Source organism: Scyliorhinus torazame, chromosome 6 (genome assembly GCF_047496885.1).
Source record: "Scyliorhinus torazame isolate Kashiwa2021f chromosome 6, sScyTor2.1, whole genome shotgun sequence".
NCBI lineage: Eukaryota > Metazoa > Chordata > Chondrichthyes > Carcharhiniformes > Scyliorhinidae > Scyliorhinus > Scyliorhinus torazame.
In genome coordinates this window covers 286,406,920-286,897,167 of record NC_092712.1, presented here as the reverse complement: position 1 = coordinate 286,897,167, position 490,248 = coordinate 286,406,920, and the positions used below count along the sequence as shown (strand labels likewise).

General features: G+C 48.8%; 1 protein-coding gene, 1 long non-coding RNA gene, 1 other non-coding gene and 1 pseudogene across 4 annotated transcripts; 2 read left to right on the top strand and 2 right to left on the bottom strand.

The window, feature by feature from the left end:
* The first annotated feature begins 15,477 nt into the window (after positions 1-15,477).
* LOC140425478 (genetic suppressor element 1-like) lies at positions 15,478-401,754 on the top strand. Of its 2 annotated transcripts, XM_072509792.1 has the most exons (17): positions 15,478-15,633; positions 58,490-58,567; positions 240,125-240,343; positions 287,773-287,969; positions 302,538-302,701; positions 320,944-321,153; positions 321,487-321,675; positions 330,546-330,907; positions 332,192-332,468; positions 336,580-337,232; positions 340,769-340,881; positions 354,018-354,291; positions 356,914-357,030; positions 359,089-359,454; positions 364,983-365,195; positions 389,548-389,651; positions 399,811-401,754. In XM_072509792.1, the coding sequence occupies exons 1-17, from the start codon at positions 15,555-15,557 to the stop codon at positions 399,928-399,930; spliced, it is 3,735 nt and encodes a 1,244-aa protein (XP_072365893.1). In that variant the 5' UTR covers positions 15,478-15,554; the 3' UTR covers positions 399,931-401,754. The 2 variants fall into 2 exon arrangements, with proteins under 2 accessions (XP_072365893.1, XP_072365894.1); XM_072509793.1 differs by lacking the exons at positions 15,478-15,633; positions 58,490-58,567 and adding an exon at positions 156,482-156,811.
* Positions 117,857-158,094, bottom strand: LOC140425479 (uncharacterized). The gene is made up of 3 exons (XR_011947876.1): positions 157,860-158,094; positions 122,116-122,290; positions 117,857-118,429 (listed from the first exon to the last, which is right to left on the bottom strand). It is a non-coding gene; the product is annotated as an uncharacterized lncRNA (long non-coding RNA).
* LOC140425967 (U2 spliceosomal RNA) lies at positions 389,170-389,374 on the top strand (annotated as a pseudogene).
* Positions 401,755-435,851: 34,097 nt separating the features above from the next.
* On the bottom strand, positions 435,852-435,925 carry trnat-agu (transfer RNA threonine (anticodon AGU)). The gene has a single exon. It is a non-coding gene; the product is annotated as a tRNA-Thr (tRNA).
* Positions 435,926-490,248: the final 54,323 nt, after the last annotated feature.

Genomic DNA, 490,248 nt, shown 5'->3' with positions numbered 1-490,248 from the left:
AGATACGTGGGCTTGAGTAGGGTGCTCTTTGTAAGGGCCGGTGCAGACTCGATGGGCCGAATGGCCTCCTTCTGCACTGTAAATTCTATGATTCTTGCAAATCCATCCGTGGTGGGTGCCCCCGAATACTCCCTGTCAACCTCGACTGTCTCGCCCAAAAACCACTTGCACGCCTCACTCCTTTTCCTCTCCTCATGTATCTTAAACAAGATTATTTCCCCTCGGACCACCAGTGCCGCCGACACCTCCCCTTTCTGGTTCAACTCTACATAATCTTTAGTCGCCGACCGCATCTTATCACAAAATCCTCTGTCGACAATCCCGATTCAAGCCTCCATCCCGGCCTCTGTTCCCATCCCGATCTAAGACGAACCTCCAGCCAGGCCCATATTGCTGTTAAATACGGATGTAAAAGCGTTGGCTAAGCTGGTGGTGGGGAGGATGGAAGGTTTTGTCCCGGGGGTGTTTGCGGAGGACCAAACAGGAGGAAGAGAAGAGGCAGGAGCTCGAGGAGCCTTTGGGACTGAGGGAGGTATTGGACAGTGTAAGGGGGATGAAATTGGGAAAGGCACTGGGGCCGGACGGTTACCCGCCGGACTTTTATAAGAGGTATGCGACGGAACTGGTCCGAAATTATTATCCCTGCACACTCTGCCCCCTCCACCCCTACCAACACCTCACGGCTCACCACAAAAACATCAATTCCTGAATGTACCCTGTAGACAGGCGAGAAAAAGGAGTACCACTGGGTTCTTAACATGTTACGGGTCCCCCATACCCATCCCTTTCTATGAACCCTCCCAGCTCCTTTGCCATCCATAGCCTTCCCATTGACATGGGGCTCGACCTATCCACCCTCGGCTCTAGCACACAATTAATGTCTCCTCCTCCCATACTCAACAAGTGCATGGCCAAATCCGGGATCACTGCCAAAAACCCCCTCATAGACCCTACATCGCCCCAATTTGGTGCGTATGCATTCACCAACACCACCGGTGTCCCCTCCAATACCCCGCTCACTATCACATATCTCCGCCCCTCCCCCGGGTCCTTCGTGCTCACAAACCCCGTCTTCTTGCATATCAGAATGGCCACCGCCACCCCCCACCCCCCCCCCCCCACCCCCCACCCCGCGCGGCGTTGAGTCAAATCCCGAGTGCGCGAAGGCCCGCGATCTTTTCACCAATCAATTGAGCCCTCGCACGTTCCACGTTATAAGCTTTACCGGGGGCTTACGACCCCATTCCCCTCTATTGTCCACCATCCTCCCCTTTTGGTTCTGCCCCCTCTAATTGTGCCCTGTACCGGGCCCATTTAAGATGGCCCTCGTATCTGCCCTGACCAAGCTTCTTCTCCAACCCTGCCACGTCGCAACTGCCTCCCTTGCCCCCAGCCCTCCCTCCCAGTCCCTACAGCCTTCTCTAACAGCCTTCTCCCGCACCTCACTTCCGTTCACCAGCATTACTTGCCAGCGTGACAACTCCTGACCAAAGGCTCCTCCTACTGACACCCCCCCCACCCTCTCCCCTTTGTTCTGTGCAGAAGGCTCCCCACGGACCTCCCCCTCCCCCACCCAAGCAAAGAAACACCCCGAACCACAGCTCGTCTCCTCCAAAAAATAAAGAAAAACAGAGCCACAAGCTGTAGCATGGAGGGGGGGGTGGCGCGGGGGGGGGGGGGGGGGGGGGGGGGGGGGGGGGGGCGGGAATGGCTGTCCCCTTACAAACCTTTCAACCCTGCTACCCTTTGTCGAGCCAACAAAAAAAAAAAGAAAAACCCTTCACCTGTGGAGGAAAAGAAACCCCCCCCCCCCCCACCTTCCATCCCCACTCTACCCATATCTTCTGTACTCCAAAGTGCCGACACCTCCATCTGCCAATAAAGTTCAGGGGCGATATTCTCCTTTCTGAGTACTAGGTCCCCACGCCAGGCGGGAGAACTGGCGCCAACTACTCCGGCGTCAACAGCCCCCCTCCGCACTTCCAGGGGCTAGGTGGACGGTGAAGGGGTTGGCGCCGCTCCAGCTGGCGCCGAAGGGCCGGCGTGATCTCGCGCATGCGCGGAACCGCTGGCATGGGTCTGCGCAGACCGGCCGGCGTATTCTGCCGCATGTGCAGCGGGTTGTCTTCTCCGCACCGGCCATGGCAGAGCCTTACAAGGGCCGGCGCAGAAGGAACAAGTCCAGGCCCGCCCACAGATCAGTGGGCCCCGATCGCGGGCCAGGCCACCGTGGGGGCTCTCGCCCCCCCCCCCCTCCCCCCCCCGGTTCAGATCCCCCACGCCCCCCCCCCCCCCCCCCCCCCCCCCCCCCCCCCTCCCGAGGACCGCCCCAGCCAACTTACCTGCTAGGTCCCGCCGTGTGGGACCAAGCCTAACCCACGCCAGCAGGACTGGCCAAAAACGGACGGCCGCTCAGCCCATTGGGGCCCGGAGAATTGCCGGGAGGGCCACTGCCAACGGCCCTCGACCGACGTGGCGTGAACCCTGCCCCCGCCCGAAAACCGGCGCCGGCGGGGCGGGATTTGCGCCGCATCCCGGGGATTCACCGACCCAGCAGCGGGTCGGAAAATACCGCTGCAGTTCTCCTCCAGTTTGAGCTCTGTAAGTCATTGGCCACTTCTGGGTCCTCCAAATAGTATTCCCGGCCTTCATAAGTCACCCACAGTTTTGCTGGGTAGAGCACCCCGAACCTGATCTGCTATCGATATGACACCGCCTTGGCCCTGTTAAACCCGGCACGCCATTTTGCCAGTTCAGCTCCAATGTCCTGGTACATTCAGAACTTGTTCCTCTCTCATTCTCAGTTTGGTTTCTCCCTATCAGGGTTTTCTCTTTTTCCACGAACTTGTGGAATCTTACGATCACCACCCGTGGCGGCTCCCCAGCTCTTGGCTTCTGCCTCAGAGACCTGTGCGCTCGATCCACCTCTGAGGCCTTGTCCAGCATATCCTCCGCCACCAGCCCTGCCAACATCCTCAAGACGTACCTCATGGCACCCGTGCCTTTCACTCCTTCCGGCAGGCTGACGATGCGCAGGTTCTGCCTTCTCGACCTATTCTCCTGTTCTTCCACCTTTGTTCTCAGCATCTTGCAAATGTCTCCTACGTGCCCCACATCTGCCACCAATGGGACCACCCGATCGCTCTGGTGTGACATCACCCTCTCCAGCTCTGGGATCTGCGACACAGGAGCCTCCAAGCACTTTTCAACCCTTTCCATCAAGTCCTTCAAGGGTGCCACAGCCTCTTCGATGGCCTTTGTTCTGTCCTCCTGCATCCCTTTCCTTTGTTGGCGGAACTCTTCCCTGATGAAAGCCATCGACTGTTCCATCAGGAGCTTTCCAACCTGCACTGGTCCTTCCCCGCTGCCACCTTTCCAATAACTGCTGTGCCACAGGTCTCTTCCAACTCCTTGGCCAGGTCTTTCACCTTCTTCTTCCAAGTTTGGTAACCAGCAGACATGCCCCACCCAAGAGTAACTTCCCCTCCAAGCTTCAGCTACACTTTTCCATCGATATTTCTTCCGTTTTCAGGTAAAAAGAGCTCTTTCATATGCCTTCGAGTAGGAGCTGCCCTGTGTGTGACCACTCACACATGGCCGCCACTAGAAGTCCTTCTTTATAAAATTTCTGTTCATTTGCTTTCTTGTTAATAGTATTTTGTGCTTCACCCATTCCTTTGATGCTTAATCTCCTTGTGAAAGTTCTATGATTTGTCCATCGTTTACCCGCTTTGAATTTCCTTATTTTCCATATTTTACTGTGTTTCCATTTTCTAGTTGTTTTGCTTTCTTTGGCTCTCTGTTTAATGGCTGTGTTTCCACAAAAAGGGCTTGGGATTCAATATGGTAAGAGGTGCATGCTCCTGTTTACCCTTACTGTTGCTTCTTGACTTTAGGATTTTATAAAGGACAAACTTACACAGACACAGGCTTTTAGGCTGAACCACAAACATTTTTATTAACAACGTTCCTGATGCCCTACTACAAGAGCTCTAAACTAGGGTAATGATGCCGGACAACACTCAAAACAACGACTTATTAATAAAAGCCTCCACAAAAAACCACAGGCAAAAGACCTTGGGCTGGATTCTCCGCTCAGCGACGGCGAAATCGCGCTTGGCGATCGACCGGAGAATCCCTGCTATCGCCGGAATCGGGGGCGGCGGCAGTTTGCGATGCTCCGCCCCATGTGGACGGCCTCAGGACGCCACTTGAGCCCTCCCCTGATGCTCCGTCCCGATGGGCCGAGTCCCCGACAGCGTGGGACACACCGTTTGGGGACCTCGCTGCAGACTGAGTCCAGCGCCGCCACACTCCGGGGGGGGGGGGGGGGGGGATGGAGACGTTCCGCTGGCAGGGTGGCTTCGGCAGGGACTGGGGGGGGGCTGGTGGGGGCAGTTTTTGCCAGGCCGGGTCCGCGCGCTGCCGGCGCCATGTCGCAAGGCTCAGCCGCCACAGGCTGCTGCCGTGCGCAGGCCCGGCCACGGACCTGGTCATTCTCTGGCCGTATCCGCAGGTAAAGCCGGGGGCTTTACGCTGCGCGGCTGCTAACCCCCCACTGGACGGAGTAGCCGCAGGATCGGAGTATCCAGCCCCTTATATTTTTGCCCAAACGTCAACTCAAACCCCTTCAGGATTTAGTTGCGACCCTTAAATTCTCTCAGCCCCAATATCTCTCCAATCTGCCTCATACTTACAACTGCCCACGCAGTTGGTCCTTCTGGTAGGATCTGTAGGTGGTGAATCATAGAAATCATAGAAATCATGGAATTTACAGTGCAGAAGGAGGCCATTCGGTCCATCGAGTCTGCACCGGCCCTTACAAAGAGCAGCCTACTGAAGCCCACGTATCTACCGTAACCCAGTAACCCCTACTTAACATTATTTGGACACTTAGCGCAATTTAGCATGGCCAATCCACCTAACCCGCACATCTTTGGAATCAGATTGACCATTCCTGACCTTGGTGACTGCAGTGTCTTGCCCTTTTTATCACAAAACTATCATCTAAAACATCAAAGCATATTCTTGTAGACATCTGTTTGGATGGTCAGTGTTTAGCACCTTTTAATCTCTTTTATCTTGGTTTAATCCAGCCTTAATCCAGACAAACAATTCATTGGGATATTGTTCCCACGACCGAAACAATGGACCCCATTCAGGTGTAATGTTGATATGTTGATATATATGTGATGAAGTCCAGTAGCTATTGGGGATCTTTATTTGTATAATGGCTGTTGTTTGGTACCAAAGCTCTGATAGCTTCCCAGTTTCTTTCATTGGATTGTCTGATAGCCACTGTTTTGTCTTTGATATGTCAATGTCCCAGTGTTGGTTTTGATGTCAACATTTTGATAGATTATCCCCTTATAGTACAGTTTGAGGTTTTATATCCATGGGATTTCATATTTAATGTTTTGTTTGGAAGCCTTTTACATTGAACTGCACCTAGCAGCTAACATTGAAGCAGACCTATTACAGCTATATTGCTGAAGCTCCCTTGTGTAACTCACCATTCAAGCAATGATCTGATGACCTTTCCAAGGAGCAGTTAAGGTTTCTGCTGAAGATCTTTGTGGTTTCAGCCTGAACACTCGGGAATAAATCAAATACTGACATTATGACCTTTGTCACGAGTGATTGCAGCACAGATACCCTTGGTGTTGCCCCTTGTTGCAAGCCCAACTGTATTCTTAGCAGTAAACAGTTCTTTAAAAAAACTGAAATAGTATTAGAAAAGGCAAACCAGCCATCCAGTGGCCATGTCATTTGCCTGCAGACTCCGAATTTAAACCTCACCGTTAGCAGTTTGCTCAATCAACCTTTGAGGGGAAAGAGGCTTCTGAGATATTGATGTAACGAAAAGCAAAGAAAGCAAGTGAGACTGTAATAAATCAACACTAAAGGACGAACATTTCTATAAAATGAGTAACAAAATGGGGAGTAAGAGAGTATCTGTTGTGGTTTACTTTTAAACTTGCATTTATATACTGCCTTTCATGACCACTGAAGTTCTTTTTGAAGTTTGGTCACTTATAATGCACAAAGTGCACCTGCCAGTTTGTGCTCGTGGATCTTCCAATAACAGAAATGTGATAATGACCAGACAATGGGCAGGATTCTCTATGTGGGAGATTGGGCTGGATTCATCGATTTTGAGACGAAGTGCCGACGCCAGCGTGGTAACAGTGGCGTTCCGTCACGAGGAACACAATCAATTCCATGCAACACGGTGCCGGGTTTGCCGGGTCCGCGACTGGTGGACATGAGGCTCACACGCTGCAGCCGCACTAAAACGACCCACCTCCCACACACACCATCCCAGCCAACAAGATGGCTGGAAGGAGAGCAGCCCTACGGTTCAGGGATGCACCCTCTTGGATGCCGTGGAGGAGAGGTGGATGACCCTGTACTCTGGCCCGGGAGGAAGGCCGCCAGGCGCCGCCATTCGCCGTGCCTGGGCGCAGGTGGCAGAGGCGGTCAGCGCCATGGGCAACGTCGCCCGTACTGGCAGCAAGTGCCGGAAAAAACTCCACAACCTCCTCAGGGCGGCCAGGGTGAGTCGCCTGCTCCGTCCCCCTGGCACTAACCCCGCCCCACACACACACCCGTAACCTGGCCTCTCCCCCCCGGGGGACAGCCGAACCCCCCCCCCCGTCCCACATGCCAACACCCATGCCAGCCTCCATGGCTGGGTGCCCTAGCTACTGAGGCCACCATCTACCCAACCCCTGGGATGCATGATTCGGCCCGTCTAACGGTGTTGTTGTTTGTGTTTGCGTGTGTCCCCCTCCCCCAGGAGAAGACCGCACACAACCGCTGGCAGCGGGAGAAGACCGGCAGGGGGACCAGCAGAACTGCGGCACCTCACCATGCCCGAGCAGAGGGCACTGAACGTGGTCAGTGGCCCGGAGGAAAGGGAGGCCACCGAGGTGGAGTTCAGCGGCGGGCACAGAAGTGAGACCCTGCTTAGCTGAGGATCCCCATGTGTGGACATCCCCTCCCCCCCACACGTCCCTCATCCCCTGCAACCCACACCCCTCCCCCCCCTCAACCCACACACCCCTCACCCCCCCTGAATCCGGAACCTCTTCACCCCTCTCAGCCCACACCCCCTCACCCCCCTTAACCTGCCCCCACCACGCCCCCGCGGCCCGCTGTCTAACCATTCAGGTCATCTTGTGTCTTACAGGACCTGCCGGAGATGCGGACGGCTCATCCGGAGCCCCCCGCCCCCAGCCAGTGCCAGAGCTGGTGTCCCCCAGATGGCCGAGCACTGACGGGGGCAGCAGGCCGAACGCCAGCCCTCCGCCCGAGACTCAGGACACCCCGGAGCTCGGGTCGGAGGAGAACACTGACTTTCCGTCACAGCTGTCTCCAACACCCTCCACCATCCCAGAGACTATCACCTCAGTTGGGCATTTTAGCGAAGAGGCTCCTGGGACACCATCTGGTGTACACCACGCATCGCATCCGATACAGCAGGTGGCGGGAGGAGCAGCCGAGGGGCCGGACGGTCGGAGGGCTGGCCGGCCCCAGGAACCAGCTGCTGTCCAGGCGGCTCCTGGGCTTCTGGAACATCCAGTCCCATCCACAGTGCAGGTGCAGTCAGAGACCCAGGGCCCACAAGAGGGGATGACGGTGAGTATCCAGCACCGGCAGGTGGAGGAGTCCATCTGCTTGCAGGAGCAGGGAGCGGCGTCGGTCATGCATGCCACCCAGACCGACACCACACGGTTAGCGTCCACAGTGGAGGCATTGGGGTTTCAGCTATGGATCAGCGTGTCCAAGGCCTGGGGCATTCTGTGCAGGCGGTGGCTGAGGCCCAGGACAGGGCTGCCCTCTCACAGGCAGCCATGTGCCAGAGTTACCTGGAAATTGCAGCGGTGCTCCTCAGCATGGCCCAGTCACAGCAGGCTATGGCTGGGAACGTCAGCGGCATTGCCCAGGTGCTGGCCGGCATTGCGCAGACACTGGGCGGGGTGACCTGGTCCCAATGGGAGATGGCCCAGTCACTGGCTGATGGCACAGTTGCAGCATGATGCGGTACAGTCCCAGACGGAGATGGTCTACTCCCTGTGCTCCATGGCTGCGAGCGTCCAGACCCTGGTCGAGACCAGAGCGGGCCTCCAGGACTGGCAGCGCCATGTGGCAGGAGGGGGGGCTCAGGGCATGGCTCCACTCGCACCCCCAGCTAATGAAGTAGCCCAGGAGCCATCAGGCACCCCGAGGGAGGAGGAGGTGATGGGGCCTGTGCCGGTGACTCCCGCAGGGGAGGTGCCGGAACACCACAGCACCTCGGACTCCTCCCCCCCACCCCCCGTCCATGGTGCATCTGGTAGGCAGTGGGCAGAGCAGAGCGGCACCATGCCACCCGAGACACCCGAGCAATGACCGGACCTCCCTATGGGAGGGCCGTGCTACATCCCCCCCTCCCCCACCCCCCGCCCCCTCGACTGTCCCCAGTACCCCCACTCCAGGGATTCGGCGGAACTGTGTGACGGACTGACCAGCTCGCATGCAGGGATCATCCAGGTGGAAGTTGCTACTGTGAGCATGAGTCAGACATCGTCATTTGATGTGGAGCATGGAGCTCATCGCAGAGCGGGTTGTCATCATCCTCCATCCCATGGACCAGACCTGCTGTCACTGCCAACCCTGGGCTCATAGCGCCGCAGGTATGTATAACGAGGGGTGTGCAAGCGGGCAGTTTGGCGGTATGGCAGGTGAGGGGGTGCGGGTCTGGAGTCTGGTGTCCGTGCCCCTGTCAAGCAACCCCCCGCCCCCTCCACCCCCTCCCTCCTTGTTGGTGAACCTGAAGGCGATCAGAGCATCCTTTGCGCGTTGGGCCTGGCGATAACCCGGGCCCCATGTCCTAATCGTTGTCCCTCTCCCCCATATCCACCTCGCCGGATGAGGCCTGTCCTTTCTCCTCCTCCTCCTCCAGCACATCGCCCTCTGTTGCACGATGTTGTGGAGGATGCAGCAGGCCATCACGATGCGGGGGTCCCTCTCTGCATCATGCTGGAGGGCGACTCCAGAGCAGTCCAGGCACCTGAAGCGCATCTTCAGGATGCCGAAACACTGCTCGATCACACTCCTGGTCGCTGTATGGGTGTCGTTGTAGCGGGTCTCCGCGTCGGTCTGTGGCCTCCGGATAGGTGCCATCAGCGGTTAACCCCTGTCGCCCAGGAGCCAACCCATTGCCGCGGGGAGGAGGCTGGAGTGGTAGGGGGATGGGGGGGGTGGGGGGGGTGGGGAGGAGGAGGGGGAGGGGGTGGGGCGGTGGGGGGGGTGGGGAGGGGGTGGGGGGGGGCTGGTGGGGGAGTGGGGGGGGTGGGGGGGCTGGTGGGGGGGGTGGGGTGGTGGGGGGGTGGGGGGGTGGGGGGGTGGGGGGGTGGGAGTGGGGTGGGGTGGGGGGTTGCCCGCCCCTCCCCCTCGAACATGTCAGGAATCACCGAGTGTGCCAGGATGAAGGAGTCGTGCACACTGCCCGGGTATCGGGCGCAGAGGTGCACGATACGCAGCTGATGGTCACAGACCAGCTGTACGTTCATTGAGTGGTACCCCCTTCGGATAGTGTAGAGCAGCCTGTTATCTGCAGGTACCCGAAGGGCGACATGCATCTTTCCTAACGCCCCCTGGACCCGGGACATCCCAGCGTTGGCAGCAAACCCCGCTGAACGGGCATCCTGGTGGGCTCAGTCCACATGGAAATGAATGTAATGATCCGCCTGGGCATATAGGGCCTCTGTGATGGCGCAGATGCATCTGTGCGCCGTGGTCTGTGAGATCCCGGACAGGTCTCCACTTGGCGACTGGAAGTATCCCGTCGCGTAGAAGTTCAGGGCGACCGTTACCTTGACGGTCACTGGGAGCAGGTGTCCTCCCCCATACCACCAGGGTGCCTGGTGTGTGGCACTGTCTCACTGCTCAGCCAGAGTCTCCGACGATATGCTCGGTCCGGCAGGTCCCCGAATGACAGGCGGTGCCAGTCCACACGAGGTCTCATGCGGTGCCTCCTTGGCAGTTCCTCCTCCTCAGCCTGTTGGGCAGCCGGCCCTCCAGTCTGTGTGTCTGCCTGCCCCTCTGCAGCCAGTTCCTCTACAGCCCATTCCTCTGCAGCATGGTCCTCTGCTGGCCGTTCCGCTGCTGCCCACTCTGCTGCTGCCTGCTCCGCTGCTGCAGCTTCCCCCTCCTCTCTGAGCAGCCCCCGCTCATTCGGCCACAGGGCATCTCGCAGGGCTACGACTATCACCGCGGCTGACAGCATTGCTGTTTGAATACCATACGCCATGGTCTGCAGGGGGTGGAGGGCCAACATGTTTGCATGGCCCATACTCCCATGCCCAACCTGGTTCCATGGGCTACATGGTGGCCCCGGTTGGCACTGTGGGTTCCGCCCATGCATCTCACTCCCCCACCCCCACACCGTTGCCCCGTCAGTATCCGGCACCATCGGTGCCCCCGGACCTTGTGCCTGTCCTTGCTGCCAGGGGTACTGTTGATTGGCACTGCCCTCACTGGGGCTGCCTTGGTTGTGGACCTGGATGGTCCCCCGGTGGGTTGTGACCAAGATGTTGGAACTCAGTGTTGAGGATGCCATTCTCCTGTGGGGAGCCCGCGTTGTGCTCCTATATACTATGGGATCTACACAATGGCACCCCGGTGTCTCAAGAATGAAAATGCTGGCCCATGGCTATGTGTGGTGACCGGGCCTGGATGGAGAAATAGAGTGGCTGGCTCAACAGTGCGGTGTCTGCCAAGTAGCAGAAACCTCCACCTGCCACACCGCTTCACCCATAGGAATGGTCAGACTGGTCTTGAGCACGTATTCATTTCAACGTTGCTGAGACGTTCCAGGGATCTATGTTCCTGCTTTTGGTCAATGCATATTCCAAGTGGCTAGAGTTCCACAAGATGTCCTCAACACTTTGAGAGCGGTGATCGAAAAGCTCCGGCTCTCTTTTAGCACACATGCTATTCCGGAGGTTCTGGTTACAGATAATGGCACCAGCAAAGAATTTGGCAGCTCTCTGAAGACCAATGGAGTGCGCGACATCCGCATGGCCCGTACCACCCGTCCTCCAATGGACTGGCCAAACGGGCAAAGAAAGCTATTAAAAGGGGCTGACAGAAGCGGACTTCGGGGGGCTTGGACATGAGGCTGGCTAGATTGCTATTTTGCTACCAACACCGCATGTCGCAACCAGCGTAGTACCGGCAGAACCTTTAATGGGCCCGCCTCAACCTCATGTTCCCCAATACTGGCAGGAAAGTGTGGTGGAATCCGGGGCATCAGGGACGTAGCCCAGTTGGATGTGTACAGGTCAGACAGTTCAAACCTGGTGTCGCGGTGCGCGTTTGGAAATTCGCCAAAGGCGCCATGTGGGTTCCTGGGATGGTCGTACAACCAACAGGGCCAGTCCCCTACCAGGTGTGAACATGAGAAAGGACGATGAAGAAACATGTAGACCTCCTCAGGGGCAGGAGATCAGCATTGCGCCATGCCCCTCCGGAAGAGCCAGCTTCTACAAACATTGGCCCTGCCCAAGCAAGCTTTGTGACGTTGCCCCCTGCGCGGCCCTACGCTGCGATGCGTAGAGTCGTAGACTCAGACTTGAACATGCATACCCAGGCATCAGACGTTTCCAACGTTGAGCAGGCTGGGGATCAGCCACCAGAGCAGACACCCCCCATTCTCGGGCGCGATATATGCCAACCAATGCGGCCCCGCTGACAATGAAAGTGCTGTCGCGGGCGAAGAAGTGCATGGTTTAACAATAAATCGGTTTTGTTATCCTCTCGTACCTGACTCCTCTGTGACCACAATATGGTTGAAGAATAAAGATTGGCTTATCACTGGAGGAAATGCCCTGCTCATTTATGTGTGGCGCCAAGGTTGAGTCTGCTGAAGAATCCTGAGACAGAGCTGGCAGTGGATTAATTTTTTGGTTGGTTCTTTAACGTGCAGTTGGCTCCTATTCAAGGGGCCTAAAAAGAAAATGACGTGCAATTGGACAACAGGCTGTCCCACTGCTAAATTGGTAGGCCCAGTGATGGTTTTTGGTGAGGGGATCAATGTGAGTGTCTGCCTTGGCTCTCACAGATGCTTTCTCACATGCTACCCCCTACCCACTCGCAAGCCCAAGTGCAGCACGGTAGCATTGTGGATAGCACAATTGCTTCACAGCTCCAGGGTCCCAGGTTCGATCCCGGCTTGGGTCACTGTCTGTGCGGAGTCTGCACATCCTCCCCGTGGGTGCGTGGGTTTCCTCCGGGTGCTCCGGTTTCCTCCCACAGTCCAAAGATGTGCCGGTTAGGTGGATTGGCCATGATAAATTGCCCTCAGTGTCCAAAATTGTCATTAGTGTTGGGTGGGGTTACTGGGTTATGGGGATAGGGTGGAGGTGCTGACCTTGGGTAGGGTGCTCTTTCCAAGAGTCGGTGCAGACTCGATGGGCCGAATGGCCTCCTTCTGCACTGTAAATTCTGTGATCTATGATATTATGCTGCCAATTAACAGGCAAAACACACGTTAGTTACTGTCCCAAAATGTGCAAAGGATGAAAAGATGCGGTTACTAAAAGCGGGAGCTTGAACAGGTGTGATGCCAAAGTTAGGCACATGACGGTTGGCAAAAATATACATCGGGATGAAATTTTAGTTATTAATGGAGCGATTATTTGAATAGAAACAATAAGCAGGGCTATGGGGAAAACGTGGGAAAATGGCACTAGGTTATAATGCTCATTTGCAGAGCCAGTGTGGACACGATGGGCTGAATGGCCTCCTTCTGCACCGGGATGATTCTGTGATTTTCTAAAGCAGTGGGAGAGTCTCTCAGTCCCCTTCAACAAGAAATCCAGCAGCAATTTTGCTGAGATCTGGTTGAACACAGCATTAAACATGAATTTTAAAAAGAGGTTAAGATATGAGGAAACTATGCGGAACAAATAAAAAGTGTCAAAGCAATGAACTGATTTAAGCAAAATTAGTAATTTAAATACGTTGTAATTTGAAAATGGTACCAAGCAGCAGAGCTAATAAATAAAGCCTTTTTTGCTTTTTCATTTCAGAAGCAGAGCTACAGAGGGACAGACTAGGCCCCAAGTGCTGGTCACCAGAGAAGGAGGAGTAAACTGGGGCCAAGCTAAGGAGTAGGGTTTAACTGATGCCAACCTTACATTCGCCTCTGGTGCTGTACATTCTGCGCTAGCCTTGGCAGAATTCTTATGAAAGTGGGGGTCAGCAGTGGGCTGCCTACCAATTTGAGTTTTCCTCCTCATGGCCCAGTGATGGTTTTTGGCGAGGGGATCAGTGTGAATGTTTGCCTTGCTCCCAGTCTTGGCTCTCACATGTGCTTTCTCACATGTTATCCACTCGAAAGCCCAAGAGGTTTGGAGATTAATATCACTGCGGAGGGTTTCGAGACAGCTGTGAAGGAGATGGCAAGACGTGCTTCCTCTTCAGCCACATCTAAGACTCCAGCTGCCCTGGGCTTTGCTGTTCTGCAGATGTGGCTCTTCCTGACCTCCCCAGCCTGCTCCACTTTCTTGATGTGCAAGTGGCTCCAGTAATCCTTTCGTGGACCAGTGTCAGTGCAAGAGGCAGAGAACACGGTCAAGGATGGACTACATCACCCAAATGCATCCTGCCTGTCAAAATAAATGGTTGCTTGGAAGCAGGCTCCCACATGAAGTGGATCCAATCTGGAGCATAGATACATAGAACATACAGTGCAGAAGGAGGCCATTTGGCCCATCGAGTCTGCACCGACCCACTGAAGCCCTCACTTCCACCCTATCCCCGAAACCCAATAACCCCTCCTAATCATTTTAGCCACGAAGGGCAATTTATCATGGCCAATCCACCTTGTCATGATATTCAGACAAACATCATGGTGCAAACACACATACGCACTGATGGACAGATCAATGGACCAATCAACACACACGCAACATCACAGCCAATCACAAGCAAGAGCACACGCACTATAAAACGGGGAACACCAGAGTTCCTGCTCATTCCAGCAGGAGACAGCTCAGGGCACAGAGCTCACAGCAAGCCACTCAGACATACACCATGTGCTGAATGCCTCTCTATGATAGTGTAAGGGCTGGGTCCACAGGTTAAAGGGTAAAGAACCAACCACAGTCATAAGTTTACAGATGTTGTTATTGATAGTAATAAAACAGAGTTGTACCATCTGCAACCGTGTTGGTTCATCTGTATAGCGGAACACCCAACATGACACACCTAACCTGCACATCTTTGGACTGTGGGAGGAAACCGGAGCACCCGGAGGAAACCCACCCAGACACGGGGAGAATGTGCAGACTCCGCACAGACAGTGACCCAGCAGGGAATAAAACCTGGGACCCTGGCGATGTGAAGCCACAGTGCTATCCACTTGTGCTACCATGCTGCTTTGCTGCAGAATGCCCACCTGAAGCTTGTGTGCGAACATGTTGTGGTGTGAGCCTGTCACTTGAGATGGAGAGGGGTAGTACAGCTGGAAAAGGAAAAAGTTACGAGTTGAGCGAGGCCCCCGAAGGCAATTTTCCAGTGCTTTGCTCCTTGTGAAACCCCACTCCTGCTCCCCCTATGCCTTACTTGGGTGCGTTGCTGATGTCAACACTTGTGCAACATCTCTCCAAGGGTTGGATTTTCCAGTTCCACCCGTTGCCGGGATTGTCCGGTCCCGCCGGAAGTCAATGGATGTTTGGCCGAGCTGGAAAATCGCCTCCTTAAATGTTCTACATTGGCATCCTTTTCCTATTTGATGGACTGTACCTCCCCTCCCATCCCCAACCCTTTATCTAGGACCTCCATATTACATCAGTGAACTTACTACCCAAATTCCAGATTGAGAATTTAGCAGCAACCGCAGAAACCAATGTTAGCAATAAGAATGCAAGCGCCCTTCAAGATGTATATTCCGTCTTTAAATCACCCAGCATGGACCAGCAGAAATTCAGCCCAAGGTGAGTTGTCCGTCACCAAGACAATGATGCAGGTAAACATCTCATCAATCAAGTGTGAATGAGGCCTAGCTGTTAAAATCCACTGGGCCTCAGAATGGTGCCTGTTGGATGGTGTTAAAATTTCCCCTCTTGATTTATATGGTACAGTCCCCAAAGGGTTAAGCTGTTTCTATAGTTAACACTGCAACCACAAGAGGTTTTTTTTTTCATCCTGTCATTATTCATTAATTGCAAATAAATTAGTGCACATTTAAGCCTGCAGCAATGCTTTAATGGTTTATTTGAACCTGCCAAACCATCAACAGGTAGTAAAATTAGGAACAAACGAGTGAATTTGTATCGCTGCCATTAACAGCAAAATAATTATCAGCGTCAAGAAACCATTGGTGCTGTGTAAGCACATTTTGACTAGCCAATTAGGTAGGAGAGGACCATTTCCTGTTCTGCGGAAGGTCTTTCTCAAGCAGAACAAAAGTATTTGGTCTAAACGATGACAGATATGCCTCCATATTATTGAATGCACCAAGCTAGAAAAAGGAGAACCCATTCTTTTTTTCACAATACGGTATGGCATCCAGTTACACTTCCATGTATCTTCAAATGAAACTCAAGGACCCCAGGAGGAATCTACGACGATCTGCAGGAGGTAAAACTCTTAACAGTTACAATAATAAATAGGTTGTATTAATTTTGTAATTTGGATAATATCGAAAGCCCAGATGTATTTTGCATTGACAGAATAGCTAATTGAGCAAATGTATATTTATTCTTATTCAGAATGTGATTAAAACTGAGCATTTCCTCAATGTACTTTACACGTAGGCAAACCTGATGTAGTTCTTGAGTAGAATAAAACTATTTAACAAACTCGTGTATCCCAGGCAAGCAAAGGGAAAATTATGATTGAAAAATAAATAAGCAGGTTAACCTACTAAGACAAATGCTCACCTACTCAGAGAAATGTGATTACTACCAATGGTGTTGAGCAAGAATTGCTTTCAGTGTTAATGTAAGCCTACTTGTGCCACTAATAAAGATGATTATATTATTATTTGAGCACACAATTCTACAAACAAGGACATGGACTGCTGCTATTGCTACATTACTTTTTTTAATAGAAAAAAAGATACACGGCACTCATCTTCTTAAACAAAATCTAATAATAGACGAAAGTTACTGAGGAATATATCCTGTCGATTCTGCGATTGTGGCTAAGCACTATTTTCTGCTATCGGGTTGGAGCAAGATGCTCTTTGCATAGTGTGCATACCGACTTGTGGTCCAGAGCACAGGAAACAGTCAGTGATGAGAACTGAAATAAGGAAGGGTGTACCTAACCACAGAGCTGCTCTTAGTTGTATTTGAACGTATAAAAATGTCTAAGAAAGCAACCCCAGCTTCTGTATTTTACTGCTTAGAGTCACTTCTCTCATTTCCTTTTCGTACATGGTCAGAACTCAGCTGGGTGAAGCACTGAAATGAAATGAAAATCACTTAGTGTCACAAGTAGGCTTCAAATTAAGTTACTGTGAAAAGCCCCTAGTTGCCACATTCCAGCGCCTGTTCGGGGAGTCTGGTACAGGAATTGAACCGCGCTGCTGGCCTGCCTTGGTCTGCTTTAAAAGCCAGCGATTTAGCTCTGTGCTAAACCTGCCCCTGGAACTGAAACATGGGTTCAGAAGTAAATGGATTTTTAAGGAAATGGGGAACTTGACATTTAACATGAGTGTCATCTTACTTAAACTTTTCTTTAAAATTAAAAATAAACTTGTGTTAAAAATAGTTGAAGTTGTGGTGAATTACTAATATACATCTGCTCGTGACATTCAACAGATTCTCATATATGCCCATAATTTATCACTTTTCAATCATTGGTCAATGTACAAGTTAATTTTTGTAAGTATTGAAATAATTTCTGAGATAAATCTTTCTATTTGCGTGTAACATTTCCTCTGTCCTGGTTCCTAATTCATCCATTACGTTTAGCTCCCAGAAGCTTACTTCTTTCATGAACATGGGATTTCAGTTCTTTGACCCTTTTCAAAGCTTCCACACTTATTCCGTCGGGAGTTTATTGTGTGCAACGCCTTGCAATGTCTATTCACAGATTTTCTTGCGCTCTGAGACTCTCATGTCCTTTGAGTACCAGTATGTCTATGTCTAACTCAAGGCCCCAGATTTTACTGCTTAATTCAAGTGCACGTATCTTCACCATAGAATTAGAATCCCTACAGTGGAGAAAGAGACCATTCGGCCCATCAAGTCTGCACCGACCCTCTAAAAGATCACCCAACATAGGCCCACTCCCCCGCTCTATCCCCACAACCCTACCTAACCTGTACATCTTTGGACACTAAGGGGCAATTTAGCATGGCCAATCCATCTAACCTACATGTCTATGGGCAGTGGGAGGAAACCGGAGCACCCAGAGGAAACCCACGCAGACATGGGGAGAAAGTACAAACTCCACAAAGACAGTCACCCAAGGCCAAAATTGAACCCGAGGCCCTGGAGCTGTGAGGCAGCAGTGCTAACCACTGTGCCACCGTGCCGACCCTGTGTGGTATCTAACTGAATTTTTAGCCACCATCCTCTTTCCTTCCTACTTCACTTGTGAAATTTTCCATTCCATTCATCAAAAAAATTAAAGTTTCAGATGAAAATATGTGACTGGTAATTCCATGGATAGTAACAGCTCTTTAAATCTTCCAGATTAGAAAATGCATTTTTAAAATTAGTCTTTAATGGGATGTGGACATCGCTGGCAAGGCCCTTTGCTGATTGCCCGTTAAAGTGAGAAGGGGGCTATGTGGGAAAATATACGGACAGCTACTGGACAGAGCTCGAACACCACTGGACGAGACCAGACAAAAATGGGAGGACGAACTGGGGGCAGAGGTAGCGTGGGGACTCTGGAGCGAAACACTGAGCAGGACGAACTCCACCTCCTCCTGCACAGAGCGCACCCGACCAGAACCCGAATGAGCAGGTTCTTCCCGGAGGTGGAGGACAAATGTGAGCGGTGCCAGAGGGGCCCGGCCAACCAAACCCACATGTTTTGGGCTTGCCCCAAGCTTGCTGGGTTCTGGACAGCCTTCTCCGAGGCTATGTCCAAGGTTTTGGGGGTGAGGGTGAAGCCAAGCCCAATAGTGGCAATTTTCAGGGTATCGGAGCAGCCAGAGTTACACATGGGGAAGAGGGCCAACGCCCTTGTTTTCGCTTCCCTAATCGCACGCCGGCGAATCCTGCTTGGCTGGCGATCGGCAGCACCACCCAAAGCTGCAGACTGGCTCGCTGACCTCTCGGAATTTCTCCACCCGGAGAAGATTAAGTACGCCATTCGAGGGTCAGAGGAACGCTTTGTGGATACTTGGGGGCAGTTCTTCGGCCTGTTCCAAAACCTGTTCGAGGCCGGCAGCGAGGAGTAAGCTAAGGGAAAAAAAAAAGATAGATGGGAACCAAAGGACTGCACAACCCAGGGGTGGGGAAGGAAGGTGGGGAAACCACAAGAGAAGAGGAAGGGTGCTGAAGCCAATGGGGGGAGGAAGGGGGGGAGGAAGGGGGGGGGGGCGGGGAGAGGGGGCAGGAAGGGGGGGAGGAAGAGAGGGAGGAAGGGGGGGTGATATCATAGACCAATCCAGAGGGGAACAAAATGTACATAGAGTTAGTTAAGTGAAGGACAAAACAAATCTCTGTAAAATAACTTAAATTAGCACGGGCAAGAAAAATGTAATGTATATACACAGCAACTGTTTATAAATATGAGAAAAGCCAATAAAAAGATTTTTTTTTAAAAAAGATGGCGGTGAGTCATCTTCTTGAATCACTGCAGGCTATCTGCTTGATACACCCACAGTGCAGTTCGGAAAGAATTTCCAGGATTTTGATCCAGTGATATTGAGGAATGGTGATGCAATTAAGTTCCAGATGGTATGAGGGGAGCTTGCAGGTGGTGCTGTTCCTACCAAAATATTTGCAAGGGCTGTTAATTCAGAAAGGAGTTTGTGGCAACTGGGAAGGAAATAATTTATTCGAAATTGGTGAGAAACATTTTGTTCCTCTTGCATGACCACATATGAGGCCTCATTGTGCCGCACTTGGTGATGTGACGAGGCCGTTGAATCCCGCAAGAGGTCTCTCACGAGATTTGCGACGCTCGAAACGTCTCACGAGATTCATCCAAACCTCCCGAGAAATCGCGATCTGGACCTTGCCCTCGCTGGGCAATATCGGGATATGGGTATTAAATGAGCCATTAGGCTCATTTAAGTGTGTCTGCGGCGGATTCTTCCAGCGCCCGGGAACTAACGGCCTCCTCAGCACGGTCTGGACCAGGAGCCATTCACTACTGGTTCACACAATGTGGTCCAGGAGTAAAGGCATCTGGGAGGTTTCCTAGCCCGTTGGACACCCCCAATGTGTGCGGGTTGACATTTGCCAGTCTCACCAGTGAGTTCAGCTCCCCAGTGTTGAAAACATTTCTGACGGCAAAATTCCCCATTTGGGAGACTAAGGAGCGAATTCTACACCTCCCCAGCCGCGGGCTCCTCGGTGGCGCGCCCTCGCCGGCAGAAGGATTCTCGGTTCCGGGTGTCGGCCAATGCGACTTCCCATCGTGGCCACCCTATGCCGGTGGGGAACCCGCGGATGTGGGTGTGCTGCTGGCGGAACGAGGAATCCCGCCAGCGGAGAATTCATCCAAAAATGTTGACGCCAGGACTGAATGGCTGGTGTCCTCTGGTTGGGGAGCTCTGCTGATCCCCTGCTTCTTCTGCAGTGGGGCAGCACTTCTAAGTAGTGCCAAACCTAGTGGGCTCCTAATTGTACTTCGCCCTTATTGATACAGCTGGGGTATGAGGGTGACCAGAGGGATGACCCGGGTGGGCTCCCAGATGACCAGAGGCCTTCTGAGCATTTAAAGGACACAGGCAGCACTCAGCAGTGTGAGCAGCCAGCAGCCTGTAAGTAGCACCAAAAGGTGCGTTTAAATGACAGACGGCAGCAATGGCGGTCTGAGCCAGGCCACCCCAGTCGAGGCAAGACCACGGACTGGGCATCAAGTCACTACTCGCTACAACCCCTGGCCAGGCAGCAATCCCACAGCAATCCCGACAGTTTTCAACGGTTTATCAGTGTTTGTTTAGCCTCCCATTCTGCCTACGCAGCCATGGCACGCAGTCCACGTTTGTAAATACTTGTAGTAATTCACGCCCACTGAGCATCACGGAAGGCCGGAACATACTGTGTTCAGACCGCTAATCGCAAACCTCGTTTTTGCTGCCGGGGAGGGACTGGAGCATGGAGCCCAAATCGGTATCGGGCGCGAAACTCAATTTGGCCGGACGGCAAAAATGTGTCAGGAAATTTCCTGACTCAAAGCACCTGGCTCACGAGGGAAAGTCCAGCTCCTAGTATCCAACATCCAATTCAGATTGAGGGGGCAGTAAGACATTTGTTTTTGTATCCCCGGAGAGAGAGATCAGGGAGTGTAGTGACTTTTTCAGGGTGGGCCTGAAGAGATCCAGAAAGTAAAATCCACTGCCACCCCATTTGGCTTCACTCAGAAGTGTTGGCACCCTTCACCACTTGGGGGACTATAACTGGGGCGGCTCCACTCCCGGTGAGTGGAATATTCTTTTGCCAAAGACATGAGCAGCAGCAATTGTTCATCAGTGCTAAGCTCTACATTTACCACCTATGAAATTTTAAGGAGGTAGTTTTCTTGGCTCCATTCTCACTGTTTACGCCTGAGCTTTGCCACTGATGCCCTTGTGGTGAACGTATTATGGTAACCATTCAATTAAAAGTGGTGAAAAGGGCTCACGTAACGAAGGCGAGGACGAGCCGGCTGTTTGATGGGGTGGAGGATACCTGCGAGCGGTGTGGGAGAGGCCCAGCCAATCCTGTCCACATGTTCGGCTCCTGCCTGAAGTTGGGGAAATTTTGGGGGTCATTTTCCAGCACCATGTCTGAGGTTCTACATGTGGACTTGGAGCCGGGTCCCCTGGAGGCCACATTCGGGGTGTCAGACCTGCCGGAGTTGCAGATGGGTGCGGGGCAGATGTTTTAGCCTTCGCCTCGCTGATTCTGCGCAGGCGGCTTCTGTTGGGGCGGAGGTCAGCTTCTGCCCCCCTGTGCCTCGGTACGGCTGGGGAAATCTAATGGAGTTCCTGTATTTGGAGAAGGTGAAATTTGCTCTGAGAGGGGCAGATGAGAGGTTCCACCAGAGATAGCATTTGTTTGTCTTACATTTTGGGGATCTGATTGCCATCAAGGGGTTGGGGCGGGGCAGTTTGGGGGGTGTTGGGGGTGGGTTTATTTGTTGTAAAAATGTTGAAAATTCTGAATAAAAATATTTTTAGAAAAAAAAACAATGGCAACACGCTCTCTGACGGCCTGCCAATGCTCCAAGCATACAAGTGTGCATGCCCTTTGGCCTTTCCTTTACATTAGCCATGGAGGTCGGCATAAGAGTCCTCAGCAGCAGAACCTGCCTGTGACCTCACTCTAAAGTGAGCACACCCTATCCTTTCCCCCTGTCCTGGCTGCAGGCCACTCGTGCCTGGTGACATGGCACGTGCAGATCCCACCTGTATACAACCTTCTTACGGTATGAACAATGCCAGAATCTGAGCTGATTGATTTGAATGCCGGGACAAATGATAGTGTTTCTTTGGCAGAGGTCTAATCTTTTTCTGGACCTTCACCCTCGGGCACTGCTGACTGCCCAAATGGCAGTTCTTGGGTACCTGGGAGGGGTGGATTGTGGATAAGAGATTTGAGGAGGCGCATAACATGCCTCTATTGTGGACGGCTTCAGTGACATCTTCTGTCCGGGTCCCAGTTCCTGCCGCTCCAGTTACCCCCAACTTCTACATGGAAGTTCAGCACATAACCATGTCTGCCTTCTGCTCATTTGCTTTTGTGCCCGTCTAATATGGGCGACATTGTCCTGCAAGAAAGTGCCAGTGAATGTGTTACAATACAGTTGGGCGATGTTCCAGTCAAAGCGGAATAGCTGTGAGATGTGGGTGTGAGTTATACTGCAGTGCTAAATGTGTGAGGGCGAGGTAGAGTGTCAGAATGGTAAGCGTTAGTTATGATTGCTAGAGATTGTTGATCGGTCAGAAGTGGGGCTTTGGTGCTTTGGGTAGTGTGAGGTTGAGGGTGCCCTTACTAGGATTTGAAGATGCATTCAGTCACTCGGGTGACATTGTTGAACTTGTTCTTGCACCACATCCAGGTCCTTGAAGCCTAACTCTGGCACCGACCTACGTGGCTATCTACTTCCATTGATTTTGCAGTATCTGTCTGCAGGGCCTCCTATCCCCTTTCAAATAGCGCACCTCTCACCTGCTTTCAACCTACTGCACTAAGAACAAAGAACAAAGAAAAGTATAGCACAGGAACAGGCCCTTCGGCCCTCCAAGCCTGCGCCGACCATGCTGCCCGTCTAAACTAAAATCTTCCACAATTCCGGGGTCCGTATCCCTCTATTCCCATCCTATTCATGTATTTGTCAAGATGCCCCTTAAACATCACTATCGTCCCTGCTTCCACCACCTCCTCCGGCAGCGAGTTCCAGGCACCCACTACCCTCTGTGTAAAAAACTTGTCTCGTATATCTCCTCTAAACCTTGCCCCTCGCACTTTAAACCTCTGCCCCCAAGTGTGGCCACACTAAGGTTCTATACAGTTGCAACATGATTTGCCAATTTCTATACTCAATGCCCCGGCCAATGAAGGCAAGCATGCCGTATGCCTTCTTGACTACCTTCTCCACCTGGGTTGCCCCTTTCAGTGACCTGTGGATCTGTACACCTAGATCTCTCTGACTGTCAATACTCTTGAGAGTTCTACCATTCACTGTATATTCCCTACCATCCCTGCAAACAAGAACCTAGGAGCCCTCTCTCTACCCTGCAGTGCCATTACTCAGGTTTCTTCCTGCTCCTAAAGTGTATCCCAGCCTGGGTTTAAGAAGTGCAGGCTGGCTTTAGTTGGCATGAACGTCAGAGAAACTCAGACTGCCTGCCGAGTCTGCAGCCACTCAGCAGCGCATTTAGGGCTGGGCTACAAGGACCAATCACAGAAATGAGAGGTTTTCATCCTTCCTGCATTATTTTAAACAGGCGAAGGAGGTTCATTGCACATTACGATCCCCATATCTATTATCGGGCCTTCACAGATATTGAGTTCCTTGCATACACAACACCATTAATGTCACTGCATTGTCTGAGCCCTGATGTCATCATGATTATTCTGAACACAAAGCTTAATTGCCTGTTGTGAGGATGACGTCATCTGAGTCGAGGAAAATCGCCTGGAATAATCCCACAAGCCCTCTTAGAGCAATTGAGAAGACAAATTGGGGAAGGAAGGAGAGAGAGTGTAACAAACTGGGGAAGGAGGGAGAGAGAGAGTAACATAAACTGGGGAAGGAGAGAGAGAGAGTAACACAATCTGTGGAGGGAGGGAGAGGGAGAGCTTCACAAGTTGGAGGGAGGGAGAGTTTATGACAGTGCATAAGGTTTTAGACAGGCATCATGATCCTAACCTGCACGTCTATGAGAGGAAACTGGAGCACCCGGTGGAAACCCACGCAGACACACAGAGAATGTGAAAGCTCAACACAGACAGTCACTAAAGGCCGGAATTGAACTCAGGTCCCTGACGCTGTGGGGCAGCTGTGCGAACCATTGTACCACCGTGCTGCCCATGGGGGGAGGGGTGGAGGCAGATTCCTGTTGTTGCACTGGATCTCTGCAAGTTTTTCAAATATTATCCAGCCCCCAACACCTCGCGCTCTAGCTAATCCCGGCTTGTCCATCCACTCACTCCAACTCTCCTTCAGGCCACAAATCTGTCATTTTGTACAGCTCCATTATGGAAACCTTCAGCTCCCTCTAGTGCAAGCTTAGCACACTTGATTGCAAGTTTGTGTCTCAAAACAGATTGATCATGTTTTCAAAGTTGTTTTTATGTAAATTATGTCAGTTTATCCTTCTCTGATTCTGTTCCAATGAATCATTTTGCATTCTAATTACAGCAGGCATGTCACAAAATGTACTTCTGTTGCATTTGTGATGAATGTAGGAATTTGAGATGCATTGTGTTATAGTTACTTGGTGCAGTAAGGGGTTAAAAGCCCTGGTTAGTTTTGACTGCTGCAGTCATGTTCTAAAAGAAATCCTTGTTTGATAGACAACAAAGGTTTTGGGAGCCAGGGGTGCAATTAAACCATCCTAAAAAGCTTGGGCTAATGCAATTTTGTTTGGATTAAGGGGATTCTCTGTGGAGTTAATTAGATTTCAGCTTGGTAAAATGATGAGTTGAGTTGAGGTATCAGGCATTTTGCAGAATGCAGGTCAGTGAATTTTTAGATGAAGCTATGAACAGAAGTCAAGCAGTTTGCTCTCTGCAGTGCAATTAAAGATATAGCCATACTAGCAATCTTTCAAAGCAGGTCAGACCTGTCTGAGTAGAAGATGAGCAGAAGCAGCTTCTGAAGAAATACGGCCAGGGTTTTTGCATGAGTCTGACAGGAATCAGATCTTGTCTTTAAAGCAGTGTCAAAAGATCTCTCTTTCTCAAAGACATCCCTGTATAGCATGTATCCCTATGTGCTAATGGTATTTATTTTTTGAGTGGGAATAAAGGTAGCAGTTAAGGGTATTGTATTCACTGTATTGAGTAGCATTGTTAAAGAGATTATTTTCTGGTGTGATGTTAAAGATTTTTAACACTGTGTTGCTAATAAAGTTTGTTTTAAAATACTATTTCCCTATTTGTTCATGAAATCATTCCTGGAGCGAGGTATCTTTTCCTCTCAGTCTGACAAAATTAAAATAATATACTAGGGTTGCTGTCCAGTATCCTAACCACTGCTGCGGTCTGGTCTGGGATCGCAACAAATTAAATTCTTCATATTTAATAATGGTGCATATCATTTGAAAATTATTTTCAAGTTCAGGGGAAATAATTGCCTCCCTTCATCACTCTTGCTCTCTAGCTTGCCCCCCTCCCCCCCAAAAAAACAACCCTATGTCTCTCTTCCATTGTCCCCCACGGTGAACAGAAAGTTTCAATACACAACCTTAACATTAAGGACAATAACTGATAGGGTATTTTGGAACTTTACTGAAAGTTAACACCACTCAGTCAGAGTGTTCTCCAGATCCTCGTGGGCTGTGTCTTTTTCCCAAAGACAACAGCCATAACCTTTGTTGCTAATGGCCATGCTTCTGTAAAGCCATGTCTTCGACTTCCCTGACCTTGCTACCTCATACGATGTGATGAAGTGGAAGAATGGAGTTGAATACTGGAAAGTAACAGTGCAGAAATACACGATAAAAGTGCCACCTAAACAACCATTGAATATGGGAAAAAGAGGAGCTGGATGAGAGCCTGTGGGCTGACGTCCTGGGCAGGGTCAATTCCTCCTCATCTTGCGCCAGGCTTGATGATTCAGTTTAAGGTGGTGCACCGGGCACATATGACAGTGACAAGAATGAGTAAGTTCTTTGGGGTTGAGGACAAGTGTGTGAGGTGCTCAGGGAGCCCAGCAAATCATGTCCATATGTTCTGGGCATGCCCGACACTTACAGGATTTTGGAAAGGCTTCGCAAAGGCTATGTCCAAGGTCTTGGATACTCGGGTAAAACCCCACCTTGTTTTGTTAAATGGTTAAGTTGTTTTCTATTTTATTGCTATGTTTTCTTTTCGTTGTTTTTCTTTTTGTAGTGGTTTGTAAAAATTATTGAAAAATTTTGAATAAAAACAAATTTTTTTAAAAAAGAATGTGAGGAAAAAAAACAACCCAAACTTTCATAATTTGTGTGAAGCAATGGGCTGAATTGTGTGGTCAGTGGTGAAGCAACAACAGTCATTACTGGCCAGGAAGAGAGCTGTCCACCAAGATCTAGCGATCGATCTCTGTGGCGTGGATTTCCTCTTTCCTGACAGCAGTTTAAATCTGACACTGCGCGCGGCGAGGGCATTTCTTGGTGAGCTGCAATGAGGTCAGCAAGCAGGAATAAGCTGCCAATCCTATTGAAGCATTCAAAAACAGCGAACTAGGGAATTAAAAGCACGCGATAACTTCACTTTTGATTATTACTTTCAGATAGCACGATGGATGCGATCAAGCGCATTAGAAGCTAAAATAACGATTAAAACATTTTATGACAAAATTGAAATATGTGGAGTTTGTCAAAATGGTTTGTTGTTCCACAAACATAAAATTAGCTTTTCAGCAGCAGTGAGAACTTTTAGCAGTATTTATGATGTTAGTGTGCAACTCTTTCAACAAGGTGTAACTTTTTCAAGGGTTATTACAAGTGAGATTAGCAGGGTTAAGTGTAGAAGTTCTCATTAATTCCACAGCAGTCAGGGGTGCATCAACAGCGCACCCTCTGGTGAAACAAAGAATCACTGACAACAGCCTCTGGAACTCCGCGTTTATGCTGCACGTGTGAGGACTCCAGAACATGCCGTCGGTTTCAGTGCAGTAATGACAGAAAATACTGAGAGTTATATGTGCTGGCTAGATTTAAAAAAGAAATGTTTCAGAACAGGAAACCATTTGAGCTTTCTTATAAGCAATTTATTCAAAGGGATCATTAGAGATAACTTTTGCAATCTTAAGAGAGAGCAGTTTATCAGGAAATTTGAGCATGGCTTTTGAAAAAGATCTCATGATCATAATGTAAATGTATGAGGAAATTCCAGTCATCCATCGTGCATCCTCAACCCAGACAGATTCATTCACATGGTCCCCAAATGTAACATTTCAATAATTTTCAAAACAATTCTAGGGTTCTTGTCACCATCACCTTTTATCAGGAAGTTTATTCCACATTTCGGTCACGCTTTGTGTGAAGAAGCATTTCCTGATATTAGATATTTTTTTTAATATCTTTTACTAATTGGAACATTTGTTTCTTCTACCTCCATGTTCCGTCCTGTACTATTAACAGACCCCAGGGTCTGGGATTTATCTTTGTGGCTCTACCATCTATTGCCTCCAGACTGTGTCTGTTGTTTTCAGCAACCAGAAATGGATGCAGTATTCAAGATGCTGTCTGACCTGAGCACTGTACAGTTTAATCATTACCTTTTCTGTCTGACCATCTACTATTTTGGTTATATAGTTCAGCACCCTACTTTCCTTCTTACTCTGCATTTGGCACCTAAGATTCCTAGATCTCCTTCAACTTCATCCTCGGCTAGTTCAACACTATTCAGACTGTACACGTCCACTATTTCTAATTTACACTTGTTTACATTAAGTTTAATCTCTTATTGTTCTGCCCACTTGTGTGGCTCGTTCTGTAACTTCTGAATATCGTCTCCCCCACCCCCCCCCCCCCCCCGTTCCCCCCCACCGCCCTCCAAGTTCCTCCAGACTTGATGTAATCTGCAGATTTCCCCATGTTTCTTGAGTTCCTGAATCCAGCGATATAAATTGGAAACGACAGTGGTCTCAGCATTGAGGTCAATGAAATAGAGAATTGGACACCGTATAATAGTCTGCCGATTCGCTCCAGCTATTATGGGCCAATTTCACCCCCAAGTTTGTAATTTCGGTTCCCTCATACTGTGGATGGTAAGGTGGCCCTGGGAAAGTTTCAGGGAGATCCACTAGATCAACATTAGTTTGAAGGTCATCCGTTCCCATGATAGATTTAGAATACCTCAGTTGCAATATGTTGGGCCTCCGATAAAATGTTTACCTGTGGGGAAATCGGCCCTGATGCCTTTATTCAAAGAAACATTTCTCGTATTTTTGGCAGTCTGCCAACAGTTGCCAGTGTAACAGGTCTGAGGAGGAGGGATGGAGAAAAATGGATGATAGCAGCCCAACAGAACAGGAAATTAGTAGGAGCGGCTACTATGTGCCACCACCCGTTTTGCATTCCTTTCACACCTTGGAGTTTGTCCTGAGGGGAACAGATAATGCCAGATAATGACAACCACGGGAAAGTTTGAGACTATCTTTTTCACTAAGATGGCCTTCATTTCCTGATACCAGAAAACTTGGAGCAAGTAGCAATTACTGGTAACCATTTAACGTAACATAGCCAGAGCGTTGTTAGGACATTGCTATCTTGTTGATACTCAGCAGAAAATAATGAACTGTGTGGAGGCTGATTACCCTGTGGTTGGATGCTAACAGTGGGCGTACCAAATTAGAACATGCTAACATCCAGACCAAGTTTAACTCTGCACGGCTTTATGTGGTGGCTTACTTATCTCAAAGCTAGTTGCAGATGCTTTCTTGAGATAACCTGCTGTGACGATGTTACGTGCCTTTCTTTAGGCTGTGCTATGTGAAATAATTATTAGTTGCCACCACTTGTTTCATTTCTTTCTCATTTACAAAGTGGAAAATGTTTGAAATGCACAGTGTTGATCGCAATCTAACACGTCTGTGTGTAACTCTTCATCAGAGCTCAATTATATGTGCTCTGTTTCATGTGTACTGGCTTATCTTTTATCCTTTGCGAAACGACTTGGCAGTGCAGCTCAAGAAAACATTTCAGACACTCAAAGGCAATGCTCAGAATCAGTCAGAAGATTTACTCTCTTCAATAATAGGATAGAAATTAAGGCTGCGACAGAAAATATTTAAAGACACAAGGGCCTAGAAATTCGAGCAAGCCATACCCATTTTAAAACGAGCACCTAAAAGTCCAACATGACGGCTAGGATGCACGTGCTCATTTTACACTACCTATCGTTTTAGTTAAGGCTCCTTCTTTGGTCTACAAGGTGCATACTATAACCGATGTTAGGCCATCGATTTACAAATGCAGTGAATCTAATGCCTGTAGCAGTCAAAAGCAGGCCAGAGTGGACAGGCCACATTTTCACTGAGGTGGAAATATGGGAAGGAATTGAGGGTACCTCCTTTGTTGGGTGCCCTATCTGCATCATTCAGGCACTCTTGAGCCGCTCCCCCAGCCTCCAAAAGCCGAGTCCGTGCCTTTTCTCCCTAGGGTTCCTTTCATAGAATCCCTGCAGTGCAGAATGAGGCCATTCAGCCCATCAAGTCTGCACCGGCCCTTGGAAAGAGCACCCTACTTAAGGCCACGCCTTCATCCTATCCCCAGTAATCCTACAGAACCAACCTTTTGGACACTAAGGGACAATTTAGCATGTCCAACCCACCTAACCTGCAGACCTTTGGACTATGGGAGCAAACTGGAGCATCCGGAGGAAACCCACGCATACACGGAGAGAAAGTGCAAACTCCACACACTGGAGCTGTGAGGCAGCAGTGCTAACCACTGTGCCACCATGCCGCCCGTTCATGGTTCCTCCCCACGCTAAAGTCCTGGGCCTAACAGTCTAGTGTCCATACAGTCTGCTTGCAGTTCCAGTGGTGTCCACTACTGGGTTTTGGTGCTGTTGGAACTGCAAATTTTCAAGGATGTATTCCATTCCACTGAGGGGGTGAAACTCCCACTGCCGCTTGTTAAAGCTGCTCGCAGCATAATATTGCTGAAGGGCAGCCTTTCTTAAAGTTATCCAGTTTACGACTGATCTTTTGTAACGTTGGAGGTGGCATGCGTGTACACCCTCCCCCATGCCTCCTCCCCCCATCATAAAATTCACCCCAATATAATCATTTGCTCTGAATTTAAAAGGGAAACAATTGTCATTTTCAAAATACTAAAAGAACATTAGGTGGGATTCTCCGATCCCCCTCTGGGTCGGAGAATCCCCGGGGGGCGGTGTGAATCCCGCCCTGCCGCTCCGAAGCTGGCTGCCGAATTCTCCAACACCGGTTTTTGGGTGGGGGCGGGGATCGCGCCGGTTGGGGGCCATTGGCAGCGCCCACCCCGGCAATCCTCCGGGCCACGGTGGCCCGTTTTCGGCCAGTCTTGCCGGCGTGGATTGGACATGGTCCATCCCGGCGGGACCTGGCTTGGAGGGTGGCTAGCGGAGTCCTCGGGGGGATCCGGCCCTCACGGTGGCCTGGCCCGCGATTGGGGCCCACCGATCTGCGGGCGGGCCTGTGCCGTGGGTGCACTCTTTCCCTCCGAGCCAGTCTCTGTAAAGCTCCGCCATGGCCGGCGCGAGGAACAAACCCCCTGCGCATGCGCAGGAAACACGCCGGCCATTCTGCACATGCACCAACTCGCGCTGGCCCACGGCGGCCCTTCGCCGCTGGTTGGCGCGGCGTCAACCCCGCCGGCGCCGGCCTATCCCCCGGAAGTGCGGAAGATTCCGCAACTTCCAGGTGGCCCGATGCCGGAGTGGTTCACGCCGCTCTTGGCGCCGGCGTCGGGCCATCCCGCCAATTGCGGGAGAACCTCAGCCATTATATGTCACATTGGCTGATGCTCAAATTTTGTGGAAATTAAGCACAACTGCAGAAAAGCCTTCAAGATGATTTGAAGCCAGGTGAAGTTCATATTTAGCTGTGATCTCTTTTCTGGAAAGCGTAATTATTGCTTTCAGTAGGCCATGGGGTATTTCAGAAAATAGCACTACACTGTGCAATGAAATATCAACTAAAGTTGCGGCAATCATTTTCAGAATGAATAGATTTGGGAACTCAAGCAATGATGCTTCAGCAGACAAACATTGATTTTGGGCGCGTCTGATGGGGTGTTTCCCGGCGGCTGGTGGCAAGATCGTGGCCTGTATTCAACGGCACTTAGTGCCAAAAATTAGACTCCACATGAATCTCGCTATTCCTGGCTCTCTCGCCGTCCGATTCACGTCTCAGAGTCTCACCGCTAACAAGGGGGAGCTGCTTTTAAACACTCCCTCACCACTCACTCACAGTCAACACACAAGCATGGCAATGCACAGACCTGCCCCCCATTTCGCAATGCCGACCTGGCCAGGCTTCTTGATGCTGTGAATAAGAGGGGGGCTACCCTGTTCCCCCGAGGGGGTCGGAGAACCAGCAGTAGGGTCAGCAATGCCGCCTGGAAGGCAGTGGCAGCTGCAGTGAATGTGGGCAGCCTGACCAGGAGGACCGCCGTCCAATGTTAGAAGAAGACAAACAACCTCCAATGAGTTCAACGGGTAAATTGCTCGGGGCGGCATGTGACGCAGTGGTTAGCAGTGGGACTGCGGCACTGATGACCCGGATTCGAATCCCAGCCCTGGGTCACTGTCCGTGTGGAGTTTGCACATTCTCTCCATGTCTGCGTGGGTTTCACCCCCACAACCCAAAGATGTGCAGGTTAGGTGGATTGGCCATGCTAAATTGACCCATAATTGGAAAAAAATAATTGGGTACTCTAAATTAAGTTATTTTTAATTTTAAAAATTTATAAAAAAGAAAGGGTAAGTTACAACCTCTCTCCCAGCATCAGTTCCACCTGCCACCCCTCAATCTCGCAAACCCTACCACAGTGGTTAGCACTGTTGCTTCACAGAACCAGAGACCCAGGTTCGATTCCCGGCTTGGGTCACTGCCAGAGAGGTGAGGATCCACTGTCCCTACATGCAGATGATCTGTCTGAGGAGAGTTGTTGATGTCCCATGAAATTAGCCTTTCCCTTTCACTGATCACATGTCCATTGTATTGCAGGATCACCATCTGATGAAGCCGAGCCATCCGGAGTCGTTTCCACCCCCCCACCCCCATCCAAGAGAATACCTGGGATGAGAGCTCTGAGGAGACCACCAGCCCCCAGGCATCACAGCTATCACCCCACCTTCCATCAGTGCAGTGACACACTCTTCAGTGGGTGACAGTAGTGAACAGGCTTCGGTGGCACTATCTCGTGAGTGTAGTGATCTGTACATCTGTACATAAATCTGCACATACACCAGGGACTGCAGACAGATGTAACAGCATCAGAGACGGGTATAAAGGGTCCAGCCCAAGGTAGGATCCGCCTCTTTCAGACGCACAGGGCTAGTGAGCAGCAGTAGAGAGAGACAGTTCAGCATAGGCAGCTTACCTTAGCTTCATTGGTCATACCTCTTGACTGTTTTATATCTAGTTAAGCTCTGGAAACAGAATGAACCTACTGAATAAAGTATTTGTGTTAACTGGAAGTCTACAATCTTTATTCAGGCTTAGAGAATAACATATGGTACCAGGTGTGATTTCAGAAAGCTAGCTAGACACCAGCAACAGAAGAAAAACTTAAACCGCATATTCGACTGTGGAAGACTTCGCAGCAAATGGATCCTCGATGACTAACTGATTTGATGGAACTTGTTGGAACACCATGACAGCTGGAAACAGCCTGTAACTTAAGTTATAACTGGAAAATGTTTGAACAGCTGTTCCAAATATTTATCACAGCTAATGATTTAAGCACTACCTCTGACGCAACAAAAATAGCCCTACTACTCTCAACAGGAGGGCATGAAGCTAGAGAAATCTATAATTGCTTTAATTACTTAGAAGGTGAGGACAACACCAAATTAGAAGTTATACTCAAGAAATTTGATGAACACTGTAACAGTCCATCTGGTGAGATGCTGGAAAGATTTAAATCTTGTCAGAAAAACGGAGGGCCCATCTCTGATTTGATTACAAATCTCAAGTTAATACCACACGGCTGTGATTATGCTTATTCCAGAGACACTGTGATAATGCATCAATTAATTTCTGGACTAGATGATAAAAATTTGAGGGAAGAACTTTCACAAAATAAGTATCTAACTCTAGAAATCGCTATGCAAAAATGCCTTGCTTATGAACAAAAACAAAATCAATACTTTGAGCTCCACAAACACAGAATCATTAGTTAGAAAACAAAATTGGTAAAAATGGCGTGAACATTCACCATGATGCGGAGGCAGGGTTGAATCGGAGGAAGACGGAGGTTCTGAGCGGCGGCCATCTTGAGAAGGGAGCCGCACATGCGCAGTTGCGAAAAGAGCGCACAGTACAGGAAACTCGGAGTGCGCATGGGCAATCAAGTCCTACGCATGACGTCACGAACGTGATGACGTCAGAGGACCAGGACCACGCCCACTTAAAAGGGAAATGCACGAAAATGAACAAAAAGAAATTTAAAGCTGCAAAACCCAATTTTCTTGCCTCAAAAGACAGAACAATGCCCGAACTTACACCAGCAGTTGAAAATAACTTTCACAACACCCTGGAACAAGCAGTTAGCACCGCCCTAGAAGATTATATGGTCCTTGTAGACTACGACTCAGACTAAGATTTCATCTTGGGAGATGGCTACCCCAGTACCAAATCCGAACCGCAACTAGAGGTGTTGTACCGTGAAGACCCCGACGATGAGTTCTTCGGATTGGGGAATCTTCAGTCCAGCATATATGACATCCCGACTCGTGAGCGCAGGATTATGCTGCGGCCTGACGCCAAGAAACAGAGAGTGGTCCACACACCACGAAGAGTCCCAGCCTCCACACAAGAAGATGATTTGTTCGTTGAACATGAAGAGAACGATCACAACTCCGAAACAAAAAGTGATGATTTGTCTATCGAACAATACACACAATATTGCTCAGACATTGCTGAATTATCCGAAGATCTTGATCACAGCATCAGCAACATGGTTGAAAAGCTCAATACGACACTTCTCATGGTGGATGAATCCAATATCATGGCAAATCGTCGATACATGGGATGACAGCAATACTCAAGTCAAAGATGACGCCACACAGAGAGCATAGAACGACTCCGTTGAGAGAGCACAGATCGACTCTACAGTGAGAACACTGCACGACTCCACAAAGAGAGCAATGACAGACTCCACAGAGAGAGTGATGACAAACTCCACAGAGAGAGCGATGAAAGACTCTACAAAGAGAGCGATGATAGACTCCACAGAGAGAGCGATGAAGGGCTCCACAAAGAGAGCGACACAGGCCTCCACAAAGAGAGCGACACAAGCCTCCACAAAGAGAGTGACGCAAGCCTCCTCAGACAGCTCGGTAACAGACTCAAAAATGGAAGCAAGCAAAGACTCCATAGCGAACACCATGCATGTACAAGACCATGAAGATCTATCAAGCTTATTTGAGCCACCAGAAGAAGACACTGAATGTCTACCCACAGTATGTGAGACAAGTGACGAAGAAATCACAATTCCCATACAGGATGTGCAGGATCACAGCGAGACTGACGTATCTCAGCTCGTCTGCACAGAAGCACTCAATAATCAGAGGACGGCCACCCATGAGTCCAGAGAGACCACGTCAATAGAAATCCTGAAGATTTTGACTCCAGAAGAGGAGCACCAAGAGTCCAGAGAGACCACGTCAATAGAAATCTTGAAGATTTTAACTCCAGAAAAGGAGCACCACAACCCACAACAAAATGAAATCGTGAAGATTTTGACTCCAGAAAAGGAGCACAAAGAGATCACAGATGATTCAAATGAACCTGAAATGACTCCAAAAGAGGAGCACCTAGAAATCAATGATGATTCAAGTGAACCAGAAATGACTCTAGAAGAGGAGTACCAAGTAAGCAAAGAAGAGGAATCGAATCCACCACAAATGACTGATGTACCAACATCAATGCAACATCAGATCATTCTCACAATTCTCAAGAAGAAACGCTTAATGTAGCAGATACCACAAAGGACACTGACTCCAATAATTGTGACAATGACTCAAATAATCCACATGGCACACTCATTGAGCACAACAAGAACAACAAAAACCACAAGAAGCATAGCAAAAACAAGAACAACAACAAAAACAACATGCGGCGCAACAAGAACGACAAAAGCAACAAGAAGCATCCCAGAAACAACAAGCATGACAAGAAAAAGAACAAGAATAAAAGCGAAAACAACAAAAACAGAATCAACAAGCTCGGCAAAAAGAACAACACGAATGACAACAACAAGAATGCCAACGAAAACAACCAAGACAGAAACGACAAAAACAACAACAAGAACGACAACGAAAACAACAAAGACAGAAACGTCAGAAACAACAACAATGAAACAACGACCTGTACAACATGGTACAACTCTGCACATGAAGGACAATGCCACAGCACACTGCGAAACAATGACAAGACTACAAACATGCCATGGCATGATAAAGAATCTCACAAATTCACATCTGCTGCAGAACAAACAAGCAAAATAGCTTTCACGAACGATGACATACGGAATCAATACCACAAGCACAGGAAAAAGTCGAGGTCAGACACAGAATCGCTACACGCAATCAAATGGAACAGGGGAAAAGGTGTCCACATCATTAAACGACTCATCAGCAAAGCAGCCGAGTCACGTTCCGACATCAACCTAGCTCTGTTATCGTACCGAGCAACCCCATTGAGCTCAGGACTGTCGACAGTGCAAATGCTCTTCGGCAGAGACACCCAGAGAGCCCTACCAGCAAAGCAATTCCAAGACCCCGGCAACACACCGATTCTCGATGACATGCGGGCACTATGCTCCAAACAAAAACTATACTACAATCAACATGCGATCCCACTCAAGCCACTGACAATAGGTGACACCATCAGAATCAGGGACCCAGAAGGCAGATGGTCTGAGTCAGCCACGGTGATCAGGCAGGAGGCACCGCGGTCCTACATTGTCAAATCGTCTGCGGGAGTACTTTTTCGCCGTAACCGTCGGGATCTATTAGAGATTCGACCTACAACGCCAGTATTTCCCACACTGGACTTGACCGAGTCCATTTGTCCACAGGCCGTTCCTCGCCAGACAGTACTCTTGATGACATCAAACCATCATCCCTACTACCACCGTTAAGACGCTCCAGCAGAAGCCGTAAGGCACCCGACCGCTAGATTTGTAACGACACTTCAACACACACACAAGACAAATATGGACATTTCTCACGATGGACTCACAACACAGTCAATTGTTTCTGTATTACTTTTATCATTTTCACAGTGTGCAGATTTGCATATTCTCACCACTTGTTATGTACAGTTTTCTTGAGGCCAGTCTAGAAAACATGTCCAATAAAAGGGGGGCGGGGAATGTAGTGATCTGTACATCTGTACATGGATCTGCACATACACCAGGGACTGCAGACAGATGTAACAGCTACAGCATCACTAGAGGGCATCAGGGATGTGTATAAAGGGTCCAGCCCAAGGTAGGATCCACCTCTTTCAGACGCACAGGGCTAGTGAGCAGCAGCAGACAGAGACAGCTCAGCATAGGCAGCTTACCTTAGCTTCACTGGTCAGACCTCTTGACTGTATTATATCTAGTTAAGCTCTGGAAACAGAACAAACCCATTGAATAAAGTATTAGTGTTAACTGGAAGTCTACAATCTTTATTCAGACTCAGGGAATAACATAGTGAGCACCACACAGGTGCTGATGCACATTGCACATCAAGTGGAGGCAGGAGCATCCAAGGGAGGCAGCAATTAGAGGTCTGCTGGTTCCCAAGACACAGCTTAGGTCACAACCAGTTGTTGAGCCTCTGGACAAGGTCTCCCAGAGCTGATGCAGATGATAGGGCAGAGCCTTGTGATTCAGGAGGGGGTGTCAGCAACATTCCAGAGACTGAAAGGCCAACTGGCGCAGAAGCTGGTGCCAGCAATATATGGCAACGAGGCCAAGACTGCTAGAAGGGCGACCGCAGTGGAAAACCTGGAGCATGCTGCCCACGACTTGAGTGGTGGTGCCCAAAGCATGGCTCAGTCTGTGACAATCATTGCTGAGGGCATCAACATCATGATCCATCATGAGGGATAGGTGGACATTGCCGAGGCACTCCAGAACGTGGACCAGTCGCTGGAGACCACCACTGAGGGTGTCTACACCATGGTGCAGTCAACGGAGAGCCTTTCAGGACTGGCAGAACTAGATGACTCGGAGGCTTCTGGAGCTCACTCCAGCTGCCCCTCTGTCCCATGGAGAAGCTAGGGCCCTACTGGCACCCTCAGGGAGGAGGAAGTGCTAGAGGCCAACTGGAGCATGCCACCAAGGAGAGTACTGCGGTCTCTCAATCTTCTGATTCCTCTTCCTCCTGACACCCGTGCATCTCAAGGGCAGCGGGCAGAACAGGGTGACACGGCGTCGCCCGTGAATCCGGTGAGTCGGCCAGGGCCCCCCGGCTCCAGGCCCTCCAGAGGATGTCCGCCAAGAGCACCAAAGGCCTTAAGGCGCAGAAAGCAGCAGGCTGCCTCCACCTCTGATGTGCTTCCTGGGGACACACCCGGACATAGCACAAGGCCACGGATGATCGAGAAGAGTGAGGAGCACTCAGTGGGCACTGGTGAGGTCACTATCCGCAGCTAGGGGGAATGTTAATCTGTCACGTTAAAATGTTCACCATTAAACCATTTCACACCAGATACATGTGAAGCCGCAGTCACATTAATATTCACAGTGGACATGCCCGCACCCCCCGCCCCCTGTTTCCCCCTCCCCGTACAGTGGTCCAAGATTAAAAGCCCCCGATGCAGACTCAGCTCAGACGATGGGTGTGAGCGCGATGTCAGCAGAAAGACAGGAGTCAGACTTAATCAGATCTTGAAGAGCACCATAGCTTTCCCCACAGTGAGTGATCACCACTTTCCTGTCTTGTATGCTGACAGTGCCAACACAGTCCCATTACCCTGGAGTGATGTTACAAAGACCTTTGGAGGGGGACCTTCTTGGTGGTCCTGGTATGTCAGACCCTCAAGACCCACATCCTTGAATTAATTTGTAAAAAATCACTTTGGTTTTCCATGCCGCCCCTTTTTACTTACCCAGTTCGAGAGCTGCATATTTCTCAGCTAAGCCTCCGTCCCAGCCTGATGAGAAATGTGCAGTGTTCCCCTGGTTCTCACGCTTTTCCAGTAGCGTCAACGCAAGTGCATCCACGTCTCATTTTTATGGGACTCGTGGCTGTAAAGCGATAGGTTTAAAGGTCCCTGTATTTAACATGTCACTTTGAGAATCCAGGGAGAAGGTAAGTAGTTAGGATGTGTCAGGGAGGAGATAGGATGGGTCGGCATGTTTCAATGGGGTTAGGATGGGTTAGGATCAGTAAAGGGGATTGGGGTGTCAATTGAGGTGGGAGGGATGTCAGAGGGTCAGGAGGGTAGTCAGCGGTGAGTGGGGCACAGTCCATAAGACCATAAGACATAGGAAGTAAGGCCATTTGGCCTATCGAGTCCACTCCACCATTCAATCATGGCTGATTTAAACTCCATTTACCCGCTCTCTCTCCATAGCCCTTAATTCCTCGAGAAATCAAGAATTTATCAACTTCTGTCTTAAAGACACTCAACGTCCCGGCTTCCACCGCCCTCTGTGGCAATGAATTCCACAGACCCACCACTCTCTGGCTGAAGAAATTTCTCCTCATCTCTGTTCTAAAGTGACTCCCTTTTATTCTAAGGCTGTGCCCCCGGGTCCTAGTCTCCCCTGCTAATGGAACCAACTTCCCTACGTCCACCCTATCTAAGCTATTCATTATCTTGTAAGTTTCTATTAGATCTCCCCTCAACCTCCTAAACTCCAATGAATATAATCCCAGGATCCTCAGACGTTCATCGTATGTTAGGCCTACCATTCCTGGGATCATCCGTGTGAATCTCCGCTGGACCCGCTCCAGTGCCAGTATGTCCTTCCTGAGGTGTGGGGCCCACAGTATTCTAAATGGGGCCTAACTAGTGCTTTATAAAGCTTCAGAAGTACAGAAGTCAGGGGTTATCAGAAAGTTGGGGGTAGTCAGGAGGGTAGTTGGGATGTGGTGTGGGAGAGTAGTCAGGAGTGTTTGATGGTCAGGAGAGTTGGGGGCAAGTGAGGGGTGGTCAGGGATGTAGTCGGGTGTTGGGAGAGTAGTGGTGGTCAGGAAGGTTGGGTCTTAGTCAGGTGGTTGGGACGGTCAGTACCCTAGCTACCCAGGAATTAGAAGTCATTTTAATCCTAACATTTCCTGGGTAATTATTCTGCTAAGAGGGTCGGAACCACCAAAGTCTCCAATTGAAACTGGAGTTTTGAAGGGTTTTAGGTGCCAGGTAATTGCCCATTGGAAGTTTAAACTTCTTCCTAGATAGACTAAAAGCCTTAAATACAAGATGACCACTGATAAATCTAATGGGAAATTCAGGAGCAACTTCTTTCCTCAAAGACCGAGGAGAAATGGAACGTGCTACCACATGGAGAAGTTAAGCAAATAGCATTGATGCATTTCTCATGAAAATCACAGAGGCGGTATGGCACAGGTGCCATTCAGCCCATATTGTCTCTGTTGGTTTGTTGAAAGAGCAGTGATGCTTTGCCCCACATTCCACTTCTTGTCTGTAACCCTGCCATTTCTTCATCCTTGTCTGCCTGCCCAACTACCTTCTTAAAATTGTTTGTGAAATCTGCTTCCACCACATCTTCGGGTGGAGCCTCCCAGACCCCAACACCTGAGTGAAAAAGATTTTCCTGGATTCCTCTCTCAAACTATTACCAATAATTTTAAATCTGTGACCTCTTGTTTTCTACTAACTTGCCAGCGGGAATGGCTTTTCGCCAACTCGTCTATCAAACCACCCATCATGTTGAAAATCTCCATTCGGTTGTCTCAGAGTCTTTTCCATTCCAAGGAGCGAGTCTTTTCCAGCCTCCTCTTATAAACATTGGTAACATTCTGTTAAGTCGTCTGTACATTTGTCTAAGACCTATGCATCGTTCCTGGAGTGTGACATGTAGAATTGCCCACAATACTGCTGCTAAGGCCTAAACAGTGATTTATAATAATAATCTTTATTAGTGTCACAAGGCTTACATTGACACTGCAATGAAGTTACTGTGAAAATATCCACACTCCAGCGCCTGTTCGGGTACACTGAGGGAGAATTCGGAATGTCCAATTCACCTAACAAGCACGTCTTTCGGGACTTTTAGGAGGAAACCGGAGCGCCAGAGGAAACCCACGCAGACATGAGGAGAACGTGCATACTCCGCACAGACAGTGACCCAAGCCGGGATCGAACCCAGGTCCCTGGCGCTGTGAAGCAACAGTGCTAACCACTGTGCTACCGCGCTGCCCTCAACCTTAGTATGATCTCTCGCACGTAGAGGCATAGATTATCAATTCAAAGTTTTTTTTATAATTTAGAGTACCCAATTCATTTTTTACAATTAAGGGGCAATTTAGCGTGGCCAATCCATCTAGCTTGCACATTTTTGGGTTGTGGGGGCGAAACCCACGCAAACACGGGGAGAATGTGCAAACTCCACACGGACAGTGACCCAGAGCTGGGATCGAACCTGGGACCTCGGCGCCGTGGGGCCGCAGTGCTAACCCACTGCGCCACCGTGCAGCCTGCATCAAATCAAAGTTGCCCACCTACTTTCTTATCAAGCATTTCAACAGACCCTACCACCTTTAAAGATTTATGTATATAGACGCACAGGTTTCTCTGCTCCTCTACACTTTGCAAACCCGTGCCATTTATAGTGCACTGCCTTTAGATATTAGTCGGCACAGTTTGCAACACTTCACGATTCTCCATATAAAAGTCCATCTGTGATGCTTCTGCCCATTTCACGTACTTTTAAAAAATTAATTCTTGGGATGCAGGCATCGCTAGATAGGCCAGCATTTATTGCCCATCCTTAATCGCCCTTGTAATTGTGGTGCTCCATCCTTATGTCATCTTGAGATCTACAACTAACAACAACCTACTGCATTGCCAATCTTCATTTCATCTGCAAACCTCATAACGATGCTCCCTGCACTTGAGTCTAGGTTGTTTAACTGAGGAGTATAATGGACCCATAACTATCTCTTGAGGAACACATTGAAAACCAGGTTGCAGTGTGAAAAATATCCACCTAACACCACGCACAGCTACCTTTCAGTGAGCCAATTCCATATTCATACTGCCATTTCCTCCTTTCTTCGCTGGTCTTCCATCTTCTTCACAAGGCTCCCCTGTGGTGCTTTGTTGAGTGCCTTCCAAAAGGGGAAACTAGATAAACACATGAGGAAGAAAAGAAGAGAAGATCACTTGCAGGTTTGGGTGAAGAGGGGTGGGAGGAAACTCAAGTGGAGTGTAAACGTCTACAAGACTGAGTTGAGCCCAATGGCCTGCACCTTCTATATAATTCACACTGGCCTCTCCTTTCCCAGGAATTCTGTTGGCTTACAGGCCTTGATCCCTGGCTGCAAATTATATCCTTATCCTGACTCGCCCCAACCTTCTATTTATAAACAGACCCCGAGTCCTCAATGGTCCTTGGACCTTTGTGCCTTGCTTCTTACCCAGTCATGCTCACTGCCAGGTTTCCACTTCACTTCCCACATGTATCATGAAACTAATTTCTATTCAATTTTGAAATTCTGATTTCAACATTGTGGCTTTACTCTTTGCATTCCTTGCATTAAAAGTGTCTATTTTAAGCTAATTGGTTTGTCTCTCCCATATTTATAGACACTTGAGTGTTAGCCAACAGGCTGTCCGTCTAACAACTGTGCCATTCTATCACTAGACCACCGGGAGGTGTCCTTGTATGGGACAAAATAGTGTAAATATATTTTTTTCTTTTAGAACATCCCACAGGACTGTAAATTTGATCTTGTGTGAGAATTCATGCATTAGAGATCAGGAGGAATCCCTGTGGTGATCAAAATGTTCCCTCTCCCGTTCATTATCATGTTTAAAAAGTCATGACGCCCATTGTCAATTGATCAACATTTAGAAGAAATATGATTCCATTAACAGCAATTCTCCTTAACATGGCCAATGCTATTAACTAGCATGTACCATTTTAGTTATCACAAGCACTTATACCAGTCACCATAGTAGCATGAAGCAAGCATCGCAACTGGTCTGTTATATTGTTGATATTACGAGCGAGTTGGAATCCGAGCATTTATGTCCAAAGATGTGCAGGTTAGGTGGGGTTCTGGGGATAGGGTGGGGGAGTAGGGTTCTCTTTCGGAGGGTTGGTGCAGACTCGATGGGCCGAATGGCCTTCTGCAGTGTAGGAATGCTGTGGTTCTAAGTGGTTTAAATTGAATATTTAAACTATTTAGAACCAAATATGTTTCAAAATATGTTTCAAAAACATAGAATGTTTATTTAGATGCAGATAGGGCTTTGTGCAATGACCATAAAGCAATAGAAACCCTGACAATCTAAATTTGATGCCAGCTGTGATGCAACATGCTGAGAATAATAAGTAATTAAAGTTTGTCATCAGAACCATAAGTGTGTGGTTCCCCCCCCCCCCCCAAGTTGGATATATTTAAAGGGTGTTAAATATTTGGAGAAATCTCCTAATCACTATGTTAAGAGGCAAAAACGTTTGTGCTATTCAAAACAGAATTAGATATTATGATGGGAAAGTTTAATGTACTAAAGTGACAGGCATTAAGTGACCTTTCTCATGCATTAATATATGTTGGATGGGTAAATGTATGATCAGTCAGTTTTCAAAGGAATTTGCATCCAGACGATATATAACATTTTAATTATAACTGTAAATATCCACTTGGGAGGGCAGCACGGTGGCACAGTGGTTAGCATTGCTGCCACACGACACCGAGGTCCCAGGTTTGATCCCGGCTCTGGGTCACTGTTCGTGTGCAGTTTGCACATTCTCCCCGTGTTTGCGTGGGTTTTGCCCCCACAACCCAAAGATGTGCAGGCTAGGTGGATTGAACACGCTAAATTGCCCCTTAATTGAAAAAAAATGAACTGGGTACACTAAATTTATTTTTAAAATTTTAAATATCCACTTGGGATCTGTTTTTGAAACAGGTGCCTGCTTTCGTAAGAGGCTGCCTGTGTCTGTTTACACAGCAGGATTTAACGGTCTCAACGCTTGTCAGATCTTTGTCTCGGTAATTGGGTTTCTTTTTCGCTTTTCTTATGGAGCAAAACAAATTAGTTTGTTTGCCTCTTAAAGGGACCACCAAAATAAACAAGACATAAAGCTATTACATAGGAACCTGGGACTTGGGGCAGGAGTATTACATCTATTACACAATTTGCTTTCAATTCAGATACGTCTCAGCTATATCTTAGTCCACTGTTCGGAGAGCTCTGCAATCAAGATGCTCACCTAGGTTGCCAGGACATTTACTTCCCTATACTGCAGAAAGCTCACACCTTATGGTATAAAAATGATAGGGCAAATTTTGCATAACAACTAGAGTACAATATCAGCAATTTGCATGTTATCTAGTTAAACACCCCAAAAGCTTTGGACCAGAGAATGGTTACAACACAGAAGGAGGCCATTCAGCCCGTGGTATCCGTGCTAGTTCTCTGCAGAGCAATCCATTCAGCCTCACTCCCTATCCCTTTCCCCATCGCCTTGCAATTATTTTCTCTTCAGGCACTTGTCTTTGATTCAATCTTCCTCTATCAAACTCAGGCGGTGCATTTCCAAATCCGAAGCACACACTGTGCAAAAATCCTATCCCTCGTGTCACCATTGGTCCTTTTTCCATTCACCTTAAATCGGTGTCTTCTGGTTTTGACCCTTTTGCCAATGGGGACACTCAAGACCCCTCAAAGCTTTGAACACCTCTATCAAACCTCCCCTCCAGGAACATAATCTCAGCTCCTCCGATCTATCCACTGAAGTCCCTCGTTCCTGGAACCATTTTCGTAAATCTTTGCGGCCTTGTCTCAAAGGTTTTCCTAAACTGAGGAGGGAAGAATTGAGCACAATACTCCTGTTGAGCCCACACCAATGTTTTATGGGGCAGCATTAAACGGATGGCAGGGTATCCCATCCCACTACCAAAACGTCAGTGGGGGTCTCACCCTCCAGTCTGAGGAGCACTAATTGGTTGGAGACTGGTCTGCCACCCCCCCCCCCCCCCCCCCCCCCCCCCACGGGGAGAATATCCTGCCTCAGAGTTGCGGGCCATCTGATTGGCCTGAGGCTTACTGGTCCCAGCATTGCTACTGAGAGCTGACTACATAAGTCCCAGAAAATGGAGCTGGAAGAAAGGTATGTCTGGGGGTGTCTTCGCAGGACTAGGACATGAGAACAAAGTGGGGGAGGGGGGAAAAAAGAGGTGGGGGTGGGGTGCAAGGGGATGAGGAACAGGTACCAAAGGGGCAGGAGGGGAGGCTTCAATGCCAAGAGGGTCCACCAATCAAATAGGGAGGCCTGTGAAGGACGTACTGAACCCACCTCCTGCACAAGGCTAGCGCAAGCTAACCTACCAGCCATCACCTCTGTTGCTGACTGCATCCTGCAATCCAAAACATTGCACCTCGTGAGGGAAGTGATCATTGTGTGCCCATTAACTGTGTGGCCCTCAATTGAGGTAAGGGTGGGCAGGCTGTCCTAATCCCCATGAAACCGTAACATGATTGGGGGTGGGTTGGTAGGCAACGGGAAAGTCACCTACTGAATTTTACAGGCCCCCATCTCCAAAGTCCAACACATGAGGCCATAAAATTGTGCCCAGAAAAATTATTTATGCTTCTATTTAAAGTTCTTATTGAAGGTTTTTTTCCCTAGCGGAAGATTTTTTATTTCTAATGCAGGTAAGGTGAAGGTTAAGTTGACATAGTCCCAGATGACCAGAGGCTGCTTTCCCCTTTGAGGGGGGAGAGCTGACTGGTGGTGATTTAACCTGAGGATCACCACAACTCAGGCGAGGGGCAAGGTTGAGAATAACCTATTGCATTGTATTTGTCAAAACACCTTACGCCTTTTGTAAATCCTCTACCCAGGTACAAATTATGACTGTATCTAAACCTCTTGATAGATACAAGCAATTATTTGAATCAATTACACAATACATTAACTATCTTAATGTGTTTTCTTGTATTGCTCGAGGTAATATCAACAACAAACACTGAATAAAACAAAGAAAATTTAACACATTGTGGAAACAAATGCTGATACTTAGAGGTAGCACCTTTGGCCCAACAGAGAACTGCGGCTTATAGTTGTTACAATTTTTAAATGGGTAATAAAAATAATAAACAAACTTGCATTTATGCAGCACCTCACCATATCAAACTTCCTTTACAAGTCAGTAATTGCAAGCCATGCTGTTGCAAATACACATCTCGTGTCACGACTCTGTCATTAGCATTACAAAATGCCAATGGCACCATTACATAAAGCACTATAAAATACAAAAACATGCTCTCTTTCAACTCTTCATCAAGCATTTCCCATCATTTTAGCAAATTTGGAACAAGCTCAGTTCAAATGCCCATGTCAGTTTGATAAGGTTTGCAATAAGTGAAAGTAGGATCTCCGAACGCGAACATTTTAGTCACAAATTGATTTTCTTCTCTTTGTTCAGCAAAAAGATAAAAGCATAGAGTTCTAGATGTTTACAGCATGGAAGCAGGCCCTTCGGTCCAGCTTGTCCATGCTGCCCAGTTCCTATCACTAAGCTAGTCTCACTTGCCTGCATTTGGCCCATATCCCTCTATACCCACCCTGCCCATGTAACTGTCTAACTGTTTTTTAAAGGAAAAAATTGTACCCGCCTCTACCACTGCCTCTGGCAGCCCGTTCCAGATGCTCACCACCCTCTGTGTGAAGAAATGTCCCCTCTGGTCTCTTTTATATCTCTCCCCTCTCACCTTAAACCTATGCCCTCTAGTTCTAGAGTCCTCTACCTTTGGGAAAAGATGTTAACTATCTACCTTATCTGTGCTCCTCATTATTTTATAGACCTCTAGAATTTCACCCCTAAGCCTACTGTGCTCCAAGGAAAAAGGTCCTAGCCTATCCAGCTTCTCCTTATAACTCAGACCATCAAGTGCTGGTAGCATCCTCGTAAATCTCTTCTGCACTCTTTCTAGTTTAACAATATCCTCCCTATAATAGGGTGACCAGAACTGAACACAGTATTCCATGTGTGGTCTTATCAATGTCTTGTACAACTTCAACAAGACGACCCAACTCCTGTATTCAGTATTCTGACCAATGAAACCAAGCATGCTGAATGCCTTCTTCATCACCCTGTCCACCTGCAACTCCACCTTCAAGGAGCTATGAACCTGTACCCATAGATATCTTTTTTCTGTAACTCTCCCCAACTCCCTACCATTAACTGAGTAGGTCCTGCCCTGATTTGATCTACCAAAACGCATAACCTCACATATATTCAAATTAAACTCCATCTGCCATTCATCGGCCCACTGGCCCAATTGGTCAAGATCCTGTTGCAATCTTATATAACCTTCTTCACTATCCACTGTGTCACCAATCTTGGTGTCATCTGCAGACTTACTAACCATGCCTCCAACATTCTCATCCAAATCATTAATATATATAACAAATAACAGTGGACCCAGCACCAATCCCTGAGGCACACCGCTGGTCACAGGCCTCCAGTTTGAAAAACAACCCTCCACAACCACCCTTTGGCTTCAGTCGCCAAGCCAATTTTGTATCCAATTGGCTACCTCACCCTGGATTCCGTGAGATTTAACCTTATGCAACAACCTACCATGTGGTACCTTGTCAAAGGCCTTGCTAAAGTCCATGTAGACATAGTCGACTTCACTGCCCTCAACTACCTTCTTGATTACCCCTTCAAAAAACTCAATCAACTTCGTGAGATATGACTTTCCCCTTACAAAGCCATGCTGACTTTCCCTAATTAGCCCTTGCCTGTCTAAACGCCTGTAGATCCTGCCCTCAGAATACCTTCTAACAATTTACCCACTACAGAAGAAAGGCTAACTGGTCTGTAGTTCTCAGGCTTATCCCTACAGCCCTTCTTAAACAAGGGCACAACATTTGCTACCCTCCAATCTTCAGGCACCTCTCCTGTGGCTGTCGATGATTCAAATATCTCAGCTAGGGGGCCGGCAATTTCCTCGCTAACCTCCCACAACGTCCTGGGATACATTTCAACAGGTCCTGGGGTTTTATCTACTTTGATGCGCTTTAATAACTCCAGCATCTCCTTCTCTGTAATATGTACAGAGCATATTACTTGTATATCAGTGAAGAGAGAGAGTGAGCACAGAAGGCTTGTACTTGTTTAGAGTTTGGAGAATGACAGGTGAACTCACTGAAACAGCAATTCTGAGGGTGCTTGACAGAGCAGATGCTGAATGGTTGTTTCCGTGGCTGGAGAGTCTAAAACTATAGATGCTGGATGTGATCATAATAATAATCATTTATTGTCACAAGTCGGCTTACATTAACACTGCAATGAAGTTACTGTGAAAAGCCCCAAGTCGCCACATTCCGGCACCTGTTAGGGTACACCGAGGGAGAATTCAGAATGTCTAATTCACCTAACAGCACGTCTTTTGGGACTTGTGGGAGGAGACTGGAGCACCCGGAGGAAACCCATGCAGACACAGGGAGAACGTGCAGACCCCACACAGACCGTGTCCCAAGCTGGGAATTGAATCTGGGATCCTGGAGCTGTGAAGCAACAGGGCTACCCACTGTGCTACATTGCTGCCACCCCATCAGGGTAGAAAACACCTGAGGTCTCCCTGGACGCAGAAACCATACCGGCCCGTACTGGCCTCCCCGAACAGGCACCGGAATGTGGCAACTATGGGCTTTTCACAATAACTTCATTGAAGCCTACTTGTGACAACAAGCGATTTTTTAAAAAGGCCTTCAACAGAGTCGAATGGAAGTACCTCATAGTGGTACTGGAGTAGTTTGGGCGGAGTATAAATATGCGTGTCCTCCATGCTGCAGCCATTTTGCCAGCTGCAGTGGGAGGCCACACATCTTAGAGCAATAAAGCCTCAGTTGCACCCAACTCAAGTCTTTGTGCAATTGATCGTGCATCAATTTATTGCTCTAAGATTTTCAAAAGTTGGACCTCCGTATCAAACCGGATCGCCTGCAGCTGGATCCGCATTCAAGTGACGCCAAAAAGGACTTTCAACACTGGCTAGGTTCTTTTGAGGCGTACATCAACTCGGCGCCCAGCCCTCTCTCGTAGGCTCAGAAGATACAGATCCTGTACTCAAGGTTGAGCTACAGCGTCATTCCGCTAATCCAGGACCCGCCGAACTACGCCGAAGCCATGACGCTTCTCAAGGAGAATTACGCTCAGAAGACAAATAGGCTCTTCGCCAGGCACATACTCGCTACTCGCTCTCAACTCCCTGGTGAGTCCATAGAAGACTTCTGGAGGGCCCGAATCCCACTCGTCCGGGACTGTGACTGTCAGGCCGTTACAGCCACTGAACATTCAAACCTCCTTATGTGGGACATGTTTGTTACGGGGATTGTGACGGACCTCATGCACCAGCGACTGTTAAAGGGGGCCACGCTCGACCTAGCGGAGTCAAAGAAACTAGCGCTCTCCATGATGGTCGCCTCACGCAACGTTCAGGCCTACACCCCCAGCCGCGCGGCCCATCCATCCTACGCATCGTGGACCCCACAGACGGCCGCCCCAGCGGGGGCCTTACCCAGCCAATACGCGCCAGCCAGCAAACCCCGGGGGTCCCCGATGTTATTTCTGCGGCCAGCAGAAACACCCCCGCCAACGCTGCCCGGCCCGTGCTGCCCTTTGTAAGGCTTGTGGCAAAAAGGGGCACTTCGCTGCGGTGTGCCAGGCCCGTGCAGTCGCCGCTATCGCCCCCACACCCCTCGTTTATAGACAATGGGCGCCGCCATCTCCATCTCCCGGACCACGCGCGGCCAGTGGGTGCCGTCATCTTCTCCCCCTCAGACCACGCGCGGCCAGTGGGCACCGCCATCTTCTCTCCCTCAGACCAAGCCAGTGGGCGCTGCCATCTTCCCCCCCGAGCAACACGTGCGGCCCATGGGCGCTGCCATCTTGTTCAACCCCCGCCAAGTGCGACCCATGGGCGCCGCCATTTTGTACTCCTCTAGATCCTCAGCCGCCATTTTGTCCTCCTCGAGATCTTCAGGCGCCGCCATTTTTTCTCCCCCATGGCACATGGGCACCGCCAGCGTTTCGTAGGGCCCCCTGGGCTCCCCGTCATCCTACACCAGCGACGACCGACCACGACTTACCTCAGTGACCATCGACCAGTCTCGTCCACACAATCTGGCCACCGCATCGACCAGAGTTAAAATCAACGTCCACGTGACCTCTTGCCTGCTGGACTTCAGGAGCACCGAAAGCTTCATCCACCCAGATACGGTAAGGCGCTGCTCCCTCGCGGTACACCCCGCCAACCAAAGAATCTCCCTGGCCTCAGGATCCCATTCCGTGGCGATCCGGGGGTACTGTACAGTCACACTCATGTTCCAGGGCATAGAATTCAGCGGCTTCCGCCTCTACATCCTCCCTAACCTCTGCGCTTCCCTACTACTCGGCCTGGACTTCCAGTGCAACCTCCAGAGCCTAACCCTGAAACTCGGCGGGCCCCTACCACCCCAAACTGTGTGCGGCCTCGCGACCCTAAAGGTCGATCCGCCTTCCCTCTTCGCAAATCTAACCTCGGATTGCAAACCCGTCGCCACCAGGAGCAGACGGTACAGCGCCCAGGACAGGACCTTCATCAGGTCCGAGGTCCAGCAGCTGCTTCGGGAAGGCACCATCGAGGCCAGCAACAGCCCCTGAAGAGCCCAAGTGGCAGTAGTTAAAACTGGGGAGAAACACAGAATGGTCGTGGACTACAGCCAGACCATCAATCGGTACACGCAGCTCGACGCGTACCGCCTCCCACGCATATCTGATATGGTCAATCAGATTGCACAGTACCGGGTCTTCTCAACGGTAGACCTCAAATCCGCCTACCACCAGCTCCCCATTCGTAAATTGGACTGTCCATACACTGCCTTCGAGGCAGATGACCACCTCTATCACTTCCTCAGGGTTCCCTTCGGCGTCACCAACGGGGTCTCGGTCTTCCAAAGGGAGACGGACCGAATGGTCGACCGGTACAGTTTGCGGGACACCTTTCCGTACCTAGACAACGTCACCATCTGTGGCCATGATCAGCAGGACCACAACGCCAACCTTGCCAAATTTCTCCGCACCGCCACTCTCCTAAACCTCACCTACAACATGGAGAAGTGCGTGTCTAGCACGACCCGCTTAGCCATCCTCGGAGTTCTGGGGCCCGATCCCGACCGCATGCGCCCACTCATGGAGCTCCCCCTCCCCCACTGCCCCAAGGCCCTCAAAAGCTGCCTGGGGTTCGGGATGAGGCCGGTGAATATCTCGAGAGGCCTTGATCGAGAACTGCGACGCTCAAAACATCTCTAAAGATTCCGTTGAATCTCATGGTATGACGTGATCGGGATCTCGCTCTCGTTGGGTGAGATCCAGGCGCGCGTCTTTAAATGAGTCATTAGAGTCAATTAAATATGCGCTCGCCCAATTCTCCCAGGGCTTGGGAATCAACAGCCTCGCCAGCTGGTTCGCAAAGTGGTGATCCAATCATGATGGCACCTCAGGGGGTCTCGCTGGGGAGTTGATGCACCCTGGTGGATGTGCACTGGGCAGGGTGGCACCCTGGCACCTAGGCACCTTGGCACTGCCAGTCTGGCGCACTGGCAGTGCCATCCTGGTAATGACTTAAAGAGTGGCCTCGACGGGGACTTCCTTGCCAAGGTGAAAAAAAGGCAAAGTGCCATTGAATAGCCAGGTCTTTACACCCCGTTAAACGTGCCTTTCAGCGGACTTTAACTTGAGTCCATTGAGTCATGCCCATAGTCTTTTATGACCAGTGTCTGTACTTTGTAACAACCAATAGGGCGTGATTCTCCGTTCCTTCACACCAGCGGGATTCTCTGGTCGGCCGCTGTGAATGGGAGATTTGCCTGAGCGACAAATTCTCCGTCCTCGCTGGCAGCGATAGAGGGCGGACTCCCAACAGAGAATCCCGGCCCATGTTCGAAAGTTGCTCAGGTGGAACTTTGTTTAGGAACACTGTCTCATTCAGGCCACCAGGTCTAATTGTAATAGATAAGCATTAGTTGGAGTCAATCAGACTTTCATTACTTTTTGGCAATGAGGTTTATAGATTGACATTTGGATAATTCAGATCCAAATTATTTTTTAACAGTCTCCAGTGCTATTTTGTCCAAACAAATTACGCCAATAGTCAATATCAAAGTTGAAGATGTATTGGTGCTTTTCTGCACTAGTGGTTGTTTCAGCATTTAGCTTTATCTAATGCTGAGTAGATCACTGGCCTAAAGAAATTGCCCTTATTCGCATCACTGAGTAAGAGTAAGAGAAGTGTGTAGAATCATACACCATTACCCAATTCATACTCTGAAATAAATTTGAACACATGCAATTTTTTAAAAACTGGATACACCCTTTATAAAGTGTTAAAATGCCATTGTGAAGAACACTCCGTATTTTAATTTAGTGCATGTTAAATCACAGATTTAAAGTACCCAGGAGAATACCTGATTTTATTCTTTCTGTTTTGCTTAGAAATCCTTTAAGTAACAAACCTCTCATTTAATGTTCCTGCAGATAAATGATTGAAAGTTAACACTGGCGGCATGGTTAGCACTGCTGCCTCATGGTGCTGAGGAACCCGGTTCGATCCCGGCCCCGGGTCACTGTCCGTGTGGAGTTTGCACATTCTCCCCATGTCTGTGTGGGTTTCGCCCCCACAATCCAAAGATGTGCATTGGCCATGCTAAATTTCCCCTTAATCTGAAAAAAAAAGAATTGGGTACTGTAAATTTATTTTTAAAAGTTAACAATAGTGCAACACTTCTGTGTCAGGGTAACGGACATTGGCTGGGACTAAATCCACTGCATTTGATAGTACACATGCCCTGGCGTGGTGCAATATTTATCACATGTAATTGAACACTGGCTGGAAAATAGGGTGGGTTGTCCGACATGCAGTTAGACAATGGGTTAGGAGATCAGTGCTGAGCAGGGTGGGAAGCCACCACAGGATCAAATGTAGTGGGAGATGAGTGTCGGGCCGTATGGACTGGGAATAGAGCAAGCCAGCTGGAGAAATCCCAAGGCATTTGCTTGGATCACTACTTTTGAGGGCCATAAATGCAATTTATCTATGATGTGAGGCATTGTCAATGCACTTTACTGCCAATAACAATCCAACTTTCAAATTGTAAATTTTCACCCCCTAGCTATTTATTATATATGAAACATTTTGCAATGTGCATTTATTTCATAGAATCATTGAAGGAGGTGATTCAGCCCATCGAGTCTCCAGCAAAGTTCCGAAAGATCACCCCACCCAGACCCACTCCACCGCCCCATCCACGTAACCCAACCTAGCCTTTGGACACTAAGGGGCAATTTAGCACGGCCAATCCACCTAACCCACACATCTTTGAACTGTGGGAGGAAATGGAACATCTGAGGCAACCCAAGCAGATACAGGGAGAAATTGCAAACTCTGCACCGGCAGAATCGAACTCGGGTCCCTGGCTCTGTGAGGCAGCAGTGCTAACCACTGTGCCATCGTGCCGCCGTATTTCTTCCTGAAAAGGGGGGGGGGGGGCGGCCACAAAGATCTTCACTTGGGAGAGGAGGTTAATGCCAATGCCCGAGAGGGAGGCATTGCCCATGGTTGAGGGATGTGGGGGACCCTCAAGCTCACTTCGAGATCAGTGTACCCTTTCAAAATGGCGCCCCAGTCTCTGAGGAGCCTGTCTTGCCAATGGGTTCAGCTCCCCACTGCTGAAAACATTTCTACGTGTGGGCTAGACCAGGGAGAAACTCTCCAAGGCCCCAACAAATGACTAAGGGCATGATATATCGGCCTTGCTGCGCCTTTCGTGAGATTCCGTTAGGAGTTGCGATCTGGATCGCACCCATTGAGGTCGGGACCCAGAATTGAACATTCAAATGAGCAGTTAGTCACATTTGAATATGTCTACACCAGATCTACCCAATGCCCGAACAAAGTTTAAGGGTACAATTCAACCAAATAGGAGCAAAGTCCTTCAGCAAACAAGAGGGGCCAGGAATATGAGTTGAAGAACAAGATCAGCCATGAAGATTCGGTGACAGCGCAGGCTCAACCCTCTAATTTCTCGCATTCTTGTGTGACACGCAGATTTCCTGTCCCCTGCCACCTTCAGGCCCTTTTAAAATTGAAAACTAACTGGAGGCATTGGGATCCTGAGATAACCTGTGGTACCATAATTTGAAAATCTTGTCCCTGGGTCATTTGTTTACAGAGAAGGGATGGTGGGAGGAGGGGGTAGGCAGAGCTAATGGCCTGCAAGCGATAGGGAGCTGACCCAGCTCATTCAAGGGGCTGGATTCTCCGTTTCAGTAGCTAAGTGCTGATGCCAGCGGACCATGTGTGGTGTTTTACAACCAAATATCTGTGTGAAACTATCACCGATTCAGGAACCGGCGAGGGGCCAGCAGCAGCGGCGGGTGAAACGCCTGGCTCCTCATCCGAAAAGGGACGGAGTCTCTGGCCGCGCATGCGCACGGCTGATGACCTGCTGCGGTCTTGTCGTACAACATGGCGTCGGCCGTGTGCGGACTCAACATGCCATCGGCGTCCACACAGTCCACCCCCTGGCCACCACCAGCAGTTCCCTAGCCCTCGTGGCAGCCCCCCTGGCGAGCGGCACGGATCCAGGCCGAGTGTGGCGGCGCTGTACGCCGTCCACAGCCGCCACACGGTGTTCCCGCACGGATGAGACCTCATGTGCCTGGCCATCGGGACCTCGGCCCATCGGGACGGAGCATCGCAGGATGGCCGGCCGATGACACCAGTTCCGAGGGGGCAGTGCCTGACTGACCAGTGTCAAACCGGCGGCGACCCCGATTTCGGTGCCAGAGTCGATACTCCACCTGATCGCCGATTACGATATCGGCGTCGGGTATGGCTGGTCCAATTCAGTTTCTGATCAACGGTTATCCCTAGGATGTTGATTGTGGGGGATCCCACGATGGTAATGTCATTGAATGTGAAGGCATTTAGTTACTTATAAAACAATCTACAAGTGCTATCTACATGTAAGCTGCAGCCTGAATCTGGCCATGTCCCCTGATTCATTTACATTTGCATTGGCCATGTTCTGCGTTAATTAACCAACTATTAGAGATTGTAGATTTACACGAACACAATTCTAGTCAAGAAAGATTGTCAGTAGTGCAACACAACTATCATTGCACAACAGAATAGCTCTGAAGCTGGAATTCACCAGGTATGAGCTGGGGTTGGCAGGAAACTGCCCGACCTTGGTAGTCTAAGACCTGGACGATTTTAACTCATCCTTCATGCCCATGATCAGTTCGCCTCCTGAAAGCAGGTGGCAAATGGCAACTGGTCAGCAGGCGGAATGAAAATGCCGAGTGGCAGGAGACTGCTGCCAGGGACCAAAGGAACGGCACCTGGCACTTGGCTCATTTGTGGTGAGCAAAAGAAGTATCTCCATCTGAGGGAATGTAGGGAATGAGGAGAGGTGGGAATGCCTGAACCTTCCTGGTGGAGGTCAACAAGCATTCTTTGCTGTCAAAGGTTGACAGCTGTACCAGATAAAAGTCTAAAAATGCAGCAAGATTGCCTAGAGTTGTGGAAATGCAGGGTATTATGCTGGGATTTTCCAAAAGAGCATTAGGTGGAGTGTAAAACTGGCTGTTTATTCAATATTACCTTCTTTGTGCATTCACACAAGATTAATTTCAGCTCCTTCATGTATTGCAGAGCAAGGAGTTTTTAAGTACATGTGGACTGAGCTGCTACGTTCTTCCTGTGTGAAAAGGATTTTTAAGAAGCACATGTGTAGAATGTTTGAAGACGGTAATGATACTGAGAATTTTATGCAATGTCAGGCCCAGTAGAGGCATGTCATATTCATAACTTTAAACATGGCTTGTAACCAGTGTAAAATTTTCTGGAACTGCCTTTTCTTTTTAAAATGGACATTAAAAAATTGCTAAGTTGGATGTGAGGGTCAGGTGATTTTTGCAATTTCTCCATCGATTCAAAGTATCTCACCTCACTGGAATGTTCCTAATTGAATGAGCGTAGATGGAGGGCCTACCTTGAATAGGCATACTGAAATGAAACCATTTGTAGAATTTGGACCTCCTATTGTTTGTGGACTTTACCCCAAACTTAAAATCTATGGGCCGGGATTCTCTGCCAGCATGATTCTCCGTTATGTCGGTGCCCGGGGGTTTCCCGACGGCATAGGGCTGCCCACAATGGGAAATCCCATTGACCAGCTGGCGTAACGGAGAATCCCGCCGGCCGGTCAGGGCAGAAATGTGGCGCGGTGGGGCGGAGAATCCTGGCCATGGACTCCTGGCAACGCTGTCTCTAAGCTAGATAATTAGCAGAAAAGATCTCCCGAAACCAGTTAATCTTCAATAGGTGTGAATGGGCACCATCCATTTCCATTGTGTGGCAATGGTTTTGAACTTCAAATCATTTTGGGTGAGCAAAAGAAGTATCGATCATGTGATCACTTGCTCAAAACTTTTCTCAGATAGGAATCTGATTACCCTGAGAACCAGGGAGAAATTGGTCAGTTGGCAAACCACATGGCTGGAAGCAGCAGCAACAAAATCAGCAAACTTAAAACTGGAAACCACAACATTGTAAGGTTTTCCAATCTTTCCCTTTCTAGTACAGATATCTGACCCCCTGGTAAAACTGTAAGTAACTAACTTGATCTGCTGAAAATCCATCTCTTCAAGAGAATCCTGCAATAATGCTGATATACAACTCCAGTTAGACTACCCTTCAGGAGTAAAAACATCTTCACCAACCTGCAATGCATGTTGTTTCCTAAAACAAACTAAACAAGTGAAATATAAACTACTCTTTAATTTACAACTGATAAAAATGCACTATTCTCTTCCATTGTATTTTTCTGGAGTCTGTGGGAGTGAGTTACATAGCGTGAGACTAACGGTGTTAATTTGTGAAAAAATAATCCCCTTTATTTAAAGCACGAAAGCTTGCTACTGGTTATTCAAATTGACCATTGACCACACACGCAGGGATTAAGAAACACGCACATCCTCCTTTTCAAAAACACACTGATTCTGAGCAGTAAGAAAAGGAAATCGGGATTTCAGTTCTCTCTCATCCCTGTCCATAACAGTAAACATGATTTCATAAAGATCCCACTATTGTGCATGTCTATATCAATCTTTTATATAACAGTAATTCTGCCAAACCCAATCATGCATTGTAAAGATCACTGTAGCTGCTGAATAAGCACCATGAACCTTCTCCGTGGATTTTACTAATGTCGGCTGGAAGCAAGGAAATGAAAACAGAAGAGAAGGGTTCAGCTGCTGAGCTCAAGTATACAAACCATGAGAAAACACACTAAAGTGATAAAAGAAAGTCTGCTACTCCGGGTTTGACATAATCATTATGTCATTAATTTTAACAAAGCAAATTGAGTAGATTTCCTGTTTAAATCCTTTGTTTGGATTACCAATATAGAATTTAGGACTTTCCTTAATTTCTGATTATCATCTGCCGATTCTTCTTTCAGTTTCAATTGTGTTCCAAAGGATTGCACTGTCCATGGTCATATTACTGTTTGCCTGTTATCCTCTAATCGTTAACTTGTTGCGGATGTGAGGTCCACTGTCTGTCTTTAGTGTTGCCTTGGGATTTTCAATTTCTGCGCTCATCAGTCTGAGATTTACTTTTCATTGAAACATAGAGGAAGGAAATCAAACAAATCCCTTGCAATCCCTGCCATGCATACATTTGCATAGCTAAGGATTGTGACTCGCTTCCAAATTTGTGCTCCCAGAATAAGCGAAAATCAGGTGCAATTCAGCTCCGGCCGGATTTTCCCAGTAATTTCATTGCAGTGTTAATGTAAGTCTACTTGTGACACTAGTAAAGATTATTATTACTTCCTATTTTTCTCTGCAGATAGCACTTAACTGTCTTTGGTGTGTTCTAGGAGCTGTCAATTATAGCTAGATGTTTCGAAACATATTGGTTAGTTTCACACGATTTTCAGTCAGCCCCAGGGTACTTCAAAGCCACACATCCATGATAGGAGATGAAACAATGCAGACAGCTCGTGTGTGTGTGGAAACTGTCAATCACAGCGTAGTGACTGCAAGGTCCACCGCATCAGTGACACGCTCGGTAAATACCTGCATTAATTTTGTGATTCAAGGGGCGAGATTCTCTGACCCCCCGCCGGGTCGGAGAATCGCCGGGGGCTGGTGTGAATCCCGCCCCCGCCGGTTGCCGAAGCCTCCGGCACCAGAGATTCGGCGGGGGCAGGAATCGCGCCACGCCGGTTGGCGGGCCCCCCCCCCGCTCGATTCTCCGGCCCGGATGGGCCGAAGTCCCGCCGCTAAAATGCCTGTCCCGCCAGCGTAAATTAAACCACCTACCTTACCGGCGGGACAAGGCGGCGCAGGCGGGCTCCGGGGTCCTGGAGGGGGCGTGGGGCGATCTGGCCCCGGGGGTGCTCCCACGGTGGCCTGGCCCACGATCGGGGCCCACCGATCCGCGGGCGGGCCTGTGCCATGGGGGCACTCTTTCCCTTCCGCCTCCGTCACGGTCTCCACTATGGCAGAGGCAGAAAAGACTCCCTCCACTGCGCATGCGTGGGAAGCTGTCAGCGGCCGCTGACGCTCCCGCGCATGCGCCGCCCGGAGATGTCATTTCCGCGCCAGCTGGTGGGGCACCAAAGGCCTTTTCCGCCAGCTGGCGGGGCGGAAATTCGTCCGGCGCCGACCTAGCCCCTCAATGTTGGGGCTCGGCCCCCAAAGATGCGGAGCATTCCGCACCTTTGGGGCGGCGCGATGCCCATCTGATTTGCGCCGTTTTGGGCGCCAGTCGGCGGACATCGCGCCATTTCCGGAGAATTTCGCCCCTGGCCACTGGACTGGAGAATCATGAGAGCCCAGAGAATATGGTGCCCGGTCCGTTAATAGGATGCAAATGAATATTAACAATCCCGGCGATTCTCCGGCCCAGCCTGGGCTGAGAGATTCCCACCCAGGATCTCTTTTCCTGGTAGACTACTCCAATGATATCAGTTGCTCTCACGGTTTGGGATTTTTATGTCTACTAATTTCTCAACTTTAATGTACCAGCCACTTCCATAAGCTGGCCTCATGTCCTCTGTGATCTGGAATGCATCTTTTTCAGTCCAATATCGAACTAAATGATGGCGATGCCCAGCGATCACAAAATAAAACTGTTACTCTGTACACCAGCTCCTGGAATGTATCACATGCCACCACACGCAGACTTAGATCAAGACTTGGGACCAAGCCAACATTTGGATTTATTCACATAAGGTAGGCGAATGAGCAGTAAACAGCACAAAAGCTGCTCGGCAGGTTCCGTCTAAACATTGACGTTAAAAGGTAAACCTGCGTCTTGTGCTGTGGAGCCTCAGAATTCATCCAGCTGTTCTACTACAGAACGCACAACTTAATTCACAAAGTTCTGCTCTGAATGAATTGTTGAAGATTGCACGCGGACAAGGTACATGGAGCCCAACGTAATTCTGTCATTGGGTACTCCTGTTCACCACACTGCCCACCAGTCTGAAAATAACTCTGTTCCCCTTTCCCAGTCCTGACACAGTTGCCAATCAAACCCCAAGCCATTGCCAGGCCCGAATCTTTGTCCTGTGTTGGTGGGTTGGATGTATCTCAGCAGATGTCTAACTATATGATCAAAGACTTTTGAAGTTATGATGAACCAAAGAGCAACAGATGACTACATCTTTCATATTTAATAGATCGAAGGCCATCCATTGAAGGTTACATGCCTGGCAGAGAAAGATATGTGGAAAACAAGTATATGCCATTATTAAAAGGTAAGTAGTGCAAAAAGTACCAATTAATCTATTGACTAACACGATTGTCAACTCATTCTTTGAATTTGCCGTCTTCCTGTTCAAAACACTCACCAAAAATATGAAAACGTTTTGCTGTCGGATATCTATTTTTGAACACTTGTAGGGGGAGATTTGTCAAACGAATGAGGCAACATTATTAAATAAACACAGGAAGAGGTGCTTCTTGGTAGGGATAGCAGCAAACTAAATGGCCATCACTTTTCCTGGCTGTGGCCAGCGAACGTGCGACCACGTGTTGTCCACAGAGAAAGGTCACAGTCTGAAAATAAAATTTGCGATTCATAATCTGTATACAACCGCCACTCATGAACAATGCAACACAGGCAGAGTTGATTGGCTACTGCTGCAGATGATTTGGAATTCACCACAGCATAAATGTTATCGGTTTTGCAGACATATTTTTATGTAGTAACTGCTTTTCGTAAAGTGACGACAATACTGATGAGCTAATATCGTCTGTCATTCCTTCACTGAGAAGTAATAGGAAAGTAGAAGAAGGGAATGATGAGGAACATGGGCAATGTGTGGGGATGGGCATGAGAAAGGGAGGGTGATAGGGCAGTGGTTAGCATTGCTGCCTCACAGCGCCGAGGTCCCAGGTTCGATCCCGGCTCTGGGTCACTGTCCGTGTGGAGTTGGCACATTCTCTCTGTGTTTGCGTGGGTTTCACCTCCACAGCCCAAAGGATGTGCAGGTATAGGTGGATTGGCCACGCTAAATTGCCCCTTAATTGGAAAAAATGAATTGCTTACACTAAATTTATTTTTTTTAAAAGGGAGGGTGATGAGCAGAGTATAAAATTCGGAGCTGGAGAAGGGCGATGGAAAAAGAGAGGCGGCTTCCCAACAGGGAGAGAAAATTGCGGATGAAATTGCAGATGACCAGTTCGGACCACTTTATCATGCCTGCTGGTAGCCTGTCACAGAGCCCTCAACAGAGAGCTGGGAAACGGATTATTTACTCATCTCCTTTATTAGGGTAATAAAACACAGCACAAATCAATTGAAGGAAAAACAAAATTTAAAGAAAAACGGAAAAATGGTGCTAGGAATAAAAAGAACCCCCCCCTCCCCGGAAGGTCAGTTTTAAATAACAGGTTTTTTAAAAGTGTTTACTGAGGCACATTAGTACTGATTCCCTTATGAAGAAGAGTGCATCCTTAACAGTGTTTTAATGTAAAGAGATAGTATATTGTCAGCGCTGAATGTCTTGGGTTACCTGAAACTTTGAAGCACCTGCTGTTTACAATCTGTCGTGATCAAACAATCCTGCCTTCAAGCATCTGCTGTTCTATTTACACAGTTTATGCTTTTGGGAATATGTGAAAACCTGGTTATCAAAAGGGTTACCTTACACGAGAGTCAGTGAATAATTCCGGAAGACCTGCTGCTCGCTGGACTGCAAATTTCTAACACTTGGAGTTAATATATTTTGCCCAGGCGCTCATCTGCCTGGGAGAACATATAAACCCCTTCATTGTTGGATATTCTAAAGAGATAGGAATATTCTTAAATGGATCATTTTAACATTGATGTAATTTCACAACAAATTCTTCAAAAGAAAAGAAAGCTATTTTCACGAAGGTTTCCATGCAAAGGAGGACTCAGAGCAAATTCAACGCCTGGTAGTACATAATTGCGGTACAAAGATGTTTCTTGAATTTAGTGACCATATAAATGGAGAGAATTAGAGCAACGTTTGACAATATGTAGTACAGTTGTTAACATCAGTTTAGAATAAGATTTGCGATAAAGATGACTCTGACTTAAACATTGGAAACTGTTTTTACCTTTTGTGTGGGATACACTGAAATTGATCACGTTTTCAGGTCTGATGAGTCATTATCAAAACTCTTCAACGGCACTAGCCATGACGTACTCCTTAGAAAATGCACAACTGCCCATGAACAGTTCACAGATGGTGGCACGTTTTGAGGGGTCATTGTCTTGGATATGAGGAAAAAGAGCAGCAGCTCTGTTTCAATTTTGATGCAACAATGTTGCAAGCAGTGATATATTTTGTAGTAAATTAGCTCTGCGTATTACAGTATTTGACGAAAACTGAAATCGTTCAGTGAAAAATTAAAGATATATATAAAAGGCGGCACGATGGCACAGTGGTTAGCACTGCTGCCTAACAGCGAAAGGAACCCGGGTTCAATTCAGGTCTTGGGTCACTGTCTGTGTGGAGTTTGCACTTTCTCCCCGTGTCCGCGTGAGTTTCCTCCGGGTGCTCCGGTTTCCTCCCACTGTCCAAAGATGTGCAGGTTAGGTGGACTGGCCATGAGTAAAAATTGTCAGGGCGGCACGGTGGCGGAGTGGTTAGCACTGCTGCCTCACGACGCCGAGGTCCCAGGTTTGATCACGGCCCCAGGTCACTGTCCATGTCGAGTTTGCACATTCTCCTCGTGTCTGCGTGGGTCTCACCCCACAACCTAAAGAGATGTGCAGGGTAGGTAGATTGGCTATGCTAAATTTCCTCTTAATTGGAAAAAATATATCATTGGGTACTCTAAATTTTTAAACATGATTAAAAATTGCCATTCGTGTCCAGGGATGTACAGGTCAGATGGGGTTACGGGGATAGGGTAGGGGAGTGGGCCTAGATAGGGCGCACTTTCAGAGGGTCGGTGCAGACTTGATGGGCCAAATGGCCTCCTTCTCACTATAGAGATTCTTTGATTTGATATTCAAACCAGATCAAAGGATAAGATGTGGCACTGAATAAGGCTAATATGCATTCTTTAAAAACTTCAATTAAACCAACCTTTGGTCATTCTACCAAATTAATGACTTTGCAAAAATAATTGCTGGCTGAACAACGGGTTTATATCCCATCCTGAAGCATAGCATCAACAACCTTCCTGAGGTTTAAACATCTGAAAAGCCACGCTCTTGATGTGCACAATTACACGTGGGTAATGAGACATGGTGCACTTCTAGTTATAGCTTTCTGTTTCAAAATGTTGGAAATGGCCTTTAATATTATCCACTTTCCAGACTTATTCCCCTGTCGCTTATAGTCAGAGCAGTGGGAATGAGGCTGAGCTGACATTTTTCCTGGGTCATGCATAGGCCATGCACTTGCATCTGCAGGTCAGATAACAGATGCCATGCGTGAAACGATTATTTGAAAGGTGGCGAAAGGGGAGAAGGTTAAACAGTGATTCATACAAATGTTGACAAAATGTAGCAGCATTCAGAACAGATGCTGGCTATTCATAAATTGCGAGTTCAAACTTTGGAAATTAAACTCTTCTTAAGCTGGTATTAAACTTTTATGTTTGTGACAGTCAATAGATATTAAATAAAAAGTAATAGCCAACAACACATAAATGGAATTAGTGACTACACGCAGCAACCATTAGAAAGTCAGTGACAGTGTTTTTGTTTTAAGAGCTTTTATGTAATGAAGTAACCCTTGCCTAAAAGTGTTGTTGCACCAGGAAATCCTATTATGTTGACTGCATGTGAAATCAGATACCACGGGCCCTTGTGGTCACTGATAGAAAGTGGAAAATCCTCCCAGCATACAAAAATGTAAAGGACTCCGCAGGTTTGATGTTGGCGTGAAAACAAAAGCAGCTTCCCACCAATTCTAAAGTTGGAATGTAAAGGATCACAATTCGACTGCAGTTCTCTTCACATTTTAATGGAAGGAAAATCATGGGTGTGGAAGTGTGCAATTATGCATTATGCACGTTTGACAGGGGCCAGGAGGGGTGCAATACAATTGTTACCCGTAAATCAGATGTTGAGGCCTAAACCAACTTGTCAGCTAAGCAGACTGAGAAATCCTCCGCTGAGAAATTTCATGCACCAGTTCGTTCTGATGCCAGACTGAGTCTTCGATTTTATATACGTACAGTACTGGTGACAACCTGAAACAGTATTCACCAATTCTACAGTTGGACTGTGAATAAACCCTAAAGGCTTTTCATACCTCTCCTTCATCCTCCCAATTACCCCAACCAAAAAAAACTAAATGAATGAGACCCTTGAATTTTGTCGGTGTAGGAGAGGCCTCACTACATGCCCAAAAGCCAGGGGCAACTGCGCCGCAGACTGGTGTGGGACACCAATTAACATTTTTAGCCGCCAGGGTTCCAACTGCTTTGAAGGGGACAGGCACCTGCCACCCCCTCCACCCCCCCCACCCCCCCCCCCCAAGAGCTGCCAGTCACCTAGAAGGCTGACAGCAATCTCAGCAGCATCAGCAGGAGTGGTGGCCACTGTCAGCATGGTGCCTAGCATAGAGGATTGCCATGAAAGCAGACTTCCCACCCAACCAAATTGAACAGTGGGGGCACCGCGACTAGTCAGGCAGGCCCTGGGAGGGGGGGAGGCGGGTGCTAGTGTGGGGAGAAGTGGTTTCTCGCAGGGAAGGTCTTTGTCGCCAACAGGGAGCAATTCCATGGCCCTCTCAATGTACAAATAAGATGGCCACCTCCAAGCCTGCAGGATTCACCATGTGCCGTCTCTCCAGGTGGCCGAGGAGCCCAACCACTGCTGGTAAAATAACAGTAGCAGCAGGAAGAGGCCCTTGGGTGGCCAATTCAGTGACTCGATTGATCTCTGGATGGGACGGGCATGCTCCACCTTTCCCAACACTGGCAAAATGCCATGGCTGCCCATCCCTGGAGAAAAAAAATCATTCATGGGATGAAGGCATCGCTGGCTGGGCCAGCATTTATTGCCCATCCCTAATTGCACATGAGGGGGTAGTTAAAAGTCAACCACAATGTTGTGGATCTGGGGTCACATGTAGGCCAGACCAGGGGTGCAATTTAACAGCCTTGTCATGCCCGAGATTCACTATGCTCGAAAAGTCTCGTTAGATTTAATAGAGTTTCGCGAGACGTCACAATCTGGATCTCGCCCTCACTGGGCATGATCCAGATCAGCATATTTAAATGAGCCATTAGGCTCATTGAGATATACATTAGCGGGATTCTCCCAGTGCCCAGGACCTAACAATCGCTCCTGGGAGATACTAAGTGCTGAGTTGCGAAGAATAACTCCCCGACTCCCCAAAAAATGGCAAAGTGCCGTTAATCTCTGCAGCCACCGAGAAACATGCCACTTAACGCACACAAATCCCTACATAGATTTTTTTTTCTGGCTAAATCGTGCCCCAGGTAAGGACGGCAGATTTCCTTCCCAAAAGGACTTTAGTGAACCAGATGGGTTTTTCCAACAATCATAAGAACATAAGAACTAGGAGCAGGAGTAGGCCATCTGGCCCCTCGAGCCTGCTCCGCCATTCAATGAGATCATGGCTGATCTTTTGTGGACTCAGCTCCACTTTCCGGCCCGAACACCATAACCCTTAATCCCTTTATTCTTCAAAAACTATCTATCTTTATCTTAAAAACATTTAATGAAGGAGCCTCTACTGCTTCACTGGGCAAGGTATTCCATAGATTCACAACCCTTTGGGTGAAGACGTTCCTCCTAAACTCAGTCCTAAATCTACTTCCCCTTATTTTGAGGCTATGCCCCCTAGTTCTGCTTTCACCTGCCAGTGGAAACAACCTGCCCTCATCTATCCTATCTATTCTCTTCATAATTTTATATGCTTCTATAAGATCCCCCCTCATCCTTCTAACTTCCAACGAGTACAGTCCCAGTCTACTCAACCTCTCCTCGTAATCCAACCCCTTCAGCGCTGGGATTAACATAGTGAATCTCCTTTGCACACCCTCCAGTGCCAGTACGTCCTTTCTCAAGTAAGGAGACCAAAGCTGAACACAATACTCCAGGTGTGGCCTCACTAACACCTGCATAACCTCCCTAGTCTTAAACTCCATCCCTCTAGCAATGAAGGACAAAATTCCATTCGTCCTCTTAATCACCTGTTGCACCTGTAAACCAACTTTCTGCGACTCATGCACTAGCACACCCAGGTCTCTCTGCGCAACAGCATGTTTTTAATATTTTATAATTTAAATAATAATCCCTTTTGCTGTTATTCCTACCAAAATGGATAACCTTACATTTGTCAACATTGTATTCCATCTGCCAGACCCTAGCCCATTCACTTAGCCTATCCAAATCCTTCTGCAGACTTCCAGTATCCTCTGCACTTTTTGCTTTACCACTCATCTTAGTGTTGCCTGCAAACTTGGACACATTGCCCTTGGTCCCCAACTCCAAACCATCTATGTAAATTGTGAACAGTTGTGGGTTTTCATGGCCACTATGAGACTTTTAATTCCGGATTATTATTGAATTCAAATTTCACCATCTGCAGTGACGTGATTTGAACCTGGGACCCTAGAACATTACTCTGGGTCCCTAAATTACTTGTCCAGTGACTATGCCACCAGCTACCCAATTCTGGGATCAAAGCATCTTAAAATAATGAAACATTGTGGTTGATTTTAACTCGGCGAAGCAACATGTGACTTGTAAAGGCAACTGAGCATTACTTTAAAAGGACGCTGATGAAACACTGTGCAAACGTTTAAATTGCAATCTGTTATTACATTAGCTATCAGTTCAACGTTACATAGATTAGAGGTTTTAGAACAGATTGGCGATGTAAAAAGATAATAATACAGTCAATCCCGTCAAAGCACATTTCTGTTTATTTCATAGAATTTACAATGCAGAAGGAGGCCATTCGGCCCATCGGGTCTGCACCGGCTCTTGGAAAGAGCACCCCACCCTAGGTCAACACCTCCACCCTATCCCCATAACCCAGTAACCCCACTAAGGGCAATTTTGGAAACTAAGGACAATTTATCATGGCCAATCTACCTAACCTGCACATCTTTGGACTGTGGGAGGAAACCGGAGCACCCGGAGGAAACCCACGCACACACGGGGAGGATGAGCAGACTCCGCACAGACAGTGACCCAAGCCGGAATCGAACCTGGGACCCTGGAGCTGTGAAGCAATTGTGCTATCCACAATGCTACCGTGCTGCCCCGCAAGATACAAGATAGAATTTACATTAATATTGTTACACCCCGGTGAGGTGAAGTGAGCTGGCTCTCCTTTTGCTCAGCCCCTCTGTTGGTCGCAAAAAAGGTTTTTACAATTTATTTCCCCGTAAAAGTCTTTTCCAATCCAAATGTGTTTATTTGTTAACAAGCAGTCAATCCAACCAAATTTTCTAGAGTCAAAAATGGAGTAAGTTTATTAATTACTAAACCTGAGAAAATGTAATAAAGTTGCGAAGATGCACACAGGTATCAGAAGTAGGAAAGTTAGTGTCCAATAGGAAGTTAAAAGATATATGATGAAGTCCTTTGTTTGTCTTTGAGGTGTAGGTTATTGAATGTTGCAGCGGTTTGAGGTTAGGTGGCTTCCTATTAAATTCGGGAGTTGACTTTGTTCAGGTTCAAGGCAGCATGGTGGCACAGTGGTTAGCACTGCTGCCTCACAGTGCCAGGAAGCCGGGTTCAATTCCAACCACGAGTGACTGTCTGTGTGGAGTTTGCACATTCTTCCCGTGTCTGCATGGGTTTCGTCCGGGTCCTCTGGTTTCCTCCCACAGTCCAAAGATGTGCAGGTTAAGTGGATTGGCCATGCTAAATGGCCCACAGTGTCCTAATGTAAGGTGGGGTTACGAGGATTGGGCCTAAGTAGGGTGCTCTTTCGGAGGACAGATGCAGACATGATCGGCCAAATGGCCTCCTTCTGCACTGTACGGATTCTATGAGGTCTGCACTCTTTTGAATACACCCTTTTAGCATCAGAGAGAAATCGGGAGAGAGAGATCCAACAGCGTATCAGATGACTTGTCATATTTCTTTCGCCGTCTGCTTGGTTTTTCTCATTCTGCTTGGTAGAAATAGTTTGTAAGCTCCTGTCTGTATATTCCCAGTAGGAAAGTCCATTAGCATGTCTTGTATTCATTGATGCAGACCAGTAATCCCATTTTCTGATCTTTGCATTTCTGAAACATTTGACACATTTCAAGGTATAGGGCAATAGGGTTATTTCATCCACCACAAGGGTTTTAATTGATGAGTTTCTGATCCAAGTCCAGAACTTTGCATCTTAAATGCCTTCCTTTCAAGAGAGTCCCTATTTGAAGTGCACCTTGACAACGTGGCCGGGATTCTCTCACCCCGGGGCCCAGCTGGAGAATAGCCAGGACCGACATGAATCGCGTCCCTGATGCCGGTCTACCGATTCTCCGGAGCGCGAGCACCATTGTACGGCGCCAGTTGGGGGCCGCTCTACGGCGCCCCCCCCCCAGTGATTCTTGGCCCAGAATGCGCCGAGTGGCCAAAGCCGAGTCCCGCCGGTGCCGTCCACACCTGCTCTTACCCGGCGGGACCTCAGAGTGGATGCATCTGGGGGTGGCCTGTTGGGGGTAGCGGGTGGGGGGGGGGGGGGGGGGGCCTCCGCTGTGGCCTGGCCCGAGATCAGGGCCTACAGATCGGCAGGACGGTCTCTCGGGCTGGGGGCCTCTTTTGTTTCGTGTCGACCCTGTAGCCCTTTGCCATGTTGCACCGGGGCCGGAGCAGAGAAGGGAGCCATCGCGCATGCGTGGCAATCGCGACGGTCCCACTGCGCATGCGTGCATTGGCGCCGGTGCCACTGCGCATGCGCGGACCCCGCAGCGCCCATCTGACGCCAGGATCAGCAGCCAAAGCGGCGTGGGTCGCTCCAGTGCCATGCTGGCCCCCTGTAGGGGTCAGAATTTCAGCTCCTGAGGCCGTGTTGATGCCGTCGAGAAACGCGACGGCGTTTACCACGGCGTCAACACTTAGCCTCAGGATCAGAGAATCCCGCCCCATATGTGAGACAAGTGGAATGATTTTAAGAAATAATCGGAAGCTGGAATGATTATGTTTGCAGGCATGGAGGGGGTGGGGGGAGGGGGAGTTGTGAGGACGGGCTGCTGGTGGGCATTGTGGTGCTGTAGGATTTGATTGGCGGCTCCGAGGTGCGCCATCTGGTCTTCTTGATCTATATCTATTTCGGGCTCTTATGCCCTGTTTGTGAGCTAACACTTTTTCTTAAGCAGGTGATCTTTATGTTCATATTTCTTTTACCAAGCTGCCTGTCAATTCTTGCCCCTGAACCAAAAAACAAACTGCTTGTGCCAGTGTTTATAGATAAAATCCATTAAATGCATGTTTTAACTGCAAACTTTGAATATAATGGTAGTGAATCAACAGAACAATTTCAAGCAGATGACATTTTTCTTAGTGTGATCCTTCAGAATTTAGTTTGGCAAACAGGACAAAAATAGTATTAAATATTTCTAAATTTGGAATAATGTTCAAATGAATGATACTGCCATTCTACTCATGTATAGCGAATGTGAAATAATTCATATGGTGTAAAAACTGCAACATACAATTCTTTTTCACATGCGACTTAAATTTCTGTAAAGGGAATTAACTTGCTGATTACTTCAGCTCTAATGGATTTAACCCATTGATTAAAAGTTTTACATGAGGGATTAATCAATTCATATTCCATTGCAAGCAATAACTGCCACAAAATATTGCAGTCGTCTTTGCTATGATGCAGTGCTACAACAATTGGGCTGCAATGAGATAAAGACACAAGCAAGCTTGAACTGCCATGTTGAAAATGTGTTTTTGATTTTCCAGACAATGATTAGAACTTGCATGGTTTCATTAAAACCAACCTGTTCTGTAAAGGTTCTCAACATTAAACAGGCTCCATGGAATTTTTGACACCTGTGAACATTACTTTTATTTTATGTCAGTAATGGACGTCCAACATGTACTTACAATTTCTTTCCCTCCCAAAATAAGGCATTGGAGAAAAATTTAACCATATTTTTTTTGAGAGAGGTTTCTAATATGCCAATTCCTGCAACATAACATGGTTCCCAGAACTTCATTAATTGATGCATCCTTTCTTATGATATCAATCTAATATGAGAAATGTAATGAGCCTTAAAGGATGCTAGGAATGTAGTTCCAACCGAGGCACTAGCTGGACTCATTCAAGGCCAAATGCTGAAATTGAGACGATAATGGGGTTGGTATTCTGGAAGAATGAAATCAAATAGGACGAGGGCCGTCTGTACTGAACACAAAGTTGTGATCTTTGGCCCTCACACAGCCTTTGTCGATATTTACTCTCACACAAACAAGCTGTTTCACCCATGTGTGGGAAGATAAATAAATCCAATTGGATTATTAACAATCAGAGGCAATAGGTAATAAATCTATTTTCAAACACATATTACAGTATCTGTCATGATTAGATTTTACTGAACATGTTACGGCAGCAGAGCGCATCAACACATCGCTTAACACAGCTTTCATATCACTGCAGCTACTTATTTTAAATAAAGAAGTCAAAGGACTGAAATCTTGCTATTATTTTGTATTGAAAACTGGCGCAATGCCAATGGTTTTCAGCATTTGTCTTTGTGTGTGAGCACAAAAACCTGTATTATCTACCACCGGCACCACTTTTTTTTTTGAAAGCGCATTCAAATATTTAGGCCAAAATACTAATTTTTTTTTTAATGTTCACAGTGGAGTCCTATTCTTTGAGCAAGGAATGTTCTTTCATGTCAGCTCACACAAAAAAGCAAGGGTTCAGCTTTTTTGTCTGACAGTCAGACAGCCGAAAGATAATGATAAGCTGAACCTCATTAATGTTAGTAATAGCTAAAAGGTCCTCGGGGTCATCGAGCACAGAGAAGGGAAAGTGCTCAGAAGTTTTCGGAAGGAGCTGAACTCCTTGACAACTGGCAGCTGCCTGCCAGGGAATGCCACAGCGTGGAAGTGCTGGCTTAGCCTTTACCTTTGACCCAGGTGAAGGATACAAGCTCAAGTCCCTGTTTTTCTCACTAAAATAAAGGATCAGTTAATCTGTCTGCTGGCATTAATGAAGAGGGAAAAGGGAAGATCTGAAAACAAGGAATGGACTACGTTTGGAAATATATTTGAGTATTTCTCCATTGTGTCGCAAAATATCAGTATTCCTTAATCTAGAGGATATAAGGAGGGTTTGCCAGCTAAAATAAATCTAATTTATGAGAATATTTTCATGTTGAACTATCTTTGTTTGGTAATAAAAATAAAATTGATTACAATGTTTATGCTATTTACAAGCAGTATATGGTAAATTAGTATTTCATTTACTTTTAACTGCTTGCTGATTTTGGGCTAAATTTCCATCCTGAGGTGGAAGTGGGTTTGGAGGTGGGCATTCAGGCAATTTCTGGCTACCAGCTGGCTTGCCGATCGACCAAAATGTTCTCATCTCTGGCACATTTTTATAGAGGTGGCTGCGTACCTGCCCGACAGTGGAAGATATCCAAATAGACCAGTTAAAGCGCTAATTGAGAGTGAGCGACATGCCGTTGGAATTCTCCATATGGCAGGCGAGCACTTCCCCTTTAACCCTCAGCCCCATCCTGATGTGTCTGGAGTCTGTACATTGCAATCCGGCAGCCTCCCAGCAGGGTGGTATCAGATATGCATCCTGGAATTAAAGCAGCCCAGCATGGATAAGCTGAGTTGTGAGGCCACAACTGTGGTTCCCCCAGCAACAATGACGGCATGGCAGCCATGGCCTCGGTATATTTTATATCATTCACAAGACTCGAGAGGGTGACTTAATTTTGAGGCACCCTCGTGGCCACTCACCAACAGAGGCAGGACCCACCTTTCCCTGTGGGGCTGGTGGTCATCCGGGGCTTTTGGCACACACCAGTGTCCCTCCAAGGTGTGAAGGTGTGAAGGCTACCTGCCATCCTTAATTGGATGGGCCGGCGGATGACCTACCCACCCCAATGAAAACTGAGGCCTTTACGTGGTACTATCCCAGCCGTGGGCAGGAGGCTCACTATGCAGGGAGCATGATGAGCCTACCTGCGTGTCGTTGCTTGCGTAGGGTTAACAACTCTTGTGAAATGAGAGACACTGCAACTGTGAGGCTGGGAGAAGGGGTGGGGGGGGGGGGGGGGTTGGTGAGTTTGAGAGCAGTGGAGAGGGGGTGCCAGAGCACAGTTGTCAGTGGCCTTAAGAATGGGGTAGAGGGCATGGAGGGGAATGTGCCACTAAAACTTACAACTTACCTTGTGGCTTCTCGATATTATCATCTGCCAGCTGGTGACTCAGACTCCCACTCAGGTCACTCAACTGAGACTCCAAAGCTCAGCCTCTCGCAGTCTGCCCTAGAAATATGGGACAAAAGTTATCCCTTATGGGACACAGGACAAACAATCAGAAGGGATAATCCCTTAAAACATGGGACAGCTAGCTAGCCTAGAATTGCGGGGAGCCAGAATCGCTAAGTGAGTGCTTGCTGGGAGCCACCCCATGCCTCTGCTATGGATATTCCTCATCCCTCCCAACAATACGACCCTAAAACCTCCCTCCCATCCCAAACCTTCCCAATCACCAGTTTGCGATCCAGCATCGATCATAACTGCAACAGCCACCACTTCCCCAGTGGCACTGCTGTTCAATAGAGTCGTCAGCCTCTGATAGGCTGGCAGCTCCCAGAAAGAGGGACTTTTGTCCCTGGGGTCTTTCATCCCGGGGGAGACCCAGTAATGGCCCATTAGATTCTTGCATGGAGCGAAATCCAGCAGGCCTTCCTGAAAAGAGATGGCAACATGGCTCTTGTCGGCTCTCCAGGCGAAAAACTAAATTTCTGTCAGCTCCATTAAGTACTCCCTGTAGTGTGAAACCCAGCCATACAAACCAGGAAGATCCCAGGTACAAACCCCAGGTCAGTAGCTGATCTTGGTCACAACTGTCTCTGGCCTTAGGGAGGAAAAGATATCTGCCAAGGTTCCTATTCCACTTGCTGCTAGGATTTCTTCTGGCAAGTATATGTGTGGATGCCCACTATCAAGATTGTGATCAACTGTAATGAACCCTATGCCAAAATAGCCCTATGGCAAAATAGAACTCACCAAAAGCCCATGAGGCTATCAGTATTCTGGAACAACATCTCCCAGGAATAGTCAGAGCTGAGTAAAATAAGCACTTTGTTGTTCTTGCCCTTCACGACGACCTACATGCGCGAGATTGGATTTTCCATTCTCACAAAGATGAAGACAGCACAAAGGAACTGGTTGAACTCTGCACCTGATATGTGCATTACCCTCTCCTCCTATGAACCTGATTGGAGTGAGATCCTGAGGACCAAGCAGGCTCCCCTTTCACATTAAAGGTAAGCGAACATGTGTAGCGAAGATCGGCCGGCCTGGGTCACGAAGGTCGGCTGGTTTGTAACTCGAAGCTCAATCTCTTCAGCCAATGCAAAACAGCAAACAACAAGCCAATAGAATGTGGAACTGCATTGCCAAAGCAGTAGCGTTTAATCGGAGTAGGTACTGCTCAAACGGTACAGTGCTCGAGTTAGACCGCATTTAAGTGCTGTGACTACAGGAAGGATGAGGACGCATTGGAGAAAGTGCAGAAGAAGTTCACAAGAATGGTTCCAGAGATGATAAACTTAAGTTATGAGGATAGATTGGAGAGGTCGGGATTGTTCTCCTTGGAGAGGCTAAGAGGAGATTTGATAGAGATGTTCAAAATTATGAGGAGGCTGGTCAGAGTAGGTAGAGAGAAACTGTTCCCCCTTATAAGTGGATCAAGATTGAGAGGGCACGGATTTAACGTGATTTGCAAAAGTAGCAAATGCATTGTGGAAAAAAATCATTTTCACACAAGTTGTTTGCGTCTGGAATGCTCTGCTTGGAAGGATGATGGACACAAGTTCAACTGTGGCATTGAAGAGAGCATTAGATGATTATTTGAACAGAAACAATGTGCAGGCATATGGGGAAAAGACAGGGGAATGACACTGAGACATGATACCCATTTGGAGAGCTGGTGCAGACACGATGGGCCAAAGGCCTCCTTCTGCGCTGTAACAGTTCTGTGTCTATTTCTGGTCACTACAAAAAAAAGGAGACTTTCAAATGGTCATTGCAACATAGATAAGAGACGTGAGGTTTATCCCCAGAGCCACACTGAACCCTTCGATTACAAAGAAAGACTGGAGATTTGAGCTTCCCAGCCTGTAAAGAGGTGCCTGAGAAGTGATCTTGAAGCATATAATGGTAACAAATATTAATCTGCATAAATACTTTAAATTAAGCAATGGGAATGGGGGGGCGGGGGGGGGGGGGGGGGGGGGGGGGGGCGGTGACGTATGTTTAAACCAGCAACAGTATAATTACATGCCTGATGTCAGGAAGTTCCTCAAGTAAGAAGTGATTAAAACTTAGAATATACATACAGAGTAGTCAAGGAATAATTTAAGAAATGGTTAGATACAAGAGTACTAGGGTCCTTCTGGATGGATGAATCAAGATAGGCCAAATAGGCTTTCTCATCCATGTGAGGTATCATTCGTCTAATGCTGTATTTTAAACAATTTCCAAAGCAAAGTGTAAGACATCTTAAAGGGATTCATAAAATATGCTTACACAATAAAGCCTGCAGTTCTTTGGACAGTAAAGTTTCAGGAAATAGTTTAAACACAAAGCTAACACCAGTAAAGGAACTATGTTGAATATAATAATTTGCATGATCCTCATTTGTTTTTTTTTACCCAATTCTTTTTTTTGCCAATTAAGGGCCAATTTACTGTGGCCAATCCACCTACCCTACTTGGGCAGCACGGTAGCACAAGTGGATAGCACTGTGGCTTCACAGCGCCAGGGTCCCAAGTTTGATTCCCTGCTGGGTCACTGTCTGTGCGGAGTCTGCACGTTCTCCCCGAGTCTGCATGGGTTTCCTCCCACAGTGCAGGTTAGGTGGATTGGCCATGATAAATTGCCCTTAGTGACCAAAAAGGTTAGGTGGGGATAGGGTGGAAGTGGGGGCTTAAGTGTGTCGGTGCAGACGGGATGGGCCAAATGGCCTCCTTCTGCACTGTTTGTTCTATGTACCCTGTACATCTTTTGGGTTGTGGGGGTGAGACTCACACAGACACGGGGAAAATGTGCAAACTCCACATGGACAGTGACCAAGGACCGGGAACGAACCCAGGTCCTCGGCGCTGTGAGGCAGCAGTGCTAACCACTACGCCACCATGCTGCCCATGATCCTCATTTGTAACTTGCGGTCGGATTGAATAATTTCCTCTCTTTCACTCCTTATATCAATCTGTGCATACGCAGGTATAAAAACTGGAGACAATGATTGCTTGACACATGCTTCTCTGTAAAATGCTGAGGGACTGCAACATTTCATGGAGTGATTTCCGATTTTCCCACCAATATTAAGCCATTACATTATACTGTCAATATGGGTGGCATCTGCTGACCTTAGGTTTTCATGTAGCGGGTTTGTTAAGGTTGCCTATGCCGGCTGACCTGAAGACCTAGCTTCACGAGGCCTGTCACAAGGGTTTGTCTTGAATGAGCGTTAGCAGCATCACCCAGGAGGGAGTTCCGCCAAGCTTTGACTGAGAGGAAGGTAATTAAGTTTCATCAGAAGCTGTCACAGAAATGCCTGCTCTAATTAACACAACACTTGAGAATAGTAAGAGCTGTTTACATAAAGAAGTGTTAATGCAATCTCTGCTCCTGAGTAGGACAGTTTAGCAGCTGTAGTTGACATATCAGGATTCCAGATTGGAAAGTGAGAACAAAGCAGTGCATAGCACAAAAATCACAGGAACTACTGAAACAGGCTGTGGAAGGGAGCAATTTAAATGAAACAGATTGCATACTAGTTTCCTTATTGAAGATATTGAGATTTGAGGAGAAACACAGGGTCAGTTTTTATTTTGGACAGAGACAAAGAGCACAATTCTTCCCAAAATATTTAAAAGTGCGATGGAAAACACGGTGCGATTCCCAGCAAGTGGGTCAGCGCGCTCCAGGTCACAGTCTACCCAAACTTGGAAATCTTTTTGGAGGGGGACGGGTTTTGCACCAGAACTGAGAGGGGTGGGGCCTAAACATGTCAGTAAGCTTGGATTCAAAAAAATTGGGCCAATAATCCTTGTCAACATCAAGCCCCCCCCCCCACCCTCGCACCAGGGTCACAGTCATCAGGAATTGGCGGGGGGGGACTCACACTGGATCTCCCTTCAGGCTCCCCCCCCTCTCTCCAATCATCAGTACCAATGCACTGCCAGGGTGTCAGGGGACAGTGCCATTGGAAAAGAGAATCCCGACAGCCGGGGTATTCTGGTCCTGGTCTTTCTAGGAGTACGAGAAAATCTACTATAGAGAAAGTGCGGTCTGACAGGGGCCAGAATTCTGTAGCCATTCGCTGGCAGTGGGATTCTACGGCGCATCCCGGCCCGCAGATATTGTGCCATCGTCAGCGAACGGGTACTGCTTTCCTCCGCCAGAGGATTCTGCCAAGGACACCTGCACAAAAGACGAAGCACCTCAGAGTTAATGGACCGTGAAATGCTCTTAAAAAAAACAAAGCAATCCCACCTTTGAGATAGCCTTCAGCTGCCAATCAAGAGGCTTGGAAAAGTCGATGAGCTGTGTAATTCAATGTAAATAAGTACAAATGGATAAAAGCAGGCATACTGCAACACTGAAAGCACCGAGCCTGTTGAAACTTCAAGGGGAGTGATATGATATATAATCTACTAAGTACAAAGGAATAAAAGCAGGCATACTGGGCAGGATTCTCTAATCCCGCGGAAGAGTGTCCACGCCGTCGTAAACGCCGTCGCGTTTTACGACGGCGTGAACGGGCCACTGCCAGGACTAATTCTGGCTCCTACAGGGGCCAGCATGGCACTGCAGTGGTTCACGCCACTCCAGCTGCCGATCCCGGAGCGAACTGTGCACTGCAGGATCCGCGCATGCGCAGTCGCCTCCTTCAACGCGCCGGCCCCGACGCAACATGGCGCAGGACTACAGGGGCCTGCGCGTAGGAAAGGATGCCCCCGGCTAGGGAGGCCTGCCCGCCGATCGGTGGGCCATGATTGTGGGCCAGGCCACATTGGAGGCCCCCCCCAGGGTCGGACCCCCCTCCCCTCCCGCAGCCCGCCATGTGACCCTACAATGCCGAGGTCCAGCCCGCACAGAGCAGGTTAGAATGACGCTGGCGGGACTCGTTTTTTTTTTCACAGCTGCTCGGCCCATCCGGGCCGGAGAATCGCGGGGGGGGGGCTGCGCAGAGCGGGCCGCGACCGGCGCCGCACCAACCAATCCGGCGCCAATGGCGCCGAGTCTCCGCTCTGCGGAGAATCATGTGCCGGCATCAGGGCGGCATGGCCAGTCGGGAGGATTCTCCGGCCCGGCCCAGGGAACAGTGAAACCACAGAACCTGTTGAGGGGAGCGAAATGCTTCTCCAAGAGACTAACTGCAGAATAGCCCTGTCCTGCGAGAGGATTTAAGCAGAGACAGGCTACAGCTGTGCTTTTCCCCGTTATGGGATATTAAACATGAAAGAAAGCAGTCATCAAGGCATCACAGAACCATCGAAGGGAAGACACCCAATCTGGTCCCCTTCAGCCCAGCCCAAGCTCCCAACCCCCAGTCCCTTGCAGGAACCTCCCCCCCACGGCATCTGGCCAATGGCTGCTGTGCCCTTGTTCTCCTTGGATGTAGGTGGAGAGGGGTATTCACCCCCTTACACCCCCTCTGAAGCCGTGGTGCCAGGTCCCTGCTTTAAATTATCAGTAGTCATTCCCGCTTCAAATCACCGGGACCGCCGCCAATCGCGCCACGCCGCCCCGACGGCGGTCCACCGATTCTCTGGAGCATGGAGAATCGATGCCATTGGCACCGGCGTGTCGGCACGGCGCCGGTCAGGGGCCGCTCTACGGGGTCCATCCGGTGATTCTCTGCCCAGATGGGCCGAGTGGCCACGCTAAAAAAGCCATGTCCCACCGGCACCGTCCACACCTGCTCTTACCCGGCGGGACCTCGGCGTGGATGCATCTGGGGGCGGCGTGGTGGGGGGGGGGGGGAGGGGGGAGGTGGGTGGGGGGAGGGGGGAGGTGGGTTCCATCCCGGGGGGGGGGGGGCCTCTGCTGTGGCCTGGCCCGCGATCGTGGCCTACCAATCGGCGGGCCGGCATCTCGGGCTGGGGGCCTCTTTTGTTCCGCACCGGCCCCTGTAGCCGTACGCCATGTTACGTCGGGGCCGGCGCGGAGAAGGGAGCCACTGCGCGCGCATTGGCGCCAGTGCCACTGCACATGCGCGGACCCGCGGCGCCCAGTTGATGCTGGGATCGGCAGCTGGAGCGGCGTGGGTCGCTCCAGTGCCGTGTAGGGGTCAGAATTGCTGCTCCTGAGGCCATGTTGACGCCGTCAAGAAATGCAACGGCATTTACGATAGCGTCAATGCTTAGCCTCAGGATCACAGAATCCCGCCCCCCATTTTGGGACTCTCCTGCAATTCTCCTGACATAGTGGGATTTGGGCCGGCAGCAGCAAGGCCGGAGAATCACCCATCAAGGCTGATGGTCGAGGGTGTATCTTCTCCAGTGATGCTTGTGAAGGTGCCTGATAAACGTTGATGATTGCGCCTCATTCAAATATAAGTTCCATCATACTTCAAACAGTCAGTACTCATATAAAGGGGGAAACCTGTTGTGGAGGGGCACAGCGGGTGGGACAATTTGTGTAGGGTGAAGAGGATGATTCACGTCCCTCCCAGCCCCCACAAAGTAACTAAAGAACTCACCGACAGCATTTTAGAGTGTCCTTTAAAAATGTTGGTTATGACATCCACATGTTGAACTGCACTGGGTCCATTAACCTTGCCCACTGGAACTATAAAAACACTAAGTCCATCTTCCGGTGCCAATTTACCAAATAATGTAGTTCATTCCTCCCTCGGGTGGAAATAATAGACATCTATTTTCCATAAGAGCAGCAGCCAGAAAAAGGGTAGTAGTTGCTGTGTTGCAATTTTATTTAGATTACCACTTAGTTGCCAGATGATGGGATATGATGGGAAGAGGATGAAAATCGGCCCAAAGAGTCATGGTTTGATGGGACCAAGGATATGGGGCGGCACGGTAGCACAGTGGTTAGCACAGTCGCTTCCCAGCTCCAGGGTTCCAGGTTCGATTCCCGGCTTGGGTCACTGCCTGTGTGGAGTCTGCACATTCTCCCTGTGTATGCGTGGGTTTCCTCCGGGTTCTCTGGTTTCCTCCCACAGTCCAAAGATGTGCAGGTTAGGTGGATTGGCCATGCTAAATTGTCCCTTCGTGTCCAAAAAGGTGAGGTGGGGTTACTGGGTTACGGGGATACGGTGGAGGTGTGTGCTTGGGTGGGGTGCTCTTTCCAAGAGCTGGTGCAGACTCGATGGGCCGACTGGCCTCCTTCTGCACTGTAAATTCTATGAAAAATCACGTGGGTGGAAAATGTTTCTTCGAAGTCTCACTGATGCAGCTCGCTTACGCATCTTATTCTTAGTTTATCTTCACTGTACTTTCAGTGGATGAATTAACATTGGGTAAATTATTCTAAGTTTGTATTTTTGTACTGCAAGTTTGCGTACAAAAACCCACAGAAAATCTGTGGGCAAACATACGTCTGGTGAACGGCATGTCCCATTCATTTGACATTGACCAGAAAACCTAGATGAAAATAAGCCAAGAGTTTAAATGAGTTATACATGAGAATGATCGGTATCTGGATATTAATACTGATCAGTTATCCAGTATACAGATCAGATAATAGCATAATCTGCAAGAGCGAGACTTGAGCAATTTACAACGATCAACTGAACCTTGAAAATACTCCAGGGTATGTAGTAAATATATTCAAAGATTTCCACGGGGTGCCTATGTTTAATTTGAGTCTGTTTCTTTGTTGATCATGTTTTTCAGTTTTGACATTGATGGTCTAAGTGCTCTGGGCCCTTATTGTTGGATGATGATCACACAAAAAGATTAAGAACTGAGACACAATCAATACAAATTTGGTTAGGCGATGGTCCCAGGAATTAAATGGCCTTGATATACAAGGGTAAACTTTACATATCTGCAATCCAATCTTCTTTACCCATCAGATTGTCTATCCATTTGAGTTAAGGAATGAGAAGCTCGGCAAGTCCTCTGACCTCTGAAACATGTTAATTATGTTATTTTTATTATTCATAATTAAAGTGTATTTGTTACTGGGAATCTTTTGAGGGAGATATTGGTTTTCAGTATGGGGTTCAGCAAAGTGAAGGACAAATCTAAAATAAGGCAGCAGCGGGAATTCCCCTACCTGCCTCCTCTCGAACGCCCGAACCTGCATATACCTAAAAACATTTCCTGGTGGTAACCCAAATTTCTCCTCCAGCGCCCTCAGACGGATAAATCCCCCATCCTTCTAATTCCCGCCCGGTGCCAGCTTAGGAACCCACCATCTATCCTGCCTGGAGCAAATCTATGGTTGTTCCATGTATTTAAATTATTTCAACTGCTGAGTGCAGTTTGTACTGATGTCATCAGTTGGTTGGTAATATCTGTTTTTTAAAATTTGGTTAACATTAATGTTTTTCTTCCAAAAACTAAGTACAGTAAAATCACGGCATGTTTAATCTACACGGTAGCACAGTGATTAGCACAGTGATCACAGCACCAGGGGCCCAGGTTCGACTCCAGTTTTGGGTGACTATCCGTGTGGAGTTTTCACATTCTCCACGTGTCCGAGTGGGTTTCCTCCGGGTGCTCTGGTTTCCTCCCACAGTCCAAAGATGTACAGGTTAGCTGATTGGTCATGCTAAAATGCCCCCTGGTTTCCAGGGATGTACAGTTTTAGTTACAGGGATAGGGTGGGTTGGGCAGGGAAGCGGACCTGCGTGGAGTGTCCTTCTGGAGGTTGGTGCAGAGTTGGTGGGCCGAATGGCCGTCTTCTGCACTGGAGGGATTTTATGATTCTATGAATTATTCGTTATGCTAGAAAACATTGATTCATAGTAATCCCATATCTGAAAATATGCTGCCAGAAGGAAAACATTGTAATACAGATTACCCAAAAAATATATATAGTGTTCATTGTACTATTAAAATTATTGTAATGTGAGAGGAATATCCTCCCCTAATGGTTCCTGATATGGCGAATAGACAATCTCAACCTATTAGTTTGGAAAGCATCAACTGACTCATATTCTCAGAATAAGTGTGATCACAATCCTTTAATGTGTTTTAATCTGTGGCCGCCAATTCTGGGCAATTTGCTTTAATTAAACTTTATGTGACTTTAATCCTATAGAATTAAAAAGTTTACTCTTTGCAAACAAGGTTCCAATTAGAATGATTGATCTCCTCCCACTTTGGTTGCCAGTTCAAAAGAGATGTGCACTTAACAAGAAATGTGTTGTCACCCTCGTAAAATGCGAACAGTCCCGCTTTCAATTTCAAGAGCATTGCTGAACATCACATGGTCTGTAATGGTACTGTCTTCAGTACAAACATTCAAAAAATCCAAATTGCACTCTCAAGTACGACTTGTTTTGAATAACCTGCTTCTAACTCTTTAAACTATTCTTGTTCAGTCGTGGAGATAAAAATGTTTAGCATCCCCTTACTTTCTACCATCTGCAGACCACGGTGGCCTGAAATGTTTATCCTAAATAATTCTCAAGCAAGGTTTACGAATAGCTCAAAGTTTATTCAATTAACTGCTGTCCCACATAGATCCCCGGTGTGATCTTCAGTCGTAGCTGAGGTACCCAATTTCTCACAAAGGAAGTGCAAAGAATTAGTCACAGAAACTCAACATGCTCTTGTGGTAAACCCTGTTGAAATGTGTGTCTACAGACACTGGGTAAAAAGTCAGTTGTGGGAAAAAAGACTGCCAGAGTCTCATTATTTGGAAAGAAAAAGCAAAATACTGTGTATACTGGAAGTCTGAAATGAAAGTGGGAAATTATGCAAATACTCAGCAGGTCTAGCAACATCTGTGGAGAGCGAAACAGCGCTAACACTTTGAGTTGAAATGTGGAATGTTTTCTGATTGTTTGAAACACCGAAGAGACCTATTACCATGTTTGAGAGCTCCACAATATATATTACTCTGCAATTACCCTTGCAATATTCCAATATATGTTTAATCATCTGTTTTTGCATTTAATTTTCATCATTTTTGCTTTTCCATGCAGATGTATACCTCGAATAGAAAATGCAGTATGCTAAATTTCAATCTATTCCTTCACTCCTAAATTTTTTACGTTCAGCTTTTTACAGGCCTTTATGCTGTTCTTAGACAGTCTTTTGCTGGTCTTACATAATTTATCTCTCTCACCTGTTACAATTTTTAAAATAAATTTATCAAGTGGTCGTCGACATGTTTTCTGCCATCCATGTCCTAAGTTTCTTCCCAAAACTACTCCAACTCTCTCTTACATTAATGTACTCATTAAAACTTTTCAGGTATCCATCCTAATATCTCCTTCAATGGCTTGATGTCAATTATTGCCTGAATCCATTGCTGTTGTGTCTGCTGGAATATTTTCCCACATTATAGGTGCAATATAAAAGCAAGTTGTTGCTGTTCCACTCTTACACTATTCCCTGCAATGACCATAATCATGGACATCAATGTTTGATAAACTTTCTGTCCTTCCCTGTCCCAATCTGTTTATCTTTGGCCACATCGCTATGCTGTTTCAATGCCTTGACCTTTCTCATTGAATTTCACCCCAGCCCCACCCCCGCCTCTGTTAATATAAAGTCCTGTCCACTGCCAGAGTTACATGAGTCAGCCAAGACAATGGTCATAGCCGGGTTTAAGTGGAGCCCATGCCAATGGAATAGTTCACTCTTTCCTGAGTAGTGATGCCAGTGCCCCATGAATCAAAACCCCTTCTTCCCACACCATTCTTTGAGTCACACATTTAGTTCTCTAATTTGCTTGGCCCTGTGCCAACTAGTGCGTTGCTCAAGGAAAAATCCAAAGATGATCATCTCTGTTCTGCATTTCAATTTGGACTCATCAAATTCTCCTCAAATACCAGTGCTGGTTATATCTATGCTGGGTCACCACGTGGATCGACATAACTGGATCCTCCTCTGCCACCCCCCCTCCTGTAGTGCCCCCCTCCTGCCGCCCCCCCCCAGTAGTGCCCCCCTCTGACACCCCCCCCCCCACCCCCCCCCACCCACTCCCCACCCCCCACTCCCCCATCCCCCCCCCCTCCCCTCTGCAGGTTCCTCTCTAGCGGCGTGGAGATATCCTTAGCCCGGGCACCAGGATGGCAACACAACCTCCGGAGCTCAGGTTCGTGGTTGCAGGGAATAGTATCTACCTCCTCGTCTCTTATCACTAACACATTCCTCTTCCCTTCCCTCCTCTTGAATGGCATCCTTGATCATGGCCAGTCAGTTCATCTACATTGCAGCCATTCTCAGCCATCCACGCAGCAATAAAGAACTGACCATTAATGGTTTTTCCAACATTATCATCATGAATAAACTGATTCATTTTTTCTCAGGGAAAAACTGGACATAACCGGCTGAGGGCATACTCAATCATTGGAGATATACAGTCTCAGATAAGATATTAAAACAAGGTTCCATATTTCTTTTGGATAGATATTAAAGATCTCATGACCCTATTCTATTAAGAAGAAGCAAGTTCTCCCGACGTTCTTGCCAATATTTATTGATGAAGCAGCACCACAAAAAACAGTAATTAATTTAATTGCTGCATGTGGGTCCCTGCTGCGCACAAATTGACAATTATGTCTGCCTACAAAACCAACACTTCTAAAATAATTAATTGACTTTAAAGTACTTTGGGATGTTGGATGTGAAATACACCATATAAATGCAAGCTTTTTGTCTGATTGCACCCCAGAGAAGTCCAAAGATGTGCAGATCAGGTGGAGTTGCAGGGATAGGGTGGGGGAGTAGCCATAGGCTCTTTCACAGGGTCAGTGCAGACTCAATGGGCTGAATGGCCTCCTTCTGCGCTGTGGGCAATCTATGGATTCTATGGATAAGCACCGTAAAGTATTTTTTTCTCTATTAATAGGGCTATGTAAATGCACATTATTGTTCTTTTTTTCTGACACATTTATTGGAATGGTAAGAATTGTCCTTTACCATTCCATTCATAATGGGTGTTTGTGTATCGAGGTGAACCTATCACTAAGCAATAAGGCACAAAGGTATAAATACTGGACATTGCTGTTTTCTTAGCACATTTAGAAACTGAACTGGACTAGCCATGTAAATACTAAGGCTACAAGAGCAGGTCAGATGCTAGGAATCCCACTGACAGCAACTCACCTCCTGACTTCCCAATGCCTGCCCAAAGGACATATCAGGAATTTGATGAAATACTCCCCACTTACCTGGATGAGTGCAGCTCAAAGGAACTCATCCTGGACAAAGCAGCCCATCTACAAGCTTCATTGCCTATTCCACTGTAAACTATATGATTCTATGCAGGAACTCACTAAGGCTCTTCTGACACCAGCTTTCAAACCCATGACCGCTATCATCTAGAAGGCAACAGACACATGGGAACAGCACCACCTCCAAGCAACTCGCCATCCTGACTTGGAAATATATTGGCATACCTTCACTGTTGCTGGGTCAAAATCTTGGAATGAACGACCCCCCCCCCGCCCCCCCCCCACCGCCACCCCCAACAGCACTGTGGGTGTACCTACACCACATGGACTGCTGCGGTTCAACCTACACCACGTGGACTGCTGCGGTCAAGGAGGCAGCTTGCCCCCAGCTGCTCAAGGGTAATTAGTGATGGGCAATAAATTCTGTCCTAGCCAGTGACACCGACGAACGAATGAAACAAATAAGGTTTACATATGGTTGCTGAACGGATTACTTCCATTTCTACAGTATGCATTATCTACGCAGAGATATGTCAATCACTTTACAAGAGGATTGGTGTTGATTAAGACACCAAGTGGTGAATGTTACAAGGGAGGAAGAATGTTAGAAGGGTGCAGAGCCTAGTCATAGGAGTTTTTGAAGGCAGGACGGTAGGTAGCAAATCAAAAATACAAAGGGAGGAAATTCCAGCTGATAAATGCAAGGTGAATGAAGCAGTGGACACAGAGAAATGGAGAGTTTCTGGGAAATAAAATGGGGCTATTTTTGAGAATTGGAATCCATGTGAAGATAATAAGACTGGAAGACTTCATAGTGGTCAGGAGGATGAGATCAAGTGAGATTTTCAGATGAAAACAAAAATCCCAAATTGCTTTTCGTGAGAGACTAAAAGCCAATGGAGTTTGTTAAGGGGAATGAAGAAGGCCTTAGTGTGGACATGCACTCATAGCTAGCTTGAGTTTAATGAATGATAGAAGTGGTAAGATGTACAACATGAATGCTGCAGCACTTCAGCCACAGGTCATGAATTGCTGTTTCAGGAGCAAAGAGTTTGGGGGGGGAGGGGGGGACGTTGCTGGGAGCTGGTCTTGTTATAATGCAGGTGAAAGGAAGTAGATTTCTGGGGAGGAAGATGAGTTTGTGCTTGAGCACAACAGCAAGGTTCTGCTTTTCTGCTTTAAGATGATAACCAGTGGGGGAGATGCAGTAAAGGCTGACGGCACAGAGGTTTTCATGGAAATTTAAGAGGATGGTTTTGCTTGTGCTCACATTCAGGCGAAAGATTGTTTCACTCATCTAGGTTTTATTGTTGGAAAGAGAGGGCAAGAAAAAGAAAGAGAATCTAGTGCCAAAGCAGTTGATCATCCTGGGTCATTTATGAAGTAAAATTATTGCTGATATATAGGGAGATCTGGCAACCAATTTGTCAACAGCAAGTGGTTCGCTCCCAGTTGGTATTATTGCTGGATGGGAAGATCCCAGAATAAAACCCTGGCTCATTCTCCGCTGTCGGGATTCTCCGTTGCGCCGGCGGTGCACTCACACCCGGGGATTTCCGGACGGCGCGGGGCTGCCCACAATGGGAAACCCCATTGGCCGACTGGTGGGACGGAGAATCCCGCTGCCTTCGGGAGCGCGCCGCACCAGAAAACTGGTGCGGCGGGGTGGAGAATCCCGCCCTGTAACTTTTACTTTTATTTTTAAAACATGGAGGAACAGTGTCACAGGACCGCTAATCAGTTTTAACAGCAAGAAAAAAACCAGGTACTGAACATGAAAAGCTGGATTGTCATGCAATACTCCTTCACTCTCCTCTTTATCTTAACAAATACATGCAAATTTGAAGGTTAACACAGATTACAAAGTGCATCTTAAGCCACAATGGTCGCATTAACGCAAAAGGTCCCCATCAAGCACATAAGATGACTAGGCAAATACACTCTCCACTCTGAGCCCCAAGTGAATATTTGTGGATGCCTCCTCAGAATCCCCTTGAGACAATTACATGAGAGTTTCTAAACTCCGCTCTGAAAATCATGCTTTAAAATCTTCTTAAATAATGATGCTCCCTTAGTGGTGTGCATTCTGAAATCCAGGCCAGGTTTTACAAATGACACTTTTAAACAAAGCTCCGCTCCTATTTTAACAGCAAATCCAGTCTAGGATTTTACACAAGCCCCTTTTGGATTTCTTTGTCTTGACTGTTATGCAAACATGTCACAATTGCTTTATCTCTTGATTCCCAGACTATATTAAAATGGCATCAGACATTTGATTTACCTTTGAAGGCTGCTGTCCCACTTTAAATATGGTTACTGCAATTAACTCTTTAACTTGGATCATTTTGTTTACTCTTCCTAGAATTCTTCTGAAAAATACCTGGTTCTCTGTTTCCTTAACTCCAGACATCTTGGACACTTCTCTTCATTCCTCTAGTCTCCCTAACCAGCTGGACTTTAGATTTCCAGTATCTGTTTTCTTATACATTACTACATTTTATGGCGCAAAGCTAAGTGAGATAGTCCTTCCCCAGTCTTTTAAAACCAACAGCTTCTAGTAGAGCTGTGAGAGCTGCCTTCAGTCTCTCTACCTATCCCCAACTGCAATCAAATTATCTAACCTAAAACTTCAAAGAGTTTCTACCTTACAAGGCCCCAGTTGCTAACCAACAAACGCATGCTTATGCCTTTTATTTATTCTTCATGCCATAGCCCTCTCTAAATACAATAGAAACAGAGTTGGAACTTAACTAACTCTCACACACACAAACATCCTTGTCCGGCATGAATCTAACTATAGATTTTCCTCTCCAGGCACAGAAACATTAAATTAAACCCGCTTAAAACAATGCCTTACTTCAAATCTTTACCAATACAAATATAAAATTCCTTAAAACTACTACTGTTTTCCGAACACAAAATCCCACAAATAGTAAATGAACAAATGATCCATTCATGAGCAGGATTCTCTGGCCTCCCAGCAGTGTGTTTCTCGGCAGCGGGAGACCATGCGCCGTTCACTGGCAGCAGGATTCTGTGTTCCCGCCGCTGTCAATGAAAATTCCCAGTGAAGCCACCCCACTGGGAAACCAGTGGGCAGGGTGCACTGCTGGCAGAGTCCTGAGAATCCCAGCAGACAGAAGGAGAGGGCCTGTCCATGTCTTTTTCGTGGTGTTAGTTGAGAAAAAGATGTTTGTAACTGCCTTCTTCATTAAGTAGAATGCATCTAACAGGCAGGTGGGCCCCTACTTTAACAGTATCTGAAGGATAACACCTCTGTCAGAGTAGTGCTCACAATCACAGAACCACACAGTGTAGAAGAGGCCCTTCGGCCCATTGAGTCTGCATCGAAATGTGAAAAACATGCCCTACCTACCTAATCCCATTTGCTAGCATTTTGCCTATAGCCTTGAATGTTATGAAATGCCAAGTGCTCATCCAGGTACTTTTTAAAGAATGTGAAGCCTCTACCACCCTCCCAGGTAGTGCATTCCAGACCTTCACCACCCTCTGGACAAAAAGATTTTTTCTTACATCCCCTTTAAACTTCCTACCCCTCACCTTGAACTTCTGTCCCCTCATGACTGATCCTTCAACAAAGGGGAACAACTGGTCCTTACGCCACCCTGTGCATTTTGCACAGTGGTTAGCACTGCTGCTTCACAGCGCCAGGGACCTCGGCTCAATTCCTGCTTGGGTCACTGTCTGTGCAGAGTCTGCTCGTTCTCCCCATGCATGTGTGGGTTTCCTCCGGGTGCTCTGGTTTCCTCCTAGAAGTCCCAAAAGACATGCTTGTTAGGTGAATTGGACATTCTGAATTCTCCCTCTGTGTACCAAACAGGTGCTGGAGTGTGGCGACTAGGGGATTTTCACAGTAACTTCATTCTAGTGTTAATGTAAGCCTACTTGTGAGAATAATAAAGATTATTATCATCTTGTACATCTCGATCAGGTCACCCCTCGTCTTCTCTGCTCCAACAAAAACAACCCAAGCCTATCCAATCTCTCTTCATAACTTAATGTTCCATCCCAGGCAGCATCTTGGTGAATCTCCTCTGCACCCCCTCCAGTGCAATCACATCCTTGCTACAGTGTGGCGACCAGAATTGCACACAGTCCTCCAGCTGTGGCCTCACCAAACTCCAACATGACTTTTCTGCTTTTGTAATCTATGCCTAGATTGATAATGGCAAATGTCCCATATGCCTTTTTCACCACCCTATTAACCTGCCCTCCTGCCTTCAGAGATCTATGGACAAACAGACCAAGGTCCCTTTGTTCCTCAGAACTTCCTCGTGTCATGACGTTCATTGAATACTTCCTTGTCAAATTATTCCTCCCAAAGTGTATCACCGCACACTTTCCAGGGAGAAGTTCCATCTGCCACTTCTGCCCATTTGTTTATCACATATGTACCTCCCTGTAACCCAAGACACTTAACCTCACTGTGAACCACCTGACCAATCTTTGTGTCATCCTCAAATTTACTGATCCATTTTATATAAATAACAAATAATAGGGGGGCCTAGCACAGATCCCTCTGGTACGTCACTGGATATTGGCTTCTAGTCATTAAAGCAGCCTTCTGTCATCACCCTCTATCTCTCTCAAGTTACCCTGTATCCCATGTGCATGTGCCTTCTTAATAAGTCTCCTATGTGGGACCTTGACAAAGGTTTTGGTGAAACCCATATAAATTACACCAACTGGGAAACCACACATCATCTACACACCTGGTCACCTCTTCAAAAAATAAAATAATATTTGTTAGGCATGACCTTCCTCTGACAAAGCCATGTTGACTATCCATTATCAAACAATGCCTCCTCAAGTGGAGATAGATTTTCTCCTTCAGAATTTTCTCCAATATTTTCACTACCGGTCATGAGACTCACTGGTCAGTAGTTCCCTGACTTATCTCTATAAACCTTCTTAAATAATGAAACCACATTAGCACATTAGCTGTTCTCCCCCATGGCACCTCCCCCGTGGCCAGAGCAGAATTAAAAATTTGGGTCAGAGCCTTGCAATCTCCTTCCTCGCTTCCCACTGTAGCCTGGGACACAATTCATCTGGACCTGGAGATTTGCTCACTTTTAAACCTGCCAACACCTCCAATACCTTGTCACACAATATATCAATATGTGCAAGATTATTGCAATCTCTTTCCCTGAGTTCCATATCCACCTCCTCATTTTCTTGGGTGAAGAAGTATTCATTCAATATGCTACCAAAGTCCTCTGGCTCCATCCACAGATTGTCCCTTGGCCCTTCGTGGGCCCTACGAGTTTCCTGGTTATCCTATTCCCATTGATATATATATATTTCAAATTGTTTTCTTAATGGGATGTGGACTTCGCTGGCTTGGCCAGCATTTGTTGTCCATCCCTAATTGCCTGTGAGAAGGTGGTGGTTGCTGCCTTTTTGAACCACTACAGCCCATGTGGTGTAGATACACCCACTGTGCTATTAGGGAGGGAGTTCCAGGGTTTTGACCCAGCGACAGTGAAGGAACAGCAATATATTTACAAGTCAGGATGGTGAGTGATGGTGAGGGGAACTTCCGGGTGGTTCACATGTATCTGCTGCCCTTGTCCTTCTAGATGATAGTGACTGTGGGTTTGGAAGGTGCAAGGAGCCTTGGTGAGTTCCTAAGTTGCATCTTGTAGATGATACACACGGCTGCTACTGTGTCCCAATGGTGGAGGGAGTGAATACTTGTGGAAGGGGTGTCAATCAAGCGTGTTGCTTTGTCCTGGATGGTGTTGAGCTTCTTGAGTGTTGTTGGATGTGCACTCATCCGGGCAAGTGGGGAGTATTCCTTTACATTCCTGACTTGTGCCTTGTAGATGGTGGATAGGCTTTGGGGAGGCAGGAGGTGAGTTACTTGCCACAGGAGTACTAGCCTCTGACCTGCTCTTGTAGTTACACTATATATATGGCTTGTCCAGTTCAGTTTCTGGTCAATGGCAACCCCCAGGATTTTTATTGTGTGGGATTTAGTGATGGTAATGCCATTGAATGTCAAAGGGAGATGGTTTGATTCCCTCTTACTGGAAATGGCCATTGTCTGGCACATGGACAGATGTATCTGCGGCCAGCAGGTTGGTGAGGATAAAGTCTAATATGTTTTTCCTCTTGTTGGTTACCTCACCACCTGTCGCAGGACTCAGCCAGCTCAGTCAGTAACGGTGCTACTGAGCCATACTTGGTGATGGACATTTAAGTCCCCTAGCAAGAGTATATTCTGTGCCCATGCCACCCTCAGTGCTTCCTACAAGTGGAGTTCAACATGGAGGAGTAATCCATTAGCTGAGGGTGGATTGTACATGGTAATTAGCAGGAGGTTTCCTTGCCCATGTTTGATCTGAAACCATGCGACTTGATGGGGTCTGGAGTCAATGTTGAGGACTCCCAGGGCTCCCTCCCACAGTATGCCACTGTGCCACCACCTCTTCCTCTCTGCCCTGTTGGTGGGACAGGACATACCCAGGGCTGATGATAGTGGTGTCTGGAACGTTATCTATAAGGTTTGATTCTGTCAGTATGACTATGTCTGGCTATAGAATCTCCTATACTATTGCTCTTACTCCTGTACAGAAAGATTGCTTGTGGTGCCAGAAGCCTGGCTCCATATGTACTCCCTGGAGGAACCAGCGTCCTCAACAGTCTCCAAAATGGAATACCGATTTGCGAGCGGGACTCCAGGGGACCTCTGAACATCCTACTTGGGTGTACTATCCACAATGCTCTCAGACTTGAGGGGATGCTCCACAGTGTACTCAGCCACTGTTCCAGCTCTGAAATCTGAGCTTCTAGTAACTGCAGCTGGATACATATTCTGCACACATGCTGGTCCTGCACACTGGAAATGTACATGGCCTCCCACATAGAGCAGGAGAAGCACACCATGGCTTTGAGCTCTCCTGCCATGATTAAACCCTTAAAATTTAAACCTTCAGAAGACTGTTTTTTAAATAAAATAAATCAGTAAGTGCCCATCCTTCCTTAAACAATGACATACAATTTAACATAGTTTAAAAATACCCACCATGGCTTCCTTACCAATCACCTGCACCTGTTGATCCCACGTCACGTTCTGAACTGTTACATAATCTCAGAATGCCGCTGCCTGTCCCTGATTGTGGCGGGGCATTGCTCCCTCAACATGGTCCTGAGTTTTCAGCCTAACTATGGAAAATCTATAGTGGAGCTAATCCTTTTAACCGAATGTCAACCTCTGATTAAAGTAGAGGTAGCGGCAGAAGGCTTGGGGCAATTGGAGAAGGATGGGAGGTGAAGGAATAATTACTTTGTGCGTGGCAGTTAATTTGAGCAGAGGCATGGTGAACACTGCAACAACAATGGGGATCAAACATTTCCACCCAGCAGCATTGATTGTTGCTATTCACCTGAAGAACGCTTCGCACTTTGCAGAGAGATCAGGTATATGTTCCTAACTGCAATGAAGATTGTTAACATGGCGTAGTGAACGTTGATAAGTTAAGAAATAAAGGTGTGTGACTTGCTTCCGACTTGTTGCTATAGAAAAGGATTACTTTGCACATATACGGGGACATTCATTAACAGTTACATACTGCATTTCCTGGATACTTTTAGACAAAACCATATGTCTGTTGTGCTTTTAATTAGTGATATTTCTCTCTGATCAATTCTGCTGACAGAGGAACTGACAGCCATCTTTGACAGGGTGTTGAAATTTCCTGGACTGTTAGTTTTGAAATGTCAACGTTTTAAATCTCTTTGTTTAACTAATTTCCGTGCTGGTGAAAAATAAATGACTTGAGTTTTGATCATTAATTTACCCCTCTTGAATTACGTTGTGAGGGAAGGAAACTTCTTTGTTTTCCTTATTTTTGCACTGTGGTTCGCCTTGTGTGTCGTAATAATCAACATTAAGGACATACAGAAAATCAGGGTCGGAAAATTGAGCCCGCATTTCTAAAATCCTCCCGACATGCGGGAAAATGTCTCAAAGCTCTTTATATTAAGGGGACAATGCAACTGTGAGCTACTGTTCTTTGTTACAAGCTTTGGTATTTAAAAAATTGCTGAAAGGTTAACAGACATATATTTTTATTTAGGACTTGTGCTTTTTATGGTAAAGTCTCAAGGTGTAATCATGCAGGGATATAGTTAGACAAATAAATGGCAATACTGCTCCTGTTAGTTATTGGCCAGCAAGGTGACTATCTGCTGTTTTCTGTTTACACAACCATTCCTATTTGTTAGAATCGAGGTTTCTCCCTTCACAAAAGCAAAATTGAGATCAGGAAATTCATTTTGCTGCTTATTGTAGATGTAGAAGTACTTATTCTCACTCAGTGACAGTGATTTGATGTGTGAATTCTTCCTCTCCAGTTCCATCACCGCCATCTCGACGAGGTGTTGGCTCCTTGCAAAGTATGGTTCCACAGACAATAATGGCCATTCCTTTGCTATATGAGCAGTTTTGGGCCCCGCATATAAGCAAGGATGTGCTGGACCTTGAAAGGGTCCAAAGGAGGTTCACAAGAACGGTCCCTGGAATGAAGAGCTTGTCATATGAGGAACGGTAGAGGACTCTGAGTTTGTACTCTTTGGAGTTTAGAAGGATGAGGAGGGATCTAATTGAAACTTACAGGATACTGCGAGGCCTAGATAGAGTGGACATGGTGAGGATGTTTCCACTATATAGAGGGATATGGGCCAAATGCGGGCAAGTGGGACTAGCTTAGTGATAGAAACTGGGCGGTATGGATAAGCTGGGTCGAAGGGCCTGCTTCCATGCTGTAAACATCTACCATTAGGAAAAACTAGAACCAGAGGGCACAACCTCAGACTGAAGGGATGAACCTATAAAACAGAGATGAGGACGAATGTCTTCAGCCAGAGGGTGGTGAATCTGTGGAACTCTTTGCCGCAGAAGGCTGTGGAGGCCAAATCACAGAGCATCTTTAAGATAGAGATAGATAGGTTCTTGATTAATAAGGGGATCAGGGGTAATGGGGAGAAGACGGGGAATGGGGATGAGAAAAATATCAGCCATGATTGAATGGCGGAGCAGACTCGATGGGCCGAGTGCCCTGATTCTGCTCCTATGTCTTATGGTCTTACGATCTCACCAAGAAAGCTGCTGAACATCCTGTGGATGCTTGCTGTTATCAGCTCAGTCAGGTGTGTCATCGTGTGACTTTCTTACACAACCATGCAGAGCTCACAAATGATACTGGGTATCAATCAAAGGCAGGAAATATGGTTAGTTTTTCTTCGCCTGAGTCAACCCCAGCTAACATAACTAGCTCAGGAAGGGCAAGAGGTTGAATCTGCTTCATTGAGTTAACATTATCATAAAGTCAAGCCATTTGGGTTCAACTCCCCATGTTGATTTTGTCAAGCACACCAAAGCTGTGGGAGGATAAAAACATCTTACAATTTTCTGCAATCACTTATGGAGCAATCTACAGCCTCCACAATTCAGACCTCTGGATAATTATGTCAATTTATTGCGGTACCAATCCATTTTTGTGAAAAACATATATTTGGGAATATCCTCAGAGATTATATTGGAGTGTTCCAAAGAGTTTGAAGACTTTAATGTAGAAATAATTTCAAATTTAAATATAATTTTCAACTCCAGTCAGCAGTTGCTCTTGATAAATAAATGATGATTAAATTATGGCAGGCAGTTGATGGTAATGTCCCAAGAGTCATTGAAGATTCACTGAGGACAGAACAGGCTTTGCAGCTTTGAAAAAATGATAAATATTAATATTTAGAACATGTTTATGATGGGTATTCTGCAAACCTCTTTGTGCTGGAAATATTGAAGCGCATTTAGGGAAATGTGAGGAATGGATTATTTAACATTTATGCATACACATTAGGTAACACCAGCAATGTTATCATGTGCGGAATATTGTGATCATGTTTGAGTATTTTGCAATATATTTTGCGTTAGTTTTGTCACTATACAGACTGGGAAAAATTTTGCTATTCTGGCCCCTTTTTATGAGGCATATTGAGATACTTGTGAAGGTGAGTTATCTTGCTGAGCTCTCCAGGAAATGGAATATTATTGCTTTGAACATCCCTGAGGTCACAAGTCATCCATGTAGATTGGCTTGCACTCTGAACATGCTTTACTCATATATTTCTAAGCTCGTGCTTCACTATTAATGGGTAACAACTATTTATTGCTCCATGCCATAGGGTTTCACTTTCCCTGGTGAGCTGAGCCAATAGGTCAGGATCGAGGTCTGGGAAATTCCAGCTTTGTCAGAGTTTTCACGACCTCCCATTCTCAAGAACCACTGAGTTGAACTTGGTAAAATGACCAGGATGTGTACCACTCTCTTGCTGCCTCTTCAGTATTCCTTCATGAGAGGTGGGCGGGAGGCGGGGGGGGGGGGGGGGGGGGGGGGGTGGTGTTCTTTGGAGCTCGTGTGAAGGTTGAACTTCGGGGGTAGATTTTAATGTGTGGAGGTGAATGTGGTTGAGAGCAGGTTGGGGGAGGTGGTCAAAATGAGTGAAACCAAAAGCTGGAAGTTGACTCTAACCTTCTGACTTCCAAATTTTACTGCAGTGGGTTAGACTGTGAGCTTGTAACCCCCTTGGGAGAGGTGAGTTGTCAATTAACATCTGTTGTTCGCTCAATTGGAATGACATTGACATTGATTTTTCAGTTTAAGTTTTAGGTTTCTAGGTTTTCTGGAACTTGCCGTGCTCTGCAGCAGTTGAGGGGGCTGAAGTAATCTCAGGGAAAAATGCCAACAAATGTTTAGTGCTCACAGCTGCTTTCTTTGCTGCTTGTGCTAAAGGTTTTTCTCACGGGACTTGTGCTGAGAAGTTACTTGACACTGATTGGGGGTTCCTTCAACACTTTGGAGGTTTGCAGGTCTGATTTACATATTGACGGGTCTGACCTATCGCATCAGGGTGAGTGCCACTTAGCAGGCTTATATTGGACCTCAGATGGGGACCACATTGACCAGAAACAGCAGCAGCAGCTTCAACACAGCAATAATTGACTGGTCATAGGCCAGCAGCTCCATCGGAGATGGAGAGGAGCAGCGGAGAGATACTGCTCACAGGAGGTCATATTAAGTGCACAGGGTCTTCAGACAGAGAATAGGCTTTCTCAGCACATCCCTCCAGGTCCTCGCAGTACCCAGCACCACATCTAGAAAGGCGTCTGCGTAGTGAGACACAGCTTTTGAAGTCTCACTTCCATTTCTGACTTTCCTTTTCTCTTCTTTGGAACTCAAATTGCTTTGTCTTGCGTGATTGGATTGTCCCTTTAAATACTGTCGTTGAATTCACATCATCCAGGTCGTGATCAAAACTACTGACATCAATTAGACAGAAAATCACGAGAGATCTGGTCAGAGTTGGTCAGGAAAAACTGTTCCCATTGAAAGAAGGATTGAGACTCAAGGTATCGATTTAAGGTGATTGGCAAAAGGATCAATGGCTACACGAGGAAAATGTTTTTTTATTAGTGAGTGCTTTGGATCTGGAATGCACTGTCTGAGTGTGTCAGATTCGATCATCAGTTGAAAAAGAAATTGGAGAAGCACCTGAAGGTAAAAGATTTGCAAGGCTACATGGTAGGGCAGGAAGTGGGACAATCTGAGTTACTCTTGCAGAGAGCAGGTACGGACATAAGCTAAAAGCAAATTACTGAGGATGCTGGAATCTGAAACGAAAGAGAAAATGCTGACAAATCTCAGCAGGTCTGGCAGCATCTGCAGGGAGAGAGAAGAGCTAACGTTTCGAGTCCGATGACTCTTTGTCAAAGCTGAGCTAACGTTTCGAGTCCGATGACTCTTTGTCAAAGCAGACATGATGGGCCAAATGTCCTCCTTCTGTGCTGTAAGCATTCTATGAGTCCAATAAAGTGGATGTGCTTAAAAACAAAATTGGCAGCGCACTTCACATTTTCGTGGGATTCCTGATATTATCGTCACTCATCACCTCCACGCCCCCTTCCCAGCCACTGCCCAAACCCATTCCCAGTGTGTCTGCGCAATAAAATCCTGCCATTTGATAGGTTTTCAGGAATGGACTAGCTGCTTGCTGGCTTTCTGGCAAGTGGCTTAGCACGGTTGTTACAAGTTTTGACTGAGAACCCCTTGGGTAACAGGGGATGATTACACACCTTTCTGGGTGGTTTCTTGTGTTTAGTGGGTATTTTCGTGGGTATTTTCGTGGGTATTTTCGACATGATATTGGTTATTGTTGTATGACTGTACTGTTGTTGAATTGCTTGTGTGTTGTAAGACCAGGTTGGTTTACTTTGGTTTACTCAGCACTGCAATAACTCAAATGGGTGAGGGTCTATTTCTCTTCTTCTCTCTATTCTGCCTCCCCCAATAGGTGGAATAAGTCATGTTCAAATACCCTTCTGTTGGGAAATAAGCTTCTGTCGGATGAAGACAAGCTTTCAGAAACCCAGAAATATGTTTGGCACATCGGTCAAAGTTTTTTTTAACACAGCCACTTCAGTAGAATCATAAAACAGTTTTACCATAGGAGGAAGCTGTTTGACCCATCGTGTCCATGCCAGCAATCTGCAAGAATAATTCAGCGAGTCCAAATCCCCTGCTCTTTCCTCTTCGTCCATCAAGTGTGTTATCATCAGGTGCTTATCCAATCCTGTTCTTAAACTCTCAATTAAATCTACTTCCAGCATTCTCTCAGGCAGTCCACATTCCAGATCCTAACCAATTGCTACATGTTGCCACTGTGTTATGATCTCAGTTGGTGCTACGACTAAATGGGAAGGTTCCAGAATGGAACACCCACTCAGAAGACTGTAACATTTTACTTTTGTTTAGAAAACATGGCGGAACAGAGTCACAGGACTGCCAATTAGCTTTTTAAAACAAGAAAAAAAACATTTATTAAACCTTAAAAGTTTGATTATAATACAATATTCCTCCACTCCCCTTTGGCTTCATAAATGTACACAGATTTCAAGGGCAACACCTTTCTCTGAAACCAAATGGCAGATTCCACTCTTCCATAGACAAATTACTAATCAAATTTCCCCAAGATGATTATCATATGAGTGTTTCCAAACTCCACTCTCAAAATCTTCTTTAAAACCGTCTTTCAAACAAAGCTGTTTTCACCAAGAACCCACCTCCAGGTTTTCCATCTATCCTTTTAAACACCACTTCCTCTCCACTGTTTTAACAAGGATCCACATCCAAGCTTTCCAACTCTCCTTTCAGGATTCCCTTTGTTTTAAATGCTTTCATACAAACTCCAAAATCTAGCCACCAATTGAAACACAATTGTTTCAATTAAAGTCCCACAAACTGTAGTAAGATATCATAAAACTTAAAACCACTTCAAATATCTTTCTGACTTCTCACTAGCCAACTCCTTCTCAATTTTGTCTGGCTTCACTGAACAGTACACTGTTCTAGTTCCAATTTCTCTTTGTATCTTTAACGTTAGACTTCTTGGAAACTTCTTTTCATTTCTCTAATTTCCTTAACTAGCAGTTTGTTTGATTTCTGGTGGTGGTTTTCTTAACCATTATTCCATTGTATGGCTTTCCTTCCAGCAAAGCTGCGAGATTCTCACCCTCTAGCTTCCTGTCCAACTGCTATGAATTCATTTAAACAAATCACAAAAAACCTTCTTACCCTAATGATGCCCCTGGTTGCTAAGAAACATTTCTTTCCTTCTCCTAGCTTGCTTACTTCTTACATTGTAAACCTCTCTACGCACATAAGACACACAGTTTGGATTAAAACCAAACCCCCCCATAGTGACAAACACATTTGTTTAACATGAATCTAACTAGGGTTTTATTCTTTTTACACAGAAACACTAAATTAAACCCACTTAAATCTATACCCTGGGGTGTGATTTTCCCGGAGCCTGGCGCGATGGGTGAATTGTGGCAGAACTCAAATCGGGCTCCGCGCCGAACACGGAACCTCACACGACTCACTCTACTCCAGGTGTGTCCAGTTGTCACTTCCATGGTGCCAGAGCCCTGTCAGGATGGCAATGCCAGTTTGCCAGGTTGGCATTGCCAAGGGCTGGTGCCTGGGAGGCTATGCCCATGAAAGAGGGGGTGAGGGGAGTTTGAGGAGGCCGCAGAAAGATTAGGGAGATGAAGGGGGTGGGGTTCCTGAAATTGTGATGCCCTGAAAGGTGTGGGTGTAGTGATCGGAGCACCCTTTCAAAGTAGTGCCGCGATCTGTGAGGAGCTGGTCCTGCTGGTGAGCTCATAACAGTTTTAAAATAAATTTAGAGTGCCCAATTCATTTTTTCCAATTAAGGGACAATTTAGCGTGACCAATCCACCGAGCTTGCACATCCTTTGGGCTGTGGGGATGAAACCCACGCAAACACGGGGAGAATGTGCAAATTCCACACAGACAGTGACCCAGAGCTAGGATCGAACCTGGGACCTCGGCGCCGTGAGGCCGCAGTGCTAACCCACTGCGCCACCGTGCAGCCCGTGCAGGAAAAGCTAAGTGTGGCCTCGACGGTTTAAATCTATCCCCTGGGGCCCCTCAAAATGGCTAAGTGCCATTGAATAGCAGTGTCAATCCCGGCACTGCAGCCACCAAGAAACATCCTGTCAAAGGCGCCCAAAACCGGACTTGAAAATCTTTCCAATGAATCACACCCCTTATTTCTAATATTTAACAATACAAACATAAATCCCTTAAAATTACCTCTTTCTTCCTGACAATTTACCTTAAGTCGGAATTCTCTGCTTATAGACCCTTCTTCCAGTGGGAACAGATTCTCTCTACCTACTCTGTCTGAACCACTCATGATTTTCCCATGAAATTGGTACCAATGGGAGCATTGATGCCCCACGTGTTGAGACCCTAACTCCAGCATTTAAAGAAAAGCATTAAACCTACCTGACAGAATCCCTATGATCTTTAGACTGGGTTTTTGCTGTTCGGGCAACCACTGTGGGCACCCAATAGCCTCTGGGTACCCAATGACCTCTGGGTTAAGATGCATCGGAGTCAATTGTTGCAAAACAACCCTTATTTGCATAAATAAGAGGTTCACATTTCACTCTTCTGAGCGCCTTTGCTCAGATGAAGAATTAGGCATATTAAAGTTCGAATGGAGTGGGAACAGTGTGAGTATTTCATCTGCTCCATTTTCTAGGCTGCCCTGCCCAGTTTTGTCCTGGGCCCAGCCAAGTAAAATTCCCATCTGTTTATGTGTGCAAGTGTCTCCCAGACCAGAAACACAACAAACACTGGCAGGCGAGTGGGTTAATGCAGTGACGAGCACATCATAGATTGATCTGAAAATGAGACCACCGTTCTGTGCCCACTCGATTTTTGATGCCTTGTTTCTGACTGGACATTACCTTTCTGGATCAAGCTTTTATTTTAACACTCTTTGTTCTAGTCTTGTGGTCTCCTTTCAGCACACAGGCAATTTTGTGCTGACATCTGTTCGTCACGTTCTTTGTTGTTTGTTACATGGTCATCCCGGGGAGTCTCCCAACAGTTCGAAGCTGTATCCCGCCACCTAATACACAGTAGGGAACATATGGGATCATTCTCTGAGGCTCTGCTAGATTTCCAATGCATTTAAGCCACTGTTTACGTATTTAATTTAATGGGGATAATCTGACAAATGGAGACATTTTGGCTTCAGCACAGTTCTCTATTTAAAAGGGAATTGTTTACTTCAGTATCCGCTGTAATTTCTTACCTAATTTATCATTCCATTTTACTCTGAGTCTCATTTTCTTCTTGAAGTTTCATTTTTTTTAAAAATAATTTTTATTAAAGGTTTTCATAAAATATCAATAACAAAATGAGAAAGAAAAAAGAACCCAACAGGGTTAAGTACAAAACACAATCTAAAAAAGCAACCCCCCAAACCCCTCCCCCCAGTACCTAAATAATAAATTAACATTACCACCCCGACTTAACACAACAGGTGTATACACCCCCTCAGACCCTCCAGTGTAAATAACATAAACAAAAATAAAGTAAACCCCCACCCCCCCGAGCTGCTGCTGCCATTGACCAATGTCTATTGTTCTGCCAGAAAGTCTAAGAACGGTTGCCACCGCCTAAAGAACCCTTGTACCGACCCTCTCAAGGAGAATTTCACCCTGTCCAATTTTTATTTTTTTTAAATATTTTATTGAAAATTTTTGGTCAACCACCACAGTACATTGTGTATCCTTTACACAATAATATAACAACACAAATAAGAATGACCTGTTTTATAAACAAAGAATAAATAATATATAACAAAAACGAAAACGAAAACTAAATGGCAACTGCCTTGTCTCAGATAAACACTCTCCAAAAATATGATTTAACAGTCCAATATACAATTATTTATAGCAACGACCTATACATATTATACATATATATTAACAACCCTGAGAGTCCTTCTGGTTCCTCCCCCCCCTCCCCCCCCCCCCCCCCCCCCCCCCCCCTTGGGCTGCTGCTGCTGCCTTCTTCTTTTCCATTCCATCTTCCTGTGAGGTATTCGACGAACGGTTGCCACCGCCTGGTGAACCCTTGAGCCGATCCCCTTAGGACGAACTTAATCCGTTCCAGCTTTATAAACCCTGCCATGTCATTTATCCAGTCTCCACCCCCGGGGGCTTGGCTTCCTTCCACATCAACAGTCACCCCCACCCAGAACCCCTGTAGTGCCGGACATGACCAAAACATGTGGGTGTGATTCGCTGGGCTTCTCGAGCATCTCGCACACCTATCCTCTACCCCAAAAAATTTACTGAGCCGTGCTCCAGTCATATGCGCCCTGTGTAACACCTTAAATTGAATCAGGCTTAGCCTGGCACACGAGGACGATGAGTTTACCCTACTTAGGGCATCCGCCCACAGCCCCTCCTCAATCTCCTCCCCCAGCTCTTCTTCCCATTTCCCTTTCAGCTCATCTACCATAATCTCCCCCTCGTCCCTCATTTCCCTGTATATATCTGACACCTTACCGTCCCCCACCCATGTCTTTGAGATCACTCTGTCCTGCACCTCATGCGTCGGGAGCTGCGGGAATTCCCTCACCTGTTGCCTCGCAAAAGCCCTCAGTTGCATATACCGGAATGCATTCCCTTGGGGCAACCCATATTTCTCGGTCAGCGCTCCCAGACTTGCGAACTTCCCATCCACAAACAGATCTTTCAGTTGCGTTACTCCTGCTCTTTGCCATATTCCAAATCCCCCATCCATTCTCCCCGGGGCAAACCTATGGTTATTTCTTATCGGAGACCCCACCAAGGCTTTCCCCTATGCCGTCTCCACTGCCCCCAAATTTTCAATGTAGCCACCACCACCGGGCTTGTGGTGTATTTCTTCGGTGAGGACGGCAAGGGGCCGTCACCATAGCTTGTAGGCTAGTCCCCCTACAGGACGCCCTCTCCAATCTCTTCCACGCCGCTCCCTCCTCTTCTCCCATCCACTTACTCACCATTGAGATATTGGCGGCCCAGTAGTACTCACTTAGGCTTGGTAGTGCCAGCCCCCCCCTATCCCTACTACGCTGTAAGAATCCCTTCCTCACTCTCGGGGTCTTCCCGGCCCACACAAAACTCATGATACTCTTTTCGATCCTTTTGGAAAAAGCCTTCGTGATCACCACCGGGAGGCCCTGAAACACAAAGAGGAATCTCGGGAGGACTACCATTTTAACCGCCTGCACCCTCCCTGCCAGTGACAGGGATACCATGTCCCATCTCTTGAAGTCCTCCTCCATTTGTTCCACCAATCGCGTTAAATTTAACCTATGCAATGTACCCCAATTCTTGGCTATCTGGATCCCCAAGTAATGAAAGTCCCTTGTTACCTTACTCAGCGGAAAGTCCTCTATTTCTCTGCTCTGCTCCCCTGGATGCACCACAAACAACTCACTTTTCCCCATGTTCAGTTTATATCCTGAGAATTCTCCAAACTCCCGAAGTGTCCGCATTATCTCTGGCATCCCCTCCGCCGGGTCCGCTACATATAACAACAAATCATCCGCATACAGAGATACCCGATGTTCTTCTCCTCCTCTAAGTACTCCCCTCCACTTCTTGGAACCCCTCAATGCTATTGCCAGGGGCTCAATCGTCAGTGCAAACAATAATGGGGACAGAGGGCATCCCTGCCTTGTCCCTCTATGGAGCCGAAAGTATGCAGATCCCCGTCCATTCGTGACCACACTCGCCACTGGGGCCCTATACAACAGCTGCACCCATCCAACATACTCATCTCCAAAACCAAATCTCCTCAGCACCTCCCACAGATAATCCCACTCCACACCACCCTCTCATATTTAATGAACCCTGCCATATCGCTGATCCAGGATTCCACGCATCTTTCCACTGAAGGAGAATCCTTCGCCGGGCTACCAGGGACTCAAAGGCCAGAATTCCGGCCTCTTTCGCCTCCTGCAATCCCGGTTCCTCTGCCACCCCAAATATTGCGAGCCCCCAGCCCGGTCTGATCCTGGATCCTACCACCCTCGACACCGTCCTCGCTACGCCCTTCCAAAATTCCTCCAGCACTGGGCATGCCCAGAACATATGGGTGTGATTTGCTGGGCTCGCTGAGCACCTAACACACCTGTCCTCACCCCCAAAGAACCGGCTCATCCTTGTCCCGGTCATGTGTGCCCTGTGCAGCACCTTAAACTGTATGAGGCTGAGCCTCGCGCACGAAGAGGAAGGGTTCACCCTCCCTAGGGCATCTGCCCACGTCCCCTCTTCGATCTCCTCTCCCAACTCCTCCTCCCACTTACCTTTCAACTCCACCACCGAGGCCTCCTCCTCCTCCTGCATCACCTGGGCATCACCTGGAAAGTTTCCGAGATCTTCCCCACTCCCCCCCCCCCCCCCCCCCCCCGAGAGCGCCCTGTCCTGTACTGTGTGTGGCAGTAGCCGCCAGAATTCCACCACCTGCTGTCTGGCAAACGCCCTTACCTGTAAGTACCTGGAGGTGTTCCCCGGGGGGGAGCCCGTACTTCTCCTCCAGCTCACCCAAGCTCGTGAACTTCCCGTCCACAAACAGGTCCCCCAACTTTCGTATCCCTGCCCTGTGCCACCCCGAAAACCCTCCACCTGTTCTTCCTGGGGCGAACCGGTGGTTCCTCCATAATGGGGTCCATGCCGAGGCACCAACTTCCCCCCTATGCCGCCTCCACTGCCCTCAAATTTTGAGGGCTGCCACCACCACCGGGCTCGTGGTATACCTCCTTGGAGGGAGCGGCAGCGGCACCGTTGCCAGCGCCCCCAGACTCGTACCCACACAGGACGCCGTCTCTAGCCTCTATCATGCAGCCACCTCCCCCTCCATCACCCACTTGCGCACCATCGTCGCATTGGCGGTCCAGTAGTACCCACAGAGGTTGGGATGCACCAGCCCCCCCACTATCTCTACTCCGCTCCAGGAACACTCTTCTCATCCTCGCAGTCGCCCGCGCCCACACAAACCCCATGATACTCCTGTTAACCCACCTGAAAAAAGCCTTCGCGATAAACACGGGGAGGCACTGGAACAGGAACAAAAACCTTGGGAGCACGGTCATTTTGATTGACTGCACCCTACCCGCCAAGGACAGCGGCAATGCGTCCCACCTCTTGAACTCCTCCTCCATTTGCTCCACCAGCCTTGTAAAGTTAAGCCTATGCAGGGCCCCCCAGCTCCTGACCACCTGGACCCCCAAATATCTGAAGCTCTTCTCCGCCCTTTTTAGTGGGAGCTCGCCAATTCTGGTCCCCTAGCAGAACTACAAACAGCTCGCTCTTCCCCATATTGAGCTTGTAGCCCGAAAAGTCCCCAAATTCCCTAAGGATCCTCATTACCTCTGGCATTCCTCCCATCGGGTCCGCCACATACAGCAGCAGGTTGTCCGCATAGAGCGACAACCTATGCTCCTCCCCACCCCGCACCAACACCCTCCAGTTCCTCGACTCTCTCAGTGCCACAGCCAGGGGTTCAATCGCCAGTGCGAAGAGCAGGGGGGACAGAGGACACCCCTGTCTCGTCACTCGGTGCAACCGAAAGTACTCGGACCGCCTCTTATTTGTGGCCACACTCGCCATCGGGACCTCATACAACAGCCTAACCCACCTGACAAACCCCTCCCCAAACCTGAACCTCTTCAGCACCTCCCACAGGTACCCCCACTCTACCCTATCGAAGGCTTTCTCAGCGTCCATCACCACCACTATCTCCGCCTCCCCCTCCCTCGCCGGCATCATGATAACGTTCAAAAGCCTCCGCACATTCGCGTTCAACTGTCTCCCCTCCACAAACCCCGTCTGGTCTTCAAGGATGATCTGCGGCACACAATCCTCAATCCTCGTGGCTAAGACCTTCGCCAGCACCTTGGCATCTACATTTAGCAAGGAAATCGGTCTGTAAGACCCACATTGCAGGGGATCTTTGTCCCGCTTCAGGATCAAGGAGATCAGTGCCCGGGACATCGTCGGGGGTAAAGCCCCCCCCCTTCCTTGCCTCAATAAAGGTCCTAACTAACAGCGGGCCCAACGGGTCCATATATTTTTAATAGAACTCGACCGGGAAACTGTCCGGCCCCGGTGCCTTCCCCGCCTGCATGCTTCCTATCCCTTTGATCAGCTCCTCCAGCCCAATCGGGGCCCCCAGTCCTGCCACCAGTCCCTCTTCCACCTTTGGAAACCTCAATTGGTCCAGGAAACAGCCCATCCCTCCCTCCTCCCGTGGGGGCTCGGATCGGTACAATTCCTCGTAGAAGTCCCTGAAGACCCCATTGATGCCAACCCCACTCCGCACCATGCTCCCTCCCCTGTCCTTAACTCCCCCGATCTCCCTAGCTGCGTCCCGCTTCCGAAGCTGATGCGCCAGCATCCAGCTTGCCTTTTCCCCATACTCGTAGACCGCCCCCTGGGCCTTCCTCCACTGCACCTCCGCCTTCCTGGTGGTCACCAGGTCGAATTCGGCCTGGAGGCTGCGCCTCTTCCTCAACAATCCTTCCTCAGGCTCTTCCACATACCTCCTGTCTACCCTCACCATCTCCCCCACCAGCCTCTCCCTCTCCCCCCCGTTCCCTCCGCTCCTTGTGTGCCCTAATGGAGATCAGCTCTCCCTTCACCACCGCCTTCAGTGCCTCCCATACCATCCCCACTCGGACCTCCCCGTTGTCGTTGGTCTCCAAGTACCTCTCTATACTTCCTCGGACCCGCTCGCTCACCTCCTCGTCCGCCAACAGCCCCATTCTTGAAGCTTATAAACAGCAGCCAACATGTATAAGAGAGAATCCTTTCTCGGAGAGCAAACTGATTCCAATAGAACATGTTTGAGAGCAAGCACTTAATCATTGATTTCCTCTTTCTGATTGTTCATTATCCTCCTGGATTGATCTCTTCCTTTAATATAGTTCATGCCATCAGCCAGGCCTCCGTCAATCAACAGACAATTGTGACCATTCCCCTTTCCACATCTGCGAAGCAATCGAACCACCTGTAACACAGCTGGAGGACACAGGAATACAAATAACTGATTTATTGGGTGAACGCAGCATCTCAGGCAATGCTGATATTCTTAGCGTAGTGCCGGGGAAATGGCTGCCTGTAATGCTGGAATATCAAGGAACATTCTGCAAGATCATGGGGAAGAAATTCATCCTGGCCCATAGCGCAAAATGGGCAATATCACAGCAGCTGTGTGCGATATTCATTTCTATTGGAGTTAAATTTGTTGGGGGTTCAAGTTGAGCACAGAATCAGATCACAGAATCACAGAATGATGAAGCGCAGAAGGGGCCCTTTGGACCCATCGAAGACCGAGGGCTGAAAAACACCTGACCATAAGACATAGGAGCAGAATTAGGCCATTCGGCCCATCGGGTTTGCTCCCCCTCTCAATCGTGGCTGATGTGTTTTTCATCCCGATTCTCCTGCCTTTTCCCCAAAACCCCTGATCCTCTTATTAATCAAGAACATATCTATCTATGTCTTAAAGACACTCAGTGATTCGGCCTCCACAGCCATCTGCGGCAAAGAATCCCACAGATTCATCACCTTCTGGCTGAAGAAATTCCTCCTCAGCTCAGTTTTAAAGGATCTTCCCTTCCGTCTGAGGCTTTGCCCTCTGGTTCTAGTTTTTCCTACAATTGGAAACATCCTCTCCACGTTCACTCTATCCAGGTCTCGCAGTATCCTGTAAGTTTCAATAAGATACCCCCTCATCCTTCTAAACTCCAACGAGTACAGACCCAGAGTCCTCAACCGTTCCTCATACGACAAGCTTTTCATTCCAGGGATCATTCTTGTGAACCTCCTCTGGACCCTTTCCAAGACCAACACATCCATCCTTAGGTACGTGGCCCAACAATGCTGACAATATTCCAAATGGGGTCTGACCAGAGCTTTATACAGCCTCAGATGTACATTCCTGCTCTTGTATTCTACCCTTCTAGACATGAATGCTAACATTGCATTTGCCTTCCTAACTGCTGACTGAACCTGGACGTTAACCTTAAGAGAATCTTGAACTAGGACTCCTAAGTCCCTTTGTGCTTCTGATTTCCTAAACCTAAACCTGAGGGACATAGGCAGAGTGGATAGTCAGAGGCTTTTCCCCAGGATAGAGGGGTCAATTACTAGGGGGCATAGGTTTAAGGTGCGAGGGGCAAGGTTTAGAGTAGATGTATGAGGCAAGTTTTTTACACAGAGGGTAGTGGGTGCCTGGAACTTGCTGCCGGAGGAGGTGGTGGAAGCAGGGACGATAGTGACATTTAAGGGGCATCTTGACAAATACATGAATAGGATGGGAATAGAGGGATACGGACCCAGGAAGTGTAGAAGATTGTAGTTTAGTTGGGCAGCATGGTCGTCACGGGCTTGGAGGGCCGAAGGGCCTGTTCCTGTGCTGTACTTTCCTTTGTTCTTTGTTCTTTTCTGATTTAGAAAATAATCTATGCCTCCATTCTTTCTACAAAAGTGCACAATCTCACACTTATCCACATTGTATTCCATCTGCCACTTCTTTCCCATTTGCTAAGCCTGTCCAAGTCCTTCTGCAGCCCCCCTGCTTGCTCAATACTGCCTGTCCCTTTGCATATATCTTTGTACCATCTGCAAACTTAGCAACAGTAGCCTCAGTTCCTTCTTCCTACCTAATCCCATTTGCCAGCACTTGTCCCAGTGCCTTGAGTGTTATGACTTGCCAAGTGCTCATCAAGGTATTTTGAAAGGATGTGAGGCAACCCACCTCTACCACCCTCCCAGGCAGTGCATTCCAGACCGTCATCACCCTCTGGGTAAAAAGGTTTTCCTCAATTCCCCCCTAAGCCTCCTGCCCCTGACCTTGAACTTGTGTCCCCTTGCAATTGAACCTCCAACTAAGGGGAACAGCTGCTCCCTATCCACCCTGTCTATACCCCTCAATCTTGTACACCTCTAGCAGATTGCCTCTCAATCTTCTCTCCTCCAGCAAAAACAACCCAAGTTTATCCAACCTCTCTTCATAACTTAAATATTCCATCCCAGGCAACATCCTGGTGATTCGCCTCTCCACCCTGTCCAGTGCAATCACAATCACAGACAGAGGCCACTTCTGCACGATTGAATGGATGTAAAAGATTGATTGGCGCTACTTTGAAGTAGAGCAGAGATGTTCTCTCCAGAGTCCTTCCAACATTTTCCCTCAATCTGACTCCAGTCCCACAGCAATGTGGTTGACTCAAGGGCAATTGAGGATGGGCCATAAATGCTGGTCCAGCCAGCGACCCCCACATCCAATGAAAGAATTTTAAAAAACAAATCTAGTTTTTTAACTTTAGGAAAAGGTTTAGATCTAGTCATTAGAATTTGCTGTACTCCAGTTAGTTGCTGCACTACCCACATTACAACAGTGACTACACTTCAAAAGTACTTAATTGGCTGTAAGGCACATTGAGGCGTCCTGATGATATGAAAGGCGTTATACAGTCATAGAGTCATATAAGCTTACAGCATGGAAATGCAAGTTTTTATTTTCTTTCTATTTCTCAACAGGGTATTTCTTCTTTCTTGCATCCATGCATTGAATCCATGATGGGGAGTTGGAGATAACATTGTCTCCGAGAGGGGCACTGAGAGGGGCGAGGCCTAAACAAGCCGACAAGTCCAACTTCACAGAGATCGGGGAGCTCCTATCTCCAAGTGACAGTCAAGACCTCTGCACCCCCCTCCCCCTTCCCCCCGGAACATTGCTGGCAAATAGACGCAATGCTGTTAAGGAGGAATTTGCAGGATTGATTTCAGGGTCTCATTCTGGAATGTGCACATCAGAGGAGAGGGCGAGGCTTTGTTGTGGTTATGATTGAATAGCCCATAAATACATGAAGAATACAGTGCCTGTTTGGCCCTTGGTGCCTTGGAGCCCATATCCCATCAAGTGACAGGACTCTTAGGGAATGGGAGAGAAAATTAGGAAATAACTGATTGATCTGAGAAACTGATTACTTTCTGGCATGGCTGCACAGTGGTTAGCACTGCTGCCTCACAGGGACATGGGTTTGATTCTGACCTTGTCTGTGTGGAGTTTGCACATTCTCCCCATGTCTGCATAGGTTTCCTCCGGGTGCTCCGGTTTCCTCCCACAGTCCGAAGAGTTACAGGTTAGATGGATTGGCCACGCGAGATTGTCCCTTGGTGTCCAGGGATGTGCAGGGTTGGTTGCCAGCGTGGGGGTGGGGTGATCGGGGAGTCGACCTAGGCAGGATGTTCTTTTGGAGGGTCGGTGCAGATTGGACTGGCCGAGTGGCCTCCTTTTGAGCTGTAGGAATCCTATGATTCTAGGAGGGTTGATAGGTTTTTAAACAGGGAGGTGGTAAAGAAAAAGACAACTAGCTGGAGAATTTCAGAGAGAGATGGAGCAGAGTATTTGCAATGATAGGGCAGAGTGAAGGTGAGGAGATTTTGTACTAGAGAAGGGGAGTGTATTTACAGAAATATAAAGCAGAAAGAGGTCACAAAGGTACGATGACACAAGGCAGTGGAGAGATTTGAAGAGGTTTGAACAGAAGGATGGGAAATTTGTATTGATGTACATGGGGAGCCGATAGAGCTTGGAAAGAATGGCAGTACAGAGAGTTTGATTTATTTGTAAGGATCTTATATGAAAATAATGTTGGCATCCCCAACCATTCCTATCATTTTCACTAATTAACATTTTTTCTCCGCAAGAACTAATCTGCTGCAGGAAGCCAAAATTTTATGTTGGTGCAATAGAAGATTCTGTTTCGAGCCTGGGGTTAAATCTTTGGGGCAAAGTAAAGTAAGATTTACATCTTACTGTAGTGTAAATATCACCGGAGGTCCAAAGGCTGCTTTCCACTTTGACAGCTGACTAGTGGTGAGGGTCGCCAAAGCTCAGGCGAGGGGCAAGGTTGAGAAGGCGGGGCCTTCATGATTAACCTCAGCCAGTACAGGAAATGAACCCACGCTGCTGGATCTGACTCTGCATCACAAACCAGCTGCCCAGCCAACTGAGCTAACCGACGCCAAGATGGAGGGTGGAATTATGATGCATCTAATAAAAACTCAAGACAGCCTCCTAAAGAGAGACGCACCTCAGGATTTTAGCGCTGGGTAATTTCCTGAGTTAGACTGCCACTTTTGCACGAATGCAGATCCAAGACTATTTACTGATAGTGGGGAGTGTACCCGTACCCCTGTTCTATGTTTAACCAATGGATTTACAGTGAAGAACGTTCCACATTTAAAGCTTCCTTGAGCAGGAAATATTGTTTTTTCACAATATGAGACATACTGGTTTTGTATAAATAGGTCAGCAAATCTGTCAGATTTTGTTTTATTCAACAAGATCTGACTACAATAACCTGCTCAAAGCATATGTCTTGATTCCAATTTTCAGCAAACATACGACGGTTTGCTTTAGGACTGTACCAAGAACTGCAGATGTTGCTGCCTCACAGTTGACTAACTTTGCACAGCTAAGCAAGAGAAACTCCTAATTAATAACCATCCACGTTCACGCTGGCGAATGTTCAGCCTCACAATGGATGTGTAAATATCAATGTAATAATCGGAAAGCATAAGTGAGGGGAGCGCTGTTTAACCAATTGCACATTGTTACTTCCAAGAAAAATATAACTACAAGTAGCTAACTGAAACATTGCGTGGGCTGGGGTGGGGGGGATTAGGGAACAAAGACGCTCTAGTCTAATTCAATCTGTACTTGTAAGAACAAAAGTACAGATGCTGGAGTAATGAATAGGGACGATCTGATTGGCGACACTTGGGTTACTGGTACTCCTGCAGTATGTGAGTTATGTTGGCCTTTCACATAGCATGAATAAACACCTGGAACTTCCTGTTACCGGCAAGATAGTCTGTTCATTCTATGGGAGTGGGTGCTCCTCAGATTCTTCGTGCAGCCTTGCAAGTTAATTCTCAAATATGATCCTATCTGCCAACTGAGTACTTATGGTTTGCACATGCACATAGCTTTCATTTTTCTTTTTGTGTCAAAGGCCACTCTGCAGATGCAGAAAATGTCTTTCATTCCTTGCAAATAAGTATATGTTCTCGGAGAAGTACACTGTCTGTAACAATACGCTTGTAAAACTCCTTCAACAACAGGAAATTACTATTATACCCCATGTAGCTTATTCTGGCAGCCAAGCAAACCTACGAGTCTGCATGGCTCAGTTCCAGGTCCTGGAAAGCATTTTAAAAGACATTTGTTACCATACAGATTTAATTTCGGAAAATGCTGGAAATATACAGCTTGTCAATCAGCATCTGGAGGGAGAAAAGACAGATTTTGATAGTTTTTGGGGTAGCATCCAAAACATCGGAACCTGTCTGAGTTTTTTAAATAATAACAATCTTTAATGTCTCAAGTAGGCTTACATTAACAGTGCAATCAAATTACTGTGAAAAGCCCCTAATCGTCACATTCCGGCGCCTGTTCGGGTACACAAAGGGAGAATTCAGAATGTCCTTACCTAACAGCATGTCTTTCAGGACATGTGGGAGGAAACTGGAGCACCCGGAGGAAACCCACGCAGACACGGGGAGAATGTGCAGACTCCACGCAGTGACCCAAGCCAGGAATCGAACCTGGGAGCCTGGAGCTGTGAAGCAGCAGTGCTAACCACCATGCTACCATGCTGCCCACTGCTCACTGACCTGCTGTGATTTCCCAGCATTTTCTGTCTGTAATTCAGTTTGAAACATGTGCGCTTTATCCTTGATATTTAGTTGTGGATGACGCAGATTGATGCATTGTTCAATTACTGATACTTCCAGCACACCTGTAAAACAATCAAACATTGAAAATAATGGGGAAAACTAGTCTTTGAGATGATTTTGGACCCACCTCCATCAACAATTTGCATTTGACACAGGAAGGAATGACAATTGGAATTTAGTGGGGGATTTATGGTGCCCACATTAACAATACACGTGTGACGGGTCATCTGGAGGGGCGGGTGGAGACTCACTTCTGCGGCGCAGGCCACCCCCGCAACCTCCAGGGTCCGTTCCTCATAAGGGGTGAGGACTCTGATGTCCGGCTCCCCACTGCCCATCTGGGCCCTTTCCTGTCTGTTCGGTTGTGGGCCAATTTCTCCCTCCGGCCAACAGAGAGGGGGTATCGTAAGCCAGATGCTTCAAACATCATGGGGTGGTGGCTATGCAGGGGTCAGGTGTTGGCACCGCCATTGAACATGGGTGGAGTGCGCAGGTGGGTGCCAGGGTGTGCTGGGGCACAGGCGCGGTAGGTGTGGTGCCAATGGCAGGGCCGTGATTGGGGAGGGGAGTAGCAGGCAGGACAAGGTGCCAAGGGGCCAATGCCAACTCACCTATGCGGGTTGATGGAGGTAAATTCAATTTTCTACAGCACTGGGTGGCGATCCTCCTGGTGACACTCCATGTGCTGAGGGCTGCTGCCACTGCCTCCCAGGTTGCAATGGCTGCTCTGCGGTTGACTCTCCAACCCCCTTGGGGGAACAGGGTACCCTATCTGGACGCCTCCACGTCCAACAGTTTGCCAGGTCAGCATCTCCGAATTGTTGGGCCAGTGTGCGCGTTGGCATGGCTGCATGCTGACTGGGATTTGCTCTGCGGGATTGTTTAAGTGCTGCTGGCCCTTGTTAACGGAGAGCTGCCAAGCGAATCAGCTGGCAGGACAGTCTTTTCTGGCGTGAAGCCAGTGGGGCATCACTAAGTGCCCTTAATAACATTAAATATTGGTGACGGCCTTGCTGACTCGGCCGTTGGGAAACACCTGGCTGTTCCCGCTCGCTACCACACTTAAAATCCTTTAGTCAGTGGCGTATTTACGGCATGTCAGGCTTCACATCAGGCTTGGCAGATTTGTACGTGTAATACATTTGAATGCAATGAATATTCATTAGCGTGAAACCGCTTTTAATAAAGAACTACCTTCAGAATAAAGTCAGTGGCACCGAGTTCACGATCGTTTAAAGGTGGCTGGCACCAGTCAGCTTTTACAGTGTGAGTCAGGTCTGTGGCCTTCTTTGTTGAACTCACCGGCAGAAGGGAGGGGAGCAGGAGAATGACAGCTTGCATGGAGGCAAGGGTGAGTTAGTGGTTTGGGGGATTTTGGAGTGGAGCCAGAAGTATGGAGGAGTGAAGTGAGAAGGGCATGGCATAGTGGGACGGGGTGGGGAGACTGGGGGAGATGGCGATAATCTGTCAGAGTAAGAAAATGAGGAGCCTAAGAGGCAGTGTCAGTACTGTCCAAATGTACGTGCATCTCAGGGTATTGGCTGCTCAAGACCATATTGGGCTTTGAGTTCAACTACATTTAAATTACCCCTGCTGAGAGCCTTCTTGGAGGACGTCCTTTATAATATATTGAAGGGAGGGCCAGCTGAGCCTGTGAGTTCACTCATGTCCACAGAGTGGCTGATGCTGTAAAAAAAAGTGGGGATGTGTCCTCTTTTGCTGCGATTCTTTTGGACTCCGGCGCTGGACCCAGGGATCCACTGTATTGCCTGACTCTCACCCAGCCTGAGTCTGGAAGGTCGGGCGAGGCAGGTTCTGAAGAAATTTAACACAGGCAAGTGGATACCGAGGGGCAACCTGACAGTACCCCGAGGAAGTTATGGCCCAAAATTACTGCATTCTCTTGAAATCTGAAATAAAAATACAAAATATTGTTCCAGTTCTGATGAACGGGCAGAGACCTGAAACGTGGAATTGAATGCCCCCCACCCCCCTCGACCGGTTTGGTGGCAGCTAGGAGAGGATGGTGTAGCAAATTGGGACCTTCCGTCTTCGCGCCACCGCCCAGATTAAGTCCATGACAGGGAGGCCTGTGGCAAGAATCCCCACCCGTCTGCCAATTGAGGGCCATGTGGGAAGAATCTATTTCTTTTAGTCGGAAGGTCAGTAACTAGAGACCATTTAACGTAATTGCCGGAAGGATGAGAGAGGTTGAGAATATTTTTCAACCAAATAATGGAAGGATTCAGGAACTACTTACTGCCTGAAAAGGTGATAGACACAGAAGTCTTCAGCACCTTTAAAATACACTTGGTCCATAGCTCAGTTGGTTATGGCTTGTCAAGTACATATCCAAGTGTTGCAAAATGGGATTTAGCTAGATACCTTTTTCAAATGGCCCGAAGACAATGGAGCAAATGGTCCGCAGTGCTGAAAATATTCTATATTTCCATGTAATATTGCAGGATTTAACTTTTCAACAATCACCATGTATATTGTGACATAAAACACAAAGAGTGCGATTCAGCGAGCCCATTGCACCCGGCATGGATCTGGGCACAACGAGGAATTGCACACGAGCCCCAAATCGGACACCACACCAGCCGCGAAACATCGCACGGCTCACTAACTCGCTCCACCGGTACGATCTTCATCTCGCCCTCGCTGGCGAGGTCCAGTTCTGAATATTTAAATGAGCCTTATGTCACATTTTAAAACCCGGACGCTGGATTCACCCAGGGCCCGGGGCCCACCGGCCATGCCTGGGAGATCTCGCTAGGGCACAATTTAGTACCGGTCCACACATGTGTGTGGCACCTGGCCGACGTCTCCCAGGCCATTGGATAGCTCCAGGTGGTCGGGACAGGGCAAAGTGGCACCCTGGCACCTTGGCACTTCCAGCCTGGCACCCAGGCAGTGCCACCGGACACCCTGGCAATTCCATTCTGGGACTGTCAGGGTGCCAGGGGAACAGTGGGGATGCTAGGTTGGCAGTGCCAGGGTGCCCATGTGCCTGGTTGGCACTGCCCGGGGTTGGCCCCAGGGGGGTTCTTGCCAGGTAGAGTGGGGTTCCCGGAGGCCTACCCAAGTTTGGGGGGAATAGCGGGGGTCAAAAGTGTGTGGAAGGCCTGAAAGAGGGGGGGGGGGGGGGGAGATAGCGGCAGCCTTCCGAAATGGCGCCCCGATATGCAAGGAGCCTTAAAGCTCGCCAGCAGGAACTCCCTCTAAGTGTGGCCTCGGCGGGGAGAAACACCCCGAGGGCAAAAAAACTGGCAAAGTGCCGCTGGATAGCGGGGTATTTCTTCGCATTCCAGCCACCGATAAACACCCCACTAAACACGCCATTCAGCGGATTTAACTTGAGTCCATTGAATCGCACCCAAAGTAATTTGCAATCACACGGCAGAAAATTAGGTTAAGGCTATGCCACAGAAATTTTCATGGGAGCCTTTTTGGGGCTGGTGCTGAGTCAGGAGCAGATCTTCGATCCAGCCCATGAATGGCACTCCTAACAGCAGCCTATTTCCTGAAGTCAAAGAGATTTAAAGGAGCCAGCACCATTTGCTGTGTAGGATGACCAGCGCAATTTTGGGGCTTGATCTGTTGTACCACATAACTCCCACCATTTTCATGCATTCATAATACATCCCCTATATGCACAAGGTTATTATAAAACCATCCCGAAAATGGCCATAACTTTCCACAGCTTTTAAAAGCGAATTCCATCTGCTTCTGCCCAGATAACACTGGCTTGGTGCCCTCAAGCCCACAGAATTTCAGGAGGTTGATTTACTTGCAAAATGTAGTGGAGGCCAGTGTCTGGTAAATATCACATCATTATCAGTCAGAGACATGCCTTCTGCTCTTCCACATTCACTGCTCCTTCATGATAAGTACATAATTTATTGAAAGAGTAGTCCAAATAAGTGACCTGTCAGAGATTGTAGTTATATTCAGGAAAATATATCATTAAAAAGCTGTCACAGTGGTACTGACATTATAATGAAATCATTTCCCATGATGGTTCTGAATGTCTGTAAGCAAAACTAGATTTTTTTTACAAATCGAGAACAGTGACTGTCCAGAACTGCTTAATTCTCTTGCTGCCTTGATGTTATTGCACTGACTCACCGTGGACTTCAGATCAGGGTCCGAGGGCAAACCAAGGGCCATCACCAGGTCAACATTAGAGGCATGTTACTCTCGTCACCCCTACATGTTAAATGACTCCTGTTGCCCCATAAACAATTTCACAACAGTACCATACTCTATTTCTGGTTACTTTCCAGAGTTAAAAGATAGACTTTAAAATGACCATCCATGCAGGGATATTTAGCATTATGCTCCAATAAACTGCTAAAATATTTTTGAGATATGGATGACACTGGCAAGACACATTTAATTGCAAATTCTTTATTATGTTGAGGCGGTGCTGAAGGGCCTTTTTAAAATGCTTGTCTTTGCAATGATGGTTCTCCCTTTATGAGGTTAGGTAGAGAATTCCAAGATTTCTGATAATGAGGGAGCAGTGACAAATGCCCATGTTAAGGTAGGGTTTGACTTGGAAAGAAACTGGGATGTGCTGGTGTTTGCACAACATTGCTGCTCTTCTCGATCTTGGTGGTAGAGGTCACAGAAAATAAAAGTTCTGTTTGAATACCTATTGCAGTGTATGTTGTTGACCTTGGTCAGAATTCTCCGGCCATTGGGATTCTCGCTTCTCACTGGCTGCACAACCCTGCCTGTGGGTTTCCTGGCAGCATGGGGTGGCTTTGATGGGAAATCCCATTGACGAACGTGGGAAGAGAGAATTCCGCCACCAACGAACGGTGCTGCAAAGAAACACGCGGCTGGGGATCCAAAGAATCCCGCCCCATATATACTGCAGCCACAGTGCACCATTGGAGAGGAGGTCAAGTGTTGGATATTGAGTCCAGCAATACGGACACCAATTAAGCAAATTGCTCTGTTCTGGATGATATTGAGCTTCTTAAGTGTTCCTAAAGCGTCACTTATCATGACGAGTGTTGTGCATTCCAGCACACTCCTCACTTGAGCTCTGTAGATGATGAAAGGGCTTAAGGGATCAAGAAGTGAGCCTCTTGTCACAGAATCCCCAGCCTCTGCCCTTCTCTTTTAGCCAACCTACTCTTGTAACCATATTGTTGACATGCTGATCCAGTAATATTTCAGAACAAGTGTTAATGGTGGGAGAATTGGCAATAGTGACATCTTTCAAAGATCAAGGGGCGATGAATGGACTTTTCTCTGTTACAGGTGGCCAGTCCTTAGCAATTGCATGGCATGAATGTTAACTTCCGCTTAACAGCCCAAGCCTGCAAGTTTTCCCAGTCCTTAGAATCCACAGAATCCCTACAGTGCAGAAGGAGGCCATTTGGCCCATCGAGTCTGAACCAGCCCTCTGAAAGAGCACCCTACCTAGGTCCAGTCCCCCACCCTATTCTCCATAACCACGTAACCCCATCTAATCTGCACATCCTTGGACACTAAGGGGCAATTTTAGCATGTCCAATCCACCTAACCTGCACATCTTTGGACATCGTGGGCGAAATTCTCCCCCAACGGCGCGATGTCCGCCGACTGGCGCCAAAAACGGCACCAATCAGACGGGCATCGCGCCGGCCCAAAGGTGCGGAATGCTCCGCATCTTTGGGGGCCGAGCCCCAACATTGAGGGGCTAGGCCGACGCCGGAGGGATTTCCGCCCCGCCAGCTGGCGGAAATGGCGTTTGTTGCCCCGCCAGCTGGCGGAAATGGCGTTTGGTGCCCCACCAGCTGGCGCGGAAATGCGGCGCATGCGCGGGAGCATCAGCGGCCGCCGACAGTTTCCCGCGCATGCGCAGTGGGGAGAGTCTCTTTCGCCTCCGCCATGGTGGAGGCCGTGGCGGAGGCGGAAGGGAAAGAGTGCCCCCACGGCACAGGCCCGCCCGCGGATCGGTGGGCCCCGATCGCGGGCCAGGCCACCGTGGGGGCACCCCCTGGGGTCAGATCGCCCCGCGCCCCCCCCCAGGACCCCGGAGCCCGCCCACGCCGCCTGGTCCCGCCGGTAAATACCAGCTTTGATTTACGCCGGCGGGACAGGCGATTTCTGGGCGGGACTTCGGCCCATCCGGGCCAGAGAATTGAGCGGGGGGTCTCGCCAACCGGCGCGGCACGATTCCCGCCCCCGCCCAATCTCCGGTACCGGAGACTTCGGCGGAGGCAGGGGCGGGATTCACGGCGGCCAACGGCCATTCTCCGATTCGGCGGGGGATCGGAGAATGACGCCCCCTATTCTGAACGAGTTCTGAATGGAACTGAATCATGGAATGGTGCACAATTAGTCAGCTAAAACTATTTTTGGAAGACCTAATACTCTCACAAGATTTTCAAAAGTGTATTTTAAGGACAGATAAAGTGGACCATATCAGTGTTCTGATGCATTTGAGTAACAGGGTGGTTTCCTTGCAAAGTGGAGTGCCAATCAGAGCAGTAACGAAATATTGAAATCAATCTGCGGAATACTGTGTGTTCACTGACTTCTGGTATGTAATGTGAATAGCGGTCATAATGCAGGGCCATTAATCTATGGCCTCTTGAAGTTATGAAGGCTAATGATAACTTCTCAATGCTGATTGAAATTAGGGACCTTTCCTTCTTTTTGGAAATCATAATTGGACGTCTTGATAATTCATAATTTCATGAGAAATTTGTTCCCCCTAATTCTTCCCCGTGCTGTCCTTACAGGCTAGGATATGGACCTATGGGAACCAGCTATCATTAATCCGTCATTCATGTGGGCCAAGTCTGATCCTGTTCTTAGTTAACAGCTGCTTACGCACATTTCCAACGGATCACAAGCGCCTTATCAAGGGAAATTCGGGATGGGCAATAAATGCTGGCCTAGCCAGCGACAGCCACATCCGTGAAAAAACAGTGGCTCGACAGTAGTCAGAAGTAGACACCCTGGCTGGTTTTGTCCTCCTCTATCTAGCTCACTGAAAACAATGATACTTTCCCCCATCGCTATCCCAGCTGAGATTAGGGCAGCACGGTAGCATTGTGGATAGCACAATTGCTCCACAGCTCCAAGGTCCCAGGTTCCATTCCGGCTTGGGTCACTGTCTGTGCGGAGTCTGCACATCCTCCCCGTGTGTGCGTGGGTTTCCTCCGGGTGCTCCGTTTTCCTCCCACAGTCCAAAGATGTGCAGGTTAGGTGGATTGGCCATGATAAATTGCCCTTAGTGTCCAAAATTGCCCTTAGTGTTGGCTGGGGTTGCTGGGTTGTGGGGATAGGGTGGAGGCGTGGACCTTGGGTAGTGTGCTCTTTCCAAAAGCCGGTGCAGACTTGATGGGCCGAATGGCCTCCTTCTGCACTGTAAATTCTATGAAATCAACTAAGTAGAGGCAGACCCAGGAATGATTTAGCATTTTCCTGATTTGCATGGCACAACATCTGTTTCTTGCAAGTACTTTTGCATTCAGTTCATATTAAATTTGAAAACTGGTAGCACAGTGTTGCAGCAAATTTCCGCTGAATGGCAGGGTAGCACGCGGGTTCCTTCTACAGCCGTCCTAATGCTGAAGTCCATTCTCAGACTGTGAGTAGAATTCTAACTGTGCACAGCCGCTTTGTTACACCTATTTCAAAAATGACGTTAAGAGAAACTTGGGAACAGGCTTTGTGCTTGCCTTTTTGATCAGGGAATAATGCGTGACTTCAGAAGAGAAGGACTTGAAAGAGAAAATATCAACTAGAAAATTAATAAAGCAGTCACTGGAAACTTTAAACCTAAGATGACAAAATGAATAATAAGCATTGTTATGAACATTCTTGATCTGCATGTTCAATTTATTTTTTTGGTTGCAGATTCTGTCAATTTATTCAATAACCAGCTGTCACTTTTGTTATTAAACGTGAATGTGACACCCTGAGAGTTTTTATTCGGAACTAGTACAGATATAAAGAACTTTGTGAGCCCTCTGCTCCCAACTCATGACCAAAAGGCTACTGTATGCACCTGTTCAGCTGCCGTACGTGTTCACAGAATGGGCTCCAAGGAGACACATTTGCATGTGAAATGCATGGCTTCGTTTTTGGTCAAAAGAGGTACTGGGGCATGACAAGTTCATATTGTTGCATTATGACTTCTATGCTCTGCTTTGTGCTTTTGCCTTATTGAATAGCCATTTATATGGATGCATCAGATCTTTCAGGAAAAAAGGCTCCTCTTTAATTTGGTGAATACAATACAGTCTTTTACAAAAAAAGAGAGAATCCAGATTGGTGGCACTGTAATTTGAACTCCAAAGATTATCATAGTTAAAATAATCTTCTGTTTGTGAAGAGATAATTTTTCTGACTGCAACCATTCTGTTGTTACCAACTACGGTGACATTTGACCTGATGTTGGAAAGAAAGAGAAACGTTGTGTATTAGAAAACAGCTGGGTGACCACATGGCTTGATCAATGAAAGCACACAACATAGGTTCATACAGATATTTAATGTTGCCTGTCATAGATTGCACCATTCATATTGGTATGCATTAGCTTTCATGCTATTGCTTTGCTTACATCTGACAAGCTACTCAAGTAGTTAGAAACCTGTCGGTAATGTTGTTCAATGTTAAACACTGCTCTGAAAACAGAAAGCTGAAGAGAGGAGCCCAGGCTTTAAACTGGAGTGAAATTTCACAATCGGTGTGGTCCAATGACAGGCAGACTCACCCTAACTTGATGATGTTTAGACAGGGCCATTTTAACTCTTGAACCATTATTTAGCCTTAGTTCCTATCCAAATCTTGCTCTCCTTGGTTTCACAAAGAAACCTTTCCAAAAAAAAAGTGTCTCATTAAATTGCTGGCCCTCATCTAGGCCTGGTGTTTCTTGGCACCTGACGTTCCTGGTAAGGCCCAGCACTGGGCGCCAAACAAGTGACACCACGTTAACATAGGAGCAGGGCCGCACTTCTCCCTGTGTCTGCGAGGGTCTCACCCCCACAACACAAAGTTGTGCAGGGTAGGTGGATTGGCCACGCTAAATTGGAAAAAAAGAATTGGGTACACTAAATTTAAAAAAGAAAACATGGTAGCAAGGCCTTATTGACAACATCGGGTCATGACTTCTGCATCTTAACGAAGACCTCAGCAGCTTGTTCTCAGGGCCACTGATGCTGTACCAAAAGAACTTGCTAAAACGGTGCAGAGTGCATGCAGCTGTGACAAGGTTGACCATGCAGCCCCAATTTTGATCCCCCACATACCTGGGGCGGGATTCTCCCCTACCCGGCGGGGTGGGGGGTTCCGGCGTAATGGAGTGGCGGGAACCACTCCAGCGTCGGGCCGCCCCAAAGGTGTGGAAGTCTCCGCACCTTTAGGGGCCAAGCCCTCACCTTGAGGGGCGAGGCCCACGCCGGAATGGGGTGTAGCTTGGAGGAGAACTTATCGGTGGTGTTGTCCTGCACCTGCTGCCTTTGTCCTCCAAGGTGGTAGAGGTCACAAGTTTAGAAGGTGCTGTTCAAAGTGCCTTGGTGAGTTGCTGCAGTGATTCTTGTAGATGGTATGCGTTGCTGCCACTGTGTGTTGGTGGGGGAGAGAGTGCATGTTTAAGCTGATGGAGGGATGCCGATCAAGTGGCTGCCTTGTCCTGGATGGTGGCGAGCTTCTTGAGTGTTGCTGGAGCTGCACTTATCCAGGTAAATGGACAGTATTCCATCACATTTCTTTCTAACTTGTGCCTTGCAGATGATGGGCAGGCTTTGGGAGATGGGAGGTGAGTTACTTGCCCCTGAATTTCCAGCCTCTGACCTGCTTTTGTAGCCACAATATTTATATGATTGGGTTAAATCCAGAGTGATGTTCATAGTCTGAAAGAAGGGAAGTTCCCAACTTCAGTCTCTGCAGTTGAGTGAAGTCCTTCACTCAGTTTGTTAGTGTCCTTCCTTTTGATTTTCCTTTGTTCCCATTTATTTCGATTTATTTTATTATTTTTGATCGGTGGACTCCTCAGGAAGGACATACTGGCACTGGAGCGGGTCCAGCGGAGATTCACACGGCTGATCCCAGGAATGGTAGGCCTAACATACGATGAACGTCTGAGGATCCTGGGATTATATTCATTGGAGTTTAGGAGGTTGAGGGGAGATCTAATAGAAACTTACAAGATAATGAATGGCTTAGATAGGGTGGACGTAGGTAAGTTGTTTCCATTAGCAGGGGAGACTAGGACCCGGGGGCACAGCCTTAGAATAAAAGGGAGTCACTTTAGAACAGAGATGAGGAGAAATTTCTTCAGCCAGAGAGTGGTGGGTCTGTGGAATTCATTGCCACAGAGGGCGGTGGAGGCCGGGACGTTGAGTGTCTTTAAGACAGAAGTTGATAAATTCTTGATTTCTCGAGGAATTAAGGGCTGTGGCGAGAGAGCGGGTAAATGGAGTTGAAATCAGCCATGATTGAATGGTGGAGTGGACTCGATGGGCCGAATGGCCTTACTTCCGCTCCTATGTCTTATGGTCTTATGGTCTTATGGACTCATAATCAGAATGTGAGTTTAAGCAGTGGACTTAAGCTGAGGCAGCCTGCTAGTCTGGACGATGTGCTCCAGGATTTGTTTTGTGGAGAGGAGAATAAAGATTTGTCGGCACCGAGGGATGTTAAGAGTGGACTTTGGAGGAAGATGGTTTGATTGGTTGGCTGGCAACCTGTGGGTTGGCCAGGGACAGTGTTCTGGCTGACAACAGTCAGTGATTGGTTCCTGCGAGATGCTTCTGAAAGAGCTGGGCAAAGTGATTAGTCCTTGGATGAAGTAGGAACACCTCTGCTGAGGTAAAGAACAGCTTTATTGTTCTAGAACCAGTGAGTGCCTGACACATCTTTACTATATATTTGAAATGATTTTGAATCTACAATTATAATAATATAATAATCTTTATCATTACAAAGAAAGTAGACGGCCTTGCCAGAGGAAACCATCTCAAGTTTAGAAGGAAGAAGCATCAAAGCGAAAGTTTGAACTCCTGAAAGACTGACGGGAAGCCAACCTAGTGCACCGGAGAGCCTTAATCCTTTTATTAATTGGTACCACACTCACGTAGATGCATTCTGAAACTATAGTAGAGAATGATGTGAGTATTTAAAGTGCTAGTGGCTGAGAAGAAAAACTGGAGAGGGTGAAAATAAAGGAAACTAATAAGGTTTGAAATTTGATTTGTGAATCCACTTTATCACAACCACTCTTCAGGAAAGATTCTTCATGGCAGGAGTGTTAAAACTAATAGATGGAAAATCCTGGGAGAAATTGGCACAGTGACAGCACTGCTACCTCTGGACCAGAAGCTTCAGGTTCCAGTAGAATACTAGGACTTGTTGGCTATGGAAGGAATGATTCAATGGGATGATAATCACCTTGGGAACCCTTCCACCACTTCTTCTCCTCTAACCTCCAATGGGGAAAGCAATATGGCCTGTAACTTCCTCAGAGTGGCAATCTCCGGCAGATTGCCACTCCTGACAGACTTACCGACACTGTAATTCCAAAGTCCCTGTTTTGTTCAACCATCTGCACTCCGGCTTGGTGAGACAGGAGCAGGGAAGCAGCCCCCGACTACAATGGCATGGAGTAACTGGGGTGCATAGAGGGAATTTTATGGCATGAGCTGGGAAGAGTCAGTCCGGGAGTGGGGGGGGAGGGGGGGGGGAGGGGTCAGACCAGGAGGGGGGGTCAAACCGGAATGGGGACCATTGGAACAGAGTGGAATGGATCAGTCTGTGAGAGGTTTGCCAGGAGCGGGCGGGGATCAAACCAGAGGGGGTGGATTGGACCAGAGTGTGGGTGGGGGGGGGAACAGACCAGGAGCGAGGGGGGGGGGAAGTTGGGTCAGGTTGGGCCGGGGGGGAGGGGTCCGGTTGGGTCAGGGATGGGGGTGATGTGGTGGGTCCCCTGGGGTGGTCATGTGTGTTGGGGAGGCGGGGGCACGTCCTGTGAGAGGCTGGATTGTTTAACACAACCACCCCCAGATTAGAGACCCCTGTCTGGAATCTAGAGAACAATCCAGACAGGGGCACTTAAACAAATTCAGTTGTAACATCACCTGGAAGTACCACATGTTCATTTCTGGAAAGAGAGCATCTGTGACCCGTGTATAAACACCTCGGATCCATTAGTTGCAAGCCATTCATTGATTTCTTGTGGGGGGCTGTGGTTGACAACTTCCACAAACCAGCTGTGAGCCTTGCTTCATTTATCTTCTTCATGGATGAGTAGTGCTGTAACCACAATGTTTACAAACATCAACCACATCAAAGAGAGTTAAGTACATTCCAATCACGCCCCTTCATGCTTGAGTGATTTTGAAGTGCTGAGTTTGAAATTGACAGCTGTATGGGCAGGCCACATTGCCCGCATGCCCGACACAAGACTCCGAAAACAAGTGTTCTACCCGAGCTCCGCAATGGCAAACAAAAATTAGGAGGGCAGAGGAAACGTTACAAGGACACTCTGAAACCGCCTTCAATAAATGTAACATCCCTCTCAACATGTGGGAATTGCTTGCCTTAGAATGCACAAGCTGGGGACAAAACAGCCACGAAGGCACCAATCATCTCGTAGGGTGGGGCATACGGAGGCCAAGCGTAAACAGCGGAAGGAGAACGCAGAATCCAGAGCTTCCCACCCACCGCATCAAACTCCACCTGCCAGACCTGTGGCAGAGTCTACGGATCCACAATCGGACTATTCAGCCACCGCAGAACCCACCTCCCCGGTGTGGAAGCATGTCATCATCGACGCTGAGGACTCCCCAAGAGTTACTGAGAAAAGATGACAGGGCAGCAAGGTGGCGCAGTGGTTAGCACTGATGCCTCACAGCGCCGAGGTCCCAGGTTTTATCCCGGCTCTGCGTCACTGTCCGTGTGGAGTTAGTACATTCTCCCCGTTTCTGCGTGGATTTCGCCCCCACAACCCAAAGATGTGCAGGGTAGGTGGATTGGCCACGCTAAATTGCCCCTTAATTGGAAAAAATTAATTGGACACTCTGAATTTATTTAAAAAAAAGAAAAGATTAGGAGAAATAAAAACTAACTTCCGTGTAACTTTTAAAGATCCAGACCAATCCCCATTTGGGGCTCCCTGCACACCCCCAACCTTCCAGGGGACTCCCCCCAACCCCCCCCCCCCACCATGGTATTCCCCACCCCCCGATCCACCGTAGTTTGCCCCCCAAACCTGTGCACTGGAGTCTCATCCCTGACCCGGCTAGACTACTGGGCCCTTTGCCTTACGGCAGCTCATGCAGTAAAATCCGACACAGCTGGACTAGGCTGGGTCCTGCGGGAGCTCTTTCAATACAGGCTCCCAAGCAGCTCCGCCATTGGAGGTCGCAGCGCAATTGTCCAGGGCAGGTACGTGCGCGTTAAAGTCTTGTAATTCCAGTGGACCATTGCTTCAGAGATCTAGTCAGAGGTTATAGCCCATTGTAAGTTCTCTCTCCAATGTGGGATATCACTACTGATATCATTGGCAGAGAGTGGATGTATAGCATTTGTGATCCGAACAGGGTTTTTGACTATTTTCCTTTCCTTTATTTGTTTAACCTAACTCTCTCACTCGCACATGGGCATGGGCTCTTGAAACTGCATTGTGCTGCCATAAGGTCTCCCTGAGCGAGATCTTCTGGCCTCACCGTGGCTTGGCTCTCAGTGGCAAGAGGTGGCCCACCGTTGGCCAGCAGCAGGATCTTGTGGTCCCGCCGTTATCAATGGGATTTCTCATTGAATACACCCCACGTCACCAGGAAACCCTCAGAGGGACTGCGGAGTCGGCAGGACCTCTCACCCCTTGTCTCTGTCTTTTTTCTGTGTCTGTCCAAGACTCTGGCCCTGCAGCTGCACAACTGGAAAGGGGGGCTACTCTTCCATGAATGTAGTCATTCAATCAAACCTTCCCAAGCGCCAGCACTGACAATGCCACCCAAGCGGTTTGAACAATGAGCTGAAGAGTCGATGCAAAGTGCTTGCACCAGCACAAGTAAACAGGAGTAGATGCAAGTGGATAGGGCTTTGCAAGGAATGGTTCAGGTTCTAGTTCTGCTGAAGGGGTAGATATTTAAAGTTTGAGCCGTCAAAATGAAGAGGTTTACTACTATACACAAACAATTGCTCAGTGTAACTGCCAGGGAGCTATCGCCATGTGGTGGGGGAGAGTGCTGACTGCTAGTTGGTGTTACCCGCCAGCTTCTTCACCATCCTCAGCATCTTCTGGTTAGAATTCCACATTCAATGTTTCTCCCATTACACAACCAAGTTACACATCAGGCAGCAAACCGCTCTGATCCAGGATTTACTCTCTGGGCTTTACTGGGGGAAGACGCAGACCTGTCCTGACAGCAGGATTGATGTTTTAGCACCTCCTCTGGTCTGCTTGATGAGATTGTAGTTGACCTGTAGCCCTGTTCGCTGCACGGTTTGACAGTCAAGTGTGGGTTTCCGATAGATGAGCATGCTTGTCTTTCAACCAAAATTATGTTTCCCATTCAGGTTAATGTAAAAGATGCTGGAGTAAATCTAGTGCCAGAATACAGATTAACTGGGCATTCATCTCACTTACTGTTTGTGGCAATTTACTATATGCAAATTGGCTACTGCTGTATTTATCAACATTACAATAGTGACTGCACCTTGTAATTCATTGGCAATGACGTGCTTGGGATCCCCTGAGGATATTCTAACGTGTTTATTAATTGCAAGTTATTTCTGTTGTTAACCATGTCTGCGTGGGCCTCACCCCACAACCCAAAGATGTGCAGGATAGATGGATTGGCCGCGCTAAATTGCCCCTTAAATGGCTTTTTTTTTAAATTCTGTTGTTAAACTCCATTGATATACCTGACTTCAACTGAACACAAGTTGGAAAGGTTTATTTTGATGGTTGTTGACACTGAAGGGGCTGGTTTAGCACAGGAATAAATCGCTGGCTTTGAAAGCAGACCAAGGCAGGCCAGCACGGTTCAATTCCCGTAACAGGCACCGGAACGTGGCGACTAGGGGCTTTTCACAGTAGCTTCATTTGAAGCCTACTTGTGACAATAAGCAATTTTCATTTCATTTCAATTGTTATCAAATTAAGATTAATTTCATTTTGTTCACATTATGAAACAAGAAATATTCTTTAAAAATGGTGTCATATTATTAATTTAAGTTTTCTTTTCATGTGGCTGTTTCAGTTCCTGAGGAGCAGTGAAAATGAAAATATATCAAATGCCAACTCAGAAAAATAGGGAATTGAGGAAATCTAGAGACAAAATTGTGTAAATGAGGGAGGAAATTAACCCTACGACTATTTATAGATACCGTTTCATCGTCCTTGGATTTATAACAACAATAGATTCCATCGCGTGCAGTTGCTTTTGGAGCCTTATAAATCCAAGCTTATTTGACTTCCCAGATGCACATTTCTCATCAGTGTAGAGTGAGTACACTGTTCTGCAGTAAAACAATAGAATAGAAGGAGTGCAGAAGGAGGCCATTCGACCAATCGGGTCTGCACCGACCCTCCGAAGGAGCACCCCACATAGGTTCAATCCCCTGCCCCATCCCCATGACCCCACCTAACCTGCACTTCTTTGGACTGTGGGAGGAAACCGGAGCACCCGGAGGAAACTCACGCCGACATGGGGAGAGCGTACAAACTCCACATGGAAAGTCACCCAAGGCCGGAATCGAACCTGGGTCCCTGGCGCTGTGAGGCAGCAGTACTAACCACTGAACCACTGTTCCGTACTTAATCATTAGCCCCAGTATTATAATGATGGAGATTTATCCCCCAATTTTTTTTAAATTGCTGATTGTAATAATTCTATTTACTTGTGATCTGAAATAAAGTTTTTTTTCCTTTTACGCCTACTTTATTTTTAAATGAACCAGATGTTCATCCTGATTATTTGTAATGAGCTGGAGACAAAGCTAATAAAATCCTCCATTGAAAGAAGCCCGTGGCAATCTGCCAGTCCCTCCAGCTAAATTGTGGTGGAGTTGAATGCCGCGATATTATATAAAAAGTCAACTGTGGCTGCATCTGTAGGAAACATTAGCAGAGCCTTTGTGTTACTGCCGCATTTTTGAGCTGCAAATGAAAACACACGACCTAAGAAAATAAAAGGGTCAGCTTTTAACACAGTCTAACATCATATGAACTGCACTCGGATGTTTTTTAATGCAAGGAAGAAAACAGTGTCCAAACGCGCAACATCACTTGTAAATCAGGATTTTGTTCTAAGCCAAGTTCAGAAAAATAATCAGTAATCTGAGATTCTCCTGGATCTATCCAAGACGGAACTCATCTGGCAGAAAATGGCTTGTTGGTTTTAGGATTTTATGAAATTGATAAGCAAGTACATTTTAAAATAGGCACTGCACTCTTTTCTATTGTCGTGTGGAATTTGAGCTTTACCAAGTAGAAAATTTGCAATTATATGGACTAATAAGACATCACTCTCAGTGAAATTAATATGATTGTTGCTGTTAATGTATGCAACAAAACTAAGCACATGGAGAGAGGTTAGCTTGCCTGGAACAAGTTAAATGATGACTTCTGTTCAAACAGAAAATGAGTAAGGAAAATTCCTTCATTCAATCTAGATGTGTCATGAGTGATCGCGACAGGATAAATATTAAATCTTCAGGATAGTTTGTAGTTGTCCTCATGTGAGAAAAGGGATTGGGGCCGAAATTTATGAGATGCTGATGGCTATTATAAAGGACGTAACAAACACTGTGGAGGTTCTGCTGGATTGGAAGCTGGCTAACACGGTGACCGAAAGGTTATAAATAGCCCGAACAGTCTTGGGATACCTAGTAAAATATCAGAATTAGTTAACCAGAGGAGATTGAAGGATTAGCTCTGTGATGGCAACCCAGTAAACGGCAATCAACATGGATTCATGAGAATGTGCTGCTTGACCAACCACCTCAGCATTTCTTTGAGGACACAGCACCTCCAAAGAGGACAGTAGAACGGCCGGTGACACCAGGAAACTGGATTTTGACAGTATTGATGTCACGCTGAGTGGGACTGCTGTTGCAATCCCTGCTATTTCTAATTGACGTCAATGATTTGGATTTACAAGCTCAGTGCAGAACGATCAAATTCGGACTTGAGCATAAGAAATTGAAACTGAGTGGTTGTCAAGCACCGATAAACTAAATTTGAAAAAAAAAAAGCTTGTGGATATATCAGGAGGAGAAGAAATTAAGTAATGATATAAATGATGTCCTGCCGTCCCACCTCACCTCCCGATTCTGCCTTGTCCATCTCAAGACCTTCTCCTTCATCTGATAGCTGTGAAAACAGACTATCACAGCTCTTGGTGGATCATTCGCCTTTGGCTTCGGCTGGAGCGAGCAATGAACCTTATCCAGCTCAAAGAGGGAGGTGTTCTCCTCTTCCCCCAACAACTTGACAAACAGCCACTCAGGCAGTCCCACAATTCAAAGATTCTGCTGCCGTGACCTGTTCTCCAGGCCCTCCACTTTGGTTCGCAGCCCGTTCTTACTTTCCTCCACTTTCCACAGCTCTTCTCCCATCAAGGCGAGCTGGTCGCTGTGCTGCGACAATGTCTCCTCCACCCCCTTCAACACCTCTCCATGCTCCGACGTCTTTCCAAGAGCCTCATTTATCGGGCCCAATGTGTACCTTCCACGAACAGTTTGCACGTTCCCATCATCCCCTTGACTTCCAAAAGCCTTTTCTCCAAGGCCCTGTCTCTCTCACAGTTTTCTCCAAAACTGCCTCTCTCACAGCTTCTCAAAATGTCTCTCTGTATTCCTTGGCTCCACCTAATAATTACCTCATCTCCCCAAGCAAAAAAAAAAATCTCTCTGCAGGCTGCAAAAGTACATTAACTCCCCAAGAACCTCCCAGTCAAACCACAGACCATTAGCCCAGACTGAACAACATATTCCTTCATCAATTTCACTTGCTATACCCGAAAACAAAACAAAATCTTTTTTTAAACCATAATCACTGCAGAATAGAATTCTTTTTAAACAAACACATTCAACCCCAGGCTTTTAACCCTTAAACTGTTTGCTACATTTATAATCCAATTTTCCTAACATCTTCCAATCTTCACAACAGTGCTTGAATCAGAACTTTTTGCATTGGTTTAGAAACTGGCCTTTTATTTTAATCCTCTGTCAATATTTCAGGGATCCTAAGAAATCCCTGAGGTCAACATATTTCTCCAATCTTGAATCAAATGTCTGGAATTTTGTCAAAAAGTTGACACCTGGGCTGTCCAATATTGTGCCCGTTTGGAGCCAGCAGGCTGTTGTCCATTTGACACCTGCAGCCTGTCAGGCATATGGTAAGGTGACCTGGCCCTCAAAAAGAAGTGAGTCTGTCGTCAGCACTATAAAGCAGCTTTGAAAAGGAGATCGGCATTTTTCACTATTGAGCAGTGATGGGCAACCTAGGCTAGTGCAGGAGAGGCCCACCTTCATCGCAGTTGGCCGCAAGATTGAAATTTGGCATGTTCACTAACCGTCACTTCATGAATAAGATTAAATACGTTTAATACATACTGAATATTTCATAACGAGTGACAGAACTACTTAATTTTTCATATATCAACTTAAAATGGTAAAAACAAAATATATATTTATGCTTTAATTGGACACATGGCCCTCACAGTCAGCGTTGTGTGCAACCAGCATGCACCTCACTTCCCTTGCTTTATGTGTGTATCTCTTCAGCCATACCGGTAGGAAAGAAACTACGCAGACAGAAACCAGCGGAATGTGGCAGCCTTGCGCGTGGGCAAGAGTCAACAAAATGTCTCGTGGGCTACACTCAGAACACCAATGGGCCAGAGGTGGCTGCCGAGCCACAGGTTTCCCACCACTGCTATTGAGTAAAGAAAATGCTATGTTTTGGGGTTCATATATTAGGTCATTTGTCAGATTCAGTATCACTGGTCTCTTCACTGAGTGGACTACAGCTAATCAATGTCATTGGCACTTTCTCAAAAGCTTAGCTGTTAGTCACCCCCATAAACCCAGGCAGTCCCTGATTCTTTGCTCCATGTCAAAATGGCTTGGGACCACCTTTGCAGACTGTAGGGAGGGTGTTAGTTAAAGAAGTCTTCATCGTCTTCAGGAGGTTAACTATAAGTCTTTATTGACAAGTAGAACTATTTACACATGTACAGTAAAGAATACAGGCCAGAAGCAATCTCCAATCTTAGGTCTTTTCACATCTCTGCTTAACTCTGGGTCTGGGTCATGTGCCCTGTTTACTCCAGAGTTCTCTCCGTGCAGCAAGATGAAACGTGCTTGTGTTTCTTCTTCCAAAAGTTACCATAGAGAGATCTCTGTGATCAACAGACTGAAGGAAGAAGACGGTTCTGTAAAGTCATCGTAGTCTGACATTTTGAGGACAGCAAATCCTTTAATGCTGGACTGTATGAGCTGAAGCCCACAGACAGCTCGGCCTCCCAGTCCTTCCTGTCATGTATCACGGCGGTCTTAGCCGACAGCCAGGGGTAGAGCCTGGACAAAACATTAACTCTGGATGAGCTGGCAAAGACCGCCAAGTCCTTTTAGTCGAGTAAAACTCCCGGAAGCGATGGTTTACCAGTTGAGTTGTATTCGACTCTGTGGGACAGGATTGGCACAGACCTGCTGGAAGTGTGCGAGTGTATGCTTCTGGAAGGCTGCATGTCAGAATCCATGAGGCAAGGCACCACCACCTGTTTTGTTATGCTCTTGACGTAGCATAAGCTGCTTCCTTGATGTGCACTCTGACAAAGGAAGGTTCAGACTTGGAGATAGCTTCAACACGTTTATTGAACTATTAACAATTCTTCTACTTGGATTCAACGCTACTATTAATCCTGCTATAGCTACTCAGACTGACTAACCAGTCTGCTACAAGCCACATGGTGGGTGTGACGTTCAATCAACCCTGTGTCTATACTCACTGAGTGTCTCCGCTGGAATGAGACTGAGCATGTGTGATGTGTCCTTTTTTATGGGTTGGTGTAATGCCCTCCTGTGGTAGTGTCACCTCTGTGTATATCGTGACTGCCCATTGGTCGTGTCCTATCTTACTGACCAATTGGTTGACTGTCTGTGTGTCATGTCTCTGGTGTTCCCTCTAGTGTCTAGCTAGGTGTAGTGTATGTACATTAATCCTTTGTGTACTTACAGTGATGTATATCACCACACCACCCTCATCTACAAGTGGATGGGGGAAAGGGAAGAAATTGGAAATTGATGACTCATTTCACTGTTAAACGTGAATTATAAAATAAAGCCAAGGTCATCGCCAATCAGGTCAAGTGTGCTCTGGAGTCGGTGATCCACCCTGATCAGACCTATACTGTACCCAGCAGGAAGATCTCTGATAGCCTTGCGCTACTCAGGGATACGATTGCCTATATGCAGAACAGGAGGGTTTACGCCTGTCTCATCAGCCTGGACTGGGAGAAGGCATTTGACAGAATATTGCACCCATACATGATGGATGTCTTCTCCAAAATGGGGCTTGGGCCGGGAATCTGCAGTTGGATTCAACTGCTCTCCACAAACGTCAGTATAGAATCATAGAATCATGGAATTTACAGTGCAGAAGCAGGCCCTTTGGCCCATCGAGTCTGCACCGGCCCTTGGTAGGAGCACCCTACCCAAGCCCACACCTCCACCCTATCCCCGTAACCCAGTAACCCCACCCAACCTTTTTGGACACTAAGGGCAATTTACCATGGCCAATCCACCTAACTTGTACATCTTTGGACTGTGGGAGGAAACCGGAGCACCCGGAGGAAACCCACGCAGGCACAGGGAGAACATGCAGACTCCGCACAGACAGTGACCTGAACCGGTAATTGAACCTGGGACACTGGCGCTGTGAAGCAACTGTGCTAACCACTGTGCTGCCCACAGTAGCACAGTTTCAATCAATGGGTGGGAATCGGAAAGCTTTCAGATCAAATCTGGAGTCAGGCAGAACTGGCCTCTCTCCCCTGTGCTGGTTTAGTGTTGTACAGAGCTTTTTGCCGAGTCCATCAGGAAGGATTTGGGCATAAGAGGATTGGTGAACCGGGCAGTGGAGGTACTCAGGTCAAAGCCTCCCTGTACATGGACAACATCGCCGCTGTCTGCTTGGTTCGCAGGTTAATGAAGGTCTGTGACCAGTTCGAATAGGCCTCAGGAACCAAGGTAAACCATGATAAAAATGAGGCCATGTTCTTTGGGAACTGGGCTGACCTTTGTCCCATTTACCATCAGGTCAAATTACCTGAAGGTACCGGGGATATGGTTCAGAGCAGCTGGGGTGTGTGCCAAAAACTGTGACGTACATATTGCCAAGGTAAGGCAGAAACTGGGCATTGCAGGTAAGAACCTGGTCATCAGTGTCAGGTGCTCTCGGTGTTGCTTTACATGGCATAGGTCTGGCCAATACTCTGATTCTGTGCTGCAGCAGTCACCTGAGCCAGCTTCAAGTTCGCCTGGAGATCAAAGATGGATTGTGTCCGAAGAGGTACCGAATACAAATCTCCGGGTGAGGGAGAAACATACCCATCTTAATGACCACCTTTGTGTGTGGCTGGATCAAGCTGTGCACAGATCCTCGGTGTGTAAACGCCAGGTATCACTACGTACTGAAGCCTAACCCCAGTATTGCGAAGGTTAGATCTGGCCACTTTGCTGCTGAACACTCCAAGTAATTGGACCACCTGTCCCTCGTGGAAAAGCTTATTCACAAAAACACCTTTGACCACAAGTCCATCAAGCAGTAGTCTGCACATAACGTCCTCGAGGCCCTGAAGGCAAAGAAGATGGTAGATCATGTCAGATGATTCCCTGAGCAGACTTTCAGAGTCATTTGGCAGAATGCCTAAGCGCCAGAACTTTCAAACAAGCACCAAGACCTGGCTTGGTAACGTCTTTACGCTACCACACGTTGCCCACAAAGTGGCTGCGAGGAGGAAGAGATGGTTGCACACCTCCTTGTGGAATGTGCCTTTGCAAAGATGGTCTGGAGAGAGATGCAGTGGTATTCATTGAGGTTCATCCCAAACAGCTCTGTGACACAGGACTCTGTGCTCTACGGGCTGTTCCCAGTGATGCACACTGAGACAAACATCTGCTGAAGGATCATCATCTGGGTGAAAGACACTCTGGTCTGCCTGAAACCTGTTGATCTTCCAGTGCAAAGAATTGTCCTCGACCGAGTGTTGCAGACTGGCACATTGCAAGATCCAGGACTACTTGCTGAGGGACGCACTCAAGCTTGGGGCAGCTGCTGCCAAGATGCAATGAGGAAAGGCCACTGTGTAATATTGACCGAGGGGTTGGTAATTGTGTAAAACCCCTCAGACTGTGTGCTTAATCCTAACCATATGTAACTGTATTAAAGCACCTCAGAGTGCAACATGACTGATGTGTATAGTTTGAGCAGAATTGTACACAGTGTAATGAAAATATTGAAATGTTTGCAATGTTCTCAATACTGAATTGAAGCACCTCAGTGTGCATCTTGATCTCTAGAGAACCGTGAATATCATGCACATTCCTGTTTTGACAATTGGCAATGTTTTATAATGTTTCTTTCAGATATTTTATGAATAAAGTATATTCTTGCAAAAAAAAGTCTTCTTACTTCACTGTGTGAACGGTACCGTACTCAGTCGCACATTAACCCAGTATGTGCCAGACCTTTATACACCGCAGACGAGCGTACTCATAGAAGTTATACCTATGAAGTTATACAAGATCAAAACGCAACATACAGCTGTATCTCTCATAATTACATCTGATAAACAACTATCCACCAAAAGCTACATCACGTTACCAATATTGAAAGGGTAGTCAATCTTTGACAGTGGCAAGGATGGATCGAGTTGAACACAATGGCTCTGGCAATATTAACCAATTTACACTTTAGTCATTGTGCCTAGTGTAGCAACTCACACTTACTGAAGTCCCTCCAATAAACCTGTCCAGGTTTCAGAGTTGCTAAAACTTCTATTGAACAACACTCTGTGGGAACAAATGCCTGTGGGGTTTCAACCCCTGAGATGCTGATTCGAGACATGATGAATCCAAGTCAAAAATTTAACACAGACAAAAGGGATATTTTTACCACAGGAGTTAATTAGAACCTTAAATTATATAAATTATGATAAAAGTACAAAGGGGAAAACAAATGCAAAATAAAATTCTGGATGCAAATTTGATATACCTTTTTATAACTCAACATAATAGTAGCTATTGTGAAATTGGATTTGATATTTCTGCAGGTTAACGAGTCTACTTAATGAGAGAAGAGCCATCTTGTGAGAAATCCACTCCACGTTTTCTGTGCAGCATGCTTTGGCTCAGTGGATGGCTGACAGACCGTTGCTCACACAGAATGAATAGACTCCCAAGTGCAAGGCTGATAACGCCACATCCTGCCCTTGCAAAGTTACTGACTGACACTTGAATAATTAATCAGCTCACCAGGCCATAACAGCCCTTTACACCAGTCTATCTGATAAAAACAGAACACAGTTCACTGCTCTGCACACTGCTGGGTCACCCAACTATTTTGATTCACAGTCCAAATGCTGAGTGATGCAGACTAAATGTCTGCCAGGACCTAAAGCAAGCCCCAATCCATTTAAATCCTGCTGATCTGTTTAAATATTTTTATCCACATAAAATGGGCAAAAAGATTTTTTTAAACGAGTGAAAAATGAGGGTGAGGAGTTATCAGTGTCACACTTAGTACTGGTGATATTACACAAATAGTGTAAGCTGACCACGGTGGTAGAAAGTTATCATGCCTTGATAATAAACAGGGAATAAAGACAAGTGATCCTAATGGAATCACATTGTAATGTTGTTAAGTACGCTCTGTAACATTCCAACACTGACCCCACATCTTCATTCTACTAACATCCAGCAGCTATACACATTTTTACTTCTCTTAATACCCTACACTGCATAAACACAACCATCTGTCTAACATTCAAGCCTGTATACCAGCTACATAAATTGAATCTGGCCCGGCTGGTGGATCAAAAGAAGGACGATGTTTGGAGATGGGACGCACTTCCGTTGTCTCTGGCTGGGAGGGTGCAAACGGTGAAGATGATGGTCCTCCCGAGATTCCTATTTGTATTTCAGTGTTTACCCATCTTTATTCCGCGGTCCTTTTTCAAGCGGGTCAACAGAGTGATCATGGGCTTCGTCTTGGCGGGCAAGACCCCGCGGGTGAGGAAGGTAATGCTTGTGCGGAGTCGGGGAGTGGGCGGGCTGGCGCTGCCAAATTTTAACAACTATTACTGGGCGGCTAATATAGCCATGATCAGGAAGTGGGTGGTGGGGGAGGGGTCGGCATGGGTGGCCAAGGAGGCGGCTTCATGTAAGGGCACCAGTTTGGGGGCGTTGGTAACTGCGCCTCTGCCGTTCCCGCCGGCACGGTACTCCACCAGCCCCGTGGTGGTGGCAGCCCTGAGAGTTTGGGGCCAGTGGAGGCGGCATGTGGGAGCAGTGGGAGCATCGGTCTAGGCCCCAATCTGTGATAATCACCAGTTTGCCCCGGGGGTATGGACGGGGGGGTTCCGGTTATGGCGGAGAGGGGGGATTGAGAGGATGGGGGTTATGTTCATAGAGGGGAGCTTTCCGAGTATGAGGGCGTTGGAGGAAAAGTCTGGGTTGGCGAGAGGAAACAAATTCAGGTATCTGCAGGTGCGGGACTTCCTTCGTAAACAGGTGTCAACGTTCCCGCTCCTACTGCTAAGGAGGATTCAGGACAGGGTAGTTTCCAGAGGGTGGGTAGGAGAAGGGAGCATCTCGGACATTTACAAGGAAGTTATGGGATCAGAGGAGACGCAGACCAAGGAGCTGAAGCGCAAGTGGGAGGAGGAGCTGGGAGGTGAGATCGAGGATGGTTTATGGGCAGATGTGTTGAGTAGAGTCAACGCGTCCGCAACATGTGCCAGGCTCAGCCTGATACAATTTAAGGTTGTTCACAGGGCTCACATGACAGTGGCCCGGATGAGCAGATTTTTTTGGGTTGAGGACAGGTGCGCAAAATGTGCGGGAGAACCGGCGAACCATGTCCACATGTTCTGGGCATGTCCAAAGCTTAGGGGATTTTGGCAGGGGTTTGCGGACATCATGTCCACGGTGTTAGAAACAAGGGTGGCGCTGAGTCCGGAGGTGGCGATTTTCGGGGTGTTAGAAGACCCAGGAATCCAGGAGGTGAAAGAGGCAGACGTTCTGGCCTTTGCTTCCCTGGTAGCCCGGAGACGGATACTATTAGCTTGGAGGGACTCAAAGCCCCCGAAGACGGAGACCTGGCTATCGGACATGGCTAGCTTTCTCTGTTTGGAGAAAATCAAGAGGGTCACTGTTAGGGTTCGCCCGGAGGTGGCAACCGTTCGTCGACTTCTTTGCGGGAAATTAATCGTCAACAGAGGGGGGGGGGGGAGTAGTTTAGATTAGAGTAGGGGGTCAATAAGGGTGGGACCTGTACGAGAGGTAAATGGCTTTTGCACTATGTTTATGGTTTGATGTATATTGTTTATTTTGTTGTTGTTACTATACCGAAAATACCTCATTAAAATGTTTATTATAAAAAAAATTCAAGCCTGTATAAAAATGATTATTCTCCAAAATATAGCTGTATAAACACAATTGCTGCTCTGATGCAAAAACATAGCCGATTATACACATGGTCTGCGTTAACACACTTTGTGTAAACAGGGTTACTGCTAACACAAATTCCTACACAAACATGGTTATTTCTCGAACATCCAATCCTGTATAACACTTCTCTATCATCTAATGTACATAAGCATTGTCACCTCCATGCCATGCAGACTTGTATACAGTACTGTCACTCAAGGTTAGATGGACTCTCCAAAAGGGGCCAGAGATTCTTGGGGATTCTCATAGAAAAAGGAGAGCATCGGTAATGTGGTGCCCTGCAACCACTTGCACGGAAATTTCGGAAACTTTCCAATTTTCTATATGGTCCTGGTGTTACTTCGGTCACCATCTTCCGCCTGCTCCACGATGGCATGCAAGATGTGATCCTGTCCAATGGATCCACCATAGACCCAATTCACATTCGGACTGGAGTAAAACAAGGATCATTGCACCAATGTTATTCTCGATTTTCTTGGCTGCAATGCTCCATCTCACCCTCAGCAAGTTCGCTGGTGGAGTGGCGCTAAACTACAGAACAAATGGAATCTGTTTAACCTTTGCCGCCTGCAGGTCAGATCCAAGGTCATCTCATTCTTTGTCATTGAACGACCTTGTAAGCGATGCTTGCATCGGCACACACCCAGAGGCCGAGCTCCAAACCATGGTCAACACCTTCACTGAGGCATACAAGAGCATGGGCCTTGCACTAAACATTCGTAAGGCAAATATCCCCTACCAACCTGCCTCCACCACCCAACACTGCCCTACCTGGTTATAAAAATCCACGATGAGGTCTTGCAGAACGTGAGAACCTATTGTCAATAAGGACAGACATCAACACCAAGGTTCAACACCATCATCAGTAGCTTCAATAGCTTGAGGAAGAGAGTGTTGGAAGACCAGGACCTCAGACCCAGCACCAAGCTCATGGCGTACGCAGCGGTAGTGACAACTGGCGTCCAATATAGCTCAGAGATCTGGACTATGTACTGAAGGCACCTCAAAACCCTGGAAAAGTACCACCAGTACTGCCTCCCCAAGATCCTGCAATTCCATTGGCAGGATAGATGTACCAACATCAGTGTTCTCACTCAGGCCTACATCCCCAGTATCGAATCACTGACCACACTCGATCAGCTCTGCTGGGAGGTCCACATTGTCCACATGCCTGACACCGAGGCTCCGGAAACAAGCGTTCTACTCGTAGCTTCGACATGGTAAGCGAGCCCCAGGTGGGAAGAGGAGATGCTTCAAGTTCGCCCTAAGAGCCTCCTTGAAAAAGTGCAACTTCCCCACCAACACTTGGGAATCCCTGGCCCAAGACTCCCCGAAGTGGAGGAAAAGCATCTGGAAGAAGCTGAACACATCAAGTTTTATCGGCGAGAGGGCAGCATGGCGCAGTAGTTAGCACTGCTGTCTCACGGCGGCGAGGACCCGGTTCCAATATGGCCCCGGGTCACTGTCCATGTGGAGTTTGCCAATTCTCCCGTGTCTGCGTGGGTCTCACCTCCATAATCCAAAACGATGTGCAGGGTAGGTGAACTGGCCACGCTAAATTGCCTCTTAATTGGGAAGAAAAAAATTGGGTACTCTAAATTTATTTTTTTAAAGTTTCAGCACCGAGAGCAAGCTGAAGCCAAGCGTCGACAACAAAAGGAGCGCTTGGCAACCCACCCACCCACCCTCTCCTCCAACATCTGTGACAGGGACTGTAGGTCGCGCATTGGATTCCTCAGTCACCCTAGAACTCACTTTTAAGGTGGAAGAAAGTCATCCTGAACTTCAAGGGACTGCCTAAGGAAAAGCTGTTATCTCTGTAACATCCATCCACTATAAGCACTGCCACTTTTCTGAGATTATATTCTGTTATATATGGTCTGTACGAAGGAGTAGGCCACTCAGCTCTTTGAGCCTGCTCCACCATTCAAAGAAACCATGGCTGATCTGATTGGAACCTCAAACTCCACATTGCCGCCTACCCCTGATAACCTTTCACCCCCTTGCTTATCAAGAATCCATCTACCTCTGCCTTAAATCTCTGCTGCCATCACCTTTTGAAGAAGACTCACAACCTTCTAAGAGAAAAAATCTCTCCTCACCTCTGTCCTAAATATGTGACTCTCTTATTTTTAAACAGGACCCCTAGTATAGTTTCTCCCACAAGAGGAAAGATCACCTCCATACCGACCTAGTCAAGACCCCTCAGGATCTTACATGTTTCAATCACATTGCCTCGTACTCTTCTAAGCTCCAGTGAATGCAAGCCTAGCTTGTCAAACCTTTCCTCATAGGACAACCCACACAATCCAGGTGTTAGTTTAGTAAAACCTTCTCTGAACTGCTTCTAATACATTTACATCCTTACTTAAAAGGGAGACCAATACTGTACACAGTATTCCAGATGTGGGCCTGGATTCTCTGCCCCGCCGCACCACATTTCTATTTCACCCCGCCGGCAGGATGCTCCATTACGCCGGCTGGTCAATGGGGTTTCCCATTGTGGGGCAACCCCGGCTGTCGGGAAACTCCTGGGCTGCCGGCAAAGTGGAGCATCCCGCCGGCGGAGAATTCAGTCCATGGTCTCACCAATGCCCTGTATAATTGAAACATAACCTCCCTACTTTTACATTCATGTTCCCTCACAATAAATGATAACATTCTTTCCTAATTACTTGCGGTAACTGTTTACGGTACGGCACAATAGCACATTGGGGGAGGCACATTGTGGGAGGCGGCATGGTAGCACAGTGATTAGTGTTAGGAGTGGGTTAAGAGACATTCCAATTACATGCCAAATTGCTGTTAAGTATCCAGTAATTGACACTGATATGTAAAGGGGTTGTAGGTGGCACCTATATTGTGTGGTGTGGTGATAGAGTTTTGTATAGAGTGTATTTAAGGAAAATAAAGGTGCTTGGGAAAGGAGCAGAACTCTTGACTCTTTACTCAACAGCAGCCAGAAGCTAACAGTTAGTACTGTTGCTTCACAGCTCCAGGGGCCCGGGTTCAATTCCCGGCTTGGGTCACTGCCTGTAGGAGTCTGCATATTATCCCCATGTCTCTGTGGGTTTTCTCCGGGTGCTCCGGTTTCCTCGCACAATCCCGAAAGACGTGCTTGTTAGGTGAATTGGACATTCTGAATTCTACCTCAGTGTACCCGAATAGATGCCGTAGTGTATGGCAACCATGGGATTTTCACAGTAACTTCATTGCAGTGTTAATGTAAGCCTACTTGTGACACTAATAAAGATTATTATTATCATCATTATTATACTAGCCTTTTATGATTCATGAACTAGGAGCCCAACATACCTGTGCATCTCAGAGCCCTGCAATCTCTCATTTAGATAATATGCTTCTTTTTATTTTTCATGGCAAAATGGACAAGTTCACACTTTCCCACATTATACTCCTATTTGCAGGTCTTTGCCCACTCATTTAACCTATATCTCTTTGTAACTCCCGTAACAGCCTCCCCGAACAGGCGCCGGAATGTGGCAACTAGGGGCTTTTCACAGTAACTTCATTTGAAGCCTACTTGTGACAATAAGCGATTTTCATTTTTCATTTCATTCCTTGTGTCCTTTTCACATCTTGCTATCTCATTATCTTTGTGTCATGAGCAAATTTAGCAATACCTTCAGTCCCTTCATCCAGGTTATTTTAAAATATTGTAAAAAGCTGAAGGCTGTAACATAACACTTGTTACATCTTGCCTACCAGAAAAAGACTAATTTATGCCTACCCTCTGTTTCCTGTTAGCCAGTCTTCCACCCATGCCAATGTCCTCACCAATCACTTTTGTTCTTTGCAATAACCTTTGATGTGGCACCTTATCAAACATCCATTGGACAAATGGCTTCTCTGACAAACATCAACAAATGTCAACATTAGTGATAAGACACAGATTATGTCTATCATAGATTATAGTTTTGTGTTGGAACGGAAATGTTTTGAACCTGAAAGTCACCATGGAAAGTGTACTTATCTCTCAAAACTGTGATCTACATCACTTGTGAATGCACCAAGCTGACATTGAATTCATGAATATTTGGGATAATATTTCCCAGGCACCCATACTATTTAAGTATATTATTTGACTGATTTTGTCAAACCTATTACAGTGATGTAAACACTTGAAAGACTAATTACATAGTTCTAGCATTCACAATTATGAGGCGTTACCATTTAGAAACGTTCCCTGTTACCGTACATTTTAATGTTAGCCATGGTATACTACTATATTTGTTCTGAATGCTTGCTATGTAAATACTTGCATGCACTTTATTACTAGGATCACTGATATTTTATGTGAAACTCAATTGGAAAGTACAACTGCAAACTAACATTGTGAATTACTATAAAACACCAACTATAAATTTGTACACCCAAAACCATTGGGGCTAAGTTAATTTTAAGGTGGTACACCATCTGACTCAGAAACATTTTGCTTTCCATGGAGAGGGAAAGCTACACCAGGTTGCTTTTGGTAATGAGGCTGTGGCTCAATTAGTAGCCTCTGAATCTCTGGGCTCAAGTCCCCCACAAGGGAATGAGAGTGATAAATTTAAGGCTGACATTCCAACGCAATATTGGTGGCAGAGGTAGAATAGAATCCCTACAGTGCATAAGGATGTCATTCGGCCCATCCTGTCTGCACCAAACCTCTGAAAGAGCACCCTACCCAGGCCCACTCCCCCGCCCCATTCTGGTAACCCTACCTACCTTTTGGACACTAAAGGGAAATTTAGCATGGCCAATCCACACCTTTGGACTGTGAAAGGAAACCAGAGCACCTGGAGGAAATCCACGCAGACACAAAGAGAATGCGCAAGCTCCACACAGTCAGCCAAGGTCTGAATCAAACCTGGGTCCCTGGCGCTGTGAGGCAGCAATGCTCACCACTGTGCCACCGTGCTACCTTTTGGTGCTGACTTTTAGATAAAATATTAAACTGAGGCCTCACCCGCCTGCTTGGGCGCATGTAAAAGATCCCATAGCACTATTTCAAAGCACAATGAGAATTATCCCCAGTGCCCCTGCCAAAATTTATCCCTCAACCAACACAACAAAAAAAAGATTATCCTTTTATTATCACATTGCAGTCTGTGGTAGTTTACTGAGCACATATTGGCTGCTGCATTTCCTACATTACAGCAGTGACTTCAATTCAAGAAGCACTTAATTGGCTGTAAGGTACTTTGAGACATCCAGTGATTGTGAAAAGCACTATTGAAATGTAAGCCATTTTCTTATTTCCCAAAAAACACCAGCAGAAGCTGATTATACAGTCAGCTGATTATCTTTTCAGTCAGGGTATGATGGAGAGGTACAAAAAGGAGAAGATACATTTTAATGGGGAGAAGAAAATGAAATATCTAGGCCTAAAATCTGAAATGATTAAATTAGTTGGTGACACTCAATGTTCAGTTGTTGTTGGTGCAATTCAATTTGCATCCCCGTAGCCCTTGCAGCACAGTTGCTGTGCCCTGCCTCTGGGCCAGAAACTCTGGTTCAAGCCCCACTCCAGGACTTAATGGCCATGGAAAATGTGTTTGTAACATGGCCAAATAGGTTGATTATCATATTACAATCACAGGAGTCCCGAGACGGATTCAAACAGAAAGGTTTATTCAACAAGCCAAAGCAAAGGACTTCCAGTGGCAGCATGTAGAAGGAAGTCGTGCAATAGGTAGCAACTGCTCGGCCATTTCTTCCTTGACCCTTTTTGCCCGATTCCTGGGGTTATTTGATGAATAAATTCTACCCATATGAAAGTATAACTTTCATGAGCAGTATGGTAGCACAAGTGGATAGCACTGTGGCTTCACAGTGCCAGGGTCCCGTACCGGTCGGCCATTCGGTCCATTTCCCATTGGAAAACCGAGACCCCGTTGGTGATGCCGAAAGGAATCCTGAGAAAACGGTAAAGGCGGCCATCTGCCTCGAAGGCAGTGTATGGGCGGTCCGCTTTATGGATGGGGAGAAGGTGGTAGGCGGATTTAAGGTCCACAGTTGAGAAGACCCGGTACTGTGCAATCTGATTGACCATATCAGATATGCATGGGAGGGGGTACGTGTCGAGCTGCGTGTACCTATTGATGGTCCTGCTGTAGTCCATGACCATTCTGTGTTTCTCCCCAGTTTTCACCACTACCACTTGGGCTCTCCAGGGGCTGCTGCTGGCCTCGATGATGCCTTCCCGAAGCAGTCGCTGGACTTCGGACCTGATGAAGGTCCTGTTCTGGGTGCTGTACTATCTGCTCCTGGTGGCGATGGATTTGCAATCTGGGGTTAAGTTTGCAAATAGGGAAGGTTGGTTGATCTTTAGGGTCGTGAGGCCGCACACAGTAAGGGGTGGTAGGGGCCTGCCGAATTTCAATGTTAGGCTCTGGAGGTTGCACTGGAAGTCCAGGCTGAGTAGTAAGGCAGCGCAGAGGTTGGGGAGGACGTAGAGGCGGAAGCCGGTAAACTCCATGCCCTGGACAGTGAGTGTGGCTATGCAGTACCCCCGGATCGCCACGGAGTGGGACCCGGAGGCCAGGGAGATTGTCTGATTGGCGGGGTGTACCGCGAGGGAGCAGCGCCTTACCGTATTGGGATGAATGAAACTCTCAGTGCTCCCGGAGTCCAGCAGGCAGGAGATCTCGTGCCCATCAATTTTCACGTTTGTAGAGGCGGTTGCTAGGTTGCGTGGGCGAGACTGGTCAATCGTGACCGAGGCGAGACGCGGCTGATCGTCGATGGTGGCAGACGATGAGGTGCCCGGGGGGGCATGGGTCCTGGTAAGATGGCGGCGCCCACGGGCCGCACGTGCCGGGGGGGACGACAACATAACATCGCTTGATAGTCCTGGGGAGGACAAGATGGCGGCGCCCACGGGCCACACGTGGTGGGGGTTGAACAAGATGGCGGCGCCCACTGGCCATGCGTGGTCCGAGGAGGGGAAGATGGCGGCGCCCACTGGCCATACGGGGGGGGGGGGGGTCGGAACAATAGCAGCGACTGAACGGGCCTGGCACACCGCCGCAAAGTGCCCCTTCTTGCCGCAGGCCTTGCATATGGCGCTCCGGGCCGGGCAGCGTTGTCGGGGGTGTTTTGACTGCCCAAAGAAGTAACATTTGGGGCCCCCGGGGTTGGTTGGCTGCCGCGCGGCACAGGCGTGGGGTTGGCTGAGTGGGGTCCCCGATGGGGCGGCCGTCTGCGGAGTCCATGATGCGTAGGAGGGGTGGGTCGCGCGGCCGGGGTGTAGGCCTGGATGTTGCGCGAGGCGACCGTCAGCGAGAGCGCAAGCATTTTGGGTGCAGCGAGGTCGAGCACGGCCCCTTCTCAAAGGTGTTGACGGATGTAATCTGACCCTATCCCCGTAACAAAAGTTTGTATTCCGCCCCAGATAAGGTTAAATCTGCGTTCGATGCTTTTTACAAGAATCTTTATAGGTCGGAGCCCTTGGTGGGGGGGGGTTGGACATGTCAACATTTTTCAAAGATCCTTAACCTTACATATAACAAGGATAAATGCGTGTTTAGCACCGACCGCCTAGCCATCCTCGGCTACGTAGTGCGAAATGGAGTTATAGGCCCCGACCCTGAACGCATGTGTCCCCTTATGGAGTTCCTCCTCCCTCACTGCTCCAAGGCCCTGAAGCGCTGCCTAGGGTTTTTCTCTTACTGTGCCCAGTGGGTCCCCAACTAGGCGGACAAGGCCCGTCCCCTGATCCAATCCACAGCTTTTCCCCTGTCGAAAGAGGCCCTCCAGGCCTTCAGCCGCATCAAAGCAGACATTGCAAAGGCCACGATGCACGCCATCGACGAGTCCCTCCTCTTCCAGGTCGAGAGTGACGCGTCTGACGTAGCTCCGGCGGCCACTCTCAACCAAGCGGGCAGACCCGTGGTCTTCTTCTCACGTACCCTCCGTGCCTCCAAAATCCGCCACTCCTCAGTGGAAAAGGAGGCCCATGCCATAGTAGAAGCTGTGCGACATTGGAGGCATTACCTGGCTGGCAGGAGATTCACTCTCCTCACTGACCAACGGTCGGTTACTTTCATGTTCGATAATGCACAGCGGGGCAAGATAAAAAACGATAAGATCTTGCGGTGGAGGATCAAACTCTCCACCTACAACTACGAGATCTTGTATCGTCCCGGGAAGCTAAACAAGCCTCCTGATGCCCTGTCCCGCGGCACATGTGCCAACGCACAAGTGGACCACCTCCGAGCTCTCCACGAGGACCTCTGCCACCCGAGGGTCACTCGTTTTTCCACTTTATCAAGACCTGCAACCTGCCCTACTCCATCGAGGAGGTCAGGACAGCCACCAGGGACTGCCAAATCTGCGTGGAATGCAAACCGCACTTCTACCGGCCAGAGAAAGCGCACCTGATAAAGGCTTCCCATCCCTTTGAATGCCTCAGCATGGACTTCAAAGGCCCCCTCCCCTCCACCGACCGCAACACATACTTCCTGAACATGATTGACGAGTACTCCTGGATCCCATTCACCATCCCCTGCCCCAACATGACCGCAACCACCGTCATCAAGGCCCTCCATAGCATCTGTGCACTGTTCGGGTTCCCTGCTTACATACACAGTGATAGGGGGTCCTCCTTTATGAGCGACGAACTGCGTCAATTCCTGCTCAGCAAGGGCATTGCCTCGAGCAGGACGACCAGTTACAACCCCCGGGGTAACAGACAGGTAGAGAGGGAGAACGAAACGGTCTGGAAGACTGTCCTACTGGCCCTACGGTCCAGGAATCCCCCAATCTCCCGCTGGCAGGAAGTCCTCCCGGATGCCCTCCACTCCATCCGGTCACTGCTTTGTACCACAACCAACCATACACCTCACGAACATCTCCTTGTCTTCCCCAGGAAGTCCTCCACTGGGACCTTGCCCCCGACCTGGCTGGCAGCTCCCGGACGCATTCTGCTCCGAAAACACGTGTGGGCGCACAAGTCAGACCCGTTGGTCGAGAGGATCCATCTTTTCCACGCTAACCCCTAGTACGCCTACGTGGCGTACCCCGACGGCCAACAAGATACGGTCTCCCTACGAGACCTGGCGCCCGCCGAAGCCCCACGCACACCCCAGCCACCAGTCCCACCCTCCCTCCCACCAGTGCACCTTACAGGAGGATCGGTCCTTCCACCGGCCCCGTCTAGGCCCCCCACCCACCAACGCACCCCGCAGACGCTCCCTTCCCAGGTCAACCGTTTTCCCCACCAGCGCCGTCTAGGGGTGTCGAAGCAGCCACAGAGATCGAGGCCACGCCCCCGGAGTCACATACGCCCGAGCTTCCACCGGAGTCACCACCGAAGCTTCAACAATCACAGAGGACGACCAGGGCCCCCGATCGACTGATTGCTTCATTTTAAAGTGTATAGTTAATTATGAATCATAAATTGTAAATAGTAAATAGAATTGTAAATAGTTACAAAATGCTGTACGGAGGAATTACGGTACCTCCATAATTATAATTTCTACCATGTTGTAATATTAGGCCACCACCCCCTCCGGACTCTTTTTTAACAGGGGGTGAATGTGGTAGTCTGTGCAGAGGAATTACGGTACCTGGTAATGCTGGAACACCATTGGTAGATATTGTATGTTTCCTATTGGTCAAGCTGTATGGTAGCTCCGCCCTGCAAGGCGGGGTATAAGAGCCCATGCCGCCCCAGAACCTTCATTCTGTACCTGAGCTGCTGGGGAAAACATCTAGCTTATTAAAGCTTTCAGTTGGACTACAACCTCGCTTTAGTGGCCATTGATCGTGCATCAGACACAAATAACATGTCAGAGATTGATGGAAATGAGGCTATGACAGGTGAGGACCTTGAGACGATTGTTATCACTAAGGAGGTTGTGATGGGCAAGCTAATGGGGCTAAAGGTAGACAAGTCTTCTGGCCCTGATGGAATGCATCCTAGGGTACTAAAAGAGATGGCTAGGGAAATTGTAAATGCACTTGTGATAATTTTCCAAAATTCACTAGACTCTGGGGTGGTCCTGGCGGATTGGAAATTAGCAAACATGACAACACTGTTAAAAAAAGGATATAGGCGGACTTCCGGTTGCGGCTATGCAGAGCTAAGTCACACATTCGGCAGCTCCCGCTTGGAACGGACTTTTGGGCTCTTTTCATGGCCCCCAACAGCATTTTTTCGACATTTTCCGGTGTGGGAAGAAGACTGAAACATTCCCCCGACAGTGAATGGCTTGGACCAGGAGCGGGGCGACTAAAAAAGTGGTGGTGAAGCCAAAGAAAGCGCGAGGGAAGAAGAGCAAGATGGCAGTGAGCAGGGACCAGGCAGTGTGGATGCAGTGGGCGCAGGAGGTTATCCAGCGCTGCTTCAGGGAGCTCAAAGCGGACCTGCTGGAGCTGATGAAGGCTTCTATTGATAAGCTGCTGGAGACCCAGACGGCCCAGGGGGTGGTGATCCGCGAAGTCCAACAAAAGATCTCAGATAACAAGGACGAGATCTTGGGCCTAGCGGTAATGTTGGAGGCGCACGAGGCGCTCCACAAGAAATGGCAGGAGCAGTTCGAGGAAATGGATAATCGGTCGAGGCGGAAGAATTTGCGGATTCTGGGCCTCCCGGAGGGGCTGGAGGGGTCGGACGTGGGGGCCTATGTGGTCACCATGTTACACTCGCTGATGGGAGCGGGGTCCTTCCAGGGGCCCCTGGAGCTGGAAGGGGCCCACAGAGTGCTGGCGAGGAGGCCCAAGGCTAACGAGACACCGCGGGCTGTGTTGGTGCGGTTTCATCGGTTCGCTGATCGGGAGTGCGTACTCAGGTGGGCCAAGAAAGAGAGGAGCAGCAGGTGGGAGATGGCGGAGGTTCGAATATATCAGGACTGGAGCACGGAGGTGGCGAAGAAGAGGGTACAACCGGGCGAAGGCGGTGCTGCACAGGAAGGGGGTGAAGTTTGGCATGCTGCAGCCGACGCGTCTGTGGGTCACCTACAAGGACCGGCACCATTATTTTGAGTCCCCAGAGGAGGCGTGGGCCTTTGTTCAGGCCGAGAAGCTGGACACAAACTGAGGGTCGGGATGGGGGGGTCGGGCGTGGGGATGGTCGGGGATTGTTGTTGTGTTACATTTTGAGGGGGGGTTCTTTGTTCTTGTTTATTTTTGGTTCGGTGTGGGTGGTTAGGGTGGGTTTGGCACTGTTTTGGTTGGGTCTGTCAGGTGGGCTCTTGGAGGGGGAGAAAGTAAACGGAGTAACGGGTGGATGGCCGGTAGGGAGGATGGGGCCCCGCGGGGAGGGGGAGGCCCGAGTCGGGGGTGAGGGGACTGGGCCTGTAAAAGGAACTGCGACAGAGGAGGCGGGGCCGGGCAGGCGGAAAGCGCAGGCTTTTCCCTGCGCTGTAGGCTGGAGGGGGCCGGGGCGGTTTTTCCCGCGCTTGGGATGGAAGGGGGAGGCGGAGAGCCTGCTGCTGGAGGGGTCCTAGCTGGGGGGGGGGGGGGGGGGGGGGGGGGGGGGGGGGGGGGGGGGGAACGGGTTGCTGCTGGTATGGTCAAGGGGGAGCTGGAGCGAGTAGAGGGGGTTGGGACGGGGGTCTGTCGCCGTGAGGAATGGGCCGGGCGTGGGCGCGGGCGCGTGGCTGGCCGAGGAGTGGTTATGACTAGTCAGCGGGGGAGAGGGGTGGGTAGCCCCCTGATCCGGCTGATAACCTGGAACGTAAGGGGACTGAACGGGCCGGTTAAGCGGGCCCGGGTGTTTGTGCACCTGAAGGCGGATGTGGTCATGCTCCAGGAGACATACCTGAAGGTGGCAGACCAGGTACGATTGAGGAAGGGGTGGGTAGGCCAGGTGTTTCATTCGGGGCTGGATGCCAAAAACCGGGGGGGGGGGGTGGCGATCTTGGTGGGAAAGAAGTTGTCGTTTGAGGCGTTGAGCTTTGTGACAGACAATGGTGGCAGGTACGTAATGGTAAGTGGTAAGCTGCAAGGGGAGAGGGTGGTGCTGGCCAACGTGTACGCCCCGAACTGGAATGATGCGGATTTTATGCGGCGCATGTTGGGTCGGATCCCGGACTTGGAAGTGGGGGGCCTGATAATGGGGGGGGGGACTTTAACACGGTGTTGGATCCGGCACTGGATCGCTCCAGGTCTAGGACGGGCAGGAGGCCGGTGGCGACTAAAGTGCTGAGGGGGTTTATGGACCAGATGGGAGGGATGGACCCTTGGAGATTTACAAGGCCGGGGCCTAGGGAATTTTCATTCTTCTCGCACGTTCATGAGGTCTATTCCCGGATCAACTTTTTTGTTATGAGCAGGGCGCTGATTGCAAGAGTAGAGGATACCGAGTACTCGGCGATAGCCATTTCGGATCATGCCCCGCATTGCATAGACCTAGAGCTGGGGGAGGAGAGGGTCCAGCGCTCGTTGTGGCGCTTGGAGGTGGGGCAGTTGGCGGACGAGGAGGTGAGCGAGCGTGTCCGAAGAAGCATAGAGAGATACCTGGAGGCCAACGATAACGGGGAGGTCCGGGTGGGGATGGTCTGGGAGGTGCTGAAGGCAGTGGTTAGGGGAGAGCTGACCTCCATTAGGGCCCACAAGGAGAGGAGAGAGCAGAGGGAGAGGGAGAGGCTGGTGGGGGAGATGGTGAGGGTAGACAGGAGGTACGCAGAGGTGCCGGAGGAGGGACTGTTGAGGGAGAGGCGTAGCCTCCAGGCCGAATTCGACCTGTTGACCACCAGGAAGGCAGAGGCGCAGTGGAGGAAGGCCCAGGGGGCGATTTATGAATATGGGGAAAAGGCAAGTCAGATGCTGGCGCATCAGCTTCGGAAGCGGGACGCAGCTAGGGAGATCGGGGGAGTTAAGGATAGGGGAGGGAGTGTGGTGCGGAGTGGGGTTGGCATCAATGGGGTGTTCAGGGACTTTTATGAGGAACTGTATCGGTCCGTGCCCCCACTAAAGGAGGGAGGGATGGGCCGCTTTCTGGACCAACTGAAGTTCCCGAAGGTGGAGGAGGGACTGGTGGCGGGATTAGGGGCCCCGATTGGGTTGGAGGAGCTGGCCAAAGGGATAGGGAGCATGTAGGCGGGGAAGGCACCGGGGCCGGACGGTTTCCCGGTCGAATTTTATAAAAAATATGTGGGCCTGTTGGGCCCATTGCTGGTTAGGACCTTCAATGAGGCAAAGGACGGGGGAGCTCTGCCCCCGACGATGTCCTGGGCACTGATCTCCTTGATCCTGAAGCGGGACAAGGATACCCTGAAGTGTGGGTCTTACAGGCCGATTTCATTGTTAAATGTAGATGCCAAGGTGCTGGCGAAGGTCTTAGCCACAAGGATTGAGGATTGTGTGCCGCAGGTCATCCATGAAGACCAGACGGGGTTCGTGAAGGGGAGGCAGTTGAACGCGAATGTGCGGAGGCTCCTGAACGTTATTATGATGCCGGCGAGGGAGGGGGAGGCGGAGATAGTGGCGGTGATGGACGCTGATAAGGCCTTCGATAGGGTAGAGTGGGGGTACTTGTGGGAGGTGCTGGACAGGTTCGGGTTTGGGGAGTGGTTCGTCAGGTGGGTTAGGCTGTTGTACCAGGTCCCGATGGCGAGTGTGGCCACGAACAAGAGGAGGTCTGAGTACTTTCGGTTGCATCGAGGGACGAGACAGGGGTGTCCCTGTCCACCCTGCTCGTCGCACTGGCGATTGAACCCCTGGCTATGGCACTGAGGGAGTCGAGGAACTGGCGGTGGCTGGTGCGGGGTGGGGAGGAACATAGGGTGTCGCTCAATGCGGACGACTTGCTGCTATATGTGGCGGACCCGGTGGGGGGGAATGCCGCAGGTAATGAGGATCCTCAGGGAGTTCTGGGATTTCTCAGGGTACAAGCTCAACATGGGGAAGAGCGAGTTGTTTGTGGTTCACCCAGGGGACCAGGAGAGGGGGATTGGCGAGCTCCCCCTAAAAAGGGCAGAGAGGAGTTTCAAGTATTTGGGGGTCCAGGTGGCCAGGAGCTGGGGGGCCCTGCATAGACTTAATTGCACGAGGCTGGTGGAGCAAATGGAGGAGGAGTTTAAGAGGTGGGACGCGTTGCCGCTGTCCCTGGCGGGTAGGGTGCAGTCAGTCAAGATGACGGTGCTCCCAAAGTTTTTGTTCCTGTTCCAGTGCCTCCCCATTCTTATCCCGAAGGCCTTCTTTAGGTAGGTCAACAGGAGCATAACGGGGGTTGTGTGGGCGCGAGGGACTCCCAGGGTGAGAAGGGTGTTCCTGGAGCGGAGTCGGGATGGGGGGGCTGGTGCTGCCCAACCTCTGTGGGTACTACTGGGTCATCAATGCGGCGTTGGTGCGCAAGTGGGTGATGGAGGGGAAGGGGGCGGCATGGAAGAGGCTGGAGACGACATCTTATGAGGGTACGAGTCTGGAGGAGCTGGCAACAGCGCCGCTGCCGCTCCCTCCAATGATGTATACTCTCAAAATTTGGGGGCAATGGAGGCGGCACAGGGGGGAAGGGGGGGTCTCGGTGTGGACCCCGATACGGGGGAACCACCGGTTTGTCCCAGGGAGAATAGATGGAGGGTTTTCAGGGTGGCACAGGGCAGGGATAAGAAGGTTGGGGGACCTGTTTGTGGATGGGAAGTTCGCGAGCCTGGGTGAGCTGGAGGAGAAGTACGGACTCCCCCTGGGAAACACCTTTAGGTAGAGGACAGGGTGCTCTCGGGGGTGTGGGTTGGAGAGGGGAAGATTTCGGCAACATACCAGGTGATGCAGGAGGAGGAGGAGGCCTCGGTGGAGGAGCTGAAAGGTAAGTGGGAGGAGGAGTTGGGGGAGGAGATCGAGGAGGGGACATGGGCAGATGCCCGAGGGAGGGTGAACTCTTCCTCTTCGAGCCGGAGGCTCAGCCTCATACAGTTTAAGGTGCTGCACAGGGCACACATGACCGGGACAAGGATGAGCCGTTTTTTTGGGGGTGAGGACAGGTATGTTAGGTGCTCAGGGAGCCCAGCAAACCCATATGTTCTGGGCATGCCCAGCGCTGGAGGAATTTTGGAAGGGCGTAGCAAGGACGGTGTTGAGGGTGGTAGGATCCAGGGTCAAACCAGGCTGGGGGCTCACAATATTTGGGGTTGCAGAGGAGCCGGGAGTGCAGAAGGCGAAAGAGGCCGGTATTCTGGCTTTTGCGTCCCTGGTAGGATTCTTTTTCAGTGGAAAGATGCGAGGCCCCCAAGCGTGGAATCCTGGATCAACGATATGGCGGGGTTTATTAAATTGGAGAGGGTGAAATTTGCCTTAAGGGGATACCGGTGCAAGGGTTTTTCAGGCGGTGGTAACCGTTCTTAGACTTCCTGGCAGAACGGTAGACAATGCAGCAGCAGCAACCCGGGGGAGGGGGGGTTCTATTTTATTTTTGTTTGTCTATACTGGGGGATCTGAGGGGGTGTATATATTTGCTATGTGTTTAGGCGGGTGTTAATTCATTATTAATGTATAGGGGGGAGGGGGGCTCTGGGCTGTTTTATTTTGTTTTGTATATAATTCTATTGGGTTCCTTTTACATTTTGTTGTTGATATTTTGTGAAAACCTTAATAAAAAATTTTTTTTAAAAAAGGATGTAGGCAGGAAACGGGTAATTATAGGCCAGTTAGCTTAAGTGCATGAGTCGCAAAAGGTCGTTTTAGAAGTGCAACAGGTGATTAAGAAGGCAAATGGAGTTCTGTCCTTCATTGCTAGAGGAATGGAGTTTAAGACAAGGGAGGTTATGCTGCAACTGTATAAGATGTTAGTGAGGCCACACCTGGAGTATTGTGTTCAGTTTTGGTCTCCTTACCTGAGAAAGGACGTACTGGCGCTGGAGGGTGTGCAGAGGAGATTCTCTAGGTTAGTCCCAGAGTTGACGGGTTGGATTACGAGGAGAGGTTGAGTAGACTGGGACTGTATTCGTTGGAATTTAGAAGGATGCGGGGGGATCTTATAGAAACATATAAAATTATGAAGGGAATAGATAGGATAAATGCGGGGAGGTTGTTTCCACTGGCGGGTGAAATCAGAACTAGGGGGCATAGCCTCAAAATAAGGGGAAGTAGATTTAGGACTGAGCTTAGGAGTTACTTCTTCACCCAAAGGGTTTGTGAATCTATGGAATTCCCTGCCCAGTGAAGCAGTTGAGGCTCCTTCATTAAATGTTTTCAAGATGAAGATAGATAGTTTTTTGAAGAATAAAGGAATAAAGGGTTATGGTGTTCGGGCGGGAAAGTAGAGCTGAGTCCACAAAATATCAGCCATGATCTCATTGAATGGCGGAGCAGGCTCGAAGGGCCAGATGGCCTACTCCTGCTCCTTGCTCTTATGTTCTTATTTTGAAGGCCACTCGCAGCCGGTATTGTGACAAGCCGGCTGCTGCAGCTGCTGCAGCTGTTGCGCACAAATTTGCGCAATAGGGAGCGCTGCGACGGATGGCTCTGCCACTCTCCCGACACCAAGATGATTGAATGGCACAGCAGACTCTAATTCTGGCCTCTAGTGCACCCCCAATTTTAATCGCTCCACCATTGGTGGCCACATCTTCAGTTGCCTCAGTCCTGAGCTCTAGAATGTCCTCCCTAACCTTCCTCTGCCTCTCTACCACCCTTTCCTCCTTTGAGGCACGCTGAGAACATACCTCTTTTTTTAAAGAAAATATTTTATTGGGGCATTTATAATTTTTTTTAATTTAAAATAATTTTTATTAAAGTTTTTCATAAAATATCAATAACAAAATGAGAAAGAAAAAAGGACCCAACAGGGGTAAGTACAAAACACAATCTAAAAAAGCAACCCCCCAAACCCCTCCCCCCCGTACCTAAATAATAAATTATCATTAACACCCCGACTTAACACAACAGGTGTATACACCCCCTCAGACCCTCCAGTGTAAATAACATAAACAAAAATAAAGTAAACCCCCCCCGAGCTGCTGCTGTCATTGACCAATGTCTAGCGTTCTCCAGAAAGTCTAAGAACGGTTGCCACCACCTAAAGAACCCTTGTACCGACCCTCTCAAGGCGAATTTCACCCTCTCCAATTTAATGAACCCTGCCATATCGCTGATCCAGGATTCCACACTTGGGGGCCTCGTATCTTTCCACTGAAGGAGAATCCTCCGCCGGGCTACCAGGGACGCAAAGGCCAGAATTCCAGCCTCTTTTGCCTCCTGCACTCCCGGCTCCTCTGCCACCCCAAATATTGCGAGCCCCCAGCCCGGTTTGACCCTGGATCCTACCATCCTCGACACCGTCCTCGCTACGCCCTTCCAAAATTACTCCAGCGCTGGGCATGCCCAGAACATATGGGTCTGATTTGCTGGGCTCCCTGAGCACCTAACACACCTGTCCTCACCCCCAAAGAACCTGCTCATCCTTGTCCCGGTCATATGTGCCCTGTGCAGCACCTTAAACTGTATGAGGCTGAGCCTCGTGCATGAAGAGGAAGAGTTCACCCTCCCTAGGGCATCTGACCACATCCCCTCTTCGATCTCCTCTCCCAACTCCTCCTCCCACTTACCTTTCAACTCCACCACCGAGGCCTCCTCCTCCTCCTGCATCACCTGGTAAGTTTCCGAGATCTTCCCCAATCCCACCCATCCCCTCCGAGAGCACCCTGTCCTGTACTGTGTGTGGCAGTAGCCGTGGGAATTCCACCACCTGCCGTCTGGCAAACGCCCTGACCTGTAAGTACCTGAAGGTGTTCCTCGGGGGGGAGCCCGTACTTCTCCTCCAGCTCACCCAAGCTCGCGAACTTCCCGTCCCCTAACTTTCGTATGCCTGCCCTGTGCCACCCCCGAAAACCCTCCACCTTTTCTTCCTGGGGCGAACCGGTGGTTCCCCCGTAATGGGGTCCACGCCGAGGCCCTAACTTCCCCTCTATGCCGCCTCCACTGCCCCCACATTTTGAGGGCCGCCACCACCACCGGGCTCATGGTATACCTCCTTGGAGGGAGCGGCAGCGGCGCCGTTGCCAGCGCCCCCATGGCATTTATAATTTTAAACATCAAATTTCGACAAAAATAAAAACACAATATAACCAACAAACCCCGCGGGCACAAACCCCAGCCAACATGACTTACAGAAACAGTGCCACCTTCCCCAACCACTATCCTATCCTTACTCATCTCTCAAGAACATACCTCTTTAACAAACTTTTGGTCATCTCTTCTACTATCTGCTGATGTGGTTGGTGTCTTTCTTTGTTTTATAATACTCCTGTGAAGTGTTTTGGACCATTTAATTATGCCAAAGCTGTTATATTAGGGATACAAAAGCAAATTGTAGCGGATGCTGGAAATAAAACCAGAAAATGCTGGATAAACTCAGCAGGTCTGGCAGCATCTGTAGAGAGAAACAGGGTTCATATTTTGTGTCCAGTGTAACTCAAATAATATTGACTCAAAACGTTAACTCCGTTTCTCTCTACACAGATGCAGCCAGACCTGCTGAGTTTTTCCAGCATTTTCTGTTTTTACTCAAAAGTTTTTGAAGCATGTGACCTGCATTAATTCACATTTGAAATATTTGAGCTAATTGGACGACTACTGAGTTGAATTAGCAAAAAGGGACGTTTTCATGTACTCAAAATTGTTATTTTTTAAAAGTCTGTTTTCACCTTTGGGGTATTTTTGGCGGATTAAATCAAAACAGATTTAGCAGCCTTGAATTACTAGATCTGAAATACAGCGACGCATGCGAAGGCCATCCACACGAAAAAAAACTGCAGGAGTGAGCAAACGCTTAATAACGTCTTTTTAAAAAACACAGGGACAAAAGCGACCTTCAGTGAAGCCTGTAGATGAAGTCATGATCTGGGACAATCGTGGCGGGCAGGGGTGGGGGGGGGGGGGGGGTGTCACGCATCAGTTGCCACTGTTTTTTCTTACTCGAAGACTTCTTCACTGTAGGATCCGAGGGTTATTAGAGACCTGGACATCTGCCCAGTGTTTCCTTCACGGTTTCCTAGGAGTCTGCTGACTCTCCTGCTGTAAATCAAACAGTGCTTTGATTGTACAGGACTCGGTGTCTCCCGGGGCCTCCGAGGGATCACTTCATTACCTGCTCTCTCAGAGTTCTACTTTCACAGGGTCACTGAATCGGGACCTCCTGCAAGCTGGTTGCTTTCTGACCTTTTGAGTCGAGCCTCAAACTCTGGAGGCGAGAGAAAGGGAGGGGGGAAGAGAGAGAGAGAGAGAGTGGTGTGTGTTTGTGTGGAGGCATTGTATATTCCTTTAAAAACTTGGATCCTGACGGAGTTTTCCTGAATTACCCTGATTGGGGGGGAGGGGGAGAGGGGGGGGTTATTGGACAGAGGAGTTGCAAAGCCAAACAGAAGGTGAGGTCTGTGGGGAAGTGTTTGAAGCAGTGAAGGGGCTGAGTGGGTACTGATGCGGGAGGAGCTGCAGACGGATGGCAGTAGAACCACTGTGTGTGTGTATGTACCTCCCCTGGCCCCGCACCGCAGAGGGTAAGGGCCAACCCCGGCTGCTCCAACACACTTGTCACTCTGCCAGCAACACACAGATTGCTGGAGGGGAGGGGGCACAGCCGCGTCTTCCCTCCTGCATCTTGGCCGGCAGGGGTGCTCCAATGTAGTAGTTTGACGTCTCCCAAAGTTTGAAAGTAGAGACCCCCCCCCCCCCCTCAGTATTGACCGGGGTCCCCTCACTCAAACATTAAACCCAGTGACCCTCCTCCCCAATGTGTGTGCACACTGCCGCTTGACTTTCTCACACCATTGGGCTGCTTCTTGTTTGTGTTTGTTCTGTGTGTGTGGTGTTGTCTGTGTGCGGGGAGGGGGGGGGGGGTGCTGTGTGTGTGGGGGTGGAGGGTGCTCTGTGTGTGTGGGGGGGGGGGGTGCTGTGTGTGTCGGGAGGCTGTGTGTGTGTGTGGGGGGGGGGCTGTGTGTGTGGGGGGGCTGTGTGTGTGGGGGGGTCAGTGTGTGTGTGGGAGCTGTGTGTGTGTGGAGGGGTGCTGTGTGTGTGTGTGGGGGGGGCTGCGTGTGTGTGTGTGGGGGTGGGGCTGTGTGTGTGTGGGGAGGGGACTGTGTGTGTGTGGGGGGGGGGGTGCCGCGGGTGCTGTGTGTGTGTGGGGCGGGGTGATGTGTGGGGGGGGGTTGTGTGTGTGTATGGGGGGGTGCTGTGTGTGTGTGTGGGAGGGTTGTGTGTGTGGGTGGGGTGCTGTGTGCGTATGGGGGGTGCTGTGTGTGCATGTGTGTGGAGGTTGTGCTGTGCATGTCGGTGCTGTGTGTATGTGGGGGGGGCGGGGGTCTCTGTGTGTGTGTATGTTTGTGGGGGGGTTGTGTGTGTGTATGGGTGTGTGTGTGTGTGTGCTGTATGTGTCGGTGCTGTGTGTGTATGGGGGTGTGCTGTGTGTGTCGGTGCTGTGTGTGTGTGGGGGGCGGGGGTCGGTGTGTGTATATGGGGGGGTGCTGTATGTGTCGGTGCTGTGTGTGTATGGGGGTGTGCTGTATGTGTCGGTGCTGTGTGTGTATGGGGGTGTGCTGTGTGTGTCGGTGCTGTGTGTGTATGGGGGTGTGCTGTATGTGTCGGTGCTGTGTGTGTATGGGGGTGTGCTGTGTGTGTCGGTGCTGGGTGTGTGTGGGGGGGCGGGGGTCTGTGTGTGTGTGTATATGGGGGTGTGTGTGCTGTCTGTGCCGGTGCTGTGTGTGTGTGGGGGGGCGGGGGTCTGTGTGTGTGTGTATATGGGGGGGGGGGGGGGTGTGCTGTATGTGCCGGTGCTGTGTGTGTGTGTGTGTGTGTGTGGGGGGGGGGGGGGGGGGGGGGCCTGTGTATGTGCGTGTGTCGGGGATCTCCAGCTGACTTGAGAGGGCGGCAGCAGCCATTCCCCTCATTGGTTCTGCACCTTTGCAAGCGGAATGTGTGTGTGAGCCAGCAGCCGCTCTTTCGCTCAGGAACCCCCCCTCCTCCCCTCACCGCTGCTTTGTTCGTAAAATTACCAAGTTTCCCTCCCTCCCCCATCCCATCTCTGCAATTTATTTATTTTTTTAAAAGGATCTCCCTTCGGGTGTTATTTCCCCCCCCCTTTCACCATGACAAGGATGTGCTGAGAGAGGAACATGTTCGGGTTAAAACCTTCGATGTACTTCTTCCCAGGTAACGCGAATTTCACTTTCTTCACCGCGGGCTCGCTGATTTGAGCGGAGCCTTTTCCTCCTCGTTATAAGAATAAAAATAATCGCGTTAAGCCGCCGATCGCGCGCGTGTATCGACCCGTGTTGAATGGGACCGCGTCCGAACAAGTAATTTTGCAATGGATGTGGCAGTAATGTTAAAACTCGCCGTTCCCTGGCTCGGGGTTTTGTTTTTTAAGAGCGGCAGATTGTGGTGCACAATAGAGGATAGAGGACAACACTTGCGGAGGAAGGAGAGGGGTTTTGGCGGGCGGGGAGTCAGTCAGACCAATCCCAAGTGGTTAGAAAGGTGACTGGTTGTCCGTGTGTCAGGTCACTTTACCCCGGCGCTCCTCTTCAGCAACTTGCGCGCTTCTCTTCAAAGGTTCCTCGTCCGCGCCCCTTTCCTCCACTGCCTGGTCAAACTGGTGTGTTGTGTGTGTGCTTATGACCGGTGTCAAAATGGTCACAGCTGTGCATGGCTGAGGCGCTTAAAGGCGCGACTGACTGTCTGTAACACCGCCTCACATGGGTAACTCCAGCTCTGCTGAGGGTAAGGTTACCCCACGGCCACCACCACCAGCGATTATATTGTGGAAAAACCGGCGATAAAGGGCAGATATTTCTGCAGACAATTTGCATCGGAGCATTCATTTCCAATGTCAAGCCCTTTCTCTATTTAATAGTGCCCCCCTCCCCTTCGCTCTTCCACCCCGCATCCGAGAGATTGTCAAAAGCGGATTCGTGCATTACTTTAAACTGCGCGGAGCGCGTACATGTGTAGCCCAGGAAAGTGGGAGCTTTCCCTCCGGAGATCCGAACCTGCCCCATGTCTGGACTACGTTTGGATGGGTTGTTCTTGTGGTCAGGATGTGTCTCAGTCGTGGCGCAGACGTTGTACAAATCCCCTCTGGCGGGGTCGGCGGGGGTACGGATGTGTTAAAAGAGACTCGCATGTTTGTCCGATTCTTCCTTGCCTGCTGAAGTTGGCTGCTGGCAATGGAATGAGCTGAGAAGCCGGCCGCCCTCACCTGAATTGGCGATTTGAACTGGCTTTCTGCACAGTTAGGAGGAGGACCCCCACCAGCGATGATTGAGTTTCCCCTTCTAATTTAAACCATTCATCGATCCTTCAGATGGTCTGTCTTGACTTCGCTGGAACAAGTCAATCTGCTCAAGTGTGAAGGAGGAGATAATATATTCACCAATCTGTTCCCACCTTTGAAAATACACCAGAACTGTCCTTGCACACACACTTAGCTGCATGAAATTGCACTTATTTTGTGCAATCTGGTTAATATAGGTAGAGCACTGTGGTGTATGGTTACCACAGCAACGGTATTTAAAACTGCAATTTAGGAGGGCTTGTATTGTGTGATGGGTCAGAGCATGAACTACTTTCCTGTTGTGCCTAATTAAGAGGTAGAAACCCTTTACTTTTCTCCCATTTTTCTTCTAATGGCTTTTGAGCCTATACATTAGTCATGTGTCAGAGTGGTTGAGCAGAAGGTGCAGCTCCATTAGTAAAGGGCCTCGGAATACAAATCTTGGAAAGTGTGTGGCATTTAAGGTAAAGTCCTGATGTTAAGGGAAAGGGGTAGGCTTTATCTATCCTCCTAATTAAAGTAATACATGAGGCAGGCTGACAAGATGACGCCAAACGCTGTGGAATTACTGTGCGGGGTTGGTGGGGGGGAGAGTGACCTTTGCTTTAGTAACTTAATTAAGAACACACACAAAAGTACACATGCACTTACCATACTCTTCATAGACTTCATTTAGTATGTGGTTGAAAATATATTAACCTCTTGAACCCTGATGGCAACATACTTGCTTCACAGGTTAACACAATTCTATTGCATAATTTCCGAATGTTTTAAGTATGGCACATTTGTGACCCATTGTCTTTCTCTCTCTCTCGTCTTCTCCCCCACATGATTCATTGTAATGTGTAGCCTCTGGTAGAAAGGCAGCATGGTCTCAGACAGGGGCATCTACTCGGACACTCTTCTTCGTGCTGCATGATTGGTTGACAGCAGGTTCTCTTGTAAGGGTGTATGTCAACTGTGTGAGTTCCACCCTGCAGCACAGCCCTCCATCTCGTGGTCCAGTAACCCCGTGGCAAGCTAATGACTTTTATGCAGCAGTTGCAGACTAGCTTGAACTTCAAGCAGCCTCAGGATCTTAGGTATGGGAGACAGACATTTTACTGACTGTACTGCCAGCCAACCTTTGTCAAATACACTGGATTGTTTTGCTCCTTAAAGGGACTAAGTTGGAAACTTTGAGCAAACAGTATTTCAGAGGAACTGGAACAAGGTTGCACCTGTGCTGAAGTGTATGTACTTTCAGCATATGGTAATCCTTACCCAATTATCACATTAAGGAGAAAAAGTTCCCCTGGTGACTCAGTTAGCCCACTACTCAGTGTGAAGCTGAGCCATGAGCACCAGGATGTTTGTTGTATAACAGGTGTGGGAAGCAGATTCATGGATGACAGGTGAGGACAGCTGAGGTACACATGAAGAATAGCCATTTTTCCCAAAGTGGTGGCGGACGGTCAATGCTCATGAGCTAATATCCCAGAGTAAGTGAGTGTAAGCAGAGCAGAGAAGAGCATTGATGTAAAGGAGAGGAATGACCTTGATGAGGATCGGAGAGGAATGACCATCACTCATAGCTAACACTGCTGTTTTAATAGCACGGAAAATGCTTACAATATTGTCGGGAAATTACGTTTCAAACATATTACCATCAATAATATTTATGCAGCATATAACCTATAACCTTCAACATGGAAAAATGTCCTCAGTTGCTTCAAAGGAGCCTTGTCAAACAAGTGTAACACTAAGCCCGTAATGAGGTATTGGGACAGATGACCAGAAATTTGGTGAAACAGATAAGTTTAAAGGAGTGTACTGAAGGAGGAAAGAGAGGTTCAGGGAGGCAATTGCATGGCTTTGAGTATTGGCAGCTGAAGTAAGGCCCCTCAGTAGTAAAACAATTAAAATCATGGATGCTCAAGAGACAAAAATTGGATGCGCACAGGTATCAGAGAGGGCTGTAGAGCCGGAGGAGGTGATCCAGTGTGTAAAGGATAACTTGGCACACATTTTTATGACCTGCAAATTTGTAGTGCAGCTTATATATTTAACATTTTGTCACTGCCTTCTAACAATGAAAGTCACAGGTGTAAGTTTTACTGGATTGTGAATGGTAATGATGATGCCAATATGATTTACAGTAAGTATAAATTAATTTTGGCAGTGGAATATGGGGGTTAAATTCAAGCACTTATAAGGCCTTTTGGGATTTGACGCTTTAGTGTCTCACAATAACCCTGTAATTTATGTTTCTTGATCTGTGAGGCTACCTGACTGCATGATCCATTATGTGCTTATTCAAGTTTGCACAGTGGAGGTCATTTTCAGGAAAGTAGGAGCTTCTGTGTTCACACCACCGACCTCTGCCCTTTGCCCTAAAGTCTGGTTCGATGATTTGCAAGAACCATAGGCAGTGCAAAAATAAATAATGCACTCCTAATAATCCCTGTTTAAGAAAAAAAGGTGAATATCTCTTCAATGAATATAATGAGCATTAAGTAGTTTGAACAGCTATGCATCTTCAGTTTCTACATATTTACTGCACTGCGGAAATCGTACTGCGGCTTTGTCTGACATTTTTTTTCTTCTTATAAATGTAGAGTACCCAATTCATTTTTTCCAATTAAGGGGCAATTTTTAGCGTGTTCAATCCACCTACCTTGCACATCTTTGGGTTGTGGGGGCGAAACCCACGCAAACACGGGGAGAATGTGCAAGCTCCACACGGACAGTGACCCAGAGCCGGGATCGAACCTAGGAACTTGGCGCCGTGAGACTGCAGTGCTAACCCACTGCGCCACCGTGCTGCCCGCCTGACATTAATTTTACAAAAATGTTTCTTTAATATTTCCAGAACTATAGCAGAACCAGAGCATTTCCAGTTCATTATTTCTCCTTACGTTTCTCCATAGGAACCAGATTTTACCCTATTGCATATCACTTCTTTATTGTTACTGTACTGCTTCCAGTGTATTTCCACCATTCGCTTACATGTTACTCATTAAATTTGGACCCCCCCCGCCCAATTCATTTTCTTTCCACTTTCCATTGTGCATTCATCATCTGCCTGCTTGTCTGTGCATCAGGACTGTTCAACTCAATTCATTTTCTCCTCATCTCTTGTCCATTGGGAATCTAGTTTCTCCACTACCTGATTTCCCCATCTGCTTTGTGAATTAGAACTGTTGGTTTGAAAGCAGCGTGAAGAATGATTGAAGCCACCGTGGCTGAAAGGGGTATGAGTGACATTGTGATAAATTAAGAAGTTCTGTTTAAGGAATGCCAAGCTTGGACTTTTGAAGTTTGTAGGTAGAAAGGTGATAAGAAATGATGCACATTTAAGGCCCCGGCATAAATAAGCTGGAGTGGGAGTTGGTGTTGAGAGTCTTGAATTTGAACAAGGATAGATGAAAATGGTTACTCACATGGGACGACACATTTGGAACTTTAGAAGATTAACAGAAGACATTTCAGAGTTGTATTGACCATGGTGGTATTGGTAATAAAGAGGAGTAAGAAAGGTTCACAGAGAGAGGGATATTCACATAGAATCCCTACAGTGCAGAGGGAGACCGTTCGATCCATCAAATCTGCACCGATCCTCCGAAAGAGCACCCTACCCACTCCCCAGCCCCACCCCACAACCCCACCCAAACGTTGGACACTAAGGGGTAATTTAGACTGCCCAATGCACCTAACCTGCACATCTTTCGACTGTGAGGAAACCGGATCACCTGGAGGAAACTCACGCAGACACTGGGAGAACGTGCAAACTCCTCACAGACAGTCACCCAAGATCGGAATTGAACGCGGAATTGAGTCCTTGGTGCTGTGAGGCAGCAGTGCCAACCACTGTGTCACTCTCTCTTGTGAACAAGAGAGAGGTAGAAAGAATCATCAATCCAACAAGGTGTTTTTTCTTTTTGTGAATGTTTTTCCTAGGAGTACAGAACATCCCAGCTATGACCACAATATCCAAATCCTGAGGCATCTTGGACATGAACAGAGTTGAGAGAAAAATAAGTGTTTTGAATGAAACAGGAGATCTGGCTGTTCCTAATTTTCCACATGCCAACCCACTTTTTGTTTGCACTGAGGCTGTACTATTCCTAGTTATTTCCCATTACCTCTCCTTGCACCTGAGGATATATCACGCCTATTCATTTTCTTCCACATGTAGTTGTAAATTCAACCTTTGAAACTATTTACACTTTGTGTTGGAAACTGTAGGAACATAAAAAAGTATAAGATGAGAAAGGATTGTACAATGTTTCCACACCCCAATATCTCCTTTGATATTCCCAACATTACTTGCTGTCACTGACGCCCAGGATTTTCAATTTCACACCCTCATCTTTGTGAAGTATGCAATCTAGCCAGTCTGCCTCTCTTCCCCTTTCTAAGCTTCAGATATGTCCCCTGATTGTAGAGCTGGTGACAACGTGAACATATTGTCGAGGTTCAATTAGACTGTTCCCTTAGGTACCTTGAACATTAAAATATCATCAAGCAAATAAACCACTGTGTCTTTTGTTTATATTGCCATCGATTCAACATAAAAAAGAGGCAATTCTAATTTACGAACAAGTTATGCAGTAAGATCTTCAACAGTCTGTCTAACCTCAGAGTCAGTGGCAGATAGTAATGCTTTATGGTCCAAAGTAAAGAAAGTTTAGCACTTTAAAGCAGTAATATTTTGATACAATTTGAAGATAAATTATTTTCAGTGCTTTTGAGCTGAGTCGTTCATGGAAAAGGCATTCGTTTTTATTTTTCTTGTCAGTGGAAATAAGAGGAGTACTGTTGCGGGCAAAATGTGGTTGTGGCCCCTCACTCTCTAATCATTACTCAATTGGACTATAGTTTGTACGCTATAAATAAATACCTGAATATGTCTTCTGTGCAAAATGGCGTATTTATTTTTCTTAGCGAGAGACATGAATTCTGTAAAATACTGAAAAAGGGAACTTTGGCATAGTTGCAGAGCATTGATTTAAATCACAACATCCATATATACATTGATATATGGGTCATTGCTCCTCTAAGGAACGTGCTATTTATCTCATTCAATGTATAGACATGCCATTTGGCATCATTCCCACAGCAGTTCGTAGACCTGGGAAGGCACCAGATGGCAGCTGTGCAGAACGGATGTGGGCTATAACAAGTGACATCATGGCGATGCGTTCTAGTTAATGAGTTAAAATAAATCTCCTCATTAGAGCAATTCTTCCCTTCCCCTGCTTCCCATTGGCCTGCATTTGTTTTTTGAATCAAAGATAAAATGCAAAAATCCACACAGGAATTTTCAATTAAAGACAAGTTTCCAGTTGAAAATTCTTCCTTCCCACTGGTGAATGATATTATAATATTATGTTGTAATGATATGTGAAGTGCTTGATTATTGGACCATCTGTTAACTCCTCCATCATGATTATCATATGAAGAAGAAAACTGCTAGATTAGCAACATTGAGAATCTATAAGATCGGACTTCCAGGAAAATAAACGATTACTAATATTTCCCAACTCCGTGGTTATCAGTATGCAATTTTTCACAAAGTCATAAGGGGCGTTTATAAGGGCCAACACTTGGCAGAAATAGAACAGTAAAGCCCTGAAAAATTATAGCACAGTACTGATTGCTCTATTCCCATTCCAGATCCGCCCCACTGTCCTCACCACCACATCACATTTCAAGGATCCGCCTATTCCATGCGGGAGTGTTTCTGTAATCTGTTTTACATAAGATCATGGTGAACTTTGAGGTGCCAGTGATGGAGTATGAATACTCCTTCCAGCCCCGCTAAGATGTTGTTCCCTAGCTGCTGGCCTGTTTACACAGCAGACCACCCACATGCTTGATTGACGTCTCCCTCCTTAAGTCATTACTTCTGACTTTGGGGGGGGGGGTTGAGTTCTGCTGGGTTTCTGACCCTTCCAACTGCTGAGGTGCCTGTGGACATTCAAAACCTGACCATTTGTAAGAAAATTTTCAAAATGTCTTGAGCTTACCACCAAGGTAATTGGATGGGGTTGCTCAGCCACAAACAATGGATCATCCATTGTCCTCACAAATTGATAATCGCCTCCCTTCCCCAAAGTCTCCCATTACAGGATCAAAATCACTCTTAAATTTCTGCAACATATTATGCTACCATCATTCTGTGCACGAACAACAATGCCGAGCTGGGGCCCAAATTTGCCTTTCTCAGCTCAATCCTATGGCCACCTTGTCCTGCATTACTCTTGATGCAGTGCTCTGGATTTACCCTTTCTGTAACACGTCTGGTGGGAATTTCCTGGAGCGTTTTCAATCTGCACTTTGTTAGTTTCAGCGGAAACCTGATGCATACACATGTAAATGGAGCCTCTGCTGAACTTTCACCAAAGTTACAGTGATGGAACAGGAGCCGGCCTGGAGATTCTTGACATTACTAGATAACTAAGAACAAAATCAATCAAAGTGAAAATTAGATAGTTGCTGTCATGGACTTTGGTCCATGATGTCTGTTTTATGCCCAGGCTGCGAGTTAACAGTTTGTCCTGTAGTTTACGCATCTATTTTTAAGATCATTTCTCAGTTGCCTTCTTTCAAAAATAAAGCATCCAATTTCTGCAGTCTGTTCTTACAATTCAATTTCGGACCCACAAAAATATTTCAAGGTAGTTGGTACTAATATAAATGCAAAACATTGTGGATGTTGGAGATCTGAAATAAAAACAGTAAGTGCTGGAAAACTCATCAGGCCTGGCAGAATCAGTGGAGAGAGAAATAGAGTTAAAGTTTTCGATCCAATATGACTCAGAGGGAGGAGTGTGATGGGTCTTATGCCGTTGAAAAAGGGGGGAAGGTCAGGTGGAGCAAAATACAAAGTCAGCAATAGGTTGAGGACGGGGGTGATTCAATGACAAAGATGTCATGGAACACAGCGCAAAAGAAGTGGTAATGATATACAAGATACAAAGCATTGGTCCAGAGTAGGTGTTAATAGCTGAATAATGGTCAGCGCTGTCTGAAAGCAAAATAGAAGAATTTGTTACTAGCAGAATAAAGCTCAGCACTGGCTTAAAGCAAAAACACGAGAACAAGATGCAAACTGGCACCTGGGGTGAAAACAAAATGGAGGAAAGAGTGCATGGTCTGAAGTTGTTGAACTCGGTGTTGAGCCCAGACAGCTTTAAAGCACCTAATTTAAAGAAGAGGTGTCATTGCTCCAGCTTGCATTGCGCTTTGCTGCTTCATTGTGGTAGGCCGAGGGCAGAAATGTGAGCAAGAGTGCAAGATGGTGAATTGAAATGGTAAGAGACTGCAAGGTCAAGGTTATGCTTGTGGACTGAGAGAAGGTGTTCCGCAAAGCATTCACCCAGTCTGGGGCAACATCCTGGAACGCCCTCCCTAACAGCACAGGAGGTGTACCTACACCTCAAGGACTGCAGCAGTTCAAGAAGGCAACTCACCACCACCTTCTGAAGGGCAACAAATGCTGACCTAACCAGCGAAGCCCACATTCCATAAATGGATTAAAAAAGTCTGCGTTTAGTCAACCTCACGGCACAGTGGCACAGTAGTTAGCACCGCTGCCTCACAGCGCCAAGGACCTGGGTTTGATTCTGACTTTGGGTGATGTCTGTGTGGAGGGGGGTGGGTTCTGCTTGCACAGTCCAAAGATGTGCAAGTAAGGTGGATTGTCCATGTTAAATTGCCCCTACATAGGATTGTGGGGATAGGGAGGGGGGAGTGGGTCTGTGTAGGGTGCTTTTTCAGAGGGTCGGTGCAAACCCGATGGGCCAAATGGCCTCCGTCTGTACTGTAGGGATTTGATGTAGAGGTGACATGCCAGTTTTATAGGTTAACACAAGGTGCATGCATCAACTGTTTTTTTTTCCTTTTTGTTTCGTAAATTTAGAGTACCCAATTATTTATTTATTTATTTCCAATTAAGGGGCAATTTAGCGTGGCCAATCCACCTAACCTGCACATCTTTGGGTTGTGGGGGTGAAACCCACGCAGACATGGGGAGAATGTGCAAATTCCACATGGACAGTGACCCAGGTCCGGGATTCGAACCTGGGTTCCTAGCACCGCAGTCCCAGTGCTAACCACTGTGCCACATGCCGTCCCAACAACTTTGTTATTGTTCTAATGTGCAGTAGAGTAATTTTATCTATAGTAGATTTCTGTCATTCTCTGCTCATTTACTTATTTTATCCAAGTTCTTTGGTACATCATGATTGTCTCATCAGATTCGGCCACTCCAGTCCATTAGCCCTTCTCCCAGTTTAGTGACGTCAAAATTGACCTGATTGGATTCAATTTCTGAATCTAAGTTGTTGCTGTAAGTTAGAAACAGCTAGTACAGGATCTTACACCATTCATGGAACACTCCACTCAACACTTCTTGGCATCTCAACTTCACTTCCCAACAAGCACACACTTTTATTGACCCAATTTCTTATCGCTATCCAAATCTTCTGTGAATTCCCACTGCTTTTAGTTTATGGAGCAGAACCTCCGGAGGAGCATTGGTCGTAGGTTAAGGGACGCCTTGTCCTAAGGGTCTCCAAAGTTCATGAGAATGTCACTTCCACAAAAGGGGGCAAGGATGTTAATAATATTTCCCTTCTGAAGTTTGTTGGCTGCTACTTAATGTACATGCTGTCCTCAAATCTGCATTTGATCATCAATTTTCAGTGAAAGATCAAGGCCTGGATATTTACTGGGGTGGGACTCCCAAGCTGGGGGAGGGTCAGGAGTTCAGGAAACAGGTTCCCCAGAATGCTCCACAGCATGCTTTTTCTATGTTTAGCCCTGCCTAGAAGCAGAATCGATTGACAGGCCTTGATCCCTGTCTAGGGAGTGCTCCAGCAGAGACAGCACCCCAGGGGCAGGCACGTTTCTTGCTCCTCAGGGTATAGTGTGGTTTAGAAAGTGAGGGGTGATCATGGAGGCAGAGGTGAGAATGGTGAGAGACCGGGATTTAGTGGGAGATAGTGATTGCTGGGGTTTTGACCGATGATGCCAGGGGTCTTTCGATCGTCGGAGGAATCATGATGACTGGGTGGGCGGGAAGCAAGTTAGCTTAGGGGTGGATATCCCCTCTCCTTGCCCACAAGTAAGGCTGGAAAGCCATTTACCTCTTCCACACAGGAAACCTCGCTTGCTTTGACCTGTCAAACCTGAAGCATGTAAGCTCATCAAAATAGTTAAATGAGCCAGCAACCGCCTAGAAGTGCCATCAATAACCCCACGCGCACCCCCCCTCCGAACTCCACCACCACCACCGTGGCAATCCTGTTAAAACCTGACCCAAACTCACTGGTTTTGGGGGTTAACTGAACTGATCTTCCTCCACATTTTCTCTACAGATGTAGCACTATATACGTATACTTCACCCACTGTCTATGTTTATGTAATTTCATTATGTAATCCTCAATATTTATATGTTCTATGCTTTCATGTATGGAGCGATCTGCCTGGACTGTAAGCAGAACAATTCTTTTCACTGTACCTCGGTACACGTGACAATAAATCTTATTCTAAAATCTAAGTAACCCCTTAAGAATCTGCAGCTGCCTGAGTCTGTTTTCCCGCATTTTGTGATTATGTCAAACAATGGGTCCTTCCTGGCACAAATCAACTTTGTTATGTGGTTGTGAGCATTCAGAAACCTGCACAACTATTGCTGTAACCCTTGTCTTAGTAGTTTGGAACCATCCCTTGTTTGTTGTCTGGGTAACTTACTGTTACCAAATTGAACTGAGAACTGCCTCTTTCACACCGCAATGACATGTAGGAAATGATTGGTCTGCAACCCAAAAGCTATGTTTTCTTGGCACCTTTGAGATAACAATGTACTAAAGTTTAGCGGAGAGGAGTGCAAATTTATGTGGTCATTGATGAGTGGAATGTCTTTGGGAAGTGCTGCGGAGGTTTGGGTTCGGGGCGGGGTTTATCAGTTGGGTCAGGCTCCTATATAGAGCACCGGTGGCGAGTGTGGCTACTAATCGGCGGAGGTCGGAGCACTTTCGGCTGTACCGAGGGACGAGGCAGGGGTGCCCCCTGTCCCCCTTGTTGTTTGCATTGGCAATTGAGCCTTTGGCCATGGCACTAAGGGAGTCCAGGAAATGGAGGGGGTTGGTCCGAGGGGGAGAGGAACATTGGGTGTCGCTGTATGCGGACGATCTGTTGCTGTATGTGGCAGATCCAGTAGAGGGGATGGCGGAGGTCATGTGGATCCTACGGGAGTTTGGGGACTTCTCGGGCTATAAGCTCAACGTAGGGAAAAGTGAGCTCTTTGTGGTACATCCGGGGGACCAGGGAAGAGGGATAGACGACCTGCCATTGAAGAGGGCGGAAAGGAGCTTTCGGTACTTAGTGATCCAGGTGGCTGGGAGTTGGGGGGCCCTGCACAAACTCTATTTGACACGGTTGGTGGAGCAGATGGGAGAGGATTTCAAAAGATGGGATGTGCTGCCACTCTCGCCAGCGGGCAGGGTACAGTCGGTTAAAATGATGGTCCTCCCGAGGTTTCTCTTTGTGTTCCAGTGCCTTCCCATTGTGACTACCAAGGCCTTTTTTAAACGGCTGGTAGGAGCATCATGGGTTTCGTGTGGGCAAATAAGACCCCGAGGGTAAAGAGGGTGTTTCTGGAGCGTAGCAGGGACAGGGAGGGCTGGCGCTGCCGAATCTGTGCGGCTACTATTGGGCAGCCAACGTGGCGATGATCCGTAAGTGGGTAATAGAGGGAGAGGGGGTGGCGTGGAAGAGGTTGGAGATGGCGTCCTGCAGGGGCATGAGCCTGAGGGCGCTGGTGACGGCACCGCTGCCGCTCTCGCCGACAAGGTACACCACGAGTCCGGTGGTGGCGGCAACGTTGAAGATCTGGGGGCAGTGTAGACGGCATAGGGGCGAGATGGGAGCCTCGGTTTGGTCCCCGATTCGGGAGAACCATCGGTTTGTCCCGGGAAGGATGGATGGGGGGTTTCGGAGCTGGCATCGGGCAGGGATCAGAAGAATGGGGAAACCTGTTTATACGTGGGACGTTTGCGAGCCTAGGGGCGCTGGAGGAGAACTTTGGGTTATCCCTGGGAAATGCGTTCAGGTATATGCAAGTGAGGGCGTTTGTGAGGCGGCAGGTGAGGGAATTCTCGTTGCTCCCGGCACAGAGGATTCAGGACAGGGTGATTTTGGGTGTATGGGTCGGAGAAGGCAAGGTTTCGGCGATCTATCAAGAGATGAAAGAAGAGGAGGAGGTTTCGGTGGAGGAGCTAACGGGCAAGTGGGAGGAGGAGCTTGGGGAGGAGATTGATGAGGGTCTGTGGGCTGATGCCCTGAGTAGGGTTAATTCTTCCTCCTCTTGCGCCAGGCTCAGCCTAATACAATTCAAGGTTCACAGAGCGCATATGACAGGGGCGAGGATGAGTAGGTTCTTTGGGGTGGAGGACGGATGTGGGAGGTGCTCGGGGAGTCCGGCAAATCACGTCCACATGTTCTGGTCGTGCCCGGCATTGGATGGGTTTTGGAGGGGTTTCGCGAGGACTATGTCCAAGGTGGTGAAAGTCCAGGTCAAGCCGAGTTGGGGGTTGGCATTATTTGGGGTAACGGACGAGCCGGGAGTGCAGGAGGTGAAAGAGGCCGGTATCCTGGCCTTTGCGTCCCTGGTAGCCCGGCGGAGGATCTTGTTATTATGGAAGGACGCAAAGTCCCCCCAGTGTGGAAGCCTGGATAAATGACATGGCAGAGTTCATTAAGCTGGAGAGGATAAAGTTTGCCTTACGAGGGTCTGTGCAGGGGTTCGTCAGGCGGTGGCAAAGTTCCTAGACTATCTCGCGGAGCGCTAGGAGGAGGTCAGCAGCAGCAGCAACCCAGGGGGGGGGGAGGGGGGGTGTCTCTTTCGGGGGGGTATTTGGGCGGGTGGGCGGCGGGTTTCCCCAAGGGTACTCTTGAATGTCATTTGGGGGGGTTAATATATGCGGGAGAAACCCAATGTATAAGGAGTTGATTATTTTTGATTGTGGTGTTTGTGTTCTTTTTGTTATGGGGGGGGGGCTTGTTTGTTAAAATATTTTTTGGGAAAAATTTGAATAAACGTATTTTTTTTAAAAATAAAAAATTGATGAGTGGAATGGCAATAGCCATGGAAGCTGTAACCAAACCGCAGTCAGTGATGGAACTCATTTCTTAAGGTTTTGAGGTTTCGGTTTTGTTTCATTTATTACAAGATCAAGCCATTTACTTGAGGGTGAGATTTTTCTTGTACTACCCCGTGTCAAAAAAAAATCAGAACTGTGGTTCAGTCCCTGGAGATGCGTCTGTTGCTGTACTAAGATGAGTGATTATGGGAAGTGAGTTAAATGCCTCAATTGAATTATCACCATTACGTTTAACCTGTTGCGAGACATGGACACTGACAAACATATAAAATTCTGAATTTGAACACAAAAAAGGCTGGTGTAAACCCCATCAATGAGTGTTTCTGTACCTCCTGTTGTAGATTTTGTAATAATAATAATTATATAGTAAGAATAATCTTTATTATTGTCACAAGTAGGTTTACATACACACTCCAATGAAGTTACTGTGAAAATCCCCAAGTCGCCACATTCAGGCGCCTGTTCGGATGCACTCAGGGAGAATTCAGAATGTCCAAATTACCTAACCGTATGCCTTTCGAGACTTGTGGGAGGAAACCCACGCAGACACAGGGAGAACGTGCAGACTCTGCACAGACAGTGACCCAAGCCGGGAATCGAACCTAGGACCCTGGCGCTGTGCAGCAGCAGTGCTAACCACTGAGGTAGTGCTCAGCTGACCTCTTAATAAGTCTCTGGTTGGTCACCAGCAAGAATTTTGGGGTAGGAGGGAGCCTATACTCGGCATTTCTTGTGGGGAAACGTTTTGCCTTTAATCTTCCTTGGTAGCATGGGTCACAATTGGGAAAACGGGCTTGTGGGAATTGTGGGCACAAAGGCATATCCTAACACTGTGACGCACAGCATTAATCCACTGTGACACCAAGGGATTTTTGAAATCCTCCAAGTAAATGTCTGTTGAGCTGCCTCACAGTATTAGCTACCAGCTGATATGGCATTGCTTTTATCAAAATGCCTGCTGTGTTGTCGGTATTTACAGTTCAACAGTAGCACTGGGTTTGGACTTTTCAGGGTCAGAGATCAGGCAGATCTTTGTGCTTGTTACTGCTGGATGTTTGACCTCTGACATTCTTTTATTTTTATTGGTGGGTAAGGGCAGGCTGGTGGTTCGCCAGGTGCTAGTGATATTTCTTGGAATAAATGTACCTCCCAAATTATCTTGGGGTTGAATTTTATGATGGGGGAGGTGCATATTGTTCACCTCTCCACCCCCCTACCCCCTCCCCACCGCCAAAGAAAGGTCAAACACCAGCCAATACATTAAACCTGGCCACTCTGCAGCAATAATATGCTGCGGTTGCATCAAGGTGAGTTGGGACTTCCACCTCTCAGTGAGACGAAGTCCCGCCCTCAAGTGCTACTGGCCAATCTGATAGGCTGGCAGGCCCAGCAGTCCTAGCAGCACCAGAACTTAGTGGTGACTGGCAGGCAGGCCAATGGATGAAGATAACCTTGGTTTCCGAACTCAGGTAAGGGCCGGGTTTTGGATGGGGACGGCCTTATTGTGGGGTGTGGTGGTACAAGGTGGTTTGTGGGGAGGCTTTCTGAGGCCAGATGAGGAAGAACAAAGAGAGGGATATCAACTTGCGAGGTTTCTCCTGATGTGCCCAAAGGACCCCACAAAAGATGTTTAAGCAGTTTGCTTAAGAAAATGTCCTGCCCATTCCCAATCGCTTGTTCACGCTAGCCATATTATGGCTTGGACAGCATATTAATCAGATCAACTGGCTTGTTAGCAAGCTCTATTGACCCGTCATTATTTATTTAAAATGGCAGGTGGCTTGCCAGTTTTGACACCCGCTCACCTAGCATATTATGGGAGACAGCTTGGGGGTGGGCAGGAAGGTGGTGGCACTTGCTATCACTCGTATTTCATATGCCCCCCTCCCCACCACAACCCCACTGAAAACAGGCTTGGCAGTGGGCTGTAAATTCCAACCCTTGACAAAAGCTCCAAAAGGAAGAGGTATTAAAAGTTTAATTGAAATTTGACTAATAATAAATGCTTGTGGTAAATTACTTGCTTAGCTAATGCTGAAAATAAGAGATATTTTTTGTCCAGGTTTTTCATCTTGCACTCTCAGGACAGTTCCCAAGAATACCAATGTCAGGGGAAACAACAAATTTATATTGTATGAGAAGGGAGTGCTGATTCGTTGGCAGGTGGGCTCTGGTACAGGCATTGCCATCAGGAATGCACCAGTTGATGGTAACTGCAAGTTAACTGCCAAGCATTGTTTGAAATTTAAACAGGCAGCTTGACTTTGACTTGAGACAGTCCAGCGAAGGTTCACTAGGTTGATCCCGGGTATGGAGGGATTTCTTTATGAGGAGAGGTTGAGTAAATTGGGCCTGTACTGATTGGAATCTTGAAGAATGGGAGTTCAACATATTGAGACATATAGGATTCTTAGGCAGCTTGACAGAGTGGATGCCAAGAAGATGTTTACGTTGTAAGAGAGTTTAGGTCCAGGGGACATAATCTCAGAGTAAGGGGTCACTCATTTAAGACCGAGATGAGGGGGAATTTCTTTTCTCAGTGGGTAGTGAATCTGTGGAATTCTTTACCAAGGAGAGCTGTAGAGGTTGGGTCATTCAGTCTGTTCATGGCTGAAATAAGCATATTTTTAATCAGGAAGGAAATCGAGGATAATGGGGATAAGGAGGGAAAGTGGAGTTGAGGAGTATCAGATCAGATCAGCAATGATCTCATTGAATGGCAGAGCAGACTCAATGGGCAGAAGGACCTACTCCGCTCTTACATCTTACAGAACAAAGAGAACAAAGAAAATTACAGGACAGGAACAGGCCCTTCGGCCCTCCCAGCCTGCGCCGATCAAGATCCTTTATCTCAACTTGCCTTCTATTTTCCAAGGATCTACTTCCTTCTGTTCCCCGCCCGTTCATATATCTGTCTAGATGCATCTTAAATGATGCTATCGTGCTCGCCTCGACCACCTCTGCTGGCAAAGCATTCCAGGCACCCACCACCCTCTGCGTAAAAAACTTTTCACGCACATCTTCTTTAAACTTTCCCCCTCTCACCTTGAAATTGTGACCCCTTGTAATTGACACCCCCACTCTTGGAAAAAGCTTGTTGCTATCCACCCTGTCCATACCTCTCATAATTTTGTAGACCTCAATCATGTCCCCCCTCAACCTCCGTCTTTCCAACGAAAACAATCCTAATCTACTCAACCTTTCTTCATAGCTAGCACCCTCCATACCAGGCAAAATCCTGGTGAACCTCCTCTGCACCCTCTCGAAAGCATCCACATCCTTCTGGTAATGTGGTGACCAGAACTGCACGCAGTATTCCAAATGTGGCCTAACCAAAGTCCTATACAACTGTAACATGACCTGCTGATTCTTGTTCTCAATACCCCGTCCGATGAAGGCAAGCATGCTGTATACCTTCTTGACCACTCTATCGACCTGCGTTGCCACCTTCAGGGTACAATGGACCTGAACTCCCAGATCTCTCTGTACATCAATTTTCCCCAGGACTCTTCCGTTGACCGTATAGTCCGCTCTTGAATTAGATCCTCCAAAATGTATCACCTCGCATTTGCCTGGATTGAACTCCATCTGCCATTTCTCTGCCCAACTCTCCAATCTATCTATATTTTGCTGTAATCTCTGACAGTCCTCCTCGCTATCTGCAACTCCACCAATCTTAGTGTCATCTGCAAACTTGCTAATCAGACCACCTATACCTTCGTCCAGATCATTTATGTATATCACAAACAACAGTGGTCCGAGCACAGATCCCTGTGGAACACCACGAGTCACCTTTCTCCATTTTGAGACACTCCTTCCACTACTACTCTCTGTCTCCTGTTGCCCAGCCAGTTCTTTATCTATCTAGCTAGTACACCCGGAACCCCATACAACGTCACTTTTTCCATCAACCTGCCATGGGAAGCTTTATCAAACGCCTTACTGAAGTCCATGTATATCTCATCTACAGCTCTTCCCTCATCAATTAACTTTGTCACTTCCTCAAAGAATTCTATTAGGTTTGTAAGACATGACCGTCCCTGCATAAAACCATGCTGCCTATCACTGATAAGTCCATTTTCTTCCAAATGTGAATAGATCCTATCCCTCAGTATCTTCTCCAACAGTTTGCCTACCACTGATGTCAAGCTCACAGGTCTATAATTCTCTGGATTATCCCTGCTACCCTTCTTAAACAAAGGGACAACATTAGCAATTCTCCAGTCCTCCGGGACCTCACCCGTGCTCAAGGATGCTGCAAAGATATTTGTTAAGGCCCCAGCTATTTCGTCCCCCGCTTCCCTCAGTAACCTGGGATAGATCCCATCCGGACCTGGGGACTTGCCTACCTTAATGCCTTTTAGAATACCCAAAACTTCCCCCTTCCTTATGCCGACTTGACCTAGATTGTTTAAACATCCATCCCTAGCCTCAACATCCATCATGTCCCTCTCCTTGGTGAATACCGATGCAAAGTACTCATTAAGAATCTCACCCATTTCCTCTGACTCCACGCATAAATTCCCTCTTTTGTCTTTGAGTGGGCCAATCCGATCTCTAGTTATCCTCTTGCTCCTTATATACGAATAAAAGGCTTTGGGATTTTCCTTAACCCTGTTAGCCAAAGATATTTCATGACCCCTTTTAGCCCTCTTTATTGCGCGTTTGAGATTTGTCCTACTTTCCCGATATTCCTCCAAAGCTTCATCAGTTTTAAGTCGCCTAGATCTTATGTATGCTTCCTTTTTCATCTTAGCTAGTCTCACAATTCCACCCGTCATCCATGGTTCCCTAATCTTGCCATTTCTATCCCTCATTTTCACAGGGACATGTCTGTCCTGCACTCTAATCAACCTTTCCTTAAAAGACTCCCACATTTCAAATGTGAATTTACCCTTAAACAGCTGCTCCCTGGCATTTCCCCAATTTACCACTCTTCCTTTAGGACCATTCTCATCTTTGTCCATGAATATTCTAAAACTTACGGAATTGTGATCGCTGTTCCCAAAGGAATCACCGACTGAAACTTCAACCACCTGGCCGGGCTCATTCCCCAATACCAGGTCCAGTATGGTCCCTTCCTGAGTTGGACTATTTACATACTGCTCTAAAAAACTCTCCTGGATGCTCCTTACAAATTCTGCTCCATCTACGCCTCCAACACTACCTGAGTCCCATTCAGTGTTGGGGAAGTTAAAATCTCCCATCACGACCACCCTATTGCTCCTACATTTTTCTATAATCTGTCTACATATTTGTACCTCTACTTCACGCTCGCTTTTGTGAGGTTTGTAGTAAAGTCCCAACAATGTTACTGCACCCTTCCTATTTCTTAGCTCTACCCATATTGCCTCAGCGCTCGAATCCTCCATCGTGCCCTCTTTAATCACAGCTGTGATATCATCTCTGACCAGTAATCCAACTCCTTCGCCCCTTTTACCTTCCTCTCTATCCCTCCTGAAGCATCTATACCCTGGGATATTTAGTTGCCAGTCTTGCCCTTCCCTCAACCAAGTCTCAGTAATACCAATAACACCATATTCCCAGGTACTAATCCAAGCCCCAAGTTCATCTGCCTTACCTGCTACACTTCTCGCATTGAAACAAATGCACCTCAGACCACCTGTCCCTTTGCGTTCATCATCTCTTCCCTGTCTACTCTTCCCCTGAGTCACATTGAGTTTATTATCTAGTACCTTACTGGCTTTAGTTGCTGCCTCTTTACTGACCTCTAACTTCCTAATCTGGGGCGAAATTCTCCGACACCCCGCCGGGTCGGAAAATCGCCGGGGGCTGGCGTGAATCCCGCCCCCGCCGGTTGCCGAAGTCTCCGGCACCGGATATTCGGCGGGGGCGGGAATCGCGCCGCGCCGGTTGGCGGGCCCCCTCGCTCGATTCTCCGGCCCAGATGGGCCGAAGACCCGCCGCTAAAATGCCTGTCCCGCCGGCGTAAATTAAATCACCTACCTTACCGGCGGGACAAGGCGGCGCGGGCGGGCTCCGGGATCCTGGGGGGGGTTGCGGGGCGATCTGGCCCCGGGGGGTGCCCCCACGGTGGCCTGGCCCGCGATCGGGGCCCACCGATCCGCGGGCGGGCCTGTGCCATGGGGGCACTCTTTCCCTTCCGCCTCCGCCACGGTCTCCGCCATGGCGGAAGCAGAAGAGACTCCCTCCACTGCGCATGCGCGGGAATGCTGTCAGCGGCCGCTGACGCTCCCGCGCATGCGCCGCCCGGAGATGTCATTTCCGCGCCAGCTGGCGGGGCACCAAAGTCCTTTTCCGCCAGCTGGCGGGGCGGAAATTCGTCCGGCGCCGACCTAGCCCCTCAATGTTGGGGCTCGGCCCCCAAAGATGCGGAGCATTCCGCACCTTTGGGGCGGCGCGATGCCCGTCTGATTTGCGCCGTTTTGGGTGCCAGTCGGCGGACATCGCGCCATTTCCGGAGAATTTCGCCCCTGATTCCCATTCCCCTGCCACATTAGTTTTAAACCTCCCCAACAGTGTTAGCAAAAGCACCCCCTAGGACATTGGTTCCAGTCCTGACCAGGTGTAGACCATCTGATTTGTAATGGTCCCACCGCCCCCAGAACCGGTTCCAATGTCCCAAAACTATGAACCCCTCCCTCCTGCACCATCTCTCAAGCCACGTATTCATTCTGACTATTCTTGAATTTCTACTCTGACTGTCTCGCGGCACTGGTAGCAATCCTGAGATTACTACCTTTGCGGTCCTACTTTTTAACTTATCTCCTAACTCCCTAAATTTTGATTGTAGGACCTCATCCCATTTTTTACCTATATTGTTGGTGCCTATATGCACCACACCAACTGGCTGTTCACCCTCCCCCTTCAGTATGTCCTGCAGCCGATCTGATACATCCCTGACCTGTGCACCCGGGAGGCAACATACCATTCGGGAGCCTCGTTTTCGACCACAGAAATGCCTGTCTACTCCCCTTAAGCTTGAATCCCCTATGACTATAGCCCTGCCAGTCTTTTTCCCGCCCTTCTGTGCAGCAGAACCAGCCATGGTGCCATGAGCCTGGCTACTACTGCCTTCCCCTGGTGAGTCATCTCCCCCAACAGTATCCAAAATGGTATACCTGTTTTGGAGGGAGATGACCGCAGGGGACACCTGCACTGCCTTCCTGCTCTTTCTCTGCCTTTTGGTCACCCATTCCCTGTCTCCCATACCAATCCTAATCTGCGGTGTGACCAACTCACTGAACGTGCTATCCACGACCTCCTCAGCATCGCGGATGCTCCAACGTGAGTCCATCCGCAGCTCCAGAGCCGTCATGCGGTCTAACAGGAGCTGCAGCTGGACGTACTTCCCGCACATGAAGGAGTCAGGGGCATCGGCCGCATCCCTGAACTCCCACATTAGTCAAAGCATTCCCTCACGGGGAGGAGGAAACGTCTTACAATTATACTGTAGGCACTAATGCATGGATACTTAACACAGTTGTGTGAAATTCCTCTGCTGTTTTTACAGAGCCGTTCATTCATTTATGTTACACAGGCTGACACCTCAATCAAGTAGTGAAGAAAGGAATTCTGGGCAAATATGTTGAGCTTTTACGGGTCAGTGTAGCCCACAGTATCATTTCAGGCCCATCAATTTGGGACTGGTTCCTGTTACTGGGAGCTGTGGTGGGAAGCCATTTTAACTGCTGGGCGTAATTAACATTCCAGTAGTCCAATAAAAGCGGGTGTCCATTGCCAGCTTCCTGGGTTTCATAGGTCAGCAGAGGTGAGCTAGAGGAGCCCAGGGTGGCCACTGCCCAACTTCCTTGGTGGAAGTCTGGCGGAGGTGCACATTATAAAACTTAAATGGACATTTATTCATGAAGCTTCCGTCTGAGTCGAGCGACATCCTCAATTCACAGGAAAATAATACTGTTAAAATGGCCATGGGATTGGAATAATTGGTAAGTCCACAATTTGGATTTTAACTCCCATTCCATCGGATTTCTGCCAGATGGAAGGAGTTAAAATTTCCACTTTGCGTTCAGTTTCTCTAAAGCCAAAATGTGAAGATTCTATCCTGCAAGTTTACACCTCCATTAAATGGCACGGTTTTAATGATGCACAAGTAATGCCATGCATCTAAAGGTCTATATCACCAGTGCCTCTTCATCATAGGGGTTTTCTTCCAGGCATCACAATGTGCAAGGAAGAAACTTTCATGTATTTATGCGTCCTCACATAATACATAATCAATATAAAAATAGGCAGTTTTTCAGCTTGTTAATGAGTGGTGCTTTTCTTTAATGGTGGCATTACTCCCTCAGGGTGGGGGGGTTAGGGAATGCGGTGGGAGGTGCGAATATTTGTCTTCAGTTCGGGAATCGCGAGTTGGGACAATTCCTGACATCGTGGTCTCGACTTCTAAAAATCAGCCCACTCATCTAGAATTTTGGTCTGTGTGTGTCAGATGCGGGCTGGATTTCGGCACCCCCCTCCCCACCTCCAGGGGCAGGCATGAGGTTGGAATGAAGGTGGGAGGATTGCGAAGCCTGCAGGCTAGAAGCCCACCTCTGTTTACTGGGACATTGAGCCCAGTTCAATTCAATGTTGTTAGGCCCTCCAGCCCCCACTCCCCCTCACTGTCCCACCCACCTCCATATCCCCTCTACCCTTTATGCCCCTTCCATATTCCTTCAATTAGCCCCATACATCCGCCATACGCAGTCTTCCAGCACACATAGTTGAGAAAGTTTGCTTGTGTGCACTAACAGAATTCAGCTTATTCTCTCAATCTAGGTTTGATTTATTACATTTTTCTAAAGTCCATGTATTAGGATACTGGACCTGACCCCAACGTTTGTTCGGATACCAGATGAGAAACCCAAACAATGTTTTTAAATTGTAAAACTGAGAGGAAAGGATACTTCACCCCAGGAGTGATGAATCAGACCAATCTGTACCTTTCATGTTGAAACAAACTTTAATTTAATCACAGAATTAACCACATTAACATCAAAGAAAATAGCTTTACAATTATCAGTTAAACAGTTCTTAAATACAATGAAGAACTTACCATCCAAACCTGATACTAACTCCAATTAAGTAACCCAGTACAGTTCAAATGCCACTTATAAATAAAGTTAATAAAATGGGCTGATTTGCTCATCTGTGTATAGAGTTTGGAAAGAGTTCCTTTCGAGAGCAGATTCAGTACACCTCTGCTCAATGTAACAGCATTTGACAAAACTGCTGTTCGACTTTAAAATCCTTATGTGTTGTCAGACTCAAATCCTATGGCAAACTGCAAAACTCCAGACAGACCTGGCTCCTCCCATTAATTGCAACATCTGTATTCCATTAAGATGTCACATGATCTGCTTAGCAAAGACGAAATGCAACCCCTCATAAATGATCTACTCTCCAGGGAATCTCCAACAATCATAACAATAGTCTATTAAGTAGTTGGAATCAATCATGGTCTCATGATCAATCATGGTCTCATATTTTACGACTCCTCAATTACAGCTTTAGCAGACATACTGTCTGGAATCCTTAACTGGGTTCTTTAATAATATTACTGCAACAAATACATATCTTAAACCAAGTTTTTAATAACAGTGCCACAAATATAAAATGTAATATATAACAATTTCTACATTCATCACACATGTGTAACCCATGGAATCTGTATTTTTTCAACCGTGCAATGACTGTGATATTTGACTGAAAATCCTCTGCAGCTCTGGTCATATATTTGAAGAATAATTATAATCATATGTAGATGGGGCTAATGATCTTTTATTTTACAAAGCATAGGCGGATTCTCCAGTCCCTCAGCCAATTGTTTCTCAGTGGCGCGCCACTCTCTGGTGGCAGGATTCTCTACTCCTGCCGCTTGTCAATGTGATTTCCCATTAAAGCACACCTCTGCCCACGCCGCTGGGAAACCATGGGCGGAGGTGCGCTGCCAGCAGTAACGGAGAATCCTGATGTACGGAGAAATTTGGCCCATTTTCTTAGAAGTCAAGGATGTGTAGAATTGCAATGGGTCACTAAATCAGTTGTAAGAACACTAGCTTTTAGAAGGCATTAATGCCCACTCTCACAGCAAAAATAGTTTCTTGGGCTCAATCATCTATCCAACAATTTCTCTGAATATTTCATTAATTGCTTCAGTAATTCAATAAAATTATTGATAATCGCAATAATTAGTCAAGCCCTACCCTTTGAATAATTTTTACTGAGCTACCTTTGCATAGATAATAACATGTACCACAGATTCCTCACAAATGTACTATAAGAAAAATGTTGTAAGAGCAGAGGCATAAGACTGTCAAAAAAGCTTAGAAAAATGCAGTTTGGATTGTAACATAATCACATCTAATCCTTGTTGATGTGCAATGAGTGGATCCCGATTTTGCAAAGTATAAATAGAAATTTGATTCTCAATGATTAAACTTTCGCTGGATGCATTGGGCTGAAATGCATCAATTTGGCATTTCCAGCAGTCTATACTAGGAAAAGCGTGTTTTGTATTAACTGATAAAAGTGGTTATATTTCCACAAAGTATCCTTTATAAAGGCTGCAATAACCTGCATCATTGTTGCCCCAGCATTGGCTGTGTGCAATTTGGAGATTTTGCAAAATCTCCGCAAATCACGCTGTATCAGATGAAAACATCAAATCCATACGGCACAATGAGCTTTCTCGTTTTCCCCTGTTTTTTCTTCTGAAGTGCCTAATTTCTGAAAATGGTGCATATTGTGGAATCAAGGGCAGGTGTAGTCCTCAGGTGAGGCCAGGTGGTAATTGAACCAAGCCCAGATATGAGAAAAATTAATTTAATTGGAGACTTTAATCAACCAAATACTACATAAGAAAAGCAAAGTTGTGTAGAGTCAGAGTTGGTAGATAGAGTTCAAGACTGCATCTTAATCCTCTTGAATGAGGAAGCCAGCTTGGTATGGTGTTTGTAAATGACTGCAACATTTAAAAACATTATTTCATGGGATGTGGATGTCGCTGGCTGGGCCGGAATTAATTGCTTATCCATAATTGCCCTTGAATTGAGTGGCTTGCTAGGTCAAATGAAAAGGCAATAGAAGTTCAGCTAGCTGTGGGAGTCAGTGGGCTCAGAATGAATATTAGTTGATCGCCTATCTCCAGAGGTTGAGCTACCTTTCGCACACTCTGCACCTTGTTGGGACTCCGTTCCAGCAATCTATTTGAACTGCTTTCAGTGTTTTCTCCTCTACATTGGGAGACTAAATGCAGACTGAGTGATCGCTTCGCAGAACACCTCTGCTCAGTTCACATTATGATCCCAAGCTTCCAGTGACCTATCATTTCAATTCTCCACCTTGCTTTCACACTGACATCTCTGTCCTTGGTCTGCAGCACTATTCAAGTGAAGCCCGACATAAGCTTGAGGAACAGCGTCTCATCTTTTGTTTAGGCACTTTACAACCTTACAGACTCAACTTTGAGTTCAACAATTTCAGACCGTAAACTCTGTTCTCACATTTTGTTTCCTCTCATTTTCATGTTTGGTTTTTCTCTTCTTGCTTTCAGACAGTAGCACACGTGCTCGTGGCACATTGTTTGTTTATTTTCTGGATATATACTGTCTACTAATATTCATTCCAAGCCCACAGACTCCCACAGCTACCTCTACCATGACTATACCTACTCACACCGTGCTTCTTGTAAGGAATCCATTCCATTCTCCCAGTTTCTCCATCTCTGTTGCATCCATTTGATGATGCTACCATCTACAAAGGAGCTACTGACATGTCCTCCTTTTTCCTTATCTGAGGATTCCCCCTCCACTCTAGTTAACCGCATCCCACCAATATCCTGCATTTCCTCCTTCACCCCTTCCCCACCCTCCCAAAACCATGATAGGTCTGGCATTGTCCTCACTTTCCACTGCACCAGCCTCTATATTCAAAGGATCACCTTCTGCCATTTCCACCAATTCCAGCATGATGCCACCACCAAATATATCACTCCAAAGGAACCATTCTCTCCACAAAACCCTGGTCAATTCCTCTATCACCCAACCACCTCACCTTCTTCCACAGCACCTTCTCATGCATTCACGTGAGGTGTAATATCTGCCCTGTTACCTCCCCTCTCCTTACTGTCCAAGATCCCAAACACTCTTTCCAGGTTAAGCAGTGATTTACTTGCACTTCTTTCAATTTGGTCTATTATATTCACTGCCCACAGTGAGGACTCCTCTACATTGGGGAGACTAAACACTGGGTAACTGCTTTGTGGAACATTTTTGCTCAGTCCTCAGACAGTGTCCTCAAGCACCCTACTCACCCCACCTCATAAGGGCAAGGCACTCCTGGGCCCGATCCCTGGCATGGACAACCTGGCACCTAGGCACCTTGGTACTGCCAGCCTGGCATCCTGCAAATTCCCCTGCCAGCCTGGCACTGCATGGTGCCCTGGTGGCAGCACCATCATGCCAGATTGGCAGTACCGAGGTGCCTGGGTTGCAACGGGTGCCAAGAAGGGTAGGAAACAGTGAGTGATCATTTATGGAGTTATGTCAGAGTGGGGCGGGGGTGGGGGTGGAGGGGGGGGAGGTGTTACTGAATGGGCTCAGTGCTAGGATCATTACTATTTATTTTTGTAGAAAGTTGTGAACTTTCTAGATCATGTCAAAGGGGCAGTAGAATTGAAAAAGGGATTAAATGACAAGTTTGTATCGCATTTGTACAGTGGTCTTGCCTTTTTGCTGTGAAACATTTGCTTTCAGTATCCTTGCATTGACTTTGGAGTAAAGAACATTTTGGGAAACGGAAGTGAAAACCACCGAAATGGCAAGATTCTGAACAGAGTGTGAGATCAGAGAGAAAACTAGCAGTGCGCAGACATAGAGCTTAAAGGTTAAAAAGAAGAATTCAAAAAGGTGATTCTGTGTTTTATATATAGGAGCAATGAGTATAAAAGCAAGAAGGAGGCATTGTTGATAGGTCTGGGCATCCAAAGATGGGAGAGACATTAAAGCCACAGAAAGCGAAGGTTCAGAAGGATGGTTGCAGAAAGAAGTATTTTGAAGAAAGGATTTTTTTCCCCCACGCTGAAACAGTGATAGTTAAGGGGAAATCAAATTGATGTTTCATTATTGCAATGGGTTTTAAGGGGACAAAATGTGAATGACTTGCTTCACTGTTTGATGAATTAATAATAAGAGGGCATAGATTCAGAAGTATTACACGAAGAGCAAGAGGCCAGGGAGCGAGAAAATAGTATTTCTTAAGAGTTACTTGAAGATAGAATGGATTATTACAAATATCTATTGCAAGAAGGAAGATATCTTTTAAAATGTAATTAAATAACTACTTGAATAGGGAAACTGTAGAAACATATGGAGAAAGGGCCGGGAAAAGAGGCTAGCTAGATGCTCTGGCGAACACTGGCACAGGTGGAATTGGCTGAATTTCTGCACTGTAAATTTTTTTAACCATTTTATGATTCTGATGAAAGATTCACTGTTTCCTTGATTGTTCTGCCTTATGGTCACATGTTCCATCACCACTATGATATGTAACTTGAAATCATCACAGAAGATGTGAATCAGCATCTTCCTGACTTGATAAGACTTATAACCTGGGTATGTGTCAGTATGTCAGGGGAGAAATGATTGTACCTCACGAGCATTTTTCCTTCTCTAAAACATGATGGTGGGGATGTTTGTTGGTTTACAATAGGGGTAATCAGGATCAAATTCAAGAAGGAACCTTCTGTGCTCAGAGAATGGCCGAAAGATGTCTGAACCAATTTCAGGCCTACTTGGCACTTGCCCAAAACAGATGTTAGGCTCTTTAATTATGTTAGTGAGTGGCATAGTGCCTATTTTCAGCCTCTCTACCAAATGGAATTGTGAAGTTGAACAGGTGATGGCTTTTTTGGTTTCTTAAAGATCTGTGCCTCCCTGAAACCACAGTATCCATGATCCTTTGCGATTTGGGCTTACTTTCAGACTGCTGCCCTTAAAGATGTAACCGTGGGCGAACACGGTTCTTTTCCCTCAGGCTGTTTGTAGCAGTGTCCTAGTGATTAACCCTTAACTCCTGGAGCCTGAAAGGACAATCCTGGAGAGTTGCTATCCCTAAAGCGCACTGTGAGAAACAAGGTAAGGACAGTCTACATTGAAAGACAAGAAAAGATTTACAGCCCGCACAGCACTACAAGGCAGAGGACCAGCAGCAGAAGGGTTGGCTCTCTGCTGGTTTTCTACTCCATCCTACACATTGGGCCTTGTCCCAATAAGTTGTCAGATAGCAGACTTTCATTTGAACTGCACTTGTGGAAAGTCATTAAGTGGAATGGTCACTTATAGATAGAAATGGGATGATCAAATGCTAGAATGGATTTTGACTTTGGGGTGGCCACCCTTTTCAATGGAAACGAGAACTTGTGGTTTTGAGCCTTTGGCCTCAGTTAAATTCATCAGATGAGCTACAGGGTATCAAATAGGCATCCCATTGCAACTCACCTGATTGAAGACTGTAATGTCAGCCAGAGTTGTCACCAGTAAGATAAGTTGATGGTGGGTTGGGAAGCTGTGTCCAGCTTTCCAGTTGTCAAATATTAATATAAATATGCCAGTGTTACTGTACGAATGACCACAAAAATGGTGTCCGAGATCTTTCCCTTTCTAATTTCCACTGCCTTTGGGAAAATCTCAAACTTCTCTTGGAATCTGGCTTTGACTGGGCAAGTGCGGTCACTGGCCCATCAGTAGCTATCAGTTGTGAATGCTTCATATTACCCTGGGTTAGATTTCAGAAGGTGAGTGGGATGGAGGAGGGCTTATTGCCCCCCCCCCTCCCCCACCACCCCTTCCCCCGCCCGTTAGAAGAGTTGGCCAGCAGCCGATGCATCCTGTAGAAGCTAGCCCCGCAGTCATAACCTGTTGCCATAGGGCTAAACGAACAGAGATTGGAACTTCCGCCCCTTAGCAGGAGGAAGTCCTGCCCTTGAGAGCTGCTGGCCAATGTGATTGGCTGACTGTTCTAGCAGTCCCAGCAGCACCATATAGCAGGCATTGCTGGGACTACAAGAATGCCCAGGGATGAAGAGGGCATGGATTCTGGGGAAAGGTAAGGGGGGTATTCATAGATTCATAGAATTTACAGTGCAGAAGGAGGCCATTCGGCCCATCGAGTCTGCACCGGCTCTTGGAAAGAGCACCCTGCCCAAGGTCAACACCTCCACCCTATCCCCATAACCCAGTAACCCCACCCAACACTAAGGGCAATTTTGGACACTAAGGGAAATTTATCATGGCCAATCCACCTCACCTGCACATCTTTGGACTGGGGAGGGAGAGGGAGAGATTACTGAGCAAGATGAGGTAGATGGGTGGTGGTGGGGGGTAGGGGGAAGAGATTTGGTGCTCAAAATTCTCCGACCGTTGCGATTCACTTTTCCTGCTGGCAGCGCATCCTCGCCCACGGATTTCCTGGAGGCGTGGGATGGCTTCAATGGGACATCTCATTGACAAGAGGCTGAAGGGTAGAACCTCGCTGCCAGCGAAAGGCCCATCGCCGAAAGACACACAGTTGGGGGACCGGAGAATCCCGCCCCTCATATTTTATATGTACCCCACCAAAGTCACACCCAATCAAGGGTAGGAGGTGTGGGTTGGGGCAGTTTGTGTGGTGCAAAATCTGCAGTTTCTTGCCCTACATATGCTTCAGATTTTTAAAATAAACATATCTATTTACTGACAGGATTAATTCATTTGTTTCATGGTTTCATTACTGCCCTTAAAATTCTGTTTGCTCAATATTAGAGTGGGATAGCTAGTCTCACTTTAATATGCAGTTTCTCGAGGTGCCTGAGGCATTGGGATCTATCCCCTTTGCCTCGGACGAGCGCCGTTAAGCACTTGGGCAGGATTCTCCGACCCCCCGCCGAGTCGGAGAATCGCCGGGAGCTGGTGTGAATCCCGCCCCTGCGGGTTGCCGAATTCTCCGGCACCTGATATTCGGCGGGGGTGGGAATCGCGCCGCGCTGGTCGGCGGGCCCCCCCGGCGATTCTCCGGCCTGCGATGGGCTGAGGTCCCACTGCTGTCATGCCTGTCCCGCCGGCGTGAATCAAACCACCTACCTTCCCGGTGGGACTAGGCGACGCGCGCGGACTCCGGGGTCCTGGGGGGGGGGGGGCGCGCGGGGCAATCTGGCCCGGGGGGGGGGGGGTGCCCCCACGGAGGCCTGGCCCGCGATCAGGGCCCACCGATCCGCGGGCGGGCCTGTGCCGTGGGGGCATTCTTTTCCCTCTGCCTCGGCCACTGCCTCCGCGATGGCCAACGCGTAAGAGACACCCCCTTTCGGCCCCGGCTGGTGTGGCGCCAAAGGCCTTTCCCGCCAGCCGGCGTCGCGCCAACCACTCCGGAGCGGGCCTCGCCCCTCACGGTGAGTGCTTGGCCCCTAAACGTGTGGAGAAATCCGCCTCTTTGGGGCGGCCCGACGCCGGAGTGGTTCACGCCACTCCACCCCGCTGGGTAGGGGAGAAATCCGGCCCTGGTTCCCACAAATGGAACGGCACTCCTGGGGATTTCCCAGGGGACCAGAGGTCCCCAGGAGCATGCCCTTTGGGGCAGGGTGGAACCCTGGCACTGCTAGTGCCACCTGGGACCCTGGCACTGCCATCTTGGTACCATGGCACTGTCAAGGTGCCCAGCTGGCACTGCCAGATGGCAGGGGCACTGTCAGGGTGCCAGGTTGGCACTAGCGGGGGTGGGGGATAGGGGGAACTGGGGTTTGGGGATGGGTGTTCGGGGTCAAATTGGTTTCCTCGGAGATTGGGAAACCATTTAAAAATTGTGTCTCCGTCTCTCACTACACAGGAGTTCCGGCGAGTGGAGTTCCTCAGTGTGGATCTACACTATGTGTGGCTTGGCCGCGTGTTCTACGCTGAGGCACCTTGTTTAACGTGAGTGGCATTTTCTAGCCATGTGTTTTTCAACGCTGCGTGGGCCAGGAAACATCCCGGCTAACCACGCTCGCTATAAAACTTAGTTCCCATTTAGTTGAAGCGCCCTTCGTTTCTCCCCTGACCTACTGTGTATTTCCAGCACATTTTACATTTTTATTTGAGATTTCCAGCATCCACAGTATTTTGCTCGAGTGACTTTGTCTTGTTCACCATCGACGTTCTGTTGTCCATCATGATCCTTCAGTGGTTTCAATATAAACTTGATAAGGTTGTGTAAGCAGGAGCACATGCAAAACCATGCAAAAGGGTTGACCGTTTATAGATAAGAAGCATGAGATTGCAAGACCCTGCAAGTCTGAAAACTCTTTTGAGTGTCTGTGAGCATTACCTTTGCTAGGAAATGCAATACGTCAGCGGTTTAGTTAAATATGCTGCCAAGCTGCAGTCAGACTGTTGTGGCAGAGGTTAAAGCACGATAGTGAATCCTGCATTGGCTGCTTAGCTTCATTTGACTCCCGTCCATCGCATTGGACACTTTTTGCCCAAAGGCAGGGGAGTGCTGAGCAGTCCTCTGATAATGAGAGCTGATTCTGCCCAAAAGTGATCTGTCATTCACTGCTGATGTGTGAATTGCTGTAAGCAAGCTGCTCAGTCTATCTTGCGCAAACATTTTAATAGTAGAAAAGAGGAACAGAAACGTTAAGAAATGGATTAAATAACAACTTGTGGGTCAGACTTATAATTCCTCCCATGGCAATTATTTTAAGCACCTGGAAAGCAGCTGCTGTGATGGTTGATGGCAGAAGCACATGCTGCCCCACAGCCTCCAGCCACCCCCCCCCCCCCCGCCCCCGCTCCCCCAGCCGTCCAGTGATGATAAAGCCATCCTCTTGAATAGAATTTGCGATCCGTAGATCAGCAAACCCTCCTGACCAAATGTCACCATGTGGTTTGATGAAAAAGCTGCTAGCTGGAAATATTGTTCACCCTTGATTGTTCTCACCGTGATTTTCCTCAATGATGCTCGAACCACTTTAAAATTGTACAGTAGTTCTGTCAACACAGCCCCTCTGCTCCCAACCTGTTAGACAGCGAGTGGCCCGGGTCACGTTTCATCCGGCCAAGCTCCACACATCAGGAAGTGCTGAATAAAACCTAGGTACATCCCCTTGGGGGAAAGCAAGTGAGTCAGGCGACTAATCAAGCATAAGAGTCCATTTATGTAGAACTAGCAGAGGCCTAGGACTGGGTCACCAACCACATGCTGTGATTGGGGAACGCTTCATGACTCAAAGGGGTGGGAAAATAAATGTTTTTAAAGGGGGGAAACTATTGCACTGGTCTCCTCATGTGTGGTGAGGCAGCGTAATCTAAACCGTATTCATCACTGGCAATAAAAGATCACCACACTGCGCCGCCAGCTGACGCCATCGGGGTTGGGACCCATGTTTGTTTCCGATGGCCGAGTAAGTTCAGAAGGGGGTGGTATTCAGCCCCGTTGTGCTGGAAGGATTTTCTGTACGGAGCCCCTCCAAAGATTTCAGTGGAACACAGTTTCAGTTATAAGTTACAGCTGAAATTTGTGCTTTGCAGCAGTGTGGCCATGCAGTGTGGTAGCCATCTGAAGGGCTGTGTTGGTTTTATAAATACTTGGGATGGAGCAGCGGTTAAAGTGAGTTAGGAAATATATTATGACATTCACGTTTGGTGCAGGTGGTTTGTGTGGAAAACCTGTGCACCTTTACGGTTACCGTCTTCATGGCACATTTCTTTTTATTTGTTCATGGGATGTGGGTGTCGCTGGCTGGGCCAGCATTTATTGCCCATCCCTGAGGGCATTTAAGAGTCAACCACATTGCCGTGGGTCTGGAGTCACATGTAGGGCAGACCAGATAAGGAGGACAGATTTCCTTCCCTAAAGCACATCAGTGAACCAGATGGGTCTTTTTTAACGAGAATCGACAATGATTTCATGGTTACCTTTCAGACTTTGTAAATTACATATTTATATTGAATTCAAATTTCACCGTCTGCCATGGTGGGATTCGAACCCGGATCGCAAGAGCATGACTCTGAGTCTCTGCATTACTAGTCTAGCAATAATAGCACTACGCCATTGCATCCCCAATTTACTGACAGAACGACATAATATTATTATGTAATTGTGTATTAAAAAATAAAGACAGCTCATGGTTCCTTGGGAAGTGGGAAGGGGGGGGGGGGGCGGTGAAGAAGGGTGCATGAGATATTTTTATTCTAAATGTTTCATAGCTTTGGAAGAAGAAGGTAGGATCGATTTTTTATTTTTACCGCTTTGCTTTCCGTGGTTGATCAAATCCAGAGTAGTTCTTGGCCTGATTTGAAGCTAGTGGGCTTTGATTCTTACTATGGAGCTCTCCAGTTACACAGGGTGACTCCCATCAGTGATGTCCCTGGGGCTGCCGAATAGGGAAGGTTGCTCTAGGGCAGGTAAGAAAACTAACGGTTCTCTTTTAAAGTCAGCCAAAATTCGGAGGCATATATATGTAAAATTCCCACCTAGGTTAACACAGGCTCAGACGTGCTGTTGTGGTGCCGGTCGCTGTTCCCAACGTTGAATGCAGTTGGCAATGTAATGAGATCTCTGCTTTACACCTGGCTAGAGCTATCTTTGGCCTGGGAGTGCTAGTGATACCCTTGCTGAGTTCCACCCCTGAATACTCCCAACCGAATCACGTCGACTAAAGCTCGTGGTTCAAATCAGGTAGTCCTAAATATCAGTGGAGACAGGGGCTGCAGATGGCAATCCATAGAACGTAAATGTGACAGGCCTGTGATCAGAAAAGTCAGGCTGGATGTAAAATTAGGGGCTGCCAAAGCATAATATATAAAAAATGCCGTTATTACGAATGAAATGCGTGTTAAATGAATAGTATTTCACAGCTTGTGGCTTTTAAAACTCAACAGAAATTCTTCAATGGGATCAGTTCAGTAACCTGAAAAGCAATCTATCAGTAGTTATTCCTCCAAATTTACATTCCTAATTTAGTTTTCTTGATGATTAATAACGATGCATTCTTTATTTGCTTCCAGGTGTAATATATATAAATACTGTCAGTGTAATTATAATGCATGGTGAGCTCACTGGAGTTTTTATTTTAATTGTAAAAACAATCACCTTAGGACAGCATCAATAATGCAAGGCGACATTGTGTTGTAATCAGAAATTCATCAGTCAGAGTCACCGGGTTGGAACCAATGGTGACCTAAGCCTTACCAGTTAGTCAATTAAAACCTGTGCTGGTCTATTCACTTCACTGATTATACATTTGGATCATTAACCCAACATTCAGAACACTCCCGACAGCAATAGGAACCGATGGAACAGATTAACGGCAACCTTCTGAATGAGATTTGAAGCATTTAGAGGTTTAGAATGAAATTGGACCGACCACCCGGCATCGGCTGAGGCATCAGAAATGACAATGGAAAAGGCAAACCCAGCCCTGCAAAGTCCTCCTTACTAACATCTGGGGGCTTGTGGAAAAATTGAGGGATTCATCTCACAGAACAGTCAAGCAGCAGCCTGACAGAGTAATACTCACTGACTTAAACTTACAATGTCCCAGGCACTACCATCACACCGCTGGGTATGTCTTGTCCCACTGGTAGGACAGACCCACAATGTTATGCAGTCAGGAGGGAGTTACCCTGGAAGTCCTCAACATCGATTCCAGACCCCATGAGGTCTTAAGGCATCAGGTCAAACATGGGCAAGGAAATCTGCTGATTACAATCTCCTGTTTCACCACCACCTCCAGTGGTGAATCAATACTCCTTCATGTTGAACAACAATCCAAAGCAGCACTGAAGGTGACGAGGACACGGAATGTACTCTAGATGGGGGACTTCAATGTCCATCACCAAGAGCGGCTCGGTAGCACCACCACAGACCGAGCTGGCAGACTGAGTCTGTGGCAGGTGGTGGAGGAAGCAACAAGAGGGAGAAACCCACTCTACCCTTACCATCAAACTGTGGATTCAACACTGGTTCAATGAAGAATGCAGGAGACCAGGAGCGGCACCAACCATCCCTAAAAATGAGGTGTCAACCTGGTGAAGCTACAACACAGGACTACTTGCATGCCAAACAGTGGAAGCAGCACGTGATAGACAGAGCTAAGCGATCCCACATATAACGGATCAAATTAAAGCTCTGCAGTCCAACCACCTCCAGTCGTTAAAGATGGTGGACAATTAAACAACTCACTGGAGGAGGAGTCACCACAAATATGCCCATCTTCAATGATAGAGGAGCGCAGCACATCAATACAAAAGACAAGGCTGAAGCTTATGGAACCATCTTCAGCCAGAAGTGCCAAGGGATTTATTTGGGTGCAGACTTTTATTCGGATGTTGCAATTCAGGAATGCAGGATAATTCTGAATAACTCTTAGAATGATGGTGTCATGCCCTCAAAATTTGTTTGCGGGAGTGCCCATATTTTTAGCTTCACGGGTGCTGGTTTGTATCCAAAATGGCTTCCACCTCACTGTACACTATTTTGGATTGGTTGTTAGCATGCCTGCTGAGAGTATGTGCGGGCAGAAGGCAGAGTAGGCAGCTTGTCGTGCAGATTTGACTCCCAACAGCACCACTTTCGACCCAAATGCCCCAACAAACACAGTCTGTTAACCACGCAGAGCTGAACAAGAAGCAGGAAGGACCTCGCTGTCGCCGCCTCCCCCACCTCCAGTGATGCTCTATAAAGAGATTATCAACCACTTTCTGCATTGTTTTTTAAATTTGTTCATGGGATGTGGGCGTCTCAGGCTGTGCCAGCATTTATTGACCATCCCTAATTGCCTTCGAGGGGCAGTTGAGAGTCAAGCACATTGCTGTGGGTCTGGAGTCACATTTAGGCCAGACCAGGTATGGAAGGCAGATTTCCTTCCCTAAAGGACATTAGTGAACCAGGTGGGTTTTTACGACAATCGACAATGTCTAGACGTTTAATTCCAGATTTTTTAAAAATTGAATTCAAATTTCACCACCTGCAGTGGCGGGATTTGAACCTGGGACCTGAGGGCATTACACTGGGTCTCTGGATTACTAGTCTACTGACAATACTACTACGCCACCGCCTCCCGCTGGTTGAATTGCATGGGCTTGTTTCTGAGTTAGTAGAACTGTTTGGAGGTTTATGCTGGTTACAGTTGGTGAAGTCGACAGGGAGTGGATTCGCAACTGGTGACCCTGGTTCCCACTTTAAAAGGTTCTGCTCAAACCTTTTGCTCCCGACTATGGGTGCGGTAGCTGCCATCACCCCTTGCCCTGCAGCATGAGAGGGAGAATGAACAGAGGCAACTATCGAAGACGAATGAAGAAAAGAGGGAGAAGGGTTCTCGGCTGGTGGCCATACCCATCCAGGGTCTTCTGGGAGCAAGTCTCTGGCCCAAATGGTGCGCGACATCTCAATTTTACTTAAAATGTGCTTACTGCAGTTTGCCATCACTTGAAGGTGAGATCTGCAGGCTCAGAACAGGTAAGGGAAGAGCGTTACCAGTAGCTATAAAGGTGACTGTGGCCACAGACATCTTTACCTTGGGTTCCTTCTGGACATCAGCAGGTCACATCTCTAACAGTGTGCAATTCACAAAACCATATTGACTCTGCATGATCCCGTTACGATTATCTAAATATTCTGCTATAACCTCCTAAATAGTGGACTCCTGCAATTTTCCTGTGACAGATGTTTTTAGCTAACTGGCACATCACAAGGCCTGCGCTTGTTTTTGGGCAGTACCCAGATTTGAGGCAATTCCTTCAGTATGCTTGCTTGTTTTCATTTTGAGATTGATTATAAATTCCACAACTTTTTGTATATAAAGGGCAATCAGATGTAAACCATCAGACAACTATTGAATTTCTTGACAAAGTACACATTAAATATTCCAGCAAGCTATTGAGTTATTTGTTTACTACCCTGATGGTTAATGTTCCAGTATAGGATGCTTCCCGTGTCAAATGTAGCTTTTAATATCATTACAAAGGAAACACAAATGGGGTTTAAAGTATCAAAACAATCGAGTTGTCAAAAAATTATTTATTCGGGGATTTCAAGGATTGAAGATGTGATGGTTGGCAAGGGAATAAGGAAATGCTTTTAAAGAGAAAATGGGGTGATAACATGAGCTGCTGTAGGAGGAATCACAGAATTGTTACGGTGCAGAAGGAGGGCATTCGACCCATCGTGTCTGCACCGGCTCTCCGAATGTGCATCATGACTTAGCGCCATTCTCTTGCCTTTTCCCCTGTAACCCTGCACATTTTGCACCTATTCAAATAATCATTTAATGCCCTCTTGAGTGCCTCAGTGGAACCTGCCTCTGCCACATTTCCGGGCAGTGCATTCCAGGTCCAAACCATTCGCTGTGTGAATTTTTTTTTTTTTTTCTCACATCGCATTTGCTTCTTTTGCAAATCACTTTTCACAGGAAGGGGGAAAACTAACACTGAAAAGTACAAGGCTACACACACCGGTCGAAGAGCAAGGAAAGAAAATGACTGAATCCAAATCACACTTGAAACTTAATACAGGGCATTCCACATCTTTCGCAGGGGGAGGCAGCGTTCCATGCAGGATGAGGTAATCCAGAGAAAGGCAAGAGAATGTACAATAGCAGAGTACATTTTATTTTAGAGTTGAACAATAATAGCTTGAGCACAAGTGGGAGGACTGATTGTTATACAATAAGCCGTCCAGTGAGATCAACTGCTGCTGAGATATTTATTACAGTGTGTTTATCAAAAGGTGACAAGGATTGTAAGAATCTGAAGTTTGGGCAATGTTGATGTAGAGACTGCTGCCCCAACATTTTGTCTCCTGTCACTGGCTGCCAGTGTAACAAATTACAATGGCAGGTTCTCGGTAGGAAAGCCTCGTCACTGGGTAATTGACATTTTTGGTAACAGAAGAAATCAGTTATTGATCTGCAGTCTTTTGAACAGTTGGGCCGCAGGAACGCGTGGTTTGGTGGGGCTCTAGTAAAAGCACGCTTGTCCTGTTGTTTGCACCTTTCTTCAGAGTCTTTCCCTTTGAAACCTAGTTTGTGCGCCAGCTGTCCTTGTCAGCAGCCTCCTGCTCCCACACCCCATTGGTCAATGTCAGCCAAGGGAGATTGTGAGAGAGCTGAATTTCTAACTGGTCACTGAAACGTTTGCAAGGTGCGTCACGATCTCACGTACCAGAATCTGGGGGTTCACCATATCGCACTGCTGTTGGGGAATTCTGGAATCAACCACACGTAACACATGTCCTGCCCAGTGCAGTTGGCATTGCAAGAGAATGCATGCAATGCTGGCAAGATTAGCTCTGTTGAGGATTTCATTGCTTGGGCTGCAGCAAATGCACATTAAAGGTTAAATTCAGAGGGCTGGATTCTCTGATTTTCAGGCGATGTCCTGCCGGCGGCGTGGGAACGGTGGCATTTTAAGACCATAAATGCGGCGCAAAGCGGCCACCGATCCTCTGTTTGTTGGGGGGCTAGCAGGCGAGCAGCGCATCCGGCTCTAGCTGCCGATACGGCAGGAGTATTGCCGGGTCCGTGGCCGTGCTCCCCCTTTGGCCGACTGGTGACCCCTGGACCACCCCCCAACAGTGCAACCAGCCCCTGCCAAAGACCCCCTGCCCGCGGTTCGGCTCTCCCCCGACTGGCGGCGCTGGACTGAGTCTGCAGCCGCCACGCCGAGTTCCCGACAAATAATAGCATGAGAGACCCACGCCGTCGGGAACTCGGCCGGTAGGGGGCGGAGCATCGGGGGGGGGGTGGGGGGGTAGGGCCTCAGGCAATGTCCTGAGGCCATCGATATAGCGTGCGGCGTACTCCGAGAGTATGCCGCTTTGGAGGGGCGGAGCTTCGCAAAAGCGGCGCCGCCCCTGATTTCGCCGCAAACGTTGATTCTCCGGCCGATTGTCGAGCGCGAATTCAGTGTCGGCGACCGGAGAATCCCGCACAGCGTATATATCAGAGAATTCACTTTGCAGCCTAAGTACTCTCAGAATTCAGATGAAATGTTTAAGGATCACTTAGCTTTGTTGACTCAGTTAATGTGTTTGTTTAGCAACACACACATTGTGCACTGTAAGTGCCCCAGCTTTGCATCATGCAACTCTTTATCGTGGGCTGCGGAGAAACTCTTCTCCTGCAGGCCAGAGTTTGCCAGCCCCATGCTGCGCAAACCCGCATCGGGTGGCCGGAAATGGAGGCGGAGGGATCATGAATTTAAATTTACCTGTTGATTTCTGCCAGCCTCCGTTTTGGATTGTCGGCTCAGGGATTGCCATTGTATTTGTTGATATTGTTAATTATTTGTTGTTGTAAATATGATGAAAATGTGAAACGGAAGCAGAATAAAAATATATTTTTTAAAAAGCCATATGATTTTGCACCCAGTACCATAATTAGGTATAACCGACCCTTCTATTCAGATGACTATTTTGTATCTATTGAAATAAAATTAGTTTGCTGTGAATTCGGCTTTGAACACTGTTTCACTGTGATCCATGTTGGGACATTTTCTGCCTCCTCGTTAACAACGTGTCATACGTGGTGTCTTGCTGCAAATGAAAGCGAGCTAAAAATATACCACAAAGTGACCAGAAACTGGCAAGTTACCTCCAATGGCACGGCACTGGGGATAAAGCTCACATATTTCATTGCATGTATTAGATGATCTCCTCCAACGCTTCTCACAGGCTGCGACCTGGAGCATGGCTGTGAAGATGGCCTGCTCTTTTAAGATCACTGCTTAAGTACTCCCTGTGATCAAGTAGTGTAAATAGGTAAATACAGCTGCTGGTAAATTGGAGCAGTGGTTCACAATCTTTTTTTTGTCTGCAAACTCTTGGGTGGGGAATTGAAAATGTTAGCTGCAGCAATCTATCTTGACATAAAGTGGGTTCATATTGCTGAAGTTAGCTGTGAAAGTATTGGTGAAAACTGCTAATATGTGTGTGAGCAAGAGGTGAGTGTGTGAGCAACAGAGGTGAGTGTGTGTGAGCAAGAGAGAGAGAGGTGAGTGTGTGCCAGCGAGGTGAGTGTGTGTGAGCGAGAGGTAAGTGTGTGTGAGCGAGAGGTGAGTGTGTGATCGAGAGGTGTGTGTGTGTGAGAGAGAGGTGAGAGTGTGTGAGCGAGAGGTGAGTGTGTGATCGAGAGGTGAGTGTGAGCAACAGAGGTGAGTGTGTGTGTGTGTGAATGAGAGGTGAGTGTGTGAGAGTGAGAGGTGAGTGTGGCATCGAGAGGTGAGTGTGTGAGCAGCAGAGGTGAGTTATGTGGGTGAGCAAGAGGTGAGTGTGTGCGTGTATGCAAGAAAGGGGAGTAAGTGTGTGAGCAAAAGAGGTGAGTGTGTGAGCGAGAGAGGTGTGTGTGAGCGAGAGAGGGGTGGGTGTGTGTAAGAGATTGTGGTGTGTGTGAGAGAGAGAGAGAGGGTGTGTGTGCGTGAGTGAGAAAGGTGAGTGTGTGTGAGTGAGATGGGTGTGTGAGCAAGAAAGGTGTGTACGTGAGAGAGGTGTGTGTGTGAGAGAGAGAGATGAGTGTGTGTGTGAGCGAGAGAGGTCGTGTTTGTGAGCGAGAGTTGTGTATGTGAGCGAGAAAGGTGAGTGCATGTGTGAGCAAGCGAGGTGAGTGGGTGAGCAAGAGAGGTGAGTGTGTGTGTGTGTGAACGAGAGAGGTGACTATGTGTGAGCGAGAGAGGTGAGTGTGTGAGCAACAGAGGTGAGTTATGTATGTGAGCAAGAGATGAGTGTGCGCGTGTATGCGAGAAAGGTGAGTAAGTGTGTGAGCGAAAGAGGTGAGTGTGTGTGAGCGAGAGAGGAGTGGCTGTGTGTGAGAGATTGGGGTGTGTGAGAGAGCATCGAGAGGTGAGTGTGTGAGCAGCAGAGGTGAGTGTGTGTGTGTGTGTGTGAACGAGAGGTGAGTGTGTGAGAGTGAGAGGTGAGTGTGGCATCGAGAGGTGAGTGTGTGAGCAGCAAAGGTGAGTTATGTGTGTAAGCAAGAGGTGAGTGTGCGCGTGTATGCAAGAAAGGTGAGTAAGTGTGTGAGCGAAAGGTGAGTGTGTGTGAGCGAGAGAGGTGCGTGTGAGCGAGAGAGGGGTGGGTGTGTGTGAGAAATTGGAGTGTGTGTGTGTGAGAGAGAGAGAGGGTGTGTGTGTGTGAGTGAGAAAGGTGAGTGTGTGTGAGCGAGATGGGTGTGTGAGCGAGAAAGGTGTGTAAGAGAGAGAGGTGTGTGTGTGAGGTAGAGATGAGTGTGTGTGTGTGAGCGAGAGTTGTGTATGTGAGCGAGAAAGGTGAGTGTATGTGTGAGCGAGCGAGGTGAGTGGGTGAGCAAGAGAGGTGAGTGTGTGTGAGCGAGAGAGGTGAATGTATGTGTGAGCGAGAGAGGTGAGTGTGTGAGCAAGAGAGGTGAGTGTATGTGTGAATGAGCAAGGTGAGTGTATCCGTGAGCGAGTGAGATGAGTGTGTGTGAGCGAGAGAGGTGAGTGTATGTGTGAGCGAGAGAGGTGAGTGGGTGAGCAAGAGAGGTGAGTGTGTGTGAGCGAGAGAGGTGAAAGTATGTGTGAGCGAGAGAGGTGAGTGTGTGAGCAAGAGAGGTGAGTGTATGTGTGAATGAGCAAGGTGAGTGTATCCGTGAGCGAGTGAGAGGGGTGAGTATGTGTGAGCGAGTGAGGTGATGTGTGTTAGTGAGAGAGGTGAGTGTGTGTGTGTGAGTGAGAGAGGTGAGTGAATGAGTGAGGTGAGTGTGTGTGAGTGAGAGAGGTGAGTGTTTGTGTGAGTGAGTTGAGTGTGTGTGTGAGTGAGTGAGGTGAGTGTGTGTGAGTGAGAGAGGTGAGTGTTTGTGTGAGTGAGAGAGGTGAGTGAATGAGTGAGATGAGTGTGTGTGAGTGAGAGAGGTGAGTGTGCGTGTGTGAGTGAGTTGAGTGTGTGTGTGAGTGAGTGAGGTGAGTGTGTGTGAGTTGAGAGAGGTGAGTGTTTGTGTGTGTGAGAGAGGTGAGTGAGTGTGTGAGTGAGAGAGGTGAGTGTGTGAGTGAGAGAGGTCAGTGTGTGTGAGTGAGGTCAGTGTGTGTATGAACGAGTCAGTTGAGTGTGTGTGAGTGAGTGAGGTGTGTGTGAGTGAGGTGAGTGTGTGAGTGAGTGAGGTGAGAGTGTGTGAGTGAGTGAGAGATGAGTGAAGTGAGTGTGTGAGTGAGTCAGGTGAGTGTGTGTGAGTGAGAGATGAGTGTGTGAGTGAGAGATGGGTGAGAGTGAGGTGAGTGTGGTGTGTGGGTGAGTGAGGTGAGTGTGTGTGTGAGTGAGAGAGGTGAGTGGGTGAGCAAGAGAGGTGAGTGTGTGAGCAAGAGAGGTGAGTGTATGTGGGAATGAGCAAGGTGAGTGTATCCGTGAGCGAGTGAGATGAGTGTGTGTGTGAGCGAGAGAGGTGAGTGTATGTGTGAGCGAGAGAGGTGTGTATGTGTGAGTGAGAGCAGTGAGTTTATGTGTGTGTGAGTGAGAGAGGTGAGTGTATGTGTGAGCGAGCGGGGTGAGCAAGAGAGGTGAGTGTGTGTGTGAGTGAGTCAGGTGAGTGTGTGTGTGAGTGAGAGATGAGTGTGTGTGTGAGTGAGAGAGGTGAGTGAATGAGTGAGGTGAGTGTGTGTGAGTGAGCGAGGTGAGTGGGTGAGCAAGAGAGGTGAGTGTGTGTGAGTGAGAGAGGTGAGTGTATCAGTGAGCGAGTGAGGTGAGTGTGTGTGTGAGTGAGAGGGGTGAGTGTGTGAGTGAGAGGGGTGAGTATGTGTGAGCGAGTGAGGTGATGTGTGTTAGTGAGAGAGGTGAGTGTGTGTGTGTGAGAGAGAGGTGAGTGAATGAGTGAGGTGAGTGTGTGTGAGTGAGAGAGGTGAGTGTTTGTGTGAGTGAGTTGAGTGTGTGTGTGAGTGAGTGAGGTGAGTGTGTGTGAGTGAGAGAGGTGAGTGTTTGTGTGAGTGAGAGAGGTGAGTGAATGAGTGAGGTGAGTGTGTGTGAGTGAGAGAGGTGAGTGTGCGTGTGTGAGTGAGTTGAGTGTGTGTGTGAGTGAGTGAGGTGAGTGTGTGTGAGTTGAGAGAGGTGAGTGTTTGTGTGTGTGAGAGAGGTGAGTGAGTGTGTGAGTGAGAGAGGTGAGTGTGTGAGTGAGAGAGGTCAGTGTGTGTGAGTGAGGTCAGTGTGTGTATGAACGAGTCAGTTGAGTGTGTGTGAGTGAGTGAGGTGTGTGTGAGTGAGGTGAGTGTGTGAGTGAGTGAGGTGAGAGTGTGTGAGTGAGTGAGAGATGAGTGAAGTGAGTGTGTGAGTGAGTCAGGTGAGTGTGTGTGAGTGAGAGATGAGTGTGTGAGTGAGAGATGGGTGAGAGTGAGGTGAGTGTGGTGTGTGGGTGAGTGAGGTGAGTGTGTGTGTGAGTGAGAGAGGTGAGTGGGTGAGCAAGAGAGGTGAGTTTGTGTGAGTGAGAGAGGTGAGTGTGTGTGAGTGAGGTGAGTGTGTGTATGAACGAGTCAGTTGAGTGTGTGTGTGAGTGAGTGAGGTGTGTGTGTGAGTGAGGTGAGTGTGTAAGTGAGTGAGGTGAGTGAATGAGTGGGGTGAGTGTGTGAGTGAGTCAGGTGAGTGTGTGTGTGAGTGAGAGATGAGTGTGTGTGAGAGTGAGGTGAGTGTGTGTGTGCGAGTGAGTGAGGTGAGGTGAGTGTGTGTGAGTGAGAGAGGTGAGTGTATCAGTGAGCAAGTGAGGTGAGTGTGTGTGTGTGTGTGAGTGAGAGGGGTGAGTATGTGTGAGCGAGTGAGGTGATGTGTGTTAGTGAGAGAGGTGGTTGTGTGTGAGTGAGAGAGGTGAGTGTGTGAGTGAGAGAGGTGAGTGTGTGTGAGTGAGAGAGGTGAGTGTGTGAGTGAGAAAGGTGAGTGTATGTGTGAGCGAGCGAGGTGAGTGGGTGAGCAAGAGAGGTGAGTGTGTGTGTGTGTGAGCGAGAGAGGTGAATGTATGTGTGAGCGAGCAAGGTGAGTGGGTGAGCAAGAGAGGTGAGTGTATGTGTGAGCGAGAGAGGTGTGTGTGCGTGTGAGCGAGCGAGGTGAGTGGGTGAGCAAGAGAGGTGAGTGTATGTGTGAGCGAGAGAGGTGTGTGTGTGAGTGAGTAAGAGAGGTGAGGGTATGTGGAGAGCGAGAGAGGTGAGTGTATGTGTGAGCGAGCGAGGTGAGTGAGTAAGAGAGGTGAGGGTATGTGTGAGCGAGAGAGGTGAGTGTATCCATGAGCGAGTGAGATGAGTGTGTGTGTGAGTGAGTAAGAGAGGTGAGGGTATGTGTGAGCGAGAGAGGTGAGTGTATGTGTGAGCGAGCGAGGTGAGTGGGTGAGCAAGAGAGGTGAGTGTATGTGTGAGCGAGAGAGGTGTGTGTGTGTGTGTGAGCGAGCGAGGTGCGTGGGTGAGTAAGATAGGTGAGTGTGTGTGAGCGAGAAAGGTGAGTATGTGAGCAAGAGAGGTGAGTTTGTGTGTGTGCACGAGCGAGGTGAGTGTATGCGTGAGTGAGTGAGATGAGTGTGTATGTGAGAGAGAGGTGAGTGTATGGGTGAGCGAGTGAGATGAGTGTGTGTGAGTGAGAGAGGTGAGTGTATCAGTGAGCGAGTGAGGTGAGTGTGCATGTGTGAGTGAGAGGGGTGAGTGTGAGAGTGAGAGATGTGAGTCTATGTGTGAGCGAGTGAGGTGAGTGTGTTTGAGTGAGATAGGTGAGTGTATCAGTGAGCGAGTGAGGTGTGTGTGTGTGTGTGTGAGTGAGAGGGGTGAGTGTGTGAGTGCGAGGGGTGAGTGTATTTGTGAGCGAGTGAGGTGAGTATGTGAGCGAGTGAGGTGAGTGTGTGTGAGAGAGGTGAGTGTGTGTGTGTGAGTGAGTTGAGTGTGTGTGTGAGTGAGAGAGGTGAGTGTGTGTGTGAGAGAGGTGAATGTTTGTGTGAGTGAGAGAGGTGAGTGTGTGTATGTGAGTGAGAGGTGAGTGTGTGTGTGAGAGAGGTGAATGTTTGTGTGAGTGAGAGAGGTGAGTGAATGAGTGAGGTGAGTGTGTGTGAGTGAGTGGTGAGTGTGTGTGAGTGAGGTGAGTGTGTGTATGAACGAGTCAATTGAGTGTGTGTGTGAGTGAGTGAGGTGAGTGTGTGAGTGAGTGAGGTGAGTGTGTGTGAGTGAGAGGTGAGTGAATGAGTGAGATGAGTGTGTGTGAGTGAGTCAGGTGAGTGTGTGTGTGAGTGAGAGATGAGTGTGTGTGTGAGTGAGAGAGGTGAGTGAATGAGTGAGGTGAGTGTGTGTGAGTGAGAGAGGTGAGTGGGTGAGCAAGAGAGGTGAGTGTGTGTGAGCGAGAGGTGAGTATGTGAGCAAGAGAGGTGAGTTTGTGCGTGTGCACGAGCGAGGTGAGATGAGTGTGTATGAGAGAGAGGTGAGTGTATCAGTGAGCGAGTGAGGTGAGTGTGTGTGTGTGAGTGAGAGAGGTGAGTGTGTGAGTGAGAGGGGTGAGTGTATGTGTGAGCGAGTGAGGTGAGTGTGTGTGAGAGAAGTGAGTGTGTGTGTGAGTGAGAGGTGAGTGTGTGTGTGAGTGAGAGAGGTGAGTGTTTGTGTGAGTGAGAGGTGAGTGTGTGTGTGTGAGTGAGAGGTGAGTGTGTGTGTGAGAGTGGTGAGTGTGTGCGAGTGAGAGGTGAGTGTTTGTGTGAGTGAGAGAGGTGAGTGTGTGAGTGAGAGTGGTGAGTGTGAGTGAGGTGAGTGTGTGTATGAACGAGTCAGTTGAGTGTATGTGTGAGTAAGTGAGGTGAGTGTGAGTGAGTGAGGTGAGTGTGTGTGAGTGAGTGAGAGGTGAGTGAATGAGTGAGGTGAGTGTGTGTGAGTGAGTCAGGTGAGTGTGTGTGTGAGAGATGAGTGTGTGTGAGTGAGAGATGAGTGCATGTGTGAGCGAGTGAGGTGAGTGTGTGTGAGTGAGCAAGGTGAGTGTGTGTGTGTGAGTGAGAGGTGAGTGTGTGTGTGAGAGAGGTGAGTGTGTGTGTGTGAGAGGGGTGAGTGTCTGTGTGTGAGTGAGAGGTGAGTGTGTGTGTGAGAGAGAGGTGAGTGTGTGTGTGAGTGAGAGAGTTGAGTGTGTGTGCTGAGTCAGAGAGGTGAGTGTGTGTGTGAGCGAGTGAGGTGAGTGTGTGTGAGTGAGAGAGGTGAGTGTTTGTGTGAGTGAGAGAGGTGAGTGAATGAGTGAGGTGAGTGTGAGAGGTGAGTGTGCGTGTGTGAGTGAGTTGAGTGTGTGTGTGAGTGAGTGAGGTGAGTGTGTGTGAGTGAGAGAGGTGAGTGTTTGTGTGAGTGAGAGAGGTGAGTGAATTAGTGAGGTGAGGGTGTGTGAGTGAGAGAGGTGAGTGTGTGAGTGAGAGAGGTCAGTGTGTGTGAGTGAGGTCAGTGTGTGTATGAACGAGTCAGTTGAGTGTGTGTGAGTGAGTGAGGTGTGTGTGAGTGAGGTGAGTGTGTGAGTGACTGAGGTGAGTGTGTGTGAGTGAGTGAGAGATGAGTGAAGTGAGTGTGTGAGTGAGTCAGGTGAGTGTGTGTGAGTGAGAGATGAGTGTGTGAGTGAGAGATGGGTGAGAGAGGTGAGTGTGGTGTGTGGGTGAGTGAGGTGAGTGTGTGTGTGAGTGAGAGAGGTGAGCGTGTGAGCAAGAGAGGTGAGTGTGTGTGAGTGAGAGAGGTGAGTGTGTGTGAGTGAGGTGAGTGTGTGTATGAACGAGTCAGTTGAGTGTGTGTGTGCGTGAGTGAGGTGTGTGTGTGAGTGAGGTGAGTGTGTAAGTGAGTGAGGTGAGTGAATGAGTGGGGTGAGTGTGTGAGTGAGTCAGGTGAGTGTGTGTGAGTGAGGGATGAGTGTGTGTGAGAGTGAGGTGAGTGTGTGTGTGTGATTGAGTGAGGTGAGGTGAGTGTGTGAGTGAGAGAGGTGAGTGGGTGTGAGTGAGAGAGGTGAGTGTATCAGTGAGCAAGTGAGGTGAGTGTGTGTGTGTGAGTGAGAGGGGTGAGTGTGTGAGTGAGAGGGGTGAGTATGTGTGAGCGAGTGAGGTGATGTGTGTTAGTGAGAGAGGTGGTTGTGTGTGTGTGAGTGAGAGAGGTGAGTGTGTATGTGAGAGGGGTGAATGTTTGTGAGTGAGAGAGGTGAGTGTGTGTATGTGAGTGAGAGGTGAGTGTGTGTGTGAGAGAGGTGAGTGTTTGTGTGAGTGAGAGAGGCGAGTGAATGAGTGAGGTGAGTGTGTGTGAGTGAGTGGTGAGTGTGTGTGAGTGAGGTGAGTGTGTGTATGAACGAGTCAATTGAGTGTGTGTGTGAGTGAGTGAGGTGAGTGTGTGAGTGAGTGAGGTGAGTGTGTGTGAGTGAGAGGTGAGTGAATGAGTGAGATGAGTGTGTGTGAGTGAGTCAGGTGAGTGTGTGTGTGAGTGAGAGATGAGTGTGTGTGAGAGTGAGGTGAGTGTGTGTGTGAGTGAGAGAGGTGAGTGAATGAGTGAGGTGAGTGTGTGTGAGCGAGAGAGGTGAGTGTGTGTGTGAGTGAGAGAGGTGAGTGAATGAGTGAGGTAAGTGTGTGTGAGCGAGAGAGGTGAGTGTGTGTGTGAGCGAGAGGTGAGTATGTGAGCAAGAGAGGTGAGTTTGTGCGTGTGCACGAGCGAGGTGAGATCAGTGTGTATGAGAGAGAGGTGAGTGTATCAGTGAGCGAGTGAGGTGAGTGTGCGTGTGTGAGTGAGAGAGGTGAGTGTGTGAGTGAGAGGGATGAGTGTATGTGTGAGCGAGTGAGGTGAGTGTGTGTGAGAGAAGTGAGTGTGTGTGTGAGTGAGAGGTGAGTGTGTGTGTGAGTGAGAGAGGTGAGTGTTTGTGTGAGTGAGAGGTGATAGTGTGTGTGAGTGAGAGGTGAGTGTGTGTGTGAGAGTGGTGAGTGTGTGTGTGAGTGAGAGGTGAGTGTTTGTGTGAGTGAGAGAGGTGAGTGTGTGAGTGAGAGTGGTGAGTGTGTGTGAGTGAGGTGAGTGTGTGTATGAACGTGTCAGTTGAGTGTGTGTGTGAGTAAGTGAGGTGAGTGAGTGAGGTGAGTGTGTGTGAGTGAGTGAGAGGTGAGTGAATGAGTGAGGTGAGTGTGTGTGAGTGAGTCAGGTGAGTGTGTGTGTGAGAGATGAGTGTGTGTGAGTGAGAGATGAGTGCATGTGTGAGCGAGTGAGAGAGGTGAGTGTGTGTGTGTGAGTGAGAGGTGAGTGTGTGTGTGAGAGAGGTGAGTGTGTGTGTGAGAGGGGTGAGTGTCTGTGTGTGAGTGAGCGGTGAGTGTGTGTGCTGAGTCAGAGAGGTGAGTGTGTGTGTGAGCGAGTGAGGTGAGTGTGTGTGTGAGCAAGTGATATGAGTGTGTGTGTGAGAGAGAGATGAGTGTGTGTGTGTGAGTGAGAGAGATGAGTGTGTGTGTGAGTGAGAGAGGTGAGTGTGGTGAGTGTGTGTGTGAGTGAGAGATGAGTGTGTGTGAGTGAGCAGATGTGTGTGTGTGAGAGGTGAGTGAATGAGTGAGGTGAGTGTGTATGAGTGAGTCAGGTGAGTGTGTGTGTGAGTGAGAGGTGAGTGTGTGTGAGTGAGGGAGTTGAGTGAGGTGTGTGCGTGTGAGTGAGAGAGGTGAGTGTGTGTGTGTGAGAGAGGTGAGTGTGTGTGTGAGAGAGAGGTGAGTGTGTGTTGAGTGAGAGAGGTGAGTGTGTGTGTTGAGTGGTGAGTGTGTGTGTGAGCGAATGAGATGAGTGCGTGTGAGTGAGAGAGATGAGTGTGTGAGTGAGAGAGATGAGTGTGCGTATGAGTGAGAGAGATGAGTGTGTGCGTGAGTGAGAGGTGAGTGTGTCTGTGTGAGAGAGATCTGAGTGTGTGTGAGTGAGAGAGATGAGTGTGTGTGTGAGAGAGATGAGTGTGAGTGTGTGTGAGTGAGGTGAGTGTGCATGTGTGAGTGAGGTGAGTGTGTTTGAGTGAGTGAGGTGAGTGTGTGAGTGAGAGAGGTGAGTGTGTGTGAGTGAGAGAGATGAGTGTGTGTGTGAGTGAGGTGAGTGGGTGTGTGAGTGAGGTGTGTGTGTGTGTGAGTGAGGTGAGTGTGTGTGAGTGAGGTGAGTGTGTGTGAGTGAGGTGAGTGTATCTGTGAGTGAGGTGAGTGTGTGAGAGAGAGGTGAGTGTGTGTGAGAGAGGTGAGTGTGTGTGATTGAGTGAGCTGAGTGTGTGTGAGTGAGGTGAGCGTGTGAGTGAGGTGAGTGTGTGCGTGTGAGAGAGATGAGTGCGTGCGTGTGAGTGAGGTGAGTGTGTGTGTGTGTGAGGTGAGTGTGTTTGAGTGAGTGAGGTGAGTGTGTGTGAGTGAGGTGAGTGTGTGAGTGAGAGAGGTGAGTGTGTGTGTGAGTGAGGTGAGTGCGTGTGAGTGAGAGAGGTGAGTGTGTGTGAGATTGAGTGAGGTGAGTGTGTGAGTGAGAGTGAGGTGAGTGTGTGTGAGTGAGAGAGGTGAGTGTGTGTGAGATTGAGTGAGGTGAGTGTGTGTGAGTGAGAGTGAGGTGAGTGTGTGTGTGAGTGAGAGAGGTGAGTGAATGAGTGAGGTGAGTGTGTGTGAGCGAGAGAGGTGAGTGTGTGTGTGAGTGAGAGAGGTGAGTGAATGAGTGAGGTAAGTGTGTGTGAGCGAGAGAGGTGAGTGTGTGTGTGAGCGAGAGGTGAGTATGTGAGCAAGAGAGGTGAGTTTGTGCGTGTGCACGAGCGAGGTGAGATCAGTGTGTATGAGAGAGAGGTGAGTGTATCAGTGAGCGAGTGAGGTGAGTGTGCGTGTGTGAGTGAGAGAGGTGAGTGTGTGAGTGAGAGGGATGAGTGTATGTGTGAGCGAGTGAGGTGAGTGTGTGTGAGAGAAGTGAGTGTGTGTGTGAGTGAGAGGTGAGTGTGTGTGTGAGTGAGAGAGGTGAGTGTTTGTGTGAGTGAGAGGTGATAGTGTGTGTGAGTGAGAGGTGAGTGTGTGTGTGAGAGTGGTGAGTGTGTGTGTGAGTGAGAGGTGAGTGTTTGTGTGAGTGAGAGAGGTGAGTGTGTGAGTGAGAGTGGTGAGTGTGTGTGAGTGAGGTGAGTGTGTGTATGAACGTGTCAGTTGAGTGTGTGTGTGAGTAAGTGAGGTGAGTGAGTGAGGTGAGTGTGTGTGAGTGAGTGAGAGGTGAGTGAATGAGTGAGGTGAGTGTGTGTGAGTGAGTCAGGTGAGTGTGTGTGTGAGAGATGAGTGTGTGTGAGTGAGAGATGAGTGCATGTGTGAGCGAGTGAGAGAGGTGAGTGTGTGTGTGTGAGTGAGAGGTGAGTGTGTGTGTGAGAGAGGTGAGTGTGTGTGTGAGAGGGGTGAGTGTCTGTGTGTGAGTGAGCGGTGAGTGTGTGTGCTGAGTCAGAGAGGTGAGTGTGTGTGTGAGCGAGTGAGGTGAGTGTGTGTGTGAGCAAGTGATATGAGTGTGTGTGTGAGAGAGAGATGAGTGTGTGTGTGTGAGTGAGAGAGATGAGTGTGTGTGTGAGTGAGAGAGGTGAGTGTGGTGAGTGTGTGTGTGAGTGAGAGATGAGTGTGTGTGAGTGAGCAGATGTGTGTGTGTGAGAGGTGAGTGAATGAGTGAGGTGAGTGTGTATGAGTGAGTCAGGTGAGTGTGTGTGTGAGTGAGAGGTGAGTGTGTGTGAGTGAGGGAGTTGAGTGAGGTGTGTGCGTGTGAGTGAGAGAGGTGAGTGTGTGTGTGTGAGAGAGGTGAGTGTGTGTGTGAGAGAGAGGTGAGTGTGTGTTGAGTGAGAGAGGTGAGTGTGTGTGTTGAGTGGTGAGTGTGTGTGTGAGCGAATGAGATGAGTGCGTGTGAGTGAGAGAGATGAGTGTGTGAGTGAGAGAGATGAGTGTGCGTATGAGTGAGAGAGATGAGTGTGTGCGTGAGTGAGAGGTGAGTGTGTCTGTGTGAGAGAGATCTGAGTGTGTGTGAGTGAGAGAGATGAGTGTGTGTGTGAGAGAGATGAGTGTGAGTGTGTGTGAGTGAGGTGAGTGTGCATGTGTGAGTGAGGTGAGTGTGTTTGAGTGAGTGAGGTGAGTGTGTGAGTGAGAGAGGTGAGTGTGTGTGAGTGAGGTGAGTGTGTGTGAGTGAGGTGAGTGTATCTGTGAGTGAGGTGAGTGTGTGAGAGAGAGGTGAGTGTGTGTGAGAGAGGTGAGTGTGTGTGATTGAGTGAGCTGAGTGTGTGTGAGTGAGGTGAGCGTGTGAGTGAGGTGAGTGTGTGCGTGTGAGAGAGATGAGTGCGTGCGTGTGAGTGAGGTGAGTGTGTGTGTGTGTGAGGTGAGTGTGTTTGAGTGAGTGAGGTGAGTGTGTGTGAGTGAGGTGAGTGTGTGAGTGAGAGAGGTGAGTGTGTGTGTGAGTGAGGTGAGTGCGTGTGAGTGAGAGAGGTGAGTGTGTGTGAGATTGAGTGAGGTGAGTGTGTGAGTGAGAGTGAGGTGAGTGTGTGTGAGTGAGAGAGGTGAGTGTGTGTGAGATTGAGTGAGGTGAGTGTGTGTGAGTGAGAGTGAGGTGAATGTGTGTGTGAGTGAGAGAGGTGAGTGTGTGTGAGATTGAGTGAGGTGAGTGTGTGTGAGTGGGAGTGAGGTGAGTGTGTGTGTGAGTGAGAGAGGTGAGTGTGTGTGTGTGAGAGAGGTGAGTGTGTGTGAGTGGAGTGAGGTGAGTGTGTGTGTGAGTGAGGTGAGTGTGTGTGTGAGAGAGGTGAGTGTGTGTGAGATTGAGTGAGGTGAGTGTCTGTGAGTGAGAGGTGAGTGTGTGTGAGATTGAGTGAGGTGAGTGTGTGTGTGAGGTGAGTGTGTGTGAGATTGAGTGAGGTGAGTGTGTGTGTGAGTGAGAGTGAGGTGAGTGTGTATGTGAGTGAGAGAGGTGAGTGTGTGTGAGATTGAGTGAGGTGAGTGTGTGTGAGTGAGAGTGAGGTGAGTGTGTGTGAGTGAGAGTGAGGTTAGTGTGTGAACGAGTACTCAGCTCCCAAACAGCACTCCTGATATTAAATGAATTTGTGAGTTAAAGGTGCGTGCAGCATCACTTCTCCCATTAATAGTGTCAAAAAGGTAAAACTTTGTTAAATTAGAGAACATTTTAATTCTAACAAATATATACACATAAAAAATAGGAAATATTTTTATAAATTTGTCTGTTTGTACCTGTTGCGCAAAACAATCAATTATTTATTGTTTAACTCTTCAACAATTCCGCCACTGCTCTTGGTAGGTCAAAAGGATTCTGTGGCCATAAGAGTTTGGGAAACCCTGACGTAATCCAACGAGTCAGATCTTCTATCTGTTCATACATTTTATGGGGAAGTGTTGTAAATCGGGACATCTTCTGAAAATCTGAGGCCACTACGCAGGTAGATACATTTGCCTCAGAAAAAGATTGGAACCTTTTCTGAAGGCAGCATTTGTTCATGGGCAAATAAATCAGCAGTCTATCGAATGTCAGCGTATCAGCGAGCAAAATCTAGTTACCCACAAATAGAGTCTATTTAAAAATAATCTCTGAACTACAGCAAACAAAGTTCATAACCGAACCGAGAACAAAGGTCCACCAATAAAAGCAGGGTAATTTGTCCAGGAATATGCTTTGAGTGAAGAATAGCTACACCATACAAATTATGTGCATAAAATCAATTCCAGTCATTTATAGCAGTGTGGTCTCCTGCTGTGATTGATGGGGCAATTACCCAATCATCTCCATCCTTGCTGGGAATAATGGTGGTACTATTTGCAGCCGACAATCATGGGCAGCACACAGTTGAATTCCTGATAAGTGCTCCTGGTGGACAAAGCCTTCCTGTTGGAAGCAAAATTTGTAAAAAATTAAAAAAAATTATTCCGTACTTCGGTAATAGGCACAGTGGGGTACATTTCTCATTTTTGAATTGGTTTGCATATTGATTGAATCATACACTTTCTTCACTTTGTGCATCATTTTTAAACTCCAGTTTATTGCACATGTTTAAAGCAGAATTTCTCAGATGTACAATGTGCTCGATAAATACATTTCAGCTTATATTTAGGTAAAGCTATTCGGATTTCCAATTGGAATAAATTTACCCCACTCTTGAGGTTCGCAGAGATTGCAGATTAACTTGGCATACAGTTAGCTTGGCCCACTTATGGCCAGAACATGCCTTAATTCTTAAGCAAGTGGTTCCCCGTCTTGTCCTTGGTATATTTAATAATAAACTTTTATTGTCACAAGTATGAAGTTATCCCTCAACCAAGAACTAAAACAGATTATCCAGTCGTTTTCCTCATTGCTGTTTGTCGGAGCTTGCTGTGTGCAAAGTGGCTGTTGCATTTCCTGCGTTTCAGTGTCTACACTTCTTTGATGGTTAAACACATTGGGAGACTGTGAAGGGCACGATCGAAATACAAGATCTCATTTTCTGTTTCTTGCAAAAAACGAGAAGCAGTAAAGTAGGCTTGTTTCCTGCTGACGTGACATAGTGCAATTATCACTGGATTGAATCAATAACCCATTGTACAGCAGCAGGCTTGCGAGTTCATTGTGTATAACACAACATCAAGCACAGTAATTTCTACCTTCGGTTGTCTGGAGCACACTGAAGACACAACGTATTATTCAACCCAGCCTCTAAGACATCCCCATTTTGTCACCAAATGCCTATTGTCGACTCTGCATTGACCTCCTCCCCCCCCCCCCCCCCCCTCCCGCCCCAATGTTCCAGCTAATAATTGCATTTTTAGGGCTATACTCACATTAGGAGTCGACTTTGATTGCTCAGCTCAGAAATACATGTTTAAAGTTATACTTGTCTCACAAGTCGGCAGGAATCAAGCAGGTGACACAGGGTGTGCTGCCAAGATGATGTGCGGGAATTTAAGACAAGCCCACAAAGAGCAGACCACACATGACCCCGACGACCAGAAATGGATCCTCCTGCAAAAAGTCGTAGTATTCGCTAACTCGTTTCAATGAGCGTGCTGCAGCGAGGGAATTCGGTGTTAGTGAAAAACTGGTGCCAGAGTGGAAGAAGGAATCCACCTTGAAGATGATGCCTAAGACCAAATACTTCATGAGAACGGGAACTGTCCACTGGCCTTATCTTGAGAAGCAGGTGCTGCAAAGGGTCCTTAAATCATCAAAATGGTCACCAGGAATGCAATGCGTATATCCGAACTTAAATGCATCAATTTAAACCCCGAGTCAAGCGAAGCTTTTGAAGCAACAGCTGGTTGGTGATTTTTGATTTTGATTTGATTTATTATTGTCAGATGTATTAGTATACAGTGAAAAGTATTGTTTCTTGCATGCTATGTAGACAACGCATGCCATACAAAGGGAAGGAAGGAGAGACTGCAGATTGTAATGTTACAGTCATAGCTGGGGTGTAGAGAAAAGATCAACTTGATACGAGGTAGGACCATTCAAAAGTCTGATGGCAGCGGGGAAGAAGCTGTTCTTGAGTCGGTTGGTACCTGACCTCAAACTTTTGTATCTTTTTCCTGACGGAAGAAGGTGGAAGAGAGCATGTCCGGGATGCATGGGGTCCTTAATTATGCTGGCTGCCTTTCCGAGGCAGCGGGAAGTGTAGATAGAGTCAATGGATGGGAGGCTGGTTTGCGTGATGGATTGGGCTATATTCACAACCAGAAAGAATGCTTTCTATGGTGCATCTGTAAAAGTTGGTGAAGCCACCTAATGTTGCAGCAGAAGACCAAGAGCGCCAGGAGGCTACCAAACGTTCTTGATGCCAAACTTACCAGTTTCTGCTTTTTCATCATGGAAAAAAGATGAGTACCTATTATATCACATGAGCAATATGCATGAAACACACACAGATTTCAACATACCAAATGGAGTGGAGTGCAAAGGTTCCAAATTCACAAGACATGATAAGACCAGAGTTATGGTGATACTAGCGTACATGGCTGATGAAATGGAATGAATACCTATGATAATTTTCAAATGGAAAACCATGCTGAAAATCGAGTTCACGACAGGAGTTTTAATGTATGTCTATGACAATGGTTAGCTGGATGAGGATGGAGTGAGGTTGTGGATCGATAATGTGTAGAAGAGGCATCCTGGTGACCTACACAAAAAATGAGTGTGGGTCATGTTCAGATCCCACGTAACCGATTAGCCTGTGAAAAAATAACACCAAACTGCAGTTATACCTGCTAATTATATATATTAAGGTTAAGTGAAAACTGATGGGGTGGGGAGCATTCATTGTATAATGACTTGTGTGCGTATAATGAACCATTTATTGATGCTGGTAGAAGGGTTGTCGAGTTAAGATCCAAACATTTACAATGATTCATGTTGTGTAAAACTGAATAAAGGTTGACTTCTGGGGCGAAATTCTCCTACCCGCCCCGCCACATTTCTGCCCCGATCGGCCGGCGGGAGTCTCCGTAACACCGGCCGGTCAATGGGGTTTCCCATTGTGGGGCAGCCCCACGCCGTCGGGAAACCCCCGGGCGCCGGCAAAACGGAGACTCCCGCCGGCGGAGAATGACGCCCCTGGTCTCCTTCTTCACCGACTGGCTGGCTTAGCATGATGGCAGAAGCCTTTGACTATTCTATTAGGTTTCATGAATGATAAATACGAGGTATGGTCATGGAATGACCACAAGGGAAGGTCATTCCATGGAGAAATATATCCTGGACATAGGTTCCAGTTTAAAGGAAGACCGAGGGAATTAGGACGAAAGCAGTTTTAGCAGATCTGGATACGAGAGCAGATAACTGGATTTAAGCAGCAATAGTAGGTGAATGAACCCTATGAATGGTGAGGAACACCTAACAGGTGCACATGGTGAACTGCCCAAAGTAAACCATCAGGGTTCTCAACTTGATGCATAATACAGAGAATTTGGAGGTGAAAATAATTCAGTCTGAAGGAATTGTACTTGGCCTCAGGAGCTTTAGTCCAGTGATAAGTATATTAGTTGCGGTTTCATTTAACAGTGTTGGACAGTGGCTGCACCTTGACAGTACAGAAATAAGATGGGCAAATAAACTATCCAGATTCATTCAGTTGTGGGCGTTAACATCGGGGGCAGGATTCTCCGTTTCGAGATGCCGGCAGAGTAATTCGCGATCAGGCGGAGAATCCAGTGCCAAACCTGTCCCAATGCTCCAGTCCACCACCGGCGGTAGCGGGGCACCTGTGGGGGTCTCCAAGTGGATCAGAGTCCCCCAGCTGCATGCCCTTTGGGCAGGGTGATGCCCTAGCAAGCTGGTGCCACCTGAGCACCCTGGCAGTGCCAGATTGGAAGCTTGGCAGTGCCACCTTGGTGCCAGTCTGGCACTGCTGAGGTGCCCATGTGGCACTGGCATGGGCATTGCCAGGATGCCAAGCTGGCATTTTTTGTGCGTGTGCGATCAGGCCGGGGTTGCCCGGCGTGGGTGTTTGGGGGCGTGGGCAGGGGGGCAGGGACCCTCCCATATTGCATTTGGGCTGTGGGTCAGTCAGTCATTTTGGGGGCCTGGAGATCGGGACGCCATTTAAAAATGGCATCCCAATCTCTCACCACAACGGGGAGTTCCGGCGAGCAGTGCCCCCCTTTGTTAAAAACGGGGCTATGCGCAGCCTTGGCTGCGTAGGCCTCTTATTCAACACGAGTCGCGTTGAATAGCCATGTGTGTCTCGGCACTGCGAGTGCTGGGAAACACGCGGCTAAATGCGCTCGCTCCGGGACATTGTTCCCTTTTGGGAAGATCGCATCCATCGTCTCCCAAACAGAGAGTCCCAGATCAGGGAGTTTGAAATATCTTTTTCTTTAGGTTTGGGGATGACCCATTGAGTTCATTAGAAAGAGTGGTGAGTCCATACAAAATAATTGGGGTAAGCTACTTTATTAGCACTGATGTACTCTCTGGAGAGATGGCTTTGCTGTTAAGTAAACCTTGAAAAAATACATGGGCTGGATTCTCCATCCCGCCCGCCAGATTTTTGATTCAGCACGCCAGGATGCTCCATTTCGCCGGCTGATCAATGGGGTTTCCCATTGTGAGGCAGCCCCACGCCGTCGGGAAACCTATGGGCTGCCGGCAAAACGGAGCATCCTGATGGCGCCGAATCCAGCCCCTTGTCTTTGCAAAGTCAGTGCATCTAGAGTTTACCCTGTCACAGCATTACTGTATCCCCTTAACAAAGAGTGATGTTTCTAGTCAGAATGTCATTATTGTGATAAGGATCAGAGGGAAAAATAGCAAATCTTCTTAAAGCTGCATGTCCACCCTTGTTAAAGATTCAATATCTACATAAAGGATGCATGTGTGGGTGATGGGGTTGATCAAAGAGATTAATGCAAAATGTGAACTATGTAAATAGTGTCAGAGGATATTGCTACGTTCTATTGCAAGCCTTCCATTGGTACGTGACTTTATTAAGGTAGTTCCATGGATCTAAAGTTATGGGGCAAAGACACAAATATTTTAGTTTTACACTTTATAGTCATAGCAACCAGGTTTAGTGTTTGTACAATAATAGATGTTGAGGATTAAAGGGCCATTGTAGATAAAGTCGTGGAGAAACAGATCATATCATAGCATTTACAGAGCAGAAGGAGGCCATTCAGCCCATCGAGTCTGCACCGGCTCTTGGAAAGAGCACCCTACCCAAGGTCAACACATCCACCCTATCTCCATAACCCAGTAACCCCACCCAACACTAAGGGCAATTTTGGACACTTAAGGGCAATTTATCATGGCCAATCCACCTAACCCGCACATCTTTGGACTGTGGGAGGAAACCGGAGCACCCGGAGGAAACCCACGCACACACGGGGAGGATGTGCAGACTCCGCACAGACAGTGACCCAAGCCAGAATCGAACCTGGGACCCTGGAGCTGTGAAGCAATTGTGCTATCCACAAGGCTACCGTGCTGCCAAGTAGGGACCAAGTCATGGGATTGGCTAAGTTTCTGACCAATAAAAATGAAGTGGAATTTGCTAATGATGTGTTTCAATATGTGAAAACATGAATGTTGTGGTCATGAAAACCAGAGCTGAAAGTCCTTTCAACAGTGGACTCTGAAAGGAATCACACAGTGATTGATGAAATGCTGCACAAAATCATATAGATCAACCAAACTGCAACTTGACAACAGCACTGGCATGAGCGGTTCATGCAACAAATTTATTTTAGATAGTTGGAGCGTATAGTCCCTATCAATTGGTTTATGGTAATTCCAAAATACTCTCAGTTCCAAGCTGTAGTTCCTCTGCCCTAGAGGGAAACACAATTAGTTCAATGTTGTCTACACATTTGAATGCTAAGGCCTTGCAGAAAATTCAGAGAGCACCCAGACATCGTATGAGGGCTGTCTGAGATGCACGATATCCTCAGAATTATGTTTATTGCAAAAGAAGGAGCCATTAGGTATGGAAAGGTCCTGGTAAGGTAATAGCGTGTGTAGTTATCAAACATGGTAATCAAACTATTAATGCTCATTTCTCAGAGTTAATAGGGATTAATTACAAACTCTCAGAATCTGAGCAGCTAATAGAGGTGATAAGGCATCCTTTACCTCACATTCTCACATGATTTGCATTGACAGTCTTGAAGCACAGAATACAATAGGTCAGGGGCTGGATGGTGCTGTGCTGAGTGACCATGATGCACAGGACAGGACGTATACCATCCAAAGGCTAATTATCTAAAGTGGGTTCTCGGGTGAGATTTGCTCCAGCGCGCTCCAATGAATGGAGGAACACTGCTAATATGGGATGTGCAAGGAAAGCTATTAGCAAGTTTAAATATTGGGTAAATGTTAAAGGTGATGACCAAGAAGTGAAGGCCATGGACTCGCAGAATAGAAGAAAAGAACGTTAAGTAAGAAAGCACAGTGCGATTTCTAATAGTGCATCTAAGAGTGACTCTTGTGTCAGACAATGGTTGCTTGAAGAAAAAGAGGGCACGATCAAACCCCGCCAGCGTGCCATGGGGCAGTGACAAGGTGTCAAGGGGTACTGCCAAGAGGCAGGAGCCTGAGAGAGGTGTAGCCATCTGGGATGGCCACTTCCCGATTACAAAATGGACACTTTGCAAAGATTGCAGGGAAAATGGACAATACTGAGAAAACAAGCAGGTTCAGAGTTTGTCTGCATATTGGAGCCGCAGCTCCCAGACAAGACCAAAACTGTAGGCCCATTAGCATACTAATGGCCCATCTCCGGGAACAAAAGAGTAACATTTGAGTAACCGATACTAAGGCAGACACCCCGGCGCCAGAGGAGACCGGAACAAAGCAGGCCAACAGCCTCCTAGGACACGCCCAGCCATCAGGGTACCCACCCCTTTATTGGATGAAATCGATAGGAATGATCGAGAAACGGCCCAATTGATTGGGGCCAAGTTCAAGGCCCGTCCAAAAGAGCGCGAAGCCCCTTTGGGTATAAGAAGGAGCCCCCAAGAGAGAATCGTTCTCTTGGACCCGGCTCTCACCGAGGAGAGACTTGTCCACCAGCTGCACCAGAAACAAGTAAGTCCAAGGTCAACGCTCGCTACCAGACAGACGACCTTAGCTGTTCCCCTGTACCAGTTCCTCCCCAGCAGCCTCAGAACCGAACAGCGGCCATTGTTCCTCTGACTGAGTGGGCGCCCGAAGCTAAGTATAGGCTTTAGCAGTAGTGATAGTTTAGTCTGTAGAGTTTTGTGCATGAGTATATTTAACTGTGTGCGTAAATAAATAAGCATTTGACTTTGAACTAACTAACTGGTGTATCGAGTCTTTGATCAGTATTCGGTTTTGAACCTTGTGGCGGTATCGAAAGATACCTGGCTACTCTAGAGCAAACATAATTAGATTTAAGGAAGGCGACCATATTGACTGCCATATTCAGAGCCAATGAAAGAAATAAACATTTAGCAACAGCGGGCATGGCCATGAAAGCGGGAGATTGAGGGCGGGGGGGCAAGAAGGGGGACCTGGGGATGGGGGGGTGGGTGCCTGAAGAGGGGACATGGAGAGGGCACCTTAAAGTGGGGGAGTCTTCGGCAACCCCATAGCAGGGTGTCGGTCACTTGGGGGGAACTGGTCCTTGTCTCAGATGGCTCAGTGGGTAGTACTCTTGCTTCAGAGTCAGAAAGCTACAGGTTCAAGCCCTGCTCTAGAGACTTCAGCACAAATCTTCCACATCGCATGGCGGTGGCGGAAACACTGAGTTTGCACAGGGGTTTGCGGAGTATGGCACCACGACATGACAGCATGGAGGCTCTTTGTGGGTGAGCAAAATTATTTTTTTTAAAAAAGAGGGCAGCACGGTAGCATTGTGGATAGCACAATTGCTTCACAGCTCCAGGGTCCCAGGTTCGATTCCGGCTTGGGTCACTGTCTGTTCGGAGTCTGCACATCCTCCCCCTGTGTGCGTGGGTTTACTCCGGGTGCTCCGGTTTCCTCCCACAGTCCAAAGATGTGCGGGTTAGGTGGATTGACCATGATAAATTGCCCTTAGTGTCCAAAATTGCCCTTAGTGTTGGGTGGGGTTATGGGGATAGGGCAGAGGTGTTGACCTTGGGTAGGGTGCTCTTTCCAAGAGTCGGTGCAGACTCGATGGGCCGAAAGGCCTCCTTCGGCACTGTAAATTCTATGATAATCTATGATAATCTTGTGCTGGGGGGTGCCTGATGCCTGCAAGTTGGGGGGTGGTCTCTGCAGGTGAGTTGCGGGGGGGGAGGGGGTGGTGGTGCTGTCGGGTTGTCTGGAGACAAAAAGGTCCTGGAGACAGGATGAAACTGTGGAACTGACACACTGGCCAGTGGGGTTATTGTTGGCGACCACCTGCCTCTGCTCCTGCTGGGGGTTGAAAATCCAGCCCTGTGACTCTATGGCCAGAATTTTTAGGATGGGAGGGTGGCCAAGGCATCGCTGCTGATATTGGCTGCCCTGCAACCATTTAACATTCCAAGCAACATCAATTGGCTGGAGGCGTGACTTCCAACCCTCAGTCGGGAAGAAATCCCACCTGACTGACAAGCAATTCTCTAGTCCCAGCAGCATCAGAAGCTGCAGTGGACGGGAAGGGGCGGGGTTAGTATTCCCTGAACTCATCCCGCCTGCCTGATAATTGAGGCTGGGTGGGAAGCCACCCTTAAATTGTCATCATTTGTCCATTTAGTGGCCTGGCCTTAGCTTGGGCCTGGCCTTAGCCTGGGCCTGGCCTTAGTCTGGGCCAAGCGTGTCCTCTTTTTAAATTGCAGGGACGTAGGGGTGTGAGAAAAGCTGGTGGAAATGCTTTCTGAGGAAGTATACAGCACCCCCCCCCCCCCCCCCCCCCCCTCCTCAACCATCCCACTTGTAAACCCGCTGGCGGAGACTGTAATATTCTGCCCGATTACTCTAAGGGCTAATAAAATAAAAGCTTTTACTTATCTCAAAACAGCAGCAAGCGAATTAGTTATGTGGGCAAATAATCTTCTCTGTCTTTTACCCTTCATCTGCACTTTCGTCAATAATGCTTATTGAAGGTCAAAAGTCACCAGTTAGCCTCATTGCCCACCTAATCTGGATACCAGCTGACTGGAAAATGATTTTTGTCAACTGAGGTTGAGCAGATGAAAAGATTGATACAAGCAAATCAAAGCTCATACATTTTAAACTTTCAGAAATAATCCTTGTTTTCTGCTCAACGTGTAGAAACCTTTGGGGTTTTAAGCGATATCACAATGCTATAACGTGGTGCTTCCAACTGCCCTAACCAGTTTGGGTTAGAAACTCTGCTTCACAACCATCTTTTTGATGCTGGGAAGTGATTATGGTGTAGCGCGTACAGTTCCAGTCAGTTTTCTGGGGCATTGACCATTGAACATTCAGAGAGTGTCTAAAGCCGCACATGCAACCCCGTATCGCCAGTCTCTCTACTCTGTATCTCTTGCTTACAAACCTCTGAGAGAATGTTGTGTTAATCACTTTATCGTAGCAATGGTCATGACCACGATGCCAATTTAATCTACGTTTCTGCAGCACCATAGCACTGCATAAAGAAATTATTCCTTACTGTTTCAAAGGGAACCTTGTAACTGCTTTGTCTAGAGAATGGATGGTCATTTTGATAACTTCTGGACACCCTAAGAGTAAAAACCAAGCTTTAAACATGAACGTACTTGTCAATACTTGGTGTTTGCTTCATTATCTAATCCTTTGTTTTTTGGAGCTGCTGTGAGGCAATGCTGCTGTTTGACCTGGTAGAGATATAGGGCGTGATCTACCAGCCGTGTTGCACCCGAAAGGCAGCGTGCGTGGCCGGTAGATGTCGGGAGATCCCTCTTCCAGGATCTACCCGGCTCACCGCGCCTCCCGAGATCTAACGCGATCTCGCAGGATGTCACGATCTGAATCCCGCCCATTGTGGGCAGGATCACTGTTTTGCAAATTTGCATAATAGTGAGGCATCTGGTTTCACTCTAATATGCTCTCCCATGATCTACCGAGGCCCTGGGATCTAACCCCTTCGCTTCGGAGACCTCGGGTAAGCGCCATCCAGTGCTGGTCTCCACAAATGGGGGCCAGACAGAAAGACACTTGTGGGGTCTCCCAGGGGATTGGAGGCCCCCACGTGCTAGCCCTCTGGGCAGGGTGGCACCCTGGCAATGCTGGTGCCACTTGGGCACCCTTGCATTGCCAGCCTGGCACCCGGACACCTACGTGGCACTACCAGTGGGCATGGGTAATACCAGCTGGCAGGGGGACCCTGGCAGTGCTAAGCTGGCAGTCCCAAGACTGGGATGGGCCTGGGGGTGCCCTGCGCGAATGGGGTGCAGGAGGACCCCCTTGTAGGTGGGTTGAGGATCAAGAGATTGGGACGCCATTTAAAAATAACAGCCCAATCTCCTCCTGTACTGAGTAGTTCCAGCGAGCAGAGCTCCTCAGTGCAGGGAACGGGACTAAGTGCGGCCTTGGGGCATTTCCCGCTGAGGCGCCAAATAGAACCAGAGTCCCTATAGATAGCATGGTGTTCCTCGGCACCATGGGTGCCAGGAAACACCCAGTTAACATGCTCATTATGGGACTCTGTTCCCATTCTTAGATTCTGCCCATATTTCCCGTCCTTGAAAGTATTAATCTCGCCCAGAAAGATTGCGTACTACAGACCGACTAGAATCTGGCTCCCAGCTGCAGATTCACTCAGCAGTCATTCTGAAAATAAAAGTCAGGAAGGGAAATGGGTCGAAAGTAATTTTCTGAAGGTTAGACCTTTGTTTCTTTTTCATCTCTTTATTTTCCCCTTGATATCTGCTGAAGGACGAGGAACTCCAATGACATGTGGGAGTACCTTTAAGAACTGGGTGTTTATAAATGGGTTTGTATATAAATATCTGTAGTGAGAGTACCTTTAAGAAATGTGTGCTTACCACTGCAGTGATGTCAGAGAGTGGGTAGCGCTGGGCTGTCTGTCAGCTTTTTACTTCCATTTTTGAGCGGGTGCAGGATGTGTTTTAGTTTCGTTTTCAGAGCTGGATAGCTGCAGTCACAGCCAGAAGGTGTATGAATCTCTCTCTGTAATCTAAAGACTATAAATCGATCTTGGTGATTTAAAACTAATAACAGTAGTGACTTTAACCTGATGTGCTTCTGGTAAAAGGTGTTTTAAGTCTTATGGATGTTAAAGGGAAAGCTTAAAGGATTACTTAGTGTTGAATTCTTTGGGGGTTGTATTTGAATTGATGGTTGCTAAGATGTTCACTGTATGTTTTAAAAAGGTTAACTTGAGTTCATAGAATAAACATTGTTTTGCTTTAAAAAATATTTTTCCATTTCAGCTGTACCACACTTGTAGAGTGGGCCGTGTGCTCCCCATACCACAATCTAGTAAACGTTGTGGGTCAGGTGAACTCCATGATACACTTTGGGTTTCTCTTAACCCTGGCCCATAACACCAAGCATTAATAACGCTCTGACTCTTTCAACCAACAGCTCTGTCTATTAGCATATTTTTGATTTCCCGCCAGCTTAGAATCATAGAATCATAGAAATTTACAGCATGGAAACAGGCCCTTCGGCCCAACCACTGTTGCCACAGGACTGAGCCCCAAATGGGAGAATTCCATCCGAGGTCTTTCTGCTTTTTTCACATGTTTTCTTTGCTCCCTTGCCTGACTGCCTACATGACTCTGCTTCTATTACATACAATTGCTGGGTTTGGGAATTCCTCACATGGACAATCCCAGGCACAAAGCACAATGTTGATACATAAAAGACCGTCCTGGATGTAAACTTTGTAGCAGTCTGTGGAGCATTTTCTTGTTCTCATACGTTTCATGGACAGACGAGTGAGTTGAGATATTTGTGTTTCAAAGCCCCAACCACATTTTATATGAAAGCAATTCACTTTTCACTGAAGTAATTGTAAAGTAATACAAAGTAGGCATTTACCAGCAATGCCCAAATGGTTCCGGGACCTCAAGCAGTAGACGTCACTACCTGTATCTTAGAAGCTACCGATTTTATCGAAATATCTCTGTTCAACTTGTGCTCAGACTACGACTAAGGCCCTGGACATACTTGTATTTTTCCCAGGGTTCCTTTTCTGTTGGCAAATTAACTCCAACACGAATTGTCATGAGAGGTGATGAGGTCAGAACTTCTGAGGAGTAGCAATTGCAGTTGGATTGACACTCCGCCCATTTTTACTTAACCTAGTCGGGAGCTACACATTTTGGGCCCGACCGTCCGATTTGGGCCTCAGAAATGTGCAGCGTGGGGAACAAGCCTTCAGCCCAGGGCAGCAGCGTTGAGAGGAAAGAAAGCCACACCTCCTTTCACATCCCCTCCCGCCCCGCCCATGGCGTATTTCTCACCGGCAGGAGGCAAAATTCCCTTTAAAGCCTCCACACACCACCGAGAAACCAGCGGGAGTGGGTGCGCTGTCAGCGGGCCCAACCGGAGATTTACAGCCATTGAATCCACCCCTCGCTGCCGGGAAACCCAGATCAGGGGCGGGATTCACCCGTACCCGGCGGGACGGAGTGGCATGAACCACTCCGGCATCGGGCCGCCCCAAAGGTGCGGAATCTTCCACACCTTCAGGGGCTAGGCCCACCCCGGAGCGGTTGGCGCCCCGCCGGCCGGCGGGATAGGGGCCTGGCGCCACGCCAGCCGGCGCCGAAGGGCCTCCGCCGGCCGGCGCAAGTCGGCGCATGCGTGGGAGCGCCAGCGCATGCTGGCATCATCCCCGCGCATGTGCACAGGGATTCACTTCCGCATCGGCCATCACGGAGGACCACAACGGCCGATTCGGAAGGAATAGAGTGCCCCCACAGCACAGGCCCACCCGCGGATCGGTGGGCCCCGACCGCGGGCCAGGCCACTGTGGGGGCACCTCCCGGGGCAAGATCCCCCCCGCGACACCCCAGGAACCCTGGAGCCCGCCCACGCCGCCAGGTTCTGCCGGTAAGGGACCTACTCTGATTTACGCCGGCGGGACCGGCTACAGGCGGGCGGGACTTCGGCCCATCGCGGGCCGGAGAATTCGGGCGGCCCCGGCACCCATTGAGTCGCACCAGACCCCCCCATTCTCCGAGGCAGGCGGCACGACTCACGCCGGGCCGGTTTTTGGGGGGCGGGAGAATTGGGAGGATGGCAGGGACGGGATTCACGCCGACCCCCGGCGATTCTCCCACCCAGCGGGAGGGGTCGGAGAATCCCGCCCCAGGAGTCCGCCGTCAGCGGGACTGGAAGATCCCATTGACGAGAACAGCCAGAAAATTCCTCCCATAACCTTTGCTGGAAAAAGCATATTTATGTTTCAAAAATGGCAATTTTTGTTTTGTTTTGATCTTTGAATCAAGGGATTGTATTGCTGCTTATACCCCACTCAAAGTACCTCGGGTCAGCATCAAGCATCCCAAATATAGGCATAACATTGGGTGTGAAATACAATTGAGGTTCCTGTACTCGTGGCAAAATTTACTGCAGCAGTGTAAATTTGATCATTTTCCACACCAGCCAAATGGTTTCAAGCCATATTTGCCAGCTTGTTGCCAAATTTGAGGAGAGTGTTCTGATATGGGCCGGTATATACTTGGAGCTGGTTTCAGGCTGAGTATATAATCAGTAGAGAGGGGAAACTGGTGTCCCATCCGCACAAATTGAATTCAGTCTAGGTTTGAGAAGTGTAAGGATTTATTATGTTTTTATTTGTGTGACTGCAGTAGATACTTAGCGAACTAAGTTGAAACAAAATAGTTACATCAGCCTTTGTGACGTCTGGTTGAATGACACCAAGAATGGTTTGAGTCACCAATGTTAATAAATGTGGCTAATCTAATGAATCTAATTTGGTCTAATCTATGAACTCTGCGTAGTTCTCTTGCTTCATATCAGTGACTGATTCATTTCAGAAGTATTTCATTAATGACTTACTTTCAGATGTCTAACTCAAAGCAATTCGTTGATGTGCTTCATTTCAAATTCATCACTTCCTAAGTTCTTCTCCTTTCCCATTTTATCTCTTTTAATTCTGTCCATTGATGGCTCCAGTGTTAAAATAGCCATCAGTGATCTAATACGGTCATAAGATCTTAAGAAATAGGGGCAGGGGCAGGACATTTGGCCCATCCAGCCTGCATTGTCATTCAGTAAGATCATGGCTGATCTGACTGTTGCCTAAACTCCACTTTTCTTCCTGGATTCCATGTGGATTAAAAATCCGTTTAACACAGCCCTGAATATATTCAATCATCCAGCCTTCACTGCTTTCTGGATTAGAGAACCCAAAACAGTAATGGCTCTGAGAGAGGAAATTTCCCCTCATCTCTATTTTGAATTGGACACCCCTTATGGTTAAACTGTGTCCCTTAGTTCTTGATTCCTCAACAAAGGAATAATCCTTTCAGCTTCTATCCTGCCAAGCCCCCTTCGGACCTCATGTTTCAATAAGGTCCCCTCTCATTCTTCTGAACTTCAATGAATACAGGCCCAACCTACTCAAACTATCCTCTCAAGACAACCCCTTCAACCCGTGACTCGTTCTCATGAACATTCTCTGAACTGCTTCCAATGCAAATATATCCTTGTTTCAAAACTGTTATGATCCCTGTGGCAAATGATAACATTTCAAAAAGAGGAATCGTCATGGCACCAACTAAAAGAAAACTTAAGGGGCAAGATTTCATTTTTTTAAACTTTCACTTTAACAAACTAATGAAAATCAATGTAAGTCAAACGTTTATTAACAGGTGAAGGATATTTCAGATAAAATTCTAAATTTCACCTCAAATAGCCTCATGTAGTTACAAATACTAGCATTACTTCCCACACAAAGGTGGCACCATGTTCAATCTCAGTGTTTCCAACTTGACCTTCATCATGCAGGATCTCTTCTTTTTCACAAATCTCCTTTCATATAATCTTTGTTTTCTAAAATAAATTTAGAGTACCCAATTCATTTTTTTTCCAATTAAGGGGCAATTTAGCATGGCCAATCCACCTACCCTGCACATATTTGGGTTGTGGGGGCAAAACCCACGCAAACACGGGGAGAATTGGCAAACTCCACACGGACAGTGACCCAGTGCCGGGATCGAACCTGAGACCTTGGCGCCTTGAGACAGCAGGGCTAACCCACTGCGCCACTGTGCTGCCCTTCATATAATCTTTGTTGAGAGTTATGAAGTATCTCCTTAAATATTTACCTCTGCTTCTCTATCATCTTACCTTTCTTTTCTACAAATTTAGAGTACCCAATTATTTTTTCTAATTTAGGGGCAATTTAACGTGGCCAATCCACTTACTCTGCACATCTTTGGATTGTGGGGGCGAGACCTATGCAGACACGGGAAAATGTGCAAACGCCACACGGACACGGACCCGAGGCCGGAATCGAACCTGGGTCCTCAGCGTCGGGAGGCAGAGTGATCATTTTACCTTTTAACCTATTTTCCCATTTCACTTTACCAACTCTGTCTTCATATCATTGTATTTGTCTTTACTTAAGTTTAAGACTTTGCTTCAGATGCAACTTTCTCACCTTAAAAGTTGTTGCGGAATTCTACATATTGTGATTACTCTTTTCCAGGGGATCCTTAAGAATTCATAAATTAATCCTGTCTCATTACACATCACTAGGTCTAAAATCATGCTTCCTGGATGGTTCCAGAATGCATTATTTTAATAAACTTGCCCGAATACACTGGGGTACCTTTGCAAACTTAATTCGTACAATCTATATGAAGATTAAAATCACCCATGATTATTGCAGTGCAAACACCCATTTTTTAATTGATTTATACCCTGTCCTACAGTGTAGCTGCTGTTAGGGGGCCTATAAGCTACTATCACGGGTTACTTATTTTCTTTGTTCTTTCTTATCTCCACACACACTGATCGTACGTCCTGATCCTCCAAATGAAGAACATTTCTCAGTACTCTACTGATCTTATCCTTTATTAACATAGTTACCCCACCTCCCTTTCCTTGCTTCCTATCCTTACAAAATGTCAAATACTGTTGAATATTCAGGTCCCAGTTGTGGTAACTTTGCAACCATGGGTCAGATCGCCCACCACGGTGGATACTGCAAGCCAGCCAGCCAAAATTCGAATAATTAATTGGCGGCACCAATAAATCCCAACAGGGAGTGGAACCAGAAGATCTGGCTGCACGCCTCGGCAATGGCTGTCATATCATACTTATTTGTTTCCATTTCTGTTATCAGTACATCCACCTTAAAATGAATGTTACAATGCCTTCAGAGAAAGAGCTTTCAATTCTGTCTTTTTTACAATGTTTCCCTACTCTGACCATATTTGCTGGTGCATTCTGATGTTTGCTCTTCTTCCCGTCACATGCTGGTTATCATTACCCACTTCGCTACCCTGCACTGGGGCTGGTTTAGCTCAGTGGGCTACACAGCTGGTTTGTGATGCAGAACAAGGCCATCAGCACGGGTTCAATTCCCGTACCAGCTGAGAATTCTGAATTCTCCCTCTGTGTACCCGAACAGGCACAGGAATATGGTGACTAGGGGCTTTTCACAGTAACTTCATTGCAGTGTTAATGTAAGCCTACTTGCGACAATAAAGATCATTTACGTTTACACTATTGCCTTGTCCTTTCTGTGAATCTGCGATCTTCAACGTATTCATCCATTCAAGGTACCTCACTCGACCCTCTCGTGCTGCAGTGGCATCTGAGGCACGTTGGTCAGGGCTAGAACGGGTATGGAGGCTGTGGGCGGAAAGGCCTGTATCTCCATAACGCTGCCTTGAAGAGACAAATACCAACAGGAAGGCATCTCACCTCACCCTTCCCTCAGTGCCTTGTTCAATTCTTGAGCAACTAACTCAGAACAGTTAACAGTTGAATATGCTTGCTTTATTTTAAAAGGGAAGACGTGCTTCGAGTTACTTTGCTTTTTTGCCAGTACAGGTTATCCTAAAAGTGCCCATAAGGAAGGGAGACATGTAGAATACCTTGTCACTTTATTATGATGTGAGAACTTCTAGCTCATGAGTATTCCAGGGATAGATGAATTATGATGTTCTCTCCTTTCAATTACTCTCTTCATTCTACAGGCCTGTCTCCTGCTAGAACGTTAAGTGCATCCTTCAAATAAATTCTGGCACCCCTGAAAATTGCAGCTGCCTGTTAAGTGTTATATTGCTTGTGTGAATTATTGATGATTTCTTACTGCTGTGAAATATGGATTCTTCAAACAGTGTGATTATCAGTCGGGTTCATTGAATTGAAAGAGTGTGTGCTGTTTTAAATATCGCACATTTGATCGTGATAACACAACTGGTGCTTGCATATCAATCAACTCATAAGATAACAGGAGAGTGGCGAGTACAAACATGTTTAACTGTATGATTTTTGTCAAGATTTTTAAAAAGACATATTCTAATAAGATGTGTTTGTAACTGGATTAGACATTAACAGGCAGTGAGAGACTCTATTCACAAAACTGTCCCTGAATTGTTAACGCAGGAGCCCACAACCATTTGCCCGAGTAACAATTTCTACCACAGTTGGAAATGCACGAGTTGCCATTTGTGAGCTAACTGCATTTCCTTCTTCAACATCCCCCACAGATGGTTGGAGTATACTGATCCCGACAAGTTCTGGGAAATCACACACCAAACATGCATGTCAAAATGTTGGTCTGTTGCTACAGGCAAGCTATGATATACAGGGTTTTCCTATTCCCCCACACTGTAAAAGCCAGTGCCTGTCCCACTTTGTTTCACCCCTCCACTCAGATAGGTTAGATTTGACAGAGATTAACGTATCAAAAGTTATGTTCATTAATCCAGACTTTTAGCATTTTGAGAAAACTTCACAAATCAATTGTGATGTAGTGTGTAGTGGAAGGGTCCAGCACATGTAGGGTTAATGCGGGACTGAGTACAGTACCACCAACACAGAGGTGTAAGAAGGTAAATTACCTAGATCTATGATCAGTATGTTATTCGTCAGAGATGTGATGAGACTTTAGGCGCGATCTTCCCAAAAGAGAACAAAGTGCTCGAGCAAGCGGGTTTAGCCGCATGTTTCCCGACACTCGCAGTGCCGAGAAACACATGGCTATTCAACACGACTCACTTTGAATAAGGGGCCTAAACAGGGAATGCGTAGCTGAGGCCGCACATAGCCCTGTTTTTTTACAATGGGGAGCTCCACTCGGCAGAACTCCCCATTGTAGCAAGAAATCCGGACACCATTTAAAAAAAAAACCTGACCTCTTCCACTCTACCCCGCCCCCCCCCAGCCAAAACGCAAAATGGGAGGGTCCCCGGGCCCTGCAACATCCACACCAGGCAACCCTGGCCCAATCGCACATGCACAAAAAATGCCAGTTTTGCACGTTGGCAGTGCCAGGCTGACACTCAGGTGGCATTGCCAGGGTATCCAGGTAGCACCAGCAGTGCCAGGGCACCACCCTGCCCAAAGGACTTGCAACTGGGGGCTTCCGATCCCCTTGGAGACGCCCACGAGTGCCGTTCTATCTTCTCCCCGTTTGTACCAGGACCAAACGCCGCTTGCCTGAGGTCCCTGAGATGAAGGGATTGAATCCCAAAGCCTCAGGTACCTCAGGAATCTGCACATTAGAGTAAGGCTTACTGCCTCACTCTGATACGCAGATCTGCCAAAAGCTGATGGGCAGGATTCTCCTTGCAATGTATCGCGAGATTTCATTGGATATGGCGGGGCTTTGTGAGCCGGGTAGATCCTGGAAGTGTGGGGTCTCCCAGCTGCGTCATGCTGCGCTGCGGCGAGCTGCTTTTCCGGGGCAGCGTGGCCGGAAGATCATGCCCATTAGATGGAGATACCTGTACTCTTTTACTGTGTAGTTGTGTATAGCTACAAGTAAAAAAGGATACACCAGGATTGGGTTCTGGAAAGCAAATTGATATGGAGGCGGGTTACCTGTCTACTTGGAGTCAGTGAGGGTGGGAACAGAGGCAGGGGTTAGATGAATCGTTAGGCTTGAACTTTCACTGCTATTTCTGGAGTGCAAAGTCGGGACATTTCCCGGCTCCGCAAACCCAACCTGAGAGAAAATAGCCCGGAAGTTCAGATTTTCTTTCCAGGGAAGCAGGTACGGGTGTAAATGGGAGTGGTGGAAAGAGTTCGGAGGCTGCCGGATGCAGAGGTGGCCTGGGTGAGGGGCCAGCCTCGGTGCTCTCACATTTTGTCGAAACGGTGAAGAAAGAGTAGAACATAAAATCCACACTCCAACCTTCACCACTCAACCCCCCCCCCCCACACTGCCCATGCCAACCTATACCCTCCATGCCAACCATGAACCCCACACAACTCCATAGTCCTTATAGCCCCTATGCTGACTCACCCAGTATCCGCCATGGGCAGATCTCGGGACCCATGCTGATATTAAATAAAATTCAAAAGTGTCCATTGATGAATTCATATTTTTTTTAAGAAGCTCTCTAATTGATTTTTAAAAACTCATTCACTACATTTGACTTTCCTTAATCCCTTATAAAAGAAATAATTTGTATTCATAGTCCCACTTTATAGATTCTATAATCACTTGGCGCTGTCAATCAATCTGGGAGCTGACAGGCACCACACTGTGATATGATTGCAATATTAATATTGTAGCCCTCAGGCTTGTGACAACAAACAGTTTGAATTAGCAAGCAGTGATTTTTTTTTTTAAATACTGAGGAGTTTTTTAATATTTAAAGGGGGGGTGATTTAAATGTCTTGATAGCACCCTTTAACAGTGTTCTTGACTGTTCGAATGAGCTTGATAGTTCCAATGGGTTTATGCAATTTCTGTGCACATTCATGCCTAATTCTAACAGTCCAAAGGGCATATGACCTCTCAAGGGACCTTGCCTCTCCCAAAGAACATCTGTCCTCTCCCAAAGGTGTCCCGGGACCATATCCAAATGGATATGTTACCTCTCCAACTGGGTACCCTGTATCCTCAAAGAACGTTGGTAGCTTGAGACCTTCTCCTGCCAGACCTAGAGTGCACAAGCTGTGTTTTGGACATGCCACTAGCCTAAATCAGATTTGACTGAGGGAGTTGCATTTTAACATGCAGTCGTGGACACGAATGTGCAATTTAGAACCCACTCCCATTCCCGACATGCGCAAAGCTGGTGGGGGCCGAATTCAGGGGCAGGACTTCCAGATTTATGCCTCTGTAGCCATTTTCGGTAAGAGGAAGAGTCTTGCTGTCTGTGTGAAAATTCAAGCCTTCGAGCTGCTGCTTGTCCGAGGGAGAGGTATGTTGATTGCGCCAAAGCCTTCCATTGCATCTCAGCAAGTGAGATGTCACAAGAGAGCCAGAGGTCTGACACACAGGACAGGGCAGCCCCTCGATTCATTAATGCCAATATGGACCTAATGTTGGAGGCCAAGAGGGAGAGGGTGGGAGGGCCCCTTCCTAGAGGGTGGCAGGAGGAGGCAACCTCATTATGCAGCAGGAACATCTTCAATGGAGAGCCGAGCATGAACCCTATCCCGCCCTCTCCCACCTTGCTTAACATTGTCAGCATCAGGAATGGCACATTGAAACTGACAAGCTGGCTGACGCTGCTTTTGTTTAACTTTCCCAGTCTCCCCATGGGCGTCATGGTAGCACAGTGATTAACACTGTTGCTTCATAGCGCCAGGGTCCCAGGTACGATTCCCGGCTTGGGTCATTGTCTGTGTGGAGTCTGCATGCTCTCCCTGTGTCTGCGTGAATTTCCTCCGGGTGCTCCATTTTCCTCCCACAAGTCCCGAAAAATGTGCTGTTAGGTAATTTGGACATTCTGAATTCTCCCTCCGTGCACCCGAACAGGCACCAGAATAAGGCGACTAGGGGCTTTTCACAGTAACTTCATTGCAGTGTTAATGTAAACCTACTTGTGACAATAAAGATTATTATTATCTCCATTCCCCCTCCTTAGGGGGCCCTGAAAAATCAGTCCAAAGTGTCAGCAGTGGTTCAATGTTTGCACTCTCACCCCTGAGCCAGAAGATTGTAGGTTCAAGCCCTACTTCGGTGACCCAAACACATATCCCAGCCTGACACTTATAGTGAGCTACTGACAGAGTGCTGCATTGTCAGAGGTGTTCTCTTTTGGATCTGACTGTTTGGATAAACACCTTTAAGCACTGTAGCTTGCCATATTCATGCGACCTCTGATGTCAGATGTAAATAAAGACTTTAGGGAAATCGCCATTTTATGCATTACCCCGGAACAGGGACATTAACTGAGGCGCCCTTTATCCTTCTCGATCCCACGATACTATCCGTAAGAGCAGTGGGGGCTCACCCTGGTCTCCTGGACAGAATTGAACCCTCAGTTCAACAAAGCTAAAACGGAAGGAAACAGGAAATGCTTGCAGCAGTTAGCAGGTCTGAAACAGTTAACGGGCTAAATTTTCAGGCCCTGTCAGGGATGGGAATGGAGGTAGACAAGGCCCCAAAATACTGCACCTTTAGGTGTAAAAGCAGCTTCCTGATTTTGCCCCTAGGTGGCCCAGCTCTAATTTTAATTAACTAGTTATAATGATCTCGAATTCTCATGTCGTTGCAGTAACATAGGTTTGGTTTTATAAAAGTGTTCAGAAATAATTATCTGCACTTAATTGAAAATTGCTGTGACAAAATCGAACAATGGATGTCATAAATCTCTCTCAAAAAGGGCGATTGTGAAATATTTCGTGACAAAATGACCCAACCCCCTGCAGACAGAGATTAAAGACACCATCCCGCTATCACGTAAATTCTGCAGGCAAATATTTATCCGACAGATAGGAGGTATGAACTTGCTGGATCAATATTCTGGGATTTCCCACTTACCAGTCATTATGGGACTCCTATCCACACAGGTGTGGAGCAGTTCAATAAGAAGGCCAAACACAGCCTTCTCATTACAAATAGGGTGGGTAATAGATTCCACTATGCCAGCATTGTCCACATCTGAGGACAGATTACCTGCTGATTACCATCCACAGCCCTCCCTCAGCTGACAAATCAGCATGTTTCCATCATGAACATCACTTGGAGGAAGCATGGAGGGTAGCCAGGGAACAGAATATATTCCGAGAAGGGAACTGCCTGCATTGTTCATCACCAAGACTGACTTGGGTGTATCATTGCTGCTCGAGCTGGGAGGCTGGGTGGTGAGAGAACTAACCTCAGAGGGAAAAGTTTCTTGACTTCATCCTCGCCAGTCTACATGTCGCAGATATGTGTCCATGGCAGTATAGGTGGGAGCGACCACTGCACAGTCCTTGTAGAGGTGAAGTCCTATCCAGGAAGTGCTGCCATCTCCAGCTCCTCCAAGACCGAGTTAGGGAACTGGAGCTGGAGTTGGAAGAACTTCGGATCATTCAGGAGGCAGAAGGGGTCATAGATAGCAGCTTCAGGGAATTAGTTACACCAAAGATTGGAGATAGGTGGGTAACTGTAAGAGGGACTGGGAAAAAGCAGTCAGTGCAGGGATCCCCTGCGGCCGTTCCCCTGAGAAACAAGTATACCGCTTTGGATACTTGTGGGGGGGACGACTTACCAGGGGTAAGCCATGGGGTACGGGCCTCTGGCACGGAGTCTGTCCCTGTTGCTCAGAAGGGAAGGGGGGAGAGGAGCAGAGCATTAGTAATTGGGGACTCGATAGTCAGGGGCACAGATAGGAGATTTTGTGGGAGCGTGAGAGACTCACGTTTGGTATGTTGCCTCCCAGGTGCAAGGGTACGTGATGTCTCGGATCGTGTTTTCCGGGTCCTTAGGGGGAGGGGGAGCAGCCCCAAGTCATGGTCCACATTGGCACTAATGACATAGGTAGGAAAGGGGACAAGGATGTCAGGCAGGCTTTCAGGGAGCTAGGATGGAAGCTCAGAACTAGAACAAACAGAGTTGTTATCTCTGGGTTGTTGCCCGTGCCACGTGATAGTGAGATGAGGAATAGGGAGAGAGAGCATTTAAACACGTGGCTACAGGGATGGTGCAGGCGGGAGGGATTCAGATTTCTGGATAACTGGGGCTCTTTCTGGGGAAGGTGGGACCTCTACAGACAGGATGGTCTACATCTGAACCTGAGGGGCACAAATATCCTGGGGGGGAGATTTGTTAGTGCTCTTTGGGGGGGTTTAAACTAATGCAGCAGGGGCATGGGAACCTGGATTGTAGTTTTCGGGTAAGGGAGAATGAGAGTATAGAGGTCAGGAGCACAGATTTGACGTCGCAGGAGGGGGCCAGTGTTCAGGTAGGTGGTTTGAAGTGTGTCTACTTCAATGCCAGGAGTATACGAAACAAGGTAGGGGAACTGGCAGCATGGGTTGGTACCTGGGACTTCAATGTTGTGGCCATTTCGGAGACATGGATAGAGCAGGGACAGGAATGGATGTTGCGGGTTCCGGGGTTTAGGTTTTTAGTAAGCTCAGAGAAGGAGGCAAAAGAGGGGGAGGTGTGGCGCTGCTAGTCAAGAGCAGTATTACGGTGGCGGAGAGGATGCTAGATGGGGACTCTTCTTCCGAGGTAGTATGGGCTGAAGTTAGAAACAGGAAAGGAGAGGTCACCCTGTTGGGAGTTTTTTATAGGCCTCCTAATAGATCTAGGGATGTAGAGGAAAGGATGGCGAAGATGATTCTGGATAAGAGCGAAAGTAACAGGGTAGTTATTATGGGAGACTTTAACTTTCCAAATATTGACTGGAAAAGATATAGTTCGAGTACAATAGATGGGTCGTTTTTTGTACAGTGTGTGCAGGAGGGTTTCCTGAAACAATATGTTGACAGGCCAACAAGAGGCGAGGCCACGTTGGATTTGGTTTTGGGTAATGAACCAGGCCAGGTGTTGGATTTGGAGGTAGGAGAGCACTTTGGGGACAGTGACCACAATTCGGTGACGTTTACGTTAATGATGGAAAGGGATAAGTATACACCGCAGGGCAAGAGTTATAGCTGGGGGAAGGGCAATTATGATGCCATTAGACGTGACTTGGGGGGGATAAGGTGGAGAAGTAGGCTGCAAGTGTTGGGCACACTGGATAAGTGGGGCTTGTTCAAGGATCAGCTACTGCGTGTTCTTGATAAGTATGTACCGGTCAGGCAGGGAGGAAGGCGTCGAGCGAGGGAACCGTGGTTTACCAAGGAAGTGGAATCTCTTGTTCAGAGGAAGAAGGAGGCCTATGTGAAGATGAGGTGTGAAGTTTCAGTTGGGGCGATGGATAGTTACAAGGTAGCGAGGAAGGATCTAAAGAGAGAGCTAAGACGAGCAAGGAGGGGACATGAGAAGTATTTGGCAGGAAGGATCAAGGAAAACCCAAAAGCTTTCTATAGATATGTCAGGAATAAGCGAATGACTAGGGAAAGAGTAGGACCAGTCAAGGACAGGGATGGGAAATTGTGTGTGGAGTCTGAAGAGATAGGCGAGATACTAAATGAATATTTTTCGTCAGTATTCACTCAGGAAAAAGATAATGTTGTGGAGGAGAATGCTGAGCTGCAGGCTAATAGAATAGATGGCATTGAGGTGCGTAGGGAAGAGGTGTTGGCAATTCTGGACAGGCTGAAAATAGATAAGTCCCCGGGACCTGATGGGATTTATCCTAGGATTCTCTGGGAGGCCAGGGAAGAGATTGCTGGACCTTTGGCTTTGATTTTTATGTCATCATTGGCTACAGGAATAGTGCCAGAGGACTGGAGGACAGCGAATGTGGTCCCTTTGTTCAAAAAGGGGAGCAGAGACAACCCCGGCAACTATAGACCGGTGAGCCTCACGTCTGTAGTGGGTAAAGTCTTGGAGGGGATTATAAGAGACAAGATTTATAATCATCTAGATAGGAATAATATGATCAGGGATAGTCAGCATGGCTTTGTGAAGGGTAGGTCATGCCTCACAAACCTTATTGAGTTCTTTGAGAAGGTGACTGAACAGGTAGATGAGGGTAGAGCAGTTGATGTGGTGTATATGGATTTCAGCAAAGCGTTTGATAAGGTTCCCCACGGTAGGCTATTGCAGAAAATACGGAGGCTGGGGATTGAGGGTGATTTAGAGATGTGGATCAGAAATTGGCTAGCTGAAAGAAGACAGAGGGTGGTGGTTGATTGGAAATGTTCAGAATGGAGTACAGTCACAAGTGGAGTACCACAAGGATCTGTTCTGGGGCCGTTGCTGTTTGTCATTTTTATCAATGACCTAGAGGAAGGCGCAGAAGGGTGGGTGAGTAAATTTGCAGACGATACTAAAGTCGGTGGTGTTGTCGATAGTGTGGAAGGATGTAGCAGGTTACAGAGGGATATAGATAAGCTGCAGAGCTGGGCTGAGAGGTGGCAAATGGAGTTTAATGTAGAGAAGTGTGAGGTCATTCACTTTGGAAGGAATAACAGGAATGCGGAATATTTGGCTAATGGTAAAGTTCTTGAAAGTGTGGATGAGCAGAGGGATCTAGGTGTCCATGTACATAGATCCCTGAAAGTTGCCACCCAGGTTGATAGGGTTGTGAAGAAGGCCTATGGAGTGTTGGCCTTTATTGGTAGAGGGATTGAGTTCCGGAGTCGGGAGGTCATGTTGCAGCTGTACAAAACTCTGGTTCGGCCGCATTTGGAGTATTGCGTACAGTTCTGGTCACTGCATTATAGGAAGGACGTGGAGGCTTTGGAGCGGGTGCAGAGGAGATTTACCAGGATGTTGCCTGGTATGGAGGGAAAATCTTATGAGGAAAGGCTGATGGACTTGAGGTTGTTTTCGTTGGAGAGAAGAAGGTTAAGAGGAGACTTAATAGAGGCATACAAAATGATCAGGGGGTTAGATAGGGTGGACAGTGAGAGCCTTCTCCCGCGGATGGAAATGGCTGGCACGAGGGGACATAGCTTTAAACTGAGGGGTAATAGATATAGGACAGAGGTCAGAGGTAGGTTCTTTACGCAAAGAGTAGTGAGGCCATGGAATGCCCTACCTGCTACAGTAGTGAACTCGCCAACATTGAGGGCATTTAAAAGTTTATTGGATAAACATATGGATGATAATGGCATAGTGTAGGTTAGATGGCTTTTGTTTTGGTGCAACATCGTGGGCCGAAGGGCCTGTACTGCGCTGTATTGTTCTCTGTTCTATGTTCACAATGAGGATGCGTAACACCACTACCTTCAATCATGTTGTGGGATATTGCCACCATTCTAAGTGCGATAGTTTCAAAACAGATATTCTAAACAGATTGTGTGGGCCTTCTAAGGTAAACACTCCATTGGTTGGAGTTATCTCTAGTGTTGTGGATAAAAACCAGTCAGTGTCTGGCGTAAACTGAAAGTAGGACATTAAATGACAAACATGCGGGGGAGAGTTTCAGTGAACCAATGTCTCTTAAATAATCTTTATTATAGCAGGTCATTTATACAATAGTTTCAGAGAGAGCAGACAATTGTTTACACCACATGCTTGGTCATGTATGTCATCTTTAGCTTTCACAATATCAGTTTCCTCTTTGTTTAAACACATCGAGCAAAACACATAAAAAATAAGTCAGAGGGTTTCAGTGGAAAAATGACTCATAAAGATCATTTATGTCCCACCTCGCACAAAGGAAGATGATTGATATTGTTGGAGGCGCAAGTGGGTGATGGAGGGGGAGGGGGCTGCATGGAAGAGGCTGGAGACGGCGTCCTGTGTGGGTACGAGTCTGGGGGCGCTGGCAACGGCGCCGCTGCCGCTCCCTCCAAGGAGGTATACCACGAGCCCGGTGGTGGTGGCGGCCCTCAAAATTTGGGGGCAGTGGAGGCGGCATAGGGGGGAAGTTAGGGCCTCGGCGTGGACCCCATTACGGGGGAACCACCGGTTCGCCCCAGGAAGAACAGGTGGAAGGTTTTCAGGGTGGCACAGGGCAAGCATACGAAAGTTGGGGGACCTGTTTGTGGACGGGAAGTTCGCGAGCTTGGGTGAGCTGGAGGAGAAGTACGGGCTCCCCCCGGGGAACACCTTCAGGTACTTACAGGTAAGGGCGTTTGCCAGACGGCAGGTGGTGGAATTCCCACGGCTACTGCCACACACAGTACAGGACAGGGTGCTCTCGGGGGGGTGGGTGGGAGTGGGGAAGATCTCAGAAACTTACCAGGTGATGCAGGAGGAGGAGGAGGCCTCGGTGGTGGAGTTGAAAGGCAAGTGGGAGGAGGAGTTGGGAGAGGAGATCGAAGAGGGGACGTGGGCAGATGCCCTAGGGAGGGTGAACTCTTCCTCTTCGTGAGCGAGGCTCAGCCTCATACAGTTTAAGGTGCTGCACAGGGCACACATGACCGGGACAAGGATGAGCAGGTTCTTTGGGGGTGAGGACAGGTGTGTTAGGTGCTCAGGGAGCCCAGCAAATCACACCCATATGTTCTGGACATGCCCAGCGCTGGAGGAATTTTGGAAGGGCGTAGCAAGGATGGTGTCAAGGGTGGTAGGATCCAGGGTCAAACCGTGCTGGGGGCTCGCAATATTTGGGGTGGCAGAGGAGCCGGGGGTGCAGGAGGCGAAAGAGGCTGGAATTCTGGCCTTTGCGTCCCTGGTAGCCCGGCGAAGGATTCTCCTTCAGTGGAAAGATACAAGGCCCCCAAGCGTGGAATCCTGGACCAGCGATATGGCAGGGTTCATTAAATTGGAGAGGGTGAAATTCGCCTTGAGAGGGTCGGTACAAGGGCTCTTTAGGCGGTGGCAACCATTCTTAGACTTTCTGGCAGAACGATAGACATTGGTCAATGGCAGCAGCAGCTCGGGGGGGGGAGGGGGGGGTTTACTTTATTTTTGTTTATGTTATTTACACTGGAAGGGTCTGAGGGGGTGTATACACCTGTTGTCTTAAGTCAGGGTGTTAATGTTAATTTATTATTTAGGTACAGGGGGGGAGGGGTTTGGGGGGTTGCTTTTTTAGATTGTGTTTTGCACTTAACCCTGTTGGGTTCTTTTTTCTTTCTCATTTTGTTATTGATATTTTATGAAAACCTTTAATAAAAATTATTTTTTTTAAAAAAAGATATTGTTGGAGGCCAATCCTTTCAGTCCTGGGACATGACTCCAGGAGTTCCTCAGGGCAGTGTCCAAGGCTCAAGGGATTTCCTTCCCTAAAGGATATTAGTGAACCAGTTGGGGTTTTGCATCATTCAATAATGGTTTCATGGTCACCATTAGGCTTTTAATTCCAGATTTTTTATTGAATTCAATTTCACCATCTGCCAAGATGGGATTTGAACCAGCATTGCCCTGGGTCTTTGGGGTACCAGTCCAGTGACAGTACCACTACACCACCACCTCCTCCGCTGCTTTATCAGGTCAGAAGTGGGGATGTTCATTGAGGATTCAATTCAATTCCATTCATGTCTCCTCAGATACTGAACTAGTCCATGCCCATATGCAGCAAGACCTGGACAATATCTTGGCTTGGGCTGTTATGTGGCAATTAATATTCACACCACACAAATGCCAGGCAATGACCATCTCCAACCAGAGATAATCTAACCACCTCCCTTTGGCGTTCAATGGCATTACTCGCACTGAATCCTCCACCTTCAACATTCGTCGGAATTGCCATTGACCAGTAACTTATCCCAACCATCCATAACGCGTTTGAGCGGCCTCGTTGCCCCCAACTTAGTGACGCGTCGAGGTCGTTCTCGTGATATTTGCAATGCTCGGAATGCTTCGTGACATCTAACAAGATCTTGCGAGATGTTGCGATCTGAATCTCACCCTCCCAGATGTACATATTAAACGTCGGCGCCCAATTCTTCCGAGGCCCAGGAATGAACACCCGCACCTGGGAATCCTCGCCATGGCATCATTTAGTACTGGTCCACATAAACGTGTTCCAGGTGTAACAGCACCTGGCAGAAGGATCTCCCAGGGCATCGGAGGCCCCCGGATGGTCGGGTTCTGGGAAGGGTGGTACCCTGGCACTTGCGCTGGAACTCAGGTGCCCTGGCACTGCCAGCTTGGCACTATGGGTGCCTGGGGCACTGACAGGCTGGCAATGCCATGGTGCCCAGGTGCCAGGTTGCCCATGCCAGAGATCGGGCCAGGGAGTCCCCTGCCCTTATGAGTTGGGGGGAGGCAGGGCCTCAAGGACCCCCTAGCAGGTAAGTTGGGGCATTGGGGGGGTCTGGCGGCTGCGGCTGGGGTGCCAAGGGGGGGTCAATAGATCGACGTGGAAACACCCCACTATACCCACCCAAAATGGGTCTCTGTTTTTTTCCCATTAAATCGCACCCAATGTGGCTACAAAAATAGGTGAAAAGCTGAGAACTTTGAGAGAAAAGCTCATCTCATTATTCACTAACGCCCATCCATTGTCTCACAAGGCAGAAGTGTGATGGAATACTCTCCACTTGCCTGGATAAGTGCAGCTCCAACAACACTCAAGAAGCTGGATGTCATTCAGGTCAAAGCAGCCCGCTTGATCGATATGCCATGTACCACCTTCATCATTCATTCTTTCGTGCCACCTATAATATGCGGCACAACAATTTTGGTTGGGTTTCTTCAACAGTACCTGCCAAACCCTCGACCTCAGCCATCTTGGGCAACAAAGGCACTTTGCCACCAACTCCCAAATTCCCCTTCCAGTCACATAACATCCTGACTCGGAACTGTATCGTGGTTCCTTCATCGTCACTGGGTCAAAATCCTGGAATCCCCTCCATAACAGCCCTGTAGAGAAGACCTGCACCACATGGGCTGCATTAGTTGAAGGTGACAGCTTGCTATCACCTTGTCAAGGGCTGTTAGGGATGGCAGTAAATGCTGGCAGGGCCATCAATGCCCACATCACATGAACGAATAAAAATATTGTGAGTGAAGCCTGCTGGCAGTAGTACCCTAGCGCCACCACAGGCAAGCGTGGGTAATTTCAGCAATTAAAGCTTAAATCAGCAGTTTTCATTCAAAATGTGGCGTCTCCATCTCTAATGGAAAAAAAATCAACAGCCAGTGCATTTAAACATAAGATTTTATATAAATAATAGATTTACGACCTTGGCATTCAAAGCACCGTGGGAGCTGACCAACATGGGACTGGGTCATTTGGTTAGGTTTAAGGCCTGTTGACATTGTTTAAAATACAAATACTTTGAGCTCATTTACTAGTTTTAGGATACCAGCAAAAGTGTTTCAAAAGCTTGGCTATCGTCTTCCCAGGGAAACTGGTAATAGCCCCAGTAGAATTCAAGGACTTGATTTAGACTTAAGTTCTGAAAATCGGACACCTCAGTCCACTCCTGCCTATCGCCATGGCAGGTTGTACACCGCATCAGGTGCAGAGTGATGCACGGTCTAGGGTGATGTGAAGAGAAAATATATGGGGCTGGATTCTCCGATTCTGAGGCTATGTCTCCACGCTGGCGTGGGAATGGGGGCGTTTTACGCCAGACAAAATGGCGTCAAACGGCCACCAATCCTCCTTTTGGCTGGGGGATAGCGTGCTGGCAGCTCAGAGCACCCGGCTCTTGCTGTCGATACGGCACGGAGAATTGCCGGGTCCGAGGCCGTGCATGCGCATGGCGGCCTGCAGCGGCCGCACCGTGCTACATGGCGGAGGCCGCTCGCATACCCTTGCCCGTGAAATAGTGCCCCCCCTTATGGCCGGCTCACGGGCCCCGGAGCACCTCCCCCCCACAGTGCCCCCAGCCCCTGATAAAGTCCCCCCCTGCCCGTGGATCAGCCCTCCCCCGACTGTGGCGGCGCTGGACTGAGTCCACAGCTGCCACGCCGAGTTCCCGACGGATGAGATCACACGCGACTGACGCCGTCGGGAACCCGGCTGGTCAGAGGCGGAGCTTCGGGGGGTGGGCCTCAGGCAATGTCCTCTCCGAGTACGCCGCTTTGGAGGGGCGGAGCAGCGCCGCCAATTTGGTCGGGAACTTTGATTCTCTGGCCGAGCGCTGAATGCGATATCGGCGTCGACGACCGGAGAATCCAGCCCATGATACCTGAAAAGAAACCACACCAATGTTAGTTGTTGAGCCTTCATCGTCAATTTCTTTGATTTCGGAACCCCGTTAACTTGGGACAATAGTAAAACGTTGCCATCTGCAACTCTCGGGCATTTCCAAAATTTGGAATGGGAATTGAGGCCTTTTTATTTCCTTCCATAAGTGGCTTTCAGTGAAAGGATTGAACGGGTTCAAGTGGCAAGAGCAAATTTCGTCCCTGTCGTCTGTAGCAAGTTCAAAGAGTGGGAGAAAGTTTAAAAGCAACCCTAAATCTTCAATTGTATGAGAATAACAACATTAGTATCAGTTTAAAAAGTCTTCAGAAAGCCCAAGGATTATTGCAGCCTTGAGCTGTCATGTGACTGAGCACAGGTTATATACAGTAAACCGTAAGGTGATTAAAGGAATGAGGCATGAAGCATGGCCTTTGTCTGCTAATCAGCTGTTCCAGCTCTGTAAGCGCTCGACAGATTTCCTGAGTCTGCTTAAAAATGATTAGCGTGTAGCTGCTGTAAAACAGAACGCTCTTAAACTTGGGTCAACGCGACTGCAAACTTTAAACTTGAGGGGAGTGCTCTAGTTTATAGAATCACTTCTCTGTATCATGAACCTGCCAAAGTCTCTAATACAATCAAACACAAAAAAGGGTAGGTTTCTGGCAAATGCACATGAATTGGTTCAATTGATGTGTTTTAAAATTTAATGTGATTGTCTTCGCTTGCAGGCATGAGCCATGAGCCGAAGTCATCGTCCCTCAGCATGATCTCAGCAACACAGAGGACCACAGCAACAGTGAACCCACTGACACCATCCTCACTGAATGGACCGGTTGTTACAAATGGGAATCCATCATCGCTCGGGGCATCAAATGCCCGAGGTGTTCATACAGCCAGCTTTGCTGCTGCTCTGAGAAAACTGGCCAAACAAGCAGAAGATCCAAGAGGTATTCAGCAATAGGTAGCAATGTGGCAAAAAATCTTCACTGGCAGAAATTCATATATAGATCTAAACATACAATGTGAAAGGATCTAGGCCACCTGCACTCACTGTTTACATCTTTGTTGTTACTTAAACAGCAAAATTGAACACTTGCGCGACATCCTGTGAATGAATCAAGCAGCAGATGTTTGGAGAAGTTGAAGGATGGAGGATGGGAGGCTAGTAAAGAATATGGTAATAGTTGAATTGCAGATAATAAATGGTTTAATGGTTTCAGTATCAGAGTAGCTGAGGTAGATTTGGAGGCATTGTATGGATGCTGATCACCTGCCTAATGTCAGCAAGCATTGACCCATGGAAAGGTAACTGAGTAAGCTGCAGCTAGATTGATAGGGAGTTCAGAGGAACAAGAGCTGTCCTCGTGGAGTGAATTAACCCGCTGAGAAATGAAGAAATAGCTCGGGATGCTGTCATTGAAATGTGAAATTGGTGCTGAGCTAAGAGATGGACTAGGCTTATCAAAATGAAGGGGGAGTGTAGTACCCTCAATAACGACACGAGAGTGTGGAATGGTAAATGAAGGCTTTAATAAGCAGAGAACTAGCCAGTTACCGAGACGTGTGCTTACTGAGTGCCACCTACAGGGCGCCACCTTATATACGGCTCCCTGGTGGGCGGAACTGGAGGCGGAGTCCCCCAGGGTTCCAAACCCGGTCTTAAAGGGGCATCACCTCCATGGTGTTTAGGGTACAGTAACTATTCATCACTGGGAGAAATAATGAGAGGTTGTTTCCTTTTGTGGGAGAGTCTAGGACCAGAGGGCGTAATCTCACAGTAAGGAGTCGCTCATTTAAAACAGCCAGTTGGAGGAATGTCTTCTCTCAGAGGATAGTGAATCTCTGTAATTCTTTACCGCAGAGAGCTGTAGAGGCTAGGTCACTAAGTATGTTCAAGGCTGAGATAGACAGATATTTAATCAGTAAGGGAATCAAGGGTTATGGCGATAAGGCGGGAAAGTGGAGTTGAGGAGTATCAGATCAGATCAGTCATGATCTCAACGAATGGTAATGTGGAGCCAAGGACCGAGCAGCCTACTTCTGCTCTCATGTCGTATGGTCTTACAAGCTGAGGCAGTCAAGAAGCAGGCCTCAATTTTGGGGAAACGAAGATAGACACATGGTGCTCGAACCTAACTCAATAGGTGAGGACATGAGAAGGGAGTAACTTGTGGCAGAGATGAGACGTTTTGAATAATCCTAGAGTGGTTGTGGCTGAATGAATATTTGGTTGAGCATTAGAAGCATTCCTCGATAGACAATCCTATTGTATCAGTGCTGGCCTCTCAGCTCCTGGAACTATGGCAATTGCATCTGTGGTCATTTTCAGCATTAAAAAATAACATTTGTCACATTAGGCAGAAAAGCCGAATTTCCTAGAAATGGGGCATTTCCCATCTTTTCCCTGGACTATTTAATTCACGTAGGACAGTCAATAAATTGGGTAGAGTCAGGGATATGACAGATTGAACCCACCACCCCTGCCCCCACCCCACTAATTCATGCCCAGCATTTTACTCAAATATTTGAACGTTTCTCCACACCTTCCTTTATCTTTCTTTTATAAGCGATTTTCATTTCATTTCAAATTTTCATTTTCATGTGCTACCTGAAGCTGAATAACAAATAAAGTCATAGTACTGGATTATTTACTGAAGCCAGGCTCCCTGCACCCAAGTGTAAATGTTGGGGGTCATCTCTGCTCAGCCAGTTCGACCCCGCCACTTTAATTTTTCAGCTAACAGGCCTTTAATTATTTTGAGGTACGACTTCTGCCCCTCTCCAGGAGGATGACCTGCCTCATAGAACTGCCAATGCAGCTCTGCAGTGCCATGGGAGTGAGGGCATTGGGGTACTACAGCTAGGCCAATGAGGACGTGTTAAGAGATAGACCCAGACATTTAGAAATCTCAGGTACTGCCCTATAAGAAGGATGGGGGACATGTTGGACAGGGCAAGGGGGAATTGTTGGGGGGCGGGTGGGTCCTCCGATTGGCAATGGGAACCCGGAAAAGGAACCACCTCCCCCTTCACTGACCAGCGGCCCACAGCGTCAAACCTGCTGGGATACTCATTGGATGCAGGCCTCTCCCTGGGCAGTGGTGGTATCAAGCTCTTAAGTGGGCATTAATTGTGCACATAGGGCCTCAATTGGGCCACAAGCAGATGACACACCTGCACCTGCCTTGCCATTCATAAAATTGCAGCAGTGATGTGGCGGCTGATGGTATGCCACCCTATTTTATGGATCCACCTGACTGTTTCTCAGTATGTGGGTGGCCCATAAAATCCAGCCCATAGCATAGAAGAGCACAGGTGTAGAGGGCTGAATAGCCTCCATACCGGAAATATGCAAGGAGTAGATTAGGGTCCTTGGACGTGCTAGAAGCTGCAGCAGTAGTTGCACACAGGGCCTGCCCTTTGCAAATAGAAAGAACATGTTCAAACATTGCACCTAAACAAGAGCTTGGGGGACAGCCGTTCCCCGGTTCATTCCCCATGGCAATGCCTTGACCAATCAGAGTTGACCTGCCTAGTTTGAATTTTATCAAAAGCTTGGAAGTTAACTGTCGCTTGGTGCATTCTCCATGGCAATGTGACTACCAATCAGAGTCCATTTGCCAATCAGTCAGCATCCTCTTCTCACGCGGTATAAATTGTCCTTCCCTTTCAGATATGGTGTTCTTGCATATCTGTCCTGATGAGTGCAAGGCCAAAAACTTAGACAGCATGTTACTTTTTTCTTCAGTGCTCAGGTTCTGTCCTACTAAGTGACTATTTATATACCATTGACTTTCCACCTCCACTTTCGAAGAGCAATCCAGTTGCACTCCGCCACTCTTTTCACCGGGTCCTTCCAATTATTTCTCATTCAATATCCAATTCTAAACATTTGGATATGTTTGCAATAGTTATCTTGTTGAATAAAAGTAGTTTCACAGCTAAGTAATATTAATAGTTAACTTAATGGGCACGGTGGCACAATGGTTAGCACTGCTGCCTCTCAGCGCCAGGGACCCGGATTCGATTCCGGCCTTGGGTGACTGTGTAGAGTTTGCACTTCCTCCCTGTGTCTGCGTGAGATTCCTCCGGGTGCTCTGGTTTCCTCACACAGACCAGAGATGTGCACGTTAGGTGGATTGGCCGTGCTAAATTGCCTCTTAATGTCCAAAGATGCACAGATTAGGTGGAATTGTGGGGATAGAGCAGGGGAGTGGTCCTGGGTGGGGTGCTGTTTCGGAGGGTCAATGTTGACTTGGTGGGCAGAATGACCTCCTTCTGCACTACAGAGATTCTATGGATACTCAAGGCCCCAATGATCTGTGTCTCATCCAAGCCAATACTGCATCAGTGGGGCTTTTGTGTACTTCGAACGGGTGCTAACCTTTTAGTAGTGGGAGGAATTGTCGACCTGAACGGTTAAGGACCACAACATAATCAGCACAAATATTTTGGATTATGATCAGTATATATTAGAGAATGACAAATACCCAGCCAATTATGACAGACAGTATGGATCAGTAAAGTTTTTTCATTGCTTTCCTTCCTCAAAACCTCAGACCATTTGAAATTGATGGAATCATTATTCTCTCTGGATTTTGGTCTTAAAGTCCTGAAATCCTACCCCGGGCAGGATTCTCTAATCCTGCGGCAGAGTGTGCACGCCGTCGTAAACGTCATCGCGTTTTACGACGGCGTGAACGGGCCGACCTGACGACTAATTCTGGCCCGTAAATGGGGCCAGCACGGCACTGGAACGGTTCACGCTGCTCCAGCTGCTGATCCCGGTATGAACAGGGCGCTGTGGGATCCGCGCCTGCGCAGTGGCACCGGTGCCAACACGCACATGCACAGTGGCGCGGACGCCAATGTGCACATGTGCAGTGCCTTCTTTCAACGCGCCGGCCCCAACGCGACATGGCGCAGGACTACAGGGACTGGTGCGGAAGAAACGAGGCCCCCAGCCAGAGAGGCCGGCCCGCCGATCGGTGGGCCCCGATTGCGGTCCAGGCCACATCGGAGCCCCCCCTGGGGTCGGACACCCCCCACCACATGCCGCCCCCCGATCCTTCCACGCCGAGTTCCCGCCGGCTTAGAACAGGGGTGGACCACACCGGCGGGACTCGCCGTTTTCATTCCGGGCCGAGAATCGGCAGGCCGGCCACTTAGAGCGGCCCCTGACCTGCACCGCGCCAACCACGGCGGCGCCAATGGTGCTGATTCTCCGCTCTGCGGAGAATCGCATGCCTGCGTCGGGGTGGCACGGCACGATTCGCAACGGTCGCGGGGTTTCTCCGGCCCGGACCCGGGCTGAGAAAATCCCGACCCCCCCGTCTTTGTGTTTAAAATCAAGACCCCAAAAATGCATGCTTTAGTGACTGGATTGTGCATATTGTGCGTTATTGCCAACATGCACAGCATGCACGATGACACCACGACTGTAACATGCATGTTTCGGGACGCCCTTTTCAGTAACAGATCAATGGAGCGTTGAAGAAAGTTCAGGCTTTGTTTCTTGCAGATTCTTTCAGAGCTGAAGTAACAAGATGGCCCTGATCAGATCAGGCATCAGCAATGTTGTCTTGGATGTGGAAATGCATTTCTGCATCTTGAGGATCTACAGTTCCTTTGCTGGCATCAGTGAGGTGCCTGGGACCAGACCACATATCGAACCTCGAGAGCAAACAGCCATGAAATACTGCGGTCAGCAGGTCAGCATTTTGTTGCACTGTTGCCATGATACAAGCTTCTTTTAATCTGCATGATCCACTAAACATACACCTGCCAGAACATTTAGAGCCCCACTGAGCCCCATTAAAGCGGTGTCTGCAAACCGTGTAAATAAATGTGAGCCATTGTTTACTTTGGTGCTATTTTTGAATCCTTGAATGCATTCTTCTAACAATGTTCTAAATTAAAACTGATTATTACCTTCCTTCAAATTTACTCAAATTTTACAGCTTCCACTTCCCTTCCCCACCCCTCTCCTAATATTCCCTCTAATTTGTTTTTAACTGCAGGAGTGATTTATTTAAGTGCGTGGCCCCTTTAAATTTTTATATGTCCCACATGTGAGGTAACTTAAAGAGGCTGACTTGTGTGCAGTCTGCACAGGAACTTCCAAGTTGCCACATGGCTATGCTGCTTAGAGGGAATATTGCGAGCGCCAATCCCCCCCCCCCCCCCCCCCATCTTACTCTTCTCGCAATATTTTACCTTCAAAACTAGAACTGGAATTGTTCTTTATTAAACTGAATGGGCAAAATTCTCAGTTTGGGAGACTAAGGACGGGATTCTCCTTCGACTGGATCTTCAGCTTCGCCGGCAATGCACACACGCCCATGGATTTCCCAACGGCGTGGGGGTGGGATGGGAAACTCCATTGGCCGGCAGCCGGGATGGTGGATCCCGCTGCTGGCGGAGATGCGCCGCGCCAGAAAACGGGATGGAGAATCCTACACTAAGTGTTGATGCCTGGACTGTTTCCAGAGCAATTTTCTGAGCAATTCAGGACATGCAAATGGGCGGCACTCTGTCCACGTGAATCTATAGCAATTCTAATTACCGCCTGCATCAGATTCGCTGGGGGTGGAGTTGGTGCTGACGAGTTTGACAAGCTGGACCTCCTTATAAGCACTGCAGACCCCACACACTCTCATTCCAGCCAAGAAGACGGCTCCACCAAGAGCAGCATCACACTTGGCAGATGCAGAGCTGGAGAGAATGTTGGATGCGGTGGAGGAGAGGCAGGTGTCGTGTTATTCACCCTGGGGTAACACGGACTGCAACAGGATGCAGATGAACGGTAAAGCATACACCAAACGTAGGCGTTGGTTCAATACGATTTATTGAACTTCTTAAACAATGCACACAGCTGGCTGTGGGTTGACACTCTACTACTCTAAGTGTACTAACTCTAACTTACTAGACCAGGCTAGCTCTGATCCATGTGTAGAAGGTGCTAGCTCTGATCCATGTGTAGAAGGTGCTGACTGATATATACACCCTACAGTTGCTTGACGATTATGGACCCCTTTTTCGACCTTTCCCGTTAGATTGCGGGTAATGCGGGCTCGAGGTAATGTGCTTGAACTGGTATAGCTTCGCGAAGTTGGAGGCTGTAGAAGCAAGGACCGTTGTCGCTCATGACCGTGAGCAGAATACCATGCCTGGCAAATGTCACTACAGTTGGCACCAGTGGAAAGAGGCAGAGTGCTGATGCCTCGTGTGTTTTACAGTTGGAAGCCCCCCTCTGGTGTTCTGTCTGGTGATTGGTTGTGTTCTTTCCTGTATGTTGATTGGCTAACCTGAGTGTCTGTCACTGCCTGTTTTTACCTCATGATGTGCATGGGTGCATATTATGACATCCCCCCTTTTTAAAAACATTTGTCGGTTGCTTAGAGCATATACAACATATTTACAGATATAACTATTTACAGCAAATGGCGAGTGAAGGCATATGTACATGTAAGGTGTCTAGCATGCAGATACAGAACGATATGTAAAAAGGAAATATTTATAAGTCCAATCTCTGGGGCTGGCATCGGATCCTTGTCGACCGCCTGAGAGGTGGAGGTGGAGACGACGGCGCTTTGACAGGCGGGATTGTAGCCAGATTGGTGGCCTCGTGGAGCGAGGTGTCCGGAAAAGGCATAACGACAGCTGGGAACGTGAGATCCGCTGGTGGGCAGGCAAGTTTGCGTAGTGCCCTTCTGTTGCGCCTGACAATGGATCCATCAGCCATGCGAACCACGAACGACCTGGGAGCAGCCTGTCGAACAACAACAGCTGGAGCTGACCAGCCTCCACCAGGCAACTTGATGCGAACAGCATCTTCCGGAGAGAGCACAGGAAAATCAGTAGCATGAGCATCGTATGTCAGCTTTTGCCGGTTTCTGAGTTGCTGCACCTTTCGCAGCACTGAGAGGTGATCCAGGTCAGGTAAATGAATGGCCAGAACAGTCGTCCGCAGGTCACGATTCATAAGGAGTTGTGCCGGAGACATACCGGTGGACAGAGGCGTTGCCCTGTACGCCAGGAGCGCAAGGTTAAAGTCAGAAGCTGAGTCCGCAGCCTTGCAGAGCAGTTGCTGGCGATATGGACCCCTTTTTCGACCTTCCCGTTAGATTGCGGGTAATGCGGGCTCGAGGTAATGTGCTTGAACTGGTATAGCTTCGCGAAGTTGGACCACTCTTGGCTGTAGAAGCAGGGACCGTTGTCGCTCATGACCGTGAGCAGAATACCATGCCTGGCAAATGTCTCCTTGCAGGCCTGGATGACAGTCCTCGATGTGAGGTCGGACAGTTTCACCACTTCGGGGTAGTCAATTATAAGCACGTAGTCATGCCCATTGGCGTGAAAAGGGTCGATTCCCACCTTAGACCACGGAGAGGTCACAATCTCGTGTTGCTGGAGTGTTTCTTTGGGCTGAGCAGGCTGGCAAGTCGCACAATTGAGGACCATGTTGGATATGTCCTCGTTGATGCCAGGCCAATAGACAGCCTGTCGGGCCCTGCGCCTGCATTTCTCGATACCGAGGTGTCCCTCGTGGATCTGTTTGAGCACTAAGCTCTGGAGGCTGCGAGGAATAACGATACGATCCAGCTTGAAGAGGATCCCCTCGACAACTGTTAGGTCATCCTTGACATTAAAGAACTGGGGGCATTGCCCTTTCTGCAAACCATTTGCAAGGTGATGTATGACCCGCTGCAGAAGAGGGTCTTTGGCAGTCTCTTCTCGAATGTTGACGACTTGTTCGTCTGAGGCCGGGAGGTTGCTGGCACACCGTTGCACCTGTGCCTCAATTTGGCGGATGAAGTCGACCTGTTCACAGGGCGAGGTGATGGCACGAGACAGGGCATCCACAATGATTAGCTCCTTGCCCGATGTGTAAACCAATTCGAAATCATACCTGCGGAGTCGAAGGAGAATGCGCTGAAGCCTGGGCGTCATGTCATTCAAGTCGTGAATGATATGGATTAGGGGTCTGTGGTCAGTCTCTACTGTGAAGGTTGGTAGACCGTAGACGTAATCATGGAACTTTACAATACTGGTGAGGAGGCCCAGGCACTCTTTCTCTATCTGAGCATACCTCTGCTCAGTGGGAGTCATGTCCCTGGACGCATAGGCCACTGGAGCCCAGGACGAGGAGTCATCTTTCTGGAGGAGCACCGTACCAATGCCGTCCTGGCTGGTGTCCGTGGAGATTTTTGTTTTCCGCGCTGGGTCAAAAAACGCTAGTACCGGAGCAGTGGTGAGCTTTGCCTTTAACTCAAGCCACTCTGCTTGATGTGTGGGTAGCCACTGAAAGGCAGTGGACTTCGCCACCAGATGCCTGAAAGCCGTGGTGTGTGATGCGAGGTTGGGAATGAACTTTCCCAAGAAGTTAAACATACCCAGGAAACGGAGTACCGCCTTTTTGTCTTCCGGGGTCTTCATGGTGTTGATGGCCTTGACTTTGTACGAGTCCGGTTGCACCCCTGCTGGGGTATTTGATCACCCAAAAACCTGATAGATGACATGTCAAAGGAGCATTTGGCCTTGTTCAACTTGAGGCCGTTGGCATGTATGCGTCTAAAGACTTGTTGGAGACAAGATATGTGTTCCTCTGGGGTCGTGGACCATATAATGACATCATCAACATAAACCCACACACCCTCAATGCCCTCCAGCATCTGTTCCATGATCCTGTGAAAGATTTCAGAGGCTGAAACAATACCAAACGGCATGCGGTTGTAACAGTACCTTCTGAAAGCTGTATTAAACGTGCAGAGCTTCCTGCTGGACTCGTCCAGTCGTATCTGCCAGAAGCCACGCGATGCATCTAGCTTCGTGAAGAATTTGGCATCTGCCATCTCACTGGTTAGCTCCTCCCGCTTTGGGAACGGGTAGTGTTCCCGCATTATGTTTCAGTTATACATAGCGCACTTCTCCAGAGGGCTTCTTCACACAGACCATCGAGCTGACCCAGTCAGTCGGTTCCGTCACTTTAGAGATTATACCCTGGTCTTGGAGCTCCTGCAGCTGCGCCTTTAAACGTTCCTTCAGAGGAACCGGCACCCGGCGTGGTGCATGGATCACAGGCATGGCATCAGGCCTGAATAAGATTTTGTAGCGGTACGGCAGCATGCCCATCCCACTGAACACATCCGGGTATTGTGATAGGATTTTGTCAATGTCAGCCTGAAGATTCATATTGGCAGAGGACATGGCATGTACGCGCTGCACAAGATTGAGTAGCTTGCATGCATGGGCACCAAGCACGGAAGCCTTGGCAGGCTTGACGATTTCGAATCGCAGTGTGGCTTTGATGGCCTTGTTGGAGACATGCAGGTGGCAAGACCCTAACGCAGTAATGGCATTGCCATTATAATCAAGCAGCTGGCAGGCCGGCGGAAGAATTTTTGGCTGCCTTTGGATGCGAGCAAGATCTGCTTGAGCTATGAGATTGGCTGAAGCACCAGTGTCCAGCTGGAACCGGATGCTGCATTGGTTGACTTGTACGACAGCACGCCATTCGTCCGCAGAATCCACGTTGAGGATGGGTAGGCGTGTTGCTGAATTTGAGGAGGCCTTGTCATATGTGGTAATGATGCCCACACGATATGGGGACTCCAGGCAGTCGTCCTCTGGATCCGTGGTGTTACTAGGTTCCGAATCCAGCAGCTCTTGCTGCACACTTCAAACTCGTTTGCGTTGTAACTGGGATCGCTGGCCCACGATCGGAGGTGCAGACCTGCACAAGGCTGCATAATGGCCAGGCTTCCCACAATTTAAACATCGCCTGCCTCTTGCAGGGCATTGCCGCTTTAAGTGGGTGGTGCCGCAGTTCAGGCACGTCATGACGTTGACGTCGTAACGCTCCGTGCATCACCTGCGCAGTGTGATCTTTGGCCGCTTCGTTCTCCCATCCGTGGTGCGCATGCGTGGTATCCCGGGAAAAGTGCACGAAATGGCCGCCTTCATCGATGCTAAAGTGCCGCATTCGGGCGATGGGCTGCACACTCTCTGCCTCGTGGGAGGCAAGTTGGTCCTGTTCTGCCGATTTAAGGTGGGAGTAGCGACTTTTCGTCTGTTCATGCACTTTACACGTCTCGATGGCTACTGGCAGGGTCATGTTTATTTATTTTTAGGAACTGCTCCCGCAGGGCGTCGGAGTGGACCCCAAACACGATCTGATCCCTGATGAGAGAATCAGCGGTGTCACCGTATTTGTAGGATTGCACTAATATGCGGAGATGAGTTAGAAAGGATTGCAAAGGCTCATCCTTACCCTAAAGGCGTTGCTGGAAGACAGAGCGCTCAAAGCTCTCGTTCGTTTCGACTTCACAGTGACTGTCGAATTTGGCTAACACGGTCTGGAACTTGGTCTTGTCCTTGCCGTTGGCAAAAGTGAGCGAATTGAAGATTTGGATGGCCTGGTCCCCCGTAGTCGATAGGAGCAGCGCGATGTTTCTGGCATCGGACGCATCCTCGAGGCCTCAATGTATAGACTGAATTTCTGCTTGAAGACCCGCCAGTTGGCGCTGAGATTTCCGGAGATCCGGAGCTGTGGAGGGGCCTGGATCTTCTCCATGCCGCTGAAGGCACTTGCTGGTCGTCACAGAATTATTCAAGGTAAATTACTTGGATGAAGTAGACTCCTGGTATCATGTCGTGTTATTCACCCTGGGGTAACACGGACTGCAATAGGATGCAGATGAACGGTAAAGCAGACACCAAACGTAAGCGTTGGTTCAATACGATTTATTGAACTTCTGTAATAATGCACACAGCTGGCTGTGGGTTGACACTACTACTCTAAGTGTACTAACTCTAACTTACTAGACCAGGCTAGCTCTGATCCACGTGTAGAAGGCGCTGACTCATATACACACCCTGACTGTCACTACAGTTGTCACCAGTGGAAAGAGGCAGAGTGCTGATGCCTCGTGTGTTTTATAGTTAGAAACCCCCCCTCTGGTGTTCTGTCTGGTGATTGGTTCTGTTCTTTCCTGTATGTTGATTGGCTAACCTGGGTGTCTGTCACTGCCTGTTTTTACCTCATGATGTGCATGGATGCATATTATGACTGCAGGGTGGTCATGAGACCACTGCCTACTCGGCAGAGGTGGCCGAGTTGCTCAGCGCGGTGAGCCTCACCAGGTGAACTGGCACGCAGTGCCGCAAGAAGATGAACGACGTCCTGAGGGCAGCTCAGGTGAGTCACCACCTCTGTTCCCCTGGCATCACTTCTGTTCCTCACTCCACACATCACACCCCCACTCCTACAGAGGCCAGTCAAAACCCACCTAACTGCATCTCTCTCAAATCCTACCCTGCACCAAACCCCAACATCTGTATTTTCCTCTTTGGCCAAGATCCTTGCATACACACATCACCAGCTACAGACCCCTGTGTAACTCACCTCCATGCATCTCACCATGTCCTTTATATATCCCCTAGGGATAGTTGGCCTACAACAGAAGGGGGTGGGAGAAGACCAGAGGGGGAGTCCCGGACCTCTGGGCTCTTATCCCTGCCGAGCAGAGGGTGATGGCATTATCTGGGAGGTGCAGGAGAGGGCTATCTCTGACGTGGAGGTCAGCATGCAACATCCAAGTGAGCCCCGAATACGAAACAATGTCCCTATAGCAAGTGCGTCACCCCTCTCTCCTTCCTAAGATCTCACCATGTGTCTTGTCTTTAGTCTTGCACGGTCACCATCAGACCAGGCCGGCCGGTCTGGGGTACTTCGCCCCCAGGCGCAACCGCAGCACACCCCACAGGCCCAGTCCAGGGACAACATTGACTTCTCGACATTGCATTCACCTGTACCCTCCACCGCCACAGAGACTATCACCTCAGTGGGGCATTTTAGTGAATGGGCTCCTGGGTCACCATCTGGTGTACACATCACATATTCCGCAGCACATCATGTGGAGGTAGGGACTCCCGAAGACATGGGAGTGCTGCCCGATTCCAGGAACCAGTCTGGACAAGTATCATGCTTCTGAAACATATGATCCTGTCACTGGTGGAGATGCAGACGCAGAGCCAGGATCTACAGGGGGGAGTGTCAGCAAATTCCCAGACCCGCAGACGCAATTGGAGGAGTCCAACTGCCTTCAGATGCAGGAGACCGTGCCGACAATGCGTGGTACCCAGGCCAACACTGAATGGGTAGTATTCGCCTTGGCTAAAAAAGTCGCAGCCCTGGGTCATATGGTCCAAGGCTTGGGACACACCTTGCGGTTAATGGCTGAGGCACAGGACAGGGGAGCCCAGTCACAGTCAGACATGTACCAGGCCACATGGACATTGATGCGGGGCTCCAGAGCTTGGCCCAGACACGAGGGGTCATGGCTGCGGGCACTGATAGCATTGACCGGGCGCTGACTACCTGGGGCAGTCACAGAGGCACATGACCGAGGTGCAGAGGGACATGTGCGTGCCGCTGCCTAGGTATCAAGCTCAGACGTGCATGATGTGCAGCTGGTGGTCACACACCAACTGCACATTCAGGGAGTGGAACCCCTTCTGAGTGATGAAGGACACCCTCTGATGAGCCGGTGCTTGTAGGGAGACATGTGTTCCATCAATAAACCCCTGGATCTGGGACATGCCAGCGAAAACGGTGAATCATAGAATCATAGAATTTACAGTGCAGAAGGAGGCCATTCGGCCCATCGAGTCTGCACCGGCTCTTGGAAAGAGCACCCTACCCAAAGTCAACACCTCCACTCTGTCCCCATAACCCAGTAACCCCACCCAACACTAAGGGCAATTTTGGACACTAAGGGCAATTTATCATGGCCAATCCACCTAACCTGCACATCTTTGGACTGTGGGAGGAAACCGGAGGAAACCCACGCACACACGGGGAGGATGTGCAGACTCCGCACAGACAGTGACCCAAGCTGGAATCGAACCTGGGACCCTGGAGCTGTGAAGCAATTGTGCTATCCACAATGCTACTGTGCTGCCCAGAGGTCCGGGACTCCCCCTCTGGTCTTCTCCCACTCCCTTCTGTTGTAGGCCAACTATCCCTAGGGGATATATAAAGGACATGGTGAGATGCATGGAGGTGAGTTACACAGGGGTCTGTAGCTGGTGATGTGTGTATGCAAGGATCTTGGCCAAAGAGGAAAATACAGATGTTGGGGTTTGGTGCAGGGTAGGATTTGAGAGAGATGCAGTTAGGTGGGTTTTGACTGGCCTCTGTAGGAGTGGGGGTGTGATGTGTGGAGTGAGGAACAGGAGTGATGCCAGGGGAATCCCAGATTGAAGTTAATATAGTCTACTGCCCGGGTGCAAAGGGCATCCGTCACAGCGCGGATGTAACTGCGCACGGATGTCTGAGAGATCTCCAGCATCTCTTCGAAGGTCTGGCAATGACAGTATACACATGGCCTGATGCGGCGCCTCCTTCACATCTCCTCCTCAGCCTGTTAGATGGCTGGCACTGGAGCCACACCGGCTGGCCCCTGATCCGCTGGGGCAGGCTCCTCTCATGCAGGGGTGGAAGGGGGGGGGGGGGGGGGGGAGAAGATGTTGGCAAGACGAGTATCCCATTGTCCATCCAGATCCAACAGGCTACATGGTGACCCTGAGTTGCACAAGACCCCCAAACCCACCCCCACCCCTCAGCCGTTTCCCCATATGTGTCCTTCCACCACTGCATCCCTGACCCCCATCAGTGAGTGGCACCAGGCCTGTGATGTGGGTAGCCTCTATTCTCACCACCCATCCCTGTGAACCGGGGTACTGGTGACTGCTGCAACCTGTCTCACCAAAGGCTCTGCGGCCCTTGTCCTGCCTCCCCCGTTGGGTCTACTGTGGGTGGGCCGTGTGGCACCTGGTTGTGTGGTGGAGAGGGTCACGGTATGGCACCAATCACCTCCATGCTTAGAGGCATGTGTGTGGGCGGGTCCTACACAGGGGGGTGAGGTAGGGAAGAATGTGTCTGCTGGGCGGGAAGCTGCAGTGTGATGTGGGTCCTGGGTGTGACGCACAGCTTATGACAACCCGTCCGGGGCAGGATGGAAGCAGCGGCATGGTGGACAGGCAGGGAATGGAGGTGCCAGTGGTCCTGTGGAGTGGGCTGGCTGATAGTGTCACTAGTGAGGCCTCTGCCCTGAAAAGGACAGTGTGCCAGGGATTGGCCATGCTTATCCCATTTATAGGTCAACTGGAGTCTGAGAGTTTCCAGAGGGGCGGCCTGAGTGGGCTCCCAAATGACCAGAGGCTCTGTGAACATTTACAGGACACAGTAAGCAGTCGGCAGAGTGAGCAGCCAGTGGCCTGTAACTTGTACCAAATGGGTTTGTTTAAAATAAATACTGCAGCAAAGGCAGCCTGAACCAGGCCACCCCGACACCGAGAGGGACATCTTGAATCCATAGAGCTGTCTGCAACTCGCTCTCCACTTACCATCCGCCCTGGCAATCTCCCAATGGGCAGAACATTACAGGCAGCGAATCTTCACTGGTTGTATGTAAGACCCTGATTGGACCTCACTATTATTACCTTTACTGTATTTTACATTCATAACAATTTATCACAGGGTTAAACTGAGACCAATCTCCGGGTCAAAACCTCACCACTCAAAGGAAGCTTGTTAAATTTCATGGCAGTTGTCTTGTAATTCCTTGCACCTAAAGTCTCTCTGGGTGTAGTCAAATAGCCAGCTTCAGTGCAAAACTGCCAGCAATCTAGAATGGATTTCACTGACTGAAACAAGGCTTTGATGGCTGTCCCTGGAGACTGGTGGATGCTGATAGTTTTCACACACTTTGATCAGAACAAAGGAAAATTGTATGATTTTCTTCTCTGCTATTGGGGAAATGTCCCCGCCCCACCACCCCCGACTGGAACTCAGCACTTTCCCAGAACGACATTGCTGAGATCAACGACTAGCCATGATGGTAATTACAGTGAATATCTGATATTTCACTGGAAATCAATGTTTCAATCCACATGATATACTGAAAGTACAACTTAGTAACTGACTGTGGCAGTCCAACCTAATTGGAATTGCAGCTTGCGTAAATAAAAATCAGAGCTGCAGACATTAACGAAGAGAGCAGATGGGAAGCAGTTAAATGCAGTTAGGATTCAGATAATCTGCATACGGAGGATAACCAAGCACGAATTGTGCTTCGGAACGACAAAGCTATCTGCTGTCACATTTGTGGAAAACATTACAGAGTTTTGCACTTGAGGCTGATGATAAAAATTAATGGCGCACACCTGTTTAAAAACAATCCCCATCCTTTGGCTGTTGCTTTAGGTCTCGGGTTTCTCATGGGGCAGTTTAAGGTGGCACCCCCGATCTCTGGAGCGGATCGATCAGGTCACACCACACCCCCGATTTTATTTTGGCAGAAGAACTGGTCAGAAACTTGGCTGTGGTTCTGGAGAGAAACATGCCGGTTTTCAGTCAGGACCTGACATTTTGCCATTTTCTTAAAAGTTCTGCCCAGCATTTGGTGTGTCTGTGTGCACCTCTGTGCGTGTGTGTTCAGGGCAAATATGAACTACTGTGAATACACCAGGTAGCTAAATCCTGCTCTAAATAAAAGCCTCACAGAAACACCCAGAGATCGGGCAGCTTATATATTGAACTGCCTTGTATGTCTCCTGTACTGTGTTCTCTTTTGCAAATGCTCCATTTACTGTAGGCTGGTCATTTACCAATTTCTGCACTGAAACATTGTTTGACGCCAGTACTATGAGCAAGCAGCTGTAACTTAATAATGTTCCAGAATTACTCTCTCACTAGCTATCTGAATCTGTTAAGAGCCATAAATGTATTTGCCAGATCTCATGATTATGCACTTCTTGCATTTCAGCAATTCACTGTAAAACTTACCGAGTGACTCCCTTTCTTTTAATGGTGTAATAAATCAGCAAGGGGTCATTTTTCATCCCAGCCTTGTAATTGTAGCTGACACAGATATGTGCTGCTCCATTGTGGAAAGCATAAAAACACAGCGCATTATTTATTCAAATACAGCATGCCTCACTGTAAGTCTGCTCGTGTGTGAAAGCGTATAAATTTCTCCTAAATTGTCGCATAAATCATCTGCAGCTGGTATCACGGGTGTGGTAAATGCACTGATAAAAACCGTAAAGAAACAAATATTCATTAAGATGAGTTTTTTGTTCCTTGTTTCATCTATCATTATCCTGCACCGTGGAACATCTCCTCCTGAGGGGGCTGGGTGTGTAGCTTGCTTCAATTTCTACCCAGGTTGCTGTACGTTTCACTGCCAGGGAAGATGTGCGAGTAGCTATCCTCCATTCCTCACTCCCTCTCCTCACCCCAGACTCAATCACCTGCTTGGTGCTTTGGCTACTGATGCGACCGTCAATTCACTCGAAGACACGTGGAGAAGTAAACCGTGGTTTTAATCAGCTTAGAACTGAGCCTGCCTGTGACCGGTACAACACTGAAGGCGGCCCCGCAGGTCGGCAGCTCTTATACTTCCTGTAAAGGGGGTGGAGCCATGGGCAGAGCCCGTACATGCCCCAAAATATCCCCTGTGGGCGAAGCCACACAATGGCCCACAGGTAGAGCCCACAGGGTTAATAACATAACACAGTGCACTGGTGAATTATCAGTAATTATACATACACCCCCTGTTTAAAAATGAAGTCTGGCGGGGGTGACGGGCTCAAAGATTCAGTCGATCCGGTGCCCGGATCGTACGTTGCGACCGCCGAAGCACTGGTGTTGCAGCCACTTCGGGTGACTGTGGAAGTGGGTCCGGAGCAGGCACAGGCGTGGATTCTGGGAGCGGCTCTTCCGGAGCTTCATTCCTGTGAACCAGTGCGGCAGGTGGGAGGGAGCGCGGGAACCATAAAGGGGTGGGGGCGCTGAACATGGGAGGTTGGACAGGACAGTGTGGGGGATGCAGTAGTGGGAGTGGTGTAGGAGCCTGCGGTCGCCAGGTCCCGGAGGGAGACGGTAGATTGCCGGCCATTGGGGTGTTCGACGTACGCATAGTGTGGGTTGGAGTGCAGGAGCTGGACCCTCTCTACCAGGGGGTCGGTCTTATGGCTCCGAACATGTTTTCGGAGGAGTCCTGGACCCGGTGTCATCAGCCAGGGCAGAAGCGAGGCCCCTGAGGTAGCTCCCCTAGGGAAAACAACAAACGGTCATGAGGAGTCTGATTTGTGGCCGTGCAAAGGAGGGACATGATAGAGTGGAGCGCATCGGGGAGGACCTCCTGCCAGTGAGAAACTGGGAGATTCCTGGACCGCAGGGTCAGTAGGACGGTCTTCCAGACCGTCGCGTTCTCCCTCTCACCTGCCCGTTTCCCCTGGGGTTATAACTGGTAGTCCTGCTCGAGGCGATGCCCTTACTGAGCAGGTACTGATGCAGTTCGTCACTCATGAACGACGAGCCCCTGTCGCTGTGGACATAACTGGGGAAACCAAACAGGGTGAAGACACTATGCAGGGCTTTAATGACAGTGGGGGTGGTCATATCAGGGCAGGGATGGCAAACGGGAAGCGGGAGAACTCATCTATGTTGTTAAGGAAGTTCGTGTTGCGGTTATTGGAGGGGAGGGGCCCTTTGAAAACGATACTGAGGTGTCCAAAGGGCCGGGATGCCTTTACCAGGTGGGCCTTATCCGGTCGATAGAAGTGCGGTTTACACTCCGCACAGATTTGGCAGTCTCTGGTTATAGCTCTGACCTCCTCAGTGGAGTAGGGCAGGTTGCGGGCCTTGATATAATGGGCGAGCCGGGTGACCCCCGGGTGGCAGAGGTCATCGTGGATAGCCCGTAGTCGGTCACCTTGCGCGCTGGCGCATGTGCCGCGGGACAGGGCATCTGGGGGCTCGTTGAGCTTCCCAGGAAGATATACTATATCGTAGTTACAGGTGGAGAGTTCGATTCTCCACCTCAAGATCTTATCATTCTTGATCTTGCCCCGCTGCGTATTGTCAAACATGAAGGCAACCGATCGTTGGTCGGTAATGAGGGTAAACCTCCTACCAGCGAGGTAGTACCTCCAGTGCCGCACGGCTTCAACGATGGCTTGGGCTTCTTTTTCGACCGAGGAGTGTCGAATTTTGGAGGTGGTGAGGGTGCGTGAAAAAAACGCTATCGGTCTGCCTGCTTGGTTGAGGGTGGCGGCGAGAGCGATCTCTGAGGCGTCGCTCTCCACCTGGAAGGGGACGGACTCGTCCACCGCGCGCATCGCAGCTTTGCCGATGTCCGCCTTGATGCAGTTGAAGGCCTGGCGAACCTCGGCTGCCAGTGGAAAGAGGGTGGCCTTAAATAGTGGGCGGGCTTTGTGCGCATACTGGGGGACCCACTGGGCGTAATAGGAGAAAAATCCAAGGCACCTCTTCAGGGCCTTGGGACAGTGAGGGAGAGGAAGTTGTAGGAGGGGGCGCAGACGGTCAGGGTCGGGCCCTAGGACCCTGTTTTCCACGACGTAGCCGAGGATGGCTAGCCTGGTTGTGCGGAAAACGCATTTCTCCTTGGTGTAGGTGAGGTTGAGTTTTTGGGCGGTTTGGAGAAATCGGTGGAGGTTGGCATTGTGGTCTGGCTGATCATGGCCGCAGATGGTGACATTGTCCAAGTACGGAAATGTGGCCCGCAGCCCGTACTGGTCCACCATTCGGTCCATCGCTCGTTGGAACACCGAAACCCCGTTTGTGCCGCCAAAGGGGACCCGGAGGAAATGGAAAAGGCGGCCATCTGCCTCAAACGCCGTGTAGTGATGGTCCTCCAGGCGGATTGGGAGCTGGTGGTATGCAGACTTCAGATCCACCGTGAAGAATACGCGGTAGTACGCGATCTGATTTACCATGTCTGCAATCCGGGCAAGGGGGTACGCATCGAGTTGCGTAAACCGGTTAATGGTCTGGCTGTAATCAACCACCATCTGGAACTTTTCCCCGGTCTTGACGACCACCACCTGAGCTCTCCAGGGGCTATTGCTGGCCTCTATGACCCCCTCCCGCAAGAGACGCTTGATCTCGGACCTAATGAACGTCCTGTCCTGCATGCTATACCGCCTGCTTCTGGTGGCTACTGGCTTGCAATCGGCGGTGAGGTTTGCGAAGAGGAGGGGGGGTCGATTATTAGGGTTGTGAGGCTGCCTATGGTGAGCGGGGGCAGGGGCCCCCCGAACTTAAGAGTTAGGCTCCTGAGGTTGCACTGTAAGTCGAGTCCCAAAAGGAGAGGAGCGCAGAGGTCTGGGAGCACATACAGTTGGAAATTAGCGTACTCAGCGCCCTGCATCGCTAGGGTTGCAGTAGTGCACCCTTGGATTTGCACCGAGTGTGACCCAGAGGCGAGGGATATGGTTTGTCGGGAATATTGGGAGCGAGCAGCGTCTTACCATGTTCGGGTGAATGAAGCTCTCTGTGCTCCCGGAGTCGAAAAGGCAAGGTGTCTCGTACCCGTTAACCCAGACGGCCATCATGGAGCTCCGGAGGTGCTTAGGTCGTGACTGGTCCAGGGTGACCGCGCTGAGGTGTGGGTAGCCGGTGGTATGTTCGGAGGTGCTGGGGCGGCACCGCGATGGCTGTCCGTGTAGGTCATATGCGTCGAGCGGTGTAGCAGATGTCGGCCAAGATGGCGGCCCCCATTGGCCGAGCGTGGCGGGCAGTGAGGAAGATGGCGTCCAAGATGGCGGGCCCCATGGATCGCACGTGGTCGGCCGCGTGGGGGAGGGTGGCCAAGATGGCGGCCCCCATGAGTCGCACGTGTTGTGCGGAGGCGGAGTCGGCAGACACGCTGCCACCTTGCGGGATCTGCGGGCCTGTGAGTCTGTGGATCGGGTCTGTGAGTTCGAGTTCTTAGATCCTGACAGGCAGACCTTGGCGAAGTGTCCTTTTCACCCGCAGCTGCTGCAGTTCGTGTTGCGGGCCGGGCAGTGCAGTCGGGGGTGTTGGGACGAGCCGCAAAAGTAGCAGGATAGCCCCCCATGATGGGCGGGTGGCCGCGTGGCACAGGCCTGGGGTAGTCTCGGGTCGGGGGCCCACGAGGGGGTCGCGTGATCGGCCGGGAACGCAGTAACGCTCTGAAAAGCGGCCTCCAGAGAGATAGCCAGTTTTACCGTGTCATCCAGGTCCTGGGCCCCTTTTTCGAGCAGGCGCTGTCTCACATAGTTCGATCGGACCCCCGCTACGTAAACGTCTCGGACAGAGAGCTCCACGTGCTGAGTGGCCGTAACGGCCTGGTAGTTACAGTTGAACGCGAGGGCTTTGAGGTCGCGTAGGTAATCATCTAGCGACTCCCCGGGGCGCTGGCGGCGAGTGGTGAAGACATGTCGCGCGTATACCTCGTTCATAGGCCGCACATAGAGGCGTTCGAGTAGTGCGAGGGCCTCTGTATAGGAAGCGGCTTCGTCGAGCTGGACAGAGATGCGATGGCTCACCCGTGCGTGGAGGAGGCTCAGCTTCTGTTCATCAGTGATGGATGGCGTAGACGACGCAGCGAGATAGGCCTTGAAGCATCGAAGCCAATGTGAAAAAATTTATTTCGCCTCCGCGGCCTGTGGATCGAGTTCCAGTCTGTCAGGTTTGAGGGCTGATTCCATAGTAGTATTTTAAGCCAATTAAATTGATGCGACCATCAATTCACTCGAAGACACGTGGAGAAGTAAACCGTGGTTTTAATCAGCTTAGAACTGAGCCTGCCTGTGACCGGTACAACACTGAAGGCGGCCCCGCAGGTCGGCAGCTCTTATACTTCCTGTATAGGGGGTGGAGCCATGGGCGGAGCGCGTACATGCCCCAACATATCCCCTGTGGGTGAAGCCACACAATGGCCCATAGGTAGAGCCCACAGGGTTAATAACATAACACAGTGCACTGGTGAATTATCAGTAATTATACATTCACCACATTTACGATGGAAGGATGACTTGAGAGCAGGAGCAGACCCCACCTCGAAAATCCATGCCATCAACTATCACATTTATGTGATGTTGTCAAGGTAACACATTTATATTTATAAAGAATACTTATGAAGTCTCCATGTAGTCTCTAGAAATGCTAATTAGCTATCCGCTAGACCCCCAAAACCATTCTATCTTGGAATTAAACAGACAGTTTAAAGTACAGCCATTTATAAAGTCTGAAATTCCTAACACTCCTCCTATCAAACTTATAGAGTAACAGTCTACCACCATCAACACAGATGGTTTTTCCATTGTCCGCAGGTGTGAACATCTTGCACCTTCTCAGCAAGTTTCCTGACTCGGGCCCTTCTTGCCCCAATAGCAACCAAGTCACCCAGGACTGTTGGGCCGAATTCCTAGCAGGTTGAGGGACCTCTTTCATTCCTCCATTTTACCTTAATTTATGCGACAACCCAAAAACATAGTGATCCTATAAACCTTTTATCTGTAACAACATGTAAAATCATATGTTACAGGTAAAAAAAATCTGATGTAAGCAAATTAATAGTGTCAATAATGTATAATAGATGCCTGAAAGTGTGTTACAAACGATCAATGAACTTCAATTAAGATACAAATCATAAGGATAAGTCGTAAACAGTTTATATAGTTGCCTAAATGGAACTTAGTCCACATGGTCCACATCTTTTCTTTCACACCCTGATGCATTTACAAGGTTCTTTATTCAAGATAAAGATTGACCTTCTAATGTAGATATTTATCAGAACTGGAAGTTGAAAAATAAGCAAACAGTTTATTAGCATCCTTCTGTTTCCTTCCTGCGTACAGTCAAACCAGTGTAAACCCAGTACGTTCCGGGTTTGTTTCAGATTTCCTGGGAGGGATTCTCCGTCGGCCGACGCCGAAATTGTGAATCGCGATTGGGCGAAGAATCAGTTCCGACAGCAAAATCGCAGCGGGCAGCGGTTTCACGCCAAATCGCAATTCTCCGTCGCCTCGGCAGCGGCGTCAATGCGTTCCAGAACGCACATCAGTAAATACCGTTTGCATATCATTAGCGTGCCTGAACCGGCATTCTCCGGGTATCTGCGATTCTCCTCCTCCGATTGGCCAAATTTCCGACTGCAAGATTCACTGTGCTTCTAAAAATCGTGAAACCGGCATTGTGGCTCATGAGGGAGAGGGAGGGAGTACGGAAAGTGTCCAACAGTGCCATAGTTCGCGAACAGTTGTGCTGTTGGCTGGGGGGGCTTCTGCAAGGACTGGGAGGAGTCGTGGGGGTGGGCTGGGGGGTCGGGGTGGACAGGATACAGAGCACCATTGCCGCGCGGCCTGCAAGGCAGCTATGCAGCTGGGCATGTCATTGACTGCCCACTGTGAACTTAGGGCACAGGCCGTATGGGTGACCCCCAGTGCACCCTCCTAGGTGCCCTCTGGCTCAGCTGACCCATCAGTGGGATGGGCGTGCTCCAGTGCAACCAGTGCCATCTTGTTGGCTGGGCTAAGTGTGTGTGGGGAGTGAAGTGTGTACATGTGGCTGCAGCTTGTCAGCCTCCCGAGTATCAACCACGGACCCGGCGAATCCCATACCATTTCTCATTGGAATCGATTGTGTTCCACGTGGTGCCAGTGCTAGCCCCTCCACAGTCGTTGAATCGGTCCAGGTTCGGCACCAGTTTTGATGTCGTAGAACTCCACGAATCCTGCTGCGGTGTCAACACTTCGTCTCAGGAACGAAGAATCCCACCCCCTATATTTACAGTTCTTTTTCTTGTCCTTTTAAGGTTCACACTGACTCTTCCTCTGACTGTATCAATGTTATTTGCTGTGGAACGTGTTGCCGATAGTTGTGTTTATTTGTGAGGTTCAGAGTGTACTGCATTGCGACAAAAGCAAATAAAGTGAGATGTCCTCATGACAAGTGTCGGGGTGTCACAAGGTTATTCTGTACAAGGTGATGCTTTTGTTTGTGCATTGTAAGCTAAAAATGACTGAATCCCCAATTTTATTCCTACTGCCGTTGAAAAGTGGCCCGCTTATATAGATTTCTTTGGATTTTACATCTTCAACTTTATACAAATAACAGGACTGCAATCTGCTTCATTCTAAATGGGAAATTCTTCTTGATTGATTGAGGGCCGATAGACAGTGACAGGAACACCACTGGTGCAGCGCATGTACTATTCATCAAAGACCATCTGCTACCCTATTGCACTGCCATATAGGTCACTCTAACAATGACCTGAGGCTCACAAATACTGTTGTTTTATTCTATCAAATATGGCATGTTAAAATTTGAGCCAAGGTTGGGACCTCTGTGGTTTTATTGTGGAATAAGTAAGTGGAAACTGCATCAGAACAAAATCAAGATACTAAACCCTGCACATCACAAAATCAATACAAATGATTAATCCATCATAGCTCAATCCTTCAAAGTAAAGAACCTTCTCCACCCCAGCTTCCCCCAACAGAATACACATGAATAGGCTTTATATTTACCTTTCCTTCAATCAAATGCTGCATGGCAAGGTGGAGATCTGTGACACACATGTTAAGTGATGTCAGGAGTCAAGTGTTCATTGTGTACTTTTAGTTGGTAATCAAGCAAAGAACAGACCAAAAATATTGGTACAAATGATCCCAAAATCTGTTCTGTTTGCAGTCCATTTTACAATTTGGGACAGAATCGTGTGGAGGTGAAGGCGGTCATGGGGGAAGGAGCGTCAGGCGAAATGGCAGGGGTGACTCTCAACAGGGCCTCTCCCTTCCTGATGCCAGGTCCCCATTCTCCGCCCCCCCCCCCCCCTCCCCCCACCAATCCCACTTCCTGATGCCAGGTCCTTCGATAAGGTGCTGAGTTCCTATGACTGAGGGACCCACCTGGGAGGTCACAAGCAACCCCAAGCAGGTTTACTTGGCCTGCTCCCCACATGGTTAAAGCCAGCAGCAGAGGGATGTGGTCGTTCAGTGGGCATTTATTGGGCATTTATCGGTCTCTCTGGGCAGGAAGGCCCACAGGGCCTTTCTACCAGGGACTTAATGGGGGTGGAGGTGGGAAAGTGGTGGGGTGCCCAGCCCGCACCATCCTGCCTGATTAAATGCCACCCCCCATCACCAAACTCACTATGGTGGAGGGCATAACTTTCTCTTCTTAAGACAGGTCAGACCATTCCACTGAGAATTACTGCACTCCTTACAGGTCAGATTACCTCCTGTCTGTTCCCGATCATTTGTGTTTGTCTGACGAGGCCTATGAGCCATTTGTAACAAACCAATAGCCTCCAAAATCAGTAGCGTATGGATGCAGTTGTGGCAAGAAACACCAACCGCTTATGTGCTCCAAGCTATTAAAAGCACTGCAAACAATATAGTAACGGATTGATGAATATTTTGTGCACAGAACAGAGGTCAAAAGTAACACTCCAGACAGGCCTTGGCCATCCTGCTGCTACTAACTCCTATCAAGCTGGAAGGCCTCTGATTGATCTTCCAGCCTCGTGAGTCTGTGAGCCAGGTTTATAGGAACCTGTCTCCATGTCAGTTAAGGGCGAGAGTCACAATGAGTGACTGTTTGAACTCCGGTTTGGCATCCGCAAACAATCTCTGTGTCAGGACCCTGGAGGGAAAATTCAGCACATGCTAACTCCCTCAAATAGCGGTTTCTTAAAAACAATTTACCCACCAAGTTTGGAAATAATAAGTCATTGCAGTAGCCATGACCCTGTAGCATAATGACCATAAACTTTCTTTGTTTTGATCAAAATGCTTATCAAGAAATTCACAGAGTCAAATATAATTTTTCAGGGTAATGTATGTTAGTGCATTTGTCATTTTCTTGCCAGTTGTCTGACTATTGTAGTTGGTGCTAGTTCTGAAAGAGGTAATAGCACATTGAATAATCAGCAAAACCCTTCAGCAAGTTAGTTCAGCACATCAGAATTGCTTTGTAGGTTCAGAGCAAGGAGAGGATGACAAAGTATCATCCAAATTTGAAACGTTAGTTGTGTTCTATTGAGCAACGAGAAAGGATTAGTTGCCAATCTAGGTGTGAGAGAACCCTTGGAGATGAGTGACCATAGTATGGCAGAATTCTTTATCAAGGTGGATAGTGAGGTAGTTGATTCTGAGACCAGGGTCCTGAACCTCAATAAAGGTTAATTATGATGGCATGAGGCTTGAGTTGGCTATGATGGACTGGGAAACATTACTGAAAGGAAGGACAGTGGAAAGGCAATGGCAGGCATTCAAGGATAGTGAACTCCAAAAGGTATTTACTCCTATTTGCGATCGAGTGAAAAGGGAACTGTGGCCAAACCATGGCTTACAAGGGAAATTAGAGATAGTATTAGATTCAAAGAAGAAGCATACAAATTGGCAAGAAAAATCAATGGACTTGACGATTTGGAGCAGTTTAAAATTCAGCAAAGGCAGACCAAGGGATTGATTAAGAAGGGGAAAATAGAGTATGAAATGAACCTAGCAGGGAACATAACAACTGACTGTAAAAGTTTCTATAGGTATGTAAAGAGTAAAAGTTTGACAAAAACGAATGTAGGCCCCTTACAGTCAGAAATGGGGAATTCATACCAGGAAACAAAGAAATGGCTGAGGAACTCAAATTCATACTTTGTTTCTGTCTTCACAAAGGAAGGCATAAATAATGTACCAGAAGTTCTGAGAAACACAAGTTTTACAAATCAGTATTAGTAGAGAAATGGTTTTGGAGAAATTGATGGGCTTAAAAGCTGCTAAATCTCCAGGGCCCGATAATCTTCATCCCAGAGTACTTAAGGAAGTGATCCCAGAAATAGTAAATCCATTGGTGGTCATTTTCCAAAATACTTTGGACTCTGGAATGGTTCCTACAGATTGGAGGGTAGCTAATATAACCCCGCTATTCAAAAAGGGAGGAAGAGAGAAAACAGGGAACTGTAGAGCTGTGAGCCTAACATCAGTAGTGGGGAAGTTGCAAGAATCCATTTGGGGCGGCACGGCAGCATAGTGGTTAGCACAATTGCTTCACAGCTCCAGAGTCCCAGGTTCGATTCTGGCTTGGGTCACTGTCTGTGCGGAGTCTGCACATCCTCCCCGTGTATGCGTGGGTTTCCTCTGAGTGCTCCGGTTTCCTCCCACAGTCCAAAGATGTGCAGGTTAGGTGGATTGGCCATGATAAATTGCCCTTAGTGTCCAAAATTGCCCTTAGTGTTGGGTGGAGTTACTGGGTTATGGGGATAGGGTGGAGGTGTTGACCTTGGGTAGGGTGCTCGTTCCAAGAGCCGGTGCAGACACGATGGGCCAAATGGCCTCCTTCTGCACTGTAAATTCTATGATCCTATGATCAAGGATTCCATAGTACAGCATTTGAAAGCAGTGATATAATCAGACAAAGTCAGCATGGATTTACGAAAGGGAAATTATGATGATACAAAGCTGGGTGGGAGGGTGTGCTGTGAGGAGGATGCAGGGAGGCTTCAGTGTGATTCAGCTGAGTGAATGGGCATATGCATGGCAGATGCAGTATAATGTGAGTGGTGGATCCTCAGCGAGACCTTGGTGTCCTCGTGCATCAGTCGCTGAAAGTAAACATGCAGGTACAGCAGGAAATAAAAAAGGCAGTAAAGAAGGCAAATGGTATGTTACCTTCATAGCAAGAAGATTTGAATATAGGAATAGGAATGTTTTATTGCAATTTACAGGGCATTGGTAATGCCATACCTGGAATATTGTGTGCAATTTTGGTGTCCTTATCTGAGGAAGGATGTTTTTGCTATGGAGGGATTGCAGCAAAGGTTTCCCAGGCTGATTCTTGGGATGACAGGAGAGAATAAGTCGGTTAGAAATGTATTCATTGGAGTTTAGAAGAGTGAGAGGGGATCCCATTGAAACTTATAAAATTCTAATTGGATTAGACAGGGTAGATGCAGAATGAATGTTCCCAGTGGTGGGGGAAGTCCAAAACTAGGGGTCATAGTTTGAGGACAAGGTGTAAACATTTTACAACTGAGGTGAGGAGAAATTTCTTCACCCAGAGAGTGGTGAATCTGTGGAATTCACTGCCACAGAAAGTAGTTGAGGCCAAAACATTTGGTGGGGATTCTGTGATCCTGAGGCTGAGTGTTGACGCCGTGGTAAACGCCGTCGCTTTTCCCGACGGCGTCAACCTGCCCTCAGGAGCAGAAATTCTGACCCCTACAGGGAGCCAGCACGGCACTGGAGCGACCCACGCCACTCCAGCTGCCGATCCCCAGCATCAGGTGGGCGCCGCGGGTCTGCGCATGCGCAGAGGCACCGATGGTACGCGTGCATGCGCAGTGAGACCGGTGCGATTGCCGCGCATGCTCAGTGGTTCCCTTCTCCGCGCCGGCCCCAGCACAACATGACGTAGGGCTACAGGGGACGGCGCGGGACAAAAGAAGACCCCAGCCTGAGAGGCCGCCCTGCCGATCGGTGGGGCCTGATCGCAGGCCAGGCCACAGCGGAGCACCCCCCCCCCCAATCAGGCCACCCCCAGATGCATCCACGCCGAGGTCCCGCCGGCTAAGAGCAGGTGTGAACGCCGCCGGCGGGACTCGGCGTTTTTGGCGTGGCTGCTTGGCCCACCCCGAGGGGCCCTGTAGAGCGGCCCACGACCGGCGCCGCGCCGACCGCGCCAGCGCCAATGACACCGATTCTCTACTCTCCGGAGAATGGGCAGACCGGCATCAGGGCGGCATGGCGCAATTCACGGCGATCCCGGCGATTCTCAGGCCCGGCCCCGGGGTGAGAGAATCCCGCCCATTGTGTGATTTGAAGAAGGAATTAGATATAGCTTTTGGAACTAAAGGGATCAAGGGATATGGGTGAAGGCGGGATCAGGGTATTGAATTTAATCATCAACCATGATCATAATGGATGATGGAGTAGGCTCGAATGACCGAATGGCCTCCTCCTGCTTCTATTTCCTATGTGTGTTTCTCTTTCCACAGTTGCTGTCAGACCTGCTGAGATTGGCCGGTATTTTCTGTTTTCGCTTCAGATTCCAGCATCCACAGTAATTCGCTTTTACCTTAGGCGAGGGTATGAATCAGTCCGATTGCAGTTTGTTATATTATTAAGCTGGGTGGCACAGTGGTTATTCCAGCCTTGAGTGACTATATGGAGTTTACATGCTCTCCTGTGTCTGCGTGGGTTTCCTCCGGGTGCGTCAGTTTCCTCCCACAGTCCAATGATGTGTAGGTTGGGTGGATTGGCCATGTTAAAAAATAATTTTCCCTTAATGTCCAAAGATGTGCAGATTGGGTGGGGTTACGGGGATAGGGCCAGAGAGTGGGCCGAGGCAGAGTGCTCTTTCAGAGGGTCGGTACAGACCTGATGGGCCAAGCGGCCCCCTTCTGCACTGTAGGGATTCTATTATTCTAAATACGACACTCATTTATTTTCTGTATGTAAGTTTGAAGATTAGACAATCCCAGAAAAATAACAATGGAAAGCTCCCTTGAAATTCAAAAATGAAACTTTTTCTCCATGTTCTTAAATTTGAATGTTCATCCGGGGAGTGTGGAAATCAGGGGCGAAATTCTCCGGAAACGGCGCGATGTCCGCCGACTGGCGCCCAAAACGGCGCAAATCAGTCGGGCATCGCGCCGCCCCAAAGGTGTGGAATGCTCCGCATTTTTGGGGGCCGAGCCCCAACCTTAAGGGGCCAGGCCCGCGCCGGACGAATTTCTGCCCCGCCAGCTGGCGGAAAAGGCCTTTGGTGCCCCGCCAGCTGGCGCGGAAATGACATCTCCGGGCGGCGCATGCGCAGGAGGGATTCCTGCGCATGCGCAGTGGAGGGAGTCTCTTCCGCCTCCGCCATGGTGGAGACCGTGGCGAAGGCGGAAGGGAAAGAGTGCCCCCACGGCACAGGCCCGCCCGCGGATCGGTGGGCCCCGATCGCGGACCAGGCCACCGTGGGGGCACCCCCTGGGGCCAGATCGCCCTGCGCCCCCCCCCAGGTCCCCGGAGCCCGCCGGCACCGCCTTGTCCCGCCGGTAAGGTAGGTGGTTTAATCTACGCCGGCGGGACAGGCATTTTAGCGGCAGGACTTCGGCCCATCCGGGCCGGAGAACCGCAGGGGGGGGCCCGCCAACTGGCGCGGCGCGATTCCCGCCCCCGCCAAATATCCGGTGGTGGAGAATTCGGCAACCGGCGGGGGCGGGATTCACGCCAGCCCCCAGCGATTCTCCGACCCGGCGGGGGGGTCGGAGAATCTCACCCCAGATGAGAGGGGTCTGGAGTTGGTTCACTGATATTAGTTTAATATTTATTTTATATGAATAACTGAAATGTCGCAGGTAGAATTTATATGAATTAAGCAACTATCAGGTTTTGTGGCTATTAGTTACAGAGAAATAATTGTAACAGTTTCAGGCAGAAGACCTTTGGTCCATTTGCTCCACCTATCCACAGTATTCCTTTGTTGCATTTCCAATAATCCTGAATCAAACCGCATGTTTTTATGCTTGTGTTCCTCCATGGTTTACATCCTCCTGCCCCCTACCTAAGCAACAGTGTAACTATTGTATTCCATTGTCACTCATCAAATCGAACAATTATCCAATCATCCAGTGCATAAAATATTAAGAGTGAATGATGGAGTATTTGTCTTTCAGATTTTGTATTGTATAATAATGTGCCATTACTTCGAGATAAACCTAAGCAGACTTTAATTATTAACTGCCTCTTTGTGAATATTCATGTCGTGTTAAGCACACTGAGGTAACACGGGCTGCAACTGGATGCAGCTATAACTGAAATAGACTCCAGACCTTGAAGTTAGTTCAATTTGATTTATTGAACCTGTCACACAGTTAACTCAGTTCTCTGTGAGTTTGACTCTCTGCTAACTTAAGTGTGATCTCTCTGACTGAACCAGACTCGCTCTTAGCCACGTGTTGGAGGTGTTATGTGATATATACACCCTGACTCACTCTGTAGGTGTCCCCAGTGGAAAGAGGCGGAGTGTGAGTGCCCCGTGCCTTTTATAGTGGGAAACTATGGAGTGTTCAGCACTTTATGTGTTCTGCCTGCTGATTGGTTATGTCCTGTTCTCTGTGTTCATTAGCTGCCTGTCTGTATCTCAATATGGGCATGTCTGCATATCATGACAGTTTAGTCTTTGTAATAGCATTTAGGAAAGACAGCAAGTCATTTTTGAGATCATGGGCTCGATTTAACGGGACAAAAACAGGGGGCGTCATTCTCCGCCGGCGGGAGTCTCCGTTCTGCCGGCGCCCGGGGGGTTCCCGACGGCGTGGGGGTGCCCCACAATGGGAAACCCCATTGACCGGCCGGTGTTACGGAGACTCCCGCCGGCCGGTCAGCGCAGAAATGTGGCGGGGCGGGTAGGAGAATTTCGCCCTGGGTCCCTTTTTGGGGACTGGGGGTATTTCTCGGTGCCTGCAGCCACCCCACCGCGGCCTCTGGACCCCCCCCCCCCACGGTACCCAACTTACCTCTTAGGGGTCTTTGAACCCTCCCCTCACCCCACCTCTTAAGAGCAAGGTACCTCTGAACCTGATGCCTGGCATGGGCAACCTGGTACCTGGGCACCTTGGCACTGCTAGCCCAGCACCCTGACTGCCCCTGCCAGGCTGGAAGTGCCAAGATGGCTGGGTGTCAGCCGAGTACCAGTATACCACCCTGCCCAGATCCCGACCACCAGGGGGTCTCCGTTGGCCTCTGACCTCCCTCCCCAGGTGCCGCTACGCTCGATCCACATGTGTGGAAACCAGTGCTAAATGGTGCCCTGGTGAGGTCTCCCAGGCATGCCCGTTAGTTCCCGGGCACGGGGAGAATACGGTGCAGAGAGACAATTAAATGAGCCATATCTGGATCTTGCCCAGCGATGGCGAGATCCAGATCATATCTCACGAGATGTTTCGAGCATCACGAATCTTGCAAGAGACGTCCTGTGAGATTCAACAGCCTTGTCACCTCACCAGGCCGAGCCAACGAGACCATTAATTCGTGCCCCATGTTGGATCAATGTTCTCCTAACATGATAGCCACTAGTCACTTGTGGCTAACTGGGAATCCAAATGTGACTAATTGCATTTCTGAATCACAAATAGAAACGAATAATAGACACTGTCATTGGGATGTCATTTCAGCACTCGTATTTGCCCAACCTATGAACCTTTAGGGGCTGGTTTAGCACAGTGGGCTAAACAGCTGGCTTGTGATGCACAACAAGGCCAGCAGCGCGGGTTCAATTCCCGAAGAGGTGCTGGAATGTGGCAACTAGGGGTTTTTCACAGTAACTTCATTGAAGCCTACTTGTGACAATAAGTGATTATTATTAACCTTTTTGTGTGTTTCTTGATAAAATGAATTTGAAAGAGTTTTTAGATCATTCTGTGTGCTTTACTTCCTTTCTTGTGGAATTGCAGCAGATGTTTGTTAAGTGAATATACTACTGTGAAGTATATTTACCTGTATGGCATGCCAGGCATTTTCTATTAAAATTAGCGCATATGGCTAAAACAGTGTCACTGTAGCTACACCTGGGGCTGGACACAGTGTAAGTGTCTATTGCTCAAGAGAGATGTTGTTAAATCCATGTTGGAACAGACTGGTGGTGGCGCGAGGTGGGGGTGTGGTTGGCACATTCCAGGAACACTTTAGGGGCTGAATTTGACCATACATTTATTATATTAAATCAAAAAAAACAGTACCTTCCGCACTCCACCCCTGATGTTCAATAATTCAATTTTAAAAATCTTGCCTTCTGGTTGTTAAAAATCGGAATTTTTAAATTTAAGTTAAAAACACAACTTGGACATATTAAAGCCTTCTGAAGAGGAGGTTTTGACATTTGTACATTGAAAACCTCAATAAAACAGCAACTCGCACCTAATGGCTCTTTTGGAACCCGTCATCGATGCAAGCTTTTTGCCAACTCGTATTTTCCCCTCTCCAAAATGGATGTCTGCAGGGCGTTTTAAAAAAGGGCAACTTAGAATTCTGTTTAGTCAATTGGCAGAATACTTACACCAGTAATCAGATTCCAAATAACCCATGGGAAAAAAGGGACATAAAATCAGACCTCACATCTCCCCCCACAAACCAGGGTGGCTGAGTGTACACTGGAATGTGCTTACATTGAGAGGCAGATTTATGCTTCAGGACTGGCGACAAAAACATTAGAAAGCACCTTTGACCTCTGGCACTAATCCCAGTCTGTCTGGCAGGGATCCAGACAGCAGTCAGACGCTGCAATGAGCTGGAAAACATCATCGTGGACACGCTGTTCTGAATCTGGGCGCTTAAGTATGCCTTCGATTTTTCACATTCACAAAGTCTGCTTTTGAACCTGATTGATATAAATGTCGGAAAATGAATTCAGTGTAACTCATTCCCATCTAGCAAGCCCCATATGCATAAAAGGCTCAGGGAGACTTTGATCGAGTTAAACATGTTGACATGTTCAAAGTGTGTGCTAAAGGTAGCAGAAATACAATTTTTAACCTCTGGGTCATATCACTGTTTGAAGCTTTGTGCCGTGGGATATATTTGAACCCTGAGTGCATCTTTGTAAATTACTACGATTTTTTTTTCAGACAAGTTTTATCTTTATGCCTTAGCCCCGTGTTCTTGAATTCATTCAGCTGATTTCGAGATTAGGCAGGCACTCCTAGCATTGAGTGCAAGTCAGGAAATCTCAGGCCCAATGCCCATGCTGTTCGACCCATTAGCAGTGATGCCTTTGCAACACTGACCCTTCATTAAAAGATTCCGAAAGGTCACACTGCTGTCTTATGGAGCCACCAGGCTGACAAAACGAGAGCGCTTTAACATTTCTGCCCTCCTACCCAAAATCAGTGTCCCTTTGTAGTAAATGAATTGTACAAAATGTGATAAACTGATGCTCAATTTCTAAGCGTAGCAAGCTGGGGTTAAAACAGAAAATGCTGAAAATCCTCAGCAGGTCAGGCATCATCTGTGGAGAGAGAAACAGTTCACCTTTCAGGTTGATGATCTTGGCAATGATAGGTCATTGAGCTGAAGCGTTTGTCTGAGCTTTGCTGCCACAGAGGTGGTCGGAATGGAGGTTTGGAGTATTCGGGTTAAATAGTTGGTTAAACAACCAGTCAAATTTCGGTTTTTATTTCAGATTTCCAGCATCTGCAGTATTTTGCTTTTGTATGTCCTACTGGGTATTGATTATATATTTAATTAACATTTGGGCTCACTGCTTGAAAACGTTTCAATGGTACACAACCTCACACCGCCCAAACCATATGTTCATTTATTGCCTCAAAAGGGCATTTTCATGGGTTGCACCTGAGGTGACTGCATTGCATTCAGGTTGCAACCATAGAGTCATAGAATTTACAGTGCAGAAGGAGGCCATTCGGCCCATCGAGTCTGCACCGGCCCTTACAAAGAGCACCCTACTGATACCCACGTATCTCCCCTATCCCCGTAACCCAGTAACCCCCACTTGACATGTTTTAGACACTAAGGGCAATTTAGCATGCCCAATCCACCTAACCCGCACATCTTTGGACTGTGGGAGGAAACCTGAGCACCCGGAGGAAATCCACGCAGATACGGGGAGAACGAGCAGACTGAGCCCAGACAGTGACCCAGCCAGTAATCGAACCTGGGACCCTGGAGCTGTGAAGCAACTGTGCTAACCGCTATGCCACCGTGCTGCCCTTATATAGTCCCCCAACTACTCCCACAATCCCCATAACCGCCCAGTCCCCCCCTTAGCAACTGCTCATGCCTCAACCACCACCCAATCATCCTCCATAACCCCCAACCCCCTTAACAACCACCCAGTCACCCCTTAGCAACAGCCCAGTCAGAATTTTAGACAAGGGCAGGTGCCCAACCCGGAAGCACATAAAATTACGCGAGGTGTCAGGCGTCCTCATATCATCGTGCTGGCGCCTTTTTTCAGCCAGCTGGCACATGAGTCGCAGGCATTCGCGCTGACAATCAAAAAGTCAATTCAAATTAGTTAATTAAGCAGAAATTGACTGGAATTTTACGTTGCTCATCTGTCTTTACAGTTTAAGTTATAATCTCGATCCAGGGCAGGATGAAAGTCAGGTTAATAGAATTAACAAATGCGCCTGGGGACTGAAGTCGGTGTATGACTGTGGTACCTAGATACTCGTGACACAATTTTTCTACTGATATTTACTTATTCTACAGGTCACCAGCTTCTTCAGACAGGTCCACAGTGGCTGTCCCCCTGAGGGTGGCAGTGCCAGCCTGCAGGCCCCCTTTTCTAGGCCCCCACCCTCTTCCTGCCCCCCCCCAGCACCACTCAGCCTGTGTAGTTCATGCCAATTGACCATCCAGCACAACATCACATTTACAACGCAATCCCGGGTAGGAGTGGTTTTCACATCCACTCCCACCCACGCCAACTTCAGGCTTGCCCTGAATTTAAAACACAGGAACTGATAATCATAGAATTTACAGTGCAGTAGGAGGCCATTCGGCCCATCGAGTCTGCACCGGCTCTCTGAAAGAGCACCCTACCCAAGCCCACACATCTACCCTATCCCCATAACCCAGTAACCCCACCCAACACCAAGGGCAATTTTTTTTAGACACTAAGGGCAATTTATCATGGCCAATCCACCTAACCTGCACATCTTTGGACTGTGGGAGGAAACCGGAGCACCCGGAGGAAACCCACGCACACACGGGGAGAACGTGCAGACTCCGCACAGACAGTGACCCAAGCCGGGAATCGAACCTGGGACCCTGGAGCTGTGAAGCAATTGTGCTAACCACCATGCTACCGTGTTGCCCTGAAGAACAAATCAGACGAACGCTCAGTTAAGAGTATTGCAACAAATATTGACCAAGTCACCTTAGATACCCTACAAACATAGTATCGTGGAATCTTTTAAATATATTTAAACAGGCAGACAAGTTAAAGAGAATATCTACAACAATGCAGCACTAAATGGAAGTATCAGACTACAGTATGGAAAAAAGATTTTTGAAAACAGTAATGATAAATAGAAAATAAAAAATGAAGTTAATGATTCATTTATAAGTGTATTGTTTGTACAGAATAGTTTAGTTTCAAAGAAACAATGCAATAATAATATAACTACTGTCCAAGTCCAGTAACAGTTCCCAAACTGACAACAGACTAAAATGGAGTAAACATACCTAGAAAAGACAGGCTCACCCTGTCTGAGTAATCCCGGGAATTGGCACTTGACTTAGTCAACAAGTTCACTGCCAATGCAAACCCAAAACCATGAACAAATTTTTAAAAAACCTTTGCATCAATGCTGGAGCCATAAAATAGAAAAACAAAAAGAAAACGGGCTAAAAATAGTTCCACTTCAGTGATTCCAGCACAAACTGCACCCATTTTGAAAAGTGGTTTGCTCCCAAACCTCCACTCCCCCAACCTTCCACCGTCAGCCCCACCCCACCGTCCAACACACCCAATATCGCCAACCCTGAACTGCCCCCAACATTCCAGGTTTCAGCTCAAACTTGTTTTCTTATCGCCAAATGCAAAATGTACCACGAAGCAGAACAAACAGGCAGCATTTTAAAATTTATTTTAAAAAAATGTTTTTTTTTTAATCCTTGCTATAGTTAAAAGTGGCAACTTAGTAAAGTTTGATTAATACAGCTGAAAATAAATTACAAAAAAATTACTATTTTAAAATCAGTGTCAATCCATTACTTTTGAGTAATCCAATTTTAAATTACAAAAATGACTTCTAAACAGAAACACAAAACTGTTTTCTAGTTAGATTGGGACACAGTAGTCAATTTCATAGTGTGTTTTAAATTGCATTCTAAAGTTTTCAAAGCATACCTATTAACGTACCCAACTTATCTAATATTGCACCCAAAAATTCTGGCTTAATTTTTGGAGCAGCCTTGAAGGTCTGCAAAAGAGTATAATCAGCCAAAAATCCCAAATTGAGCAGTTGGCCAAATTGTGTGGCTGGGACGGGACTTGAATTCCAGCACAATGTTTTTGGAGATTAAAACACCACGGAAACTCAGATTGCAATCAATGCAATTTGTGCTAAGGTTGTGTGTGGTTAGGTTGATAATAATAATAATCTTTATTAGTGTCACAAGTAGGCTTACCACTGTGCTACCGTGCCACCCTTGATATCCGGGAAATGCGTAGAAAAGTATTCACGGTATATTCTCTTGAAGGAGAAACATAGGACAAATAAATCCAGAGTGCCCTGGGTGACAAGAGAGATAGAGGTGAAGGCGAAAAGGAAGAAGTGCATATATGACAGATGTCAGGTAGAAAACACAACAGAGAATTAGGCTGAACATAGAAGGACCATAGAAGTGAAAATTCAAATAAGAAAAGCAACATAGAACATAGAACATAGAACATAGAAAATACAGCACAGAACAGGCCCTTCGGCCCACGATGTTGTGCCGAACCTTTGTCCTAGATTAATCATAGATTATCATTGAATTTACAGTGCAGAAGGAGGCCATTCGGCCCCTTGAGTCTGCACCAGCTCTTGGAAAGAGCACCCTACCCAAACTCAACACCTCCACCCAACACCAAGGGCAATTTGGACATTAAGGGCAATTTATCATTGGCCAATTCACCTAACCCGCACATCTTTGGACTGTGGGAGGAAACTGGAGCACCCAGAGGAAACCCACGCAGACACGGGGAGGACGTGCAGACTCCGCACAGACAATGACCCAAGCTGGAATCGAACCTGGGACCATGGATCTGTGAAGCAATTGTGCTATCCACAATGCTACCGTGCTGCCCTTAAGAACAAATAAATCTACACTATATCATTTTCCCGTAATCCATGTACCTATCCAACAGCTGCTTGAAGGTCCCTAATGTTTCCGACTCAACTACTTCCACAGGCAGTGCATTCCATGCCCCCACTACTCTCTGGGTAAAGAACCTACCTCTGATATCCCTCCTATATCTTCCACCTTTCACCTTAAATTTATGTCCCCTTGTAATGGTGTGTTCCACCTGGGGAAAAAGTCTCTGACTGTCTACTCTATCTATTCCCCTGATCATCTTATAAACCTCTATCAAGTCGCCCCTCATCCTTCTCCGCTCTAATGAGAAAAGGCCTAGCACCCTCAACCTTTCCTCGTAAGACCTACTCTCCATTCCAGGCAACATCCTGGTAAATCTTCTTTGCACCTTTTCCAGAGCTTCCACATCCTTCCTAAAATGAGGCGACCAGAACTGTACACAGTACTCCAAATGTGGCCTTACCAAGGTTTTGTACAGCTGCATCATTACCTCATGGCTCTTAAATTCAATCCCTCTGTTAATGAACGCGAGCACACCATAGGCCTTCTTCACAGCTCTATCCACTTGAGTGGCAACTTTCAAAGATGTATGAACATAGACCCCAAGGTCTCTCTGCTCCTCCACAATGCCAAGAACTCTACCGTTAACCCTGTATTCCGCATTCATATTTGTCCTCCCAAAATGGACAACCTCACACTTTTCAGGGTTAAACTCCATCTGCCACTTCTCAGCCCAGCTCTGCATCCTATCTATGTCTCTTTGCAGCCGACAACAGCCCTCCTTACTATCCACAACTCCACCAATCTTCGTATCGTCTGCAAATTTACTGACCCACCCTTCAACTCCCTCATCCAAGTCATTAATGAAAATCACAAACAGCAGAGGACCCAGAACTGATCCCTGCGGTACACCACTGGTAACTGGGATCCAGGCTGAATATTTGCCATCCACCACCACTCTCTGACTTCTATCGGTTAGCCAGTTCGTTATCCAACTGGCCAAATTTCCCACTATCCCATGCCTCCTTACTTTGTGCAGAAGCCTACCATGGGGAACTTTATCAAATGCCTTACTAAAATCCATGTACACTACATCCACTGCTTTACCTTCATCCACATGCTTGGTCACCTCCTCAAAGAATTCAATAAGATTTGTAAGGCAAGACCTACCCCTCACAAATCCGTGCTGACTGTCCCTAATCAAGCAGTGTCTTTCCAGATGCTCAGAAATCCTATCCTTCAGTACCCTTTCCATTACTTTGCCTACCACCGAAGTAAGACTAACTGGCCTGTAATTCCCAGGGTTATCCCTAGTTCCTTTTTTGAACAGGGGCACGACATTCGCCACTCTCCAATCCCCTAGTACCACCCCTGTTGACAGTGAGGACGAAAAGATAATTGCCAACGGCTCTGCAATTTCATCTCTTGCTTCCCATAGAATCCTTGGATATATCCCGTCAGTCCCGGGGGACTTGTCTATCCTCAAGTTTTTCAAAATGCCCAACACATCTTCCTTCCTAACAAGTATTTCCTCGAGCTTACCAATCTGTTTCACCCTGTCCTCTCCAACAATATCGCCCCTCTCATTTGTAAATACAGAAGAAAAGTACTCATTCAAGACCTCTCCTATCTCTTCAGACTCAATACACAATCTCCCGCTACCGTCCTTGATCGAAATTCCGCAGGGGAATGGGAACCGGATTTGTAGTCCAGCAACTAAGGTAGCCGATATTCAGGACGCCAAAGCTTGTAATGAGGCAGTGGGGAAGGGATCACTGACAAAGGAGAGTATTTGCAGGCACGGAGATGGGTTGAAGTGTGTATACTTCAACGCAAGAAGCATCAGGAATAAGGTGGGTGAACTTAAGGCATGGATCGGTACTTGGGACTACGATGTGGTGGCCATCACGGAAACTTGGATAGAAGAGGGGCAGAAATGGTTGTTGGAGGTCCCTGGTTATAGATGTTTCAATAAGATTAGGGAGGGTGGTAAAAGAGGTGGGGGGGGTGGCATTATTAATTAGAGATAGTATAACAGCTGCAGAAAGGCAGTTTGAGGAGTATCACCCTATTGAGGTAGTATGGGTTGAAGTCAGAAATAGGAAAGGAGCAGTCACCTTGTTAGGAGTTTTCTATAGGCCCCCCAATAGTAGCAGAGATGTGGAGGAACAGATTGGGAAACAGATTTTGGAAAGGTGCAGAAGTCATAGGGTAGTAGTCATGGGCGACTTTAACTTCCCAAATATTGAGTGGAAACTCTTTAGATCAAATAGTTTGGATGGGGTGGTGTTTGTGCAGTGTGTCCAGGAAGCTTTTCTAACACAGTATGTAGATTGTCCAACCAGAGGAGGGGCAATATTGGATTTAGTACTGGGTAATGAACCAGGGCAAGTGATAGATTTGTTAGTGGGGGAGCATTTTGGAGATAGTGACCACAATTCTGTGACTTTCACTTTAGTAATGGAGAGGGATAGGTACGTGCAACAGGGCAAGGTTTACAATTGGGGGAAGGGTAAATACGATGTTGTCAGACAAGAATTGAAGTGCATAAGTTGGGAACATAGGCTGGCAGGGAAGGACACAAGTGAAATGTGGAACTTGTTCAAGGAACAGGTGCTACGTGTCCTTGATATGTATGTCCCTGTCAGGCAGGGAAGAGATGGTCGAGTGAGGGAACCATGGTTGACAAGAGAGGTTGAATGTCTTGTTAAGAGGAAAAAGGTGACTTATGTAAGGCTGAGGAAACAAGGTTCAGACAGGGCATTGGAGGGATACAAGATAGCCAGGAGGGAACTGAAGAAAGGGATTAGGAGAGCTAAGAGAGGGCATGAACAATCTTTGGCGGGTAGGATCAAGGAAAACCCCAAGGCCTTTTACACATATGTGAGAAATATGAGAAAAGCAAGGTGAGACCATGAAGAGACTTGTAGCTAACATAAAAGGGAATCCCATGACTTTCCATCAGCATCAAAATGGTAAAAGAGTAGGGCTGATTAGAGATAAAAAGGGGACTTGCACAGAGGGCAAGAGAAACCAGGAAGCTGGAGTGCAGCTTTGATTGGGCTAGATTTTGCAGTCAGTGTTGCAGCAATGGCACGCGCCATGGATCTTGAAGGCTGTCCACAATGACCTAGCCCATCTTCTCACAATCCCCTCCAGGACACTGAATCTGGAAGATCTACTTGTACATGCTCCCACTGCTGTCATGTACCCACTGCTGTCATGTTCCTGGATCCAGGGTTGCCAGCAGCCTCCATCCGAACTCCAGAGGCAGCCCAAGAGTTGTTCAAGTGAGTCCCGACACCCAGACACCACATAGTTCTAGATTCTCCACCAACAAACTCCCACCTCCCCAACCATTGAACCAATGGGAAAATTCCACTCTAAATCTCTGACAATCCAATAAAGCTCAATTCAAACACACTATAATTGAACAGAAACCTACCCCAGCATAAAACTTGTAATCATTTCAATGTCTATTAGGTTTGTAAATAAACAATAATCCATGTCAATGGCATATTGTTATTACAGCTTCTTGAAACTGTCAGTCATTCTTGGACTGATCAACTACCTGCTGAGTTGAAACCATTAACAACTTTGAAACGCAGCCAAGCATTCACAATGGATACAGCTGTCGTATCAAAAGCATCAAGACCTTACCATAAATTAACAACAGTTTGTTCACCTACTTTCATTTCAAAATAGAGGGCGGGATTCTCCGCAATCGGCGCGATGTCCGCCAACCAGCGCCAAACACGGCGCAAATCAGTCTGGCATCGTGCCGCCCCAAAGGTGCGGAATTCTCCGCATCTTGAGGTGCCGAGCCCTCACCTTGAGGGGCTAGGCCCGCGCCGGAGTGATTTCCGCCCCGCCGGCTGGCGGGAAAGGCATTTGGCGCCCCGCCGGCTGGCGCGGAAATGACTTTGCCGTGCGACACATGCGCGGGAGTGTCAGCGGCCACTCACGGCATCCCTGCGCATGCGCAGTGGAAGGGGTCTCTTCCGCCTCCGCCATAGTGAAGACCATGGCGAAGGCGGAAGGAAAAGAGTGCCCCCACGGCACAGGCCCGCCCACGGATTGGTGGGCCCCGATCGCAGTCCAGGCCACCGTGGGGGCACTGCCCGGGGCCAGATCGCCCCGCGCCTCCCCCAGGACCCCGGGGCCCGCCCATGCCGCCTTGTCCCGCCGTTCGAAAGGTGGTTCAATCCACGCCGGCTGGCGGGGGTTGACAGCGGCGGGACTTCGGCCCATCGCGGACCGGAGAATCGCCGGGGGTGGGCCCGCCGACCGGCGCGATTCCCACCCCCGCCGAATCTCTAGTGGCGGAGAATTTGGGACACAGCGGGGGCGGTATTCACGCCAGCCCCCGGCGATTCTCCGACCTGCTGGGGGGTCGGAGAATCGCGCCCAGAGTGTCCATCAGTCAATGAAAGAAAACCTGTGGAGGGATCTTTTTTTAACTTTCAAAAACATGGGGTGGAATTCTCTGATAATGGGGCTATGTCCCCACGCCTGCGAGAAAACGGGCGCAAATCACTCTAGACTTTCTCGACGAAGGGAGCTAGCAGGGCCCCGGAGTGCTCTTCGCAGCTCCGGCTGCCGATACGGAGTCTTGCACTTCTGGCCGCAGGTCTGCGCAACATGGCGGGCCCACACAGCGGGCCGGCCCCGACAATATAGCCCCCCCCCCCCCCAGATCACGTGTGCCCGTCAATCGGTGGCCCCCGATCGCAAGCCTGGCCGCCCTGGAGGCACCTCCCGGTGACGGAGCCCCCCGCCCCTTATCAGGGCGGCCGTGGACTGGGTCCGCAGCTGCCACTCTGAGCTCCCATCGAGTGGAACCATGAGTGCACCACGCCGGCGGGAACTCGGCCAGTTGTCAGCGGAGAATCGCCGCGGGGGACTCTTTCAATGGCCCCTGACTGGCGCCGCGTCGACCGCGGGTCTTACGCCCCATTCTCCGCTACCGCGCCGAGTGTGATTTTGGCGCAGAGGCTCGGAGAATCCTGCCCAGGGGTTTTAAGCAGCTGTTGGTCACTTTAAACCACAGCACAAAATATGAGAGCAGGAGCTGACAGGAAACGTGTTTGCATTTTTGATGCATTATGGAACTTCCTTCAATGGCAAAGTACTGAAATGCATGACAACATCTTCACTAGGTGGTCAATGTAAGGGTCAACTTGAAGGACAGATCCCTATGATGAGTCGCTGTGTTAAAAACATATAGGTAAAATCACCATAGTCCCAGATGACCATAGGCTGCTTTCCCCTTTGAGGGGGAGAGCTGACTGGTGGTGATTTAACCTGAGGATCACCACACCTCATTGAGTGGGAAAGGTTGAGAAGGCGCGTCTTCATGAATAACCTCGTTAAAAACATATATATTACTGATAGTGACAATTGAAAGTCTCAAACATTTTAGTCTGTTTAGAATATTACCAACACTTCAGCAGGCTTATTCCGGAGTGCCAAACTCTCCAAGAACGATAGGGTTTCCAAAACCCACACCAGCAACAAATACCATTTGAACCATAGAATAGAGTAGAGCTATAGAACTCCGACAGTGCAGAAAGAGGCCATTCTGTCCATCGGGTCTGCACCAATACTCTGAAAGAGCACCCTACACAGGCCTAGGCCTATCCCCCGCCCTATCCCTATGACCCATAATCGCACCTAACCTGCACATCTTTGGACTGAGAGTAAACCGAGCACACGGCAGAAATTCACGCAGATACGAGGAGAACTTGCTAAGTCCACACAGACAGTCAGCCAAGGCCGGAATCGAACCCTGGTCCCTAGCGCTGTGACGCAGCAGTGTTAACCACTGTGCCACCCCAAATTTGATGGAGGAAATGTGATTTTCTTCTGGTCCCTAGCCTTGGGAGTGATATGTTTGCATTTTGCACCCAAAGTCTTCCCAGCCTCCCAACAGGCCATTCAAAAATGGTATGGGGTCAGAAAGGCAGAATACTTTTTTTTAGCAAAAGAAGACTAATTTCAGCATTTCATGACCCAATTTGCATCTCCTTTTGGGAGTTGAAAATCTGGTCTATTACATCAGTTTCTGAAATGGTATCAATGAGCACAATTTCTCCAAGGAGCAATGGGATATAGTCATGCTGGTGCCAGACAGTCGTCTTCAAACATTATCACTATTGTAACAGAGTGAAAGATGCTTAACTCTTTGCTTTACACATGCTAGGAATGCTTTATACTGACATTGAACCGCTGAAACAGTGTAATCATTCAGCCCTCCCCCAGTCTGAGCATGCTTATCACAGCAAAATGAAATGTTTTGCTTTTAAAAGAACAAGATCAGTACTATTAGAATAAGACCGGAATTAAAATATATCAGAATGTACAATGATGAAGCACTTGCCCCCCTGATGTGCCGTAAGGTAATTTACCTCTTATTCATTTTAAACAAGAGTGCAGGGTTTTTTGAAACTTTGATGCTGCCAGCCTTAAAGCGTTTTGGTCGATGTTCACTATTGGGAGACATTGCAGAGCTGCCAGGCACCTTGAAGCTCTATTGAGGAACATGTATTACAGAAATAGCTTCCTTGTTAATATATATGTGAGTTGCCGAGAGCAATTTGAAACCTCATCATGTCTTGTTGCCAATTGAAACTGTTTTTCTTTGTTTAGACAAGATGTCTTAAACTAGCTTGTTAATTTATTGCTGATAGCTCATGTCAAAAGGACGAGGCAATGTCTATTTTGAATTTCCTGTTGGGGTTTACTTGGGAAGGAACCAGTCAAGTGAAATCTTTACATTTGTAAAATGCCAGGTACCTATTGTATGATGGAGCTGATTGGAACGTATGTAACTTTTAATATGACTGCTGTAACACACTAGTTGAACCTCACCATTTGTATTGACTTATACATTGCAATACTAAGTGTTCTGCATCAGGGTTTCAGACGCCTTTTTGGATATTTGTTTCTCTAAAGTATAAGAATAGGTTAACCTGATGATTTGAATTTTTCCCTGAACAATAGCAACGACCCCTTTTCAGTGCTGTCACTGATCATTGGTGACAATCCTGGACTGCTCCGCGTGCAAACCTAACAGTCCATAGTGCTTTTCTCTGCAAACGTCGTCATTAATGCAATAGGCAAGATGAAATTCTTTTTTCTATATCAATTTAGAGTGCCCAATTCATTTTTTCCAATTAAGGGGCAATTTAGTATGGTCAATCCACCTACCCTGCATATCTTTGCGTTGTGGGGGTGAAACAGACGCAAACACGGGGAGAATGTGCAAACTCCACACGGACAGTGACCCAGAGCCGGGATCGAATCTGGGACCTCGGCACCGTGAGACAGCAGTGCTAACCACTGTGCCACCATGCTGCCCGACGAATTGGAATTCTAACGATGTCAGAGTTAACACCTACTCAACCTGGTTAAAAAAAGTAATTTTTATTTGGTGACCCTTTGTAAGTCAGGGTTTCATCCTGTGCCAGATAGGGAAAATTTCTATATTCTTTATGTGGCTAGTTAGACTAAGTAATGCAGATTAAAGATTGTTTTTGTTTCAGAGGTGTCTTTAAACAGGTTTATTCGTGTTAAGGAGCAACCAAGACATAAAATGTTCCCAGTTCAGTTGCATTTCCGTTAGATTTGTCTATCTGTCCAAGATAGGTTCCTTTAGTGACATTGTTGCCAGTATTCAGAAATAGGAGAGAATATTTGTTGTCTCTGTCTTTTCCTTTGAGGCGCTAACGTAGGTGAGTTTGTACATTTGGACAACTAAATGAATCCAGAATGAAACAGAAAATTTGACCTGTTTCCTGTGCTTATTGTCATGTTTACAGGATAAACTTTTTTCAGTGCATGTTATCATGGACAGTGCTTTTTTACTGAATTCAGAATAAGAAGGAAGCCTTAGACTGAAATTAAATTTCACTGCGGATGTGCATCTGCACTGTGTAACTCCAATTATTGGCTCACCCCCTTGTAAGGCTTTGGAACATAGTAGTATAGCAACATCAGAGTGACCGCTAGAAACCCCTGAATCATTTGGGTCACTGGGTCTCAGGTGAAAAATGTGTGATTGTAGTTTACAATTTCAAAAGTAAATACTCTCACTGTTTTGTTGCCCCCCAGCAGAATTAGATTGACAGTAAGTGCTCAAGAAATTGCCGCACCCCTCGCCAAGCTGTTCCTGGACAGCGACAACACTGGCATCTACCTGGCAATTTGGAGAATTGCCCCACAGTGCCCTGTACACAAGAAACAGGACAAGTGCAACCCAGCCCAATCAGTCTACTCTCCATCATCAGCAAAGTGATGGAAGGAGTCATCAACAGTGCTATCAAGCGGCACTTACTCAGCAATAACCCGCTCACAGACGCTCAGTTTGGGTTCTGCCAGGGTCACGCAGCTCCTGATCTCATTAGAGCCTTGGTTCAAACATGGACAAAAGAGCTGAATGCTAGAGGTGAGGCGAGAGTGACTGCCCTTGACATCAAGGCAGCATTTCACCGAGCTTGGCATCAAGGAGCCCATAGCTAAACTGGAGTCAATGGGAATCAGGGGGGAAACTCTCCGCTGGTTGGATTCATACCTGGCACAAAGGAAGATGGTTGTGGCAATTGGTTTCAATCATCTCAGCTCCAGGACATCACTGCAGGAGTTCCACAGGGTAGTGTCCTAGGCCCAACCATCTTCAGCTGCTTTATCAATGACCTCCCTTCCATCATAAGGTCAGAAGTGGGGATGTTTACGGATGACTGCATAATGTTCAGCACCATTTGTGACTCTTCAGATAATGAAACAGGCCATGTCCAAATGCGGCAAGACCTGGATAATATCCAGGCTTGAGCTGACAAGTGGCAAGTTACATTCACACCACATAAGTACCAGACAACGACCATCTCCTACAAGAGAGAATCTAACCATCACCCCTTGACATTCAATGGCATTACCATCGTTGAATCCCCTACAAAAAACATCCTGGGGGTTATCATTATCAGAAATTGAACTGGACTAGCCATATTAATACTGTGGCTACAGGGCAGGTCAAAGGCTAGGAATCATACACCAAGTAACTGACCCCTCAAAGCCATCATCTACAAGGCACAAGTCAGGAGTGTAATGGAATACTCTCCACTTTCCTGGATGAGTGCACTTCAAACACACCCAAGTAGCTCGACACTATCCAGGACAAAGCAGCCTGCTTGATTGCTCCCCCTTCCACAAACCTTCAAACCCTCCACCACCAATGAACAGTAGCAGCCGTGTGTACCATCTGCAAGATGCACTGCAGTAACTCACCAAGGCTCCTCAGACAGCACCTTCCAAACCCACGACCACTACCATCTAGCAGGACAAGAGTAGCAGATACCTGTGAACCCTACCATCTGGAGGTTCCCCTCCAAGTCACTCATCACCCTGACTTGGAAATATATCGCCGTTCCTTCACTGTCGCTGGGGCAAAATCCTGGAACTCCCTTCCTAAGAGCACAGTGGGTGTATCTACACCACAAGGAACGCAGGGATTCAAGAAGGCAATCACCACCACCTCCTGAAGGGCAACTAGGGATGGGCAATAAATGTTGGCCTAACCAGCAACGTCCACATCCCGGAAATGAATTTTAAGAAAATGTTTTGCTGCAATGCCTCCTCCGGCCACTGCAGTATTGGGGTGGGGGTTTGCTGCTGGAGAGCTATTGGCTGATCTGATTGTCCAAATTTGAAAGTCGCGCCTGATACCAATCAATGCTCATTAGAGTGTAAAACAGCAACAAGCCTGTTGGAGTCAGCTGCAATGTGTTTCCCCCCCCGACAATCCAGTTGGCAGGAGTCAAGCCCTGTAATCTCAAGTATTCGGCTCTCTGTTACAGTGGAGGCAATTGACTCCCTAAAAGGTTTTGCCAAGCAGGGAGGTCGCCCACCTCCATTAAAACTAGAAGTGGATGGATTCAAGGAGTTGGATTCCTGTTTCAGACTGCTAACTCTTTAACCACCCATTCCCAGTCTTTCTGCCCCTCATTCAAATGTACACCCTGTTATTATAATAACAGAAATATCTGGGAAAAAGCAAGGAGGAAGACCTTCATGGCTATTCTGATGCCTGAGGACAAAAGCTACTATCATCGCACAGTGCATAACCCACATTGCTGAACGCAATCTTCCAACTTCATATATACGCAAGTTATTGGAATCTTTATTTTCAATTATCTGGATCAAATTTTCCTTTGGGAGGGGGCTTTGTCGTTAGCATCATGTCTTTCCACTGGTGTCATAAAAATGTGCCCTCCATCAGAAGCCCCCTTGGTTTAGACTGCGATCAAACAACAAGTTTTCCCTTTGAGCTTCTTTTGGTCCCTTCAAATCAGTGACTGCCTTCACCTGCTCCAGCAACAGGTCTGAATTAAAAATGAAAAAAAATGAATTCACCCAAATGTGCACCTAAATCTTGGCCACAGAAGGACAGATAACTAATGACATCAGCAACTACTGGGACCTCTTCCTAAGAAGTCTCTGGAGCCTAATATGACAAATTATAGTAAGAGAGTTAGGTTGGAAACTGTAATATGTAAGATAAATATGTTTTCTTTCATCATCAAGAAAAATATATATATTTTCTTAGAGTCCTGTATTGAACATTGTACTCTGTGTTAAATGAAGGGAAGGGTATTCACTTAGTACAACGGTGATTAATAGAAACCACATAACACAATCTTATTTCATTTTGCTCTTTCTATGTTTTCAGGATCTTCCCATGGCAGTGAACGCTCTCCTATATCGTCACCAGCTGCCAATCACAGTTCCCCTGCTGGTACACCCAAACGGCCTCCCGGAACAATAATAGTTCCGCCTGGAAGTCAGACAGCGGCAAATACTCCACCTGTAGTAACCATTGCTCCAACACAAACAGTCAATGGCCTTTGGAGAGGTGACAGCAGACAGGTAGGAAAAGGAAAACTTGACGAATTACTTGCCTCAGAATTTCCTGAGTGATCGCAAATTCATTTTGCTTTATGGTATGATGTCTCGGAGCTTACAATATTGTGATATGCCATTTGAGCCAGGAAATAACAGTGGGTGATGTGTAGTATGCACATGTAACATGTTTACCTTGAATTCCCCTCTTTGGTATTTTAACATAGCCATTAACCCATTTTAAGAAAATGTGTTAACATCTGTGTTTGGCATGCACGAGTTTGTGCAATAACATTACTTGTAATTGCTAAGTTTTGATTCCTGGCATGTTCTCGAAAATAAAGCTGTCTATATTTAGGTGAAAATTAAACTCTATGGAGGTGATTTTCTGCTTTTTAATTTTAATGAGCAAAACGTCATGGGGTGGAATTTGTCCACCCTGCCTCCGGCAGGTTTAGTGAGGGGCAGCAGCGGAGAATCCAGCGGCAGGCAAAAAGTTTAAAAACCCACCAGCGTAAAAGTAGTTTGCGATTCTGCCAATGGTGGTCCATTATCACGCTGCCTCGTGACATTCATTACCATCTCACGAATGCTCATTAGAAGCGGTGCTCGCCGGAATGTTGTCATAACTTCCAGTCTAACATCAAACCACTGGGAAATTACATTGGACTGAAACCCGTTTGGGAAGAATTGGCCGGCGCACATCAGACCTCAGTTCACCTGTGACTTTGAAATGAGTGCAACACACAGAGGCTACTTGCCGTAGCGCTGCACAGTCTTCCTTGCGATGAACACCACACTGCTGGGGCCTTAGGGTTGGTCTCCTCCCGCTCTTTGCTTACGTTGTCCACGAGGACACCCCTGTGCAGTGGCACTTCGGCAGATCTCCACTTTCAGGAATGAGCATTTCAACCAGCGGAGGAGTGTGGGGGGAGGGTGGTGATGGGGAAGGAAGGCTGTGCAAGGACTGCTGGGGGGCACAAGGTGGGGCAATGGGGAAGGAAGGCTGTGCAAGGACTGCTGGGGGGCACAAGGTGGGGCAATGGGGAAGGAAGGCTGTGCAAGGGCTGTATGGGGGAAGAGCGAACATAAGGGGGGCAATAGGGAAGGAAGGCTGTACAAGGGCTGTGAGGGGGAATGGCAAGCACAAGGGCGGGGCAAGGGGAAATGAAGACTCTGAGATTGGAAGCGAGTACGATGGAAGCAGAGGGGCAAGGAGATGGTGCAGGATGGTGAACAATGGAAGGTAGAGGGTAGACCGAGAGGAGGGAACATGAAGGCCGACAAGGGTATATGAAATGCTGACAAACAAGGAGTCAAAGGGATAAGACACGTTTGAATGGAAGGAGGTTTGAATGTTAGTGGGACACAAGAGGGATGGGTCACACAGACTCAGAAAAGGGGGTGGTTTGAGAGGGAACCGTGTAGGTTTCAATCATCAGGGCAATGGGGAACTCTGTGTAAATCAAAGTCCTTGGTCTGAGGTCCAAGCTGCAGGGAGGGGCAAGGGATGTGTGCTCCAGAGGGAAGAAACAGGTGTATGGGCCTGTCTCACAGTCACTGCCCCTGGGCTTGGCTGTCTCTGTACTCTGTAACCGGGGGCAGCCGCAGCCTGTAGATTGGAAACACATAATGAAGGGTGTACGTGAATCTTAGTAGGTGAACACACACACAGCCACTATGCGGGGTGGGTAGAGGTCGACATGGGGGATAGGGACGTCACAGGTGATGGGCTCAATGTGGGGGTGAAGAGTGAAAATGTTCAACACGATTCTGTGATCCAGCATCGTTAGTGGAGGCTGGAGAACAATAGGAGAGAGCTCTACTTTCACATTGTGGGGCCCCAGGTTTCTATCTAGCACAGGAACAGTGAGAGAGGGAGTTTAATTTTGTTTCATAGTAGTACTGTAGAACTGCCACCTTGCAGTAACACAGTTATGGCACAGTTAGAAGTTGAAAGTAATAGCAAATCTGATTGGGAGGGGTCTCAGGTAGTGTGGGAGGAGTGCAACACTGGGCTAAGGGGCCTCTTTGGGGAACTCTTTAACTAGTTGGTGCCACAACAGTGAACAGGAGTGAGCTTAGAGAGAAAGGAGGAACACCTCTGTTATGGTTAAAAGGTGAGGCAACTTGAGTGTGAGAGTTCCAGTGACTAATGGTCTTTATTCAACATATGTTGGGAGATCCGTTCTCTGTTGCCCTTGTAAAGGCTTCTCACCCCCTACAAGGGTGTGGAGCACAATTTTTATCTCTATCAATTAAAGCATAAACGCTGGATTATCTGGTCTCCCAGCCTCGTGTTCTCAGTGATGCGCCGTTCGCTGGCGGTGAGATTCTATGTTTTCGCCGCTGTCAGTGTGATTTCCCATTGAAGCCACCCCGCACCGCTAGGAAACCCGAAGGCAGGAGTGGGCTGCCGGTGGGACCAGGCAATCCCGCTGCCAGCAAACGGCTGGAGAATTCCGGCCAATGTCTCACAAATACAATTAAAAAGTTACTTCAGTCAGTTAAAGCATAAACACAGCGGATAATGAAAGATGGCCTGTGCTTGGCCTTCTTGAGAAGAAAGCCAATGCCTTCATTGGAACTGCTAAAGGGATAATTAGAAATGAATGGCTTCACATCACAGTTGCTGAATCTCAAGAGTGACATATGGGAATTTAGAATTTGGGAATGCAGAGAAGAGTGAAGGAGGCACAGCTGACACATATATTGCATCCATCAATGAAGGCCAGTCACATGTTCACCAGAATTTACCTTCATAATGGGCCAAGGAACATCAACTCATTGACCATGAGCAACTGATTGGTAATTACTATGCCACATCAGAATTGGATCTAGGTTGGATCACTCATCACATTCACACCTTATCATCCCGCCCGGAGCTCCACATGTTGCAAATCTGGGGTGCCATCTTGGTCACATCGATGACTGTACGAGCATCTCAGGGGCAAAGTTGCATCAGCCATCATGCTAGTAAGACTGAAAAAAACTAGATCTTTACTTGTCAACTGTTTCACATTCTGAGCCCCACTCTGTGGCTCCTTTAATAATTAATGTATTCAACATTTCATTTCAGAGATAAAGCAAAGGGAGAAATAGATCCAGGGCTCAATGCTGTCTTTGTAAGGGTCCTAATGCAATTCAGGGGGTGAAGGAAGTGGAGCAACGCCAAGCATAGCTACAGCAGGAGGCCCCGCCTGACAGACATGGTCAAGGGAAGCCAGAGCATGAACAAGAGGGTCAATGTGAAAGTAGAGCTCTCACCTGTGACGTCCCTATCACCCAGACAACAGAGGCAATTCACCAGACCTAGTGTTACAGTAGAAGGGTCTCCCATATAAAGATGAGTCAGAGACTTACGCCGGACACACCTGCACTTGTCCCAAGGTCGGATAGACCCCATATGCCACATTCTTCATAAAGACCTGTTGCCATGTGGCATTGGACGCTTCCTCTGCCAGTGGCTTTGAAGGTGACCCAAGTGTTCAGTTTCTTTGTCTCTCTGTCTTTCCGGGGATCAACAGGGGGCGTGTGCGCCATCTTGAAGTTCGCAGCACAGCGATGCATAAAGGAGGTGACCAATACCCTTTACAGGAAGGCCCATCATTATGTCAGGCTTGCGCTGGACGAAGATAGCCAGGCTCAAAGATTCACTGGCTTCGCTGCCATCTCAGGCTGCCCAACATCACAGGGTGCAACAGACCCATGTGGCTATGTGGACTCCATGGCAGCAGCCCCTAATGTTTATTAACTACAGGAGCTCCCATTCCATCAATGTTCAACTGATGTGTGATCATTTGAAGTCCACCCTGCACTGTGTGTGCATCATACCCTGGGAGTTGCCGTGACTCCTACATCCTGAGTCACTGCCAGGTGCCTGTGATTTTCAAAGGGCCTGAATGTCTGCAGATTGGGGATAAGGAGTACCCCCTGAAACACTGCCTGATGACACTGGTGTGTTGCCTTCAGAGTCATTCCGAGGACAGGTACAACACTGCACACAGCTCCACACGCTCCATTATAGAGCAGACCGTGGACTTTGAAAGCTGTGCTTCAGATGCTTGGACTGCTCAGGTGGCTCACTACAGTACACTCCCGATAGGGTTTCACCATTATGCATCATTGCAGTGTGCTGCACAATCTGGCAGTGCAAAGAGATGATCCCTTGTCAAAGAGTGAAATGGAGGAGGATGAAAGTACATCACAGAATTAAGATCTATAGGCCCAGGAAGCTCAGGGGCCCGCTGACTGTCAGTATGAACAGACAGCACCTTGGAGGAAGCACGGCATTGGAGATGTGCCCGTTATACGTTAATTGCTGACAGGTTGCAGGAAGAGTCAGGTTAAGTGAGGGTATTTGGCCACATTGCTCCTAGCCCTCAATGTCATCCCCTTTCATATCAAGGGATGTCCAACCACTTGCAGCAAGAACGGGTCCAGCATTCACACTTTCATCCTGGCCTCATGCATCACCAGGCCAAGGTCTCTGCTTCGGTCTGTGGTGCCCTGTGAATGCGCTCACTCTGGCAACTGAAAGTCCACTGAGGAACAAGAGAAATGCAAGAGAAGACTTGAAACCTCCGCTGCCATCTAACAATGCAACCTCTGTGCGAGTGAGATGGGGGCATGCCTAGGAATCTCCTCTTCCCTTGCATGTCTTGTCTTCTGTCACTATCACTGCGGAGATACAAATGGCAGTAGAAACTCAAGGCTGATGAACTTCCCTCACTCAATGGCATTCCTTGTGGAAGAAGGGTTATCAGTGCATCCATCACACACTTCAAATGAAGATTTAAACACATCTCCCTGACATCACACAAGGGTGTGGAGACTAGTTTGAGTGAGGTTGACATCGCATGAATGTTAACCTCACAGTGGGACACCATCACTCAGTGGAGGATGGCTAAACCGTGGCATAAGAGGATGGCAATGTTTAAAATCACAATGCCATCAGTTGACCAAAACATTTACATATCCATCAAATGTATTCACAAATGTTCAATTTCTTTAAGTGCAATAGAATGGGCTATAAAAGTAAGAAAAGTTTTTGAAGCTGCTCAGGGCCTTGGTGAGACCACATCGGGAGTACTATGTACAGTTTTTGTCTCCTTCTTTGAAAAAAAATTATAATTGTGTTGGAAGCAGCTCAGAGAAGGTTCATTCAACATATTCCTGGGATGAGGGGCTTAACCTATGAAGGCAGGTTGGGCCTATACACATTGGAGCTGAGAAGAATGAGAGGTGACCTTATTGAAGTACATAATATCCTGAGGGAACTTGACAGGGTGGACACCAGGAGGACATTTCCAATTGTCGCAGAGGCTTGGACACAGTTTAAGAATAAGAGGCCTACCATTTAAGATGGAGATGAGGAGAATCTTTTTCTCTTGGTGGGCCGTTAGTCTGTGAAATTCTCTTCCCCAGAGGCTGTGGGTCATTGAATTTATCCAAGGCAGAGTTGGACGGATTTTTAAACAGTCAAGGGTTGTGGGGAGCAGACGGTAAAGAGGAATTGAGACCACAGCCAGATCTTATTGAATGGCGGCGCAGGCTGAAGGGGCTGAGTGGCCTATTCCAACTCCCAGGTCCTATTCTCCTGTTTATTCCTAGGGAGCGGAAAGGGGAGAGAAAAACGCATACGCACAAACGAAAGGATGCAAATGGGCCTAATATTGCCTAAATGGAAATAGCGAAATTAATTAATTGACAGAAGCAATATTAAAATGGGATAAGCATGAGAAAAGAAATTTGAGATATTTAAAAGGTGCCGAGAATGTGTGAATAGCCCAGGCGGTGAGGGGGAAGCAGGACAGAAGTGGCAACAGGAAAAGCTGGCAAAGTGACTTTAGTCGATGTCTGAATTTATTAGTCAGTTTGAAGGCCAGAATACTATAAAGCTGCTAATAGAAAGAAAATGTCCTATTTCTCAAGTTTTCACTGAGATTCATTGGAAGAGAATCGATCTGGGAATTAAATTGTCGTGGCAACTGAAAACCAAGGTGTTTGGCAAAGCAGATAGTTCATTGTTGTTTATTTACAGTTTGTTCCAAAATAGCGCTAATAGTCCCTTTGATATCATTTTTCTAATATTGAGTATTGCTGTCTACTGCTTTTAAGGGATGTACGGCCTGGAAACCGAACCTTTTTTGTTTCCAAGATGGGTCGAAAATTCCACTAACCGTTGAACGATTACTGAGCAACAGGAACCACGAGTGAATTTCAAAGACTTCACTTGAAATTCATAGCTGGAAACACAATCAGTAAGAAGGTCAACTTTGGCCACATCATGGTTGTCTGTAGAATATAACTTATGGTCTCAACTAATCTGAGGAATTCAAATTTTTCCCAGTGGAATACCTGTCAGATACAAGTGGCGGCGCTGACGACTCTAACCGTTGGGAGGAAGATATTCAATCAGATGCATGTTAGCAACAGGGAAATCTCCAATTGTAATCCCTCATCACCAGGAAGCCAGTCCTCCTGGTCACCTACGGAGCTTACAGGTGCCGCCACCTCGTCCCACTGGCTATCCCATGGCTGACCCCCTGGGGGAACAGGACATCTCTCCTGGCCTCCACTGCGTTTAGGAGCCTCCCCAGGTCCGCATCCCGAATCTTGGCTGTGATTGACTGAACAAGTACTGCTTAAGTGCTGCTTGACCTTGGTAGCAGGGTGCTGGTGAGCGCGGTGCTGGCGAATTGGCTGGCGAGCCTTCATTTGCAGTGAGAAGCCTGTGGGGCCTCGTTTAGTGGACAAATTAACATTGAATAGCATTGCCGAGCTCGCTGGGCCGAGCCTCGGGAAGCCCTCGGCAGTTCCCACTCCCTACCACATCAGAAACCTTTCCAGAGAATCCCACCCCTAGTCACTGCTTCATCTTTCCAAGTCTTTTTCATGCTGGTGTTACCCTATGCGATGGGTCTTGTCCTCTACTTAGGTTTTCAATTGAAAGAGCTGCCTGACAGTGGAGCATTAATTAATTATGAGAAACCACAATTTGGGTGACTGTACAAAAAAGGCAACTAATTTGGGGAACCTCTCTCCTCCAGTGAAGTACCGACTGATTCAGTAATAAAACCACTGCTAATTACTCCAGGTAACTGACGTTGCAAATTAGATCAACCTCAAAAACCTTTAGAAAGGCCCCTGATAAGATAACAAGCAGAAGACTGACAGCAAAGGTAAGGGCATGTACAGTCAGGGGACAAATAGCCGAATGGATAAACAATTGGCTGAAACAATATCAAGCAAGGGAGTAAGAGTAGTAATTTAGAATAGACGAAGGTATGAGGTGGTGCTACACAATGATCCGTGCTGGGACCAATGTATTCATCATTTTCATTAATGATCAGAAATTTGCAACAAGTAAGTCAATATCAAAACTTGCAGATTATATCATTGTAAAGAGGGAGGTTGTAGTTAATAGTGAGGAAGAATGTAGCATAATAGAAAAAATAATTAGAAAAATTGTATTCTTGAGTGTATATTAACTTTAACACAGATAAATGTGAAATAAGAACAGAAAATGCTGGATAAACTCATCAGGTCTGGCTGCATCTGTGGTGAAAGAAACAGTGTTTAACATTTCGAGTCACGTTAACTCTGATTCGCGGGAGAGATGCGGCCAAATCTCTGAGTTTATCCAGCATTTTTATTTTTATTTTAGATTTCCAGCATTCGCAGTATTTTGCTTTTATTTTAATGTGAAGTGATACAGCCATCTCCTATATCTTAGAAAATGAGTCAGTAAAGAGGGTAGGAGGGCAAAGGGAACTAGGGATAGAGATGAACATATCATTAAAAGTATTATAGCAGTTCAGCAAACCAGTTAAAAATGTTAACAAAGCACTGGGATTTATTCCTAGAATTTAAAAGGAATGAAATTATTTGAACTTGTGTAGGTTCCTGGTCGGACTGCACATATAGGGCAGCATTTTCTGGTCGTTCATGCTTGCGGGATCTTATGGTCCTGCTGATGGTGCGCTGTAGCGGCAAGGGGTGTGTTCAATGGGAAACCCCGTTATCAATGGCGGGACAAGAAGATCTCATCGCCGGCCACTGAGGGAGGAAAACCCCGTCCACAGTTCCGTGCAAAGCTGTGGAGCGTGATTTTCCAGCCTTTCCCACTGGCAGGATCTTCCGATCCCGCCAAAGACAACCCCCTATGATGGGTACCCCAGTGGCAGGGTGGGCAAAGAAAGTACAAAAAAATGTTTGATGGTACAAGAATTGGTTGTGCACTCAGATCCTGCGTTAACCAACTGGCGGGTGTGTTCGTGAACATCTTCAACCTACTGCGTTCCGAGGTTCCCACCTGCTTCAAGAAGACCACCATCATACTGGTGCCAAAGAAGAGCCAGGCATCGTGCCTCAACGATTACCATCCGGTGGCCTTGACATCTATCATTATGAAGTGCATTGCGAGGTCAGTCATGAGACACATTAACTCCATACCCCCGGAATGCCTTGATCCACTGCAATTCACAGACCGCCGGAACCTGTCCACAGCAGACGCTATCTCCCTGGCCCTACATCATTCCCTGAAGCATCTCGACAGCAAGGACTCCTACGTAAGACTCCTATTCATTGACTACAGCTAATAATAATACTCGCTTATTGTCACATGTAGGCTTCAATGAAGTTACTGAGAAAAACCCCTAGTCGCCACATTCCGGCGCCTGTTCGGGGAGGCTGGTATGGGAATTGAGCCCGCACTGCTGGCCTTGTTCTGCATTATAAGCCAGCTGTTTAGCCCACTGCGCTAAACCAGCCCCTTCGACACCATAATCCCAGCCAAGCTCACGTCAAAACTCTAAAACCTAGGACTTGACTCCTCCCTCTGCAACTGGATCTTCGACTTCCTGATGCATAGACTACAATCGGTAAGAATAAACAACACCTCCTCCACGATAGTTCGCAATATCAGGGCCCCGCAAGGCTGCCTACTTAGCCCTCTACTATAGGCCCTGCACACACAACTATAGTGGGTCAGATCTCGAACAACGATGAGTCAGAGTACAGGAGGGAGATAGAGAACCTAGTGGAGTGGTGCAACGACAACCATCTCTCCCTCACCATCAGCAAAACTAAAGGAGCTGGTCATTGACTTCAGGAAGCGAAGTATCGTACACACCCCTGTCTGCCGAGTGGCGATGGTTGACAGCTTCAAATTCCTAGGCGTGCACATCATCAACAATATGTCCTGGTCCACCCACATCGGCGCTACGACCAAGAAAGCACAACAGCACCTCCCCAGGAAACTAAGGAAATTCGGCATGTCCACATTGACTCTTACCAATTTTTATAGATGCACCATAGAAAACATCCTGGGCTGGATTCTCCGCCCCGCCACGCCACTTTTCAGCCTCGACCCGCCGGCGGGATTCTCAGTTACGCCGGCCGGTCAATGGGGTTTCCCATTGTGGGGCAGCCGTCGGGAAACCCCTGGGCGTCTTCAAAACGGAGAATCACTCCGGAGGAGAATCCCGCCCCCTATCTGGCTGCATCACAGCCTGGTATGGAAACTGCTTGGAACAAGACCATAAGGACCTACACAGAGTCGTAAGCACAGCCCAGTCCATCATACGGATGCGCCTCTCATCCATTGACTATGTCTCCACCTCCCGCTGCCTTGGAAAAGCGGGCAGCATAACCAAAGATGCCTCCCACCTGGGTTATTCACTCTTCCAACCTCTCCCATCGGGAAAGAGATACTAAAGTCTGAGAACACGCACTAACAGGTTCAAAAACAGCTGCTTCCCCGCTGTTACGAGACTCCTGAATGACCCTCTTATGGACTGAACTGATCTCTCCACGCATCTTCTCTATTGAGTAGTACGACACTCCGTATGTTTCACCCGATGTCTGTGTCTATGTATTTAGATTGTGTGTCTGTCATATATGCTATGCTTTTTCATGCATGGAACGATCTGTCTGAACTGTATGCAGAACAATACTTTTCACTGTATCTCGGTACACGTGACAATAAACCCAAATCCAAATGTAATGGCAGAGGTGGAGAGATTGATCTTGCACCGATGTCGGTGTTCCTGAACTCAAAAATTGGCAAAAATTCCTGAACGGGTGCTGGTACAGGTATGCTGGGCATGCACTGGAATCCAGAGTGCAGAGTGGACAGATTGTGATGCCAGATAGCCAACAGTGCGGATTTTGGTTTCCTCCCAGACAAATAAAGTGTTTAAATATCCTGTCCTTGACATTGACTAACCGTGTCAAAGAAAACTGTGTATTGGGAATTAAGCCAACACCTCTGTTAAGGTAATTGGACAATGGCCAATAGGGAAAATTGCACTCATTATAACTATTGGCAAGCCAGCAAAATTAAAATAAAAACAACTATAAATGAAGGTATATTCCTCAGATACTAGATATCGATGGAATGCAATGTATTTTTAACCAACACCAGATGAAATTCAGGATTAATTAGGGTCAATGATCTTACTTCCTGCAGTTCAAAGTTTCCTTTCTTCAGCCACTGGAGAATGGTAGCCGAGTGATATAAAAGGGCTGAAAATCAATGTTAGTGGGACGCAAAGGAGAGCCACACATGAATGCCAAGGTTTCCAAATATTCACATGGATAATGCCACCTCCATTCCTAATTTTGTAAAGATGTGGAATGGGGTCCTTCAACTAGATTTCAAACATGCACCATGGAGACATTGATGCTGACCAAGCACATAATCTTCTTTATTGTCACTAACAGCCAAAAGTAAAGGCAGACACAAACCATAAATAGGACTCACTGCACTCAGATGAGAACAAATAACTTGGATGGAGGTTAGTTGTAGTTATCCTTGCTGGCAATGTGGCTTCAAAAGATGCTTGTGGCATTTGTGTTTGTGAGACTGCTAGTCTCCTGGACCAGTGGACAATGTTGACGATTTTCTAAAGGATTTGAAGCTTGTTGCTCCAAATATAAGAGCTGAAATTTTTCAGCCCATCACGCTGGTGGGATCGTTCCGTTCCACCGATGTGAATGGAGATTTCAATGGCTCGCCAGCCCCTGCCGCTGAGGGGGCGGGGGTCTGGAATATCCCGGCCAAGGACAGCGATGCAGATACTTTTACACCCCCTATTCCAGAAGTTTCTGAATTTAAATATCATTCCTGAGACTAGAGCACCAAATCCAGGCTGAATCCTTCAGTGCAGTACTGAGGGAGTACTGTTCTGCCAGAGCGACCATCTTTCCAATGAGATGTTAAACCAACAGCGCCATTTTCCCACTCGGATGGGAGTAAAAGATCATGGGCAGGATTCTCTATCCCACCGCACCCGTTTTCCAGTGCGCCGCACCCCCGCCGGCAGCGGGATCCTCCGTCCCCGGCAGCCAGCCAATGGGGTTTCCCATTGTGGGCACCCCACACCATCGGGAAATCCCCGGGCGTGAGTGGACTGCTGGCGAAGCAGAGGAACCCGCCGACGGAGAATCCAGCCCCCCAGTATTTCAAAGAAGAGCAGGGGAATTTATCCTGTTTTGACCACCTTGGGTGCCAAGGACTGTGCTCTATATGATTCCCCCCTTACACTTCAGAATATGAACTCCCCCAGTAATTGGGAGCAGGGTTTCCTCTTTACAAGGGAGAACCTCTCAGTATAAAAACCCTGACCTGGGTGCAGGTCAGGGAGGTTGGCCCTTTGGGGAGAGGAGTTGTAGCTTTTGTGATTTTGTGTTTACCAAAATAAATCTTTGTTCATTCCTATCCTATCGTGCATTTCTGTGTCCCTTCCATTGGATTCTACACTTCCTACCTTCCTGACCAATATTTGTCCTTCAATCATTATCATTAAAACAGATGATATGGTCAGTTACCTCATTGCTTTTTGTGGAATCAAATTGTATGCAAATAATTTCCAGCATTACAACAGTTGCAATAATGGAAAACCTGATTGGTTGTCATAGGCTTTGGTACATCCTGATGTCATGAAAGACTCTGGGCTCAATTCAACTAATTGGGAACCAAGTCCCATAGCGAGCGCTGATTAGCCTCGTGATTCCCGGTGCTCGCAGTGCCGAAAAACACATGGCTATACAAAGCAACTAACTTGCGTTGTATAAGGGGCCCCAGCAGGGAATGCGCGGCTGAAGCTGCACATAGCCCAGTTTTGTACAGTGGGGAGCTACGCTCACCTAAACCTCCTAGTGCAGCGAGAGATCGGGACGCCATTTAAAAATGGTGTCCGATCTCCGAGTCCCCCGAAGCAACCCCCAACCCACCCCAGCCCGAACGCTGGGCTACACTGGTAAAAACCATAAGTGATCCGCGCCTACATGATTCCTGGCCGCAAGGACCGAGAATCACGGGAGGCTGGAGCATAGGGCGCCGGCCCCACTAAATAGATTAATTTACATGCTCCCGCTGGCATGCAGCATGGACCTCATTCACACCGCCTTCAGGGGGGTCATAGTATCATGTTCGGGCGCCAAACCCATTTTCCCCCGGCACCAGATTCTCCGTCACATTGGGGTGGAGAATCCAGCCGAATCATTTTAATCTTTCCTCATATATCCGTCCCTCCATTCCCAGGATCATCCTAATACTCCCTCCAATGATAATATATCTTTCTTTAAATAAGGGGACCAAAATGTACACTGTATTTAAAATCTGACCTCACTAGTACCTTGTACATCGACAGATTTAATTTATTGTAGAGTAGTGCGAAGGGATTCATTTTGGAAGAACAATGTGGAGTGACAATATAAAATAAAGAATTCTGAAGAGGGTGCAGGAGCAGACGACCTGGGTGTATATGTGCATAAATCATTGAAGATGTAGGACAGTTTGGGAGCATGGTTAAAGAAAGCATATGGCATCCTAGGCTTTATTCATTGGAGCTTAGAGTACAAAAGCAAGGAAGTTCTGTTCAATTTGTATAAAGCACTGGGTTGGTCTCGACTGGATTATTGTATCTAGTTCCGGGCAACTCACTTTTGAAAGGATGTGAAGGCATTAGAGAGAATGAAGAAAAGATTCACAAGAGCGGTTCCAGGGACGAGGAACATGAGACACTGCAGATAGAGTGGAGAAGTTGGGAGTCTTATCCTTGAAGAGGGGAAAGTTGAAAGGAGATTGGTTAGAGCTATTCAGAATCATGAAGGGTCTGGACAGAGTAGATGAAGAAAACCTGTTGGTGGAAGGAACAAGACCTGGAGGGCACAGATTTACGGTAATGGAAAAAACACATGAGGGAAAAACCTTTCCAGGCAGCGAGTGGTTAGGATCTGGAATGCACTGCCTGAGGATGTGATGGAGGTAAGTTCAATCGAGGCATTTAAGAAGGACTCTGTTACATGAATAGGAAGAATGTGCAGGGTTATAGGGAGAAATCGGAATTATGGCACCTGGTAAATTGCTCCATCTGAGAGCCAGCACAAACACGATAGGCCAAATGGTTTCTCCTGTGCTGTACCGATTCTATGACCAGTCTATGAAAATCCTGTCGACAACTGTCAACGAGGTGAACAGTGAGAGCGGTTCCTTTGCTGCTGAAAGACATAGCACTTACCTCACCCGTGGCTTCTTTCTCCCAATGGACAACTCAGCTATAAAATTGCACTGGGGGTCTTATCAATGTGATACTACCTCGATTTGCATAAACTTCCGCGAGACACAGGCATAAAAACCAGTGGTGTTAAAATAACCACTTTGTGGGAATTGCGTGCTAAGTATACTGTTTCCAATTTAAATCCCATTCTGCCTGGTTTCTTTGGACAGAATGAGTCAGAATTCCCCCTTCTGCCTCTTTGTGTCATCACTTCATCTTTCCGATTCTTTTTTAATGTGAGTTGGGTCAATGCATGGCATCCACTGGGATCAATGTAATTGATCCCGACATCTGCTAAGATTGAGTACAGACTTTAATTTATGGCATTCATTTCCCTGTTTGTTTTTGTTACTGAGTGGGCAATACGGGTTTTGCACAAGTGCGCAGACAAGACCAAAGTCCAATTTCACAACTTGTTTTTCATAAAAACCAGGTACAGTAGTGAAATGACTGGACTGCAGAAATCATGAATCTGTTGTCCCCACGGTGGAACAGACAAAGGTGGCGATAGACTGTAATTTATTAATCCCCTTCTATTCAGTCAAATTCCCTGAGCACAAGTAGTGCCTGTGTAAAATTCATTTACGGCATTTTTATGTGAAACTGTCTTCATGGTTTTAAATGTGGCACTAAACTGGATTTATGGCGTTACACACTGTGACACAGTGCATGGCATTAATCTACTTTGGTCGCATTGTGCGCACAACTAAACTGAATTTGTGACACTCTTTTTGGGACTAATGCAGTTTTCCTCCACTGCAAATTACACAAAAATAGCTCCCCGGAGTGAGAAAGCTACACAGATCTAAACAGACAGAAGCCAGCTGCAGCCGGGCTGCTAATGGAGATAAAGATTAATTAAGAAAGCAGCGGTATGCAAATATGCAAATTGGTATTTCTCCATTACTTCTCTGATCAAACTGTAATTGTTTAATTGCATGTGAAATGACACATTCTTCCTCCTTGATGTTCAGAGCAGATGCTGGAGTTAAGGTTTTTGATTACTGACAATATTTTCCCTCCTTAGCCCTCAGACAGCACCCTGAGATCCCGAAGTCGCGACCACCCACTTTCCACAGAATCTTTACTCAAAAAGGACAAAACGGCAGTACACACACACCTTGCTTCCTCACACCCAGCTTTCTACCTGTCCAGTCACTCCATCCAAGAGTCACCATATTCAACAATCAAGTAAGTCTTCTATCTCCTGACTGGGCATGAAAACAGCTGCTTTTTCTTTAATATCCGCCAGATTATAAAGTTGAAATTTCTCCATGTACTATTTGTAATGAAGCTGTCGACTTGTCTAACATGGCACACTCAGAAGTCTAACATGATACAATACTAGTTAGTTAGTGCACAGAAGAACTTTAGCCATGAGGTTTTAGTCACTATCATTCTGAAAATGTCTACTTATTATTAATCATAATATATTTAATCAATTATATTACCCCTACTTATTATTAATCATAATATATTTAATCAATTATATTACCCCCAATATGATTGTTTTTCATATTGTATGACGTCTATTCTTTTGTTACTATATTAAAATTTACTCCATTCCAAATAGAGCAACAATCACTAATTTATTTCAGGAAGACAACCTACCTTCAGGTATTGTCACTGGGCTAGTAATCCAGAAACCCACGGTTCACAGCAGATGGTGAAACTTGAATTCAATAAAAATTAAAAGTCTAATAATGGCTGTGAAATCATTTTCAATTGTCATAAAAACTCATCTGGTTTGCTAATGCCGTTTAGGGAAGGAAACCTGCCACCCATACCTGGTCTGGCCTACAGGTGACTCCAAAACCTCAGCACTGTGGTGACTCTTAAAAGCCACTTAATTCAAGGACAATTAGGGATGGGCAATAAATGCTGGTCTAGCCAGCAATGCCCACTACCCATGAATGAATATTTTAAAATCACATAGGATACACAGCTCACAGAAAGAGGCCATTCAGCCCAGCTAATCCATGCTGCCAAATCTGTAGTTCGGAAAATGTTTGAATCGATCATCAATGAAGAAATTGCGAGACATCTGGATAGAAATTGTCCCATTGGGCAGACGTAGCATGGGTTCATGAAAGGCAGGTCATGTTTAACTAACTTATTGAAATTTTTTGAGGACATGGTGGATGCGGTGTATCTGGATTACCAGAAGGCATTCGACAAGGTGCCGCACAAAAGGATGTTGCATAAGATAAGGGTGCACAGCGTTATGGGTAATATATTAGCATGGATGGAGGATTGGTTAACTAACAGGAAGCAAAGAGTGGGGATAAATGGGTATTTTCTGGTTGGCGATCAGTGGCTCGTGGTGTGCCTCAGGGATCAGTTTTGGGACCGTAATTGTTTACAATTTACATAGATGATTTGGAATTGGGGACCAAGTGTAATGTGTCAAAGTTCACAGATGACACTAAGATGAGTGATAGAGTAAAGTGCAGAGGACACTGAAAGTCTGCAGATGGACTATAGATAGTTTAAGTGAGTGGGCAAGGGTTTGGGAGATGGAGTACAGTGTTGGTAAATGTGAGGCCATGTGGTAGGAATAACAGCAAAATGGATTATTATTTAAATGGTAAAACAAATTGCAGCATGCTGCTGTGCAAGAGGGACCTGGGTGTCCTTGTGCATGAATCACAAAACGTTGGTTTGCAGGTGCAGCAGGTAATTAAGAAGGCAAATGGAATTTTGTTCTTCATTGCTAGAGGGATGGAGTTTAAAAATAGTGAGGTCATGTTGCAGTTGTATAGGGTGCTGGTCAGACCACACCTGGAGAACTGTGTCCAGTTTTGGAAAGGATATGCTGGCACTAAAGGGGGTGCAGGGGAGATTTACTAGGTTCATTCCGGAGTTGAGAGGATTGGCTTATGAGGGGAGACTGAGTAGACTGGCACTATACTCATTGAAATTTAGAAGAATGAGGGGGGATCTTATAGAAACATAAAATTATGAAGGGAATAGTTAAGATAGAAGCAGGGAGGTTGTTTCCACTGGCGAGTGAAACTAGAACGAGGGGGCATAGCCTCAAAATAAGTGGAAGCAGATTTAGGACTGAGTCAAGGAGGAACTTCTTCACCCAAAGGGTTGTAAATTTGTGGAACTCCCTGCCCAGTGAAGCAGTTGAGGTTACCTCATTGAATGTTTTTAAGGCAAAGATAAATAGATTTTTGAACAGCAAAGGAATTAAGGGTTATGGTGAGCGGGCGGGTAAGTGGAGCTGAGTCCGCAAAAAGGTCAGCCATGATCTTAGTGAATGGCGGGGCAGGCTCGAGGGGCCAGATGGCCTACCCCTGCTCCTAGTCCTTATGTTCTTATTTATGCTGCACTCAAATCTCCCACCTTTTGTAATCAAACACTCTATTCCCTTCCCCCTTGTATGCTTACCGAGCTTCCTTTTAAAGTGGCTTCAACCTGTGGTAGCGAGTTCCACATTCTCACCACTCCATGCTGTCTTTATTTCTATTCCTGATTCAGAGGACAGAAAGGAAGAGGCAAGGCCCATCAACGATTGGCAATCGACTTAGCCCACTTCACGTTCATCAAGCCAGCCCTGAACCTGCTCACCCCAGCAAACAAAATCCAGATTGTGAGACAGAATTCACAATAAATCATCTTGGTTTCTCATTTTGATCTTTTGACCTTGGAGTGCATTGCATAACCAAGATGCATGATGTGACTCAATGAGTTCCAGATAGGATTCTTCAGTACGTTAGTGCGAGGTGCAGCTATTTTATGCGCTGGCACTAACAGAGTGGTTGCTGATTTCTGCCCATGTTCCTAAAGTTGTACCTGGGAAAGAGCCAGTTTTTCACACGTGCCTACATTTACCAACTGTTTGTTAAACACATGTTGAGCAGCAGTTATCAGACAATATGCATATTTACTCAGGTTTATCTTCAAGTCTGGATGAGGCAGTGAAACCCGCTTTAAAGGTGGTTTTTACCAGGGAAAATTGGCGACTGATATGTTGAATAAAGTCCAGGGGGTTCATTTTTATTTCAATGAGTGAATTCCAAACCCATAATAGAATTAGAAAATTCTGGGAAAACTCAGCAGGTCTGGTGGAGAGAGAAACAAGGGGTAACATTTTGAGTCCGTATGAGTCTTGTTCAGAACTTGAGAGGGAGAATGTGAAGGATTGTTTACGGTATAAGAGCGGGGTGGAGCATCGCAGAAGGTTAGTGATGGGTGGGAGCTAGCAGAGATTGCAACAAAGATGTGTAGGACACAAAACAAAGAAAGTGTTAATGATAGTATGAAAGACTATAGAAGGTGCTGATGGTGGCAATAAAGGTAAGAGCAGAATTCAAAACCTATGATCGATAATGAGGATACAGTCGGTGGATGAGACGGAGCTGGGGGACAAATACTCTTCTCACATTGCACATTTCTGTGTTCTTTCATTCTCACCTTATCCTAATAGTTCATTGCTTCATCATTGAATTATAGTGCTGTGTCCCTTTATGGTGCTGTAGCCAACGGAGTCACAATTGTTCCTTTTGAGTTTGTGTTGTCAGACAGCTGGTTATGGAATTCCTTGGGGATAGATGCAATTCAACCACTGGCAAAGCTTGAAGTGGTGCAGAAAGATTTTAAACACAAGCAAACTGATTAATCAACAAAAGCCCAGGAGCTGCTCAGTCTCAGTAACAATGCTCTTCGCAGGAGCACAATACTGTCAATTTAGGAATTAGCTAAATATATCCTCTAAACACTGCAGATTTTGAAATCTGCTCATCAAATAGGGTAAAAGATATGACGAGTGGGTGGTTCTCCTCCAAAGAAATGTGTCCATCCAGAGTCTAATTGGGCTGCTTTGTGAGCTCTTTGCCAGTAACTAATGTATTTGGGCTGCTTTGTGAGCTCTTTGCCAGTAACTAATATGTTTAATTTGGGCTTTGTGTTGTTGTGACATTATGCAGCGTTTTGACAGAAATGAAGGTCAGGCCATTGGTAGATATCTCCATGACCTCTGCTGCAAGATACATGGTCACCAGCTGGCAGCACGGTGACTTGAGATCCAAGGTGCTGCAAGCTCCTTTCCAACTCCCCTTTCACCTACCTTCTCACTCCACCAGGCAACCCAGTTAAGATCCGGTATATTTGGCAATATATCAGGTCAGGCATGATGATCATTTTCAAGACCAAATTGATCTTTCAAAAAAGAAACATGATTAAATTATACAAAGGATTTGAAAAGTGGATGATTAGACAATATATTCAATGCTGACTGGTCGCTGTGCATCGCTACTGATTAGCCGCATTACAACTACAATTTCACCTACCTTGGATGAACCCTTCGAATTAACTTTCATGATCAATACAAGTGCAGATTCTAACCTGCCAAAAGCACACATTGGGAAATATACTGCACATCCTTTGATTTTCCAACCACTAATTGTGGGGCCACATGCCTAAACTTGTGCTATGTAGTGCCAGTCAAAATGCTTTGTGCCCGCAGCACTGCACCAAAGAATTGTTGTAGCTGTTGCTTATTCTCAATCGCGACAGCACTAAAATAGCAACATGAATTTTCCACTCTGTGAACTTTACAAATAGCTTTGCAGTTTTCGGAGACTGAATTTCAAACTTATTGCTCTTACAGTTCAGAATGTCGACTCTTCTTTTATTCATCAGCTAAATCATTCACAGTTATCTTTGCGTAACTGGATAGTTTTCCGACTCCGCACTGCTGCTGGAGAACTTCGCCCACCAGCAGCAAATATTGGAAATTCAGGCACGCACTGCTCCTGATTTTCAAATCTTTAATCCAAACGGACAGGAAACCATGGCCAGAATTTGTAATGCAATCTCCCAGCTGGAGAGGTTCCCTGCCTGTAGCTGGGTTATGTAAAGTGACTTCCTGCAGGCCCAAAGGACACACCCACAAAATCCAGGACCTTGTTGAAATGGAACTGTAGATGGTCACAAAGAGTCTATGAAGCTGATCTACAGCTACAGGTCAGGGGTTGATGCATACATGTGGGCGAACCCTATAATTTGTCAGATTGCTGGGCCATTTCTAAATGATAGAGGCATGAAACCAGAACTGAAATTACTCCTCTCCTGTAGCAGAGAGTAGAGTGAGGGAAGCTATTTCAAGCAGAAACTGTTCTTTTTTTAAATTTGTGTTTAATTCTGTTGACTCGTCCAATAGAATTGCTGTGTAGTCAGTTCCCAAACAAAATGGACTTTCTATTTCATCGTAAGATTTGGTTCCCTTTAAAACACGTTTGTCCATCCTGTTCCACCTATCTGCAACAATATTTCCCATGAGAAAGTTCCAATTTATGTGCATATTAACTGCACATGTAAAATGGGTACAAATTCCTTCGAATTATAAAATCTTACAGCACGGAAGGATTTTCTTAAAAGCCACCTTTTATCCCACTGTCCTACTCTTTCCTCAGAACTCTGTACATCTTTTATCATAGCTTCATAGAATTTACATTGCAGAAGGAGGCCATTCGGCCCATTGAGTCTGAACCAGCCCTTACAAAGAGCACCCTACTCAAGCCCACGTATTTACACTAAACCCGTAACCCAGCAACGCCCACTTAACTTTTTTGGACACTATGGGCAATTTAGCGAGGCCAATCCACCTAACCTGCACATCTTTGAACTGTGGGAGGAAACCGGAGCACCCGAAGGAAACCCACGCAGACATGGGGAGAACGTGCAGAATCCGCACAGACAGGGACCCAGCCAGGAATTGAACCTGGGACCGTGGATCTGTGAAGCTATTGTGCTAACCACTATGCTACCATGCTGCCCATGGTGCACATCCTTTGATTTTCCAACCACTAATTGTGGGGCCAGAAGCCTAAACTTGTGCTATGCAGCACCAGTCAAATGCTCAAGTACATATCATATTCACGTGTTACGACCCTGATTGATGTGATAACTGGACAGGAAGAACCCAGAATGAAATCCTGGCTCAAACTGAACTTTCACTTCTTTTAAATAAAACATGGAGAAACAGAGTCACAGGACCACTAATTAGTTTTAAAAACAAGAAAAAAAATTAAAGTAAACACTAAAAATTTGATTATAATACTATACTTCTTTACTCCCCTTTTATCTTAACAATTACACACAGATTTTAGGATTACCACAGTACATCTTAAACTGCGATGGTCTCATTAACACATAGGCCGGGATTCTCCGACCCTGCATCGAGTCGGAGAATCCCCGGGGGGAGGCGCGAATCCCGCCCCGACGCTGGCTTCCCTATTCTCCGCCACTGTTTTTCGTGTGGCAGCGGAATTCCTGCCGCGCCGGTCGGGGGCCGTTCACAGCGGCCCCCTGGGCGATTCTCCGGGCCCCGGTGGGCCAAGTGGCCGGCGAGTTTGGCCCAGTGCGGCCAGCGTGGATTACTCACCTCACACACGCTGGGACCTGGAAGATAATTGTGCGTGGGCCGTGCTGGGGGGGGGGGGGGGGGGGGGGGGAAGGGGGGGCAGGGGGATCCGACCCTGGGAAGGGCCCCCACGGGGTTGCCTGGTCCGCGATCAGGGCCTACCGATCGGCGGGCGGGCTGGTTCCGTGGGGGCCTACTTTAGTCAACGCCGGACCCCTGTAGGGCTCCGCCATATTGCTCTGGGGCCAGCACGGAGAAGGGAACCCCTGCGCATGTGTGGAAATACGCCGGCCGTTCCGCGCATGCGCGGGCCGTTCCGCGCCGGCTGCAGCTGCGGGAACCAATCCGACGGCAACCTAGCCCCCTAGAAAAGTGAGAATTCATCATTTTCGGGGGCCGTTGACCCCGGAGTGGTTGGCGCCGGTTTTCTCGCCGGCATGGGGACATGGCCCCATTATTGGAGAATCCCGCCCATAAAGTCCCTTTTAAGCACACATGATGACTGTGGTAAGACCCATTCCTCTCTGAACCCAAGTGAATGCCTGTGGATTTCTCCTCAATCCCCTGCAGATGATTCCTATATCATGAGCCACTTTGTCTCAGCTGATAACATCTCAGGATGTGAAAGCACTGGAAAGGGTGCAGAGGAAATTTACCTGGATGTTGCCTGGGCTGGAGAGTTTTAGTTATGAAGAGAGGTTGGATAAACTGGGATCGCTTTTCTTGGAGCAGAGGAGACTGAGGGGGGACATGATTGAGATGTATAGAATTATGAGGAGCATGGATAGAGTAGACAGGAAGAAACTTTCCCTCTTGGTGGAGGGTACTGATTTAAGGTAAGGGGCAGGAGGTTTAGAGGGAATGTGAGGAAAATCATTTTCACCCAGAGGGTGGAGGGAGTCTGGAACTCACTGCATGAAAGGGTAGTGCAGGTAGATACCCTCATAATATTTAAGAAGTATTTAGATGTGCACTTGTGCCAAGGCATACAAGGTTATGGGCCAAGTGCTGGAAAATTGGATGAGAATAGTTAAGTGATTGTTTTTGACTTGCGCAGACTCGATAGGCTGAAGGGCCTATTCTGTGCTATAGACCTCTGAGTCCATGACTACCTGAACTCTGGCTTCCACATGAGTGATTTAAAATTCTGTTTTCAAAAGTCATACTTTCAAATATTCTTTGAAACTATGCTTTTCCAAGGGCACGGTGGCGCAGTGGTTAGCCTTTTTAAAAAAATTTATAGTGCCCAATTATTATTTTTTCCAATTAAGGGGCAATTTGGTGTGGCCAATCCACCTAACCTATACATCTTTGGGTTGTGGGGGTGAAACCCATGCAGACACGGGGAAAATGTGCAAACTCCACCAGACAGTCCCCCGGGGCCCGGAACGAACCCGGGTCCTCATCGCCGTAGGCAGCAGTGCTTACCACTGTGCCACCATGCCACCCCCCTCATCTGTTTTCTTAGCCATTGCTCCAAAGATATGTTTCCTCTTTAGTGCTCTAAATCCAATTACTTCTAGCAGAGCTGTGAGAGTTGCCTTCTCCCTCACTACCTATCTCCAACTGCAATCAAATTAGCTAAACTAAAACGGAAAAGCGTTTCTACCTTACAAGTCCCCAGTTGCGAAGCAACCACTCCTGGTTTATTTAATTTTCACACCATAGCCTCTCTAAGCACAATAGAGACACAGTCAGAACTGAATCAACTCCCACATACGCAAACGTGTTTGTCCAGCATGAATTCAATTATAGGTTTTACCCTTCCAGGCACAGAAACAATAAGCCCACTTAAAACTATACCTTATTTTGAATGTTTACCAAAACAAATATAAATTCCTCAAAACTATCTTTATTTTCCTAACACTCATTTCAAAGATACTATTGAATCTGTTTCTCCTTCCCTTCCAGGCAGTGCTTTGTAGATTGTAACACCTCACTGTGCAAAATGAATTCTTATCTGCCCCTCGTTGTGCTGCCAATTATCTGAATTCCACAGTTGTGGATGTTCCATCATTGAACATATTTAAGGCTGATATAGATGGACTTTTGGTCTCTTGTGGGGATCAAGTGACCTGGGAGTGGGCAGGAAAGTGGAGTCGAAACCGAAGATCTACCAGGATTGTATTGAACTGTGGAGCAGTCTTGATGGGCTGTATGGTCTGCTCCATCTCCCGTTTCTTGCATTCGTATTGTTTCAAAATTTGGTTAACCCAGTGTTATGGACCAGGGTTTAGAGAACACCAAAGTGTATCATGGAGTTCACCTGACCCACAACTTTTAATAGATTGTGGTTATGTGAGGCACAAGGGCCCACTCTACAGGTGTGATGCAACAGAGATCTAAAGTACTTTTAAAACAAAACAATGTTTATTCTATGAATCCAGTTAACATTTTATAAACACACAGTAAACATCTTAGCAACTATCAACTCAAATACTCCCCCCAAAGAATGCAGTATTCTCTGTAAGTAACAATTAATCTTTCCTAGCAACATCCATAAGACAAATACCCTCTTTAACAAAGAAAGCAGGTTTAAATTCTCTACTGAGAGCAGTTATCACTTTTAAATTAGTAAGTGATCTGAAGACATTCTTTACATGCAGAGATCAAAATTACACCTTGTTTGGCTGGATGCAGCTCCAACTCTGAAAACGCAACTAAAACACAGACACACACCAGCTTTTAGCTCAAAGCAAAAGTAAAAAGCCACAGACCAAAACCTAGCACTCTGACATCACTGCAGCTATTTGATAAACACCCATTTCTTAAAGGTACACCCACTACAGCTATTTGATAAACACCCATTTTTTAAAGGTACTCTCACATGACACCAGGAACAAGAATCCACTGCAGTCTTGTTCTTCAATTTCTCGGATGTGGGTTTGAATCTGATGCACACTAATGCATTAATTCAATTGCGTTTGGGTAATTATTATCCATTTTCTAGTGATTATGGATCTGCAGAACGAAAACAAATTGTTCTAATTAGCACCATTAGCGAGACCAAGACTAAGGGCTATCGTCTCAGTATGAGAAGTCCACCTTTTACGGACTTAAATAAGAAGTTTCTTCACTTAGTGCATCTTTGTAATTCTCTACCCAGAATGCGCTGGATGCTCAGTCGTCTAATTAAATCTGCCTTCAACATGGAAACACTATTCACATAATGGCAATAAACAAACACAGAAATGAAAGTTTTGTGAGGGCCTATCAACATAGCTCTTGATTCCTTTACTGCACAAAAATCTATCAATCACAATCTTGAGTATACTCATTGACTGGGTATCCCTTTGGACTTCCCAGCCTCTTAGTATCAAACCTTCTGAGCCTTCGAAGAATGTCATATGTTTCAATGAGTTAACCTCTCATTCTTCTAAACTCCAGAGAATGGAAGTCCATTCTACTAGATTATTCCTCACAGGATGCCCTCTCATCCAGGAATCACTCTAGTGAATTTGCACTGCATCCTCTATCGGGAAAGTATAACCATTTCTGTGGCAAAGAGACCAAAACTGTACAATGTACCCCAGGTATGGTCTCACCAAAGTTGTAGATATTTGCCACAAAATGTCCTTACTCTTAAATTCCCACCCCCTTGCAATAAACACCAGAATGCCATTTGCCTTCCTAATTGCTTGCTGTCGCTACATGTTCAAAAACCTACAATCCCATCTCCCAGTCTCTCGCCTTTTAAAAAATATTCTGTTTGTCCAGCTTTCCGTTAAAAGTTGATCACTTCATACTTACTCACATTCTTCTCAACCTGTCACTTTCTTATTCAATCACTGAAGTCTTCTGCAGTCCATTGAGTCCTCTAGACAGTTTCCTTTCCCAACTAGCATTGTATCATCAGCAATCCTGAACATATTATACTTGCTCCATCCGCCCCCCCCCCACCACCACATCCCCCCCCCCCCCCCCCGAACTCCCCTGCTGAGCCCCTTAACTCATACTTTATGTGCTCTAACCGCAGGAAGTCGTACAGGTCACCCAACCATGCTGCTGCCCCCGGTGGCGATACCGACCGCCACTCCAACAAAATTCGTCGCTGTGCAATCAGAGAGGCGAAGGCCATGACATCGGCCTTCCTCCTCTCCATGAGCTCCGGCTTCTCTGAAACCCCAAATATCACCACCAAAGGGTCCGGGCCCACTCCCTCCTCCACTATCCTGGCTAAGACCGTGAACACTCCCGCCCAGAATCTTCCCAATTTTTCACAACCCCAAAACATGTGCGCATGATTCGCTGGCCCCCGCCCACACCTCTCACACTCATCTGCTACCCCCTGAACGAACCCACTCATTCTCGCCCGAGTCATATGCACCCTGTGCACCACCAGTGCCTCACTCCATACTCCCCAAATGATCTCCATTCCCAACTCCGCTTCCCATTTCTCCTTGATCTTCACCACCCGCTCGCCTCCCTGCTCCCCCTGCCACTTATATATATCCCAATATTTCCCTCCCCTTCCACATCCGGAAGCTGCAGTCGCTCCAGCAGGGTGTATCCCAGCAATCTAGGGAACCCCTTCTAGACCTTTCGTGCAAAGTCCCTAACCTGTAGATACCAGGGGCGTCATTCTCCGACCCCCCGCCGGGTCGGAGAATGGCCATAGGCCGCCGTGAATCCCGCCCCCGCCAAAGTCTCCGGTACCGGAGATTGGGCGGGGGCGGGAATCGGGCCGCGCCGGTTGGCGGGACCCCCCGCTGGATTCTCCGCCCAGAAATTGCCTGTCCCGCCGGCGCAAATCAAACCTGGTATTTACCGGCGGGACCAGGCGGCGTGGGCGGGCTCCGGGGTCCTGGCGCGGGGCGATCTGACCCCGGGGGGTGCCCCCACGGTGGCCTGGCCCGCGATCGAGGCCCACCGATCCGCGGGCGGGCCTGTGCCGTGGGGGCACTCTTTCCCTTCCGCCTCCGCTACGGCCTCCACCATGGCGGAGGCGGAAGAGACTCTCCCCACTGCACATGCGCGGGAAACTGACAGCGGCCACTGACGCTCCCGCGCATGCGCCGGGAAACTGTCAGTGGCCGCTGACGCTCCCGCGCATGCGCCGCATTTGGCGGGGCAACAAACGCCATTTCCGCCAGCTGGCGGGGCGGAAATCCCTCCGGCGTCGGCCTAGCCCCTCAATGTTGGGGCTAGGCTGCCAAAGATGCGGAGCATTCCGCACCTTTGGGCCGGTGCGATGCCCGTCTGATTGGCGCCGTGTTTGGCGCCAGTCGGCGGACATCGCACCGTTGGGGGAGAATTTCGCCCCTGACCTCACTACCCCTCGGCAGCTCTAACCTCTCCCTTAGCCCGTAACCAATTCTTGATCCATGCTCCTACATTGCACCCCAATTCCATGTGCCATGATCGCTAATGTAACAACCTCTTGTATGACACCTGATGGAATATTGTCAGAAAATCCAAATATACTTCACTCACTGGCTCCCCATAATCTAAATTGTTAGCTACACCCTCCAAAATGCTAGTAGATTAGTCGAGCATAATTTCTCTTTCATAAAATCCCGTTAACTTTATCTAATCAAATGTAATTTTTCAAGTTTCCTGGCACCACATACCTATTAATAAATTCTAGCATTTTCCCTGCTACTGGTGTTGGGCTATCTGGCCTGCTGATTTTTGTTTCCTCTCTCTCCTTTCTTGAATAGTAGGGTTATGGTAATTATCTTCCAATTCACAGGCACCATTCGAGAATCTTGGAAATTCTGGAAGATCAAAACTAGTGCATTCACCAACTTTGCTGTTCCCTTTATTAAATCCCTAGACTGTCGGCCTTCAGTTCCAGGGCCTTTTTCTTTTAGCTTTTAATTCCATAGTTTCTCCAACACTTTTTCGTTATCAATAGCTCCTCACTCTAATTAGACCCTTGGTTTCACACACAATACCAGTATGATCAGTGTCATCTACTGTGAAGGCAGACACAAAACATTTGTTTAATGTCTCTGCCATTTTCTTATTTTCCATTAAAATTTCTCTAGTCTCAGCCTCTAAGGGACCTTCTTTTACTTTTGCTAATCTTTTCCTCTTTGCATACTTGAAAAAGGATTTACAATTGTCTTGTTTTACATTGCTTCTTAGCTTACTCAGATTGTTTTCCTCCCTTCCCATCAACTTATTGGTCACCCCTTGTTGATTTTTAAAACTCTCCCAATCCTAAGGTTTATTAATTATTTTTGCACCATCGTAAGCCTCTTCTTTTAATCTAATACTCCCCTGAACTTGTCTTGTTAATCAGGGCTGTACCACTTTTCCAATGCCGTTTTTTATTCCTCAAGTGAATCTACTTTAGACCATAAGACCATAAGACATAGGAGCGAAAGTAAGGCCATTCGGCCATCGAGTCCACTCCACCATTCAATCATGGCTGATTTCAACTCCATTTACCCGCTCTCTCGCCATAGCCCTTAATTCCTCGAGAAATCAAGAATTTATCAACTTCTGTCTTAAAGACACTCAACGTCCCGGCCTCCACCACCCTCTGTGGCAATGAATTCCACAGACCCACCACTCTCTGGCTGAAGAAATTTCTCCTCATCTCTGTTCTAAAGTGACTCCTTTTTATCCTAAGGCTGTGCCCCCGGGTCCTAGTCTCCCCTGCTAATGGAAACAACTTCCCTACGTCCACCCTATCTAAGCCATTCATTATCTTGTAAATTTCTATTAGATCTCCCCTCAACCTCCTAAACTCCAATGAATATAATCCCAGGATCCTCAGACGTTCATCGTATGTTAGGCCTACCATTCCTGGGATCATCCGTGTGAATCTCCGCTGGACCCACTCCAGTGCCAGTATGTCCTTCCTGAGGTGTGGGGCCCAAAATTGCTCACAGTATTCTAAATGGGGCCTAACTAATGCTTTATAAAGCTTCAGAAGTACATCCCTGCTTTTATATTCTAAGCCTCTTGAGATAAATGACAACATTGCATTTGCTTTCTTAATTACGGACTCAACCTGCAAGTTTACCTTTAGAGAATCCTGGACTAGGACTCCCAAGTCCCTTTGCACTTCAGCATTATGAATTTTGTCACCATTTAGAAAATAGTCCATGCCTCTATTCTTTTTTCCAAAGTGCAAGACCTCGCACTTGCCCACGTTGAATTTCATCAGCCATTTCTTGGACCACTCTCCTAAACTGTCTAAATCTTTCTGCAGCCTCCCCACCTCCTCCATACTACCTGCCCCTCCACCTATCTTTGTATCATCGGCAAACTTAGCCAGAATGCCCCCAGTCCCGTCATCTAGATCGTTAATAAAAAAGAGAACTGCTGTGGCCCCAACACTGAACCCTGCGGGACACCACTCGCCACCGGTTGCCATTCCGAAAAAGAACCTTTTATCCCAACTCTCTGCCTTCTGCCTGACAGCCAATCGTCAATCCATGTTAGTACCTTGCCTCGAATACCATGGGCCCTTATTTTACTCAGCAGTCTCCCGTGAGGCACCTTGTCAAAGGCCTTTTGGAAGTCAAGATAGATAACATCCATTGGCTCTCCTTGGTCTAACCTATTTGTTATCTCTTCAAAGAACTCTAACAGGTTTGTCAGGCATGACCTCCCCTTACTAAATCCATGCTGACTTGTCCTAATCCGACCCTGCACTTCCAAGAATTTAGAAATCTTATCCTTAACAATGGATTCTAGAATCTTGCCAACAACCGAGGTTAGGCTAATTGGCCTATAATTTTCCATCTTTTTCCTTGTTCCCTTCTTGAACAGGGGGGTTACAACAGCGATTTTCCAATCCTCTGGGACTTTCCCTGACTCCAGTGACTTTTGAAAGATCATAACTAACGCCTCCACTATTTCTTCAGCTATCTCCTTTAGAACTCTAGGATGTAGCCCATCTGGGCCCGGAGATTTATCAATTTTTAGACCTCTTAGTTTCTCTAGCACTTTCTCCTTTGTGATGGCTTCCATATTCAACTCTGCCCCCTGACTCTCCTGAATTGTTGGGATATTACTTATGTCTTCTACTGTGAAGACTGACGCAAAGCACTTATTTACTTACTTAGTTGCTCAGCTATTTCCTTGTCTCCCATCACTAGATTACCAGCGTCATTTTGGAGCGGCCCAATGTCTACTTTTGCCTCCCGTTTGTTTTTAATGTATTTAAAGAAACTTTTACTATCATTCCTCATGTTACTGGCTAGCCTACCTTCATAATTGATCCTCTCTTTCCTTATTTCTCTCTTTGTTATCCTCTGTTTGTTTTTGTAGCCTTCCCAATCTTCTGACTTCCCACTACTCTTTGCCACATTATAGGTTTTCTCTTTTGCTTTGATGCATTCCCTAACTTCCTTTGTCAGCCATGGCTGCCTAATCCCCCCTCTGATAATCTTTCTTTTCTTTGGGGTGAACCTCTGTACTGTGTCCTCAATTACTCCCAGAAACTCCTGCCATTGCTGTTCTACTGTCTTTCCCACTAGGCTCTGCTCCCAGTCGATTTTCGTCAGTTCCTCCCTCATGCCCCTGTAGTTACCTTTATTTAACTGCAACACCTTTACATCTGATTCTACCTTCTTTCTTTCAAATTGGAGATTGAATTCTACCATATTATGATCACTGCCTCATAAGTGTTCCCTTACTTTAAGATCTTTAATCAAGTCTGGCTCATAACATAACACTAAGTCCAGAATGGCCTGTTCCCTCGTGGGCTCCATCACAAGCTGTTCCAAAAAGCCCTCCTGTAAACATTCAATGAATTCCCTTTCCTTGGGTCCACTGGCAGCATTATTTACCCAGTCCACCTGCATATTGAAGTCCCCCATGATCACTGTGACCTTGCCTTTCTGACATGCACTTTCTATTTCGTGGTGCATCTTGTGCCCCTGGTCCTGACCACTGTTAGGAGGCCTGTACATAACTCCAATTATGTTTTTTTTGCCTTTGTGGTTCCTCAACTCTACCCACACAGACTCTACATTATCTGACCCTATGTAATTTAGTGCTATTGATTTAATTTCATTCCTAATTAACAAGGCAACCCCGCCCCCTCTGCCCACCTCTCTGTCTTTTCGATAGGTTGTGAATCCCTGGATGTTTAAATGCCAGTCCTGAACCCCCATCAACCACGCCTCTGTGATGCCTACCACATCATACCTGCCAGTCACAATCTGGGCCACAAGCTCATCTACCTTGTTCCGTACACTGCGCGCATTTAAATATAGCACCTTTAATTCTCTATTGACCGTCCCTTTTTGTTTTCTTAGTGTGGTGGACCTTGGTTTGCTGAGCCTTTCCATACACTGTGTCATATTTTGTGGGATGGGGACTATCGTAACCTCTCCTGAGTTCTGTCTTTTTGTGCTTTTTTTGTATTCCTAAGCAGCTACGCTTCCCACTGATTACTTCACCTCTTGGTTCCCTGACTATCCCTTCCCCCCAATCTCTAGTTTAAAGTCCTATTGACCACCCTATTTACTCTTTTCGCCAGAACACTGGTCCCAGCTCGGTTCAGGTGGAGACCATCCCAACGGTATAGGTCCCCCCTGTCCCAAAACTGATGCCAGTGTCCCATGAAAAGGAACCCTTCTTTCCCACACCACTCTTTCAGCCACGTGTTAACTTCCCTTATTCTTGCCTCCCTATGCCAATTTGCACATGGCTCGGGCAGTAATCTGGAGATTATGACCCTTGAGGACCTGTTTTTTAATTTGAATCCTAGCTCTTTATAATCTCTAAACAGGTCCTCTTTCCTAGACTTGCCTATGTTGTTGGTACCGACATGGACCACAACAACTGGATCCTCCCCCTCCCTCTCCAGTATCCTTTCAAGCCGGTCAGAGATTTAATTGGAAGTTATTAATTATTTCTTTGAATATTTGCCTTTTCTTACCCACTACCATATCTTTTAATCTTATATCTCAACTTACTTTATCCAACTTGTTCTTCAAGACAAGATTAAGAAGATTAAAGAGATATTTACATATTTGTTAAATTTAAGATGCTAGTTTCATGTGTGACCACAACCCTCTCAAACTTGCTCGTCAATTCTGTCATATTCTGAGCACTCACCCCTGACAATTTTGCACTATAAAATAGTTAATCCTGTCCCATTGTAGTGAATGATACCCACATGGGGTAGCTAATGCTCTATCTATAAAGAATTCTTACTATGGGATAGGTGTGTAACCAACAGTTAAAGCACATTGATCTTTCAAAAGAGAAACCTTCTGATTCTAAAGCATTGTGGGAAATGTCGATTCAAATAATATTGAGCAGGATTCTGTTTCAGAAACTAAGTGCTACCGCCAGTGGAGAATCAGTATATGTTCTGCTGGCGCTAGGAGTGTCATCGAGGTGCTATTCTCAAAAATGTGCAGAGTAGCAAACATGTCGGCTTCCCTGCCCTTGCTGGTATGGGGCTGACAAATTGAGACAGTTCCCCCTCCACCCCACAATGCAAATCTTGACACCCCCCCCCCCCTCTGCTGACAATGATGTCCCTCATCAAGGAGGGACATTCTCCCGCCCACCACGGAATAATGGCCACCACACTCCCCCCTCTCACACACACCATGCATGCCTGACTTTTCTAACCACAGAAAGAACTTAGCATTGTTGAAGTGGCCAGCAGCTGTTATCAGAATAAGGTTGTTTATAAACATTGCTGTTAGGATCAATGAAGGCAGAAAGACCTGCTGTTAGGTAATTTGGACATTCTGAATTCTCCCTCAGTGTACCCGAACAGGCGCCGGAATGTGACAACTAGGGGCTTGTCACAGTAACTCCATTGCAGTGTTAATGTAAGCCTACTTGTGACAATAAAAGATTATTTTAAAAAAGGATTCTTCACATGCATTCAAGCATGAGCCGAAAGAGGAATAAACATGCTGTGTTTAAACCATTAAGCTGTCAATCAAAGGCTAGTTAAATATACAGCACTGCGAAATTGAATGAATGCCAAGCATTTCAAAGGATCTCAGGGGATTTTAAGGCTTTTCAAGTGGTGGGGGCTTTCTACAAAGCTCAAACACATCAAAAAGCAGCAATTTTAAATGCATAGGGCTGAGGGAGAAGATGTGAGGAAGTGGGGGAGTCTTCCCTGGCTTACATCTTCAATGAACTGTGTGATCTGCTCATCAGCAGTCAGGTAGAGCAGATCAGAGTGAGGAGGCCACTTCAGAGTTTAAACAGATCAGACAAGGATGATGATTTTGATTAGAGGGCTGTCTGAGATCGCTATGCCAAGATGATCTTCAGGTTGCCCAGGGCTGGAAGCGGCAGTCCGGACTCGGGACTCCCATCCTGAGGATGAAACATAGGGTCAACCACTCACCTACAGCCTGAGCCCAACCAACCTCCAAGACCCTTGGGGAACACTCCCTCTGCAGCTTGGCAGCCGCAGAGGGGCACATGAGCAATGGGCTGATTCCCCTTGACACCCCCCCCCCCCCCTCGGGGTCCAGCGTGCCAGGACCTCACTCGTCAATACATGCACCAAAGCCCGCTCGGTGGCATTCCCGCTGGGGGGTGAAGATTTGGGCATCCAGTCCATTAATCGCATTCAAATGAATGCATATGAACTGTTTGCATGTTCCTGCCGATGCCCGCTGTGGCTGGCGGGATGGGACCGGGGATAGGTCTGCTGTCCAGCACCAATCCCATTTTTGGGCCAACACAGGATTCTCTGTCTGATTGGGATTCCCAATCTTAGCGGCAGGGAGTGGAGAATTCCGCCCATTGTCTCTTTAGTATTTTTAAATTTCTCTTTTGGGATGTGGGCATTGCTGGCTAGGCCAGCATTTGTTGCCCTTGAGAAGGTGGTGGTGAGCTGCCACCTTGAACTGCTGCAGTCCATGTGGTGTAGGTGTACCCTTAGTCCTATTAGGGAGGCAGTTCCATGATTTTGACCCAATGACAGTGAAAGAACAGCAGTATATTTCCAAGTCAGGATGGTGAGTGGCTTGGAAGGAAACTTCCAGGTGGTGGTGTTCCCATATGTCTGCTACCCTTGTCCTTCTAGATGGACCGCATCCTTGGTTTAGTAACTGTGCCTGAATTCTCAGCTTCAGTAGAATATATTTCCTGACAGCTTTTCAATTTGCAGTTTACAGAGACCGGTTCCACACTTGGTATCTTCCAGCAGTAGATCAGATGATTTCCTTGCAGGCTTCCGTCCGTATCACGGACGAGATGAAGTTCGGTCCTTGTCTTCTCTGCCTTCACTAGGATTGGATTCCCCGACAGCTGCTGCACCTGCAGCTTACTACCATCCTACCTTCCTCACCCATCTTCCATATCAACATCCAACATACAGGTGAGTATCTTGGTCTGGTGTACGAAACAAATTGAATAAAAAGTTAAAATCAACCTCCAATTATTCCATTCTTGTGCGTGGTTGCAATTTAACATTAGCATTGTCATGTAATCCAGGAAGTATGATATTAACATGAAAATGCCACCGAAGAATTCGGTTTGATTTAGAAATATTCTGTAGTTTTCATCATACTTTTTGGTGGGACTGATATCCAGAATGATCCTCTCAAAATAGTTTGCTAGTAATAGTGTGTTAATGAAAAATAGCTGTTCAGAATGGACGCTTGTAGGTGTTGGGAACAAGTTGAGTAATCTGTGTGTGTTTAATTTACAGAATCGATGACCCTTATGTCCTTTCACTGCAATCACCATTCCTGCACATTCCGCAGCCTGGTACCCTTCCACCTCTCCAACCGACCAGTATGCACCTCTCCCTCACCGCTATGAGACAGCCTCTGGGCTTAGCTCACCCTTCACTCGCAGGTGTACACCCAGATCACTTATCAGTGCTTACAGCAGGAAGGTCAGTATTGAGCAAAGCATTTACACCTTTTGTAATAACAATGATTACATGCTTTTTAAAATGTAGTTTAATTGTTTCTTCTGAGCCAATAGGAAAAATAGAGTTGCACCGCTGAAAAAATTAACCAAAGCCAGATCATTAACCTGCGATCAAATTGCAGGAAAGCAACCCCAGAATTCCACGCGGTATCCTACCTCAGCATAAATGCCGAGTCACACCTGACCTGGACATCCACCCTTGACCCCGCCAATGTTCTCAAGCCAAGGGGTGGTCCCACATTTGCATGTCGCAAGTGGACTAGAAGCACATCTGGGTACTCCATGCTTTACCAAAAAATACAGAAAATATATGAAAGAGGCTTAGGCATGGGGTTGCATCCTCAATGGAAGGGGCATTTAGCTGCATCCTGTTAGCATGTTTAATGGCCAATCCTTTGGGGATCCAGGCCATAATCCCTCCTCAGTTGGGCCGAATATTTGCTCTTTGTTTGACCGCTCCTCCTGATGTCTTTAGTTATACCTGCATTTAACAAGAAAACAACATTTATTAAACATGAAAAAATTGTATTATGATACAATACGCCTTTACTCTCCTCTTGGTTTAGCAATTCTACTCGGGTTTTAAGATTAACATGGATTGCAAAGTACATCTTAATCTACAATGGTCTCATTACCACAAAGTCCCTTTTAAGAACACAAGGTGATTGTGGGCAAATACACTCTCCAATCTGAACCCCAAGTGAATGTTTGAGGATGTCTCCTCAGAATCCCCCAGATGATTATCACATGAGAGTTTCCAAAATCCACTCCCAAAAACATGCTTTAAAATCTTCTCTCATAATTATGCTTTCCCTTTGTGGTTTGGATTCTGAAATGCAGACCATGTTTTCCAAATGATACTTTTAAACAAAGCTTCCACTCCAATTTTAACAGTTAATTCAATCCAGGTCTTCACACAAACCCCTTTCCTTGACTTGACTGCTGTACAAGCTATTCACAATTGCTTTAACTCTCAATTCCCGGACTGTATTAAAATGACATCAAATGTTTCATCTACATCTGAAGTCTGCTGTCCCACTTTACATCTAATTTCTGCAGTTGTCTCTTTAACTCAGAACACTTTGTTTAATTTTTCTTGAATTCTTCTGAACAACTGTTTTGTTAACTTCTGGGGCGAAATTCGTCGGCGGAAAGTCCGCCGATCGGCGCAAAATACGGCGCAAATCCGACTTACGTCACGTCGGAAAAATGGGTTGATAGTCTCCGGCCCGAAATGGGCTAGCAGCGACGTAATGGGATCCGCGCTTGCGCAGTGGTTCACGCCGTGAAGCGTCATACGCGCTGCACGGCGTGACGGCTCATAAGGCCGCGCTGCTCCCCCCCCACCCGACCGCAACACCCGACTGGATGGCTGGCCGTCGCTCAGCCCCGAGGTTCGAGTCACGCGATGTGGAGGCGCTCCTGGACGCGGTGGAGCAGAGGAGGGACGCCCTGTATCCCGGGCACGGCCGCAGAGTTGGCCCCACGCCACAGCCGGCGTCTGTGGAGGGAAGTGGCAGAGGCCGTCACCGCTGTGGCCCTGACACCACGGACAGGCACCCAGTGCCACAAGAAGGTGAACGACCTCGTCAGAGCAGGCAGGGTGAGCCTCCCCCATATCCCCCCTCCCCATATCCCCCCCTCCCCCATATCCCCCTCCCCCATATCCCCCCTCCCCCATATCCCCCCTCCCCCATATCCCCCCCCTCCCCCATATCCCCCCTCCCCCATATCCCCCCTCCCCCATATCCCCCCTCCCCCATATCCCCCCTCCCCCATATCCCCCCCTCCCCCATATCCCCCCTCCCCCATATCCCCCCTCTCCCATATCCCCCATATCCCCCCTCCCCCATATCCCCCCTCCCCATATCCCCTCTCCCCCATATCCCACCTCCCCATGTCCCCCCTCCCCCATATCCCCCCCTCCCCATATCCCCCTCCCCCCATATCCCCCCTCCCCCATATCCCCCCATATCCCCCCTCCCCCATATCCCCCCTCCCCCATATCCCCCATATCCCCCCTCCCCCATACCCCCATATCCCCCCCTCCCCCATATCCCCCCTCCCCCATATCCCCCCCTCCCCCATATCCCCCATATCCCCCCTCCCCCATATCCCCCCTCCCCCATATCCCCCCTCCCCCATATCCCCCATATCCCCCCTCCCCATATCCCCCCTCCCCCATATCCCCCCCCTCCCCCATATCCCCCCTCCCCCATATCCCCAAGTGAATATAGCCCTAACCTTAACCTCTGCAATGCACGCGCAACCGATGGCGTGCATTCATATACCTGCCTAACAGTGTTGCCTTTTACCCCTGCCACCCCCCCCCCCCCCCACCCACAGGAGAAGCGCGCACACAACAATAGGGAGCATGTGAGGACTGGAGGAGGCCCCGCTGATGAGAGGCCACTGACCGTACACGAGGAAAGGGCCCTGGAACTGGCTGGTGGACCTGAGGACCGGGAGGTTGCTGATGCAGAGGTCGGGGGCGTAGTAGCAAGTGAGCCACCGACAGCCCGTCCCCATATCCCCCCTCCCCTATATCCCCCTCCCCGTATCACCTGATCACTGCCTGATGTCTAACCATGCATGCTTCATTGTGTATCGCAGGACCAAACGTCCAGGCACCCATCCCCGCAGATGTAGACCGCCCGCAGGATGCCCCTCGGAGACCACGGGATACGGAGAGACCCGGACCCTCCAGCATGCGACGCCCGCAGGATGCCCCTCGGAGACCACGGGAGACGGAGAGACCCGGACCCTCCAGCATGCGACGCCCGCAGGATGCCCCTCGGAGACCACGGGAGACGGAGAGACCCGGACCCTCCAGCATGCGACGCCCGCAGGATGCCCCTCGGAGACCACGGGAGACGGAGAGACCCGGACCCTCCAGCATGCGACGCCCGCAGGATGCCCCTCGGAGACCACGGGAGACGGAGAGACCTGGACCCTCCAGCATGCGACGCCCGCAGGATGCCCCTCGGAGACCACGGGAGACGGAGAGACCCGGACCCTCCAGCATGCGACGCCCGCAGGATGCCCCTCGGAGACCACGGGAGACGGAGAGACCCGGACCCTCCAGCATGCGACGCCCGCAGGATGCCCCTCGGAGACCACAGGAGACGGAGAGACCTGGAGCAACAGGGAGACGACACCCCCGTCACGTGCGGGAGCGACCACCCAGCGATGAGGGGGGCAGCCACAGGCCCCCGTCACATCCGAGCCAGGACACCACTACCCAGGACACCACTACCCAGGACACCACTACCCAGGACACCACTACCCAGGACACCCCTACCCGGGACAGCACTACCCAGGACACCCCTACCCGGGACAGCACTACCCAGGAAGACGAAATACCGGACAGTGAGTCAGAGTGGATGGGTGGAGACGAACCCCCACCCCAAAGTGCCATGGACTCAGAGTGGGACGAAGAGCACGACACAACGCCACTGCTGTCACCAACACCCTCCACCATCGCAGAAACACTCACCACGGTTGGGCACTTTAGTGATGAGGCGTCTGGTACACTCACTGGTGCGCACAACACAGCCGTCCCGGTACAGCAGGTGGAGGTAGGAGCAGCAGAGGAGCCGGGCGGTCGGAGGGCAGCCCAGCCTAAGCGAACATCTGCCGCCCAGATGGATCCCGGGTTCCTGCAGTTACCACACCCACACATAGATCCGATGCAACCACCGACCCGGAGACGAGTGAAGAGGGTGACGGGCGGCTTGCGGCGGCTGCGGTCGCAGGTGGAGGAGTCCACCCGCGTCCAGGAGCTGGGAGTGGTGCCGGTCATGCGTGCCACCCAGGCTGACACCGCACGAGTGGCGTCCGCGGTGGAGGCAATGGGTGCGACGGTGTCAGACATGGGGAACGGTTTGCGAGGCCTGGGGCCTTCCGTGCAGGCGGCGTCTGTGGCCCAGGAAATGGCTGCCCTCTCACAGGAGGCCATGAGCCAGTGCCAGCGCCAGATGGCAGAGGCGCTCAACGCCATAGCCCAGTCTCTGCAGGCCATGGCCCAGTCTCAGCAGGCCATGGCCCAGTCTCAGCAGGCCATGGCCCAGTCTCAGCAGGCCATGGCCCAGTCTCAGCAGGCCATCGCTGAGGGCATCGGCGCCAGTGGCCATGTGCGAGCCGGCGTCGCACTGTCACAGACAGGGTTTGCCAACCCCCTGGGCTCCATGGCTGCAAACCTGCAGACCCCTGTCGATACCAGCACGGGCCTCCAGGACTGGCAGCGCCAGATGTCGGGGGGGGCGTCGGATGGCCAGTCCGTTCGCATCCCCCACCCATGTAGAGGCCTGGGGGCCATCGGGCACCCCGAGGGAGGAGGAGGTGGTGTGGTCCGTCCCGGCTCCCTCTGTAGGGGAGGTCCCGGTACACCGCGACACCTCGGACTCCCCCCCTTCCGTCCCAGGTGCATCGGGTGGGCAACGGGCAGGACAGGCTGGCAGCTCGCCATCCCAGTCGCCCGGGCCGCAGCCTGGCCCATCTAGGCCAGGACGCCCCAGGAAACGGCCGCCAAAGGGATCCAGTGTCAGAGGGCAGGAATCACAGGAGTCTACCTCCAGTTCTGCTGTACCATCTGGGGAACCACGTCGACGTAGTCAAAGGGCCCGTAAGGCCAAACAATTAGACACTGAGTAAGTTGGCACGGGTGCAGGGCACAGATGAGTTTTAGGGGCTAGGGTACGTGCATGAACTCCTTTCGTTATTAAAGTCAATGTTACACCTACCGAAGCTGCCTTTGTGCTCTGTCCAAAGTGTGCGGGGGTGTCATGTACATTGAGCGCAAGTGTGTGTGTGAGGGGTGGTCTTACCTCAGCCCCAGGTGAGTCTGCCCCCTTCCCCCTGGGCCGCCATCAACATCCCCCGGGCAGAGGACGGGACCGTGCGCTGCAGTGTCACAGCCGCATGCAGGGATGGTCCGGGTGGATGGTGGTACTGTGGCCATGGGTCAGACATAGTCCAACGATGTAGAGCCAGGAGCTCATCGCAGGGCGGGTTGTCATCATCCTCCATGGCCTGCGATAGACACGCGTCCACCCGCAACTGTGTGAGCCCGGCCCGTTGTGCCGCAGGTGGATCGGCAATGGGGGGGGGGGGGTGGTGTGCATGCGGGTGGGGTGGGTGGGGTTGGGGAGGGGGGTGAGGGTGCTGGGTGGGTGGATGGGTGGGGGGGGTGGATGGTCGGCTGTTGCCATGGTGTGCGGTCTGTGGCCATACTACCCGATTCCCACGCCCATCTAGTCAGTGAAGCGGGCGTCTATCAGTCTGTCCCGTGCCCGCTGGGCCAGCCGGTAACGGTGGACAGCCACCCGCCTGTGTCTACCCCGTCTGCCCTGACCATTGCCCCCATCCCCCTCATCTGGGGAGGACTGCGCCTCTTCCTGCTGCTCCTCCACTCCGCCCTCCTCTGCCTGCGGCACATCGCCCCTCTGCTGGGCTATGTTGTGCAGGACGCAGCACACCACAATGATGCGGCCGACCCTATCTGACCGATACTGGAGGGCGCCCCCAGAGAGGTCCAGGCACCTGAAACGCATCTTCAGCACGCCAAAGCACCTCTCGATCACTCCCCTTGTCGCTACATGGGCATCATTGTAGCGGTTCTCCACCTCATTGCGTGGCCTCCGTATAGGTGTCATCAGCCACGATCGCAATGGGTAGCCCCTGTCGCCCAGCAACCAGCCCCTCAGCCGGGGATGGCGTCCCTCGTACATGCCGGGGATGGATGACCGCGACAACACGAATGAGTCGTGTACACTGCCTGGGTGACGGGCGCAGACGTGCAGGATCATCATGCGGTGGTCGCAGACCACCTGTACATTCATCGAATAGGTCCCCTTCCTATTAGTGAACACGGCCCTGTTATCTGCAGGTGGCCGCACGGCGACGTGCATCCCATCAATCGCGTCCTGGACCATGGGGAACCCGGCCACGGCAGAGAAGCCCACGGCCCGGGCATCTTGGCTGGCCCGGTCCACGGGGAAGCGGATGTAGCGGTGCGCCATGGCATATAGGGCATCTGTCACTGCCCGGATGCACCGGTGCACCGATGTCTGCGATATGCCGGACAGGTCCCCACTCGGTGCCTGGAATGACCCCGTTGCATAAAAGTTCAGGGCCACCGTAACCTTGACGGACACGGGGAGAGGGTGTCCCCCGTCAGTGCCACGCGGTGACAGGTGTGCCAGCAGGTGGCAGATGTGTGCCACGGTTTCCCGGCTCATCCGGAGTCTCCTCCTGCATTCCCGGTCCGTGAGGTCCTGGTATGACTGCCGGGGCCGGTACACACGGGGCGCCCTCGGGTGCCTCCGTTGCCGTGGGGCCGCGACGTCCTCCTCCCCCTCCTCGTCCTGTCGGTCAGGTGTCCCTCCTGCCTGGGCGGCTGCCGCCTGCCCCTCTGCGGCAGCCTGCGCCGCCTCTCTGGCACGCTCCTCCTCCTCCTCTTCCTCCTCCTCATCCAGGGCAACATAGACATGAGCGGCTGCCACCACGGCGGCCAACATCGCTGGATGATCTGAAAACATGACGGGCTGGTGGGGGGAGGGGAACGACGACATGTCATCATTGCCCATATCCCCTCCTCCCCCCAGCCAGGTGGCATGGACCGCATGGGTCCAACTGTTGGAGGCTGGCACCTGGTCAGGTGGACCAACTCACTTGCCCTCCCATCCCCCTCCTCGGCACGGACCCCCCCCCCAACCTCCACCCCAGCACGGACCCAACCCCCAACCTCCACCCCAGCACGGACCCCCCCCAACCTCCACCCCGGCACGGACCCCCCCAACCTCCACCCCGGCACGGACCCCCCCCAACCCCCAACCTCCACCCCAGCACGGACCCCCCCCCCCAACCCCCAACCTCCACCCCAGCACGGACCCCCCCCCCCCAACCTCCACCCCAGCACGGACCCCCCCCCCCAAACCCCAACCTCCACCCCAGCACGGACCCCCCCCCAAACCTCCACCCCAGCACGGACCCAACCTCCACCCCAGCACGGACCCCCCCCAACCTCCACCCAGCACGGACCCCCCCCCCCCCAACCTCCACCCCGGCACGGACCTCCCCCAACCTCCACCCCAGCACGGACCCCCCCCAACCCCCAACCTCCACCCCGGCACGGACCCCCCCCCCCCCCATCCCCCTCCCCGGCACGGACCCCCCTCCCGGCACTCCCCCGGAGCCCAGCCTACTCTAACCACCCCCCCCCCCACCCCCGCCGCACACACACACACACACAACCCGAGACACACCTCTCCTCACGCAATCAGACTGCGGCCACGCCATTTCCTGCCCAGAGCCAACCCCCCCAGGCCGTCACTCACCTCCACGCTGGTCGGCGTGAGCCTGGAGCACCGGGTCACGCCGATGAAAAGGAGGTTTGATTCACGTCGACGTGAACGGTCATCACGTCAACGGGACTTCGGCCCATCCGGAAGGGAGAATATCGGCAGGCCGAAAATCGGCTGCCTTGCACAGACCCGTGACATTCTCCGCGGCAGCGGCGACATTAACGCCCCGCCGATTTTTCTCCCTTCGGAGACTTCGGCGGGGGCGGGATTCACGGCGGCCAACGGCCATTCTCCGACCCTCTGGGGGGTCGGAGAATGACGCCCCAGGTGTCTTAAGGCGACATGGTGGTACAGTGGTTAGCACTTCTGCCTCACGGCACTGAGGACCTCAATTGGGTCTTGACACCGGATCACTATTCGTGTGGAGTTTGCATATTCTCCCCGTGTCTGCGTGGGTCTCACTACAACAATCAAAAAAGATGTGCAGGGTAGGTGGATTGGCCATGCTAAATTGCCCGTTAATTGGAAAAGAAATTGAGTGCTCTAAATTTATTTTTTAAAAACCTCAAGTGTCTTAAACCTTCTTTCTGCCCAATTCCCTGGTTATCTGGATTGTATCTTCTTCCTTAGGTATCTTGCATCCTTGCAACTCCCTTTTCTTGTCCAGCTTCTCCTGGCAGAGTTGAGGGCTGTACACTCCCAATGTCCTGTCTCCAGCTGCCCACAATTTAGCTAAAACTAAAACTTAAAATTTTTTTTATCCTTACAAAAGTCTCCAATTGCTGAGCAACCCCTGCTAGTTCTATTTATTCTTCCATGCTGTAACCCTCTCTGCGGACAACAGAATCACAGTTAGAATTGCAACCAACTCCCACACATACAAACACCTTAGTCCAGCATGAATCTAGGCCCAGAAACATTAAATTAGACCCACGTAAAGCTATACTTGATTTCTAATATCTACCAATACAAATGTAAAACCTCATTTGTTTCCCAAACACTGTCGTTCAGTCCATCTACAGCAAAATAATCAATCTTCTTTCTGCTCATTACCTGTTAACACAGCAGATATAATTTTAAATTCCCGATTAAGGTTCATAAATATTGTGAACAGCAAGATCCTGTGAAACATCATTGAGGAGCACAACTGCCTACTTTTCCTCAGGCAGACCTTCTCCCACTTATTGTTGCCCTCTAACTTTGAATGGAAAACTAATTTTCAGCCCATCAGAGTGGTATAGAGTCTACTCCACAAGTCTGAGCCTTATTAAAAACGTTGAGGCATGAGAAACTTTGTCAATTCAGAAAATCCTAACAATCTGAAATTGGGAAGGACAGAAGCACAAAGATAAGTTGTAAATTCTCAGCTTCCTCTAACTTCCAGTTTCAATGACATTGATCTAGGAACATGTCATCCACCATCTTTCTCAATTCACGAATGGGATATGTTCAGAGGAACTTTAAAAGGGGGAGCAGAAAAAGTACAACAAGATAGCTTTAAAAAGGGCGTTTCTTTGTGTCGTCACAGATTGCAAATGGATAACGAGGTGAGACAGCGAGAAAAGGAGCATGAACACAAGGAAAAGGATTGGGAACGGGGAACTCCTCAGGAAAGGGAGCCAGAAGTGACAACAGAACAGGACAGAAAGAGAGAAAAACAGCAAGAAATGGAATGGGAGAAAGAAGTTAAACGAAGGAAAGAAATGAAGCAGGAGAAAGAGCTCGAGATTGAATACGGGGTGGAGAAGAATGCAATTCCAATCAATAATACAGGAAAGCGGCGTTTGGAGGGATGGAGGAACTTCTTCTCTGCAATGGAACAGTTCCAGCCCGTTCAAAGTAATGATGAACATGCAAACCCATGGCGTATTATTCCATCTACTCAACCAGGTATTGCCACCAAATTGTCTGACACTGATTTACTTCTGGCTGACTCAAGTGCTACCATCTTCAGGAGAAAACTACTTAGTAAATCTTGTTTTCTATTAAATACAAACAAAACAACGGGTGGGATTTGTACATTCCCTCCTGCCTGCGGGATATTCTGATTCCACCAAAGTCAATGGATCTTTGACTGGCTCACTGCATTTTATAATCCCGTCCGCACGGCAACATGGCGTAAAATTCCACCCAATAAATTAAGCTCCTGTAAAACAAATTCATGAGCACATCAATTGTCTGTGAAAACAATTGTATACGTCTCTACTGCCCTACCTGGTATCCGAACAAAAACCAGGCTTACGAATGCACGATATGAAGCCACTAAACCTTTAAACTCAGAAGGGTATATCTTCGAGCTGAAGGTATAAATCTTAGAAAATAGAATTAGCGCAACTCACAATCTTCACAATGCTGTAAGTGGTATCACGGAAAATTCTGCCAGCTAAGTTAAACATGATAATGAATGTTGGCACAATTTCCCAATTTTCTCACCAGGAAAGCACTAACCACTCTATTTGTCCATCTAAAATAACCATTGAGGTCAAGTACAGTGGAGTCGATTGTTAACTTGCCTGCCAGGCATTGATTGGTTGCCTCTTATAGAAACCACATGATTTTCTTTTGCCTTGAGAGGCATGCATTAATGTAGCAGGTAAAATTGTGTCAACCAAATGAGTTAAACAATTATTTTCCATTACCGGAAGCAGGCATATTTGGGTGTTTTTTCACTCCCTCCACCACTGGCACACAGTGGCAGTATTGTGTAGCATCTACTAGATGCGCTACTGCAACTTGCCAACCTCTTACGATAGCACATTCCAAACCCCATGACCTTGACCAGCTAGAGGAACATGGGCAGTAAGTTCACCATCACCTGCAAGTTCCCCTCACAGTCACACACCATCCTGACTTGGAACCATCTTGCCCATTCCTTCACTGTCGCCGGGTCAAAATCCTAGAACTCCCTTCTTCACAGCGATGTGGGTATGCATACACTACGTAGACTGCAGCGGTTCAAGAAGGTAGCTCACCACCATCTTCTCACGGGTATTTAGGCTTTTGTAATAAATGCTGACCTTTCTGCTAATGCCCACATCCCATAAAAGTATAGATAAATTGTGTTTAACAATCCAATAATCTGTGGCCCAAAGTTTCATCACATTCAGGAGATTCTTTTTGTGCATATTTCTGACAATCAGGACACGGACTTTCTGATCTGTATTTCTTTTTCAGAGAAATCTAAACCGTCCTCTCTGGGAAATGGAAAGGCTCGGACATTGCCTCTGGAACCTATTGCCCTACCTGCTTCCTCCTCTTTACTTGGGGTCCCCGCAAATCTTTCTTCGTATTCCTCATCCTTGGAGGGGAAATGTGCACTGCGTCACAGCCATCAGCAACAGGTGAGGGAGGAACAACCAGGACATGGAGTCGACCTCCATCTGCACCACCTCCATCAGCTCCATAAGGAACAAGGGCATCAGTTTTCAGAGCAGGAACGAGACAGAAGCAGGTGAGTAATATGTCAGCAGATGCTGTTGTTCCAGAAATAAAGAGCTCAGGCTCTTTCTAAGCAAGTAGTATCTGCATTTAATCCAATAAATGTAGCTTTTACTTTGTGCATAAATCCAAAACTAATGTTGTGCAGCACTGCAATTTCCTGATGCATTAGATAAATGCAAATTATTCCGTTTCCCATTCCTGCCCGAAGACCCTCGCGTCCAGTCCTTTATCTCATCCACAGCATGTGTCTTATTGTTTTGATAACCTGAGAAAGAGGAAGTGGGAGGGAAGGAGTCTCTACAATGGGTGGGGAATTTCCAACCTCGCCCCCCGCTGAGATCTTCCAGTCCTGCAGAAAGTCAGACCTTTGGCTTGCCCACTGCATCCCCCGTGGTGAGTGCCGCCAGGCCCCTGGTTTCAGATGGTGGGGCAAGTTTTATCAGATCTTTTTCCAAGTCGGTGGTGCTGGTTTGGAGCTTGGTCTGGTGTAGCACAAGATAAAAATGTGGGTATGCTCTACCCCATTATTATATCTTGTTGGAGGATCTCAAGACTTTAGTCACTGCAAACCTGTCAACTTGCTGAATGATGAAAGCACCATTTGTTTCTTCATCTTTCCTCTCAAACTTTACATGCTGACAAATAAAGAAAGAAGACAAAGTCTGATAAACACTTATTTGCTGTACAAGTAATGTTTGAGACTCAATCCTCTGACTCTGCAGTAAATGAAACTTTGGTCAGTTGCTAGCCAGGATGGTATGGCATAGCTCTATTCTATATTCCTTGATTCCCTTAGTACCTAAAAATCTATCGATCTCTGACTTCAGTATATTAAATGACTGAGTTTTTTGGGCAATGAGTTCTAAAGGGTTGCAACTCTTTAAGTGAAGACATTTCTCATCTCTGCCCTAAGTGGCTGATTCCTTATTCTGGGATTGTAACTTCATGAGACTCTGCAGCGAAAGGAAACTTTCTTCCATATTTACTCAGGTCGCTTAAAATCTTTATATGTTTCAATGACTAAAGGCTTCATCAACTCTAACTGTCTGCATAAGAGTAAGGTTTCCAGGCTTCATCAACTCTTTACAGACTGCTCCTCTCGCACATGTTCCCACAGACCATAGCGTTGAGACTGATCTTGATTCTGCAGAAAATGCTAGTCCCCATTTCCCCCTCCGACAACCACTTGCTTCCGCCCCACAGGCTTCAGACCCAGTTCCTTTCTCTCCCACTGTCCCAATCCCCTATTCCCCAGTTTCCCACATCCTCGCCTCCCACTCTCTCTCTCTTCCTCTACCCCAAACCCCTTTGTCTTCCCTCCTAGAATCATAGATTTGCCAAGCTGAAAATTGTAACCTGCAGTAAATAAGCTACTTAATGAAACTTAATTATCTGGAAAATCAAATCTCATGTTTGTAACTCAACTTGGTTCATTTTTCCCCCGTGAAGCACAGAGTACGTCATAAATTGTAGCAAAACATAGAAACGTGGGGGGTGGAAGTGTGTGGGTCATGGGGGAAGGAATAAAGGTATTAGGCTGCTTATCGAACGTTAAACCAATCATGGCTGCCCACAACAATCCAGAGCCACGTGGTGGAGATCTCGAGATGCTGCATGGGGGTTGGGTGATCAGGGGTGGGCAGAAAGGCAGGTCAGTTCAACTGGACAACTGAACAGGAACCCCAGCATGTACATAGAACATACAGTGCAGAAGGAGGCCATTCGGCCCATCGGGTCTGCACCGACCCACTTAAACCCTCACTTCCACTATCCCCGTAACCCAATAACCCCTCCTAAACCTTTTGGTCACTAAGGGCAATTTATCATGGCCAATCCACCTAACCTGCACGTCTTTGGACTGTGGGAGGAAACCGGAGCACCCGGAGGAAATCCACGCCGACATGGGGAGAACGTGCAGACTCCACACAGACAGTGACCCAGCCGGGAATCAAACCTGGGACCCTGGCGTTATGAAGCCACAGTGCTAGCCACTTGTGCTACCGTGCTGCCCATGTAGTACTGACAGTGTGATGGCATCGGGACAGATGAGCCTGATGAGATCAGAGTGCGCGGGAGATTCCTCGCACATGACTCACAATGGCCCTGCAAATACTTTTTCTCCCTGCACATGCATGATCCTGGGAACATAGACCTAGTGTGGGGTGGCCCTCAGAACAGGTGCGCAGAGGGTTAAGGGCTACAAATCAAAAATAAACCACATCAGACCTCATTAAAAGTGCAAGTGTACACTATTTACACAAGTGCCATAACATTAACAATCATAGTTCACCCGCGTAACCACATGTGAAATCAAAATAATTAATCTTGCATTTCCTACTACTTCTTCGCGTGCTCCCCCCACATCTGGAACAGGGATGGAAGCAAACTGCTGACAAGTTTTCCCTGTTGCCTTGGATGTCCTTGGCGCCATCCTCTGGAGAGCAGAGGCTTGGAGGGCCCCGGCTTATTTTGGATGTTCTGCTGTGAGGCAGCTGCTCGCTCTGCGGTCACAGAGGACAAAGCTGAAGGGGCCAAAGGCAAGGGGGATTCTAATGGTCCAAACACCGTCAGAGAATATTGAGTGGAGATTCCAGGGGTGTCCAACAGCCGTTCCTCCTCACTCTGGATGCTCGAAGCCCCCTGTCAGATCCTTGGGGGGAACGGGCCGGTGGAGGCAGGTTGAGGTGCCCCATCCCCTGTCACGTAGCCACCACAAAAGCAGATCCATGGCTACAGGAATGGCGGACCAGGTTCTCCATGGTCTCCACCATCCTTCCTATGGAGACCTCGGTGCCTACATTTGTCTGCACCACTACATCAGCCAGCAGGCAGATGGACTTTTCCGCCTCACGGGCCACTCTGTTGCGAGCCTCCAACACCTCTGCCTGATGTTACCCTGCCTCTCACAACTTCCTGAGCATACCATGCAGGTCCATGAGCTTCCGGTGAGCTTGTCCCTGTTTCCTCCTGCTACAGATATGTGCCTTTACGGTGACCACCAAAATATAAGACCTGGACTGAACTGCATCTAGTACCCTCGTTACTGAATCTGGGGGCTGGGGCTCTGTGGGATCAGAAAACCACCTCCTCCTTCAACAGTGAAGAAGTTGTTGTCTTTGCGCCATTTAAATATGGCGCCTGGATATGACAGCAGGACACAGATCATCCAGCCCACCCTGCCATGCGATATGTCAGGAAACCCCCGATTGCATAATTAATTAGGCCAGCATCGTGCAATTTGGTGCAAAATTACACTGGCCTCCATGGCAGGAAATGCTCCCAGTTTCCATAGCTGTCCCCACCATGTTACTTGGGCTCAGAATGGAAAATTCCACCCTGTGGGACCCACAGAGACCCCACTCAATAAAGAGACCCCCTAAATAGAGGGACTCCCCTGCAGAGAACCCCTAAATAAAGAGACCCCCACAGAAACCCCAGAAAAGAGACCCCTGTCAGGAAGCCCCCCAGAACAGAGACTCCTGTCAGGAAGCTTGAGAGCAGTCCAGGCAGAGGCAGTAAACAAATTGGTGCTCTAACATTTACCGTGGGCAATACACATGCTGGCTCAGGCAGAGGAAGCAGCACCTGCCAATTCCTGGAAAGGGAAAAACAGTCAGCTGTGTTTAAACCCCCTCAGATCTTTGATCTGCAAGCCATTCATTTATTTATTTCTCTTTGATATTAATTTTATGACACTATGATTGACAGCTTTCATATACACCCTGCAATCTGCATTTCTCCATTCACCTTCCTTCACGGTTCAATAACTCTGAAGTGCCCTAACTGCAATGTTTATAAACATCAGGTTTTGATTGACAGTTCCTGGACCACTTCAAACAGAGTTAAGTGCTGTCAATTTCCAGCTGACTACTTCAAAATCGCTCAAGCCTGAAGGGAGGCGATTGGAAAGTACTTAATTCTGTTTGAAGTGGTCCAGGACCTGTCAATCAAAGCTTGATGTTTATAAACCGCTGGTCCTCCGCCTCACTGGGAACTCTGCTACCAGCGGCATGAGCTGGAGAATTTCGCCCACTGTTTCCAAGTATGTTTTTCATGTAAGCAATACTAATAAAGCTGTTTGTAATGGCATTTGCTTCTTAAAACATACATTTTTCTTACAGAGCAATGCCTGAAGATGAAAACCAGGATCGGCCACTACGTTTAAGAGCTCCTCCTCCTCTCATCTCACCACAGCGTCCTTTGAGGGAGACCTCCCCTCTGTCAAGACCCTTCCTATCTCCTCATGCACTTCAACCGGCCCAAGCACTTAACTACAGCACTAACTACTCTAGAATCAATCATGATGCACTGAAGAACCCAGAAAGACTTCAGAACAATAGTCTGAAGAAATATGCTTTCAACAAAATCACTGGAGAGCACTTTAACAAGGAACTTACTAAATCTTGCACTGAGAAAGATGTGAGTGTGATTAAATCTGGAATTCCAACTTTAAAAGCTGACAACATTCCACATTTGAAGGACCAGATTTCTAGTCATCAATCCACAAAAGATTTTGACAGTGACTTCAAACACCAAACTGCAAATAGTCGCCTTGAAGAGATGCAGAAAGAATGCCTGGATCTGTCTACCACCTCTGGGGCAACTGATCTGAGTTTGAAAAGCAGAACAAACTCTCGAGTGTCCAATGCATCTATGCTTTCTAGAAATCATGCCACAGCCAACAGTGTGTACAATCAGGAGCTTCTGCTCCAGCAACCTATTGTCAGCAAGTTAGATCTGGCAGAAAAGAAACTGAAGGAAGCCAGGAAGAATGGTATGGCATTTATCTGACTGTAAACTTGTCCCAATTTTAAGCACAATCCACCACCTCACTAATTCAGTCTGTGCGAGTTCTACGGGTTTGTTCTTGTAAAAGACTATTAATGTCTTGCATTCCTTCTAATTTGATAGAATAGAGGGCTTGGCCAAGCCATCTTTAATAACATTAATCAGTGTGCCATTTACCAGGGCATGATCATTTTAGTGCAAAATATTTGAAGAACAGAAAGATAGCACAATATTTTTAAAAATGAAGTGCCCTATTACATTCCTCAGACTAGTGCAAACATACTAATCATACAAGGATTGGTACAACAATAATGTCAGTTCTTTATTTCAAGAAAATATTATACATACAATAGGAACTGGGAGGATACGTAGAGTACAACTGATCTGTAGGACTGCTGTTCTTTTCTGTCTACAGAGTACATGGGATTAAACATCACATCCTGTCTCGCGGTGGATAGTGATACACAGCAGTTTTAGATGCGCTCCCTTAAAGGTACATAACAACATCCCCTTTTTTTCTAAATTAAAAGAATCAAACTATTTATGTTCCGTCAAAAGAAAATTATGTTGTGTTTGATTATATTATTAAACCAAACAATGAATTTATCAGCCTCTGAAGTGTACTGATGGTTTAGTGAACTTAGTTTGAGATTGTCTTATGTTGTCACAATTTTGGTTGCCAGTTTAACAACCAAACGTACTTAGGTTGTGTCTTAAACTGTGTTCTACTAGCAGTAGGGTTATTAGATGTTTCTGATTGTGGTATTGGTCTGATTCATCACCTATTCTGCCACATGTACTTGATACGAACTTAGCTCTTGGCATATGCTGATGTTTACACTGGATTCCATGTGACATTGGTTGGGTGTGATACTTGATCTTTTAGTCTAATGTTTAATTTGGGGGATGAATTACCTGCATGCCTGTTTTCGGCATCTCTCATCTTCCCCTGTTTGTTAGTGCATCTTGTAGCCCTGGGAGTGTCAAAGGCTTGGAGTTGCCTTGGAACAAGTGAAGACCGGGAAGAATTGTTCGCCCTTGTTATACCGCAGCACGGTGAAGTTTGTAAGTTCGGAACAGGTATATGTATTAGCCTCAGGCTGTGCCGCATATAACCTGAATGGTGAAAAACGCCTCCAATGGTACCACCATGTAACGTGCCGGTACGTTATTTGTTGGAGTGCCTGCTCACTTCATGTATGGATGTGCTGGTCATCCTTCTCATCTGACTGTATAACCTGGCTAATCATTTTGTGGATCTTGTTTTTTTATGATGTTTGGTACACTTGTTAGAATGCTGTACCTGTCTGGCCTCTGGTTGTGGCATCTCATTATGTCGAATCACCTGTTCTGGCCATTGCTTTCTACATAATAATAATCGCTTATTGTCACAAGTAGGCTTCAATGAAGTTACTGTGAAAAGCCCCTATTCGCTACATTCCGGCACCTGTTCGGGGAGGCCAGTATGGGAATTGAACCCGCGCCACTGGCCTTGTTCTGCATTACAAGCCAGCTGTTTAGCCCACTGTGCTAAAACATGCCACACATTTTGCACACAACTTGGAAATCTGGGCAATTTCTGGGTGCATGTATGCTACCTGCATTGCTTGCTAGGCTTTTCTGCATTGTCTATCGTGCCAATGGTGAACAAATTACACAGAGCCTGTAGACTCTGTTCTCTCAGTAGTCTGGCTTCATACTTGTGTCTGCTTTGAAGTAGGGCTTTCATACTGTAGCCTTTGGGTTGGTCCAAGAGGTCTTTTTGGGAGGCTCTATGGGGGCAGAAGCCATCACAACTACACTGATTATAGTGTCAGCCAGCTCTGCTTCATTAAAGTAACATTCACAACCCAGACCTTTGTATCTCCTTACAAATTGATCTATGGTCTCCTTCGGTTGTTGCCTAAAAGACTTGTACTCAAGTTGGTATATTCTGATATTGAGCTTCAACATTAATTACTCTTTGAATGCTGACCATATTTTATTCAGATTCGTGATTTGAAGTCATCTTCTGACAAAACTTAAGTGTTTCAATCTGTGGAGGTCCATGTTGCCCATCGCAACCTGAACATGCATGGCTTGATTATCTGGTTCAGAAATATCCAGGTGCAGAAAACACAGCTTGTATGCATTGCCTGAACAGAATGAACTCAGAGGGAAGGTCTGCTGTCTTCCAGTTGATTGTTGGAAATTTCATGGTCATCCTGTGACTTCTGCAGGACTAGTAGGAATATCTGTGACAGGAACACATATCCGGGCTCTGACAGTCCTTCAGATCTTCTTCCCGAAAGAACATTAGTGGACCCAATGTGTTTTCTACAACAATTGATTAGCTTTCAAATCCAGATTTTATTAATTGTCTCCAGAGTGTTAATTTGGGCCTCTGAATCACTAGTCCAGTGACATAACCACTTCCCATCGAATACAAACATACAATATTAACTAGGAGGCTATGTAGAATGACTCTGATCTGTCAGAGTGCTACTCTGTTCTGTCTACAGAGTACATTGGACTATTCATCACACACTGTCTCATGGTGGATAGTGATGGACAGTATTTTTAGATATGCTCCCTTAAAGGTACATTACAGCATCTCCCTCTCTTTAACTTAAACAGGAAGAATGAAAAAGAAAATCTTGCTTTTATACAGCACCTTGCATGTCCTCAGGATGTCCTGAAGTAGAAAAAAGTGAATGAATTGCTTTCGCGCGTAACAATTTTCACTGCTGTGTCCCAAAAACAGCACTGAGGTAAATGGACAGTTTGGTGTTGAGTGAGAATACCCTTACCATACTTCAATAACGCCATGAAATTCCTTACATGCATCTGAATAAAGCAGACAGAGCCTCAGTTTAACATCTCATCTGAAGGATAGAACCTCAACAGTGCAGCACCCGCTCAGTGTTGCACTGAAGTGTTAGCCTAGATTATTTGTTCAAATCTTGGAACAGGCCTCGAAGCCACAACTTGAGTGTGACCTACAACCTTCCAACCCAGCAGGTAAGTAAAAACTTGCCAATCCCAGTGCCACTGCCTCCTCCCTGACTTCCATTAATCGGGGAAGTGGAGTGGAACTATCATTTCTCATTTTCCACCCCTGTCCCCAGCGGGAAATCTCAAGGAGGCGCCACTGGGTTAAACATACTTTTCCTCCTCCGCTCGTCCTCTCCCGCTTGCTTTATGCTGGATCTCTGCTCCAGACTCCAGGGATGTTGGGATCATTGTGTACAAGGGTGTCTGCCCAAAAGTCGGCTGGTGAAGCAAAATAAACCAAGATGAGCTATCTGACTCATGAGTGTGACAGACATAAATGAACTGTTTAGGCTGTGTCAGAATGATGTAACAACTGTAGCGAATAAACTGAAAAAGACCCACTTGTTATTAATCTAAGGCTGTTCATAATATGATACAGAAGTATTGTGATAGATGTTGAGTGTGTATGACTGAAATCTGTGGGTTTTTTGATTGTGCGCATACTTCTAATGAGGCACTTATTTCTCTGCATTGATTTCCAATCCCCAGGACAGCATTCTGAGCATAGCTCTTCAGATGGCGGGTTCTGCAAAGGAGAGATAAGGAACAGGATACGCAGAGTGGCAGAACAACCTCCTCTCAAGTTGGATGACACACCTAGGGTAGGTGCACAGAAATCTCACTTACCAAATGACCCGGTTCCCTGTGTAACGGTGGCTTACTGCACTTATTTGAGGATGTTTCTTCAGAATCTGACACTAATTGTTCTATTGGATTTTAGTATTTTCCTGTCAAGCATTTGAACTGCAAAAATGTAATCTCGTAAAACAAAATATGTTAATAGCACCCATAAGCATTGAAAACACTGGGGAATCTTTAACTGATTTAAAAAAATCATTTATTGGACAATAACCTATTCTGTAATCATTACTAAAACAAAATTGTAGGAAATGATTACCCTGCACCTATCAAAGGAAAATAAGCTTCTCATCTCATTTTATTTTGGTGGCATTTTTAAAAAAAATGTCACTATTTTTATCATGTCTGTATGCTGGAATAAATCCTTTCCCAGTTCTTGAATTGCCTGAATTATCTTGATCAGACATGATGTGGAGATGCCGGTTTGTTTCGAATCACTAGCTTTCGTAGCGTAGCTTCTTCATCAGGTCCTAGTTCCAAATAAACCTGTTGGACTTTAACCTGGTGTTGTAAGACTTCTTACTTGATCCGACAGGAAGTGGTCTGGAAAATATTCTAAAGGTAATGAAGTGACCTTTCTGTTTGTGCCGATGCAGGATGGGTCCGCACCTTTTCATGTGTCCCTCCACATTTTGACACCCCTCCATTGTTTCTTATTTCCTTTATCAAAAACTACCCCCTCCCCAGCTGACCCCACCTCACTTTGTCTTTCCAAAAAAACCGTGCCTTCTTGCTTAGCGACCCGTGCCTTAACCAAGGCAGCGCAGTAGCACAAGTGGCTAGCACTGTGGCTTCACAGCGCCAGGGTCCCAGGCTCGAGTCCCCGCTGGGTCACTGTCTGTGCGGAGTCTGCACGTTCTCCCCGAGTCTGCGTGGGTTTCCTCCGGGTGCTCCGGTTTCCTCCCGCAGTCCAAAGACGTGCAGGTTAGGTGGATTGGCCATGATAAATTGCCCTGAGTGGCCAAAAAGGTTAGGAGGGGTTATTAGGTTACGGGGATAGGGCTTAAGTGGGTCGGTGCAGACTCGATGGGCCGAATGGCCTCCTTCTGCACTTTATGTACTATGTTTCTGTGTCTATGTTATGTAATCCACATCTGAATTTTGACAATGAACACCATCAGCCACTCGGCAATGCAGCCGAAGTGCCTGAGTGCCAGGCTTCCTGTGCCTGGGTGCCAGGTTTCACATAAGAGGTGGGGTGAGGGCGGGGGGCGCTCGAGGTCCCGGAAGAGATAAGTTGGCTGAAGTGGGTGTCTGGAGGCTGCGGTGGGGAGGCTGAGGGGAGTCGAAAGATCAGGGTTGCTTTTAAAAATGAATAGTCTTCCTGCACTATCATGCTGAGCTCGTCACTGCAGGAAAAGTTCGTCAGCGAGGCCAAAATAAATGGCTTAGTGTAGCCATCTGGGATGGCCACTTACAACTAGGTACAGAGAAACTCGCAAAGCCTAGCGGGTAAAATGGACAAGGCAAGACTCAGGCAGGCTCAGAGCCTGAAATGTATATTTGCAAGCAAGAAGTCCAGACGGTATCGAAACTCCGACCAATTAGCATTTTAATGGGGCCAATTAGCATTTGATGGCCCATCTTCACCAGAACAAAGGACTGGTACTCAAGCAACCGGGACAGTCCCAGACATTTTGGCGCCACTCCCTGTTCAAGGGAAGCGTAAACAACAGGGTCAGTGACCGCTTGGGACACGCCCAGCCATCCAGGCCCCCACCCATTTATTGATTAGGAATCGAACGGAGTGATCAGGGATCACCCAATTAGTGGGGTTCAAACTGAAGGACCGCCCAAAAGAGTGCGAAAATCCCCCGAGTATAAGAAGAAGAGTTCACCACATATTCGCTCTCTCTTGGACCTGGCGCCCCGGCCACGACCATCTCCAAGTGCAGCAACACCAGAAGCAAATACAAGTTCAACGCTCGCTACCAGGCGGATGAGCCTAGCTGAGCAGCAGTTACTCCTTCGGACCCAAGAAGATCCAGAATCGAACAGCGGCCACTGTTCTCTGACCTAAGCCGGGTGCCCGAAGTTAAGTACAGGTTGTCTTAGTCGAGAGGTGTAGTTAACTAGTAGTATTTATGTCGCATGACTAATTGTGTGTAAATAAAGTACCCTTGAACTAACTAACTGGTGTTTGGCTCTTTGATCGATAGCCGGTTGAAACTTGTGGTGGTATCATTCGATACCTGGCGACTCTAAGCATCAGAATATAGATAACATAGAAAGAAGGGCAAACTCACTGATTGCCATAATTGGAACAGAGCCACAGAAAGGACAGAGTAAAAGAGTAAAAGAAGAAAAGGCAACAATAGTGCCGTGAATAGCGTGGCACAGAGAAACAGGCCGCGAAATGCACCCGAAACCGAACTCTGAACTTTTTCCATTGAATCGCGCCCTTAGAATTTTAATGTCAGTTGTAATTCTTATCGTCACCAAATACAAGCTTTGTAACATGAATAGGCCAAAGTTTTTCAGCCATTGCTGCTGGTGGGACTTTCCAGACCTGCCAATGGCAACCTCCCGGCACAGATTCCTTGGAGGTGAAGGAGGTAAAGAACGAGAAAACCTGCTCGTAGAATCCCTACAGGCAGAAGGAGGCCATTCGGCCATCGAGTCTACACCGACCCTTCGAAAGAGCACCCTACCTGTCATAATATCCACTCATGTATATAATGAGATGCAGACAGGCAGTGATTGACACATAGGATGACCAGTAAGCATACAACACAGTGCAGCCAATCACCAGACAGGACACCACCACTATAAAGCCAGAGGGCACTAGGTTTCCCTCTCTCTCGGGACCCATCTACTGAGACAGTCAGAGTCCACGAGCTAGCACAGTGCAAACACCATGCGGTAGCTAGTAAGTCTGGTCAGGCTAGTACAAGGTAACTAGTCAGATCAGTATAGTGTCGACCCACAGCTGAATAGGTACAGCAGTTCATCTAGTTGAATAAAATAGTGTTGGATCTTCTCCTGTGTTAGACGTCTGTTTCTAACTTCCCTGCATCGAGTGCAGTCCACATCAAACCAACCTGCCTAACACATCATGGTACCAGAGTGACATTGATCTTGACGGACCTACCTCGGGTGAATCAGCATCGACCAGCAAGTAGCCATCCAGCCAAATGGAAAACATCCAGCCTCTTCCGCAACTCCGCATCTCCGGCAACCTCGGCGCCAACTGGAAAATCTTCAAGCAAAAGTTCCTCATGTAAATCGAGGCCTCCGACCTCGAGGGAGCATCGGATACCAGGAAGATCGCGCTATTTCTCCCCACTGCGGGGGACCACGCCATCCATATCTACAATTCGCTTAAGTTCGCCAACGGCGAAGCCAAAACGAAATTCAAAACAGCCCTGCTGAAGTTCGACAGCCACTGCGACATTGAGGTGAATGAGAGCTTTGAATGGTACATCTTCCAGCAGAGGCTTCAGGGTAAGGATGAACCTTTTCAGGCCTTCTTGACCCATCTCCGCATCCTAACGCAGTCATGTAACTATGACTCGACGGCTGATTCCATGATCAGGGATCAGATCGTCTTCGGGGTCCACTCCGACTCCCTGCAGCAGCAGCTCCTTAAAATCAAACAGTTGACCCTCTCTGTCGCTATCGAGACGTGCCAAGAATCGTTACTCCCACATCAGGGCGGCAGAAACTGCAAAGCTGGCCACCCATGAGGCAGAAAGGGTGCAGGCTATTGCACAGATGCAGGGCCTGAGCATCGAGGAGAGTGGCCGTTTTGCGCGCTTTGCTCGGATCCCTGCGCATGTGCGCCACGACCGAGTGGACGACGAGACCAAAAACCCGACTGCGCAGGTTCGCACGTCAGCCGACCGCACTGTGCATGCGCGACGGCGCACGAATCGCGCTGACGTCAGCGTCATGACGTGTCCAAATTGTGGCTTCGCCCACTTAAAGCGGCAATGTCCGGCAAGAGGACGCCGATGTCTCCAGTGTAGCAAGCTTGGCCACTATGCAGCCCTCTGCAGATCTACTCCACCGCTCAGCAGCCAGCGATCCCAGCTGCGGCGCAGAAGTATCCGCTCAATACAACAAGGCATGCCAGATTCTGATCCCGACAGCCCAACGGACCCTGATGCTGACTGCCTCAAGTCTCCATATCGGGTGGGCATCATAACCACACATGAGCTGGCCTCCACCACACCTGCGCAATGCCTCTCGATCCTCAGTGTGGATCCCGACGACGAGTGGTGTGCTATCCCCACAGTTAACAAGGCTCGCATCCGATTTAAACTGGACACCGGCGCGTCTGCGAACCTCATCTCACAATCCGACCTCGACACCATCTGGGCCCGACCAAGCAGTCTTCCACTGGCCTGCCAGCTCCTTGACTACAATGACAATGCCATAGCTGTTAGTGGCTCGTGTCAACTAGGGGTATCCAACAAGGCGATCAAGGCAACATTACAATTTGAAATCGTCAGGCCTGACGGGGCGTCCCTGCTCGGTGCTCGAGCCTGCAAGCTCCTGAACCTAGTTCAGCGAGTCCACACCATGTCATCGTCACCGGCAACGGCCTCGCCCGATGGAAATTTGCAAGCCGACATAGACGACATTATCACGCAGTACCACAGTGTATTCGATGGAATGGGCATGCTCCCGTACTGATACAAGATACTGCTCAAGCCGAACGGCACCCCTGTAATCCATGCACCACGCCGGGTGCCGGCGCCCCTCAAGGATCATCTGAAAAAGCAACTATAGGACCTCCACGACCGGGACATCATCTCAAAGGTCACGGAGCCAACAGACTGGGTCAGCTCCATGGTCTGCGTTAAGAAGCCACCAGGGAAGCTCCACATTTGCATTGATCCCAAGGATCTAAACCGCAACATCATGCGGGATCACCACCCGATCCCGTAGCGTGAAGAGTTAACCAGTGAGATGGCTCATGCCAAATTCTTCACTAAGCTGGACGCCTCCCGGGGTTTTTGGCAAATACAGCTGGACACATCCAGTCGCAAGCTGCGCATGTTCAACACCCCGTTCGGCCGCTACTGTTACAACCGCATGCCTTTCGGCATCATATCTGCCTCCGAAGTGTTTCATCGCATCATGAAGCAGATGATGGAGGGTATCGAGGGGGTACGAGTATACGTGGACGACGTGCTCATCTGTTCCACAACGCCCCAGGAACACATCGCTCGCCGCAAGCAGGTCTTCCAGCGAATTCATGAACATGGTCTCCAGCTCAACAGGGCCAAGTGCCCATTTAGTCAATCTGATATAATGTTTCTAGGCGACCACATCTCGCGGCAGGGTGTGCCGCCAGACGCCGACAAGGTCTTGGCAATCAACGCCATGAAGACCCCGGAGGGCAAGAAGGCAGTCCTCCGCTTCCTCGGGATGGTCAACTTTCTCGGGAAATTCATTCCCAATATTGCGTCCCACACCACAGCCCTCTGCCATCTCGTCAAGAAGTCAACGGAATTCCAGCGGCTGTCCACACATGAAGCAGAATGGCGTGAGCTGAAGGCAAAGCTCACCACAGCCCCAGTTCTAGCATTCTTTGACCCAACCAAGGAAACCAAGATATCAACTGATGCAAGCCAGGACGGCATTGGGGCGGTGCTCCTCCAACGAGATGACTCCTCGTCCTGGGCTCCAGTGGCATATGCCTCCAGGGCCATGACACCCACTGAGCAACGGTATGCCTAGATTGAAAAGGAGTGTCTGGTTCTCCTGACAGGAATAGTCAAGTTTCATGACTACGTTTACGGCCTTCCGAAATTCACGGTGAAAACGGAACACAGGCCTCTAGTCCACATAATCCAGAAGGATTTAAATGACATGACACCTCGGTTACAGCGAATTCTTCTTCGACTCCGCCGCTATGACTTTGAACTTGTCTACACGCCAGGCAAAGAGCTGATCATTGTAGAAGACCTATCCCGGTCCATCACCACACCGTGTGAACAAGGTGACTTCATCTGCCACATAGAAGCGCAAGTGCAATTGTGTGCCACCAACCTCCCAGCCTCTGACGAACGGGTGGTCCAAATTTGTGAGGAAACAATCAAGGATCGTTTACTGCAGCGTGTGATGCAGCACCTTACCCATGGATGGCAGAAGGGACAATGTCCCCAATTCTTTAATGTTAAAGACGAGCTGACGGTTGTGGAGGGAATCCTGGAACTCAACAGGATCGTTATTCCTCAAAGCATGCAGGCTATGGTGCTGGGTCAACTCCATGAGGGTCACCTTGGAGTCGGGAAATGCCGACGCAGAGCTCGGGAGGCGGTTTACTGGCCGGGCATTAACCAGGATATTGACAACAAGGTCCTCAACTGCCCCACCTGTCAGAAGTTTCAACCGGCTCAACCCAAGGAAACACTGCAACAGCATGAGATCGTGACCTCTCCGTGGTCCAAAATAGGTGAAGACCTTTTTCACGCCAAGGGGCGTGACTATGTACTCCTGGTCGACTACTTCTACAGTTACCCAGAAGTGGTGAAACTCCGACCTCACGTCGAAGGCACTAATCAAAGCCTGCAAAGAAACGTTCGCCAGGCATGGGATACCGCTCACGGTCATGAGCGACACCGGTCCTTGCTTTTACAGCCAGGAATGGTCTGATTTTGCACAGTCCTACAACTTCCATCACGTTACCTCCAGTCCCCACTACCCGTAATCAAACGGGAAGGCCGAGAAAGGGGTCCATATTGTCAAGCGGTTGCTGTGCAAAGCTGCAGACTCAGGCTCCGACTTTAACCTGGCAATGCTGGCATACAGGGCAACCCCACTGTCCACTGGGTTGTCTCCAGCGCAGATGCACATGAATCGCACTCTGAGGGCCACAGTTCCGGCCATCCATGTTCCAGACCTTGACCACCTCACGATACTACAAAAAGTGCAGCAGTCCCGGGCCCAACAGAAGGTCACATATGATGCTCATGCCACAGATTTACCTGAGCTGGCTCCAGCCGATCATGTTCACGTCCAGTTGCCTGAGGGCGGTTGGTCAGCCACAGCTGTTGTTGTCAAACAAGTTGCCCCGAGGCCTTTCATTGTTCACATGGCTGATGGCTCCCTGCTACGGCGCAACAGTCAGGCATTGCGAAGAGTTCCACGCCCACCACCTGACCACAGTGCTCCACTGGCTATCATGCTTCCTCCGGACGTACCCTGCCACGAGGCCACCGATCTGCCAGCGATCCTGCCGGCCCACGTGACCACCGCAATGCAGCAATCCCACCTCTCCAGTGCAGGCGGCTCTTGATCCACCTCTGCGGCGATCGACAAGAATTCATTGCCCGCCACAAAGACTGAACCTGTAGACTGAACTTTTGTAAATTTTTGTGACTGAATCCATCGACTTAACTCTTGTAAATATTGCTTAGTTTGCCATGTATCTGTACTATCGACACCTTCCCATGTGCTACGTTTGTTCAATCACTGTTTGTATATAGTCAGGCATATATATATATACACACACCTCAGTATTTATTTAACTCAAAAAAAAAGGGAAGATGTCATAATATCCACTCATGTATATAATGAGATGCAGACAGGCAGTGATTGACACACAGGATGACCAGTAAGCATACAACACAGCACAGCCAATCACCAGACAGGCCACTACCACTATAAAGCCAGAGGGCACTAGGTTTCCCTCTCTCTCGGGACCCAGCCACTGAGACAGTCAGAGTCCACGAGCTAGCAAGCACAAACACCATGCGGTAGCTAGTAAGTCTGGTCACTATTCAGATCAGTATAGTATCAACCCACAGCTGAATATGTACAGCAGTTCATCTAGTTGAATAAAACAGTGTTGGATCTTCTGTGTTAGATGTCTGTTTCTAACTTCCCTGCATCGAGTGCAGTCCACATCAAACCAACCTGCCTAAAACATCACTACCTAGGCCCAATCCCCACCCTATCCTCGTAACCCCACCTAGGAACAATTTAGCATGGCCAATCCACCTAACCTGCATATCTTTGGACTGTGGGAGGAAACCGGAGCACCTGGAGGAAACTCACGCAGACCAGGGAAGAAGATGCAATCTCCACACAGACAGTTACCCGAGGTCGGAATCGAACCCGGGTCCCTGGCGCTGTGAGGTAGTAATGCTAACCACTGTGCTGCCAACAGCCAATGGCAAGCCACTTCCACCACTACAAGACATGCCGCGGGCTCAGAGCACGGCTCCACCCTCACCCCCACAACCTTGGACATTGCCTTGAAGAAGGCTGACCAGAACCCAGCAAGTCTGGGGTATTCCCAGAACATGTGGGCGTGGTTGGCCGGGCTCCCTGGCACCATCCACATTTGTCCTCCGCTTCCGAGAAGAACCTGCTCATTCAGGTTCTAGTCAGGTGGGCTCTGTGCTCCACTTTAAACTGCAAAAGGCTTAGTCTAGCGCATTAGGAGGTGGATTTGGCCCTGCTCAGTGCTTCGCTCCAGAGTCCCCAACCCACTTCGTCCCCAGTTCGTCCTCCCATTTCCATCTAGTTTCATCCAGAGGTTGTCTTCCCTGTCTAGTAACCGTTGGTATATTATCCCACAGTTCCCACCCTCATTATTGTCCATGTTGATTAGCTCCTCTAGGAGAATGTCTCTCGGAACCCTGGGATACCTTGCCGTCTCCTTACGGAGAAAGTGTTTAATTTGAAGGTCCAAGTCCTCTGTCAGTTCGTCTATGGTTGCGAGTCTGTCCCCCATGTAGAGATCCCTAACTGCTAACGCCCCCTCCTCCTCTCTCCACTTTCTAAAGGTGGCGTCGAGTGTAGCCGGCGGGAATTTGTGGTTGCTGCAGATGGGGGCCATGGAGGGTATCTCGGTTAGACCAAAATGTTGCCTCATTATTCCACGCCTTCAATGTGGGTACCACCACTGGGTTGGATGTGTTCTTTGATGGGGATGGGAGTGTTGCCATGACAAGTGCTTGGAGGGTCATTCCCCTGCAGGAGAACTCCTCCAGCCTCACCCGTTCCATGGTTGGCTCACCTATCCATCCTCTCACCCTTTCGGCTGTGACCACCCAGTAGCAGTACTGTAGGTTCGGTAAACTAGAAAGGTTTTTTTCTCCTTTGCAGCATTGATTTCGGGATCCTCTGGTTCTTACCGCCCCACACAAACGCCAAAATCATTTTGTCTACTTTGTGGAAATAAGCCTTGAGGATGAAGATCGGTATGGATCTCAACAGGAAGAGGAACCTCGGTAGTCCGTTCATTTTTATTGTCTGCACTCCCCCCGCCAGGGTATGGGGGGTGCATCCCATCTCTGTAGGTCTGTTTTTATTTCTTCCGCTAGACTGGTCAGATTCCACTTGTGGATCTGTGTCCAGTCATGGGCTATCTGGATCCCCAGGTAGTGGGATTTGTTTTGAGCTAGTTTGAATGGTAGTCTCTCCAGCTCTGTCCCTCCTCTGTTTGGGTTCACCGGGAATGCCACGCTCTTGCCCAGGTTGAGTTTGCAACCCGAGAAGGCCCCAAATTCTCAGAAGTTTCATGATTGCTTTCAGGCCGTTCTGTGGGTCCGAGACGTAGAGGAGCAGGTCATCCCCATAGAGTGGCACCCTGTGCTCTCTGCCTCCTCTTTGTAAACCCTTCCTGCTTTTTGAGTTTCGCAGAATGATCACCAGTAGTTCGATTGCCAGGGTGAACAAAAGTGGGGACAGTGGGCATCCCTGCCTTGTGCCTCTGTGTAGCTGGATGTATTCAGAGCTGATGGTGTTGGTCCGAACGTTTGCCTTGGGGGCGCTGTACAGGAGTTTCACCCATGAGGTGAATCCTGTCCCTAGTCCAGACCGCTCGAGCACCTCGATGAGGTATTTCCATTCGACTTGTGGCAGGTCTTTTCTGCGTCCAGGGAGACGATCACCTCTGGTGTTCACTCCCCAGAAGGGGTCATTATTACACTCAGCCACCGCCTGATGTTCGCAGTTAGCTGCCTATCCTTGACAAAGCCCGTCTGGTCCTCTGTGACCACCTCTGGTATGCAGTTCTGGAGTCTCTTGGCCAGGACCTTTGCGAGTATCGTCTCGCCTACATTTAGCAGTGAGATGTGTCTATGTTATCCACATTCCATCAGGTCCTTGTCTTTTTTGGGTATCATTGATATCGTGGCCTGTGTTAGCGTAGGAGGCAGGGTGCCCCTCGCTAGCGAGCCTGCAAACATGTCCCGCAGGTGCGTGGCCAGGGCTGGTGCAAATTTCTGACAGAAGTCCGCCGGGAACCTATCGGGTCCTGGAGCCTTCTCCGCCTGCATGGAACTGAAACTCTCCATGATCTCTCCCAGTCCTATTGGTGCTTCCAGCTCCCCCCACCTATCGTCCCCCACAACTGGCATGTCCAGTTCATCAAAGAACCGTTTCATCTCCGCGTCCCTGCCAGGAGGTTCGGAGGCGTACAGCCCTCAGCAGAATGTTTCAAACATTTGGTTGATCTCTTTTTGCTCGATTACCAGTCTGCCTCTGCTATCCTTCACCTGCCCTCTCCCCCTTGTGACTGCCTGCTTTCTCAGCTGGTGAGCCAGTAGGATGCCAGCCTTTTCCCCGTGTTCTAGAAGCTCCCCCGTGTCTGATGGAGTTGGTGCACTGCTTTCCTGCTGGATAGCATGTTAAAGACCATCTGTAGCTTTTTTTTCTCCGCCAGAAGCTCTACAGGCGGGGCCTCGGAGTATTTTCTGTCGACTTTAGTTGGTGTCTGGCCACCCTCTCTTCCCTACCTCTTTGCGCCTTGTAAACTATAATCTCTCCCCTAATCACAGCCTTCAGTGCTTCCCAGAACGTGGAGGTGATACGTCCCTGTTCCAGTTACTTGTGATGTACTCGCCTATGACTTGTGATATTTGTGGCAGAAGATCTTATCAGCCAGTAGGTCCATGTCCACTTCCAACCTCCAAGTGGGGCGATAGGAACGGCCTGTCTCCAACCTCCTATCCATGTAATGTAGAGCGTGGTTGTAGATAACTATTCCGCTCTCACTCTTCCTCGAAGCACCGCTTTCCCCACTGCAAAGAAGTCTACTCTCGAGTATACCTTGTGGACTGGCGAAAAGAACGGGAATTCCTTCTCACCGGGGTGCAGGAACTGCCATGGGTCCACCGCTCCCATCTGCTCCATGAATGTTGCCAGCTCCCTAGCCATACCCATCCTTTTCCCTGATCTGGGGTTCGATCGGTCTGTCAATGGGCCCCCCCCCCCCCCCCCATGATCAATCGGTACATGTCAATGTCAGGGATTTCCGCCATACACATTAACCGGGACTACTGGTGTCCATCTAGGATACCGCTGACCATGACGTACCGTCCTCATTGGTCCGTATCGCAGTGAACCTCGTCCTCTTACTAATCAATATGGTCACACCCCCTAGCTCTCGTCCCGTAACAGGGTTTCCCTTTGTTAGGCGGCCGTCCAAAATGGCCTTGGTCACCATTCTCACCATGAGACTGGGCCCCTGCCCTCCAGGGTTATCCTTTGTCCAAGGGGCACCCAACATGGCCACCAACTGTGTATACGCCACATGGGTGCGCCCCTGCACTCCGGGGTTTCCCTTTGTTGAGGGACCCTCCAAAGTGGCTGCTTGCGGCGCCAACTTGTTTCCTCAACGTGTTCCTCCCCTGTCGATGCCCAGCTCATTTTTCATTCTCTGTTCCTTTTGTGTCCCTTCCCCCCCCCCCCCCATTCCCCCCCTCTCTGTGTTCCCCCCATCCCCTCCTCCCCCCGTGCTTCCCCCTTCCCCGTCACTGTGCCTCCTCTCCCCCCTCGACCAGGCGATGCAAGGTCGGTGAACAAAGCTCAAAGCCACAAGTGAAGTGCAGGTTGCCAGGTGCACATCGCTTATATGCGGTTGTGAATCACGTCGGCACACTATTCCGTAAATACTCCTTGTAGATTTGGATCCATGTCTGCTGGTGGCCATATTCGAGATGTTGGATTCGCTGATAATACAGTCTGTGGTGAAGCCGGATGTCTTTGCCTTGCCTCGTTGATAGCCCGGAGGCGAATTTTGCTTGGGTGCAGGTCTCTTACCCCGCCTAATACCTTTGCTTGACTGGGTGACCTAATGCCATTTCGGCATTTGGAGAAGATCAAGTTCACCATCAGGGGGTTGGTGGAGAGGTTCTACCTCAGATAGCAGCCATTTATTTCCTTTTTTAAGGAGTTAATCATGGGTTTAAGTTAATTATGTTTTGTGTGTATTTTTGCCTTTTTTTCCAATTCTCTTGTGTTTTTCTGTTTGATTGTTTCAGATTGTTTTGATCAATGTGAAAAATTCCTCAATAAACATTTTTGTAAGTGAATCACACTGGCCTAATTGGGTTCAGGTGTGGCCTTTTGATCCAGTGCAGGAGCGTGATTCCACTCAGCTGCCTTGACAATGAGCATTCATGACAGTCTAATGCTTTCAAATGGAGTGTCCAACATGGCGTGACGGGAACAGCATGCCGCAATTGAGGGTGGGAGCGGATGATCACAACCTGTTTTTACACCAATGGAAAATGTCTATTTTGCCCCCACAACCTTTACCCCTCAACCCGCAAGTATGAGTGGGACTAGAAATTCCTGGCCACTGTCCATTCGTATAAAAGAAAGGAGAAAGACTTGCAGTTGTCCAGAGCTTTTCCACAACCTGAAGACATCCTAAAGCACTTTAGGAAAAATCTATAAGTTACGCAGAGTTGAATATTTCAGCAGTGATTGTATTGTTCTTTTTTATTTATTCATGGGACATAGCGTCACTGGCTGCCCATCCCTAATTGCCCTTCAGCTGAATGGCTTTCAGAGGGCATTTAAGAGTCAACCACATTGCTGTGATTCTGTAGGCCAGACCAGGTAAGGATGGCTGATTTCCTTCCCTCGAGGACATTTGTGACCCAAATGGGTTTTTACGACAATGATTTCTAATTTCCAGGCTTTTATTGGCTATGCAGTGGTGGGATTTGAACCCTGGAGTGTTGCCCTGTGTCTCTGGATTATTAGTCTAGTGAGAATACCATTGCGCCATGCCACCCACCCCCTTGTTACATGGTTAAAGCACAAGAAAGGGCATCGCTCTATGTATTCACATGGACATTGGTTAATTTAAAATGGCTTTTGTTATCTTTTTAATATCCCATCACAGAAAATGTTGTTCCTTGGAGCTGTGGGTCTGACCACTCAGAGCAGGAAAGAAGAAGTCAAATGGCAGAAGATGAGAAAGCGCCGCAGGATGCTGAGAGAACGCAGCCCACCCCCACTTTATTTAGAGAAGAAACGACACCCTCCTCTTCCTCCCCCTCGGGTTTGTTCTATTATCCACTCTCCAGAAGAACTGAACAGGGCAGCTGATTTTGAGGAAAAGAAGCAATTTCTTGCACTCTTCAACTTAAAGCATTTGACTGCAGCACAGAGAAAAGGTGGGTAAACACATCCCATCTTCTGTAAGTGTGAATTAGTAATCCATAACAGACTAGATTGAACAATAAATGGGAAGTGCAATTAGGTGTCTTCTTTTTTCTTTCTCCACAATCTTTTTCAGTAACCTCTGAATAAATGTGGGGTACGTGGGGGGCACGTTAGCATCATGGCTAGCACAGTTGCTTCACAGCTCCAGGGTCCAGGTTCGATTCCTGGCTTGTCTGTGCAGAGTCTGTACGTTCTCCCGTGTCTGCATGGGTTTTCTCCGGGTGATCCGGTTTCTTCCCAGAGTCCAAAGATGTGCAGTTAAGGTGGATTGGCCATGCTAAATTACCCTTAGTGTCCAAAAAGTTTAAGTGGGTTACGGGGATAGGGTGGAGGTGTGGGCTTAGGTAGGGTGCTCTTTCCAAAGGCTGGTGCAGACTTGATGGGCCGAATGGCCTCCTTCTGCACTGTAAATTCTATGATATGAAGTGCAGGGAGAAAGAATAATGTCACTTTTCCTGAACCCTCCTTTTCCCACATTGGCATTCAAAATCCTAACCAATGTTTATTCTATCCCAAAATAAGATGAGCAGTAAGTTTTGGCATTATTGGCTTTCAAAGATAGCTCAATATCATCACAAATATATATTTTTAAAATTAGTTTACGGGATGTGGGCGTCGCTGGTTAGGCCAGCATTCAATGCCCATTCCTTAGTTGCCCTTCAGAAGGTGGTGGTGAGTTGCCTTCTTGTGATGTAGGTACACGCACTGTGCTGGTAGGGAGGGAGTTCCAGGATTTTGCCGCAGCGACAGTTAAGGAACGGTGATGTACTTCCAAGTCAGAGTGGCGAGTGACCCGGAGGGGAACCTGGAGGTGGTGGGGTTCCCAGATATCTGTTGCTCTTGTCCTTCTAGATGGGAGCGGTCGTGGGTTTGGAAGATGCTGTATAAGGAACCCTGGCAAGTTACTGCAGTGCATCTTGTAGCTGGTACACACGGCTGCCACTGTTCGTCGGTGGTGGAGGGTTAGAACGTTTGTGGAAGGGGGAGCAATCAAGCGGGTTGCTTTGTCCTGGATGGTGTTGAGCTTCTTGAGTGTTGGAGTTGCACTCATCCAGGTGAGAGGAGAGTATTCCATTACACTCCGGACTTGTGTCTTGTAGATGGTCAGGAGGGATCAGGAGGTGGGTTATTCGCCGTAGGATTCCTAGCCTTTGACTTTCCCTGGTAGCCACAGTATTAATATAGCTAGTCCAGTTCAGTTTCTGATCAATGGTAACCCCCAGGATGTTGATTGTGGGGTATTCAGCGATGGTAATGCCATTGAATGTCAAGGGGTGATGGTTAGATCATCTCTTGTACGAAATGGTCATAGCCTGGCACTTGTGTGGTGCGAATATAACTTGCCACTTGTCAGCCCAAGCCTGGATATTGTCCAGGTCTTGCTGCATTTGGACATGGACTGCTTCATTATCTGAGAAGTCAGGAATGGTGCTGAACATTGTGCAGTCATCTGCGAACAACCCTACTGCAGATCTTATGATGGAAGGAGTTCATTGATGACGCAGCTGAAGATGGTTGGGCCTAGGGCACTACCCTGAGGAACTCCTGCAGTGATGTCCTGGAGCTGAGATGATTGATCTCCAACCAACACAACCATCTTCCTTTGTGCCAGGTATGACTCCAACCAGCAGAGAGTTTCCCCCCTGATTCCCATTGACTCCAGTTTAGTTGGGGTTCCTTGATGCCAAAATAGGTCATAAATCTAGGTCAAGGCATTTGTTTATTTCCTTTTGTTCCCACTGCCACCTCACTGCTCCTTGACCTCGAGGTACTATTCCCACACTATTACTACCAGATATGTCAGTCCTTGTCTCTGGAACTGAAACTCACCTAACTGGGATATCATATCTCAGGATGATCAATCCACCCTCGTTACTCCGGGGCATACGGAAATGGCACAAATTGGCCAAAGTGCAGAACCGATCTCTCCTGTCAGTAGTACAGCACCAAATTGATAGCTAATATTACTTTCAGCAGCTTTCCTCCTTCAGTTGGAACCTACCATAGGAAACCCCAATATTGTATGTTTCAGATGAGGTGAAATGCAATCCAGGGTATAGGGGTGCAGACCAAACCAATGCTGTCCTGGTGAATATTAAACTGCCACACTTTCAGAAATGGACTGGAAAGGGAGTTAGCAACAGAAGAAAATGAAACGCAAGGTGGGAGTAAAAGGTAAAGGAGAAGAAAGAAATGAGGGAAGAGCGAGAGTGATGGCGAAGAGAAAGAGAGTCACATGGACCTGAAGGAAGAGAGGAAGAAATTGAAGGGTGCAAATTGAATTACAGGAGAAAAAAATTGAAGGAGGAAGGATAATTATGGATGGAATTGAATGTGAGGAAAAAGGGGGAAAGGACTGTAGTGAGTCAAGTGTAAATGGCAAGGTCAAAGAATAAATTGCCGTGATGCAGCATTTAATCACGACACTGCCAAATTCAGAAGTAATTTAATCATCCAAGATTCACATCATATTTGTCTTATAAGGATGTGGCTCGGTGAAAAGTTTCTGCTTCTGTTTAATTGTTTTAACCATAAACAGTATCACATAGTAAAGTTGAACTATTACATCACAGATATTGAAGAGACTTTGTTGAAGCTCCTAAGTAAAAGTGAAAAAAAATGCACTTCTCAACAAGATCCACAAGCTTCACATTCAGCTCAGTCCAACAAGGACCCAACTCTGTGCTCAGGTGGGAACCATCTCTTTGTTTCAGTGAATAATTAGCAAAGGAAATAGAATGTTATTGTTTATAGTAAGGGGAATTGATTACAAAATTAGGGAGGTTATGCTTCAGTTTTAAAGGGCACTGGTGAGACCACATCCGGAGCACTGTGTACACCATTGGTCTCCTTTTTTAAGGAAGGATGTAAATGTGTTGGAAGCAGTTCAGAGAAGATTTATTGGACTCCTACCTGGAATCGGCGAGTTGTCTTATGAGGAAAGGTTTGACAGGCCAGGCTTGTATCGACTGTATCCCATCCCATGGTGGGTTTTTTGGCAGGGGAGACTGTCACAACATGTGGATATTGTAGAATACATAAAGGGTTAATGTAATGTTACTACTCTAGTCACTAGATGGAGCAATACAGCAACCATATAAATACACATGCCTCCTTGACTTATAATATATAATCTTTATTATTGTAAGTAGGCTTACATTAACACTGCAATGAAGTTACTGTGAAAATCCCCTCGTCGCCACACTACGGCGCCTGTTCAGGAGAGAGTAGGAGAGAGCCAGAGAAGTAAAGACAGAGTAGTTGTGAGATAGTTGAACTAATAATATAGTTAATATTGTAGATGTGTAGTGTAATCTTCATTTAATTCCTTAGTAATATGTTCAAATCTAATTCAGTATAGTGTAATAAATTAGCTTTGTTTATTAAACACTGCTGCTGTTCTTTGTTAACACTACAACCTTCACCATCCTGAAAGAACAAAAACTAAGAACACAAGAGAGACAACTTGCCATTGGCCACCAGTGGAGCCGGAAAATCCCTGCCAATATTTAATGTTTGCTTTGTTTGTATTGTAAGAAACAGACTTCTGATTCAAAGTGGAATCTCCGTGCTTCATTCTTTTAGTAAATAACTGGGATTTGTGATTTCTTCTACTTCAGGAAACAGTTGCTGGTCTCCACTGCAATCACTTGAAATTCATCCTTAAATTTAAAGTTGTTCTTTTTTTAATATTTAATTTTAGAAGCAAAGGTGTGATAGGTGTAACTTTTAACTTCAGCAAGGGGTCTCGGATGGAGGAAGGCTAGCTTTATTGTATCTGCCTGTTATATATTATAATCCTGTTATAAACCTTGGCTAGTTATCTAGATGAGCGTAATTGGATAAGCTGCCTGTTGCAGACCCCATCTGATTTTCTTTACTGGAAATATCAGATCAGTGGGGACTGTGCGACTTTCCTGCAATAGCCAAACATGCATCTAAAATTAAAAGACATGAAGCAGGAGACAATTATCAAATGTGACATGCCGGTCATCATTAAATTTCCGACTGAAGGATATTAATGGTAGAAATAGATTGGTGCGGGTTGCTGATATCTTTCTTGTCCCCAGGTGTTTAGTGCCAGTGTTCAGGGAACATGATGGGGGCTGATCAACAAGGAGCACCGTTAATGTTGTTGATTTTTCCACTGCTTTAATTGGGTGATCTGACCAGCCAAGAGGAAGCCAACTAGAATTTGCCGCCAATTAAAGAGATCTCTCCCTAGTCTATGCAAACATTATTACATTATTATTGATGAGTGGATTGAATTATTCTTTAAATCTGGAGGCCCTACCATAGTGAGGCAGGACCCCAAGCTGTGCATGTTAAACATGATTTTGTTTCTGTAATCACTGAGGTTTGGGGAATTTTTGATGAGATGCCGGAACTCTGAGCCAACCTAAGCCCAAAGAGGCAAGGTGCAGAATTTTCACCAGGGGCATAAAATACATGTGGCCTTTGATCAACCTTAAAGGAGATCATTTCAACTTGACTTTCATTGCCAGCATCCAGCAAAGCTTTGTCACAACTGCTGAGCTGACCCCTGCAGGCACCCGTACTGGATTTTATGTCAGCTTTGGTTTAGGCTCAGCTGTTCAATCAAGTATTCAAAACAACGGGACCGGCCCCCAGATGATACTCTCGACAGGAGATGTGAGTAATGCTGCTGTCAGGGTATTTGCACCAAGGAAAGCGAGTGTTCATAGAGACATCAGAAAATGAACAGATGATGTGTTCTTATTTTGCAGATGCTCCTGGCGTGACAGGTGTAGCTGAAGTCAGCCGTCTCTCGACGATCCCACCTGACAGCAATCCAAATGCTCACTCTCAGGAGGACCTGCCAGCCCAGCTGCAAGCAGAGCGTGGCAGGCCACTGCTGACACCAGATGCACCGGAGACTGTGTCAAAGGATCACACAAGCAGTGTAAATGAGAACAAATCTGACAAGCTGGGAGCAGCAGATCCTAGCAGTGGTTCCAGTGACGAGGCTAAACAGTCTGGGATGATAAGTGACACGAATGGTAAAATCAAACTGCTGGACGACTTTTTGCTGAAGTTCCACAAGGCTTTGTTGCAGAGCACTAAAAACAAACTGGAACCAGATCAGCCCAAAGGTAATACAGCAAGTCAAGATGAACAATTCTATTTGTAAGGTCTGTTACTTATGCCCCCCACCCCCACCCCACACACATTTTCTTTCCTCTGGGTGGGCATCCTCCTGGCAGCTAGCAAATTGTGTGACTGCCATCAGTCCATCTCTACAATCATGCATCAGGAAATATAGTTCAAATGAGCTGGGTGAGGCAGCTTAATTCTTTTGTTTAATGGTAGAACTAAATTTGTTGCTGCATGACATTCAGTAGCAAACTCAAGAGTTTCCACGCTAGGGAAAAATTGTGCGATCTGTATCAGAAATGCCATTTTATTAGTTGGGACAAATCTCAAGCCCGAGTCTTGAGGATTGACAATGTATTTATTAACCGAGTTAAATTTAACACCATCATATTAATATTTAAATTCTAATTTGTGTCATGCGTTATGTGGTGGCTCGAGGCAATACTCGAGGCTTCTTGTATAATTAAAAGGGGTTTATTAAGACCAAGAGAAAGGTTAACTATACAGAGGCACAGAGGTCTCTGAAATAGGTCTTCACTCTACGACTCCCAGGTCCACACCAACTGCTGAATAGGTGGAACCAGCAGGCATTACCTGTGCCCCCACGACAGAGCCGGAACAGACGGAACGGGGGTGTCCGTAGAGGCCCCGCTGACGACCCCTCACGGCCCCACGCATTTTCCCCATGGTCGGGGTTCGCATGCTCATGTATCATTGGCCCCTAGCTGGAAATGTGGACCGAGAGGGATCAGCCCTTAAAGGAACCAGGCTATCACATTTCCATCAAGTCCCTCAGGAACATATATACAACTATACAACATGGATCCTTTACAGTCAACTATGTATAGAGAAAATTTGAGACAATAAAAGAGCGTGTCCATAATAATCCTTCATAGTGTTAATCTGTCAGGGGATCTCTTCGGCCTGGTGGACCACCTCAGTCCCCCAGCGAGGTAGTGTTGTTGCAAACAGCAAGAGGTTGCCTTGAGGACTCGATCAGTACTTTGGGGGTGCCCCCCCTCTCCAGCTCCCTCTGGGGTCGTCAGCGGGGCCTCTACGGAACTCCACAATTCCATATGTTCCAGCTCTGTCATGGGGGCACAGGTGATGCCTGCTGGTTCCACCTATTCAGCCATTGGGATTGTGGATTCTCAGTTCCTTGCAAGGTTTACGTGCTTCTGCACTCGACTGCCTTGCAAGTCCACCATGTATCAGACCAGGGCAGACTTTGTCACAATACTGCCATGTAATGGAGAACGGGCAGAAAAGTGGAGTTGAGGCCGAGATGAGATCAGCCATGATCACATTGAACGGTGGAGCAGGCTTGAGGGGCTCAATTGTTTACACCTACTGCTAGTTCTTATGTTGTAACATAATCACAGTGGGCCAGATGCAAGGTTTCTTACATAGGTCAGGTCGCCAATTTTAAATCGTCTGATTCCTTACCCAGTCATACTGCTTCTTTTGGGAGGGCCGTTGCACCTCCACCCCTTCTCCAAATTGGGAAAAACGAGATCTATGTGAGTCGGGAGGCAATGACCCATTGGTAGCTCTGCCAGCATGACTCCTGTGATGGTATTATACAAGAGAAGGAAGTTGGCGAACTTGAGACATAGCGGTCTGTTAGGTTGTTTCCTCATTGCAGACTTGCATTTCCGAACTGCTCTCTCTACTAATCTGTTCAAGGCCAGGTAGTATGGGGCTGTTCGAAGGTGGTGGATGCTGTTTGTTTTGATGAAGTGTTGAAACTCCTCCGTGGTAAACGCAGTGCCATTGACGATCATCAATACTTCAGGGAGGCCGGGGATAATGAAGATACGTCGCAGAGTGTCCATGGTGTCTACTGAGGTTGTTGTCCCAATCTCCTGAACACCCAGCAACTTGGAGTGGACGTCACGAGTATCAGGACCATTCTTCCCAGGAAAGCACCTACAAAATCAATATGCAACCTCTTCACTCTACGACTCCCGAGACCACACTGCCTGGGCCCCTGCTCCCAGGACCCCGTGCATTTTTCCCATGGTCGGGGTCCGCATAGATGCAGATGGGCCATTGGTGGCATGGTTTGCTATGTCTGACAGAAATCACATTGGTGTACTCGGTGCTCAATATCCTGATCACTGATAGACCCCTTATGTAGCTCCTGGCGAACATTTTCATCTTTGTTTGGCCAGGGTGTGCCCTGTGCAATTCCTGCAGCAATGGCTCTTCTTGCTAGGGGTGGTACCACCACCCTGGAACCCCAGGGTAAAACTCCGGCCTCACAACTGAGTTCATCTTTTCTGATGAGGTGGGGCCTAAGCTGACATGACTGGTCATGGTGCCATCCGGTCAGGCCATTCGCTTCACCTTTGAAAGTACTGGATCGCGTTGAGTTTAGTTCTTCAGGTGGCCGTTCGAGACTGGCAGGGTGTTGAGAACGTTTAACACCAGGGCAGTCTCCAGTGGGACAGGTGTTGATGCCAGATTTTGGGGAAGCGGAAGCTGACTCGGCCTTGGTGTTTGAGATCTGTATTCCTGGCAGCTGCTGGTAAATATAGTTACAGGCCACCAACGACAAAGCCCACTGTTATACCCTGGCGGAAGTGATCGGAGGAATTGGTTTGTCCTCACGGAGGAGTCCCAGCAGTGGCTTGTAGGCTGTTACCATGGTGAACGGCAGCCATACACGTGGTGGAATTTCTTGATACCGTAAATTACAGCAAAACCTTCCTTTTTAGCCTGTGCATACTTCCGTTCTATGTCGGTGAGAGTTCGGGAGACAAAGGCCATGGGCCTCTCTGAGCCATCCTCCATCCCATGGGACAGGACCACACCTATACAATAAGGTGAAGCATCGCAGGTCAAGATGATTTGTTTGCTTAGATGAACCAAGAAGCTGGACGACTGTAGGGCATATTTAACGTAGTGAAAGGCCTGTTCCTGTGGTTCTTTCCAATGCCAGTGCTTGTGCTTCTTTAAAAGGAGGTGTAGTGGCGCCAACGTTATTGTGCAATTGGGGATGAACGGACCAGAGTCGTTAGTCATCCTAAAAATGATTTTAACTCTGTGACATTCTTTGGCACTGGGACTTCCTTTATGGCCCTCACCTTGTCCTCAAGAGCATGCAGGCCTTTAGGGTCCACTTTGAATCCTAAGTATATGTCCCCGCTGGCCTAGAATGTACATTTCTCTCACTTCAACCTGAACGACTCAACAAGCGTCTCTGAATCTTCTTAGAACTTCTTCTAAGCTGGATAGGTGCGCTTCGTGTGAGGTTCCTGTCGCTGAAACCTCATCTAGGTCGACCACAACCTTGGGATGCATTGAAGTAGATTTTTCATGGTGCTTTGAAATATTGCGCAGATGGAAGAGATACCAAAAGGTAACCTGGTGTTATGAAAAAGCCTTCGTTTATGCTTATTAATGGTCACGAACTTCCGGGAATCCTTGTCCAGTTCCAATTTTAGATAAGAGTGACTTAAGTCAAGTTTCATGTATGTGTGACCCCCCGCCAACTTCGCATAAAGGTCTTTTATCCGGCAAATCTGGGCTCCTTGATTAATCGTAAGCTTGTAGTCCCCACTAATGCTGATTGAGCGGATTGGTTTTAAAATAGAGACGATAGGGGCTCCCCACTCAGAAAATTACATGGGGCTGTATTCTGCGTTCCTGAGCCTAAATGCCGGCGCAAACGGAGCATCCGCGGGAGTTTCACGACAGGAAGATTGGCGCAAACCCCTCACAGATTCCGGTACTGGTGAGGGGCTAGCACCAGCGCCGTGTGAAACACCCACGGATTTGCACCGAAAACAATCGGAGAAGCTCCGCCTCCGCCTTCAACAACATAATCCCAGCCAAGCTCATATCAAAGCTCCAAAACCTAGGACTTGGCTCCCCACTCTGCAACTGGATCCTCGACTTTCTGACCCACAGACCACAATCAGTAAGAATAAACAAAAACACCTCCTGCACAATAGTCCTCAATACCAGGACCCCACAAGGCTGCGAACTTAGCCCCCTACTATACTCCCTGTACACACACGACTGCATGGCAAAATTTGGTTCCAACTCCATCTACAAGTTTGCTGACAATACGACCATAGTGGGCCGGATTTCGAATAACGACGAGTCAGAATACAGGAGGGAGATAGAGAACCTAGTGCGGCGACCACAATCTATCCCTCAATGCCAGCAAAACTAAAGAGCTGGTCATTGACTTCAGGAAGCAAAGTTCTGTACACACGCTGCCAGCATCAACAGGGCCAAGTTGGAGATGGTTAGCAGTTTCAATTCTATGGGGTACACATCTCAAAAGATCTGTCCTGGTCCACCCACATTGACACTACCACCAAGAAAGCACAACAGCGCCTATACTTCTTCAGGAAACTGAGCAAATTCGGCATGTCCACATTAACCCTTACCAACTTTTACAGATGCACCATAGAAAGCATCCTATCTGGCTGCATCGCAGCCTGTTATGGCAACTGCTCGGCCCAAGACCGCAAGAAACTTCAGAGAGTCGTGAACACAGCCCAGTCCATCACACAAACCTGCCTCCCATCCATTGACTCCATCTACACATCCCGCTGCCTGGGGAAAGCGGGCAGCATAATCAAAGACCCCTCCCACCCTGCATACTCACTCTTCCAACTTCTTCCATCAGGCAGGAGATCCAAAAGTCTGAGAACACGCACAAACAGACTGAAAAACAGCTTGAATTCATTTTGTCACCAATATATTTAAATAGGACCCTTTCTTCAGAAAACACTGATATGCAAAACATAGAAATCCATTTGTTACATTCCATGTGTCGTGTTAGGTACACTGGTCTAACACTGGCTGCAACTTGACGCTGCTTAGATCAGAAAGATACTCCAGACCTTGAAGTTAGTTCAATCAGGTTTATTGAACTAAAGCACAGTTCTCTATGAGTTTGACTCTCTGCTAACTTAAGTGTGGTTACTCTGTCTGACTGACCAGACTAGCTCTTAGCCACGTGGTGGAGGTGTGAGATTGTAACAACACCCTTGACTGACTCTCTAGATGTTCATCAGTGGAAAGAGGAGGGGTGTGAGTGCCTCGTGTCTTTTATAGTCAGATCCCACCCCTGAATGTCCTGCCTGCTTATTGGCCATGTCCTGTTCTCTGTGTCCATTAGCTGCTTATCTGTATATCATTATATGTGTGTGTCTGCATATCATGACACCATGTACGGGGTAAAGTAACTGAATTTGTGCATGTTTTAGACGATATTATGATGTGGTGAAAGTTAACTTGGTGAGAAATAGGAAGCAGCTTGAAGCTCACAGTAAACGGGTGACAGAAGAGTGTTTCCCTGTTGCTAACTAGCTGAAAACTTTAAATTCAGACATTACATTTTGCCTTTGTGGGTGAGTTGGGATCAACAGGAAATAGCTGCATGACGAATAAATGCTTTATATCCTTTGCCAAATATGCTGTCCGCAAACTACAATGGCGTTGTAACTGATATCCACCACGCATGTATCTGTTAACTGAAATATCATTTTGTTCATTAACTTTTCAGTGGGTGGTTGGCAGAGTGACATGCTTTACAGCTCACCGGCTCAGAGTTCAGCGCTGTGTGATGTACCAAAACAGCAAGTGCTTGACAGATTGGATCAGAGCAGACAAGTTAACCCTCAGGCTGAGGAATTGGACAGCCAGGATGAAATGGATCAGAGATCAAAATGGCAGGGAGTGACAGGTGTCCTCGAAGCCTACCAAGAATACATTGAAGGTAAGGATAAATGAAGAGTCCAACTGGACTGAACTTGCAGATCACTTTGGAGATAACTGCATCATCTACAGGATTGTCTACTTTTTAAACTAAAATATGCATTTTTCTGGAAACCTTTGCTCATTAAAATCAATAGGGTCAGTTTTAGTTCATTCCACTCGACTTAAAGAGGGTGATAGGTGCTTGAAAATGGCAGTGGGTCAGATCAGTGGTGCTGCAGCAGCTGCCATCTTGGGTAACGGTCCTGAGATGGGGGATCAGAGTGTGTGCCTGTTTCAGGTGGCGGTCCATTAAGAAACTGGAAATCATAGCCCACTGACATCAATTGGCATGGTAGCACAGTGGTTAGCATGGGTGCATCACAGCGCCAGGGACCTGGATTCCCGACTTGGGTCATTGTCTGTGGGAAGTCTGCAAGTTCTCCCTGGTCTGCCATTCATTTGCCCACTCGTGGCAAATCTCCGACGACGTGGGGATCTCGCCAGCTCTTCAGCTGATGACCTAGACCCCGTCACCTCCATAAGGTTTAGCCCAATGTTTCTGGTATGGTATTCCATGTCTGTGTCGAAATATTTTCTAATATCTCCCTTTGTTTTTTTTCCAAGAGTTATTTCAGCCTGACGCATTGGAACCAATTCTTTGTCAGAGCTTGGAACAAGTTGAAAGCCCAATTTTGTATATTTAAAAATAAAGCACAAAGCATTAGTTAAGGAACATGATTTTGATTATAATTTACATGATTTTATCCAGCCCATGCTGACAAATTGGTATTCCATTTTGGTGGCTGAGGAGGCTGGTTCCTCCAGGGAGTGTGGACAGAGCCAAGCTTCTGGCACCACAAGCAGCCTGTCTGCACAGGAGGGGGGAAAGAGAGGAAGAGCAATAGTAATATGGGATTCTATAGTCAGGGGAACAGGTTGGTGCTACTATGGCCGTCAACATGACTCCAGGATAGATGGGACGTTTGCGAGTCTGGGAGCGCTGACGGAAAAATATGGGTTGCCCCAAGGGAATGCATTTCGGTATATGCAACTGAGGGCTTTTGCGAGGCAACAGGTGAGGGAATTCCCGCACCTCCCGACGCAGGAGGTGCAGGATAGAGTGATCTCAGAGACATGGGTGGGGGATGGTAAGGTGTCGGACATATATAGGGAAATGAGGGACGAGGGGGGGATCATGGTAGATGAGCTGAAAGGGAAGTGGGAAGAAGAGCTGGGGGAGGAGATTGAGGAGGGGCTGTGGGCTGATGCCCTACGCAGGGTAAACTAATCGTCCTCGTGTGCCAGGCTAAGCCTGATACAATTTAAGGTGTTACACAGGGCGCATATGACTGGAGCACGGCTCAGTAAATTTTTTTGGGTAGTGGATAGGTGTGCGAGATGCTCGAGAAGCCCAGCGAATCACACCCACATGTTCTGGTCATGCCTGGCACTACAGGGGTTTTGGGTGGGGGTGGCAAAGTTGCTTTCGAAGGTGGTGGGGGTCCAGGTCGAACCAAGCTGGGGGTTGGCTATATTTGGGGTTGCAGAAGAGCCGGGAGTGCAGGAGGCAAGAGAGGCTGATGTTTTGGCCTTTGCGTCCCTAGTAGCCCGGCGCAGGATATTGTTAATGTGGAAGGAAGCCAAACCCCCGGGTGTGGAGACCTGGATAAACGACATGGCAGGGTTTATAAAGTTAGAACGGATTAAGTTCGTACTAAGGGGTTCGGCTCAAGGGTTCACCAGGCGGTGGCAACCGTTCGTCGAGTACCTCACAGAAAGATAGAGGGAATGGAAAAGAAGAAGACAACAGCAGCAACCCGGGGGGGGGGGGGGGGGGGGGGGGGGGTGAGGAATCGGACGGACTCTCAGGGATGTTATTGTATATGTATAGGCACTTGTTTTAGGTAATGTATATTGGACTGTTGGATTGTATCTTTGGAGAGTATTTATTTTTGACAAGGCAGTTGCCATTTAGTTTGGTTTTTGTTTCTGTTCATATATTATTTATTTATTTCTTTAAAACTGGCCACTGTTATTTATATTGCTTTATTGTTGTTTAAAAGAAACTCTACGTACTGTTATGTTTGGCCAAAAATCTTGAATAAAATATATATTTTTTTAAAAACATGACTCCAGGATAGTGAGATGCCTCGCTGGTGCCAACGCCCGGATATCACTGAACAGTTGCAGGGCACCCTGAAGGGGTTGGGTGATGAGGGAGAGGTCATGGCACATGTTGGTACCAATGACAAGGGTAGAAAGAGGGATGAGGTCTTGCATCAAGAATTCAGAGAGTTAGGCAGTAAATTAAAAAGCAGGACCTCTCAGATTGTAACCTCTGGATTACTCCCAGTGCCACGTGCTAGGAAGAACAGAAATAGGAGAATAACACAGATGAATGTGTGGCTTAAGAACTGGTGCAGGATGGATGGTTTTAGATTCCTGAACCACTGGGGCCGTTTCTGGGGAAGGTGGGAACTGTACAAGCGGGGACTATCTACATTTGAACCAGAGCAGGGTTAACATCCTTGCTGGTAGGTTTGCAAGTGCTATTGGGAGGCGATTAAACTAATTTGGCAGGGGAAGGCGATGTAGACTGTTAACACAATAGGGACACAGCATAACACAGAAACGCAATTAAGTCAGAGGGAATACAGGGGTACTAAGTTTCAAAGGAGTAAGTCAAGACTGGATGGCCTCTACTTTAATGTCAGGAGTATTACAGGTAAAACGGATGAGTTAAGTGCGAGGATTGACACATGGAATTGTGATATAGTAGCCATGACGGAGACGTGATTGAGGGAGGGGCAGGATTGGCAGCTCAACATCCTGGAATATAGAATCTTCAGTTGAGACAGATGAGGGGGTAAAAGAGGAGGAGGCATTGCACGATTAGTTCAGGAGTCAGTTACTGCAGTATGGAGAGATGATGGGGGCGATTCTCCGAGCCCCGGGCCGAAGAATCGCCGCAACCACGCCACAACGCCCCACCGCTGGCACACGATTCTCCGAGGTGCGGAGAATCGGCGCCATTTGCGCCGGCGCGTATGATGCGGCGCCGGTTGCGGGCCGCTGTAATCAGCGGGGCCACCGATTCTCCGGCCTGGATGGGCCGAGCAGACACGCGGATACGACAGAGTCCCACCGGCGCCGTTCACCCCTGGTCGCTGCCGGCGGGAACTCTGCGTGAAGGGTCAGGGGGCGGCCTGTGGGGCGGAGAAAACGCTCCTTCACCAGGGCGGGGGGGGGGGGGACCTCCGATGGTGTCTGGCCGGCGATCGGGGCCTACCAATCGGCAGGCTGGCCCCCCCCAGGCTCACTTTGTTGCGCGGCCAGCCCCTGAATCCCCACGCTATGTTGCGTCGGGCCTGGCGCGCTGAAGAAGTCCCCCGCGCATGCGCAGGTAGGCATGGGCGCCGGGAAGGGAGGCTGGAGTGCCGTGAACCACTTCAGTGCCGTACTGGCCCCCTGTGGGGGACAGAATCGGTCATCCCCGTGCCCGTTTCGCGCCGTGGTGAAATGTGACGGCGTTCACGACAGCGCAAACACTTGGTCTCCATTTTGGAGACTCGCCCCCGATATCTTGGAGGGGCATCAAATGAAGCTTTGTAGCTAGAGTTTAGGAATAAAAAAGGGACAACCACATTGCTTGGTATTTATTATAGACCCCCAGATAGTCAGCAGGAAATTGAGGATTAAATATGTGTGCAATTCAGAGGTGTGTAAAAATAATAATTGGGTAATAATAAATAATTGGGCAGCACGGTAGCCTTGTGGATAGCACAATTGCTTCACAGCTCCAGGGTCCCAGGTTCGATTCCGGCTTGGGTCACTGTCTGTGCGAAATCTGCACATCCTCCCCGTGTGTGCGTGGGTTTCCTCCGGGTGCTCCGGTTTCCTCCCACGGTCCAAAGATGTGCAGGTTAGGTGGATTGGCCATGATAAATTGCCCTTAGTGTTCAAAATTGCCCTTAGTGTTGGGTGGGGTTACGGGGTTATGGGGATAGGGTGGAGGTGTTGACCTTGGGTAGGGTGCTCTTTCCAAGAGCTGGTGCAGACATGATGGGCTGAATGGCCTCCTTCTGCACTGTAAATTCTATGAAATACTATATCAGGTGATTTCAACTTTCCCAACATTAATTGGGATAACCATCATGTTAAGGGCTTAGATGGAGTGGAGTTCTTAAAATGTATCCAGGAGAACATTTTAACTGAATATGTAGAGTGTCCAACAAGGGACGGTGCAGTGCTGGACCTAATTCTGGAATGAAGCTGGACACGTGGTTGATGTTGGTGGGGAGCATTTTGGTGATAGCGACCACAACATGATACAATTTAACTTTGTTATGGACAAAGAAGTAGACAAGTTGCAAAAAAGGTTTAGAATTGGGTGAGAGCGGATTTCAGTAAAATAAGGCAGGATCTGGCCAAGTTAGACTGGGAAGAGTTACTTGTGCGGAAATCTACAGAAGAGCAATGGGGAGTGTTCATAAAGGAAATGGGGAGGATACAGGCCCAACATGTTCCCTCTCAGGTAATAGGAAGGAGCAACAAGCCCAGAAAACCATGAATGACCAGAAACATTCAGGATATGATGAGAAGGAAAAGAGGCTTTTAGCAAGCACAAGGGGAGCAAATCAACAGAAGCATTAGTGAACACAGAAAGTGCAGGATAGAGCTTAACAAAGGTCCCTAGAGGCTGCAGTTCAAGTAGACACGGTTGTTCCGAAAGCATATGGATTGCTCTCCTTCTTTGGCAGAGGTATAGAATATAAAAGTAAGGATATAATGTTAGAATTGTGTAAACCACTGGGGACGCCACAACTGGAATACTGTGTGCTGTTCTGGTCGCCACATTACCCACACATTGCTCTGGAGAGAATGCAGGGGAGGTTTGCAAGAATGTTGCCAGGGCTAGAAAAGTGTGGGTACAAGGAGAGATTGGATAGGTTGGGGTTATTTTCCTTGGAACAATAAAGGCTGAGGGGTGACTTAATTGAGGTGAACAAAATTATGAGGGGAATGCATAGGGTGGGCAGGATAAAATTGTTTCCTTGGTGGAGAATTCGAGAACCAGTGGATATAGATCCAAGATAAGTGCCAGAAGGTGTAGAGGGAATCTTTTTCACACAGATGGTGATGGGTGTCTGGAATTCACTGCCCAAGCTGGTGATGGAGGCTGAGACCCTAAACCCTTCTAATAAGTTCCTGGATCTGCGCCATACGTGCTCTAAGTTACAGGGCTATGGGCTGGGAGCAGGAAGATGGGATTAGAAAGGGCACCTTGGTGTCCTCGGGCTGGCATGGACGAGATGGGCCCAATGGCCTCCTTCTGTGCCCTAACTTCTCTATGAATCTAAAGCAATTAAGGGAGCAAAATGGGGATATGAGAAAGTTCTGGCTGGTAAAAGTAGGGAAAGTCCCAAGATATTCTATATGTATATCAGTGGAAAGTGGGAAACCAGGGAAAGAGTAAGGACTGAGGGGGAAATCTGTGGGTGGAGCCAGAGGACATTGGTAGGGTGTTGAACGAATACTTCACATCTGTCTTCACCCAAGAGAATGCGGAGGTAGATATGGAACTTGGAGAAAGACTGTGAGGTTCTTGAGCAAATTGTCATAGGGAGTGACAAGATATTGGAAGTGTTGGCAGGCTTAAAAGTGGATAAATCTCCAGATCTGGATCAATTATGTCCCAGGATGCTGTGGGAGGCAAGAGAGGAGATTACAGGGGCGCTGAGGCAAATTTCTAATTCCCCTCTGGCCATGTGGGAGGTGCCAGAGGACTGGAGAATAGCTAATGTGGTTCCACTATTTAAGAAAGGTTGTAGAGATAAGCCAGGGAACTACAGCCCAGTGAGTCTCACGTCAGTGATAGGGAAACTATTAGAGAAAATTCAGAAGGAGAGAATCTATCTCCACTTGGAGAAGCAAGGTTTGATCAAGAATAGTCAGCATCGCTTTGTCAGAGGGAGGTCATGCCTAACAAATTGTTGATCATGTGACCAGGTGTGTAGGTGAGGGTAATGCAGTTGATGTAGTTTACATGGATTTCAACAAAGCCTTTGACAAGGTCCCACCTGAGAGACTTATAAAGAAGGATAATACACATGGGATACAGGGTAACTTGATAAGTTGGATTCAAAATTGGTTTAGTTGTAGGAGACGGAGTGTGATGACAGACGGCTGCTTTAGTGACTGGAAGCCAGTGTCCAATGGCGTACCACAGGGATCTGTGCTGGGTCCCCTATTGTTTGTTATTTATATGAATGACAGAGATGACTGTGGGGGGCAGGATCAGTAAGTTTGCAGATGACACAAAGATTGGCCGGATGGTTAACATTGAGGTTGAAAGTCTTGGGTTACAGGAAGATATAGACTGGATGGTCAAATGGGCAGAAAATTGGCAGATGGAAATTAACCCTGAGATGCGTGAGGTGAAACACTTTGGAAGGAGTAATTTGACAAAGAAGTATTCAATGAATGGCCTGACACTGGGAAGTTCCGAGGAACAAAGGTTCCTTGACATGTTTGTCCATAGATCTCTGAAGGCAGAAGGGCAGGTTAATAGGGTGGTGAAAAAGGCATTTGGGACACTTGCCTTTATTCATCGAGGTATAGATTACAAAAGCAGGGAGGTCATGTTGGAGTTGTATAGAACCTTGGTGAGGCCACAGCTGGAGTACTGTGTGCAATTCTGGTCACCACATTATAAGAAGGATGTGATTACACTGGAGGGGGCGCAGAGGCGATTCACCAGGATGTTGCCTGGGATGGAGCATTTAAGTTATGGAGAGAGGTTGCATAGGCTTGGGTTGTTTTGTCTGAAGCAGAGATGACTGAGGAGTGACCTGATCGAAGAGTACAACATTATGAGGAGCATGGACAGGTGGATAGGGAGCAGCTGTTGAAGGGTCAGTTACGAAGGGACACAAGTTCAAGGTGAGGGGCAGGAGGTTTAAGGAGTACTTGAGGAAAAACATTTACCCAGAGGGTGGTGAGAGTCTGGAATGCACTGTCTGGGAGGGTGGTGGAGGCGGGTTGCCTCACATCCTTTAAAAAGTACCTGGATGAGCACTTGGCACGTCACAGCACTCAAGCCTATGGGCCAAGGGATTAGGTAGGCAGGTCAGGTGTCTTTCATGCGTCGGTGCAGACTCGATGGGCTGAGGGGCCTCTTCTGCACTGTATTTTCTGTGATTCTCTGAAATTGAGACTGAAAAATGTATGTAGTGCTTAAGGCGTTGTTTTCCAAGAATGTGTGAAAGTTCAAAGAACTTTCACATTGTTCATTGTAGTTATTTCTCTAGCTTTGCCTGCTGCTGTGATCCAAGTATTGATTCCTGCTGGGATCCAAGTATTGACTCCTGCTGAGAACCAAGCATTGATTCCTGTTCGGATCCAAGAATTGACTCTTGCTGGGATCCAAGTATTGATTCCTGCTGTCATACAAGTTCTGACTCCTGCTGTCATCCAAGTACTGACTCCTGCTGTCATACAAGTACTGACTCCTGCTGTCATCCAAGTACTGATTCCTGCTGGGATCCAAGTATTGATTCCTGCTGGGATCCAAGTATTGATGCCTGACTTCTGCTGGGATCTAAGCATTGATTCCTGTTGGGATCCAAGTATTGATTCCTGCTGAGATCTAAGTATTGACTTTTGCTAGGATCCACATATTTATTCCTGCTGGTATCCAAGCATTGATTCCTGCTGAGATCCAATTGTTGATTCCTGCTAGGATCTGATTATTTATTCCTGCTGGTATCCAAGCATTGATTCCTGCTGGGATCCAATTGTTGATTCCTGCTGGGATCCAATTGTTGATTCCTGCTGGGATCCGATTATTGATTCCTGCTGGTATCCAAGCATTGATTCCTGCTGCGATCCAATTGTTGATTCCTGCTGGGATCCAATTATTGAATCCTGCCAGGATCTAAGCATTGCCTCCTACGGCAATGCATGCGTTGATACCTGCTGGTATCCAAGTATTGACTCCTGCTAGGATCTGATTATTTATTCCCGCTGGGATCCAAACATTGATTGCTGCTGGGATCTGATTATTGATCCCAAAGTTAGGCCACTGATGAGCCATGATCTCATTAAATGGCGGGCAGGCCCGCGAGGCTGAATGGCCCACTCCTGTTCCTATGTTCCTAATGGGATCTAAGCATTCTTTATGGGCACTCTACTTCCGACTCCCGAGTCCCTGGCATCCCAAAAAAAACCACTACTTCTGATTGCATTTCTTGTCAGATCACCGACAACTGTCCAACTTCTCAGCAGCATTATTTAGAAAACGATGAGAGTTCTGATCAAGTGGAGTGATTGATAGTGCAGGTACAACATTTAAGTAGTTCGTATGCGTAGATTCAGATCTATTGGGCATAATCTTGTCTCTCGCTGGTGGTGGGTTTGGAGGTGAGAAGGACATGTAATTAGGTGGGATGGTGTAGTACATGTACCCCGTTACCTTCCCACCTCCGCCCAAATTAGGTTCTGGCCAGGAATGCCCATGGTCGACCTATCCACCCCCACTGCCTAATGAGGCCCTTAAGTGGCCAATTAATGACCATTTAAGGGCCTCATCCCACCAGCACTGCTATTAACCCAACATCAGGTGGGCCTAAACTGTGTAGCCAGTTTTTCACCTCCGGAGGGGATGGTTCATCGATCAAATGCATTCAGTGTCTGATCGGCAGACTCGACATCAGAGGGGTACTGAGAACCACCCTCCTGCTCTTGCCCCTGACCACCCTGCGCCCCTGTCCCTGTGACTCTCACCCCATGAACCACAAACCCCAACATTACATATTTGTGGCCTAGATTGCTGCATGATGCGGGACCCTGTGGCTGTCCTTCCCACAACAGCCACAGCCTCCCCTAAGCACAAGAGCTGCCAGCTCTCAGACGGAGAGACTTCCAGTGTCTGGTTCCGGGGGAGGGCCCGCTGCTGGCCTCGCCACTGCCTTGAGTGGCTTGTGGCTCAGCGGGCCTTCCAGAAAAGAAGCAATGCAGGTCACTCGGCAACCAGCAGGTGAGAACCCCCTCCCCTCCCGCTCAACGCCTCAGATTCCACCCTTCCAGTTTGGAGTTTCAGAAGAAGCAAGGAAATAATAACAATAATCGCTTATTGTCACAAGTAGGCTTCAATGAAGTTACTGTGAAAAGCATCTAGTTGCCACATTCCGGCGCCTGTTCAGGGAGGCTGGTACGGGAATTGAACCCGCGCTGCTGGCCTTGCTCTGCATGACAAGCCAGTTGTTTAGCCCATTGGGCTAAACCTGCCCAAATGCTCAGTGACAATCTACATAGGCCAGATTTCAATCCTCAACATGCTTGTCCTCCACATGTTTGATCTCTAGATTGCAATGAGAATAATTTCTAATCCATTTTTGACAGGCATAAGAAGTTTCAAACTGCATCATTGTAAGAGAGTTGCAATACTCCCAAATCACAGAATAGAATTTACAGTGCAGAAGGAGGCCATTCGGCCCATCGAGTCTGCACCGCCCTTGGAAAGAGCATCCCACCTAAGCACACACCTCCGCCCTATCCCCTAACCCAGTAACCCCACCCAACCTTTGTGGACACTTAGGGCAATTTAGCCTGGCCATTCCACCTAACCTGCACATCTTTGGACTGTGGGAGGAAATCGGAGCACCCGGAGGAAACCCACGCAGACACGAGGAGAACGTGCAGACTCTGCACAAAGGTAGCTAGAATTTCACACATTATATTTGATTAGCACGTTTCATCCTTCAATTTGAATAAAATAGAAAGAGTCAGTAAAGAATGTCAGTGCCAAAGCATTTTTGGGGAACAGAAAGACTTTTTTGCTGCAAAACTGAATTCATAGAATGCAGAAGGAGGCCATTCAGCCCATCGCGCCTGCACCAACCCTGACATATGGGAAGCCCAGAATCTCTATAAAGTTTCCCCAGCATCACACCCTGGAGAGGACTCTGCAGTCTCATAGTAGAGCATTAACACAACACAGGAGGCAGCAGTTATGAGAGTTAAGCACAACTCAGTTCACAAAGAGAATGGGTGCTCCGGGCTGTCTCCGATGATGGAACTGGCCATCATGTCCCACTGGTCAGCCACCACATACCTCAAGTCGGGCAGCCCTGACTAGTAAAGTGCAGACCCGCCATGACCCAACTCCTTCAATAGGTGTTTGGAGTTAGAGCCCTTGCTGGATGGAATCCTTCGCACCAGGCGAACAAATGAAACACAAACCAAGAGATGTCAACTCTTCCACTGGCAAGCAGGAACATGAGGACCATGTGCACAGGACTAAGAGAAAACTTGCAGCTGGCCGATAATGCTTGCAAGACAGCTGTGATTGACATGGAACTCGGCAGGCTGAACATGGAGAACCTTTCCCCACAGAACACAGGTTCTCCGAGAGCACATCACTGAAAGAAAAACCATTAAATGCTCATCTGGCAGTGGAAGGGTTCAGAGGAAACGTGTGAGTACGGTGTAAGCTTCATTGTAAGGAATTTGCTACTCTCGATGATAAACCCACCATGTCTCCATCCGCCTCTCAACTCAAACAGGACCAGTTAACCTCAGGCGTATCCATGATCCAATGCTGTGGTCCACGACAGAAGCAAAAGATCCAGTTCTAGAAAGGATTTGATACAGTTATCAACAGAATTCCTAAGTCATATCAGATTTACCTACTGGGGGATTTCAAAGGAAGAGTGATGGAAACTCATAGCATGGCCCTGCTACCTCAGACTGATAAATTCTAATGGACAGAGCCAACAGTACTTGGTTTTTTCCACTACCATGAGCCTTTTGTGATGAATGCCTTCTTCCAGAACAAACCATGCCACAAGATGTCCTGGAGATATCCAAGATTGGCTGGACCTGATCTTCACCAGATATGACTCTGACCTGCATTCTCAATACGTGCAACTAACTACTATAGTGATGACCATCATAACGATCATTCCCTGGTGTGCACTAGGGTGAGGATGCACCCCTTGAGGTTTTCTCGCTCAAAGCATAAATGCCACCCATGTATCAACGTCAGCTGCACTGCTTACCCAGATAAAAACCAACGTTGCGTGACTCAATTAAATAGCCGCTCTCCTGCATTCCCACTGTAATGAAACCCTTGGCTTCAAAGCCTGAATTTTTTTAGACTTTCTAATTGAAAAGGGAAAAGGAAACTGAGAAAGGAATCCAATTCTTCCAGTTTTTTTTTTTATTAAATATTTTATTGAAAATTTTTGGTCAACCAACACAGTACATTGTGCATCCTTTACACAATATTATAACAACACAAATAACAATGACCTATTTTATAAACAAAAAATGAATAAATAATAAATAACAAAAATGAAAACTAGCCCTAATTGGCAACTGCCTTGTCACAAGTAACACTCTCCAAAAATATAATTTAACAGTCCAATATATAATTATCTGTAGCAACGACCTATACATACTATACAGTATATATTAACAACCCTGAGAGTCCTTCTGGTTCCTCCTCCCCCCCCCCCTTAGGACGAACTTAATCCGCTCTAGCTTTATAAACCCCGCCATGTCATTTATCCAGGTCTCCACCCCCGGGGGCTTGGCTTCTTTCCACATTAGCAATATCCTGCGCCGGGCTACTAGGGACGCAAAGGCCAAAACATCGGCCTCTCTCGCCTCCTGCACTCCCGGCTCTTGTGCAACCCCAAATATAGCCAACCCCCAGCTTGGTTCGACCCGGACTCCTACTACTTTTGAAAGCACCTTTGTCACCCCCATCCAAAACCACTGTAGTGCCGGGCATGACCAAAACATATGGGTATGATTCGCTGGGCTTCTCGAGCACAGCCCCTCCTCGATCTCCTCCCCCAGCTCTTCTTCCCATTTCCCTTTTACTTCATCTACCATAGTCTCCCCTTCGTCCCTCATTTCCCTATATATATCTGACACCTTACCATCCCCCACCCATGTCTTTGAGATCACTCTGTCCTGCACCTCTTGTGTCGGGAGCTGCGGGAATTCCCTCACCTGTTGCCTCGCAAAAGCCCTCAGTTGCATATACCTGAATGCATTCCCTTGGGGCAACCCATATTTCTCGGTCAGCGCTCCCAGACTCGCAAACTTCCCATCCACAAACAGATCTTTCAGTTGCGTTATTCCTGCTCTTTGCCACATTCCATATCCCCCATCCATTCCCCCCGGGGCAAACCTATGGTTGTTTCTTATCGGGGACCCCCCCAAGGCTCCAGTCTTTCCCCTATGCCGTCTCCACTGTCCCCAAATCTTCAGTGTAGCCACCACCACCGGGCTTGTGGTGTAGTTCCTCGGTGAGAACGGCAATGGGGCTGTCACCATAGCCTGTAGGCTAGTCCCCCTACAGGACGCCCTCTCTAATCTCTTCCACGCCGCTCCCTCCTCCTCTCCCATCCACTTACTCACCATTGAAATATTAGCGGCCCAATAATACTCACTTAGGCTCGGTAGTGCCAGCCCCCCCCTATCCCTGCTACGCTGTAAGAATCCCTTCCTCACTCTCGGGGTCTTCCCGGCCCACACAAAACCCATGATGCTCTTTTCAATCCTTTTAAAAAAAGCCTTCGTGATCACCACCGGGAGGCACTGAAACACAAAGAGGAATCTCGGGAGGACCACCATCTTAACCGCCTGCACCCTCCCTGCCATTGACAGGGATACCATATCCCATCTCTTGAAATCCTCCTCCATCTGTTCCACCAACCGCGTTAAATTTAACCGATGCAATGTGCCCCAATTCTTAGCTATCTGGATCCCCAGGTAACGAAAGTCCCTTGTTACCTTCCTCAACGGTAGGTCCTCTATTTCTCTACTCTGCTCCCCTGGATGCACCACAAACAACTCACTTTTCCCCATGTTCAATTTATACCCTGAAAAATCCCCAAACTCCCCAAGTATCCGCATTATTTCTGGCATCCCCTCCGCCGGGTCCGCCACGTATAGTAGCAAATCGTCCGCATACAAAGATACCCGGTGCTCTTCTCCTCCCCTAAGTACTCCCCTCCACTTCTTGGAACACCTCAACGCTATCGCCAGGGGCTCAATCGCCAGTGCAAACAATAATGGGGACAGAGGGCATCCCTGCCTTGTCCCTCTATGGAGCCGAAAATATGCAGATCCCCGTCCATTCGTGACCACGCTTGCCACTGGGGCCCTATACAACAGCTGCACCCATCTAACATACCCCTCTCCAAAACCAAATCTCCTCAACACCTCCCACAAATAATCCCACTCCACTCTATCAAATGCTTTCTCGGCATCCATCGCCACTACTATCTCCGTTTCTCCCTCTGGTGGGGCCATCATCATTACCCCTAACAACCTCCGTATATTCGTGTTCAGCTGTCTCCCCTTCACAAACCCAGTTTGGTCCTCGTGGACCACCCCCGGGACACATTCCTCTATTCTCATTGCCATTACCTTGGCCAGGACCTTGGCATCTACATTTAGGAGGGAAATAGGTCTATAGGACCCGCATTGTAGCGGGTCCTTTTCCTTCTTTAAGAGAAGCGATATCGTTGCTTCAGACATAGTCGGGGGCAGTTGTCCCCTTTCTTTTGCCTCATTAAAGGTCCTCGCCAGTACCGGGGCGAGCAAGTCCACATATTTTCTATAGAATTCGATTGGGAATCCATCCGGTCCCGGGGCCTTTCCCGCCTGCATGCTCCTAATTCCTTTCACCACTTCTTCTACCTCGATCTGTGCTCCCAGTCCCACCCTTTCCTGCTCTTCCACCTTGGGAAATTCCAGCCGATCCAAGAAGCCCATCATTCTCTCCCTCCCATCCGGGGGTTGAGCTTCATATAATTTTTTATAAAATGTCTTGAACACTCCATTCACTCTCTCCGCTCCCCGCTCCATCTCTCCTTCCTCATCCCTCACTCCCCCTATTTCCCTCGCTGCTCCCCTTTTCCTCAATTGGTGTGCCAGCAACCTGCTCGCCTTCTCCCCATATTCGTACTGTACACCCTGTGCCTTCCTCCATTGTGCCTCTGCAGTGCCTGTAGTCAGCAAGTCAAATTCTACATGTAGCCTTTGCCTTTCCCTGTACAGTCCCTCCTCTGGTGCTTCCGCATATTGTCTGTCCACCCTCAAAAGTTCTTGCAGCAACCGCTCCCGTTCCTTACTCTCCTGCTTCCCTTTATGTGCCCTTATTGATATCAGCTCCCCTCTAACCACCGCCTTCAACGCCTCCCAGACCACTCCCACCTGGACCTCCCCATTATCATTGAGTTCCAAGTACTTTTCAATGCACCCCCTCACCCTGAGACACACACCCTCATCTGCCATTAGTCCCATGTCCATTCTCCAGGGTGGGCGCCCTCCTGTTTCCTCCCCTATCTCCAAGTCCACCCAGTGTGGAGCGTGATCCGAAATGGCTATAGCCGTATACTCCGTTCCCCTTACCTTCGGGATCAATGCCCTACCCAGCACAAAAAAGTCTATTCGCGAGTAGACTTTATGGACATAGGAGAAAAACGAGAACTCCTTACTCCTAGGTCTGCTAAATCTCCACGGGTCTACACCTCCCATCTGCTCCATAAAATCTTTAAGTACCTTGGCTGCTGCCGGCCTCCTTCCAGTCCTGGACTTCGACCTATCCAGCCCTGGTTCCAACACCGTATTAAAATCTCCCCCCATTATCAGCTTTCCCATCTCTAGGTCCGCAATGCGTCCTAGCATCCGCCTCATAAAATTGGCATCATCCCAGTTCGGGGCATATACGTTTACCAAAACCACCGTCTCCCCCTATAGTTTGCCACTCACCATCACGTATCTGTCCCCGTTATCCGCCACTATAGTCTTTGCCTCGAACATTACCCGCTTCCCCACTAATATAGCCACCCCCTGTTTTTCACATCTAGCCCCGAATGGAACACCTGCCCCACCCATCCTTTGCGTAGCCTAACCTGGTCTATCAGTTTCAGGTGCGTTTCCTGTAACATAACCACATCTGCCTTAAGTTTCTTAAGGTGTGCGAGTACCCGTGCCCTCTTTATCGGCCCGTTCAGCCCTCTCACGTTCCACGTGATCAGCTGAGTTGGGGGGCTTCCTACCCCCCCCCCCCCTTGTCGATTAGCCATCACCTTTTTCCAGCTCCTCACCCGGTTCCCACGCAGCTGTATCTCCCCCAGGCGGTGCCCCCCCGCCCATCCTCTCCCATACCAGCTCCCCCCTCTCCCCAGCAGCAGCAACCCAGTAATTCCCCCCTCCCACCCCCCCCCCCCCGCTAGATCCCCCGCTAGCGTAATTACTCCCCCCATGTTGCTCCCAGAAGTCAGCAAACTCTGGCTGACCTCGGCTTCCCCCGTGACCTCGGCTCGCACCGTGCGACGCCCCCTCCTTCCTGCTTCTCTATTCCCGCCATGATTATCATAGCGCGGGAACCAAGCCCGCGCTTCTCCCTTGGCCCCGCCCCCAATGGCCAACGCCCCATCTCCTCCACCTCCCCTCCTCCCCCCATCACCACCTGTGGGAGAGAGAAAAGTTACCACATCGCAGGATTAGTACATAAAACCCCTCTTTGCCCCCCACATTCGCCCCACCACTTTGTTCGAACGTTCTTTTTAATAACCCGCTCATCCCAGTTTTTCTTCCACAATAAAAGTCCACGCTTCATCCGCCGTCTCAAAGTAGTGGTGCCTCCCTCGATATGTGACCCACAGTCTTGCCGGTTGCAGCATTCCAAATTTTATCTTCTTTTTATGAAGCACCGCCTTGGCCCGATTAAAGCTCGCCCTCCTTCTCGCCACCTCCGCACTCCAGTCTTCATAAACGCGGATCACCGCGTTCTCCCATTTACTGCTCCGAGTTTTCTTCGCCCATCTAAGGACCATTTCTCTATCCTTAAACCGGAGGAATCTCACCACTATGGCTCTGGAAATTTCTCCTGCTCTCGGTCCTCGCGCCATCACTCGGTATGCTCCCTCCACCTCCAACGGACCCGCCGGGGCCTCCGCTCCCATTAACGAGTGCAGCATCGTGCTCACATATGCCCCGACGTCCGCTCCCTCCACACCTTCAGGAAGACCAAGAATCCTCAGGTTGTTCCTCCTTGCGTTGTTTTCCAGTGCCTCCAACCTTTCCACACATCGTTTCTGATGGGCCTCCTGCGTCTCCGTCTTCACCACCAGGCCCTGTATATCGTCCTCATTCTCGGCTGCCTTTGCCTTCACGACCCGAAGCTCCCGCTCCTGGGTCTTTTGTTCCTCCTTTTGCCCTTCGATCGCCTGTAGTATCGGGGCCAACAGCTCTTTCTTCATTTCCTTTTTGATCTCTTCCACACAGCATTTCAAGAACTCTTGTTGTTCAGGGCCCCATGTTAAACTGCCACCTTCCGACGCCATCTTGGTTTTTGCTCGCCTTCCTTGCCGCTGTTCTAAAGGATCCATTGCAATCTGGCCACTCTCTCCTCCTTTTTCCATCCGTATCCAGGGGGGATTCCCTTCTGGTTTACCGCACAGTGTTTTTAGCCGTCAAAATTGCCGTTGGGGCTCCTATCAAGAGCCCAAAAGTCCGTTTCACAGGGAGCTGCCGAAACGTGCGACTCAGCTGGTCATCGCCGCACCGGGAAGTCCAATTCTTCCAGTTTTTAAGGAAACTGAAACTGAGATTGGAAACCAAAACTCTTGGGGAGATTGAAGCTGGTTGAAACCGTATGAAAAGGACACAGAGCCATCAGAGCTTAGCTGATGATTCCAGTGCTTGGGATTCTTTGTCAGGAAGACAGAGGATGCGATTTAACGGAAATGAAACAGAGTCCTATGTTGGCCGCGTTTAGCCAGGTGTTTCCCGGCGCTTGCAGCGTCAAGAACGACCCCGCTATTAAATGGGCCTCTGCTTCATTTCGGGACCCCAGTGAGGAACTCCCCTCCAAGGCTGCACTTCGTCCCATTTCCTGCACTAACGAGCGCCACTCGCCAGTGCAGGAACAAAATGGTGCCCCGATCTCTGAACTCTCCACTGCGGCCTCTAGACCCCCCCCCCCCCCGCCATCCCCAACGCCCATATGTAGCACTGAGATGGTCCTCGAGCCCCCGTATCCCACCTCATAAGGGCAGGGCACGCCTGGGCCTGATCCTCGGTGCAACCCGAGCACTGCTAACCTGGCACCCTGGAAGTGCCAGGGTGGCAGGGCCATGGTGCCCAAGTGGCATGGAGGGTGTCGGGGTACCACCCTGCCCAGAGCAGAACTATCAGGCGCCCCCAATTGCCTGGGAGAACCCATTCAATGTCCAATTTATAACTTATCATCAACTGTAATTTGCCTGTTAATTCATGTTTTACCTGTGTTGATCCTGTGTTTTAGAGTTTAGATGGATACCCAAGATAGTATTCAGTGTTTACTTTGTTCGACTCTTGTATAATAAAAATTATTTTGTTTACTCTGTGGAATCTTGTGGCTTCATTCTTTTGAGTAAATAATTGGGAATAATTTTTTTTTAAAGTTACAGGTCTCGACCGAGATCGTAGCGTTGGGTGGCATTTTCAGCACCCCCACCCATGTACACACCCTGCGGGTGTGTTTTGCCACAGCGGAAGTGGCCTACCATTGGCTGGCAGCAGGACCTTCCAGTCCCGCGCTGTCAATGGGTTTTCCCTTTGTTCTCACCCTTCGTTACCAGGGAACCCACAGCGGGATTCGGCATCAGCGGGACCAGAAGACCCGCTGGTGGGAACAGCCGGACATTCCTGCCCATAGAGTGCAGAAATGAAATGGATCAGAATTCTGGACACTATCTAACAATAACACTCTTTCAATATAAGGGAAATGAGTGCAGACGAATGCTGACTGGATCAAGGCTAATGTCACTGTGATGGAACCCATCTTTGAAGCCAAGTAATCCACTTTCATTAATTACAAGAGAGATTGGTGCAAGGAAACTGAATGCATTAACATCCACTCAAAATAAATTCCAATGGACTGCCAGATGGCACGCCAACGATTACTGACTACAATTTTGTCAGAATATCCAGATGTCCTTCAACACAGGGAATGTAAGGGATATTATGAAGACGTCAAAAAGGCAACGGGGTCTATCAACAATTCATCACCCACTGCAGTAAACAATTGGAGGCACATGCGGAACACTACTTTGAGTTGTACTCTAGGGAGAATACTATTGCTGAGAAAGCTCTCGACCATTGGTGGACCTCATGTGGCCCATCAGGGTTCTGAGTGTAGCCCACGAGACATTCTGCTGACTCTTGCCCACGTGCAGAGTTGCCACATTCCGCTGGCTTCTGGTGGAGCTTAGAGCCCTTGCTGGATGGAATCCTTCGCACCAGGCGAACAAATGAAACACAAACCAAGAGATGTCAACTCTTCCATTGGCAAGCAGGATCATGAGGACCATGCGCACAGGACTAAGAGAAAACTTGCAGCTGGCCGATGATGTATGCAAGACAGCTGTGACTGACATGGAACTCGGCAGGCTGAACATGGAGAACCTTTCCCCACAGAACACAGGTTCTCCGAGAGCACATCACTGAAAGAAAAAACATTTTTCTTCCGTATTTCTTCCGACCGGTACAGCTGAAGTGATGCGCATATAAAGCAAAGGCATGTGATGTGAGGTGTGTACCTTGGCGGTGAGAGCCGTGCGCTCCATTTGTATCAAATTAAAGCATGAATATTTCTTTTGTTTTTACCATTTGAACTCGGTGACAGTTCTATTTATATATGAATGATTAAGCAGTTTCTATAACTCGTTCTGAAATATTTGGCATGCATCAGTTGTATTCAATCTTATTCACAGGGTCATGGTTAGTGAACATGCCAATTTCAATCCCACTGAGATGAAGGAGGGCCAATTCATGTGGTCCATTCACTAGCCTAGGTTGCCTATCACTGCTCTAGACACGATAGAAAGCCTGCCTGTCATAAACTCAACGTGTCGGAGTTGAGCAAAGCTATTGCCTCGCTTGCCATAGGCAAAGCTCCGAGTACAGATGCTACACCACCTGAACTCATCATGCAGAGGAGTCTGGCATTCCAGCAGCATCTGCGCAAACCTCACTGCCTCTGTTGGAGGGAGGGAGGGAGCAGTGCCTCAGAATATGTGGGATGCAAAGATTGTGACCATGTGCAAGAACAAATGTAACTGCAGTGATTACAAAAACTATCAAGGCATCGCCCTGCTGAGCACTTTCTTGTGTTGCCCTTGTCAGATTGCAGATCCTGGCAGAATGCATCATTCCCAAATCCCAGTGTGGTTTCAAAACTGGAAGATCAACAGTTGACATGATCTTCTCAGTCCAGCAGCTGCAAGAGAAATGCAGTGAATAAAGGAACCCACTATATATTGTCTTCATCAGTCTCATCAAGGTGTTCAACCATGTGAGCAGAAGGGGTCTATTAAAGCAGCTGGAGAAAACTGGCTGCCTGCTGAAGCTGCTCAACCGTGATCGCCTCTTTCCATGTCAACATGACGGATAAGGTCAGCTGTGACAGTGCAACAGCGGAAATCTTTGAGATCCGCAGTGAGGTCAAACAGAGTTGTGTTCTGGCACTGACACCCTGGTATATTCCTTTCTTTCCTGCTGTCATATGCCTTCATGTCATCTACAAAGAGGGTGCCTACTTACGTAGATACATAGAAGCAGGAGCAGAAGGAGGCCTTTTGGCCCTTCGAGCCTGCTCCACCATTCATAGATTATCATAGAATTTACAGTGCAGAAGGAGGCCATTCAGCCCATCGAGTCTGCACCAGCTCTTGGCAAGAGCACCCTACCCAAGGTCAACACCGCCACCCTATCCCCATAACCCAGTAACCCCATCCAACACTAAGGGCAATTTTGGACAATAAGGGCAATTTATCATGGCCAATCCACCTAACCCGCACATCTTTGGACTGTGGGAGGAAACCGGAGCACCCGGAGGAAACCCACGCACACACGGGGAGGATGTGCAGACTCCGCACAGACAGTGACCCAAGCTGGAATCGAACCTGGGACCCTGGAGCTGTGAAGCAATTGTGCTATCCACAAGGCTACCGTGCTGCCCCTTTCATCACGGTCATGGCGGATCATCCAACTCAATAGCCTAATCCTGCTTTCTCCCCATAGCCTTTGATCCCATTCTCCCCAAGGGCTATATCCAGTTGCCTCTTGAATATATTCAAAGTTTTAGCATCAACTACATCCTGTGGTAATGAATTCCACAGGCTCATCAGTCTTTGTGTGAATAAATGTCTCCTTATCTCTGTCCGAAATGGTTTACCCTGAATCCTCAGGCTGTGACCCCTGGTTCTGGACACACCCATCATTGGTAACATCTTCCCTGCATCTACCCTGTCTAGTCCTGTTAGAATTTTATAAGTCCCTATGAGATCCCTTCTCATTCTTCTGAACTCCAGCGAGAACAATCCCAACCTAGTCAATCTCTCCTCATATGATAATCCCGCCATCCCTGGAATCAGTCTGGTGAACCTTCGCTGCACTCCCTTGAGAGCAAGAACATCCTTCCTCAGAGAAGGAGACCAAAACAGCACGCAATACTCCAAATGTGGCCTCACCAAGGCCCTGTACAATTGTAGCAACACATCCCTGCTTCTATACACGAAACCTCTCGCAATGAAGGCCAACATACCATTAGCCTTCTTTACCGCCTGCTGCACCTGCATGCTTACCTTCAGCGAATGGTGCACAAGGACACCCAGGACCTGCTGCACACTCCCCTCTCCCAATTTACAGCCATTAAGGTAGTAATCTTCCTGCCTTCCTGTTTTTGCTTCCAAAATGAATAACCTCACACTTATCCAAATGATACTGCATCTGCCATTGATTTGCCCACTCGCCCAACCTGTCCAGATCTTGCTGTAGGATCCCTTCATCCTCGTCACAATTCACCCTCACACCTAATTTGGTATCATCTGCAAACTTTGAAATGTTACATTTTGTTCCCTCATCCAAATCATTGATATATATTGTGAATAGCTGGGGTCCCAGCACCGATCCCTGTGGTACCCCACTGGTTATTGCCTGCCAATTTGAAAAGGACCCATTAATCCCTACTGTTTGTTTCCTCGTTGCCAACCAATTTTCTATCCACCTCAATACATTTCCCCCAATCCCATGCGCTTTCATTTTGCACAATAATCTCTTATGCGCGACTTTGTCAAACGCCTTCTGAAAGACAAATATACCACATTGACTGGCTCCCCCTTGCCACTGTACCGGTTACCTCTTCAAAGAATTCCAGCAGATTTGTCAAGCATGATTTTCCCTTCATAAATCCATGCTATCTCTGACTGATCCTGCCACTGCTTTCTAAATGTTCAGCTACAAAGTCCTTGATAAGTGATTCAAGCATTTTCCCCACTACTGATGTTAGGCCTTTTGGTCTATAATTCCCTGCTTTCACTCTACCTCCCTTTTTGAATATCGGATTGACGTGAGCTACCCTCCAATCTGCAGGGACAGTTCCAGGGTCTATAGAACCCCGGAAGATGACCACCAATGCATCCACTATTTCCAGAGTCACTTCCTTAAGCACTCTGGGATGCAGATTCTCAGGCCCTGGGGATTTATCCGCCTTCAACCCCATCAGTTTTCCCAGCACCATTTCTCTACTAATACCAAAGCTATTCAACCTTGTTCACCTGCGATCCAAGATAAAGATATTGCAAATCCTCATCAGAGAGTCGCTCTATGCTGATGATGATGCACTAACATTCCATACTGAGGAACACCTACAGCGATAAACCTGTAAAGAGTCTGGTTTGACCATCACGTCAGGAAGACAAATGTCATGGTCCAAGATGTTACCACATTACCATCTAATAGCATTGACAATGTGATGCAGGACGTGGTTGTTACCTTCACATATCTATGCTGCACAATCACCAGCAATCTGTCACTTGAAGCAAAAATCAACATGCACTTTGCAAAAGCTGTAGCTGTTATGTCCAAGCTGTTTAAGAGTGTAGAACAATATCAGCCTGACTGAGAACAGCAAACTGTTCCACCAAGCTTGCGTCCTCTAAAATATTGAGACCTGGACAATATATGCGAAGCAGGAGAAAAGGCTGAACAGTTTCCCCCTTCATGGTCTCAGGTGTAACCTTGACATCTCTTGTGCACAATCTTCCTCGGAACACTAAGGAAATTCTGCATGTCCACATTGACTCTTACCAATTTTTACAAATGTACCATAGAAAGCATCCTATCTGGCTGTATCACAGCCTGGTATGGCAACTGCTCGGCCCAATACCGTAAGAAACTTCAGGGAGTCGTGAACACAGCCCAGTCCATCACACAAACTCGCCTCCCATCCATTGACTCTGTGTACACCTCCCGCTGTCTTGGAAAAGCGGGCAACATTATCAAAGACGCCTCCCACCTGGGTTATTCTGTCTTTCAGCTTCTTCTATCGGGGAGGAGTTACAAAACTCTTACTCGCATTAACAGGTTCAAAATCACCTTCTTCCCCGCTGTTACCCGACTCCAGAATGACCCTCTTATGGACTGAACTGATCTCTTCACACATCTTTTCTATTGAGTAGTACTACACTCTATATGCTCACCCGATACCTGTACCTACGTATTTACATTGTGTATTCATGTATGTCCTATGTTTTTTTTTCATGTATGGAACGATCTGCCTGGACTATACGCAGAACAATACTTTTCACTGTACCTCGGTACACGTGACAATTAATCAAATAAATAAATAAATAAAATCTTGGCAGGCCAAGGTCACCCCTCAAAGGTCCTGGAGCATGCTAATCCAATTAGCATATACTTATTGCTAAGTCAACATCTGCACTAGCTCAACGATGTTCATTGGGAAAGACCTTTGATACGGTGAATTGACCACGGGGTCATGATCACTGGGCATTCCCACATCCGCTACAAGAACAGCTGCAAGTGAGTTATGAAAATGATGGGCATTGACATTGACAACTGGAAGACAGTCACCGACGGCCATGGTCTCTGGAGACTGACTGTTTTGGAGGGGAATCGGAAGTGCGGAGCAGAAACGTTAAGATCCACTGCCTGAAAATGAAATGAAATGAAAATCGCTTATTGTCACAAGTAGGCTTCAAATGAAGTTACTGTGAAGGGCCCCTAGTCGCCACATTCCGGCGCCTGTTCGGGGAGGCTGGTACGGGAATTGAACCATGCTGCTGGCCTGCCTTGGTCTGTTTTAAAAGCCAGCTGTTTAGCCCAGTGTGCTAAACCAGCCCCTGGGAGTAGGGCCCAGAGAAAACAGGGGCCAGCAAATCCTGCACCTTCTCAGCCCAGTGTCTTCCTCTGCAGCAAAGACTGCCATGCCAGAGTGGGACTCCTGAACCACACCAGCATTTTCACTCATTTTGCAACCTCAGCTGAACATTCATTATCTGTTTTATTCTCAAGTCGTATTGCATTCAGCTCAAAAATGTTTCTCAGCGTGTCTGAGACATCCAGCATTTTTTCTTCGAGTTAGTGCTGATGTGTTGGGTGTTCTGGATCACAAACAGGTCACCAACACTGGAAGTGGTGCAACTCTATTTTATTATAAGGTTAACTATATTAACATACTTGAACTGTGGGTAAATGCAATACCAGCTTTAACTGTTGACCCTTGCCTAGTCCTAACCAGGTGATGCACTCAGCACATGGTGAATGTCTGTGTTGCAGGCTGTGAGCTCTGTGCTCCGAGCTGGCTGCTACTAGAATCAGCGGGAACTCTCCTGTCCCCTGTCTTTATAGTGCGTGTGCTCTCACTGGTGATCGGCTGTGGTGTTGTGTATGCTGATTGGTCCCACTGCATGTCCATCAGTGTGTGTGTGTGTCTGCACCATAATATACTGGTGTATATTATGACAAGTGCTTGTACTTCAGGGACAGATTTACAGTTTCTGATCTTTGTACGTTTAATTTTTGTTCGTGCTCTTTAACCACCTGGGACAGTGTGCAGTTAGGTGTGCATTGCAGAGGCAGCTGCAGTTGAGAAGGACTTTAAAAAAGAAACAATTCCCATCGCTTCTCGGCCTTTTGGCTAAGATCAAGTCTAGTATCAGCTCGGCCTTTCGGCTAAGATCTGGTATGTCTCTCTTGTGGGGCCGTGAATTGGATTGGATTTGAATTTGAATTGGTTTTTGGAGCAGGCAAGGAGCTGGATTAGGGGTTCGCCCCTGTCCACACTCTGAGCCCTGGCTTTGTAACCCAGATAAAGTAATTTTAAAAAAAGAACAATCCCGACTGCCTCGATTTGGCTCATGTTTTTTGAAATAGAAAAGTAGCAAATCTTTCCAGACTCGGTGTGCAGGAAATTACCTGACGTTGTGAAGCGAAAGGATAATGTTGGCTTATGTGACTTTTGCTAATGCAACTGGTAAATTATTTTTGTTATGCAGAGAAAAATGTGGAGCGGCAAGTCCTTCAGGAGCAGCTGAATCATCTCAAGGAAAGAAATCACGAATTAAATTTGACGGCAGAGCACCTCAATGCACACATGTTGGTAAGAAACAACTTGGCTGTACAACAGCCAGATGCAGGGACCTGAAGCTGCTCCTGAAAAACAGTGTTTATGAAGTAAAGGAACCCCTGCATTTCTGACTGCATGCTGCACACAACTTAAACAGCACCTCCCGCAGTGCCAACACTTGAAAGGGTGGACATCAGTAAATACGTAGAGCTACAAGTCCTCTGAAATGTTCTTTCAAAATCTCTTTGAATTAAATTATGTTAAACATTGTGGAGTGCTTTGGCAAACGATTTACATTTTGCTCAACTGATGCTTCCCAATTCCTCTCATTCCAGCAAAGGCACGAGGTCGCTGGTGTGAACATGAAAGATCTGCCCACAGTATATTTAGCAAAATGTCAACCATCATTTAGAATGGACGTTTACCATCATTCAGTTTATCGACACATCCCCCATTGATTTTATAAGGACTTTTCAGTCGACTACTTGCTTTGAATATTTATTGATGTTTGGTCCTTCAAGTGTAACACAGCAGGAGGTACCTTCTATGCTGCCTGCAGGAAGCAATTAAATGTAGGGCTAAGGATGTCTTTGTTAATTGTCAGTTTTAGGAGTAAGGAAGGCTCACTTAAAAAGTCCAGATCCTTTTCATAAATCATGCTTCAGACATTTCACCTGATTTGTAGTGGTTAAAACTAGACCAAATCCCAGTGATCATTTACATAGGAACAGGAGTAGGCCATTCAGCCCCTCAAACCTGTCCTGTCATTCAATGAGAGAGATCGTCATGATTTTCTTTACCATCTTCCGGTCCCATGTGCCCAGAAAGCTCAGCCTCGGGCGGCACAGTGGTTAGCACTGCTGCTTGTGGCACTGAGGACGCAGGTACGACCCCGGACCCGGATCACTGTCCGTGTGGAGTTTGCAAATTCTCCCCGTGTTTGAGTGGGTCTCACCCCGATAACTCAAAAGATGTGCAAGGTAGGTGGATTGGCCATGCTAAATTGCCCCTTAATCGGAAAAAATAAGAATTGGGTACTCTAAATTTATTTTAAAATAGAAAGCTCAGCCTCTACCCACCAAAGGGAACATCCTCACCAATCCTGCCAAGTTGTCCTTGGATCACTGAGCAAAGGGTGGTGGAGGGAGTGGGGAGGTGCAATCTGCCCACTGATTTTCAAACAAATAAATTGTTTTGGGGAGGATCTGCCTGCCGTGGGAACACCAGCTCTGCTTCCTCATAGTCATGTGTCTTGGATGGGGCAGGTGGAGGTTTTGCCCCTTACATGGCTGCCAAGAGAAGTTTCAGCGCCATAATGTACAAGCACTACGGTTTGAATGTTTGATGTTAAAACTAACACACTAGAAATACTACAGATCCATACGAGGGCTGGATTCTCAGTCACCTGTGGTGGTTTACAGGCACACTTTGAAAATAGTGGTCTGGGATGATGGGGCGGTCTTCAGACTATTCCCTGACACATTGCTATTTTCAAAAGCAGGGCTTGGAAGTTGAAGAGCTTGTTAACAGCTTGGCAGGCGACAGTATGGCATTTTCAAAGGTTAGAACAGCAAGAGCGAATGATCTGGGGCATGTTAAATGCACAGTTGTCAGGAGCACAGCAGGGAGCCACTATTTATTGTGGCTGCTAATTTAATATTCAGTCAAAGTCAGGTGCTCACATGCAATGGCACAACGTTTCCGTCACTTGAGCAGAGTGGACTAAGTACCTGACGAGTTTGGTCACTTGTCTGGACTGTGAGGCTGCTAGCTCTCTGCTCTCCTGTCTGCTGACAACAGCAAGCCCAGTCACAGCTGCTGTCTGCATTAAAAAATCCAGAGCCAGTTCCTGGCTCTGGGCAATGCCCGGCTCCACTAAATGGGGCCCAAATTGTCATCAGCCCAGGCCTTTGCACGGAAAAAAATCACGTCATGGTGATAATCCCAGATCGAATACCCGACCCCAGATTGAAAATCCAGCCCTTGGTCTTTACCTGTTGCTCGCTCCTTTTCCATGCACAGAGAGGCTGTTTGACTATGCGTTAGCATTAGGACCATTTATAAGCGGTCCGGTCCTCTCTCAAACAGTATGCCCAGGGGGCCATTATAGAGACTTATTGTCAGGTGATTGTTGTTTGGCTTTGGGTTCAGAGTCTAGATGGGTCTCTTTCGGGTTTGCCTGCTACTCTAAGAATGCTGCTATCAATAGTTATTTGTAAAAAAAACATTCTTGTTTATTTAACAGATCTATATCCATCTCAGTAACTCTGAATGAAAAGTTACACTTCTGCGACCCATCAGATCTCAGTCTCTTAGTCATGTGACATTGCATCATACTTAAATAATTACTGATGTAACTATCAGATTGCTTTGATGTTAACCCTTTACAGTTGTTTATAGAGGGATGTTTTAATTGTTTCTGCATTAACTGAAGCCTTCTCTATTATCAAGGAATGTTTAATAGCCAGTTGAAATGTTACTATAATCTACAAATTGTAGCAAGGATCGGGTGGCATGGTGGCGCAGTGGTTAGCATTGCTGCCTCATGGCGCTGAGCATCCGGGTTCGATCCCAGCCCTGGGCCATTGTCCGTGTGGAGTTTGCACATTCTCCCTGTGCTGCGTGGATCTCACCCCCGCGAACCCAAAGATGTGCAGGGTAGGTGGATTGGCAACGCTAAATTGCCTCTTGCATGAGTTGGAAAAAAAGAAAATTGGATACTTTAAATTAATTTTTTTTTAAAATTGTAGCAAGGATTAGCCACATAAATCATCATTCGGAAGGGTATCAGGAGCTCAGGGTTTGCACTTGGGAAAGTAAACAGAAAGAGTCTCTACAATCCTCAAGAGGGGAGCATCATAGCACTGTGCTAGCATGTAGGTAGATGGTGCTAAGATGGCAAGTTAAGGATCAGCCTATAATATAGCTTTTGATTTAAAATAGGTACTTATTGTTTAAAAAAACACAGTTCACCAAAACATGAATAATGTTCAGGCGTAAAGGGGAACACACAACTTTCTCCATCGTTTAGTTGCAACGTTTTTAATCATTCTGTTTCTAACTGTATCTTTCAGGAATCATACCAGGCATTTTTACAAAGAGCTTCTTGGGTTACAAGGGTGGCCTTATCCTGTTAGCTGCATGGAAACCTGAGGCTGGATTCTCCAATAATGGGGCTATGTCCCCACGCCAGCGTCAAAACGCTGGCAAATCACTCTGGACTTTCCTTATGAAAGTGCGGGGCCCCGCACTTCTGGTTGGGAGTCCGCGCATGTGCACATCGGCGGCCTGCAGTGACCGCCCGGTGAGACATGGCGGACTTGGACCACGGAACGGCACCAGAAAGGTAGGCTCTCCCGAGATCCCGTGGGAAGTGACGCCCGATTGAAACCCTGGCCATCCATGAGGCCCCCCCCCCCCCCAGGTGATCGATCCCCCCGCCCCCCACCAAGGCCGCCGCGGACTGAGTCCGCAGCCGCCACCAGCCGTTCCTGACGGCTGATAGGTGGTTAGAACCACGCCATCGGGAACTTGGCCAGTTTTCCTCGGAGAATCGCGGGCGGGTGCCTCTGTCAATGGCCCCCTACCCGCGCCGCATAGTTCGCGCACAGGAGACTCCCGAGCAATTCTCCGGGGAGAATCGCGGGAGCGGCGTCGGAGCGGATTTTGGCATAAACACCCATTCTCCACCCCCGCACCGATCGCAATTTCAGCTCGGAGAATCCAGACCATGGTTTTTGCTACAGCTGACCTGTAGATCTAGTTTAATCCATTCCATGCTCCTGTGTGTGACTTGAACGTTTTGCACACAGCCATCTCGTATCATAAGAACCTCCACAGTTTTAATTTGTCAACTAGTCCAATGAGGTTTTGTCTAATATTATCCAAGAAACCATACTTTTTCTGTGCTTAAGTAGCATGAATTAAATGTTTGAGAGTTTAGGGCAAAAGAGTTCATAAGAACATTAAAAATGTTTGGCAGGAGTGGCCAAAAGGCCTGTGGAGCCAGCTCTGCCATTCAGTATGATCATTGCTAACCTTCAGCTTTAACTCCACTTTCCTGCCCACTCCCAATATCTCTTGATTCCCTGAGAGACCAGGGGCGTCATTCTCCGACCCCCCGCCGGGTCGGAGAATGGCCGTTGGCCGCCGTGAATCCCGCCCCCGCCGAAGTCTCCGGTACCGGAGATTGGGCGGGGGCGGGAATCGGGCCGCGCCGGTTGGCGGGACCCCCCGCTCAATTCTCCGGCCTGGATGGGCCGAAGTCCCGCCCAGAAATTGCCTGTCCCGCCGGCGTAAATCAAAGCTGGTATTTACCGGCGGGACCAGGCGGCGTGGGCGGGCTCCGGGGTCCTGGGGGGGGGCGCGGGGCGATCTGACCCCGGGGGGTGCCCCCACGGTGGCCTGGCCCGCGATCGGGGCCCACCGATCCGCGGGCGTGCCTGTGCCGTGGGGGCACTCTTTCCCTTCCGCCTCCGCCACGGCCTCCACCATGGCGGAGGCGGAAGAGACTCTCCCCACTGCGCATGCGCGGGAAACTGTCAGCGGCCGCTGACGCTCCCGCGCATGCGCCGCATTTCCGCGCCAGCTGGCGGGGCAACAAACGCCATTTCCGCCAGCTGGCGGGGCGGAAATCCCTCCGGCGTCGGCCTAGCCCCTCAATGTTGGGGCTCGGCCCCCAAAGATGCGGAGCATTCCGCACCTTTGGGCCGGCGCGATGCCCGTCTGATTGGCGCCGTTTTTGGCGCCAGTCGGCGGACATCGCGCCGTTGGGGGAGAATTTCGCCCCAAAAGTCTGCCTATCTCAGCTCTAAATATCTTCAGTGATGGAACGTCCACCACCATGTGGGGTAGTGTGGTAGTCACCACTAACTGTATTAGATGTATATTAGATGTAGTACAGTAAGACTCCTGGACTAGAGGTACATGGGTAAATTCCTGCCTGCAGGCTCCGCCCAGTAGGCGGCGTATAAATGTGTGTGCTCGCCGGTGCTGCAGCCATTCTGGTAGCAGCTACAGGAGGCCACACATCTTTGCTCAATAAAACCTCTATTATTCACTACTCTCGTCTTTATAGTAATTGATCGTGCATCAATTTATTGACAAATATTTTTAAACGATGGAACTTCGCATCAAGCCTGATCGCCTACAGCTGAGCCCTCAAGAAGCCAACGCCACGTCCGTTTTTGACCACTGGCTAGCCTGCTTCGAAAGCTACCTCTGAACATCCGCTGAAGAACCCTCTGACCCACAGAAGCTCCAGATCCTTTATTCACGGGTGAGCCCTGACATTTTTCCTCTCATCCAGGATGCGCCCACTTACTCTGAAGCAATGGAGCTCCTGAAAGGACATTACGTTCGGCCGGTCAACAAACTGTACGCCAGGCACCTCCTGTCCACGAGACAGCAACATCCCGGTGAGTCCCTAGACGATTTCTGGCGTGCCCTGCACATCCTGGCGAGGAACTGTGACTGCCAGGCAGTTTCGGCAGTCGAGCATACAGAACTTTTAATTAGAGACGCTTTTGTTACGGGCATGGGGTCGGCGTACATCTGCCAGCCCGTTTTGGAGGGGGGTACGCTTGTTCTTGCGGGAACCACGCAGCTCGCAAACTTGTTAACAGTGGCCTCCCGTAGCGTCCAGCCGTACGCCCCCAACTGCACGGCACCCTCATGGGCATCGTGGGCCCCACCAGCTACCGATCACAGCCCACCGCAAGCCTGCGCCGCGCGGCAACCGGCCAACCCCGGGGGGCCCAAATGCTACTTCTGCGGGCAGAACAAACACCCCCGGCAGCGTTGCCCGGCGCGGAGCGCAATCTGCAACGGCTGCGGAAAGAAGGGACATTTTGCTGCTGTGTGCCAGGCATGGTCAGTCGCTGTTGTTTCCAGGCCCGGCGCTCCTACACCCCCCATGTGCGGCTCATGGGCACCGCCATCATCTTCTCCGCAGGCCACGTGCGGCCCGTGGGCACCGCCATCTTCGGCGCCATTTTGGACGGCGCCTCAGGACCCCTGCCCGTCAGGAAGCTTGTCTGGCCACTCATCGCCTGCCACCACCGCTGATCAGCCCGGGGCCTCCCAGAATCAGCCGCAGCTCGCCTCGATCACCCTTGACCAGTCCCGGCCCCACAACCTCGCAACCGCAACGACAAAGGTGAAAATCGATGGGCACAAGACTTCCTGCCTTTTTGACTCCAGGAGCACGGAAAGCTTCATCCATCCCACTATGGTAAGGCGCTGCTCCCTCACGGTACACCCCGTTAGCCAGAAAATCTCCCTGGCCTCCGGATCCCATTCCGTGGAAATCCAGGGGTACTGCATCGCAACCCTCACTGTCCAGGGCGTAGAGTTTAGCAACTTCCGGCTCTACGTCCTCCCCCACCTCTGCACTGCCCTGTTACTCGGCCTGGACTTCCAATGCCACCTCCAAAGCTTAACTTTATAATTCGGCGGACCCCTACACCACCCCCCCCCCCCCCCCCCCCCCCCCCCCACCGTATGCGGCCTTACGACCCTTAAGGACGATCCACCTTCCTTGTTTGCAAACCTCACCCCGGATTACAAACCCGTCGCCACCAGGAGCAGACGGTACAGTGCCCAGGACAGGACAGTCATTAGGTCGGAGGTCCAGCGGCTCCTGCGGGAAGGCATCATTGAGGCCAGCAACAGCCCCTGAAGAGCCCAAGTGGTAGTTGTAAAGACTGGGGAGAAACACAAGATGGTCATTGACTACAGTCAGACCATCAATCGGTACACGCAGCTTGATGCGTACCCCCTCCCACGCATATCTGATATGGTCAATCAGATTGCACAGTACCGGGTCTTTTCCACAGTGGACCTGAAGTCCGCCTACCACCAGCTCCCCATCCGCAAGGAGGACAGCCCATACACTGCGTTCGAAGCAGATGGCCGTCTCTATCACTTCCTTAGGGTTCCCTTCGGCGTCACTAACGGGGTCTCGCTCTTCCAACATGAGACGGATCGAATGGTTGACCGGTATGGACTGCGGGCCACCTTCCCGTACCTAGACAACATCACCATCTGCGGCCACGATCAGCAGGACCACGACGCTAACGTTCTCAAATTTCTCCACACCACCAAACTCCTTAATCTCACGTACAACAAGGAGAAGTGCGAGTTCCGCACCAACCGCTTAGCCATCCTTTATGTTGTGGAAAATGGAGTTCTAGGGCCCGACCCCAACGGCGTGCGCCCCCTCATGGAACTCCCCCTGCCCCAAGGCCCTGAAACGATGCCTGGGGTTCTTCTCCTATTGTGCCCAGTGGGTCCCTAAATATGCGGACAAGGCCCGCCCACTCATTCAGTCCACAGTCTTTCCCCTGACGGCTGAGGCCCGCCAGACCTTTAACCGCATCAAGACAGACATCACCAAGGCCACGATGCACGCGATCAATGAGTCCCTCCCCTTTCAGATCGAGAGCGATGCATCGGACGTAGCTCTGGCCGCCACCCTCAATCAGGCAGGCAGACCCATGGCATTCTTTTCCCGCAACCTCCATGCCTCTGAAATTCAGCACTCCTCTGTCGAAAGGAGGCCCAGGACATTGTGGAACCTGTGCGGCATTGGAGGCATTACCTGGCCGGCAGGCGATTCACTCTCCGCACTGACCAACGGTCAGTTGCCTTCATGTTCACTAATACACAGCGGGGCAAGATCAAAAACGATAAGATCTTGAGGTGGGGGATCGAGCTCTCCACCTATAATTACGAGATTTTGTATCGCCCTGAAAAGCTCAACGAGCCCCCCGATGTCCTATCCCGAGGTACATGTGCCAGCGCACAAGTGGACCGACTCCGGGCTCTACACGATGGCCTCTGTCATCCGGGGGTCACCCGGTTCTTCCACTTCATCAAGGCCCACAACTTGCCCTACTCCATTGAGGACTATCACCAGAGACTGCCAGGTCTGCGCGGAGTGCAAACCGCACTTCTACTGGCCAGATCGAATGCACCTAGTGAAGGCCTCCCGCCCCTTTGAGCGCCTCAGCATGGACTTCAAAGGGCCCCTCCCCTCCACCGACCGAAACACGTACTTTCTCAATGTGGTCGACGAGTACTCCCGGTTTCCCTTCGCATCCCATGCCCCAATATGACTTCAACCACGGTCATTAAAGCACTCCACAGCACCTTCGCCCTGTTCGGTTTCCCTGCTTACGTCCACAGCGATCGGGGATCCTCCTTTATGAGTGATGAGCTGCGTCAGTTCCTGCTCAGCAAGGGCATTGCCTCAAGCAGGATGACCAGCTACAACCCCTGGGGAAATGGACAGGTGGAGAGGGAGAACGAGACGGTCTGGAAGGCCGTCCTGCTGGTCCTACGGTCTAAGAATCTCCCGGTCTCCCGCTGGCAGGATGTCCTCCCCGATGCGCTCCACTCCATCTGATCACTCCTCTGCACTGCAACTAACTAAACCCCCAGGAACGTCTCCTTGCCTTCCCCAGGAAGTCCACCTCCGGGGTCTCGCTCCCAACATGGCTGGCAGTTCCTGGACCCGTCCTCCTTCGCAAACATGTGCGGACCCATAAGTCGGACCCGTTGGTCGAAAGAATCCAACTACTGCACGCGAACCCGCAGTACGCCTACGTGGCGCACCCCGCGGGCGCCAGGAAACAGTCTCCCTCCGGGACCTGGCACCCGCTGAATCCCCACCCACGGCCCACCGCCCGACACATCCCCCTCTGGTTACCCCTGCGCCACTCACCCTCCCCCCAGCGCACCTCACCGCAGCACCCGCCCCAGGAGGATCCGTCCTCCCACTGGTTCCACACGGGGGCGAGGACGACGAGGACAACACGCTCCCGGAGTCACCGGTGACCAAGTCGGCGCCCGCATCACCACCATGACCGAGGCGATCACAGCAGAGAATCAAGGCCCCCGACAGACTGCACTTGTAAATTTTTCCACCACCCCCACCGGAGTCTTTTTTTAACAGGGAGTGAATGTGGTAGTCACCACTAGCTGTATTAGATGTATATTAGATGTAGTACGGTAAGACTCCTGTACGAGAGGTACATGGGTAAATCACTGCCTGCTGGCTCCGCCCAGTAGGCGGCGTATAAATGTGTGCGCTCGCCGGTGCTGCTCCCATTCTGGAGGCCACACATCTTTGCTCAATAAAGCCTCAATTATTCACTACTCTTGTCTTTGTAGTAATTGATAGTGCATCAGGTAGAGGATTAAGAACAGTGCATCAGGTAGAGGATTAAGAACATTCAAAACAGTTCCACTGCAGTGGTTTAAAATAAATTTGGATTCTTCATCTCATGGTGAGTTCATTTGTCCATGTCAGTGCAAGAGTTAAATTTATGAGGCCTGATTTTCTGATCCCCCTTCCCCACCTTCCCATGCCCCTGCCAATTCAATGGATTTGGAAATCTGCCTGGAAGCTGTTCCGCCGACTCCCTGTCAAAGGTTCCCACCGTGGGTGTCAGTCGTCATTGAACGATGGTTGGGAGGATATTTGAAACTTAAGTCCATCCCCAAGGAATGCAATCAGTCATGAAATGATAGATTACACTCCTGCACATGCCGTGTTTAATTTGTTTTTTAATCAGGCCAATCTTCAGCTGTCCCCATGAGCAGCAGGAGGTTCTGCTGCTTGCAAGGCCTAAGGCCCTGCAGCAGCCATTTTCCTCCCCACTCCTCCCTTCTCCGGCAAAGATGGGGATCTCGCTGGAATGAAATCGCTTGAACCAGTCGGACTCTAGAAAAATTTCAGGATATTCACCAGCGTGGGTGGACCGGTGCACTGACTTGCCACCAGAATTCTGCCGATTTGCAGAATCCTAGCTATGACTATCAAGGTATTGAGAGAGGTTTGTATGTTTAAAAATATATATGTTGAATTTGTTTTGAGGTGCTGGTCTCGCGAGCCCCAGCTCCGTACTGCCCTCATAAACGTTTCCCAAAGAAGTACTGTCAGCCCTCCATAGGTTGTGAGGTGAAAATGTGCAAAACTGCTGCAGCTCGTCAATATTTATTTGCGAGTCCCACGTTGATACTGCTATTATTGATCCAAGAAGCCATGAAACTTCGCTGACCTCAATTCTTAAAAACCTACGGTGAATTGCCTCGACATATCATTGTTAAAAATGGCCACTGTACTGAGTTCTAATCAGTGGTTCTTATGATATTAAACACCAGTTCCTGTGGCATTTTGTCTCTGCAGGAGCTGAGAATGTGTAAACAGAGGTATGAAATGGAGCGGCAGCACCAGCAGGCTGCCCTCCGCCATCTGCGCAAGTGCCTTGACCTGACTCATCGTCTGCCTGCGTCATCGTACAGATGAATGGAGGAGCTTCACCCACTGGATCAAGGGTGAAAACCACAGCCAGGAAAAAAAATGTGCCCTGGTCACAAGATAAGTTGTTCCTTCCGAGCCGACTGATTCGTTTCCATTTATGTCGTCATCATTTGCTTCAAGCATCACCAGAATACAGCGTGGAAGTTCTCAAAACCAAACTTCTCCACTGACAGGAGGCTCCCATTGCCAAACAGCGCAGCTTCTGCATGCTTACCCTACACAGCCAAGCTAGACCAAAAGCTACATGGAGGACTTAAAATATAAAATTGGATGGTGACACTTTGAGGATCCTCAGGTCCTGGTAATTAATGCAGAAAATGCTACATTAAAGAAATTAATGTGTAAACCGAGTACCTTTCTAGAATTAATGGGAAATGTATTTTTGTTTTGTTTACAACTTGTACATCAGCTGCGGAAAGCATTTCTTGCAAGTTTGAACCAGAAGAGGAAGTTAGTTGAAAAGGCCTGCTGTAAAAAGAAACTGAACATGCAATATTTTTAAGCAAATGCTGATGGTTGACTATTCATTTATTTTCTGTGGCCCAAATAGGTTATAAGAGTAGAGATGACTGTCACCAGTGTGACATGAACACTTCACACATTTTTATCAGGTTCCCCCACCATAATATTAACAGAAGCGTCAACCTGTTTCAGGTCACTGCCTCTGTTAAAATGAGGAACGGGAAAATTTGATGCGAGCGTATTCAGCATTCAGAACATCCTTTCTACTCGCTACTTTCTTCAAAGTACATTTTTTAAATGCCACACATTGCCTAACATTTGGATCTGTGTATTGTTAATGTTTATATATATATTCACGGTGAATCCTTTTTGGTTTTGTATATTACAATATAGATTTACAGCATTATCCCGTGATTATAAAGTTAAATGTATATTTTGAAGTTCTGCAAGAGGTTTGTTTTTAATTCAGCTGTTGGCTACAAGAACGTACAGATTTGCATTGAAGTAAATCGATTGATGCAGTGCTAAGGACAAGATTTTGTAAAAGAATAGATCTGTTATTTTACTTTGCTGCTTAACTAATATAAATGCTGAGCAAAAAACTACCTTTTACTACACAGCACCACTTCTAATATTAGAAATTACTTGAAGTACATTTTCTATTTTTTTGTAATGAAGTTAATGAAAGCAGATTTCTTGTTCTCACACAGGTACATGAAACGGGCCTCACTTTGAGGTAAAATAGGGTTCTTAAAATGTCTTTATTCCCAGGCATCAAGATATTTTTAACAGAAACTATGTAAGATTTTTCAGTTGCCTACACAGGCAAAAGTTCAAGTGAATGGGGTTTGCATAACATTGTCTAAAATAAAGATTTTTAATTGAATAATGTTTAATAGTATGCATTAAGGGAATTGTTGTGTACAAATCTGATGCATTTTTCTGCTATGTAGTTTTTTTTTAAGAAAAGGGCCTCTGCACAATTACTTTTTTGCCGCTGTTCAGAACTATTTCTAAAAAAGAAGGTAACATTTAAAGTGTTTTAAGGAGGAATCCTTTGATTAAATTATTAGTGAAATCATTTGGAATTGTGAGTCTTCACCTAAAGTCCCCCAAATAAGTTGGTTTTCTTTCACTCAATAATTTCTGAGCATTAGCTAACTGAACGAACATCCTTCAGGCGAGGGTAGACAATTAGTTCTTTAACAAAGCCTAGCCTTCCTCCTGAGTAACAATTTTCAAACTGTATCAGGTATTTATTATTTGAAGTCATGATTTTTAAGTATTTATTCAGTTTGTCTGCTGTGACTAAAATAAGCATTCGTTAATAAAGTTTTGTACGCATCACACTTCTCCTTTATGTCAGTATGTTCCGTGTGATTGATATTTTTCCTTCAAATTGTAACCTTGAGAAGGTCTTGAGCATTGGGATAATTTCCAACACGCTCACATTGCATAATTCCCTCTTTAGGTGTACAATTTGCAGACAGCCACAGTGCACCACACCAGTTTTCTGTTATACATTTAAGAGGAGTTCAATGTGCCACATGCTGAAGATTTGAGGGGTGGGATTCTCCGAGTCTCCGCGCCAAAATCGCGTTTGGCGCGGGGGCGGAGAATGGGCGTCAAACCCGAGATCGGGTCCGACCCGCTCCCACGATTCTCCGATCCCCAGTGGAAGATCCTCCGGGAAATTCACGTCGCTGTGAAACAAATCTTTGCAATCACGCCAAATTCCACACTACCTGCTATTTAAACCACCAAGAATTCCCCCATTGTGTGAAAACATCTAATTTACATCTGTTATTTCCAATTCCAGAATTATTAGACCATTCATGGACAAAAAGGAAAACCAGGCAAAGTATTCCTGGTCCGAAAGTAAGATTAATTTAGGTAGCTATTGTTGGCCATGGCTCAAATGGTACACTTCCACCCCAGGCATTTGTGTCAGAAGGTTGTGAGTTGATCTGTCACTCTACATTTGGGCCTCTAATCTAGGGTTATACTTCAGTGGAGGACCAAGGGAGCACTTTTGGATGAAATGCTAAACTGAGGCCCTATCAGCTCTCTAAAGTGGACATTAAAGACCCGGTGGCGTGGGTTTCCTCCGGGTGCTCCGGTTTCCTCCCACAGTCCAAAGATGTTCAGGTTAGGTGGATTGGCCATGCTAAATTGCCCTTAGTGTCCAAAAAGTGTAGGTGGGGTTACTGGGCTATGGGGATGGAATAGTCTTAATTGGGGTGCTCTTTCCAAGGGCTGGTGCAGACTTTTTTTTTAATAAACATTTTATTGAAGTATTTTTGGTATAGTAACAACAACAAATAAACAATATACATGAAACCATGAACATAGTGCAAAAGCCTCTCGGACAGGTCCCACCCTTATTAACCCCCTACTCTAATTTAAACTACTCCCCCCCCCCCCCCCCCCAGTCTGCTGACTATTAATTTCCCGCAAAGAAGTCGATGAACGGTTGCCACCTCCGGGTGAACCCTAACAGTGACCCTCTCAAGGCAAACTTGATTTTCTCCAAACAGAGAAAGCTAGCCATGTCCGATAGCCAGGTCTCCGACTTCGGGGGCTTTGAGTCCCTCCAAGCTAATAGTATCCGTCTCCGGGCTACCAGGGAAGCAAAGGCCAGAACGTCTGTCTCTTTCTCCTCCTGGATTCCCGGGTCTTCTGACACCCTGAAAATCGCCACCTCTGGACTCAGCGCCACCTTTGTTTTTAAAACCGTGGACATAACGTCCACAAACCCCTGCCAAAATCCCCTAAGCTTTGGACATGTCCAAAACATGTGGACATGGTTCGCTGGTCCTCCCGCACATTTTGAGCACCTGTCCTCCACCCCAAAGAATCTGCTCATCCAGGCCACTGACATGTGAGCCCGGTGAACAACCTTAAATTGTATCAGGCTGAGCCTGGCACATGTTGCGGATGCGTTGGCTCTACTCAACGCGTCTGCCCATAGACCATCCTCTATCTCACCTCCCAGCTCCTCCTCCCACTTGCGCTTCAGCTCCTCGGTCTGCGTCTCCTCCAACCCTATAAGCTCCTTATAAATGTCTGAGACGCTCCCTTCTCCTACCCACCCTCTGGAAACTACCCTGTCCTGAATCCCCCTTAGCGGTAGGAGCTGGAAGTTTGACACCTGTTTACGAAGGAAGTCCCGCACCTGCAGATACCTGAATTTGTTTCCCCTCGCTAACCCAAACTTTTCCTCCAATGCCCTGATACTCTGAAAGCTCCCCTCTATGAACATATCCCCCATCCCCTCAATCCCCGCTCTCCGCCATAACAGGAACCCCCCCGTCCATACTCCACGGGGCAAACCGGTGATTATCACAGATTGGGGCCCAGACGGATGCACCCGCTGCTCCCACCTGCCGCCTCCATTGACCAAAACTCTCAGGGCGCCACCACCACTGGACTGGTGGAATACCGTGCCGGCGGGAACAGCAGAGGCGCAGTTACCAACGCCCCCAAGGCCAGTTCAGACTCGATGGGCCAAAGGGCCTCCTTCTGCACTGTAAATTCTATGATTGTATGATATGTGAAGAAGATCAGGGGAGCTCTTCCTGGTGTAATGGCCAATATTTATAATTCACCCAACATCACTAAAACAGATTACCTGATCTTTATCTCATTGCTGTTTGCCAGGACCTGGCTGTGCATGTTTTGGCTGCTGCATTTCCTGCTTGAGGATGTCCTGAGGTGATGAAAGGCACTTCAATGTGGCAAATGTAAATTCTTGCTTTTCTAAAAAAAAATATTTTTAAATCGGCACAGGTAAATCTTGGGTTTTTTTTCAGCGAGGAAGCTTTTGAATTGTAAACATCACGGGCGAAATTCTCCGTTATCGGCGGAAAGTCCGCCGATCGGCGCAAAAAACGGCGCAAATCCCACTTGCGTCACGTCATAAAAATGGGCCGATAGTCTCCGGCCCGAAATGGGCTAGCAGCGACGTGACGGGATCCGCGCTTGCGCAATGGTTCACGCCGTGAAGCGTCATATGCGCTGCACGGCGTGACGGCTCATAAGGCCGCGCTGCTCCCCCCCCACCCGACCGCAACACCCGACCGCAACACCCGACTGGATGGCTGGCCGTCGCTCAGCCCCGAGGTTCGAGTCACGCGATGTGGAGGCGCTCCTGGACGCGGTGGAGCAGAGGAGGGACGCCCTGTATCCCGGGCACGGCCGCAGAGTTGCCCCACGCCACAGCCGGCGTCTGTGGAGGGAAGTGGCAGAGGCCGTCACCGCTGTGGCCCTGACACCACGGACAGTACCACAAGAAGGTGAACGACCTCGTCAGAGCAGGCAGGGTGAGCCTCCCCCATATCCCCCCTCCCCATATCCCCCCTCCCCCATATCCCCCCTCCCCCATATCCCCCCCTCCCCATATCCCCCCCTCCCCCATATCCCCCCTCCCCCCATCCCCCCTCCCCCATATCCCCCCCTCCCCATATCCCCTCTCCCCCATATCCCCCCCTCCCCCATATCCCCCCCTCCCCCATATCCCCCCCTCCCCCATATCCCCCCTCCCCCATATCCGCCCTCCCCATATCCCCCCCTCCCCCATATCCCCCCTCCCCCATATCCCCCCTCCCCCATATCCCCCCTCCCCCATATCCCCCCTCCCCCATATCCCCAACTGAATCTAGCCCTAACCTTAACCTCTGCAATGCACGCGCAACCGATGGCGTGCATTCATATACCTGCCTAACACTGTTGCCTTTTACCCCTGCCACCCACCCCCCCCCCCACCCACAGGAGAAGCGCGCACACAACAATAGGGAGCATGTGAGGACTGGAGGAGGCCCCGCTGATGAGAGGCCACTGACCGTACACGAGGAAAGGGCCCTGGAACTGGCTGGCGGACCTGAGGACCGGGAGGTTGCTGATGCAGAGGTCGGGGGCGTATTAGCAAGTGAGCCACCGACAGCCCGTCCCCATATCCCCCCTCCCCTATATCCCCCTCCCCCGTATCACCTGATCACTGCCTGATGTCTAACCATGCATGCTTCATTGTGTATCGCAGGAACAAACGTCCAGGCACCCATCCCCGCAGGTGCAGACCGCCCGCAGGATGCCCCTCGGAGACCACGGGAGACGGAGAGACCCGGACCCTCCAGCATGCGACGCCCGCAGGATGCCCCTCGGAGACCACGGGAGACGGAGAGACCCGGACCCTCCAGCATGCGACGCCCGCAGGATGCCCCTCGGAGACCACGGGAGACGGAGAGACCCGGACCCTCCAGCATGCGACGCCCGCAGGATGCCCCTCGGAGACCACGGGAGACGGAGAGACCCGGACCCTCCAGCATGCGACGCCCGCAGGATGCCCCTCGGAGACCACGGGAGACGGAGAGACCCGGACCCTCCAGCATGCGACGCCCGCAGGATGCCCCTCGGAGACCACAGGAGACGGAGAGACCTGGAGCAACAGGGAGACGACACCCCCGTCATGTGCAGGAGCGACCACCCAACGATGAGGGGGGCAGCCACAGGCCCCCGTCACATCCGAGCCAGGACACCACTACCCAGGACACCACTACCCAGGACACCACTACCCAGGACACCACTACCCAGGACACCCCTACCCGGGACAGCACTACCGAGGACACCCCTACCCGGGACAGCACTACCCAGGAAGACGAAATACCGGACAGTGAGTCAGAGTGGATGGCTGGAGATGAACCCCCACCCCAAAGTGCCATGGACTCAGAGTGGGACGAAGAGCACGACACAACGCCACTGCTGTCACCAACACCCTCCACCATCGCAGAAACACTCACCACGGTTGGGCACTTTAGTGATGAGGCATCTGGTACACTCACTGGTGCGCACAACACAGCCGTCCCGGTACAGCAGGTGGAGGTAGGAGCAGCAGAGGAGCCGGGCGGTCGGAGGGCAGCCCAGCCCAAGCGAACATCTGCCGCCCAGATGGATCCCGGGTTCCTGCAGTTACCACACCCACACATAGATCCGATGCAACCACCGACCCGGAGACGAGCGAAGAGGGTGACGGGCGGCTTGCAGCGGCTGCGGTCGCAGGTGGAGGAGTCCACCCGCGTCCAGGAGCTGGGAGTGGTGCCGGTCATGCGTGCCACCCAGGCTGACACCGCACGAGTGGCGTCCGCGGTGGAGGCAATGGGTGCGACGGTGTCAGACATGGGGAACGGTTTGCGAGGCCTGGGGCCTTCCGTGCAGGGGGCGTCTGTGGCCCAGGAAATGGCTGCCCTCTCACAGGAGGCCATGAGCCAGTGCCAGCGCCAGATGGCAGAGGCGCTCAACGCCATAGCCCAGTCTCTGCAGGCCATGGCCCAGTCTCAGCAGGCCATTGCCCAGTCTCAGCAGGCCATGGCCCAGTCTCAGCAGGCCATCGCTGAGGGCATCGGCGCCAGTGGCCATGTGCGAGCCGGCGTCGCACTGTCACAGACAGGGTTTGCCAACCCCCTGGGCTCCATGGCTGCAAACCTGCAGACCCCTGTCGATACCAGCACGGGCCTCCAGGACTGGCAGCGCCAGATGTCGGGGCGTCGGATGGCCAGTCCGTTCGCATCCCCCACCCATGTAGAGGCCTGGGGGCCATCGGGCACCCCGAGGGAGGAGGAGGTGGTGTGGTCCATCCTGGCTCCCTCTGTAGGGGAGGTCCCGGTACACCGCGACACCTCGGACTCCCCCCCCCTTCCGTCCCAGGTGCATCGGGTGGGCAACGGGCAGGACAGGCTGGCAGCTCGCCATCCCAGTCGCCCGGGCCGCAGCCTGGCCCATCTAGGCCAGGACACCCCAGGAAACGGCCGCCAAAGGGATCCAGTGTCAGAGGGCAGGAATCACAGGAGTCTACCTCCAGTTCTGCTGTACCATCTGGGGAACCACGTCGACGTAGTCAAAGGGCCCGTAAGGCCAAACAATTAGACACTGAGTAAGTTGGCACGGGTGCAGGGCACAGATGAGTTTTAGGGGCTAGGGCACGTGCATGAACTCCTTTCGTTATTAAAGTCAATGTTACACCTACCGAAGCTGCCTTTGTGCTCTGTCCAAAGTGTGCGGGGGTGTCATGTACATTGAGCGCAAGTGTGTGTGTGAGGGGTGGTCTTACCTCAGCCCCAGGTGAGTCTGCCCCCTTCCCCCTGGGCCGCCATCAACGTCCCCCGGGCAGAGGACGGGACCGTGCGCTGCAGTGTCACAGCCGCATGCAGGGATGGTCCGGGCGGATGGTGGTACTGTGGCCATGGGTCAGACATAGTCCAACGATGTAGAGCCAGGAGCTCATCGCAGGGCGGGTTGTCATCATCCTCCATGGCCTGCGATAGACACGCGTCCACCCGCAACTGTGTGAGCCCGGCCCGTTGTGCCGCAGGTGGATCGGCAATGGGGGGGGGGGGGGGGGGGGGGGTGCATGCGGGTGGGGTGGGTGGGGTTGGGGAGGGGGGTGAGGGTGCTGGGTGGGTGGATGGGTGGGGGGGGGGTGGTCGGCTGTTGCCATGGTGTGCGGTCTGTGGCCATACTACCCGATTCCCACGCCCATCTAGTCAGTGAAGCGGGCGTCTATCAGTCTGTCCCGTGCCCGCTGGGCCAGCCGGTAACGGTGGACAGCCACCCGCCTGTGTCTACCCCGTCTACCCTGACCATTGCCCCCATCCCCCTCATCTGGGGAGGACTGCGCCTCTTCCTGCTGCTCCTCCACTCCGCCCTCCTCTGCCTGCGGCACATCGCCCCTCTGCTGGGCTATGTTGTGCAGGACGCAGCACACCACAATGATGCGGCCGACCCTATCTGACCGATACTGGAGGGCGCCCCCAGAGAGGTCCAGGCACCTGAAACGCATCTTCAGCACGCCAAAGCACCTCTCGATCACTCCCCTTGTCGCTACATGGGCATCATTGTAGCGGTTCTCCGCCTCATTGCGTGGCCTCTGTGTAGGCGTCATCAGCCACGATCGCAATGGGTAGCCCCTGTCGCCCAGCAACCAGCCCCTCAGCCGGGGATGGCGTCCCTCGTACATGCCGGGGATGGATGACCGCGACAACACGAATGAGTCGTGTACACTGCCTGGGTGACGGGCGCAGATGTGCAGGATCATCATGCGGTGGTCGCAGACCACCTGTACGTTCATTGAATAGGTCCCCTTCCTATTAGTGAACACGGCCCTGTTCTCTGCAGGTGGCCGCACGGCGACGTGCATCCCATCGATCGTGCCCTGGACCATGGGGAACCCGCAACGGCAGAGAAGCCCACGGCCCGGGCATCTTGGCTGGCCCGGTCCACGGGGAAGCGGATGTAGCGGTGCGCCATGGCATAAAGGGCATCTGTCACTGCCCGGATGCACCGATGCACCGATGTCTGCGATATGCCGGACAGGTCCCCACTCGGTGCCTGGAATGACCCCGTTGCATAAAAGTTCAGGGCCACCGTAACCTTGACGGACACGGGGAGAGGGTGTCCCCCGCCAGTGCCACGCGGTGACAGGTGTGCCAGCAGGTGGCAGATGTGTGCCACGGTTTCCCGGCTCATCCGGAGTCTCCTCCTGCATTCGCGGTCCGTGAGGTCCTGGTATGACTGCCGGGGCCGGTACACACGGGGCGCCCTCGGGTGCCTCCGTTGCCGTGGGGCCGCGACGTCCTCCTCCCCCTCCTCGTCCTGTCGGTCAGGTGTCCCTCCAGCCTGGGCGGCTGCCGCCTGCCCCTCTGCGGCAGCCTGCGCCGCCTCTCTGGCACGCTCCTCCTCCTCCTCCTCCTCCTCATCCAGGGCAACATAGACATGAGCGGCTGCCACCACGGCGGCCAACATCGCTGGATGGTCTGAAAACATGACGGCCTGGTAGGGGGGAGGGGAACGACGACATGTCATCATTGCCCATATCCCCTCCTCCCCCCAGCCAGGTGGCATGGACCGCATGGGTCCAACTGTTGGAGGCTGGCACCTGGCCAGGTGGACCAACTCATTTGCCCTCCCATCACCCACCCCGGCCGGACCCCCCCCCAACCTCCACCCCAGCACGGACCCCCCCCCAACCTCCACCCCAGCACGGACCCCCCCCCCCAACCTCCACCCCGGCACGGACCCCCCCCCAACCTCCACCCCAGCACGGACCCCCCCCCAACCTCCACCCCGGCACGGACCCCCTCCCCAACCTCCACCCCAGCACGGACCCCCCCCAACCCCCAACCTCCACCCCAGCACGGACCCCCCCCCAACTTCCACCCCGGCACGGACCCCCCCCCCCCAACCTCCACCCCGCCACGGACCCCCTCCCCAACCTCCACCCCAGCACGGACCCCCCCCCCCCAACCTCCACCCCGGCACGGACCCCCTCCCCAACCCCCAACCTCCACCCCAGCACGGAGCCCCCCCAACCCCCAACCTCCACCCCGGCACGGACCCCCCCCCCCCCAACCTCCACCCCGGCACGGACCCCCCCAACCCCCAACCTCCACCCCGGCACGGACCCCCTCCCGGCACTCCCCCGGAGCCCAGCCTACTCTAACCACCCCCCCCCCCCCCCCCCCGCCGCACACACACACAAGCCGAGACACACCTCTCCTCACGCAATCAGTCTGCGGCAACGCCATTTCCTGCCCAGAGCCAACCCCCCAGGCCGTCACTCACCTCCTCGCTGGTCGGCGTGAGCCTGGAGCACCGGGTCACGCCGATGAAAAGGAGGTTTGATTCACGTCGACGTGAACGGTCATCACGTCGACGGGACTTCGGCCCATCCGGAAGGGAGAATATCGGCAGGCCGAAAATCGGCTGCCTTGCGCAGACCCGTGACATTCTCCGCGGCAGCGGCGCCATTAACGCCCCGCCGACTTTTCTCCCTTCGGAGACTTCGGCGGGGGCGGGGGCGGGATTCACGGCGGCCAACGGCCATTCTCCGACCCGGCGGGGGGTCGGAGAATGACGCCCCACATGTGCCCTTTTTACACATAGGATTCCGGATTATTACAAAATGCATCACACGAATACTGTGATTAGATGGGCTTGATGGACCAAAGGTCTTCCCCTTTCCGAGATGGTTATTGTGAGGATTTAGAGAAATCACACTCAAATGTGAAAGTGAATGTGAAAATCCAGATCAGAACCATCCCGTATGCTTAAAGCAACACAGGATTCCTTCACCTGCTAACCCAGCGCGATGGTCCAGAATTTGGAAGAATCCGGTGAATGAGATATTTAACCAAAAACTCCAGCAAAGTAGATTGAAAATTGCCAATCCCATGTGTTTATTTATTTTTTGGTGGAGATTGTGGGGGAAGTTGGCTAAAACCACCTTCAGGCCAATTAAGGACAAACAGTAAATGGCAGCTTTGCCTAGTTGCCCACATCCTTCAGTGTCAAATAAAAATGGTTTATAAACACTCGGCCATCTCATGTGCCAAATTGAAATAAATAGAGACTGAGGAATAGACACCTTAGGGGCAGGAAGGGAAACATAGTGTAATAGATTTGAAAAATAATACACAATATATTTTAAAATACATCTACTGGGACTGACCAGACTCGTACTGAAAAGTCAAAGGCAGATTTCCAGTTTAACCACGAGGTGAAAATCATGCGATGGCAACATTTCTAGTGGCTTTTTTTCAATTGACATCAATGTCTGCAGTAATTTTCATGAATGCAGGAGCAGCGGGGCGGTGAGGGAAACATGCTGTATTTCCTGAAGGTGAGTGCAGTAAGCTGGTGGCAGGTTTAGACGAAAGGTGATAGAAAGAGACAAAGGGCGCAAATCTGAGCAGGCCGTTTAGATCACGGGAGAGGTGGAAATCGGGAAGCATGCCAGGCACCAATCGGTTTCTGATCTAACCAGCCCGCTCCCATTGGCGAGATCAGGATTGTGGCGTGGTGAGAAACCAATAATCACCAATTAAGGCCAATCTCCATCCCATTGACGTGAAGGACCCTTATCTAACGGCCTCCTGTGATCTAACCGGCTCCCCAGCAAGCGGCCACTCGGGCTCTATTTAGCACACCAATTTTAAAAACATGAAGCTAGCAAAATGGCTGCTATGGGGATCAGAGGAGATGAGTAGGTACCTTGGGGGGCCCTGCCCTGCACATGTATCCCCGGCCACAGCAGGGGACCCTGGGCCCAAGGGCACTGGGGTGGGGGGCAAGGGACTCAGCGCTCACGAGTCTGACATGCCACCACCCGGATCGTGTACACCAAGGGCAACTTCAGCTTCTGCCTTCTGACATGCCGAGCACCCCCAGCACAGAGTCCTGTTCATGGTAATATGTTGCAGGTCACTTTAACCCCCACTAACTATGGCCTGAAAGCTATCGCTAATTGGGAATTGGCAATGTTAATAATGTGAGCACCTCCGAGCTCTCAAGCGGATTCCCCTCGGTAGACGTGCCATGTCGCAGGTGGGTGCGACTGCTTAGCATCCTAATCAGACATTGCGGGATTAGAGGGTAATGGGGTGGAAGCCATAACTGATTGTCGGCCGCACACCGATCACCACACCTCAGGTGAGGGATACGGTTGAGACGGCGGGGCCTTCATGAATCCAACATAGGAGCGGATTCATGTGAATTCCTGAACTTAGATGAGCGATTGTGTGTCCCAGAAGACAGATGGCCAGCTGAATACTACAGCTCCCTACAAGATATCAGAGTGTGCACGGTTGATGAGGATTCAGAAGAGATCCAGGTGGAGAACGACGGTTCGGACGAGGAGATGGAGCAGCCAGCGAACATTAACAGTCTTCAAGAACGTACATGTGCTCAGTGGCGTGATGCAGGAGCATGACGAGCCTGTATTAAAGCATCTGCAAGATGTGAATGTTAAATGGACAGAGCATGAGAAGCCGAGGAGCTTCACTCTGAAGTTTAGGTTTGAGCTGCTTAAATTAATCTTTCTTTTTAGAAAATATTTTGTTGAGGCATTTCTAATTTTAACAATTTTCAAGGTCAAATTTCAACAAAAACAAAAACACAACAATATAACCAACAAACCCCCCGAGCACAAACCCCAGCCAACATGGCTTACACAAACATTGCCACCTCCCCCAGCTACCACTCCATTGGTTCTCCTGTCCTTACTCGTGTCTCCCCTCCCCCCCCCCCCCCCCCGCACTGCTGACAGCTTAATTTTTCTCAAAGAAGTTGATGAACGGCTGCCACCTCCAAGCAAATCCCTGTAACAAACCTCTCGAGGTGAGTTTAATTTTCTCAAGAAACTCCGCCATGTCGCCAACCCATAACCCGGCTTTGAGGGTTCCGAGTCCATCCATCCTCGTAGGATCCGAACCACCAGGGAGGCAAAGGCCGGGACATCGTCCTCTCTCACCCCCTGGGCTCCCGGGTATTGCGACACACCAAAGATCGCCACCTCTGGACTCGGCACTGCCCTCACTTGTAAGACCTCTGACATGACGTCAGCAAATCCCTGCCAGAAAGCCCTCAGCCTCGGACATGCCCAAAACATATGGACATGGTTCGCAGGATCCCCTGCACAGCGCCCACACCTATCCTCCACCTCCTCAAAGAACCTGCTCATCCGGGCCACAGTCATGAGTGCTCTGTGACCACCTTAAACTGTATCAGGCTGAGCCTGGCACACGACGAGGATGCATTAACTGTCCTCAGGGCCTCCCCTCATAACCCGGCCTCCAGCTCTCCACCCAGCTCTTCCCACTTTCTCTTCACCTCCCCTATTGAGGCTCCCTCCCACTCCATCAGCTCCTTAGAGATCTCTAAGACTACTCCTGTTCTCAACACCATCTTATCTTGCAGTCCCAGTGCGGCAGGTGCGGGAAGGTCGAAACCTGCCTCCGCACCAAATCCCGTACCTGCAGATACCGGAACCCATTCCCACCTGGCAACTCAAACTCTTCCTCCAGCTCCTCCAAGCTCGGGAAACCCTCATCAATAAAGAGATCCCCAAATCTGTCGATTCCTGCCTGCCCGCTGCCACCTCCGAAACCCCCATCCAACCCCCCCAGGGCAAAAGGGTGGTTATCACATATCGGTGCACACATCGACGCTCCCTCGAACCCCATGTGCTGCCTCCACTGTCCCCACACCCTCAGGGCCGCCACCACCACCAGGCTTGTGGAGTACCGAGCCGGCAAGAAGAGCAGAGGTGCCGTTAACAATGCCCCCAAACTCGTGTCCTTACATGATGCCGCCTCCACCCACTCCCACACCGACCCCTCCCCCACTACCCACTTCCTGACCATCGCAATATTCACTGCCCAATAGCAATTAATGAAATTCGAAAGAGCCAGCCGCCCCACCGCTCTCCCACCCCCCCATGCCCCCACTCCAGCAGCACCTTCTTCACCCGCGTGGTTTTACCCACCCAAACAAATCCCAAGTTACTGCATTCACTTACATTTTATTTTTTAATTTGTTTTTATTCAAAAGTTTTACAAACCACTACAGAAAGAAAGCAACAAAAACATAATAATAATAGTAAAGAAAAGCGAAAAGCGAATTAACAACTTAAAAAAACAAGGTGGGGTATCTGCCCGTTACCAGTGAAATCTATCCACCACCCATACCGCCCCCACCCCCCACCCCCTCTGGTTTGCTGCTGCTGCTGACCTCCACTTAACGTTCTGCGAGAAAGTCACGGAACGGTTGCCATCGCCTGGAGAACGCCAGCAAGCACCCTCTTAAGGCAAACTTTATCTTTTCCAAACTTAGAAACCCAGCCATGTCACTGACCCAAGTCTCCACACCTGGGGGTTTCGCTTCCCTCCACATTAACAAGAGCCGTCTCCGGGCTACCAAGGAGGCAAAGGCCAAGGCTACGGCCTCTTTCGACTCCTGCACTCCCGGGTCTTCTGACACCCCAAATATCGCTATCCCCCAGCTCGGCTTTGCCCGAGTGTCCAAGACCTTGGACATAGCCTTTGCAAAGCCTCTCCAAAATTCTGTAAGTGCTGGGCATGCCCAGAACATATGGACAGGGTTTGCTGGGCTCCGTGGGCACCTCACACACCTGTCCTCCACCCCAAAGAACTTGTTCATTCTCCCCGTGTCATATGTGCCCGGTGCACCACCTTAAACTGAATCAGGCTCAGCCTGGCACAAGATGAGGAGGAATTGACCCTGCCCAGGGCATCTACCCATAGGCCCTCATCCAGTTCCTCACCCAGCTCCTCCTGCCACTTGCCCTTCAGCTCTTCCACCAAAGCCTTCTTCGCCTCCTGCAGCTCCTGGTATATGTCCGATACCTTTCCGTCTCCTACCCCAGGGTGCCCGAGACCACCCTGTCCTGTATCCTCTGGGCCGGTAGCAGCGGAAATTCCCCCACCTGCTTCCTCACGAAAGCCCGGACCTGCAGGTACCTAAAGGTATTCCCTGGAGGCAACCCAAATTTCTCTTTTAACACCCTCAGGCTAGCAAACGTCCTGTCAATAAACAAGTCCCCCATCTTTTTAATACCCGCTCTGTGCCAGCTTAGGAACCCATCGTCTATTCTACCTGGAACGAACCTATGATTGTTTCGTATCGGGGTCCAGACTGAGGCCCCTACCTCCCCCCTGTGCCGTCTCCACTGGCCCCAGATCCTCAATGTCGCCATCACCGCCGGGCTCGTGGTGTACCGTGTTGGCGGGAGCAGCAGCGGTGCCATTATCAATGCCCCCAGGCTAGTATCCCTGCAAGATGCCGCCTCCAACCGTTTCCACGCCGCCCCCCTCCTGCATTCACTTTAATAAAGAACACCTTGGGGATAAAAATTGGGAGGCTCTGAAAAATAATCAAAAACCTTGAGAGGACCATCATTTTAACTGTCTGTAGCCTCCCCGCCAGTGACAACGGGAGCGTGTCCCACCTCCGAAAGTCCCCCCTCATCTGGTCTACCAACCGACCCAAATTGAGTTTTTGCAGCTGCTCCCACTCATGCGCCACCTGGATACCCAAATATCGAAAGCGCCCTCCCACCACCTTGAACGGCATCTCACCCAATCCCTTCTCCAGCCTCCTCACCTGGATCACAAAGACCTCACTCTTACCCATATTCAATTTGTATCCCGAGAATCAGCTGAATTCCTCTAATATCCCCATAATCCCTCCAATCCCCCCAGCGGGTCCGATATGTACAGAAGTAGATCGTCCGCGTAGAGCGTGGCCCTGTGCTCCACCCCCCCCACCCCCACCCCCACCCCCCACCCCCCCAGACCCTCGACATTCTCAATGCCAATACCAATGGCTCTATAGCAAGGCAAACAGCAGTGGGGAAAGTCTGGACCTCCAATCCACCTAGAAACCGCCTCATCCCCTCTTCCCCAGCTGGGGGTTCCGACTCGCACAATTTGCTATAAAACTCCCTAAACATCCCATTCACCCCCGCCGGGTCCAAGACCGTATTCCCACCTGTGTCCTTCACTTTCCCAATCTCTCTCGCCGCCTCCTGCTTCCTCAACTGGTGCACTAACATCCTGCTCGCTTTCTCCCCATACTCATATACCACCCCTCTCACCCTTCGCAACTGCCCTACCGCCTTACCCGTGGATTACAGCCCGAATTCCATTTGCAACCTCTGGCGTTCCTTTAACAGCCCTTCCTCCGGGGGCCTCTGCATATCTCCTGTCCACCTGCAGGATTTATTCCACTAGCTTTTCTATCTCCACCCGCTCCGCCTTTTCCCTGTGTGCCCGAATCGAAATGAACTCCCCCCTGGCCACTGCCTTCAGTGCCTCCCAAACCGTACCTGCCAACACCTCCCCCATATCATTAATCTCTACATTCCTCACCTGCTCACACACCTCTTCCTGTGCTAACAGTCCCACATCCTGCCTCCATTACGGGCGCTGAGCCCCCCCTTTGCTCACTCGCAAATCCACCCAGTGCAGGGCATGGTCCGACACCACTATTGCCGAATGCGCGACATCTACCTACCCTGGCAACAACGTCCTGTCCAGCACGAAGAAATCTCTTCGGGAGTACACCTTGTGCACATGGGAGTAAAACTGGAATTCTTTCACCCTCAGCCTCCCAAATCTCCACGGCTCCACCTGCTTATTGACCAAAATCGACACCCCCTTCGTTTTAAAGTCGAATCCCGAATGAAATACTTGCCCAACCCATCCCTTCCTCAGCCTAATCTGGTCCCCCACCTTCAGGTGCGTCTCTTGTAGCTTGGCCACATCCGCCTTCAATCGCTTTAAGTGTGCGAACACACGGGCCCTCTTGACTGGCCCATTCAATCTATGTGATCAGCCTGGTCGGGGGTAACCCTGCCCTGCCGCCCACCCCCCTCCCCGCCAATCAACCGTAGTCCCTCTTGGGCCAGCCTCCGGCCCGTGTCCCGTGTCGTGTTGGGTGTTCTGGTCTACAAACAGGTCAACACGGCTGGAGATGGTGTAACTCTATTTTATTAACAACTCAACTGTAATAACATACTGTAAGCTTGGGTACCAGCTTATCTGTGGACCCTGTCCTATCACTATCTAGGTGAGGTGTCATAGTCAATATTTTCGCTTCTGTAGTAGAAAAATTCAACACACTCGTTAAGACAGAATAACAAGCTTTATTTTTGAAAACAATTGCATGCAGTAATGGCTGAAACTTGAAGTCAGAGGGCAGTCAACAAAACTGCTCAGTCTGTCACAGGTTCCGTGCTTTTCATGGAGAATTAGCTCAATATTTATACATTAACTTTATCAAGGTTATGTGACAACAGTATGGTCAGGAGTTTGATCGGAAATACAAACGGAAGCAAAGACCAGACCATGTTTGGTCATATCACTCATACCATTATTTAGTCCTCGGAGGGAACATTGAAAGGTCAGAATAGACTTGTTTCTTCCTGAACTTATCTTTGTTTTAAATTCCTACGGCCCTGGGTTATGACGAGTTAGTTTTATCAGGAGTTGCCGAGGTCCGGTGTTTTGGAATGGCTCGACCTTCGCTGATCTTTTCAGACTTCAAGTTATGCAGAGTTGGCCTATGGCCATTCTAGTCTGAAAATGGTTAGGGCAGCATTCTTTACCTGGGCCTGGGGAGCTGGAATGAGTAGTTTCAGTCTTTCTGGTATTGTATCAAAACTTTTGACCAGTCTTCCCATTGACCAGTTTTCCCATCATGCCATTACTTAATTCGTATCATATCACAAGGCACTCAGCACATGGTGAATGTCTGAGAGGCAGGCTGTGAGCTCTATGCTCAGAGCTGGCTGCTGCTAGAATGAGCGGGAACTCTGGTGTCCCCTGTCTTTATAGTGCGTGTGCTCTCACTGGTGATTGGCTGCAATGTTGTGTAAGCTGGTTGGTCCTACTGTATGTCCATCAGTGTGTCAGTGTGTGTGTGATTGCACCATGATATGCTGATGCATATCATGACATCCCCCCTTTTCGCAAAGAATATGTACCTACATGAGAATAAATAAAGTGTAGTGAGTGTGTCTGATCATGTGTGTGCATTATTTACATCAATATGTACATGTGGCTATGCTATATACACGGGAAGGTGCCAGGTGCAGAGCAAAACTATGTTACACCAAGAACGAAACAAATGGGACTTCCGGGTGCGGCGATGACCAGCTGAGTTGCACGTTTCGGTACCTCCCGTTGGAACGGACTTTTGGGCTCTTATTAGGAGCCCCAACGGCAATTTTTAACGGCCAAAATCACTGTGCGGTGAAATAGAAAGGAATCCCCCCCCCCGGATATATATGGAAAAAGGAGAGGATAGCGGCCGGATTGCAGTGGATCCTTTGGAGCAGCGGCAAGGAAGGGAAGCTCGAAGCAAGATGGCGTCGGAAGGTGGCCGTTTGGTATGGGGCCCGGAGCAACAAGAGTTCCTGCGGCGCTGTGTGGAAGAGCTGAAGAAGGAGGTGTTGGCCCCGATGCTACAGGCGATTGAAGGGCTAAAGGAGGCGCAGAGGACCCAGGAGCTGGAGCTTCAGGTCGTGAAGGCAAAGGCTGCTGAAAATGAAGATGAAATACAGGGCCTGGTGGTGAAGACAGAGACGCACGAGGCACAGCACAAAAGGTGTGTGGAGAGGTTGGAAGCCCTGGAGAATAATTCGAGGAGGAAGAATTTAAGAGTCCTGGGTCTTCCCGAAGGCGCAGAGGGGGCGGACGTCGGGGCATATGTGAGTACGATGCTTCACTCGCTAATGGGATTGGAGGCCCCGACGGGCCCTTTGGAGGTGGAGGGAGCTTATCGAGTTCTGGCGCGAAGACCAAAGGCTGGAGAAATACCTCGAGCCATAGTGGTGAGGTTCCACCGCTTCAACGACAGAGAGATGGTCCTAAGATGGGCGAAGAAAACTCGGAGCTGTAGGTGGGAGAACGCGGTGATCCGCGTATACCAGGATTGGAGTGCGGAGGTGGCGAGAAGGAGGGCAAGTTTCAATCGGGCTAATGCGGTGCTTCACAAAAAGAAGGTTAAATTTGGAATGTTGCAACCGGCGAGATTGTGGGTCACACACCAAGGGAAGCACCACTACTTTGAGACGGCAGAAGAGGCGTGGACATTCATTGTGGACGAGAAGCTGGAATAATCTGGCGAGAGAAAGAGCTTCTGGGATAAAGTGGTGGGGTGATTATGTGGGGCGAGGAAGGGGAAGGGAAGGGGGGGGATGATTTTTCAATTTGTTAATTTTTCAATCCTGTAACTTTTCTCTCTTCCCCTCGTTGGGGGGGGGGGGGGAGTATGAGGAACTGTGGGCGCCGGTGGGAAGGAAAGGGGAAGCGGAAGGGAACTGCGCCATTAGGGGCGGGGCCGAGTGGGAAACGCGGGAGTTGCTCCCGCGCTATGGTAATTATGGCGGGAACAGGGGCGCAGGAAGGAGGGGGCCTCGCACAGTGAGGGGCCGAGGGCAAACGGGGAAGCCGAGGTCAGCCAGAGTTCGCTGACTTCTGGGAGCAACATGGGGGGTGTAATTACGCTACAGGGGGATATAGCGGAGGGGGGGGGGAGGGAGTTAACTGGGTTGCTGCTGCTAAGGGGAAGGGGGAGCTGTTATGGGGCGGGGTGGTCGAGACGGGAGGGCACCGTCGGTGGGATATACGGGTACGTGGGAACCGGGTAAGGAGCTGGGTTAAAAAAGGGGGTGGCTAGTCGACAAGGTGGGGGGGTAAAGAGCCCACCAACCCGGCTGATCACGTGGAACGTGAGAGAGCTGAATGGGCCAATTAAAAGGGCATGGGTACTCGCACACCTAAAGAAATTAAAGGCAGATGTGGTTATGTTGCAGGAGACGCACCTGAAACGGACAGACCAGGTTAGACTACGTAAAGGATTGGTGGGACAGGTGTTTCATTCAGGTTTAGATGCGAAGCATAGGGGGGTGGCTATTTTGGTGGGGAAACGGGTACTGTTTGAGGCAAAGACCATAGCGGCGGACAGTGGGGGTAGATCCGTGATGGTGAGTGGCAGATTGCAAGGGGAGGCGGTGGTTCTGGTGAACATATACGCCCCGAACTGGGATGATGCAAACTTCATGAGGCGTATGTTGGGGCGTATCCCAGACCTGGAGGCGGGAAAGTTGGTAATGGGGGGAGACTTCAATACAGTGCTTGATCCAGGGCTGGACCGGTTGAGGTCCAGGACCGGGAGGAGGCCGGCAGCGGCCAAGGTGCTTAAGGACTTCATGGAGCAGATGGGAGGAGTAGACCCCTGGAGATTTATTAGGCCTAGGAGTAAGGAGTTCTCATTTTTCTCCCATGTTCACAAGGTATATTCACGGATAGACTTTTTTGTCCTGGGAAGGGCACTGATCCCGAAGGTGACAGGGACGGAATATACGGCCATAGCCATCTCGGACCACGCTCCACATTGGGTAGATCTGGAGGCAGGAACGGAAAAAGAACAGCACCCACTCTGGAGAATGGATATGGGCTTATTGGCGGATGAGGGGGTATGTCTAAGGGTGAGGGGGTGTATCGAAAGGTACTTGGAGCTTAATGACAACAGAGAGGTTCAGGTGGGAGTGGTCTGGGAGGCGTTGAAGGCGGTGGTCAGAGGGGAACTAATATCCATAAGGGCACATAAAGGGAAGCAAGAGAGTAAAGAAAGGGAGCGATTGTTGAGAGAACTTCTGAGGATGGACAGGCAATATGCAGAGGCACCGGAGGAGGGACTGTACAGGGAAAGACAAAGGCTACATGTGGAATTTGACCTGCTGACCATGGGTAAGGCAGAGGCACAGTGGAGGAGGGCACAGGGTGTACAGTATGAGTATGGAGAGAAGGCGAGCCGGCTACTGGCCCAACAATTGAGGAAGAGGGGAGCAGCGAGGGAGATAGGTGGGGTGAGAGATGAGGAGGGAGAGATGGAACGGGGAGCAGAGAGAGTGAATAGGGTGTTCAAGGCATTCTATGAGAGGTTGTATAAGGCTCAGCCCCCGGAAGGGAAGGAGGGAATGATGCATTTCCTGGATCAGCTGGAATTCCCGAAGGTGGAGGAGCAGGAGAGGGCGGGACTGGGAGCACAGATTGAGGTGGAGGAGGTGATAAAGGGGATTGGGAGCATGCAGGCGGGGAAGGCCCAGGGACCGGATGGGTTCCCGGTGGAATTTTATAGGAAATATATGGACCTACTGGCCCCGCTTTTGACGAGAACCTTTAATGAGGCCAGGGAAAGGGGGAAGCTGCCCCCGACTATGTCGGAGGCGACGATATCGTTACTTTTGAAGAAGGAAAAAGACCCGCTGCAGTGTGGGTCCTACAGGCCCATTTCCCTTTTGAACGTAGATGCTAAGCTCCTGGCCAAGGTGATGGTGACGAGGATAGAGGATTGTGTCCCGGGGGTGGTCCACGAGGATCAAACTGGGTTCGTTAAGGGGAGACAGCTGAACACGAACATACGGAGGCTGCTAGGGGTGAGGATGATGCCCCCTCCAGAGGGGGAGGCGGAGATAGTGGTGGCGATGGACGCCGAGAAAGCATTTGACAGAGTGGAGTGGGACTACCTGTGGGAAGTGTTGAGGAGATTTGGTTTTGGAGAAGGGTTTATTGGATGGGTACAGCTGCTATATAGGGTCCCGGTGGCAAGTGTGATCACGAACAGGCAGAGGTCTGACTACTTCCGGCTTTATAGAGGGACGAGGCAGGGGTGCCCCCTGTCTCCGTTACTGTTTGCATTGGCAATTGAGCCCCTGGCCATAGCATTGAGGGGCTCCAGAAAGTGGCGGGGGGAGTACTCAGGGGAGGAGAAGAACACCGGGTATCATTGTATGCAGATGATTTATTGCTGTATGTGGCGGACCCAGTGGAGGGGATGCCTGAGATAATGCAGACACTCAGGGAGTTTGGGGAATTCTCAGGGTACAAATTGAATATGGGGAAGAGTGAGTTGTTTGTGGTGCATCCGGGGGGAGCAGAGTAGGGGAATAGATGATTTACCGCTGAGGAAGGTAACAAGAGATTTCCGGTACTTAGGGATTCAGATAGCCAGGAGTTGGGGAACCTTACATAGGCTAAATCTAACACGATTGGTGGAACAGATGGAGGAGGATTTTAAGAGATGGGACATGGTGCCCCTGTCACTAGTGGGTAGGGTGCAGGCGGTCAAAATGGTAGCCCTCCTGAGATTCCTTTTTGTGTTTCAGTGCCTCCCGGTGATGGTAACGAAGGCTTTTTTCAAGAAAATCGAGAAAAGTGTCATGAGTTTTGTGTGGGCCGGGAAGACCCCGAGAGTGAGGAGGGGGTTTTTGCAGCGTAGCAGGGATAGGGGGGGACTGGCACTACCGAGCTTAAGTGAGTACTATTGGGCCGCCAATATCTCAATGGTGTGTAAGTGGATGGGAGAAGGGGAGGGAGCGGCGTGGAAGAGATTGGAGATGGCGTCCTGTAAAGGAACCAGCCTACAAGCACTGCCGACGGAGCCGTTGCCGTTCTCCTCGAAGAAATACACCACAAGTCCAGTGGTGGTGGCAACACTGAAAATTTGGGGGCAGTGGAGACGGCATAGGGGAATGACGGGAGCCTCGGTGCGGTCCCCGATAAGAAATAATCATAGGTTTGTCCCAGGGAGAATAGATGGGGGATTTAGAGCATGGCAGAGAGCTGGGATTGTGCAACTGAGGGATCTGTTCTTAGAAGGGACGTTTGCGAGTCTGGGAGCGCTGACGGAAAAATATGGGTTGCCCCAAGGGAATGCATTTCGGTACATGCAACTGAGGGCTTTTGCGAGGCAACAGAGGAGGGAATTCCCGCAGCTCCCGACGCAGGAGATTCAGGATAGAGTGATCTCAGGTACATGGGTGGGGGATGGTAGGGTGTCGGATATATACAGGGAAATGAGAGACAAGGGGGAGATCATGGTGGATGAGCTGAAGGGAAAATGGGAAGAAGAGCTGGGGGAAGAGATCGAAGAGGGGCTGTGGGCAGATGCCCTACGTAGGGTAAACTCTTTGTTCTCGTGCGCCAGGCTTAGCCTGATACAATTCAAGGTTTTGCACAGGGCGCATACGACCGGAGCAAGGCTCAATAAATTTTTCGGGGTAGAGGATAGATGTGGGAGATGCTCGAGGAGCCCAGCAAACCACACCCACATGTTTTGGTCATGCCCGGCACTACAGGGGTTCTGGGTGCGGGTGGCAAAGGCGCTTTTGAAGGTGGTGGGGGTCCGGGTCGAGCCAAGCTGGGCGTTGGCTATATTTGGGGTTGCAGAAGAGCCGGGAGTGCAGGAGGCGAGAGAGGCTGATGTTTTGGCCTTTGCATCTCTAGTAGCCCGGCGAAGGATATTGATTATGTGGAAGGAAGCCAAACCCCCGGGCGTGGAGACCTGGATAAACGACATGGCAGGGTTTATAAAACTAGAACGGATAAAGTTCACACTAAGGGGTTCGGCTCAAGGGTTCACCAGGCGGTGGCGACCGTTCATTAACTACCTCGCAGAACGATAAAGGAAATGGGAAGGTAACAGCAGCAACCCAGGGGGGGGGGAGGGGGGGGGGGGGTCCTCAGGGGTGTTTTTGTATAGATATTTGTACTTGGTTATGTATATTGGATTGCTTGATTTTATTATTTGGGAGAGCTATTATTTTTGTTATGGCAGTTGCCATTTAGTTTATATATTATTTATTTATTTGTTAAAAATGGTCACTGTTATTTATATTGTTTTATTGTTGTAAAAAGGGAAAAACCTTTGTACTGTTTTGTTTGGCCGAAAAATTTGAATAAAATATATTTTTTTAAAAAGAACGAAACAAATGCTATTAACAAACGATGAAAAACTCTTAAACAGTACGGCAGAACAAGTCAGTGAGTCCAATAGTGCAAGGTTTATAAATCAAGACTTTGGGGTGGGCGACGAATTCTGGTTGACCGTCTCAAGGGTGGTTCAGGATCCACCGGCTGAGGAATGGGCCGGGCCACGGCAGAGTGAGGAGGAGGCAGGGTATCCGGAAGCTCAACAAAGTCCATGTCAGGGACAACAGGAGGGTGTGGCACCTGTCCAGAATTTCATAGCGAGCGTGGAACCAGACGAAGGGCCGATTGCGGCGGCGAATGGAGCCATCAGGCAAACGAACCAGAAACGAGCGGGGAGCCACCTGTCTAAGAACCTCAGCGGTTGCCAACCAGCCACCCTTCAGAAGATGTATGCGGACACGATCTCCAGGCACCAGGGCAGGAAGATCAGTCACCCGAGCATCATGAGCCGCCTTGTGTTGCTCACGCTCTTGTTGCATCCGCCGAAGTACCGGAGCATGGTCGAGGTCTGGGACGTGAATGGATGGCACAGTGGTCCTGAGGGTGCGACCCATAAGCAGTTGGGCCGACGATAGGCCTGTGGACAGTGGGGCCGAGCGATAGGCCAGCAAGGCGAGGCAGAAGTCAGATCCTGCATCAGCAGCCTTGCAGAGGAGCCTTTTTCCAATGTGGACGCCCTTCTCTGCTTTGCCATTTGACTGAGGGTGCAGGGGTCTGGACGTCACATGTGCAAAGTTGTATGCACTAGCGAAGGAAGACCATTCCTGACTCGCGAAGCAGGGGCCATTGTCTGACATCACGGTGAGCGGAATGCCGTGGCGAGCAAAGGTCTCCTTACAGGCCCGGATAACAGCCGATGACGTGGTGCCGTGCAGGCGTATGACCTCAAGATAGCTGGAAAAGTAGTCGATGATGATGATGTAGTCCCTGCCGAGCACATGGAACAGATCCACGCCCACCTTCAACCAGGGGGACGTGACCAACTCATGGGGCTGAAGGGTCTCATGGGGTTGCGCCGGCTGGAACCGCTGACAGGTGGGGCAATTGAGCACAGTGTTGGCAATGTCCTCATTTATTTCCGGCCAGTATACAGCCTCTCGGGCCCTCCGTCGGCACTTCTCAACGCCGAGATGGCCTTCGTGCAGCTGTTCTAAGACAAGCCGGTGCATGCTGTGTGGGATCACAATGCGGTCCAGCTTCAGGACAACACCATCCACGACTGCCAAGTCGTCCCGAATGTTGTAAAACTGTGGGCATTATCCCTTGAGCCACCCGTCCGTCATGTGGCGCATCACACGTTGCAGAAGGGGGTCAGCCGTAGTCTCACGGCGAATGAGGGCAAGGCGTTCGTCAGTGGCCAGCAGATTGGCAGAAGTGAAGGCTACATGTGCGTCGACTTGGCCAACGAACCCCTCTGGGTTGGACGGAGTGTCGACTGCCCTGGACAGAGCGTCTGCTATGATCAGGTCCTTACCCGGGGTGTATACAAGTTGGAAGTCGTACCTCCGGAGTTTGAGCAAGATGCACTGGAGGCGAGGGATCATGTCATTAAGGTCCTTTTGGATGATGCCAACCAGCGGGCGATGGTCGGTCTCCACAGTGAACTGGGGAAGGCCATACACATAGTCGTGGAACTTGTCAACGCCAGTCAACAGGCCTAGGCACTCGTTCTCAATTTGCGCATAGTGCTGCTCTGTGGGGGTCATGGCACGTGACGCATAGGCGACAGGGGCCCATGATGAGGCATCATCTCGTTGCAGGAGGACGGCCCCAATGCCGGAATGACTGGCGTCAGTCGAGATCTTCGTCTCCCGTGCAGGATCGAAGAACGCCAGTACCGGGGCGGTGGTGAGCTTGACCTTGAGCTCCTCCCATTCACGCTGGTAGGTGGGAAGCCACTGGAATTCAGTTGTGTTCCTGGCAAGGTGCCAGAGAGCTGTGGTGTGGGAAGTGAAGTTAGGGATGCTGGGACCCGGACTTCCGGGTGCGGCGATGACCAGCTGAGTCGCACGTTTCGGCAGCTCCCGATGAAACGGACTTTTGGGCTCTTGATAGGAGCCCCAACGGCAATTTTGACGGCTAAAAACACTGTGCGGTAAACCAGAAGGGAATCCCCCCTGGATACGGATGAAAAAAGGAGGAGAAAGTGGCCGGATTGCAGTGGATCCTTTAGAACAGCGGCAAGGAAGGCAAGCAAAAACCAAGATGGCGTCGGAAGGTGGCAGTTTAACATGGGGCCCTGAACAGCAAGAGTTCTTGAAATGCTGTGTGGAAGAGCTCAAAAGGGAAATGAAGAAAGAGCTGTTGGCCCCGATACTACAGGCGATCGAAGGGCTAAAGGAGGAACAAAAGACCCAGGAGCGGGAGCTTCGGGTCGTGAAGGCAAAGGCAGCCGAGAATGAGGACGACATACAGGGCCTGGTGGTGAAGACGGAGACGCATGAGGCACATCAGAAACGATGTGTGGAAAGGTTGAAGGCACTGGAGAACAACGCAAGGAGGAACAACCTGAGGATTCTTGGTCTTCCTGAAGGTGCGGAGGGAGCGGACGTCGGGGCATATGTGAGCACGATGCTGCACTCGTTAATGGGAGCGGAGGCCCCGGCGGGTCCGTTGGAGGTGGAGGGAGCATACCGAGTGATGGCGCGAGGACCGAGAGCAGGAGAAATTCCCAGAGCCATAGTGGTGAGATTCCTCCGTTTTAAGGATAGAGAAATGGTCCTTAGATGGGCAAAGAAAACTCGGAGCAGTAAATGGGAGAACGCGGTGATCCGCGTTTATCAAGACTGGAGTGCGGAGGTGGCGAGAAGGAGGGCGAGCTTTAATCGGGCCAAGGCGGTGCTTCATAAAAAGAAGATAAAATTTGGAATGCTGCAACCGGCAAGACTGTGGGTCACATATCGAGGGAGGCACCACTACTTTGAGACGGCGGATGAAGCGTGGACTTTTATTGTGGAAGAAAAACTGGAATGAGCGGGTTATTAAAAAGAACGTTTGAACAAAGTGGTGGGGCGAATGTGGGGGGCAAAGAGGGGGGTTGTGTAGGGCAGTGTACCCATGCCCTCGAAAGCATCCTGGTTGTGAGAGAGGATTGAGTTTAGTTGCGCCCTGAATTCCGCATCTTGGAAGTCAGACGTGCCTTCTGGAGAGAGAGAGTGTACTCGCTGAACGAGGTGGGGGAGTTTGCACGTCTGTGCGCCGAGCAGAGAGTCCTTTGAAGAGCCCACGATCTCGAAGGGTAGGATGGCTTTACACGTGTTGTGCGTCACTTTGAGTTGGCACGACCCCGTGGCGGGGATGACGTTGCCATTATAGTCGACCAGTTGACAGATGGATGGAAGAATTGCTGGTTTGACCCTCAGGGTTTGAAATGCTGACCATGCGAGGAGATTTGCGGAAGCACCCGTGTCCAGGCGGAATGTGATCTGGGAACGGTTGACCGTCAGGGTGGCACACCACTCGTCGTCCGGATCAATGCTGTGCACCGACAGCGGTTGGTGCATTCGACTCGGGGACAGCTTGTTCTTGTTGATGACAGCAATGCGGAAAGGCTCCCTGTCCTCAGTGTCACTGGTCTGTATGATGTCAGGATCGGACTCGGTGAACGTGGGTAGAATTGCCCAAACATTTCTGCGAGGCTGGTTAAACTGTTGCGAGTTGGCAGGCTGAGGTGCTCGACAGCAGGCAGCATAGTGGCCAAGCCTGCCACAGCGTGGCTGGACATTGCCGCTTTAAATGGGCGGAGGGAGCCACTGTTGACGCACGTCATGATGTCAGTGCGTTCGTTGCGCCACCGCGCATGCGCGGTGCGGTCTTGCGGCCCGCGCATCGCATTCCTCCACGTCAACATCCCCTCCTTTGCCGCGTACAAGCACGGGAGGCCACGGAAAGCGCGCAAAACGGCCGCCCTCCTCCAGGTCGTGGGCCGGGAAGTACTTGATCGTCTGGACCCGCTCCGCCTCGTGGGGCCCCTGCCGCGCCATTTCAGCCGCCTGGATGTATGAGTACCGGCTGGTGGTGTTCTCATGCAGGACGCAGGTCTCGATGGTCGTCGCTAAGGTGAGTTGCTTGATTCTAAGGAGCTGCTGGCGCAGGGTGTCCGACATGACCCCGAAAACTATCTGGTCGCGTATCATGGAGTCAGAGGTGGGCCCATAGCCACAGGACTGCGCGAGGATGCGGAGGTGCATTAAATAAGACTGGAAAGGCTCGTCCTTACCCTGCAGGTGCTGCTGGAACAGGTACCTTTTGAAGCTTTCGTTAACTTCAATGCTGAAGTGTTCATCAAATTTTAGGAGCACCGTCTTGTATTTGATTTTGTCCTCGCCGTCCGCGAATGTAAGGGAGTTAAAGATATGGATGGCATGTTGCCCTGCCGTGGAGAGAAGAAGGGCAATCTTCCTGGTGTCCGATGCATTCTCCCCGTCTGTGGTCTCTAGGAAGAGCTGGAAGCGCTGTTTAAAAAGCTTCCAATTCACCCCGAGATTGCCAGCGATGCGTAGCGGCGGCGGCAGGTTGATGTTCTCCATGCTGCAGGATGGCGGATTGCTGATAAGTTGCAGGTCGGTCTCACAGGGGCTAGTATGCGTCCACTCCTGGAACCATGTTGTGTTGGGTGTTCTGGTCTACAAACAGGTCAACACGGCTGGAGATGGTGTAACTCTATTTTATTTACAACTCAACTGTAATAACATACTGTAAACTTGGATACGTGCATTACCAGCTTATCTGTAGATCCTGTCCTATCACTATCTAGGTGAGGCACTCAGCACATGGTGAATGTCGGAGAGGCAGGCTGTGAGCTCTGTGCTCTGAGCTGGCTGCTGCTAGAATGAGCGGGAACTCTGATGTCCCCTGTCTTTATAGTGCGTGTGCTCTCACTGGTGATTGGCTGCGATGTTGTGTATGCTGATTGGGCCCACTGCATGTCCATCAGTGTGTCAGTGTGTGTGTGATTGCACCATGATATGCTGATGTATATCATGACATCCCGCACTTCCCCAGGCCCACCCTCGGGCGCCACCGTCATCGATCCTCCTCCCCTTACACTTTAAAAACCCTACCACTGTCAGCAGTACTCCCCCCCACCCCACCCCAAATTCCCCAGCAACAACCCCTGCCCTCATCCCTCCACTGCCCTTCCACTCACCCCAGGCTAGTGCACTTCCGTGCACTAGCCTGGCAGCTCCCGCCCATGGCGCCTAGCATCCTACCCCCCACTAATTCTCCTCCCCCCTCCCCCCGCTCGAACACTAGTGCAAACAAGCAAAAACAACCCCTCCCCAAGCCAAACAAAGAGACCAACCCCCCATCCCTTAACAAAGAGCTAACCTGAAGCCGAAAAAGAAAGAAATGGCCCCAAATGCAAGTTAACAGCAGCATCTCCACCAAAGTTCAAAGTCCACCTCTCCTGCCAACCATTGTCCACCGCCTCCTCCGCCGAACCAAAGTACAATTCCCGGCCTTCATAGATCACCCACAGACGTAGGTGCAGTAGCCCAAACTTCACTCCCTTCTTGTGGAGGGCTGCCTTGACTTTGCTAAAGCTCACTCTCCTCTTGGCCAACTCTGCACCCAGATCCTGGTTCACTCCGATTTCACTGCCCTCCCAGACGCAGCGCCTCGTCTGCCTGGCCCACCGCATCATTTGCAGCTTGTCAGGAACTGGTGCAACCGCACCACCATCGCCCTCGGCGGCTCGTTCCCCTGGGGCTTCCCCATTAGCGCCCTGTGCACTCGATCCACATCCAAAGGCCTTGCAAACATACCCTCTCTTAGCAGCTTCTCCAGCATCCTCCCCACATACGCGCCAGCATCGGCTCCTTCACTCCCCTCTGGCAGGCCCATGATCCTTATATTCTGCCTGCGTGACGGGTTCACCAGATTTTCAACCTTCTCCTGGAGCCATCTCTGCTGGTCCCGCATCAGCCCCATCTCCGCTGCCATCAAGGCGAACTGCTCCTCATGTTCCCCCGCTATCTCCTTCATCTTCTGGATCGCCTGGCCCAGAGCCACCAGCTTCGTTTCCACGCGGCCGATCACCGCCCTGATCGAATCCACCGCCGGGGCCAGGTCCTCCAAACTCTCCTTCCGTTGCTGGGTGAACTTCTCGTTCAAGAAGCTCACCAGCTGCTCCGTCGACCACTGAGCTGGCAGGGCCGCTCCCCGCCTGTCCGCCACCTCCAGGGCCGCTCCCCGCCCGTCCGCCACCTCCACGCGCGTCACAGACGCAGCACCAGCTCCAACCGACTGATTGCCTCTTTTTCTGGCCCTCAGCTCCATGCACCAGAGGGTCAATCTCTTTCACTCACTCTCCTGCACCTTTTTTCCACCTCACATATGCCTGTTTATCTGGGAAAAGGTAAAAAAAAGACGCCACGAGTGGGAGCCACCAAATGTGCTCCCACTCACTCCATGGCCGCCACCGGAAGTCTCCGCTTAAATTGACCTTTGATGAACCAGAACTCATGGGGTGCACAAGCTGTAAGGATCAACTGGAAGGTGGGCAAAAATGTAACGTTAAAAACAATTCAAACGAAACTGAAGCACAAAGGTTGAAGCACTCGCAGAACAGTTACAAAAACTGTACCGAATGAATCGTTCTTTAATTTCTTTAGTCTTCCTGAAAATGTTGAGCCAAAGTTCGGCGACCAAACCTATAGCTGACTTAGAGCTTGGTGGCCTACTGCGTGAACCCATAATTCCATGTGCAATGTTGTATTTTACAGGAGAAATCATTGTAGACAATGCTGAATCCGATGATGACTACTACGAATATATATTTGAAGATTTTGAAGAAGGTGCAGAAAGCAATGGCGTAGAAGGTGAGAAGGTATGAACTACTTGTCGATCTTTTTCGCAGGAGCAAAGACGGGCCCAATAAAAAGGCTCAAGAAGCGCTACTCCGGTGGTTTGGACAGAATGACGAGGTGGTCAAGGGGATGCCCGGATTGCACTGGACCCTGAGAAGAACGGGAGCTCTGAGATGGTGCACTCAAAAATAGAAGCTGCGATCAAAGCTTCTGATACAACGGAGGACCAGCTACTGACCTAGCTAGAAACAGAAGAAATCATCCGAATATTGATGTGTTGGGTGTTCTGGATCACATACAGGTCACCAACACTTGAAGTAGTGCAACACTATTTTATTAAACTCTTTAAACATACTTGAATTGTGGGTAAATACGATACCAGCTTTAACTAAAGACCTTTGCCTTGACCTAACCAGTTGATGCACTCAGCACATGGTGAATGTCTGTGTTGCAGGCTGTGAGCTCTGTGCTCCTAGCTAGCTGCTACTCAAATGAGCGGGAACTCTGATGTCCCCTGTCTTTTCGTGCATGGGCTCTCACTGGTGATTGGCTGCGGTGTTGTGTATGTTGATTGGTCCCACTGTGTGTACATCAGTGTGTGTCTGCACCATGATATACTGGTGTATATTATGACAAATATTAGAGAAACTGGCTTCAGAGGTATGTGGTGATTCATTCCAGTTTTTCTAAATGATTCCTGTAGTCGATTCCCAGATTATCGAGAACGCTGAGGCTGAGTGGGAAGACATCGACATGGTAGGAAGCACAAAAGAAAGAGGCTGGTGATGCAAGCGTGACAAGGCCTTCCAAAGGCGCACAGCAAAGAGGAGAAGAAGCAACAGGCTGGCACGTAAACTAGTCTTCAAAAAGACTGGCGACAGCCCTAATGATCATAGAAGTGATCCTGTTAGGGAGACACAATGACATGTGCAAAAAGAGACGGATACTGGCCAGGCATAAATCATGTTTATGGACACCCTAGTTAAACTTATTCACATTGTTAGACATATCATGAATGTATAAAGTGAAAAGATCAATGTTGGTTGTAAACAAATCTTAATGTTTTCTTAGGAAGGGTAATGTGGTGATATGCCTGTAAGCAATATCATAGATGGTTGGTGTTGCGACCTCCAGCCAGCAGGTGGCGGTACAGACACCCTATGCGGCCTCAAGACACTAGTCATGTGGCCAGGGGCTCCAGTGTAAATGGGGCACATCCAGCCATCAGGAGATGGCTGTAAGACATACAAGTGAACAGCTGTGCTAGATGTAGTTTCAGAGGACTACAAAGAAACTCTGTGATAACGTGCTCTGTACCAGATCGCTTTCTTATCACGTGTGATTCAATAAAGATCCTGGTTTGGACAAGTCAAGTCGTTTGGTAGATTCCTTGTGAGACATCGAACACCGATCACAACACCCAGACTGCACATCAGAGGAGGGGGCTGCTTATCTTGCCACGTGGCCTTTGCCGCGTGGCCTTTGATGCCGCTGGCGGGAGTCCTCTGGGGGGCCTGGGGCCAGAGCGACTGGGAAATGCTTTGGAGTGCCTCAGCCGTGCCCACCTGAGACTGGGACATGCTCCGCAGCACCTCCGCAAGATCCACCTGTGCAAAGGAGATGTCCCCCAGCAACCGGAACATGCAGTTGAGGCTCAGCCAAGGCTGTTGCTGACTGCACAATGCTTAGACACCACCACTCATGGTGCTTACGTCATCCTCCAGGGCCCATTCCTCATAGGGGGTGGCGACTTATGTCTGGCACCCCGCCGCCCATCTGGGCCTTTTCTGATCTGCTGTGGGACAACTTCTCCTGCGGGGACAGAGAGACGGAACCGTGAGCCACACGCTTCATGCATTGCAGGGCGGGGGGATTGCGGGGGTCAGGTGTGGGCATTGCCCCTGGGCATGGATGGGGTGTGCAGGTGGGTGCCAGGGTGTGCTGGGGCATAGGCGTGATATTGTGTTGGGAGGGGTGCCAACCGCAAGGTCGCTAGGGAAGGGGGTAGCATGCAGGACCGGTGACACGGGACCGATGCCAACTCACCCAATAGAGGTCATTGATACTCTTACGTCACTAGCTGGCAGTCCTCCCGGTGACACTCCCCACGCTGACCTCCGCTGCCACTGCCTCTGGCTGCCATGTAGCTGACCCTCCAGCCCCCTCAGGGGTACAGGGTATCCCCCCTTGACTCCACCGAGTCCAGGGGGTTGGCCAGGTCAGCATTTCCGAATGGTGGAGTGGGTCTGCGCAGTGACATAGCTGCGTGCTGTCTGGGATTTGCTCTGCGGGATCGATTTAAGAGCTGGTTCTCCTCATTAGTGGGGAGCTGTTGAGCGCGGCCCAGTCGAAGCAGCTGGCAGGACAGTCTTTTCCGGCGTGAAGCCTGTGGGGCATCATTAAGGGCCCTAATTAACATTAGATACTGGCAATGGCTTCGCCAGATCAGCCGTTGGGAAACACCCGGGTGTTCCCACTCGCTACCACACTTAGAAACTTTTCTGCGCCCAAAGAAAGACCTTCAGCTAAGGGGGTTGGACAGAGTTAAGAAAAAGATCAGTAATTAAATTATCTCAATGGCAGAATAGGTTCCCAAAGCTGAATAGCCTAAATTTAGACCAGTTGAGACAATACATGGCCTCTTTAAAAAATGATCGCATTTACTTAGTAAAAGTAAACTGGCGAGACCATCTTTTGGTTGTCTTGGAACCATTTCATTTTCCTCCAATCTGCCGCCCATGCAGCAAAGACAAAATTCTACAACAAGTTTCATAAAATGTAAAATAAAGTATAAAAACTTCCTGCCTCCAGGTGGCACAATGGGTAAGATGTAACAGGGGGTAGTCAGGTCATACAGCATCACCTTGTGGTGAGGCAAGGAACTGTTACCAGTAAAGAAATATGAAATTCCCCATGATGATGCCACTTGGTGGTATGACTAGCAACGTGCACACATTTCAGTGTTGAATTTTAAAATTGGAATCCCCATGGGAAATGCTTACATTGCAGATTCAAATATAATAATGAGCTGAGCTGTCATTCTTGGTGAATTAGAGAGAAGAGTACAAAGGCTCTCAAAAGATTTGAAAGGAAATTTGAGATAGGGTTCAGAAAGAATCTGTGTTTTGGATGGAGTTCTGGTTGTTTGCGCTTTTGCTCCAGATATTTTCCTCATGCTCAACAGGGGCTGGTAACAGGACCACTGCTGATTTTGATATATATTTTGATAGATATTAAAGATCTGGATTCAGGCATAATTTAAAAATTTTACAGATGCCACAAAACTGAAAAACGTAATGAAACGGGGTTATAACAGATTTCAGGAGGAGATAGTTTAGTGAAATGGGCAGACATATGGCAGGCAAATTTTAATACAAAGTATAAAGCGATTCATATTGTTTGGAAGAAGGAAGTATGGTGATATAAACCGAATGGTTCAATGTTAAGGCTGCCTGGAGGTGGACATACACAGAACTTTGAATGTGGCAGGATAAGTTCAGAAGGCTGCTTAAAAGTGGGCTAAACAGCTGGCTTGTAATACAGAACAGTGCTAGAAGCACGGGTTCAATTCCCGTACTGGCCTCCCGTACTTTTCTCCCCTACTGGCTTCAAATGAAGTTACTGTGAAAAGCACCTAATCGCCACATTCCAGAACCTGTTTGGGGAGGCTGGTATGGAAATTGAACCCACGCTGCTGGCCTGCCTTGGTCTGCTTTAAAAGCCAGTTATTTAGGCCTGTGCTAAACCAGCTCCCTGTGATTGACCTTAGAGTGGACAAAGTTAAGGGAAGATTTAATAGAGGTGTGTAAAATCATGAAGGATTTTGATAACGTAAATAAGGAGAAACTATTTCTAGTAGCAGAAGAGCCAACGGTTGCATGAGAATTTTTGTTTTAATGCAGTGAGTTATTATAGTCTGGAATGCTGTACTCAAAAGGGTGGTGTAAGCCGATTCAATGATAACTTTCAAAAGAAATCAGATAAATAAATAAAGAGGAATGATATGCAGGACTATGAAGAAAGAGGAGGGGAATGGAGCTGATTGGCTAGCTTTTCCATAGGACCAGCACAGGCATAGTAGGCTGAATGGTTTATATTGTATCTTTCTATGATTCTATACTCAGACTTGAATTCCTTGACTTCGAAAAGTAGCGGAGGACTTTAGCAGATGATGGTTTAGGCTATAAACTTCAGCAAAAATATTAACAATAAATAGATAATAAAATAGCAAAGACAAACTGCATATTCAAAATAATATAAAAACTCCCGTGGATGTAGAATTCACAGTTGGGATTCCAATATTAAGTCTCTGCAAAACTGGACTAGTCGGCATTCCTTAATAAAAACAGAAAATGCTGGATAAACTCAGCAGGTCCGGCTGCCATTCCATTCTACAGAACTGAGGAGCGGTAGAAATGTAATGAATTATATAGTTGGAGAGTCCATGGACTCGAAAAGTTGGCTCTGTGACTCTCTCCACAGATGCTGTCAGACCTGCTAAGTTTATCCAGCGTTTTCTGTTTTTAATTCAGATTTCCAGCATCTGCAGTACTTTGCTTTTATTTCAGCATTTCTTAACCGTACATGAGAGTTTGCTACATAGCTAAACATGTAGATTACTGTCGCTTCTGCTTCTACTTACCACAGACTAATATCCAATATTGGTGTGGTTGGCACTAGCTACATCAATGGCCTAGTGATATGTAATGGTTTCAGATAAACTGAAAGCTGATCTCTGACTCCCCAAGATACACTTCCAAAATTGTTTAAGTGCCTTTAAAAAACAGCAACAAAAAATATGCCTCTTTTACCTGATCGGCATGGAAATGTCACAGATTATGGTTTAGCTTCTTGGAAACCGTCTCCATGAAAATGACACTGAGAAAATTTCCAAGTTCAATATAAACAACCACCAAACAGCTGCTGAAACCAATCTAATTGACAAAGTCCCTCTCAAACCAGCCAGCAGTGCAAACTGGTAAATGTGGATGCAGTTTAGGGTGCTTGTACATTGTCTCACTCTTACTTACTTAAAGAGACTTATCAATTGTTTCCAATAGGCTTTTAATTGCACCCAGTTTTAACTCCAAAGACAGAACAAGGAAAATACAGAGCCAAGAAAAAATATACACTAAAATTGCAATTTGCATCAACCATGTCCTGGAAAATAAATTAACATGAGCTGCAAGTTGGATTTACTGTTGTTTCAGAAATATGGAAAATTACTTTCTTTTTAAAAAGGGTGATGCCTAAAGTAAGATTCTCCAAGTGTGACAGGTGAGGTCATTCCTGTTCGCCCTTCGGAGGTGTCGCTGCTGCACAAATGAAGCTTCGCTAGGGGGCAACCTAACGAATTGGCTTGGCACACGCCTTCATTCCCTGGTGTAAAACGTTTTAAGGCTAAAAAAAAATGATGCGGCCGGAGACTTTCTCTGATAGCTGCCACCAGTGGTCACAAATGCAAAAAATGGGTAAACAGTAAAGTTGGGTGGGAAAAATAAATAGCAGGCACCGCTGGGATTCGAACCCAGGATCTCCTGTTTACTAGACAGGCGCTTTAACCAACTAAGCCACGGCGCCGCGGCAGTGCTCTGGCTCCAAGGCTACAAAACACTGACACACGGCTGGAGTTCCTTCCTGACTCGCAGATTGTTTTTTGTGGAGGGCGGGGAAGGAGGAGAGGAGTATCTACCGCGTTGCTTTTTTTAAAGAAGTCCCGATGGCAGAGCGGCGGGCCCTTTGCATATTTAATATTTGCAACCCCCCCCCCCCGGGATGCGGGTAATATGACAGCGGGGGGGAGGGGGGGAAATAAGACCTGGAGCACGCGCGGCTCCTCCGGGCCAGGCGCACGCGCAGCTCCGGGCCCGGCACCCGCGGAACCCGGTGTGTCAAGCGGGCCCTGGTCACGTGACCAGTTTCTGAATGGAACTCGCGCGCGAGGGCGGGCGGTCAGGCTAATCGCTACACAGCCCATTGATCCGCACTGTCCCCACCTGCTGAATCAGCATCCCCATTGCACAAGAGGTGTACAAAATTATGAAGGACATAGAAAGGAAGAAACTTTCCCTCCCTCCCTGGGGGGGGAAGGGGGGGCGGGGTCAATGACCAGGCGGTGTAGGTTTAAGGCTGGAGATTTAGGGCGGGATTTGAGGAAAGACTTTTTCACCCAGAGAGGGTGGTGGTAATCGGGAGCTCGCTGCCCGAAAGGGTGTCGGAGGCCGGGACCCACCCGCACAAAATTCAAGAAGTGTTGAGATGAACCCTCGAAACGCCACAGCACACAGGGGCCATGGGAAATGGGATGGCAGTAGCTAGGCGCTTGAAGGCCAGCATAGACACGATGGGCTGAAGGGCCTCTTTCTATGACGCCGCAACAGCACAATAATCTGGAATTGTGAAACAAAAAAAAAGTTGGAAACATTCAGCTGGTCATAGAACATAGAACGATACAGCGCAGTACAGGCCCTTCGGCCCACAATGTTGCACCGAAACAAAAGCCATCTAACCTACACTATGCCATTATCATCCATATGCTTATCCAATAAACTTTTAAATGCCCTCAATGTTGGCGGGTTCACTACTGTTGCAGGTAGGGCATTCCACGGCCTCACCACTCTTTGCGTAAAGAACCTACCTCTGACCTCTGTCCTATATCTATTACCCCTCAGTTTAAAGCTATGTCCCCTCGTGCCAGCCATTTCCATCCGCAGGAGAAGGCTCTCACTGTCCACCCTATCTAACCCCCTGATCATTTTGTATGCCTCTATTAAGTCTCCTCTTAACCTTCTTCTCTCCAACGAAAACAACCTCAAGTCCATCAGCCTTTCCTCATAAGATTTTCCCTCCATACCAGGCAACATCCTGGTAAATCTCCTCTGCACCCGCTCCAAAGCGTCCACGTCCTTCCTATAATGCGGTGACCAGAACTGTACGCAATACTCCAAATGCGGCCGTACCAGAGTTTTGTACAGCTGCAACATGACTTCATGACTCCGGAACTCAATCCCTCTACCAATAAAGGCCAACACTCCATAGGCCTTCTTCACAACCCTATCAACCTGGGTGGCAACTTTCAGGGATCTATGTACATGGATACCTAGATCCCTCTGCTCATCCACACTTCCAAGTACTTTACCATTAGCCAAATATTCCGCATTCCTGTTATTCCTTCCAAAGTGAATCACCTCACACTTCTCTACATTAAACTCCATTTGCCACCTCTCAGCCCAGCTCTGCAGCTTATCTATGTCCCTCTGTAACCTGCTACATCCTTCCACACTGTCGACAACACCACCGACTTTAGTGTCGTCTGCAAATTTACTCACCCACCCTTCTGCGCCTTCCTCTAGGACATTGATAAAAATGACAAACAGCAACGGCCCCAGAACAGATCCTTGTGGTACGCCACTTGTAACTGAACTCCATTCTGAACATTTCCCATCAACCACCACCCTCTGTCTTCTTTCAGCTAGCCAATTTCTGATCCACATCTCTAAATCACCCTCAATCCCCAGCCTCCGTATTTTCTGCAATAGCCTACCGTGGGGAACCTTATCAAACGCTTTACTGAAATCCATATACACCACATCAACTGCTCTACCCTCGTCTACCTGTTCAGTCACCTTCTCAAAGAACTCAATAAGGTTTGTGAGGCATGACCTACCCTTCACAAAGCCATGCTGACTATCCGTGATCATATTATTCCTATCTAGATGATTATAAATCTTGTCTCTTATAATCCCCTCCAAGACTTTACCCACTACAGACGTGAGGCTCACCGGTCTATAGTTGCCGGGGTTGTCTCTGCTCCCCTTTTTGAACAAAGGGACCACATTTTCTATCCTCCAGTCCTCTGGCACTATTCCTGTAGCCAATGATGACATAAAAATCAAAGCCAAAGGTCCAGCAATCTCTTCCCTGGCCTCCCAGAGAATCCTAGGATAAATCCCATCAGGCCCTGGGGACTTATCTATTTTCAGCCTGTCCAGAATTGCCAACACCTCTTCCCTACGTACCTCAATGCCATCTATTCTAATAGCCTGGGTCTCAGCATTCTCCTCCACAACATTATCTTTTTCCTGAGTGAATACTGACGAAAAATATTCATTTAGTATCTTGCCTATCTCTTCAGACTCCACACACAACTTCCCATCCCTGTCCTTGACTGGTCCTACTCTTACCCTAGTCATTCGCTTATTCCTGTCATACCTATAGAAAGCTTTTGGGTTTTCCTTGATCCTACCTGCCAAATACTTCTCATGTCCCCTCCTTGCTCGTCTTAGCTCTCTCTTTAGATCCTTCCTCGCTACCTTGTAACTATCCATCGCCCCAACTGAAACTTCACACCTCATCTTCACATAGGCCTCCTTCTTCCTCTTAACAAGAGATTCCACTTCTTTGGTAAACCACGGTTCCCTCGCTCTACGCCTTCCTCCCTGCCTGACCGCAGGTACATGTGTGAGTTTGTCTTTCTTTTATTTAACCTTTTTGACCAAAGGTTATATCCAAAACATTAGCTTGCTTTTTTGTATTTATGGCCATTGACTGATTAGAAAGGATACAGGAAAATGTGGTGAGTTGGATCCAAAATTGGCTCAGCCACTGGAAACAAAGGGGAATGATGTGTGTTTTTTGCGAATGGAAAGTAGTTTCCAGTGGTGATCCACAGGGCTCAGTGTTGGAGCCCATGTTGTTTGCTGTATATATTAATGATTTGGACTTAAATGTGGGAGGCATGATTGGGAAGTTTGCAGCCACAAAGATTGGCCATATAGTTGATTGTGAAAAGGAAAGCTGTTGTCTCCAGATTAACATCAATGATTTGGTTGAGTGTGAGGAATAGTGACACCTGGAATTCAATCCTGAGAAGTGGGGGGAGGGCAAACAAATTTAGGGAATACACAATGAATGGGTGGTATTGGGAGGGGTAGAGAAAGTGACAGACCTTGGGAGTGAATGTTCACAGCTCCCTGGCTGTGGCAGGACGGGTGGATGAGGTGGTGAAGAAAACATATGGAATACTTAAATCAGTGTCTTCTGGAATGCTTTCTTTCATTGGACAAAGTGTAGATTATAAAAGCAGGCATGAGATACTGGAACTGTATAAAACGCTGGTTAGGCACAGCTGGAATTTAGTGCACTATTCTGGTCACACATTGCAGGAAGGACAAAATTGCCCTGGAGAAAGTACAGATGGGAATTTACAGGAATATTGCCAGGGCTGGAAAATTGCCTGTATGAGGAACGATTGGATAGGTTGGGGTTGTTTTCCTTGGAACAGAGGAGGCTGAGTTTATCGAGGTGCACAGGATTATGAGGAGCCTAGACAGGGAAGACACAGATACCCTGGGCTGGTTTCTCCATTTCAGGGACTATGTCCCCACGCCGTCATGAAAACTGTGGTCTTTGACGCCAGAAAAACTGAAGTCAAAAGGCCACAGATTCACAGCCCTGCAAGGGGCTAGCAGGGAGCCGCTTTGGAGCTTGCAACTGCCGATATGCCCCCCCCCCCCCCCCCCCCCACCCGAGCCACGGCGTGCTCCATGGCGGATTCAGACTGCGGACCTGGACCGCAGAAATAGTGCCCCTGATCGGCCACTCGCCCGGCACTGACCGCCCGCACAATAAAGACCCGGTATGAGCACCCCCCCGCCCTCTGATCGGCCCTCCCCCGACCATGGCGGCTGCGGACTGAGTCAGCAGCCGCCTCATCAATATCCCAAAAGGCAGGACCAGATTAGAAATACGCTGATGGGACTTTGGCTGGTCGGGGGCGGAGAATAGCAGGACGGACCTCCAGCAATGCCCACAGGTGGCGGATACACAACGTCTTTCGGGGGCCGGAGAATCGCGAACCAGCGCCGGTCCCGATTCCATGCGTGAAACTGGATCCTCCGCCCCGGCGCCAAACACGTCTGGAGAATCCAGCCCCCTGTTTCCTCCAGCGGAGAGGTCGATTACCAGTGGGGGGCACAGATTTAAGGTGTTAGGTAGGAGGATTAGAGGGGACATGAAGAAAATCGTCTTCACCTAGAGGGTGCTGGGTGTTTGGAATTCACTGTCTGGTTTGATGGTGGAGGCAGAAACGCTCAACTCATTTAAAAGAACTCTGGATCTCCACCTAAAGTGCTGTAACCGGCAAGGCTACTGACTGGGTGCTGGAAGGTGAAATTAGAATGGGTAGCTAGGAGACTTCCGGTGGCAGCCATGGAGTGAGTGGTCGCACATTTGGTGGCTCCTGCTCGATGTGGAATTTCTTGGTCCTTTTTCACCCGATTTAAGGAACATTGAATGACAGCAAGTGAGATTGTGAGGATCAAGCAGGCTCATCTGTCTCATTAAAGGTAAGTGAAAATGGTGGTTCGCGAATGTCAGCTGGCGTGGGTCCCAATGGTAAAAATGGGTCCCTGGAATATAAGTTTGAAAAACATTGGCTTACCAAACGAGGAGTGTAACAAGTAAGAGGCAGCAGCCTGGGCGAGAGTTTATTCAAGGTGCGACACAGGAAAAGATGGAGGAGGGTCCTTGGGCAACGTTGTCCGCCCAGTGGTCTACTGAGAATCTTGTGGAATTATTGAACGTGCAGTTCCAGTAGCAGAGGCAGGAGGCCTCAGAAGACCTGGCAAAGGTGATGGAGCCGCTTAGGACGACTATCGAGAGAGTGGTGCAGAGGCTGGAGGTGCAGGGCCTGACTCTCCAGAAGCAGGAGGAGTCTGTGGGAGAGCATGAGGATTGGCCGGCCTCATTGGAGGCAGAGATGGTGCTTGTGGCGGATAGCCATAAGAGATTGACGGAGAAGGTGGAGAATTTTTCGATAACCGTTCCAGGAGGCAGAATCTCCAGATCATGGGGCTGCCTGAAGGATCGATTGTGGAGAGCATGTTGGAGAAGTTGGTGGGGGAGGGCGTCTTTAACTATCCACCTGAGGTGGATGGAGTGCACGGTGCTGAGGAGGAACGCAAAGGCGGAGGAACCGCCGAGGGCGATGCTGGTGCGGCTGCATAACTTTCTCGACAAGGAGAAAATAGTGAGGTGGGTGAAGCAAATGAAAAAGTGAACCTGCAAAGGAAACTTGTTGAGGATCTACCAGGACCAGGGTGCGGAGTTGGCCAAGTGGCGGGCCAGTTAGAATTGGATCACCGCCGCCCTCTACAAGGAAGAGGTGAAGTCGGGGTGTTATATCCTGCTCGTCTGTGGGTCACACACCAGAATCAAGAGATTTATCTTGATATGCCAGAGGAAGCAAGTGAATTTATGAGAGACCATGGACTGGGAGGTGTGTGAGGACATTAAACTTTGGTAATGCTAAACTGGGGAAAGTGGGTTTACACAATAGGAGGTTGGTTTTTGATGCACGATCAATAACTCCCAAAGCGAAATTGTAGGACAATTGAAGGCTTTATTGAACTAGATGTTTCCCCCAGCAGCGCAAGTACAGAATGCAGCAGCTAGAGAAACACAGACTCTTATACTCCGCCTTTCTGGGCGGAACCAGCAGGCAGGCTCCACCAATGATCTTACAGTATCAGGTACCTGCAACACCAATGATCTTACAGTATCAGGTACCTCCAGCCTAGGTACCATAATACCCCTAATACAGACTACTACATTCACCCCCTGTTAAAAAAGAGTCCGGCGGGGTTGGTGGTCTTGTGTTGTACAGTGGTGGAGGTTATGGCGGTACCCATCAGTGGTACAGTGTTTTGCCTTTTTACATGTCTCACAAATTATTTACAGGTATTTATTTACAGATACATTTCATAATGAAGCTATTAGTTGATCGGGGGCCCTGGTCGTCCTCTGTGATCGCCGCAGTCTCGGCGGTGATGCAGGCGCCGGCTCGGGCATCCATGACTCTGGGAGCGTGGCGTCTTCAGCTTCATCGCCCCTAGGTGGGACCAGTGGAAGGACCGATCCCCCTGGGAAAGAGGCAGCAGTGGGGTGCGCAGGTGGGAGGGTCGTTGGGGTTGTATCCTGTCGGCCGTCGGGGTACGCCACATAGGCGTACTGAGGGTTAGCATGAAGGAGGTGTACCCTCTCGACCAACGGGTCCGCCTTGTGCTCCCGCACGTGTTTGTGGAGCAGAATGGGTCCAGGAGCCAGCCAGGTTGGGAGCGAGGTCCCGGAGGAGGATGTCCTAGGGAAGACAAGGAGACGTTCATGAGGTGTTTCATTGGTCGTGGTACATAGTAGTGAGTAGTGATCGAATGGAGTGGAGTGTATCAGGAAGGACCTCCTGCCAGCGGGAGACTGGGAGATGACCGTATGGCCAGTAGGACGGTCTTCCAGACCGTTCCGTTCTCCCTCTCCACCTGCCCATTTCCCCGGGGGTTGTAGCTGGTCGTCCTGCTTGAGGCAATGCCCTTGCTGATCAGGAATTGACGCAGCTCGTCGCTCATGAAGGAGGACCCCCCTATCGCTGTGGACATAGACGGGGAAACCCGAACAGGGTAAAGATACTGTGGAGGGCTTTAATGATGGTGGCAGCGGTCATGTCAGACGGGATGGCGAACGGGAACCGGGAGTACTCATCAATCACGTTCAAGAGGTACGAGTTGCGGCCGGTGGAGGGGAGGGGTCCTTTGAAGTCCATGCTGAGGCGCTCAAAGGGGCGGGAAGCCTTCACCAGGTGCATGCTTTCGGGATCGGAGCCTATGACTCCATCATGCACTACGTAGCCAAGGATGGCTAGACGATCGGTGCTGAATACGCATTTCTCCTTGTTATAGGTCAGGTTAAGGAGACTGGCGGAATGGAGGAATTTGCGGAGGTTGGCGTCGTGGTCCTGCTGGTCGTGGCCGCAGATGATGATGTTGTCAAGGTACGGAAACGTGGCCCGCAAACCATACCGGTCAACCATTCGGTCCATCTCCTGTTGGAAGACCAAGACCCCATTTGTGACACCGAAGGGAACCCTTAGGAAGTGGTAGAGCCGCCCATCTGCTTCGAATGCATCGTACTTGCGGTAGTCCGGGCGAATGGGGAGCTGGTGGTAGGCGGATTTGAGGTCCACCATGGAAAAGACCTTGTATTGTGCAATCTGATTAACCAAATCAGAAATGCGGAGGAGAGGGTACGCGTCGAGCTGCGTATACCTGTTGATGATGGTCTGGCTGTAATCAATGACCATCCTGTGCTTCTCCCCGGTCTTTACAACCACCACTTAAGCTCTCCAGGGGCTGTTGCTAGCCTCGATAATACCTTCCTTCAGTAACCGCTGGACTTCCGACCTAATGAAGGTCCGGTCCTGCTCCTGGTGGTGACGGGTTTGCAATCCGAGGTGAGGTTTGCAAACAGGGAAGGTGGGTCGACCTTGAGGGTTGCGAGGCTGCAGACAGTGAGAGGGGGTATAGGGCCGCCAAATTTAAAAGTTAAGCTCTGGAGGTTACATTGGAAGTCCAATCCCAGGAGTGTGGCAGTGCAAAGGTGAGGGAGGATGTAGAGTCGGAAATTGTTAAACTCTCTTCCCTGGACTGTGAGATTAGCTATGCAGTACCCCTTGATCTCCACAGAGTGAGACCCGGAGGCCAGGGAGATTTCTGGTTAATTGGGTGTATAGTGGGGGAGCAGCGCCTTACCGTATTGGGGTGAATAAAGCTCTCCGTGCTCCCGGAGTCGATCAGGCAGGATGTCTTGTGGCCGTTGATGAGTACTGTCGTCGTAGCGGTCGAAAGAGTTCGGGGCCGAGACTGGTCCAGTGTCCACCGAGGCGAGTCGTGGCAGAAGCTGATGGATTTCCTCGGGCGGTGTGAGGTCATCCGAACCGGGGTCTTGAGGCTCCAACCAAGGTGGTGGCGCACACGGGTCGCACATGGCCGTGGGTGGGCAAGATGGCGACGCCCATGAATTGCATGTGGCCTCTGGGGGACAAGATGGCGCCGCCTGGGATCTGCACGTGGTTCGCGGGACCAAAGATGGCGGCGCCCACGGGCCGCACGTGGCCTGCAAGGAGGGGAATGGCGGCGACCCTGGTACGCCTGCGGAGACAGCGGCGACCGACCGGGCCTGGCATACCGCCACAAAATGCCCCTTCTTCCCACAGCCCTTGCAAGTTGCGGACGGGCCGGGCAGCGTTGTCGGGGGTGCTTGGCTTGACCCCAAAAATAGCATCGGGGCCCCCCGGGGTTGCCTGGCAGCCGCACGGCACAAGCTTGTGGGGGGTTGGGGGATGCGTCGGGATCGGTTGCGGGTGGGGTCCACGCTGCCCATGGGGATACCGCGCGGTCGGGGACGTACGCTCGGGCGTAGCGGGAGGCTACGTCTAAGGAGCGTGCGAGTGCCCATGCCTCCTTGAGACCCAGCATCTCCTTTTCCAGCAGCCGCTGGCGGATCTGCGAGGACAGCATACCTGCAATGAAGGCATCCCGGATTAAAAGTTTGGTGTGGCCGTTGACTGAAACGTGCGGACAGTCACAGTTCCTACCTAGTACTAGCAATGCGTGGTAGAATTCGTCTAGCAATTCCCCTGGAATTTGTCGTCTGGTAGCTGGGAGATGTCGGGCGTAAACCTGATTTACTGGGTGAATGTAGTGTCCTTTTAAGAGGGTCATCGGGCCCCGAAATCGTCCGCGTCCTCGATGAGCGTGTAGATTTCTGGGCTCACCCTTGAGTGGAGAACTTGCAATTTCTGGTCCTCCATGGGTGTAGTCGTGGCCGTCCTGATGTATCTGTTGAAACACGCCAGCCAGTGTTTAAAGGTGGCCGCTGAGTTTGCCGTGCAGGGGCTAAATTGTAGACACTCCAGCTTGATGCAGAGCTCCATCCTTCAAATCTAGTTCAATAAATTGATGCACGATCAATAACTCCCGAAGCGAGGTTGTAGGACAATTGAAGGCTTTATTGAACTAGATGTTTCCCCCAGCAGTGCAGGTACAGAATGCAGCAGCTAGGGAAACACAGACTCTTATACTCAGCCTTTCTGGGTGGAACCAGCAGGCAGGCTCCACCAATGATCTTACAGTATCAGGTACCTCCAACACCAATGATCTTACAGTATTATGTACCTCCAACCTAGGTACGTAATACCCCTAATACAGACTACTACAGTTGTATTTAATGAATATAGGTGCACAGTGGGTGATTGTGTATTTTTCTTACGTTTTTAATGTTTTTTGGGAATGGCGGGTGAAGGCATCGAGTGGGGGCCACCTTGCTAGCTGGTTGGCTAATTAACAGGAGTGAAGTGGAGAGTCGACCTGTGGGGGGGGGGGGGGGAGATTCGTTGGGTTTTCATTGCCTTTGTTTATGGGGGGGAATAAGGGAGGAGTGAAGGGATGCTGACGTGGCTGGAGTTGGTGTGGTGAAGTGGGTTAAGAGGAGATGACGGCAGACATCTTGGGAAGAGCCCAAGGAGGTGGGAAGCATGGACCTGGGGAGCTGGTTAAATGGGGGTTATGGCTGATTAGCGAGGCGGGGGGAGCCCCTCGACCCGGTTGATTACGTGGAACGTGCGGGGGCTAAATGTCCCGGTCAAAATGTTTAGCGTTTTTGCACATGTTTTAAAAAATTTAGAGTACCCAATTTTTTTTTTCAATTAAGGGGCAATTTTTGCGTGACCAATCCACCTAACCTGCACATCTTTGTGTTGTGGGGGTGAAACCACATGGACAGTAACCCAGGGCCGGGATTCGAACCCGGGTCCTCAGTGCCGCATTCCCAGTGTTAACCACTGCGTCACGTGCCGCCCCCGTTTTTGCACATTTAAGGAGTTTGAAGGCGGTGTTATGGGCGAGGCGTTACTTCAAAGATAACTCAGAAAATATTGCAACAGTAAATAATTCCTTAAAATGTTCCTTCAAACTTCCAAGAGACTAAACACCTTTAAACAGTATCACATCAGGTTAAAGGGTATATATATTTTCTGTAGAATGTCAGAGACATATTAGCTTGATTGACTTCAGCTCCAGCACCTTGTTTTTTCTCCCTGCAGCTTTCTGGAAACACACAGACACACCAAAGCTGCTGTCTCAAACTGGCTTTCTACTTTTAAACTGCTCTCAGCAAAACCAACCAGGCACTTTTCAAACTGCTTTTTAAACTGAAACTAAAAACCTGCAAAATGGCTGACCTAAATCCCAGCTCCACCCACTCTCTGACATCACTGTTTTCTTAAAGGTACATTGCTTAAACATCCATGTCTTAAAGGTATTCTCACATGACAGTGAACATTGTGTTTTTTCAGGAGATGCACCTGAAGCTGGGGGACCAGACGAGGCTGAGGAAGGGCTGGGTGGGCAGGTGCTCCACTCGGGGTTGGATATAAAGACTAGGGGGATGGCGGTGCTGATTAATAAGAGGGTGGCTTTTGAGGTTTGCAGCATTGTAACCGATCCAGGGGGATAGTTTGTGATGGTTAGCAGGAAGCTAGAGGGGATGCATGTGGTGCTAGTGAATGTATATGCCCCAAATTGGGATGATGTGGATTTTCTGAGGCGGGTCTTAGCAAAGATTCCAGACCTGGACACATACCGACTGATTATGTGGGGAGATTTCAGTACGGTTCTGGGTTGGTTCGGTTGTGCCCTCGAGCCCTGGGATTTGGGACACGGCGAAGGGATTTATGGAGAGTATGGTGGGGGGGGGGGGGCGGGGGGGGGCGGACCCGTGGTGGTTTGAGAGCCCGAGGGCAAAGGAGTTCCCGTACTTCTCGTAAGTGCTCCGGGTGTACTCCTGGATTGTTTTTGTTTTGGACAAGGCGTTGTTGGCGGGAATGGGTGGGATCGGAGTATTCCGCAATTGTGGTCTCGGATAACTATCTGTACATTTGTATTTGTGTTGATTATTTTTATAAAATCATAAATGCTTTAAATTTTTTTTTAAAATGGTGGTCTCGGACCGCATTGGGTGGATGTGTGGGTGGTGCGGGAGGAGGTTCAGTGGCTGCAGTGGAGGTTGGATGTGGGATTTTTGGTGACGAGGAGATTTGCGAGTGGGTGAGGGTGGAACTGAACAATGCGGGAGGGGTTTCTGCCTCCGCGCTGTGGGAGGCACTGAAAGTGGGGGGAAGGGGGGAATTTATATTGATCCAGGTGCACAGGGAGAGGTTAGAGTGGGCTGAGGTTGAGATTGGTGTAGGACATTCTGTGTCTGGATATTCGATGGCGCCTGGGGAGGCGTTGCTCAAGGAGAGGCAGAGGCTTCAGATGGAATTTGGGCTGGTGTCCACAGGAAGTGAGGTGGGACAATTGCGAAGAGCCGGGGGCGGGGGGTATATGAGTACAGGGAGAAGGCGAGCAGGATGCTTGCGCACCAATTGAGGCAGGCGGCAGAAAGGGAGATTCGAAGGGTGAGAGATGAGAGGGACATGGTGGTACCAGAGCCGGAGGGATGAACGGGATTTTTTAGGCCTTTTATCGGAGGCTGTAGAGCTCGGAGCCTCTGGTGGGGGATGATGGAATGAGGCGGTTTCTGAATGGGTTGCAGTTTCCAAGAGTTGAGGAGGCGAAGGTACTGGGGGCCTGACTGGGCGGCAGTTGTTGGCGAATGTATGGAGGCTGCCTATTGTTATTATGATGCCCTCGGAGGGCCGGGAAGTGGACGTGGTGGTGATGGATGCGGAGAAGATGTTGATCGGGTCGAATGGGCTGTTCAAGATGCTGAAGGCGAACTTTAAGAGTTGGGATGTGTTGCCTTTGTCTTTGGTGGGCTGGGTACAGACGGTGAAGACTACGGTGTTGCTGAAGTTTTTGTTTGTATTCCAGAACCTCCCAATTTTTGTTCCCAAGGGGCGGCACGGTGGCACAGTGGTTAGCACTGCTGCCTCACAACGCTGAGGACCCAGGTTTGATCCCGGCCCTGTGTCACTGTCCGTATGGAGTTTGCACATTCTCCCTGTGCCTGTGTGGGTCTCACCCCCACAACCCAAAGATATGCAGTTTAGGTGGATTAGCCATGCTAAATTGCCCCTTAATTGAATTAATTGAAAAAAAAAAGAATTGGACATTTTAAGTTTATTTTAAAAATTTGTCCCCAAGTCTTTTTTTAGGAAAGTCAATGGGGTGATTTGAGGTTTGTGTGGGCGGGGAAGGCTCTGCGGATGAAGAGGGTGTTCTTGGAGAGTGAGCGACGGTGGGAGGTGATGGCGGGGAGGGAGGGGACATCAGTTAGCATTGCCTGGCTTGTTGAATTACTACTGGGCAGCAAATATTGCAATGGCTAGGAAATGGACGGTGGAGCATTGCAAATAAATGAATACAATTGTGAAGGGAATGTAGGCACAGAAGGCTCTTGGGGTCTATGTTCACAATTCGATAAAGGCACACCAGACTGAGAAGGTGAGTAACAAGGGAAGGAGAATTCTGGGCTTTATAAATAAGGACATAGAGTACAAAAGCAAGGAAGTTATGTTGAACCTCAATAAAACATTAGTTTGGCCTTAACTGGAGTATTGTGTTCAATCCTGGGCATTGCACTTCAGGAAGAATGTGAAGGCTTTAGAATGGGCGTAGAAAAGATTTTCAAGATAGGTTCTGGAAGTGAAGGGCTTCAATTACACGGTTTGGAGAAGCTGAGGTTTTCTCCTTAGAGAAGCGAAGGTTGAGAAGAGATTTCATAGAGGTGTTCAAAATCGGGAAAGTTCTCGCTCGGAAGAGATTGTTCCAATTTGTGGAAGGGTCAAGAACCAAAGGAAGCTGATTGAAGGTGAATGGTGAAAGAACCAGAGACAATGTGATGGAAAAGGAGTAGGCAATTCAGCCCCTGGAGCCCACTCTGCCATTCAATACCATCATGGCTGATCACATCTCGCCCTCAACTCCACTTTTCTGTCTGTTCTCCATAACCCTTCAACCCATTGCTAATTAAAAATCAGTCTATCTTCTCAAATTTACTCAGTGCACTGGGATACACTGAGTAGTGAATTCCACAGATTCACAACCTTTTGAAAAAAATAATTTTTCCACATTTCTTTTTTAAATCTGCTATCCCTTGTCCTAAAACTATCACCTCTCATTCTAGATTGCCCCTCAAGAGGTAGCATCAATTCTATGTCTACTTTATCCATATTTTTATCAACTTATATACCTCAATTAAATCTCCTCATTCTTCTAAACTCTAGAGAGTATAGGCCTAAACTGCTCAATCTCTCTTCATAAGACAAACCCCTCATCTCTGGAATCAATCTAGTTGCCTCCAATGCCACTACAACTTTCCAAAACTGTACACAGCGGTCTCACCAATGCCTTGTGACACTTTCCTACTTTTATACTCTATTCCTTTAGCCATAAATGCCAAAATTCCATTTGCTTTTCTTATTACCTGCTGTACCTGCATGCTAGTTTGCTGAAATTTATGCACAAAGTCACCCAGATACCTCTGCATCGAACCATGATGAAGTTCCTCTCCATTTAGATAATAGTTGCCTTTCCCTTTTTCTGACCAAAATGGATAATTTCGCACTAATCCACATTAATTTCCATCTGCCAAAATTTAGCCCACTCGCCAAACCTACCTATATCCAATTGTAAATTTCTTAGTTCCTCATTGCAACTGACTATCCCACCTATTTAAGTGTAATCTGCAAATTTGGCTTTGGTACCTTCTATCCCTGCATCCAAGTCATTAATATATATTGTAAATAATTGGGGCCAAAGACAGAACCCTGTGGCACCCCAGTAGTTACATCTTGCCAACCAGAAAAAGACCCTTTTATCCTGACTCTCTGCCTTCTGTTGGTTAGCCAATCTTCTATCCCAACTAATAAATTATCCCTAATTCCATGTGATCTTACCTTGTGTATTAACTTTTTTGTATGACACCTCATCAAATGCCTTCTGGATTACCAGATACACCACATCTACAAGATCCCCATTGTGCACTTGACTTGTTACATCTTCAAGGAACTCTAGCAAATTAGTCAAACATGCTTTACCCTTCATAAAACTATGCTGATTTGGATGGATTGTGTTTTGACTTTCTGAATGTTATTACTTCCTCAATAATGAATTCTAACAATTTCACAATGACAGGTGGTAAACTAAATGGCCTATAATTCCTACTTTTGCCTCCCTCCCTTTTTGAATAAGGGCGTTACATTAGCATTTTTCCAAACCATTGGTACCTTTCCCACATCCTGGGAATTTTGGAATATTATAATCAATTGATCCACTATCTCCACTGCCACTTCCTTTAAGAACCAGGATGTAGGCCACCAGGCCCTGGAGACTTGTCTGCCTTCAATCCCAATAGTTTGTTTGGTACTTTTACTACCCCATTGATGATGATTGTCCAAATTTCCTTCCTATCTATTACCTGTTACTATTGGGATAGTACTAGTGTCCTCCACCGTGAAAACTGATGCAAAATATTGTGTTGCCTGAAACATTAGATACTTTGACCAGTTTATATTAAAACTCGTTTACCCTTACTCATGAGACAAAGGAAAAGAGTGGATTCATGGTTCAACCCAATTTTATCACAGATTCTTATTATCCAAACTCTATTCACAAAACATCTCTAAATCCTTAATTGAACTTATCAATACAATACTGTCTGTCTGAGACTGATACTACCCGTGCAGCTTGGCTTGGTCAGGCTGCTCCGCCGGGTATGAATCTTGGCTGAGCCCTGCTGATTCCAATGACCTAGTCTCTGAACTCAGGGTCTTCTTCCGAAGGTTGGTCTTGCACGCCCTCTTCTGTGATCGTTGTGTCTTCTCTTCGTTGGGGTGGAGTCTTCACCCAGGGTGAGGTCTTCGCTCGGGGTGGCATCCAGGTGCCTCTTCTTATACCCCTCCCATCTCTCTTTCTCCCCCTTCTTGAAAGTTCTCTTGCTTCCAGCCAATTAAGTTACCAGAAAGGAGGGGGCCAATTAAGTTACCAGAAAGGAGGGGGCCACAGCACCAATTGGGATTGCCGATTCCATATATGGAAGATTTCAAGAGCCCCCTAGCGGTCCATCCTTGGGTGCATGGAGCGTTTGTAGTCCTTTCCATATATGGTGCTGAGGTGCCGTTGAGTATGGCCGATACTGGAACTGAGGTGCCCGAGTGTCTGGCCTATACTAGCCAGTACACAAAAGAATGTCCTTATTTGGTAAAGTTCCAGCTTCCAGGACAAGTTCAGACTTGCTCTTGCTCGCCCCTGATCAGTGTTTACTAAACATGTCCGAATTCCCATCAGGCCTGGCTGCTGTTCAATTTAGATTGTCAAATTCTGAATCTGGCCTTAACAGCTTTTCAGGCTGTTTGCCACAATTGATTTTACATCTCCGCCATTTCTGTGTTTCTCACTATTAACTCCCCAGCCTGATCCTCCAAGGATCACTTTAGCTACTCTGTTCCCTTTTATATATTTATTGAAGCTTTTGTTACTCTTTTAAAAATATTTTGTGCTCGTTTTCTTAAATAATTTACCGTTGCTCTTTTTAAAAATAAATTTAGAGTACCCAATTAATTTTTTCCAATTAAGGGGCAATTTAGCATGGCCAATCCACCTACCCTGCACATCTTTGGGTTGTGGGGGCAAAACCCATGCAAACATGGGGAGAATGTGCAAACTCCACACGGTCAGTGACCCAGAGCCAGGATCGAACCTGGGACCTCGGCGCCGTGAGACAGCAGGGCTAACCCACTGCGCCACCGCGCTGCTACCTTTGCTCTTTTTAGAACTATTTTAGTAACCCTTTGCTGATCTTTAAAAGTTGCCCAATCTTCCAGCCTATCACTGGTCTTTTTTTTTTAACAAACAATTTTATTGAGGTATTTTAGGCATATAGAAAAAGTGCCATTGTACAGTACAAATAAAGAAGTCAAGACACAAATTAAACATAGTGCAAACCACGGCTCTGTTCACACACGGACCTGCCTCAATATCCCCCTACTCTACTCTACACTACCCTAGCCCCCTCAGGACTCATTACAAAGAACAAAGAAAAGTACAGCACAGGAACAGGCCCTTCGGCCCTCCAAGCCCGTGCCGACCATGCTGCCCGACTAAACTACAATCTTCTACACTTCCTGGGTCCGTATCCCTCTATTCCCATCCTATTCATGTATTTGTCAAGATGCCCCTTAAATGTCACTATCGTCCCTGCTTCCACCACCACCTCCGGCAGCGAGTTCCAGGCACCCACTACCCTCTGTGTAAAAAAACTTGCCTCGTACATCTACTCTAATCCTTGCCCCTCGCACCTTAAACCTATGCCCCCTAGTAATTGACCCCTCTACCCTGGGGAAAAGCCTCTGACTATCCACTCTGTCTATGCCCCTCATAATTTTGTAGACCTGGTCACCCCTCAACCTCCGTCGTTCCAGTGAGAACAAACCGAGTTTATTCAACCGCTCCTCATAGCTAATGCCCTCTATACCAGGCAACATTCTGGTAAATCTCTTCTGCACCCTCTCTAAAGCCTCCACATCCTTCTGGTAGTGTGGCGACCAGAATTGAACACTTTTCTCCAAGTGTGGCCTAACTAAGACCACACCAGTTTCCCTGCCAATACCCCCTGAGTTTAGGGCACGACCAGAACATGTATACATGGTTAGCCGGCCCTCCAGCGCATCTAGCACACTTGTCCTCCAGCCTGAAGAATCTGCTCATCCGGGCCACCGTCATGTGGGCCCAGTGCACGACCTTAAACTGGATCAGGCTGAGCCTGGCGCATGTTGCGGTCGTGTTTACTCTGCTCAGGGCTTCCACCCAGATACCGTCCTCCATCTCCGCCCCCCGAGCTCCTCCTCCCACTTAAGCTTCAGGTCCTCAGTCTGCGTATCCTCAGCTCCCATTAGTTCCTTGTAGACATCTGAAACTCTACCCTCTCCCACCTCTCCCCGAGAAACCACCCTGTCCTGCCTCCCCTTCGGCGGGAGACGTGGAAAGGACGGCACCAGTCTGCGTACAAAATCCCGCACCTGTAAGTATCTAAAGTAGTTCTCTCTCGCCAGCCCAGACTTCTCCTCCAGCGCACTCATTCTCGGAAAGCCCCCTTCCAGGAACAGATCCCCCATCCTCACAATCCCCGCCCTCCTCCACAGTCGATAACCCCCGTCCATGTTCCCCGGGGCAAATCGGTGGTTGCCGCAGATTGGGGTCCACACCGATGCTCTTACCTCCCCTACATGCCTCCTCCACTGGCCCCAGATCCGAAGAGCCGCCACCACTATCGGGCTGGTGGAGTACCGTGCCGGCGGAAGCGGCAGAGGCGCCGTGACCAGGGCTGCTAAGCTAGTGTCCCTGCACGAAGCAGCCTCCATCCGCTCCCAAACCGACCCCGCAGCCACCATCCATTTCCTTATCATCACGATGTTGGCCGCCCAGTAATAGTTGCTGAAGTTCGGCAAAGCCAGCCCCCTTCTCCTCTGTTCCTTTCAAGCATCACCCTCTTCACCCGCGGGGACTACCCTGCCCATACAAATCCCAGAATAATTTTATTCAGCTTCTTAAAGAAGGACCGCGGGATAAAGATGGGGAGACACGGAAAAACAAACAAGAACCGCGGGAGAATCGTCATCTTAACAGTCTGCACCCTCCCCGCCAATGACAGCGGGAGCGCATCCCACCTCCGGACCTCCTCCCTCACTCGTTCCACCAGTCGGGACAGGTTGAGCTTATGCAGCTTGCCCCAGTCCCGTGCCACCTGAATCCCCAAATATCGGAAACTCTCCCCCACTAGCCTGAACGGCAACCCCTTCAGCCTGCTCTCCTGCCCCCTCACCTGAATTACAAACAACTCGCTCTTAGCCATGTTCAGTTTGTATCCGGAGAACCGGCCAAATTACCTCAGGGTTGCCATAATACCGTCCATCCCCACCATTGGGTCCGATACGTATAACAGCAGATCATCTGCGTAAAACGAGACTCTATGTTCCACTCCACCCCCCCCCCCCCTCCCCCTCCCCCCCAGACCAGCCCTTTCCATCCCCTAGAAGCTCTCAGTGTAATTGCCAGCAGCTCTATGGCCAGCGCAAACAGCAGTGGGGAGAGAGGGCAGCCCTGTCTTGTCCCACGGTGCAGTCTAAAGTAGGCCGATGGCGTCCTGTTCGTCCTTACACTCGCCTCCGGGGCCTGATACAATAGCCTAACCCAGGTGAAGAACCCCGCCCCGAACCCGAACTGTCCTAGTACCTGATGTGTTAGGCAGGTCGGTTCAGTGTGGACTGCACTTGATGCAGCGATGCGAGAAACAGACCTCTAACACTAGAAGATCCAACACGTTTTTATTGAACGATAGAACTAACAGACATATTTAACTGTGGGTCGACACTATACTGAACTGACTGGAGACCTTGTACTAGCCTGACCAGACTTACTAGCTACCGCATGGTGTTTGCACTGTGCTAACTCGTGGACTCTGACTGTCTCAGTGGCTGGGTCCAGAGAGAGCGGGAAACCTAATGCCCTCTGGCTTTATAGTGGTGGTGTCCTGTCTGGTGATTGGCTGCACTGTGCTGTGTGCTTGCTGGTCATCCTGTGTGTCAATCACTGCCTGTCTGCACTTCATTATATACATGCGTGGATATTATGACATCTCCCCCTTTTTTTTCAAAAATAAATACTAAAGTGTGGATGCTTATAAATATATATATATATATGTGCCTGACTATATACAGAAAGATGTCTAAATGACGTATATACATAGGAAGGTTGCGATAGTGCAGATACATGGCAAACAAAACAATATTTACAGAGGTCCAATTGGTGAAGTCACAAAAATGTACAAAAGCTCAATCTATAGATTTAGTCTTTGTGGTGGGCGACGAATTCTTGTTAATCGCCGCAGAGGCGGATTCGGAGCCGCCTGCGCTTGGAGAGGCGGGATCGCTGGCATCGCGGTGGGCGTGTGAACCGGCAGGATTGCTGGTAGATCGGTGGCCTCGTGGTCAGGTACGTCCGGAGGAGGCATCGTAGGCGGCGGGGCACACCGGTCAGATAGCGGGCGTGGAACTCTTCGCAGTGCCCGTCTGTTGCGCCGTCTCAGGGAGCCATCAGCCATGCGGACAAGGAATGATCTTGGAGCCACTTGTTTGAGCACAACAGCTGAGGCTGACCAGCCGCCCTCAGGCAACTGTACGCGAACATGATCAGTTGGGGCCAGCTCGGGCAGATCCGTGGCATGGGCATCGTACGTGGCTTTCTGTTGGGCCCGTGACTGCTGCATATACTGTAGGACCGTGAGGTGGTCAAGGTTGGGAACGTGGATGGCTGGAACTGCGGTCCTCAGAGTGCGATTCATGAGCATCTGGGCTGGAGACAATCCAGTGGACAGTGGGGTTGCCCTGTATGCCAACATCACCAGGTTAAAATCGGAGCCTGAATCTGCAGCTTTGCACAGCAGCCGCTTTACAATGTGGATCCCTTTTTCGGCCTTCCCGTTTGACTGCGGGTAGTGGGGACTGGAGGCAACGTGACGGAAGTTGTAGGACTGTGCGAAGTCAGACCATTCTTGGCTGTAAAAGCAAGGACCGTTGTCGCTCATTACCGTGAGCGGTATCCCATGCCTGGCGAACGTTTCTTTGCAGGCTTTGATTACCGTCTTCGACGTGAGGTCGGACAGTTTCACTACTTCTGGATAACTGGGGAAGTAGTCGACCAGGAGTACGTAGTCACGCCCCTTGGCGTGGAAAAGGTCTACACCGACTGGAACTTGACTATCCCTGTTAGGAGGCCCAGACACTCCTTCTCAATCTGAGCGTACCTTTGCTCAGTGGCCGTCATGGCCCTGGAGGCATACGCCACTGGAGGCCAGAACGCGGAGTCATCCCGCTGAAGGAGCACCGCCCAATGCTGTCCTGGCTTGCATCAGTTGATATCTTGGTTTCCGTGGTTGGGTCGAAGAACGCTAGGACCGGGGCTGTCGTGAGTTTTGCTTTCAGCTGGCGGCATTCCTCTTCATGCGTGGGCAGCCACTGGAATTCCGTCGACTTTTTGACGAGATGGTGTGGGCCGTGGTGTGGGATGCCATATTGGGAATGAATTTCCCGAGGAAGTTGACCATTCCGAGAAAGCGGAGAACCGCCTTTTTGTCCTGCGGGGTCTTCATGACATTGATCGCCGAGACCTTGTCGGCGTCTGGCCGTACGCCCTGCTGCTAGATGTGGTCACCTAGGAATTTGATCTCCGATTGACCAAATGAACACTCGGCCCTGTTGAGCTGAAGACCATGTTCATGGATTCTTTGGAATACCTTCTTGAGGCGAGCACCCAGTCAATGTCCTCCATCATCTGTTCAAGGATGCGATGAAAAACATCGGAGGCAGATATGATGCCAAAAGGCATCCGGTTGTAGCAGTAACGACCAAACGGGGTGTTGAACGTGCACAGCTTGCAACTGGACGCGTCCAGTTGTATTTGCCAAAAACCCATGGAGACGTCCAGCTTAGTAAAGAATTTGGCATGTGCCATCTCACTGGTCAACTCTTCTCGTTTTGGTATCGGGTAATGCTCCCTCATGATGTTTCGGTTTAGATCCTTAGGGTCAATGCAAATGCGAAGCTCCCCTGATGGCTTCTTGACGCAGACAATGGAGCTGACCCAGTCTGTGGGCTCTGTAACCTTTGATATGATGCCCTGGTCTTGGAGGTCCTGTAATTGCTTCTTCAGACGATCCTTGAGGGGTGCCGGCACCCAGCGAGGTGCATGAATTACAGGGGTGGCGTTCGGCTTGAGCAGGATTTTGTAGCGGTACGGGAGCGTACCCATTCCGTCGAACACGCTGTGATACTGCGTGATGATGTCATCTATGTCAGCTTGCAAGTTTCCATCGGGCGAGGCCGTCGCCGGTGATGATGACATGGTGTGGACGTGTTGAACAAGGTTCAGGAGCTTGCAGGCACGAGCACTGAGCAGAGATGCTCTGTCAGGCCCAACGATTTCAAATCGCAGTGTTGCCTTGATCGCCTTATTGGATACCCCCAGTTGACATGAGCCACTGGCAGCTATGGCATTGCCATTGTAGTCAAGGAGCTGGCAGGCCGGTGGAAGAATGCTTGGTTTGGCGCGGATGGTGTCGAGGTCGGATATCGAGATGAGGTTCGCCGATGCGCCGGTGTCCAGTCTGAACCGGATGCGAGCCTTGTTCACTGTGAGCACAGCAGACCACTCGTCATCGGGATCCACACTGAGGATCGAGAGGCGTTGCGTAGGTGTGGTCGAAGGCAGCGCATGTGTAGTTATGATGCCCACCCGGTATGGGGACTTGAGGCACTCAGCATTATGGTCCGTTGGGCTGTCGGGATCGTAATCTGGCATGCCTTGTTGTATTGAGCGGACACTTCTGCGCCACAGCTGGGATCGCTGGCTGCTGCACGGTGGAGCAGATCTGCAAAGGGCACCTGTTTGTGGACGGGAAGTTCGCGAGCTTGGGTGAGCTGGAGGAGAAGTACGGGCTCCCCCCCGGGGAACACCTTCAGGTACTTACAGGTAAGGGCATTTGCCAAACGGCAGGTGGTGGAATTCCCACGGCTACGGCCACACACAGTACAGGACAGGATGCTCTCGGGGGGGTGGGTGGGAGTGGGGAAGATCTCGGAAACTTACCAGGTGATGCAGGAGGAGGAGGAGGCCTCGGTGGTGGAGTTGAAAGGTAAGTGGGAGGAGGAGTTGGGAGAGGAGATCGAAGAGGGGATGTGGGCAGGTGCCCTAGGGAGGGTGAACTCTTCCTCTTCGTGCGCGAGGCTCAGCCTCATACAGTTTAAGGTGCTGCACAGGGCACATATGACCGGGACAAGGAAGAGCCGGTTCTTTGGGAGTGAGGACAGGTGTGTTAGGTGCTCAGGGAGCCCAGCAAATCACACCCATATGTTCTGGGCATGCCCAGCGCTGGAGGAATTTTGGAAGGGCGTAGCGAGGACGGTGTTCGAGGGTGGTAGGATCCAGGGTCAAACCGGGCTGGGGGCTCGCAATATTTGGGGTGGCAGAGGAGCCGGGAGTGCAGGAGGTGAAAGAGGCCGGAATTCTGGCCATTGCGCCCTGGTAGCCCGGCGAAGGATTCTCCTTCAGTGGAAGGATACGAGGCCCCCAAGCGTGGAATCCTGGATCAGCGATATGGCAGGGTTCATTAAATTGGAGAGGGTGAAATTCGCCTTGAGAGGGTCGGTACAAGGGTTCTTTAGGCGGTGGCAACCGTTCTTAGACATTCTGGCAGAACGATAGACATTGGTCAATGGCAGCAGCAGCTCGGGGAGGGGGGGGGGAGTTTACTTTATGTTTGGTTATGTTATTTACACTGGAAGGGTCTGAGGGGGTGTATACACCTGTTGTCTTAAGTCAGGGTGTTAATGTTAATTTATTATTTAGGTACAGGGGGGGAGGGGTTTGGTGGGTTGCTTTTTTAGATTGTGTTTTGTACTTAACCCTGTTGGGTTCTTTTTTCTTTCTCATTTTGTTATTGATATTTTATGAAAACCTTTAATAAAAATTATTTTAAAAAAAAAGATCTGCAAAGGGCTGCGTAGTGGCCAAGCTTGCCACACTGTAGACACCGCCGTCCTTTTGCCGGACATTGCCGCTTTAAATGGGCGGAGCCACAATTCTGAAACGTCATGATGACGACGTCAGCGCGTTCCGTGCGCCATCGCGCATGCGCAGTGCAGTCGGGCGACATACGCATCTGTGCAGTAGGGTTGTCGGGCTCGTCGTCCACTCAGTCGTGGCGCGCATGCGCAGGGACCCGGGAAAAGCGCGCAAAACGGCCACTCTCCTTGATGCTTAGGCCCTGCATTTGTGCAATGGCCTGCACCCGTTCCGCCTCGAGGGAGGCCAGCTTCACAGTTTCTGCTGCCCTGATGTGGAAGTAACGATTCTTAGCATGCTCATGGACAACGCACATCTCGATAGCGACAGAAAGGGTCAACAGTTTGACTTTCAGGAGCTGCTGCCGAAGGGAGTCGGAGTGGACCCCGAAAACGATCTGATCCCGGATCATGGAATCAGCCCTCGAGTCATAGTTACATGACTGCACTATGATGCGGAGATGGGTGACGAAGGACTGAAAAGATTCAATCTTACCCTGAAGCCTCTGCTGGAAAACATACCATTCAAAGCTCTCATTCACCTCAATGTCGCAGTGGCTGTCAAACTTCAGCAGGACTGTTTTGAATTTAGTTTTGTCTTTGCCGTCAGCAAACGTAAGGGAGTTGGAGATGTGGATGGCGTGGTCCCCCGCGATGGAGAAAAATAGCGCGATCTTCCTGGCATCCAATGCTGCTTCGAGGTCGGAGGCCTCAATGTACCAGAGGAACTTTTGCTTGAAGAGCTTCCAATTTGCGCCGAGGTTGCCGGAGATGCGGAGCTGCGGAGGAGGCTGGATGTTTTCCATGTTAGCGGATGGCTGCTTGCTGGTCAATGCTGATTCACTCGAGATAGGTCCGTCAATTTTCAGTATCACTCTGTGGTACCATGATGTGTTAGGCAGGTCGGTTCGGTGTGGACTGCACTTGATGCAGCGATGCAAGTAACAGACCTCTAACACTGTAGAAGATCCAACACGGTTTTATTGAACGATAGAACTAACATACATAGTTAACTGTGGGTCGACACTATACTGAACTGACTGGAGACCTTGTACTAGCCTGACCAGACTTACTAGCTACCGCATGGTGTTTGCACTGTGCTAACTCGTGGATTCTGACTGTCTCAGTGGCTGGGTCCAGAGAGAGCAGGAAACCGAGTGCCCTCTGGCTTTATAGTGGTGGTGTCCTGTCTGGTGATTGGCTGCACTGTGCTGTGTGCTTACTGGTCATCCTGTGTGTCAATCACTGTCTGTCTGCACTTCATTATATACATGCGTGGATATTATGACAGTACCTCCCACAGATAATCCCACTCGACCCGGTCAAAAGCCTTTTCAGCATCCATGGCTACCCCTATCTCCCTACTCTCCGGAGCATCATAATCATGTTGAGCAGCCTTCTTAGGTTGGCCACCAGCTGCCTCCCCTTTAGAAACCCGGTTTGGTCCTCCACAATTACATCCGGTACACAGTCCTCAATTCTGGTCATCAAAATCTTGGCCAGTAACTTGGCGTCTACGTTGATCAAAGAGATCGGCCTGTATGACCCACAGGCCTCCGGGTCCTTATCCCGTTTCAGAATGAGCGAGATGGTGGCCTACGACATCGTCGGGGGTAGACTCCCTCTGTCTCTTGCCTCGTTAAAGACCCTGACCAGCACCAGCCCCACTATCCCGGCAAATTTTTTGTAAAACTCCACCGGGTACCCGTCTGTCCCGGGGCTTTACCCGACTGCATGACCTTCAGGCCCCCCAATACCTCTTTGATCCTGACCAGGGCCCCCAGTCCGTCCACCAACCCCCTCCCCACTCTTGGGAAGGTCAGTCCGTCCAGGAATCGCCTTATCCCCCCCGGTCAGTTCCGAAGTGTACAGCTTCCTATAAAAGTCCCTAAAGACCTTGTTCAGCCCTGCTTGATCACCCACTAGATTACCATCCCCATCCACTACCCTCCCTACTTCCCTAGCCGCTTCCCTCTTCCTTAGTTGCTGTGCAAGCATTCTACTGGCCTTCTCCCCATGCTCATAAATCGCGCCTTTTACCTTTCTAAGCTGCTCTACAGCCTTGCCTGTAGACAGCACCCCAAATTCGACCTACAGCCTCTGTCGTTTCCTGAGTAACACTGGCCTCGGGGATTCCGCGTAACCCCTGTCCGTCCGTAGGATTTCCTTAATCAGTCGGTCCGTCTCTGATCTATCTGTCCTGTCCCTATACGCCCGGATTGAAATCAGCTCCCCTCTCACCACTGCCTTCAGTGCCTCCCAGAGCACCGCTGCCGAGACTACTCCAGTATCGTTCACCTGCAGCTAATTCTGTATACATTTCCTCAGCCTCTCGCACACCGCCTCGTCCGCGAGTAGTCCAACTTCCAGCCTCCATGGTGGGCGCTGAAAGCTGTCCTTACAAAACTTCAGGTCTACCCAGTGCGGAGCATGGTCCGATATGGCAATTGCCGAATATTCTGCCCCCACCATTCCGGCCAGCAGGTTCCTACTCACAACAAAGTAGTCAATTCGGGAATACATCTTGTGGACGTGGGAGTAGTACGAGAACTCCCTCGCCGTTGGCCGGCTAAATCTCCACGGATCTGCTCCCCCCATTTGCTCCATGAACCCTCTCAGTTCCTTTGCCATCGCTGGCAACCTGCCCGTTCTTGAACATGACCGGTCCAGGCTCGGGTCCAGGACTGTATTAAAGTCTCCACCCATGATCAGCTTACGCGAGTCCAAGTCGGGGATCCTCCCTAGCATCTTCCTAATAAAATCCACATCGTCCAAATTCGGGGCATACACACTGACTATTCTCACCCCTTCGAGCTTACCCCTCACCATAATAGACCTACCACTCCCATCCACAACTGTGCCCTCCACCTCAAATTGTACCCTTTTATTAATCAGGATCGCAACCCCCCTCGTCTTAGAATCAAGCCCCGAATGGAAGACCTGACTGACCCAGCCCTTCCTTAACCTAACCTGGTCTGTCACTTTCAGGTGTGTCTCCTGCAGCAAGACTATGTCCGCCTTCAGAACCTGCAGATGCGCAAACACACGTGCCCTCTTCACTGGCCCGTTTAACCCTCTAACATTCCTGGTGATCAGCCTGGTTGGAGGGGCACTTCGCCTCCCCCCCCTTTGCCGATCAGCTATCCCCTTTCCTTGGCCAGCTCCCCAGCCATGTGTCACGTTTCATCTGGCCCGCCTGCTGACCGGCTCCACCCATGTCCTCCTCACTGTTACCATGTCCAGTTTCCATCCCCGTCAGCAGAACAACTCCCCCCCCCCTCCCTCCCTCCCTAGCAACACCATCCTATCACCTAACTCCTGCTCTAATCTAACTATCTGGACACCCCCCACCTCGGCTCCCGTTGACTAGCTGCACTCAGCTAGCCTGGGGCTCCCAGCCTCGGCGCCAGCCCGTCTCCCACCCATTGTTCCCAGTCACCCATCCCCCGACCCCTCCACACCACTTCCCCAGATCAGCCCTACCTAAGCAAACATTCTATACAAGTCATAAACAACCCCCACAATAGCACCATTCAAGTTAAACAAGAAAAAAAGAGATAAGAAATAACCGGCCCTCTTCAGTCCTCCCCATACAGACACAGAAAAAGATTGCACAAAGTTCCCCTGAAGCATCCATTTTAACCCAAGCCTTTTAAATGTTTTCTTTATTAATGTCCCCCCAGCCAAACTCCAACTAATCAAAGAGCCCAACCAGAAAACATTCAGGTGAACCACGCAAAAAAACAGACTATACAACCCTACCACCCTCCTACCCCACAACAAGGTCGAAAAAAGAAACGACAAAAACTGACCCAAACATGCAGGCACTTTTCAAAACGGGAGAGACACCCCATATACTTAAAAGCTCTAACATGATTCCAAACGTCCTCAGCTCAGGGCCAGCCCTTGCTTCTTAACGAAGTCCATCGCGTCTTCGGGTTCCTCGAAATAGCGGTGCTGACCCTTATACGTGACCCACAGTCGCGCCGGAAAAAGCAGCCCGAATTTCACCTTGTTTTTATACAGTATCTCCTTCATCTGCCTGTAGCCTCCTCTCCTCCTGGCCACCTCAGCGCTCAAATCCTGGTACACACAGAGGGTGGTATTGTCCCAAATACAGCTTTGTGTGCTCTTTGCCCATTGCAGCACCCGTTCCTTGTCCAGGTACCTGTGAAAGCGTACCACCATCGCTCGTGGGGGACCCCCTTATCGCGGCTGCCTCACCTGCATTCTGTGTGCCCTGTCCACCATCGACGGGCGCGGGAACACCTCATTCCTCAGCAACTTCGGGAACATACCCTCCACGGCAGCGTCTAGCCCCTCTGCCCCCTCCAGGAGGCCCACGATTATCACATGCTGCCGGCGAGATCTGTTGTCCAGGTCCTCCAGCCTTTCCAGAAGCACTTTTTGCTATTCCCTCAGCCTCCGAATTTCCACATCCGCCACCGTTTGAAAGTCAGCCTACTCCTCCACTGACTTCTCCAACTGCTGGAGCTTCTCAGCCTGATCATCCTGCCTTTTTCCCATCCGGTCAATCGACTTCCGTAACGGCTCCAAGTTGTCACGTTTCAGAAAAGCCCTCCTGCATAGTCTGCAGCAGCTGCTCCATTGTGGGCCGGGCTGTCGGCGCCTTGCTCTGAACACCAGCTATGCTGGTCTCTCTCACAGCCTCCACTGTGCCCTTACTCAACCACTTCTTCTGCTGTTACAGTCCCTCGGGCTTCTTAGGTCCATACAATTCTGTATGGGTCCTGTGCCTGAGTGCTATTGCTTTCCAGTTCCGTGCTCAAAAGCGCAAGAAAGTCAGGGGAAGAGGTCCAAAAGTCCGACGGAAGCAGGAGCCACCAAATGTGCGACCTACTCCTTCATAGCCACCACCAGAAGAGCCTATCACTGGTCTTTGCAATATAGTATGTCTTAGTTTTTATCTTCAAGTTCTTTGCTTATCCATGGATGTTTTTTCCCACTCTTACAATCTTTCTTCCTCCCTGGAATATATTTTAGTTGGGAGGAATTGAATATTTCCTTAAGCAACTGCCACTGCTCATCAACTGTCCTACCTTTTAGTCTTCCTGCCCAGCCCACTCGGGCCAAATCTGCCCTCATGCCTATGTAGTTACCTTTGTTTAACTCCAAAACGTGAGTGTCGGACCCCAGTTTCTCATCCTCAAACTGAATTTGAAACTCTTATCATTCTATGATCACTCTTCCCGAGAGGATCCTTGGCTGAGGTTTTTAATTAGTCTCCTCATTACACAATGCCAAATCCAGAATAGCCTGCTTCGTTGGTTCCAAAACATTTTGCTCCAAGAAACAATCTCTCTCTCTGAAGCTACCCTTGCCAATTTGATTAATTTAGTATGTATGAATATTAAAATCACCCATGATGATTGCCATACCTTTCTTACAAGCCCCTTTCTTACAAGCCCCAGTATTACCTGGTTTATACTGTGCCTCAATAACTACTGTTTGGGGACCTATAGATCACACCCACTAGGGAATTCATCATAGAATCATAGAATTTACAGTGCAGAAGGAGGCCATTTGGCCCGTCGAGTCTGCACCGGCTCTTGGAAAGAGCACCCTACCCAAGGTCAACACCTCCAACCTATCCCCATAACCCAGTAACCTCACCCAACACTAAGGGCAATTTTGGACACCAAGGGCAATTTATCATGGCCAATCCACCTAACCTGCACATCTTTGGACTGTTGGAGGAAACCGGAGCACCCGGAGGAAACCCACGCACACACAGGGAGGATGTGCAGACTCCGCACAGACAGTGACCCAAGCCGGAATCGAACCTGGGACCCTGGAGCTGTGAAGTAATTGTGCTATCCACAATGCTACCGTGCTGCCCTAAAAGTCTCCCACCTATTGTTCCCTCACTCCCCTTCCCCACCCCACTCATAAAACAAATTCCCTCATCTAACAATCCCCTCTTCATTCCTTTGCTATTTTTTATTTCTACCCAGGCTGATTCCACATCTTGGGACCACCAGTGCCTATATCATTTCCCAGTACAACTCTGAGCCACAGTAGGAAGGATGGGATTGCACTAGAAAAGGCGCAGATGAGATTAACCAGAATGTTGCCTGGGCTGAAGAGTTTCAGCGATGAACAGAGGCAGGTTAGGCTGGGATTGTTCACCATAGAACAGAGAAGGCCGAGGGGTGACTTGATTGAGGTGTACAAAATTATGAAGGATATAGATAGGGTAGCTAGGAAGAAATTTTACCCCTGGAGTTTGTCATAATATACACCAGTATATCATGGTGCAGACACACACACTGATGGACACACAGCAAGACCAATCAACACACACAACACTGCAGCCAATCACCAGTTAGAGCACACTCACTATAAAGACAGAGGGCATCAGAGTTCCCGCTCATTCGGGATGCAGCCTCTCAGAAGGACAGAGCTTACAGCTTACAGCACAGATCGTCACCATGTGCTGAGTGCATAGACTGGTTAGGACAGGCATAGGTCTTTAGTTTAATCTAACATCGTGTGAACTCACAGTGAAAGTATGTTCAACAGTTTCTAACTTAATTAAATAGTGTTGTACTATTTTAAGTGTTGGTGGCCTGAATGTGTTCTACGGACCCAGAGCACCCAACACATCAGAGTTGAGAAGTCAATAAGTAGAGGACATAGATTTAAGGTAATGGGGTAGGAGATTTAGAGGGGATTTGAGGGAAAACCTTTTCACCCAGACGATTGTGGGAATCTGAAACTGATTGACAAAAAGGGAGGTAGAGGCGAGAACCCTCACAACATTTAAGAAGTGTGGTGGTATGTATTAGGGGTAATACGGTACCTGTGAAGCCGAGAGGCTATTGGCTGACAGGTCCCGGGTCCTGGTTGGATCTGCCGCCTTCTGGCTCCGCCCTGAAGGCGGAGTATAAGAGCTCGAGTTCTCCCAGCAGCCTCATTCTGTAACTGAGCTGCTAGGGAACAAGCCTTGCTTAATAAAGCCTCGATTGATTTCATCTCTTCTCGACTTGAGTGAGTAATTGTTGCGCTGCAATTTATTAAGCAAGCTTAAAAGACTATGGAGCTCCGGATCGCCCCGGAATGTCTGCGAATCAGCCCCCATGCAGCAAACTCGGCGGCCGTGTTTAAACACTGGCTAGCGTGCTTCGAAGGTTACCTTCGAACGGCCCCCGGCCGGACCACGGAAGATCAGAAAATGCAGGTCCTGCATTCCAGGGTGAGCCCGGAGATCTACACGCTCATCAAAGTCGTGGAGGATTTCCCGACGGCGCTCGCCATGATGAAAGGAGTCTACATTCAGCCAATAAACCAGGTCTACGCACGCCACCAACTCGCAATGAGACAGCAAATCCCCGGAGAATCGCTCAACGAATTCTACAGCGCGCTCTTGATTTTGGGGAGGAACTGCAACTGCCCGTCGGTGAGCGCGATAGAGCACACGGAGCTACTAATCAGAGGTGCGTTTGTGGCAGGTATGACTTCTTCTCAAATTCACCAAAGACTGTTAGAGAGAGACTCGTTTGGACTCACAGAGGCACGGGCCCTTGCGGCCTCCCTCGACGTGGCCTCACAAAACGCCCGCGCCTACGGCCCCGACCGCGCGGCAGCCCCTTGGGCTCCGTGGACCCCCGTTGCGACCGAGTCCCCGGCACCCCCCAACCCCCCGCAAGCCTGCGCGGCTAGAGCACCAGACCATCCCGGTGGGCCCCACTGCTATTTTTGCGGGCAGGCGAAACACCCCCGGCAGTGCTGCCCGGCCCGCTCAGCTATTTGTAAAAGCTGCAGCAAAAAAGGGGCATTACGCAGCGGTGTGCCAGTCCCGGGGGGGTCGCCGCAATCCCTGGGGGAGAACGGGGACAGCAGACTCAGCCCCCCCAACAATCCATGTGCGGCCCGCGGGCGCCGCCATTTTGGGTCCCGGACACCATGCGGGGAGGATGGGCGCCGCCATCTTGTGACCCCCCGGCCACGTGCGATTCATGGGGGTGGCCATTTTGTCCACCCCCGACCACGTGCAATCCATGGACGCCGCCATCTTGGCTGATAGCCAAGGACCCCAGCATAGATGGCTCCAAGGGGTCTGAAGAAAACGCTGCGACGCAACAACCACGCCTGGCTTCGGTGACCCTGGACCAATCGCGGCCCCAGACGCTCCAGATGGCAACAACAACGGTGCTGATCAACGGGTACGAGACGCCATGCTTGATCGACTCTGGGAGCACGGAAAGTTTTATCCACCCGGATACGGTAAGACGCTGTTTTCTTTCCATTCGTCCGAGCACCCAAAAGATTTTCCTGGCAGCGGGGTCCCATTCAGTAGAGATCAAAGGGTTCTGCATCACGAACCTAATGGTGCAAGGGAGGGAGTTTAAAAATTATAGGCTTTACGTCCTCCCCCAACTCTGCGCTCCCACTCTATTGGGGTTAGATTTCCAGTGTAACCTCCAGAGCCTAACGTTCCAATTCGGCGGCCCAATACCCCCACTCACTATCTGCAGCCTCGCAACCCTCAAGGTTGAACCGCCTTCCTTGTTTGCGAACCTCACCCCGGATTGCAAACCCGTCGCCACTAGGAGCAGACGATACAGCGCCCAGGATCGACGTTTATCCGGTCCGAAGTCCAGCGGCTGCTGAAGGAAGGCATAATCCAGGCCAGCAATAGTCCCTGGAGAGCCCAGGTGGTAGTTGTGAAGACCGGGGAGAAGCAGAGGATGGTCGTAGACTATAGTCAGACCATCAATAGCTACACGCAGCTAGATGCATACCCTCTCCCCCGCATATCCGACATGGTCAATCGGATTGCACAATACAAGGTCTTTTCCACCATGGAGATCAAGTCCGCATACCACCAGCTCCCCATCCGCCCGAGTGACCGCAAGTACACGCCACTCGAGGCAGACGGGCGGCTCTACCATTTTTTACGGGTCCCATTTGGCGTCACGAACGGAGTCTCGGTCTTCCAACGGGAGATGGACCGAATGGTTGACCAGCACGGTTTGCGGGCCACGTTCCCATACCTCGACAACGTAACCATCTGCGGCCACGACCAGCAGGACCACGACGCCAACCTCCGCAAATTCCTCCAGACCGCGAACGCCCTGAACCACACCTATAATGAGGAAAAATGCGTTTTTAGCACCAACCGTCTGGCCATCCTGGGATACGTAGTGCGCAATGGAGTGATAGGCCCCGACCCCGAACGCATGCGCCCCCTTATGGAATTTTCCCTCCCCCACTGCTCCAAAGCCCTGAAACGCTGCCTGGGCTTCTTTTCGTATTACACCCAGTGGGTTCCCCAGTACGCAGACAAGGCCCGCCCGTTAATCCAGTCCACTACCTTCCCCCTGTCGACAGAGGCCCGCCAGGCCTTCAGCCGTATCAAAGCGGATATCGCAAAGGCCACGGTGCACACAAGCGATGAGTCCCTCCCCTTCCAGGTCGAGAGCGATGCATCCGATGTACCTCTGGCGGCCACTCTCAACCAAGCGGGCAGACCCGTGGCCTTTTTCTCCCGGACCCTCCACGCCTCAGAAATCCGCCACTCCTCAGTGGAAAAGGAAGCCCAAGCCATAGTGGAGGCTGTGCGACATTGGAGGCATTACCTGGCCGGCAGGCGATTCACTCTCCTCACTGACCAACGGTCGGTAGCCTTTATGTTCGATAATGCACAGCGGGGCAAAATCATGAATGACAAGATCTTGAGGTGGAGAATTGAGCACTCCACCTATAACTATGAGATCTTGTATCGTCTCGGAAAGCTGAACGAGCCGTCCGATGCCCTATCCCGCGGCACATGTGCCAATGCACAAGTAGACCGCCTCCAAGCCCTCCACGAGGACCTCTGCCACCCGGGGGGTCACTCGAGTCTACCATTTTGTGAAGTCCCCAACCTCCCCTACTCTGTGGAGGAGGTCCGTACAGTCACCAGGAAGTGCCAAATCTGCGCAGAGTGCAAACCGCACTTTTTCAGGCCTGATAGAGCGCACCTGATAAAGGCTTCCCGTCCCTTTGAACACCTCAGTTTGGATTTCAAAGGCCCCCTCCCCTCCACCGACCGCAACGCATACTTCCTGAACGTGGTGGACGAGTACTCCCGTTTCCCCTTTGCCATCCCCTGCCCCGACATGACAGCGGCCACAGTCATTAAAGCCCTCGGCACCATCTTTACACTGTTCGATTTCCCCGCGTACATCCATAGCGACAGGGGGTCCTCCTTCATGAACGACGAGCTGCGTCAGTTCCTGCTCAGCAAGGGCATTGCCTCAAGCAGGACGACCAGCTACAACCCCCGGGGGAACGGTCAGGTAGAGAGGGAGAACGGTATGGTCTGTAAGACCGTCCTACTGGCCCTACGGTCCAGAAATCTCCCAGTTTCCCGGTGGCAGGAAGTCTTCCTGGATGCCCTCCACTCCATCCAGTCACTGCTGTGTACCACCACTAACCAAACGCCTCATGAGCGCCTCCTTGTCTTCCCTAGGAAGTCCTCCTCCGGAACGTTGCTGCCGACCTGGCTGGCAGCCCCAGGACCCATCTTGCTCCGAAAGCATGTGCGGGCGCACAAATCGGACCCGTTGGTCGAGAGGGTTCACCTTCTCCACGCAAACCCTCAGCCGATGGCCGACAGGACACGGTCTCCCTGCGGGACCTGGCGCCCGCCGGTAACACACACACACTCCCAACACCGATCACCCCCTCCCTGCCACCGGCGCACCCCACGACCGCCCCCTTCCTGGGTGGGTCGGTCCTCCTCCCGTGCCCGCCCAGGAGTAAAGAAACAGGAACGAACAGCGCAACGCTACCAGAGACGACAGTGCCCGAGCCAGCACCTGCACCACCACCGGGGCTGAGGCGATCGACAAGGACGACCAGGGCACTCGCTCGACTCGTGGAATCCATGTGACACCAGAAAAACTTGTAAATAACTCTGACAAAACCTGTACATAATGATTCTGACAAATGGATCTGCCGCCTTCTGGCTCCGCCCTGAAGGCGGAGTATAAGAGCTCGAGTTCTCCCAGCAGCCGCATTCTGTAACTGAGCTGCTGGGGAACAAGTCTTGCTTAATAAAGCCTCGATTGATTTCATCTCTTCTCGACTGGAGTGAGTAATTGTTGCGCTACAAGAAGCATTTCAATGAGCATTTGAAACACCTCAGTATACAAGGCTACGGACCACGTTCTGGAAAATGGGATTAGAATAGTTAGCTGCTTGATGGGCGACATGATGTGCTGAAGGGCCTCTTTCTGTGCTGTAAAACTCTGTGGCACACTTCCAAGAAGACAGCTCACCACCATCTTCTCATGGGCAATAAATCCTGGCCTTGCCAATGACACCCACATCCCATGAATGAATGTTTTAAAAATGTGAGTTACCACATGCTCACAGCATAACTAACTTTGGCAGCCTTGCCTTCCCAATGTGGAAAATCAGTCAAGGTATTTTACAAAAAGATTTGGGTGGGGGGGGGGTGGGAGTTGTAACCACCTACGGAACAACAAATTTGAACCAGAGTACCTGTGCCCCAATACTGTACATTCTTACATTCCTGTTTTGTATTAAACTGTTTACTTCCTTTCCAAACAGAGGCCAAAAGTTTGAGGGTCAGCTGTGAGAGGGTGGGTAAGGGTACTAGAGAAAATGGCACTGAAGGTCACCTGGTCCTAATTGGCGTAAAGCTAGAAAAGGAATCTCACAATGGCACTAGAACAAATCATTGATCTTAATCCGCCATGGTTTAGGCACCCCTGAAGTAGGCATTGGATATGACAGAGATTCACCCAGTCAACCCGACCCTGCAAAATCCAGCTCACTGATATCTGGATGCTCAGGTCAAAATTGGAGAGTTACCCATAAATTGATCAAGCAGCAACTTGACATAGTCATAAGCACCGAATCATACATGACAGTCAATTTTCCAGACACCTGAATCACCATCTCTGGTTATGTCCTATCCTACAGGTAAGACAGATAAATCAGGGGTCATTTACAATGGTACACAGTTGGGAGGAGGTGGACCTGACAGTCCTGAACATTGACTCTGGAACCTGTGAAGTGTCATAACATAAGGTCAAACATGGGCAAGGAAACATCTTGCTGATATCAGCTGTCCTCGCTGAACTGATAAAATCAGTACTCCATGTTGAATACCATTGGGAAAAGGTGCCACGGGCAGCAAGATGTACTCTTAATGGGGGAACTTCAATGCAGTGTCCAGGAGAGGAGGGTGCAAAAGATGCAAAATATTGGGGTCCATGTTGTAGGAGCCCAGGCTCATTGGCCAATTGGCCTGACAATTGGGATGGTCAGTGTCCAAAGCAACAAATCTGGCATGTAGACATCCCAATTGTTTGGCTAATGATTTCTGTTCTGAACAACAGCATATAGGCTCAGTAGGATTCCTCAGTGCCTCCTTTCTTGCTTAATATGGCTCCTGGACACACACCATGCCAGGCCTGCCCCGCCACTAAATACAGCGTAGAGGCCGGAGGATTTGGTGATTTTCCCACCAGTCGCTGCAGCGGGAAACACTCTGCGTTCCCACCCCCACCGTGGCACTTCGGCTCAAAATGGGAGAATTCCACCTGTGTGTCTCTCCACTGGCGGAGGGTGTGGGTAAGTGCTGTGACATTCATCATGAGCCTCCATGTCCTTGGATGCGCTTCAGGAGCTCGGGCTGTTGGTCAGCTGCCTGGATGGTCTCAATCTGCTGGTGCCTAGAAAAAAAAAAGAGACTATCAGTTGATGAACTGAAGCTATATCAGAGTACATTTGGCTCAATACATTGGTCAGGATTTGATTACGTAATGGAGCTGTGTAACCCAGATAGGGGAGGTAAAGCGCAAGTGGGAAGATGAGGTGGGTAAGGAAACAGAGGCAGGTGTGTGGAAGGATGCTTTGAGCAGAATCAACATGTCCTCATCATGTGCCAGGCTGGTGGTCCACCGGGCATACATGACGGTGGCCCGGATGACCAGGTTTTTTTGAAGGGGTGGAGGACAGGTGTGGGAGGTGTGCAGGAGGGCCTGCAAACCATGTCCACATGTTTTGGGCATGTCCAAAGCTTAGGGGATTCTGGCAGGTTTTGCTGTTGTCACGTCCATGGTGCTAAAGACAAGGGTGGCGCCAAGTCCAGAGGTGCGTCAGAAGATCCGGGAGTCCAGGGGGCGAGATAGGCCGACGTTTTGGCCTTTGCCTTGTAATTGATAATATGGAAAGATGTGTCATTTGAAACAAGGAAGTCTAGGAACTGGAGGGGGTTGGTGCGGGGTGGGGAGGAGCATAGGGTGTCACTTTATGCGGACGACCTGCTGCTGTATGTGGTGGACCCGGTGGGAGGAATGCCAGAGGTAATGAGGATCCTTAGGGAATTCGGGGACTTTTCGGGGTACAAGCTCAATATGGGGAAGAGCGAGCTGTTTGTAGTTCAGCTAGGGGACCAGGAGAGGGGGATTGGCGAGCTCCCACTAAAAAGGGCGGAGAGGAGCTTCAGATATTTGGGGGTCCAGGCGGCCAGGAGCTGGGGGGCCCTGCATAGGCTTAACTTTATAAGGCTGGTGGAGCAAATGGAGGAGGAGTTCAAGAGGTGGGACGCGTTGCCGCTGTCCCTGGCGGGTAGGGTGCAGTCAATCAAAATGACGGTGCTCCCAAGGTGTTTGTTCCTGTTCCAGTGCCTCCCCATGTTTATCCCGAAGGCTTTTTTCAGGCGGGTTAACAGGAGTATAATGGGGTTTGTGTGGGCGCGAGGGACTCCGAGGGTGAGAAGGGTGTTCCTGGAGCGGAGTAGAGATAGGGGGGGCTGGCGCTGCCCAACCTCTGTGGGTACTACTGGGCCGCCAATGCGACAATGGTGCGCAGGTGGGTGATGGAGGGGGCTGCATGGAAGAGGCTGGAGACGGCGTCCTGTGTGGGTACGAGTCTGGGGGCGCTGGCAACGGTGCCGCTGCCGCTCCCTCCAAGGAGGTATACCACGAGCCCGGTGGTGGTGGCGGCCCTCAAAATCTGGGGGCAGTGGAGGCGGCATAGGGGGGAAGTTAGGGCCTCGGCGTGGACCCCATTACGGGGGAACCACCGGTTCGACCCAGGAAGAACAGGTGGAGGGTTTTCGGGGTGGCACAGGGCAGGGATACAAAAGCTGGGGGATCTGTTTGTGGACGGGAAGTTCGCGAGCTTGGGTGAGCTGGAGGAGAAGTACGGGCTCCCCCCGGGGAACACCTTCAGGTACTTACAGGTAAGGGCGTTTGCCAGACGGCAGGTGGTGGAATTCCCATGGCTACTGCCACACACAGTACAGGACAGGGTGCTCTCGGGGGGGTGGGTGGGAGTGGGGAAGATCTCGGAAACTTACCAGGTGATGCAGGAGGAGGAGGAGGCCTCGGTGGTGGAGTTGAAAGGTAAGTGGGAGGAGGACTTGGGAGAGGAGATCGAAGAGGGGACGTGGGCAGATGCCCTAGGGAGGGTGAACTCTTCCTCTTCATGCGCGAGGCTCAGCCTCATACAGTTTAAGGTGCTGCACAGGGCACACATGACCGGGACAAGGATGAGCAGATTCTTTCGGGGTGAGGACAGGTGTGTTAGGTGCTCAGGGAGCCCAGCAAATCACACCCATATGTTCTGGGCATGCCCAGCGCTGGAGGAATTTTGGAAGGGCGTAGCAAAGAACAAGAACAAAGAACAAAGAAATGTACAGCACAGGAACAGGCCCTTCGGCCCTCCAAGCCCGTGCCGACCATACTGCCCGACTAAACTACAATCTTCTACACTTCCTGGGTCCGTATCCTTCTTTTCCCATCCTATTCATATATTTGTCAAGATGCCCCTTGAATGTCCCTATCGTCCCTGCTTCCACCACCTCCTCCGGTAGTGAGTTCCAGGCACCCACTACCCTCTGCGTAAAAAACTTGCCTCGTACATCTACTCTAAACCTTGCCCCTCTCACCTTAAACCCATGCCCCCTAGTAATTGACCCCTCTACCCTGGGGAAAAGCCTCTGACTATCCACTCTGTCTATGCCCCTCATAATTTTGTAGACCTCTATCAGGTCGCCCCTCAACCTCCTTCGTTCCAGTGAGAACAAACCGAGTTTATTCAATCGCTCCTCATAGCTTATGCCCTCCATACCAGGCAACATTCTGGTAAATCTCTTCTGCACCCTCTCTAAAGCCTCCACATCCTTCTGGTAGTGTGGCGACCAGAATTGAACACTATACTCCAAGTGTGGCCTAACTAAGGTTCTATACAGCTGCAACATGACTTGCCAATTCTTATACTCAATGCCCCGGCCAATGAAGGCAAGCATGCCGTATGCCTTCTTGACTACCTTCTCCACCTGTGTTGCCCCTTTCAATGACCTGTGGACCTGTACTCCTAGATCTCTTTGACTTTCAATACTCTTGAGGGTTCTACCATTCACTGTATATTCCCTACCTGCATTAGCCCTTCCAAAATGCATTACCTCACATTTGTCCAGGTTAAACTCCATCTGCCATCTCTCCGCCCAAGTCTCCAGACAATCTAAATCCTGCTGTATCCTCAGACAGTCCTCATCGCTATCCGCAATTCCACCAACCTTTGTGTCGTCTGCAAACTTACTAATCAGACCAGTTACATTTTCCTCCAAATCATTTATATATACTACAAACAGCAAAGGTCGCAACACTGATCCCTGTGGAACACCACTGGTCACAGCCCTCCAATTAGAAAAGCATCCCTCCATTGCTACCCTCTGCCTTCTATGGCCTAGCCAGTTCTGTATCCACCTTGCCAGTTCACCCCTGATCCCGTGTGACTTCACCTTTTGTACTAGTCTACCATGAGGGACCTTGTCAAAGGCCTTACTGAAGTCCATATAGACAACATCTACTGCCCTACCTTCATCAATCATCTTAGTGACCTCCTCGAAAAACTCTATCAAGTTAGTGAGACACGACCTCCCCTTCACAAAACCGTGCTGCCTCTCACTAATACGTCCATTTGCTTCCAAATGGGAGTAGATCCTGTCTCGAAGAATTCTCTCCAGTAATTTCCCTACCACTGAAGTAAGGCTCACCGGCCTGTAGTTCCCGGGATTATCCTTGCTACCCTTCTTAAACAGAGGAACAACATTGGCTATTCTCCAGTCCTCCGGGACATCCCCTGAAGACAGCGAGGATCCAAAGATTTCTGTCAAGGCCTCAGCAATTTCCTCTCCAGCCTCCTTCAGTATTCTGGGGTAGATCCCATCAGGCCCTGGGGACTTATCTACCTTAATATTTTTTAAGACACCCAACACCTCGTCTTTTTGGATCACAATGTGACCCAGGCTATCTACACCCCCTTCTCCAGACTCAACATCTACCAATTCCTTCTCTTTGGTGAATACTGATGCAAAGTATTCATTTAGTACCTCGCCCATTTCCTCTGGCTCCGCACATAGATTCCCTTGCCTATCCTTCAGTGGGCCAACCCTTTCCCTGGCTACCCTCTTGCTTTTTATGTACGTGTAAAAAGCCTTGGGATTTTCCTTAACCCTATTTGCCAATGACTTTTCATGACCCCTTCTAGCCCTCCTGACTCCTTGCTTAAGTTCCTTCCTACTTTCCTTATATGCCACACAGGCTTCGTCTGTTCCCAGCCTTTTAGCCCTGACAAATGCCTCCTTTTTCTTTTTGACGAGGCCTACAATATCACTCGTCATCCAAGGTTCCCGAAAATTGCCGTATTTATCTTTCTTCCTCACAGGAACATGCCTGTCCTGTATTCCTTTCAACTGACACTTGAAAGCCTCCCACATGTCAGATGTTGATTTGCCCTCAAACATCCGCCCCCAATCTATGTTCTTCAGTTCTCGCCTAATATTGTTATAATTAGCCTTCCCCCAATTTAGCACATTCATCCTCGGACCACTCTTATCCTTGTCCACCAGTACTTTAAAACTTACTGAATTGTGGTCACTGTTACCAAAATGCTCCCCTACTGAAACATCTACCACCTGGCCGGGCTCATTCCCCAATACCAGGTCCAGTACCGCCCCTTCCCTAGTTGGACTGTTTACATATTGTTTTAAGAAGCCCTCCTGGATGCTCCTTACAAACTCCGCCCCGTCTAAGCCCCTGGCACTAAGTGAGTCCCAGTCAATATTGGGGAAGTTGAAGTCTCCCATCACCACAACCCTGTTGTTTTTACTCTTTTCCAAAATCTGTCTACCTATCTGCTCCTCTATCTCCCGCTGGCTGTTGGGAGGCCTGTAGTATACCCCCAACATTGTGACTGCACCCTTCTTATTCCTGATCTCTACCCATATAGCCTCACTGCCCTCTGAGGTGTCCTCTCGCAGTATAGCTGTGATATTCTCCCGAACAAGTAGCGCAACTCCGCCTCCCCTTTTACATCCCCCTCTACCCCGCCTGAAACATCTAAATCCTGGAACGTTTAGCTGCCAATCCTGCCCTTCCCTCAACCAGGTCTCTGTAATGGCAACAACATCATAGTTCCAAGTAGTAATCCAAGCTCTAAGTTCATCTGCCTTACCCGTAATGCTCCTTGCATTAAAACATATGCACTTCAGGCCACCAGACCCGCTGTGTTCAGCAACTTCTCCCCGTCTGCTCTGCCTCAGAGCCACACTGTCCCTATTCCCTAGTTCTCCCTCAATGCTCTCACCTTCTGACCTATTGCTCCCGTGCCCACCCCCCTGCCATACTAGTTTAAACCCTCCCGTGTGACACTAGCAAACCTCGCGGCCAGGATATTTATGCCTCTCCGGTTTAGATGCAACCCGTCCATCTTATACAGGTCACACCTGCCCCGGAAGAGCTCCCAGTGGTCCAGATAACGGAAACCCTCCCTCCTACACCAGCTGTTTAGCCACGTGTTTGTCTGCTCTATCTTCCTATTTCTAGCCTCACTGGCACGTGGCACAGGGAGTAATCCCGAGATTACAACCCTCGAGGTCCTGTCTTTTAACTTTCTGCCTAGCTCCCTGAACTCCTGCTGCAGGACCTCATGCCCCTTCCTGCCTATGTCGTTAGTACCAATATGTACAACGACCTCTGCCTGTTTGCCCTCCCCCTTCAGGATTCCCTCTACCCGTTCGGAGACATCCTGGACCCTGGCACCAGGGAGGCAACATACCATCCTGGAGTCTCTTTCACGTCCACAGAAGCGCCTATCTGTGCCCCTGACTATAGAGTCCCCTATTACTATTACTCTTCTGCGCTTTGACCCTCCCTTCTGAACATCAGAGCCAGCCGTGGTGCCACTGCTCTGGCTGCTGCTGTTTTCCCCTGATAGGCTATCCCCCCCGACAGTATCCAAAGGGGTATATCTGTTCGAGAGGGGGACAACCACAGGGGATTCCTGCACTGACTGCCTGCCCTTTCTGGTGGTCACCCATTTCTCTGCCTGCACCTTGGGTGTGACCACATTTACATAACTGCGATCTATGACGCTTTCCGCCACCTGCATGCTCCTAAGTGCATCCAATTGCTGCTCCAACCGAACCATGCGGTCTGTGAGGAGCTGCAGTTGGGTGCACTTTCTGCAGATGAAGCCATCCGGGACGCTGGAAGCCTCCCGGACCTGCCACATCTCCCAGTCAGAGCACAGCACCCCTCTAACTGACATTGCGTCAATTAATTAAAATTAAAATTTGTCTTTTTTTTTTTTAAACTTTTTTTTTAAATTGCAAAGTTACTGTCAACTATCTGTTTCCTAGCACTAGATTTCTAATAGAAATGCGATAGCTAACTATAATACTCTCCGATCTCTGGCTTAGATATCCTCTAAATTATAATTAAGTTATTATGTTTAATTAGTTCCCAAAGACTCAAATTTTTTTAAAATTTAGGTTAGAATCCCAACCAGCCACTCTGGCCACAGCTTTTCTGTGATGTCACTTCAGTTTCCCCCCGACACACACAATTTGAAAAAAGGTATAAAAGTAAAAGTCACTTACTTACCTTCTTACCTTCTGAGTGTCTGAGATGTTCTCAGGTTCTCTCGCTGACAGAGACTGCTCCTCCACCTCCGATCCTTGACCTGCACAATGCTAATAATATAATAATATAATATGGCACTTACCTTACACCAATGGGTCTTATTATTAGGTTAGAGGAGGAGGGCGGGTGGGAGACACTACACGTGTAGTGTCTCGGGTTTCCTCTCCACCAGAATTTATTGGTTGGGGGGGGGGGGACTTGCCAGAGGTCGAACTTCCGGTTCCCGCCTTATATAAAAACAAATAAAACAGAAAAGAAGAACAGACACGGGACCAGGCAAGGCTTTTAAACTCACTACTCACCTCCCAGAAGGCCCCTGCGCACCGCTGCCGCCGAAATCCAAAGGGCTGCTCCTGTAAAGGTAAGAGCTTTTAAACTCACTACTCACCCCCCAGAAGGCCCCTGCGCACCGCTGCCGCCGAAATCCAAAGGGCTGCTCCTGTAAAGGTAAGAGCTTTTAAACTCACTACTCACCTCCCAGAAGGCCCCTGCGCACCGCTGCCGCCGAAATCCAAAGGGCTGCTCCTGTAAAGCGAGGACGGTGTCGAGGTTGGTAGGATCCAGGGTCAAGCCGGGCTGGGGGCTCGCAATATTTGGGGTGGCAGAGGAGCCGGGAGTGCAGGAGGCAAAAGAGGCCGGAATTCTGGCCTTTGCGTCCCTGGTAGCCCGGCGAAGGATTCTCCTTCAGTGGAAAGATACGACGCCCCCAAGCGTGGAATCCTGGATCAGCGATATGGCAGGGTTCATTAAATTGGAGAGGGTGTAATTCGCCTTGAGAGGGTCGGTACAAGGGTTCTTTAGGCGGTGGCAACCGTTCTTAGACTTTTTGGCAGAACGATAGACATTGGTCAATGGCAGCAGCAGCTCGGGGGGGGTTACTTTATTTTTGGTTTTGTTATTTACACTGGAAGGGTCTGAGGGGGTGTATACACCTGTTGTCTTAAGTCGGGGTGTTAATGTTAATTTATTATTTAGGTACAGGGGGGGGAGGGGTTTGGGGGGTTGGTTTTTTAGATTGTGTTTTGTACTTAACCCTGTTGGGTTCTTTTTTCTTTCTCATTTTGTTATTGATATTTTATGAAAACCTTTAATAAAATTTTTTTTTTTTTTAAACACATGGAAGTCTGGCAATACCTGATTTAAGAAACATGAGAGGATACAGGGAAAGATCCCACGAAGGGTTAACAGCAGCTGCAAAGAGCAGGATTATAAAATGCAGATTCCTTCTCCCAAACAAACAAACAAGATTTTTGTATGAAGCTAAAAATAATGGTTCACACCTTCATTGAAAGTAACTATCTTAGTAAGCATCTGGAAAAGCATGGATGAGGGTTTCAGTTGAGCTAGGTGATAAATGTAAACCTTTCAAGTTATAACCAAGTGGATTTTTAGCATTACGATAAAAGCAATGATTCACACCTTCATTGAAGTAAAATCAGCAGATAGAAAAGAATGACTCGGGGGACAAATATATAGGTGTGAAATTCTGCTGACATCAGGTAAATTAAAAGAAAATTGTGGACTATCAGTCCACGAGAAACATAATTTAAAGCCAAATCAAAGTCAAAATTATGAGCTGGGGACACGATTGGAAAATAAAACTATAGAAATGACAGGAACCAAAATTCACACCCCTATTGAAACCAAAGCATTTTTGAACATCACAAAGGAACTTTGAACATCACAAAGGAAACAATGTAATCAGAGACCTGAGAGGTGAGGTCATGTCAAAATGAATACTTAGTCGAGTTAGAAAAATTCAGATTAAAGGTACCTTTTATAATCCAAGTGAAATAAAAGTTACTTTACAATAAAGTCATAAAAACTTAATAACTGTTAGAAAAATATATAAACCCGAAGAAAGGGGACAGCCAGCAGAGCCAGCTCTCACAGCTTGGTACATGGGAAAGATTGGACATAGCAACCAAGCTCACCAGCGAATACATCTAAAGAAGACCAGATTTTAAAAAGAAGATTGATTGTCAAGTTGGGCCTTAAGGTCCCTTCAACCAACCAGAAGGATCCAGAAGCAAGATTTTTTTACTTTTCTGTAAAGACAGTGATTGCATCTTTAAAAAAATATATATATATAATAATAAAATAACTTTAAAGTTTTAACCTGAAACAGTGGTTATTAGCGTACTTTACTTCCTTAGCAATGCAGAACCCAGGATATCAATGCTACTAAGGGGTAAGTAGGTAAAATTCTTCTGTGAAGGTATGGGTTATACCGGGGGATAACTTGAAAACATAGTTTGACCTGAATAGCACCCACTAAAGCCTGCATAGGGGTCAGGGAGTGAGAATCCCTGTTCACCATTTAGAATATCGACCCTTTTTGGTATAGGGGGAATTCTAAGAATAGTGGTGAGTTTTTAACTTTAGCCTCCTTGATAGCCCGGAGACGGATCCTATTAGCGTGGAGGGAATCAGAGCCCCTGAAATTGGGGGTATGGGTTAGTGACATGGCTACGTTTCTCAGGCTTGAGAAAATTAAGGTTGGCCTACGAGGATCAATGTTAGGGTTCGTCCAGAGGTGGCAGCCGTTTATCGACTTTTTCGGGGGAAACTAAACGGTTAGCAGATTCAATAAGATTCGATCACCCCTTGCCCTCCCCAGCCTGCTCGGCTGCAGCCTCATCGAATTTAGTGAAGGCAGGAATCTCGGCTGCCAATCCCCCAGTCTGGGCTCTCTCGCTTTTGCTGCGTGCCACATTAGACTGTATGAGTGAGGCACATTCAATACTCTTGAGACCACGAGGAGTCATATCGATTATAGAACTGTACCCAGCAGCGATGTTACAGAAGTGAAGGCTGCAGGGACGGCATCGGTTCTTATACCCCGCCTCTTAGGGCGGGGCTATGTACATTACCCAATGGTAGACCCCGCAGTCTAGCCAATGGTCATTCCTCTCTCAGGTACTGCAATACCTGGTATTACCACATTCACCCCCTGTTAAAAAAAGCCAGCGGGGTGATGGCCAGTGTTACTGTCGCCTTTTCATGGTAGGACCAGGTATTGCAGGTACCATGCTGTTGAGGGTAATGGCGAAAGTTCTTGTGTTGTTTATTTTCTTCATGGTGCTGCAATCAGATGATCGGGTGGCCTGGTCGTCCTCCTGGAGCGTCTAAGTTTCGGCGGCGATCCTGGTGAGGGCCCCGGCAGTTGTGACTCCGGGAACATGGTGTCTTCCTCCCAGGCAGTTTCGTCACCCCTAGGCGGCGCTGTAGGGTAAAAAAATGGGCAGGAGGAAGGGGTGCCTGTAGGGGGCGTCGGTGCCTGCTCGGTTCTGGGTCAGGGTTCTGGCGGCAGTACTGACCCTCCGGTCAGGTGCAGGGGGGGGGGGGGGGCAGTGGCTCGGGCGCACGTGGGGCTCCGGCGGGCGCCAGGTCCCGAAGGGAGACCGTATCTTGGCGTCCGTCGGGGAACGCTACGTAGGCGTACTGGGGGTTGGCATGCAGCAGGTGGACCCTCTCGACCAGCGGGTCCGACTTGTGCGCCCTCGCATGTTTCCGCAGCAGGACGGTTCCGGGTGTCGCTAGCCAGGTTGGGAGCGAGGTCCCCGAGGAGGACTTCCTGGGGAAAACAAGGAGACGTTCGGGAGGTGTCTGGTTCGTGGTAGTACATAGCAGTGACTGAATGGAGTGAAGGGCCACTGGGAGGACTTCGTGCCAGCGGGAGACTGGGAGATTCCTGGACCGAAGGGCCAGCAGGACGGTCTTCCAGACCGTTCCGTTCTCCCTCTCTACCTGCCCGTTTCCCCGGGGGGTTGTAACTGGTCGTCCTGCTCGAGGCAATGCCTTTGCTAAGCAGGAACTGGCGCAGCTCGTCGCTCATAAAGGAGGACCCCCTATCACTGTGGATGTACGCGGGGAAACCGAACAGTGTTAAAATACTTTGGAGGGCCTTGATGACGGTGGTTGTGGTCATGTCGGGGCAGGGGATGGCGAATGGGAACCGGGAGTACTCGTCAATCACGTTCAGGAAATACGTGTTGCGGTCGGTGGAGGGGAGGGGGCCTTTGAGGTCCATGCTGAGGCGTTGAAAGGGACGGGAAGCCTTTATCAGATGCGCCCTCTCTGGTCGGTAGAAGTACGGTTTGCACTCTGCGCAGATTCGGCAGTCCCTGGTGACTGTCCTGACCTCCTCGATGGAGTGAGGCAGGTTTCGGGACTTAACGAAATAGAAGAACCGGGTGACTCCCGGATGGCAGAGGTCCTCTTGGAGGGCTCGGAGGCGGTCTACTTGTGCGGTGGCACAAGTGCCGTGGGATAGGGCATCAGGAGGCTCGTTCAGCTTCCCGGGACGATACAAGATCTCGTAATTGTAGGTGGAAAGTTCGATCCTCCACCGCAAGATCTTGTCGTTTTTTATCTTGCCCCGATGTGCATTATCGAAAATGAAGGCCACCAAACGTTGGTCCGTGAGGAGAGTGAATCTCCTGCCGGCCAAGTAATGCCTCCAGTGCCGCACAACTTCTACTATGGCCTGGGCCTCCTTTTCGACCGAGGAGTGGCGAATTTCGGAGGCCTGGAGAGTGCGGGAGAAGAAAGCCACGGGCCTGCCCGCTTGGTTGAGGGTGGCGGCCAGAGCTACGTCGGACGAGTCGCTCTCGACCTGGAAGGGGAGGGACTCGTCGATGGCGCGCATCGTGGCTTTTCGATGTCCGCTTTGATGCGGCAGAAGGCCTAGCGGGCCTACGTCGACAGGGGGAAGGTTGTGGATTGGATCAGGGGTCGAGCCTTGTCGGCGTAATTAGGGACCCATTGTGCATAGTAGCTAAAGAAGCCGAGGCAGCGCTTTAGGGCCTTGGGGCAGTGAGGGAAGGGGAACTCCATGAGGGGGCGCATGCGTTCAGGGTCGGGGCCTATGACTCCATTTCGCACTACGTAGCCTAGGATGGCTAGACGGTCGGTGCTAAACACGCACTTCTCCTTATTGTAGGTCAGATTTAGGAGGTGAAATTTACGGAGGTTGGTGTCGTGGTCCTGCTGGTCATGGCCGCAGATGGTGACGTTGTCAAGATACGGGAACGTTGCATGTAAGCCGTACCGATCAACCATTCGGTCCATCTCACACTGGAAGACCGAGACCCCGTTTGTGTCACCGAAGGGAACCCTTAAAAAGTGGTATAGCCGGCCATCTGCTTCGAAGGCAGTGTACTGGTGGTCGCTATTACGGAGGGCAGCTGGTGGTAGGCAGACTTGAGATCCACCGTGGAGAAGACCTTGTATTGCGCGATCCTGTTTACCAGGTCGGCAATACGGGGGAGAGGGTACGCGTCCAGTCGCGTAAACCGGTTGATGGTCTGGCTATAGTCGATAACTATCCTATGTTTCTCCCCGGTCTTTACCACCACTACTTGAGCCCTCCAGGGGCTGTTGCTTGCTTCGATGACCCCTTCCTTCAGCAGCCTTTGAACCTCGGACTTTATGAAGGTCCGGTCCTGGGCGCTGTACCGTTTGCTCCTGGTGGCGACGGGTTTGCAATACGGCGTGAGGTTCGCAAACAGGGAAGGCGGGTCGACCTTAACCCCTTGTTGGGGTTACAAGCCGTGTTGGGGGTTTGAGGCCCCATCCAAGATGGTGCCGGCCATGGATCTCACATGGAGTCCGGGGACTGCGAAGATGGCGGCGGGGAGGAACAATATGGCGGCGGGGAGGGACAAAATGGCGGCGCACACTGCTCCAGCGTGGCGGAGGCTAGCTGCAGCAAGGGGTTTTGGTCGGGCAGCGCATAGCCAGCCGTGCTGGGGGCTTGAGTGCAATACGGGGTGAGGCCGCAAACAGTAAGGGGGGATATAGGGCCGCCAAATTTAAAAGTAAGGCTTTGTAGGTGGCACTGGAAATCCAGTCCCAGAAGGGTGGCTGCGCAGAGATGCGGCAGCACGTATAGGCGGAAATTGCGGAATTCCCTGCCTTGGACTGTGAGGTTCGCGAGGCAGAACCCTTTTATCTGCACCGTGTGTGACCCGGAGGCCAGGGTGATCCTTTGTTGGATGGGATAGGTGACCAGAGAACAGCGCCTTACCGTGTCGGGGTGGACAAAGCTCTCCGTGCTCCCGGAGTCGATGAGGCACGACATCACGTGGCCGTTGATGGCAATCGTCGTGGTGGCCTTCGCTAGCGTTCGGGGCTGACTCTGGTCCAGGGTAATGGAGGCCAGCTGCAGCAAGGAGTTTAGATCGGGCAGCGCGTCGTCAGCCGTGTTGGGGGCTTGAGGCCCCATCCAAGATGGCGCCGGCCATGGATCGCACATGGAGTCCGGGGACTCCGAAGATGGCGGCGGGGAGGAACAAAATGGCGGCAGGGAGGGACAAAATGGCGGCGCACACTGCTCCAGCGTGGCGGAGGCCAGCTGCAGCAAGGGGTTTTGGTCGGGCAGCGCGTAACCAGCCGTGCTGGGGGCTTGAGGCCCCATCCAAGATGGCGCCGCCCATGGATCGCACATGGCGTTCGGGGACGGAGACTCCGACGATTGGACTGGCGAGGGACAAAATGGCTGCGGGCACTCCTCCAGCATGGTTACTGGGGGGGCCGAATGGCCGCGGCTGCGATGCTGCCTGGAGGGACAAAGGCTGCGGTGCGCGTTGGGCCGGCGGGGCTGGGGAAAAGGTGTGCGGGGGGCCTTGGACGGTCGGGACTTGAAAAAACGGCTGTGGTTGCACAGCGGGTGGCTGGAAGAACAGCTGTGGGTACTCGTTGGATACCGCGGCCCCCGCGTGGGCTAGGCAGACCGCGGCATAGTGGCCTTTCTTGCCGCACCCTTTGCAGGTGACGGTGTGGGCCGGGCAGCGCGCGCGCAGGTGATTCGCCTGGCTGCAGAAGAAGCAGCGTTGGCCGGCGGCGGTAGCGGGGCGCCTTGCTGCGCAGGCCTGCGGAGTTAGCGGGTAAGTCTGGGGGGCTGCCGTGGCAGGATGCCACGCAGCCCAGGGGGGCGCGGTGCACATGGGGGCGTACGCAAGGGCGTTCCTGTACGCCACGTCCATGGACCCAGCCAGGGCCCGGGCTTCGGTGAGGCCCAGTGTGTCCATTTCAAGTAGCCTTCGGTGAATGTCGGGGGAAACCATACTTGCCACGAAAGCGTCTCGAATTAAAAGTTCGGTGTGCTCGTTCCCCGTCACCGCTGGGCAGCCGCAGTTTTAGCCCAGCACTATCAGTGCCCGGTAGAAGTCTTCGAGTGTCTCATCTGGACTCTGCCGTCTTGTTGCCAGCAGGTGACGGGCGTAGACCTGGTTCAGTGGACGAATGTAATGTCCTTCCAGCAGTTCCATGGCTTTATCATAGTTCGCCGCGCCTTCGATCAGAGGGTAGATCGCCGAGCTAACCCACGAGCGTAGGAGGTGTATCTTCTGCCTTTCCGTGGGGGTGTTGGCAGCCGTATCGAGGTAGCTCTGAAAGCATGCCAGCCAATGCTTAAAAATCACGGCGGAGTTTTCTGCGTGAGGGCTGAGCTGAAGGCACATCGGCTTGATGCGGAGATCCATCCTTCAAAGTACTTATCTGATTAAATTGATGCACAATCAATACTCTTGAGACCACGAGGAGTCATATCGATTCAGCTTTAATCAGATAGAACTGTACCCAGCAGCGCTGTTACAGAAGTGAAGGCTGCTGGGACGGCATTGGTTCTTATACCCCGCCTCTCAGGGCGGGGCTATGTACATTACCCAATGGTAGACCCCGCGGTCTAGCCATTGGTCATTCCTCTCAGGTACTTGGTATTACCACAATGAGGACAAAAGAAAGGAGGCTGGTGCAGAGATTGTGTGAAATGCACGGTGCTTCTGTGTGGTGAGCCCTCCCCAAAGGGGCCAGAGAATTGAATGTGAGTAACATGATAGCTGGGATAGTAGTGATGTGAAAATGTCACACACACACAAGGGAAAGGAGTAGGCCATTCGGCCCCTCGAGCCTGCTCCGCCATTTAGTAAAATCATGGCTGATCTGATAGCAACCTCAAATCTGCATCCTGACTACCCCATAGCTAGGACCTCTTTGCTTACGAAGAATCTATCCACCTCTGTCTTAAAAAATATCCAAAAACTCAACTTCCACCACCTTTTCAGGAAGAGAGTTTCAAAAACTCACGACCCCCTGAGAGAAACAATTTCACCTCATTTCCATTTTAAATAGAATTTTTTTAAAGAATTTTTACAGTGCAGAAGGAGGCCATTCGGCCCATCGAGTCTGCACCGGCTCTTGGAAAGAGCACCCTACCCAAGGTCAACACCTCCACCCTATCCCCATAACCCAGTAACCCAACCCAACACTAAGGGCAATTTTGGACACTAAGGGCAATTTAGCATGGCCAATCCACCTAACTTGCACATCTTTGGACTGTGGGAGGAAACCGGAGCACCCGGAGGAAACCCACGCACACACGGGGAGGATGTGCAGACTCTGCACAGACAGTGACCCAAGCCAGAATCGAACCTGGGACCCTGGAGCTGTGAAGCAATTGTGCTATCCACCATGCTACCGTGCTGCCCCACGGGACCCCTTATTTTTAAACAGTGACCCCTCGTTCTTCCACAAGAGGAAACATCTTCTCCACATCCACCCTGTCAAGACCCCTCAGGATCTTATCTGTTTCAGTCAAGTCGCCTCGTACTCTTCTAAACTTCAGCCGTTACAAACCTAGCTTGTCCCTGGGAGGGGTTTGATATGTGTCCCCCTGTAATGGATGTGTGAGATCCATGAAGAGAGTAACCAATGGAGTATATGAAGCCATGCTGAGAGTTTCATACTGGAGAGAGTTGAAGGATGACTTACCCTTGCGGAGTGGATTAAATTATTCATCCGTTTCCTGCATAGCGTGGCGCTTCGGAGCATTTGTCAGCTGCGCTGACCTCCTGGGCAATGCCCTCCCAGGCTGGAGAGGTGACATTGAGGCACTTCTTATAATCATCCCTGGGGTAGTGGGCATTCCTCTGCCTCCAGACTCCTTGATGGCCTGGTGGCTGAATCATGGTGCAGCCGCCTTCTTGATGCTGCTCACCTTGTTCTTCTGGATTCCCGATGTCCTGCATGGTTTTGTGAAGAGAGGTGTGCTGGAGAGAACGAGATATTTGTGTTGGGCTAGTGTTTAAATATGGCGTCCGGATTTCGAACCTGCCAGCTGATGGCACGCAGACGAATCATGCTCCTGACCCGCCAGGTAATGTGGAGAGATACTCGTCTGTGCAGAATTAATTTGGTAGCAAGCACAAAATCGGGTCAGAGTTCCCGCCATTCGGGCCAACGGGAAGGGCACTGTCCGCCATGGTAATTAGACAAAAAAAATGTTAATTTTGCCCGTTGATTCTATTTATCTCTCCATAGATGCCGCCTGAAGAATTTACAGCAGTTTCTGCTTATGTTTCATATTTCCAGCATGTGCAGTTGCTAGGAAAATAAGGTAGTTTTAAGGGATTTATATTTGTAATGGTAAACATTAGAAATAAGGTATAGTTTTAAGTGTATTTATTTCAATGTTTCTGAGGCATGAAGAATAAATAGGCCAGCAGGGGTATGTGGGTATTGCTGCAAGGTAAAAAAGCTTTTAAGTTTTAGTTTCAGCTGTATATATTGCAATTGGAAACAGGGTATCAGTGAGTGAACATCTCTCAACTCAAGAAAAACTGGACAGCATGGAAGCTGCAAAGAGGCAGGTTTCCTAGAATAAAGAAAAGTAACCATAATCCCAGATTACCATAGGTTGCTTTCCCCTTTGAGGGGGTGTTGTAAAGCGAGGGGAGTCCAATGAGTTTCTTAACAGTCCTTTATTTCAGCGACAGCATTATACATACACAGGGCACAGTTACCTTTCACCAGGTCCTCACTCCTTTCTGGATGGCTCTACAACAGCCTGCCTTTTATACTCGTGTGGGATTAACTCAGTCCAATGAGCACAGGGAACAATTATCTCCAGCTGGATGAGTCCTGTGCAAGGCATTACACTCCTCCCCCCCCCCCCCCAAGTCAAAAAACCCTCTCAAGGGCGACCATTAAGGAGGGGAGGACGAAAACAGGCGCAAACGCCAACAGCGTTCAGACGATATACCAAAACAACAACAAAAATACAGATCAGTGGCGCCTTATCCAAACCAAACGGGAAAGTAGGACGGGCCGGCAGGTACCCCACCAATCATTACGTCCAGCCCAACACCCTCACCAGTCACACAGTGGGTGAAGCTGCCAACAGCCGAACCCGGGGACAGTGCATGCCACGGCCTCAGACCCATCAACCCAAGGAGGAATGGGGGGGGGGGGGCATTGGACAACACCCAGCTCTACATCCCATAACTCCCAAACACTCATTCATTTGAGAAAAAAATTGGGCAGTCTACAGTTTGAAATAAAGTGCCTACCAAAATCCCCAGGGAGCCATCGCCCCAGCATTCGTACAATACCGCCACACAGGGAAAGAAATCCATAGCACAAAAAACAACCAACAGGTTTCCGCACACGCCACCACAGGACTAGAATAACATTCCAAAAGGGCAGCGGCCAACTCAAAATGGACCCAGCAGACCACTCTGCCAGCATCAGGAAACCACGGCAGACCGAGACGGATGAAACGCTACGCGACCAACAACAGAAATCGCTCAGAAAATACCGCATCTGGTACTGCCGGACACATCAGACTCCAGATCACTCCCAGCGGACACACCTCACAAGCCAGCAGCAAAACCTTGGCCTGGCGCTTGCCTTCCAGGCCACCACAGGCTCCGAAAAAATAAACCACAGAAAAAAAACTCCATGCTGTAGTCCACACATACTTTCGGGGAGGTAACTCAGCCGAACAAACAGCACGCTGTCATGTGAGAGTGCCTTTAAGAAATGGATGTTTAGGCAATGTACCTTTAAGGAATGGAGATGATCATATTACTGAAGTGATGTCAGAGGTTGGGGGGGGGGAGCTGAACTCACTTCTGCTTTTGGTTTCAGTTTGAAAAAGCAGCTTGGGCATGTCTGTGTTTCCAGAGAGCTGCAGGAAGAAAAGCAAGGTGCTGGAGCTGAAGTCAACCAAGCTGATATATCTCTGCCATCAAACAGAAAATATATATATTCTGTGACCTGGTGTGTTACTGTTTTGAAGGTTTGAAGCCTTTTGGATGTTTGAAGGAACATTTTGAGGTATTATTTAGTGTTGTATTATTTTTGTGGTTATCTTTGAAGTAAGGGGTGTTAAGGGATCCAATGTTTATTTAACAGGTTAAGTTGAGTTCATGGAATAAACATTGTTTTGTGTTAAAAACCACGAGTCCATAATTGTAATAACGCACCTGGGGAACAAGCCGTGTGCTTCAAAATGAACACAATCATCCCCACCTGGGTGAGTCTTGTGCAAGTCATTGCAAGGTGGTGAGTTAACCTGAGGAGCACCATGCCTCAGGCAAGGGGCATGGTTGGGAAGGCAGACCTTCATGAATAACCTCAGCCGTTAGAGGAATTGAACACAATCTGTTAGCCTTGCTCTGTATCGCGATACAGCTGTCCAGCCAGCTGAGCTAAACTGGCCCTGTGCCTGATACTGTCCAGATAACCTGGGAATTGGGACAGAAATAATTTCTCAAGGCAACTGAAGTTAAATGAACAGAGACCTATGTATTGTTCAGAAGAATTCAAGGAAGAGTACACAAAGGGTTCTGAGTTTTTTTTTAAATTTAGAGTACCCGATTCAACTTTTCCAATTAAGGGACAATTTAGTCAATCCACCTACCCTGTGCATCTTTTGGGTTATGGGGGCGAAACCCACGCAAACACAGGGAGAATGTGCAAACTCCACACGGACAGTGACCCAGAGCCGGGATCGAACCTGGGACCTTCGGCGCCATGAGGCAGCAGTGCTAGCCCACTGCGCCACCGTGCTGCCCCAAAGAGTTCTGAGTTAAAGAGACAATTGCAGTAACTAGATTTAAAGTGAGACAGCAGACTTCAGAGGTAAATAAAACGTTTGATGCCGTTTTACTAGAGTCTGGGAAAGTGAGAGTTAAAGTAATTGTGAACATGTTGTACAGTAGTGGAGACAAAGAAATTTAAAAGGGATTGGTGTAAAATACATGACTGGAATCCCTGTTAAAAGTGGAGCAGAAGCTTTGATCAAAAGTAACCTTTGGAAAACTTGGATTGGATTACACAATGAAAACCACTGAGGGACCATTATTGTGAGATTTTTTGAAGTGTGATTTTGGAAGTGGAGCTTGGAAACTCGCATATGACAATCGTTTTGAGGATTCTGAGGAGAAATTCACAGGCACTAACTTGGGTTCAGAGCGGAGTGTGTGACCACAGCCAATGTGTGCATACAGGAACCGTATGTTAATGAAACTATTGTAGCTTAAAGGGGTACTTTGTGCAGGTTGAGCATCCCTAAACCTAAATTCTGAAAACGGAAAAATTCCAAAATCTGCATTTTTTTCCCGAGCGTCATGATATCATGAGTGGGAAATCTCACAAGGCTCCTGGGCGATGCGCAGTTCCCAACGCATGCCACA

What these genes read in the sequence shown, in the direction of transcription:
- LOC140425478 (XM_072509792.1), top strand. Translation starts at nt 15,555, where the DNA reads ATGGCATCCAGTTACACTTCCATGTATCTTCAAATGAAACTCAAGGAC. An exon ending in TCAGTGCTTACAGCAGGAAG is followed by an intron (nt 321,676 to 330,545) that starts GTCAGTATTGAG and finishes GTGTCGTCACAG; the next exon opens with ATTGCAAATGGATAACGAGG. An exon ending in CAGGAACGAGACAGAAGCAG is followed by an intron (nt 332,469 to 336,579) that starts GTGAGTAATATG and finishes TTTTTCTTACAG; the next exon opens with AGCAATGCCTGAAGATGAAA.